Source organism: Anoplolepis gracilipes, chromosome 11 (assembly GCF_047496725.1).
Source record: "Anoplolepis gracilipes chromosome 11, ASM4749672v1, whole genome shotgun sequence".
NCBI classification, from domain to species: Eukaryota; Metazoa; Arthropoda; class Insecta; order Hymenoptera; family Formicidae; genus Anoplolepis; species Anoplolepis gracilipes.
The window spans coordinates 10,639,070-11,149,200 of NC_132980.1; the positions used below are offsets into that span (position 1 = coordinate 10,639,070).

General features: G+C 35.5%; 33 protein-coding genes and 1 non-coding gene across 80 annotated transcripts; 19 read left to right on the forward strand and 15 right to left on the reverse strand.

Annotated features, from left to right (window-relative positions):
• The first annotated feature begins 6,409 nt into the window (after nt 1-6,409).
• LOC140671280 (GTP-binding protein 10 homolog) lies at nt 6,410-8,121 on the forward strand. Its single transcript, XM_072902536.1, has 4 exons — nt 6,410-6,609; nt 6,735-7,038; nt 7,138-7,356; nt 7,475-8,121. The coding sequence occupies exons 1-4, from the start codon at nt 6,571-6,573 to the stop codon at nt 8,080-8,082; spliced, it is 1,170 nt and encodes a 389-aa protein (XP_072758637.1). The 5' UTR covers nt 6,410-6,570; the 3' UTR covers nt 8,083-8,121.
• A 140-nt stretch (nt 8,122-8,261) lies between these two features.
• Tcs4 (Threonyl-carbamoyl synthesis 4) lies at nt 8,262-10,428 on the reverse strand. Its single transcript, XM_072902535.1, has 5 exons — nt 9,926-10,428; nt 9,418-9,676; nt 9,214-9,342; nt 8,681-9,037; nt 8,262-8,618 (listed from the first exon to the last, which is right to left on the reverse strand). Exons 1-5 carry the CDS (start codon nt 10,162-10,164, stop codon nt 8,319-8,321), a joined length of 1,284 nt encoding a protein of 427 aa, XP_072758636.1. The 5' UTR covers nt 10,165-10,428; the 3' UTR covers nt 8,262-8,318.
• A 112-nt stretch (nt 10,429-10,540) lies between these two features.
• Nucleotides 10,541-10,647, forward strand: LOC140671511 (U6 spliceosomal RNA). Its single transcript, XR_012047753.1, has one exon. It is a non-coding gene; the product is annotated as a U6 spliceosomal RNA (small nuclear RNA).
• Nucleotides 10,648-11,220: 573 nt separating this feature from the next.
• LOC140671051 (uncharacterized) lies at nt 11,221-20,620 on the reverse strand. 2 transcript variants are annotated; one of them, XM_072902073.1, is made up of 11 exons: nt 20,508-20,620; nt 20,140-20,239; nt 16,809-17,395; nt 15,713-16,638; nt 15,448-15,614; nt 15,196-15,369; nt 14,799-15,110; nt 14,563-14,719; nt 14,353-14,480; nt 13,003-13,608; nt 11,221-11,984 (listed from the first exon to the last, which is right to left on the reverse strand). In XM_072902073.1, exons 1-11 carry the CDS (start codon nt 20,516-20,518, stop codon nt 11,808-11,810), a joined length of 3,345 nt encoding a protein of 1,114 aa, XP_072758174.1. In that variant the 5' UTR covers nt 20,519-20,620; the 3' UTR covers nt 11,221-11,807. The 2 variants fall into 2 exon arrangements, with proteins under 2 accessions (XP_072758174.1, XP_072758175.1); XM_072902074.1 differs by lacking the exon at nt 20,508-20,620 and adding an exon at nt 20,368-20,485.
• Nucleotides 20,621-20,835: 215 nt separating this feature from the next.
• Nucleotides 20,836-24,238, forward strand: Dbp80 (putative ATP-dependent RNA helicase Dbp80). The gene is made up of 8 exons (XM_072901775.1): nt 20,836-21,044; nt 21,344-21,588; nt 21,682-21,774; nt 21,860-22,077; nt 22,162-22,366; nt 22,455-22,692; nt 22,769-22,931; nt 23,074-24,238. Exons 1-8 carry the CDS (start codon nt 20,982-20,984, stop codon nt 23,325-23,327), a joined length of 1,479 nt encoding a protein of 492 aa, XP_072757876.1. The 5' UTR covers nt 20,836-20,981; the 3' UTR covers nt 23,328-24,238.
• A 263-nt stretch (nt 24,239-24,501) lies between these two features.
• On the reverse strand, nt 24,502-28,013 carry LOC140670913 (heat shock protein 60A). Its single transcript, XM_072901768.1, has 5 exons — nt 27,857-28,013; nt 26,598-27,009; nt 25,839-26,425; nt 25,450-25,753; nt 24,502-25,360 (listed from the first exon to the last, which is right to left on the reverse strand). The coding sequence occupies exons 2-5, from the start codon at nt 27,007-27,009 to the stop codon at nt 24,951-24,953; spliced, it is 1,713 nt and encodes a 570-aa protein (XP_072757869.1). The 5' UTR covers nt 27,857-28,013; the 3' UTR covers nt 24,502-24,950.
• An 814-nt stretch (nt 28,014-28,827) lies between these two features.
• LOC140670920 (10 kDa heat shock protein, mitochondrial) lies at nt 28,828-30,271 on the forward strand. Of its 2 annotated transcripts, XM_072901790.1 has the most exons (3): nt 28,828-28,986; nt 29,579-29,746; nt 29,875-30,271. In XM_072901790.1, the coding sequence occupies exons 1-3, from the start codon at nt 28,984-28,986 to the stop codon at nt 30,016-30,018; spliced, it is 315 nt and encodes a 104-aa protein (XP_072757891.1). In that variant the 5' UTR covers nt 28,828-28,983; the 3' UTR covers nt 30,019-30,271. The 2 variants fall into 2 exon arrangements, with proteins under 2 accessions (XP_072757891.1, XP_072757889.1); XM_072901788.1 differs by lacking the exon at nt 28,828-28,986 and having other exon boundaries at nt 29,570-29,746.
• Nucleotides 30,272-30,451: 180 nt separating this feature from the next.
• Nucleotides 30,452-32,711, reverse strand: Sas10 (UTP3 small subunit processome component Sas10). The gene is made up of 4 exons (XM_072901780.1): nt 32,587-32,711; nt 31,694-32,250; nt 30,716-31,386; nt 30,452-30,609 (listed from the first exon to the last, which is right to left on the reverse strand). Exons 1-4 carry the CDS (start codon nt 32,601-32,603, stop codon nt 30,517-30,519), a joined length of 1,338 nt encoding a protein of 445 aa, XP_072757881.1. The 5' UTR covers nt 32,604-32,711; the 3' UTR covers nt 30,452-30,516.
• A 1,748-nt stretch (nt 32,712-34,459) lies between these two features.
• LOC140670914 (sodium/hydrogen exchanger 9B1) lies at nt 34,460-56,389 on the reverse strand. Of its 5 annotated transcripts, none has more exons than XM_072901771.1 (9): nt 56,190-56,389; nt 55,192-55,557; nt 37,105-37,713; nt 36,621-36,796; nt 36,022-36,140; nt 35,583-35,744; nt 35,251-35,397; nt 34,921-35,022; nt 34,460-34,818 (listed from the first exon to the last, which is right to left on the reverse strand). In XM_072901771.1, exons 2-9 carry the CDS (start codon nt 55,200-55,202, stop codon nt 34,507-34,509), a joined length of 1,638 nt encoding a protein of 545 aa, XP_072757872.1. In that variant the 5' UTR covers nt 55,203-55,557; nt 56,190-56,389; the 3' UTR covers nt 34,460-34,506. The 5 variants fall into 5 exon arrangements, with proteins under 5 accessions (XP_072757872.1, XP_072757870.1, XP_072757874.1 ...); XM_072901769.1 differs by having other exon boundaries at nt 55,192-55,584; XM_072901773.1 differs by having other exon boundaries at nt 34,460-34,706; nt 55,192-56,389.
• Nucleotides 40,208-239,506, forward strand: LOC140670910 (uncharacterized). 5 transcript variants are annotated; one of them, XM_072901762.1, is made up of 14 exons: nt 40,208-40,419; nt 58,353-58,406; nt 97,348-97,407; nt 127,848-127,910; nt 179,494-179,720; nt 182,918-183,101; nt 187,479-187,605; nt 188,428-189,424; nt 190,474-191,663; nt 193,247-193,522; nt 203,317-203,645; nt 203,757-204,067; nt 217,509-217,571; nt 227,122-239,506. In XM_072901762.1, exons 4-14 carry the CDS (start codon nt 127,867-127,869, stop codon nt 227,205-227,207), a joined length of 3,834 nt encoding a protein of 1,277 aa, XP_072757863.1. In that variant the 5' UTR covers nt 40,208-40,419; nt 58,353-58,406; nt 97,348-97,407; nt 127,848-127,866; the 3' UTR covers nt 227,208-239,506. The 5 variants fall into 5 exon arrangements, with proteins under 5 accessions (XP_072757863.1, XP_072757865.1, XP_072757864.1 ...); XM_072901763.1 differs by lacking the exon at nt 40,208-40,419 and adding an exon at nt 57,440-57,875; XM_072901764.1 differs by lacking the exon at nt 58,353-58,406.
• On the reverse strand, nt 239,450-252,540 carry Chic (profilin chickadee). The gene is made up of 3 exons (XM_072901787.1): nt 252,297-252,540; nt 242,883-243,152; nt 239,450-239,739 (listed from the first exon to the last, which is right to left on the reverse strand). Exons 1-2 carry the CDS (start codon nt 252,405-252,407, stop codon nt 242,883-242,885), a joined length of 381 nt encoding a protein of 126 aa, XP_072757888.1. The 5' UTR covers nt 252,408-252,540; the 3' UTR covers nt 239,450-239,739.
• A 471-nt stretch (nt 252,541-253,011) lies between these two features.
• On the forward strand, nt 253,012-257,399 carry LOC140670911 (ribosome biogenesis protein BMS1 homolog). The gene is made up of 2 exons (XM_072901766.1): nt 253,012-254,011; nt 254,162-257,399. Exons 1-2 carry the CDS (start codon nt 253,170-253,172, stop codon nt 257,040-257,042), a joined length of 3,723 nt encoding a protein of 1,240 aa, XP_072757867.1. The 5' UTR covers nt 253,012-253,169; the 3' UTR covers nt 257,043-257,399.
• A 1,130-nt stretch (nt 257,400-258,529) lies between these two features.
• L(2)34fd (nucleolar protein 10 lethal (2) 34Fd) lies at nt 258,530-261,964 on the forward strand. The gene is made up of 11 exons (XM_072901767.1): nt 258,530-258,675; nt 258,769-258,814; nt 259,029-259,243; nt 259,434-259,570; nt 259,722-259,931; nt 260,023-260,251; nt 260,362-260,781; nt 260,874-261,156; nt 261,254-261,497; nt 261,585-261,681; nt 261,764-261,964. The coding sequence occupies exons 1-11, from the start codon at nt 258,610-258,612 to the stop codon at nt 261,848-261,850; spliced, it is 2,034 nt and encodes a 677-aa protein (XP_072757868.1). The 5' UTR covers nt 258,530-258,609; the 3' UTR covers nt 261,851-261,964.
• Nucleotides 261,965-262,028: 64 nt separating this feature from the next.
• On the forward strand, nt 262,029-265,174 carry LOC140670916 (uncharacterized). Of its 3 annotated transcripts, XM_072901778.1 has the most exons (8): nt 262,029-262,182; nt 262,821-262,940; nt 263,078-263,319; nt 263,486-263,842; nt 263,936-264,116; nt 264,196-264,414; nt 264,508-264,673; nt 265,042-265,174. In XM_072901778.1, the coding sequence occupies exons 1-8, from the start codon at nt 262,090-262,092 to the stop codon at nt 265,056-265,058; spliced, it is 1,395 nt and encodes a 464-aa protein (XP_072757879.1). In that variant the 5' UTR covers nt 262,029-262,089; the 3' UTR covers nt 265,059-265,174. The 3 variants fall into 3 exon arrangements, with proteins under 3 accessions (XP_072757879.1, XP_072757877.1, XP_072757878.1); XM_072901776.1 differs by lacking the exon at nt 265,042-265,174 and having other exon boundaries at nt 264,508-264,750; XM_072901777.1 differs by lacking the exon at nt 265,042-265,174 and having other exon boundaries at nt 263,081-263,319; nt 264,508-264,750.
• Nucleotides 263,484-270,173, reverse strand: Sccro4 (DCN1-like protein SCCRO4). 6 transcript variants are annotated; one of them, XM_072901784.1, is made up of 6 exons: nt 269,709-270,173; nt 268,107-268,242; nt 267,427-267,793; nt 267,099-267,306; nt 266,910-267,003; nt 263,484-266,738 (listed from the first exon to the last, which is right to left on the reverse strand). In XM_072901784.1, exons 2-5 carry the CDS (start codon nt 268,229-268,231, stop codon nt 266,918-266,920), a joined length of 786 nt encoding a protein of 261 aa, XP_072757885.1. In that variant the 5' UTR covers nt 268,232-268,242; nt 269,709-270,173; the 3' UTR covers nt 263,484-266,738; nt 266,910-266,917. The 6 variants fall into 6 exon arrangements, with proteins under 6 accessions (XP_072757885.1, XP_072757886.1, XP_072757882.1 ...); XM_072901785.1 differs by having other exon boundaries at nt 263,484-267,003; nt 268,107-268,239; XM_072901781.1 differs by having other exon boundaries at nt 263,484-267,003; nt 269,709-270,172.
• A 336-nt stretch (nt 270,174-270,509) lies between these two features.
• LOC140670865 (uncharacterized) lies at nt 270,510-274,440 on the reverse strand. Of its 2 annotated transcripts, none has more exons than XM_072901652.1 (6): nt 274,314-274,440; nt 273,878-274,078; nt 273,470-273,636; nt 272,959-273,138; nt 271,077-272,831; nt 270,510-270,991 (listed from the first exon to the last, which is right to left on the reverse strand). In XM_072901652.1, the coding sequence occupies exons 2-6, from the start codon at nt 274,047-274,049 to the stop codon at nt 270,644-270,646; spliced, it is 2,622 nt and encodes an 873-aa protein (XP_072757753.1). In that variant the 5' UTR covers nt 274,050-274,078; nt 274,314-274,440; the 3' UTR covers nt 270,510-270,643. The 2 variants fall into 2 exon arrangements, with proteins under 2 accessions (XP_072757753.1, XP_072757752.1); XM_072901651.1 differs by having other exon boundaries at nt 273,794-274,078.
• A 136-nt stretch (nt 274,441-274,576) lies between these two features.
• LOC140670866 (uncharacterized) lies at nt 274,577-277,580 on the forward strand. Of its 3 annotated transcripts, none has more exons than XM_072901654.1 (7): nt 274,577-274,709; nt 275,051-275,279; nt 275,396-275,500; nt 275,607-275,699; nt 275,816-275,983; nt 276,244-277,110; nt 277,190-277,580. In XM_072901654.1, the coding sequence occupies exons 2-7, from the start codon at nt 275,103-275,105 to the stop codon at nt 277,376-277,378; spliced, it is 1,599 nt and encodes a 532-aa protein (XP_072757755.1). In that variant the 5' UTR covers nt 274,577-274,709; nt 275,051-275,102; the 3' UTR covers nt 277,379-277,580. The 3 variants fall into 3 exon arrangements, with proteins under 3 accessions (XP_072757755.1, XP_072757756.1, XP_072757754.1); XM_072901655.1 differs by having other exon boundaries at nt 274,596-274,805; nt 275,399-275,500; XM_072901653.1 differs by having other exon boundaries at nt 274,598-274,805.
• On the reverse strand, nt 277,577-280,316 carry LOC140670867 (uncharacterized). Its single transcript, XM_072901656.1, has 6 exons — nt 279,986-280,316; nt 279,680-279,852; nt 278,924-279,114; nt 278,659-278,841; nt 277,937-278,431; nt 277,577-277,715 (listed from the first exon to the last, which is right to left on the reverse strand). The coding sequence occupies exons 2-6, from the start codon at nt 279,791-279,793 to the stop codon at nt 277,619-277,621; spliced, it is 1,080 nt and encodes a 359-aa protein (XP_072757757.1). The 5' UTR covers nt 279,794-279,852; nt 279,986-280,316; the 3' UTR covers nt 277,577-277,618.
• Nucleotides 280,317-280,586: 270 nt separating this feature from the next.
• On the forward strand, nt 280,587-290,064 carry Wdr33 (WD repeat domain 33). 2 transcript variants are annotated; one of them, XM_072901649.1, is made up of 9 exons: nt 280,587-281,060; nt 281,747-282,209; nt 282,375-282,644; nt 283,036-283,187; nt 285,750-285,847; nt 286,212-286,572; nt 286,656-286,867; nt 286,965-287,300; nt 287,418-290,064. In XM_072901649.1, the coding sequence occupies exons 2-9, from the start codon at nt 281,886-281,888 to the stop codon at nt 288,800-288,802; spliced, it is 3,138 nt and encodes a 1,045-aa protein (XP_072757750.1). In that variant the 5' UTR covers nt 280,587-281,060; nt 281,747-281,885; the 3' UTR covers nt 288,803-290,064. The 2 variants fall into 2 exon arrangements, with proteins under 2 accessions (XP_072757750.1, XP_072757751.1); XM_072901650.1 differs by lacking the exons at nt 280,587-281,060; nt 281,747-282,209 and having other exon boundaries at nt 282,375-282,496.
• Nucleotides 290,065-290,602: 538 nt separating this feature from the next.
• Ns3 (nucleostemin 3) lies at nt 290,603-293,589 on the forward strand. The gene is made up of 4 exons (XM_072902151.1): nt 290,603-290,844; nt 291,134-292,517; nt 292,703-293,003; nt 293,225-293,589. The coding sequence occupies exons 1-4, from the start codon at nt 290,746-290,748 to the stop codon at nt 293,370-293,372; spliced, it is 1,932 nt and encodes a 643-aa protein (XP_072758252.1). The 5' UTR covers nt 290,603-290,745; the 3' UTR covers nt 293,373-293,589.
• Ssu72 (Ssu72 CTD phosphatase) lies at nt 293,005-295,466 on the reverse strand. Its single transcript, XM_072902152.1, has 4 exons — nt 295,111-295,466; nt 294,717-294,860; nt 294,137-294,395; nt 293,005-294,062 (listed from the first exon to the last, which is right to left on the reverse strand). Exons 1-4 carry the CDS (start codon nt 295,191-295,193, stop codon nt 293,961-293,963), a joined length of 588 nt encoding a protein of 195 aa, XP_072758253.1. The 5' UTR covers nt 295,194-295,466; the 3' UTR covers nt 293,005-293,960.
• A 27,693-nt stretch (nt 295,467-323,159) lies between these two features.
• LOC140670947 (uncharacterized) lies at nt 323,160-345,213 on the forward strand. 2 transcript variants are annotated; one of them, XM_072901863.1, is made up of 3 exons: nt 323,160-324,213; nt 338,248-339,806; nt 341,333-345,213. In XM_072901863.1, exons 2-3 carry the CDS (start codon nt 338,362-338,364, stop codon nt 341,601-341,603), a joined length of 1,716 nt encoding a protein of 571 aa, XP_072757964.1. In that variant the 5' UTR covers nt 323,160-324,213; nt 338,248-338,361; the 3' UTR covers nt 341,604-345,213. The 2 variants fall into 2 exon arrangements, with proteins under 2 accessions (XP_072757964.1, XP_072757962.1); XM_072901861.1 differs by having other exon boundaries at nt 341,395-345,213.
• A 3,686-nt stretch (nt 345,214-348,899) lies between these two features.
• Nucleotides 348,900-367,893, forward strand: Galene (potassium two pore domain channel subfamily K member galene). 15 transcript variants are annotated; one of them, XM_072902169.1, is made up of 13 exons: nt 348,900-349,185; nt 350,315-350,638; nt 351,065-351,445; nt 352,327-352,446; nt 352,604-352,730; nt 362,276-362,402; nt 362,582-362,680; nt 362,991-363,110; nt 363,784-363,926; nt 364,513-364,662; nt 364,942-365,193; nt 365,971-366,252; nt 366,700-367,893. In XM_072902169.1, the coding sequence occupies exons 3-13, from the start codon at nt 351,248-351,250 to the stop codon at nt 366,957-366,959; spliced, it is 1,878 nt and encodes a 625-aa protein (XP_072758270.1). In that variant the 5' UTR covers nt 348,900-349,185; nt 350,315-350,638; nt 351,065-351,247; the 3' UTR covers nt 366,960-367,893. The 15 variants fall into 15 exon arrangements, with proteins under 15 accessions (XP_072758270.1, XP_072758274.1, XP_072758263.1 ...); XM_072902173.1 differs by having other exon boundaries at nt 348,900-349,115; XM_072902176.1 differs by having other exon boundaries at nt 348,968-348,989.
• On the reverse strand, nt 352,721-356,672 carry LOC140671103 (uncharacterized). The gene is made up of 6 exons (XM_072902179.1): nt 356,427-356,672; nt 355,866-356,042; nt 355,094-355,238; nt 354,925-355,014; nt 354,017-354,291; nt 352,721-352,739 (listed from the first exon to the last, which is right to left on the reverse strand). Exons 1-6 carry the CDS (start codon nt 356,543-356,545, stop codon nt 352,736-352,738), a joined length of 810 nt encoding a protein of 269 aa, XP_072758280.1. The 5' UTR covers nt 356,546-356,672; the 3' UTR covers nt 352,721-352,735.
• A 297-nt stretch (nt 367,894-368,190) lies between the features above and the next one.
• Nucleotides 368,191-420,323, forward strand: LOC140670815 (potassium channel subfamily K member 15). Its single transcript, XM_072901609.1, has 8 exons — nt 368,191-371,592; nt 372,345-372,510; nt 393,434-393,590; nt 393,711-393,795; nt 394,127-394,308; nt 395,011-395,204; nt 395,785-395,939; nt 420,237-420,323. The coding sequence occupies exons 1-7, from the start codon at nt 371,281-371,283 to the stop codon at nt 395,889-395,891; spliced, it is 1,203 nt and encodes a 400-aa protein (XP_072757710.1). The 5' UTR covers nt 368,191-371,280; the 3' UTR covers nt 395,892-395,939; nt 420,237-420,323.
• Nucleotides 420,324-420,431: 108 nt separating this feature from the next.
• Nucleotides 420,432-426,242, forward strand: LOC140670814 (TWiK family of potassium channels protein 18). 2 transcript variants are annotated; one of them, XM_072901608.1, is made up of 5 exons: nt 420,432-420,692; nt 421,718-422,069; nt 422,773-423,170; nt 424,638-425,009; nt 426,060-426,242. In XM_072901608.1, the coding sequence occupies exons 1-5, from the start codon at nt 420,432-420,434 to the stop codon at nt 426,240-426,242; spliced, it is 1,566 nt and encodes a 521-aa protein (XP_072757709.1). The 2 variants fall into 2 exon arrangements, with proteins under 2 accessions (XP_072757709.1, XP_072757708.1); XM_072901607.1 differs by having other exon boundaries at nt 424,638-425,085; nt 426,060-426,195.
• On the forward strand, nt 426,239-428,134 carry LOC140670816 (uncharacterized). Its single transcript, XM_072901611.1, has one exon. It carries the CDS (start codon nt 426,239-426,241, stop codon nt 426,827-426,829), a length of 591 nt encoding a protein of 196 aa, XP_072757712.1. The 3' UTR covers nt 426,830-428,134.
• A 4,164-nt stretch (nt 428,135-432,298) lies between these two features.
• Nucleotides 432,299-436,073, forward strand: LOC140670999 (nitric oxide-associated protein 1). The gene is made up of 6 exons (XM_072901975.1): nt 432,299-432,455; nt 432,531-433,890; nt 433,990-434,286; nt 434,402-434,723; nt 434,817-435,034; nt 435,118-436,073. The coding sequence occupies exons 2-6, from the start codon at nt 432,603-432,605 to the stop codon at nt 435,294-435,296; spliced, it is 2,304 nt and encodes a 767-aa protein (XP_072758076.1). The 5' UTR covers nt 432,299-432,455; nt 432,531-432,602; the 3' UTR covers nt 435,297-436,073.
• LOC140671001 (uncharacterized) lies at nt 435,731-437,792 on the reverse strand. Its single transcript, XM_072901977.1, has 8 exons — nt 437,552-437,792; nt 437,394-437,495; nt 436,925-437,287; nt 436,738-436,857; nt 436,527-436,621; nt 436,104-436,445; nt 435,947-436,012; nt 435,731-435,866 (listed from the first exon to the last, which is right to left on the reverse strand). Exons 2-8 carry the CDS (start codon nt 437,439-437,441, stop codon nt 435,731-435,733), a joined length of 1,170 nt encoding a protein of 389 aa, XP_072758078.1. The 5' UTR covers nt 437,442-437,495; nt 437,552-437,792.
• A 50-nt stretch (nt 437,793-437,842) lies between these two features.
• LOC140671005 (uncharacterized) lies at nt 437,843-438,446 on the reverse strand. Its single transcript, XM_072901981.1, has 2 exons — nt 438,072-438,446; nt 437,843-438,009 (listed from the first exon to the last, which is right to left on the reverse strand). The coding sequence occupies exons 1-2, from the start codon at nt 438,326-438,328 to the stop codon at nt 437,853-437,855; spliced, it is 414 nt and encodes a 137-aa protein (XP_072758082.1). The 5' UTR covers nt 438,329-438,446; the 3' UTR covers nt 437,843-437,852.
• A 123-nt stretch (nt 438,447-438,569) lies between these two features.
• Nucleotides 438,570-464,880, reverse strand: Nuak1 (Nuak family kinase 1). 7 transcript variants are annotated; one of them, XM_072901954.1, is made up of 15 exons: nt 456,442-456,545; nt 456,016-456,277; nt 454,590-454,702; nt 454,167-454,366; nt 453,420-453,890; nt 452,692-453,199; nt 451,495-452,611; nt 451,044-451,385; nt 450,601-450,968; nt 450,187-450,480; nt 449,955-449,990; nt 449,234-449,406; nt 441,549-445,206; nt 440,690-441,352; nt 438,570-440,423 (listed from the first exon to the last, which is right to left on the reverse strand). In XM_072901954.1, the coding sequence occupies exons 2-14, from the start codon at nt 456,253-456,255 to the stop codon at nt 440,707-440,709; spliced, it is 8,166 nt and encodes a 2,721-aa protein (XP_072758055.1). In that variant the 5' UTR covers nt 456,256-456,277; nt 456,442-456,545; the 3' UTR covers nt 438,570-440,423; nt 440,690-440,706. The 7 variants fall into 7 exon arrangements, with proteins under 7 accessions (XP_072758055.1, XP_072758059.1, XP_072758058.1 ...); XM_072901958.1 differs by lacking the exons at nt 456,016-456,277; nt 456,442-456,545 and adding an exon at nt 464,302-464,880; XM_072901957.1 differs by lacking the exon at nt 456,442-456,545 and having other exon boundaries at nt 451,044-451,187.
• Nucleotides 464,881-465,076: 196 nt separating this feature from the next.
• Rrp6 (exosome component Rrp6) lies at nt 465,077-468,894 on the forward strand. The gene is made up of 7 exons (XM_072901965.1): nt 465,077-465,234; nt 465,294-465,387; nt 465,588-465,833; nt 465,914-467,428; nt 467,628-468,160; nt 468,244-468,403; nt 468,483-468,894. Exons 2-7 carry the CDS (start codon nt 465,331-465,333, stop codon nt 468,537-468,539), a joined length of 2,568 nt encoding a protein of 855 aa, XP_072758066.1. The 5' UTR covers nt 465,077-465,234; nt 465,294-465,330; the 3' UTR covers nt 468,540-468,894.
• Nucleotides 468,895-469,208: 314 nt separating this feature from the next.
• On the forward strand, nt 469,209-471,515 carry LOC140671000 (pancreatic triacylglycerol lipase). The gene is made up of 6 exons (XM_072901976.1): nt 469,209-469,881; nt 469,961-470,064; nt 470,350-470,657; nt 470,813-470,908; nt 470,987-471,232; nt 471,300-471,515. Exons 1-6 carry the CDS (start codon nt 469,354-469,356, stop codon nt 471,359-471,361), a joined length of 1,344 nt encoding a protein of 447 aa, XP_072758077.1. The 5' UTR covers nt 469,209-469,353; the 3' UTR covers nt 471,362-471,515.
• Nucleotides 471,398-495,320, reverse strand: Nost (Nostrin). Of its 4 annotated transcripts, none has more exons than XM_072901963.1 (10): nt 494,833-495,320; nt 490,095-491,839; nt 488,102-488,632; nt 475,410-475,498; nt 475,245-475,324; nt 474,796-474,920; nt 473,816-474,280; nt 473,165-473,494; nt 472,909-473,061; nt 471,398-472,760 (listed from the first exon to the last, which is right to left on the reverse strand). In XM_072901963.1, the coding sequence occupies exons 2-10, from the start codon at nt 491,205-491,207 to the stop codon at nt 472,335-472,337; spliced, it is 3,312 nt and encodes a 1,103-aa protein (XP_072758064.1). In that variant the 5' UTR covers nt 491,208-491,839; nt 494,833-495,320; the 3' UTR covers nt 471,398-472,334. The 4 variants fall into 4 exon arrangements, with proteins under 4 accessions (XP_072758064.1, XP_072758065.1, XP_072758063.1 ...); XM_072901964.1 differs by having other exon boundaries at nt 490,095-491,723; nt 494,704-495,320; XM_072901962.1 differs by having other exon boundaries at nt 494,704-495,320.
• Between the last annotated feature and the right edge of the window lie 14,811 nt (nt 495,321-510,131).

Genomic DNA, 510,131 nt, shown 5'->3' on the forward strand with positions numbered 1-510,131 from the left:
GGTTAAACAACTCCAGATGTCAAGAGAAGCTTAGCTTTCCAAGATAATCGAAATGGTGAAAATAAATAGAGATAACGTAATCAAAATTTTAGTATCTAACACTATAGTGTCATAAAAATGCAAATAAGGAGTTAAATAAAAATCGGCAGACCTACGACCCCTATTATCTATTAAATCTATTCATTTGCGCAATTTATTTTGCGCATTTTAACTTCTTTTTCCTCTCAAGAAAAACTTGGAATATATATATTCACTTTTTTAAATACTAAAACTCTATCGCAAGAATATTTCACACACACACACACACATACACACCTACCGAAAAGAGCCAATCACGTGCTATCTTTATTTCCGCACAAAGTTATTTCGCCGACGCGAGCACGTAATAATTTTCTATTTTTACGCAAACTCGCGCAGAGGCGTGAATAGGCTAATATCTCGGTTCAGTTGCAGCGAGACATCTCGGCGCAGTTTTCGTCAGATAAGGCAAGACGATTTCCCTTCTCGCGCCGGAAAGAGAGACAGGACAGATTACGTGCCTCCGCGCACACCCACCGGATCGACCAATAAGATGCCACGAGGACGCATTCTCCGTCGTCGCACGAGTTCCAAGAACAAAGGTGAATTTTAATCTTTCGCAATAAATCAACTTTACGTTCCTCCGTCTCAGGTTAAATGTCGATAGCTGACGCAATTGCTAATGTGGTAAAATAAAATTGCGTTAGAGAATCGCGATGAAGATCATCTCTGTAAAAATTTTTTTAAAAATTCTAAAAGCAATACAAAAATATTGCTTACATAACGTAAAGAGCTGCGTATATCTTAACAAGTCTCTGGGAATTGCTTGTCTTGATCGATACGTTCTCTCAACGACGACAGGCTTACGTCAGACCCGCGCGAGCATCCACCTGTTGAGAACAAACGTAGCGAGGCACGCGCGAATAATATCGTCGCGTGATATCGCGGGACTATTTCTGTCAAATTGCACACGCATATACGCGAATGCCGGGGAACGAACGGCAATAGCAACCTTCGCGCGCGATTAGCTCGGAAATTTTATCGAGCCTCAATGTCGTCGTATCTTTCGAGCGATACGCATCGCTTAATTAGCCGCGATACGCAACTGGGGGCATATATTAATCGAATGCTTTGAATTCCATTAAACTCGGGTCAAATACGCGCGAATACAACAGGCACATATACAACACGCCCCGCATATTGCGTCATCATCACTCGTGGGCAAGCATCGTCGATTGTGTCTCGTTGCATCCAGTGGCGTAATTTGATGGAAAGATTAAAAAGAAAAAAGGGAAGGGAAGGGAAAAGGGCAGAAGAATTCGAAATAAAAAAATAAAATAATATAATGAAAAAAAATTTAAGAAAAAAAAAAAAAAAAGAATGGACTTGTCTGTCTGTTAACTAGTTGTTTTATATTGCTTTTCATTGTTTGTATTAAACTCACGACGGAATTGGAATGCTATAGCCAATACAAAATAATCCAAGGTCTAGAGAATGTTACTTGAATGAGAAATCAGTTTTTGTCAACTTTTTCAGTAATTGTGAATATGTCTGGTATGTTAGTTACGCCACTGATTGCAACGATGGGGATATTGGCAAAATTATTGATCGCAGTTGCTGGGATCGACTGATGTAAGATGATGCGTTAGAGATCACAACAACATTTGTGACATGATTCGTAGACTGTTTAGTTGCAGTCCCATTTCTGGAGGTCAATCGCGCAATCTTCTCCCTCGAGAAGCAAAAAAGTGAAAATAGCATGTAAGTACGCATGCAAAATGAAAAAAATTGAAGGCCCTATCAAACGATAAGAATCTAGGACCGGATAAGATGGTTGAGACACAAAATTTGAAATAAAAAAAGCGGAAAAATTTCTCAATAATTATACGATTGATGTATTAAATATTAAATGATACGCGAAAATGATAATTACGGTCAATCAAATTTGAAAAGGAACATATATTGAAAAAAAATGTAAGGGATTTATTTTATATAACGAAGAATTACGCGCGACGCGTACGAATCCTTGCCAAGAGTCTGACGTGATAATCATCTCGAAGCCGGCCTGTACTCCGGGAAAATTCCTGAACGCAATGTACGCGAACGCGTGTTTACACATCTATTAAAACAATTGACAATGTTTAACGGATGTTTGCTAGATGACAAAGTATAGTCACGAGAAGTATAGTCGCGATCTTATTCGTTTGAAAAAAATACACTTTTTTTATTTCACGTTCACGCTATAAATTAATATAATACTTTTTAGAGTTGGTTTCTGTTTTTAAAAAAATTTACAGATATAGCATGTCTCTTTTTAAGATAAAAGAAGCGATAAATTGCACAGAGAAAATCAATAATGAGACAGAGAAAAATTTTTAGACTCAAAAGAAAATATTGATGCAAGAAGGGAAATATTATCGGCCTTCTAATGGATTACACATTAAAGTAGCGCGCTATAAACGCGTGCTATACTTGTGTGTAATGTGTTACATGTGTCTCGTGAATACGCGAGACGCCATCTGATAAATAAAATTAAACCAACACCGGGTCTTCCACCGCACTTACAGCGTCCACGAAATACGCGCGCGCGAGATGTCCGCCCACCTGGTCTCGAATAACCGCGATTTCGACATCGTCCTAAAAATAGAATGTTTTTCCTGCTAACGCTAATGTTTTTCGATATAGATGCAGTCATTTTCAATTTTCAGTTCGGCGCTCTGTGCACAATATATATGTATGTCGTCTGGCGCCTAAAAGTACAAGCGTCTTTCCGTGACATATTTTTGACCTAATCAAAGCACATATTTCCTGACTAGATTCTCTGTCATGAAAATTCCCCGAGTTTTCACCCTTGTTTAATTAGTTTTTACTTCAACCTTTTTGAAAATGACATTATCTGAAAACTCTTATTTTTCAAAAATAAAAAAATATTTTACACTATACATATATATTTACACATATCATGAAATACTATTATCTTCTAATATGTGTATTTTTGTAATGTCTGTTTGTTACTTCTCTTTAAATAAATAAAACTGAATCCTAATAAAGATTAAAACATATTAGTTGCTAAGAGAGGGAAATACCATAAATACTGCGATTATTGTAGTTTGAGCAATGGTCATCTTCAATAAAAAAAAAATTTTAATAAAATTAAAATTGCATCATTGCTGATATTTTAGCGTGATGGATTCGCGATTTTATGTCATTTAATTTGTATAACGTTTAATTACGGAACACGAAGAGCATGTATTTAATCGCAAAGCAACAAACTCTCGCGCCCATTTAATGAAGGTATCGTGACAAGAGACACTTACCTTTCTCGCTGAAAGCGGTATGGTGGTCTCTCTGGTGTATATTGGAACATCGAGGTCGCTGACGCTGCTACTGATACTAGGTGCACGAGAATCAGAATGTCCACCGAGCGGTATCGTGAGATGCGTCGGCCTCAACGGGTGCGATTCCGCGATGAAACCCTCGCCAAAATCCTCGTCCTCTCGTTCCATCTGTTGGGAATGCGAATTAGAAATAGAGATCAGAAGATATGTCTTTTGAAGATTGTATATATATTTTTTATTTATTAATTATAAATTTATATTCTTTTTCTCTTTTTTTCAGAAGGAAGAAAAAGAAATAGAACATTTAGAATAAAATAGAGAAATTTTTATATATAAAATTAATATATATATATATATTTTATTTTTATATGTGTAATTTTATATGTAAAAAAATTCTACTAAAAATTTATTTTTTTTTCTGTGTGTATAAAAAAAAGAATTTATTTAAAAAATGTAAAAATATAGTGATAAATTTTGCACACACTTGTATACGAATATATTTCTAAGTTTGTATATGCATGCGAGTACTAAGATATTTTATGATAAGTAAATTCGCGCGATTAAAAATACTTGTAAAACAACAAACTGGTGATATTGTCACGAAGGTCCTTCGTTCCATTACTGTCAATTTTCGTAGTTTTCTGCGTCGTACGTAAAATTAGCACGAGTAGCAACGACAACGGTACGCTTTCCCTGTCAAGTATTTGGCCAGTGATCAAGGCTAGTAACCCGATGACACACACTCCTCGCACCCGCGTGTTCGCCTTCTGATTTCTGATGCCACGACCATTCAGGAACGATCAGGCGATGAAAAACCTGGCGATTGTTTCGCCAGATCGATTTTGCGATTGATTTTGGAATATTGTCGTTACTTTCATACGCGTGATCGTATTTTCTATATAAAAAATAGAAAAACTCGACAAAGATATCTTCCATTTCTAACATAAGTTTGATAAGTGAAATCACGATAATGAAATACAAGATACACGGTAAAATCTGATAAAATCTAAATTTTAAACGACAGAATATTGGAATATTTATAGCACACGTTCTTCAGTGATTATGTAGTTGAGCATTCTCATTCGAGCGGATCTAGTTGAGGACAGCAAACAATGATATTGCGTTTAAATTTTACACAGCCTCTAGCTAATCCTATACACAATGGCTTTAGACCCAAGTATTCGTTATGAATAAGTGTTGTGAGATAATAAAAGCAAGGAGAAAAGCGATTTTAGCTCTAGTAATAAATACTATTAAATAAATAATTACAGTATATTAAAACCTTAGATTCTGCTTGAGAGATAATCATAAACTTGCATTTTGACGAAAGATTACCTCGGCAAAGATCTCAGATGAAGATGATCAAGAGATTCGAGTACACGAGAATCCGACGTCTCGCGAGGAATTCTCGGACGACAGGTGAAGTATTACCGGAAGACTTCGGCGATGCTTCGCGAGAAAAATAGAGAAGCAGAGAAAAAGTCGCGACGGGGGATGCTAGATCGATTGGCAATCGGGACGCATCCGTGCAGCCGGGGTGTGCTCTTGAGACTGAGCTAGAGGACGCGCAAACTCGCCTCGACGTCGTCGTCGTGGACGTCGTAGTCGACGGCCTCTGGCTAGATTTAATTTTAACGCTTCGCATATACGTGTATCTGCTGTTTAGACGAGCCTCCGCCGAGATCAGAGAGAGACAGCCACTCTTACCCCGCCTCTTTGGCGACGCCGCCAATTGATCTGCCGCGAAATCCTCCTCGTAATTGGTATCACTTGACCTCAGGATATGCATCGCGCGTTCGATCGGCTCCTGGAGAGCTACCGCGACCTGTAAACTACGGCTCATGTCCTCGGACAAGAAAGGCCGCGTCTGTATTTTTCTACAAGTAAAGAATAGAAGGGAATAGAGTCAGAGAGCTAAACACTTCAGTTAACATTAGCTATAACTTAACTAGGCAATGGCACATACTATGTGTAGCTTACATAAACAAAATAACTTTCAATACTTAACATATTACGTATATACATATGTATTATGTAACGTGTGTCATTTTTATTCATATTTATTACTTTTTATATCTTTACCGTAAATTGGTCTAAATATTTTTCAATTTTCTTTTATACACACACACACACACACACACACACACACACACGCACATCTCTCTCTTCTTATATTATTATTCCTAATTTATACTACAATTTTTTTTTCGATATTTTAATATCTCTAAACAAGCTGTGTCTCTTTTTATTACGTCAGCTTATTATTACGTCGGTATAAATAAGAAATATTGCAATTTGTACAGATATTTGTACATGATTGCGTCAATAAAATATTTACGCCGCGACATATGAGTGGTGACTTCCGTCGCGTCTATTTCAGCATCACGTGATTTCATTCTAAAGTATGCTAAATAATATGTAAATATGCTACATTTGACTATTGTATAGAAAATGCTCCTAAAAAGCAACATATCAGACTTGTTCCATCTTTAATTCGCTGTTTATAATATCAATTTTATCATTACGAGAATTATATGAAACTTATAATAAATATATACACAAGAGAAAATAAAACTTAAATCATAATATCAAATCTCAGATCTTGAATAATATTAAGTAACAGTACACATAAAAAAAGCAAGAAAAATAATGCAAAATAAAGAGAAGATACGGTATTTTTTTTTTTTCAACGGACATTATTTAAAAAATTAAGTAAAAATAGCAATACCTTTAATAAAATCCATTAATGTAGGAATAGTTCCCCGATCTCAGCTGCCCAGAAGGGATTTAGACCAGCCAGGGAAGAAATCCATTGCGTCTGATTATACCTTTAACGAATATTTCTTTTCTGAATATCGAAGCGAGGACATTGCCGGAAAACACGGTTTGCACTTTGTAACAGTTCTTTGTAACGGTTGCATTAAAAACAAAATGGCTGAAATGAGGATTAAATGCCATCTAGAAGCAACTTTTCGCAAACTTATCGATAAATTTCGATCGGTAATCTCGGTCGGTAAGTTAGCGTGTATCGTACAAAATATACAAATATACAGTGTGTGCAGCAATAACCTAACCTAACTTCTTTACAAAAATGAAATGTTATACGATTGATGAGTAAAGGAAATTAAATAAATCAAAAGACAAGCAAGTATAAAAACGGGAAAAAAATAAATAAAAAATTTGAAATTACGTATTTCTTAAAACATTTATCATAATGGTACTTTTGACACAGATTTTAGATTGTGTCAAAAAGGTAAAGTGGATATTTTTTTTTAAATTATGCAAATAGGATAGTATATATTTAAATAAATTATAGGATAATATATATTTAAATAGGAAGTGTCTTATTTTCAAAAGAGACATTTTGCTTTTTTGTAGCTACCCAGAAAATATCTACGTTCGAGATTCATTGACACACTACGTCTTCATGTCAGGGGAGGCACAGGAGGTGCTGGCTTACCTCATTACGGTGGAATCGGAGGGCCAGGAGGTAACGTGTACGTGATTGCGAAAGATGGGCTGAGTCTACAGAACATTGCCAAGAGCTTGAAGAGCAAACGGATCAAAGCAGATCCGGGAAGTGATAGTAAGGCCAAAGGAATTATAGGTGTACCTGGTCAAGACAAGATTATTTCAGTCCCATGTGGCATTACGATATACAATCAGAATGGAGTATTGCTAGGTAATTTAATCAAAATTTTTCAAGCATTACATTACATTTTACGTTATTTATATATATTAATCGTTTATTTTTTGTTTTTCTTCACTATTGAAAATTTAGGAGAGTTAAACAACGAAAACACAAAATTACTGGTAGCAAAAGGTGGAATGGGTGGTTGTGAGCAGACAGGTTATTGGGGATTAAAAGGAGAATCTCAGACTATAAAACTGGACTTGAAATTAATTGCCGACGTCGGACTAGTCGGTTTTCCCAATGCTGGCAAAAGCACATTCTTGGAAGCACTTTCAAAAGCTAAACCTAAAATTGCTAGTTATCCCTGTAAGAACTCATTTCTACACAATCATAATTTATTCAATGTTATTACATTATCTTAAAGAAATCTGTTTTTTTAATTGATATTTGGGATCAGATTTTGCAACTGTATATTTTATTGCAGTTACTACTATAAGGCCGAAATTGGGGGTCATAAAGTATGAAGATCATAGGCAAATTACTGTTGCGGACTTACCAGGTCTGATTGAGGGTGCGCATATGAATATTGGAATGGGTCACAAATTCTTGAAGCATATCGAAAGAACAAAACTGCTCTTGTTCATTGTAGACATACAAGGTTTTCAATTGTCGCCCAAACATGTGCACAGATCTTGTTTGGAAACTGTGGTTTTACTAAACAAGGAGATCGAGCTTTATAAACCGGACCTATTAAAAATGCCAATCATGATTTTAATCAATAAGATGGACACTGATAATGCTGATAATATCCTCAAAGAAATTAAGTCGACACTACACGATTTATCTGATTATGTGGCTACATGTCCAGAGGAAATGCGCCCTGAGCAAATTATACAAATCGACGATATATTACCAGTGTCTTTAATTTCGAAAAATAAATCACAGATAGAAGAAATTAAAAAGAAAATACGAAATATCTTAGATAAATATGAAGAACAGCAACACATCAATCAATATGGTGATTCCTTGGACTTCCAGCTGTTAGATAGGATAAAGCAGCAAAATAAACAACATACATCGACTGTTGTATAAATTTGTATAACACACGAAAATAAATGTAAATTTGTAAATTAATTACAATATATTGAGTTATTAATTATACTATTTTATTCTTAATAACGACATCTCAAAAATGTGTCAAGATCTCAATTTTCAAAAGTGGAATAATTTTTTTATTCCATCTCAAATTTTTTTTTAGCAAGTTTAATTGTTCGATAACGAATAATGGAGGTCCAAATAAAAGATTGAAATTGAATATCCATCGGTTTTTAATCTAAAAGCGCCTTTAATTTTACTAATTTACATTTAATGCCCGCATCTTGCACTCTTTCGATCCAACTTTCCCCGAGTGGTACCTTTTTCTCGACAGTTACCATTTCAATTTCATCTCTATCTCGGATAACGCCTGCATTTGCCATCCACCTCTCCATGCCATTCCATGCTATCATTACACCATTGTCGTTACATAATCGGGGTGGAGTTCTAACGAATTTAAAACCTTTTTCCAAGCAAACAATTTCTAAAGCTTTTGCTAAGAAATTGTTGCACGCCACTCCACCAGATACTACCTGCATTTAAATAAATATGTAGAATGAATCGAAAATTTATGAGAGTAGTCTTACCAACATACCAAAGTTCGTTTGTCCTGCGATATCAAATTCATATTATTAATAAATTCCATTGCCCTTTGCGTTCTGTGACACATATGTCTTACAGCAGATATTTGCAGCGCAGCACAGAGATTATACACATCAGGGATCACCGTGCTGCCATCAACATCAAGTTCCTTTTCTTGTTTGCTAATATATTTCAAAGTTCTGTTTAACATACCCGAGAAAGTAAATTGGCAATCTCTCTTTCTCATCATGACAGGCTCAAAAACAAATTTAGTCGGATCTGTCGCTTTGCTCGCTGCACTCTCTATGGCTTGGCCACCGCTCATATGCGAAAATTCTGGTATATTTGCAAGCTTGAGTCTGCGAGCAACCTACAATCGTTATTAAATTATGTTGGAGATTTTTGTCTTTTTCTGTTACATATAATACTATAAAATTTTGCCTATATATAACTTTTGAAACCAAAATTGATATTAAATTTATCAAGAAATTAAAATAGAGAACAAGTATAATAATATTACATATAAGTAGCAAACTTTGCAAATACCTTATCAAAAACTTCACCAGGTGCATTATCCAATGTAGTACCTAGCGTGTAAAATTTGTCGACATTTTCAACAATCGCTAGTAAACTATGGCCACCTGATACAAGCAAAACGAGATAAGGAAGATCTATCTATAAAATATTATATGAATAATTCATACTGCATATAGCACATATGCTTTATATGTAACTATAGTTCCAACATACTTTCTCTACCATCCGTACAGTTAATGCATGAGCTTCCATATGATGTATTGGTATATATGGCTTGTTACCAATCCTAGAGAGATATTTGCCAAAGGTATTTCCAACGGCAAGTGATAAAGCAAGGCCTGGTTTAGTTGTGGTTGCGATAGCATCTATATCTCTTAATTTTAAATTTGCTGATCTCAGCGCGTCTTCACAGACTGTTGTAATCTGTTGCCTGTGCATATTGCTGGCAATTGTAGGTATTATTCCGCCATGTCTGAAAAACAAGAATACAATGGCAATTAAAATATACTGCTAAATATTTTTTAAATTGTCATTTTTCTTAAAAATGATGTAGATAAAGTTTTTTAATAATATGTATATATACAGAAACTAATTAATATTTTATGTAATGTAATTAAATATAGTATTATCTTAAGAAATTAATAACTGTGGACTAAACATATGTAACTCATATTGATCTTCCAAACATACGTGATTCGCGAGATATGATAATCGCAATTACTTTAAGTGAGTAAGATGCTGCGAGTTTATCACCTCGCTCAGTATTTTTCCTGTAGCGTCTACGATTCCGCATCCTGTATCATCGCAGCTTGTTTCGATTCCTAAAATAACAGCCGGCCTGTCATCCGCAAACTTTCGTAACACATTTAACGTCCGGTTACTTGTACGTAGAAATTTCAAACGTCTCGACTGACAGAACTCTAATGATTTACATGACAAAAAGTATGCGCGCATGGCCATTGTATATGTCAAACAACGAAATATTATCACTGATGTTATTAATATATAAAACACAAAACAGGTTGTAGGTTATATCAAAAATGTAAAACTTGCGTGTATATCTTAATTAAATTAAAATACACAAATACACGTTCTCGTTATAATTGTTGTACATTCTTCTCGCTAATTCTTGTTAATAAAGAAAAATATATATTCGAATTCTCATTCAAATGTATAGAAATCATTTATGTACACAATTACGGTCGACCGTCGACGACCGGTCTCTCTTTGTAGTACATAATTTCACCACTAGGCGGCGATTTGTTACTTCCAATTTCTCGCAGGCACACTTGCAATGATACATACTTTATAAGCAAGTTTTTCCAACCATATAAATGTACTTGCTTCGGCAGTACATATACTAAAATTGGAACGATACAGAGAAGATTAGCATGGCCCCTGCGCAAGGATGACACGCAAAATCGTGAAGCGTTCCACATTTTTTGCTCCCAATTAATTTAATATTAATTAATCGTATCTGTGTACCGCACATACACACAAATATAATTTTGAAAATTTAAATAAACTAATTATAATTTTTATTGAAAAAGAGGCAATTAATAGTTACTAAAAATTTTACTCATTAAATATAAATTATTAATATAAATTATGTTTGCAATTTATCAATAAATGTAAAATATATTATAAAAATCTTTGTACTCTTAATAGCAATTTAAAAAAAACAAAGAGAAGAATGTTTATATATAAATATTATGCATAATGTTATTCTGTTTATATATGCTTATATACGTTATCAATAATCTCCTTTTACATATAATGCTCATTTTTACTTTTCTAATTTACAAACACGCCTTGTAAAAATAAATTTGTAAACTTATTGTTAATAAAATACATATAATGAAATTAGAACTGATGATATTCTAAATGAGCTGCAGTTATTTATTCCAATATGATTATTTATGCACTATAAGTTTATCATCGATTATCTAAATTAATACATATATATACATATTATCGATATATAATAGGATCTTTCGTATAATGAGCATTCTCTCTCTTATTTAAATAATTATTCTATACTGTGGCTCGCGAGATATTTATCAGATATAGCTGATTTTAATAGAATAAATTTTATTTCCGCTCGTAAAGAGCACTAAAGCTTTAAGAAAGTATTATCACTATATATAATATACATATCATTATAATAAATTTCGTACAAGCATTCTCTTCTTCTATATTTGCATATTGTTGCATGTTACTTTATTTTATATCCACATCATTATACATAATTTTATACGAAATATACAATTTTTTCTTATATATACATAAATGAGTTCTCATAAATAATAACGAATGTCTCGTACTTGATTGAAAAATTTCGAGAACTCTTACCGTTTATATCATTCTTCCATTAGAGATCTAGCAGAAGTATCACTACGTCCTCACTAACTTTACAAATTTCTATAGTAATGTGGAATATATACGTGTATAAAATATATAGATATACATGTTTTTACCTCTATCAAACAGAGAAAAATCTAATAAATCTTGAAATAAGAAGAGTACCGTCGAGAAAAGGAGAGCCGCGGTTTACATGGAATTAACGCTAAGAATATGCTGATATAATATTTCAACATTCATCTCTAAGATTTCTTCGCGATCGCCGTTACCACTTTATTGGCGAGAGTGCTTTGCGGCACAAGGCGAACAGTTATCAGCGATAGATCGAGCATTTTACGCTGGTATTTCTTGTGAAACACCATGGCAGCGGATTGTGTCTTAAACACAATGGTCGCGTTACCCTCGCCCATACGTATGCTCTATAACACGAAGAATAGAAAATATACTGTTATTAGATTGTCAATTTATAAAATAAACATAAAAGAGAAATGTCTATGTATAAGCAATAAAAAAATATGATGAATTTTAAAGACAATTAACGAGTTTTCTTTAACATAATTGTTTGTGTTGCATACATTTTTGAGAGGAACAAAATAAGGAAAATTCATAAAGTCATTAACAAATTCAAGTTTTGCAGAATTTGTGGTTGGTTTTATTACAACAGTTGTCTCTCAAATTCGTGCTGCGATGTAAAGGTTACAAATTTTATCACATTTTTAAAGTTGTTCAATCACATCTCTTATCACAAGAAAAAAAAAATTGGAAAAATTATATATAAACTAAAAATAATATATATGTCAATTATCAAATTTGTGATTATACTATAACATTATAAAACGATTTTTTTAGCTTGTATATATGTATATAACATTTGATCAACTGCATTAAACCCTAGTCATTACATTACACGCAATGTATTTAAAATAAATCAACACATTATAAAATCATTGATTTTAATAATTCAATGTAAAACAAATTCATTATACATACAATGTATGTAAGGAACGTGTATCATAGAAATATTGTTTATTCATAGTTATGATACATATCTTTGGAATCTTTGGAATGGTTAAAGCTATTTAAATTAATGGTTAAAGAATATCGATCAAACATACATCAAATACAAGCCTCTAATACTCTGCTACAATACTTTGTAGTTACAAATTGTCTATAAAAAATAATACCTTTGTTATCTTACATGCGCATTAACATGTGTATTTTAAGCTTCTTTCCAAATAAAACAATTCTTATAGAGAAATATAAATAAAAAGCGCATGCAGAAAATAAATCGTTATGCTTAGTATCCATAAACCTAAATCTAAACATTTTCCATAAAATTAAAAGTGAGGAAAATACATGAAATGTAGTAAATGTAAGCGTGTCAATAATTGATGAAAACGAGTGCCAGATGAAACATTCTCATGTAAATATAGTCACCTCAATGGTTCCGATGGCTTGACACATACGTCTGATTTGGGCCTCAGAAGTGCTCGCAGCCAAATTCTCTAATTTAACTGTATTTGTCTTTATCTCGGGTAACTTTTTCGCTTGAACTGCAGACTTTTGCAACACGAGTCGCTGGGAATTTTGTTGCGCATTCATAACTTTTTGGACATTCGCGCTATCGTTGATTACAGTTTTCTGCAAGTTCCCAGGTGTTTTATGCGTTACCATTCTTTGACCAACATTTGTAGTTTTCGGTCCAACAGTTCCAGATTTTTGTAATACATTAACTTTATTCTGTACGATTTTCTGCGTTTGCACAGCTTGCGTGTTCGGTTGTAATCCCTGATTCTTCTGTAAATTGGAGACAGTTTTCTGTATTGTAGTAGCGATTTTTTGTGAATTTAGCAGAGGCTTCTGTATCACAACTCTTCGTGTGCCAGATTGTTGTATCACTTGTCTCGTTGGTACAACATCGCCAGTTTGATTAGTTGCGTATCCAGAGTTATTATCTCTCGAACCGATTGTATCTGACAAATCGTTAGCTTGTATAGTTGGTATCGTTCTGACAATTCGCATATTAGACGGTCTGTCTGCTCCCTACAACAAAAAATACGTTATTTTAGATAAAAGTTAGTTTATTTAAATTAGTTATTTATTATCAAAATAACAATAATAGTGTAAAAAAAAATTAAACAATATTAACAATATATAACTATATTTATTCAAAAAATATATTTCCCCTAAATAATTTACTTTAATCAAAAAGTTTACAAATTTTGAATTTTTAAAAATCTGTTAAGATATATTTAGTCTGGAGGAAAAATGAGAAAAGAAACAAAATTTATTGAAAAAGTATATTTTATTAGAACATAAGAAAAATGTACAGAGTACAACTTTAAAAAAATTGTGTAATTAAATGAAATTTCATTTAAAAATGCATATAATTAATGATAAAATATATATATTTAAAAAACATTTTCTACTAATTGGCAAACATGCAGTACAACAAAACTGCTGATTCTGAAGAGAAAATAATTTATTCAGTCTAAGTGTACTATAGCTATATCCAATTTTTATATGCACATAAGTACATTTACATACAATTATATAGCCTTTTGTAACTGTGCATAAGTATTATGTAAATTGCATTAAAAAAATACTATCACTGTTCCTGTCACTTATAATTGAATTATATGATAAATAGCAGAATAGGAGTTTGTTGTAAAGTTTCTCTTTACAAGTGCAGAAATATTTATGTATATTATACAATTGTATAATTTATACATCTTGTTATCAATCATGATTGAGGAATATAATATAGGTATACATTTAATGTTGTACCTCTATGTTCTGTATATTGACAGGACGGCCACGTCCTTTAGCAATACCAGGGCGAGTTTTAACACCGTCCTTTACAATCCCCATCAATGTTGACGCAGGTTTTATTTCTTGCTGTGTATTTTCACTCACTAAAATATTTCGGTCATATTGTTGTAATTGACAAAAAAAATGTAGACGTTTACAAAAAGTGTGGATAACAAATCAACTTACCTGCAGTATTTGAATCGATCTTAACATCTTCATTTTGTTTCTCCATCGCAGCCATCTTACGTCTGTTTTCCTTCTCGCGTAATATCTTTTCCCGAAGACGTTTTTGCTCTTCCATTTTTTTACGGTATTCCTGCATCTCTGGATCATTATCTTCATCCTGAAATCATAGCTTTGCGATGTATTTAGATTCTATCATAATTAATTAAAGTAAATTCTTTGTAAAACGAGCAACTCACTTTGTCAACGACAGCGTCACTTGCAGTATCCACTCTTCGCACCTCTTGAAGATTTCTGTTAGACGATTTATTGCGTTTTGGACTTACTTCCCGCGGCTCCTTGTCCAAAGACTCAGATATCCTCTTTTGCGGCGGTCTATTTGCTCCACGAGGTGCAATATTCGGCGGTCTGGAAAATTTCAGACTGTGAACTTGATCATAAGAGTCGCCGCGATACATATTTTGTGGCGTTCTGCTCCTCTGTGTATGATCGTTCCTTGCTCGTAGCGGCAAATCTCTTTCTCGATAATTTTGATGAGATCCTCTATAATCCTAATAAAGAGAAAACAAAACGATTGATTGTTCGAAACAAGCAACTTAATACAAGCATCACTTTCGAATTACGCATAACATTTACCTCTTGATAGTTATCCCTTTGCTCCCATTGGTTATTCAATTTATATTTATTACCATCATTGTAGCTACCCTCTCGGGAATAATTGTTATCGGCAGGATAATGTTTATTCGGACTAGTCTGAAGCTTCTGTGGTCTATTTTCTTGCCACACGTCAGAAAAATATGCGTATGGATCCTATATATGATATCGATATTGATAATTTACAAGTTTATTCACTTTTTGCTTTGACATGTCTTATGTATTATTACTTACGTCACTTTTATTTTGCTGATAATTTTGTTGATAATTTTGCTGCGATGAACCTTGTTGGGCCTGATTATAAGGTCCCTGATTTTGATACGATGACGGCGGTTGCGGAAACTGTCCACTATGAGAAACTTGCGGTTGAGTTTGTTGATTAGAATCCCAAACGAGTCGAGCTGCCACGCAATTATCACAAGAGAAAAACTTTTTAGTAAAAGTATCAATAATCCAGATACATTCGATATACATAAATTCATTTGTTAGAGATACTTACTATCATTCGCAGGTTGAACGGTGCCTCTAAAATGAGGATTGATTAGAATCTTGTGGCCTGGAGGTAAAGACACACTGTGTGATACATTAGACGCCGACTGTTGCGCTACCGGTTGCATCGTATTATTAAATTGGTTATTGGGTACTTGATCGGAAGGATGAAAACCGGGTCTTGCGTCATACGCGTTTCGACCTTCGAACTGGGGCTCTTGAAACTGTGGCGGCGGCAGTCTGTTCTCGAAGGGCGGCGGCTGACTAGACATTTGCACGTTCGGCGGCAGATTTTGCATGGGCGGACCTTGAGAGGCGCTTGGCAGCGCTTGCTGCTGGCGCGGAAATCCTTGACCCATAGACGCTGGCAGAGTTCCTCCTCCAGGTAACAACATATTGGGCGGATTTCCAGGTAGCAACAGGCAGTTTGGGTTACCGAGAAGCGATCCTCCTCCAGGATTTCCTTGCAATAAAGGTCCTCCCTGATTCCCTTGCATACTCGGTCGATTTTCCTGCATGACACCGCCCGGATTTGGAAACGGTGGCTGCATCGGGGGATGATACGGCGGCTGCTGGTTGGGCGGACAATTATAATTCGGTCCTTGCATAGATCCTCCCGCCAAGGGATTCCTAAGTCCATACTCGGGCAGTCTTTGACTGCCAATCGGACGCGGTCCCATCGGGCCCTGGAATTGTCCGGGATTGAACTGCGGCCTATTCTCCGCAAATTGCGCCGGCGGCCCTTGCAACGGACCATTTGGACCGAAGGGCTGTTGAAAGGGCTGTTGTGAATTAGCTTGTTGTTGATACATTATTTGCTGCTGATTTGGTACGTTACTTGGTACGCCAAGAAGACACGTCGGTCTGGTATCTATTAGTGGCGGTCTACAAGCAGGCGGTTGATTATCAAAATTACCGGGCCGTGCTATACCAAACCTGCAAACAAAGCATTTCATAAGAAGAAAATAATGTAAATAACATTTTAAATATTTTATTTTTATTTAGTCAATTATTAAAATCATTATTATATATTATTTATATGTATATTAATATATATTGCTATTATTATATAACTGTACCATTTATTATTAGAATCACATTGTTACCTTGGATTGAAGTTTCCAGTGTTTTGTACGTTAAATCGTCCTCCTCTGCTTCCTCTTACTCCGCGGCCTCGTCCTCTTCCTCTGAACGGCGCTCTGGATGGTTCTGACGTGACGACACTCTCTAAAGTATCCGGGATATCATTGTTCATCTTTGGAGAAATCATCGTACGCTCGTTTTGAAATCTATTACGCCTCTCCTTCGCTTCTTCGCAGTCGTCGTCCTCCATTCCTTGCCCGTTGCCGATGTAAACAGTCTTCTGCATGTTTCTTTGGAGCTTCTCGCGCAGATCGCCCTTGCCAATATTATTAGAAACATTAACGTTATTCGACTCCGGATTTTTGCCCGACTGACGCGATGCCTGCTCATTCGCATACTGCTCGGCACCTTCTTGCTCGTAATACGACGACGAAGGCTGTATCTCCATCTGATGTTCTCCATCTTTATAGAAATCGTTATCGCTACGTTTATCAGTATTGCCTCTACTAAACTCTATATTCTCGTCTTCGCCATCTAAGTCGTCGAGCGCGTCCGTGACTCCTAAGTCCAGTACATCATCTGTTTCCTCTTCTCCCTTATAGCTATTCTGCTGCTCGGGGAATCAAATTGGCAGATATTTGTAATGTAAATACGAGATATTTATCCATATAATATGTAGTTATAATCTACGTTTCATTATATCATAACTAATGTGTATTTAAAATGTGCATAAATGGAATATCCTCCTTTCTCTCCAACTGTTTGTGAAAACTATCGATATGTACACTCGCATATGGTATCGTATGAGTCCTGATTCCTGATTCTGGTGCGCATTTGATCCCCACGCGATAAACGTAACTTTCGTGAGAATTTTCTTCCTTATAAACATTTCTTTCTTCTACTAATCTACTACATCCATTAACATACTGAGGAAACATGCTCTTATCTCTCTAACGGTAATAATAATCAAACGGAAAGATTTTATAAACAAATGTGATTGATGATTGTGACAAGTCCGAGTACACAGTGGTGGAAAATTGTGATTATGTGCAATATTTTCGGTGATATATAACAACCGGTAGCTTAAATCGGTAAAATATTAATCGCGCGCGATGATAGACATATAATTATATAACATTCGATAAACACGAATTTGTATAATAAAACTTGCTTTGCTTATGCTTTGTATAAGATAAAATTTGCACATATCAGTGTACGATATAATTCAGTTTAAACAATTCAGTATATATGCAATTATATAAGAACTACAATTTGCCAAATATGTATTTACTTTTAAATTAAATTTTAGCGCGCATAAATTTCATACAATACATTTATATTGAAGATCGTATTACAATAATGTAAACTGTATAACTAGATACAAATAAAATGTGTATATTTATTCAATAATTTACAATTTTGAAATAAGTTTTAAAATAACATTAATACTGTATATATTGAGTATATTAAGTGAAAAAAATTCAAGTTATTGTGAAATTAGAATATATCTTATTGCATTGATATAACTAAATTATTTCTTACACATCGGTTTATTGGATGGTCTGGGGATACTTAATACTAAAAATCGCGTTTTACAATTTTGCATTAAAAAAAAAATGTGTGTAGCCTTTCACAATAATCGCTACATTGTTGAACATTGAAATAACAAAGTTTGTAATACATTGGAATGGCTTAATGTAAGAATTTACATCATAATAGAAAGTTTTCTCTCTATATAATTATCTCTATGAAGATTTATAGATATATTTTTAAATAAATTTGTGTTACTATTTTTAGAATGTATTGCATATACAAAAATTATAAATTTTTCTTTAACAATAACAATTTAATAAAATATTAATATTATATGAATAAATTAAAAAAATATTTCGTAATAAATAAATTTCTATTTATAATGATGTATCTGTATATTTTATATTCATCATCTTATATTAGGCCATTCTAAAAATAATTCTTCCGATAGGCGAGGCGAGATATAATCAGAGATTTACATTGGCAACTAGTAAAGTATCGAATTGTATATATCACCAATTTGCCATTTAAATGGTCTTATAACCACGTTGCAGATTTTTTGTGTTCATTTATCATTGATATCTCGCATAATCTTAATATACAAAAATTATCGCATTTACGCAGCAGGTAAAACAAATACATGTAGCATTCTGACACTATTAAATAAGTATCTTTTAATGCAATACTTGTCTAAAAAAATTATCTATACAAATTATCTGCATTATTAAAGATAAACATTTCAAAACAATAACCTCAAGCTGTTGAATGTACAAAAACAATATGCTATTACTAAAAAATAAAATGAATTACAGTAATATCGTTAATTTTTTGTCTGTATTAATCTTCAATCTAGTACTAATGTTATTTGTGTTCCAAACTCGTATATAAGTTTTTTTATCTATTATTAAAACACTTGCGAATCACAACACAGCTACCTGTATTTTTTCAACCTGTATAAAATTCTACAACTGTCCATCGACACGAATCATAATGCTTATATCAAGCATACATTTTTTTATACTGTAGTAACAATTTTCACAACCATTTGTAATCAAGCAAAAGTGTTCTTGCTGCACCTTGTTGAACAGTCTTAATATCACAAATTTTGTAGTACATATAACTACATGTGTAAAATATCGATTTCTTATGTAAATATATTTATTTAGAATTTATAATCAGAAAAATAGCCAATGTAATAAATACTGTAAACATATATGAATATATCTATGTGTGAATATTAGTAGTTAATATAATAATTATACATCACATATATTGTACGTTATATGTTCAAAATTTTCAAAAATATAGTTTAGATACCTTTCTAGTATAATCAAAAGTGCGCTAATAAAATCATCATTGCACCCATATGTACAATTCTATTTTTTTTCAGGTTACGCACAAAAAAAAATATTACACATTTTTTAATACACAATTAATAATATAAATATATACATTAGATATATTACTTGCTATATCTAAAATTAAAAACTTTGAACAATATCGAGTCTAACTTTCTTTGTCCATTGGAATTCCTTATAGAGAACATTAAATAAGAACATTTAGAAGAAATAAAAATACCATGGCCTCTAATAATTTTGGCAATTCCTACTTGTTTGTCGACATTAAATGATAATTGCAGAAATTATTTTTAACATGAATTAGGTCAACAAAAAAAAAAAAAGTAAAAATGTATAAAAACAAAGAATAAGGTACTTTCAAATTAAGGTAGCAAAAAGCGCGATTGAAATAGCTGAATACATCAAAGTAAAATATAAAGTTTTATTTGACTGAAGAAAAATAATGGGTAAACAATATGCTCACCCTTTCTATATCATAGTCATCTGCAAGAAGAGCTTCTTCCTCGTCGTTACCCAGATCATACTCCTCATCCCCGAGGTCTTCGTCTAGCAAGGTATCGTCACTAAAAGGATCAACGAGAAAAAAAAAAACATTTTAGGAGGAAACGTAAACGAAACACTAAGGTGGGAAAGCTCTCTCTCGCTTCGAGTCACTACAACGTCATTGTTAGAAGCGTTCGCTCATTCTAACCTGCTCATTTTCGCGAACGTTAAGGTGATCGTGACTCTCTGAAACGATTGTTTAATACATCATTCTTGAACGATACGAACTGATAATTCGAGATTCGCTTTTCTATCTATTTTACAAAAACGAGGAACGAAAACACTTACTGCTCTGACATGGTAAGCCTCCAATTTCTCGTAAGGTAGAAAGAACTCTGTGATGGCCAGTGATGGCCGCGATATATCGTATCGGGAGCTTATAAATCGATGAATGGAAATGAGCAATCGATTAATCGGGGTTGACTCTCCACAGTGCCTCCTGTCTAAAGTCACTAGATTATAGTGACTTTACTCCTGTCGATCCTTAAAACACCAACATTACTAGATTCTAGTGGAAATTGTGACGTACATTTTAGTGCAATTTCTTTCTCGGAATTGGCAGCCTCGATGCAGGAGCTTCGTATTTTTGCCACGTGAGTCGCTAAAATTAGTTTGAAGCTGAACCGAGTTTGTCATGTTTGGCGACCCATCACGACCTCACGAATCATTGGTAATTCGTTGTAACCGACAGTAACCGATTACATATTTTGGCGTGGTCCACGCGTTCAACGGAAAATCGTGAAAGAATAAAAACTGACGGATATGGCTTCGACTAAGGTCGACTGGGGTCAATATGCCGACGAACAGGACAAATTGGCATCAAAGGTAACGTAAAGCGTTCCCGCGGGAAATATATTACATCTTTGCTGGAGCATAATTATCTTTATGTTTACAATGCACGTTGAATGCGATAGAACATTATCGCTATTCATAATTGTGACTCATTATTCGATACACGATTCATTGTTTATCATGATAATAGATTTAACTATTATCCTACCCCGGTTAACCTATTTTTATGCACACACTTTACATGAGTGTGAAATAATTGTGTACTTGCTAATTTTAATTGTTACGTTCAACTTATTCAAATGGCTTATTTATTTATCGTATACTTCATATAGGTGACAAACTTGAACTTGGATAAACCAAATCCAGCCGCTCCAGCCATTCCCTCTGAATCTGTAAAGGATGGAGATCCAAAGAGCGATGATGATACATCGGAGGAGCCGATATCACTAGCAGAAAAATCACTCCTGCAAAAGATTATAAGAAAAAAATTAGTTGAAACAACGAAAGATATAGAGATTCAAAGACAGAATCCAAATTCTCCATTATATAGCGTCAAAACTTTTGATGCTCTTCATCTGTAAATAATAATAATAATTTTTATTCTATGCTTAAATAATGCTATATGTTGATATACATTTTTTTAGAAATATTTTATAATTTTCTATTATAGCAAGCCTGCGCTATTGAAAGGAGTATATGCTATGGGATTTAATGCTCCCTCCAGAATTCAAGAAACTGCTTTACCTACCTTACTCGCTGATCCGTAAGCATAAACCAGTTGCTTTCTATAATTCTTACATTTTTTTTTAAGACATAGTCTTTAAACTCTTCAAAAAAATTTTTTTTAGACCACAGAATATGATTGCACAATCTCAGTCTGGTACTGGTAAAACAGCTGCTTTTGTACTTGCTATGTTGAGTCGGGTGGATACTACAAAGGATTACCCACAAGTACTTTGTCTGTCACCTACGTACGAATTGGCGATTCAAACAGGCGAAGTAGCGGCAAGAATGTCACGCTTTTGTCCCGAGATAAAAATAAAGTACGCCGTGAGAGGAGAAGAAAGTAATATATTTCAATGTTTTTATGCAATTTGAGTTGTTTGTTCTGATTGAATTTTTACAATTGACATCGCTTTAACTATTTCAGTAAGTCGTGGATCAGGTGATAACATGAGTAAAAGTAGACCAAGAATCACCGAGCACATAATTATAGGAACCCCAGGCAAAGTGTTGGATTGGGGATATAAATTTAAATACTTTGAATTAGTCAAAATATCTGTTTTTGTGTTGGATGAAGCGGATGTAATGATTGCTACACAAGGTCACCAGGATCAATGCATTCGTATTCATAAGTAATTTCTTAGAGATGTTACAGTACATCATAATTAAATAGAATGTTTATAATTTACACGAGATTACTTATATTTATTTTTTGCATAGATTACTTCCACGTACATGTCAAATGATGTTCTTTTCCGCGACATATGAACCAGAAGTGATGAACTTTGCAGAGATCATAGTCAGTAATCCGTTAATAATACGGTTATTAAGAGAAGAGGAGAGTTTAGACAATATCAAACAATACTACATTAAATGCAAAAACGTAGATGAGAAATATACAGCTATTACTAACATTTATGGCGTAATAACAATCGGGCAAGCAATTATTTTTTGTCATGTAAGAACTCTGATTGTATTTTAAAAATTTATCAAGTCTATATAATTGTGATAAAATGGAACGTATGATTTTTCAGACAAAAAGAACAGCCAGTTGGTTGGCAGAGAAGATGACGAAAGATGGACATGCAGTAGCGATACTCTCTGGTGACTTGACAGTCGAACAAAGAATTTCCGTATTAGATAGATTTAGAGCAGGACTTGAGAAAGTTCTCATCACTACAAATGTCTTAGCCAGAGGTAAATGACATTGCAAATGTAACTGCTAAAAAAATTCACGGAATTACATAACGCTTATAATCCGTGAATTTTTTTAGCAATTATATTTAAGTATACTTTGACAATTTTATAAAGATGGTAATAAAATTTTTATATTTGACAGGCATTGATGTAGAACAGGTAACGATAGTCGTTAACTTCGATCTGCCGATGGATCAAAAACGACAAGCCGACTGCGAAACATATTTGCACAGGATTGGCAGAACAGGTCGATTCGGTAAATCGGGGATTGCCATTAATTTAATTGACTCGCCCCATGCGATGCAATTGTGCAATGACATAGAAAAACATTTTGGCAAAAAAATTCATTATCTAGACGCGGAGGATGCAGACGAAATCGAGAAAATTGGCGCTTAGAGAAACATATATAGCGAATATAAGTACCTTTTTATTATGAATATCTATAAGCTTAATATATATAGATATATAATATTTTTTAAAGCGGACTTCTTTGTATTTTGAATATGAAATATTTCTTTTCCACACATATGTAGACACACAGACACAACAATTCTACACTAAAAATTGCTTTTTTTCTATTCCTCTTATACTTCCGCCTTTGTCTATTTCTTTTGTATATTTCATTAGATTGAAATATGATTGGATGAGAAATATTGTAGGAATAAAAATATTTTTGGAAAATATTTTTATATGTGCATGTGTCGAAAACTCACATGTATGTAGGAACCATTATTTGTTTGCATATTAAGATTTTGCTTAACTTTAAATCAGAGTGGAATGTTTTTTCATTTGATTATATAATTCTATGATATGCTTGACCCAATACAATAATTTTATGTTATAGATAAATTTTTTACAAAAGCTTAAACGTGAGAATATTTTTTGTTAAATTTTTCTTGTTAATCGCGTGTGATGATTTGATCAGTCTGAATATCTCTTTGGACGTTTATGATCTCAGAAAATAATAATGATTTAATGAAGCATAATATTCCGAAAATATAAATGTCGACAGATATTTAAGATGACCACATCTGAATAGATGCATGTAAAATAATTACGACATATTTCTTAAACATGTAACTGAAAAATTGTTTTGACATATTTATAAATCATATTTCGTGTTTTGGTAAAATACTATTGAAAAAGACAAATTTATAAAACAAAAAGATGAATAATAATAAGAATGTTTATATTCTAATAAAAATTTCCATCTATGAAACTCTTCTTAATTATTTACTTGTTTGTAGTGATATAGTTTGTGAAATTAAGTATAACACGCACACATGGAAAAATAGGTTGTAATTTAAACGTACTTATTTATTAAACCAGAAAATAAATCTCTAATAATTATAAAATTATGAAAGAGTCTAAATAATTAACCTTCCACAATTAACATATACATTCATACTATTACATATACAGCTCTTATGAATACTATAATTGGGAAATTACACAAAATATATCAAGCATTAAAAAGCTACTAGTTTTTCTTTTTTCTGAAACAATATTTATATATAAAACAATTATATTATCTGGAACATAAGGGATTTAATGAACAAAATAATTGAAATTTATTCAGAAATTATTATGTAATTGGTTAAATCATTAATTTGTCACAAAATCACCTGTATAAACATATCAACAAGTTTAATGTAGTAACCGTTTTTTTTTTTTTTTACATTAAATGCATTTGTATATTTGAAACATTCTTATATGCACTACATATACTTACTTATTGAATGAAAAAAATGACCTGCTTGAAGTATATGATTGTAACTGTTACAGATCCGTTACAGAAACAATATGAAACCACTGTCTTCGAACGATGGATTTGTATTCGTGTCTGTTATCGCCTGTAATGTTTCAAAATACAAACTGTGACCGGAAATTTCTGTTCCGTTCGAAGACAGTGGTCGAGCTAAATGTCCGAAACTATTTTAACAACGTTGCGCGGCGTATTTAATAACGAACAAGATCGCGATACGAGCTGTCTCTTTCTCAGTCTTTGTCTTTCTTTTTTTACATGCCCATACCACCCATGCCGCCCATTCCTCCCATACCACCCATACCACCCATACCGCCTGGTAATTGCGGTTCTTCCTTGGGTATTTCAGTGACAACCGCTTCCGCCGTTGTCAACAACGATGCGACGCCCGCCGCGTCAGTGAGAGCGGTGCGTACAACTTTTGTGGGATCGATGATGCCCTTTTCGATCATGTCAACGTATTCATCCTTCAGGGCATCGTAACCCAACTTGCCCTCGCTCACTTTAGCCACCACCACACTGGCGTCAACACCAGCGTTTTGTGCAATTTGTAGACACGGCATACGCAGAGCATTTATTACAATTTTAATTCCGGTCTCCTGATCGCTGTTCACCGCCTTGACCTGTCGCAGAGCTGGGATGCACCTCAACAAAGCGGTGCCGCCTATAAAAAAAAAAAAAAAAAACAGTCGTAATAATATTATATTTATTAGTATATACATGAGAAATTTGGAGATAAAGATTAAAATTTACCTCCAGGAACAATTCCTTCCTCGACAGCGGCGCGAGTGGCATTGAGGGCATCGTGTACGCGGTCCTTCTTCTCATTAACTTCCACCTCGCTGCTTCCACCAACCCTCAAGACGGCGACTCCGGATGCTAACCTCGCCAAACGTTCCTGCAGTTTCTCTTTCTCATAATCGGACGTAGTGTTCTCGATTTGATCTCTAATTTGATCGGCTCTCCTATCGATATCATCTTTTTTCCCTTTGCCCTTCAAAATAAGAGTGTCATCTTTCGTGATAATAACTTCTCCCACCTGACCCAAGTCGCTTGCCTGGAATAGAAAATATTTTCTATAAAATTCTGCCAACTTGATTGAATTACAAGTTATTGAATTATTAAATCCAACATATATGTACCTGAACATCCTCCAGTTTGATAAGATTAGCGTCATCGCCGAATACAATACCACCAGTGGATATTGCCATATCTTGAAGAGTAGCTTTTCTATTGTCACCGAAACCGGGAGCTTTAACCGCAGCCACTTGCAATCCGATTTTCAAACGATTGACAACGAGCGTCGACAGAGCCTCGCCATCTACGTCCTCGGCAATTATGACGAGAGGTTTGCGTTGTGAGTTCGCCAGTTCTAAGGCGGGGATAATGCTCTGAACGGAGGAGATCTTCTTTTCGCTGAAAAGAAGGAGTGCGTCTTGAAACTCGACTCTGGCTCCTTTACTGGAATTGATAAAATATGGAGAGATGTAGCCTCTATCGAATTTCAATCCCTCTATGACTTCCAGTTCATCCGTGAGCGTTTTGCCATCCTTTACAGTAATTACACCTTCCTTTCCAACCTTCTTCATGGCGTCAGATATCAAGTTGCCGACGGCTTTGTCACCATTAGCGGATATCGTTGCTACTTGAGCAATTTCTTCAGGTGTCGTGACTGGTTTACTTAAAGTTTTCAACTCATCTTTGACTTTGTCTACTGCCAACATTACACCTGGAAAGTCACGGATTCTTTAATACATAACTCTATAAGAAAAATATATATTGGGTATATCAATCTTAAATTTATCTTGCAACGCAAGGTCAAAGATCAGCAGTGTTTCCTCAGACACTGCAAGATATAAAGATACAAATAATTTGTAAATTATATAAACCAATACACTTACCTCGTCTGATTTCTACAGGATTTGCACCTTTGCTGATCTTCTCAAATCCCTCTTTGGCTATAGCTCTAGCTAATATGGTTGCAGTTGTGGTACCATCACCAGCTTCTTCATTGGTGTTATTAGCTACATCCTGCACTAATTTGGCTCCAATATTTTGAAACTTATCCTTTAATTCGATACCTTTTGCCACAGTCACGCCGTCCTTTGTAATCTTTGGACTTCCCCAACTTTGTTCCAGAATAACATTACGACCTTTAGGACCCATTGTTACAGCAACAGCGTCTGCCAAAACGTCTACACCTTGCAACATCAAAGCACGAACGTCCGCTCCAAAACGCACATCTTTGGCGTAAGTACGTGCCTGCAATTGGCGCAGGGCAGTGCTTCTCAATAAGCTGGGTAGTTTATGCATCTATAAAAGAACGGAATGAATATTAGTCAAGGTTTTAATTTAAATATTATATTAGCAATATAAGTCCAACTATAAATAACTTTGTACTTTCTGATGCAATTATTAAAAATATAATGAAATATTTAATCAACTCGTTTTTTTTTTTTTTTGGCTACATTATTTTAAGCAAACAAGATAAAACATTTAATGACGTAAAGTACCAAATCTTATAAAACAAACAAAGGGATTAATAAATTAAGATAAATTGTTATAAAATCGAATCTTGCGTCATGTAAGCAGATGGCAAAAATATTGTAAAGTGTAATATTAAGTTCAACTAAAATGTTGAAATATTCATTGTAAAATACGCCAATGTAAAAATTTCGTTATCTGATTATGTGTGATATCGACACGATTTAACAAAAGAGATGTTTCGTTGAATAAAAAAAAAAAAAAAAAAAAAAAAAAAGAAATAATCACCGAAACGATTTATCGCGAATAATCGTGTAATTTCGTGTGTAAGTTACACGCTTTATATACAATTCATCAATCGCATTGGAAATTATCCACGATGGAAATGTGGTTATGTAAAGATCCGCGTGGAGCGGATCGAAGGTTATCGGAAGTTTCTAGAGTAAATAAATGCTTGCTTCTGCGAATCGGACTCGAAAATCGGAGCTCGACCGAGTCGGAAACCATTCGATCCCCTCGTCGAGGATCGCTTCCCGAGGAAGAAACGAGAATCCCGTCGATCATTCGCGAAGATCGCGCACGCGGCTCCCGGCCGGCTATATTCCTTCTAATTCGAAATTTCCTCGGGATCTTTTTCAGAGAATAATAACCGTATCGCGCAGTTTCGTCGCTTTACCTTTCTTTCTTAAAGTGATACTCCTCGGCGAAACTGATCGGCCGGTGTTGATCGGTGTCGAGAACGAGTGAAGATCGGCGCGACGTATCCGCACGTTGTCTCGCGACTACAATACGAGCGGAATGGAAGGAGAGGCGAGAACGTGCGCCATGAACACCCTCCCCTCTCCCCGCCCCTTCCCTCCCTCTCGCCCCGCGCCTCGTCCTCGGTTTTCATTGAAATTAACCTTTACCATCACGATAGATTGATTTAAAATAAAAATTATTTCATACTGATGGGAGAAGGATTTATTTCTGAAAGGATTTCTACAATTTTCCTGAACATTTTATGTCAAAGAATCGCGAAATCGCTGGATATGTTCAACGAGACCACCGCGTGGAATGGATTCTAGAAAGTACGATCGTCACGGTCCCGCGTGACGCAATCGACCGGCCGCCGTCAATCATTCTCACATGTCTACATGTTCCCTTAACTGTTATCATATATAATATTTAAAAGTATGCATCTTTTTGACATAATTATTCGCGGTTTCGCTGTCGCAAATTAACATTAAGATTCATTTTCGCTTATTCATCTTATCGAAATCAATTCCAAGATATTTGAGCTAAGATGCCTTTGTACGTTCTTTTTTCCTCTTATCTCTCCGTTGTAAACTATGACACGGCGATTATCGACGTAAAGAGGCATTGACAGCTCGCTTCTCTGGGAAAAGAGCCATTCCATCGCTAATAACTTATAAATTATAAATCTCGCTGGTAATGACAATTTCTAGCGTCAATTCGAGCGGTAGTCGAGAGAGGAAAAAAAAAAACGAAAGAGAAATAAATAGAAACAATTTTTTGTTTTAGATTGAAGGTTGAAAAGTCAATAAACATAATTCTCGAAATTACGTAATCATTTCTTTCGCAGCCACGTGATAAGAGACAATCGAATACACGAGATACCGAGCGGCGCGCGGTGGCAACTCGGCGGAACCTTCGTGGAGGGGAACCTTCGAGAATATCCCACGGCTTTCTTTACACACTTCGTGTGCCGGTGCGGTTTAGGTTACACAACGTGCCCGAGAGCGTGCGTTCATCGTCCGGATTCGACCGATTACTCTTGTGTTTGCCGAAGAAATCGCGATTATGGTGAGGCTCTCATATAAATAAAACATGAGAAACGATAGCGACAATTTTCTATACTTTCTGCGCAATTCTATACTTTTTGCGCAGTGCGAAACACCATTCCTCTCTTATTATCTTTATAACCCTTCTTATAATCCATGATGCTTTTTATCTGTAATCGCATTCCCAATTATTCCGAAATTAACGAAACATTTTATACGATATCACCTTTTGTTTGTGTGTTTATTGCTTTCAAGCGAATGGCATTTGTTTATGAATTTGTCAAGATAGACGAATCGGTGCCTCGATTACAATTATATATCCTTGCTAATAATTTAATTGAAAAGGGAAGAAAGTAGCTAAATATGCAGGAATTGCAGGTATTTCACAAACTTGCCTTATAGCGAGAAATTTTGTTAGTCACTTGCATCATCATGTATATTTCAGTTTTTTATCTATTAAATTTACTTAAAAATTCAAAGATTTACAATGGAGATTCATCAAACGATTCTTGAAAAATATAACTTAGTCATCATTCCCAGTTTTTTATAATATGATCGAGATTTAAAACTATGAAGCTGAAAGAATAGACATAATATTTATACACATGTTTCAGGCTGCTGCTAATGCTGTAAAGAGGCTTATTCCTCTTTTTGACAGGGTTCTTGTACAAAGGGCCGAGGCTGTAACCAGAACCAAAGGTGGCATTGTGTTGCCGGAGAAAGCTCAAGCAAAAGTTTTGCGAGGCACAGTTATCGCAATAGGACCTGGAGCAAGGAATAATGTATGTATATGAAATATCCTATTCACTCATACATTTGGTTTTTTACATCATTTAAAATATTTATCCACTATATTCTAAATACTGTATTTAGTGTAATAATTGTATATTCTTCTTTTTCTTTTTATCAGAAAGGAGACCATGTGCCTTTAAGCATTAAGATTGGAGATACTGTATTACTTCCTGAATATGGCGGCACAAAAGTCGAACTTGAGGACAATAGAGAGTACCATCTGTTCCGCGAGTCGGATATATTAGCCAAAGTAGAAGTTTAAGTTATTCATTGACTTTATTACGTTCCCAGTTTTGTAAATGCTACTAACTGTTTTGCAACTTCATGAATTAATTTGCAGCAAGAATCTATATATATATATATATATATGTTTTGTAATATAACTTTAAAAGTTATTTGTTTGATCTAATAAAAAACTTCAGTTTTTAAAAAATCTATCGCTGCTATAATGCCATTATGTTTTTCATTCTACATGTATATACAATTTTCTGATAGAATAAAGCATTTATCTACTATATGCCGTTTATACAATTATATACCTGATATCATATATTAACTTTTTAAATAACTACAAATATATTTTCTTTTCCCTATTTTGAATTACCAAAAATTATATGCTACACATTTAATATATTGATTAGGATATTATAGGTAATTTTTCAATAAAATATTGTTTTCTTAATGCTCATGTAAAATTATTATCATTAATATATATTGTATTTCTATTGATATTATGTATATAAAATTGATACAATCTCTTTTAATATTTCAATTTAATGCCCTTTTTTACACCTGCTTTGATACCTGAAATCTCTCCTTCATAACGTTTCAACTCCTTTCTCACTTCTCTTATCTGTAAAAAATAATATTTATCACATGTATAAAATATCTTAAATTCGTATGTAATACATTTTTATTTTTTTCTCATGTTTTATATATATATATATATATATACATACCGCGCCTTTTCTGCGAATCAGGGCTTTACGATATTTATTTTTGTGTTTCACTCGAGGATTGCGTAATTCCTTCTTTCGATAAGGTGTAAGACCTCTATTCTTTGCCATTTGGTAAGTTATTGCTCTCTTTCCTTCCTCTTCGCTCGTAGGATCCATGTTTGTGACATTATCCTTTTCGTCATCTATAGCTGTGCTATCATCTGGCTTTCCTTCATCTAAATCTGTTTCTTCCATACTATCCGACAGTAATTGTTCTTGTTTGTCTTGTTCTATTAATGTTTCTTTCTGAGGTGCTGCTTTTTTTATTAATCTGCTCTGTTTTGGAATCTTTTTACGAGTTTGTATCTGAGAACCATCTGATATACAATAAAGAGGTTTACCCTCCTGAACTGCATTAACTATTTCTGCCACTTGCTCCAACAAATTTCCCTGTTCTGATTGCAATTTGTCGAGCAGTTCGTGATACTGTATCAGACGCTTTGTAACTGGATGCATTTTTACTGGTAAACCTTTGGCTTTCAGCATCAAGAAAAAAGAAACATTGATACAATAATTTAATAAAACGTGATATTTCGTTCTAACTAAAGCTACAGCGTCGCAATCAGGACATGTTCCATTTTCAACCAGTTTGAGAAAGGGTGCCAAAACATCTTTTGCTTCTGTCATGCAATCTGCAAAAGAAATAGTCATTAAATTTCACAAATATTAATTTATAAATATTATAAATATAATATTCTCTCAAAGGTTGTTATATGTAATTTCTATAATTATGTAATAACATATGCAAAAGAAATATATTTTTTACTTATAACACTAAAGATATCGCATTCATGAGCTTTACTCAAAGTGTGTGTTAAAGAGAAAATAATTTTTATATAATCAATTAACTTACTATACCATAAATGACAATATAATTGTTTAGTAATAAAATAAATAGTAGGAAAAAAGATATATTACAAATGTATATTTTATACATACCTTTAAAATTATTGACCATAAACATAAAAGATTCTTTATCGGATACTTGTTTACTATCTTTTGGATCACTTTTTCTATCTTTTATGGTTTGTACAATTTCATTGATATTCATACTATCAAGATCTAAATACTGTTCCATCGATCTCAAATGAAGCCTTTTTCCTTCCTCTTCTTCCATATCGGCATTAATTAAATCCTTTTGAGGTGCTGCTGCATAATCTGTATATTTGTAGTCCGACGAATAGAAAGTTCTTGCCTTGTTACCCCAGGCTCTGTCGTTTGGCAACTCAAAATCCTCTTGCAATTCTTCAATGTCAGACTCCATCGAATCTTGCTCATCATCTTCCTGCTCCTCCTCTTCGCTCTCATTTTGCAATCCATAAACTTCATCGTCACTATCGAAATTTTCAGTGGTGCGTTGTTTCCGAACTTTTTCTAGCAGTTTTCTCTCCGTTTCCGTATATTCTTCTTCTGAATCTGTCACAGCGTTCATGTCCATGTCTCCGATATCATCTTCCATATCATTGGCATCTTCATCGTCGAGAGGCTTTCTTGTACTAGCACGAGAGAAAATAAATTTACAAATGTAAAAACACAGATTGTTTTATAATATAAAAGAAATATTTTTGCAGCGATTAAAAATTGAAGCGTTCACATAAAATTTCCAAAGTATAAACAGAATTTGTCTTTTAAATTTAAAATTAATCTGAATTATTCTTTTATTCGTTTTTAATTAGCCATTAGCAAATTTTGTCGATGAAAGTAATCATCTGCAAAGTTACTCATATTTTATAGTTAAAGTCCAATAAGTCCTCGCATAATTTACTTTTGTATGCTAGTGGATTATTTAAAATTAATCTGTATAAATTTAATTAATTTATATAAAGTGTTACCTTTTTTTGCGAACCATATTTGAACGAAGAACAAGGCTAAATTTCAGAGAAACGTAAACGTTTCCACGTGCCAAGTGCCAGGTATCACGATAACCTAACCTGAAAATACACAAGGTTACGTTCGAAAATTTACTCGTCAGATAGACTAGCGTCGACCGACCAATCAGAACGAAAGAAATCTTGGCGTCTGATTGGTCGATCAGAATCTACTCCGCGTTCGACAATTTTCGAACACAACCTCGAAGGGTGAATATAGGAGCAACACTATGATTGGTCCGTCGCTTCGAACGTTATGATTTTGGAGCGTGTTGAGATTTTCGAGAATTCGCGGGTGAAAATGTCCGGTAGCGAATGTGTCGCGTCGCGTCGCGTCGCGTTTCTCGCGGTTATTTATGTGAAAAGTAAGTGTCGGACTAAAACGTACAATCGACATTACACCTCGAGATTGTAATTTCCGTCAATGATCCGCTTCTGCAAGCACGAAATCGATCGAGAGGCCATAGAGATCATTTCGCCGAATCGCGATTCAACCTGCGAGTGATGGTATCGTCGTTGCCAAGTATGTATACATTTCCTTGTTTTATAATTGTATTATAATTAATTGTTACTGTCGATTATACTTTTCCTCATACTTGTGTACTTAATTAACAAGCCATAGAAAAAACAATCTTAATTTTCAAATCATCATATCATTCATATATATTCTTCTTGAAAAAATCGCATTCCTTTTCCGAAAGAAAATGGCGGGAAAATGTTTATAAGAGATTAAAACATGTTTTAATATTCTATGGACCTTTATAAACATTTTTTCAACATGTGCGCTGTTTTAGGGACGTTTCGTGAAAAGCTCATCGCATTAAAAATATCCGCTCGGGCGGGGCAAAAAGTTTGCAATTTCGCAGAATGAATTTACATATTCCGTTTAACCTACATATATATGTATACATATGTTTCGCGAGAATTATATTTCGCGAACCTCGAAACATCATTATATGTCGAGTCGCGCAAAGTCGGTCGCGATACACAGTTTCTGCTCTATCGCGGTGCAGTCATCCCCGAGGGGGATGAAAGAGGGAGGGAGGGAGGGCGGAAAGAGGGAAAGGACCGCTATAACGCGCTAGAGCACGCGCCGCGGAAACGCGTCATCGCGGCGTCTCCGTTATCACGACGCCACGCGCCTCGCTCGATTCTATTTACGAACAATAAGCACAATGCTCCTATCATGTCGCCCGTGTAGCGACGCTCTGCCCCAGTTTCACTTTGCCAATATAATGATCGCCACGGAGGCACACACATTGAACAAGCTCGTGCGTGCGCGCGCGCTTTAAATGCAGAAGCCCCCCTCCCCCCGCCCCTCCCATCCCCCATCGCTCCCGTGCATAATACAACGTTGTGTCTAGTTCGCACACTCTGATGCATTTGTTTACGTCAACAGAGATGCTTGCCTAAAGCTCACCAGGCGCAACCTCGTACGTAAGACGTTCGAGTCATTTCCGCAACGTGATAATATCGTCGTGTGTATATTCCTGGAAAATATTGCAAGGATGATACTCGAGAATATAAGTGAACGTCTTGTTAAATTCCATCCTGCGTGATAATAATGCGATAGAGAGAGATAAAATAATCAGGGTTCGAAATAATATATATATAAATATATATATGCGGTGATGCAGCTTATACATGTGTATTTACATGGACGATATATTATATGTTTATAAGAGAGAATTCTCTCTCTTTCTATCTATCTACATAATAAAATTTTATATGTTATTTTATATAATATTAATTATGTATTTTCTTTCAATAATTTTTTTTTTTTTTTTTTTTTTTTTTTTTTTTTTTTTTTTAAGAAATGAAGGAGCGAGCGCATTAATAAAATAGGAAATTAATATATTTAAATAAATACATCTGTACTTAGGATTACAATGTCGATTCTATTATCGGCGGAAAAGTCTTAACGGGATTGTTGGCAGATTTCTTCCTTTGTTTGTGCGTTTTAACAGGTTGCAGAGCGACCATGCGCGAATAACTCAATTCACGCTCCCTTTGGAGTTCTTCGATACTGATCTTGTTCAGGAGAAAGGGACCGCTTGTCATCATGGCGATCGCGCCAAGTGGGGCTAGAAATACTATGGCGATTACGGAAATCCTTACTACATCGAGGGCTAATTCGATTTTCGTTGGGTCATCCTCCTTTCTAGCACGTTCGAATGCAATCGGCGCTAGCGCTGCCTTTTTATTGATACATTTGTCAAATTGATAATTTCTCGTGTTAAAAATATTATTACGATATTAATCTATCACAAAGATGAGAAGAGGTGATTATTTTCTTACCTGTAAAGTTCCTTTCGGCACCCAAGCTATAGCGACGAAAAGTCGTTCTTTCCACGTGAAAGGCATTTTAAGCGTCGTTAAAAAGGCAGTAGTGCTACGTACCTAAATTTGGAAAATCACATAAAATTTATGTCGACATATATATGTATATCTGCATTTATGATATACACGTAATATGGTAAGAAATATTAACGTCGCGAGAGAAAATTAATTCCGAAAATTTTACCGCAAGTAATGTGTTAAGAAAATAAATTTATATAATAATTTTCTCTCTACTCGCTTTTTTAAAGCTCAATTATTTTTCATTTCTTGATCAAAATGATGACTTACCGATATACCTATAAGTACACAGGCGAAGTAAAGTCCGAATCTCAATAAAGCCCAATTTCGAAAATCGATATCGGCACCGATTACGCCGCCTAAAATCGGTTGCACAAAATGCCACAAGAAATAAAACGCTTTATGGAAAGGTGTCGTCTGTAATATAAAGAGCGTGATGGAATAAAAAATTGTAAGATTTATAGAATAAATTATTTTACAAGGATTTTATCGACCAAGATGTTTGACGCAAATTAATGAGAAAATTTCGAATTTTTCTAATGATTGTTTGCTACTTAGATTTTTCTTTTAATTTAGGAGCACAGCCTATTGTTATTACTTACATCATACGAAACTGTCAAGAGTCGCCATCCGTGGATTGCTATAAACGATAGTATAATAGTAGCGAGGTATCCTCCTCCTGTAACCGCCAGTCTCGATGCTGCTGTGGTGCACATCAAAGATGCGAGAGTCAAACCACCGATGCGATACCACATTGCGTGTTTCTGATAAACCACAAGGAAAATTGGAGCACAATTAATATAAATTATATGTACAATAATATTGTTGAAAATTGCAGGAAAGTGATTATACTGCCGTTCCCTCACGAATTTTATTTTCTCTCATACTCTCTCGGGGAAAGCGATATTTTAATAAAATATCACGAAAAGACGTTAATATAAGTCTGCTCTTGTTAATTCAGATTACACGAACGTACTTTTGCGATACGTGTCCCGAATTTCGTGGGCGACTTGAACGCGAGGAAATGAATAAAGTACCTACGTGATTGCGATGAGGGAAAAAGGCCAAGGCAAAGCCCAAGATAATTCCCACTATAAGTCCTAAAAGGAAATCTCGAATCCCACCGGGGATATAGGACCACCATTCTGTTCTCCTGTCATCTAGGAAGATGTATAACTCGCTTTATATGGAAAGCTTTCTTCATGTATTTAGACTTATTTATATAGTTTGTTAGTAGTTTGCAGTGCTAAGCGTTACAAATCGTTCATGTATTCTTTTAGTGTGTAATGGAAGTTGCAAAGTATTTAAGTCGTGATTTATATACATCGGATATAAATGACTAGCTTTCGATTGCAGCGAATTATTTATGTATCTCTAGAATCGCGATTTAAATATAAATAATGCGTATCGTCAATTTCTTATCAGATTCTTATCGACGTCCTTTTTCCATTTTCTTTGTTATAGATTAAAAACATTTTTTCCGCACATGAAATCTTTTGTATTCAAAGAACTAAAAATAAGTAGATTGAAATAGATAAAATAGATAAATTAGTCAATGTATTACAATCAATGTATATAGCTTATTGCATTTTAATGTATCATTATGACGCTTTAGGATTTTCTTACGATTTTTATTATACCATTGCTAAAAACGAAAGAGAAGCAGATGGAAAACAGAGACACAATGTGGACATCGTCGATAGACGCTGCCGTGCATAATAAGCTGGTGAATCCTTTATCTTCTCCGTAACCTTGTTCAGCTAGGGTAAGCATGCAGTTGACCGTTACAACAGGGGACATGCAGGCCACGATTGTCCTTGAAAGGCAATTTATTACTGCGTAAATCCTTATTTTTGCGGTAAGATAAGAATCTCGTAATTGTTAGTGCAACTTATTGTATTTTAAGAGTTATAAAAGTCTAGCGAATCGAAAATAAGATAGAATTTTTATTAAAATAAATAAATAATGTTTTTCGTTAAAAAAAAATATATATATATATATATATTTTAAATACTTATAACATATAATGTAATAATGAAATAAAATATTTTCCACTAACGATTATTTTTAATTAATAGAATTGTGAGGGGAATTCTGCGCGCGATGATGTAAGAATTCGCTCACCCTGTCATGAAAGACCAATTCCATGGAAAGTCGAGGAGGTATCTGCACGAGATGGTAACCGCCAACGTCTCGATGGTGCACGGTACAAGCGCGAGGATCATCACGAACATAGGATGCGCCTTCAGTGCGGTCGTCGTCAGTTGCAGGCCAGCACGTACCATGATGAAGGTCAAGCAGAAGGTTCTAATCTTGGAAGTTATGCCCGGCCCGAGTTCGTCGTGTATATTATAGACGTCGGTGTTGCGCAATATTATGCCGGCTAGGAGCATGCCGAAGATGGGCGGTAGATGCAACCAGGGAATATAGACGAGGGTCCAGCCGAGCGCGTAGGAGAAAACGATGAGAAGCAGAAGACCGAAGACGCTGCCGCCTGGTAGTACCACGTCACCCAGCAGAAAGTACAGAACGGCCCAGACCAGCAGGATCATGCCGGCCACGGTCGCGAGCCAGAAGAGATCCGCCCATGTCAGTTGCAGATCAAAGCACGCAGATATCACGTCGGTCACGAGGATCTTCCGTAACGCCGCGTTGCAAAAGATCGCGCGATTGCAGCAAGTGTTGTCATCGTCTTCCTCGTCTTCGTTTCTTTCCTCCGTTATCTGGATTGATCTAATTATAAGAGAAGCGTATCTCGTTCAACTTTCTTCGCACAGTATCATGCTAATGTGTGTGTTGTCATTATGTTTAACTCGATAAAAATTGTACTCGGAACGTTGTGCTTGTTAGAATGATCTTGGGGCTAATTCTCACTTACTTCCCTCGCGTCTGTACATTATTTTCAAATGTTTGCGCGTCTGCGGAAGTGGATGCAATCGGATTATTCTCAGGAATAGATTGCATACCATAATGTCCGCTTTATCTTTTTGTATCGATACTATCTATGTTTATCAAACTAGTCTTGAGATATTAAATTCTTTGTTGGTTTTTTTATTACAGGAAAATTAATATCTATATCTCTGTCATAGTTTCAATTAATATAGGAATTTGACATTTAAAACAATGCGCAATATTTTACGCTTACGCAATATGACACGCGTAACGTGTGAATTTTGATATACTTTAACTAATTTCACGATACTGATAGAGAGACACGTTCAATCTGTTTTTATTTCAAATATTTTGTCATTTGAATCAAACGCATCGAGAAGCTAATGTTATTTTACGTTCGGATAAAAAAATTAATTTTATCCATGTCCGCTATATTATAATATGTATATTAAAATGTACATTAAAATTTTGCTAAAATTATATTTTATTGATTGTTGCAGGATGGCTAACGGCAATGCATTGACGAGACCGATTAAATTCTCGTAATGTGACGAGAAGAGGTAGAAGAATCATCGTCTCCAGCGAAATGATCTCCCAACGATTATTCGCATCTGCCATAATCGCTTCGCGACGAAACGTGGGATATCGCGGCTGGACTGGTCGGACTTAAAGTTACGTATATTCAACCGAGAATATTTCATAAGACGACGCGTACCTGGAATTATTCAATATCCGCAGAATCCTTTGAAGTCATCCGCCTAACAGTTGGTTGGTTCTTTAAAGTTCCTCTTCTCGCTCCGTCTGTGTGGCTATCAAGTTCCGTTGCTTCCACAGCCACATTTCTCCTTTCTCGCGGAATATGTATCTATGACCTCGTCACCCCGAAAGGATGCTCCGCGAAGGAGAACGCGAATATTTCACGAAAACGTCCCGATTATGGAATAAATTAAGAGCGAGCACATCGTCGGTAATAGCTTTTATTTGCATTTAGAGATGAGATTGCTCTCTCACGCACGTAACGGAGATTTTCTTCAAGAATTAAATCGAGGAGACAACGGAAAACACTTCAAGGTAACGTTGTATAATTTTTATCGAGTTAAACAATGACAACACATTATTATGATGCTGTGCGAAGAAAGTTGAACGAGATATGACGAGTTTATTACGCGAGACCAAGCGCGTCCATACTTCTTTTCGAAGTTTCACGATCAACGTGTAATGGAGGAGGCATGACTTTAAATTGCATAGCAATTTCTCACAGCTACCACTAACGGTAAATTGTCGCGAAAATCCCAGAGAGTATGAAATATCGCGTGTACGTCGGAGAAAGTATGTATAAAGAACGGATTTTAGAGTCGGAGACTTTAGAGAATCGAAGTAAATCGAGTTACTTTAATATAGGTCGCGCTCATGATCATAACGCGAACTTTTAGAGCCTCCGAAATTCATCGCGTTAGTGGAGAATGACGGTTGAATGGCCAAGAAGCGAATCATGCTCTTCAGCCGAGAGCGAAAATTAGCGAACGAGACTTAAAACTGCCAGATTTTTTTTTTTTTTTTTTGCGATGTCAACTTGCGGCATATGAATTTAAACTTCTCTTCGCGGTGGCCCACTTTCGCTTCTGAATTATGCGTAGGGTATTGGACATCGCGATTAAGATAGCTATTAGGCTTATTGCATGGCTCTTTCATCACAAATTAATACCTTTTACAAAATTTTAATAGAGGCTACCATTTTTCAACGTTTAATTTTGTTAATTGATATTTATAATGAAACAAATTTTTTTGAGTGAGAATCAGAAATAAAATTTTATTGTATTTCGAAATATATTGTGAAAAAATTTTTAAATCTTTTATTATTTTTTTATAATTGGTGTAATTTTACTTCTCATCAAGAACACGTACCTATTGGCTTCAAAAATTGATCAAGAAATTATATTATGAGAAATATGAGCCATAAGCTGGGAGGAAGCTTGGTTACTCCAAGAATTCGTAAAAAAAAAAAAAACATCAAATTTTTATCGACGATCCGTAAAGTTTAACCGTTCCGTTCAAGGAACTCTGTGATCTGTGCGCACACCAATAGCATCGCCTATCTCTCTCGCAGTTTCCACCCTGACTCCCCTTTTGCACTCATCTCGCCGGTCGTTTCTCTCCTACGCGCGCATTCTCTCAACCCCTCTTGCCCCATTTACCCTCTCCAGCATCCGTGGTTCACTTCTACTCGATGCTTCCACCCCCGCGAGGATATATTCAGTTCGCGAGCGATGCTCGCCGTGATCGTGCCGAAATTTTTATTGATATCCGTTCGACATTGCTTTTAACAGTGGATGACCGCGAAACAAAAAAAAAAAAAAAAAAATAAAAAAAAAAAAAGAAATCGGAGAGAAATCTTGCCGGTTTTGTTGGTAAATTTCTTTACGTTCGCGTGTGGAAAACCGGGCATATTTACACAAATATAAATCACTTCTGGGATTCTCGTGTGCATTTTGTGATCGATTTGGTGTTATAAATCAGACTGCTTCATATTTCGAATTTGCATATAAGGTGAGTCCTTTCTTCCACTTGAGAAATAATTTTAGAAAAAAATTATAGATTAATAATAAGTATTCATTATATGTGTTACATAATGACTATTGTCATCAGTCGCGAATGTTCACTGAATATATGTGACAATCGTCTGCTTCACAATTTTGTAGTCTTTAATACAAAATATTCGAATTATAAATACCTATTTTTTAGATAAAATTGCTTTAAAATTATAAGACATTGTAACGTTATGGCATCGATAATATTGATATAAAGGAATGGAAAAAGAGATAAAAAGCTTATATGTATGTGTACAGTATTCTAGATTGTCTTGTAAACGTAAAACGAATATTGAGCTCGTTAGCGATACAACGTAACGATTGGTTCGATAAACAAAAAGACTCCGTAACAAAGCTACACGGTGTAAATTACGTTGCAGTTGTCGCGGGAATAAGCGAATGCCGGCTTTTCTACTTTATGCGGTTAATTTGCCATAATTGCAAACAAAAACGCGCATTTACATTTTCCCGTTTTACGAGCCGTGTCGCGTCGTTTATTATTACGTGACTCGTCGCGCAAACATCATATTTAATACTGATTTACGTAAGCGACGGCAAAACTGTTAGAGAAGATAAAGTATGCATATGCTCGGGAAAGAGTGACATCAGCTGTCGCGTGAAGTTTCGGCGTGTGTCTTCAAGATACATATTTTCGCTGAAGAGCAAAGATGCCGTCCGTCCGATAAAACGCTCTCGGAATATTCACAGTATAATAGAGCTTAATAAGAGCATACATCGTTATCACGCACCCACACACACACACACACAAGAGTATTTGATGTCAGTTTTTGCGAGGTTTCCTTTATTTATTTTTTTTTTTATTAGGGTGATGTCAATTTTTATATTTGAATCTAAGAAATATTTTACGTACATACAATTAATATTTAACGTGTGTTTCGATTAAAAAAAAAAAAAAAAAAAGAAAATATAAAAAAATCATATTAATGCACTATCACAGATTATAATAGCAACGGCGACGATTCGTCGCGATAGCGGATTGTCGCGTTGACGAATCGCCAAAGACGGAAGAAGTAAATAAATGGCACTATCGCGAATTTCGTAATTAGCTCGGTAACACATGAGTTTTCGGGTTGGGGTGATGCGCGCGAAGCAGCGTCGATAGGGTCTTTGACCTTAGCGGGGGAGCTCCCCCCTCCCCCCTCTCCGGGAGGAGGCACTTAAATCAGCGGTATTGGATTTGTGTCTGGACTGGGAAAATGGCACTCTTGGAAAATGAATATCTATTTTGGTTGTTGAAGAGCGATGCAGTCAGTCGTACCCGATGGGGTAGTCCGCCGTCACAAGTGGATTTAAGGTTATTGAACTTGTTCATTGATCCCTCTCGATGCACCGGCACACGTTCAACCATCGGCGCCACCGCCGTCAGACAATCCTCCGTTTCTCCTCTTTGCACCTGCGACTTGATATTGCGATGATTCTCGATGCGCGATGTGTAAAAACGACGAATTAATCCGCCCACGGGATGTCATCCGCGCTCGATCGCGGCACGATCTGATCGTTGCACGTGAGTGTGACAAGTGAACGAAGATAAAAATAATTGTTAAATTAGATAAATTTTTAATAAATATTTAACGATTGCGTGACTGATTATTTTAATTCAATATAAAATTTAAATTATTTTTATATTGTAATAAATATAATTTAATATATAATTTTATATTTGTTAAAGGAGTTTTTCAAAATATAATATAATGAAATTAATCTATTGCACGAATTAGAATTTGAGCAGGATCTTTTTATCCTTTATTAAAAATGATAAAACAAAGTTTGGATAGATATATACGAGATACGTGTATTTATATAAATATCAAACAATTAAAATAATTAAAATTGTATAAATAAAATGAATTCAAATATTTATTTAATTTATTTAAATTATCAATCGTGCAATTATTAAATATTAATTATAAGGTTTAATAAAATAATTATTTTCTTTTGTTTATTCGTTGTACGTCACTGTTTATGTAACTAGTGTACATATATATGTCTTCTCGATCCAATTTGTAGAGTTTCGTGTTCCGGAGGAATATCTATATGTACGTATTGGCTAAATGATTAACGCTGACATCTTAATATTGGATTGACAATATTCTATTCAGCCGAGCGTGCGACGCGAACTATTTTATTTCTGCCAGTTTCGATCACTGTTTAGTTTAATTTTAGATTTAATTTCGGCAGATCTGTTCTCGGAGCAACGACCGTTACGGTGGAAAATGTTTTCGCGAAAATCCGCGGAGAATACACGTCGTCTACAACGATTTATATAATGTCCTAGGGAGAGTCGCGTATAATTTATCGCACAGTTCATAATGTCAATCACGGGTACTTACGACAATATTAAATATTTATTGAAAAACGCAAGTCTGACGAAAGGGACTTATACGTCTTATACGTTCGATTATGGCAAGATAGTACATGTTTCTTTTCTATTTTTACGGACTGTTTGCCGATATCTCGCGAATCTGGACCATCACTAACAGTTTCACCATAGTTGTAAAACGCGAGGTAGAAATTTATATCGAGTTACGTGAGGCAAGCGATACGATTTTCCGCATTTGTGCACGAATAACACCAAGATATACTCTCTAAATGATGCATGCGCACGCAAAAACGGTGTACAGTTTCGTTCTCATGCTCTTTTCCCAAGCACATGCTGTCATGTGCACACACCGATATGTTTCCATACTTGGCAAACATGGTGATTCGTGCGGAAACATGGACGCGTGTTTTTAGTTTATGCGTTCGCGCATAACTAATAGTAAATGCCTAATTTCGTGTTTCGCGAATATGTTATCGGAAAATTGTCGCGCGTTATTTAAGATCAAATTTCAACTTTAAACATATCTTTATTGCACTTTATTCTTCGAAAAAACGATAAATCGTATAGATGTTGTACAGATATCGCTGTAGCAGCATCATCTTCGCAGATGATGCAGAGCAAGTGTTTTTCACTTCGCATGAAAGCCGTGCATTGTTGCGCGACTCGCGTGCATCGGCTTTTTTCGACATTAAGTACGTACACCATATTGCAGATAGAACGCACTGTCAAACTATTTCAAAAAAAAAAAAAAAAAAAAAAAAAAAAATTGAAAGAGGAAAGATGCTTTTTCTGGATGACTCTTCTCTCCCGAAATACGAAAATTGAATTCGCAGAAAGACAGTGACAGGTACTCGATATACACGAAGCAGAACGCGGCTAATGGCCAGGGTCGCCCGGTATTCGGCGCTTCACTTGACACGGACGGGCAAAGTGTTCTTATACATCAAGAATCTCAACCCCCACGGCACACCCCCACGCGTCTTTTTCATGTCACAGACACCGACGACGACAAGGATACACTTGACACACTGCGGTGAGCTTTCAAAAATTCAAAGACTTCCACGGTGCGTGCTCCACGATGCTCCCGTCTGAATTCTGCATCGAGAACGCCATTTTTTCGCGTCGCCGGCGGTGCTCCGAATTTTTCTCGGGATTTTAACCTCGGCTAATCGCTCAAAAACCAAGCTCGATGAACATGTTGCAGGTGTATGCAACTTTTTGACGCATGTAGTATAATTAAAACGCATGCGTTACAGAACTCAAACTATATAAAAAATGCGTTGCCACGCATACATTAAAAAGTTACGGAATAGTTTTGTAGGGTGTTTGAGCTTTAAGAAGGCGAATAAAAATGTGTGATTAATATAAAAATATTTTTTATTGTTAAAAAAGGAACAATTTCCTAAATATTTAAGTTATGTAGAATAATTTTTGAATATTTCTAGCTGCTTAAAAAAAATGTTTGTGTTAATGTATGAAGGGGAGGAGGTGTGTATGTGTATATATATATATATATATATATGTTAAAAAGGCTTTCCATTTTTGAAATATGCTCTCTTGTAAAACTGTTTTTCAATTTTTATATACTTTTTTGGAAACTGGTTCTATTATTGTCATTTTTTACATCTACTTAGAAATATAAAGTAAACTACAATCATTTGGTTTAAAGAAGTTTAATCAAAAGTTACAAACAATTAAAATCTTCAAAAGAGTTTATTCAAATCATAATTAAAAAATTTAGAAAAAGTTTCTCTTAGCAAAAGTATCGCGGGCGATTAAAATGTAACTAATACATGAAAAAGAAGGTAAAAATAAATTATTTGAGTTAATCCATTAATAAGAAAAAGGAATATAAAGATAAATAAGTTTGTTATATGATTTCGTCATTGCACTCGTTCCCTTAAATAAATGAAATTTAAGATTGTTTTTAATAAAGCAATCTCCAATGCTTTTGTTACGGAAATTATACATAAATTAAAATAAATAAATAATGTATGAATTTATGATATTATTATATCAAACGCAGGGTTGTATATTTTTAACGAAAGGCGTGAACTATCGATTTTCTTGAAAATTTCTAAAAGATTGACATCAGTCGATACTCTGCGCTTAGGTCCGCGCTTAAATAGGCCAACCTGAGAAGACAACGTTTCCCCGAGCAGAAGATGATTCAATTTGTCTCAGACGAAGGATACTCGCGAAATAGATCGTTACGGAATGACTTTGAGTTTTAGAAAGGTGATTGGAGACGTATATTAATGTAGCAATTTAAAGACAAAGATTTAACATCATTAATATCTCAGTAAATTAAAAAAGTATTTATTTAATTTATATATCAGAATAATATAAAAATTGGTTGACAAAATACAAATTTACAGATAAAAGTTATACAACAAAAGAAAAAAATATTTTATAATAATTATTTATAATTAATTAGGATTATTAAATATATTTTTGTGTATGTATATGAAAAAATAATTTATGATTGAATTGTAACAGAACGATATGCAAAAAAAATGTTGTTTTAAGATTTTATCGACTTTTTATAAAAAAAAAAGATAAATGAGTTTCTTCTTTTATAAACGAAATGAATTCGATTCGTACCACTAATTTATTGACTCATCGTTTTAAACGCACATTATCACCACGCATGAGTCAATTCGCGGTACATTTGCGGCGAGACGTCTGTCAAATAATGACAGCGAGCAAACAAGACAAAACACTAAACTATTTTACACAATCAACTATAGATGTCCATTAATTATCCTTTCACGTCTTGTCGGTCACATTATTTTTTCTGTCATTGAATTTTTCAATATTTTATCTTTCGTCGCTAATGCTATTTTACAGATTGTCATTCATGAGAGGAATATTCGATATTTCATACCACGTATTTATTGAATTCAATAACGTGGAGTATTTTATTTGAAATATTTAACATCGAAAAATGATCATTAGTAAAAATAAAATAGACGATAATGTTTCATGTCGCGATAATAATGTCAAAATAAATCAGTTAGCGGTCGTTGCCTCGGCAAAAGGATATTCGCGATTTCACAATCGAAATTCGCGAAAGTATGGGATTAATAGTCCGACGAAGAAAGAGGAAATTTATGGCCTTGTCTAGGTTTGGGATTCTGTATTGCATATACTGTGTTTGCTCTTTTTGAAAATACACCACGCACAGCTTTATAAAAACCAATAACGAAATGATTCGACCAGAATTGAGTTCCGGGTAAACTTTCGCGTATACACGAGACGGCTCGATACCGCTCTCAAGCGTTGTTCAACTCAATAATGGAACAATTCGGTTCTATGATATTACGTTTAAGCAAACTTGTATGTTCTCTTGGATCAAATAAAGCCAACGAAACTGTAAATTCACTCATGCGTTAATTAAATAACGAAACGTAGGAAAGAAAAAAATTAAGCAGGATATTGTGTTTGATAAATAATACAGCGATTTTTCTTTTAAGGGGAGAAGAATTAAAAAAATTTTTTGTTTTTATTATTTCGTGTGTAATTTCTAATATAGGATAAACTAGGATACGATGGCCATACGGAAAAGATGGCCATAGGCTGTAATTTTTTCAATAATCGCTACATAGTGCGCTTTTTTAGTCATCATTATTAAAGATAATCAATATTTACCATTGTTCGAAATAACGATATTGTGAATCTTATATCATATTTTTACTTTTGACTACTCGCAAAGTTTTTCATTAAAGTTGTCCACTAAAAACTGTTATAACGTCGAATATATTACATTTAAGCTATCGTAATCGACGTTAGACATATTATAAAGATATGTAAATTGTTATATGCCCTATAATTTTTATTTTTGTTTTCACTATTTTTTTATAAATATTATGGTTATCTTTTCCTTAAAAGTTGGGTAAGATGGCCAATGTTTATGTTATTATGTACTATTTGGATAATATAAAATTTCTATGAAATATTTTCCTTTTAATTTCGATAATATTACGTAATTTAAGCTTCAGGGAAGACAATATGCCAAGCACTGTTAAAAAATAACAAAAATAAAAGTATGTTTTCCCCTATTTCTCCACATATTAAAGTCGTACGTTCCTTTAAAAATGATAAATTACACAAATATATGATAATTTTCCCTCATGTTTATACGCGAAGGATACGAATATCCGGATTCCGCGAATAAGGGATGAGGATTAATTTCACGCAGATCAGAAACTCCTTCGCGAGTATCGATTTGCTATCAGTTTCTAACAACAATAACAATAACAAGTTTGCCATCGATAATACGAACACCGCGTCTCAAAGGATATACCGTTCGTCGAGTCATGACGGGAGCGCGCGCGTAGTTGCCATTCGAACTTCCGTCATAATAAGCTTCCGCCGGCAGGATACACGTTCAGATATTTATCTAATTCGATTATAGACGACATCTACCCGCACGTTTCGTGCTCGCGTTGGGACAGCTCGAGATCGCAGGCGGGATTCCTGGGTTCATTCACCTGCCGTGTCGATCAGAGCCTTAATAGCGCAGTGTAGGGTACATATTTCAGAAAGTACTAGACACCGGTGTCGCCGCTAATTACCCGTTGGCAAGTGCATTAATTACTGATTTATGGAGCCCTCGCGCTTCAAGAGAGAAGCCAATGCGGAAGGAAGCTGACTGTTGGGACACTGTCAAGTAACACTGTACACAACGTCATAGTTGCTTGATTTCATATAACCGTCTCTCTCTCTCTCTCTCTCTCTCTCTATCTCTAATACAAATTTGACTCTGTTTTCCTATGTTAATTACGCGCGTTATGCAACGAGAAAACTGCAGATGATGCGATCGATCGAATAAATATCAATTATAATTATAATCAAACATCTTGCCTCTTGACTATCATCAAATTAATTATTCTCAACGACAGATTCTATCATTAATTGATAGAATTGATATTAAAGATATTGATACTAAAATCTTGAAAAATAATATTAAATAATAATAATTAATTATTATCTAATATTATTTTTCAAAATTTTTTTCTCTTACGAGACAACATATTTTATTCGAGAAATGCATTGTAATTAGAATGAAAACTGTACAAATTTACAATCGAACGTGCTAGACAGAAAGATCATATTGATACGGGATACCAATATGTGTAACTGAATATTCGCCCGTTATACGCGACTGTCAATCAACGGGCTGTTAGTCGAGACAGCAAAAGATACGGCAATCGATGTTACAGGAAAACCGGTCGTTTCGATCGACGTTGTGTTCGCGCTCACAATCAGACATCTTTGTCACAGAGGGACTCGGACGAACCGAACCGGTAATCCCGGTCCGTAGCCGTTGAAATCCTGAATCGTTTCAGCTACCGCACGTGACAATGAGCAGAGAAACAGACAGATAGAGAGAAAGAACGTAAGAATGAAGAAGACGGTTGGCTTTTCTGCGTGCTTGGAGCACCGCCAAATTCCCTTCGGTACGGAGAAGACAGTAGCGTCCGCTCGCTTTGGTCGAAAAATCGCGCAGTGTGCTATACGGTAAGCGCCGTTTAAAAGCATCGGATTCGCGTTACCGAGGATGCACGTACGACGAGTGCTTGTTGGATGTCGATCACGATATTTCCTTCGGGCATTCCTGATGGCTGCCGCGACGGAAACCGTCGCGTACGTCGGCAAAGATTAAGCTATTACACGTGAAATTTCAAAGTCGTGCCCGTCTCATGCGAATCTTTCCGATTATTTTGAAATATGACAAGAAAAAGTGAGATATATAAAATGATCAAACTAATGAAAATGGCAAAAAATAATTATATCTATAATTTGTTATTTTTTTTTAATTACTGTGATATGTAAAAGCATTGCGAGATATATAAGTAAAAATAATTTACTTATAATTTTATTCTTTTTTAGAAATAATCGATATGTTTTATAATACTAGAACATTTTAAGCGCGCGCTATTTATTTTATGTATGTTTTATTATGTTGTATAATTATTATTGTGTATGTTAAAGTTAAGCGTTAAACTTTCTTTTCCACAATGCTAATTGGTTGTTGAATATTTAATTTTCATATTTACGGTTGGCTTTAAGAAACCATCCTTTTTTTCTTTTTCTTCCTTTCTCTCTCTTTCTCTGCCTTTATTTAATATTATATTCCTTCTGCTTCTTTCTTCTATCTCTTCTTTTTTCTATTAATTACACAAATACAAATTACATATTAAATATACATATAAAATCATGGGAAAAGTTTATACATGGGTTTATCATATATAATACATGCATATATAATATATGCATATACTTTTTTTTTGTTTCTTTTTTGTTTTCTTAACCTTTTTTTTTAACTTTTCTTTAATTTAATTTTTTTACAAATTGTCACATAAACTGTCAAAATTTGACAGCTACAGACGACACGTGCGAAGCAAGTCGCAACAACGCACTTGACAATGAGACATCGAGACAACCAATCAGCATCTCGGAAAAGAAGTATCAATATGTAAATAACATGACTTTTTTAGAAGAGGGAATCAAGTAGCACGTCTTGTTTAATTTGCTGCTTTTTTCCGGTTACCGTAATATCGAAAGATCGATAATTAATATCGAGGCAATCTAATGTTTAATTTACGATTTGTTCCGTAAAATTGTAAAAACAGTTGACAGATACAGAAAAAGTGCATGCGACAGCGCATCTCTCGTTGAATAATTTCTTTGAGGGCCCCGCGGAGATTTATTTTTCCGTTTGGTGTGTCTGCTCATATAACTCGCTGTTACGTGCTGTGTGCATGGAAAAAGAGCTCACTTATGAAGCAGCCGTAACGAGTGGTAACCCCATCCTAAACGAAGCCTTAAAGAGGAACAGGGTAACCGTATAACAAGAGGCCATGTAAAGGGGTTGAAGAATCACGAAACCGTGAAGGGAAGCAACGACAAATGACGTGGCCATTGTAACACAAGAGTTTTCTTCTTTAGTTTCTCTCTCTTTCCTTTTCTCTCCCGTCACTCATGCATTTCTGAAACTACGCCGTAGTCGAGTGGAACCAACCACCTGCTTCCTGATTTAAATATCATTCTTAAAGTCCTGTCTGACAGACGAAAATTGCGAGGATATATCTAACTTGGGGTAAAAACTCGATTCTCTCGATGGCAGACAAAAAAAAATTAATTATTATCTTGCCAATACTATTTGTCATTCTTACGGCTAATTATTCGTACGTATATTAACCTGAGCGTTCTATCTAGCAGCTTTCATGATGATTGCGCGGATATTTTGTAAGACGATGCATTATTAAGGATCTCACTCGCAGTCGTTCGACGCTTCCGTTAGGATTGAAAGTGGCAAAGGCTTATTAAGGAGTCTCCCTCCCTCCCGACTTGCAAACTGGATCCTTCGACACACGAGAGAAAATAGAAGAGGTCGGTATCGGAGCAGCATCTCCCTGCTTTCTCAATCCTCATTTCGTTGCACAATGAAACGGGATAGGGGAGACGCGAACAGGAACAAAGAAAGTGCCTGGCTCTCTTCCGTAACCTTCGCGGGAAAGCGCGGCGGGTGTTACGCATCGCCGAGAGGAGGGTGCCGAAAGCACCCTCCTCTCCAAAGGGGATCGCGCCAGCCTTGCTTTTGACGTCGTGTGTACGATTGCGAGTTTGATTGGTTATTTATGGGGCGCGGTGGAAATTATAATCCGACCCTCGCGCGTTTACAAAACCGGTGATAAATCTTTTTGCCATAAACAGACATGATCCTCTTACGCATTGTGCTTTTTGCTTGATACGAAAATAGAGTTATACAAGAGTCTTCTCATATGATAATTTATTTCAAATTTATTCCAAAAAAAAAAAAAAAGTATTAACAGAATTAAATTTGTTAACATTATGCATTATATGCTTTATGTTTTTTGTATAATGAAAATTTTCTCCGTATTACTAATATTTATCTGTAAAATCATTAAAAAGTAAGCTTATCTTTTTGCACTTCCTACATTTATGCAGGATTATTTTAATATTTCAATTTAATCCACAAAAACGGCCATCGGCGCGGACGACGCGCTCAGACAAAAATACGATCGAGGGAAAGAGAGTGAAATTTATTAGCGCATCAGTAATCTACATAATCCCTTTGGTCGAACTGTGTAACGCGATTTCAAAAATATTGCCCCAACGTCGCCTTTGGAGTGGAAACAATCCGCGTTCTGCATATCTACACACGTGTATCGTGAGTGTTTACGTTCCCAAAACAATGGTTTTCATCGACGGGCGAACGAGACGACGCCGCTGCCGTTGTCTCACTTTGGTCGATGTGTGTCTAGCGTGCGAATAATGGACGAGGCCTGACGATGCTTGCGTTCTCGGAACGAAATAGCACTAGGGGGCTTTAAGAGAAGATTGAAATTTGCCATAGTAAACGTGCCCCGAGTCACAAAATGCAAACAGGTATACTCGTCGCCCCTCGTCTCTCTTCTCTGCGACCTCGCTTTGTGTTCGATTGAAAGATATCTCGCGTGTCAAACATGCTTTATATGCAGCCTCGAATAAATGCCGAATCGTTGTGTTTATCAAGATTTTAGCTATCGTGTGCACCTTTTTATACGAATGCCGATCCTGTGTTCGTTTGTATAATATTGCAGCGAGTAAGAACGACGGGTCCACAAATGTCTGAAAATTCCCGCTCGCGTATAAGATGTTATGAAATAGCATCCAGCTATACGACAATCGTGGGAGTCGTAGCGAGAGTTTTCGAGAAAACTGGTCAGGGAATTTTCTTTTTAGATTGCGCGGAATATTTATAGGCGAGGATTCCACGAAGTGAGTCAGAAAGAAAATATCAGGAATCTTGTCGCTTGAGAAAGAGAGAGGATGCGAAAAATCAATATTTTGCAGACGCGATTTAACGCACCTGATGATATAAATATATCTCGCACATTTCACGAATAAAATTACTCTTAAATTCATTATCTCTTATTACTATATATTTATATATTTTTCAATATTTTTCTCCCTTCATTTGTAACTTCCTTTAGATTCTCCGTCTGTTTTGAAAAAAAGAGACCGTTTCTGACTGTGAATAAAAAAGAAGCGCCTTTTCCGAAATATATATGGATATTGTTGTATACATTTTTTTTTACGACGTCACGAAGTACGTTTTATCACGGCTTTCTTTGTAAAATAAAATATTTAAGGCATCTTCTTCCGCCACACAACAATAGTTCTCGCCATTCTCGACAGTTTCATACACAGCTCATCTCAATTTTCTTTCCGCGACACAATCTCTCCCCGCGTACGCGCAATATTACGCGAATATCCGCGCGGCGCGACTACAACCGTAGTCTCGGGTTATCCTCGCGAGGAATTCCCGGGTCCCGAGTAGCTTCCTTTTCGTTTCCATGGTGATCCATGTAGGGCACACGCGAACTTGGAGAGCTTATCGTGATGTATGCGATGAAGTTGCGACTTCTCTCTTTCCCTATCTTGACGATTCTTTTAGACCGCGCAAAACTTTATCTCTAACTTTTCCTCCGATTTTCTTCGATTGCGTTTGTTACCACATCTCCGATCGACGCGACTCGGACAATTTCCGTTGATTTATTGCGATAATTGATCGCATCGTTTCTTAATCAAACTATTTTGCTAAAGGTACATTCTATTCTGATTTATTGTGATTCGCTTAATTTATCGCGAGCAGACGTAACTGGATTCTATGTTAATATAAAATTTTTATTATACTCAATTTTATGAAATTATTATACTATCGTAATTAGTTCTCACATTGATAAATATTAAATATGCACGTATTTCTTTGAAGAGGGAAGAATCACGTTTAAAAAATATTTCTTGGTAATATTTTAAAATAATTGATTGTTTTTAAAATTTTTTAAATGTCCTCTGCGTTTTAACAAACACATTTTTAATAATTACTAAATTGATAATGGCTACTTTTCAAAGGATAGGCGATTAGTTAAATACACCTTATATGCGTACAATGCATCGTTTCTTAATTAAACTATTTTGCTAAATATACTTTCTATTTTGATCTATTGCGATTCGCTTAATTTATCGCGAGCAGACGTAACTGGATTCTATGTTAATATAAAATTTTTATAATACTCAATTTTATGAAATTATTATACTATCGTAATTAGTTTTAACATTGATAAATATTAAATATGCATGTATTTCTTTGAAGAGGAAAGAATCACGTTTAAAAAATATTTCTTGGTAATATTTTAAAATAATTGATTGTTTTTAAAATTTTTTAAATGTCCTCTGCGTTTTAACAAACACATTTTTAATAATTACTAAATTGATAATGGCTACTTTTCAAAAGATAGGCGATTAGTTAAATACACCTTATGTACATACAATGCAGCAAACTCTCCAACTTATACCACGTCGAGGCATAAATATCATCGAGCTAAGAGTGTACGGTCGCAACTTGCAAAGTTTAGATCAGGAGAAGGAGGGGAGGGGAGAAAATGGACAATACACAAAGGTCGCTTCCTACAGCATAATAAATAATTCACGCAATTAAATATTTATCCGGCTACCTGTGAGCGGGTGTTTAGTAAATCCGGATATAAATCCTCGCGGGTCGCGCGCGAGCATGGATGCTATATATACAGCATTAAACCGTGTTTTTGCGTGCAGACACTACGCTATATAGAAACGCCGGTTAGGTTGCTCTCTCTTTCTGCGAAAAAGGGAGGTTTGGCTGGATTAAATGGAGAGAGGGTCGTGAAAGCAGAAAGGGCTTTCCCTATATACGTTATAGATCGCGACGTGGGCGAACAAAGCGGTATTATACGAATATTTCATCGTGATAAAGACATCTCGGGCGCGAAGGGGGTGTCTATAGCCCGAATTTTTTCAAGTTATTGAGATTATCAGTAAAGCGCGACTGATATTTTGTATACATTTGAGATGTTCTTATAACGTTGAATAAATTTTATTAATCACTAATATATCAATTTTATTACTCGTATATTAATTTTATAACTCGTTGGCTAAATGGCAATTATATTTTTATTTATTAAACTATCCGTAGAAGCTGAAAGTTAAAATATAAAAAATGTATAGTTTTTGAATTTTTTTCTCTCTTACTAAATTTAAAATATTTTTCAAGGAATATTTAAAGGAAGAGATGACGTGTTTAATTATTTAATTCTGAAAGTAGCTCGTGGTTTAAGATTTAAAAAAAAAGCAATAAATTAATTATCTTAAAATGATTTAGCTTGTTTCAGTCAACGGTGTACTTTTATTTAAGCAAGAAACAGGCGACTGCTATTATATGTGTTATTTTAGAATGATGAGGAAAAAACAAAACGGCGACACTTAAAAGAACAGTTTTCTCAAAGCCTTTTCTTTCATCTTAAATATCGCGCATTTCGATGGTGATTAATCAAGCTGAGAAGGACGTCAAGGCGTCATTCGTCATCTACAAGATTATTAATTATTTCTGTCGGTTTTATGTACCGCCTGTCTGCTGGACCCTATCTACCGTCTATCTACCTATTCTTTCCCTCTTTCACAATGAAATCTCTATTTCTAAATAAATCACTACAATTGATGTTATCTTAAATATATTTAATAGATGTCTTTTGAGAATAAATTGAAGCAGTCTTGAGCAGATACGGAATGTGTCAATATTTAAGCGACAGCTTTTAAAATATAAGAGCTTAATTTAAAGCTGTTTAATTACAAGCTATGTTTAAATGTTTTAATGTAGCTTGTAATTGATCAATTTTAAATTTTCATATCTCAACTCAAAACTATTGCTTGAAATAAAAAACTACAATATTTTTATCGTATAATCTTTCAGCTATAGTATTTTGTTTTACAGATTGTGCACCATATTTATACATACATGTTACAATTTTGTAAACACAATTTTATTGCCTCAAAATTATAAAACGGATAATTTATATTTAGATAAATATAAAACACAAATTTTATATACATTTTATATACATATATGTATAATATAAATATATAAAGAAAAATTAATTATTATGCGCAAATCAAAGTTTTATTTATCTTATAAACATTATATTTAATAAAATATATTTTAATATATAATTTATAATTATCAAATGTTTTTAGATAAAGAATATAAATTTTTTTTTAATATGATAAATAAGAATTTAATTGTTACATAAAAGAATAAATAATTATAAATCTTAAAATATTGACACATTTTATGTTTATACATTACATATTTATATAAAATTTAACTGATACAAATATTTTATTTGCAATATTTCAAGTATTAAAAAAAAATAAAATCTATAATATTTTAACACGTTATATTATGAATTGAAAATCGATTATTATCACAAAGATAAATGAGTAACTAATATCACACAAGTAATAAATAACTATAATAATAAAATTAAATAAATTGTAATTTACCTCATAGACATCGTTGTTCGATGTCTTCCTGGGTATCCTGTTCCTCTCTTGTGTTTTTGTTGCTTCTTTTAACTGCACTCACGACAACTCGCGACAATATAGTTAATTATGATTATATGTGCACTAATTAACAGAAGACTGCACTTTAACCACGTGATACTTGGCACGACATTCCTGATATTAATCACGCGATGCACACTTTATAATATTGCAGCAATAAAGAACAACGCGAATATTACAATTACATTAAATTACAATCTGTTCATCACTCGCAAATCACACGCTGCAATATTAGTTGCTAATGAATAATATACGCCCGCTTTTTGAAATTACTTTCGTCGTATTATCTCTCGAATATCGCTAAAACTACAAAATGCCAAACGTGGCCATTCTCTATAAATAATTAGAAATTATCAATCTGCGTGATTAATTAATTCTCGCGATTGACGATTCTTACACGTGTATGAGCTATTTATCAAAACTATATTTCATTATTTTGCATTATACAATAAAAGAAAATATAAAAGATAAATAAATATATAGAGGTTAAAATTAAAAATAAATATTTGAGAATTGCAATATTCAAGAATATAATTAGGTAATTATGTTATCGATAATTTGCACAACAGAATTCGATAAATCTCGCGAAATACGCTCTTTGATAATTAATTTAATTACGATATGATATACAGATGCCGAATTTATGATCCGCAACTGATAAAAAAGTTAAGATACGAGATTAATAACGATTGTGTTTAATAATTAAATGTGTCGCGACAGTTTGATTCAAAGTCTATTCATGTTGCATTTGCGATATTTGATCAATAATTAGAAAATATGAAATTGACATTGATCGATAATTTTGATATTACGTAATATTACACGAGACTTGTTAAGACCGCGATAGATTATTGAAAAATTTATAATTGAAATTTAATATTGCAAATCTAAAAAATTTCCAACGCTTAAATACTGTAATGAAATATGTTTTTCATTACTTGAATCAAACAAATATAACAGTGCTATTCTTATCGTATCGTTTACTGTGGTAGTTGATTAATTACACAGATTGATAATTGCTAATTGTAACAGTGATATTATAGCGAATGATCGTGCTTGGCATTTATTGATCTTCTCGCGATTACGTTTTTAAAATTAATACAACAATGGAGCAACTGTTCGCACTGTTGTTCGCTCGAGTCTCACTATGTGAATGACAAAGTCACGAGGTCACGATCGAGGTGATGACGATGATGGTATGTCAGGCGTAGTGGGGGCAACTACGCGCCCTACTACTGACACATGACGAAAACAGGTCAGAAAAAATGATAAGGATTGACGCGCAGAGAGATGTTTTCAAAAGATTATTATTATTCCATCAACATTTGTAACGTAAAGGACAATGTGTAAGATCCTTCAATAATATTTTTGTCTGGCAGTCTTTGATAATAATTCCATTTCGTCCTCTCGTAAATCTAATTTTTCTTACGATTATTAATTAACGTATTGGTTAATATATCATCGTGTTGGATTATTTTAGTCAATCCTTAAATTCGTGTATGTACGTATATCTTAAGTCGAAAATGATTAACAAATTATTTAAATCAGTAAAAAGTTCAAAGCACGAGAGGCGAAAGATAGATTTATATTCGAACGTATTTAATGCTCTAAAATAATTATCGCTCGTAAATACCACAGTGAAACAATTATTTATAATTTGAATTCCTATCTCGGATTTCAATATATCGAATAAATCGTGAAAAATACCTGCTTCGATAAATAACTGTTGGCCAGTGCGTTAAAAAAGTCATCAATCACGAGAGTTAATTAATCGTGCGGGCTGCTATTTAACGACGGAGAATGGAAAATATAAATCGTTGTTTTATTGTGATATTTATGAGCGACAATTATTTTTTCTAATATGCTTGATTTTTCAGAATATACATATTTCACTTTGCTTTTTCATCGATGCACAATTTGCCAGTCATTTGCAAATTCGAAAATACATAAAATAGCAATACACGTGTATCGTAAAATCAAATGATTAAAGCATCCAAAAAATAATAGATGTTCACCATTTTAATAAAAAATTTTAGATAAAACATGTATAATAGATTCCGCGTACACGTATTAAATATTTTGTGATGGAATCATATATATATATATATATATGGTATAATAATTCGTCGCAGAAATTTCCAGGCTATTATTTATAATAGTCTGTAGCTTTGACCTTGTTGTTATTCGTCGTCGAGACTCGAGCGAGTAGACAACGACGTAAGCTGCTCTGCGTATTATTCGATGTATTAATCATATTGTCTTCGAAATGCGATTATTACAATTGATAATCTCATTTAATTGATTAATTATCAGGATAAACAAACATGTAATAATGTCGCAGGACTATTAAAAACATAAAAACAGGGATAACATTACCGCAGAAAGTGGTACGTGATTTTTAAGCGAATCGTAATTTCGCATTGTTCTCTTATCGATATAATAAAATGCGCGTCGCATGCGATTAAAGTCGGAAATGTCGTGCAATTTATTCATCGTATTTTGCTGATCATAATTAACCGCGTTTTCGCGAGTGAGTACAATTTGTGAAGGAGCAACAAGGGATGATTAAGAGAGGAGGAAGAAGTCCGGGGAGACATATCCGGCAACGGCGGAGCAACTATTGAGTAAGCAATTTATAAATTATTAACCCTATTTGTTACTTTTAAAATTTATTGCTGCGATAGACATTCATTTTTTAAAATTATTGTATAATAAAATATTTCAAATTTTATTTCGAAATATTAAAAATATTTGTAATAAAATATTTTTATCAATTTTTTTTGTACGTATAAATACACACATATAAAATGTTTCCATATTCAATTTCACATTCAAAATTATTTTAATTATTTTAATATAGAAATTACATTATTACATTTTTTAAAAGTTTATATTTAGAAAGAATGTTTTCTTTGTAATTATATATACAATTTATTTTATTAAATATTTAAAAATGGATAAAAAATTTGCTTGCGAATAATATACAATTAAATATGAATTAATATTAGCATTTGAAAGATTTAATTCATAATTAGTAATACAAATTTTTCTACATTTACACACGTGAAAAATATACAATTTAGAATATTTTTATTTTACAGATCAAAGAGGAGCACACATTGTATGCTGCATTTCCGCCGCTGCGTATCGTACTGGTGAGTTTAGATTGTTTCTTTTTTACTTTATAATTTCTCGAAAACCAATGAACAGAGAATAACGAAAATTTCAACAGATATACACACACATATATATATATATAATTACAAAGGAAGAATTTAGTATTATTAAAAACACCATGCAATTACACAGTTGTTACTATATTCGCAAGTCAATATCGTGAGGAAAAGTTATTTTGTAAAAAAATGAAAACGATCGGGAGAGATTAAACGATGGGCGAGAGATAAAAAAGGAGTAGGGTGGCGGACTCGTGGGCGGTACCAAACGTAACTCTGGAGCGCAGCTCGTGCGTGAGCAACGTAATAACATTTTGGGAGATGGGATGAGGGGGCGATTCGCCGAGATGGAGACGATAGTGGTGGCGAACGTAATGAGGATGCGACGAGGCAAGAGGCAATATAGGCGAGTAAGTTGGGGATGGGATCGCTTCCGGTGGTGCTAGCAAAGATAGGATGACGGGAAGGGGGGGGGGCGGGTGGAAGGGAGCTTACAAAGGGTAAACGAGGACGAAGGTGCGTGAAAGCAAGAGCAAGGAGGATGTTCGGCTTCTTCCGAGCTGGCCGTGCACAATCGATCATTACGTTAAGGTTCTCTCAAAGCTCTCGACTTGACCGGTCGGTCATCGAATACCCTAGAGAGGGATGACTTTAACAAAGGGAAAACGATAACGGCAGGTGCGCGGCCTCGAATGATATAACGAGAAGCATGTTCATTACAGCATGCAATGTGCGTTTATCTGTAATCCGCCTCCGAGTTGAATTCAGTTTCGAAGCTTTCACGGCAATGATATTCGTTATTGGTATTCGAATAAATGGCGCAATCCTTATTATTACTATAACTTGCGGAAAGAATAAAATAGGAGAGGATAGTAACCAAAGCTCTGTGAGTGCTTTGTAAATATTTCGGTTCGATAAATCGAATGGAGTTAAATTTCTTTTTTCACTTATACTTTTCTTTGCAGTTGAACTTTATATGGGGAAAAATAATATTACTCGTGGCTGTTAGAAAAGGATTTTTTATTCGAACCAGCTCAATCGATATTAAACTGGTACGAAGAGATTCGCGATAGAGGGAGAGATTTACAATAGCGCGACAAGTAAATAAAAATGAATTCTCTTTGTCCCGCGTCCTCGGAGATATATATTGCGTAAGATCGTTTGATCCGAATACTATCAAGGTAGATGCATTATTGCGACATCACGAGTACCCACGTGTTACGAGAAAGGGTTTGCACAGAAAATATCGTACGGATTTCGACTTGTAATAAAACTTGAAATTGCTCAAGAATTTGTTATTGTATATTGAGGAAATAATATATACATATAATCGATATGTTTATATAAAAAAATGCGTCAACCATAAGTGTAGCAGTGTTGAATAAATTTAAAATTTCGTACCACAATTTTGTACCGAGATTCAGCTAAATATAAAATTATTATCTTCATTTTAGTTTTCAATTTAGTTAAACATATAATTGCATGTCATCACAACCTAACTCTTTTAAGAACCTTTAGAAGAAGGAATTACGATTTCTGAAACATCTTGTATACCATATATTGTGATATTTCCTTTGAACATTAGAATTTTGATGTATCACACAATATGTATCATGCCTCCTGCCTCAGGAAGCGAACCGATGCGGGGATTTCATCTCGTGAGATTGAAATTTTTCTCGTCAAAAATGTACCGGATTTTTACTCGAACGAATATCGACACTCTCGACAGTTTGACAAAGTTTAATTTGCAAAATAAATTATAAATAGATACAAAATTAAAAAAAAAATTTTTATCACAGATGTTTTAAATCTAACGAGTTTCGATGCTTGTATGTAAAAAATTAATTTTTTTTTTTTTTTTTTTATTATAGAGAAATCGTTTGAGAAATTTCGACAAAATTTCTTTAATCTTGAAAAATTTTTAAAAAAATTTTTACGATATATTTTCCGAATTTATAAGTGGTTAATATCGATCATTTTAAATGAATACCTACTAGATAATACATACGACTCGAATCTAATATGTAATAAATATAAATGCCTTGTCATATGCGTTTGTGAGCTTTGAATGTGCAATTCGAGACTGATGAGAGCGAGCTTTGTCGTTATGTTCCCACTTGAAAATGCTCTTGACCATGCTTGAGTACTTGATAGCCAGATATCCGATTATTGGCATTGCTCTATTCGTGCTTTGATTAAACGTATTATAGCTGTACAATCACCGGTTTCGCATCATACATATCCCATTACTGTTTATCAATAACATTAAATATAATTTTACTACATAAACAATTTGACATTTTAGCATTATCAATTTATAAGTTGTTAGTTTATATTTCAGACACCCTCTTTCAATATTCATAGCTCTTATGAAAAATTTGGAAAGAAAAATAAAAAGAAAAATTGATCACAGTTGTTTTGCACGTTGCCGGTCATCATCAGGTGAAAGGAATTTTTCTCGCCTTCTCTATTTCCAGATCTGCTATCTCGGGCACGGATAGTCGGCGCCGACACCGGTTGTAAATTAAATAAGAGCACTTTCGCCGGCAATTGCGCTCGCGCGTTCGAGATGGAAAATATTCGACATTTCCGTCAATCTCAATTTATCCGGCGATTTCGCGGCCCCCCGCGATTCGTACATCCAATTTTCCCGGCATCTGCCGATGGCCGCCGCCGCCGCCTTCGGGGAAAATACGGTCTGTTCGAGCGTTTCACGATGAAATTCACGGAGAAATTCGCGGGATTTTCTCGAATGCAACCGCCTTTCCCTTCTCTCACGCGCGTTGGATATGAAAAATTTATTCCGCGTCTAAGGACGGGCGAGAACTTTTAATTAATCCCGTTTAATGCAAGCGTTTGTTCTGACGATAATCTGGATTTGCCGGTTTCTTCGCGTCTTATAAAGTTTTTCGACCGATAGCCACGCGTAGCATCAATGATGAGCAGCTACGCATAATTCTCGAATTTTCAGATGGCATTTAGAAAGCTACGATTAAAATTGCTACTATCATATTAAAGAAATGCGTTTCCTTTATTAAAAAGGTGTATTAATCATTTTTATCAAATATTTGACAATTTAAGAAACACGCTCGTGTTTATTTTACGTGTGCGCACACATTTCAGTTTTTGAAAATAATAACATTACCTTAAAAATGATTTATAATTATACTAGAATAACAATCGGATAAGATAATATTCTTATTGTTATTGCAATTTAACATTATTTTTTAGAAATTATCTAATTTTATCTTTTTATGACAATATTGTGGTTGAATTAAAATCGGCAGTCCATATACTTGCAATACATATCGTTGCAAGTTGACGCGAGGCGAGATTGGCTATATTCTGTATTTTTCCACGATGAATGGCATAGATGGATGCAATCGATCTGTGTTTGTCTGCGTTGTAAAAAAAATCGTGATTTAAATTTTTTACGATGCGAAATAGAGGTGACCATGTTGGAAAAACGCTCTCGATCCATTTTTTCGGCAGATGAATCTTGTCTATCTATGTAGAGCATAAAAATCTATTAAAAATAAAGGGAAATTATAACCGTACATTAAAAAAAATAAATTATTTATTGTATAATATTGTACAATAAAATGTACTATATATGTATTATATTAATATATCTTAATGAGAACGATTTTAATATTATGATAAAGCTGCTGCGAGAGAATTTTAACCGTAAAATTAAAAGTTTTACGGTAATAAAATAAAAAGCTGTGCCGAATATGATGGAGCAAAGATTTCGACAGACATATTCGTCGATAAAATTCCAATCGAAAGGCTATCGTGTTTCTATCTTTATCGAGATAGACGGTGGAAATCCCCGTCCGTTCTCTAGAAAGAAAGAGAAAGAAAGAGCTGTATATCCCAGTATCAAACGGATTATAGGCTGGCAGGTACGATCCTGAAGAGTAGCGCACGGCCTATCTGAACGAAACTGACGTCATCTGCCAAGGTTTCTATAGATAAGGAAGAACTACGCGGATCGGCTTGGCAATGGACCAGCCACCAAGGTCGTCTAATCCTCGGATCAACCAGTCTGGAATTGTGCCCTCGACTGTATCTACCAGCCGACTCAGACATATTTCTGGTGTAATGCGTCCTGTCGTTCGCCTCGGAGAAGGGGAAAGGGCTAGGAAATTCGTGGCGATTCGTGGCGGGTAGAAAATATTGTAAGAGAACTCGTTTATAAATAATATAAACGAGATACTCGGGAAAAATTAATTCAATCGCTATCTTCATATTGGAGCTGATTAGATCAATCTAGATGGCAACGTTGTTATTTGATTATTTCTGTAGTAATATTGTTGCTTTTATAGATCAGATGTCTATAGATCAGATTTTCTAATCTTCTGCCGCAGATGGATATGATAATGCGATTTTACGTATTTTCTGTACATTTATTGTATCTTTTATGATTCGATAACAGAAATATCAGAGTTATCGGTTTCCGTCTCCCGCTGCTGTAGCCTATCTACCTTTTCTCTCTCGAGTACTCGTCTCGAGCTTATGTGACCTTAGGTAAGCGAATATGTAAAGGGATGGATAGGCCAGAGTGTCGAAGTCTACCATGCATCGATGTCGGCTCGAGAGTTAGTCTGGCACGTAACTTTGTTAATATAATGTAATTATTGCTGGCTGTGTTGATTAGTTCGGGTCAGACGGGGCGCGAAATAAGGATAGCAGCGACGTCCTTAACATCCTGGCACTTAGCTCGTAGCGTCTCGTGTTTATTACATTGCGGTAGTTTTACTCGACGCGCCGCAATTTTTTTTTCCTTCTTTTTTTAAACAGTCTGTAACAATGTGCTTATTACACAACGTGCAAAATATATTTGCTGGCAACGATACAACAATAGGAAAGTGCATATTTTTTGTTTTCGTCGATTATTTCAACGCGGTTCAATATTCTCGAAAATAAAATCTAAACAACTCGTGTTTCAGAGTTGTTAGAAAGTTTTAAAAATATATTGCAAAATTTAAAATATAGAAAAATTTTTAATTTAAACATATAAAAGAAAACAAATGCTTATAGAAACAAAGTGACAAAGTACTTTAGAAAAAAATAATTATTATTTTAGAACCCTAGGTTTCATTGTCAGATATAAAATGCAAAATTTTTGTTATTATAAAAATAACAAAAAAATATTCTAATGGAAAAACTATTATTTCTGCAAAAAAAAAAATCTGACATTACGTAACTCTGAATTTGTTTTCAAAAGTTTAAAATATTTTACTTTCTCTTCATTTTTTTTTTATCTCGCAGACATTCAAGACATGTGATCTGAAAGTGAAACACTCTTTATGGTTCTATCTTGCATAGGTATAGATTCGTATAATATTGACGGAGAACGGTTGTGTTACGAATCGACGTGTAGCCCGGCGGAAATATATCGCAGATACGCACTTTCCTATCTACGTATGGAATATATTATAGATTGGTGGAAAGTATATCGCGGAGCAGACGGCAGACGACGCTTTGTCGCGTCGACGACATTCAGCGCGCCTATATTAGACATTATCGTCCACAAAGGAGGCCTATCGGTGCCCGCTGCAATCGGCGAACCCTTTCCTCCCTTCCCGCTTCTCGCGTGCATTGTAAATCCCCCTCGGTTGAAAGGACGTCAAACCCCCTTGGCGTTATCAATCCGGGGAAGACTCGACGGAGACTCGAGTCGCGCGACCGACCACTCGACACGAATATGTCTAAATCGACAATAATTCAATTCCAGAGGCGATAGTATGCAAACGAGCCCTCGTGGCGACGGCGATGGCGACGACGACGGCCACAATCGACAACGACTCGATAGATAATGAATACGGGGCCCGTTTTGCTTCGTGCCAACGCCTCGAAGACGGAAATCCTGTCCTCTGCAAGAGTGAACGGACGAGCGCCGCGCACGCCAATCTCTCTCTTGTCTCTCCGTCTCCCTTTCCCATCGGTTGACCCAATTGCATGCTATTTGATCCTTCTTGCGTAAATCCAATTTACTTTACCTATTTACCGATTCGGAATTAATTAACCCTTTTCTGCGTTCCGCTGAATTAGAAAATGCGACAAAGGGCCGCATGATGAAATGACAGTTCCAATTTTGTTTAATGCAAATATTGTCTGATGGAAATTAACCTGATTTTTCGTGACGGTTTAAACAAATCCTGGCAGAATGCTTGCCATTTACACACGTACACACGCGTACATACCATATATATCAATTATTTACCGTTGATAAAATTTACATGTATAATAATTTGATTGAAATCTGACAAATAACGTCTTGCTTATTAATTTAATAATAATAAACAGAGGCTGCTTTTAATACTTTTAATTTAATCATCGTTATATTTTTCCTATTTTATTACTTTCAAGTGGTAAATATCATCGATACAAGACGCAAATGCAGTCTGAGTTTATTACATGATTGTTGAAAAAAAATGTGACCGAGTTAAACATGTAAATTGGCTTAAATCTCTCATTTTTGGTTTCACGAAGCAACTAAGTTACCGATATCCTGGCTCAATCGCGAATCCCATCGGGATCTGAAATCGACTATTAGCATTAAATCGCCTAACGACGCGTATGATTACTATCCATCGTGATACGACGTGGAAACGTCCGAGATTATCCGAGATTATATCGCGAGAGCGGAAAAAGGACTGACATGGAAAATTTTATGATATAAACCGAAACGGGAAACTGCCGCGATTGTGTAAATAAGCTTTAGGATACGTAAAAGAAAAAAAAATATATCACACGTGCATCGTCTGCATCGATTGATTTATCGGTGCGTTCGTTTCTCTTGTATTAAAAATCGATCCTCTTAACATTCACCTGAAAGAGTAAAGTCTACTTTAATGGCCGTTTGCGACTAATGAATGCAAATACATGCGTGTATGCGTACGTTGATCTCGCACGTGGATCTCGCACGTCGTACACACAATAGGATATTGGATATTGGACATGGGATACCGTGTCATGCTATTGAAAGATATCATTATTACGTTCTGTCGGTATTATATCTTTTAGCATTGAAAATAGAGAGGACACAAGAACACGAAAATTTAAAGAAAAGATTTGTGACAAAATTATCTAACAAAAAATACTTTGACAAATAAAATACTACATATATATATATATATATTTTTTTTAGCATAATCGTTGCAACAAAACCTTCTCAAGAGGCAAGTAAAGTTTTTAATTAAATATCTATAACTGACAAACGGGCTAAATGTTTAATTAAATCTCAGCACGCAACGTTCTCTTGTACCGTTTTATTTTTTTTTTTTTTTTCTTCTTTTAAGGAAATGATAAATTTTATCGAAAAGTTGAAAGATTCTTCCTTCTCTATTTTTGTCTCTTTCTTTGAAGCATCCTCGGAATGAGAACGCGTGCCATTAAGAAAAAAACTTCCGAGGAAATGAGGGGATTTTCACGATAAACGGAATTAAGTACGCCACTGTAACTTTGGCAATCAAGTTCGGAGCAAGACGAACGACGCCGGCAATAAGCTGGAATCGCTTGCCATTACGAACTTCGATCTGACTTTTGTTGATGAGTGTGACGAGAGAGGCAAAAGGACTCGCTCGCTTTTATAAATAAGCGAGACATTGAATTTGTAGAGGCAACACTCCTCTGCCTCGACCTCATCGACCCGAATTGATCGTCGTCCATTTTGCTTGTAATTGAATCTTGGGTATAACGGGTAATAAATAAAACTCTCCAGAGCATATAGATAAGAATAAACTGCTCAGGCGGACACAATTATCGATAAAATCTCGAGACTCTACGATTCTATTCTTGCGATTGTACGATCGCAGCTGATCGTCGCGATCATTCGTTTCTAAAAGTATATAAATAGGAAAATTTGAGATTGTCATAAAAGTTGTGACTGGTAGGAATGATATACTTCTCGATCTCAAGTTCTGATTGTCGTCGTCGCTTCCGGCTTTCCGGTAGCGCCGGCGGAAAGGCGTCGCGACGAGGAAATTTATCACGATTAAACGAACGGGAAACTTTGGAAAAGCCGTTGGACGAGAACAAGGATTGGAAGGAATGCATGAGCAATTTTCTCGTTTCGTTAATAGGAAAGATGTCGGTTTCACGGACGTCGTATTAAAAGCTGTCTTGATTACATCGTATAAAAGTGTGCAATAAGCACAAGTACATATTTGCGAATATTTGTCTTTTTTCTTTTCAGGAAATTACGATTTACGTGGTAAACGATTTTATGCAATTTTATGGAATCGGATAATTTCGAAAATATCGTTAGCCACAGTCGATGTAATAATCTTTGCAGATTTGTCCGTTTCAATTTGTGTATATACAGTGTCATTGCACTTTATCGCGGCAATTGAAAACATCCGCGAGCTTCTGATTGCCTTAAACTCGTGATACGATCGGAGTAATTGAGTTCGAAATCATTATATAGTGTAAAATACTTGCAACGTGCGACAAGGATGGCGCTTTTAATTGAAAGCAAGTGGTTAACCATTTAACTATTGTCACGTAAATGCCACGCCGAATTTATTAGGCAACTTAATTGTCGGATTCGTGATATGTATCTGTCGATTTAAATTTACGTCCTTTTAAAACAGTGCATTTTCTTGATTAATTTAAGGAGCTTAAGATGGATCGTCGCAAAGTTACAGGGATTCTCTTAAAATATATTTTAATGATAAAATTACAAATGCTCGCAATTATTATCCTTTTTTTTTGTACATGTGGTGCTAGTTTTATAATTAAACGTCTCGTTTGCAAATTTTTATTCGACGAAAATCGAGATTATGCACGTATTATTCTTCGATGGAGAACGTTTTCCGTAGACCGTTGGGTGTACGGAATATTTTTCGCGCCCTTATCCCTGCCGTCATTTTTCTCTCGCCTCTGTTTTTGCGTATATTTACGCGTCGTGCATTCCCTTTGAGTAATACGGCGACGCCCATGTCGCACGGTGCAAAAATATAGACAGCCATACACATAGAAATCCTGAGGTTGCATCGTGTTTCGACATACAAGCGTAATATATTTCCCTTGAATGCTTCTGTAAAATTCTGTACGGCATAGCTGTATATCCTTTTGACGTTGCATCGTCATCTTTATAACAGGTCGGATCAACAGACAACAGATAAAGATCTTGATTTTTGCACAAAGCTATCGAATTTTTATATTAGAAATTATTTTCTTAAAATTAAATTAACTAACATAAAAAAAAAAAACATATTTTGATTTTTCAATTAAATTTTTTTATCGTGCAAATAATAAGATTTAAGAAAGTTCGTTGAAAGAAGATGAGAGCAATCTCTCTTTTTTTTTCTTCGGATAATCCGTAAGTTAATGCGCACCTTTACCTGTTTGATCTGTCTAGCGTTAATAGGTTCGGAGACGTGCGACTTTTCAAATGTCTGCTGCTTTTTTTTCTCTTTTTTCTTATAATTTGACGCGACGCGACGGATCCCGACAGTAAAGACAACGTCGAATTCTCGTTGGAGGGATATAGATGGCGAGCAGGGAGGGAAACCCGTGACAAAGAACTGTAAAGCACGAAGCTCCGACTCGTGACTGAAGGGGGAAGAAACGCCATTTCAGAAGTTTGCGAGGAAGCAGATACCGGGACGCGTACCAAAAGAATGGCAGCAGTAACGAGGGATCATCCGTCTCCCGCCATTTTTGTGTCGATCACGATAAATAATTAGCTGCGTCGCATTCGTTCAAATACGTCCGTGTTTTTAATTAGTTTTCAAATTTTGGTGGAACGATTACGTAATAAGAGAGAGAGAGAGAGAGAGAGAGAGAGAGAGCGAAGCGTAAAAAAAAATTACAATTACCTGACAGAGTTGAATGAGCAATTCATCGCGTGTGTCTAATTCGTCCCGATGGAATTAGTAGGGTCGCACCCTATGACAAACACATGGAGAAGACAGGATAGGGGTAATAACACGCTGTATCTACAATCAAGATTAATGTTATTTACCGTGATACGAAGTATATGTGAAAAAAGAGCGTCGTCGCGTTGGGGTTTGGTTAAAAATAATTCGTCGTGATTTTAATCCGCTCCCCTTCCCGCTCCCCCCCCCCCCCACCCGCCCCTCTTCCTCCGACAGAATTAGCAGCGCTCCGCCCGAGGACACGGGGGGAGAACCGGAGACGGGAAGGGGGTAGGCTGCTAGACACCCCTCAAGTCTCATCGAGCTCTCGCTGCGTTCGCAACTCGTGGGATACAGCCGCAGGGTCTGGCAAAGCAGTCGGCGTAGGCGTTTGCACGGCCTATGCCGTCTTTAGGGCTGAGGCCGTGTCTCGTCGTGGAACGCGGAGGGGTTGGACGGAGAGAGCGGAAGAGGAAGCGAGAAAGAGCGAGAACTAACAGTCGGGGCGAACACACCGTCGAATGGCGAAGGTTGAGTCGAGTCGAGCCGGGTCGGTCGGTCGATATCCAAGGCTACGCGTCTTCAAGGCGACCTGCTGACGTATTACGAACAAAATAACGCGGGCGGCGCTTTTAGGATTCGCCATCTCCGAAAGAGGGCTACGAATTCATTCGTTCACATTAATCTGATGTAGAATTTCAGATAGTCTGCAAAAAATTGTAAATAATTTTTCAAATAGCGATTCGACGTCGACGTCGGCGCTTTCGATTAAATATATATATATATATATATATATATATATATATATATATATATATATATATATATATATTTTTTTTTTTTATATAAAATAATTGAGAATAATATTAATTTGACAATGATGAATAATCGTGTTCTCTGATAGTGATGTAGGCCGCATTATTTGCGCGCGCACAAAAGACGAGATCTTTATTGTTTCATTCTTCGTCTCGTTTCCTTCGTGTCCTCGGCTACATGACAAAGACCCGGTTAACGGGTAAGAATTTTCCGCGCGTTTCTCTAGACACTGCTCCCAGCTCACGAACCCGTTGACCCTGAAGACCTTGCCCTTGCGGCCACTAGACGAAGGAATGATAACCAGCTGCTCGTAAATTTTTACATGTTTCGTGATATTTCTTCCATAAAATCCCGTGATCAGTGCAACGGTGATATTAACGTTAAACGTCGCGAGATGTTTTATACTTTTCTCGGCCAAACTCATAAAGATGTTTACTTTTACGATGTTTCAATTCATATCACTTATCATATCAACTTATCTTAGCAATAAAAATTAGCTATTCAATAGTATAGTTGTAAAAAGAAATTTCAATATAGATATCAGCATGTACCTGCAATTTATCATTTTTTTAAATTAGAAATTGAATGTATTGTTTTGATATTGATTAAAGTTCTTTAAAAAAAAAAACAGAATAGGGAAGCAACAGTAGGCATATTTCAAATACAGATTATAGAAATAAATAATTACTAAATTTTTTTTTAATATTGTTTGAAAATATTTACATTTTTTACAAAAATTAGAAATAAATGTATAAATAGATAGAATGCATTTAAAACGTATAATTGAAAGGATAAATGGAAATAATAATGTTACGAGAATCATCGGATTATTTCAAGAAAAATAGACTTATTTAAAGAATAATATTTGAAAATTTTTAGCACACTTGTATTGATCACACATATATATTTTAAATATTTTTTTAAATTTCTTATCTTATATTTTCGGTATTTTAAATGTTATATATAAAAATAATTGATTTGATAAATCGAATATTATATTTATTTATTAATAATAAAAAAATATAATAAAATAACAAAAATAATAAAAAAATAAAAATAAAAGAAATAATTATATTGATATTACTGATAATTTAGGATTTTAATTAATATACAATTTATTTGTGATATTTTTTTATGTTAATTATTTATAATTCAATTAGAACAAATAGCTTCCGTAAATATTTTTATCTTGTATCTGTCTTATTTATTTCATATGATCTTATATTTTGCTTATCTGTGCACTCGAGTTATTTAAAAAAATATATTTTTAATCTTCTTATTATTTTTTTTCTTAATAAAGTAATAATTGCCATTGAGAATTATCCACGAGAACTTTTCTTTAGCAATATAACATTTCTTAATCTGCATATTATGCTGATTGACTTCTCTTCTAAAGACTTGAATGCAGCGTAATCCACTTGGCACAATGCATACGACCGTTAACTGCAATCGTTTAACGCGCCATTAAGTCACAGCGAGAACAGGAAACTCGTTTTCTAACTTTGATAGCGTCTAGTTTTGATGGTAAACATCTGTATGCAATCTCGCTGCCGTATAAACCTTTCTTAGTTAGCTCTCGACCCTGAGTCCTGAGTCCCGCGTGACCTACGACCTCAAAGATCGAAATGGTCCCGGCTCGTGTCATCGTGATCCCTACAGAGCTCGCTAACAGCTTACAAATCGTGGCCCTGCCCCAGCATGTGGTGCTCATCATTAAGATATATGTCAGTTCTAAGTTCACTTTATTGCCGAGTTGCAAACTTGCGTCGCAACAAGATGCATGCATCAGTAAAAAGTTGGCTTAGAAATATTATCGGATAAATTCCATCTCCTTGTTAAATTCATATTATTTTTATAGTATCTTTCTGATGATTTCCTCCATTTGCTATCATCATAGCGTAGAAAATGTACTTTAAGAAAGTTGTATAGTTTGATTATTGTTTGCGGTAACGTGTGCGTGCACTATTTCACGTCGTGAGATTCAACGCTTTTACACTCTACAAACCAATGATTTTATCCTCTAACCGTCCAAGATCTTACCTTGACGTTAAGCACTCATAAATTTTATATCCACTTCGACGTTCTCAAGTCGTCGCGTAAAAGATAACGCGAAGAGCGATGATATGAGTTTTGATTACACACGGTAAGAAGAAATAATTCGCAAGATTATATCTTTCTTTTTAATATCTCCGTTTCTTATTGTTAGAGATATTTAACATTGTTAAAATAAAAGTCCTCGAATTATTTAGAATTTATTTCTTGCGGCAAAAATAATTTTTGATATATAAAATATTGTACATAATTAATTCTTCTCTCGAGTAATTTTCGCTGCGTGTAATTTGATACGATGATTTAAGTAATTGTCGCACTCACGTAATTGAGTCATGCTCGTTTCAAGCAAAGTCGATTTAACTGCGGCTTGAAATTTCCAGAATGTAGGCAATGCGTTTCGCGTATATATATATATACACATACATACATACATAACGGGAAGGCAGAGTTTTAACAACATAGGCAGTAGAGCGACACGTAGATGTAACGAAATTCATATAACGATATTTCCCTTTTAAGTGAACGTAAAAGCCGCACGTCGAAACGGGTAGAAATTTAGATTAGCTGAGAAAATTATAATCTCGTAATCTCGTAAGTGAATTATATGGCCATCGCGATGCATAATATTTCGTCAGTATATGTGAAAATACAGAATGTTTCGATAATATTTACTAATTACATTTCCATCAATAAAATCAGAGATATCTTGGCAACAATTTTAATAAAGATTCATTTTATTTTGTTATTTTTTTCTCTTTCCTTGGTTCTCTTAATTTTTAATATTTTAATAAGTTATTGTTTAATTTTTTAAATTTTTATCGTTAAATGAATGTATAAGAAGTTTTTTTTATTTATTTGTGGCAAAATAAAAATGATCTAGTGGAGGAACACTCTGTATTGTTATTTCTTAAATATAAAATACAACTTTATACAATGCATAAAGTGTCAACAAAACTGTTTATTTTAAATGTTTAATCGCGTTAAAAAATACATTACAACCATGTTGTAATCTCGTTTTTTTCCGTATAAATTGTATTAATTAAAATACGACTATATTTTTTTCTAACTGAGAATCATAATAATAACTTTGAAAGCGAATCCTAAAAAAATATAAATTTTGATTTGTTATTTAGACTTGCAGCCAAAAAATTTAACACATATCCATTGTTTTGCATGCACGCAATGCGTTCCATGTATAAAAAACCTTTTTCTTTTAACTCAAAAAAACCGGATTCGGCACAAACAATCAATACTGATTGAAATGCCAAAAGCTTCAACCATAAAGCTCAACTTTCGTTATTTGTTTTATTAAAGAATTTTTTGTTATAGTCGAATATAGCTTGTAGAATAGACTTTTATTTCGAAATTATAAACTAGCTTTTACATAGAAAATCTTTTTCGAGAGAGAGAGAGAGAGAGAGAGAGAGAGAGAGAGAGATTAGATATCAAAGATATTTTTCAATTTCTGACTTTAACATTTGTGACATAAATGCGAAATTGCAACTTTATTGAATTTTGTTTTATCAATTTTTAGTAACGAGAAAAAATTATTGATGAAAGGAAAAACAGGATAAAATCAAATCATTAGTTTTGTACAAAAAGCTTTTAAATATAATTCGCTGTTTATAGGACGAAATAAATAAAGGTGGTTAAAAAATATATCTTTAATAACTTCCGGTTTTTTGGTCGCACACATACATCGGTTTGTCGCATTTTTCTTATCTTGTATATACTCTCGTGTAAAAAACTTAGAGCTCAATGTGCTTAAGAAATCGCCAATGTGAGCGCAGGTGCTCGAGCACAGAAGCTTCAGTGTCATTCAACGTATGCCAAAGAATTTCTGTTACGTATCTCGCGACCGACAAGAGAGAAGGAGATTATCCTTGTTACAGCTTTATATACTGCGGTTGTCGCGTATCGTCGCGTCTTCTTCACATTATTCTTCATCTACATACATTTTATAACGCAAATACTGAGTCATCGCGTTTGATAAAGTGGGTTTGGTTCTTGTTGAATATAAAAATTGCAAACACTATATGCGCACTGAATACCGCGTAGCGGAAAAATATCGAAAATGTTGGACAATCTATTTTACAAAAAAAAAGTAATATAAATAGTTCAATCAATAAATAGTAGTTCCACATTTTCAAATAAACATGTTTGTTATTTTGAACGAGTTATTTATCGCAATTTTGGGCGCGTATTATTTTCCAGAAATACGATTATAAAACTATTATTCCTACAAATTAATTAATAAATTGATATAATTTTTTATAAAAGACGCACAAGAGAGCAGTCAATCGAATTTTAATCGATCATTTTTGACTGTTGAGAATAAAGATCGATATTGATAAACGTCGAGTGCAACTTTGCGCATCTTATCATCCGTCAAGATAATCTCATGCGAAAGAAATCGTTTGACGTATCTGCATAGCCTGATTCGAGTCAACGGGGTCTTTAGCTTATCCACTTTGTTTCGAATCAGAAAGACATTCTCGACGAAAGAGATTCAGGGTCTTGCTGACAAGGCGTCTTCTGCCATGAATCTTCTTACATACTCCTTCGCCGGTTAATGACTTTCGATGCTTACGCTGTCTAGCCGTAATATTGTTATGGAAACAAATATTTATGATCTCTCTCTCGTTATATTTTCTGTTCATATCAATATTTTGACGATTTTGCATTTGCTAAAGTAACTTTAGTCATAAATTTTTATCTATTTTTCTCAAAGAAATTGTTTGAAATCTAGTTCTCAAAATACAAAGTTCATCTTTCCTCTATAGATTGTGCAATTTAGTTGAATTGTCTATTGTAAGAGAAATAAATTTCTTTTTAATTTTTTAATCAATATTTTTATCAATATTTTTATTGATACAAAAATTGTATATTTTTATTTAAATAAAGTGCATTAGATTGATATTTTTGAAAAATGTCGAAGTACCTACTTATATACGATTTGAAAGCACTTGTTTTTATTTTCTGATTTTTTTAAATTATTATTTCTCCTGGAATTACTACATCTTAAAAAAAAAAAAAAAAAAAAAAAAAAAAAAAAAAAACATACGTGGCAGAAATTATTCATCTTTTTTTTGTGTATGCAAGAGCCAACGCAATATATTAAGATAGCCATTGAGAAATGACACACGAATTACTATTGCCTCTTGAACTGGCCCTTTCTGAATGGCAGCAGGTTCGCAATTTTACATTATGCAAGAACATGGACATAAATTCCGATTACGCCCTATAACTTCCGGGGACGAGAATTTAATCGTTATTGATCGCGGCGCGTCCGCACAGAAAAGAGGTGGCGGAGCGTTTTTATCCCGCGCCGACGCTATATCGAACGCTCATAAAAAAAAAAAAAAAAAAAAAAAAAACCGCAACCGTCAAAATCGTTCGTTCTAGAAAAGGAAGAGAGAAAGGTAAAAATAATAGACGAGATATTAAGAGACGCGGTAGTGTTTAGCGCTCAAACGTAACCGGAAGAGATCTTCGCTGTGTCTCCGAAAATGAGATACGCGGTTCGTCGAACCCCGTGCGCGGAAGAATCAATTATGACAAGACTATCGCTCTACTTTGCGAACTGGACATATGCTGTCAATAGCTAAGAACTCGTTCCATTGTTCGAATACCGTTAGAACCGGTGATTCCCCTCGCCAATATTCCTCTCTCCTTCAGTATTCCAATATTGTTTTTATTCTGCTTCCGGTAAGTTTGAAAAGTCATCTGGTAATGGCGGAGCTACGAGATGTTGTAGAAACGAAGAAGAGCACAGCAAGATGATGTGGAGAGGAAGAATAATCGTGTATTAAGTAAATGAAAAATTATACGTGGATTTTCGGAGCGTATTATAAAAAAAGCCACAAGCCATAAAAATACTCGCGACGTATGGTAGTTTGGAATTAATTCACGTAGAAAATCGCAAATAAAGCCGAATGAGCATTAAATGGATTAGGTAGGATTAAAAGAAGACAAAGATAATGGATCTCTTCCTTCACTCTTGCTGTCTGATGCAGTTGTGGCAATTTGTAGCACAATAAGTAAGACGAGGGAAGGAGAATTCGCTTTTTGCATCGCTCGTTCGCAAAGAATCTAGATCGAATGAATCCGCGTTAGTTTGACACCATCTTGCACGTCGCGTATGCTTCGAACTCGGTCTTGCCAAAGAAACGCTTATCCCTTGTGAATAGAGCAATTTTATATACATTCAATGGAATTAATAGAATTGAAATATCTTTAAGATACACGGATAATTTTCCACAAATTACTGAAAAAAATTGAGAATTTTCATTTTCATAGCCCGACACATGTATTTAAGCCATTGATATTCAAAAGATTTTGCGTTTAAGATAATTTCGTCCGAGAGTTGTAAAATAGTGTCTTATTTTTTTGTTAAGACACTTAAAGTGTGTCAAGATAAACGGTATTTAGAATCATTCTTTACTTCCTACTTTCAAGCGTTACCGTTTCTCTGCTCCCATCGTGAATTACGGCGTGGGCAAATTCCGCTGGTTCTCCGCGTGTCACATGGCGCTGAAGAAGTACAGGGAGCCGCGAGATTTACGTACGGTAGTTCTATTCAGTTTTTACCGAGGGAATTTGAGTTACTCCCACAGCTCGTTAAGCGTTTCATTACGCCGCGGAAAGCCTGCTACGCGTTCTTAAGACGTTCTTTATACGACGTATAAAGCCTCCTTCCCCCCCCCCCCCTCCCTTCCTCCTTCCCTCCTTTTGCGCGCATTATTACTAGACTCTCCAAAGACAACCAGAAAAATCTTGACTAAAGTTTAGACACGGAAACACTCGGTTAGTCTCGCGTTGCGGAGACTCTCGTCTTTGCTCAAGAAACACGACGTTGAGTTAGGTCGGGTCTGTGAATACAGACCGGCTCGGAAGAAATAAAATGTTGTTCGAGACGGGATGTCGATCGAAGTCTCAAAAAATAAAAGAATCTTGTACGTCGAAAATATCGATGAACGTGTTCTATAAAAAATTTTCTTTTCACTCAAATTAATTTTTCCAACTACGGACATGTTGCCTCTGTACGAACAATTACCATTGACGTCTAATATAGGGTAAACTACGGAAAAGATGGCCATAGGGGCTGTAATTTTTTTCAATAATCGCTACATAGTGCGCTTTTTTAATCATTATCAAAGATAATCGATATTTACAGTAGTTTACGTGCATACATTGTTCGAAATAACGATATTGGGAATCTTATATCATATTTTTACTTTTGACTATATATAATATATAATATATAATTTGACTATATATACTTATACTATTTTTTTATAAATACTATGGTCATCTTTCCGTCACTATGGTCATCTTTTCCTACAAAGTTGGGTAAGATGGCCAATGCTTATGTTGTACTATTTTAATAATATAAAATTTCTATGAAATATTTTCCTTTTAATTTCGATAATATTACGTAATTTAAGCTTCAGGGAAGATGATATGTCAAACACTATTAAAAAATAACAAAAATAAAAGTATGTTTTTTGCATTTTAAAAAACTATGGCCATCTTACCCGAGTTTGCCCTAACCATCAATTAACTATCAATAAGCATCAATTGCCTTTTACACACGAGAGGATTTTGTATAATATATACTTTCCTTATGTAATAATTTATCAACTCGTGGAATTTTTTTCTTATTCGTATTTCTTCATTAATTATGTATAAATATAAATTTTCCTTCCTATATATTATCATGGGGAATAAACGTGATGGAAAGCGGATTTACCGAGCACTTGAAAAATATCTCGGCGTTAATGAGAGCTTAATGAAGTATATGCAAGCGCAACGAAAGTTCCGATATAATGTTAAGTTAGATTCACGGCACTTAACGCATTTAAAACGTTTTAATGAGAATCTCGCTGGTGTAAGATTGTTCGTTCATATCTGTGAGATTGAATTTCACGCACCTGTAAAACGCGAGTTGCATGAATCTTGATATAATATCTTAATGTGTATATATATATATATATATATATATATATATATATATATACGGCAAAGCATCCATTTATACCGTAACGAGGCGAATCGCGCTTAGCGCTTGCAATTTATCGTACTTGGAGCTTTAAAAACACACCTCGCACGAGGCGTTTTCCTCGGAGGTGCGATAAATTATGATTCACGATAAGCCATGACCGACATTTTTCGATACGCACGCAGGTACATGTATTTCGCAAATTTTCAATTTTTCAGGGCATCGCCCTGTTCTGAGATTTTTAATTTTGTTCCAACGGGACAACGGATAGAGATTTGTCCGTAATTATAATTACACAATCGCAGATGAGCGATACTATAAAGGACGGCGAATTTTATCTGAAATTAACGCGCTTTATTCGCGGTCTAAAGTCTCGACGGCTATTATGGAATTACATTTTCCTGCTTCTGCGAGGTCATTGACATTTTCAATGATTAAAACATCCCATTAAAATCGATAACACCGAGAGACGCGAGCGGTTCTGACTTTACTTAACAACGCCGTGCGACGATTTGCATACAATCGAAACCGCACACTTATGTGTTTGAAATTTTGTTGTAATAAAAACCATGACTCTTGTATTTGTTCTTTGGAGATAATTGCAACGTTATTACGCGCACTCGCGCCGACGAGTTTTTAAGACGCCATAAATATTTGCGTAAAGTGTTCGCCGTAAAGTGCAACCATTTGCGGCGCGTATGAATAAATGGAGACATTTTGAGAGTCAAGCGTCGAGTCGGATGGTCGATTACAATGAAAAATAATTTTCCACGATAAAAGTAACCGTAGGAATGAGCATGAGAAATTTTTATCTCTTGGTGTGTTGTTAAAATTAAACGGGAGTATAAAATATTAACAGTATTAAATTATATTCTCAATAAAAACACACTCATCTGTGAAATTCGTGTATTACAACTTTTTCCAAGCATTCCAAAGGCCATTGACATCCAACATTTAATATGATTCCACGGAAGTATGAATGTACGAGCGTAGGTTGTCACAGGATGTACTGGACTGCGACCGAGCAAACGATAGTCCACGTTGACTAACGTTGATTAACTTATTTCCCTCGTTTTTATCAATTTTATTTCGAAGCAAAACTCGCATATAAACGCAATGCACCGGAACGCACATTTCGTCGAAACGATATTAAATTTTTATACGAACTTACTCTCTCTTTTCATTTGACATTACAAGTTTGAATATATTATACACACATATTCCCCCGAAAAAAGAAACATATGCATACGCGAAGAGATGTGTGGAGACTTTTTTGACACATAAAAGAAGGAAGATCCGAGCATAGAAATTTGTTCTCCGCGTGTATCCGCGAATTTATGAAAGACAAAATCGGCAGAGCAAGGGATTTATGACAGGAAGGGTGCGCGCGCTTCGGAATATCAAAGGATTCGTGTAATAAATTCACTATAGGAAGTTTATTTTCTCGCGATATAGCTCGAAAGATAGCTCCGACGAACAAAGTTCTGACAAATGTCTATCGTGTGTTTTGCAAGAGCTTGTCGCGCATTTCGTCGTTGCTTTCTCCGTTGATGACTCACGGCACAATCTCGGTTCACGCGAATCCAATTGTGAGAAGATTCGTGAGAAGAAAGGAGAAGGACAGATAGAGATGTTAGTTTCTCGTTCTTTTGCCTATTAAATCAGATTTTTCTCTTTCTCTATCTCTTTTGTAATTGATCGCACGAGAGATGGAAGCGCGACATTTCTCTTCTCTCTGAATTGTGTTCGCCAAATAGTCCAGAAACTCGTTTTTACCTTGGAAAAACGGAAAGCGTCTATTGGTATCTAAATACAGGATCGCATGTGTCCTCTCATCAAGGTCGGACTTTCTTACCATCCACGCGCGATAGAATACATTCATGTCGACGTTGTGGGAACTTCCCAAAGAACTCAAGTGGCTCTTAAATACCTTTTGATATTATCTAAGGCGATTGCTCGATAAATTTTTATGGAAATATTAATTGTAAGTATAATTTATGGAACATAATTTAAATATTATTTTCTCTTTTTATTTAAATATTTGAATATCGGCGGGATTTAAAATAACACATATATGTATATATATGTGTATACAATAAATATTGAGAGTGATAAATTATAGCCGATTCTAGTTTTATGATAGAATTCGATAATACGTTGCTTCAACCTCATGTTCAGAAACCTGAAATATTTTTTCGGTGGGTCTTTTTACAAAAACAAAAATGCACGGACTTTTTGTTGTTTCTGCCGAGTGTTGTTTTCGTTCGGCACGTACGTTCATGGCTCCGTGTCACGCTATAATCAGCGTCTTCTGAGTCACACACGTGCCTAAAGGGGAGTTACGCAACGATGAACTCATTCGGTAACCTCAATCATGGCCAGACGCTGTCATAATTTCAAGGTATATACCTGATATGATCGAGCATCGTAATCAAAAATAAGTGAGTGAGGAAAAGGAAGAAAGAGAGAGACAGACAGAGAGAGAGAGAGAGAGAGAGAGAGAGAGAGAGAGAGAGAGGGGGGGGGGAGGAGAGAGAAACGTATGTCACTGATTAAGATAATTTATTAAATTTCTTAAATTAACTTTGTGTTTATGATGAAAAATATTTTTCTATCTGTTTACGCAAAAGATTTTTATTTCTTTAAAATCTTTTTAAGTGAAGTGTTGAGTAAATATCGTGTGTTTCTTCAAAGTCTACAGATTTATTTGACTTGCTCGCTAAAGAACGGATGATATTAAGTATTTTGCTATCGATTCTCGTAAGTGAAACTTAAAGCAAACGATTTAATATCTAATAATAACATTGCGATAACGTCGAATCAACGTTCACGTTTGATTTTAAGAGTTTTTGACTCGAAATAATTATAATTATATATTATAATTAAGTTACCATTATTGTATTGACATTTACACGGTATTGAAATAAAGGTCGCGTTCGTTTTGGTCAGCCTCATTTCCTCGAATGGCAATCCTCCGACTAGAGCCTTTTTTACAAAGAGAACACGTTTTTTCCATGAACTTAATGTTCCGCTTTACAATCGACTTCCTTCGCCTGCTTTCCTTTAAGAAGGATACCGTTCGTACGTCTCTGCAAAAAAAGACGAAACTTTTGTAGCAGTTCAATCACCCGATTAACAAATGTCATCGCGTCATTTCATCAGCATGTCTAATTTGCACTGATTGCTGCCATTGTACATGGATTTACAGTTTAATTTCTTCCTTTTATTTGCAACCAAATAACGGGAACATGTAACTATTACTAGAGCTAATAAAATGTTGCTTGAAACATAGCGGGTCGATTTTATCTACGTATTTCGAGTTCGAATTTTCGGGCAATTCGCACTTTCCGCACGTATTTTCTCTTTTCTTTTGACATATCCCGCTGCGAATTAACTGCGCGCGCGCATTTAATTCTCTCTTTTCGTAAAACCCGATTCTCCCGGGGAAATTCGTCGAATTTATTTTCCAGATACGTACCGATAATACAGCTCATGGAAGTCGGGAATAACTTGTCCCGAGAACTTTCGGCAGGCTCGAGCGCGATTAACTTTAATCGATTCGTCCCGCAAATCGCACGATGACGATCTCGTTTTTCCTTTTTGTCATTACTCTCATCCGCGATTAGCAATGGAATACAATGCGCCGTTTTCGGATTAGCAACAGATGTCTGTCGTAAAACAGTAACTTTGCTCGTATAAATCTGCAATGTTTTATTGTCGAAAGAACAAGAGAGAGAGAGAGAGAGAGAGAGAGAGAAAGAGAAAGTAATTAATTTCGTTCGGTGACAAGTTGCCCGAGCTGTTTAGACGATGCTTCATAATTACGCGTCACTGTCAAATGCAAGAGCCCCAGTTGTTCGTAATGGCTTGAATTCCATTGCTAGATCTATCTCTCCTTCTCTCTCTCTCTCTCTCTCTCTCTCTCTCTCTCTCTCTCTCTCTCTCTCGGTTTCTATCTTGAAACTAACGGGCACCGTCCCCCAGTTGCTTTTCGCATCTGAGTTTAAGCATCTTGCATAATCGTAGCTCGACAAAGTGTTGTATTAACCCTCCTAGATGAGATTATCTTTCCCTCGAGAGAAAGAGAGAGAGAAAGAGAGAGAGAGAGAGAGAGAGAGAGAGAGAGAGAGAGAGAGAGAGGGGTCTTTGAAAGTTTTATTAAACAATTTTTTTCCTTTTTTCTCAAATCTCGCGACGTGTCGTATGTCTGCGGCTACTGAAAAACTTACAGACGCGTTACGAGAGAGAGAAGGGAGATATTGCGTGGAGAATTAATCATTACGCAATTGTCGATAACCTTTGGCAATAGACATCTTGTCTTGAATCGCAATAGCTTCACATTAGTCATCGTTGCGCTTTACGAGATGACAACGCGACCGCATCACAATGATGAATGATCGTCGCCGCGTTGTAACGCGAAAATTGTCAGTCTTTTTTCTCGCGTCCCGGGCGATTCCGGGCAGCAGCTTCGCCTCGAAGATAGAGACGGAGAAATTGCGAAAACGCGGATGCGCGCGACAAGTGATGGGGCGACGATGTCACGGCGGTCCATTTTGCGAGCGAATATAAATGGCGCGTATTAAAGCGCACTCACTTTCTCTCTCGACGAGAATCGCACAGCCGCATCGCTCAGCTCGGAATAGCGAGCGCCAGCTCTAGACTTGCTTCAAAACTTAACTAATATCGCCGTTTAAAAGCCGGGAACCCACTCACCCTCTCTGGTGACCGTCGGTAAGCCATACACTTGTGGCTTGTGGTTTTGACCGCCTTACGGCTGGAAATTGTCCTTTCGACTAAATGCAACAAAAGGCGAATTGTACACATGTGTCATTAAAGCAGTTAAAAAAAAAAAAAATACACTGCCTTATGCAAACAAAAAAAAAAAAAAAGATAAAATGGAATATTTGTCAGAATTGTTCTTTTCTTTACAATTTAATGTACTTTTAATTTTATGCCTTTAGTCGATTGATATTTCTGCTTTCTCTCTTTTTTCCCGCTAGATTTCTTTCAAGTGCTCTCATTGTCGCGGTTGAACAATGGTTTAGTGGAGTGTAGAGCGAACACAATGCAAATTAAAGAGTTTTAGCAACGCAAAACACAAATTTTTTTGCTTTAGAACAAACGTCCGCTATCTGTCAAAATATCACTATTTTTGTTTTGCAAATCCTTGTGTATAGAATATATTGTGTATAGCGATCATTAATTCAGTTACTTATCGGTAAGGCTCGATGGATTGTCAATCGTAAATTTTCAGTATGTAATGCCAGAGAGAAGGGAAGAGAGATGATAAAAAGAAAAGGGAGACATATGCATAAAATCTGACTGAAACGAATGTGCCAGCAATTTTTCACATTTTGCGCAAGTCACGTCGTGCAGCAACGTCGAAACAATCTGACAGGAATGAGTTGAATTCTCGTAATAAAAATGCGTTACATAAAAAATAAATTTTTTTCATCCTTTTAATTTTTATTATCTTTATATGTTGTAATTAAAATACACGAAATTTTCACAAAACGAGTAGATTATTTTGAAATAACAATGTCAGCGACAACGCTCACTCGTTATTCATCCAACTGTCATTTCTGTGAAATATATTACAGAAAAAAAATTTATTACTCTCCAAATATTAATCTAGAAAATAAATGTTTACGTAAAAATCATAAATTATTATTACATTTGAAAAATATTAATGATTATTTATTTTCTAAGCGCATAATACCTTGAGCCTTGAAAAAATAATGTCGCAAAATACTAGAGGCGAAAGACGATATTTAATGATATTGAGAAATTGAAAGAATTCATCGTCTATAGTAGGATGTAATTATATCATGAGAATCACTAACGAGAGTGTTGAAAAACTTTCGCTGCAATTAAATTCTTCGTCATTTATATTTCTCATATCTCAATCATCTCTTCGCTCTTTAAAGTTTATTTCGTGAAAAAATTTTTCTCTCAAGAAAATTCGCGCTTGCTCAGAAGTTATCGAATTTTCATCGTTCATAATTCAGGTCGCGAATATTATACGTGAGAATCATACGTACATTATGTTCTGAAATAAAATGAACGTGACTACTTAACGCGAACTTGGCGCTTTGTTTTAGTTCAAACAAGTACTTAATCGTGAAATGTTTAAAGTGTCGATGGTGCATCTTGGAAATGCGAGGCAGATAATGGACGTGATGCCCCGTAAGTCAAATATATCCGGACTAAAGTAAATAAGACGTCGCTTCCTTAGAAACTAAATTTGCGCCGTGCTCTGAAATGTTCACACATTTAACTTGTCGAGCATGAGAAATCTCTCTCATAGCTAAAATCTCTTGTTTGTTACCGAGATATCCGAATATTGCAATTCGACACTTTTATCTCCGTATATCGCGCCGATCGTTAATTGCAACACGCGATGGACGTGTATGTTCATTTGTAAACACGTACGCATTGATAATACCAGACGATTCCCACACTTTCTAAGCATTCCGCCAGTCTGGAATTCTTCGCGCATCGCTGTACTCTAATTACACTGACTTAGCAGCAGCGACGAGAAAAAAAAAGATCGACTTTGGTGACGAAATGAATTTACGACACTGCGCTGCTGTACGTGTGCGACACAATGCGTTCGTTTTTTCTTTCTCTCTCTCTTTTTCTTTCTTTTTGCACCTTTCTGTTTTGCCAACGCGACACGCTCCTCTGAACCATCGTCCAATAGCGGGAGTTCCACGACAACGAGTTTCCCTTGTCGTTGTGTTCTCCAACGATGGAGAATTCCTTTATTCAAGATGTGAGATTACTGATTGCGATGGACGAAATTAATTGGTGAAGAAGGCATTTCAGAGTATTTTGTTAAAAATTCGATAATTAATTTATTCATTAGTAGCATTCAATATTTTTGCAATTAATTTTTGAATTAAAATTCTGTTAGAGTTGTGTGAAATTGAATAAAGAATTTTTTTTAATCCCAAAAAAAGCTCCTCGAAATTAATAATTTTTTAGATATTCAAATAAATATAACTCTTCTTGCTTTACTTTGTTTATTTACAAAAAGAAATATAAGTATAAATATTTAAAAAACTGAATATTTTTAAGGCCGCAGAGATAATTTTGCTTTGACAAACCAGTGCTTTTAATCAGTATCTTTCAAAATAATAAATCATGTTTTATGCGACGTAATCTGCTTAATTGTATCCTATATCACATATTTTTTTAAATTTTAAACAGTGGGACGAATAACGTGCGAAAAATTCGACAATATTTTGAATCATCTTTCGAAAATGATTAATCCAGGGAAGTTAATTGTCAATTTTCGGTAGGTCGAGTTTGACGATTCATATCGTGCCGAGAGAATTTAACAAACAAACTTCTTTTTTATAAGAAGTTTCATGCAACTTTTTCTTAGGTATGTAAATTCTTACGATATGTAAATATTTCGGACAACGACGATGAAAAAAAATACACGAATATATATAAAGAATATACTAATAAAATCGCTTCATGCTCAATTGCTCACGATTGTTATTACAATAATGAAGGCCTTCCATACCTTGTTAGTGAAATGTTGCAATAACACACGCTAATTGATGCCTTGGCCGCGGTTACGGAGTATTGTTGGATAATTCAATTTCTTTGCTACGAGAAATATCAATTAAGACTACTACTTTTGAAAGATTAGCTTAGTGCAAAACGCTTTATTTCTTATTATATAAGAAGATCCGCAGAAAGAAGAATAAGTGGAGGCAAAATAACCGGTAAATAATCATATTATTTTTGTAAAAGGATTGGCTTGATTAATATATATATATATTTTTTTTAATTTAAAAAACATATAGTTAGATTATATATATTTTATATAATTTAATAGAAATAAATATAAATTTTAATCATTCTCTTTTTATGAATATTTTGTTTGAGAATAACAATTACCGAATATTGAATCGTCGAGTTCGCATTCCACATATAAGACGGCTCTTAAGTCTTTCGTTCTTGTATATATAAAAGAAAAAAGATTCTCTCGTAGAAAACGTCTCGCGATTAGTCTGGTCTGTAAGTCCTATGAATTCCACTCGCGGGATAACGAGACAGTAGCGATTTATCATCTCTTGACTACATTGATCTCTCTTGACTTCTGTCGCTGTACCAACAACATGAGAGGAGGCTTGAATCCTTTTAACATTCTTCAGTCTTTAATTGTTTCCGTTTTCTTGCCAATTACTCTTTTCGCTTTACATAGAGTTTACATTCAGTTTTGCTATCAACTCGTTAAAAAAGAAATCATTAATTATACTCTCGTCGTACTACAAGGTTTTTTGTGTAAAGAAATATTATCATTTATATTTCAAATCATATCAAATTAGAACATGACACATACATTTAATATGCATTTAATGCAACATAATATTCTGGTAGAGATCAAAATACATATACATATACATTATTAATAAAGACCATCGCCGTTACTGCTGTCGAGTTTATTAACGCTCGTACGAAATAGAGTGGTACTCATAAAAATGCCAACGTAATGCATATATTTGTAATTATTTACATAATGGAAAGTATGCTTTGCATATGATTCTTTAAGCTCTAAGCGAAATATGAGTAAAATATAATACCCCCCTCTCTCTCTCTCTCTCTCTCTCTCTCTCTCTCTCTCTCTCTCTCTTTCTTCGTACTTTATGCAAGATATGACACACGATCGAGATACAAGAACGAAATTTCACATGACATGTATCGAAGTGCAATGTCATATCCGGCAGCATCGCGCATTCGAGAAATTCGGTATCGGAAAAAGTGAAGCGTGCTCGTGGAATTTCGTCGCGTACGTTACAGAACACTGATACGTTCTATTTGTCACGTTTGATGCTCTAAATTTTGCAAATAATGGAATAAAAATTTGAAACTTATTTTCTTAAGTTGATCAGTGAAACTGTCAACGGTGTAAATGTCATTGAAGATCAAAGTATTTCCTGATCTGTGTAGTGAAAATATTTATTTTATTCTTACCATTGATTGAAACAGTCACCATCGCTAACTGATTCTTTGAGTAAAGTTTTACTGATTTTTATTTTATATATTTGTAATTGGGATTTTTAGTGACTGTTCACTATTTTTTTCAGTGATCCCAAGTAAAACAGAAAGTCACGATAATATCAAAGTAACGTCAAATGACGTCAAAATGACGAGAATATGAGTACAAAAACTCACTTTTTGTCATTTTGACGTATTTTGACATTATTGTGACTTTCTGTTCTACCTGGGATAATACATTTGGTTCCATTTGAGAGAGCACAAAATTCGAAATTAATCTTGCGAAATATTCGAAACCCTTTGGTCGGAAAATGTAAGAACGGCAAATAATTGGCGCACATAAATAAAACGGTAATTTCGGCGTTCGCACCTCGTCGAGTCGACGGCACGATCGTTCGTTTGTTATTGCATTTGGCGAAACGAAGCGGCCACGTGTTCCCGCACAATAATTCCGCGACGCGTACGCGAAATATCACGCACGCACATCTGGCTCGATGTGACCCGGACCAGTCGTCAAAACGCGATCGTAAAACCCGCCTCGAATTTCGGTGTCGCATCGATTTTCCTGTGCGCACCGAGACGTGTCGTCTAAAGGCGGGAAACGAGCAACGGCTCCGGAACTGTTAAATTGCTCGTTTGCGAGATAGAGACAAAAAGAGAGAGAGAGAGAGAGATAGAGGAAAGGGGATACGTATGCACACGCATCCCTGGCAAACGGGATCCTGTTTGAGGACGAATCGATGTGTGGCGCACATTGTGCGAAGCTGCGAGTGTCGCCGGATTGTCGCGACCCTCGATCGCACGGCTAATTGCTCTTTCCTCATTTTACACGGAAATTAACGCCTCGATGTGTGTTCAACAAGTGACAAGTATTATTGGAGTGTGCTAATAATTTGAATTAATAACTTTACAGACGTCAATATTATTGTACATTAGGAAAGAGAAACGCGATATATTCTCTTAATATTACAGATTGCCAAACTTTCGAAATTTAATTTCGTACAACTTGAGAGTTACACTTACCATTTAAAAAAATTGCCATTTTTAATTACAAGAAAATCTCTTTTTCAATTTAAATAAGCGAAAAATATTATGTAATCTACAAGAGTAAACATTTCAACAAGTACAATGTATGTGACTTACAATTAATAAATATTTATAGAATTGAATATGAAATTCTTTTATCTGCCTAATACGAGAAAAATCAAAATATTTAACAATCGTTATATTAAAAATAAAACCACATTTCCTTTTCTCAAAGACACACATCTATTAAGATTTGCAACTGATTTGCAAGGCTTTTTGTCTGCAAGTCTTGTTCTAGTAGTTGCCTTTTGGCTAATGTTCACGGTTTTGCCCGGTTTTCCTACAACCGCCAGTAGCTTCTTGTACCTTGCTGTTACTTGCGTATTATATTAGGCGTAATTATTTTATTGAGTTTCGGCAAGTTTGAGAGTAACCCAGCCGCAACTTCATAGTTAACACTTTAATCGTCGTGCTGCTTCGTTCCCAGAATTGATTTTCATCGTGCAATAAATTATCACGTCGCAATAGAGATATCATAAAAGTTGGAGTGCTATAAATTTGTTATTAGTAATGGATATCATGAAAATTTAATAAATATGCAGACAAAGAAATAAACGAAGTTTTAGATTATTAATGATTTTGAAGATTGTGTGTGTGCCTCTGTTTAAGTATTATTTTAGAATAGTTGGATAAATAACAAATGGAATAATAAAGTCTTGCTAATCACAGGAATCCCCGCATTCTCTCTTTTTAACATTAATTATGATTTATCTGTGATTAAAATTTTATTTATATAAAAATTTGATATATAATGGTATACATACATATATTTATATATGAATCAAGTATTTATAACTATCTATACATAAAAATTAATAATATTAAGTCGGTAAATATTAAATTAGTAAATCATTAAAATCATACAATAAATAAATAAGAATTACTAAGAAGTAGTCTATGTGATGAGAGTTTAAAAAAAAATATACTATGATATCTGAAATAATAAATGTTAAATATAAAATATATTTTAAATATTATTTTACTTATAAAATATATTGTGCGCGATCAATGTAGTGCGGTCGGTCATATGTTAAAGAATCAAACACAGAATGAACCTGAAAAAACAATATATAAAAAGAAAGAGAGGTATAACACGGTGAAATACAATATAAATACGTAAAATGATTCAAACGAGAGTGAAGGGCGTCGAGAGGAGCGGCCGGTGTCGGTTGAGCGTCACTGAAGTCTCGCCGGCTTCCCCCACTCCTAGTCCCTGCGTCGCCCGCCTGCCCGCCTGCCCGCCTGCCCGCCTGCCCGCCTGCCCGCCTGCCGCCTGGCCGTCGCACGTCTCGCTCTCGCTGCCAGTCGGTGGCGGGCGCTCGCAGTGTGCGTATCGCGTCGTGCTCGGGAGTAACTTTACTCTCCCTTTTTCTCCCTTCGGCCTTTGTCGCTTTGTATTCGCGTAGTCGTATCGACGCTCAACGACAGTGTGATCCCGTGACGCCCGTCGACGCGTCGCGTCGGCACGTGCCGGCGACGTTGCGGAAAAACCGGGAAGGACGATTCCGAGAATCCGTCCCGATCGCGCGCTCGTTCTCGGTGCGTTTGTTTTGACATGTGTGTAAGCTGCCATATTGGATTACCGCATCGCTGCCGCCGTTCCTGCTGCTACTGTCACCGTCGTCGTCGTTGTCATCATCGTCATCATCGTCCCCTTGAAACATCCAGGCGCGAGACGCGACTTTCGCGCTAAAAAAGGTAAGACGACGAAAGAAGGAGGGGGAAGATACACGACGAGGACGCGAGGCGTCGTCCTCGTCTGTGCACGAAAGTACTACGGCGTACTTTCGGGCCCGCTCGATAACCAGCGTCGACGCGCGAGAGAACGCGTTTTAACTCTAAAAAAAAAAAAAAAAACATACGACCGCTCTCTGCGTTCCCTAGTCGATATGAACGTAGCCGTTCGATGTCGAAACGCGATCGGACAGCGGTATGTTTATACTTTATACGTACGAAAAGAAATCGCGCCGACGGTGAATCGCGCGCTTCCTACGCAGAGACGAGCCGGAGCCGGAGCCGAAGCCGAAGCCGAAGCCGAAGCCGAGCGGCGAGCAAAACTCTTCGATCGCGTGACGCGCGAAATGGCGCAGCGCGTTCGTCTCTTAACGTTAGCTTCGCACAGGTCGACATATTCGCCGAATTCGAAGCCGATTTTCGTCTCGCTTCCGGCATCGAACGCGAGCCATCCAATTTCCATGCAATTCTTAACATCACCGTCCCGTAAAAGTTTGCAGTCGGACCTTACGTCAGTTTATACACGTAAGATTATTCGATGATGTCATTTCTCGAAATAAAGAGTATCAGGTAATTAATTTTAACGTCAAATGTATACGACGCCAATACGACGGAAATGTCGAGACTTCAAAGACGCGTTTCGATTATCCGAACTTTTGGACGTGGTTTGCTCTCTAAAACTACTATAAGTCGAAACGCAGAAGCGCATGTTGTCAGTGATTGTTATCCAATATATTATTTTCCTCGCAGACGCTGTAAAATACCGAACAAGTTTGCTCGCGACGTGCGACGTGCGACGTTTCAGACGTTTTATATATATATAAAACTAGTCTCGTTTACGACGCGAGCTTTAGTACGAAGCCAATATCGTACGCGTTCCGATATGGATCTCGAAACGTAAACGCTGCTCTTTACGTGTTGTTTTATATAACTGCCTCTATTTACAGATGAATATAATATAATATAATATATTATACATTGTATGGCGCAGATTATCGTTATTTTATGTCAATTTTGACATTTTACACATTTTATACATACACACGGTGCATAAAAAAATATTTAAGTTTATACTACAATAAATATTTGAAGAATAATAGCATTCTGAAACATGACAAATGATAAAATTCATTGTAGATTTTGAAACAAAATTATTCTAGATACGAATGAAATAATTGAATTATTTGAAAAGTTTTTACAATTTTTAATTGTAATATATTGAATAACATATGTCAATGCATATTTTGAAAAATAATATTTTAATATATCTTTAAAAAATATAATAAGACAAGTAATAATAAGAAAAATTGCACATTGAATTTTTAGTGATTTTGTGTGCAGTTTTTAAAACTGAAACAATATACATTTTTTGCACTCAATTCTTTCTGGCTAATCAAATTTTTTCTATTTATTACTCTTCTCTCGTAACAATAGTCATTCTAGCAAATTTGGATTTGCTTTTACGCGACACAAAAACATTGTTGACTTTTGCATTCCACAAATCGTGAACAGTTTAATTTTGGTAATTTGGTATATCGAGAAAGATAATTCCGCGAGATGTACGTCGAAATTCAACGCGTTTATTCGGAAAAACGCAGCTGTTTTCGTTGATTACGATCCGAAAGAGAGAAAGAGAGAAAGAAGAGAACGAAAAGTGAACGCTCTTCCGCGACAGGTTCTCGATGGATTGGTTTCGATACAAGCCTCGATGAGCTTGCTTCGTATTACATAAGGCAATTATCTCAGTGATTCGTAATGACGACGTGAATCAACACCTTTCGCTCGGATACGAGCCGCCACTGCGCCGTCACGTATGGCGGATGTAACGCGATGATGTCGGAGGACGGAGTGCGTGATATTATTCGCAAAGGTGCTTGTAAATAAACTGTTTTCGCACTATATGCGTCATTCGTTCGCATCGAGTATCACGTTTAAATTCAGGCTATCGTAACTCTCGATCGTAAATTGTTGACCTGCGGTTTTTTTGCGCACCGATCGAGTCGCGAGAGACAAAATTGAACTAAATAAATAAAATAAATAATATATAATTAATATGCATTATGTAACATATATAAGGTAAACTCGGGTAAAATGGCCATAGTTTCTTAAAATGCAAAAAATATACTTTTATTTTCGTTATTTTTTAATAGCGTTTGACATATCATCTTTCCTGAAGCTTAAATTACGTAATATTATTGAAATTAAAAGGAAAATATTTCATAGAAATTTTATATTATCAAAATAGTACAACGTAAGCATTGGCCATCTTTTCCAACTTTTAAGGAAAAGATGATCATAATATTTATAAAAAACTAGTGAAAACGAAAATAAAAATTACAGGTCGTATAATAATTTATATATCTTTACAATATGTCTAACGTCGATTACGATAGCTGAACTGTCATTTATTCGACATTATAACAGTTTTTAGTGGACAAGTGAAAAACTTTGCGGGTAGTCAAAAGTAAAAATATGATGTAAGATTCGCAATATGGTTATTTCGAATAATGTATGCACATAAACTAAATATAAATATCGATTATCTTTGATAATGACTAAAAAAGCGCACTATGTAGCGATTATTGAAAAAATTACTATGGCCATTATACCCTAATTTACCCTATATTATTTATTATATGTTAAATATGCGTTCTTTACGTTTGACGTTAATTTAACAATTTTGAAATTCCGCTTCCCTTTATCTTGGTTTTCTCACGACGAGCCTTCGTGCGCGGCTCGGTCTCTCCAATTTAACGGTACACGTTATTCCGTGAACAGAAAGACGTCGCTGTTCGCGGTGAGCAGCGCGAACGAGACGTAGGAACACAGTTTTTCTTCTCGCCGTAGCGTTCCGCGTGCAGACAATATTTTTTTGCCCGAAGCTTGCGCAACGAAAAAGAGAAATAAAGGAGATCGTAAGCGAACAGGTTACGGTCGTGGCTTAAAATTAGACTCGGTGCACACAGGGCGGGCGGGCGCGCGCTCAATACATCTGCGACGTGGCTCGTGTATATATTCGTGTTCCTTTTCTCTCTGGTCACTTTGTGCGCTGCGGGAACAAAGGAAAGCAACGAGTCTGAAAGTAAGACGGAGAGAAAGAGAGAGAGAGAGAGAAAGGAAGTGTACCTATGCGCGTTCATTTCGTGCGTGACGAAATAGCGTGGAAGGGACGCAGATGTGCCGCCGGGATTTTAAATACCCGGATTTTTTATGTATACGCGCGCAGCCCGCGCACGTAATCCTGTAATCAAAGTCGTTAATAAAGGGTTTCGGCGTTTACACGTGCGCCTCCGGTCGAAGCGAGAAATCATTCGTTGATATGAAATATACGATTGCGATTGAAGTATTTGTATTTGTTGCGAAAATATTATCATTGTTTTAGATTGATTTATAATAAAAGTACATATACGAGATAGTACGTATAATTTAAGAAATATTATTTTTAATATTACGATTACATAAATGAATAAATAAATAATGTGGTATCAATATAATAATTAATAATATAATATAATATTTTGTATATACATATAAAACCATTAAATATTATTTTATTACACACATACTGTGTTAGTAATATTTAATTATTTTTTATTTTATTTAAATCTTTTTTAATTATTTAAGAATTATATGCACCTGCTTCGTACAAGATTCGTATTTAATTTATATTAGAATTTCTATCCATATTAAATTTCACTATTCCATTAAATAAGAAATCATGACAAATTCAAAAGAATTGCGGAAAATAGTTATTTCTTTTCATAATAAATAAATTATTTTCATTGAACTGTATTATGATTATTTAATTAATGGAAGAAGACTAAAGAATAAAGATTAAAATAGCAAATGATATAGATATAAAATCGAAGAGAAAAATGATTTACTACGGGAGGAACAATAAAGTTGCCAACTGTGTAGTGTCTCTACAGTTTCATGAAAGTGCCGCAAAAGTCACAGATGGAAGCAACTTAGGTATAGTCAGAAAGGTAAGGTACGGAAGTATCCCATATTATCTGCTATCCTATTATACCCAACTTTCCTCCATTCATAAATCTGCAGCTGCTCAACTCGAAATAACGTTATACGAATGCGATATAATTCAAGAAAAATAATTATGAAATGGATATTTTATATAACATATATTTTGTATAATCCAGTAGAGAGTACGCGTTAAAAATTTATGCGAGACAAAAATCAATGAATGGTTTTTTATATGATTCGTGATATCTCTGTTGAATCGTCTCTTTGGTTTATTCAAAACGTTCCGTATATCATCTTAGCTGTGAAAGAGAAGAACTGGAAAGTAGAATTAATTCGAAAAAGTAGCAAGGAAAAACACTTTAGATATATTTTCGTACGCTCTTCCAGCGTTGCGCAAACGTCGTTCGCGTGTAACACTCTCTTACAAAAGGAACGTAAAAAAAAAAAAAAAAAAAAAAAAAAAACATTGAACGTGACCTGATTCTCTCGGGTTATTCATAGCATTGCCAGCAAAGAGTCTCACAATCAACGTGGCGCAGCGTGACAAGACGCGCGTTATTCGTGCGCGTGCGTGTGTCTGGCCAAGTAGTGAATTGAGGGTGACGTAAGTGCGTAAGAGAGCGATTTAAGATAGTTAATTCGTCGTCGAAACAATACGTCTCGCCTGCGCCACGTCCGACTCTGTCGTTTTATAGCTCATCGGGCTGTAAAAGATAATTGGATCCTAGCTTAATTATTATTGACTCGCGCTTGTTCGGTCCAGGCGACAAAAGAATTGAATCTATGTCAGAATTTAATGCTACGGCCCAAGTTACATATTTGATTTAATTAATTCAATTTCTAACGAAAAACTGATTAACTGAAAATACTGGAAACTAGAATTTCTCTCGATTCTTCTATTGAAGTTTTTCCTTTTCTCCTCTCTCGCATTAATGAGAAAGATTAAGAGTTAATTTTGCTTCACCTCAGATCGTAAGCTTTGCGAGTACAAACTCATGGTGAGATACTGAATACTCTGTGCCAAGAGTTTCACCCGGTTTCACCTTAATTAACTGCCCTAAATTTACGAATGCGAAAAAGGGAAAAAAGAATCTGTCAAAGGAACGTTTGTCAGATTAGAGATTCGTCTTTGTCTCGCCGCGCTTTTCAATGGGACTTAATTAATTTTTTTGTCCGTTTGGCGCCATTCGACTAATTAGCCGACTTCACAAAATCGATCTTCCGATAAATTTTCCAAAAGCAGATTGCATTTTTTTTTTGATCGGATAGTCCAAGATAAAACGAATTTGAGCATTTTTAGTAATAATGGTTAATATAATTAATAACAATAACAATAATTAATTTGTATAAATTTTGAATCAAATGATAGTTGGGGAGAGGTTCTCTATTTAATTACATTCAAATATCTCCGAATGAGATAAGAAAGATAATGCTTATCTGTTATCCATTTAATCGGCGCTTGAGTGAGAAATAGATCTTTCGTCGAATGAAATCTTAGAAGTGTAAACCGAATCTTGGTTTCCGGTCGCGCGCGTTTTTGCCACCCCGTGAGAAATTTCCATGCAAATGTTTCGTGATCGATATCCTCCACCGATGCTGATCGCGCGGCATCTTGTTCCCTCGGTCTTTCCCTCGTCACTTTTCCTCGTGGGTTCCGACGAGGGTGTTCACCCCCTCGAGATACGAGGAGAATGTTTCGCGTCGCGCGGCGCGAAATGCAAATTTCCGAATCAACAATTTAAAGCCGTCTACTCGTTTAATTAAAGATTTCGGAGTTTCTACGGTCGCAGTAGAAGCCTCGATTTATTCTCTCGCGGAAATAAATCATGCGGCGAACTTGTTCAAGTAAGTGATAACGATGCGTCTTGCAGATTCCCCTGCGGAAATTATTTTTTCGGTTTTTATACAAAATTTCTGAAAATCCAATTTAGTATCAAATGTCTCGGAAATAATTAAAATGTTTTAATATTACTACCTAATTGTTTTATTATTGAATATAAATGTCTGAACGCTTCATCTCGCATAAAATTTTCTTAATTATTATGCCTTCGATTTTGCTTTGAATATATGATTCTGAAATCATGCTGCGTCAAGAGTTAGTTAGAAATATTATAAAAATCTTGTTCATGAACTTCCGATGTGCAGGAATATACGTCAAAATTCCGGGACATTTACTTCACAACGTAATCATTGGACTTTTTAAATAATTGAAAATTAATATATAAATATCAATAACGTACAATAAAGTAATTTATATTTCTTAAACAAACATAAATAATATGTCTGAAAAAAATTAAGAAGCACCATTATTGGTTTTGCATGTAAAATATGACAATGTGTGTTGTTCTATTAGAAGCAACGAATGACAACCACTGCAAAAGCTGTGTACTCAATAAATATCTTTTTTAAAAAAGCGTGAGATTGCTTAGCCTTTTTTGCAACAATTATTACGATTGCCTAATACCTTCGGACAACATGTGCACAGTGTGTTTGTGTTTAAATCAATTAAGTTTTTTCTGTAAATGCGTACTTTTTGATTACTTGATATTTTAATTATACAGAACAAATTATTTTATAATTAAAATGGTACGTTTTGTACAGTTAAAATAATATTTCTATGCAAATTAAAACAACACTATTTTTCAGGGTTTTTATAACGATAAAAATAACATTGTTTAGCTTCTGTCGCGTTAAAATAATACTGTTTTGTACTCTAGTTTTAACTCTAGTTATATATATATATATAGACAGTTCTGTGCATAATCGCTCCTCTCTTACGCAGGAGACATCCGATATGACGCGAGCAAGGTAAATGCGTATTACACGTCATTGATTTTTCTCGCTCTGCTATTATTATGCGCCATTGAATCCCCATCCATTGTACGCGATGTGACAATGTCTTACCACACCCAGTGCGTTTCGTGTGGAATTTAATTGTTTCGTAGGCGTAGCATGCGCTTGACTAATATTTGCTCGATTGTCGCACGTAATCGCTATCTTAGCTGCGGAAATATTCCCAAATTAGCGTCGTTAGTATTAAATTTCCTATTAACACGCAATATTATATTTCTTTACTGTTGCGTAACAATCTGATTAGTTTCATATCAATTACATATTTCTATTTTCAATAGTCTCTTTCTCTCCAGTAATATATCTTCATTAAAGAAATCTGTTATTATATTACACGTTACAGAGAAACCGCAGAGAGGAAATGAAAGAATGGATTATGTACTAGCTCATACACCACCGATACATTTATCTACCTCTATGCACTGCGGCACATATCACATTATATCGAGATATAATTTGTCGCGCGACGTATATAACGTCGTTTTCGTTTAACGAGCTGGCAAATGGAGCCCTTGCAAAATGTCCCATCGAGAACAAAAAGCTGTTCCCCGTTCTTCTTCTCCTTCCTCTGCTCCCTGTCCCCCCTTCCTGCTTTAGCTGCCCTTGACTGCCAGGCGCGAACCCCGCGGCTAACATCTGTTACCCTCTGTCGCTAATTGTTATTGCACATACGACGTTATTCATGAATGTGTGTATGTGTGTATGTGTGTTTGTGTGTTTGTGCCGGCCATTAAATTTCCCCATTACATTATTGCCGGATCGATCGATCAGTCGATCGACAATGGTTTGAGGTTTCTTCCTTCGCGAGAAGAAGAGCACTTTAATAATGAGCGAAGAAGATTTCCTGCCGTTAAGAGCAAAAAAAGAAAAAATTATGTTATCACCAAATTAAAAAATGTAACCGCGTAATTACATAGATCTTTATTTATGTCCGAAACACTGTTGCAAATTGCAACTGCGGATGTTACGTTTCCACATAATTAGACTGATCATGAGATGTGTATATATATATATATATATATATATATATATATATATATATATATATATATATATGTGTGCACGTATACATGTAAATTTACTAAAGTGCATCGTTTTACTAAATGTGCGTCTGTTTATTTGCGGTAGCGTCTTTGGAATAAAATGCACCTTTACGCGATTTAGTGAAATGGTATGTGTGCACACGTACACAAAGGTATACCATTTTACGAAATGTATAGTAGAAATTTATTTTCGTAGCGTCTTTAGAACAAAGTGCACCGTCACGAGACTACATGTATTTTTCTCGGCGGATTATTATTTCTCGTACCATTATCGTCCTTACGTTTGTATCGATCGTACGAAGTATAAAATGTTGTGTATAAATTGTAGCGAGTAGGGATAATTTAAAGGGGCACTTTCGACGCTGTACAGAAATAGGAAAATCCTTTTTATCGTTCTTTTAATATCTGAAATTAAATAAATGGATTTTACATAATGATTTCAATTGTGTACAACAGACTCTTATTTTCTGTTACAGAACGATCTATCTACGGAGCAAGCATGGACCTCATCACAACGATTACACGGCATAGTTAAGGTAAGAGATTTTACAAGTATACGCTATATGCGTATTTTCGATGCAAGTAATTATAATTTGCAATTGCTCATTATCTTGAACTTTGGCGCGTTTGATATTTTTTTTTTATGGAATACGATGATTAGACACCCCATCGGCACTTTGCGCTTTAATGCCAAGCAAAGGTAACACCTACTCTCGTTATGATTTGCGCATACACGTTAATTACAAGTCATTGGGTCAAACTATAATGGCTCGCACACAACTTTATTCTACGAACCGTATTGCATATCGAGGAACTAATTTGTCAGCTATGTGTTTCGCAGCGAGCAGCAGCCTTGCCTGTGATCGGTTATTATTAACTCTTGGCAAAGTTGAGAAAATCAATCTAATATCACATTATGTAATAAAAAGTACGCAGAGAAAATAATCGAATTTATAAATATAAGAGAGAAAAGATTTTAAATTATTTTCTTTTTTTATTGTGTGTGTCATTGATTTTGGAAAAAAAAATATAAATATGATTGATGTAACTCTTGAAAATGTAAAATTTACGTTGGAGAAATTAAACGAATCTGGACGATAAAGACAAGCATCTTTAAAGATATATTATACAAGTTTGAGGTCAGAGGTCTCGATCTTCTTTCGGTCACTTCCGATGATTAGATGCCAACTAACGTAGGCGATAAGACGATCCAAGAAACAAGCGTGAATTATAGTTGCCCATAAGCGAAGTCATCGAAACAAAATTCATGATCGCGAACGATACTGTCCGACGGTAAAATAATATTTCATAACAGATAAGACAAACGATGCAATGCCAGTCTGCGATTCGCAGAGAGAAGCGGCATTTCCGCGAGAGGTAATTACTTTTTTTTTTCTTTTGTGCGCTTTCTCTCTCTCTCTCTCTCTCTCTCTCTCTCTCTCTCTCTCTCTTTCTTTCCTTTAGGGGCGCTTTCGACGTATCGTGGGAAAAATATATCGATCGCGACTGGCGCGAGTGCAATCGCACGAGTCTGCAATGCTGAGTGGTAACACGACCATCGTTTCTCGGAAGCATTGCTGCCAGCTCGATGAAATTTATTACGTTCTCCATTTTCTTAAAGCAACGCGAAAAGTAGAATCTTGTACGAGAATGACTCCTCCATATCGTATAACGTGTATATATATATATATATATATATATATATATATTTCTAAATTTTTAATTATTATTGAATAAATTATTCAGTTATTCTATTGCGAGACAGATAATTGCGATTGCTTAAAAATATTGTTCAGAGCTAAAATAAAATTCAGGCAATGAATTTTATTTAGCTTAATCATACTTATATTTCATTTCTTCACGATAACTGTCCTCATATATTATACTGCGAGAAACCTAATGTAGTTAGTCGCATACGCGGAAAGAGCAAAGTTTTGAGTAATACTTATGCGTTTTTTCCCAGGGAGAAACTTATGTGGTAATAATTTTTCTCACGAAAATATGTGTGGCGCCTGGATCCTCTCGTATTTCGGGACAATAACAGTCGCGCATCCTTGATTTTCAAGATTATTAACTCAACAAAGAAGCTACTGCGAAAAATATCTCTATGTTCGCTAAGTAGCTAAAAAAAAAGAAAAATATTTGAGCGCCTTTCTATTCTGATTTCACTTCACATCTAATGCAACATATCATGCATGTCGTGTGTTCTCATGAATTTTCTATTATTTTAAAACGAGGTCCACTTATATATATATATTATCTAGAATGTAAATGTATTTCTTAATTATAATTTTAAATGAGACGACTGCATTTATCTCTCGAAAATATTTGGAAATATTTTCCGAGATATTTATATTTTATGTGTCGAGAAAAACGTCTTATTCAAAAATACACGCGCCATTCTTGGCAACCGTACATTCATAATAATCAACACGTAAGAAAATCTTACATGTTTACATGTAACTGTTCATCAGGAGAGAATCAAAGAACATGAAATATTTCGATTTAAATCAAATTAATGATTTTTTTTATTTAATTCAGAAAAGTGAAAAATATATTTTTGATAATATTGTGTAAATAAATAATACTTATAATGTGTGTCACAAATATTTTCTAGTTTTTTTTTCTTATTTTTCACAAGAAAACGATGGACAAATGGGGAATGAATGCATTGTTTGGCAAAACTGTTCTCGCGATTGAAATAGGTTTTTAATAGGTTTTTTTCATGGACATGTTGCGCTATAACATCGAAACAAAGAAAGTTTTGGAGCTTCTCCAAAATTTCGTCGAACTCGATGATGCTTCGTCATCGGGTTCTTGGTCCGCTTGATTACGTAAATAGTTATAAATATATCTAGGATGAGAACACTATTTTTTTTTATTTTTAAGGAAAAGTTAAAATCCAAAGAACTTATCATTGAAAAATGATGCGATAATATAAAAAATAGAAATACTATCTTTTCTGTACCATTGGGTTTAAAAATTATTTAATTTCTCAAATTTTGTGAAAAATTTATGAAAAATTAAAGAAAAATCATTGAAAAAATCGAGCTTTTGATAACATATTTCTGTGTTTAAATAGCGAATTCAAGATTATTTCAAGTATAGTCGACGATGAAAGCGTCCGAATATATGTATAGAGATTGCAAATGCAGTGCTTGGCATCGGAGTGTGTTTTCGATGCGGCGCACGTCGCTGCATTCCAGATTCGGCTAGCAAAGCTTGATACAGAGAAAGAGAGAAGCGAAATAATAGACAGTCATGCAAAAGAAGTGAAATGTTCTTAATGAACGAGAACTTTGCGCGCGCGCATGCTTTTACACTCGATGAATAGCGCAGCATTTGTGAGAGTTTAGCGAGTGGATACATACGAGCTATTATTCGCGAATCGTATACATCGAGTCGAATTACAGGCGAATATTAGACTGTATGCACATCCTGAAATAAGATCGGGAATTATTCTTGTGATTCAATAGCGTTCGTATTTAAATATTTTTAAATTCTTGAATATTATTAAATATTATTGAATATTATTGATATCGTTAAACTCGCGAATAATCTCTTGCGATTATCATTAAAAATAATTTGCAATATAATTATCCAACAAATCTTTAATGATAATAATAGGAATTAAAATATATTCATTAATAAAATAATTGAAATTTATATATAAATAATTATAATTATTGCGATTAAAAATTAAAATTTTCTATTTATATTATACAGCCACCAGATTAAAATTTCACCGAGAAAATATCAACATGAAATTTCATCAAGGCACTCGTTCTGTTCGCTTATACTCTCTGGAGTGCGCTGTATAAATGTGGATATTCTAGGTATTTGTTTAAATTAATAGTGCGCACGTAATTAGGTCAAGCAAAGCAGTACAGTTATACAAACGCGAGAAATGGTACATGGAGATTAAAAATTACCGCAACGTTTATTCAAATTTCCAACTCGTATCTGGCAAGATTCAATCGTGATATTATCGTTGCTCGCGCACAAACAGCAAGAAGCTTTGCATATCTTTCCATTTCTGAATATATAATAAATACGCGCGGAGAGAGAAAACTCGATCTCTTTCGTCAATGTGTAATTGAGAATTCGTTGAAATTTGAAAAAAAAATAAAAAAAAAGTACGTTCGTGTATAATGTGTTACGTTTGCCTGGAATAATGTTGAGCGACGAAGGAAATCGTAACGGCGCGGCGTTTTGCGCGAGATGAATAAAACGACACTGCAACGCGGATGTTGCATTGCCACGTGCGCGCCAGCGACGTTCAAGCAGCAACAGACGCGGATGGATGCAGGAAAATGTGGGAACAGCATGTCCTCTATTCCGCTCGCGACGTTTCTCGCAAGATAAAGGAAAGAGGATCCTTCCTCGCGCGCATTCCCCTCTTCATAATTCTTGTTCTCGCGAGTTTACGATGCGCCTATAAATTTCCGAGCTAGCTTTAACGCGAATAAAGCTGGCGCGGTGCCGGGCTTCAAGACGGAGGGGAGCTACAGCTCTTAGCGTAGGGTCGCCGTCGACGTTTAAACACTGTGTATATTTAGTATTAGTTTAGAATATTTTTTGTGGAGGAATTTTAAATGAGTTACATTTGATTGAATTTGAATTTGATATGTATTGCGTTGAGAGATTTGATTTTTATTATTATTTACGTGCAATCTTGATAACACTAATATATAATATATTCGTAGAAATGTAGCAAAATAATATCTGAAAACATTACTAGAAAGTGAAAATATTTATGGAAAAGAATAAAATTTTCAAATAATATTTTATTTAAAATACTAACAATAAATATTTTTAACGCAAATAATAATATGTTATTTATAAAATGTAGTTGCTACTGCATATTTGACATATAGATACAAAATATGTGTACGAAAAACTCTCGTTTTGAACTACTTTAATAAATAAACATTAACACGGTACAATCAGAAACGCAAAATAGTTAAAAAGTTATTTACGTTTAAATATTTATTATATGTTTTTGTTTTAATGAGTTGAATTTATTTTATGAATAAGAGAATGTGCGCGGTACATGAGAAATAGAGTGATTAGTGATATAACAATACCAGTAAATTAATTGTAAGTACAAAGCAATTTCGCTTTAATAATGTAAATTATTTAATTTAAACGAATACGCACGATTGCATAAATCTACATAACAACATTCGCAATTTCAATTATTGTTTTCTCGTCATATATATATATATATGAGTGTAATAGGATCACCAAACAATTTATAGCAATCTATCAAATTAGATATTGCTAATTAGATTACTATGCAATGACGCTTGTGCAGTATATATTGTTTAGAAAATGAATAGAAAAGCAGAAATTTTATATTTTTGATAAAAAATTATGTACAACAGTAGTTACATTTGAAATTATGACATAAAAATGTATTGAAAATATGATTTGTGACAGTATCTCGTTAATTTAATTATATACTATGCTTTTACCAACTTTTGACAGATAAGTGCAATCTCAGTCGGATATTATTAATGACAGCTTAATAATTTGTTCCGCAAAGCGGAGCATCGCATCGTTAATTTACCATTTTCCTCACTTTATTTTCTCGCTGCCTACGCCTTTTATTTTGCTTACGTCAATTCCGAATTAAGCGTGGGCGTGTTGTTTCCATTGTGTATATATGTGTGCGCGCGCGCGCGTGTGTGTGTGTGTGTGTGTGTGAGTCATTATGCGCAACAGAAGCGATAAATATGCAAATACGGAAGAGATAACTATAGAAGAGTACGTTGTGCAAGCACATGTACCAAATTAAGAAAGAGAAAGCCAAAGAAATAGTTTTATATACATAGTTTGCTTATAGAAGATCGAAGGATATTTGTAAAAAAATTAATATACGTGTAGGAAAATCGTAAAAAAAAAATCTTGTTTAATATGTTTTTTGGAAAAAGAAATATTTATATGAAAAATATTAACAATTATTATATATTTCCACATGTTGTTTAAAAAAAAATGTTTTTACTTCCTATATTTGTATTTTACTTTACCTTTTTCTATGTTGAAAAATATTTCTTTTGTCGTGTCAGCATAGCTAAATTTTTCGCTTTACCAGCAGAGCAGTGTACGATTCATCTCTCATCTTTAATATTCTTGACCTATATAAGTTTATTTGATATGCGCGATCATTCATGCATAATATGCATCTCAAGCTCGCTTTGTTTTAGCAACCGATCTGATGCAACAATTTTCTCCAATTTTCTTACTAGTAACAATGTAGGTTATTCAATCACACCGTATTATAATTTACCTTATAATAATAATATAGGATCTAATTTAGAGATTTTTTAATTGTTTAATTTTTACCTGAATAGAATTACTTGATTTTTTTACAGAAATTTTTCTAGTTGAAAGTCTGAGGAGAGTAGAGTCTAGGGATGTCTATGAGTATAAAAATTTCTGTAAAAAAAATCAAAGTAATTCTATTCAAGTAAAAATTTCTAAATTCGACATTTTTTTACCAAACAATTAAAAAAATCGAAATACTGGTCCGAAATCACGTTATCCACGCTTGTAAGATTCTTATCAGCCGAGTAGACACGCGAGTTCATAATTACAGGCGCCTTGTGTTTTGCAGCTGACTGGTTATGTAGTTTATATGTAGGATATATGTAGTTAAAAGACTCACGCAAACGGAATTCAGCATACGCGCTCACATTATTTTGTAATCGAAAAGGGATCTTAAAGACGAGCGATGAAAATGGAACTAAATAAATTCTTTTCGTAAGAAAAAGATATTTACCTTGAAATTGATTACATTGTTAAACTTTATTACTTTAAGTGAAGTAACCTAACTCACTAACGTGCAATATTAGTTATTATTAGACACACACAGTACGTGCGCGTTACAGGGGGTTGATTTTTTAAAGTGACCCACTGATGCTGTCACTAAATAGTTTATCTTACTTGAGGGACGCGCAGTCGCTTTTGTTAGTTTATACAATATTTCCTCTCTTTGTTGTATCCTCTTCAAAAATTCTTTTATCCTTTTGATTCGTCTCGACGGTTACATTCACACATTTGTCAAAGAGATTTCTGGCAAATGTTTCCCGGAGAAAACTGGCTCTTTGAAAGTAGCACAGTATTTTCATATAAATATCTCGAAAATCCTCTTTCAATTATATATATATTAGCCTCGATATACGGACCAGAATTCTCAAAGATGTGATTTTACTTTGAAGATAATATTCATCAGTCTTGTTTCTCTCTTATGAAAATCGTGCGAGCAAGTTAGTTATCTTTTAACAGATATATTCGGTTAGCGCAAATGATTCGCTTATGTCAGCTTTTTCTCGGAATTTAATGAATGATATTATCGTTCCTTCCCGTCGTCCAGATTCGCCCTTTTACCGTGATCTTCTTGCTTTTTCGCGTCGGTCAAAAATAAACGAGCACGTTTCCACGAGACAAGATCCCACTACGTATTGCAGGAAGGTTACCGAGACCATCGTGGTCAGAAATAACGTTTCCTCGAGGCGGGATTGTCTCCGCCATATATCAGCTCGGCTGTCGGACAATAAAACAGCGGCTTCGGTATTCGTGCCGTTCCCAAGATGCATCGCGAGATGTTCGATTTCCACGGCAAGGACGAAATATCCGGTCGAGTCGCGGCGCCGTCAAACGATATTCCGTCAGTTCTAACGGGTTTTTTTTTTAACGGCGCACGACGACTTCGAAAGAATGGCTCTCTCTTTCCCTCGCCCCCCCCCCCCCACCTCGTTTTTTTTCTCACCGCAGATTTGCGACGATCGACACGTCGGCAGACTGCTCGCGGCTCATTGAGTCACGGAAATGTCTTCGCGATATCTGAATAAAAACCGGCAAAGTGGCAAGCGGTGTAAAAGATCCGCTCTCTTTCTTTCTCTTTTTTTTTTTTTCCATATCTCTCGGTGAGATGGTTGCACATTTCCATGACGTTTCACGATCGTTACGTGCAGAATATTTCGCAGGTATCCTCGTTTTCTTCTTTATACAGATATTTCACGACCTATGAAACGTTATTTTTTTTTTTTTTTGTTATTATTAATAGTGTCGAGATGACAATAGATTGGCAATTGTAAGCGAGTTTTTTAACAAGTTAGAAAAATATAAAATCTTGTACTTTATTTAACATAAATTTGGATTTAACAGAACTTTAATGTCAGATTTGATGAAATGCTTAAGATAAGAAATTAGTATGGAAACAGACTATTCATTAAATTATTTGAAATATTTTGCACGGCGATTTTCTTTTTAGATTTAGGTTTGAATTGAACAGTTTAAGGCACTCGAAAAATTTGCGTTAACATAAGAGGAAAGTGAGATAAAGAAGCTTTGGAAACTTTCGAAGTATCTGCGTGTTTCATTAGCGATCGAAGCTTTAATTAAAAATTCAAGCACGTTTTTAACGAGCTTTGATGCTTAAAATCAAGGGTTACGCATTCGGAATTGCGAACGGAATGAAGCCAATTATTAGGAATTTATCACGACAGGAATAAAAAACCGCTTACTAAAACTTGACTTTGTTCTATAAAAAAACCTATGTTCTTTATACTTGGTTTCTTCAATGATGAATATTATTTCAAAGACAATTAAACTGCTTTGCGCGATTAATCGTTTATTTCCCTTAAGTTTATTTCCTACTTAAATAAAGTGTCTAAAATGATTTCTGTGTTATTTTTCTATGTTATTTTATTGACGAAACAAAATTAACTAATGAACGATATTTAGTATATATTTTGTATTTAAAAAAAGATATTTAAGTTATTTTTTTATTTTCTTTTCATTCAATTGTTGCAGAATATTTTCCTAAAGATTTATTCAATTGTAAGATTCAAATTTTATGCTAATTATATGCTATTAATCATGCCAATATATTTCTCCTCGAAACGTCGAGCTTTTCTCTCCGCCAATCTCACGGGGATTTTCCTCCGTGTTCATTTATTATCTCCATGGACGTGAGCGAGACAATTAGATATACGAATGCTATCGCACTCTATTTTATTTATCCAAAGTAATTTAACTTCTTATCATTTGAAATGGCGCGCCGCAAGTGGTCCAACTTTCGCGGCTTTCATTTCTTCCGAAGATTTGCACAATCGGACCGCGAATAGCATCCCTCGAGTTCTATCTCCCACGGTCTGTTGAAACTAGGAAGTGTCGCATTTCACTTCCGCGCCGTTTCGATAAAACCAATTCTCTGTATGAACAATACACACACACACACACACACACACACACACACACACACACACACACACACACACACACACACACATACATAAATATTTGTATATATGTTCGCGAAACGGTTCAATCGTTTTCGTGAAAATGTACTCTCGTTCGGCGTATAACGAGTTCAAAGTGTCACGGAAAGCGAGGTCAGAGTTGGAAATGTGCTTCTCTCTCGCTCTTTCTCTTTCTGAACGGTTATCCGGTTCGTCGGTTTTGCATGCGAAACGCTGCCTCGCGTGACAAGAGCTCGGCTGGCAGATATAGGACGCCGATGAAGATAGTTTATTCGCCTCGCATGTCGGCGAATAGTTGCGAAACGTGCGCGAGTCGGGCTCGCCGTTTTCCGCGCGACTTTGGTACGCAAATAATAAGACGGAATGGAAGTATCATTAATCAGAATTATCAGAGACATCAGACACGCTGCTGGCAGGAGACTCGCAAAGACGTTTGTGTAACAGGAGCTTTTATTCTGTTATACAAATGCGGCAGTGTCTTGCTTTATACTTTTCAAGAAAAGAATTGAATATTACAAAATGATATTGTTTTATTAAATAAAATAAAAAGAGAAATCACAATACATGCATAGAAGAATTACGTCCGCATTTGTTATCTTTTAAAGCGTAAATTAAAATAACGCAGTTTTCTCAAGCTACTTATATTTTTCTTATATTTTCTCTGTTGGCACAATATTATATTCGCAAAAGATTAATAGAAAATATAATTAAATTTAAAAATACATGTTAATATAAATATATACATTTATTAAATATCTATTATACTTTTATATATATATATATATATATATATATATATATATATATATATATAAATATATATTAAATATATACTTCAGTTAAAAGCGATTTAGCAGTCCAAAGATATTTGTTCGAACACGCGATGCAATTTTCGTAATCTATTTCGTTACTCCCGGTGTTACTTATTTCCCTTGCCGTCTATCAGCTACAGACCCTCCGATCAGATTGGCGGTCACCACGATTCTAATCGCGGTCACGGTCGAGTTACTAACCGACTTACAGATCAGCAGTTATGTTGCCGCCCGAAGCGTAGGGTGACATCCGGAAATGTTCTTCACTCGGTCGTTTCAGGAAGCGAGGATAAAGAATAGGGCGCGCACTCGTAACGAAAAGTAGAGACATAAAATGAAAACGGGATTAGGGAAAAGGACGGCCGTAGATTAAACCATACTGGTAACGATAAGGGCCGCCAACGGTACATAACGTAACCCTCGCTCGTAACCATCGAACTGTGGACTGGCGATTATATATATATATATATATATATATATATAGAGAGAGAGAGAGAGAGAGAGCTGCGTCCCTTTTGCCATTTTAGTATCCCTTAGTGAAACTTCTGTACGCGCGAGTGCGCAGATAGCGCTTCCCTCTCAAGATGTATCCATCGAAAGGTAAATGACAGATTACGCTATCAGCTGTGACGCAGGGGGAGGGACGTACCCTTCGACATAATCGTATCTTTGAAACCTAGTTGGAAGCCGCGTTCATTTCTCGTGATTTGGAGAAAGGAGGGGGCAAGATCTAAATGCACCTTCACATCCGGATGCAGTGTAGCATTAACGTCATGGCGCCGTTAAATTGTAGGGAAGACTAACCCGATTCGAGGTATAAACTTAGCGCTCGCATATAGTAGCTCCATTGTGTCGCGAAGAAGTTTGCTACGAAGATACGAAGATTCGCATCGAATCCATTTCCTTCGATTCACTTGCGTAGCCGGGACTTGGTTATAACGACCTCTTTTCTGTTTCGCGACTAGGATCGGTGAAGGAAAGACTAGGAGGAATAAGTCGAGCCACAATTAAACATCGATTGTTTGCTCGGCGCGTCTTCGAACCGTAATATCGACATATCGACCGCCACTGTATTAAGATACTGTACAAAGACACTATAAAGACACCGACTTCTCTATTCTTTCACGCTTCTTTGTCGAGACGTTCAGATCGTCGACCAATATTAATCCGCGCCGCAAATGCGACAACCTTTTTCGCGGATTGTGATCAGAATTGCCACCTCTTTTTATTTTAAGTCTAGCATTTCTGAGAAGGAGAAAATTTCCAGACTGCTCGAGTTTTGCGATACGAATGTACTTGAAAATTATTAAAATTTCTCTTGTTTTTTAAGAACAAAGTATTTAGATAATTTCCTGCTCCTTCGAATTATATAAAAATAGTTTTTGGATATATTTAAATGCTTATTCATAAAAATATATTGAACCTTTAGAAATGACGTCAAAATCTTTGAAGCATGTCTCTGTAAAATCATATTTTTTTTTTTTTTATCTTTTTCTTGGAAACTACTTGTTCGAGCATTAAAATTTTTTAAATCTGTCTACGAATAAATAAGTTATGATTTGAGATTGTTGTTTGATTTAAAGAAATTATAATTGTACTAAAAGTTACGTGCGATTAAAGTAGCCAAAAAAATGTAGTTTTATTATAAATTATGGTTAAAATTTAGAATAAAAGCTTTTTCAGCAAAATATTATGTACCATTTTTTTTTCTTGGAAAAGGAAAGGAAATAATGTCTGGACGGAACTTTTATTGTCGAGGTGGCAATCTTGGTCGCGACTTAGCATCGATATTTGCCGCCGGGTGAGAATATCGGCGAAAGGGTTGCGAGTGTGTGACTGGCAGAGTAGTTCTTTCACTGGTGGAGGACACAAAGGACGAGAGAAAGAGAAAGCAATGGAGTAGAGAGACCGTACCGAGGGAACACGGCGCGAACAAAGCGTGACCGAGCTCTCAGGAGTGGATATGGAGATTAAATTGGGTGACAAGGCGCTATACTCTCTCTCTGTCTCTCTCTCTCTGTCTCTCTCTCTCTCTCTCTCGAGCCAGTCATAGGCGACACAATGTACTGTTCCAGACAGACTCGACTAGCGCGGCTAGATTATTCCGCGATACGCACATCGTGATGAAAACAAGCTACTCGTACTAGCTCTTTTGGATAACGGCAAACGCAACACTATAGTTTCTGCATTCATGATAAATCTCGATCTTTGTTATCAGTATCAGATAACGTAATTTTCACAAACTGAATAGAGAGCGTTGTTTTTTGAAAATAATTTATTATTTAAATAAGATTCTCTCTCTCTCTCTCTCTCTCTCTCTCTCTCTCTCTCTCTCTCTCTCTAAATATCACGCGATAAGAAGAAGAGTTTCGAAGGATATCGCGAAATTTTATCTAAAAAGGGCGAGAAAAAGACATAGGAAGTATGAAAGATGAGAGAAAACAACGGAAAAAAATGGAGTTATCTCGACCTCGAGAAAATTCGATATTGGCCGCGATACGAAAGCGATTGTACGGAAAAAAAAAAAAGAAGAAGAAGAGTAAGAAAAAAGGGCGAGCGCGGAGGACGTAACGAGCACGAACAGAAATAGAGCACGTCCTATCGGGATGGGTGTACATAAGGAGGGAGGGGACGGAAAGATTAAACTGGGTGACAACAAAGACCGGACGCAACGTCGTTACGCCGGTCGTGGTCGAAAACCGGCGCCTCCTCTACCGGGTTCCCAGCGGAATTGGGATGACGGTGGGCTAGGTATGTTAGCCTCGAAAGGTTACCGAGGGTGGACGTAGGGGATGTAGGTTGTTGCGAGGGGATGCGGAGCTTGCGTTTGGAAGTCGCCATAGTGACGCCCCAGAATCAGAGGGCTCTCCCCTCTTCCTTCATTTCCGTCTCTCGTCCTCTCCTGCCTTCTGCTCTTTCGCTCGAATTTCTCTTCAGCATCGTTTAGACAATGATATTGGGCAAACGAATCGTCCGAATCGTCCCTATGCTGTTATCGCGCTTTACTAGTGTCATAGCAGAGAGAACTTTTGACCGCGCTTTGATCTCGCGCGATTAATGAACGCGAGGGAAAACTTCATTAGCCAACCGATCAATGCGTTCTTTGTCAGATGCACAGTTTTTCTAATCATTGAAACGAAATTTTAACATTTTTCCATGACTTTAAAGTTATATAAAAGTTACATGAGATTAAAAGTATGTTAATAAATTGAAAAAAAAAATTAATGCAACACAATGTTATGCCTGATTGACAAGGTGCGCGTTTTGTGTACACTTAAAAAAATAAAACGCGTCAATTAATAATATTTTCTTTAGTACAGCTTTTACATTCAGAGTCGACTTTGATCAAAATATCCGTGACAAAAGGATTCACCGATGATAGTTTAATAACGTTGCACAATCGTCGATACATAATGTCAGAGCGATGAAATATTTTAACGCTTGTTGTTTGACTTGCGCGTCGCTAAAGGCTCATCTGGCTCATTTAATTCGACTCGCGTTCGCATAAATCGTTTTCTCTCATAAAACGGTGACATAATTGCGCTATGGGTCGAAGCCATTAAAGCTTCATTTTTCACGCGACCATCTTACGAGCGTGTGTACGTTCATCGCTCACCGGTATAAAACGTAATAACGAGACCGTAGAGGGACTTAACGCGCCACCAGGAGGGGGAGGGGGGTTAGTTTACAGGACGACGCGCGTTAAAGCGCGTTTATATCTCGCTCTTGTCGTCTAACCTTTTTTAAAGTAACTGACGCTCGTTGCCGTCTGTTGCTTCCGCAATTTAAAGTGTGATGACCCCCTTAGATTATTCGCCCGGTTTGTCTCGTATTAAAGTTGTATTATAAACGCACGAACGTATTACTGCGCTTTAATTGTACGATATAGCTCCGTTTGGCATTATTCAACTTTAATGACGGTATAAATTGCTGATTAACTGACTGGCGTATTTGCACGTTTGGCGAAAACATGACGTTAATCGCGATAAATCGCTGTAAAAGTACCTAATTAATCGATCGTTGAGAGAACGCAATTAAATAACACAGTGTTGCAAAATCATATAATCTCTTGATCGATATCTCATTGTTAGTGAACAATTGAATTTCAAATTTTGTATTCTTAAATATCGTTGAATAATTTATAGATTATTTGCGAAATTTCTTATAAAAAATACAATTTTGATATTTATATGTATGTTTGTAAAATTGATGATTTCCTCAAAATTTTAATATGTGTCAACTCGATTAATGTTGTTCATCGTATAGGATTTTTTACACCGATAAACAAATTGGTCAAGGCTTGCCTCGATTTTATTTTACCGCGACTGATAATAAGGGTGACTTTGATCGATAGAGTTTAACCAGGCGATTAATGTGACCGAGATTCCTCCGATTGACTCTGCGGCGGATGCTCCGATTTATTCTTGACACGTCTATGACATATTTTTTTTTATTTAGCTCTCAAAATATAATATACATGTAATGAAATAAAACCGCATAATTTAATAAAAGAAATTGGAATAAGTGTATAATTTAACGTACGAATGAAATTGTTAAGTGTTTTTAAAATTCCACTAAAAATAACTAGGTTTCGCTTGCGATGAGATAAGAATGAAGAGTAATTGTATTTCCTTCATTTAAATGGCACAGGTAAAATAACCAGGTAAAATGTAATAATGCCGCGGCTGCATAAATGCAATCAGCAGAATGTTTGTTTTAAGATAACAGATGCGGAGGGAAAATGTCCATAAAGAGAAAAGACAAAATCTAATACAGAATACGGTAACACGCGTGCGTCCATATCGGGAATGATACTCGTACGTATCGATGTCATGATTAAAACCGCACAATAATGACGCCGCGCAAATTGCAAAAGTGTTTGCGACAGCCGCCGAGACGAGTTTGTGAGAGGAGAGCCGCGCATAAAGTGAAAACTTTGCGATAATTATTATTCCATCGCGGTTGTTTCCTCGTGTCAGAACGTCTCTCTCCCTATTTCTCTCGTATTAATTAAGCATAACAACGCATAAACGCGGTGATTCACATAAATCTTCTGAATGCAAATGTGGGAGTTAACCGCTGATTGTGTCTTCAATTCTTTTTCGCGACTATTTTTATTTGTTTATTTATTCCGTCGCATATTTACGCGAGAAGGGAAGACAGGCGGATTCTTTTTACAGTGTCTTAGGGGTCGTTAACCCGCTTTCGCGTTAGCATAGCAGCTATTTGCCCTGGCGCGGCAAATAGATAGCTTTGAAAAAATCCGGGGATTTCAACTCACAGGGGATTTTTATCTTATTTCGCCATCCCTCTCGAGATTTGTACCGCGCACACGCGCGAATAAAGTCTCGATAGCAGAGACGAGTCTGCTATTCCAGACGCGCAAACTTGTTATGCTCTATTTTTAGGATGCGAGAGAGAGAGAGAGAGAGAGAGAGAGAGAGAGAGAGAGAGAGAGAGAGAGAACGAAGTCCGCAAAAATATAGAGACGAAGGATCTGGAAAAACTAATATCTGGAAAAATTACCTGGAATAAAATCGTTTTATCCGCTCGAACATCACTCCGTTTATTTGATTTTCGTAGTGATACGTGATATTCGCGTTAATAATTAACAATTTAATATAATTTTAATTGAGATACCCAATTGTGTGCGGTACGCTTAAGTAATAATAATTAATGACTTAATGGTCGGTATAATCATAATTAATATACTGAATTGCGTACCAAGAGAGAAAATGGGAGACAGAGAAATAGAATTATTTAATTTAATTTAAATGTAGATACATATGTATTCCTATATAATAAAACACTGGCTTAAAATATCTTTTGTTATCTCTACGCAATACGACGAAAATTTCTCAGTCAGCTGATCGTTACGCACGAGTTGTTACGAGTAAGCGAAATTCACCGCTACGGAATATGGAATTATGGGACTCTATGGAATACGAGTGGGGTTGATGGGAGGGGTCGTGAGAGAATTTATTTCCCATCGGGAATCTGCTTAAGACTATCATTTTCGAAGTGCTAAGCTGGATCTAGAAAAGCTCCTCGCACCTGCCGCCGCCGATATTATTTAATCCTGTAATACGTTATTCGCGCGGAGAATTTTTGCGGTTTATAATTTACTTCTCATCGTCAATCGATCACGCTGCAACGATATGTAATTACGGAAAAGAAAGAAAGGAACTATTGAAATAAAATTAATTTTTTAAAGTTTATATATACATATACATATATCTGCAAAAGTGGATAATTCGTCTTTTTTTTTGTTTTTCACTCGAAACAAGTTATTTCATCGTAAATTGATTATTGAATTTTAATTTGGAGATGTAATTGAAAAAATAAAATTTGCAAAGTAAATATTAATGAAGCGGTTAATTGCTGTTCCATGATTAGCGTACATTACTTTAAGGTATGATTAATTAAAAACTATTTCTCATTCCGCGTTTTATATATATATATATATGTGTGTGTGTATGAAATCGTTGGATTAAATGTATGCGATACGTTGAAAGTTCGCGTTTTGTAAGCAAAAGCCGGTAATCGATAGCCTGATATTTTATTAAACCGGCCGACCGGCTTTGCGTTGTCTTACGTTTTGCTCATGAAACTTTGATGACCGGTGCTTGAAAGAAAAGAAGATGGCTATTCGTTTAAAGATTGACTTCTCTCTTTCTCTCATGCTCGATAAGACTTTCTTAGAAAGATTCTGCTTAAATTTGCTCAGGTATTTTAATATCCCTCTTTTCTTTTTCGTAACGTTATCCGTAGCACGAATTTCGACAAGTATTCTCGTCTTTATTTACATGTGTGTGTTTTCTAAAGGTTTTTCCTCAGTATTCATATAATTTTGTAAAATTACAAGATACATTGAGACTGTATTTTCAAGCTCTACTGAATGCACACGCAATGCGTAAATATATATTTACGACTGTTTCTTAGCTTTAGCATGTTAATGCTCTTTAATTTACAAAGTATTCCGACATTGTAGATTACAGTCTAAGAGATCTTTTCAGCGCGTGTGTACACAAGATACCGTAAAAATCACATAGATAGGATGGGAGTAATTTATTTATCTATTTATTTTTTTTCGAAAAAGCCAAAGACCATCGTACTTTCCAGCTCTTTGCGACTAATTCGATAAAATGGATCGGCCAAGTTGCGATCATTAGTTTCCACGATCACGCTCTCTTTCTTTCTCTCTTACTAGAGGCAACCTTCTGGTCACGTTCGAGGGAGGCTTCGGGATATTCCACGTTCTCAATCGAATCAAGAAATCGCCGGCTGTAATTTACGACTTCGACGGCTACTTTTTCGTTTTACTTTCTTCGTTTTACAGCGGCGCGGACCAATCAGTCGGCGATAGCTCGGTCGCTTCTGCGTCGCTTCATCTTGCGATGAAACTGCCTCAATATTCTAACGGCTCGGAGCTCTCGCTCGTTAATAACGACGATCCCCGGATCCGGTCCGCCGAATATCTTCGTCTTCCTCCATCCCCCGTCCCCCGTCCCCCGTCCTCCGTCCCGTAGACTTTCAATTTTCTCGGCCATTCGCTTTCCTTATGCGCCACGACGGCTTTCCGACGCGACGACGACTCGCGAATAGCCACCGCGGTTCAACAAACCCGTTCTGATGAGAGGGAGAAGGGAGACCTCAACCCTTTTGTTCGATCGATAGAACTTTTTGTACGCGCGTACGATGAAACTCAGAATTATCAAATCCGATTCGATTTCGCGCGCGACTGAAACAAGTTGATGTAATAAGGATCATCGGAGAGAACTGCCTGCCGTCTCGGATCAAAGGGAAATTTTTATTTCAGGGCATCAAACCGCCCTTTATAGATGAGAGTCAAAGAGATACCTTATGAAGAAAATAGATAACGGATTTTATTACTCAAATGAAAATTGCATGAAGTATTAATGTAATCTTTTTTTTTTTTTTTTTTTTTTTTTTTTTTTTTTTTTACTACATATTAATGTAGTTTGTTTGAAAATTTGAAAGAGAAAAGATAACAAACGAGCTGTGAAATATTGATTTAAATAGAAATTTTTTTTCTTCTCACATCTTTTTAATATATTTTTCTGATTTCCTCGATGGAAAGGGGTTCCGGATGGAAACTGAAACTAGAATTTTTCTGATTTATTCGAAGAATTAGATATTACAAAAATAAACATTGATCTCGGTCGCTTCAACCGTTCAGAACGCAGTGCAAAGTAATAATGATCGCACAATTCACACAAGCAATTTCATATTTCTTATTGTCGAGCAGACTCTTGTTGGATTTTTCTCATCTTGGCGCCTTGCTTTCTTCGCTTTGCTTCTTTTCTATCTCGCCGGTTACTCATTTATTTTATTATCCAGGGAGCCGAGAAACACTCTATGAAATATATATCCGACATGCAGCATGTGTGTGTGTTTGTGTGCGCGCGCGCTCGCGTATATCACAAAGTATTAGATAGAATCTACCCTCTCTTATCCGTCGAAATGACGTTTGGGACGCGCTTGATATGGTTACACTGAGTGTCAGTAGTGTTCATCTCGCCGATAACAGGGGGGTAATCGTCACAAATGTGAATGGTGAGATCATCTTTTTTTGCCGACTTTTATTCATCCTACAACTTTTTTCTGAAAGCTGTCGGAATCGCTTCCGCGATGTATACATACATGTGTTTGATTAGATACAAAGATGATGAATTACATTGATCGATTGATGTTGAAACACATGTTAGACGTCAGAATGTCATTTGAGAGGCGAATTTTTCTCAAGCGCGCTTCTATAAAATTTCATTCTCGAAATCTTGTCAACCCTCACTTGATTGATTCAGTGAAGATTGTTGCGATAATTAATCCGTCTATATTTGGTCGCGTATATATTATTCGAATGTATGACACAAAGTTTACATCAATTAAAATTTCATCGTATTATCTCTACAATTGTTACGCAATGTGTATTTTTGACCTTTGATGCGAAATGCGTAATTTTGCTCTTTAATTTGGCGTATCAGTTTAAGGGAATTTCGCAGAGAGAAGAATAAATCAATTTGCTCGATTAATCTCGCTCAGCACGCGCGGATACATATTTATAATGGACGCTGTATCCTACGCGTACACAATTACGAGGCGACTTGCGGAGAACGTTTAATATTGCATCCGAAATTGGCGAAGGGGGCACAGAGGGAGAACTTTTCGTCTCTCGCAGTGGTTATTAAATTCTCGAAACCGCTCCTGGTTTATTTACGGCGGACGGAGTCGTGAAGTAAATTTTAAATTTGCGGTATATTTTCGTGGGTGTTATTTCCTCTTCTCACCCAAAGTAATCAGTTATTCGCTGGAAGCTCGATATCTTTCGAATCATTTTCACGCGCGTAGATTTATCTTTTCACTAGCGTCAGTGTAATAAATATTATTCGGTTTTGTAAAAAAGGAGAGAACGAAAAGGAAGATCACGCAAAACATTTCTCAGCCAATATTTAATTGTTGGCGTTTCGAATTATTGTAAATTAATTATACGGACTTATCTGCTTGCTGAATTAAAGCCGAATTGATAAAAGCGGATAAATGAATGTATGTGTTCTCGTCGCAAGTAATTAGGGCCTGAATTTTATCAATCAATATATACACGCCATCCGTGCGAATAAATTACCATAAAATTAACAAAATGTAATGCGATTTTCATTTTCACACGGCCCGCGTAGCATCTGTGCCCATAACCGGTTGTCTTTTCCAGACTCCTACCCCTTTTCATAGGAGACTGGCGCGCAATTAATTATTTCGGCTATTCCCTGCGTTTTTGTTTGCAAATATATGTACATGCTTTTTACATTTGATAGATTGTGTATTAATTTATCTCAAATACGCGAATTGAATATTAAAAACTATTATTCAATATGAAAAATATTATTCTATAGGGGGGCACAAAAATTTCTCTATTTATTTCTTCTTCTAAAAAAAAAAAAAAAAAAAAAAAAAAGACGTTTACGTCTCAATATACATTTAATATGCTTAATTATTTAATTTTTCCACTCTTTGATTTCGCTATTTTTTAACAAGCGTCGTCGTTATAAAATTTCGTATTCCAGTCTACGCTTTGATGCAATATATCTCACGATGCAGCATACGTGTGCTATGTTTTCTTTGGTTAAACAAAATCGGAAGAACAAACATTGTTCGCAGAATCGCTGCATCCGCGCGGCTTCCAATTGGAACTTTTTTAACTATAAAATGGATTAAAACGTACAAACGAAAAACGAGCTCTGAAAAGGAGGAAACGTCGTTATCGCTTTTTTCGCACGTTCTCTCGTCAGCCAACGGTCAGTGGGTCACATTCACCCCGACTTTATCCTGGCCGAGCGTCACCCTGGTCACATCGAGGTGATTGTCCTCGATTCCTCGTCCCCTTCCCCGTCCTATTTGTTTGTATTTGCATTCGCACATGTCTGACCGCGATCATTTACATTTTCGCCGACGCGCTCGAGTGTTCGTAATGGAAACGTCGCGTCCCTCTTGCTCCCCCCCCCCTTTTTTTTTTTTTTTTTTTCGCGGTTTTCGGTCTCATCGTCGAGAGCCGCGACGAGTTGATTACGTTCGCTTTTTTCGCGACGCGCCGATCGCGTGCGAATCTCGCGTGCTTGCGACTCCGCACGCCGTAAATTACACGCGCCGCTTTCTCGATTTATCAAAGAGCCACCGGCTCTTTGATGAATTGTGCAGATAATCGTGCCGCGCGTAATTAAAAACCGCGGGTACACACGGGAAATATATTTTATATTTGCTCATAATATATGCGGCCATGGATGTGAGATTCTGATGAATTTGCGAGTGTAGCGATTCTCTCCGTATAAATATTCAAATAGAACGTTCAAGAATCATATATGCCTTTGGAAAAATTAAACGATAGTGAGATGAACTTTTTCGACAAATAATAGGGTAAAATGCAAAAAACATACTTTTATTTTTGTTTTACTTTTACTTTTATTTTTATTTTTGTTTTATTTTTGTCACACCCTAGTTTACTCTAATGACGAGAGTGTCTGTTTTATTTTTTTAATTTTGAGAGAAATCAATAAATTTTTATTGCATTAGATTAGTGATTAGTATTTTTTTCACTATCAAGATACTAAAAAATTAACAGCAAGTTTTAAAGTGTAATTAACGATCGACAAACAAATATCCGAAAAGATATGCTGAGAAACGTTGTTTATTTCACGGCCGAGTTACCCTTTTGCCAAAACTGCCGGTTGATTAAACGGTGTTTAATTTATTACTTCTCGCTCTCGACTAATTACTCGTACGGTAAATTATTTATCCAGACGGACGCGATGAAAGTAATTTCGTGCAAGGCGAACGAAAGGTTAGGTGCAAGCGAACCGGTATATAACCCCGGAGTGCAGAAGGTTTATGCGCATCGGAATCGCAATTATATGACCGTGTGTGCAACATATGCGTCCGTACTACGCTCACGCGACTCGACGTCGCGCCGTGTACGGGCATCTCGTCGCGCTTGTCGCACGTACACATACACACGCGTGTTGCGCGCGGAACCGTCGCATAACGGACATTTGCAAATCTCTCGTACACAGGGTACCGAGGGTACGATGTTGTGATATTATGTAGTTTGACTCAAAGATTTTCCGAATAAAGTATCGAGATTATTATTTGATTATTTTCATGTTTTAATATTTATTTATTCATTTATCAATTGTTAAAGCTGGTCCCTTTGGTACAATAATATGTAATACGTCGCAGATAGAACAAAAGAAGAATAAAATAAAAAAAAGAAAAGAAAAATAAGCTGGTTAGGATATCAGCTTAACTACAATAGTTCGTTTTATTGATATAATATTGATTAGAAATCAAATTCAAGATAATACATGTTATATTATCGACTAAACATCTTATATTTGTCTTCTACACTGGTCCAACTGTTATTTTTTTAATCTGTTTGAAAATAAATAATTTGTAATTTTTTGGTTTGAAAAAAAAATTGTAATTAGAAACAATTATAAAGCTGCTGAAAAAAATTAAGTCTCTAGTTAAACTATAATTAAAGAAAAAGTTTAGTCGGCAAAAAGCGTTGAGCAAAATGTAAGCATGTTTGAGAAAGAAGGTGAAAAAAATTATTCGCACATGTTACCCAGGCTGTGAAAAAGGAACATAAAGTTAAGTGGTTTTGCTATATAATTTCTACATTCGTTCCCTCGAGTTTCTTCAATTTTATTTTAACATACGGATGTAATATACGGATTTAGCAGGCGTGATTTTAACAGAAAATATATATATATATATATATTATTTAAAGTTTTCAAAAAAATTAATTTCTTTTTTTTCGGTTCTAAAGAAATTAGATGCCAGAATCTTTACTATTACTTAGAATTAAAATTTCCAAAAGGAATCCAAACGGAATGTAGATCGTATATTATACCCAGCGGACAATCCGCTTGGTTCGACACGTTGGCCGGAAAATATCAGCATCCTTGGTGCGTAGAGAGCCGAAGCAAACGAGGAGGCAGCACCGAAACGGTACACGGAATGCAGCGCAGCAGTGTCATTAACGTGCATGCAGTACACCGGTGTGTCTCTCGGTGCCGTACTTTCTGCTCATTCATGCCCCCGTTGATTACTCTCGCGGGAGACGAAGTACTCGGTTAATTTCGCGTCTGCGTACGGAGAGCACGTCCGCTTCTCCATCGGTTCTACATCCTCGGTATCTATATCTCGGTACCTGTACCCGGCTACTATATTTAACATACCATGCCTCGGCCACGCTCTTTATCCTGTCGTCCTCTCTGCCGCATCTTCGTGGTCTTTCTCCCTCGTTATCCATCCCCTCTAGAATCCGCACGAAGCTTCGTACTATCCTCTTGCGCACAGACGTGACCTCTGTCTCTGACCTCTCTTTCTCCCTTGTCCGACGATTCACGTCGTGAAACTTGGTTCCTTCTCTCTCTTTATTTCTGTTTCTCTTGGAGTTAGTATTACGCTGCCTCTCGCGTTCGTTATCGTTGTTTCGAGTTCTCTTTCAGCTTCGCGTGGTCTCTAACCCTTTATGCTTCATTTTCTCGAAAGCTCTCTGACTCTCGCGTGATCTTTCTACCTTTCTGTATTCCCTCCGATTGTCACGCACGCCTCTATCGCGTTGTGTGCTCCTCGAAGTTTCGTGCGTAAGAGACTCTTTTTGAGCTCGCAACGATCTCTAATGTCTGGATTACTCATTTATCTATTAAAGATTCTCGTGTTGTATGTGTTAATTTCAGACGCAACATAACTGAGAAATTTGAACGTGAATTTGAACATTGCATTAATATGTATTGTGTAGATATTATTATAAAAAGAGATAGAAAGAATTTATAAATTAAAAAAACAATTATCGATTAGTTTTAATCTGTGCAAATGCAGAATATCATATAAAGGTTATACTACTATCGTTAATAGTTAGCTTTACAAAAACAGTCGTTTGATATATAATATATAGCGCATTTATTACTTTATGTATTTAAAAAATTTTTATCGTGCTATCTGTGCTTGTGATATTTAATTATTATTTGTCAATATGATTTTTCCAATTCACTCTTAGTTTTATAGTATGATAGCTTTTTTAATATAGTGCTTTTTTATTTTTTATCATTACATTTATTATAGTAATTAATTGCATTTTCTTTTAATTTATTTTAAATGAATAAGTTTGATTAAAATGATTAAAATTCTATAGATTATTTTTTGAAAGAGCTTAATCAATCTTTCTCTCTCTTTAGAAAATATAAAGCTTTAACTTAATTTTCTTTCGATTTCTTTAATTTTTCGAGATAAAAATCACATTCATATTTGCAGAGTTTACGTGCACCTGATTTGATTTTCTTATTTTCGCTTTTTTCTAATCTGGTAAATTACATTTGTCTATTTTCTTGCAATTTTTTTTAGTTTTGTTATTTTTAACTAATTTTTTGTTTCTTTTTTCCTCTCAACTTTTTCTATTTCTTATATTTTTCTTTCTTTTTCTCTCTCCTTCTCTTTTCCTTTAACTTATTGACGATTGCTATTCACCACTTCTTTACCTACTCATTTTTCTCCCTAACCGCAAGGCGGACTTCCCCTTTATTCGCAGAAGTTAGACGCCGGTACTTACAGGTCGTTAAACTGCAGACAGCATTAATAAATACGCGCGAATTAAGTTAGCCGGAAATTACGACGAGCACCGGAGAAAGGAAAGAGACGCAGAAAAATTCCGGAAAAGGGTGAGCACACGAATCGCTGGGCAAACGAATTCTTGAGCGTGGTTTCGCGAGGAAAAAAAAAAACAGCGTTGCACGATTCCTGCGATTGAAACGTCCCGTATAATAATTAATGTAGACTAAAATAATTTAACTTTATTATATTTCTCTCGGATACAATAAAGTAGTTCAATAAAGTAGAATTATTTTAGTGTGCATTAATTATTTTATATAATGCTTCAATTGCAGGAATCGCGCTTTTTTCATATATATATATATATATATATATATATATATATATATATATATACATATATGTATATAAAAAATAAACGTTTTTTATTGTAATAATCATCAACTTCATCTTATTTGAAAACTCAAAACGAAGACGAAACACGAATAAGCGAATACTTTTGAAAAGACAATTTATACTTCGATCAAAGACAGAATTTCTAAAGTGTTATGGAGAGATCGCTCGCTTAATTGCCGTATGATTAAAATCGTTTTATCACGACGAAGTTGATATACTATTCTCATTTGAAATGCGTTATAACTCTCACGTAACATAGATAAATGCATCTGGCGGAACGTAGGTAGTCATGTTTTCTACATTACGAGAGATAGGGAGGAGCGAGGAGAAATAACCGCGGAAAAAAAAAATATATAAAAGGAATGATAAACGAACATTTTAATGAGTACGTTCGATCGGATTTCAATTTTCGCTTCCGAGGTGTAGATTGATATGATACGTATCGCGTACGATATTCGTCTGCGATCTCTCCCCGCAATCGAGTACGGAACAGAACAACCCCAAGAACGGGTGCCAATACGCATCGATCAGATTCTATAAACGTGCCGCATTTTCTCTTGTGCGTGATTTCCCCTGTGGTGAAACAGGATGCGTCGTGTAACTGAGAATCAGTCTTTGCGAGAATTGGAATTCCGCGAATCGGACGAGATTGGAAACTAAACCACTCTCGTATATTGAAACTCTAGAAAATAAATATTTTCTATCTTCTTTTAATTTTGGAAAAACGTCGACATTTTGGCTAACAAATTGCATGAATTTTATTAAACGCAAACTGAAAGTTGCTACTAAAAGTGTCATTAAGTGTGATTTTTACATAGGGTAAACTCGAGTAAGATGGCCATTGCATTTTCTTATAATGCAAAAAATATACTTTTGTTTTTGTTATTTTTTAATAATGTTTGGCATATTATTTTCACTGAAGCATAAATTACGTAATATTATTGAAATTAAAAGGAAAATATTTCATAGAAATTTTATATTATCAAAATAGTACAACATAAGCATTGGCCATCTTTTCCAACTTTTAAGGAAAAGATGACGATAATATTTATAAAAAAATAGTGAAAACGAGAATAAAAATTATAGGTCATATAACAATTTATCTTTATAATATGTCTAACGTCGATTACGACAGCTTGACTGTAATTTATTCGACATTATAACAGTTTTTTTAGTGGACAAATGAAAAACTTTGCGGGTAGTCAAAAGTAAAAATATGATGTAAGATTCGCAATATGGTTATTTCGAATAATGTATGCACATAAACTAAATATAAATATCGATTATCTTTAATAATGACTAAAAAAGCGCACTATGTAGCGATTATTGAAAAAAATTACAGCCTATGGTCATCATACTCTAGTTTACCCTAAATTTAACATACGGTATATAAGAGAATTAATCTTAAATCAAATTTAGCGATGAAATAAATATCAGTGAATACGGTGAGCTTTTCAATCGAATTCCATCCTGCTACGCGTGAAATATGAGAGAGACGTGAGATTTTGGCGAAATACGCAACGCACGCAGAATGCAGCAATTTTTCGCGCGCGCGTGCAAGAGCGCTCTCAGAGCTTTATCGGAATTTCCGTTCTCTCGAGTTTGCGACTCCCTCTTCGCCGTTCTCAACCCTTTCCCCGGGATTCGGTCAGGGTTCTTCTCTGTCGTAAACGTGACTAACGACCGGGAGAAAGACGCGACATCGTTGAGGACGAGAGCGAGAACGATCCTGATGTCGCCGCGACAGAAAAGCATTGTCTGTCATGCGTGTGTGAATGTTATAAATGACTCGTTGCATTCTCGTGCTGTCGTATATCTTCAACGATATATCATGTCCTGTGACTTTTTTTTTCCTCAGTCATATCCATGAATTCCTTTAATCATATGAATTGTTTGAATAATTTTTTCTTGGAATTGCACAATCCAAATAAATTTAGAAATATTATATGAGCGAGATGCGAAAGTATATTGTACAGAGACGAGATTGTCCTTTATATTTTTTATCCTTTTTTTTGAGAAGAAGGAAGGATGAAAATTTTATCGATAGGTTCGCGGTGACATTTGCACTCGTTCCCAGCGCGGTGCAACAAACATCGTTATATAGGGAGGATGAAGAGGGATGAATGCTGGCGTGGCAAAAAGATGGTCCAAGGATATGTCTTGACAGTGTTGTAAAAAGTGCAGAGTTGAGTTGTAGCCTGACGACAGACAGATCTATCATGGATGGATGGATGGATGGATGGATGGATGGATGGTTGGCTGGCAAGCGAGTTGGATGGATGGATGGATACACGAAGGCTGGTCTTTCATAAAATATGCAGGCTGTAATCACGTCTCTTGAATGGAAGAGAACTTGAAAAAAAAGTAAGAAGGGGCGATGGTGCATAGTGGTTGGGAGTGAGATGATGGCGTCGTTGGGGAAGCAGAGAAGCGGTGGACGAAAGAAGACCATGGGAGGAAGAAGGGGGAAGCGCGAGAGGACGTGCCTCTATATACGAAGAGCAAGACCCGCAATACTGCTGAAGCTGCGAGTCCACGCCCGGATTCACTGTGCTTGCGTTTGCAAAAAATGTTCATACCTAGCCAATCCCGCTGTCGCGCATTATGTCAACGACCGCATCCAATGGATCTTTGTGCTTGTGTGCAAATGCGTCGAAAATGCACTTTTGCATATTGTACGCGATACGTTTCGTCCAAGTCGCCTAATATCTACGAGCACTTTGAAAGTTGCAAATATATCGGCAAATTTCAATAAAACAGCAAGCTTATAGAAAAGTTTCGTTTTAAACGACAAATATTAAAAAACGAAGAAGAAGACTTTTTTTTATGTTAGATAATTTTATTTGGAGAAAAAAATATATATTTTTTTAAATAAATAATAATAAAATAAAATAAAATAAAATAAAATTTATATTTTAATAAATATAAATTTGGATAAAAAAATATATACAAGTAGAGATTGATAGATGGATGGAAAGAGAAGATGGTAGCCATTTTTTATATCACGTTTTTGAGAGATTTGATTCTCGAAATAATCTAAAATTAAAATACGATACAAAATTATTGAACAACCTGCATAAGACTGATATTTGCGTTTGCATCGAAATACGTTTACTGCGTGCCGATAACATTACGTATGCGATGACTATTATATGCGGGAAAAGCGTAGCGTGGCGTGAAAATTTCAGATATATCGGTGGGAGTTCAAAGGGTCGATCAACTCGATGATTCCCATGCTTTGAATTTGAAAGAAACTATTTAAATTGTAAAAATCTGACCCAGATTCCGCGTGGAGAGCGTACGAGGTACTTTATAGGATCCCTTCGGTCCCTTCAATCACTCGGAAATTAAAATTCATCAAAAAGCCGTATTCGCGTACAAAACTATCTACAGTGCCGTAATAAAAATTCAGTCTTGAAGATTAACTGTGTGACACACAGAGATCGGCGTAATTAAATTGCAACATCAAGTTAACATTATAGCCTATCTCACGCGTGCCATTTTAAGATTGACAATAAATATATGCGTTTATTTTATTTAAAATTAATATCGAAGCTAAAATTACTATCTAGCTGTATCAAAATGTTCACGCTTGTCGAAACGTTCTTACATCGCACGCATAAATGCGCACACAATTTCCGCTACAATCGTAAAAACTATTTGCACGACGTGTTTAGCGTGCAAAAGTAGAATGTTCCTTAAAAGGGGCAGACATTGGATGGTTCTGGAGGATTCAGGAAGCCGGTCGAAAGGGATTCAACCGGGCAAAAGCATAGACCGAACTGGAGTGGCACCTACTTCTCGCTGAGATATGCATGAGCTGGCTGGAGTTACGCTACAACTACGCTGCTTACATAATATAAACCCCAGAGGGGTCATTCTCCACTGAGGCACCCAGAAAAACCGGTAGGCGCCGTCTGATAAGGGGTAGCTCGACGACCACGAGGAGCTATTTAATTTTTTATACGTGAGATATATTTTATTGAGCATTGTCGTGATGGCCGACGTGCTCTCGTCGTGTTGTCGCGTTTGAAAAGCGAAAATATTGCTCATCATCGTCGTTTTTCTTTCACGAAAACGGAGATTTACCGCTGCTCTTGGATTATGTATCCCTTGTTGGTGATAACATTCAAATACGCGCAAGGTATTTCAGAGGGACACTTAAAATGTCCAGATTAGAATCTTGATTTCAATGATATTTCTCCCTCGGCTCTCTTTCACCCTGAATTCATTTTAGACGTAACAAATTTACCCAACCTTTCAATTGCATAAATTTTCATTCATTTTTCTTTTCTTTATTAAATTATATAAATTATATAAAATTAGACAAATAGAGACAATCAAAATCACGAAGAAAATGAGAAAAAAGAGTCGTTTATTTTGCGACGGATATTCTAGATTTAATAATTTTATGTACTCGTTCGATAAAAATAGAGAGAGAGAGAGAGAGAGAGAGAGAGAAATTAAATTATTTAAAAAATTTAAACTACATATCAAAAAATAAAATTACGAGAAAGTTAAGAATCGTGAGAAGAGAATTCATTATCCTTCTTCCATCCTCGATCTCTCTTTTTTTTTTTTTTTTTTTTTTTTTTTTTCCCCTCTGGATTTTCGTTATCAAGTGTTTGCATGCCGCGAGTCGTGCGAAATCACCGGACACATTGATGCAGATTAAAGGACATTTATGACGGCGATAAAGCGCACGCAATTCCCGCGAACTAAACCGCCGACAGTCCCGCAAAGTTACGACCGTCTGTCGGCGGCGGTGGCAGTAACGATGAATCGTCGGGGGATAAGTTGCCCGAATGATGGGCAACTTTCGGCCTTTTCTCCAACGGCACACGGGAGGAGATTTCCGACGCGGTTTGTTAAGCTCGTACATACACATCGTAAACATGCTACCGCCCGACTTGGATCCAGCCTCTCCCCTCTCCCTTCCACGTTTTCTCACATCGCTGCACCGCGCTTTTATCCAAGTTTTCCTATCGCACAACTTGCAACAAATATTTATAATCGGGCTCTGCAAAGTTGTTGCGAGTTATAGGGGGCCGAGATATTGTACGGCCGGTCAACATCGACTATTAATCATCAGTTACGATACGACATGATACAACGCAATGTGATTATCGCATCAGGATCGACTCTGATAATGCAGTTATATTTTGTGCTAATGAAACGGAATGAATCGGATTCGCTGCTTATTATATTTTTGATGGTTTAAATTTATAATTTGCAGCATAATATGCGCTGGCCGCAGCCGCTGGGACTGTTTAATACGGTATATATAATTTATATTACTCATATAAAATTGATTCTATGTATTATTAAAATAAGAGCAGATTTACTTTATGTGTCTTATTACATATGAATATATGAAATATAATGCTAATACATATAAGAATAAGGATAATGAATAAATAATAAAATATATGAAATATTTTTATATTTTTTTTATAGTTTCGAATTTATTTTTATCGAAATTATAGAGAAAAGATAACGAGAAAATATTAATTTTCTTTCTCATTACTCTTCAATTTTTCGATATCCTTGAGATTTTCCATCGCGTATATATCTAACAAAGCAGAGAGAGGTACAGGAAATTATATAACGCGATATAATAGAGAGAATTGGTAGTCTCGTAACTGTAAATTACAATTATTACCGCTACCGGCGTGCACGAATTATGGAGATAACATTACGTATTGCGCTTATTACTCGCACTGCCTGCTATGTTCGTGCATGGTTGTCGGAATTGCAGCATACCATTAATGAAAGCGATTCCATATTTTTAAGATTGCACTCGGTAAACGTCAGATTGTTATCGCAGTATTTTCATAATATTATAAGCTGTACTTATATTCTTTAATGTACAGTATTGTTCATTAATATAATTCTGAAAGAGTTAACTAAAATTTTAGTGTTAATAATTTAATTAAATTAATTATTTTTCTTGATTAATTTATTCTACATAATATTAAAATGTTTTAAATTAAACTTTAATTTTTTTTAATTTATATATTTTTTTCATATGTTTATATAAAGAAGCATTTTTATTATATTATAATAATATTATACGTATATTAAAGAGCTTAAACTCTTTTTTTACATAATATTTTATAAAATTAAATATGTAAAAGAGTATTATTATATTGTATAAAATACAGAGAACAATTAATTGTCACAGGTATATCTTATAAAAAAAAGAAAAAAAAATAAACACATAAAATTATAAATATTTAGTAAACTATTTATGGAAATATGGTATCGTCAAAAAATTTAAGAGGCACAGTTATCTATGCATTTACTTATCTTATCGAGTATCAAGATGTATTCAGATTAACACAAAAATAACACGTTGCGTTTCTTTTCTGCTTTTAGATCGGGCGGTGGATGCCTGATGGCGCGGGCTGGAACACAACGCTGGAGAAATCCTGCTCCAGAGTAAGTAGATTCTCGACTCATTAATCACAGAATAAGCATGCGATAAGATACAATAAGATGCATAATCATTGGTTCTCTGGAAATTTGAAAGGAACGCGTAACCAAGTATCGGGAGACAAGAGTCGAATGCGAGATAAGATAATAAACGCTCGCAAATAGGAAATGTATCGTACTTTGGCGGCTTTATTTTCGGTTAAAATCTTCAATTTCGCGACTTTGTATCGCCAATCGCTTCGTGTTCGAAATTTCGCGGAACCTCGTATTTTTAAATCGCCGACGGACGGATGAATAAACAAATAAACAACGCTCTCGCCATTTTTACACGACGCGAAATCTGAAAAGTTTGCCGGGTTCGCACACCACTCCTCGCATCGAAGAGAGTTCGATATATAAAAATAGTGAAAGCGCGACGGCAGAACTTCTTTTTCGCGAGACCGACCGGATTTGAATAAACCCGAGGGGAGAGCGTTTCCCGACTCGCAAGTTTCTTGGAGATTGTGGAAGCTTGTTTTGCCTGAAACCGATGGCCGCGATCTCTTTTCTCCGGCTTTTTTCCTTACCAAAGATGTGAAAGCCACTGCGAATCACATAGACGGAGCCCAGCAAACTTAATGGAGGACTTTTAAATTAATAGATTTATCGATCGAGTCTCAATAGTTGTAAGGAGTATTTTAGTCTCCAAATTTTCTGGCTGCTATTTTCAGTTTTATCGCGCGGAATAATTTTCTTTTAAGGTCGGGCATTAATTGCTCTCGAGCACGAGAACTCGTGCGTTCGCGTCATCAGTTACGTAACGAATTGAGATGTATTTCATTGTCAGATCCGAGCGTTAAACGCGAAACAGATCGGGCATCATCTAATTCGAACGTGTCACGTCGAAAGAGCATTAAACCGCGATTTAAAATTCTAATGGAAAAAAAAAAAAAAAAAAAACATACACACAAAGCTCAAATAATATGGTCTTTTTCCTTCTGAACGTCCGGTTAAAAGCGGCGTATGTGCGTATATAAATGTGAGAAGGTAGGTAGAAGAATAATTCTCTCGGCTCGTTATACGCGAAATGGCGGAATACGTCGCGGTTGGGAGATTCAGTTTGTGTAACCGCGGCTCTTTGCGGCCGGGTTTCTCGGAGGATGCGAAGATTGCCTCTCGGTTCGTGGCGATGTACACAGCTGCTCGCCGTTCGAGTCCGCTATCCTTCAGACTCGATAGGGCAGACCGGAGAAGCTCCGGTATCTTTGATCAAAGACGCTTCTCCATTGGATACCCTGTCGTGATTTCGATGATGAATAATTGAGGAGCGAGCTACGAGAAATTTCGCCAGCATTATTTCATCGTCAAGCTCGCCGGCGAGTATCGAGCGTTAAATTTTTCTTCCCTCTCGTCATCATCGAGCGCGATCTTTTCAATATCAGTCAATATCAATCTTGTACGGATATATAATGTATCGCAATAACTTTTATTTTATGTTTGAAAGTGACGTCTGACTATGACAATTATTTTTCATACTAAAAGCACAATTACAGTCTGCGGAAAAATTAAACTTTTTATTTGATGATTTAATTGTAAATGTAAGCTAACTGATTTCCGCTAAAGATATCTGATAAATTAATCTATTATAGAATTTGCGCTTTTTTTATACTCGCCGATTATCGAATTTATCATACACAATCGTCGTCTATAAAATTCAATCACTTCTTTTTTATACATGTAAATCTTAAAATCATATCTATCGCTCTTCTTTTTTTTTCGGGACCCTGCAAAACACGCTGGAATAAAAATCGTATCTCAGCTTTACCCTTTGCACAGCTTTGCCGTCAGCTTGGAATTTAAATCGCTCGTGATCCTTAAAAGGATCAGAGACGAGTGCTTGGCAAAAGGGTTGATTTTGAATACACGCCACTTTTTTTCACGTCGTTCGTGTCGCGCGAAAGGTTCGTGTCGTTGAATTCGTTATCTTTAGGCAAATCGATGTGAAAAAGTAAGTAAAGTTGTAAAAAGAATAATATAATGAGATAATATTTTTGATATTTTTTTTTTTTTTTTTTTTTTTTTTTTTGTGTAGACGGAATTTACCTCGCGAGACTGTAATGAAAATTTTCTCTCGAAAATACACATCAAAGTCATCGACTTTGATCTTGATAGTCTTCGAGTTTCGGGAACCGATTGCTCCTTGATTAAAACGTCAAGATACGAATAAAGTTTTCCAATTAGAAGCGATCAAAGGTTTCTCGCGAATTGTAATATTCCTCTATATGAGCTTATACAAAAATATACATCAAGTAAATTAACGTATCGACGTTTGATTTTATAACGCGGTCTCGTTTACTTCTTTTTCTTCGCCAATTCCCTTTATAACGTCCCAATTACAGACAGTAGTCTGGATCGATTGTCTCGTTAGTCCGCCATCACTTTGAAAACGAGCGATTCGAAAGAAAGGACGTTCATCCTATACCGAAAGGTGGATTTTCTCGTGATGTTGTCGATTAATGCGTCGCGCGAGCCGGATTAATTATCAGTTATTACTCTCGCAGACGGATCACGCGGATAGACCATCAATTAACTACTTCACGAAACTTTGGTCGGCTTAACAAGCGACCGGTATCGATTTTGGCAGCGAGTAATGTTTTCATGGATCTTGTCTGCGTTTCTCTCTACTGCGCTCCCCGATAATACCGTCGGTGCACGATATATACCGCGAGTCTTTTCACGTACCTCCTGGCTCGCGATACATGTAACTTCTGTACACGAGAGAGCTGGCGCCCAAGATGGACTCTCTAAAAGATTGACTCTGGCGCGAGCGAGATTACGGGGTATTACGAGAGACGCCGCACGCTCTGCGTAGGATTGCGTGAAAAGCTCAAACGCTTTTTACTCGGATTTTCATTCTAAAGGTTATTTCACTTTTAATTTCTATTCGTTAAATTATATAAATTAACGCGTTAATTTTCCGGCGAAAAAAATCAGTATTTATATAATTTATAATAGAATTTATATATTTACTTATTATTTTAATAGAAGAAAATATACATATATTTTTTTTACTCGGATTTTTATTCTAAAGGTTATTTCACTTTTAATTTCTATTCGTTAAATTATATAAATTAACGCGTTCATTTTCCGGCGAAAAAAATCAGTATTTATAAAATTTATAATAGAATTTATATATTTACTTATTATTTTAATAGAAAAAAAATATATATTATATATATATATATATATATATATATATATATATATATATATATATTTTTATTAATTATTTGTTTCTAGAGATTCAGTTTTTTTATATTAAGAAAAATTGTGAGTTTTTCATAAAGCTGATATTGTTTTAAAAATAACTTATAAAAAAGTTATCTTTTATGTAAAAAACAAGATTGATTTTACAAAGAAATCTGTGATTAATAAATATTTTAGTTGTATATTGGGAGTATAACAAAAAATGATATCTCTATCGTTAATTATTATTAGCGATAGCAGAGTCAACATTGATGTTTTCACTCGTTTTACACTTAAATGAGCAAGATACTAAATGAAGTAAGAAAGTACATTAATCGGTGTGGTACAATTATTGAGATATATATTCCAACTAATTTTACCTCTCTGTAAGGTGTGAAACTCGTCAAGATTAACCTGCATGTGACTAACTTAGGTATGACAATCGAATAATGCGCTTTCGACCTACTGTCTACTCCGTGACAATGATGTATAGCCACGGAGAAATCGCACGATCTCGAATACGAAGAAACATTTCTTAACGATTGTCGAAGACAGAATAACGCGATATGTTTTTCTCCGCATCTTTCCACGTTCGCTTTCACAGCTTTTATGCTCGCGATAAAAGACATATTGTAAAACTTAATAAAAAGACTGGAATTCGAAAGTGGGACAAATTACGATTATTCGCAGGAACTGCGATTATTGTTCTGCGTCTGCATGTGACTCGAAATTTTCCCTCAATAACTATACATAATAATTATACTCTCGCGATCGCCTAGCACGAGACTTTCGTATTATTAAATGGTGACTTTAAGGAATCCGATTATCTCGAAGTAGAAAGGTTCGGCGTTAATTGATTCATTTCACAAGAGAAAAAATTAAATCCGCGCACTTTTGCTGCTGCATCATGTAGTTTGTAGCTCGTCTTTCAGCACCTCGACGAAATTGCCAGAGAGATAGATAGACATGTCGATACCGATAATGAGCCCGCGCCGCGGGAGTCGCCTTATTACACGATATTGCACAATGTAACGTGACGCAATAGCGGGCCGGCTGTTATCTCGATGACGGATCGTTAACAGCTGATTGTAAGGTTCGACGAAGCGTCACGCGTCTTACCTGCAATTTCACGCTTTACGCACCCGCGGCACACATCATCATCTCTCTGAGATTGTCGGATCACGGTCGATATATCGCACGTATCAAAATTGTTGGTCTGTTAATTCTTTTCCCGTTGAACCGATTCATATTATCGGCGCTATCTTTCCGCGATCATGGCCGCGTGACTGACAGAATTTCCGATCCCTTTTCGCACTTTCCGCCCCGAGTCATTAATGAGTGACGGTAATAATAGGACGATTGTCAAGAGGCAGCGCGAACATCATGATTGATAGCGAGTGATAAAGGCTGATGTATCCCGCGAGAACACGTGTTCGCACTATATTTTCCTTTCAAACGCTGATGCGTGTTAGTTGCAGTTAACTCCGACATTGTAAAATCACCCCGGGTTATTGTAATAAAATCACTTTGGTATAGTTTTGTCGAAATGGTTTTTTTTTTTTTTTTTTTTTTTTCCCCACAAAATCGATTAAACTGATAGAATCAGTTCTCCCTTCTCGATTATCAACATTCACTAAATTCATCTTTTTATTTTATATCTTATCATATATGAAAACTTAGAGTGAGATAAAAAGTGACAAGAGTTTTAATTAATTTGTCATGATGATAAGTACAAGTAACAAATATCATACACAACAATATATTAGGGTAAACTAGGGTATGATAGCCATAGGCTGTAATTTTTTCAATAATCGCTACATAGTGCGCTTTTTTAGTCTTTATCAAAGCTAATCGATATTTACAGTAGTTTATGTGCATACATTATTCGAAATGACGATATTGTGAATCTTACATCATATTTTTACTTTTGACTACCTGCAAAGTTTTTCATTTGTCCACTAAAAACTGTTAAATGACAGTTAAGCTATCGTAATCGACGTTAGACATATTATAAAGATATGTAAATTATTATATGATGTATAAATTTTATTTTCGTTTTCACTATTTTTCTATAAATATTATGGTCATCTTTTCCTTAAAAGTTGGGTAAGCTGGCCAATGCTTATGTTGTATTATTTTGATAATATAAAATTTTCCTTTTAATTTCGATAATATTACATAATTTAAGGTTCAGTGAAGATGATATGCCAAGCACTATTAAAAAATAACAAAAATAAAAGTATGTTTTTTGCATTTAAAAAAACTATGGCCATCCTACCCGAGTTTACCCTAAATGTTAGGCTTTATTAAAGAAACTCGACGTAATATGAGATGATGAAATATATAAAGTGTAAGTGAAAGGTGTAGTAAAAATAAGCGCGTTGAAACTGAAATATTTTATTTCATCGTATATAAGTTCTTTTAAATGTACGCTCGGATTATTACATAGAACCATAACGGCAAACATGATTGAATATAGATAATCGATAACGGTGCTTCTGAGCGATATAGCTGGCGAGCGATAATCCTCGCACAGAAACGATCGATCTCGCCGCGAATGTCGGAATTAAATGTGCGGCGGAAGAGACGCAGCCGTAGCGTGATCGGTCGCGTCAAACGGAACGGGACCGTGGGCGCTAATTAGAAATTAGGTTAACGACCGGAAATTACAAAACGTCCTCGGAGTGCCGTCGATCGATTCGCGCAGTTCCGTCGATGGAGGAGGATCGAATTTGCACGGACAAAATTTGAAGCCTCGCGAATTTGTAATTTTTACGGTTCGTCGGCTGAAAAATTGGCCCCACGATATTTTTGAACAAACATTTGCGCATTCGTAATAATTATTTATGCGATAAGGAAAAATTGCCTTCTGCAAATTAATAAATGTTATTAGCTAACTTAACATTATTAATTCGTTTAATTAAAGTTTTCTTTATATCACTGCGGAATTTTATCGTAAAATAGCGCTGAAACCCACGTTCGCTCGACGTCGGTTTGTCGGACGGCGACCTTAAATCATCTCGCGATGGTCTTTATCCTCAAAGAATCGCGGGAGATTAATTAGCCCCGACGACGCAGACTCTCTCTCTCTCTCTCTCTCTCTCTCTCTCTCTCTCTCTCTCTCGCGTCCGACACGTGAGAAGAAATCTTTCGCGATGGAGACAATTGCTGCACTCTCAAGATCAACCGCTATTGTTCGACGTTGGTGAAAGATTTTTGTTCCAGAAACATTAACCGACAATCATGTTTTCCGAATTTTATTGCTATCGATAATAAAGAGAGGAAAACTGCGCATGTCGATGAACTTATTAATCTTAAAATATTAATTATAAAATTTTTGTAGTATTTATGAAAAATTAAAAAAAACTGCATTTTTTATATCGATAATAATTTAACAAATAATAATTTTTAAATAAGAGAGAAAAAAAAAGAAAAAGAACGTTTCTTGTAATTTCTTTGATGTTAGACACAATTCATATAAAACAACACAAAAAAAGGATTACTTATGTACTCCTTTTCGCTATATTACAACAACAGCATGTAACAATACATTTACACATACATTTTGAATGTTGCTTTCAATGTTTACCTAGACATTAAATCAAACTCCCACATTCGACATCTTATTGAATCGAGGGGCGGAGATACAGTTTAACGAACTGTGCGGTAACGGAAGGAAGCTATTACAAAACTGATTCTCCGGCATCGATCGAATATGTGGAAATTCTTATTTATCCGACGACCCATAATCGATGGTTGGAGTTTCCCAGTTGGGTTTCGGGCTGCTCCAGGTTACACCAGGCGAAGAAATCAAGCGCGGCCAACTAGTCAGGCGGATGATCAATCGCCTGGAACATATCGGCCCCGCGTTACCGTGAGCGGGTATGCGAAGTAACGGACCGTTCAAAGATCAATGTTGATCGATGACGCAAACGGAGGAGATACACCCGGTACATCGATAATCACGTGAGAGACACGTGAGAGTTCTATTTGTTTGCTCGGCGTAAAACCTTTTATTAACATAGGGTAAGATGACCATAGTTTTTTTAAAATGCAAAAACCATACTTTTATTTTTGTTACTTTTTAATAGCGTTTGGCATATTATCTTCACTGAAGCTTAAATTACGTAATATTATCGAAATTAAAAGGAAAATATATTTAATAGAAATTTTATATTATCAAAATAGTACAACATAAGCATTGACCATCTTACCCAACTTTTAAGGAAAAGATGACCATAATATTTATAAAAAAATAGTGAAAACGAAAATAAAAATTATAGGTCATATAACAATTTACATATCTTTATAATATGTCTAACGTCGATTACGATAGCTTAACTGTCATTTATTCGACGTTGTAAGTTTTTAGTGGACAAATAAAAAACTTTCGCGGTAGTCAAAAGTAAAAATATGATGTAAGATTCACAATATCGTTATTTCGAGTAATGTATGCACGTAACTACTGTAAATATCAATTATCTTTGATAATGATTAAAAAAGCGCACTATGTAGCGATTATTGAAAAAGTTACAGCTTATGGCCATCTTTTCCGTATGGCCATCATACCCTAATTTACCCTATCGAGCGCGTCGCGAAAATAAAACAAGAGTCAAAATTGCATCGAGTCTATTAATAATAAGTCATTGTGTGGGACAATGTTAGTCGTGCTTCTTCTTCGTTTTGCAAAACGCGAAATAGTTTTTGACGATGTTTTAATGTAAAAAATTCTTTTGAAAATAGATGAATATTTGTTCAATTGTATTGAGAAATACGACTCTATTTTGAGATGTTAAATTTACTGATTTATACTATTGTTATCTTCCAACGCAGGGGACACTGATATAAATCGCTTTTGATTCCCTCAGAGTATTTTTCCTGCAATTACATGGAACATAATAAAAAAAAGTTCAGCGCGTCGCGTCTTTCATGTCGGCTTACGGCAGCAGAATTGTGAAAAATTTTAATGTAACCCGCTTATGGATTCCCGGGAGTATGAATTTATTTCATCCAAGGGAATGGAACAGCTGAGTGTATCAAGAGAGACGGACATCTGACAGAGGTGGAGAAATAATACATATTATATATATATATATATATATATATATATATTTGGCCTCATGAAAAATACATGTATAAAATATATATGTATGTCTCTGATAATATCTTTCTATCACTGAAATTCCATTTTGTTCAGACATTTTTTTCGAAGGTATCAAAATTAAATTCAAATGAAGAATTTTCGCGTGTTATAATAAAACTATAAGATATTTTTCGCTTAAATCTCATTTCATACACTCATCAGTTTTTCGTGAATATCAACCGCGATTCGGGTAACTAAGGTGTCGAGAGCGTGAGTTAATTTCTAGCAAACAGAGCGGCCCAGCCGTTTAATCTGTTAATTAGACTCGTAATCTCGGAATCAGTCTGTTGCCTACGGCGTCTGCGAAAATTCTCAAGATTCAGTCGGCGAGACGAGAGAGAGAGAGAGAGAGAGAGAGAGAGAGAGAGAGAGAGAGAGAGAGAGAGAGAGAAAGAGAAAGAGAAAGAGAGATCTTCGCCGAGAGAGTTTCTCTATACGAATAGAGCTGGGCAGAAGAGCCGAGTAGTTTGCTCATCTACTCGAGCCCTTGTTATTGGATCTGTTACTAGATAGAGTTTCGTTCCTTCCAACTGCCTCGGCAAAACACCCTTTTGCTTTGCTTGAGAATCGAACGGCAATTGAGTTTTACGATTTGAACATTGGCAACATTAAGTTTCTAAAGAAAATAGATTATTGTTCAGTAATAGGTTTCTTAAACTCGATAATTCTAATTGTTAATTTTTTTAAAGAAAAATACTTGATTATTATAGCGATTTTATTTTAATTTGTTAAATAAATTTTCAAAATTTTTAGTAACAATTGCGATTAATAAATTAGTAAAGTCAAATAGAATGGAGGAGAAACTGTCGAAAAAGCTGCGTGTTTTATAAATTATATGAATATTTTTACTGTTTTTTTTTTTTTTTTTTTTTTTTTTTGTGATGAAAACGTTTCTTGAATTAAAAGCCAAATAGATTAATTGCGTTTTAAGAAATAATTTTATTTATTAGATTAGATCGTCATTCCGCGAATTAAACATTACGTTGCAAAGATAGATGCGAGAATCTTCATTTCTTGGTATATTTATTACCCGAGTTAAGTATTCATCTCAGAGCTCCGCGAACCGTTAAACTTGATTTGCAATTTCAACGTTGAATTAAAATCTCTCTTATCTCGCTAGATGATGTAACAGAAAGGTACTTTCAGCCTTGTTACATCTCTTGTATGTTCAGTACCATCTAAAAAGAGAAGAAAAATAGACATCCTTGCGATGATAGATGTTAATCAGAAATATTTTTAATTTAATTCCATATTTAATCTATACAATCTTGAAATCAATAATAATACATCTTCTCAAGTCTACAGAAATATAACACATATGTTTCTTGGTAAATTATTCAAATTAATCAGACAGTTAATTAAAACATATATCTTTTTAAACAATTGTTTCGATGTTGCTTCCTTGAAGCGAGAAAATAGTTATCTTTGTACTTTGTACGTTGTATTTTGCGCGACATTTGATGTATCTCATCTTTATTTAAGAGCAGTATAACGAAGGAAAGGATCGATGGGGGACGATGGAAATTTTATCGGAGTCCGTCTACTGATAAGTGGGTAATCTCAGACTGAATCCCGTTAATTCTGCTTTGCAATTTTAATGGAGAATTAAAGTCATCTTTATTTCGAGAGCTAAAATATCGGTGCTAGTTTGTTCTCTGTCGCACACCTTTGTTATCGGAACTCGGAACTCGAGTGACGACGTATTTTTCTTCGTAAACTATACTAGAATCCTTCTCACTAACTACAATCTCTTGACAATCATTAGTTTAGTTAAGGCGGCCACGTCGAGTGCATGACGAACTAAAATTCTGGCACGGAAATCGCGACGCGACACGTAGACGGCACAGAAGGAAAAATTAATCTGACACCTTTAATTAAGAGATCCGCATCCAACGTTGAACAGGATCTTCGACCGGTAATTGTATTTTGTAACTGCTTTTTTTTTTTCACTTTTAAGACTACGAAAGAGAGAATGAAAAATCCAGCCAGATTGTGGATCTCGCGGGTAAGAATTTTCCGCGCGACGAGCCGCGAGCACGGCGTTGTTTTCCGACGTTTGCCAGACGCGCTACCGCCATTGTTCCGTTACAAAGGATTGTTTTATAGTGAAATTGTTTCGCGGCGGTTTCGCGGTTCCGCGCTTGAGAGATGAGGGCGGATTAAAACAACGAATTTGTGTCTTTACGCTCGCTATATTTCATTAACATAATATATAGTCGCTTCCAAAGTAGATGATTTTGATAAAATGCCATGGATTAAAATATTGTTATTTTTATTTAATTCAAGCTTAATATTAATTAGGAGCCTAAAGGAAGAATAGGTTTTTTGACATTTTGGGAAGTTTTATTTTGTAGTTATCTACATATATATTATTTATTCTTAATCCTTGCCTTTTTCGGCTTAGGATGGCTTCCAGCTTACATGTTTTACGTATTTACATATAACCATTTCATATCTTAAATTCTATAAACTATATAAATACGCTCACTAATTCTACCACATATAATCCAAAAATATATCCTATAAAATAAAGTAAACTAAACTGAAATGAAGAAAAAAACTCCATAAAAATATAGAAAATATAATAAATATGATACATATATGTATATAAATATAAACATCTAAATATATATAAATATCTATATATACAAACATATACATACATAAACTATAATCTATAATTCCTTGAAACCAAATCTGTCAATCTATTTTTATCCAGAATTTTAAGTTAAAATCAAAATCCAAATTAAAATCAGAAATTACAATTAAACTTAAATTAAACTTAAAATTAAAACTTAAAATCAAAATCAAAATTAGAATTAAAATAAAAATTAAAATGAAAATTAAAATAAAAATTAAAATTAATTTTATATATATATATATATATATATATATATATTATATATTATATTTAGAAAAATTCGTTTGCTGTCTTATTTTGTAAGTTTTGCGTTAATTGTTTTGAGAATACTTATAAATGAGGTCTGAGAAAAATTGAAAATAATAATTGTCATAAATATAGTATTATAATTCGTGACACAGCTTTTTCATCTATTTCTACAATATTACTTGAAAATAGGTCATTAGAGGAAGAAATTGTAAAATGCGCTAAGCATGAGACATTGACGTACTCCACATTAAAACTGGCTCTTTCTATGAAAAATGAATTATCTGTTCATAATAAACTTTGTTTATATCAGAAGCCGGAAGGTGTAGCCAAATTAAAGCGATAAGCGAAATGTTTAGTATAAATATGGAAAAGAGGATCTTGTATCTAAAATAATGCGCATACTATGTGTTTATACCGTGTCTTTCTCTCTTCTGCTTTCCATATCTCTCTCTCTCTCTCTCTCTCTCTCTCTCTCTCTCTCTCTCTCTCTCTCTTTTTCTTTTACATAAGCGCATCGAAGTTTCATTTATTGTCGTCTTCTTCGTGCTACATGCTCCCCGCGGAACAATCCAATTTACGATCGATCAAACTTTACGACACTTTCGCGATTCTTAGACGTACGTATAACTGGAGAATGCATGCGCGTATCTGCCAAAGACACCTCGTAAAGCATCCCCGTAAAGTATTGTGCGATCTCTACTTGGCAACGACGGAGACGACGACGACGACATATTGTATGATCACGCGAATTCGTCGCATCTCTACACGACTGATTATGAGAGGACCAAGAGCTGCCAAAAAAACCTCTGCTTTTCACTGACGACGCGAAAATTTGCGTTTAGCTTTAAACTCAATTTTAATGTATAATCGCGATAAAATGAATAAATAAATAATAGCATCTAATATCCACATCTAATTAATCTCGCTATGCAAGACATGCAAAATTTGTTCTACATAATATTTATTTATATTATACCAAAAATATATATAAATATAACACATATTCTCTGTTAATATATGTTTCTCTGTGACAGAATGCATATGCGATAATAATTATTAAAATATTAATTAAATAAATATTTTTACTCGTATACTTATAATATTGAATAAAAATATCACACGTGATTTCTTGTATATATATATTATTTGATTTTTATTATTATTATATTTTCTCTGTACAGAAAAATTACTATTATATTATTTCGTAATGGAGTACAGAATACAGAGGCTTTACACGTGCAGCGCAAAGCGTATTACGGGGAAAAAACATCGCGGATGAGTCCCGGAATTAGTCGACGGCGGGCGTTACACGCAAACAGTCGTGCAAGGATAAAATGATACCAGGCACGGCAGCATCCTTTTGCCTCATTCGCGCTTATCCGTTGCTTTTCCGCGTATTTCGACGTGATCGACCATTTGCTCGATCGAGCGAGTTTTGTAATAAATTGCAGAGAAGTATCAGTGGACACCCGCGAGTGTCAGGAGATGTGTCTAAGGGTCGCGAATTCCTCGGAAACGGTGTTTCGGATTGCGGAAGGGGGAAGAGTGAAATCGAATGTCAGTAGTGTCAAATTTAAGGACGGACGATCGATTCATTATCCATATTTATTAATCCGCGAAAAACCGAACTTTTTGAATGTACATACACGATGATTTTATTATCATTCGTGCGGCGACATGTAAGCGACATGTAAGAAATCGAGACTGTCGTAAAAAATGTCACTCGAGTGCTTTGAAGATGCATCGACGAAGGATTAGAAGGAGATGAGCAGGCCTGGACCTCGAGCTTTGTGAGATCGATCAGATAATTTATTATTTTACATATAAGGTAATTTGTTACGTTTATTTATTCGCGAAATTAATTCTTTGTCGCGATCATCGTATAGTATATTTATATTCCATTTGAGTATATGTAAAGCTGGCGTCTCGCTTCGTGGAAATTTATTAATTGTTGAGAGTTTCGGCTTTATTTTTAATAATTCTAGAATTTTTGATAGATTAAATAAATTGTTCCTGCCATTAAAAAAATGGCTCGAGAAAATATCGAAACGGCAAGTTCAGGCTGTGTCTCACTTTGTCTGACGATTTTGTTAACATTTTTTATCAGATTTTAAGCACTTGATAATTATAAACAGTTCTATCTGTAAAAATTATTAGAATATTAATTAAACAAATTGAATCGTTCAAAACGCTTAACGTGTATAAATACCGAGGTGAGACACTGGTCGTATTTATAGTACTATCAACTTTAAATAAGCTTCTGTTATTAGATGAGATTTCGTGTTATATATCCAAATGATTTAATGTGTCAAGTGATTTAATTTGTTTAATAAATATTCTAGTAATGGAGCCACACTGAAGTCTCGCTAGAAATTTAAACTAATTGCAGAATAATACGAAATCTCATTTAAAGACGATAGAACTATCGAAATACGACTGACGTTCTCACCTCGATACTTACACGTTTGACGTCTCGGACGATATCTAATTTGTTTAATAAATATTCTAATAATTTTTATGTATAGAACTCTCTCTAGAAATTAAAAGTGATTACGGAATAACAGGAAATTTCACTTTTAAAGTCGATAGAACTATCGAAATACGACATAATTGTTTGGCGTTTCGGGCGATCTAATTTATTTTTAATAAATATTTTAATAATTTTCACGCATATAGAACATTTTGTAGAACTATTGTATGGACAAAGCTATCACTCAAAAAAATAATCTTGTAACTTTAAGAAAAATTTTCTAGGTGTAAAAAAAATTAACTGAAATAAATAAATGATTAGCAAATACTATGATACTGCATGTTTTGTACTTAATCAATTTAAATGACAGAGACAGAATTTATATTTGTATTATTAGTGTAATTTAGACAGAAAATTGTTCTGTGGTGTCTATCTTTAATGCCTATTGTTAAGAACAATTATATTTGTGACTAATATTTGGCAATGGGATCTAAATTTTTTCTAGAGGTATTGCTAGAATATTGCTGCTATAAATTCTATACGTGACAAACAATATTCTAGCAGATATAAAAAATATCAATAAATTTTAATTGAGACATCTAGAAATCTATTTACATTAGCAACATATTTTTTGAGTGATTTGTTTAATCTATCAAGAAATTTAGAATTATTAACTCTTACTCTGTATTTTATTTTTGGCACCTTCTAACTGTACAGGTGGGTATTTTCGATAAGTTTATTAATATGTAAAAGTGTTTTAAAAAATCTGAAAAAAATGTACTATATATACTATATACCTACCTTCTTTGAACATTCTAAATAAGACTTCTAATAAGACTAAAATAATAAATTTGAAAAATAATTTACTTAAATATATTATTTCATGATTATTTGTTTTTGAGAAATTGACGTTGTTAGAAAAATCACAGACAAAAATGATCCACCAGTATGGAATAAGAGTTAATAATCAAGCTAGAAAGTCAACAATTAATAAGTTTCTACGAAGTGAAATATGCCATTATACACATCTATTGATCTATTTAATAATATATTGCACTTTCGGTACCAATATATTCTTAATAGTCGATTCCGATAATCCGTCGTGATTCCGTTAGATTCTATTCGTGATTGGCTGCAATTTTCCGAGACCATCGCGCGTTGCATTTCGAAAGGAACGAGCGTCGATCGACGGTCGGAAGCTTCGTACACGTTACGTGCCGCAAACCGGCCGCGAAAAGGGCCAGTTTTCCGTCGATGCGATGGTCCGCGTCCTGAATAAGCGTCGACACAATCGCATAAAGTACGTATATACACATATGTACGCGCGCGCGCGCGCACACACACACACACACACACACACACATTCGCGGACGCTACATTCTCGATTACGCGACCGCAATTGCAATATCCCCGCAATCGGTACACAGTAGCTTCGTTATACCATTCGCGTCAGTGTAAATTGCTGGACCGTTGATATCTGCGTTACGATCGCCTACGTCACGATTTATAAAATGTGATTGCAGGCGGCACGTGCGGCGAAAGCCTACACCCACGCACACACATATCGCGCGCGTCCCCACCTTTTTCCACACGTTTTCTCTTTTTCTCTCTCTCTCTCTCTTCTCTTTCGCGAATTCGAATATAACGCGCTAAACGTTATCAGGTAGATTAATGGCTGCGGTTATATAAATATTATTCACATTTATGGACATTTTTCTAGAATTATAACATTCTCTTTATTACATATTTTTTACTTTATATTTTTTTACACGTAACGAATTATATAAGTGTTACAATATTAATAAATTTTATTTAAATAAACTAGAGTTTGGGATGAAATTTTGCAGAATTAATCACAATATTTTTATTGAGAGGAATGTAATCTTAAAATTTGTCAAATTATTTCTTATCAGATTTGATAAGATTTTGCATTAAAATTCTGCGGGATAAGATTTGAATAAAACTTACATGAATGCAATGCCGAGAGTACTAGAAGTTACAAAATTGTATCCAAATTTTGCTCGACAACAGTGTTTAAAGCACTCTAAACTCGGCGGTTGATCGCGCAACTTGAAAAGGAGATCTTGACTCACAGTTTCGCCAACGGCTTCATTCCCTGCTCGCGATTTTCCGTTGTTCTCTCCGACGACGTTGTAACCCCGACGGGGTTTACAACGAGTTGCCTTTGACGCATCTAACCTTTCCCTTGCGCCTTCCGGCATCGAGCAATCGTTCTCTCACTGACATCAGCTCTTCGAAGAGTGTCAAGTAACGCGTCGCTCGTTAAATTTCGTAAAATCGTGTATCTTATCGTGGATCTAAATAATTAGCGATTATCGCAACAGTATCACCATTTCCGACAAAACTTCTGAAGCAAACACGTGCTTTTGCCGCGACACGTAATTACCGAGTGATATAAATGTGGCATTTATCCCTAAAACATTTAATCTAAAAGAACGTTAGAAATGTCAAGGGTTGGGCCTATATTATATTTTTAGCGATGTAATAATTTGTAAGAGAAATTATATCAATTATTCGCGTGTGGAAACAAAGTGTAGATATTTTTAGACTTACAATTAGTAAAAATTATTTCTCGGGCTTTTAGTAAACGAAGGGTGAACTTTTAATATCAGAAATTGTTTGTCGGAAATCTAATGTGTAGTATTAGAGACAAAACGCACGTGGGAGATTTAAAGATGTCCGTCTTGAGCGCGAAGGGCGTGATAACGTCGTAACTCTGCGTCCTTCGGATCATCTTATAATTAACGAGCTTCGAGATTCTTACGGCGGCGGTTACCGAGGTCACGAAGTCGAGGAACACATAGCGTGGTGAACACACCGCGCTGTAAAAACGCGACTGACGGCGAAACCGCGATAAACAATGGACCATGGCGGAGCTGCGCACGGTTGCTCACTTAATTAGCATGCAACATGCCGCTCCTACGGGTCGCCAAAGTAAGCCGGGATAAAAGAGAAACGACGTGCTAGGAGATCAGATCCCCGGGACTAAGAAACGGCGGAAACGTATAATCCTGTGTTTGCGTTTCGTAGGGGTGAAAGTTTAAAAATTTAGACTCAGTCTGGATAATAGAACGAAATAGTCTACTCTTAACAGAGTAAACGTTTCGCGATTTAAGAATAAAAATATACACCGATAAGACTATTAGTTTTTAGAAAGAAAAAAAGTTTTGAAATTAAATACACAGTAATACAGTAAATTGTAGTTTTGTTTAAATAAAATGTTGTTGGAATATTTTTTTTTAATTTTTCGAGACTGATAGAAAAAAATATAAGTATAGGAAACATTTATTTGAAATGTAAAATAGTTAAATTTATTTTATAATTGAAAAATAATAATTTTAAAAAGTTTTAAAAAATTCTTTTATTTGAAATGATGTTTGAAGTTTTTAAACACACTTGCATTATTTTAAATACTATTTTTCTGTATCTTATCGTTTTAAATGTTATTTTAATTATTATTTAGTAAAAGAAATGATTCGAGAAGAGATATACTAATTTCGCAGATATTTATAGCTATGTTTAGTAAAGTATGTATATAAAATAATGGATTATTAGAAGACTTATTTACAAAAATTAGGGAATACGATTTAATAGAACATAAAAATAGATCTTGGAAACATAAATTAAAGGAAGAAATAAATAGAATAAATAAATATTTACAGAGAAATTATTATTCGAAAATTGTATTACTTATTCAGTAAGAGAAATAGTTATTTCAATCGATTACTCGAAGTTCAGGTGTATGTATATACATATATAAAATAAGAAATACATATTTAAAATATTTATTTATATTTGTTAATTCATTGAAAATAAAAGAAATTGAATATTTTATAAATAGAATTTTAGTTAACACTTTATCTACAAAATTTATTTATAGCATTTTATTTAGAATCTTATCTAGGATTTTAATTATAAATGACTTATTTTTTTCATTAATTATTTATATTTTAGTAAGGGAAATTTTACACACAAATTTTTAATAAAAATGTCTTTCCATCTCTATGATCATCAAATTATTTCGCCAAAGCTCTTGGCCATAGTGTAACATTTTGCCAAGCGACTTCGAGGCGCCACCGAGAGACCCCGACATTCTCTTGACATGCACTCTCGAAAGTGTCCTCATCCTTGAACCGTTGTGATCCCCGATGTTATCCCGCGTACGCAAAGTAGATCGTGTTGCACGATGGGGAGGCGAAAGTGGCAAAAATGTTAAACTATGGTGGACGCGCTCTCTTCGTATGATGACTCACGTCAAATGACACTGCGTAATGTATCCCTTGCGCGTTAAATCGGTGTAATTAAACACCAGACGGAATTTAACACGTGTTTCGCTAACTATGCAATCGTATTTTTAACTAAAAAATAACAGACATTACTTGTAGCAATCGATTGTCTTTGTCATTGCCAATAAATTTTCACAGTTCACATTTTATCTATCTACAAATTTCTCTACGTAATTAGTTGTATCGCTTATTTTAATATTAATTTCAGAATATAATTTTTAATCTGTAAATTACACTTCAAAAGAATCTTGAAAAAATAAAATAGAATCAAAATTTTACATCACGAGAAGATTACAAAATTGAATCTTTTCTCACCCCACCCAAAACAAAGACTTTTCGCTACTGTCATTACATTTATTATATTAAAATCTACGATAACGACAAGGATGAAGAATATTGGATAAAATATTATATATATATATATATATATATCGATAAAATATTTGATATAACAAAGAAGGGGGCAGGAACAAATATTTGAGGTCTTAAAATACACTCGGTCGTGCAACACGACACACGCGTTGGATGCGATATTAACGATGCTTTTCGCGCTAATGCGATTCCTGGTGTCTGCTAGGATTTTTAGTGCTGTCAATTATAATTATATTTAAAGTGACATCGTCCGTATCTGGCTGTATAGAAGTCACGTGAGGGCATTGAACTTTCGCGACCCCCGGCGCGTTCAAGCTTGTCGATACGAAGAAGATCGCGGATCAAGATCGTTTTTCGCGATCTTGATATTTAATTGCAAAAATCGACCGTCGCGTTTTTTTCGGTGAACCGATGTAATTATAACCATATATATGTAGGAATCGTTGACGTTTGTCGAGCAAGGCGTTGAACCGAAATTATTAACATTCAACGCTCTCGCGCTCCGACGTACATAGCTTTTAGATATAATTATAGCGCAAGTTTTAACATGAAGAATTCACGAGCGCGTCATCTCCACTTGTGCCACGATGTTGAACCAATTTCGCAAAAGCGCGAGAAGGATAGTGCCAAATCGCTTGCCTGCTATTCCGCAAATACTGCCGTCAGTTTGCGGAACGACATTGTTGGATGTCGTGTTTATTGTATCGATGTTATTCATGAGACAGATCAAGAAACATCTCTCTGCAATATTCGTGACTAGACTGTTCACTTTGGATGTTTACACATTTAAATGTGAAGAGAGATGCACGTGCATATTCTCTGATAAGTAAACTAGGGTATGATGGCCATAGGTAATTTTTTCAATAATCGCTACATAGTGCACTTTTTTAGTCATTATCAAAGATAATCGATGTTTACAGTAGTTTACGTGCGTACATTATTTGAAATAACGATATTGCGAATTTTATATCATATTTTTACTTTTGACTACCTGCAAAGTTTTTCATTTGTCCACGAAAAACTGTTAAATGACAGTTAAGCTATCGTAATCGACGTTAGACATATTATAAAGATATGTAAATTGTTATATTACCTATATAATTTTTATTTTCGTTTTCACTATTTTTTTTATAAATATTATGGCCATCTTTTCCTTAAAAGTTGGGTAAGCTGGCCAATGCTTATGTTGTACTATTTTGATAATATAAAATTTTCCTTTTAATTTCGATAAAATTACGTAATTTAAGCTTTAGGGAAGATAATATGCCAAACACTGTTAAAAAATAAAAATAAAAGTATGTTTTTTGCATTTTAAAAAACTATGGCCATCTTACCCGACTTTACCCTAATATAATTATATAAATAGAATAAGATTGCAATATACGCACGTATGATAGATATAAATAACTGATATTAAATTTTAATTTATCTAGTTTCGATTTTTTAAATATATAAAGAAACATTATTTCGTAAAAGAGAAATATATTATTCACGTAATGGATGATTTATAAGTTGTTATCTCTATGTTGGTTTGCGATTTCCCGCTGATTGATATTTCATTAATACAACGTATTAAAACAATTTAATACGTTGTATTAATGAAATTGTTTTAATGTAACAAGTTTGAATTGAATTCGATGTGACGTTGGCGGTGACATTGCTAGTTTAACAGAGGTATCGCAAACAGGATACGGGCGGTTAGTATTTCTGCGTATATTCAAATGAGATATTCGTCGGTATGATACGGTACTTAGGTATTAGCGACCTTAGTAGACCTTACGAGCGCTCGTCCGCGGTTGTAACTCTAATTGGTGGCGGTAGCAGAGAAGCGTGTCTCGAGTAGAGAATGATGTGGTTGAAGGAGAAGGATCGTGCATCTCACAGTATCATAGCGTTTGAATTAGTGTTCCCTGTGGAATCTCTGAAATGAAATAAGTGTCTCGTTACAAGATGTAGAAAAGTAACGAGGCAATTTTGTGAAATTGCGATTGATATACACGAATTAAAATGCATTGAAAATTTTTTAGTATTAATAAATTTATAAAATAAATATTTTATATAGATATAATATTAAAAAAAAAAAAAAAAAAAAAAAAAAAAAACAAAGGTACATAAATTTTTGTCGATGATAACGTATTTTAGTACTTATAATCGTTCAGTATGAAAATTTGCTGTGTTTTTTAATTGATAAATTAAAGTACGATCGCGTTTGTTTTCTTGGACACTCGACAAGACTTTTTTACAAAGTTATCTTAATCTTATCTTATCTTATGATATGCGAGATTGATGTTAATTAACCGTCGCCAATTCTGCTATTGACAAACTAATTGCTTTTACACTCTCTAGTGGATACAATTAACACAGCGTGCAAGGGTTACCCCAATAGGAATAGAGACGTGGTGATTGCTTGCAACTGGACACAATCTACTGTATATTGATCGAAGGCAGACGAATGATACACTTTTCTGTGTTCCTTTTTTTATTATTATTTTGTTATCACAATATCTAAAAACGTCATAGAAAAAAAATATCTTATATGAAGAAGTGAATGTTTTAAATGGAGAAAGAGGTGAAAATGTTGCAATAAAATGTGTTCAACTTATATTGGAGATTCTACACGAAAAAGAAGCTCTAATTATAATATGAGAAAAAGTATTCTAAATTAAAAATTAGATATGAAACAATAGCACATGATAGATAAAATAATGTGACAATGGGACGAAGAATCCTTGCATTTCTCTTTTTTTTTTTTCAAGAATACAAATTACGCTGATTAAAACACGCTCGATGACATTCTTCATTAAATTATAGGGATTTGTACGACATATATCTATTCGGCGTTATTAAATTGCAATTTCAACTTTATTACTTTTTGCGCGATTCAAGTATATATACAGTACCGGCCAAAAATATATCACCTTTTAGTATTTTTGAGTATAATTTTATTCAAAGTGCATGGATATTTATAATATCATAATATATGTTTTGATAGTAAATACAACTTAGCGAATAAAAAATTTTTCATAAAATAATATAAAAACTTAATTTTAATAATATAAAAAATTAATTTTATAAGTAAGTAAATTAAATTAAATTTATGCCCAAAAATCCTAAAGGTGATATATTTTTGGCCGGTACTGTACGTATAAGAGAAGTGGACAGTTTCGAATGTTCAAATATTAGGATAACTTCGTACGAAGCTCGAGATAAGTAGAGATAATTAGCTCTTTTAATCTTTCCCAGCTCATCCGAAACTGAGAATTTAGTTTATGCAAAATGATAATGCTCGTTTTAATCCTCAATTATATGAATTTTCAAGATAAGATAATCATTAAGATAGGAACTCTGAAAAAATATAGGAATTCTAAAGAAATGACATTTTTTTTACAATATACGAGAGAGAGAGAGAGAGAGAGGGAGAAAACAATGTTATTTTTTTATTATTAGAAAAAATTATAAAACACAAAAACTCCGCTGAAATTATATTATTTTGATGATAGTTAAAATCATGAGACTTGAAAGTTTTATCATTTTGAATAATAAATAATTTCTAAATGTATAATAATTAATTTTACAATTAAATAAAACTGTGTATTCGTATTAATTGATATATAAAATGATTAAAACATTTGACGGTACTTATGTATGCTGCTACATATTCTTCCATCATAAAATAATGGATATCCTTAGTGCAAATTTTATTTCAACTCACTCGCGCTGCATATTGTTATTAAGTTTTTGAACAGGAAGTCTTTCTGGCCACATATCTTCGAAGATTTCTCTTGCGTAATTTCTTTTCTCGCGTTTTCCGTCTATTTCTCGTATCTCGGAGAACATGTGTAACCGGAAATTATGTACAACTTTCAGCTTATTTATGCCAGATGGGCGAGACGAAAGTGATAAAAACATATTCGCTCACTGAGATATCTTGCTACGATATCGACAAATATATCGAATGCAATTTATCGCGGCGTATATCAGATGAAAACACTGTGATGTGTTTTTATTGCGCTTACTGCATTCACATAACGAGCTTTATACACGTTTTATATTTGTATAAAATATACCATGTAAAAAATTCGATGTATCATCTCAATATCTTGTACAGCAATGAAGTTTATGAAGTAGAATTTTTTATATTTTAACTGTACCTCTTATCACAATATCATTACAATATTCATGGTATATTATTGTCGACGAAATATATATTTTAGAAAAAACACTATTGTTGTGACGAAGACGAGTATATTTTTATTCGGATTAAGTGTGACCAGACTATTATATCTGTTTTCATCGTCTTTGATAAATCGCGCGGTCCTATGATATGTAATCTGTTTCCCGTGCGTGCTCGAAGATTGATATCATCATTAATTATGTCAACTACCTGTATCCTTGCCATAATTTGACTGTATACAGAACTATGAATCTTTTAGTTTCAATTATTATATCCTTTTTACTTCTTTGCATTTTCTAAATTTTTAATTAATAATTTCAGAGATTACTCCCTTCCTCTCTCCCTTGTTCTCTTTCTTTTTATAAAATATTTAATATACTTTTATATATATATATATAATATATGATTTATATATATCCGGGAATATATATAACAGAATATTCATTAAAATAAATATAAATAAAAACTAAGATAAAACTTATTTATAAAAGTTATAAAGCTAAAGAAAAAAAAAAATATATATATATATATATATAATATAGAAAAATCTATAAAATAACTTTAATATTATAAATTAAAAAATTTAATTTAATTTGTAATATAATTGGATATTCCTTTTACTTTCTCTCTTTTTTTATTTAAAGATTCTTATTTATTTTCATCATTATTGTGTAATGGGGCAAAACATAATATTATGTTCTGGATCAATGTAAATAGCAACCGTGCCGTGAAAAATGCAAACGGGACTTGGCCACAAAACCGCGAATCCTCGACTTAAAAGTGATTTAAAATGATAGGCGCATAAAGAAGTTGTTTCCGGGTTTAACATCGTCGAATGATTGAGAAATCAAAGAACACAAGTTAAAAGCACAAAGAAACCTGCTGGAAAAAATCGATTGTCTTGGACGAGAATTGTTTTCTGATGAAAAATTTACAATTCGCTACTTGATTTTTACAATTTTTACATTTTTTCGATCACTTTTCTAAAAAAAATTGTTTAAAAAATGGGTTAAGCAGTGATTAGGAAACAGCTCAATTTTACAAGACGACGATAGTTTTTCCGTGAAGAAAAAATTACTTGTGCGGGTAAAAATATCTGCGAATATATAAAATAAATTTACATAAACTAACATTGACATAGGTATCGTAAAATTAAAAATAAAATTTAATATAGTACAATTTTTTATAATTGTATTTTTTTACTCTTTTGATAATAATATATTAACATGAACATTATGTACGTTAATTATACACATACTTATATATATGCTCACAAAAAAATTAAAGGCACATATGAAACAGGGGAAGTTCCATTGTAAGTCTGTCTATAAAAGCACATAATTATTAATCTCTAATAGTTTAAATTATTACAATAATGTTCCATTTAGATGACAATATATATTGTGTATATATATATATATATATATATATATATATATATATTTATATATATACACACTAATGTAAATTAATCCGTAATTAATTGCTCAATAGCGGTATCAATCATCGATTAAATCGAAGTCCTACCTGTTTCATAGTCTCAAGTTAATTAACCTAATTTCTCCGACTCTCTCTCTCTCTCTCTCTCTTTTTCTCTCTCTCTCTCCTTTTATCTTTCGTCCTTCTCCTGATCTGCCTGCATACTGTATTAGCAAATATGTATGATTGGCAAAGCTATTATCTAGATTCTAGATTATTATCGATATAACAAACTGTCTTCTCTCTCTCACTCTCTGTCTATCTCTCTCGCTATTTGTCTCTTAAGTACAATCTAGGAAGATTATTTTTAAATCTTCTGTTCTATTTTTATCGCATTTTCTTCCTCTCTCTCTCCTCCTCGCTCCGCCAACTTTTTCTTCGAAATAATGTAGTGTAATTACACGAAGTCAGTGGCAAGAACTTCAGAAGCGAGTAAACGACCTGCTTTTCTTAACGGTACCCACGGATAATCGAGTACGAGTGCATTCCGATGTAGAATTGCATAATTCGTTTCTTCCTGCATCTTTTATTAATGATTTACATAAACAGGCTTCCGATCGCTTTCAATGGGGAATATATATATATAAAATTGATATTTTCTTCCCCTTTTTTCTCCTTAAACAACATCGGAAAGACATTTAATTCATGAGCTTATCAGGATACTGGGGGATATAAATATATTGTTACGTCGTTATATAGACAAATATGTACAATGATAAACGAGAGTCACTAGAAAAGACTTGCCATCGACGATAAAGGAATCGTTAATAGAAATGTCAATGACGATGTGCGAAGATGTCTCTATCGAAAATATTGCAGATTGTTTCTTCTGTCACAGATAATACTCGGGCAATCGATTTTCGTGTTCGAAACGAAATCATACTTATCCTCTTACAAATTTTACTGCGCACATTTTTGAGCATAGCTCTTTCTTCTCACTTTTGGCTCTACTCATTATTAGACATTCACAGTAAAAAATAGATCTTCGATAATAGAATATAATGAATAATAAGAGAAATTTGAGAAGGTCGGCTTCAGAAGCACAAGAACGACCGTTCTCATTTTATCATCTCAGCTCCTTCTTTCTGTCAGTTCATTCGACCATGATAAGCTTTTAAAAATGAATCTCGCAAATTACATGAAGCGTGGCTTAGCGTAATGACGAAGCCAAGTCTCGTTTCGTTCACGCAGTCGAAACTTTTCGTAGATCTAATGAAGGGTACATTGAGAAATCGATTATGTCGGAAAATCTCGCACACGCCGAGAGAGAAGCCATCTTCCCCATCCTCCGGAATAATTTGTTGAAGAGTTTCGGATATGATTAGGCCATTAGCTGACATGTTAACGCAATTTGCCTGCCTGCCTACCTGCCTGATAGGGGCGGGAATTCCGTTACTTGATGGATGAACCGCTGGTTTATTTCCGATCTGTAACGCTCGTTATATATAGCGTCTAACTTGCATTTATAATCTTTTATAATTTAAAGCTACGTATATATATATATATATATATGTATATATATATATATATATATATATATATATATATATATATATATATATATATATATATATATGTATATGTGTCTTGTTCACTCCGTTAATATGCTACTAATTTATTATTGTACTAATTATTGTATATTTAAATTGTGCCTAAATTTTTGGCTGTCAGTAACGAAATATTTATTTCTAGAATTTTTAATTTTTTAATATAGTTATTGCGCCAAATTCATATACATATTTATAAAATTATAACACATAGTATGGTAAAATATTACAATTGCAAAGAGATTATTTTGCTGTTACGAAAATATATATGTGCATTTATCTTTTTTATATATAAATTTTAAATGTAAACTTGAAAATTGACCAAGCTGTTGTATGTAGGAATATTTATCTTGTTTTGACAATTTATTTATGTCAAAGAATAAATAGAATTTTTTATTTATTTACTATTATTGTTTACATTTTATATATTTATTATTTATGTGAAAAAATAGATAGGATTTTAAAGAGGGGGAAGTAGAGATGAAATAACATGCTGCTATGACCGTGCTAGATTCTCTGACAGTTATTATTATTTTCTTTTTCATAATTCATAATCGACTTTATCAATGTTTCCTGATTATGAAGAGAGATTATCAAATTTTTGATAAAAATTATGAGCGATATTTTCACGGTGGAGTAAATGACATGTTTTAGCACAGTGTTGCAAGAGAGTTGCTAATCTCGTTAAGTTAACTCGGATATTAGACGTAACACTTTAGTCGCGGAAAAATATCGAGACTACAAGACAGACTTCTCATTACCGTACCCTCACATTCTCACGATCGCGTAAATTTTCTCCTCGGCAGAAATGAGATATTAATTGCGAGCGCGGGAGGCATCGAGACGAAAGACGGAGAACGAATTACGTCAAAGATTTAAACGAATAACGGGCACTCTCCGCCGATCGCACGCCAGTCGCCCAGTGGTCGCGACTGATCATCGGGGCGCACCTATAACACGACCTCGCCCATCATAATACCTACCTACCGCTCTTGCGAGAAATCTACCTATCCATCACGCACGCTTTTAAATCGTTCGACGTCATAATTTCGGGTCATCGACCTCGCACGTCAGCCTATCACGTCTCGGCTATTTCCATCTCAGAGGGAATATTGCATATGCAAAGGAGATCCTTTTTAATTCGATGGGGGATTAAGCGGCCGCGAATCGGAGATATTAAAGGAATTCGATCGTGAGGAAGTAGAAAATGAGCGTAATAACACGCTAAATATGCAGATTACTGTGTGTTAAATAAATTGCGCACTCGACATATACTTTCTCGCATTAGAATTATAAAATTGTGACGTTAGATAATTTTTTTTTTTCAACAGTTTACTATAATAAAGTTTATATACGTATCAGATTTGAATATAATAATAATAATAATTTTTTTATAATATAAAGAGAGAAAAAGAACATCAATAGATAATGTGTTTATACTGAATATCAATCAAGCTGAGCAGGATAATATCTGAAATAAAAATAAAAATACAAATATTTTACGTAACTTATCTCTTCAATTAAAATGATAAATATGAAATATAATAATTTATTCATATATTAATTAAAATTCTATTTGAAATATTTAATTTTAATTTCGCGAGATTCATGCAAACAAATATTATATTACATATATAAACACAATCTTTAATTAATTAATTAATTAATTAATTAATTAAAATGACGATCTCTCTTATTACATAATTTAGGAAAATATTTCAATGATTTTCATGCGTTTATACTTATTTCTCTCTTAAAATTCAACGTGCCTGTGATAATATATTTCAATAACTAAGATATCATTCTTGTCATTATCGATTGACCGAGCGAATTCTAAAGTCTTCCCGTCGTTATCGAGAAGCATTCTGCTCTTAAAGAGCGATCTGCGACTGTCAAACTCTGGCTGCAATCACGATCGTAATTCGCAGTAGCGCGATCGATTTTAGCGTCACGTGCAGCCTCCTGCTTGCCCGTGTACCCAAGCTCGATATTGCTGGACGCAGCTCGTGTATCTGGGTCAGCGACGATGGCTAATATGCTACAAACGCACACCGCGTCGTGCGTCACGCGCATGAATCCACGCACACAACGACGCAAGCGGCCGCGTGGGCGATACGTGCAAATGACTTTGCCATGCGTATGTGTATATATATATATATATATATATATGTGTGTGTACAATATGTACATGTATCTCACTCGCACCAGCACGTATTCGAGCAATGAAATCTCGATTAATCCGTTAACCCCATCGAGCACTCTCTCTCTCTCTCTCTCTCTCTCTCTCTCTGGATGGTTCCAGTTTTCATCCGATGATGCCGATCGACCACAGTCTCCGGATTTGACGTCCGTTTCGTTTCGGATTAGTGCTGTAAAGTGAATTCTCATCGACGATATATATTCGCCGAAACGTCCTGTTTTTTTTTTCTTTTTTTTTTTTTTTTCCCCAGGTGTCGTTCCAGCGATTGGTATTCGTGCGTTCGAGTAATTCGCGGTGTTGCCTCCCCCCTCCTCCCCTTCGTAATGTCGCGTGAAAGATTTTTTTTTATTCTCCTTTCGCGAAAACTACGTCAAATTTCTCGATAGAAGAAGTGTGTACGCTAAAATATACATATACCGCGCAAAAAGCAATCATTTGCTTTCACCTCTTATCATGACGGAAAAGCAGTCGTGGAGGAGTTCGCGTTTCAATGGCTTCGCGTCAACCGCAAAATCGAATCCTCTTCATCTCGTCGCATCGAAAGGTAGAAAGCGTTTATTCATCCGCGCGACGTTTCTGAGACTTTCGCGGTCGCAAAACCAACCTGTAAAAAGTATATATCTTGCGTTTTAACTCTTTCGATAAATTATACTACGTCGATATTCGAGACGGTAATCCCTGTATTCTGTGTATTGCGATAAAATTTTATATCATAAGCACGTTTTAAAATACAGATACACAGTCATGGTTTTATTTGCTACAGTTCATATTTCCATGGCGCAAAAATTATTTCCCATTTTGTCACTGGTGACGAATTAATCCTAATAATTTTTCGTAATTTAAATCTTAAATCCTCTTTTATTTATACATCTGATTTTCATGGAGAAATTGTTTATTATATTTTCATTTTCTCATACAACCAGACGACATTAACAATTGTTTTAACAGATTTTTAACTCATTATTATGTAATCTCTTACTACGCTTTAAAAGTCTAGGATAATTCAATCTCATATAAAATTAAATTTCTTTAAAAGATATATTTGCGATATATGTGGCTTTAATTTGCAAATATAAAAAAATATGCGCACTCGAGGAAACTGACAATATTGATTCGAATAATTAACACACATACAACGTAGTTTATTAATTTATGATTTGAAAAATGTTAAATTAACTTTAATTAGGCTCAAGTGACTCGATAATAACGTTGCCGTTGTTCTCTATTGTACCGAATAAAAGGAAAGGCGATATTGAATCACGTCACTATACATACGCTTTATACACCGATATAAATCGTTGCTCTTTCTCTTGTCTGTTTCATTCGAATACAAATCGAGATAATTTTCTTAGCTTCCTATTTGCTCGTCACGTTCGCGAGGTGAAGGTTCGGACAAGTCTCGAGACACTTAAATCTCAATGATCGATCATGGCTCGCGATCATGGCTGGATTATCTTAAGCCTGCGAATTTCATCTCGGCAACGTTATTATCGTGAATATAACGACAACAGTGACTCCCAAGACAACGATATCGCGCATCAACTTCCGACTACATAAGCCACTTGAGGTCGCTAATTTGCGAAACGTCTGATCGTGGCTAGAAGATACCTCGGAGTAATCCCGGGAATATCATTGTCATAGTTGATGAAGAGTTTAAACGCGCGAGTGAAATATTTCAGAGAGCGCGATTATTTTAATTATTCACTGAAAAAACACGCGATAGGATCGCGCGTTTATTATTCAGCGAGCGAATGATTAATTGCGAGACGATACTATAATTGCGTTCGTTCGATCGTCGAAAGTATGTTTTTAATCAACTTTAATAAAACGTGTAGTTCTCTCTCTCTCTCTCTCTCTCTCTCTCTCTCTCTCTCTCTCTCTCTCTCTCTTTCTCCAAAAATGAGTTTACCAATTAATATGCGAAGTACAATCCGCTGAATTGTGAGAAATATATCGCATGCCTACTGAATGTTTTCAGAACTCTCTTTCTCACTCTCTTTGGAACATGGAAAATAAAAAGCCATATTTGAAAAGTCGTTACGTATAATAAACACCCTGTCGAATTAATTTTCGACGTAACTGCGCTATTTCGGTGCATATAGAACATGTTATTGACTTGAGAAAATGTTTGAACACAGAAGAAAATAACACACCACAAATATTATACGCGGGGCAGTTTAATATTTCATCGAATAGGCTTTTCATCCCGCGAGGTGAACCAATGAAGAGAGACTCGCAATTTCAGCTAGACCAAACATGGTATATCGGGTAGAAAAAAAATAGCGTCGTCCATTAAATCGCATTACTCGACACTCGGCGATTCGGTGATTTGCGACTCGACATTCGCGTACTTTTTGTTAACACGAACGCTTTAGCGTTTTGAAGAAATGAACGTGACCGTTGCGTTGGAGTTTCAATATGTACATATATATTTATTATTCACGCGTAAAATGCATCTTTCGAAACGTTTTCTCTCAGCGAATAAAAGCGGAAACGCTTGTGCTCGCTTTATTCGTTCGACTCGAATCGCTCTCGAAAGAGAAAAGATATCGCGATATCGCGCGCGTTTCTCCATCGACTCTCGGGAATCTCTGGCGAATCCAACGCTGATTGCGCTTCTCTCGCGGCCACGATCAGATGCAAATTCGGTTAAGATGTAGCGCGTGCTTACGAAGCGAAAAGAGAGAGAGAGAGAGAGAGAGAGAGAGAGAGAGAGGAATAGAGGCGCCGGATTATACGAATTAATTCCGAAAGTGCAAACTCTTCTCCCAGCTTCTTATCCCGAAAGACGATGACGGAAGGAAGGGGGTTGACTTAACGAAGCTCTTCTGCTTTGGTTTTCCTTGCATACGTAATGGACTCTGTGACCTCGTTATTTCGAACGCGCGAAATTCACTTTCGGAACCGAGGAGATGATTCTCTTTTGCTATCCGAAACAAGGCAGGTTGTCTGTTCAAGCGCCCTTAATGCCTAAAGGTTTTCGGTTACGTGAGATGCAACAACCTGCACTTCTCCGGATTATTGCAGCTCGGTGTTATTTTCGAGTTACGTACTATTAAAGAGAAAACGTTATGTCGTATCGGATAAATATTTTAATGCCTCGCGAAACGTTAACGATGATATATCTATTTCCCTCGTAAAAGCAGAATTCTGAAAAATAAACGACGGTATGCAGGGTGTGTTGGAAATTCTGGTAGAATGAAAGTTCTTTGCACAAGATTTCATTTTTGAGAAAAATGGATTTTAAAGACCTACTCCGTAGACGAATCTTCGAGATGGATTCTTTCGAAAAACGAAGCCTCGTAGCCCGAGAATATTTTATTTTACATTTTCGATGCACTTACTTGAGATATCATCTCGCTTTCGAGACTACGAAATAGCGCACGTGTCTTTCTGCCTGTTTATTTACCACACCACGTGTCGATCCTACATCTATTCCCCTAGGTGCGACCTAAAATTTGTGTAGACTTGACGGGGAGAGATATCGCAATTCTGATAGCTACGAACATCTACGGGTGGGAGTTTATTCCGTTTCACACATGGAGGCCGCCGTCGCGACGAATTTGCTATTTCTGATAGTCTTTGAGGACGGATATCGGCGAACTTCTCGAGCAGATAACGTGAAACCGTGAAGACTATTCTTGCGAAACGTATAAAGCTGAAAAAAAAAATTCTGTATCTGTTTGATAATTTGGATGTGTTTTTTTTTCTATTGCAATGTGTCCTTTCAAACGTTTAATTCTTTAATATTATATTTTTTGTTTGTCAATTTTATAATTAAAAGATTTGAATTTCTCATCAGCAAAAACTTTAAAGAGAAAAGTAGGTAATTTTTTCTAGCTATCCTTAAATATTCTGGTTAATTTGGTAATAAAAAACAATAATTAAAGTTTTAATATTCTTATAATAACAGGAATAAGGAGCAACTTTGCCAATAGATAACAAAGTTTAGTGAAACTCCTTCTGATTTCGACGTATAAAGCACTCGTGGAAAACTCATTATCCGGTACGAGATTGAATATCTGTCACGCTGAAGGTCGAGCGAGGGTGAAGAGACTGTTGGAAGGGCTATAAGAACGATGAGGTCGACAGGGTAAAGACAGAGAAAGGACAGAGAAAGGACAGAGAAAACGCGGCTATGGGATCGGGCGACCTTGAAGTGAGTTCACTAGATGTCTGAACAGTCGAGAGGTAGGTCTCTTTCCGGCTCGCTTCACGATTGCTCCCTCGACGAGGAAAACGGCACTCGCGCATGCAATTTCCTGCAAACATTTAGACATTCTGACAGACTAATATTAACAGAGATTTAAAAAATAATTGCCTCTAAAACAGTTGGATCCTTTGTAGGGTAAAGATCTCGGGTAAGATGGCCATAGTTTTTTAAAATGCAAAAAACATACTTTTATTTTTGTTATTTTTTTAATAGCGTTTGGCATATTATCTTCCCTGAAGCTTAAATTACGTAATGTTATCGAAATTAAAAGGAAAATTTTATATTATCAAAATAGTACAACATAAGCATTGGCCATCTTACCCAACTTTTAAGGAACAGATGGCCATAGTATTTATAAAAAAATAGTGAAAAAACGAAAATAAAAATTATAGGTCATATAACAATTTACATTTCTTCATAATATGTCTAACGTCGATTACGATAGCTTAACTGTCATTTATTCCACGTTATAACAGTTTTTAGTGGACAAATGAAAAACTTTGCGGGTAGTCAAAAGTAAAAATATGATATAAAATTTCGCAATATCGTAATTTCGAATAATGTATGCACGTAAACTACTATAAATATCGATTATCTTTGATAATGACTAAAAAAGCGCACCATGTAGCGATTATTGAAAAAATTACAGCCTATAGTCATTATACCCTAGTACACTATTTCATTATAAATCGCCGCGAGAAAAAATTGTTAACACTATAATTACGAAACAATATAATAATGTACAATATAATTTTCTACAAAAATAAACGATACATTATTTGCGGATTTTGAAAATTCACGAAAAATCCTTGACGCAAAAGAATACAATCGTTCCTTTGATTGATTGGTTACACAAGAAGCCGCTTGTTAGCTCGATCTGTTGAAAAGAATACATCGCGTTTCTCCTTCGTGTAAGTTCTACTGTAAATCTGGTTACGTATACGACATGTTCGCGTCTGTTTGCACAGGATACACACGACGCGCGTTTTCCCCCATGTCCTATTATACAAAGTCGCGAGCGATGAGATCGATCATTGCGCGTATCACGTCGAGATATAAATGAGATCGACAGCGAAATTACATTAACGGAGACTTCTCGTCTCCACTCGTCTTCTGGAGAGCCTTTCTGCTTTCCATGCTCACGTCTCTCGAGTATGTTGGGGAAATTTTCCTTAGCGATCGGCACTTTGAATTTTTTACCTTGGTTTTATATAACGGTTGTCAATATTAGTTAATATAATAAATTGAAAAATTTACTCACTTTGCGATAATTTAAATAATTAAATATATAATTTTACAGATGTGTTCCCGCAATCATACTTTATATTGCTGGAAAGAGCGTATCTTATTATTATTTACATTATTTTTGTAATTATATTAGATATTATTTATAATTTATATATATATATATATATATATATATATATATAATTGAAATGATAAAAACAAAATACACTACATTGATATTTTCTGAATTACAACTAGACGACAGATTACTTGTAAATAAAATGTTGGTATCATACAGCGCGTGTTTTTTGGATCTAAAATCGAATCGACGTTTTATATAATATTTATATTAACGTTCCGTAGATTAATATCAAATCCAATGATCCATTTAGGAATTTTCAATATCCCGTAATCCGATAAAATTGCGTAAGAGCGATGCTGTAAAAATTATATGAAATCGATTACGCATTGATATATTTATGGCAGTGTGTTCGTGCATTCGCGTCTAGCACGAAATGGAATTATCGAGATTATATAATGAGGTCATCCATAGATATTCAACAATTCCGTCCGAGTACTCCGAAATGATTAAGCGAAATCGTTGTGGGGTCCAATTACGAGGTAGTTAGCAACTTTTAATTCGTCAGACGGTGGCAGCGCGCGCGTGCTAAAGGATCTTGAATGTTCTTTTCCCATGTAACTTGTCATAATGAGGGAGCAAGAGAGAAAGAAAAGTTATTAACCCACCGAGGAAGGAGGACAAAACTATACATTCCGTGCTCTTTCTGTCATAGAACAAACGGAAAATAAACGCGGGATTTTTTTACACACACACACACACACACACACACACACACACATACATAATCGCGTGAACTAGATAGAAATTTATTATTCCCGAGAATACTGTAAACCACTGACCCGGAGATAAACCGAGTTATCGTAAGAGTATGTAAAATGAAGGAGCTGAGATGTTGAGTAGATGGATTTATTAAGCAAAGTATCTCCTTTCGCGTGATATTAAAACGTAGAATTATGCGACGACGACTAAATAAGTTCAAAGATATGAAAAATGAAACTGTATCTTAAATATATATGTACCTTAAACACGCGAAATTAATATTTTAGAAATATGAGGTTATTTTTCGTCGCAGTCGTTCAGAGGTGCTATGAACAGGCACGATATAACATATCGTCAACTTCAGAGATAGATATTAAAATAGTATTATAAATAATACAAGTATTTACATAAATTGTATATACTCTGTTTTTTCTACTAGGCTATATTAATCCTTAAATTGGAATAATGATGTATTTGCATAATTATATTGCATAATACAATTAATTAACTTTCTATATTAACTGTACACATATATATTGATCTTGTGAATTACACAGATAAATACCTTAAATATATACTTGTCATTAATCACATCAATTAAGCTATCGAAATAATTATTTCTCTCATTGCACTACACTACTAGGGGACAGTAAAATAGATTTTATATCTCCATCACACGAATTATATACTTTAAAAACTTTTACAAGCTAAATACATATTTAATTTGTTACGTCTATATAATTTTTGTCTATATACGCAAAACATATTGAAATAAATTACTTGAGAAAGTATAATATAAGTTAAATATAAAATATTTAAATAATATTTGATTTAAAATATAGGAAATAAAATATTTATTTTCAATAAAGTAATGATTTTCAAAGTTATTATTTCAATTAATAATTAAAATATGATATTTTTTAGATGAAATATTGTCTTTATATTTGTCTAATATCTCTTTAAGAAAGAAAATCAATTTTCAAATATTTCACTTAAACGAAATAATTGTTCTAATTATTTTTAATATATTCTACATTTAAAACGTGTACGATTAATTTTCAATGATTGACAAATACTCGTGTGGTGCGCGAAGCTTTTCTCGTTCTCGTAGTAGTACAGCTCGATATTTGAACTGACACGCGACCCAAATTTCGCGGCGCGCGTTGTGACTGAAATAATTATTTCGCAAAAATAGAGATACGATATGAATTCCACGCGGGTCCATTATCGTGGCGTAGTAAAGTGTATTTTCGGGCAAAGAGGGCTCTTTCAAATCCGGAATATCGCGCTTTATCTTTTTACGTCGCTCTTACTCTCTTCACTTCTCTTTCCCTTCTTTCGCGAAACGAGCATATATATATATATATATATATATATATGACATGATGCGTCCCAAAAGGAGCTATTCTTTCGCGCGCGATCGGATATTCCATTTATTATTTCTAGCTGACCTACCGCATAAATGAATAAAATTCGCTTTCGAAGTTGGGGGTCAAGCGAGATATAACGCGCAGAAAGAAATAATACGGGCGTCAAATACTTTACGATGTGGCCCCGATTCCATTCTCGTATTCGCCATCGTACGAGCTCGTTGTAAGGCATCACTTATTTATCGTCGCTCTATTATCGGCCACAACGAGATCGACGTTTCTCGTTCTGGATTTTCCTTCATCGTCTCGTATAAAAGATGCATGTAAAACCATTTAATTAGATCTCTCTTGGAAAAAATGCAATAATATATATAATTTATAATATTCGCGATATTTAAGCGTAATCAAAATAAAATCTTACCCGCTACTTTAGATGAGTGAGATAGCGTAAAACATTGCATCCGGCTGCGTGATAAATTGACGCACGAGAGTCGAAATTTGTGAGAGACTCTACGCAACACACGTTGCAAGCACCCGGTATTCAGTCACTGCTGAGACACTTATCAATCTTGTCTTATTGATTGTTTTATGCAAATTACTTTGGCGAAGAATTCCCCGTGGAATGCGGCGGGCGCCTCGCTCTCTTCGAAATTCCACGTACGCTCCTACGGCGAAATAATGAATTTTCGTCGTTACTCTCTCTTTCTCTTCGCGAAGAAACCCGCGAGATTTGCGCCTCGACTCGGGAAAAACCTTTCCCGAGTCGAGGCCAGGCAAGATCCATAACGTCTCTCGCATAAATTGTCAAGTTTGCGACGATTATACCGCTGCGCCGCCGACTACTACGTTCTATTACTCAAGGAGAAATCATTTAGAGTTACGGTCGTTCGCTTTCCCGATGCGTTCGAGAAGAGAAAGAGAGAGAGAGAGAAATTAAACTCGCATATTTTCACGCCACCGAAACTTTGGCGACGGAATTGAACGATGAAATATACATGGTCCCCTCCGGGATTAGTGTCACAATTTTCATTCATGGATTTCAAAGGGAAACTTGCTCGCACTTGAGAAAGTCAAAAAGTTGAGATCATCTCTCCTATGTTACTTTTCAAATTGAACATCTTGGCAAAAAAGTCCGGGCGATCGCGATTTCCAGACACGTGCAACCACGTTTCTCTTTCGTTCCGAAAATTGCTCGGCCATAATTTCCGTTTCGCAACGATCGGCACGCTTTGACAAACGCTGATGCAGTCAAAGTGCGTTGTAAGGGTGGGAGGGGGTAGGAGAGAAGTAGCTGAATTTACTCTGGGCAAAGCCCGTAAACGTTAGCGGTCTGACCCTTCACACACCGAGGGCCAGATCCTTTTTGGCGATAACAGAGAGAGGTATATATCTCGAATTCTCTCGGGTAAAGCCAGTAAAATACGCAAATGTTGGCGCGCGGCCGGGAGGGGCGAGGACCAAAAGGGAGATTTCGAGCGATCGTAATGCGATGGTAGCGAAGTAAATTCTGCCGACTGTCAGGTTAGGAGGCACGTATGGGGGCTTGCGCACGTCCGTCCCGTCACGTTACCATCTCGATGCGAGCGAGAAAGATGTCGAGCTAAAACGACACGAGGTTTTGGTTATCCGCTTCTTGAGAAGCGTCGCGTTTGAGACGAGGCAGAAGTAATCGCGCGATCTTGCGAGGGAAACACAGTTAGCTAAGTGTGACGGAGAAATGTTATATCCGTTCAACGGACTCGATGATACGCGATCTGGAAAACTCGTGCAACGATATAAGACGGTATTTATTATAAAATTTGATTATAGATTTGAGCAAACAAAAATGCCATATTATCTTCGTATCTTATATTTTTCCATCTTATACTGTACGTAACTTTTTTAGTTAAACACTTTAATATTACGATACATATCGTCAACAATTTATCGCGACCAACGATTGCATTTAATTTTTGTTAAAAATTAAGAAACTCGCGACGTTCATGGTATTATTTCGAAACAGTTTATAACATCACTTGTTGGGAGATGGTGTAGTTTGTCATGCTTGAATAATTCAGTAATCCTGTACAAGTTGAACCGCCACGGTATAAATAGAGGAGCAGTCTATCATACTCACGAGTGTTAACCAAGCCCATTTCAGAATAAGCTTGATGGCGATGAGATCGCAAGGGAAGAGCCTACTATCCGAAGAGATTCGGGTAATTAACAGAGTGGATTGATGTTGACAAAGGACTAGAGAGGGGAAACGATGATAAGAGTATCAGAGTAGCTCTCGAGAGCTTCAATTATTCAACATTTTTGAGTAAAAATTTCTCAAAATCGACTACGTAATATAATAGAGTAATTTACCGCGACTTTATCCTGCGATGTTATCTTTCCTTTATTAGCTTACGGTTGATTACGGTTCGATTGTTTCGCGCACGAGTTTATTAAATCAATCAATCCACCGATGTTACGTAACTCAAGATCGTTCTCTACTAGTGAGAGTCTACTTAGAACATCGAACATCTATTAGCCTCGCCAACTTAAGGAACTTCTAATCCAGACTTTGCAATAAGGTCGGTAATGAGATCAGTGAACTCGGCGAGTTTACAAAGAGATCGCTCTACCTCATATAATAGCTCAATAGTTGCGAACGAAACGACCAAGATTGATGTTGCACAACAAGTTGCGAGACAAGTCTCACGTCAATGATTATTGATGATATTGATAGTGAGAAGAGTATAATTTAAAATCGGCCAACATTATCGTAGAACTGAAAATTCGTAGCATACATCTACTAAATTAACGTATATATATTATTGCTCTTATTATAGGGTAAACTAGGATATGATAGCCATAGGCTGTAATTTTTTCAATAATCGCTACATAGTGCGCTTTTTTAGTCATCATTATCAAAGATAATCAATATTTACCATTGTTCGAAATAACGATGTTCTGAATCTTATATCATATTTTTACTTTTGACTACCTGCAAAGTTTTTCATTTGTCCACTAAAAAACTGTTATAACGTGGAATAAATGACAGTTAAGCTATCGTAATCGACGTTAGACATATTATAAAGATATGTAAATTGTTATACGACCTATAATTTTTATTTTCGTTTTCACTATCTTTTTTATAAATATTATGGTCATCTTTTCCTTAAAAGTTGGGTAAGATGGCCAATGCTTATGTTGTACTATTTTGATAATATAAAATTTTTCCTTTAATTTCAATAATATTACGTAATTTAAGCTTCAGTGAAGATAATATGTATGTCAATCATTTTATTAAAAAATAACAAAAGTAAAAGTATGTTTTTTGCATTTTAAAAAACTATGGCCATCCTACCCGAGTTTACCTACCCTATCCTATCTCGCAATCGCGTTGTTCTTCCGCGACGGGAATATTTGTATAAACTCTTGTTTCGTTAAATCGATATATATATATATATATATAAACGTTCGAGTTAACGAACCGAATCTTGGAACAAATCTTGTCATTGAAGCGATGATATATCGGCAGGCTCGCGAAATCCAGAGAAGATTGTTCCACCTAGTATAACAGGCTGACTGTTAACTAACACTAGGGGGTTTAAAGGGGGAGGCGGGGGGGCAAACTAACACGGGGTCGATGACACAGTGTCGCGCGCGACTGAATTTCCAGTGATGAAGTTGAATTTGATTAACGGAGAGCGTCGCATTCTCTCAACGCCGTGCGTAAACAATGCTAATTACAAGGAAATTCTACTTGGCTCTCTCGACCGGACCGTGATAATGCTTGAGAGGAGAGTTTAACGGCGAAAGAGAGTGCGTGTGCGTGTGCATGTGACTGTGTAATATTGACGCTTGCAATTGAACGATGGGGCGAGGCCCCAGATCGGCAAATCGGGCGATTGATTAATTTAATCCTACGGATTAGCGTCGCAGGCACGAAACTCACTTTCGGAGACTCGCCCTCCTAATGATTTTTACACGCTCTGATTGGACGGGTGGTTTGGCGTTCACGGGGTTGACACAGCCTCCGGCAGTCCCGATTTGGAGCATTCGAGAGGCGGCTGCCGCAAACGACAGTGACACGGTTCCCTCCACTATTTACTTTGCCTAAATAGGTTAACACACCCGATATGGGCTAATTCTCGTGATACGTGACCGGTGTTACGTTAAACGAAACCGTACGATAAAATGCGCGGAAATGGATACCGCGAGAGGGATTCTCTTAAAACACAACGTGCCACGACAATTGAAATATATTTTTTCGAACTTTTCAGTGTTGCGCTTTTTATGCAGCTCTGTATTTTTGTAACGGAACCAAACACATCCGAAGATATGGAAATAATAAGTAAATAACTGTGTTTACTCGTTATTCGTGAAAATATGTCGCACGAAAAACGCATACAATGGCCGGAATGGAGAATGGGCGCACTTGGAGACATTTTGCCGCAAGAATGTGGAAAACGCGGAGAATTGAATCTATTTCTTCTCTCGGACGTGTCTTTTTTACGATACCTATTTTCTCACACGGGTTGAAAATATAAAAGTCTTTCCTCTCGCTGGCCAGAGCTGCAGGCGGGAAATGCGATGCGATACGAATTATGAATAAGCGGAAAATATGTCGGGAAGACAGAGATGTGCACGCGGAGTATCTTTAAAGCTCGGTAGGTTACTCTTCATTATCTTGCGACAGGGAAAAAAAAAAAAATGAGCACAATCGACGCGATGACTCGGATAGCGCGCGTCACATGAACGATATCTGGGTTACCTGTTATTGGATTTTTATAAAGATCGTTCGGAGCTCCCGCGAAATGAACCTGGAGCGGATACGTGCAGTAGGTCGATTCGGGCGGAAAGTTGTTAGAGAGATAAAAAAATATAACGGGGATATAGAAGCGAACTCGATTCTCTTCCACGCTTATTCCTCCTGTATATATCATGTTGTTATGGAAATTGGAGTCGATCGACGATGAACATCGAGATGTGCATTCGATTTACCCGCTACATGTGTCTGCGTCATACTCGTTAACGACTCGGCAAAAACTGCTCGATTGCCGGACGTCAATTAGAAACATATGATCCGAGTCGTCGTAAGTATATACGAATTATTTTATCGAAGGGAAACATTAGACAATTCGATTGCAATAATAATTTGATTAATCGAAACAGGATTTAGAAAAAAAAAAAAAAAAAAAAAGGTGAAAAGCGCTATTCCTTTTTAAATTCGCCGATGTAAATGCAAAAGTTTGTTAAAATTACAATCTCTAGAATTATTAGCCAGTTACGGAGATTTTCATTTCCATTCATTTTTTACATCTCCAGATAACCCCTTCACTTACAGGATTACGAGATCCTGTTGAGTTTTTCTTTCCGCTTTCCTTTGATTATCGCTCGCCGGATTTTTAAAGCGATCCTTTCTCTTCGCAGCCTGTTACGAAAAGAAACTTTCGAGAAATCGATTACCAGCCAATCGCGGTCGACTTTTTATCATTACTTGATTAAACTTCGCTACAGACGCCATTATATACGTTCGCAACAAGATCGTTCGAGTGGAATATAGAAGGGAACGTAGCGGAAGATAGAGTGACGTCGAGGGGGTTGATTTTTTTATTTTACCGAAGAATGGACAGAGGGAAGGATAAAGATCCGCCGCCGCCCCGCCCCCCCCCCCTCCCCTCCCCCCGTCGAGGGGAAAGATCGAAACGGCGGAGGAACGGGTCTCGAGAATTAATTCGCGATTGCCAGCAGATTCTATTGACGGTCGCTTCCCGTCCCGACGGGATTCCCGGAGATGGCGACTGAAACTCACCCTTCTTCTCCTCCTCCTCCTCCTCCTCCTCCTCCCGTTCGCAGTCGATCGCGACGTTTCCCCTCGGTATATAACTGGGGCAAAGAACGGCAGCTGAAGAAAAAAAAAATGTACCTTTTTACGAACGCAGCTCTCGAAATCGAGAGATTATATTTTGCGACAGATTTATGAGTAACGAAGGAAAGAGCTGATCGGAACTTTGATACTGCGTGCGCGAAAGCAGTTTAGTTTAGCCTGTCGTTTAAATCGCTAAATCAGTGAATCGACGATCTACGTACGTACATGTATGTATATGTACAGCTTGAATTTCCGCAACGTGTAGTTAGTTTTGCGCATCACTGTCCAAAAATTGGCCAACCAGTTTTTGCCGTTGCCTTCAAGCGGACGGAATTCTCAATAAGTTTCTATTTCCAGTTGATTGAAAATATCGGAATATCGAACTGTATTCGAATAATTTCCTCTACGTAACGTACGCACGTACACAGGATGGAACACTTAACTTTATGACCTAAATTATCTCTCCTATGTTGCGGTTATCGAAAAAAAGCTTTTAATAAAAGTTTCAAGAGTTTCAAGGAAAATATGACGCGACAGATCGATTTTTCTTACTTTACATATAATATAAAAATATTAGATAAAATTGTCAAAAGAGTCAATAGTTGGAGATATTTCATAATTTAAGTAGTGACATAAAATACTTGGAAAATTTTATAAAATCCATCAAAGTAGTTACTAAATTCTTCGTAAAGTAATAAATATAATCTATTCATAATTTTATTTTTATATACAAGCGCAACGTGGCATTTGCAAGCTGCAATTGCACATCTTTTCTTAAATATACAATAGTTATGTATGTTTTAATATCAATTAACTCAGCTGTCGAAATATCATATATCTCCTTCAAAATTGAAATTTTTGTTAAAAACTGCAAAACGGAGATAATTTAGGCCATAAAATCAAGTGATCTTTAAATTTTTTTTAATTAAAAAAAAAAAAATAAATTTTATATCACATGTTATTCTGCTTACAATTTTGCTTTTATACAGCACTGTATTATATGTAACACGCCTATATACGGTTATAGAATCCAAGAGTATCGTCGTGTGGAATTACGGGCGACGGATTAATTAATTCTCTGTCTGCAAAGTCTCATAGATCAGAGTATCTAATCTCTTAGAGTTGACGCTATATTTTGCAACAAGTAGTCATCGTCTCGATTGTAATATTTCGCGTCGACGCGAGAGAAGATGCCTCTCCCTTTTTTCAACAAAACAGATTACGCGGATAATGTTTTACGTGCTCGCGCTAATTTAATAGCTACTGGGGTGCGCGCAAAACGCTGTATTTCCGCATACGCGACACGCGCTTATGGATATTACCAGGCGGAAATGGACATTGTGCATGCATACAATATCTAGAGTTCAGTGGTCGCCGATGGCAACTTCTGATTCGCGTCGTCGGCGAAACTCCATGTACAACGCAGTCTCCGGACTAATGAGACATCTCCGCGCGCGGACGCCATTCTGGCTTATTCGCGTTATAGGTGATGATATCACCATTATCTGTTTTTGTAACCAGTGGCTTCAAAAATACTGTCGTAATTTCCTTCTTATCTTGCAAACATATTTTTTAATCGCGACAGCGACACAGAAAAAAAGTAAGGGTCAAATCGAAATTTATATAAGGTAAACTCGGGTAAGATGGTCGTAGTTTTTTTAAATGCAAAAAACATACTTTTATTTTTGTCATTTTTTAATAATGCTTGGCATATTATCTTCCCTGAAGCTTAAATTACGTAATATTATCGAAATTAAAAGGAAAATATTTCATAGAAATTTTATATTATCAAAATAGTACAACATAAGCATTGGCCATCTTACTCAACTTTTAAGAAAAAGATGACCATAATATTTATAAAAAAATAGTGAAGACGAAAATAAAAATTATAGGCCATGTAACAATTTACATATCTTTATAATATGTCTAACATCGATTACGATAGCTTAACTGTCATTTATTCGACGTTATAACAGTTTTTAGTGGACAAATGAAAAACTTTGCAGGTAGTCAAATGTAAAAATATGATGTAAGATTTCCAATATCGTTATTTCGAATAATATATGCACGTAAACTACTGCAAATATCGATTATCTTTGATAATGACTAAAAAAGCGCCCTATGTAGCGATTTTTGGAAAAATTACAGCCTATGGTCATCATACCCTAGTTTACCCTACTCATATGAACGCGTTGATTGTTTCGTATATACGCAACAATTTTTAATCTTTTAGAAGAATTTAAAAATCTTAAATTTCAACAATATTACAGTTTTATTTCAAGACTATAATTGGCATTTCAAGAATACAATCATTATTTTGACTCGAAGATAATTATAATCTTCGATTTGAACATGTATTATTTTCTATCCAACATTTTTTCCTCTCCATTCAAAAAAATTATTTTTAAATAACAAAAATATATTTTACTTGGTTGAACTATATAAAATGTCTTTATTCAAGTAAATTTTCTTTATTTAATCTAATATAATCTCATTTCAAGATTTTAATTTTGAAACTAAAAATATTGTCAAAATAAGATTATTTCTGCGTAGATTTCATATCGTCTTTTCATGGATTATTTTTTTTTTTAATTATAAAGAATAGATAAACAAGCTCTTGAAATGTAAATCACTTTAATATTTATCATAAATATTAATTTAACGCGATTTTTATTTATGTATTAATAAAACTTTGTTGCTTTAATATGAGATGAAACATAAAGAAAAAAAAAGAAAAACAATGAATGTTAAAGTTTAGAGTTTAAATTCTGAATAAATATATGAATTACTGTTTTCGAATGTACAATAACTTGTGTGTTTTAAAAAATAAATTGTTATTTATTATATCAAATTAATTATCAAAGTGCCGCTTTGAAATTTACGGGTAAAAACATTAAAATACAATTATATAAATATTTATTGGACATTACACATAACTCGTCGAGTAAAATTAAAATTTTGACAGTTCGAATTTTAATTTTCTCGCTTACGTTAGCGCGAAGTGAACGTCGGATGGAATGGAAGGATAACGTTTGCCGTTCAAATATTTTCGAATATTACGGTGGCACATGAAAAATTCAGGAAAAGTACGATCGGCGTTCGATACGTAACATTCACTTCTCCTTGAGAGCAACAGCTGATATGTCGTACATATTACACTCTCGTTGGCTCGTACGCGGGGCAAACTTGTCGTTTGTGAATTTCACAGTTGCAAAATTATATCATGCGGTTTCAACCAACCGCAGGGAAGAAGAAATGAGGATTAAGTTTCGCGACGACGAGTCGGGTCATTGCGTGCGTGACCATCGGTGGCGTGGAATATGGGATGAGCTGCAAGCCATTATTGGACAGAGTCGCGCCGTCATAAATACGCAACGACGTCCCCGATGGAAGACTTTCCTTTTTCACGATATCGTCACGTGCGGAGAAGCCGGGCCGAAGTCGAAACCCTGTACTACAGGGTCCGACACGAGGGCTCTCCTCGCGAGGGGGTTGTCAGCTAAACCTTAAACGTCGGATAGTCTGGGTCAGATGGGTCATTTGGGCGGGTAACATTGTCTCGGCGCCATAAAACGTCGCCGATCGAAGGCCATTAATTTGTAGACGTTTCGCGGAAAGTCATTAACCTTTCGTAGACGACGTTATAGAGTTTCGATACGTTACGTGGATCGGTAAATGTCTGGTTTCTCTCCTGTTTTTTTATGGCAATTTGCTAAAAAAAAACGCCACAAGTATACAAATAATTGAGATAGAGCAGACCGAATTTTTATATTACATAAAACGGTCGCTTCATATTCACAATGTAAATTTAGGGAAAATTTAGAAATTTTTACTAGAATTTTGTCTTATATGCTAATATAATTAGCTTATTAAAACCAAATTTTATTTAACATATGCTGACATGATATATTGGTACGATCTCCCGATAAAAAATTGATCGTTAAATATAGGCGTCACGGTTTGGTTTTCGTGACAAGAATTTATGTTTCTTCGTAAAACAAATTACTTAATACGGAATGAATTTACGACTCGACGGTCGCACGATTAAAAACGCTGAAACATTTCTAATGAATCACATTACTGAAATCACTCATATATATGTATGTAATTAAATTGGGAAATTTATGTGCATTATTAATGATAATAAAATCTACAAAAAAAATTCTTTTATATTATACATATTTTGAGCTTATAAATGAAACAGAAAGAGAAAGGAAATGTAATGATAATAAATATAGAGAATTTTGTGACGTAAAACATAAAACATGAAAACAATAAAAAGCCGCGTCAGAAAGTTCTAAAATTTGATTAAAAAACATTGAGAGAACACGATTTCTGTGTCTGCGGAATCGCACGAAAATATTTAGGTTTAATGTTTCCATGACTTCGAATTTAACTTCAAAATATCTTACAGTCAGAAATTATCAAGATTATTTTTGCGCAAAAGATTAGAAAGATATTAAATATATATTAATAAATATAAAATTAAATAATATGTTCAGAATGCATTTCTAATAGGGTAAACTCGTTTAAGATGGCCATAATTTTTAAAATGCAAAAAACATACCTACTTTTATTTTTAATAGTGTTTGGCATATTATCTTCACTGAAGCTTAAATTACGTAATATTGAAATTAAAAGGAAAATATGTCATAGAAATTTTATCAAAATAGTACAACATAAGCATTGACCATCTTACCCAACTTTTAAGGAAAAGATGACCATAATATTTATAAAAAAATAGTGAAAACGAAAATAAAAATTATAGGTCATATAACAATTTACATATCTTTATAATATGTCTAACGTCGATTACGATAGCTTAACTGTCATTTATTCGACGTTGTAACAGTTTTTAGTGGACAAATAAAAAACTTTGCCGGCAGTCAAAAGTAAAAATATGATGTAAGATTCACAAAATATCGTTATTTCGAGTAATGTATGCACGTAACTACTGTAAATATCGATTATCTTTGATAATGGCTAAAAAATCGCACTGTGGAGAGATTATTGAAAAAATTAGTCTATGGCCACCATACCCTAGTTTACCCTATATAAAACGCAAAACTAACAAGGTGGTTTTTTTTTTAACGCGCCGATAAATAGTTTTCGATAAAATATGTGACTCTTCGAAACACGTACGCGGCGGATGCAGTGCTATTCCCCAGGATCCACCCTTGCACGTGGAACAGTCCATCTCTGGCGCACGCGTACAGATGCGTGCAACGGTGGGAATTCTATATGCCGACCCAGGAACTCGATATCCAGTTCGAATCGGGTCACAGGATAATCGATACACCTGGCCGCTATAGATACCATGGTCGCGCGTGTTGTGGTCGCCTTCGTCTTTACCAGTACCTCGTAGAAGGCAAGATTCCGGTCGGTCGATGAGACTTTCTACGACACGTAGCGTGGAGAAAATAACGGTGGTACCTCTGTGCGAAACCACAGAGAGGTTTGAGCGCCGCAAACTTTCGACCTTTTCGCGGTAAAGGAACGGAGAGGCTCTTAAACACACAGTGAGACGCAGATCCCACAGTTTTCCCAGAGTTCCCGAGACCATGAGAATTAAGCAATCGTGTCAACTATCTTGTTATTCTTCTCGTATCTGCTGTAAATGTCGGCTCGGAAATAAACCGCGATAATTTTTCGAAGTAACAACCGAGAGAGATATATACACTCGCGCTTTCGTTTAAGACGGTCGTATTAAAATTTCCGCCTCGCGATTTTTGCATTCGCGACACGTTCTGGAAACTGTTCTCTCCCCCTTAAACCGGGGCAAGCTCTCTCACACACGTATGCGTCGTCTCCCACCTACAATGTTTATCGACTCGGGTTCAAGGAAAGTATTGATTCCGTCGCGTAATATTGTACTTTTCAAACATATCTCGACAGTGCCGTTTAACAGAGCACGGCCAATCTTCAGAGAAGATTTCAACTTCGAAGAAAGAGAGAGAGAGAGAGAGAGAGAGAGAGAGAGAGAATATGCCCGATAAACGTCTACCAAAATGCTCGAATTCATTCGCGTGAATGTCGTGAGACATCTCGAGAAAAACTCGAGAGTGGAACAACACGACGAAGATAAGCCAGCTTATGGCTTTCGCTTTTTTTGGCGGGAAAAATTGCGCAAATTGCAAAGAAAATGGAGCAATAACCCTGAAAATCTCTCTTTCTTCCTAGTAGTAAACTTGGAATATATTTTCGCACATTAATTATATTGTGATAAATATAATATAAATAAAATTTATATATAAATATAATTTACTATATTTTTATATAAATTTTAAAATAAAATATTTTCTTACGCAAGGAATAAGTATATTGCATTTCGATCAAGTATATAGATGGCTAAATATATTTTTCTTCGCCGAAAAGCTTCGATACTTCAACTGTTTGATTAATGATGCGCGGTCAGAATTGATATTGATACCTCATGACCGAAAAAAATTGATACCTCACGCGGGAGTTGTCCTGGATGTCAGTTGCAATGAAAGAAGATTAATGCATTCGTTATGTAATGCAATATATAAACCGATTCAATGTATAAAATATGTAACGATATAATAACCACTCTCGGTGCACATTGTATCGAAAGTTACTTGTCACGCGAAGAATAAAGAACTTTTTTAGAGATTGATCGAGCTTTTGCGGCCAATTGTAATCGCGCATGACAAGACCCAGCTCGACGGGACATTTTCTAGGCAAAGTAACGTATCAGAACGAAAGAAAGGAGTGGCGGTCTTGATTGCTAGGTGCGAAAACTTTCAAAAGTAGAAATATATACGGCATCATATTAAACTCCGTTTTACTGATCGCGAAGTCGTCTGTCCAAAACTGGCGGATGAGCCTGAAAAACGGGCATTTAACGAGCTCGCCGTCGACGCCATTACTATTTGTCCAAGAAAGAATCCTTGACGTAACCATTCCGGCACGGGACGAAGACTTGGAAAGATAAACGACAACGGTTTGTCATTGAAGGCGCGCCTAAGGTCTTTGCCGTCCGAACGAACGATCCGAAGAACGTCAAAGAGACGTCCTAATCCGTCAGACGTCTCTCGTCGTGTCTTTTGGATATCTCGTGGATTTTTCCCTGCTTTGCTTGGCTGCGTAATCTTCGAGCAAATGGGTGATTTAGCTTTTGAAAAGCTCGGTGATCTACGACACGTCACTCTCTCGATGCTACTTTTCTCATGTCATAACATCTTTCTCTAAAAGATGTTGGAGTTAACGAGATACTTGAGAAGATTGAAAAGTCTTCTCTGTAATATCTAAATATTTTTTTTAATTCTAAACATAGAATATAAGGTTATAAGTGCGATAATATTTTCGATAATTACAGTCACTATTTTTTTACGGACAGGATTGTTGATGTTTAATATGCACATACAATTCTCAAGAGACTATCGGTCTGGTAAAGATCAATCGGTGTATTCATTTCTGTTGTTAATTTGCGACCATGACGATTATTATACGGTAGAACTATTCCTCGGGATATTAATTCTGCACAAAGTCCGCATCTCTTTTGTCCCGAAAAATCAGTGCGTTTTATCCTCAAGGACAACGTGTAATGAGCTAACAACGGTACCCAAATGACGAGCACTTCGTCTCTTGATTACTGTCTACCACTCAATTTAAAGGAAAAAAAAAAACAAATAAATGAAAAGATGCAAAATAATAACAGAAAAAAATATTATCAACAATAATACAATATATATTCAGACATGTATAATCTAATTTTTTTTTTAAGTATAAAATTAATAGAAAAAAATATATTAAAAGCGAAGGAGAGATAATTTTTTGTTCGTACAAGAAGCATTTTAGTTTTAAATATAAAAGTGATTTTAAAAAATGTTTCTTTTATTCGATAAAATTTCTTTAATATTTTTTTTTTTTTTTTCAATACAGTTTTAACGTGTAATTTAAATCTGCAAATTTGAGAAGAACCGCGTTAATTATCTAATTATCTTTTACATATCGAGCGATGAAAATTTGAGGACAATTTCGAAGGATATTTTTCATATTCCAGACGCAAATCCATTCACAGCGATTTCTTTTATGTCGCGGTGATAAAACTGGCTACGTTTCATCGTCGAGTGGTAGCTAGATCGGCTGATTGACTCTGTCCTTCTTTCCTCCACCTCCATCGTGTTACGCTCCGGTAACGAAGGCCACCGTCGTGTTTCCACACTAATTAACAATCCGTGATTACGGCTCGAACCAGGACCGACCGCATTGCGTCAGCGCTTAGATTGCCTCGCGACTTCGCTCGTCTAACCCTCTGTTCGCACTCCCCCCTTCACCCTCGACGGCACTGCGCCTAATTAAATGCTTGGTTATCGGTACGTATGAGGCATCGAGGTTACCGGGGGATGGTCCCGGCACAGCCGGTGACCCGGAAAAGCGTGATGCAAGCAGTCGAACTCTGAGCTTTATCGACGACGGTATTGCATCGGTTTGTTCGCCGTGAACGAAAGGGATATAATTAACGCGCGCTAATAATGACGACCGACTTTTCGTAGATTTTCATCGAGGCGACGATGCGATAAGTCATAACACGCATATATGTATACCGGCAGGTGTGATAATAACGACTGATAATGACTGGAGCACCTTTATCAGGCTTTGAAATTTCCCTCTCTTCACGCTTCGTCGCTTTTTCCAGCGATCGATGACCCCTATATCGAGATATGTCCATATTTATCGGTTAAATATATATGTATATATAACGTACACACGAGAAAATTTTGTAATACAAATTGCATACAAAATAAATTCCCTTTTATAACATTTATTATAAACCTAGAATAAATTTTATTATAAAAAAATATAAATTAAGCATTTGTTTGTGTGTTAAAATTATGCATTAAAATATTTGAATAATTACAATATACTTTCCTTTGTAAAATATAACATCGAGTAAAAATATTGTGATTTCTCCTATATATTAATACTTTCACAGATTGTAAAAATTATATTGCAATTTTTACGATAATATTTTCTCCGTAGAAAAAATCTGGTGGTCTCTCTCTTTGTCGAGAAATCCTATAATTCAACGTAAATATTTGCAGGAATTTAATTTTCCTGATTTAAAATATTCATGGCAAATAACATACATGTATCGAATAAGCTTTCGTAATACAGATAAATGTTACTTTTTTTTCTCTCGCGCGATTGCGGGCATATCTTTTCCCCCTGGAGTAGCTGTCGACAAATACACTTTTTTTTCTCGCTCGATAGTAAAGAGCCTTTGGCGGACGAGTAAGGACGATGTGCCTTGTCGGATAATCGATTTTTCACAATGAATTCATGACGAGCGTCCTGATGTACACCCCGCGCGATAAAAAGTGGGATTCGCCCAACGAACATAACAAAGTTTACTAAACCGTCACCGCGTTTCGTCCTCGTCGTTCATCAATCCTGTCCATCTCAAAGGCATCACCCTGGGATGTGGTAACTTCAATCAACTGACCCAGAAATCGTTGACCGAAGAAAACTTTGTTGAGCGAATGTTTGCACGCAATGTGAGCTCGGTTCTCTCGTAAAGTTTTAATTAATATTTTTCAGAGAGAGAGAGAGATGTAGAGAAAAACTTGAAATATATAAACTTGAAAAGAAAAAAGATACATATATATTTTATAGAGAAAGAGATAGCGCATAAAAAATTTTAAAGTTTATAAAATGCAACCTGTTTTTCTCGCGCAGAGAACACTCATGAAAATGCATTTTATAACGTAAATTACAAGAAGGATAGACGTGAGAATCCTTTATATTTACCATTTTAATTTAGAGCAACGCGATATTATTTCACGACGCAACCCCACCCCTCTTTTTTTTTTTTTTTAATTAAAAACTGACTTTTTAGCACTATTTTAGAAAATAGTTTGCTGACGGTGTAAAATTATCGAGGCATTTATCGGTTATCGTTTGCGAAAGTAGAACACGTACAGTTACTAGCCGTAATAAGATAAAGGGAATGCTGGGGTGGAGTAAAATTCACTATCGATACTGATGATTTATGTCGACTTGAAATAAGAGAAGGATGAAATAAATAAATAAAAATCTAATTTCTTAAATTTAATTAAGAGCGCGCGTGCAAAATCTTACTGTTTTATTTATTTATTTATTTCCATACGAAGACGTATCGAAAGACGAGAGTGCGACAATCCTTAGTTTGTCTTACAAGAGCGAGTCACACGGGTCGCGATGAAATCTCTCCCTCGGAGGTGATTCGCGTTTTGTTTACAGAAGGACGATAATCTCTATAGAATCGAACGTTTTGTTTGTTCCAGAGGTGACGATGTGCAGCGATCGATCGAGCTGTTGGACAAGGTGCTCTCAGAGTACGACGAGCACGTTGAGGCGGAGGGCGAAGGTGGCGGAGACAGCGGTGGCGGTGGCGGAAGCGGCGGTGGAGGAGGCAGCGGGAACGGAAGCGGCGGAGGAGGCGTCGGGGATTGCGGCAGCAGCACGGAACCGAGTATTGGCCTCACGCCCGACGACGAGAGTCCGTCCTTAGGTAACGTCCTTTTTCCCGTTTATCGTCCCGTCCTAGCTTCTATTTCCTCGCGGGACGACCGACTACTCCACGTCGTTCTCGTATTTGCCGAGAGCGATTAACTACGGCACGATTCGCACCGAAGCTTCCCCTACCCTTCCCTTCCTAATGTTTCATTATTTTCTTTCGTGCAAAAAGGGTTGGGGTAGAAGCAAAGAAAATAGCTATCTTTTGTCAAAGTACGATGTGTGCGTCAACAATTTAAAAAAATTACTATACTATCTACTTTATATATTTTATATTTTGTATGTTATTTATTTTTATTTGTTATATTTTTTGTTTATTTTATTGTTGATTTTATATATACTTCGTATATATTTATGATTTATTTGAATATCTTGTAATAAGCTGTTTAAATTAAACTACAAATTTAAAAGTCTCTGAGCATGAATTCTTTGACATTTAAAGGTGCATGACAGTTGAGCTTTTACCGTCCATAGTATTTAGATATTTGCATTTTTATTCGTATTTTCGATCACCCAAAGACAAGATAATCCTACATCATAGAATTTCAAAATTCTGCGGTCCACGGAGATCCACCACAGAATCCCGTGTCCCTCGAGACCTATGATAACGCTGCTATCATATACGTAAGATTCTAAATCCTGATCCCGATTGTAATAGAGAGCGAGTTGTAAGTTGTTAATGCTATCCTAATGTGAATTCATTGTTACGTTCCGAGATGGAATTCTCCAAGGAAAAATCGAGATTATAAGAAGCAACGTAACTCACGATTTAATACGATTACAAATTATGTACAAATAAATGTTAAATCCGCAATGTATATATACGAGTTATAACTTTGATGAAGTACACGAAAAGTTTGTTATAGAGAAATAAAAAAATTTAAACATTATATATTAGCGTCACGTAATCTCTGCGATTCTCATTTCACATGAAGTGAGTACACAGTTTTTCATGTATTCTCTACCTTTACGACGCTCTTTCATTCGCGAGAGTTATTGAAAAGTATCGCATAAACTTTCGAGTTCATATTTTTCATGTGATTTTGTATGACGTCAAGCGAACATTCGCAAAATTGTCCGATGATGACTGATCGCTATAAAACCTATATCGATATAGGTATCACCTAGAGTAGTAAAGTGACACGCACCGGCGAATTGACAGATCGCTGACAGAATCCGTCAATTCTTTTTTCTAGTCGGTGTGTGTGTATGTGTGTGTGTGTGTGTGTGTAAAAAACGCTGCGAATAAACTAGTCAAAAAATGTTTGCGTTTGCACAGACTTTACTGATTTCGCGATTTTGTGAAAATTGCAAGTTTTTTAACGTCAATCCACTCACAAGTTTTGTTAAATTGACGTTACGATAATTGTATTAATTTATATTTATGAATTATTACATACTTTGGTAATTAATAATTAAGCACCGGTGTAATGATAATAATAACAGGTGCATAAATAATAACAATGTATAGGGTCGCCGGAATCGTAATACGTACTTTTATTATCATGAATAAAATATTAAATCTTGAATATTAAACCTCGATGTAAAATAAATATCGCGCTTTCCGTTATACGACTGAGGAGAATCCATCGTTTTTACAATATTAAAACAGCCAGCGTGGGAATCGCGACACATGATGGTCCCGCGACAAATTTTCACCGCGGAAGGAAGCATCCGTTCCAAACTTGCGGAAGAAGCGACACCCGCCGCTTTATATCGACAGGGCGAAGATAGTAAATTTCCAGTGACAACCGAGTACGCCTCTTTCTAAAACTTCGCACGCTATTTCCGCCTCTCTAAAGATATCTGGCTCGCATTTGAAACACAAAGTTCTATGCCGGTGCGAGTTGTCGCGGAAAGTCGTTCGGAAAGCGACAACGCGAGCGGGTGTCGTTTGTGTGTGTGTGTGTGTGTGTATTTGCGTGTGTTTTGTGCGATTTAACTCGTCACCCCTAACTAAGGTATTTAACTTTCTTGCACTCTTCCCGCACGTTGCATGTTGAACCGGAAACAAACTTGCACGGTGGACTCGTCGTTCTAAGGATTGGTTCTATGCACAAAAAAAAAAAAGAAATTAATTCAGTTATTAAAATCCACGCATGTCTGGCTGGATTTATTTCTAATCTTTTATATAATAAAATTAAGAATTATATATTTGTATCTTTTACAATATACAATATACAAATGACTGAAATAAACCATTCAAGTGTTTATATTTATGAGATTTTGAAGAATTACAATTCTGAATTATATACTCGCACAGATATGCAAGATTTCGAAAATCGAGCGACACTTTGAAACAAGTCAAACAAGTATAATAATAAAACGCATTTTGCGGGCAACGAGAGAAAGATTATCGTGGGACGCGTACAGTTATTGGACAATGGATTCGTTGGAACGTTCGATTCGTTTCTCTCTCGGCTTTTGGAGGGTGCATATTTTCTCTTTATTACCATCGAGAAACACTCCTGCGGACGTACAACATAAACCCGCCGAGTTGGCGGTCTGCCATTCAATTCGCGGAAAATCGGCGTGAAAGCACGTAACATTTTCCAGGATGGAGAGAAGGAACCAGCAGGCAGGCAGGCAGGCAGGCAGGCAGGCAGGCAGGCAGGCAGGCAGGCCTGTCTCGCATATGGTTCACCGAAAATTCAAATCGACATTCTATTGACATCCATGCCTGTGTACACCTCTGCGAGCGATCGTGCTTGATTAAGGAAAAATTTTTCAAGCAAAAATGCGCCTCCTCGCGCGCGCCTTATCGCGATAACGCTAAAGTATAAAGAAGAATTTTTTCCTCTTGACAGAATTTGATTTGTCAGCAACGCGAGACCGATCCTTTCGAAAGAATGAGAATGTCGCTCAAATCTGGGATATTGCGACTCGATTGCCGAGCTAAAGCGATCAATTTCCTTTTATAAGAAAGTTTTTGAAATATCACCACCCATACACGTGCATGATGCTTTATCGCGCGATATAACGTTTACGCGGCACGTATTTGCAGGATCGCAAAGCGTCGAGCGAGGGTAATGCAATTCCTCCTTCCCCTTCGAAAACTGTTGGAAAAGAGTCGCAATAGAAATAGTTGCCGACGTTTAGGATAAGCTAGACGTTCGGTGGATTAAGTCGTTCCGACGTCTCGGATCCGTTCTTCCAACAAACTCATCGTAATCGTGAAACTTGTGCCGGCAGGACACCAATCCGAGGACGACGGTTACATGAGCATGAACGGTCGAAAGGCGAAGATGGCACTGGTAGCATTACGCCCGGTCCCGGACTGCCCGGAGCCGCAGGATTTCGCGGGCGTCTCCTCGACACAGGAATTCCCACCGCCCCCGGAAGAGGCCGAACGTATCATCTCGACTCTCCTGCCGATGTAAGTACCTTTTACAAAGCGCTGGGATTTCGACAGTTTTCAACGAAAAATAACTCTTTCACGTTTAAGAAAGAAAGCCATTTCTCACATCTCTTGATAATTTTTTTTTTTTTTTTTTTTTTTTTTTTTTTTATACTGAATACAATTTTCGAAATTCTTTTATTGTATTACAAAATTTTTTTCCATTGTATAAATTAAATTATTAAAACTCACAGATAATCTATCTAAAATCTCTTAATTGTTTACTTAAACGACTTTATTTATTTTAATTTATCCATTTTTAATACAAATTTATATTAAAATAAATTTAAAATGATATTTAATTAATATATATATATATATTTATTGCGTAAATAGCAAATTACATGTAGTAGGTTTTTAAATAAAAGTATCGTCCTGAGGAACATATTTCTTCATTGAAAAGGCTGACGGGAAACCTCCGTTTCGTCGTTTATCGGCTGGAAACAAATCAGTCGAAAGTCAAAGTGTCGATCGATCGATTTCGCCATCGGAGTCACACGTTTTCATACACTTGACCTGGTGTATCTTGTCTGTCAATAGACGTATACAAGACTCTTGTCATAGAATTTCATTTGGTTCTCGACTCTTGTTACCGGGGTCGTCTGCGACGGCGCAAGTATACTATACTGAATCTCATTGTCAGACAATATTAAATAGAAAAAATCTTATAATGTTTAATTAAGTCTAAGTCGATTTTATTTTCTCGAAATCTTGATCCGGAATGTAATTTCCAAAATATTTAATGTTAAGTATATTGAAAAAACTTGTCTAAAAAGAAAATTATACGAAATGCTCTAAAAAAATCTCGAGTCGATATTTTTCTCCTACTTTGATTTTAATTTTCACCTACTTTGATATTTTAAGTACAGTTAAATTATAATTTATAGTTTTCTCAAAAGCTTCTTTTTTGAACCTCTAAACCTGTAAAAAATTCTTTATTCACTATTTGAGATATTAGAATCGGAGCTCAATTCCTATATAAATTAAATCTATTATCAAAATCTTCTAGAATCTATAAACGTGAAAAAATTGAAATTAAAAATAGAAGGAAAGTTCCGACTCGGGATTCATGTCATTAAAATTGCATGTTAGTGCGACGTTCTAAAATGATATGAGAATTTACAAGTTGCATTTACACAGATTCGAGATCTTAGATGAGCGAAATCGTACCCGGAATAATTGTCGCTCTTTATCGAGAAGTTGCAAATAATTTCGCTCGCGTAACGAGCGATAACTCATAGAATTTTCATCTTCAACGCGAAGAGTATTCGCGTTCATTTCAATTTCTTTCGGTGTCCTCTTCGGACATCTGCGAGTCTTCCTTCGCGCATTTCAAGGACGAGAAAACGGACTTCCGTTTTGTGTAACGAGAAGGCGGGATCCGCCTTTTCCGTCGCGCGCGCGCGCGACAACCTCTCGAACTTTTTCGTATCTTTGGTTTTAGTTTCGGGCTTAGTAACTTCGTTTCATTCGGGAGCAGACGCCATTCGGGGTGCCATCGTCATCCTCTCACCCCAACTTTATTCGACGCATTATTTCAAACAAGATTGATCCTCTTCTCGCAACCGGTTGGCGGCCAAAGTTAAATTTCGTTTTCTCTTACATTCCTTCCTCCATACCTTCGCATAACTGGCAATTGCATTCTGCTTAGTGACATAAAGTGCACCGGAAGCGACGACGACGAGCGAAGCACTCGTTGCACTTGGCGCGGTTTCCCTTTTGCAAGGTGCCCGTTCCTCCGGAAAACTATCGCGTCGATTTCATCGACGGAGTCGGTGCGTTCGGTTCTCGGTCTATCGTATCTAGAGCATCCACTTCTAGGCGTTGCGAAAATTTTCCAGCCACTTGCCTCGCCGTAAACGAGCAAGCACAGCCGGTTTTTCGCCGTTTTCCCATCGAACTGCATCGATAAAACACACCTGCACTCGCTCGCAATCGCTGACGATTGCTCCTTAAAAACAGAATTGACTGAAAAAAATGTTCTTGCTCTCTCGACCTCGATTATTATATAATATTTAAACTTTACTTTATCCATAACAATATATTAATTCATTTAATACAAAGCATCTATTTTTTAGGAAATTTAGAGAACCTGGATTCTCCAGGATTTTAAAAATCAAGGAATTTTTATGGGAATTTTATTCACTCTCATTTTTTAATTTGTTTAAAAATATATTAAAATATATAATATATATGTATATTAATATACATTATTTTTTATGTACTTATTTTCCAACTATACTGTACGAATAAAATAATAATCATTACTATGAATCGATAGAAGTAAAATAAGTTTGATATAAAGCCCAATCAGCCTTTGTTAATTTGGAACTAAATCTTGATATATTTTTAGAGCAAAGAATATTTTGTACAGAATATTCGCAGTTTCTCCGGTGACTTGAGAAGCTACGGATGGTTCTTGTTAGACGCGCATGGTCCTTAAGTCTTCGACGGCAACGGCGTCCTCGTTGTATCTGTCGATCCTAATCACCACATTTCATGCCTATTACCTGTTCTATTGTGGGAGAGAAATGTCTGCGAAGTACATTCGAGCTTCTCTCGAGTCGTCCTCTCGAAATGCAGACTCTCCTATCCAGGGAAACCTCTCCTTTCCGTACAGAACGCTCGTCATTCTGACAAAACGTTTCTCTGTCTTCTCCATCCTCGTCGTCAATGCAAGGAAATCAGCACAACTTCTTCCTTGCGAGTATAAAATAAAGTCTCAACGACAAACTAGTTTTCCGCGAAAAAGGTTTTCGTTTATATTTTATTTTTTATTTTTTCATCCGAATATCTTCTCCGACGACATTACTTTTTTTTTTTTTTTTTTAAATAAATTGTCGTTTCAATTATCTCGCAATCGCGTGTCATCGCTTGTCATCGTGTTCATAAATTAGTGGATTTATGTAATTATCGTAATGGAAAAAATATACTCTTTTATCAAAAATTCATACGCTTCTGATAAATTCCTTGGCAATAGTTTTGTTTAAGAGGACGTGTTTCGTCGACGATTAAGTCGTGCAATCGAATCGCGAGTGTCATCAAGAGTCATGTTGCACATTGACTGCATACGTTAAATAACATGGCGGGAATCGCGTTTCCACGTGTGAGACATCATTTTTCTCGGCGCCTTCGCCAGGAAAGCGACGCGACGTTTATCGACTGGAAGCGAACCGACGAAACGGAAGTCGAGTGTCGATCGATCTGGTTCGCTCTTCAGCATCATCGTCGTCGTCGTTCGCTCTTTTCTTGTCTTATTGTATAGTCGGTGACGCGATTGAGACGCTTCCCGCAAAAATCACACGGTTCGTTCCGTCATTCATGTCGCATCAAATCACGTTAAAAATCACGTATTTTAATCTATCTTTGCATTGGCTTGAATTTTGTATCTTGATCACAATATAATGAATTAAGATAAAAATTAAATGAATTTTAATATTTTAATATTTCTGTGTTTGATTATTAAAATATTACATAATTTGAGTTCAGATCGGTGTATCTAATATCTATCTACAATATTAATTAAAATATTTTTACAAAAGGATTTTACATTTAAATTTTTTGTAAATTTAATTTAATAAGAAACCGTGCTATTCTTTTTTAAATATTGTATTATTATTTTTTTATACAAAATTATTTGGTCAAGTTCTACACATTTATCAATTAATGTTTCTTAAAAAATCGCACAAGCTTTTAATCCTATTTTTTATATATTAGCGTTATAAAAATGTCAGCTTCTAATAATCTTGATTCATGTTTAAAAAAACGCATAGAGATTGATTGGCTAACAAAAAAAGACAAATCTTGGCTAAATTTATTTCGCTATTCTCTATTCCTTATTTTTTCCATCGACTTCGTTATTCGACCGCGGAGGCTGCCTGAATTTATGCATTCCCCTTCGGCAACTTGGTAACTTTGGAAATATGCCGAAAGAAGGTTAATAGGATAAAAGACTTTATTCTTTTCACGCAGACATACACTCTCCCTCCTGATGATGTATTGTCATGAGAGTTTTCCAAACATTCGGCATTCTCTTGCCATACGAAAACATCACAAACTTGGCGAAGTTTTTCTCATTGAGAAAGGACTTTTTTACTTACCGTAAAAGCAAACCTATTCGTTAAAGTCACAGCATCCAGGAAACAACACATCGATAATCCGCGCCGCGGATTTCCGGCAATTCTCATTTCGATATTTAATATTAATTACAAAACATATCGAGAACCATCATCTAACTTTAAATAATCCCATGCTTAAATTACGGACAGCTTTACGAGAATTGTGCACAGCTAAAGGATTCGATACCAATATTTTATACTGCATTTCAATCCCATTTTCGTCTCGTTTGTCGGCCAGGGTTTCCCCAGGAAACTCGTCCAAGAGAAACGTCGTGGGTCCGGAGCGGCGGAATAACAGCCGACAGCAATGGATGGTGGAGGATAGCATGCGGCATGGAAACGCCGTTACCACGCAAACCACCCTCGTGAGTATCATCTCTCTCTCTCTCTCTCTCTCTTTCATTCTTTCTCTTTGATCGTCGCCGATAACTTGCTTTATTTACGACGATGCGGCCCGAAACGCGTATATGTATTTCGCGGATCGGCGCCCGGACGCTCGTAATCTTGCGACTTTCTCGTCGGAGTTTGTCGTAACGATGCCGATTTACGATGCCGGCCGCGTAAAATCGAAACTTCTATGTTGCATCGGCCGATTTTCTACGAACGATCGAGGCTTCTCTCGCGTGATTCCGTCGCGAGATGCATTTTCGGGATGGAACGAACGATGAGAGACATCTCGGTGAGCTTCCGCACGGGTGAATCGTAAAGACAATAGGATTTTCCGCGCTTCCTTGCAGCAAGTTGAAATTGTTGCAATAAAATATCAAAGCGTCGATTGCAAGAGAAGAGAGAGAGAGAGAGAGAGAGAGAGAGAGAGAGAGAGAGAGAGAGAGATTTGTATATTCATCTTGGAAATAACGAAATCTCTTTTCCTTGTTTATTTCAATGAATTCCTTTGTTAAAGATTAAGAAAGAAAAACAGTCTTCAAACGCTTTCCTCAATAATTATGCAGGTGATAAATAACCAACCTTTTGAAATAAATAACAAACCTTTAGCCTTCACTCCAATTTTTCATCGTATTCTTTTGAATAGAATCTTAACTGAAAGTTAATTACGGAAATGTTTAATATTAAACACGCCAAGGGAACACGAGGAAGGATTGATTAAATCGTTTCTTTACGAAAGATCAATTTTAAATAATTTTTTCGGAATTGTTGTATAGCGAATTTTCAATTAATTCCCACAGCCCAAGACCCGCCATCAGCGTCCCTACGGCTGGGAGAACGGGACTGTGGAATCGCTGCGACTGACCCAACTGCCCAGTCCACCCAGCAAGTTTGCCAGTCTACCGTACGACGGCAAGGTGTCCTTCAACTGGATTCCACCGCGGACGAATCCGAGTGCGGTGGAAAAGCACCGGGAGGTGCGCCGTCGCTCTTCGGAGGAATGTCTGGACGACAACGTGGGCAACCGTCAGCAGCGCGAGAGAGACAGCCCCGAGAGGGGAGATCGCGCAACGTCCCATCAGCTGAGGAAGTACTCGTCGCAGCAACGTCAGCAGAACCACGAGATTATGAAGTCGAGCAGCGTGGAGGACCGTCTGCTGATGAACAGGGGCTCGGACGCGAAGGACGCGTCGTCGTCGGCGATGCAGCGCCGGAGTCGCAACGACTCGGACTCGAGCGAGGGCCGATTCTCGAGGAACTCCGAGTCCGAGAGCCGGTCGTCGATACCGCGCTCCAGCTCGGTCAGCGTCGAGCGTTTCTCGATGCGCGCCAACTGCGACTCGTCCGACTTCTCGCGCGCCAACTCCACGTCCAACGAGCGCTTCCACTCGGACTTCTCGATAGCGGTGGCGAGCGCGAGCTCCAACGATCACGTGTCCGTGCCGACCTCCGACCCGTTCTCCATACGGAATCTCGACTTCGTCTCCTACTCGCGCGCGGACTCGTGCGAGCGCTTCTCCGCGCCGACCTCCGACCGTTGTTCCGAGGAACGCTACTCCGACCTGTTCTCCACTCGTAACTCGGATTTCTCCGCCCGCAACTCGGCCGACTTTAGGACGCAGTCCGACGAGGAACGCTTCTCCGACGACTCTCTGGAAGAGCTGCTACCGCCACCGCCGCCCATCAGCAAGAGACACTCCATTGCGTGGGAGGTATCCTTAGAGGACGATCCTCTGTACGCGCCTGGTAGTACCAAGGTCGTTGGCAGAAGACGACGAAAGAGCAGCGATGTTTCGAGTAAGAATCTTTCCTTCTTTTTTTTTTTTTTTTTTTTTTTTTTTTTTTTTTATCTCGAGGAAAGACAATAAAACATTAAAATCTTTTATGATGATAATAATTGCAAGATTATCCAACGAAAAAGCTTTTTCCAGAATAAAGAAAGTAATTTTTCTCTAAGTTTTTATGCTGAATATAATTGGGCAGTCTTTATTATGTTACAGTGTTTGAAGAAGGTAAAGTTACTATGTTACAGTGAGAAAGTTAAAGTTGTGAAAAAAGATATTTTAATATATTTTATATTGTATTACAGCCGCGCGAATTTGATATATTGAAAAAGTTTTTATTGTATTCAAAATTAAGTATATTGTTAGAACTTTTAGTTTTTGAAAGAAATTTATTATAAAGATTAGAGTTAACGAGATTTTTATAAAGCAAACTAGGGTATATGATGGCCGTAGGCTGTAGTTTTCTCAATAATAGCTATATAGTGCGTTTTTTTAATCATTATCAAAGATAATCGATATTTGCAGTAGTTTACGTGCATACATTATTCGAAATTACCATATTATGAATTTTATATCATATTTTTACTTTTGACTGCCTGCAAAGTTTTTCATTTGTCCACTATTTTTAGTAAACTGTTGTAACGTCGAATAAATTACAGTTACGCTATCGTAATCGACGTTAGACATATTATAAAGATATGTAAATTATTACATGACCTATAATTTTTATTTTCGTTTTCACTATTTTTTTATAAATATTATGGTCATCTTTTCCTTAAAAGAGTTGGGTAAGATGGCCAATGCTTATGTTGTACTATTTTGATAATATAAAATTTTTATTAAATATTTTCCTTTTAATTTTGATAATATTACGTAATTTAAGCTTCAGGAAAAATATAATATGTCGACCACTATTAAAAAATAACAAAAATTAAAGTATGTTTTTTGCATTTTAAAAAATGATGCCTAGCTTACCCGAGTTTACCCTGATTAAACAACTGACTCCATTGCGGAAAATGTAAACAAACGCTAAGATATGAATATGAATTGAACTTGTTTCAGGCGTAGGTTCCGCGTCGAAGCTGCGCGATTTCGACGATTGGCAGGATCCACGGCTCTCGACGACTGACGACGATTTGATTTCACCGTACTCGGATTCGTCCACGAACGACCTCGATCAGATACGACCGCAGGAACTTACGAAGAACGGCACGTATGTCATAAGACGCGGGCGTAAAAAAGAGCGCAAGGTTCTACCGAAAACACCGACTAAGACCAAGAGCCTGTCCTTCGAGAACGGCGAGGAGGGTCGACTATCGGATGTGAAGCGATACTCGAGTACCTTCGACAACATCAAGAGTTTGCTGAAGGAGGGCAAACTCGAGGGTCTGGACGAGCCGCCGCCAGAATTCGCGGCCTCGGTGCCGCCGCCGGATCTCATCCGGGTCGTGTCGATGCCAGCGATCAACAACGATCCCAACAGTCGAGCCCAATTAGAGATTACCGTGGAGGAGGAAGAAACGTCCGACATCTCCGACAAGGATAAAGAGCGCGACAACATCGAGTTACCGCGATTGCCGCCGTCACCGCTCGACGAGGATCGCACGGATCGGTTACGTCTAGACCGATCGAGGGATTGCAACGTCGTGCCGACGGCGCCTAATCTGGACACCGGCAAGTCGTCCGGGATCCCTAGTGAATCGCAGAGGAAGAAACTCGGAGCCGCGGTGAGCGATGAACGACTGGCCTCCAAGATTCCGGTGAATCTGTTGATCGAGGATCAGATCGTGAAGAAGGCGCTCAAGGAGAACCGTCGGCAGCTAGAGAAGGTGAGCGACGCGATCAAAGAGATTGAAAACGTGAGAAACAGTGAGTCGTACGGCGAGAGTAAGCGCTGGCGGAACGGCGATCTGAGACAAAATAGCTCGAAACGCAACAGCATCGAGAACGAGCTGCCGATACTCGACAGCCGGAAACCCGTGACGGTCGATGGCAGTCCCTTCGACGGCAGGTCCCGCGGCAAGCATCAACAGCAGCAGCAACAGCAGTATAGTTCCGATTCCGAGACGTCCAAGGCCAGCTCGGACGCGGACTTTGCCGATCGAAGAAAATTAAACGGCGTTGCCGAGGTCGTCTACTCGTCCGGCAGACGGCTGCGCCAGAATGGTATCGAGAGTCACAAGAACGGTCAGAAGCAGATCGAGAATGTAATCGACGCTATCCTCGAAGACTCAAAGAATCCGGAATTCCAAGTAAGTAGATGGGTCGCTAGGTCAGGAGAGAATTTCGCCGGTTTTGCGTCATCGCATACTCAAATATTTCGAGAGTTATTCTTATTCCGCGCGCGTCAAAATCCGAAGAGATATAGACGATACGAGAGAATAAAGACTCTGCCTTTCCGGTGGAAGGGGCTAAGGTGCATCTATGAAAAATGCAAGGCAGGAAATATATACGACGTACGCCGCGATAGCGGAGGAGGCGCCGAGCAGCTGAGACCGGAACCCCATATATAAATTGAGCGTAGCTCTATAATATAGGATTCCATTATCAATGCCACGCAACGGTACCGTTATTTCTCGCCACGAAACACAAAAAAAGTAACTAAAAGTCGAATTCTCCCTTTTCCCGCACGCGAATCCGTTTTTACTCACGTATAATTGGTTTCAGTAGAAATTCATTTATCGCACGCAATGTACATTGTAACGTCCAATGGAAAAAGGATAATCTGGAATTCCCAGGAATTTGCAAAAATTGGCTTTACACTAAGAAATTAATATTAAATAGTAGAAGAAACTGCTTCAGATATATTCTCTATATTTTCTTTATTTAAGGTAGATATTTATTTTAAAATTTGCGAGAATGAATTGTATGCTTAAAATATATTATAAATATATATATATTTATATTTAATATTTCAGCGAAATACTAAATGTACAATATCTTCAATGTGATTCTAAGTGATAAAAAATAATAATGTTACACAAAAAAGTGGAAATTTCTTGATGAGAAGAATACATTAGAAGGCGTACACAATAAAGAAAATTATTTTATAAAGTTACATTCAAAAATTTTCTAATTTTTAGTAAAAATACATGGAAAACATTAGAAAAATTCTCAAAGAATTTATATCGTACAATACGTTTGATGACGCAATCTTATTTAATTCGTTTAGTCCTGCTGAAACATTTAAGTTGATTGCTTATGTAACGACTGTAATTAATAATTTCGAGCGCGGGTAAATGAATCGCAAATTCGCCAAAGTATTTCCATTTTGATTAAAAATGTAAAGAATAACAGATAATCTTTGATCCGCTAAAGATATCTCTCGAGAGTAAGCGTGCACTTGTCATAAATCGTTTAGCTGTAAATTACTCTTGTTGATCCAATGCAAGAGTCGATAAAAAAATATTCGACTCATTGAAAACAATCATCCAACTGAAAGCTATTTATACGCGTATCGTTACGAGGGTCCTTCATCGATTAACTAATTCTGGGTCAAACTAGTTTCCATTGGAAATTTGCAGACTCTTTATAGCTCCAAGCTTTTATACTGATCTCTATCATACATCGAGAGATTCGATAACAACATCAATGCGTGATATCATTTATCGTAGTAGCATTATATTTAATCTACCGTTTACGAAACACGATATTTTAGCCATGATTATATTGTTTCGAATAATTAATCTTTCAAACTCTTTATCGTTAACTTAATGGCTAAAATTCGCAACGAAACAGAAATGATAGATTTTAAATTCATAAGCCAAACCATCTGAATAAATTGATTTATTTCCACGTGAAAAAAGAAGTTTGACCCGCATTATTACCCCGACAGGTGAGCGTCGAAGTGATGGAGTTCCCGCCGTTACCGCCTTCACCCGTCGAGGAGGCCGACGAGGAGAGCTGTTCGGACGTCGGCCAAGGTGCCATGATGACACCGCCCAAATCCAAGAGCCACAACCGAACTGTGGAGTACAGGCCGAGGGTGCCACCTCATCGCGTTCCGCCAGTCATCGACCCGAAGGAGCAGGCTTCCTTGAACACCAGGTCCATGGACGCCGGATACGCCAGAGGGAGACGCACACCGACTACCAGTAATTCCAGGCGAGAGGTAAGTTGGTAAAAAATATTCAACAACTATCGTCATTATACTTCTAATCAAAGAATCTGCTATTAAAAGGACATCCAATATTTTTTTGGAATTATGATAATAATTATAAATTAACTAGGCTAAACTATTTTATACATATAAAATTTCCTGCATTATTATAGCCTAAGTTAATTTATATTTTATATTATATTTCCAAAAATATCGGATGTCCTTTTATAAAATTTCCTGCATTATTATAGCCTAAGCTAAGTTATATTATATTTCCAAAAATATCGGATTCTTTCTAGCCAATTTGGAATTGATATTTTTTTTAGCAAAAATATCGAGAGAGATCATTATTTCTTGCAGGTTCCCAATTTCTTTCATTCTTATATTTGTTGTAACTAAGTGTAAATTTAAAATTCTATCAAAGTAAACTTTTAAAATTAACTGAAGAATATAGTTTTGTTAGCCTTTTAATTTCACAAAGTTTAAAATTTAGTTTGTGAGCATTCTTTGTTTTCAATATTGAGTTTGTAATTTCAAAATTATTGTTACCTCGCTCAGGAAAAATCGTTTTCAAACTGGCTAGAGAATCCGCTATTAAAAGGACATTCGATAGAATATCTTGTATTTATATATATATATATGTGTATATGGAGAGAAAAATAGAGAAAAATTTTTTAATATTTTTAGTGAAAATCGCTTACTTTGTAAGAGAAAATATTTTTAAATGCATAATTTTATGACGCGATGTATTACATGTAAACATTAATAAGTGCTGTCGAGAGGACCACGGTTTTCGCGGGAAAAAAACCAACGAGTTTTGAGAGCGCTTGGGGATAGTTTTCATCGTGGATAAACGTAGAGGCGAAAGAAGGAAGGGACGAGCGAGGAGGGAGAGAGGGAAAGAGAAAACGCAATAAACAAGCTGGCAATGTGCCAATTTCTCTCGTATTGCCGTAATAAAATAGTACGATGCACTCTCATTGTATACCGCAGGAATATTTCCATGTTAAGTGCAACATTCGGCGTAAACTGTGTTCGGGGTTACGAATCGATGACACGGAAAGACATCACGGCGGAAAAATGTGCGCGTGTATACACAGATTCATTCTGCGGGCGCACGTGTGTCGCGAAACTTTGATGCGAGTATGAAAATTTGATCTCGAATGGTCGGCATAAATAGGTGCTTGATGTCGACGCATCGAGTTCGATATTCCGAGTAGACTTGATGAATAATATAAAGTGGAATTTACCGAAGCGACGACAGTGAGATTAATATCGATCATCACGATATATAATCACTCACGTGCGGATTTTATTTACCTGTAATAATATGCATACATAATTTATTATAATCCATTACTCATCTCCTTATATAAATACGTTGCCAGCTGCGTGGTATTATTTAATTTATTTTACCGACAGTTCTAATTTCTGCTTTTATTTAAATTTTTTCTTACACAAGAGAAAAAATGAAAACGCTAATTTGCACACGAAATATTGAAATAATTTTTCTCGAAAGTAAAAAAGAACTCGATAAAATAATCTTAACGCGAGAAAACTAAGGGATAACGTTACGTTAATGTTAAATAAAATCGCGCGATCCATGATTCGAATCAATTCGCTTTGAAAATTCGTTCAGACATACGACCTTTTGTTCGACACTTGAAATGATGAAGGATGGATGAAGAATTATATATGTTGCTCACACACATTAGGAAACTATTCTGGAAAAAAAAACACGGTTACAACCCACTTTGGAGCCCACGATTAGTAAATTATTTGGATCAAATTATTTGGATTGCTCATAACTAATTTTTGCAATTAGCTGTTCTATTTATTTCAAAGATTTTTATGTTATACTAGTCAATTCTTTCAATTAGTTTGGTCGATCCAGTATTTAGTTACGCAAAGATAATTTTTACTTAAAGGGCACTAATCAAAATGTCAAGTTGCTTAACTAAAAAAAAATGGTCAAAACTTCTTCTAAAGTAATTGCAATTTTTAGTTACGCGAGATTAAAAGTAGATTATTTTAATAAAAATTACGATTACGAGCGAACCAAATAATTTTAAATTTATTTAGATTACTAATCGTTTTCTTTTCCAGAGTGGAATACATCAAAGACAAGATGAACAAAAAACAATTCCACGTAGATAAGCAGGGGACACACGTGTATGTACAATATGATTCTAGGAAATAATCGTTCTTTTTCGTGAGTGTGGTCCCTACGCTAATTTTTCCTCATTTTGTCCTTTCATTCGCCGACATATTGTCACTCGCCAGCCACCGCAATTTTCGCGGCGGGCAGCAGCTTTTTTCTTGAAAAGCACTTTCGGCGGAAAAATTATTATTTGTACAGAAGAGAAATTTTGCTCTATAAATTTTCTTCTTTTCCACGATAAATAGAGAACGAAGGACACAATCTCCTGCGATGATGAATCTGTGGCTGAGAACGATCGCGGTCATTATGTGTGTATCCGCGGTCGGATTACTTATCGATGATGATACACGGGTCGTTACGCACGCCAACGCCTTGACTTTATATAGATATCAGTGTATGTCGACAGACAATGAGATCCCCCCGGCGAGATATCGCGCACCCTCTCGCAGCAGACGGTCCTTGGAAAAAGGTATACGAGGAATAAAAATGTAGAGAGAGAGAGAGAGAGAGATACAGAACTGTTCTTTCCATCGTTGTGTGCATCGCGCGCGTATTGTCTCATCCGGTGAACCGGCTGGGAAGCTGCGAGAGCATAAAAGGGTGGGTTGGCCCTGATGGAAGCGGCGGAGAAGAAAGAGACAGAGCGAGAAAGGGACGCCTGTGAATGAGTAGGGACCCGGACGCGCGCGTGTCCCTACGATAAATAAAATTGTCCACGTTTCTCTCTATGCTCACATTGTGCATAATGAAAAGTAACGGCGAGCGTGATGCGAGGATGGCGTACGTGGGGGTGCATCGTTTTTTTTTTTTTTTTTTTTTTTTTCTCTTTTCTCGAGGGGACACGTAAAGATTCGCTCGATACAGAACGTATTTCGGAATTGTCAGTTTAATCCAGACACGCTTGAACTCTTACGTTAATTGAAATACTATAGGTATTTTAGAAACAAGTAATTCTTGAATCGCAGTAATCGAACAAATGCCACGAGTTTAAGAATGTACTTTGTATTTAATTTTACGTTGATGTTTCTCTTTAGAATTTTCAGATTTCGCGAGACGTGAATTTTGTATATTTGATAATATTTAAATATCGTGAAGAGAAGGTTATACAATTTTTTAAATTTATTATAGTTCTTTATATAATATATTAAATATTAATGAAATTAAAATATATTTATGGCACGCCGTTTTACTTTTTAATAGTATAAAAAATATTGTATTAAATATTAAAGTTTCAAAAAATAATTCTCTTAAGAAAAATGCGATTCTTATTAATGAATTAAAATTATGTCGCGACATAATAAAAATTCGGAATTATTATTATGTCGCGACATAATTTTAATTCATTAATAAGAATCGCATTTTTCTTAAGAGAATTATTTTTTGAAACTTTAATATTTAATACAATATTTTTTATACTATTAAAAAGTAAAACGACGTGCCATATATACTAATCAAATACGTCTAAAGTTAAAGAATTAATTAAAGAAGTAAAAAATTAAAAGTTTTAAAGTTAAAAATTACATAAAATGATAAAATTATATATATCGAATATTTTAATAATTATACATACATCTCAACAATATATATGCGTATACGTATATATATTATAACGTCTTATAAGAATCGAGCGCGTACTTTGAATTTGAAACTAGTTTAATTTGTTTCGATTTACTAAAAAAATTATTTGTGATATTTACAAACAGAATTATATTTTATCGTATGTCTTCGGATAAAGATCAACAAATCACGAAATACAAACGAGACGTAGCTGTCGCATGAAAATCACGCGCGCGTTTAGACTTTACATATTTAAATACACGTCAACCGCGAAAGAACGATATAGTTGAATCTGAAATACTCCCGTGACGACATATCCCGCAAGCTGTATTTTCCGCCCTTTAGCTTTAAATACATTTCAAATAGATTTATTCCGTTTTCTCGCCGTGAGTTTTAAAATTCTTTCGTCCCTGTGACCGGCTTGCAATTTTTATCGCGAACGTTACCGCGACATTTCGCATGCTATCCGTTTATTTCCTCCCTTCTTTCTTCTATTTGTCGGTATTGTAAATTCGGATCTCGATATGTTTCGAAGAAAAGGAATAGAAATATTCCTGCAATGAAAAAATAAATAAAAGTGAAGAAAAATTTTGAATTTTTCTACGGTATTGATACAAAACAAACGCGCAATATCTAAAAATATTGAATTTTAATAATAATTGCGAAATACAAAGGGTCAATTTATCAAGTCGAATAAATGTTTTCAACCGAATTAAAGAAGATATAACTGATGAAAAGAATCTCGAATTTATGAAAAATTAATTCACCAAATTCTCTCTCGCGATTCCATTCATTTTTCCGATATGTCATCGAGAAAGGCTCTTGTGCGCGACCGCCGAGTGCTCGATCATCGAAATGACGGACGTTCATCGTTGAAGTGACGTTTTATTCGCGCAATAACTCGTGAGTTGCACCAAAGTAGAGATTCAGTAGTGAACGATGAAACTGTAGAGCCCTTTCTTCTTGCGATATAAAAATCTTAATAAAAACGGAAAGAAAGTGCTCTCTTAAACCGGATCTAAAGCAATGACATTTTTATTGATTCAGTTTAAGAGATAGTTTCACTGATCTCATCAGTGGAAACACTCACATTTTGCTCCAGCTTAAGTTTCATTGATTACATGGCAATAAGATCTCATCGAAAAAAATCAACCACAACCATTAACTGATTTTTATCACAATCAGTAAGATTTTACTGTTCACAGTGAATTATAATTAAAACTATCGCTTGTCAATAATAATACATTAATTCCATTGAATACGACGTGTCTGTAAAATCTATATTTCGTTATGAAACTAAAACTCCATCGGCGTGTTGATCTCGACCGAATGGAAAAATCTACGCGACACACCATCCCTTGTAAGTAGTTACTATTATGCACCCTTGGGTGGAGTTAAGGAACAGGATGGAAGCTTAATGTGAAAAAAAAAAAAAAAAAAAAAAACGTCGGGGGAAGAAAACGAAACTCGCTCACATTGTGGCCGCAAATATTGGCAATTTTTTTTTTCAACGATCCGTCCTTGAAACCGTCGATCGAGCGGAGCTTGAAATGAAAGCTCGAACGGGGGTGCGCGATTCCAACCGATCTCTGATACAGCTTCCGAATACAGGATCTCTTCTGTCGAAGACTTGTGGAGAAGGGTAAAAAAGGAAGAGAGGAAGGGTCGACAAGGAGGGAGAAGGTCGTATCATGTATCCCTGTAATCCTGCCGTAGATAGAATTCAACCTGCGCACGAGCTATATCGCAAGATACATTTCGCAGAGGGCCTCTACAGGGTGTTTCCGAATTATCGCAAGTCTGTAGTAGCTTGTAGGCGGAGATGAGATTAATCCTCTTAAATTCTCTTCTCTCCGCGATAAATTTGAACTTAAAAGAGAACAACGATCGCAATAGCTGATTCCTATTTCTCCAGATCGATCTCAATTAAATTATACTTTCAGACGAAATTTCCACTCACGTGGTTTAATTTTCGAGAGATCGAAGTTTGAAACCTAAAATAACTTAAAATTCCATTAAAGTATAAGATCCCCTATCGAAGTTTCAAAGTTCGGTTGCTGAAAATCCAATGAGCGTGTTCAATGTGGAAAATTTAAAAGTTACCAGAAAATATAGATTTTTCCCTCTATATAAGCGTATATCTCCACACGATCTGACTTTGAAGAGAATGAACCGAATGGATCGATTATGCATAGATTCATCGACAAGGTCAAATTATTTCTGCATTATATTCCGTCGTGTATTGGAGGAAAGCGGATATCTTATGCAGCTTGAAAGGGATTCCCGTTCGAAAGAGATGAAAAGAGGAAAGGAGGAAAACTGACTCGTCGTCCCTCTTATCTCTCCCCTCCCTTCTCGTCTCGTCTCGTCTCGTCTCGTCTCGTTTTATTCCTGCGATCGAATGCACCCTTCAATCGCGTTATGAGAATCGAAGGACGTATTTTGAAGGAACGAAGACCGATTGCTCTTCTGTGAGAACACGATTTCGCCGTTTATTTATGCCGTTGAGGCTTCGGTTCTTCGAAATCCTCTGAATTTTAAATCCTAAATAAGTTCTGAATAATCTGAAAATAATATGACAGCTCATCGATATTTTAATACAATTTTTCCCTTCTTGTATACTCGCAGATTGTATTTTATCTTCCGTACGTTCATCAAGGAAATAAGCAGGATCGTTCAAAATCATATTATATCGCTGCGAAAAAATATCACAATCAACATTCTTAAATAATTAATATACTCAAATGGCAAATATGTTTTTTTTTTTTTTTTTTTTTTTTACTCTAAAGATTAATATCCATTTTTTCGGTATGTCATAATAATTTTACACGAGAGAAGATGTGATCTATCGAACCTTTGTTACGAGATACGTGCTTCTACATCGTTACGTCAGCGAAACTTTGTTGCAACGAGTCACTTCGAATAATCAGACAAGTAACTTCGCCTGTGCTTCACCGAGAAGGGAAGGGACGAAACGATGCGAAGGACAGATTGCAATGTGGAAAGTTTTTCAGAGAGCTCGAAAGAATATTGGTATTCGACTTGCTTACTTTTATATTCAAATTTGTTTCTTCGTCCGTCTGCGAGACGCAATTACCTTCGATCCGAATAATGAAACGAAAGGGGGTTAGCGAATGGGGGAGGTATTTTAAAATCACGGGGGAAATGATTTAAGATTGCCTGATTGGAAAAGGACGAGCGACGGTCCTGCTGAGGCGAGTAAATGATTCGAATTCATTTACTTATTGCTCAAACTGTTATTACCTGACTGTCCTCCCTCTCGATAGGGGTCGACGAATAAAAATAAACTCTGGCCGAGGAAGGTCTAGTCTTGTCTTTCGACGCGATCTTACGGAATGAATGAATAAGTTTGTCTCCCCCTGAGCGTTTCGAGATATTCCGCTCGTTTAATTAGAGCACGCGGTGAATGCGTACTAAAAAAGACCTGCGCGAATAAATTATTTCCCTTTCTACAGAATAGGTCTTACTCCTTCAATTCCCCAAAGTCTACAGCATCTATATCTGTGCGAGCTTTTAAAGTTAGAGAAAAGATATTGGAGGAAGGAGGTGAGAATATATAGGGTGAAGTAGGCTGTAATTTTTTCAATAATCGTTACATAATGCGCTTTTTTACTCATTATCAAAGATAATTGATATTTATAAAGATACGTAAATTGTTATACGACCTATAATTTTTATTTTCGTTTTCACTATTTTTTTATAAATATTATGGTCATCTTTTCCTTAAAAGAGTTGGGTAAGATGGCGAATGCTTATGTTGTTACTATTTTTTTAGATAATATAAAATTTCTATGAAATATTTTCCTTTTAATTTCGATAATTTTACGTAAGTTAAGCTTCAGGGAAGATAATATGTCAAACATTATTAAAAAATAACAAAAATAAAAGTACGCTTTTTGCATTAAAAAACTATGGCCATCTTACCCGAGTTTACCCTATATTCCCTCTGTATTTCCAAAATCAGTTTCTCTTCATTTTTTCTCTTTCTATTTTTCATTTGATGCACCTTAAAAAGTGTACGCCCCGAGTTTTTCGCGGGACGTTATGATAACATGACGTAGTGCATAGTAACGCGATAAAGGAAATACTCTTCTCACGCATATTGGATCCCCTATCTTCTCCCCGGATTGCCGATAATTCCTCCCTCTATTCATGCGGCAAGATGTAAACAAACGTCGACGGCGAGTTCTTGCAGGAACGAAGACGCAATTTATACGCCGTCAGTGTAGAGACTTTGTCCTGATGAGCGAGAGAAAAACGCTATCATATTACTGAACGGACAAAGAGGGAAGTTTGTCGAGACGAAGGGGATGAAGAGAGAGCGGGGGAAGAAGTTGTAGACGAGAAACTGTAAGGAGGGCAAGCGGGAAAAGAGCGGGAGGAGTTTGGTTGAACTACGTAAAGTTTTCATTAGGGATATTTGCCTTCCCTTTTTTCTTCTTTCCACGAGCTTTTGCTCCGCCAGCGAATGAAGTCGACCACGGTAATTTTAAATCTAACAACAGGCAGAACATCTTAGCGCGGGATATCACGGCGCCCTAATCAGATACAAGACTGATCAGCCGTAATACAGCTTCTTATTTTCATCGTAACTCTCCAACTGTTAAACTTATCATCAATTAAGATCACTTGTTTAATTCATTTACATACAATACTTTTCTCAAATAATTTGATGGTCGAAATGCTTTCAAGTTCAAAGAGTCGACCTTTTCTAGATAAAAATTTTAAAATCCACATCAATTAATATTTAACTTTTAATTCAAACGAACCAAATCAAGTATCAATCAAAATGTCACTGCCAATTTTAATACGTAGAAACGAATTATTACATTGAATGGACTGTTGTTATTTATTTGGAAGGGAAAATTTTTCGCGAAATGTGGCGCATTCGGTTAATTATTGCCGCAATAAAAGTTGTGGCAAAGGTTTCCTAGCGTTGCGCCGCGCTGACGATGCTCGAATGGAGTGCGATAAAAATGATTTATGACGTAATAATTATAATCTGCCTTGCCGCGGTGGTAAAATTGCGCGGATTCTTATGAAGGGGCGTCCCTTTTTCGCGCTATCTTTTTTCTCCTGGAATACCGCAGCACCAGCAATAAGCAAAGCTGTTTTTTATCGAAACGCGAAAATGGGCACTCGAATAGCATTTTCAGACAATGTTTGGGGATTATCGTCACATTTGCAGCACGTAATTTAACCGCACAGATACCACCATTCATTAATCATTCATATGTCATGTGTCTGCATTATATCTCCATTATATCGGAAACACACACAAAATTCTATTGCTTTAGAATGCCTGTTATTAATTAAGGTCACATTTGTAAACATTAAAATTTCAATTCATGTTAGCCTTGCTATTACATTGTTTTGTTAAATAATGAAGTAAAGGCTCTATAAATTATAATTGAATTAAATAAAGGCTAAGTAAAGGCTCTATAAATTATAATTGAATTAAGAAATATTTAACGTTAGACCAATGGTATGAAATTGAATAAAATAACGTGTAACAAAAATTGAATTCTATAAAAACATCATATCTATATTCTGTGAAATTAAACATTATTAAAATTTAGAGATATACAATTGTTTACAAATTAGTCGAACGCTTCGATCAAATTTCTTTTATCCTCTTCAGCGCATAAAAGTTAATAAATAATTAATTAAGCGATGTTATATGTCATTTACAATATGTTTCTCGTATAATGTTGTACAAAAAAATTGCGTATAGTTAGATCGTGTGAAGAATTTATTTCCATTGTCAATAATGTGTTAGAATATTAGTGACTACCCCTGGCTTGTCGACATTAGTGCGCAATTTTCTGGTGATATATAATGGAAATAAAAAAAAAATAGTTTATTAATTGTTTTATTAAATCGTCCTGTCCTAGAAATAATTACAATTAAAATTACAATGTGATACGCGAGAATATCGCAATTGTAATTTTAATATAATTTCGCTCGATAACATCCTCACTTCGTCACATTTTAATTCTCAGATTAATTTTAAGGATATCATCGTTTGGTACATTTCTTCATTGACGAATCGTCTTTTTGTCCCAAGGTACCCGTGGAACGAAGGACTCTGCCTACTGATTTACCCGGACCCTCCCGCCGGCGACCGTTCACGAAGAGACACTCGCCATCAGCGGAGGCGTGTTCCTCCGGGGGTAGCAGCGGCGGCGGCGGCGGTGGTGGCGGCGGCGGCGGCGGCGGAGGTGGCGGAGGCAGCGTCGCAACCAGCACCGGTTCCGGGATGCAGACGTCGTGCTCTCTACCGGAGACCCCAGTGTTCGCCAGAGGCAGCGACATCCCTAGAACACCTCAGCACGCCGGCAACCCGACGCAGTCGAGGCGACAACCCGGCTGGTATGCACCCACCACGGCTACCGGGTGAGTAGCCACAAAGTGTGCAACGAGAGGAAAAAAGATGATTATAGATTCAAATGCAGTAGTTAATAGCTATCTTTTTTTGAAAAGTTATTCATGTTACGTCATTTTCAGTTATCGGCGGAACAATCCTGGCCTGGAGCAAGCTATAATCGGCACCGAGCTACTCCGGCTGGCGGGAGGCCCGAATCGCGGATGGTATCCCACAAGAAAAGCGAATCAACCGCGACCGGCGTCGATCGAGCACCTGGAGCGACTCAACAACGCCTATGACGCGCGACTGCCCGGCACCGGGGACCAGAGGAAGCCGCTGACTCTGCCAACGAACATCACGCCCAACAAATACTTCGGCCAAAGTAAGCACAGCTCCGCCTCCAGCACTCGTGAGGCGCTACGGAGGGTCACTAGCTTGCTCATCAAAAAAGGTAAGCGCCGGAGATTTGCGCTATTAGAAAAAAAAAGTGAAAACACCACGCCTTGAACGTGCGCGCGTGGCACAGACGTGGAGAGCACGACGTCATCGCCGGTGATTCCTTGACTTGAGAAATCATTGAACCCCGCTTGCATCCGAGATGGGATTTCACGATTCCTTTCTCTGTCCCTTTTTTTTCCTTTCTTTTCTTTCTCGGCAGTGCTATCGCGAATGTCGAAACTTTTATTTAAGCTTTTAACAAACCGTACTAAGAGAAAAAGAACAGATACTCTCATGAGATTCTTATAACTGATAATTTCTATATAGAATCATTTTTTGACATTCGTATTCATAGCACTGTCGAAGAATCGTGCAACGTTGCTTTGGATGCAAATGTGAACATGATTTCGGGTATCGCCGTGAAAAAAGGATTTTGTAAGCGATAAATGACAATTTTGGATCACTATAAGATAAGATTATGCGTTTGTTGTTTTTGTAATAATTTATAGAAACACTTTGAATATTATTCAACAATAAACCGTTTACACATATTCAAATTTAAAAAACAAAAAAATTTTAATTACCAGTATTTTTAAATACTCTCTTAGATCACAAATTACTTCTATAAGTTGTATTTATTAATAACTTTTTATTTTATATACATTTTTATATCAATGTATACTTTGCGATTTTATTCAAAGAATAATATCCTAAAATTCTTGTAAAGAGATAATTAAAACAAATTAATCATTTTTATATATTAATTAAAATTAAGAATAAATAATAGTATGCTTTATCAGTACATTTATATATTTCAACGCATGATAATTAATAAATATTATATAAATAGAATTAAATATTTATAGTAAAACAAAATGATGAAATTGTTTGTTAATAAGTATACTCAGGTATAAACGTTCAACTAAAGAAAATTAAACCAAAGAATAAATCATAAATAAATCATCGCACGATCAGTCGGTACTTTTATACAGTTGTCATTATCGCTCTAACAAATTACATCTACGTCGTGTTTTCCACAGATGTGACTAATTTGAAAGCTCGTAATCTTTGATAAGTAACTTGTGAAAGAGTTTTCTAACTTGTATCTTGTGTGACCTTTCGTGGCATTTGAGTGCCACCAATTTAATGCTACCTCTTTGACAATTTGGAATGCTTGCTTCTAAGTTCCTTATTAGAGTAAAGTTATATAAAAGTAGTTTATGTTGATGACACAATGTTCCACATATAACATTGACAATAATTTTGCATTGTTTGAGATAAAGTTATACCACCCTATTTACTATTTCACTATCTAGTCTTGATTGAAATGATTATCACACAATGATCAAATAATTTAAAAATTTTTCGTTGATTCAAGTATGTGTAGTCTCATGCTATTTTTATATATCATATTTTTCGACATATCTTTCACATATACATTTCATTATCCCTTGCATGTAATGTTTCTGCCACAACTCTTTCCACACAGATAATCTTTATGATAATTTTCATTTATTAGAAACGGTATAATATTTTAATCAATTTGAGACTTTTTGTAACGTAGCAGTAAACACTGCATGTATAATACATAGTTGAATTAATGAATGGGGAATGGGAAATGTGTAGAATGGGGAATGAAGAATGCTGTGTATGGAATTTATCATTAGTAATATATATATTTGACTTGATGCCACGTGAATTGTTTGTAGAATGTTTTCAAATATTCGCACAACTTTATACACATGCAAAACAATATTTCAAATTGTTGTTTACAGAAAATAGTTACCGACCGCTGATTCTTACGAATCGCTGATAACTTTATAAATCTACAAATATCCATCTTATCGACATAAGATAATAGAATTTTAACTGAGAATTTTGAAATCTTGACCATTCTCGATATGATTACTTGGAAATTCTTAGATAATAATTGAACGGGAACGATTAAAAAAAATTGAAAATCAATTTTAATCGAACGTATGTACATATGCGATGTCTCGTAGAATCCAAACACACCTTATCCCCAGAACTTTAGGGAATATCTATCGCAACAAGTGACACTATTGCTTCCCTCTCGCCGACGATAGCGCGATTTTCGTGGCACCACGTGTTCCGTAAGCGCCGTAACGTGCTGCCCTCTGGCGGTGTTTCGTCGAGCGATTTTCCAGCTGAATGTGACCGACCTTGAAAGCTCGTCCGCGCGGTTAAAACGACATGGCAGCAGGAAGAGGGGAAGAGAGAGAGACAAGGCCTCGGCCATGTTACACGTTGCGAATCGTCCCGCGCCCGCCTTCTCCGACCAGTGACGTAACTGATAAATCGGTACCTTTTCTCTTATATTTTTTTCTTCAACTGTATAAACTCATTATCAGGTCAGTTTCTTACGCTCTTATAAGATTAATGAGAATATTTCATATGCAAATGTTGTGTATACAAAATTATTTTCTATACACGAATTTCCTCAATTTTATACAATGATATCGTTTGCCCCCTTTTCTTCGCTCAGCATCGCGGTTTTCTGTCGTATAAATGCGTCGTGTGATACGGTCCGCTTATCCTTACTTCGGCGTGGACCACCAGGCCACGTGTGCGTAATAAGAAAAACAAACGTCAGAAATGTTCGCGCAAGAAAACTCGGGGGGTCCCACGGCTACCTGCGCCCGCGACGAAACTGGATTTCCTTTCGTGGCCCGGAGGGGAAGGGAGGGAAGGCGCGCGCAGAGGGCACGCCGCATTGTGCGTGGGACATCCCCGCGCGCGGGTCCGCCGTCGCCGCCGCCGCCGCCGCCGCCGCCGCCGCCGCCGCCGCCGCCGCCGCCGCCGCCGCCGCCGCCGCCGCCGCCGCCGCCGCCGCCGCCGCTGCCGAGGTGCCTCCTTCGCACCCGAGGGTTCCCGTTATTGATTCGTCCGACGTAGGTTCATCCGCAAATGTTTCCGCGTTTCGGCCGCCTGCGCGCGCGTCTCGTCTATACACCTCGTCAAATTTTCAGATTCGCGCGCAAGTCATCCTTGAGAGAAGAGTACCATGTGCGTTTAATGGAATTGAGGGAGAGGGAAAGAGAAGAGAGAGAGAGAGAGAGAGAGAGAAATTGAACGATTTTAATTTCTATTTAATTTATAGAAACACCTCGGGAGACGGAGTAATTCGCATTTGATTTTCCTCGCCAGTGTCTTCTATAAATTTGATTATGATTGATGGAAAGGAGAGATTCCCGCGAATTGTTTTTCTAAGAATGCGACGAGATGACCGATGAAAGTTTGCGATCAATTTTTAACCGGACTTGATTTCGCGGAATTGTTGAATTCGCGTCTTTCTGCTCGTCGACACGATACGCGACCGGACTCCTTTCCTGCAGCGCGTATCGACATCGCGCTCTATAAATAACCGTCGGCGATAACACCGCGATTTAATGCATTCGCGACATTATGTCGCGCAGTCTTTTTCGGCGATACCTTCTACAGTTATTTTCAACATGCTTCTTCGTTTCTTATTTATCAATTGGCGCGTGCGGACTCGTCAAAATGTTTGCCCAATAAGTAGATAATAAAGTATTTTAAGTGTGTGAATCGAAAGCGATAAATAAACGAATCGAATAAATCCGACAATTCGACTTTTATTACACAAGTATCAGGATTCTAGTACCTGGATAAAACGAAATCGATAACGGATAATCGGACGTATGTACGCGATAAAATATCATCTCTCTCACGGATGATAAAAGCGTTATATTCTCAGTATATCACAAGGGTATTAAACCATTATCAGTTTTCTAAAAAAGAAAATTAATTTTGAATTGTTCATGTCAATCTTACACGAAGAATAAAGAATTACGTTCCAAAATTAAATTTCCGACTTACTCGTTAATTTATCCGTCATCAAGTTGATCGATCCTTTTGCGAGAACGTTTAGGTTTTCCATCTTATTGAGGCACGCGTAGCAGGATGACCGTGGCCGATAAGTTTCGATATAGGCATGTATGTGCGTGTTGAATGCGTGATTCGGGCGTGCAAATTTGTCTGGCTCTTTGGTGAATAATATTCTCGCGTCATTCAAGGACACGGATATCTAATTTAAGGCAAATGACACGCAGGTTAAATATCGATCGTGAGAACTAATCATTACGAACCGTACAATTAAAAGACACCGCGACTTTCTCATCCCCCGAATTTTTTAACTTTTAATTCGTTTATTCGATAAATCTGAATTAAATTCTCGTTTTTTTCTTGTAAAATTTTCTCTCGACATTTAGAATCCAACGATAACTGTCGAAAAAAAAAATCATAATTTTCGCAAAATCAGGATCGAAGAGAAAATGTCGCTCTTTTTTAAAAAAAAAAGAGATGAAGAATAGCTACCAAAATTTTGAATCTACTTTCAAGATATACTTCCAAGAGAGATTCACTTATCTTTAACCGATTATATTAACACGCTTGAAACGTTTGTTGTTTCATCGATACTTCCTCAAGTAGTCCTCCGATGAAGGAAGTCCGGATTCCGGTCACGCGGTCCATTTTTTTTTTTTTTTTTTTTTTTTTCCTTTTTTATGAAACGTCACAAGCGCCTTCACAGCAATTGCGGGGAATGACCATCCGAGAGGGGGATGTTTTCCGATCGGTTAGTAGGTGGTGGATGTTGGTGGATAAACGCGGGGGCGCGAGCGGCCGAGGGGGCGCCAAGCATCCCTCTCGTCAAGAAGGGGTGGTGGTAGTGGGTGGCAATCGTTACTCCCGTCTGCTGGCCCGTCTACCAACCCTGCGGGCGGCGAGCGGATGCCGGTATCACGGTCGAGCATTCACCGACCTCGTCGACGACGATGACTTGGAGTGTTGAAAAATACGTCTTTTTTTATTTATTAATTATCGAACGGAATCTTCGGAATCGAAACACGCAAAATTGGAATTTTTATAAATTTCGTGAAAATTCGAATATTCTAATTAGTCCTTGTCTCTCTCTCTCTCTCTCTCTCTCTCTCTCTTTCTCTCTTCTGTTTCGACGTAATCGTTTAACAGAATCAGAATTTTTGTTATTTATTAGTAATTTATTTTTTTTTAATTTTATTTAGGCACGTTTAGTCGCTCACATAATTATCTCTCGCATTTAGAGCAAGGAAACATACATATAATTTTTGATTTCTTCTTTAAATAAGACGTATCTCATTAAATTCTTGACCTTCTTTTAACTTTGGATAAGTGCTATTTTTTTCTTTATGTGTGGAGAAAATATAACGTATTGTACATTCTATCTATATTGATAAATAATTAAATAACGTGTTAACATCTCTGTTGCAACCAATATTTTTCACTCTGATAAAAAAAAAGTGACGACCTGCACGCGATATTCTTTGCTCGCTTTTGTCATCTTTCTGAAAATTTCCGGTCTCTTCGGCGAACGTCGATCGATCAAGTTTGTTGAAACAGCAATGTAAAATTGCATATCACGAGGAATTTATAGCTCTTATAAACAAACGATCTTGTAAAGACGAAGAGTATGAAAGAATTAAACGTGTTGAGATTGAAATAGAGCATACGATGCTCTTATAGCAAATATTTTTTTCTTTTTCTTTTTCTTTTACTTGTGATTGGAGGAAAAAAATGTGTAAAGCGTGATCATTGTGTAAGAAGGAGAAAGATCATGATTTACCTGTGCGTGACATTTTTGCGCGACTAATCTCGTAGGTTGAAATTACCGATAACATTTTCGCGGTGCGTCAAATGTCGTGAGCCTCTTAATCTGTGCGATTTACAAAACAACTTGCCTCGATATACCGGTTTTATCGTCGAGATTACGTCGAGTTTATAAATCAGAAAACACCGTCATCATCGATTCAGCACGGTTAGTATTCAGCATAATTAATAAGCGCGATCGGAAATTAAGTCAAACGATGATTATATACTTCTTGAAATGCGAAACAAAAATTATAAATTACAGATATAAAGAAATTGTAAAAAAATTTAATTGTTAAAAATTATAAATGACAAGTATAAAATTATAAAAGAAAGAAAGGAAGATATAAAATAGGCGATTTAAAAAAAAATTGCACGATCCAGCTTTGTAAAAAAAAGGGGCGAGGGGGGGGGGGGGGGTTCGCAGAAATGAGAACAAAGCTCATTTCTCTTGAATGTGTAGTGGCGGTGAAAATCTTGTTGGACGTAACGCGACGATCAAATCTTTTAGAAAGACGAGGCAAGGTCGTTTTCGTTTCCGTCGAAGGCTAAACGCGTCTAGGTCCCATTAATTCCGCACCTCACCTCGCGTGAGACACGGTGATCGCTGCACGTGCCGTTAGTCATGCGAACGATGAGCCCTCGGTTTTCACGGCCGCAGGTGGATTCGAGAGCCGTTAAAGGAAGCAAACTCGATCCATTCGAGGGACTGCTGTCGATCTAATAACGTACCGTTAAAGTCAGCCGATTTCCCTCGTCAATTATCTCGGTTCTAGATTCACCGATCGCGACCAGGGAATGTTGAATAGGAAGAATGTATCGTCGATGATTGATCGATGAATAGTTTCGCGTTGTAATACGCGAATTAATCGTCTTAATTTTATACAGTGTGTGCTCTTTTGTAGTTAAAAAAAAAAGACTTTTTTTTTTTTTTTCTTTACGTGCTCGCATTCCTTCACATTTTAATGACCAGCGACTGATCTCTTTCGTATGGAGCTCTCTCATTCATCTCGAAACCTGGTTTTGAAGAAGCTGCAGAGACACTTTGTTTCTGCTTCGTTCGCGAAAGATAAAGGCAGCGGTGTCAGCTCTTGATTCTAGCTACACGCGAATCCGTGCACTTCGCGACGAATCAGAATTCTTACGTCGACATGATATTTCATGAAAGTAAATCAGTTATTTGAAAAAATTGAAATAGGAAAGCAAAAATTTGTCGTAGAATAATATAATATTACATATTATTATATATAAAAGAGAAAACATATCGAGAAATTTCTTTCTAGAATTCTAAATCTTGTAAATAAATTCCCTGATATTTTTGTTTACAAAATTCAGGTAAAATTAGAAAATTTTTAGAAAATTATTTTTATGTAACTTTCTAAAATAAATTTCTTTATTGTATACGCTTTCTAATGTTTTTTTTTTTTTTATTCATATGATCAAGAAGGAAGAAAATAAAAAGCCACTTAAATTTGAAAAAGTACTCAAAAGAAATAAATGACTTTCATATAATAAGCATATTTTACTTGTATAACATTTCCAAGTTTTTATCGTCAAAAATAATTTTAAAGCATTAAAATTAATATTAAATTGCAACAAAGTATATCATATACCTATTGCATACTCAATATTTTGCTGAGCCATTGAATTTAAACGGAGATATATATTTTATATAAACGCACACAATTTATAATTCTTATAAATATATTTTAGAATAAATATTTATCTGCTGAATAAAATATAATATAGTCCGTGTATTTTAATGTACTTTTTTTCTGGCATTTATATAACATCGATTTATTAATGATAAAATTTTTTCACAATATATGATAAGAGTAAATGTCACTAAACGCTAGAAATCAAAACTAAAATCATCGTTATTGCTCATCTCTCTTGCAATATTAAAAAGTATAATTATTGCAGACAATCTTTTGAAAAATTTCCTGAATTCATTGAAATTTTACGTAAACTCCCTAATTTTTAAAGGAAAAAAAAGATCTAGATTTTCCGTGTTTTTCCAGAGAGTGGACACTCTGCTTAATAATATCGGAGAACAGGTCGTTGCAAATAATTAACGATTATTAGAGCTCGCGCGTGCGCGCGCGCGATCCAATTGCCGGATGAATCTTCTACCTCGTTCACGCCCGACTTTATCTAAAGTACTCGCTTTACTTTCGACTGGAAAGCGGTATATCGCGCTACTGTATAATTACATGCTTGGAAAATTCAAGATCACTCTCACAAACGGATACTGCGTTGCATTATTTATAACATCATTCATTACGCGCATAGTTACCGTTAATACCGTATAAGTGAAACTTTAAGAACCGCAGGAAAGTTTAACTAGAAGAACGCATTTTTTCATTAGACGAGAATTCCAGCGTAATTATCAATGCGCTAACAAAATTGTAACAATTTTTCTGTACGCCATTCCTACAATTATATAATATTATTAAAGAAGCGATAAGGACAATAATAAAGCTCAACTTTGGCTAAAAATTAAAGTATTGTCCGTGTCTAATGGTTTGTTAAAACGCATTGGAAAAAAAAAAAAAAAAAACAAAGATAGAGAAAAAGTTAATCGATAAATTAGTGGTTAATTAGGAAATCCCAATTAGTCTCAAAGGTAGATAAGATTTAATGTGTAAGTTAGTTTGCAAGGATACGTGATTTCGTAAAGAACGGAAGTTTCATTGTTGTAATCCTCTTGTGTGTGGAAACCATGAACTTTATACGTGTTAATTGAAGAATACGTTACATCTCACGACGATTAGACTTGACATCAAAATACAGTTAAACAAACATTGACATGGAACAGAGAGATTTTTTTTTAATTTTCTTTATACCTCTATAAAAAATGTTTAATCGTCAAAAATCATGGTTTGCAAACAAATTATCGATATTTCGATATCCGCATCGAAGGAACGTACAGACTTTGAATTATTCTGTTCCTTCAACCTGTGCAAATATTCCCCGTATATTTCCCGAGAAGAAAATGGTGCGATTCAGCGTATTCGGTTTACGAGACTTCGAGTATTTTCCAATGGGCGCCTCGTATATCGCGAAGCCGACTTGGACCTGCGAGAGTTCGCTACGGTGTATTCTATAAATAGAATAAATTTTAAGGGCATCCCACGCGTCGCGCGCGACAGCTGCCGCAGCTCGACCGTGATATCGAGGAGTTTGCCATCGTGTATCTACCGCCGCGTGCGCTTTTCCCGTAGAGACGTAACACGTGCGTCACGCGGTGCGTTACACACCGTGCGAAGTACAGTTACTCTATTGTCGTGTAAGTAAAAAAAAAAAAAAAAAAAAAAAAATAAAACAAAAAGAAATATGTCAATGGTTTCTTCCTTCTCCGTATATGTTATACAGAATATGTTTGCTCGCTAAAGTTTTTGATTTTTTGCCTATTGTAAGAAATAGCTGTGCAATTTATCCAAATCGTATAGTTCTAAAAAAAGGTATTAATATATTTTGCAAATGTTATTTTTTAACAAGATATTTGTCTCTCATATTTCTCGCTCCCAAGATTCATTTCGTACAGCGATAATAAATTCCTTCGCGTAGAGCTCCGTTCCAGGAGGATTTAATCCAGAACGATTACGCGACGGATCAACTTTGTCTCAAGTTTCCTGCTCCGGACGTCGTATCTTCGTAAATGTCATGTCTTTCCTGCAATCTTTATCAGCAGGCCCGAAATGTAGGGTCTGCTGCGCGCGTGTTTTCCTCCGCAAGTCCGGAAATTACGACTGAGCGGCACTGTTTTATTCATAAGAGCGCTTCTGAGGTGTACGACAGAATCGATATGCACGACCGCGTACGTATGTGTACTTGAAAAGGTTACGTAAAATTCATCGTCTGACACGACAGCCCCGCGTATGCGGATCCTATTTGATTGTCGTTGTGTATTAAATTTTGTCCGAACAAAGAGGGAGAGTCCGCGTGAGTAAGTCACTGGAATTCTCTGAACACCAGCTGGGCCCAACATGTTGCGGAAACGAACCCCCGCTTTATCCTCCTTAGGCCTTAATCCTTCGATATTCCTCGGCGAACTTTCGAGAAGAGGGGGAATTCCTTTGAGTTTGCTTCACCTTCCTCAAATTCCTCTCCCACCTTTTCCCTTTCGAAACTCCTCCCCAAAGGAATTGTATGACGTAAATATCAAGATTAAAGTTCGACATATATATGTACATTTAATATAATTATTATTTTTAAAAAATTAGTCTCGATGTTCAAAAGAGTATCGTATTTTTTTTTTTTTTTTTTTTTTTCGCTTATAATTAATAAAATGCGACAGAGTCGCGTACTGTTTGATTTTGCGAAGTCTGCTTCATTATTGCGATTCGACTGGTAGAATATTATATTAATTAAAAATATATACAAATATTATTTTTCATCAAGAGCGGTTGTTCAAAACTAGAGTATTCCGACGATTGCGCTTTGTTGAACAGCATGCATGAAGGCTGGGCCGGGGACTTATTGATTTATTCAGAGGGTGAACACAACCACCATTACTATCCCCGCCCTCTCCTTCTCCTCCCTCCTACCCGACAACCAACGTTGGGGGGCACGCGCGTCATTGTCCTCGACCACTCTCACTATCTCCAACCCCCGACGAGGTAGCCTTGCGAAATTGCAGCTGATGCCGTTCCTCCAACAAGTTGCCGGCGAACTATCCCGTCACGCCTGGCCAATCACACGTCCGGTAACGTGTATAATGTAGAAAAAGGAACAGTTTGTTGGCCGGAAAACTTGCAAGTTCGCAAGAAAAAGAAAAGTGAGAGACGTTAACTGACAGGTTTACATATGTCAAACATTGTATCGTGTAATAGAAAATGACGAAGAAAAATTATACTATTTAAAACTATTTAAAATTGCAGCTCTCATATACGAGTGATTAAAACCGCGAGGAGGGGAAGAAATTTCGCATCCTGGAAAAAAGTCTTTGTAATCATTGAATACGAGTTAATCGCGATCTTATCGTCGTCGTGTCGCAAAGACAATTGTCATCGGACCGGCCTTCGCCGCGATCTTGACAGATCCTATTAGGCGCGTCTCGCGTTTCTAATCTCTTATCGGCAAACGTGACTGAGCGCGAAGAAATTTAGAGATTTCGATTACTTCATGTCCTAAATATTCCATTCTTGCGTCTAATTATTTTACCGAGGTCTGTTTATGTTTTTTAACGACTTTTATATTACTCTCGATACCGTATTCATTTTATTTATATTTATTTGCGCCGAAGAAGACTCGAACAATGAGCTCGAAACCCATTCGTTATTATAATTTTATTTTGATTCATAACTTGTTCATTGATTTCATGAATTTGTAATAAATTATTTATTTCATCATATCTAAATTTTTATTATATTCTTAGATTTATATTAGCTTCAGTTGCATCATAAATTTTTGCGATATATACTTTGCTCTCTACTGCCATTATTATTATTAATTTAAATATGGCAAGCAAATTATATTTCGGCGAGTCCAATCTCTCTTGAGACGATTTGTGTACGTTAATCATTCGACTTGTATAAATTGGTATGAAAATCATTACAAGATTTTGCACGCGATTTTTTTTCACGAAGACACGAGTCATCCTTTGTCAAAAAAATATACTAATTAGAAATATTTATTGGAAGAAAATCGTCTCTTAATATTATCAATATTTAGATATGTGACATGCGAAATATTTTATGTTTATCATATGAATAATTTTTTATTTTTTATATCTGCGCTACTCTTTCCGATATTTTTATTTGAGATATAAAAACATACTTTTATACAGTCTGGTTTTTTATACTGCAAATAAGTAATATTCCTCAGGAATTTAATTATTCGACTAAATCAATGGATAAATAAAATATACGCGAATAAAGCATTATTACCAAGAAATATCAGGTCAATGAACTTGGTGTATTCGAGTCAGCAAACGTTACGGAGAAATGTCGGAAGAGATCGGTAGGGACTGAAAAGGTCACGCTTTCGTGTAGATTAAGGCTTTTTAAGGACATATACAGTCCAACTGGTATACTTTGAGCAGCAATCGCATTCCACGACTAGTTTACTAGTTGTGTTTCATTCTCCAGGTATGGATCGTCCCTCTTTTTCCGACACTCTTCTCTTCCTTCTCCCTTCTGTGATGGTGTCATCGTGAGTTCTTTCATCATATTTTTTTTGTCGCATATAGACTATCTTCGACCTCGCCTGCGAGCCGAAAAACTCGCATAAGGAAAAACGTATCCTACTTGCACCCACGGAATATATTCCAAAGTCGTAGATTGAAATTTTCAAGTAAACGCTACTTGCATGTAAAATACAATGAAACAAGAAAGTATACTTAAAAAATAAATAGGTCGAAATCGCGGAGAAAAGCAGCCACGAAAGCGTGAACATTAAGATTTCTTTACAATTTTTAATTACAGAATTACCGATCGCAAATTATAATACAATTGTAAATAATTGTACAACAATTTGCTCTTTTAATTATACGACTTATTAGATAAAAAAAATACGCACAAGTTCTCTTATTTTTTTTTTTTTAAATAATATATCAAGTCATGGAAATTATAATGTATTTTGATTACGCGGATAATCTGAAAAAAATCATTAAACATCGATCGCCGAACGAGCTAAGACGAATGACAGAGGCGCGAACTGCTTTCTTCCCTCGTGGATTTCATTTCCGTTTGACCGAGTTTACACGACGGATTTGTCAGCTTGGCGGAAAACGACCGTGCCTATCGATCGATCGCACGTCGTACTTTTCGCTTCCTTGATAATCGATCTTCTCTATCATTTATATAACGCTCTATCAACGTCTATTCATTGCAAGCATTTAAGATGAAAAATGTGAAATTTCCCTCTCCTTTGGCCATGGAGACATACTTAAATGTCAAACTGCGACAAAATTCGATACTTCATATTCCTTTAGGCTTCTCTTATAGATAGCCAAAGAAAAATGACTAAATTCGCGCGTTTTATAAAAGCGAATTAAATAATATCTATAATAATATAATAAATGTATATTCAAAAAAATATTTATACATATACATATTTATATAGAAAATTTTTCTATGCAAAATATATTTTATACAATATTCTACATTTTATAATTTCATATATTTCTCTCTCTCTCTCTCTCTCTCTCTCTCTCTCTCTCTCTCTCTCTCTTTCTGCAGTTGCATTTGCTCTTTTTTTCCGTGCACATCCATTACGTTCTGGAATCTGCTTCGCGATGGAAGCTGGCATGGGGATACCGCCTGCTGCGAATAAAGCAACCATTCCATTCCGAATAATTGGCCTAATGCATTATTGCTCCTTATCTTCTCGACCGAGTCATCTGACCGACCCGTCAGATGATATGCACTCGTTGGGGAACGCATACATTTCAATGCGCTATTACGCATTTGCGCTCTTACCTCTTCGATTACTGCGTTTTTCACAACTGAACGCGGTTTGTGCGCGGGAGACTTTGCATGCTGCACATTTTCCTTCAATCTGCTCAATTGTCGATTTTATGCACTTTTAAATATCTTTTGCGCATATTTATCTCATTATCAGTTGAATCCATTCTCATGTTTTTATTTACATAATAGAGACTTTTATACAGATATTCAAATAAGGGAATTTGGTAAAATTCCACTTTTAATAATACCCTGTAACTCTATGTTTGATGGCTGAATTTGTGCATCCTTAAAATATATATTTTCCCTATATGTTCTGTAAATTGTTATATTTTGCGTTTCTACCCTGTCGTAATTTCGAGTTATCATTTGTTGTTGCAGGGAGTGGCAGCAAAGACGGGAAGAGCAACAAGGACAACAACTCACCCTCTGGCCCTTATGCTGGTAAGTTGGACAATCATTTTTTCTCACGTTTATTTAAATAATACTTTAAGTCTAAAGAATTTTAATTTTTGCTTAAAATCGTTGTTGGAAAATAGCTATTTTCTGTCAGAAAGCTTCGTAATTTTAGTCTGTCATTTTTCGAATAAATGAGAAACCTGTGATTATAAAATATGCTGTGTGTTTGAAAAAAGATATAGAAAATAATGTTAATATCATCCGGATAGATTTGCTGTATTTCCGGGGAAATAGAAATTTTAGACTCTCTCCTTTTTCTCGAAACGATCGATTTACTTGCAAGATACCAGTGTTTGTCGGTGTGTTTGTCAAGAGGTGAAAGAATGGTTAGCGAAACGCGTCGCGCGCGAGAAAATAAGTTCTCCCTCCGTTTTATTTCGGTCGTGGATCCTCGTGTGGGCAATATTTCGGCTGCTTCTTACTCGCCGACTTTCTTTCTCTCTCTTCGACGGTGGAGCCCGACTCGAAAATAGCCGAGAGCGTGTGTCAGCCCCCTGGAAATGAAATCCCACGACGTCGCCCGTAGGAACAATGTGTCGAGCCGCAAACTTGACAGCCGCGATCATTCTAATGAACTCGTCTCGTGCAATACAATGATGATTGTCGACGATGACGACGATACGTCGAGAGAAGATCGGCTACGCGACACTATTAACAGCATCGTCGTACGAGTTAACTCTAGCATGCGCATCGCTCCACATATGGCACGTAGCAAGGAACAGTATTTTCTGTTTCACGAGAAAGAAAGAGAAAGAGAGATTATCGTACATAGAATAATTTAATAAAAAATATGAGAAAAAAAATAATTATTTTTAAGTCTGATACGATTTTAATTTAAAAAATGTTACAATTTTGAGAAAATTTGGTTAAAAAAAACTATTTATATAAGTGTGAGATAACTAGAAAAATTTTTATTCGAATTTAGTATACCCCGTAAAAATTTGTATACCTCGAAACAAATTATGAAGATTAAGATTGATGATATTTTCGTGATCAAACGCGTTGACGTAAGAAAGTTGTGATGAATATCTTTCGATACGTTGGATTGATCAAATGGAATTCTTCAGTTTTTAGCATTAAATTCGCGCATTTTTGATAAAAAATTCTGAATGTATCAATATCGACAAAAATCTAAGAATTTTCTAATTTTACCATTTTATGTTGATTTTGCCAGTTTGAATTGTTTAACATTATATTTCAATTGAAAAATCTTTAAATTTGAATCAACAATTGCATAATACTCGATAGATTGATCTTCTTTAATAGCTTAATTTAATTTCCCGAAATTTTTATTAATCTTCACGATAAGTCTTCTGAGAACTAAAAATCTTAATAATTACTTAATTCTAAATGAAAATCAACTATATCACACACGTTGATAAAATACGTTGAAATAGCTTTCTTATAACATTCTAATTTCAAATTATAAGTATGAAAATTTATTCGCAGTCCCTATCTTAAATATACTACAGAACATGAAGAAGAGAAGACGCTCCCCCTCTCTTTCTCTCTGTTTATCGGTCAACATAATCGTCTACTTTCTTATATTCCGTTCGTAACCGAATTTAGTGCGCATCGCGGTACGGAACGACTATAGGATCGTGGGTTCCAAAATATCGCGGTTCTCTCTTGCGTGCTCGCCCCCTCCGTCTCCTCCGTCGAGTGAATCTAACGCGTCTATTAATATTTGCCGGTTATTTTCGGAAACCGGTGCTCACCGAGCAGGAAGGCCTGCTTTTTAATGTGCATAGAGTTACACGTCCGTGCATCCTTAGAGACATTCCTGAGAGCGCGCGATCGATCGCGAACGGATTATTCGCTCGAATTAAGTTGCCCGCTTTAAGCACGTTACTGTTAATGGAACGCATTTGTCCGTGATTTTTTAACTATTTTATTGAAGAAATATATAGTTTTTTTTCTGTCACATTTATATGATATTTCTGAACAATTGAGTGCCGATAAAGAGAGTTCATATATTTCCTTTATACTTTATTATCATATTTTATCGTCGATAATTCGGCCACAATTTTTATGTCATATTTACATGTGTGTTTAATGAATTCTCAACTCTCCGTCAACTTGAAATTTGATCATCTTTTTTTAAAAACTTGATAATGTTTTTTTATAATTCCGTCCGTTACGCTTGGCCGTTGTATGAATGCTAGGATTTTCAAGTAAGATAATATTAATAGAGCTTGACCGACTTGGATCGTATCCAATAATAGCAAATTCATCCTACATATAACTATGCGACTAGATACTTGCAAGGACTAGATGATTATTATCAAGAAAATAATTTTAAATAAAACTTTGCTAAATTACAAAGATATTGTAAAATATTGAAAATAAATAAATAAATAAATAAATGCCTCTAAAATGTCTAAAACAGTAAGAAATTAAAAACTATGTAGTTTCTGAGAATAATGTATCTCCATTCGAATGTGATTAATCTAATTTATTTATTTTACATATAATTTTAAACCGTTAAAAATAGATTTAGAAAAAGAAGATGACACGTATTACTTGAGAAATAATCGCTACTGATAATTCTGACTGATTCAAATATGGAAATCGCTTTTAAAGTTTTGCCTTCATATTGAGTAAGAGGGTCGGTAAATTTCTACTTCATAGCGCTTTTTATAAGTTTGTCAGAGATGATGAAGCAACTGAACAATTACAATTATAATTTATATGGTTCAAGGTCTAAAACTAATAACTTCTCTCGAAAACGAAATGGAGTATCGATTTATATTTCCCTCTTTTTAATCTCCACGAAATTCCGAGAATCTTCCCTCTGCTTCATCAGCTGACGGCCACGCGAGAATGACTTCACGAGTGGGTGAAGCACGAGACTTCACCCACCGAGGGTTTAATGAACCCTGAGGTTCGATGTCCCTTCGAAGGAATCGACCATGGACAAGGAAAAGCGACCGATCGGTTGAGACAGGTGCAGGACAGAAAGAAAGAGAGAGAGAGAGAGAGAGAGACAGAGAACATCCACGCTACACAAACGCGGGATACTGTGCGCGGGAGATCGGACACACCCAAGAGAGTCTGCGTCTCTACGTCCTATAGGTATACACTATCGGTATTGATCGCACGCACCGGCTCTCCTCCACGGCAGGGCCATCTTCCTTCCTTCCTTTCATCCCTCGGCCGTTCATTGGCCCACCGAGCTGACATGTTACATACACGTGCACATATTCTCTCTCTCTCTCTCTCTTTTTCTCTCGGCATGACCCTTTACGACCTCGATCACGGGTCAATCACTGTCTCAACTTCCGGAATATTCAGAGAATCGTACACTCGAGGAAATTTCAAATGTGATTATCTGCTTTTCAATCCGAGATAACGTTATACGCGAGCTTTGCGTAAGACAGACAAAGCTGGCGAAATCTCTTAGTACCGGATTTAACGCTAAGCTCCGGTGCGTTAGTGAAATCAAACATTGCGAGGGTTTACGTTTGCGAAATCACGATCGATCACTAACGCAATGAAGAGTCAACATGTTTCACCAATTATGCCAATAGCTTTCGCGCGCGTGAGTGCATGTTTGTATGTAGAAAGCGGCCTCAATGACATGACGTGACGTTTGTCTTAATTTGCTATCGCAGCTGGAAAAGTATTGATTTGCAGATTGTCACGAAGCGAGAGTAACGTGACGTTTCGCCGTCTTGTAAGAATAGCTCAATTCTATTTTCACGATTTACAGTCTTGTATATCTCGTAGAAACAAGATATCTCACTTTTCTCTCTAATCGTATCAAAAATATACCAAAAAGAAATTATTGTTAAAAAAAACATTTTAAATAAATTTTTTTAAAATGTGTATTGTCATCTTATTTACTAAACTTGCGTTAGCTTTTTGTGGAGCTGCTTTTATTTGATTATATACATTATAACAAATTTAGATCCGAAAGGACGGGATGTTTTTTTTTTTTTTTTTTTTTTTTTATTATTGGCAAGCGAGACATCACCTTGTACATCGACCGAATTCACGCAATTAACACGCAGATCGAGCAGCCGGCACGTCTAGGTCTATGCACGGACGTTACCTTGACACGCTATCGCACTGTTCAAAGTCACGGCCAATCGAAGACGTGATGTAGTCAGCCTGCGTGCCGCGTGTTCTCCAAAAGCCGAACTAGTAACATATGCGATCTCGAATGTCTATCACCGCGAGAAATGTGTGTGTGTGTGTGTGTGTGCATGCGTGTACGTAACTGTAATTCGCACACGATGTCTCGAGTGATTACATGGGAATTATTTTCTTTGGTGAACTCGACAGGAATTTGCCAAAGATAATATCAAATAGAGAGAGAGATCAATTTTATTTTATAATCGATTAATTCTGGGAGAAATTTTTAATAATATACAGGGTTTTCGAAAAGTGCGGAAACGGTCGAATATCTCGAAAATAAAGCATTTTAGAGAAAAATGTTTCAAATAAAAGTTTTTTGGTTCGAAAAGCGCCATAAAATGGTGCCATTGGTTTGACCTTGGATTCTTAAATGGGACACCCTATATATTTTTGCATATTCTTGTAGATTACCTCGAGAGCTTTCCAAAACACTAATAATAAAACTTCTTTTGATGAAGTACTTTCCGAGTTATAAGGCTTGCAATTCCAATATTTTGACATCAAATACGAAATATCTCGTAAAATATTAATTTTTTTGATTGTCTTTATATTTTAATACTTTTTAGCACATAATAATAATCACAAAGAAAATACATGGTTGTTTCTTAAAAAAAAAAAAAAATCAAACCAATGGTACCATTTTATGGCGCTTTTCGAACCAAACAACTTTTATTTGAAATATTTTTCTCTAAAATACTTTATTTTCGAAATATTCCACCGTTTCCGGACTTTTCGAAAACCCTGTATATAATAAAAGCGTCAGTTTCTCAAAAATGTCGATAAAATTCCACTTGCATGAGAGAAGAGAGGAGAAGAAAAACTAAGCGTCGCAACGATCGGCAACAGACGTCGCATTCATTGATAACGTAGTTCCTCTTAATCCGACGGCCATTGTTATGCGACCGACGAGAGGATCATCTCAGAATCTCCTTCTTAACATATGGTACGATCCATACTTGAAATACGTGCGAGCGCGTGTGTTTGTGCGCGATATCGAGTTACGTGGCGCCTTTGCAATGCACACGGCACATGACAACTGCAATCAGACTGCAACCGCGAATCACGACCGTGAATCACGACCGCGAGGAGACCGCACATCTTGCTTCTACTTGGGATTTTTTTTTTTTACATTTTGTTAATGTCTTCTGAACAATTTTATTCTATTATATACGACGCTTGCTAGAATAAAATAAACGCCTTGTGAGACGTCATTGCTCTCTCTTTCTCACAGGGGAAGTTAATTATTTCTGTAGAAGAAGCAAAACTTGAATTAGCGTAGTCTTTCTTTAACAAGAACGTGTATGAAACAACATTACGTTGCTATAAATTTTATGACGAGAAAAAGAAAAGAGAGAAAGGTAGATAATTAAACACAATATTTAAAAAAAAATATATTGCAACTTTTAAAAGAATCAATTTAATTTTCAATCAATTTCTCTTTAATCTTTTTTTTAATTAATTTCTTTGATTGTATTTTTGTCAATATTGATATCGATTTTTCTGTAACAGATCGTTAAAGACAAATGTTTTAAAAATCTTATTGTGACAAACAACACTATAATATTAGCAGTACTTATTCTCTCTAAACGCAAATACCGAATAACAGAATCCATCTTTCTCTCTTTCTCCCTCTCTTTCCGACACAGTAAAGTATTCATTTTCAAGCACTAAAGAAACCACAAAGTATAACTTTACTGTTATATTAAACAATAAAGGTAGATTTCGAAAGAGATCCTTGAAGGAGAATAAAACAAAGTATCTCTATTATTTTTCTTTCCTTCGCTCTTCTTAACGTGCTTTTTAAATCTTTGAAATAACCATAAAAAAAACAGTTTGCGATATAAAGAATACATCCATCATTATCGTTTTTCACTTTTGTTAAGGAACGCGTTACAATGTATGTTTTCTTGTAGATTAATTCCTAAGAAATTCCATCCGACGATGTATCGCGAAATATCTCACGGCACGTTACGTAATGCCATCGATTTATCTCGACGTCATTCTCGACGGAAGAATGTATATCATATTTTTTTGTCGCGCTTTGAGGGGACGACGTTTCTCGAGTGACTTGAAATTGGTAAAGCTAGAATGTCACCTCGGTTACGAATGCGCACGTGTGTTCTTCCCTCTTTACAAAGAGGCGAGCGAACAATTAATTAACCACTCTGGGGCAAACGAGGCAGATTCGAGACTCGTCCGTTGCAATATAGTTCGTATTGGATGGATTGGTTTCGAAAAGAGAAACTATATATATATAGGATAAACTCGGGGTAAGATGGCCATAGTTTTTTAAAATGCAAAAAAACATACTTTTATTTTTGTTATTTTTTAATAGCGTTTGACATATTATCTTCCTTAAAGCTTAAATTACGTAATATTATTAAAATTAATAGGAAAATATTTAATAGAAATTTTATGTTATCAAAATATTACAGCATTGGCCATCTTACCCAACTTTTAAGGAAAAGATGGCCATAATATTTATAAAAAAAAGTGAAAACGAAAATAAAAATCATATAACAATTTACATATCTTTAAAATATGTCTAACGTCGATTACGATAGCTTAACTGTCATTTATTCGACGTTATAACAGTTTTAGTGGACAAATGAAAAACTTTGCAGGTAGTCAAAAGTAAAAATATGATATAAAATTCACAATATTGTTATTTCCAATAATGTATGCACGTAAACTAATGTAAATATCGATTATCTTTGATAATGACTAAAAAAGCGCCCTATGTAGCGATTATTGAAAAAATGACAGCCTATGGCCATCATACCCTAGTTTACCCTATATACATTAGCCTTTGCACGACCGATTATCAGAGAGATAGATAGGAGAGTAGATCGATTTTCATTCGCGCGTCACATTTTTGGATCTTTGATGTCCGATAGAATTGAAGATGAAAATAGATCGTCTCTTCGGCTGAGTCCTTTGTCTTGTTGTTAATGAACAACCTCAGTGATTTTAGACACGCGTATCGATTCTCAAGATGTAACCATGCGACCGGTTTCGCTCGCTCGGCTGATTACAATCTCGAGAGAGATTGACGCCGAAAGATTCCTCTTGGGGTCTTGTCATTACGAGAAATTTCGATCAACCGAGCTTTGTGGCAAATTAATTTTGGAGGATGGCAACGAATTTTAATACGTAAATTTGCGATATCCCAGAGATTAATTACTCTACTATATATTAATAATCCGTTATTTTTCTGATCTTTCTCTTTGAAATCAGAGTCGCTTTTCTCTCTCTCTCTCTCTCTCTCTCTCTCTCTCTCTCTCTCTCTCTCTCTCTCTCTCTCTCTCTCTCTCTCTCTCTCTCTCTCTCTCTCTCTCTCTCTCTCTCTCTCTCTCTCTTTCTCTATCTTTCTTTTTTTCTATATTGTTTTTCACTTGAAATAATATTATATATTAAATATCAATTATCATATTATATAAGCACCTGCTTGTGTCTTACTCTTATATTAATACAGAGAATTCTCAATTTCTCAATTATAATAATCAGGTATAAATTAGACTTTTAAACTTATAACGTTATTTCTGACACTTCATCCGTTTATTTTTTGCTTCTTTTTACTTTTGTGTGTCTAGACTGTTATATTACGCTAAATAAAATTATAGTTAATAATTAATTATTATTAATAATTTTAATAACAAATAAAATTAATGATTAAAAATTAATGAAATTAATAATTAATGTTGCAACGAGAAAATGAACGCATAGTCGATAGAATACAGTATGCAAAAATCAATACAAGATATCGCGCGCATTGTACATAATGTTTAAAGTCGTGATACCTCATACTTTTGTCCGCGACGATTGACGCGTCAGCGAATTGATCGTCAGTCGTGTAAGACGCCGTATTCCCGGCGTGTTCATCCGGCAATGGTAACGAAACCACGATGCAAAGTGCTTTCAAGCGTACGTGCTTCTCGCCGGCTGCAACGCGAACGTGATCGATCGGTGAACTATCGAATGATAGAATCCACTCATTCGCCGCTTCTGATTTCAGCGATTTCTACCTCGTACATGTCCATCCCGGTGAATATTCGATAATATAATTAAAGTCTTTCTTTTTACATTTTTGTATTTTTTTTTCTGACAGAAAGGATCGCGAAATATAAACGTACTAATATTTAACGAGCATCTGTTGGGTCAACGAAAATAAACGAACTTTTTTTATCTGTCATGAAGAAATAAAGATATATACATATATAGAAATATGTGATATATATACATATATACATAGAATGTTTCACAATCAAACGTTTTTTTAATAGTAAATTCTTTGGATAATTTAAAGTCGATTTTTAACAAAAATAAGTCTCCACTTTTTCCCTCATGTATTTTTGTAGTTAAACGCGAAAAGCTAAATGAAAATTCTATTAAAGTTTATTTGAACTTGATTGAAGAATATATAAGTTTGTTAATCTTTTGGTTCTGTAAAATTTAGTTCGTGAAAAGCCGTCCTTTTTTATATATAATAATTTCTTTTCATTTTCATCGTTTCTTTCTTAAATTAACCAGAGAATATTTAAAAAAATATTCGATAATTTTGAGACACTCTCTGTAGATATACTATCTTCTTCAACCAATAATTCCTGAAAAGGAGATTATACTTATTTCCAAATTGTGTAGGGTAAACTCGAGTAAGATGGCCATAATTTTTTAAAATGCAAAAAACGTACTTTTATTTTTGTTATTTTTTAATAGCGTTTGGCATATTATCTTCCCTGAAGCTTAAATTATTACGTAATATTATCGAAATTAAAAGAAAAATATTTCATAGAAATTTTATATTATCAAAATAGTACAGCATTGGCCATCTTACCCAACTTTTAAGGAAAAGATGGCTATAATATTTATAAAAAAAATAGTAAAAACGAAAATAAAAATTATAGATCATATAACAATTTACATATCTTTATAATATGTCTAATTTACGATTACGATAGCTTAACTGTCATTTATTCGACGTTATAACAGTTTTTAATGGACAAATAAAAAACTTTGCAGCTAGTCAAAAGTAAAAATATGACATAAGATTCGCAATATCGTTATTTCGAACAATGTATGCACGTAAACTACTGTAAATATCGATTATCTTTGATAATGACTAAAAAAACGCACTATGTAACGATTATTGAAAAAATTACAGTCTATGGCCATCATATCCTAGTTTACCCTACGTGATGTTGCTACAAATGAGACCAAGTACCTTAGAAATGCCTACAGACCGCTGCAAACCTTGATATATCCGTTTAAGTTTGGCAAGTGTGATACGTGTTCGGTTCGAAATAAATCATGTTTAACGCCTGCGGCGCTGGAATAAATGAGAGATGGGTAGTAAATCCTCAAACCCCCTTCCGGGGGTAAACACTTTTTGTTTCAGGCGCGGACAGCGACGCGCCCAAGAAGAAGGGTTTCTTCAAGGGCTTTTGGAAGAGGTCGCGTCACTACTCCCTAGAGAACCAATAGCCCAGGTGCGCGAGGGTGACGAGCCATCATCACCAGCGGAACAGGCAGCTGCGGCAGCAGCGACAGCGAAGCATCGCCACCACGACGACCCTCGCGAACAATCCCTGCTGCTGCATCGTCCAGTAACCCCGATTTACACGTGTATCGACCGCGACCCTCATCCCTCTCCCTCTTTAACCGGGTATTGTCTTGTCGCGTGCACGCTCTCGACACAATACGGCTCTATTCGTGTGCGCAAATCTGGTTAATTATATTTATTTAGACATTTATTTAGAATTATATTTATGGATCGACCTCTGAATTAATCCCAGTTATTAAGCTGATGCTCTTTATAATTTTGCCTTTAAGTTTATGAAGCGTCAATCCGCGCGAAAGATTATTCTTAAAAAATTATACGATCTTTCCTCCTTTAATCTAATATTTGTATATAAATTAAAATTACATAATCGATTTTTATGTTCGCTCTTGACAGCATTAAAACAAAAGTCCCGTCCTTTTCTTATCTTGCCAAAGGAGGGCCAAGGGACACGATTTTTCAGGTTCGCCGCAAAAGGGTGAGTCTTTGCGTGTCGTTCGGTTTCGCTTTTGTAATTTGATTTTCCTTTCTTTTATTTTATATCTCGTAATAAATTAATCGTTTTAATCGAGATGGAAAGAAATTGTTCGATAATTTTCCAAAAATTCCAAAACTCTTTCTCTTGTACATTACTATAGCCTTTTTATCGATATTACGTTAATCATTGTAAAGAGATTCGCGCGATGTTGGGTCACTTTCGCGGGAGAACGTGTCACGGTCTATAGAGCTGGAACGCGAGAGTCGTCCCGGATCGAAATGCTTCTTCACGGTGTCTTCGTCACGCTGCCTGTCACGCCGCGTTGAGTTCTCTCGCCACGCGTTATCACAAGCCTAAAGTGATTCGCGATTCGCACTTACGACGAATCGCGTGCGGACGTGATTCTCGCTAATCGACGAAAGTCGAGAGACGCTTTGAATACGTTTTTTTTTTTTTTCTTTTCCTTTTGAAATGAATATCTCAACAATGTCGTACATCAGCAACGGCTAATTAATCTTTTCTTTTTCGACCAAATTATTTTTTTACCGTCATTAATTTCTACAAAAAAGTCGTAATTTTTTTCTAAACGTATGGAATTTTTTCAGAAACATTACATTAATTTAATGTATTCGTAGAAGAGAATATGAATTGCGAATCGCGCGCTTTCATCTGCGTAGTTTAGCTTTTATTAGTCTAAATTGTTTTTAATTGTGATTAGAGTCGTTAACTTAAAAATTGTTCAATTTTATTAATAAACCGAGTTTCTCTCGAAAAAGATAAAAAGAAGTCTGACTTTTAAATGAACATTTTTACGTAGCGCTATTTCGACACGATAATAGATGGAATTTCTTTTTTTTATCCATACGATAAATATTCTTTGTCGTCAATCGCGTTTTTTCATCGATCGGCGAGATTGCGTGTTTTCAGTTCGAAATCTTTCCACTACCCTCCTTTTATAATCGAGAAATAACGCACGCCGCGCGTATTGTAGAAATGAGAAAACGAGAAAACAGAGTAATAAAATAATAAACAATTCAATATACAGAGTATTCGAGTATATATATTTGAATATACTCACTTATTATTATGCGTACAAGACGAAGGAATATAAGGACGAAAGAAAGTGTGTGTGAAAGAGAGAAAACGTGAGAGAAATGGGCGCGGGTGAGATATAAAAAAAAGGATATCACATCGCGCATTATTATTGATTACGATTGTAAGTTTATAGAATCATTAACACGTTATAACGTTATTATTAATGGAATGATTACACACACACACACACGCGCGCGCGCATATACGTATACAGGCGGCACACAATACACATACACACGCATACATAAATATACACACCCCGAGATACGCGTTAACGATAATAAAAATAATACTATTGATTAATATTATTAACGATAATATACGATTAACTGAGGTTAATAGCTGATAATGTAACGAAGAAAGAGAAGTGATGCTAACTATGATCGCATGTATTTAATAGAATTTTTAAGTCAATGTGTCGCGTTCATCCCCTCGGATATCTGACAAAGACGACCGGCAAGAAAATACAATCGAAAATCGGTCGAATGCCAAAGATTGTCCCGTGGTGTGTCGAGCTCGAAGAAACTGTAGGAGAGAAAACTGTCGACGAACCTTTTAGCCAGCGCGTTCTTTCGTATATATATATATATTTGTAAATTATTTCTCTCTATCTATACTATCTCTCTATCTTTTTCGTATATATCTATTCTTACGATTTTGACGCTTATATTTCGAGACAATTGGAAATGAAACAAAAAAAAAAAAAAAAAAAAAAAAAAGGATTCACGTGTCATTTCTCTTTTATATCGACCGAATGCGAACGGAAATATCCATTTTCCTGTCAGATGATAATATTTGAATGTACAGAATAATTCAAGAAGAACAAGTCTCAGAGGCAAAATAGAATTTATTATTACCGAGAGAATTTTCCCGAAAAATGATATTTCGCTTTAGCGGAATAGGGTAAACTAGGGTATGATGGCCATACGGAAAAGATGGCCATAGGCTGTAATTTTTTCAATAATCGCCATTTACATAGTGCGCTTTTTTAGTCATTATCAAAGATAATCGATATTTGCAGTAGTTTACGTGCATAGATTATTCGAAATTACGATATTGCGAATCTTATATCATATTTTTATTTTTGACAATCTGCAAAGTTTTTCATTTGTCCACTAAAAACTGTTACAACGTCGAATAAATGACAGTTAAGCTATCGTAATCGTAAATTAGACATATTATAAAGATATGTAAATTGTTATATGATCTATAATTTTTATTTTCGTTTTTACTATTTTTTTTATAAATATCGTGGCCATCTTTTCCTTAAAAGTTGGGTAAGATGGCCAATGCTTATGTTGTATTATCTTGATAATATAAAATTTCTATGAAATATTTTCCTTTTAATTTCGATAATATTACGTAATAATTTAAGCTTCAGGGAAGATAATATGTCAAGCACTATTAAAAAATAACAAAAAGAAAAGTATGTTTTTTGCATTTTAAAAAACTGTGACCATCTTACCCGAGTTTACCTTATTTTAATTTTTCTGCGGAGGATTCTCCTGACATTACTGGTTAAATGTTAGACATTTTTTGAGACGCTTGAGAAATATAATTTATCTTACTAAAAACGTACCTTACTTTTTTATATTCATTTCTCTTTATAGAGTTCATCAAACTCCGCCAGCAGATTTACGAGACATCTGCTAAACTGTTCATTCTTTTTCTCTATTCGTTGTGTCATCAATAACGATTTGCATCCCGTTAATAGAGGAAAAGAAGCGAGGTGATAATTGCATGACGATGCGTTTTGGACAAAATCTCGGTTAATCGCGAAATTTTCGAAACGGTACGCGACGGCGAGGTTCTTCGATCGGCAATGGACAATGGGCATTCACGGAGCGTTCGTCACGGCAAGGTACAAACTGTTGGCTGAAAAACTTTGTCGCTCATCCGTCAACGTTACCGATAAGTCTAAAGGTAATCTAGATAAGCGTAAACTGCGGAGCGTTAACGATCTTGCGCGCTGCTTCTATTAAGTCTGTCCCATCACTGCCGCGTCTCGCAGGTCAGATCAGGTCAAGTTAGACCTTGACGATTCGAAAGCATAGATGAATTATATTAGAAGTGAGAATTGAATCTGGTCACAACTTCTATATCAGAATAAATTTTTTAATTAAATAAGTTTTATATTTTTTAATTGAATAACCGATTCGATATCAGAATCTGAATAATTATAGAGAATAAAAGATAAAAATATAGAATTACGTTATAGAAAGTGTGTCATGTAAACTATAAAGAACGACATTAATAGGTCTTTGGAAAAACTTTATCTTGGTACAGAATGAAATTAAAAGATCAATCGAAGAGCAAGAACGAGATAGAGGCGTGGAACTTGTCTCATTCTTGAATTAAACGTTTAATTCGGTCTCGCAATGTTGCCTGTAGTTTATTCTCGTGCCAAGATTAGGAAGCTAAGAGGATAATGCACTCCATTAGTGCAACGTACCGTTCGTAATACAATAAAATTGTTGCGTAAAAATACGCCGCACTGCGTATATACTATATACGTCTCCCCTCCCCACCCCACCCCCACCCCCCACCATTCGCCGATGAGATCCGGTGTCATCTGCGAGACGCTGCTTGACGAACGGCCTCATATTGAGGTCACGTAATCATGATCAATGAGATCACGTTTGAGATATGATCCCCAATGTGAGACCGCAGCGTCTTCGAATACGAGCTGTGATCTGTCAATTCCGCGAGAGAATTCACATGATACGCGCCTCTTTTTCAAGATAATTTCGCAAAATTTTCGAATTAACTTTACTCCGTACGCTATTTAATATATTTACATAAATAAATGTCCTCGCGACGGAATCGCAGATCGCAGTCTCCTCCTCGATGTAACCGACGAGACGAGAGAGGTCACGTCTCTCGGATAGCAAACGAATTACAACGCGATGACTAATATCGCTATCACGAAATAGTCGTTTCGCTTTCACTGTTAGACGATTGTCACGATCCTCGTCGTTGTTCACGTCACGTCACGACGACGACGACGATGATGATGATGACGAGCGAGCTTGGAAACGCGCCGGGATGAATCGCAGTGAGAGAGAGAGAGAGAGAGAGAGAGAGAGAGAGAGAGAGAGAGAGAGAGAGAGACCCGTCTTTTTCAACGAGCATAGATATAGAAACGATGGACGAGGGTTTTCGTGCGGAGATGAACCACAACGTGACACGCGGTGAACCGAATCATCGCGTCAAGATCTTTTGAAAGGAAGAAGATAATTTACAGGCTCGGAATACATAGAAGTAGTAGCTAAGCACCAAACCGCATGCCTTATACACGAGGATCCGCGCGCCGACACCATCCCAAAGGGACTCGATCTCCTCTCTGTAAACGATTTTTTGTAATACATATATTATTTTTTTTATTATATATAATTTATATATATAATATATGTATGTATATTGCAGTGCGTAGTTACATCTTGTAGCATTTATAAATTTGATATTAATACTAGAAAATAAAAAGCCGCAAATAGAATTCAAACCACGACCTGTGTGCGATTTTTATCGGTCGAAAAAAAAAAAAAAAGTGAAAGAATTTAGAAAGCGGTATTTTCTCTCATTTCTTTTCTTCTCATCCGTCATACACAGCAAAATACATTTCTCTCCCTTCGAAAGGGCCAAAGTCACGGCGTCGGCGCGCGGATTGTAGGATACACTACCTGACTACCCATATGTTACAAAGCGACCTGGCGAAAGTAACTCCAACTGGGATCGTGTTGCTCTTCGACAATCCTTCGGCGAGACTGATCGCGGTTTTCATTGAACGAGGCCTCTCTCACGGAACCTCACAGATATGTCTCCGCACCGAAGAAACCTGCGTATCATACGGCACGGAAGATTGCACCGAGATGCAGTTGCATGCGCACAAATTGGGGAGACCTTCGCGCGTGTCCTCGTTATGTTATATATAAATTTTGAAATTCCACACACATACATACATACATACGCATACGTACATATACACAACACACGTTTGCGCGATAAGGAAAAAGTCTATAAATATATATATATATATATATATATATATATATATATATATATATATATATATATATATTATACAGGGAGGCCCAAAAGTTTGGAAACGGTCGAATAATTCGAAAATAAAGCATTTTAGAGAAAAATGTTTCAGACAAAAATTTTCGAGATATTCGCCCGTTTCCAAACTTTTAGGCCTCTCTGTATATATAATATATTGTATTATACGTGCTCTCGTAACTTATCTCGCCTACATTATTTAGATTACGATGTAACTCTATGTAAAATTACATTACGTATGACGCACATCTATCGCGCTACAATAGTGTTTAATTATGATGTTACGACGTGTGTGTCCGATCGGGCGCTCTCTTCCCTCGCCGGCGCGAGTCGAAAACGTCGTCGAAATTCCGTCGAAAAGTAAATGAGAGATCTCGCGATATCAATCAGGCATTTTAGAAAGAAACGTCACGCGACAATTGCAATTTTCTTCCTTCAGGAAACACGAAAAAGAAGATATTCGATATATAAAGACATTCCCATCATCGTTCATTCCATCTTTCGTTCTGCGGCCGAAGTGGTAGCTTTATAGAGACATTGTAAAAATATCCGAAATATATATAAATATTATTCGACATTTTTGATACAAAGACGCTTTCTGAAATGAGTGAAGCGATGAGTTTGGAGAGAGTAGATCTCTCCGCTCTCGTAAAGTCGGGAAGAATTTACGGGATTATGGATCTCGCTTCGAGTCCGGACGGACAGGTGGAGGAGTAACGGAACGGAACAAACCGCCGGTTCTTCGAGGATCTAGTACAAAATCGTAGGATACGTTTTACGTTATTTCGAGGGAGGGGGAGAAGAAAAGGGGCAAGTGCGCGAAGAAGAGACCTGAGAAGGGATCTCTCTCGGACGCGAAACACCGGCGCGAGATCGGAGCGCCCGACAGCATCACGACAGCGTCGACACCGACGGAATAACTGCCCCGATGAATTTGTATAAGCCGAGGTTTATTGGAATTATCTCCCGCCTCTCCTCGCTCCGAGAGGGGACGGGATATAGAAAATATATCGACATTTTTAGACTAAAAAAAAAAAAAAAAAAAAAAAAAAAAACCAACCAACGACGGTGTATTTATTTGCGCACGACGACGGATCGAATATTGTTGCCAATAAATTTATTACGATCGGATTTATCTCCTCAATACTTTGCACTTGTGTACGTTCATTTCGATGACCGATAATATGCATTCGTCGTTGGATGCAGATGAGGCCGCGGATCGTAATTAATGTACATGCATGTCGAGAGATAATTCAGGAACACGATCTCGGCACATTAGCGTAAAAATAATGACACTGAAATTAATTGGTTCGTATCTTGCTTCACAAATTCTTAAAATAGAGAGATATTTAAAAAATATTAATTTTAGAGATATTAAAAACAAAGATAAGATGAAGGTTTTAAATATCTCTAAAATATCGAAGTGTGTGTGTTATTTTAAATATGTACTGATGTGACGTTTACGTCATGACGCAAACGTGAAAGAACGCAATGGTGAATCGCGTGTCACGCGCGAGCAAGATAGGATTATCTTAAAATGAAAAACAAAATGACACGTCTCATAACGTGTGACTGATCCCAAATCCTTAATCCCGTTTGGTCGAAAAATACCATGTAAGATTGGACTATCTATAAAATCGAGAATAATAATGTTAAAACTTTATATATAGAAATATCTGCTGAAATTACAACTTGTTTCTTTACACTCGGTTTTTGCAATCATCTCTTTTCCAAATAAAATTGATCTTGAATCTCGGATATTTTCAGCTATTTATAGCAACATTGCTATATAAAAAAGGAAGGAAACGTAGCCAAAATCTACGTACGATCTTTTGGTAAACCGCAGTTTCGCGTGGAAATGCGGCAATATTTCGCGGAAATATCCAACCGCAATTTCCGTCGATAAAATAATAATTATATCTCTGAAAGGTCAGGAGACTTTTCCTAGAAACAGAGTTCGACAATATTTATTGAATTTGTTTCATATGATAAAACTTTTTCATTTCCTATATTTTATTATATAAATGTGTTATACATCACGCAAAAATTTTAAATATATATATTATTTTAATATGTATTACTATATCGAAAAAAAAAAAAATATTTTAATGTTTCTTATAAATAGTAATATATTTTTAATTTTTTAGCAATTATGAAAAATTATTTTAATCAAAGAATCCAAAGCGTGAATATTTGCAAATTTTTTTTTTTACACAGAAAACAAAGTGGAATGTCATACTTACCTCGATTACGCTTCGAGTCTGGTCGCATCAGCATTTCGCATTGATTATTATTCAATGGCCCGTTAGAGCGCTCGCAATTTAGACGCAAACATCAAATGCCTTAATTCTTTTTCCTTTTTTTTTTTTACACCACTTTATACAAATTTATTATTCTGTTAAACACAATTTCGCTTTCTTCGGTTGTGTCGTTCTCGTCGTCGTCGACGTGATGCGAAAGAACCTTACGAGAAAAAGTATATATACGTATTTCGGCTTTACAAAAGTTACATCTAGTCGTCCGGCGCGCATCTGTAGTAACTCGTTGATCTTTTCTTTTTTTTTTATCCTTCTCATTAATTTCTTTTCTCTCGCCCTGTTTGTGCGTCCTTCTTCCTGCGCCTCCTTTTCCGCGGTCCTTTCCTCTCGCCGGATAACACGAATCGTTATTGAATTTTCACAATAATGAAAAGCAAACGCAACAAAAAATGCGTAATAAGACAAGCTTTTTTTTTTTTCATTTGCTCGTGTAACAAAGGTCAGATCGCGTCCTACGGAATCTTTACGACGATAAAAGAGATACACTTATTGGCACGTGTTTGGCTTTATTAGCACAGTTGTTGTGAATACCGTAGAACGAGCTATCCTCGTCGGATCATCACTTTTCAAAAGACGAGCAACAAGGAAACGCGGAACAAGGAGAAGAACATTTATAAGAATAGTGAAGGAGAGGTAATTTCTATTATTAAACTCCCGAAAGAAGCTGTTTAATGAATGAAGGTAAAATATCAACTTTCTCCGTCTTTTTAGTTTTGTTCTTTTTTTTCTTTGAAAAGAGACGACGAATCGATTGTTGAAGTCGACCGGCATCGAGAGGAAAAGAATCAAGTATATCCGGTGCAGAATACGAAGAAACGCGGAAGTAGAGCCACGGAAGAGCGAGATTGTGATACGAGTACCTATGTAGGAGTCACTTCGTCTTCTTTTCGTTTTTTTTTTGTTTTCTTTTTTATTACAATTATTTTACTTCAATGTTTATTCCTTCCTTTGTTATCAATAAAAATCGTTACATAGTAGTTTGGGCCGCTGCTTGGCGTCAGACGAATCGACAAGCAACCAATTATAGTAATAATAGTAGCAGTAGAGTAATAGTAGTAGTAATAATTGGTAGCGGTATCGTGTACATGCTGTGTGTGTATGGGTGTGTGTGTGTGTGTGTGTGTGTGTGTGTGTGTGTGTGTGTGTATATATGTATACGTCTTGTGTCAAATTGTTCACCGTGCATCGAATGAATACGCATCTACAGATACACGGCAGAAATTCGCAGGTACACCGTCGATTTATTTTCGCGAGAGGAATCTTTTTTTTTTTTTCTTCCTCGGAAGTGGATTCTCTCGCGCAGTCATAATTACCGACGAATGCCGCGTATAATATTGCGTTTCTCGCTTTTTGTTTGTCAACCGTATAGCCGGAGAAGTAGCCCCAAAGGCCGAGAAACCGACGTAAAGGATGGGAAAGATAAGACGACGCGACCGCGCGACGTCGATGTCGACGCTGGCGGGTCGAGCGAAGATAAGAAGACCGCGACAAGAGGATAAAAGCGCGAATAAAAACACCGATCAAGACCGATTTTCGCATGCAAATAATAATAAACTCGTTATCTGACAGAGACGTACGAAGAGTGTCGGGCGGAAGTTTCCGGCGATATATACTCTATCGTACATCTTCTATCAGCGGAACGATAGAGTTGGTCGGAGAAAACCTCCCCTCTCTTACTTCTAGAAACAGATGATTTACAAGTACATTAAATATATATTTATATAATTTTATTATATATCAATATATTTAATATTTCAAAATAGCATCAAATATGCAAGAAATGTTTAATAATATGTGAAATATTATTAATAAGGAAATGTTAACTTCACATATATAAATGTATTTTAATAATTGAAATTAGACGGAAAGCTACGCCTTTATAACCGAAATATAAATTAATCGAGAAAAAAAAAAAAAAAAAAAAAAAAAAATGTATTTCCTCGGTTGCTTATTCTGCCGTTATACCCCTTTTTTGCTCGAACTTTTCGAAAGCTGACACTAAGGGAAATCGTTATTAGGCTCGTTTGCTGAACTTTCTCAAGAAATCTCGCTGTTGTATAGTTCGATATACCTGCGAATGCATCTGTTGTGTAAAACACACTACTCTCGCATGCACGCTTAAATGTGTCTGTACATGTGCGTGTGTATGTGTTTAATAAATGTCGGTGTGGATGTCTTCTTTTTTTTTATGCGACTTTCTCTCTCTCTCTCTCTTTCTCTCTTATTCTCTCTCTCTCTCTTTCTCTCTCTCTCTCTCTCTCTCTCTCTCTCTCTCTCTCTCTCTCACCTTTTCATCGATAAAAATCTCAGCAGTTTATGACACATCGTTCGCCATTTTGTTTTATTCTTCTTACACATAGCAATAATAAAGACAGTAAATAGCTAAAAGGACCGTATCGATTCTTGGGGGGGATGGGGGAGGCGGCCAGGATTGCGGCCAATCCGTGCCGCATCACCCGCTGCCGCATGCTCGCCCGCAATGTTATCGTTTTATCATCATCATTTTTATTATCGCCGCCGCCATTGTTATCGCCATCATTATACTTTCATACTTGCTCTCTTTCATTCTCTCTCTCTCTCTCTCTCTCTCTCTCCCTCCCTTCCACTTTCTCTCTCTCTCTCACTCACATTCATTTCTCACTCTCTCTCCCTTTCTCTCTCTCTCTCTCTCTCTCTCTCTCTCTCTCTCTCTCTCTCTCTTTCTATTTTCGCCTTCTTCATATCTTGTTATTCCGTGCTGTCAATTTCAAAATTTCAATTTCTTTTCCATTGATTTTTCCAATCATCGATCATTCTTTTTATCTTTCACTCTGCATCTTTCATTCGCACTGTCCCTTTCTCTCTCTCTCGTTCTCATCTCAAACATTCCTCACGCTCTCTCTCTCTCTCTCTCTCTCTCTCTCTCTTTTTTCTCTCCCTCTCTCAACCTTACCAAGTTCCCTAACACTCGCTATATCTTTCTCTCTCATTCTGTCGCCCGCGCGCTCACCCTTTCGTGCCCTACGAAAAAGACTGTAAGCCTAACACACAATAGTTTATTATTATTTATTATCATTACTTCTTATATTTAATTCATATGTGTATATGTGTGTGTATCATTTTTTTTTTCGTCAGCGAAACATCGCATAAACGGTCACAAAAGTTTGACGTGTCGCGCTCTTTCTCTCTTTTCCACTCTCACTCTTTCTATCTCTCTTTTGCGTCTTTTCTCTCTCTCTCTCTCTCTCTCTCTTTAATATCCGTCAATATCGATCGTCGATGTACTTTGTGCGCGCGTGAAGCTGGGTGCGTGAACGAAGCGGATGTGTTGAGTGTATGATACAAGAAAAGGCCGAGATCGCTTCCGCGCACACCACACACATGTGACACGTGTCTCGCGGACACGTGTTCTCGAATCGAAGACAGCCGAATTTTTCGCGCGGAAGCGACCATGCTTCCCCTCCGGAGAAGAAGCCGAACGAAAAGTGTGGAAGATGCGACGTCGCGTCTCACGCAATGAGCCTCGGCTCGTCGCTTTCATCGTGCGATAAATTGCGACGCGCGCTTCACAATCCAACGTTTTTATTTTTTTTTTATTTTTTATTTTTTTTTTCAATCAGAAAAAAAACGCTCGTGTAAGATTTTCGATCAGATGTGATCAGAAGAGATCGCGAAGAAATCCGTCACGCGCGTTTGTCGCAATCTATCGCCCTCTTTCAGGAACAGCACGCGCGCGTGTTGTCGCTCGCAAACCCTACACAACACACACGTTGTCGGATTCCGCGACATCGATGTCATGGCGCGTGACGCACAATATCGTCACCTTATCTCTGTATGGTATCGATTTTCCTCCGTCATCTAAGGTACGATGCGATCTCACGCATCGTCACAGCCGTTCGTTCGCGGAGTTTGGGAGCATAGAGAGCAGATGTGTGGCACAATGACATCGGGCTATCAGCGAGTTATCGATCATACGTGCCGATACGTTTTCCGACGTTCGCATCCGTCACGCACCACCGAGTACACGCGCCTACGAGGATCTTTACACGTTAAGTACGTATACATATTTTGTCGTTTGAGAGAGCAGCTCCGGAAAGTGATGGAAGGAGAGCGTAAGAAGGCGCGTGATTGCGTGAAAGAAAGGAGAGGGGAAAGGGAAGAAGGGTGCGTTGTTTACGTATGGTGCGTGCGTAGATTCGCGCGCGTGCCTCTTTCTTCCCGTTTTCTGCGCGCGTCGCGTCAAAAGGGCAAAAAAAAAAAAAAAAAAAAAAAAGAAAAGAAAAAAAAACAGAAATTGAAGAGAAGAGAATGATGACTGGAGCAGTAATGGTGGGTAGTTACTGTCGTCGCTCTGTGTGTTGTTGCTGTTGTTGCTGTTCTTCATTCGTGGGTTGTCGCGCGGCAGGGCTTGCGGCAGTTCCGGCGCGACTCGTGCGGCATGGCGCATTCCATTCGCTGTTCATTAAAATAATCGACCGATATCGTTTATTATTAATATTAGATATTTGTGTTGGGTCCCAGAGGTTACTGCAACAGAAAGCAGGATTAGGGCGCAGGTTAGTCGGCTGCGGAAGTGAATCGCTATTTCGCAATAATTGCGAGACCAGAAATATAAAAATGGAATTAGAACTTTAATCTCGCTGCTTATATCGATCAAGAAAGAGTATACAGTTTTATCATATATATATATATATATATATATAAAAGAGAATCTATTTAATTTATATCATCGAAGTGTGATAAAACTGATAAGATAAATTGATAAACACACGGTAGTCGCAACATAGGATCCAATGTTTAGTTTTATAAAGATACAATTGGTATTATCCTACTTTCTCTTTCACGTGATCCAATCGGAAAATTTTTATATCACAATTTAATCTACTTTGTAAAATCTTTTTTTTTTCTAATGTGATTTTAACGTGAATAATTATTTACGAATAGAAGCAACATTCTTCGCGTTCCATCCTTTGTGAAAAAGGAAAAAAAAAAAAAAAAAAAAAGAAACGAGAAAATATTGATCACGACACGATGTCACCTCGCGACTGAAACGAATACGCAAGTGCAGCGTGATTAGTCATCGCGGCAAACTGATATCAAGCTAAAACGCTCGTCGAGAATTATCCGCGTGAGTCACGCAGAAGACTGTGCGTCGCCGTCGTTCTTTCGAAAGCCGACGAGTGTTCTTGAACACCGCGTGTGTCACCAAGATCATTTGTTCGTCGCTCGAATCTCTCGCGACGAATCGACGATGGCGTGGAAAATTTCGCCTAGTCATTCTTTCACAAAAGCTCCATTTTTTTCTACGAATATATAGAGAATTTAAATATAAAGAAAGGCTTCTATAAATTATTTCGTTAAGAAATTCAATAATTATGCAATTTACAAAGGAGATATAACTTATGCTAATCAGATATTTAACGTCGAAAAATGCCGCTCATACTTTGATAATTTGCGGAAAATATTGCAAAATAAGCGACTTCTTAATGCGCGACTCGTTACAATTTAAATTAAATAATTTAAATTATCATCGTTTAAATTATTTAAGTTCCGTTAATTATGCAGACGTCTCATTAATAGGCGTATTATTTTTTTCGTTTCGTATAACGCTGTTTGTCGTTTGTAAATTATCGGAATGCCATATACGAATACTTGTTCGCGTATGTATATACGCAAGAGAAGCATGTACGCACACAATCGGTTTGTATTCGAATTCCCGATAGTAGAGTAGCAATATCTGTAAGCGCTGACAAAGCACTCACAAAGTGCAACCATATGTTGCACTTGTATCTCGTCACGAAAAATAACCGAGAAAAATCGACTTTTATGCGGCGTTGTAATTTTTCGCTCCTATACATATACAGGGTGTCCGGTAATTCGTAAAAAATCTCTCGTGTACAGATAGAGTGGTTTAAACTGAGCAAACAAATTCTGTATCGTTTTGCAATTTTTGGAATAATTATTGAGAAATTAATTAAAAAATATCGACCAATTCGTGTGAGTATTACCACGTGGCCAGCCCGCTGTCACGCGGTTGCTGTTATAGTCGCACGCATATAGTAAACGTGTAACAGTGTAACTGTCTCTTTTCTCTGTGCACCTAGCGACCGTGTGACAGCGGGCTGTCTTTTCGCAGAGCGCTAATATATTGGCGCGAATTGGTCGATATTTTTTAATTAACTTCTCAATAATTATTGCAAAAATCGCAAAATGGTAAAGGAATTTTTTGTTCAGCTCTGTACATCAGAGATTTTTCGAATTGTCAGACACCCTGTATATGTATAGGCTGTGTCAGAATTCGAACATTTCTACAATTTTGTGTGTAGACAGATATGATACATACAAAATTGTAGAATATATCATATATATATATATATATATATATATATATATATATATATATATATAATAAATTATACTAGATATAGATACTCTTTCTATAATAATTATATTATTTATAGCTTTATATATTGTGACAAATATTAAATAGATTTATATATAGATTCTCCATAATATTTATAATCATGAAAATGCTCGATAAGTTCACTTAAAGCCTCAAATTTTCGATAAATCGACAAAAATCAACATGCTCTAGAAAATTTCAGTAGTTGAAAAATATTTTCTTTCTGAACAAAAACACGCTGTCGATTGCAATTTACACGAATTAGAGGAATGGAAACGAACGCGAGGCAACGACTCGCGGTGGAAGAGCAGAGAATGTTTTCCACAGTTATGCTTGACAGACGCGCGAAAATGCAACGAGGTGCACAATAGGAACGTCTCTCTTGTCGCAAGTGCGTCGCGGGGTGCACTATTGAGTGACAAGCCGATAATGATAAGCGCGTAATACACGACGGGCGGCTGCGGGAGGGAAACTCGTCGGTTAAATCGATACGAGGGGGAGTCATGAATAAGCGTCGCGTTAATCAGCGACGCAAACCGGCAACCGATTTTGCACGCGGATACGTGCAAAGTGACGGTGTCTAAGCCAGAGATGTGCATGCGTACAGTTTCAGGCAAGACAGCTCATGTCGCGAAACTTTGTCCAACTCGTTCTACGAAGGACATTTCTCACATTTCATAAAATTAAGAGCAATTATAAAATTTTACCGCCGTGATTCTGATAAATCCTAACGCGGTAAGAATCGAATTGAAAAATATTTGACAGTATTAAAATGTCGCGCTGAATGATCGGAAATTTTTATATAAATTTCGTATAATATATAATAATAAACTATTAGAGTATAAAAAATAAAATAATATCTTATGAGAATATATCTCTTGAAAATAATATCTTATTAAAAAATATTCGTGGTATTTTTGATCAGCTTAAATTTTTCAGTATCTTTTAGTAGCGCAAATTCTTCCATATATTTGCAACGTTAATTAAATTTCATCGTCAGACACACGCAGCGAATACTTTCGTCCGTAAGCGAGATTGAAAAGTTCCCTCGAGCGCGAATTTAAAGGAGGTAGATTAGAGTGCTTCCGCTGCCCGTGCGAGAAAGCCAGGGATCTCTGTATAAATTTAAAACACGTATTTTCGAAACGAATTATTTCCGGAACCTCGGCGCGTTTGGAGCATCTCTTCTGTCAAAAGATAACGAAATATTCCGTGATGCGATCGCGACCATTTATCTGCAAGCTAAAATGTTTATTATAATACTGACCTAATAGCCGCAGGACACGAGGTACTCGCCCAGTTTTTCAACGACAGATGCGGCCTGTTGAGGCTGTATGGGGTCCTCGTATAGGGAGACAACTACGGTCTGTGTCGTCTTCATGCAGTGTACGCCGATTTTGCCAAGTTTTGCCCTTATCACACGGTCCGTGCCCGACAAGTAGATGTACCTGCTGCCAGCTAAGGTAACCCCCGACGACGTCAGGATGTCCTGCTCCTCGAAGCTCTGCACTAATTTCGCGATCTCTTCTTTACTTACCTGGAAATAGAGAGAAAAGCCTTTTATATTATCAGTAAAGGCACAGTGACAACGTAATAACGCGCTTAAGCTTTTCAGTGGAATATTAATCCCAGAAACTACGACCGTGTCATGTAAAGAGAGTATCATATTATTATTATTATTATTATTATTATTATTATTATTATTATTATTATTATTATTATTATTATTATTATTGTTATACGAGATTACGAAGCACGACGGTGTCACACAACTTCGCTTTAGACATTCATTAAGTTTAAAATAAAGATATTTCATTTAAAAATGAGACACGCATTTTTCAAATAAAAATCCATCATTTCTCATTATTATACTATTATACAAAATTAATATGTAAAAATTGTTCCTTTATATAAAAGCTGATTTAAAAATAATATTCATAAAAAAATTTATAATTCTTTTTCCACGGTGAAAACTGTCAAAAAAAAAAAAAAAAAATAAATTTCTGCGAAGAAAATGAATGAGAGAGAGAGAGAGAGAGAGAGAGAGAGAGAGAGAGAGAGAGAGAGAGAGAAAGAGAGATAAAGATGGAACCAGCTATCTTTTACGGCTTTCATTTATTAGCAAAATACACTTGTGACGTTATCTATTATTATATCACTGCGTACCATGATGTTGAATCTTGATTACGCGGCAACAAGCAAACTAGATACTCGTGGTTCGCAAACAATCGTCTCTCGTCATTCATGAATGACACTGAATACACAGCGAGTCTGTGTTGGAACCTAGATATTTAGAAACATACATTCTGTCTACTTTATTCTGTCACAGATGTTCCTAAACCTTGCAAATGCATAAATAAGCTACGCACATTGTCTGTCGAAGAATAGTGCACATTCATTATCCAATATAAACCATTCAGTCAAATCGTTTCTATCTTATTCCCATGATTACAAAGGATGTAAAAAAAAAATATAATTTTTTAAATTAAATACATCAACGGAATATAATAAAGATTTAAATATCACATTATAGATTCGGTTGATTAGAGTGTCCTTGAAATTTATTCGAGGAATATATTTTGTTTTCCACTCTGTATATCATGATTCATTGAGACTTTTAAATTGTGAAATTATTTCGCGATTAATTAAAGTTGTAATTAAAAAAAAAAATAAAAGTAACAATATTACATATGTAAATCATACGAAAATATATTTCCTCGATGAAACAATCTCGTGTATCTCAAGCAATCGATAATATATCCAGCTAGCAGCTATCGAGCCATGATCTAAAGATCTATCTTAAAATCATCCGAGGATCCAACTTATTTATAAAAAATGCAATATCGTTGATGCAAGCGGATGATGTCACTGGAGTTTTCATAAGAGCAAAACTAGTCGTCATCTCCCACCACCCCCCTCCACCCCTCTCCCTCCCGTCGCACGATGTTTTCTATCAAAAATATATTTTCTCTGTGAAAAGTTCAAAATTCACTACCGATTTGCATTCGCGATATTATTTCAGAGACACATCGTGTCAAATAAATTCCGCAAAATTCACATAATCTATTTTTCACACGTGTAAAAAGGCATAGTAAATATTGTTGACACGTTCGCGTTTATTTTTTAAATCTGATGTACTACAACAGGATTTATGCATTATTAATTTATGCATAAGCGAATAGAAGTGTCCCGCGATTATTTATCGTTGAATTATCATAATCGTCTGTGCTCATCTTTAGTCATGAAATTATTGTTAACATAATAATACCCAGAGAGTTACGCCTGACGTACCGACTACTTAGAAACAGAGTAGAATTTTTTCACGGTAGTACAAAATAATTCTGATTATAACAACTTGAAAATATAAGAAGATTCACTGAAACGTGTTGGAGCTGCAAAAGTTAATATATCATTTTACGCGGATAAAGGAAATTACAATACGCTTTTTTATTTTTTACTTGTGGATAAAAATTTAAAGTTTCATTGTTGAAATAATTAATGTGAAAGATTAAACTCCAATGCAACAATGAACTTTTTTCCTGTTACGAAGAAATCGTCTGAGAATACTAATTGTAAAAATTCACTATTGAAGCGACGAGCTTTGTATAGAAGAATTTGTTCCTCTATTCATGCCGATAAATGTGATAAAGAAGACATTAAAAAAAAAAAAAAAAAAAAACTACCGTGACGTCTTGAAATGGATTTCTTAGAAGTGTATCCGTGACAGAGAGATATCCGAGAGAAAATCACAGATTTCAAAGTCAAGTGTCTCAAAGTCAATTGCTCCTTTAACCCTTTCGTGTCTGACAGATCGGCTGACATGAACGAGAGATAATGAACGATAAGAGTCGCATAATTCGCGTCAGTGAATCGATCGCCTACTATTATAATCGAACGTGGCTACACGAGGCTGGATACCGACGAGTCCTGTCAAAGCGAATACATCTACGATTCTAATGAGTTTCTCTCATTTCACGTAGCAAAAGCAACACGATGTGAAATGGGCTCGATGGTCCTCGAACTTTCCTCCGTAGATTTTTAGCCATGGATTTCTTTTTCACATGCAGGTGGGGGGGGGGGGAGGGGGAGGAGGACACGATAAATTCTGACGTAAATAAGCGTGTCTTTTCTTCCTTCTAAAGAGCGCGCGAAGAGCTATTATTCTTCACGAGACCTGTAAGAGAGCTATTCTCTTCGTAAAGAGTGACGTGAAAGCGGATCGATGCACGCCTAAATGTCGACGCGTTGCAGTTAATCCGGGATGATCTAAGAGCGGCCTTGAACTATAAGTGTACCCGATTATACGAGCGTCTTTGTACGGCAGGCCGCCGCCTTCTTTCTCACGCTCATGCTCAAGCCCGAGGATGGCTTTGTTGTCCCTCGGTCGCTATTTCCGCCGAAACATCGCATTAAATACGTTCCGGTCGAACGTCAACTGCAAAATACACCTCGCGAAAATCGGGACCTTCTGGTTAAATTTCTATCAAAGTTGTTTTCTCGACCTCGAGAAATAACGTTTCATTCTTTCATCTATTTCCCATAACTTATTTTCGCGAAATCTCGATTTATCACTATTGTAAGCGCTCTCTCTCTCTCTCTCTCTCTCTCTCTCTCTCTCTCTCTACATATATATATATATACATATATATAAAAGATTACTTAATATAATAATTAAAATACGATAAACTTTTTTGTTAAGAAAAGAATTAAAGTTTATAAAAGAGAGAGAGAGAGAGAGAGAGAGAGAGAGAGAGAGAGAGAGAATATTAACTTTAGCACTTCTCGCTCACGATACCGTAAAAAAAAGAAATCATTTCTCGTTACTTTCGCGAGAATTCACTCTTGCATATATGGAAAAAAATTTTTAGTATCTTCTTTAATTTTCTTATCCCTGAATAATTGTAATATACGAATTTGCGACGTTCGTTTAATTATTTCTTGTCATGTATTATTGTCCGCTTGATGTAACGTTATACACGTATCAAAACTATATAATTACGTTTTTCCTTGGCTTGTGTACCGATAATGGAAAAAAAGCTCGCCCCACATTTATCAGTGAGTCGATAAAATACGCCGCACCATCAAGAGTATCTTATCCTGTTGCGCGTTGGCGGGAAAATAATGTCAGCTTTCTGTTCAACTCTACTAGCTTGTTTTTCGTATCGTCTCCGTGATGACAATGCCGTTCGTGCATATTTAATGATTTTCGTTCGCTTATTTCGCCACATTCTCGTGAAATTGCAAAAGTTTTCGAACAACGAAAAAATTGCATCTGATTATTCAGAATATTTAAAAAATGCAAAAAGAGTAGATAAAAAGAATTTAAATTAAAAATTGTTAAACATTCTGCTTTTTAATAATAAGTCATGTTTTTTTTTTTTTCACAACTTTTTGTTATAAGCACTCGATATTAAATTCATTATTGCAGAATAAAGCTTAGAGTCATCCTTTCATGAATTTTCGAAAATGTGTACGAATAAAAAATTATGTCTCGAAAGAGAAACCTAAACTCGCTTTAAAGACACGAAACATGGCGGAAACTAAAGGAAAAGGAGATGATACTTGTAGTCGTGCACGGAGACGAGTATACTTGAACATTTACACTATTCGAGAACAAGAGTCATTGAACTGCGACAAGCTGTCTCGGTAATAACTGCTTGATCGCGAAGACACTAAACAAAATTTCGCGACTCGTTTTGCGCCACTTATATTTAGCAGCCGGACTTGAGAGATATTCTCGTCGGGCCGGACAAGAATAGTGTCCCCTCTGGCATATCGATTTGAGACGGTTTGAGAATGCTAAACCAGACGTGTGAGTCATGATAAGACCCCGAGAGATGGGTGACACGGGCCCACCTCCTCGTATGATACGGCCCTGAAAACGATGAATCATTCGCTCGAAGCCAATGTCTCATATTCTGGTTTAACTTTTCGACTACAAATATCGAGATTAGTCCGTCCATTTTTTTCTCTTAAACGCGAACGATATAAATATAATATTTTATAAATATGTAAATTATATAAAATCATAGATATTTTTAAAATATATTTTTATATATAAGAAAACTAATGTCATTTTATATATGCTGATTAATGGAAAATAAATCTGAGTTATGTGTCACGCGGTTGCAACAGTTGAAAGAAAATATTTTTTCGCATGTCGCAGCTAAAAGGTTAAAAGCTTGTCGATTCGGCTTGGACTGGTTTTACAAGCTGGATTAATGAACGCTCTCGTCAGGCTAGTCCTCACTCATCAGTTGAGAAAATTAATTGCCATAATTATCACCGAGCTAATCAGGAAAGAATTATAACTTTGTAGAAATCCTTACAAAAAGTGTATTAGTCGCGAGATAAATGCAAAGCATGTTTCTTCTATAATTTTATTTTAACTATTGATCAAATAATCAGTTTCTAATTCTTCTCTTTTTCATCGATTATTTTCGAATATAAATTTGTAGTAATCTTTTCGCTAAAATTACGAGCACAATTCCTCAGATTTTTAAAGATGTTCGATATAAAGAATGTAAAATATTAAATATTAAATGATATATATTTTTTTTTTCAAACACACAACGTGAAACAAATTTAATTTGCTGCGTAATAAAATAAACTTTATTCTCCTTCGCTATTAGAAGGTTAATTAATTTCAAGACGTAAAGAGGCACACGATCGTTCCTTTCTGTTTGATTTCAAAGAAATGAAATTCAAGCCATTGGATAATAATAAGGTCAAGTTTCGCGCAAGTAGCCCGTCTTTTCTCGAAGCCCCCGACGAAGTGATTTCAGCGCTGACATTTCTTATAAGGAGCGTTAATTTATATCCGATCTCAGCAAAGTCCTTGTCCCGAATCGGGCTCTCGGTGCACCCGGTTTTGTGACACAGCACTGCGAGAGGTTTTGCCGGCCGGCATCGCCATTTTTGCGAGCGGAAAACACACGCGGGGCCACAAGGGCTGCAGCTGGCGACCTTATCTCCCGATCTCTTCCGTCTAACTATGACTCTTTAGTAGAGTAGCCACGTGTGACTGCACTACTCCTAACCTATCCTAATCTTATCGACGACTGTCCTGTGGAATAGTTTTCACGATCCACAGGATCCACTAAAAATTTCTCTACTCGCTTTGTTCTTCAACGAAAATTTTCACATTCTGTTCGTTGCGTTTCTAATCCAATCTAGTTACTAGATAATATTTAAATAATCTTTCCTATATAAGCAATTCGATTTAATGTAAAATTTTTCTAAAAAGCACGATACACGCTGTAGCAAAAGATTTAAAAACAGCTTTTTTAACTTGAATTTTTTCCAAGCGGTAATAAAACATGAAAAATATTATTGAGTGTCAAAATTTATAAGAAATGAATATCCTTGATTTTTTTTTCCTGAAAGCGAAAATTTGTTTCGAAATTACTTTCGAAAAGAATGATACATCTTTATTTTTAAACATATCATAATTAAAGCCTACGAACAACAACATTCCATTAGTCTTTGAGATTGTCTAGATGATAAGATTCTCTTATCTCCTCTGTACATATTCTTATTTATTATCTTTCTCTTTGAACTTCGCTTAACAAAAACTTTCTTAATTCTCTATTCCCTTAATCTTATCCATCAACATTTAATGATGCAACAATCGTCAGCAGTTTCGCTTCCATTGTCACGAATGATTAGACATATCATTTCCGCATGTCGGTGGCATCGAGAATCGAGAATCGAGATTCGAACCCGTTTCAATGCCAACTTGGCGAAAAGCCGAGGTCTTTTGCGACGATCATCCCACTGACAGGTTTACCGACAGGATTTGCGACGAGTTTCGGAAAGTGCAACGTGGAGGGCGCATCGATCACAATCGCTACTTTCGCTGCGATTCGAAGCAACTACGAGAAGAAAGACTTTTTTCATTTTCTTTTTGCAGAACCGATCATTCTGTGTAAAAGATAAAAGTCAAAATATTAGAGCAAAATATTAGAAAAGACAGACTATCGTGGGCTGAGAAACGTTCTAAACGACGCAAAAATATCTCTTACACGCGATAATTGCCACGCTTAGATTTGACATATCGAACTGGCATGACGTCTCGCAATGTACCATGTTTTTCCAGTAATCACCGATATTATTAGCCTCATGAAGTGAAGACGCGCGAAACATCATCGTGGAATTAATAGCGATCAAATTTACACTTTTCTTGAAGAAAAATTCAAAGAAAGAATCTCGACGTTTCTTGAAAATATTTATTTGGACAAAAATCGTCAAATAATTTGCAGTTACGAGAAATATCTTGTTGAAATGGAGGATGATGAAAGTTCTATAAATATAATTGATACTGTAGAAAAAATAATATATATTGTATGTGCAGAGAGATAACAATTTATTAGAAAAAAGATTTTTATAGATATTAAATAATAACTTTCGATTAAACATCTTAATTGAGAAAAAAATTTTACAATTATTAATTTATATATATATATATATATATATATATATATATATATATATATATATATATATATATATGTGTGTATTCATATTTATTATAATGTAATGTAAAGATTTTGGTGTAAATTTGACCTTAATTATTCGCGATATTTAATGGGTGTTCCGGGCGTTAATAATTTTATTGATTAATCGAAAAATGTGCAATTAATTCATAAAAGTTAATGAATGAAAAATGCAATATCTGAGAAACGTCAAAAATTTTAATTCATGCGTACGCAACTTTAAAGATTAAAATCGAATCCATAAGAACATCCATCGAGCAGAAATTCGAAAAATGTATATTGTATATACACATTTTTTTTCCAAGGATAAAAATGTCTCCGAGGAAGATTATCGACTTTACTCTTATCAAGAAACAGATTAAGAAACTCTTATAATAAATTTTTATCAGACAAATTTTCACAGACTTTTATTATTGCTCAAAATCAGCAAAGCACGTAATGTAAAATAAAACATGTGCGACAGACAAACGGTTAATTAAACTCTAATTAAAGTGTTTGACTTTAGGTCGAACGGAATAAAATCATTCGGAGACACAAGTAATATCGGGCAATATTCGGAAAGCTTTATTAGCCGGATATTCGTGATGAAACACATCACGAATCGGCGATTGAAAGAAGGAAAAAAGATCGGCCCACTCGTCTCACAACCTCTCCTCGCGCCTACGTGCCTACGCTCGTCGCCAGGCTAACCTAAAAATTCGATTCGTCCCGTCCGGCGGATGTTGCCTCTCGCCGGAAATCCTCGCGGACTCGCCGATACACGTCGGGCGCTTATAAATCGGGCTCGGCCCTCGGCCCTCGGCCGTCGATTAAGAAACGTCGTGATCGCAGACAATGGACCACCATTTCCACGTCGTTATGCGACAGCGCAACGTGCCCGGCGCGTTGATAGAAGGCGGCCATGTTAAGCGTCGCCATCGCCGCCGAAAAAGCCGTTGCATACATTTTCGAGGACGAGAGCTAAAGAGCGTGTTAGAAAACTTCCTTTCAGAGTAATCGAGTCTCGGCTCTCGGCTTTCGCGTCGCGTGGATGGCACGTGTGCCGCCTTTCATATCTCATCGCCGACGACAAAAAGCCAGATCGCGCAGTCTCTCGTCGACAGGTTCCTCGCGTCTTTCCCGTACGTGCGGTGTCCCGCTGAAATCATCGGCACCGGTTTTCGCGAGGCGCCGCACGCCGCACGTCATGTCTCGAAGGCGGGAGGAATTTTTGCAGCGAACACCTATTGCCACACCCTGTCCGAGGTGCGCGATATACGCAATCGATGCCGGTTTACTCACGCCACGCACGCCCCATGTGCTCTCGTCGTCGATTTCGACGGTCAAGTCGTCTCGCCGACGAGGGCACTCGTTGCGTGCACTTGACTCGATCGATTCGTCGCGAAAGAAAGAAAGAGAAGGAGAGAGAGAGAAATAGATATATATATATATATATATATATATATATATATATATATAGAGAGAGAGAGAGAGAGAGAGAGAGAGATGGAGCTAGCCGGTCAAAGCGAACATGTCCGCCGCCCCCGAGAGCGTGCGACCCCGTCCGTCGTCGTCTTGCGCGAGCTCTCTCGCGGTGGCCGACGACGATGATGCGACCGGCCGACCGGCCGGCCGGCCGGCAGGCCGGCTGGCTGGCTGGTTGGTTGGTTGGCTGACGAGCCGGATATGTCTACGTGGCACTTTTATATTTCGGGGTTAGAAAGTCCGACGGACGGACGGACGACATGCCGCGCGACGCTCGCTCGAACCGGTTCGCATACAGGGAGCTTGAAGGTTCGAGCGGACGATCTCGCTGGAGCATCTGTCCTCCCTCTCTCTCTCTCTCTCTCTCTTTCTATCTCCTTTCTGTCTTCTCGCTCTCTCATTGCCCTCGCGCTTTCTCCGTCTCTTTCTCTCGCGTCACAAAGCGCATTTTACTCGCGATCGGAGGGCTCTCTTTACTCCGCGCACTTTCCCTTTTATCGAGGGGGGGGGGGGGGGGGCGTGTTACCGGCTGCTTCTCCCTGCGTTCTTATCCGCCCCATCACTCTCTCTCTCTCTCTCTTTCTCTCTTTCTCGTTGTTCGGTTATTTCCCATTCACTCGCTCTTTCGCTCGTTCTCTCTCTCTTTCTCGCTTTCTTACTCTCCCTCTCTCTCGCGCGCGCGCGTTTCTCGGAGTATTATTCTCCTTTAGAGTTCTACTCACTTCGAAGCCCTCGGATTTCGCCCATACGTTGCCATCGTGTCCGGCGATCGCCGCTTTGGTAACACATCTAGACGCGAGCAACTGCCTATCAACGTAATCCTGCCAGCTCATTTTTGAACACAAGGGGGGGGAGGAGGCGACCGAAAACTGTTCACACTACGCCACACTAGACGACCGCAACCCGTCACCGACTGCCTCGTCTCGCGACTACCGATACGCGGCGGCTGAAACGCCGGTCGTGCTGCCTGCTGCCACCCTCCTCTACTCCTCTCCTCTCTAGCCCCACCACCCCTCCCTTCGTCGATCCGCCGTCATTGCCGAGTCGTCCTTCGCACAGCTTGTACTGTCGCGCCCCCTAACCGACGTTTCGATAATCGATGGTTGCGTTCTAGGGACATTTGGATAAGCAACGTCGATTCGATTTGTCTAGATATTTCACTATTCGATCGATATATTTCGATCGTTGCGTTTATTGATAATTTTCATCTCATTCTCAAGAGAATATTTTGGCACGTGTCGATGTTTCCTCAGAAAAAGTAGTATAAAAGAATTTGACAGAATATATAGCTGATGATTGCATGATTTTTACACAAATTTTGTTAAAAAAATAACCCGATTTACTTGAAAATATTTCCAGTTTAGTTTTGTCACAGAATTTTCAATCTATTGTATCTACATGATCATAGCTTTAAGCTTTCTAGGCGAGACAGTCTAGGCAACTTAAAAAATCTTTCAGTTTCAATCGCACGTGTGTGAGATAACCTAACCTAACCAAACCCAAAATTGAAAGGATAATTAAATGTTTAGATGTACACGTGTGTTAAATAACTTTTTCGAGTTTGAGGCAACATCTTGTAAAAAAGAAAAAAAATAATGGATAATGATGACACAGCGAAGCATAAAAGCCATAGAGATCGCAATGCAGGCCGCAAGGCAGAAAGGAAAAAAGCCAAGAAGAAGCAAGAGACATCGGATAAACCAAAGAATCCAAAAGCATTCACATTCAATTCTGCGATTAAAGCGGAGAGAAAATTTAGGCGCAGGCAAGATATCGAGACAAAGAAGCAACACATACCCTTAGTTGATAGGACACCCTTAGAACCACCACCAGTCTTGGTGGCTGTGGTAGGTCCACCAAAAGTTGGAAAATCACTTGTTATTCAATGTTTAATTAAGAGTTATGTCAGACAACCTTTAACGAATATACTGGGTCCAGTCACTGTCGTGTCCGGCAAGAAACGAAGAATCACATTCATGGAATGCAACAACGATGTCAACAGCATGATCGATATAGCCAAGGTGGCAGACTTGGTGTTACTGCTGGTGGATGCCTCCTTTGGGTTTGAAATGGAAATATTTGAGTTTCTAAATATATGTCAAGTGCACGGCATGCCCAGGATAATGGGAGTCCTCACTCATTTGGATTTGATAAAGAATGCGAAACAAATCAAGAAAATCAAGAAGACACTGAAGCATCGCTTCTGGACAGAAGTGTACGCTGGTGCAAAATTGTTCTACCTCTCTGGATTGTTACACGACGAATATCTTCGTACAGAGATAAAGAATTTGGGGCGTTTTATATCAATTATGAAATTTAGACCATTGACTTGGCGTACCACTCATCCCTACATACTTGCTGACAGAATAGAAGACTTGACACCGCCAGAATTAATTAGGAAGAATGAAAAAGTTGACAGAACTGTTAGTTTGTACGGGTATGCATAAAGATAATTTGAATTTTTTTTTTTTCTTTTTAATTCTTGTGTCTGAAATATATATCTTTAAAATAATTTATATACTCGTATATCTAATTTTATATATTAAAATCACATATTTTAAAAAATAATTCATGAATTTACTTTTAGGTATGTCAGAGGAATTCCTTTGAACAAGGAGACATCCATTCATATACCAGGCTGTGGAGATATGAGAATTAAGGACGTGAATTTTCTACCAGATCCCTGTCCACTTCCAGAGCAGATAAAGAAGCGAGCTTTAGTGGAAAAGGAACGATTGATTTACGCACCGTTTTCCGGCGTCGGCGGTATAGTTTATGATAAGGATGCAGTATACGTAGAATTGGGCGGAAGCCATTCCTACAGAGACGAGGATACAGGACTAGCGAGTGCTTTGATAGATACGCAGGAGACGCTTGATCAGAAATTGCAACACAGCGAACTGCAATTATTCAGTGATGCTGCGCCGATAAAGTCAGAGGACGTGAATGAAAGCATGGCTCCCTACACGGGTGAACTAGTCACGGATAATGGAAGAATTCGACGGAGAGTAATATTTAACGATGAAGGAGGCGCGGGATCTAAAAATGTTCTAGACGAAGACGACGATGATAATGAAGTGAAACACGAAAATGATGAAGATGATGAAGATGATTATGATAACGATAATGCTGATGATGATGAAATGAGCGAAAATGATGATGATGATGAAGAGGAATCGAGTGACGAGGAAATTTTGGAAAAACCAAATGGAAAAGCCGTTAAAAGAAAAAGTAATGACGAAGGCAATGTAAGACAAAAGAAAAAGAACAGAACTTCGATTAATGCAACTAGTGAAAATCTCGATGAATCTGAATTAACGAGAGATAAGAACAATGTTTTTCAAAAAAGTACAGATGTATATCATTCCTTGAGTAAAGAATCAGACAAACTGATAAAGAGTAAAATTTCAGAAGCACTGAATTTTCTAGAATCAACTAAGGAAGATTCCAAGCAGAACAATGATGATGAAAGCTTTGACGAGCTCAGCGATGAAGACTCGCGCGCAGGATTAGAAATGAATGAGCGGGCTAGCGATTTCGAGGAAAACGCATCCGACGAAGAGGATGAAAAAGAAGGCGAAAAGGATGACATTGAGATGGACGAGAGCGAAGAGGAGGAAGTCGCGGACGAGTTAAAGTGGAAGAAAAATTTAGCCGAGAAAGCGAGAGACGCATTCGTCAATCGTCAACAGAGCAATGTAAATCTGATGAAGATGGTTTATGGCGTGTTTGATAAGAGTCTAAATGTGACGGAAGAACAGAAAGAAGAGGAGAAAGATGAGAAGCCTGACAAAGACATAGGCGGGATATTCCGAGTAGTTCAAGAGCAGCAAAAGCAGAAAATACAGGAGCGAGAGTTGCAAAATCAGGAAGAGTCTGTTTTCTTTTCGATAGAGAACCCACGCGATTGGCTGGAGATGGAAAACAAGGCACTAATAGTCAACCGTTTTGTGACAGGTAAATGGAAAAAATCGGAGGATGCTGAGGAGCTTTTGAGGCTAGATGACGAGGAGTTATACGGTGACTTCGAGGATTTGGAGACCGGAGAGAAGCACGAAGCAGAAGACGCAACTCCTAAGGAGCTATCGGCAGAAGAGATGGATAAAAAGAAGGAACTTTTGGAGAAGAAGAGAAAGCTGAAGGAGCAGTTTGACGCGGAGTACGACGATACGGAAAAGAAAACGTACTATGACGAGCTAAAAGCCGAGGTAGAAAGACAGGCGGGCATCAACAAGTCCGAGTTCGAAGGACTGGACGACGATATCAGGGTCCAGCTGGAAGGCTACCGTCCTGGCATGTATGTACGTTTGGAGCTCGAGGCGGTGCCGTGCGAGTTGATCACGCATCTAGACCCGACATATCCAATCATCATTGGCGGCTTATTACACGGCGAAGAGAATATCGGTTACGTCCAGGCGCGGATTAAAAAGCACCGATGGCACTCGAAGATCCTGAAGAGTCGCGATCCGCTCATATTCTCCGTAGGCTGGCGTAGATTCCAATCGTTGCCAATCTACTCGAAACTGGAAGACAACCTGCGCCATCGAATGTTAAAGTACACTCCGGAACATGTGGCATGCATGAGTCACTTTTGGGGCCCGATCACTCCGCAGAGTACCGGAATTTTGGCAATACAGGACGTCGCGAGTAGGGAACCGGGTTTCCGGATCGCGGCGACTGGTTCGATCGTGGAGCTGGACAAGAGTACGCACGTGGTGAAAAAACTCAAGCTTACCGGCGTGCCCATGAAGATCTATCGCAAGACCGCGTTTATCAAAGATATGTTCAACAGCGCGCTCGAGGTCGCCAAGTTCGAAGGTGCTCGAATCAAGACAGTCTCGGGTATTCGCGGTCAGATCAAGAAGGCGATCGCCAAGCCGGAGGGCTGCTTCCGCGCTACGTTCGAAGACAAGATCATGTTGAGCGACATAGTGTTCTGCAGGACATGGTATAAGATTGATGTGCCGCGCTTCTACAATCCGGTGACGTCATTGTTACTGCCACCTGCGGAGAAGAATCAGTGGCGAGGAATGAAGACTACGGGTCAGTTGAAGCGAGAGAGAAACAGTCACGCCGTGGCCAACAAGGATTCCATGTATACGTCGATCAAACGGGACGTCAAGGTGTTCAAACCGCTGTTCATTCCGCGCAAATTGCAGAAGGAACTCCCATACAGAGACAAACCTAAGCTTCAGTGTCTGCCGCACTTGCGTAAGCCCAAGTTCAAGCAAGGCCGAGTCGCCGTGGTACGCGAACCCAACGAAGAGAACGTTGCGCGTTTGATGAAGATGATCAGGACGAATTATGCGAAGAAGCAGAAGCAGACGAAGGAGGAGATGACGAAGAGAATAACGGCGTACCAGGCACGAGTCGCGGAGGAAGAAGCCAAAAAGCAGAAGAAGCAAAAGCAGATGAAGAAGGAGATATTTAGAGATCTTAGCAAATTAGAAAAGACAAAGAATCGATGAGATTTCTAAGAAAAAAATATAATTAGACTGATATTTTCATTGTGTAGAACGTCATCGTTTAAGTTATATACAATGATGTGCTACGTCTTATTATTATATGCTGTATATAATAATGTTAATAATAAAAATCTTTTAAAATCCTATTAAGAATTCTAAACATTTTTTGTTTAATAACTAATCGATACGTCGAAAAAAATAGTATCTTTTTTTTTAATATAAATGTAATTCTTAAACTTAATATTATTTTAAGACATTTTTCCCATGTATTTATTTATAGATGTATTTGACAGAGAAAAAGAAAAGAGTGTTTTTTTTTCTTCTTTTACATGTATAAAGTGAATGCTTAAAAAACATGAATGACAGTTTCTAACATATCTGTTTGTCCATTATAATTTGCAAAATTGCGCGCACACACACACACACACACACACAGTAATTATAACAATTTTAATTTGCGAAATTCCTATTGCTATGTAAATAATATAGGAATTCGGTGCAGTCAATTTATTTATTACCTATCCTTTTATATAAATAAATATTTTATACACTTGCGCAATATATAATCTATTACAAAAGATAAGATATAAATATACGGAATAAGATCAAAATGAATTGTCCTATCCGTAGAGACTCTATAATAACAATGATTAAGCAATCATTTTTTTATCTCTAGAACGCTTAATAATAATATTTATAGAAAGTAGAAATATTTTAATTATATTTTAATTATATGCTATATATATATGTATATATATATATTATATACTTTATATTTGTATAATATCTCAATTGTAATTTTCTTTCTAATTTGTTTAATCAATATAATCTATATAACATTTTCAGTTGTAATTTTAGCATATTAAAAAAGGAAATAATAGGATTAAAGAGCAAAAGTGATGAGCACAGTGCAAAAGAACATATATATTTTATAACAAATTAATTTTAATAAATTATTCTCTGTTTCATCTTTTTTAAATATAATTCTAGATTATATATTACTTTCAAACTATATTTTCCATTCTCTAATGCAAATAGTATAATAGATTGATTAGATTAGATTTATTGCATTTTCGTCTATATTTTAGTACGCACATTACATTTTCTATATATTTCTTTCACAGTGAAATTAAATTCAGCATTTTATTTATTGTCCTTTTATCATATATGTAGCAATATTATACTTTATACTCTGGTCTATACAAAACAGCAAAAAAGCGAAGCTATTGTAACAATAATTGTAAAAATTAATCTAAATCTTCACCAAATAAAAGTTTCGAATATTAACTCCTTGTCACGTGACTGATTAGGCTCTTGGGAACGTACGTTCGAAAATCGTACTTGTGGGCTACAGTAGCTTTCAATTGACTAATCAGGACAAAGATTACTTTGACCTGATTGGTCAGTTAAATTGCTTTATCTCACGCGTAAGACTTCCGAACGTATCCTTGAGATTTGAAAAAATTAAGAATTGAGATTCGAATTCGAGATCTCAAATCTCAAGCAGCATTGAAGCAATAGTCCCCACGTGTTTTTTCGTTTCGAAAATAGTTTGTGCATTCCAGCTAAAATGCAGGTTTCGGCACCAAATAATATAAAGATTTACAACCTTAGCGCTGGGAAATCTCTCCCTGAGGTAAAATTAATACGATACACATGTTCTTATCAAATTGTTTTAATAATAAGAGGTTAGACATGGAATCTCATTGTGTATTTTAATCATTTACAGTGGTTGTCTGAACGAAAGAGAAGAAGCTTGTCAAAAAAGAATGTTGGTAAGAGAAAATTATTAATTAATATTAAAATTTATCAAGTTACGCATATATTTAGAATATTTTATGGTATATATTTTATATATATAAGTATATACAATAAATATAAATATATACTATATAGACACACTGTACTATGAAAGTAATTTGTAATTTTATATTTAAAAAATTACCTTTTTTCCTAAATTTATTTAATATTATAATTGATTATCAATAGATATACGACGACGCATCAATCTTATACAAGATTTTGATATGCCTGGTGTGAGCACATCTCTTAAGGTGTCTAAGGATGAGCAGCATATCCTTGTAACAGGCATTTATAAACCACGTGTAAAGTGTTTTGATGTTCATAATTTGGCATTGAAATTTGAGAGATGTTTTGATTCTGAGGTGGTTACCTTTGAAATATTATCAGATGATTATAGTAAAGTAAGTATAAATGTTGTGAAGAAGAGTTCTATATAAAATACTTGGTATAAATTTTTAACTTTTGTCTAATTGTAATTTGATTTTTTCTGTAAAATTTTATAAAAAATTTGTCAGTTAAAATAATGCTTATATAATCAAAATAGTCTGCTTATTTTTATTATCTTATGCCAGTTAATATTATTTATTTCAGTTAATATTTCTACACTGTGATCGTCATGTGGAATTTCATGCTGCACATGGAAAATATTATAGGCTTAGGGTACCAAATTTTGGAAGAGATTTGAAATATCATTATCCATCGTGTGATACTTTTATTGTAGGCGATAGGTCAGTATGCAAAAAGCTTTATATGATTGCATATAATATATAATAATTATATATATATAACTATTATTTAAGTAAATTTATTTTTCTGTATATGTAAAATGTATCTTTGAACACAGTTCAATAGAAAATGGTTATAATAATCTCTTTGCAGTAATAAGATATATAGAATAAATCTTGAACGTGGTCAATTTCTACAACCGTTTGAAACGGAAGCGACATCGATAAATAAATGTGAAATAAACCCGTTGCATCACTTACTCACAGTTGGCACTCAAGAAGGAAAAGTTGAAGCCTGGGATCCAAGAGTAAGGAATAGAGTGGGTGTACTTGACTGTGCCTTACATTGTATGTCACAAAACAAGTAAGATACAAGAATAAAATTTCATTTTTTTTTTTTGTTTAAATGCAACTTCCACATTTATAATATATTTAAACAATTTATTATTTATTAGATTAGAAGCAGTTCCTGCAATCACAGCATTGAAATTTCAAGGAGGTTTGAATTTAGGAGTTGGCACATCAACAGGTCAAATACTGTTGTTTGATATAAGATCTAGTAAACCATTTTTGATTAAAGATCATATGTATGAATTGCCAATCAAATGCATAGAGTTTCACCAAAAGATGGATCTGGTTTACTCTATGGACAGTTCCATAATAAAGATCTGGGAAAAGGATACTGTAAGTAAAGGTTCCTCGAGTTTTCTTATTTTTATTAATATCTAAAAAAAAAAAAATTATTCTGGAATTGTATAATCTCATTAAAAAATTATTATGTGGTTTATTTTCAGGGAAAAAATTATACTTCCATAGAAGCTCAACATAACTTTAATGATTTATGTGTTGTACCCAATACTGGAATGTTCTTGATGTCTAATGAAACTACAAAGATGCAAATATATTACATTCCCAGTCTTGGCCCTGCCCCTTACTGGTGTAGTTTCCTCGACAACATCACAGAAGAATTGGAAGAATCAAATCATGATATTATCTATGATGATTATAAATTTATAACTGAGAAAGAATTGGATGAATTAGGTCTTTCACATTTGAAGGGCACTAATTTACTTAGAGCTTATATGCACGGTTACTTTGTAGACATACGATTGTATAGGAAAGCAAGAGATGTAGTGAAACCGTTTGAATTTGAAGAATACAAAAGGAGGAGAATCCGCGAGAAGATTAAAGAGGAAGTTGTCAGCAGAGTACAGGTATCATTCAACTTAATTTTAGTTTAGATATTTAGTATATAATATATATTATAAGATTAGTATGTTTATTAAATATTTTTTGGCGTAAACAGATACAAAAGTTACCAAGTGTGAACCAAGAATTGGCATTGAAACTGATGGATAATACAAACACTAAAAACAAGAAGAAACAAGCGTCTTCTAATCTGTTGAAAGACGAACGATTTAAAGCTCTCTTTACCAATTCTGAATTCCAAATTGATAAGAATTCTGAGGAGTTTGCTTTATTAAATCCTGTCATTTCTCAACTTGATAAAAATAAAGCTAAAAAATTGAAACAACAATTAGCACAAGAAGAAGAGGCACAAGATAAATCTGATGAGAACGAAGTACAAGGTAACAAAAAATTTGAAACTATATTCTTTATGAGAAATTTTTTTTTTTTTATATATATAAACTTTTTGTACTGAACCATTTTTCTCTTTGCATAAAGACAATAGCTCGGATGAAAGCTTTATACATGATAGTCCTGATGATAGTTCAGATGATGAAAGAGGGTGGGTTAAAGAAGTACGAAAGAATTATCGATTAATGAGAAAAAATGAAAGAGAGAAGGAACAACAAGAAAGTGACGACGAGGATAATGATGCAATTGCAAAGAATGAAGCGGAATTAGACAAAATTGAGAATAATGTAAAGTTCCAGGAAGGTGGATTGGAGAAGAAGAAACAGAACAAGTAAATATGCTACTTTATTTTGATTTATGTATTATAATAAACGTTTGCATTATCTTAACCCTTATTTAAAATTGCAATGTTTTACAGAGCGACATTTGGCGAGAGATTGGAAACTGAAGAGTCACATAACGTTAAAGTGTCCGGTTCGCGTGGTAGCAGAGAAATGACCTTTGTTGTTGGAAAGGTGTGTTTATTAATATTTAATTTAATCAGAATAAAACAATATCGGATGTATTCTTTATTTTATTATTTTTTTACTTGTATAGAGAAAACGATCCGCGGAAACGAAACATCACCGGAAAGAATACAACGTATTACGACCTGCAAGAAGTATTTTCAAGAAGAAACATTAATTTACAAATTAACACTAATGTTAAATGCCTTTTTTCATTAAATCTTTTTGTAAATATTGTACATAAGTTTTTGAAATTTAAATATATGTATATATAAATTTATATATATTGCTTGCTTTAATGTATCATAATATTATGTAGTAGTTTTTACGTAGCCGTGCACAGAGATATCTCCAAGCAAAGGTGAAATGTCATCAGAAAACTGATATAATTTATATCCATGTGCTAGGGTGAGCCACATGTCAAATACTCCTCTATTGATACAAATATTTTCTTTCCAAGTTTTCAAGAGCAATGTATGCTCCTTGATCAAGGAGTTTCAAATGGCGTTGGTGAGTTGTCAACTATATTATTAGATTGGCCAGTGAAGATTTTTCAGTAAATAAAATCACAGTGGATTGCACACACATGCAAATAGAGTAGATTATTGTAGATTATTGTCTTGTTGTTACAATTGAGCCTCTTAAAAGCCAAATTAATCAACTTTACCTTTTATAAATTTCCTTTTTAATTTAGCATATGACCTAAACATATGATTAAAATTATAATACTAAAATTAAACTTACAAAAAATAAAGTTGATTGTTTGAGAGATTCCATTATTACTTTATAACTTTTCAGTTCTCGATATATCGATTAATATTCATTGAACTGGATATTAAGTTATATAATGGATATTTATTTTGATTTCAGTGTAAATAAAATAATTAAATTTATTTTGTTATTTATAAATGTGGTAAAAAATATAATTTTAAAATTTTCTTTTATAAGTAGCAAAGATGTAAATATTCATAAAGTTCATTCAACCCTTTTACAATATGTTTCTATATTTTAAATTAATTCTCTTAATACACATTATTTTCAAGATATTAAAATTAATGAAATAAAGAGTGTGTAAGTGTAAATTAATTTTTATGTTATATGTAATTTATAACAAAAATATAATTTAATAATAATGAAATTATTTATAGGTAGAACCTAATAATAAGATCAAAAATAATAAAGATCTACCTCAGCAGAATCATGGGGAAGGTGTGGAAGTCTCTGTTCCATCGGTATTAACAAGTATAACAAGCACTTTTCAAAGCACTGTAAGTACTTGTTATTTTCACTAAATCAGTGTAATAATTTTCGAAAATTCTACATTTCGTTCTCATTATCTTTAGATTCTTTAATATGTAACATAGAGATTTTTAATAAATTGAAATGATCTGTTCATTGTATGCAGCAGGTAGATGAAATCACTGAGGATTATGAAAATTTTATCAGTACATCAGCAATACTCCATTATTGCAAACACAAAATACTCAGACCATATCTGAGATTATTGAGCGTAATGGGATTAAGGCCAACCAGTAGCGATGACTCTGATCATTCCTTACGATGTTCTATTCTAGCAAACCTTCATACTTTACAAGTCACTATATTTATATGTATTGGATACGTTTTACAATATATGGCCTGTTTTAGGTAATGTCATCTATTATCTTATTTTTTCATGCATGCTTTTTTCTCCTTATATATTATAAGAATAATATACATATATAAAAGACATAAAATATATATATGTAATTGTATCTCAGCATATTATTAATTTGTGTATGTTTAAATAAAATAGATGGTTGTTGTTTTACAGGAGAGATCGTGGATTCTGTTACAAAATATTAGTGCAGAAGCAAAATGTTGACGGAAAAGAGCCGTCCTGTTACGGAAATGTGATATTCAGCTATTTGATCCCAAGTATATTACATCTGGTCGCATACCTGTATACGATATACTTGTTTCGCATTAAAGAAAACGAACAATTGCAAAATCTCATGGAGAGAGCGTTCCTACTCTCTTCAAATCCAATAAATCGGGGCAATCAGAAGCGTCTTGTACATATATTATGGTTGTTCATAGCATTGAGCCTAGTATGGATGATCACAGCATTGATTACAGTGAACATTCAAATGGCAAAGGGAAATATAACGTTTCAATGGGTCCAAAATAGGTAGCTATATTGCTGATACACATCAATATTTGCTCATAGAATGAAACATGTTGCTGTGAAAGATTATTTTTATGTTTCATCTTCTACATCAAGTCCATATCAAGTGAAAATAACGCTGAAAGTACTCCTGATCGTTTGTACCTTGTGGCATGATATGATTCAGGGAACTATTATAACGAGTTACTGTTTGCAAGGACAACTGTTGATGTCGCATCTCTACTTTTTACGTGGAAAATTGCTCCAGCATAGTTTGCAACCTATCGATTGGATGAGGGTTTGTAGTTCATATCAATAATCTTTCGCTTTGTGTTCTTGAAGAAAAGCTTTCTCTTTTCCGTTCGCATAACTTACAGGACATTGACGAATTTAAAAAACTGTTAAAATACTTCAATGATGGATTAGGCCCAGCTGTATGCATCTATACTATAGTGAATCTGTCATGGGCTGCTGCGGGTATTATATGGCTATTTCAATATTATATCAACGATGTGAATAACATGTATCCAATCACATACGTTAATGTGATGAATATCGTATTATGGATCTTGATATCGATTGCTCCATTTATACAGGTGAGATATATATTGCATTCGATTATACATGCTGTCACATTATCATTCTTCTCGACTCGTGCATATTCATTGGCATATGTTATTTTCTTTCAGGCTGCACGCTTAACGAATGCTTGTTCCATGATTCGAGTCGTAGGACACGAGATACGTATTCGACCGTTCGTATATCAAACCACTTCAGGAGAAGATCTTGACAGTATACTCCTATATACGTCTTCTTTGAAGATGTGCGCCAAATTGTTTAGAATACCTATCAAAGGTAGATATTTATGTTTTATGCTAACTATCGGAAGTATTTCTATTCTTACTTTAGGACAATGTCATTTTTTTTTATAATTATATATAGCACTTTATAGACTGTGTTAAAATATCGAGTATTTCTAAAATATATAGATAATTTCTATAATACAATTATTTGTGCAATGTATTATCAATATCCACTTTATTAAGCTAATTTAAGATCTAAAAATTTCTTTATAAATAGCATTTATACATGTAATATGTAAATAATGATAAATTGTACATTACATATTATCAAAAATGCGCTTTATATTAAATTTGAATCAAAAATTTTATTTAATAAAATTTCTTGTATTTTTTATGTATTTTTGATATATCTTTACAAAGGTTTTAATCAAGAATAGTAATTAAGAAGGATAAATGAAATATTGGAAAAGGTATTTTATTCACTCCTCATTATATCATCCAATACATTACATTCTCCAGTGATGGCAGTAATATTGCAACAGACTGGAACGAATTATAATTTACATTTTTAACTTACTTGCAACATGTAAATCTACAAATACTCAATGAATATATTCTTTCCAAAAATTTTGTATTTATTGTATTTAGAAGCTATGAGAGAAATGCAAAAGTTATATGCATCATTAATATGGTACTAATTGCAATTATTTATAATAGATACATGTACAAGAAAAAAATATTCAGAAATATATAGATATTCAAAGTGACATTAAAAATTCAATGAAAACCAATTATCAATATTATCAATTGCTATTTGTCTTCTTGCTTTTCATTAAATTTATGGGTAACTTTATTGACATGTATAAATTAAAAAATCAGTTTCATAAATTCATTAAATGAGAATTGTTAGCGCATTTTACCAAACTAATATATATTTTATATAGTTATTTTATACAACCACCACACATACTTGGTTTCGAAATATCTTGGCGACGTGTGTGTGATTCGAAATATTTAGTCTTGAAGATTCGAGATATGAGACGGTCGCAGAAATTGAACGAGATAATAGTCGATTTAGATACATACATTGTTAATACTACTAGATAAAACAATGTTATTTTTATATCTAGACGCGTATTAACAGGGAAATTTTTGTACGTGAATAATTACGAAATAAGTCTACCTCTTGTTAAAAAATTTTGCTTTCTTCTCCTCCTCCCCTTCCTCCCCCCCTTCACATTAATAAAGCATAAACTGTGATATTGATAAAGATCGCGAAATAGTTGCATTTAATAAATATTATTGTGTTTTAATAAGAATTCGTTATTCTAATGTACATCCATAATTTTAGCATTTACAGGAATTATATTTAATTTTGACTAAATAGCACATGATATTGACATTTTGTGGTACCATTTTTAGGAATACTAAACGTTGTAACAGCACCTGCATAATGTATGTCTTATTTCTTTCACCAATAATTTCTACTTAGATATTCACGTATTTCTTAAATGTTTCCGATTGACAATATTATACATATTTAAATTTTGTAGAAAATTTCAGTATTACATAAGATTTAAGCAACATAGGTACACAGAAAACTAAAAGTAAATTAACACAATTTGTCCAAAAATTGTGAATGTTTATATGAAAAATATATAGATATATTTTAGATATTAATGACACGGAATGTAAAAGTCATCTAATATGAAAGCCATGTGAAAGTTGGCCATTATCAATTTATTTAAATGATATATCTAACATGTTATTCAGAATAACGTGAAAAAAATTATGGTCTGCATTGATATAAAATGTGCAGTCTACAATCACTGGAAGTCAAATGGCAATCATCATCGTCTTAAATATTACACAATTTCAAAAAGTTGTATTATCTCAACTTACTTATCTTTGAATTTATGATATCTCAAATTATTTTTACAAATTGCACAAGTAAATCTCTCTCTCTCTCTCTCTCTCTCTCTCTCTTATCAAAATAGTTTTATTTTTAATCACAAGAGTTTTCTGTGACAAATCCTGGAGGATTAATTTGTAAATGGTGATAAATAACTGAGAGCGATATCAAACGAGGATTTTCAGCCAAATCAGTATAGAAGTTACTGAAAATCATATTAAGCTACTTACATTATTATTACTAATTAAAAATAAAAAAAATTAATATGAATGACGATAATTTAGTGTTGTGAGATTGATTTATGAACATAAATTTTGTTATTAACAGAATATCATGATAAAGAAACGAATTTCTTATTTTAATGGACTATTCTTACAAGATCTTTCAGCTGCCTCTTGCTTCTATCGATGACGATGTCCCGCCTCGTTGAATTTTCAACCATTCAACAAATTCATCGAGCATTACTGGCCCTAAAAGCACCATATTAAGTAACAGAAGATGTATGCAAAGTAATTTCTTATGCTTTTTATAAAGTCAGTATAAACATTTTTCTTAATGTACTTACACGCTCCGTCTAAATCATAATTAGATAAATCATGATTGATTGTACGTGAAAATTCTAATATGTTGCACCATTGATCCTTATTGATCACTTTGTACTTGGATTGATCTAGGAACTGAGCAAACTGGGTAAATAGTGGCCAATGTTTCCCCAAAAGCAATTGTAACATTACTTTTGCGGTATCCATGTCCATACTTCGTTGATCTTTGTCCTGTAAAATAAAAGTAAAACAAATCAGGGACACTGTCCAAAGACGTTCAACTGTATCTACATTATATTTGTACACATCTATCATGTGTATCTGCGTGTGTTCTGATAACATTGCACATACTCGGGCAAAGTCGTAAGCATATCTATAAATCCCTTTAAACGTGTGTGGATCGTTTAATTGATTCCTTAGGTACTCGAGCTTTTGTTGTACTTTACTAATAGAATCGCACTGAAGTTCCGAGAAACCCTTCAGCCATTCGCTTACGGTGAAAAAGCCCATTTGCCGAGCGTTCATTCTGTATGCAAGAACGAGCATTACTACGTTTTCGGGTTCTACACCGATATCCTCGCAAAATTTTTCCATTCCTTCTGGTCCAAGAGTATCTGGATCATCTGGCGAGGTATACTCTCTAAACCAAGTGATGCAACGTTTTTGAGAAAACGCCGACGCGTTGGATATATCGTCAGTTTTTGCATATCTTCTGGTACTATATGTGTACAAAAATATTGTTAATATATTATTAAAAATATTATAAAAAATATCATCTAAACTTATTTTATATTTCACATATATAATGATATAAAAGTATTGCAATAAGTAAAACATTATAAATGTAGTTGAAGCGTTTTAATATTATCTTTAATACACATTTAACAATTTCTCTCAATATCTTTATAATGTAATTATATAAAATGTCATCATTATATGCAATTATATTGTGTATTGCGCAATTAACTATATTCAATGAATAATAACAAGTATTAATTTTTTTTATATAAAAGGTACAGTCTCAAACCTACCTAGGGGTATTTCTTAATCGTTTTGAAGGATGCCTAGGTAAACTGTCTTCGTGTGCACCAGACACTGACATATCAATAGGAGTATGATTTGTGCTAGAAGGTCCTCTACGCTTGCTACGTGGCATCCCTTTGCCTGCTAAAGTATAAAAGTTTGCAATTTTTTGCTTAAATGTGTATAATAATATCTTTTATTAAGTTAATCCTTAATTTAAGCTCCTCATCCAATCCTTTACCAATTCCAACTTTATATATATATATGTATATATATATATATATATATATGTATATATATATATATATATATATATGTATATATAAAAGTTAATTTGTTGATACATAAATGCGCCTATATTGTATTTGCACAATTGATTATGCGTATGAGTCATTTATGAATCTTACATAAATAATGATAAAATGATCGGTTTAAATTTCATTTAAATCTGTCAATAGTTGCTGCAGAAATATATATATAACAATTAGAATCAGAATTTTACAAAAAATATAATAGTTCGTTATACAAAAGATCGCAATGTTAAAAAGTCAAATCGCGAAACGTTCGCAGACAAGGGTAAAAGTTATATCAAAATAAACAGACTCGCAGAAGGCGAAAAAAATAACAGATATTTCAAGAGAGTCAAAACAAAATGTATATTTGTCATATAATCATTATGTAAATACAGGAACATTATTACCCGCATAAAATTAGCATAAATATAATATAATATTAGCCTTTCGCAAATCAATGCATCATCGCTCGAATCCGCGCGATAAAAATAAAGCTCTATTGTCGTTTCGAGGAATGATATCACGGAAGTGCGAGAAGAAGCGTGGAATAATGGAAATGCGAGACGGAAAATTAGCGCAGGGAGCAGGGATCCGCGTCATTGATATAGGCACGGGACCAGGGTAACAAGAGTGTCCCGTAGACGAGGTGATTGAGCTCTTAACGCTCTTACGTACGTAATTATCAAGCGAATTAATTAAAGCACTATATTGAAATAATCGAGTACAGTCGCGAGAGTAACGTATGTAACTGGACTTTTCTTTCGTCGGCGTTAAACTGACATCTCTCCGTGCCCGAAACAGAGACAGAGAAGAGAGAGAGAGAGAGAGAGAGAGAGAGAGAGAGAGAGAGAGAGAGAGAGAGAGAGAGAGAGAGAACGAGCGAGAAGGAGATAGGGAAAGAGGAAGAGAGAGGAAGAGAGAGAAAGAGAGAGAGAGAGAGAGAGAAAGAGAAAAAGAGAGATAGCGCGACCGTGCGAGTTATCGCAGTTAAGTGAGGTTAGGATCGCCAATTAAATTCGTGATCACGCAATTGTCAGATCGCTGAGTCGGCAGTCTCCGAGGTTACCTGGAAGACGAGAATTTATAGAGATCAGACTACGATGCCCCGAAGAATACGAGCGTATGAATTATCTCGGCGATCGCCGAAGAGACGATTACGCGTTTACGTGTGAAGAAAATCGCGACACGCAAAAGAACCTCACGTTCCACGAACGTGACAGCGTGAGTCACGTCGTAATATTAGACGCGTTTTTTATTCGCGGATGACAATATAAAATAATAAATTATTATATAAGGGATACGTGTGGCTCCCTTTACCTTCCTTTCCTTCTTCCAGAAATTATAATCGATAGAGGACACCCGGGAATCTTCGGTGGAAGTGTATCGTTGTTTTGTATCACTCCTGTGTTAGCGAGAAGTCAACTTCATTGAGATCATAAATTTATGTCCATGGGCCGTTGTGGTGCGTGCGAACAGTATCGATCATAGTGCCATCAGCGACGGATACGCCCGCGATCGATCCGTTTTTCAAGTCGAGTTGAATTTAGTTTCGAATAACCGTACGGTCGGAAAAAAAACGGCACTTCTCTCTCGGTGAGTCTCGCGGTCGGGCTTTTATTTCATTCTATGTCGTTTTCGTAAACGGCATGCCTTTCCCCCACTTCCTTCCTACAGCAAGGCTACCAAATGCACAAATATATATATTCTTTTCGCAATCGAAATTCGATTGTTCAAGAGATATATCGATTCGCGCGATATCGCTCGATCGCGCAATTATGCAGCTACACAGTTCACATTTTTCATATATGTATTTTCTTTCACAAAATTATGCTGTTTTAGATGATTTCATGATTTCATAGGGATTCGTGAAACTCGTAATTTAATTTTAAAATAATTTAATATAAAAAGGGAGATGTATATTTTACACACCTACACACAGACACATATATGTATAAAATATATATACATCTCCCTTTTTATATTAAATTATTTTAAAATTAAATTACGAATTCCACAAACTATATATATATATATATATATATATGGAATAAATATTTTTTCTACATATAAAATATACCTCTATATTATAACTTAACTAGATGTAAATGAATATAGATATCGTTTCACATGGTTTTAATTAAAAAAATATCAACATGAGATTATAACAATGTTAAAATAGAAATTGTAGTACATACTGTTATTGCTAGTATTACAGTTAAATGAGACGTTTAATCTCGTATAATCGCTTGCCTTTATTTCATAATGTCGCCGGTACCAATGGGATCGTCCTCGTCGATCTGATAATCCGTGAAATCCATAGGAACCTGATGCTTCTGCTGGTGCACCTTCAACGAGCTGAGTTGCGTGAATTTCTTTGGACAATACACGCAAGCATATGGTTTAATATCCAAATGTATGCGCATGTGACGAATAAAATGGCTCTGATGGTGAAACCTTTTGCTACAAACGTTACACACGTACGGACGTTCATTCGTGTGTGTTCTACTGTGAATCTTCAAGTCAAATCTCTTGAAGAAAGTCTTGCCGCAGGTCTGGCAAACATGATCGCGCTGTTTCAAATGATCCCTTTTCACATGTTCCTATGTAGAATAAATTATTAATTATTTTTATTAGACATACGTAGAATAATACTGATACTAATAAATTACATATTGATCGACTTACATTTACTTGTGACAAAGTGCTGTAGACTTTTGGACAAATGTCACAAACGAACTTTTGCGGCCCATCCAAGCTATGATTGTTCACAATATGCTTGTTCAGAGTAGATTTCCATGCAAACGATATTCCACAATCCTTACAGTGAAATTTTTGCTGATCCGTAAAATGTATGCCGATATGCTGCTTGTAATTGTACGCTGTCGAGAATGTTTTATTGCAAACGGAACAATGAAAATTTTTCAAGGTGATTTTCAGTTTTTTCGGTTCTTCTGATGTCTTGACACAATTCTCTTTACTTACACTTTCATTGGTAATTGTGTCTTTATACAAATGCTGTGTGCTATTGTCCGAATACTTTTCTTTATTTTCCATGGCTTGATTACTACTAATATTTTCATCTAATGGAATATTATTTTCGACATATGTAAAAAAGTCTGATTTACTTTTGGAACAATCTGTTATTTTATTACTATCTTCCAAAACGTTTAAACAATCTTTGTTAATATTAGCTTGTATGAAATTTTGATTTTCTTCGATAATTTGAGAATCCTGTAACAGTTCCAATAGCTGTTCACCATCATTTTGAATTAAACGTATCATCGAAGGTTCTTTATACGTTGAACATTCTACACCGATATCGGAAACTTCCAATTCTAAAAATCTCTCACAATTTTCGTAATTCAGTCTTTCAAATGCTTCAAAGCCTGTTTCAACATATTTGTCAAAATCCGTATGCGACTCCAATAATTCCAAATTTTCAAAATTGTAAGCTTGTTGTAAATTTTGTTGGAAATGTTCGCCATGACATAGAACAGAGAAATTCTTCTCCCCTCCTTGAGATTCAAGCTGCGTATAGTTAAATTCGTTATTTATATTAAGAGCGTCCAAACTTTGTTGATGTTGTATGTGATCACTTTTCCTATTACTTTCTTTCAAATTTGAATTTATTTTTTCACAATCTCCAAAAGCGTTTGCAGCTTCCTCTGTTGCATTCTCCAAATTTTTTCCACATGAAACATTTTGTTTTTCTGTTAAATTATTTATTATATATTCATAAAATTGTTCACCAGTTTCTGTCTGTACTAAACGCAACATTGGCTCTTCATTATTTAACGCTATATTATTTGAATTATTGAAAGTCTCATTGTGCTGTAATAAATTATTTTGATCCTCGTTAGCAACAAGAGTGTATAATGCATCATTAGCAATAATACTCTCAGAATGTTGGGATTTTATTGTATGATTAACATTAACATTGGCAAAATCTGTGTTATGGCAATATCGTGATTCATTTAATTTCAACATTCCCGAGTCAGAAAATCCCAAGTACAATTGATTATCATCATTTAATAATTTATTGCCTTTTCTATTTTCAATAATAATTTCTTTGCATATTTGTTTAGGTAAAAATTTTTTATTTGTTGAAACTTCACTAAAATTACAGATTTGCAAATTTGTTTCCACATTTGATGAATTCTTTATATCATTTGTGGAAGTCTCTTTACAAGTTTCTTGGATTGTATATGTGTTTGAGTCATTCAATCTCAAAATATTTTCATCATTATGAATGTCTGAGTCAGCATTTGGTTCTCTATCTCGAGATAGAAAAGTAAAATTGTTTTTAGATAATTGATAGCCTATGTCTTTGGATTGTATCTGTTCATTATACGTTCTATCTTGAGCAGAATTTGAAACAACAGTTTTATTCGTGGATAAGTTAATAGATTTAAGTCTTTCTTCAATCTCAGAAAAATGGTCCTGTAAATAATCGCGATTTGTACTCTCATTTTCTGTTAAATTACTTTCTTCAAATATTCATGCATTTTATATCACATATCTTTATATATATTTTACAATAACTAAATCTAAAGTATCAAGTACTTACCGGCTTACTAGATCCAACATGAACAGTTCCCAAGGATAAACAAGTTTTGTTACTCATATCAGTATTATATTCGAAAATTATCTCATTATGTTGTATATCTCTAGCAGTATTCTGGCTGACACATTTTTGTTCTGTACAAAGTATCTTTTGACTTTTATCTTTTATGTCATCACTTATTGTCTGAAAAAATCAAAATAAAGAAATATAAATTATCTTAAATATATCTAACAAAGTGTATTATAAATAAAGTGTTTAATCAGTATTAAAAAGTTATAAATTTAATCATAGTTTTTTTACAACTATAATATTTTGACAATAGTTTTTGAAATAAACTTTTTCTTTTATTGTGAAAGCTTTTGAATAGAAAATACAATTGAAACTTCTTTGGCAAGATTTTGCAGCAGCATTAATGTTTCGTAATCAATGATTGCTTTGTTGCAATGCTTAAAAATTTCTACTGTGATATTAATTATAAATATAAATAAAATCAATAAAAATAATAAATTGTTACCTTGTCGTTATTCAATGTATTCTTAGCTTGTGATTTATTGTTGATAAGACTAGTATTACAATACTGCTGTGTAAAGTCCTTTGGTGTATGTATTTGTTTGTGCTTTGCTAGCGAAGAAATTTGTGTGAAACGCTTATCACAAATTGGACATGCGTATGGCTTAATTCCTGTAATATGTGACATCAATAAAAATATTAGCAAATTCTTAGTTACTATATTTTCATGCTTGTACAAATTTTGAGCAAATTAATTTTACTTCTTATTTTATACATTATAACATAAAAAAATCTATATTTATTATATATTAGGTATTCAATATTTTACCTGTATGTATTCTACAGTGTCTTATAAGATTCGATATGTGATTGAACTTTTTTCCACAGACTTCGCAAATATAAAAATTCGTACCTAAATGAATATTCAAGTGCATACGCAAGTCTGCTTTACGAAAAAATCCTTTCTCACATATTTGGCATATGTGAGACTTTTCTCCCAGATGTTTACTTCGATAATGATAATTCAATTGCGAAGGACGATCAAAGACCGAGTTACATTGAAAACACTTGAAAATTTTCAGCATGTTGTGACGAATGCTCTTCTGTAATTTTGCTGTTAATTGTGAATCAAATTTCACGTTATTTTATCAGTGACAAGCTTTTTTTCAAAACGATATAAATGTAACATATAACGATAGGGCAACCACGTAAAAGTGACAGATAGTAAAGTGACAACTGTACGTGTACAAAGATTGAAAAAGAAAAATATTTCAATTCTTCGGGGGAATTATTAAATGTAAAATTAAATATAAAGATATTAGATTAGAGAAGAAAGAAAGAGGTTCTACCTCGCAAAATCCTTTGTCTCACAAAATCTTCAGAAATACTTAATATTCCTAACCTCCAAATATCAACAGTAAAATACCAAAGAATGTTCGTCTACAAAACAACGCCCCTTGATGGCGCTGTAAGCAAATTCGAGAAAATTTGTCCACCAAGGGTGCGTTCGGAAATCTTTACCAATCAAGATAAAGGAATCTTGGCTTCTTTGCTCCGTTCTTTGACTATATAAATAAGAGGTCCGACTGTATCACGTGTTACGTTGGCAGCACTTGATTTTCGCACCTCTATCACGATTGGTATTGTTCGGACGTTTATTATAATTTTGATTTTGAAAGTAAACAGCGATTTAAAGTCCGTTGGTTAAATTTACAAACGAAACGTCTGGTTTCGTTTTACGCCCTGTGAGTTGTAAAATGTGTATAAGTACGCTATATTATTTTAATTGAATAATTAAAATTAAATAAAAGTAATTATTAAGAACACCAGATCAGTTTAAAGTAAGTTTAATCTTCAAAAACGAAGATCCTTGAACTTGTGCTGTTTTATTGTGTTCATGTATATGTAGCGTTTCCGTATAATTTAGACACAAACATTTATTTGAAACTATAATTTGTTTATAATTCTGGATATGTACTTATAAATTTTTCTGTAAATGAATTTTAGATACACTTATTTTTCGTTTATTATATTATAAACCAGAAGGTTTTTTTGTTATTGTCAACTTGTTTTTTTTTCTTGCAAGAGAGAAGTAGAAGTTTCTCACAACGGGCGTTGGCAATCTATTTAGACACATAATGGGCAATTATATAACCAAATTGTTATTTCACACTAATGAAAACCAAAAAGAAAGCAATGAGCAAGTTAAGCAACAAGTGGCTACAGATAATAGTACGTGCACACCATTATCTGAGAAAAAGATGTTATGTGATCCACGTTCCGTTTCAGCAGAAATATCAAGAACTCCCATTGAGGTACAATTCCAGTAGAAATTTTTTTATGTATTATATATTCATACAATTTTATGTTGTACTGTATATATATAATTTTATATAAAAACATACTAATAATTTATTTTATGATTATATAGCAGTTAGCTACACAAGATAGTATGTGCACACCAAAACTTTCTGATAAAACAGTGCTGTGTGATCCACGTTCAATTTCAGCAGGAATTGCAAGAACCCCTATTGAGGTAAAACACTAGTAAGAGTTTGATTATATATATGTATGTGTGAAGACAATTATTATGCATTATATATTTAATTTTATGTTTTAAAAACAATATGTTTATATAACAGGCAGTTATGCAAGAGAACAGTACATTACCTGCAAAAAGGGTGCTATGTGATCCACGTTCAATTTCAATAGGAATTTTAAGAACTCCAATTGAGGTAAATTTCTAGAGATAATATGATAAGAGAAAAACTTTTATATATTATATATTATATCTATACAGTTTTGATGTTCTAAAAGAAATATCTAATTAATTATCTTAATATTTAAATAGGTGGAGTGCACTCCAACTATAGTAGTTAAAAGAGCACCTAGTGCAATTCCAGAGTATTTACAAACAAAGAAATATCTCGAAACTGACATGGACGTAGTGATGCCACCTCTAACACCGAAAAAACGTTTTGTACCCAAACGTTTAGATAGTGGTCAGGGATCAGAATCAGTATGTGTTAGTTATATTTATATTTAATATATCTGTTTTTTTCCCTATATATTCTGGATGAAATTGTAGCGTATAATTAGACTTTTCAAATTTTAAACAATATTTGTATACTTGATAATATCTATAAATTTAATTTTTAATATGCAAAGCAAATATTTTATTTATATTGTGTGTAAATAAATTGTTAGTTTTACAAGAAAACTGATGAACCTGATTACTTTTCAGGATGAAAAACTATTCTTAATGTATTTCTGTTATAGGATGGAACACAAGGTTATTTAACGCCAATTATTAATGAAAAAAAGCGTCCAAAATCTATTACACCAATTGATAAGGAACGTTACACAATTTTGGGATTAGATCCTAGATCTCCAGCTGCAGATTTTGATAGAACACCTATTTTAATGCCGAAATCCATTGCATTAATAAAGGCGCGCCAGGAAGCTTTGAGTCGCAGGGACAGTTACGAATCAGAAATTTACAATCCAACAAATTCACACCGAGAAATTAGTACATCAGTTAATATTCCAAAAATACAATTGTTATCCGATACTTCGGAAATTCCGAAAACGTTAGATATGGAGGAACAGTGTGAATCACATGTATTCTGCACCTCTCAACAATCTGATTCTGATTCAAGTGTTATTGAAAGCGAGGAGGAAATTACAATTATTAAGAACCCAAAATGTAAAAATGAGACGGAAAAATCGTTGATATCAGGCAAACAGACAGTTGCAACCGATGAGAAAAAAAATGAAGATACAACCAAAGATAATTGCAAAGATATTGAACATGATATGAAAACGATGCATATAAAGGATGACAGTATTGAAGTATGGTATGATTCAATATCATCAGAGGAGAATATTACAGGTAAGGAGGAGGAGAAAAACATTGTAGAAACGTTACCTAAAAAGAAAACTGCTAAAGAAGATATAATTATAATGTTTGATGACTGTACCACAACTAGTACTTTACCAAAACCGATAAAAATAGAAGAAGATTGTCAGAAAAAGGGAGATATTGGAGGAAGAAAAAAGAAGACCAAAATAGATGCTACACCTATATCAAATGAAAAAAAGATTTTCAGTCTTGAGACCAAAATCTCTGGAACTGAAACGCTTAAGGTAATTTATGATATCATGAAATCATATATATGTGTATAAGTTATGTTTACAAATACTAATAAATAGTTCCTTCCTTTAGAATCGAACACCTTTTGGCAATCGGTCTAATAATGATCCAGTACAAATCATAAACTCACCGCAACACTTATCAAGAAACAAGACTGTGTGTACTAAAACACAGCAAGAGAATACACCACCATGTAAGATGAACAATGCAAAGACTAAAAATGGACGTCATTGGGATCCAAATACTACAGTTTTTATTTAAGTGATAGAGATAAAATGACATTTAAGTCAGTCCTAATTTATTTTTAAATAAAAAAAATAGAATAGGAAAAAAACAATAATTAAACTTGTTTTAAATGTTCTTTTTTTTAAATTATCACAATTGCAAGTTAAAATAGGTTTTATATACATTCATTTTGAGAAATAAATTATGTAACTATAAAATATAAAAATTTGCATACTAAATTTATATTTATTATAATTCAGTTTTTTAAACATTAATTTAAGTGTCATGTTTCTGCATCGCTGCACGAATTTGAGATTTCGCCGCTTGAATTGAATATTGAAGATCTTTGCTGGATTGTATTAAATGCGTTACACTGAAAATATACATTTGAAAATCAGATTAAAATAATATAAGATTTAAGATGATATACATAGAACAAAAAATTTATAATGTACAAAACATATAGAATATCTCAAGAAAGTAGCGCCACGTTACTTTATAGTGTGAAAATGTCAGTTAAAATAAATTTGTACTTGTATTTTAAAAAGAAAATTTGAGATATCCTATATACAAATATATTGGAGATATATATACTTTGGATCTTTTATAACTATCTTCTTTTTTGTAATATCAGGCTTTTCCAATAACTTCACGGTAATTCCGCTTTCTACTTTTTTTACATTACAAAACACATTTGTTTTCTCAACGGAATTTGATTTCGCGATATTTCTGGTATCTATCAACCGCGGGCGAACAATTTTAACTTTCGTATAGTTATCGATATATTGGCCTTTGTAATTTTTCCTCTTTTGCATGTTTAATTTTGGATTTCTGTTTGGCTGCTGAATCCCTGTCTGTATCACTGCTTCAGTCGGTTGATATGGTGCTGGTAATGATTCTGATCCAGATGCGATGCTGTTATTACAATTCCAGTTTATCGGTAAATGAGGTTCAGATACAGGTCGTGGATCTATGTTCTGAGGTATTCCGTTACAAATAGATGACAATGTTTCTCCAGGATAGCAATGTTTGAGTCGTTCTTTAGTAAGGGGCAAAGCAGGATTTTTCTTTCTTCTATGATACTGTTCTCTGTAATCAATATTTAATATTAATTTGAGACTATGCATGTTATAACACATTCATATAATTTTTAAAATAATACTTATCCACTACTTCTAAAATAATACTTATAAATAATATACTTATTACATTAAAAAATTTACATGATATTTACTGTATATTATTATATATTATTTTTATTGTTTTTATTATTATTATTATTATGTACATGTAATATTATTTAAAAAAAAACATACTTTGGAACGAATTTTGCTGGTTTTGTTAAGTCCTGCTGATTCCTTTTTATCTGTATTGCTACCTCTTTACGGCGTTGTATAAGTTTTGCCCTTGTTTCTGCCACAGTTTCTAGCTCAGGGACATAAAAAACATGCAGAACTCCTCCAAAATAATTTTTATTATCAAGCAATCGTTTTGCTACCCTGTGTAGAGAATAATTCGGTTAAAAATACTGATTCCAATAGTGATTTGCTAATACTGTTTTATTGATAGAGGAATATATACCTTGCACTTTGAATACGTGCGTAATGTACATGATACGTTTCTGTAAATTCCTCTGAAGGATATTCAGTCACCAATTGAATTGCTTTCACATTTCCAAAAGGATAAACAAGCTTCCTCACTTCTTCCCCCAATTGTACTTTTGGTACTCCACATATTAGCAAATGCTGCGATTCATCGTTAATTGTGTAAACCTGTTACACAGAGCTACTACGTCAAGGAAATATTGCGAACAACACATATAACTGTTTATTAATATAATTTTTGGAAGTTCTCATTCATATATAATTTAAAGTATTCAAAATTACTACACATATATATAATGTATATATCAACATAATATGCTTGAATTGATATGTAAATTGCTGAAAAAGTATATTTATTGTATGTTTCCTATCAATTTATATCAAACACAGCAAAAAAAAATATATATATATATATATTAATTACTTCATTTTTAAACAAAATTCTTTTATTCGTACAACATTACGTATATATATAGTATGCGTTGTACTAATAAAAGAAATTTGTCTGTTTAAAAATGAAGTAATTATTATTGCAATAGCACACAAATACACACAATTACTATAGATAAATTAGATAATTTTATATAATATTAATATAGTTAATTTACTACCTTCTTAATCTAATAATCTCTTTTTTAATCTAATATAGTACAAAATAAAGGATTAATTCTAACGAGGCGAATAGAATAGAAATTTGAGATTTTTAGATTAGGATACGTGTCCCCAACGCTACCTTGACTGCTGTCAATCTTTTTCCTTGTCTGTAAAGCGGTCGGGTTTGACACAATTTTTGTTGCACGTGATGTGGCATGTGCGTAATCATAGCTTTTTTTTCTTCCTCTGCCATAATGTGAAACACTATGTATCCTTTCAACACTTTCTCGTTTAATAATGAAGATGACAAGTCTAAAAAAAAGGATTAAATACAAATGAAAGTGACATTAAATATTAATACATTAAATTAATGACAATATAACAATACAATCGACAAGATTTTATTCTTGTAAAACTTAATATATTCGAGGTTAAAAATTTACACCTGTCGACAAGATGTATAACTTTAAACGGAAATGTCTCGTTCTTCAAGGCAAAAAATATGATTGTGCGAGGTGCAAAAGAATCACATCGCGTTGAAGACACCTTCGGATTTGACGAGCCGACCGAAGGTACCCGGCTTTGGCATTGTTTCAGGTTAGGTTACAGTTTCACTTCTCCACACCAACGCGACGCACTTGCCGGACCTGCGATTGTTATTATATAAATATAATCAAAGTCGTAGCAAAGCGTCAGCGAGAAAGATTCATAGCTTGCACACTCTAGCGATCATATAATAAACCAAGTGCGTCCAACAGAAGAATTGCGTAGGAACTTCCGGCTCAAACCGGAAGTAAAGGCATTCCTGACATACGTATGTATATACATACATACATACGCTTTCAAGTAGAGTCCCTGATGTTGCTCTCTCTTTCTAGACAGGTCACGTGACCCAAGAACAACAGTCGCGCTCGTTCCAGTTCAATGTTTCAACGCGACACGTACAGATGGCTCGCTGAGCGCGAGCTTTTTCCGCGGGGCAAGTTTCGCATCTTGGTCACGCCGGCGGAAGTGGTGGCCGAAGTCGGACGTCGGACGGATGTCGTCGCCCAAGAGAGGGAGGAAGAGAGAGCGAGAGAGTAATGGCGTTCGCGGCGGGCACACATTCTCGCAGTTCGTCTGTTACACGCTGTTGACTGGATGCCGAGTGGAAGTTAGACTTGGTCTCTTGGCTCCGTTGACTCGTCTCGTCTCACCGAGTGCTCGCCCACTCTCTCCGGATCGGGCTCAAACACGTTGAACGGTTCGCGAGCGACGCCCGAGAAGCCGTCCCTCGGACACGGAAAGTTTCGCGGAAGCGTGGCGGCCGAGCTGGTGGTTGTGTACGTTCCCATTCCGCGTCGCGTGAACGGAAGGAACTCCCGAGGTTTACTTGTCTTAACACGATTATCCGATTATATCGAGTCCTGATGAGATAGCCAAGGAACTGAGTATCCCCGGAATCTCACGCGTGCGTCTTCATCGTTCGCGAATTGTGTACTTTTCGTCAGTCCAACGTGTTTTGTGGAGCATCGTGACGTGTACGTGTTTTCTTCAACTACCTACTATCCAATATGATAATTCGATTAATGACTTTTTATTAAAAAAAAATATCAAGTTAGATTTTTATTAAAGAATGTATGTATATTTTTTTATAATCGATAATCGAAATAGATATTTTTTCCTTTTTATAATGGAGTCAGGGTGGCTCTTGGAAGAATGATATAAAATTGATATTCTTTTTTTCTCTTCATAAATTATACATTAAAAATGATAATTGACAATTAATTTAGATTAGAGAAACTTTAATGTAGCAAAAAAGTCAGGGTGACTCTTGGAAGAATGATATAAAATTGATATTCTTTTTTCTCTTCATAAATTATATATTAAAAATGATAATTGACAATTAAATTAGATTAGAGAAACTTTAATGTAGCAAAAAAGTCATATTATATCACAGAAAAGATTTTATTAATGAAATATAGTGTACGATTATGTCAATTTCAATTAGTGTTACTTTATTGCTTGTTATGCAAATTTTTAAATAGTACAATAATTGAATTTATAATTATATATAATTAAATATAAGCTGAGCAATTGATTGTGCTTATGCGACTATAAAAGATGTTGCTTTAGAATGTTTATTATCGTAATGAATTGTAAGAAGATTCATGACATACTTTATATTCAGAATAATAAAAAAAAATATTTTTTATGTTTTTTACAGGCTTTATTGCAAGAATGGATTTGTCACTTTAATGCCGTAATGTTATTACAGGCATAAAACATGCCTGATCCTTGTTTATACAAGGTGGACAAAGTTTGATCGAAATTATTTTGTACCTGCGTGTACGCATCCTTTCATCATGTCAGCGAATACTCAGTTTGCAAATCCGCCCCCGGCTGTAAGCTTACCGAATATGTCGGTACCGCCGCCTACAGCTCCGAACTTATCGGCGCCACCACCAAACTTAACTACGATAAACACATCGGGTACCTATCAACACCGCTATCCGAATCATAGGGAGGGCAGTCGTGGTTTCTTCAAGCCATTTAGACCTTATCACGCTCCCAAAGTCGTTACTGGGGGACAAGATACTCTGCAAGATGAATTTGATGGAAAGAGGCTTAGGAAATCCGTAATGCGAAAGACTGTCGATTACAACTCTGCTATCATCAAAAGTTTAGAAGTAAATACACGCATATATCTTGTAAATTTGAATAAATTAATAAACAAGGCTCCATAAAAAATTAAAGATAGTAAAAGTGCGGTACCAAGGCGTAAATGAGTCGAATATGTAAATTTGTCCAAATTATTTTCTCAAACATATATTTAAATTCTTGAATTTCTACAGAATCGCGTATGGCAGCGGGACTACAGAGATCGTCGGGCGCTTCAACCAGATGTGATATACTATCCTGATTTACTCCCTCCACCAAGTTACATTGACAATCCAATAAATGCAGTTACCACGAGGTTCGTAAAAACGGCTACCAATAAAATGCGTTGTCCAATTTTTTGTATGGCCTGGACACCAGAGGGTAGACGTCTTGTAACTGGTGCTTCGAGCGGAGAATTCACATTATGGAATGGCCTTACATTCAATTTTGAAACTATTCTACAGGTATATTATATATATATATATATATACATACATACATACATATATGTATATATGTACACATTAGAGAGATACAATTTTTAACTGCTAGAGTTATAAGAAAAATTAAATATATTTAAAATATATAAATTTATATATATATTTTATATCAAAACATTCCACGAGAGATAGAATTTTTCAAATTTGATCCCATGTTTCTAGAATATTTCACAAGATATAGAAAATGTCAATTTTATTTTAAAGATGAATATAATAGTGAAACTGAAATAAATTGAATATAACTTCTAGTGTTGCTAAATAATCATATATTCTGTATTTATATTTATATGACTTTTAGATAAAATTTTTAGTGAGATATCACACTTTAATGTGAAAAATTAATTCCTTTGTTTAGGCTCATGACAGCCCAGTAAGGACAATGGTATGGTCGCACAATGAGAGCTGGATGGTAACAGGGGACCATGCAGGCTACGTGAAATATTGGCAGAGCAACATGAACAACGTCAAGATGTTTCAAGCGCACAAAGAAGCGATTAGAGGACTCAGGTATATCATCCACCACACTAGTCCTTACGTCTCTTGCGCCACTGTTGTCGATGATCCGTCCATCCTTGCTGTAGTTAGGACATTGGACGTGACTCTTATTCTCTTATTCCTTTTCTGGTTTTGTGCCATTTCTGGCAGAGTAATAGTAATTCTTGTATGGGTACACAGGTGATTTTTAACACGTTTTTATCTCATTGGATAGATACATGAAATATAACGTTCGCGCATCATGAAACACGTGGAATGAACCATATTCGTGAAAAATGCTATTTGTTAAACGTTTTGATCAGATTAAACGTAAAAGAAATTTCGATATCTTAATATCTTTTGCCGAATTAAGAGGAGGAATTTTCAAAGTCTAAAGAGTTAAACTCTAATCTTTTCTTTTCTTCTACTTTTTTTTTTTTTTTTTTTTTTTTTTTTTTTAATACTCGATCGTAATAAAAAATGTTTCCATTATACTGTAGCAATCATATCATTTAAGCGCTACGGTTTAAGAATAAATTTTCAATAAATTTTGCAGAACTTAATAAGTAAATATTCATATCGCGATGTAGAAATTGATAACACAAGAGGACAATGTAAATTTTTTTTGCGTATATTATATTGCGCGTATCGACATATAATTTATGATTTGTATCTGTAGAGTCTTAGGGACCTAAACTTCGATTTGTTATTCCACATAGTATCGATAGTGCGCTTATCGCATATTGAGAAGTGGCACGTAAATTTTAATTAAGTTATCATATAATGCTATTAGGTCCTTGCGGCTCTCGTTTTAAGGACTTTATATGACTAGATTATTTATTCGGCAAAGATGTATGCTTTAGAATAACAAATAAAAGAGAAATATATGGCAATACCTAGTCGAGATTCCTATATAATGATAAATAAAAAATAAAATATCCTCTGTGTCTCCTTCTTTATATCGTTTAAGTTTTAATAAAGTTAAATAAAGACATCACATTATTATTGCATGGCTATGAAAATAAAATATTTTATCTTTCGTTTTGTGTCACTTGTGCCCTTTCGCAGACGAAAGAGAGAGAGAGAGAGAGAGAGAGAGAGAGCGAGAGAGGGAGAGAGAGAGCGTAACAGAGACAAATGATAAGATGACATGATTCATGTACACTTCGGACATTTTTTTGTGCAATAAATGTTAAATTTTGAAAAAAAATATTTCTCTTAATACATCGCTCGGTGGTCATGTGGCATCAAAGGATATAATATTCAGTTTCATCAAAATGAAACTGTGTTCGCACGCATTGCCCGACACACAAAACAATGGGATCTTATTTGAGTGCCAGATATGACTGTCGCGGATGTTTTTTTGTTTATTTAAAAAAATATGTATTTATACATATAAAAAAAACGTTCCTTTTATTATACTGATCTCTGTCTATTCCTCGATGGCGCATTCGTAAGATTCGGCTATGTGTCCTCTATTTACATACGTTCCAAGTTATTTCAGGCCAATATATAGTTCACTTATATCTGTGTACTGCTCTTGTGTGTACACACTTGCTCGCATTTCTTTTTTCTGCTTCTTCACGCGTACAATGCTTTCGATATCAGCAAACAACAAACATGGAGAATCATCAAATGGCAGCTATTTTATCCATTATGAAAAATAACAGCTTGATATGTATTTAATATTATCTAAGATAGATAATATTATCTATATAGATATTCCCTTCTCCTAAAATGTCATATTAAAATACATGTAATTTCTATCACACACACGCATTTCTATTAATGCATTAATCTACATTTATATATAACGTCATTAATCTCTCGCAAATTATCCATATATCACACAATATATATTTAAGATTTATTAATTAATATAAATTAAAAATGAAAATAAATCGATTATACTAGAATACGTTTTTTCTGTAGATATTTCCAGGAAAAAAAATGTAATTTGAATTATTTTTCATGAACATTACACACACATACATATATCGACGTTGCATGTGGTAATAATAATATATACATGGACGAATCAGTAATAAATATACAGTTGTATGTTTGACTTTTAAGTGATCAATTTACTAGAGGCACTTTAGTAAGTTATGTTGTAACAATGTCTGTAAAATATGTATCATATATATGTTTTTGTTCTTATATCTATCTTTTTTACTATACGTGAAAATTACTTTGTCTATCTTATTTATTAATTTTTTTTCTTTGTCATACAGAACTAAGTACTTCAAAAAATTCTATAAAGTAAGAGTTTTAATAAAAATTTTTAAATCAATAACTATATTTCATTATCTTAGCTATATTTTAGAATATATTAAATTACTATCTTACTCTCTCAGACTGATTGCGAATTTTTCAATGTGTTACAATTAATTTGGTAATTACTTTTTCCGACGTTCATCGTATATTGTTTAATCAATTGTTCGAATTTATTTATAATTCTACGTCATGAATATATTGGCAAATCTATAAAAGAATCTATAAATTAACATATATTTTTTTTGTAATATATACAATAATGCATTCAATATCGATAGTTCAAATGTAACTTGTTTCTTTTTTTTTTTGGGCGAGTAGTTTCAGCCCAACAGATCACAAGTTGGCGACCTGCAGTGATGATGGTACTGTCAGAATTTGGGACTTTCTTCGCTGTCACGAGGAACGAATTCTCAGAGGTATATAACTCTCTTTCGTTTATCTATATTAATATATTACATAGAATAGATCAATTTTTTTTATTTATTCAATTACTTCAATTTTTTTCTGACGCACACTTTTTATTTTTTGTAGTTTATTATTATATGTTATATATTATTAGTATATATTATATATTATTTTTAATGTAAATATTACATATTACTATTTTTAATACGCATGTATCTCTCTTCTTATATATTTTTTACTTTTTCAAGAATTTTAATATATAAAAAAATGATAAATTATATTTAAAGTCATAATGTCTTTATTCTTTTCTTTATGTCGCTCTATCTTTAGCAAATTAAAAGTCCAACATATTCTATATAACGTTCTTCTCCATAGGTCATGGTGCAGACGTTAAATGCGTCCATTGGCATCCACAAAAAAGTCTAGTCATTTCTGGCAGCAAAGACAATCAACAACCGGTGAAACTATGGGATCCGAAGACTGGACAGTCCCTGGCGACTCTGCATGCGCACAAGTCGACCGTGATGGATGTAAAGTGGAACGAGAATGGTAACTGGTTGGTGACTGCATCCAGGGATCATCTATTAAAATTATTCGATCTGAGAAATCTTAGCCAAGAGGTTCAAACGTTCCGCGGTCATAAAAAAGAAGCGTCTAGCGTTGCTTGGCATCCGAGCCACGAAGGTCTTTTTTGTAGCGGTGGTAGCGACGGTGCGATACTCTTTTGGCACGTGGGGTACGTATACTTTTACCAGGGTGATCATCACCCTCGATTGCTCGAAGTTAAATTTGTCTAATTTTTAAATTGAATTTTTTCAGAGCGGATAAAGAAGTAGGAGCGATAGAACAGGCGCATGATAGCATAGTATGGACATTGGCTTGGCATCCGCTGGGACATATTCTGTGTTCCGGCAGCAACGATCACACGTCCAAGTTTTGGACGCGTAATAGACCGGGAGATCTGATGAGAGACAAATACAATCTCAATACGTTACCGGCAGGAGCGGCTGGCATTGACGATCACGAAATTGGTATTAAAAATATTTTATTTCAAAATATTTTAAATATATATATATGACATAAAGTTTGTAAAATTAAAATATCTTAATTGCTTTTTGTCCCTTTTAGCCGATGAAGCAGCAGTGATACCTGGTATGGGACCGGAGGACAGAATCAACGCCGATAGTGAATCCGAGGACAAGAGCGGCGGAATTCCGGGTCTAGACTTGGATCATGCCGTGGACGAGGGCAAGAAGTTTGCCAACAAGAAAGTTCCATATAGCAAACCGATACCGCGAAACTTCCAAGCTCAGTGGAATGAAATGGAGGCTGAAGATATGGAGCAGGTCGAAGCGCTTAACGCGTTTGTTAATCAATTAATTGAGACTACGCCGGGTGCCGTACCGTTGAACGAAGTCACACCTAATGCTATTATACTGTACGGAAAAATGATTCCTGTGGAAGGTGAGTATTATATAGCGTACACGTATATGTGTGTAGAAAAATGCATGTAAAGCATGTAAAAACATAATTTTACGCACTGTTTATTAATTTATTAATTTATCACGTGTTTTTTTTTAGCGGATTCGAAATTGGCGGAGGCAATTAGTAAAGGAACCGAAGCTATAAACAAATTAGTATTCTCCGGTGATATAGAGGAGTTACGAGATGTGGTAGGTCCACCTGATAATATGGACGAGGCCGAAGAGTACTTGCAAGACGACGGCGAGATCGACTACTCCAAAGTACCGGACATAGATCTACCGCCACCTTTACCTAGCTCAAAATTCGCACAAAATCCCGAGCTACTAAAGACGCTGAATCGCGGCGGCAAACGTAAGTTTGATCAGCTGATCGGTTGGAGCGATGGCGGAGCCAGTGACCGTACGTCCAAGATCCATCAACCGGTTTTTGGTGGTATTCCGATTACGGAAGACTCGCAGTCCAGCGATACGGATTTAAGATTCGGTAAATCCAACACCACGGAAGTCAACTCCTTCCAGGATGAGGACCACAGGAGAGGCGGGGATTCCGCGAGGAATAGCAATCGCGGCGACGAAGATCTGAGGTTCGGCAGACCCGGTTCGCATAATGAGTATGAGTTGTCACGCACCAACAGTTTCGCGGACAAAGATTTCCGCAACATCAGTTTTCCACCTAAGAAGCTGTTAGACGTGGATGATATATACGACGAGCGAGATCGCGACGGCGGTCGCTGGACTGATGAGGAGAAGAACGACGGTCCGCGTAAACCGGATGGCACATATGCCAGCTTTAGTGACAAACGCGATAACGGTCTAGCGACGATGGGCCCGGGCGGCATAGGCAATAGCATACACGGCCACATAGCCGGTTTGCCGCATCTACAGACGAATCACCACAATATGCAAAATATCAATCCCAATATGCCGCCACCGATACCGAGTCTAGTGCCACATCCTGGAATGGCGCAACATCCAGGAATGCAAGGCAAGCCGCCGCATCCTGGTTTGGATGGCCCGATACCACCGCATATGATGCCGCATCATCCAAACATGCACCATCCGGGCTTTGGGCCTAACGGACCGCCGCCCGGTGGTTTTGGGCCTAGTTTTCGACCGCCACCGAATGGTAATTTCGGACCAAATCACTTCAGGCCGAGTCCGATGCCACCATTTGGACCAAATCATCAAGGTCCACCGCCACCATTCGGCAACAGTTTCCAGGGGCCGCCCAATGCCTTCCGTGGGCCCAATGCCGGTCCGATGAACTTTGACCGGCCGGGCTTCGGGCCCAACTTTCGCGGCCAAAATCCACAGGCTCAGTTAAATAACTTTAACTCTAATTTCGGCAACTTTGGTAAAAACGGGCCTAATCGCGGGATGAACCGCGGTGGCGACAACATGGGCAGAAGCGGCTACAGTAATCGTGGTAGAGGACGCGACAACGATCAGTCGAGAGGAGGAAGAGGAAGAGACAATTATTAAAAAGGCTTCTTTGAACAATTATATCAGTGACACATATAAGTGTATTATGTGAACTGCATTTATATGCTTCACCATACTTACAAGAGGTCAACGGTGATTTATTGTCAGTGTGTAAAATATATATATCGTGTCGAAAGTCAGCGTCCATGAGAATTACAATTGAATTTTTGCGAGCTCTTGTGTGAATCGCATGTGAAAAGAACAATATTCATATATATAATGTATATATATATATATTTATATGAATATATATATATATATATATTCATATATATATATATATACATACATATATATATATATATATATATATATATATATATATATATATATATATACACATATATATATATATATATAAATATATATAAGTGGACTATGTAACATGTATATTTTTACGATTTGCCCAAAAAGAACGTAATAACGATCGGACGACGTTTGGCCGATTGCACTCAATACGATTTGTTAAAATGAACCTTTTTTCCCTCGGAAAAAAGATAATGAATTGCCAGTTTCGACTTTAATTATTCCGGATTCAATCGATCCGGATTGACTGTGCGGTGCGAATCTGCCATGAATGATTTCTTCGAAATAGGCAAAAAATTGTAATATAATATGCATTATAGAGGGATCGAATGGAACACACGAATAGATTATTTCGATAGAAACTGTTCACAAGCTGCCTTGTGAGAGGAATTTTTATTCCGCCTTTGTGGAGCTCGATAAATGCATGCTGATCGCATGATCCCGATAGGAGCATGAATGAGTACGATTGAGATTCCGCGTCCTTTTGTTTGTCCGAGAATGTGAGAGAGAGAGAGAGAAAGAGAGAGAGAGAGAGAGAGAGAGTGCCGGAACAGTCTATCTATTATTAATAAAACGAAATAACATACAACATTCTGTTTGTATACATTTTTATTTCGCGTGTACGATATGTATTGATTTTCTCTGATCTCCTGTATGATATGAGATTATAATATAATAGTCCAGCGAATACTGGAATCATATGATGAATTGCAAAAAAAAATAATGTTTTACGCATACTAATATTTGAAGACGACGAGATTTTATTGCAGAGATTAAAATTGTATCCGCATATCATTATAACTTTTAGAAATCTCAGCTTTTAATCAGATTTAATTCACTTTGAATTACGTTATCACGTTTTGACAATTGATGAATTGTAACGCCATTGTTTCAAGGGAAATAATCTATCTTGCGTTATTTAATTCGACAATAAATTGCTTTCATTTTTTAATAACTCGTGTTCAAACAAGAAAGAGAGAGAGATAGTTTTGATTTTTTCTCTGGATGAAAATTTCCCGTTTTTTTTTTTTTTTTACTTGTTGCTATTTAAAAGATTAGGCGAGTTTTTAATTCATCAATTGATCAATCGCTTGACGCGCAAATGCAGCACGTGTTGTATTTACGCGTCATGCAATTCATATCAGTCGATGAATTAAAAAACTCGCCCTTTATTCTTCGTAGCTGCTATTTTTTTCTCCAGTACTTGAATATGTATACTGATCTCATTTTTATTTTTGTAGAAAGAATAACGTAGCGCATCTATATACGTATGTTGAAAAGAATTGATTTTAAGTCTATTCTTGTTTCGCTTCCTGCGATTTCGAATTTTTTTTCTTTCTCTCGAACAAATTTTATTTCGAATGAAGAAAATTTTAGAAATGTAAACAAAACTAATTTGTTTACAATCTTTAGAAATAAACGAGACAAATATATATTTTACGGATTTTGGAGAGAGAGAGAGAGAGAGAGAGAGAGAGAGAGAAAGCGAAGTAACCGAATACAAAAAACGTCAGTGACACGTGACAACACGAATAGACTTATCATTGGTGTCCGGAGTAGGTTATGTCTTTTTCAGACAAACGTTTGTATCAGCTGTTATTTTTGCGTGAGATAAATTGTATAATTATCTGAAAATCATGGGTAAAAAGGATAAAGGAGGAAGTAGCAATTTAGGAAAAGCATTAATTAGAGATCGATTCGGATCTGCAAGAACAAGGAAGAGTGAATCGTCTATGGTAAGATAATTGATTTTACTTTTATTTAACCTCTTCATCGTCGAGTACGTCTTTGTTGGCAAATATAATAAGATTACTAAAACTAATATTTCAGAAAAATTTCACGCAATACGATGCAACTTGACAATTCTGTCCTTTTATTTATATTTTTAATCGGAAACTGACACACTGATAAACTGTTTGGTTAACCTGTCATTCATGTTAATTTGTTGATAATTTATTGATAATTATATTATTTATAGCTTTTTCTTATCGATATAATTATATTATTTATAGTTTCTTTTTATAGCTTCACACCTCAGAGATCAATGATGGTTACGATTGGGGTCGGCTTAATCTGCAGTCAGTTACGGAGGAGAGCTCGTTTCAAAATTTCTTGTCAATCGCCGAACTAGCGGGAACCGAGTTCAATGCGGAGAAATTAAATATTAAATTCGTGAATCCTCACAGTCATGGTTTGCTTTCAAAAGACGTAATGAAAACAGTACTGGAAAAACAGGAAGAAAATAAAGACTCGGTCAAGATACCAAGGAGGCCGAAATGGGACAGTTCTATAAGCGCTCACGAGTTACAGACACGCGAGAAAGAGGCGTTCCTGGAGTGGCGGCGTCATTTGGCCGCGTTGCAAGAAGTGAAGGGCTTGATGTTGACACCTTACGAGAAGAATTTAGAGTTCTGGCGACAGTTGTGGCGGGTGGTAGAGCGCAGCGATGTGGTTGTACAAATTGTGGACGCGCGCAATCCGCTTCTCTTTCGCTGCGAGGACTTGGAGCGTTACGTTAAGGAGATTGATCCCAACAAATTGAATATGATTCTCCTTAATAAAGCAGATTTCTTAACGGATGAGCAGAGACAAGCGTGGGCCAAATATTTTACAGATCTAAATATACAGGTAGCTTTTTTTTCCGCTACATTAGCGGCGGAAAGGCAGGTAATTCAAGAAGAGAATGAAGATGAAGCGAGATCGACTGATAAGGATGACGAGTATCATTCCAGTGACGAGAAGAACAGTGAAGATGAATGGAACTCGGAATTTGCCTCGGAATCGGAATATGAAAGTGCCGAGGATTATGTCGTCGATACATGCCCTGTATCTGAAACAGAAGTCAATAATAGCGAACAACAAATGGAAGCTCAACAACGTAGCGATTTGGAGAATTTAAAAATCTCTGCGACAGATTCAGAAACGAAGAAAATAATCAATTCGTCGAAATTATTGAACAGGGATGATCTTATGAAATTATTTAAAACGATCTACGACGGTGATAAAACGTATACGAAGGGAGTAACGACAATTGGCTTGGTGGGATATCCGAACGTCGGCAAGAGTTCCACCATCAATGCCTTGCTCATGGATAAGAAGGTTTCTGTGTCAGCCACACCAGGCAAGACTAAACATTTTCAGACGTTATATCTGAACAAGGATCTGCTGTTGTGCGATTGTCCGGGCTTGGTGATGCCGAGTTTTATTTGCACGAAAGCGGAGATGATCCTGAATGGTATACTTCCTATCGATCAGATGCGGGACCACCTGCCGGCAATTACCTTACTGGCCACGTTGATACCCAAGCATGTTTTGGAGGATCTGTACGGCTTTATGTTGCCTGTTCCAACAGAAGAAGAGGATCCAGATCGCGCACTAACCGCGGAGGAGCTTTTAAACGCGCATGGTTGTACGTAATCATTGTATAAATCTCGTGAAAATATTATTACACTACAAAAGATTGAAGAAAATTATGTTCAATTAATTTTATACATTTATATATTACATAGTATATATGTATATTCTTTTTTTTTTACATATTAATATCAAATATGATACATATATTACTATTATAAATCCTACTTTTGTTTGCAGACAACAGAGGTTTCATGACGCAGAACGGCCAGCCGGATAATCCGCGTTCGGCGAGATACCTTTTAAAGGATTTTGTTAACGGCAAATTGTTGTACTGTGTCGCACCGCCGACACTCGAGCAAAAAAATTTTCATGTGTTCCCACAGCGACGTCGAAATTTGTCCGCAAACAGGCACATACCGCCCCGAACAGCTCGTGTAAATCAAGGATGCGGAGTAACGGTCAATAATTTGGATCGAAAGTTTTTCCAGGACACACACGTGAAGGGACGCCGTGGACCTGTACTACAACACTCTATAGGGTAATGTCAAAATGTTTGTTTTATTTGTAAAGTCGCTCGTGTATATATAATTGATTGCGATAATAGCGTCATAATTTATAAGATCGATCAATGCGGGGCATCTAAATTCAATATCCGAATGAAACTCGTACACGATTGAGATACAATATATACAATTGTCGGAACGTTGTTTTTTTATGTGTATTTCTCATATACAAAATTTAATCGGTATAATTTTTCAGGCACGCGGGATCAACGGTCAGTTTAACAGAATCGACTGACGATCAGTCTGATAAAGTGAAGAAACCATGGAAGATGATTAATAAACATGTCAATAAGAATAAACGTGAGAAAACCCGAAGGTTATACGCTCACCTCGATCAACATTGAGTGTGAAAAGTATCACACTGATCTATGCATTTCTCGGAATCTATTATTCTTTGTAATGCTAAACTTAACATCTGTACAATTGTTTTGTTATGTAACGGGCATGCAAATGTATACACACGTCACAGGCTTGTATCCACGTGCAATCGTGCAGTCGTGTACGATATGCGTACGTGTATGTATTTGTAAATACGTTTGAAATTAAGTATTTTATATTTTATACTTTCTCATTTTTTCCCCTCTCCCTCTTTCTCTCTATAGCCAATACCTTTTCATTTTTTATGTCTTCAAATTTCGATATCATTCTACAAACCCCGATTAATCGTAATGTAATGCTAATTTGACGATATTCTTGGATATCGTAATTTTGACAATATAATTTCGCGAGAATAATCGTTTGTTAAGTAGGAAGCACAGACGGAATCCTCCGTTCGCGAATTAGAATTCAATCCACACGAACCAGTGGATTAATATATATACGCGATATATATATATTTAAGTGTTATACACATAATTTAATTTCTCTTATAATTAAGCTTGAGGTTCGATGAACACCAGGTTTCTGATGATTTTCGTGGCGGTAATGGACTTTCAGTAGAACAGCACGGTGTGCAATATTGTCCTCGCGAATTTGGACTCAAATTCGTGGAGTAATTCGTCTATGTCATTATCTAAGTCTTCACTATTCGCCAACTGAAACACACGAAAATGTATGATTGAAGAGAAAATTTTCAAACGCATGGTAAAGTATATGATAGAAGCAATACCACTGTCACTAGCTCGCATATAAGAAACGATCCTACTGTGGCTTCTTCATGGTTATCCTGAATATCGATATTGATTAAATGCACCGGTTGATTATCTTCTTTAGTCCTAATTTCCATGCATTCTATTACTTGATCGTACACACGTTCTTCGCATGAAATTAAAATATCGAACTTATCCTTGGACAATTGAAACCGTTCTGGTCTAGGTTTTATCCTACGATTCCGATCTAGCATGTGCAATAAACCATTTTGTGTATAACTATGCTAATTGTTAAGGAATGCTATTTTCTGACAACTAAATTATTATCAAACTGTATAAAATTTGTGCAAAAGTAATTCAAAAGAATTACTATTAGTTACTTTAAGTCACAAGCTTCTCTTATTTGTAGAAAATTACATAATAGAAAAAAAATGTATATATATTTATAAATTATATTTAAATAAAGTCATATACTAGAGTAGATTAATCTCAATTAACAGTTTAATAGCAATAAATTACAGAAATAACAAAATATATTTATATTACGTATAATGTGAGAAATATCAAGAGATCTTACTTATTGACTTTTGCAAAGGATACTATTGCTTGTCTTTCATTAAAAGATCATTGTAGATCTCATCGTACGAAGTACCAAAATCATAGATATTAGGACGATCCGGTGCAGTTCCAGGCAGTTTGACTTTATCACCAGTCCCAAACGATTTCACATTAAATCCCTTTTTGCTAAAATACACAATCACATTCTTAAATAATATTCTATTTATCACAGAAAGTAAACTTTGCGCTTAATCCATTAAGGCCTGTGATTCACAGAAATACGTCAGAGGTGAATATTTTTAAAATCTTGCAAAAAATTCTCTTCCTTTTACAGACAAGGAGAGTATCGCCACACGACTCTTCTAAATTTTAAATATCCGGTGAATGAATGGTTTTTAATGGATTAAACGTTGCTTCGATGAAGGGAACGCATTACCTTAGGAAAGCGTGCGCCTCCATGCTCCTGTTCATATTACTGGAACATATTACAGCTACGCTGATGGAATTCGGCGCCGGCATCCTCTCGCGCGTTCTATCGACCGTGAATGAGCCGTGATAGAAATACCGTATTGTCTCGTAAGCCAAAGATACTGTCACGCTTGAAGGTTACGGTCCGCAAGGTTACGAGAAATGCATTTGCTATGGAAAATATACACGAATTCTGACGTGTATCTTCCTCTCTTTCTCTCGATACGCGCGTGTAATATTTTTGTTTTTTTTTTTTTTTTTCCCGTAATCTGAGCGTAATGTAAGTGCAACGCGATCCGGTCAAATGTTAGGTATAATCGTCTCCGTAAAGGCCATACGAAATTTTCCTGACGGATAGCGTATACTTGTACGGGGAGAGAGAGAGAGAGAGAGACACGTCGGTATTTCAGGAATCTCTATGTTCTACCGTCGGTAAAAAAGCGTCCACCATTCTTTAGCGACATCTGTGAGCGGCAAGATACATTGATCGAAGAACATTATCGACAATACGTCGGGAAGAAATATGGCGAGAGGAGTTCAAGAGACGAGATATATCGCGTTCCCTCTTCTGCGGCAATTTTACACAGACTTTCAACAGGTGAGAGACAAAGCCAAGCTTCAGGAAATATAGTTTAATGGCAAAACTATCCAAGTATTGTGGCGAAAGTAGCTTATTCGTACTTGAACGTTTAACTGTCTTAGTGAAAGATTGCTTTGCAAAATCCGTGCATCTCTCGGCGAGCGTTCAGATAATCAATAAATCTTGCGCATAAATCGATGAATTTGATGGGAAAGCTTAGGTGAAGGAGGCGTAAAAATTGCGAGAGAGAATATTTATTATTTTATTATTTTATGCGCAAGGCCTCTGTCATAATACATAAGAGGTAACTACGATTCTGAAATGTATTTTGAATGTTTTCAGAGATAGAGACGACGACGGTTCTAACGTCACCGATATTTCAAACATCACGTGACCTTTCGTTCAAACCGCTCCGACTTCGAGAGGTGCGCGGATCGAATGTTCTATTCAACACGATTTCTTCGACGTGTGCCGCCTTTGTATGCACGTGCGAACATTTCCTTGAAAAGTGCTTCGTTTTATCGCGTATCCATATAATCGCATCAGCTCGTCCATCATATCGCCGACAATCGTCGCTGGAATAGGCGTCCACGAGTCCTTCGTTCCGGTGAGTAAAGTTGACGCACGTCGTTTACTTAGCTTATAAATTATACATATCCGTGAGCTTTGCTCCTCCACGACACGGCTCTAACAGAAAATTTCAGTCTCCGGGGACTCGGCGAAAGATAATCGAACCGATATATCCATTTTCCAAATGAATACAATACGTCGTAAATAAAAAACAGGCGAGATAGATGCATGGTGTAAAGAATACAGAAAGTATTCTTTCCACCATGGATAGATGTATCCCAGGTAGCAGGCACATCTCGAATTCGAATCTCAATTCTTAATTTTCTCAAATCTCAAGGATACGTTCGGAAATCTTACGCGTGAGATAAAGTAATTTAACTGATCTTACTGAATTAGGTCAGAGTAATTTTTGTCCTGATTTAGTCAATTAAAAGCTACTGTAGCTGACAAGTACGAACGCACCCCAAGAGCCTAATCAGACACGTGACAAGGAGTTAATATTCGAAACTTTTATTCGGTGAAAATTTGGATTGATTTTTACAATTATTACAATAGCCTCGTTTTTTGCTGTTTTGTATAGACCAGAGTATGTAATTTAAGTATAAAGTATAAAGCTACATATATAGAAAGAATAAATAAAATACCGAATTTAATTTCACTGTGAAAGGAATATATAAAAAGCGTGATGTGCGTAAAATATGGACGAAAATGCAATGAATCTAATTGAATCAATCTACTACCCAGATAGCAAGCACACGATATTTTGACATTAAAATATAGTCAGTTCGAATCAAATATGACACGTGATGTAATGACGTAAAAATGACGTAAAAATGACGGACTAATGTCACAGACCGATGACGACATTTAAGACGTTAAAAAGACGTGACTTTATGACCATTTTAGACCTATTAGTGACGTTTGAATGACATATTTTATTATGAATCTTTTCCTCTAGCGTGAACTCGTGAAAAGTTCATTCACAAATATTGAATCCGTTAATGAAACTTTTCACGCTAGAGGAAAAGATTCATGATCAAATGTCATGAGTCATGATCAAGTCCAGGTTATAGAGGAAATTCATGTTAGAGTTCTGAGATATAGAGAATTGTGACTATCAAAATTATACATAAAATTGTTTTAATAATTTGAGATACATATTATAAAAAATTAAATTAGTTTTTAGTTAAATAATAGTAATACTTAGGCAATTTATGATATTTAAGAATCACAATATTATGACGTTTTTTTACAACATCATTAAGACCTCACAAAAAATACAAAATAAAATAAAATAAAATAAAATAGTTTTCGACGTCAAAATGACATGTGCTTGCTACCTGGGACGTTTGAATCGAGAGGGGAAATATATCGGGTCGTCATTTCGCGAAATTGCCTATCGTCGGAGGGATTAATTTGTATAATCTTTTTTTTCTTTACAAATCCGCGATTCTTGCCGTTTTCACAAATCGCATGCGAAATTCGCGCCCGCGCTTCAACGAATCGAAGCGGGAATTAAAGAGGGTCGTCATTAAATTGCATAACACGGGTTCTCTTGCAAAATCGCGAGATAATGATTAGGCGCCGCCGTATACCTTGGCCGGCAATAAGTCGGCGCGACTCGACCAAGATTGCGTGCCTCCGAGGGGCCCCCGAATTAAGGCGGGACCCCGGGCCCCTTCAATTTCGCGCTCGATGATTCCACCGCGAGATACTATGTCGCGATCCTTCGAATGGATTCGGTTCGCGTTTAAAGCAAGTTGCAATCGGGATGCGCGAAGGAGCTAAGATCGCGTAATAACACGATTACACGGACTGTCCCATTTCTGCCCGTTTATTATTTTTCGACAGCTGATTTGCAGTCGATTCCTCCGCAGTGAAAATGTCGAGGCAATTTTCGAGCAATGTCGAGCACTGTCGAGTAATTAGCGATTGAAAATGAGGGACGAATTGAAAGAGCTTCAGAAAAGAAAATGGACAGATGAAAGAAATCACATTTTTCAATTTACATTTTGATTGAATTTTATTTTAGTAAAATTGTTATTCAAAACCTTATTAGAGAAATTTATAAATATTGTAATGATATTGTTTATTTTAAATTAGTAGAAGAAAAATCATTATTTACGATGATTTAAGATCATTACTTAATGTGGCAAAAATGGGACATTTTATGTTAACGCAATTTAATGGTCAATTGATCATTATTTTCGCGTTTTATTTTTTTCTTTCTATGAAATACCTATTACGTTTGAATTTATACAATTTGTATGCAATTCTCGAAACATGTCGTAAGTGGATTTGCTATTTTTATAATACATGTTGAGTTTTTCTAATTTTAAAATTTTAATATTTTACTCATTTTTACATAAAATACTGCATAAAAGTAATAGAAAGACTTGTATCATAAGTCTAATGTTTTTTTTATCAATTATTGGTACATTTCGTGAACACATTCTTACACACACATAAAGAGTCGCAAGCGTATACATTATATACCCGAAAAAAAAAAATTTAATTATGAAAGAAAATTATAACATGGGAAACTGAAATTTATTGTATATCAACTCGATACTCTCGGCTTCTCTTATATCGTGTCTTGTGATTTGACGTGCAATTGCGGATTGGTGCTCGAACACTTATCGGCGGTGTTGTTAAAATTAACGCTCCGGCAAGTAGTTTGAGCTACTTGCGCCTTGTGTAGCCGCTTGTTCGTTCCACGAATCGTCGATGGGTGCACGTGCACCGCATGTTGCACGGACAAACGGATCAACGGATATTGACGAAACCAATTTAGATCCACGGCTCTCTCTCTCTCTCTCTCTCTCTCTCTCTCTCTGTATAGCCTATAATAGCGCGCGTTATGCGCGCTTCGTTGCATCCCGTATGGCGATTGCTTCATCAGTCCACTTAGATGAAAATATTTTAAATGATTGCAACGTCGTGCGCGATCGACTTTTCAAATACGGATGCGATATGGCTCATTTGTCTTTATGTCGGATTACATATAAGTAGTTGCAACGCACATGATTTCAGAAATTACAATATATATATGTTTGTTCGCATCTTTTTATTTCGAGGACTTAAGAAAGAGAGAATAATTCCTATAATATTTTCGATTGATAATTTCGATCGTAATTTTTACGAAATTTAAGAAAAACTAGCAAACAGTGCGCGCTTTTTTATCTGGGTTTAATTTTTTTACTTTATTAAATAACAAAAGAAAAAATTCATATATTTATAAAATTGTTTATTTTATATGTGTAATTTTATATAAATTTCAATTAATGTGAAATGGCATTATATTGCATTATAATAATATTGAAATTGGATGATTTTTTACTAAAATATTCTATTTTAATTTTATTATTGACCTCGGCTCTCTCGAATTAGTACGAATCTCGCTTCTGAAAAGAATAATTCCCCTCAAGTATATGCGTGATAATATATCTCTCCATTCAGCCGATATAGCGAGAATGCAAAAATAAATTGTGAAAGAAGAATCGCTGTGTATTGACTGGCGCACAATCGATCTTTCGTCTTACACCATAGTCGTAAATTATGTTCTACGTGCTCAATACCGAAAAACGATTTTTAGCCGGATACGGTTTAACTCATGGATATTAATGACGCGGCTTTCGTGACCATGAGACTCCACGTTCCGAATAATATTTGACGGTTGTCATATGCATAAATTAGCAGCCAAAAGTCATCCTTACGCGATGCAACGTTGATTAAATTATCTCTCTTTCTCTCTCTCTCTTTCTCTCTCTCTCTTTCTCTCTCTCTCTCTTATCCCTCCTCCTTGACGCTTCGGGTTATGTATGCGTTCCGCGTCCCGAATATCAATGTCACGTTCTACGCTGGCAAATCGCACCTATTTGTCTCCCTCTTGTCGCGCTCTTTGCTCCACAGTCGCCAAACCCACGGGAATAACTGCGATATATCGGTCACGTAACATCAAAGTCAAGCAGCATGAGTGGAGATAAAATTGAATTAGACGTTGACGATTATTTTATATCTTGCGATTAAAACTTCGACTTTTAAAATACTTAAAAAGAAATAGAGGCAGCCTTTGTGTTCTATAGTTATTCATTTATATGCTAATGAAAAAAATCTGACATAATTTATTGAATATTTTCAGACATATTCGAGTATATTTTTGACATTTGACATTTTTGACAATTAACATTTTCTTTACAATCCCGAGAGGAGTCGCGAATTTTAATATAAATGATATGATTCTTAATAAAGATATTTCTCTTCAGTCACGATTTAGCTAATTTATATTTCTCATGTCATCGCTCGAGTACTTTATAAATCACGTGAGCAATCAGAGGTTACACTTCCTTTAATATTAGTCTCGGTTAGCTAATTCCCCGCAAGAACTCGTATAGAAGTGAGTTAATAAATCTTGACTGTGAAAAGAAGAGACCTGACTCGCATTAATCCAGGATTGGCCAATACTTGCTATCGGCCGCTTCTGTGAAAGTCGGGAAGTCGCGATCGTCAGAGCGGAAACGACAACTATTCTATACGGACAGAAGACACGACATGATTGCGAGGGATCCCTCGTATACCGGAACCTGATCAAAATTTCCTCAGTCGTCGAGACTTTCGACTCGGTAGCCGGAGTTTTCGCTTGTCGAAACATGGGAAAAGACATAAATCAAACAAGTGCCTATTCCAATCGACGATTTTCGCGTGACTTGAATAAAAAATTGATTTTAAATTCTTCCAAGGAAAATCTCAAGTACAATATCTTTAATATCAAGAATAGATTTAAAGTTTTAGTAATTAAAAATTTTAAAATATGTTTTTTTCGAAAAAAAATGCTATTGCTACGCGAAACGTCGTCCCCTTCACTATGGTCATTCGATTTCGAGCAAAGGGCTTGGCCAGTTGTCGTTGTCGTGAAAGTACGAGTGAACGCACAAAGGTCATTAAAACGGCAGTTCACAATTCGCGTCACGACTTGTCCTCGATCGGTATGCAAGCACCAAGTATCTCGCATCGAGATACTTGCCTTCGTCATTGAAACAGCCACGAAAGTGAATCTCAAAAGCTAAGTCCGTTCCCTGGTAATAATTTCAATTTGTACGATCGCAAAGCGTTTGTTCCGATATTCTTATTTCATCAGCGTTAATATTAGTCGTCAGTTAAATTTTGTTTCATTACGTAATGGAAAAATTTATTTTGAGAATAATTTATTTTACACATACAATCTATACAAAATATATTTAACTATATATATATATATATATATATATATATATATGTGTGTGTGTATACTATTACATAAATATATGTATATAATTATAAATAATATATAAATAGAACGCGAAAGTATAGAATGTGAGAACACGAAATTTATTACGTTATTTATCTTTTTCACATTAGCGAAATTTTTGATTTTTATTTTTATATGCCATCATAAATCACTGGCATTGACCATATAATTATATAAATATTGCTTTTGATTAATTTTGATGTACTGTATGTAAATTGTATATAATTTGTATTATAACTATTGTTGGATATAAATTTCATTATTACATAGTCTCCATTAATTTCCAATGGTTATTTCACTACTGATGCAATTAACTCGCGCGCGGTTCGAATTATGCAATATCGTCAGGATTAAAACAATTTACGATGTTTGAGCAAAATTAAGAACCGGTTTTTTTTTATCAAGCTAAAATATATTTAGAAAAAGAAACTTGTCCAAATTAATTGCAGAGTATAAGAAATGTGGTACACACACAAACGAAAATAATCTTCAAAGTCTGTTTTCTTTTTTTTTTTTTTTTTTTTTCGTTCAAAAATGATAACTTGTATAAAAAAATGTCATTCTACTTTTTTTTCATTTGTATTTATATGAGAAACACTCTCCATTTCGATGACATTTTCGGCGACTCTTCATATACATTCGGTATACAATAATTTCTAGAATTGCTTGCGAATCTACTTTTCGTTGCTCTGTTTCTTGCAACTGTTAATGAGAAAAAAATTGCTCGTTATTTTTTACCGAAAAAGAGCACACGGCGATACCTAGATCTTTCCCATGCTGCAGACTCAACGGCCCGCGACGCCTTTCGTGCAAATTAACACCGTAGCGTTTCCACGGCTCGCTGTCGCGAGAGCAACGGACGATAAGATTGCTATTGTGGGACATGAAATTGTTGGCGCGTGTCCAATATACTCTCTCGTGATCTACCATTTTCTTCTCAAAGCTCTATACCCGCATTTAATTTTAGACACGAGAACTTTAACACCTCTGACTATCACGAAATTTATCGCCACTGACATGTGAGGTGTGGGTGTTCCATTATTTTATATATTCTTCTTCAAGGATCGTAGATATTTTTTGCTCACCTTACGACGCTTGAAAAACAACTGATTAAAGATTATCAAGATCGTTAAGACGTCGAGACGTCCTGTTAAATTTCGCAAAAATCTATTTCAAGTTTACGGTAGAGTAAAGAAATTACGTACGAAACCACTCATCAGCGCGAGTGTGTATTTATATACTTATACCTAGGTACTTTCTCTAATGGCGAGTATATTCCTTATAGAATAAGTACATGCACATATGTATCTGCAGTTAAGGAGTAAATTACCATCCGGACTGCGCGCGTGCAAATTTCTGGCAGAGCGAGATAGGAGCAAAAAGCGGATTTTAATCGTTATCGCGAGTAGAGTCCTCCGCCTGGCAGTCTAATGGCAGATTATATCGGCCGGTTCGCCGGTTTCACCGTACCTGTCTCGTGCCTGAAACGTACCTGATATACACACATCTCTGGCAATGTGTGTGTGTGTGTGTGTAATTTCGCCGGGACTTGGCGTAATTGAACTAGCGTGCGCGGATTCGTTCCTGCAGTTTCTCTCGCTTCGCCGTCGCGGCGCGTTACGTCACGAAGGTCGGTCAAAACCGCCCGAGATCGATCGGGCGTTTTTCCAGCCGACTTGCGTGGACTTTAGGTCCGATTCTCCTCTCTCGAGAGTGCGTCCGACCATTGCGTGCAATCGCAACGCGACCTTGACGGGCCGTTGCCCCGACGTCTTCGCGGAGACGGGACGTTATGTATCTTTCTTTCTCGACCGGAGTCGCTCCTCCTTGCCGGAGGTATTTTAAAAATACCGTGCCATGTGCAAAAGGAGCATTTTTAGGGAGAAAGTTATCGTAGTAAACTCTCCTCTCGAGAAACGCGAAACGTCACTTCTTTACTCGATGAAGAAGACTGTTCGATTATGTTAGCAGGCTAACTTGTATCGTGCTTCTTTTTAAGACCAATGAAAATATAAAAAGAAATCTGCTTCTCAAATTTTCTTATATAAGAGTTTAAAAAAAAATCCTGCGCTTCAAATCGAAATTTTAATAAAATTATGTTTCTTTTAGTTACAACACACTTGAACGAAATAAAAAAGAAATTAATTATTTTTCGCATTTTTTATGATGATAGCTATACAATAAAATATAAAAATGGTCTGTTTTTAACTTTACTGGCAGTAATTGGGATCATATTCGTCGAAAGAAAGTACGATAAATCACCATCCTCTTTCCTATGTGCTTGAAGAAAAATTATTTTTGATAAAGTGTTTAATTAGTAATTCAAGATAAAATAAAATGCAAGTATGGCACAACGCGTTTAGCGTTGTCATATAGTCATAAGAAAGGCAATTATGTCGGTGCTGCGGAAAGACAGGGAACAGGGAACAGGGGACATAATGACGAAACACCGATGGAAAATCAAATGGCTTATAGCCCGATTCTTAAGCGTTTACGTAAGCGATCGCGCGGAATCTTATCCTCGCATATCTCTCACGCCAACGCCCCTTACTATCGGCGATGACGTCGCGACCGAGGAAGTAACACAGTTAGACATGGCGCGTCAAGTATACACACAGCATCGCTTTCTCCGTATATAAAGAGCCCCTCTCCGCCATGAGCACACGCTCGAAAGCGAGACTCGCCCTTAGGATCTTTCGCGAGATCTTGCATTTTACGCGCGTCGTGTCTCTGATAACGCATTCTTGTACCGCGATAAAGCTGACATACGCGAATACATCGCACGTTGTCCGATAATTAATGCACTATTGTTGTCAAGCGATATGTCAGGCGACACGTGTCATCTCGAAACTTGTCGCATTATTATCTCGACAGATCTTGGCAAATGCGCCATCAGCACTTGAAATTCCCATGAAAATAGGGCGATGACGTGTTAAAGTTCTCTGTCGGAAAGGGAGAGGCGAAATTAGTAGTAAATTGATTAATAAAGAAAGAAAACAATGCGATAAGAACATGAATTATGATAAAATGAAAATAAAGAAAAAAATATATGCATACAATCTAGGATTGATCTTACATTACGTAAATATACGCTTCGTGCGTATTCGTCTTTTGTAAGTCCGTTACATAAGCTCTATCTCCAAGAGGAACTATCGAATTAGAAAAAAATCAGTAAAATTTATATTCTGCAAAATTGAATGCCTATCTTATAGAACTGAAAGTCACGCGATGCCGTGAACATCATGTCTGCAAGCCATCAATTTTCTCCAAATATTTATACCGGATGATGTAGACTAATTTATCGCCGCAAGCAAGAAGCTAAATTTGTGTGTAACGCATACGAGTCGGCTTGTTTCGTTTTGTCGTAAAATTTTTAAAAGGAATATACATATGTTTTGCGTCGTTTAGAATAAATTGCGGTATAAATAGAATGGAGCATGATTATATCGATTTTAAATCATTTTAAACACGCAAGCGAATAGCTGATGATGCTCTTTCTTTTTAAACTCGTTAATGTCATTATATTGTTGGAGTATTTTACAAATAATTAATGTGTTTTCGTATTTATACTCTCTTGTAATTATTTTATATGCTTCTCTTTTTCTTGTTTTAATGATTAATGTAAATGAATAGGAAAAATGTCCAGCATTTTACGTTGTCAGCTTGTCACGTATCCATTTACAATGCTATTTCGCAAAATTTTGCACGTCTATCATTAATGCTATTCCATTTTTTCAACTTTGATTGTCAGAACATATATCTAATGTAGGATTTTATCAATAATTTAGCATGTACTTCAAATAGTGATAATGACTTTTTTCTCGAATAAAAGTTTTTTAATATCTTTCTTAGCGCTAAATTAGCGTAAACACTTAGTTATTATAATTTTATATTTATATATTTTTAATGTTCTTTGTATTGTTTTTCTTACGTTTCATATATATTTACGATTGATTTACTCTCTTGTAATTATTTTATATGCTTCTCTTTTTCTTGTTTTAATAATCGATGTAAGGTAACTGTCTCAGTTGTAAGTCATGTCCCAATAGTAAGTCACTCTTGCTTTTTAATATATTTTATTAAACAATTAATTATTTAACATATTTATTATAATTAATCATTAAACATATTTAAAAAGAAACATTATTACACCATCTATTAGTAAAATATCACATTTTTAACTTAACTATAATATTGCAAAGAAATTTTTTTTTAATTTTTAAATGGCGATGTTTTTGTTTAATCTGCAGTGTAAAAATGTCAATAGTAAGAAAGACTACATATTTTGTAAATGAAATAAGTTTATATTTCTCTGCAAAATAAGAGGTATGTTTATTGTTTCGCATTGCAATTGGGACAAAAAGATTATATAAGTGACTTACAACTGGGTCATCAATAGATGGTTATTAAAATTTAAATAATTATTGTATGTACAAATAAAAACCTTTTTATTTTAATTAAATATAATAGCTAAAAGTTCAGACAATTATTATGTAAAATACATATTCGACTTATTATACTTCTTTTTCTAAACATAAAAAAAATTGTAGTCATCAATCTTAAACTGACTTATAACTGGGACAGCTACCTTAAATGAATAGGAAAAAAAAATGTCGAGCATTTTACGTCAGCTTGTCACGTATCCATTTACAATTTGCTATTTCGCGCGAAATTTCGCACGTCTATCATTAGTGCTAATTCCAGACGCTAATTTATCGCTGCCCGACTCATCCGTATGATTTATTCGCATTCGAGTAATCGAGAGCGAGTTTCGACATTCGCGCCTTCATGGTCGCTGATTTACGCGTAAATCCGACCCGAGATTGCGCGAATCTATTTCACCTTGCGCTATACAGAGCGCGGGCCAATTGTTGGCACGTATTTAATATGCCTTGCGCAATTCTCGGCCGACACTTACAATCTATAGCATGAGAGAAGAGAGAGATTATTATTTAGATCTCTTCTCTCGTTGCATGCTTTGCGTGGATAAAAAAAAAAAGTAATGCGTATCTCTTTGTCCTAGACATCTTTATTTTTTCCGGTCATCGTGATTATCATCGCGTCGCATTGCGCATTGTCTCAACGAACGCGAATTGAATACAAAAGCATTACGTTCGTTTTCACTTGCGATGCATGTCCAGTACGATGAAATCGCGTTTTGTTAGCGTTAGAATCTATTATACGATAGTGTGAAGATATTAAAGGCCTTTCTCCTATAAGCGCCATGTAATATAAGACATTTTATGACATATATATAACATTCTTAAAATGTGTTAGTTTGAAATAATGTATTGGTAATGTATTTATATATACTGACAGTAGCAGTATCGACTTAAGCAAGCCTATTATTATTTCGACACGCAAATGTGACGTCATAGATACAGCAAAGAGATCTTGAGATTTTAATTAGATAGTCGATGTGATCAGACAGTTATGTTATTAAATGTCAATCTCCATTTTCTATTATTATTTTATTGCAAAATATCTTTTATAGATTTCTTTTAAATTAAAATAAGCAATTTAGTTTTGATAATCAGTAATATTAGAAAGGAAAAAGTCGATATATTCTTGCTTCTCGATAATTAAATAATTATTTATACAGTAATTTACAATACAATAATTTATAATTTTAATATTACTAGGAATTATTTCATGGATACTCAGGTATAGTCATTAGTTCTCTCTCGCCCCTTTTACTTTCTCATAATTGTCATTTGTCTAAAGACATTTTCCGTTTCATCTTCTTCCGGTTCTCCTAACAGTTTAACCAGGCATTCACATGTTCTTTCGACAGCAGTACTATTTTTACAATAATAAATACAGATATTATAATTTCTACATGTATAATTTCACGTACATATATTTTTCTCCTTTTTCCTTTATATATTATAGTATAAAATAAAAAAATAAGTTATTTTTACATTCTATTTTTACACTTATATAAAAATATATTGTATATTAAAATGGAATTGATAAAAAAGCTAATTCTTTTCCAGATATATTATTGTTGCGCTTTCTGATTGATTTTAATTAATTTTGATATTGATTTTCGTAATGTCCCTCATTCACAAGCGTTGAGCAAAAAATATGACACTCCTTTAAAAGATGTTAACTTTAATATTGAACTAGAGAATACAGAACACAAGGCACAACAAAATTAATAGAATAATCATAGTCGTTTGAAAGATGAGGCCACAAAGTATTTCAGCAATCATAAGATTTTACAAGATATTAGCTCTTTATATAAGTTGTCTTTATTAATAAATAATTTGACAGCGTGTTGTAAGAGACGATCTCTTGAAGATGAGTACAGTATAAATATTAAGTTTGACATGCTACTTCAATACAGAGATGAAACATAAAAAATGCATGATGCAATATTGTCTTCTCTTTTCAAGATTCTCGTCTTCAGAATCAATAATACAGAGATTTATTTCATTTATATGCTTCAATTGATTGCTATGTAGACTCTTCTTTCAAACAGTTAGGATTATTTTATTAATTTGTTCGTTGCGTTCTGTACTTTTATTGTTGGTAAAATATTAAAGTTAACATACTACTATTTGAAAGAGTGTTATGATTTTCCGCGCAAATGTTTGTAAATAAGTGACAGGGCGAAAATAAATATCAAAATTAATTAAAATTCTTATAGATTTACAATTATTTATTTGAACAAGTATCATTGAAAATTATTGAACCGAGCTTCAATAATCTATTAATTCGCAATTTTTTCACAATAGATTCCATATTTAATTGAATATTTTATTAAACATAATTGGTATAGAAAAATTCCTTCTCAAAATTCCTAACAACATATTTGACTTTATGGAAGTAATTGAGTAGAACTTTTTCAATACATAACTATAATATAATTAAAATACATTAAAATACATTAAAATAATCCATTTTTGCAGCATTAAAAATAACAAATTTTTCAAGATCGCATGAAATAATTTGAAAGCTGAAATCGTACGAATGATAAAAAACGACAGGAAATATTTTCATTAAAATTTCATAAAAATCATATATAAGACAAATAAAAATTGCACATGCAATGTTTACCCAGTACGCTGATACAAATAGATATGATCGAGCAATAGATATCGAATTAAAGATAATGATGCAAGAGAAATCGCTCCGGCTTTGATATCCGCGGCCGTCACGTAGCACTTATCGTCGTATTAGAATACATACTCTATTCATTAAGTCGAGGCGAGCGAGGAGTACGTTACGCGGCAGTAGATTGCAGGAAGGCCTGCATCAGCGTTAAAGTGCATTACGGCGTCCTCGGTAGCGCTCGGTAGGTTGTCCTAATTCGGTCGCGTCGTTACGAAGTGGGCCCCTCGACCGTCTACAGGACGTTATGCAATTGCATAACGGACTCGACCGGTGTGTCTCGACTTATTATACCGCGGTAGCCGCACCGCTGACGTTTCTGGAACAAAGAAATTCTCCGGTGGCCTGCAATTTTCCGTTGTTGGCGAGCCATTAGATTGGTAAGTCCTATTTTATCGGATTAGAGTAGCGTATTGTATGCGGAGGAATAGATGTATATGCGATTAGCATTTTTTTCATCCGATAATCGGAGAATAATAACGATATTCCCGGCATTTCTTGAAAATATCTCCCCGTTGTGTCCATTACCTCTCCCCCTCCTCCTCCTCCTCCTCCTCCTCCTCCTCGGCGATCAAAGAGGAGAAAAAGATATTCTTTCATACTTGGATTGTGAAATATGTATTTTTATATTATTTTAATAATACCAATTTCCCAGCTGTCGCGTATATTGCAATAAATATTTTGCACTTATGATGCTATATGAAAATCGTGTGCCCTATTAAAATTCAGATACAGGAAAACCTGTAATTAAAATCGCATCAAATTACACAAATTATTAATTATCTCACAGCGAAGCTAGATGCCAGAAATAATTTCTTGATTATTATTAATGTTATTAGAAATCATTATTGAAGGAAAAGAAGTATAAAAAGGCGAAATATATAAAAACCTTTCATTTCATCCGTTAGTAGCTTTCAATCTTTAAAGCGTGTAACAAACGTTACCTTGATACGTGTTAATTGCAGACGCTCAACGAACGTTGTTAATTAGGCGTATCAGTGTTAAAGCGTTACGTCGATTTCGCGATCGGGTAACTTCTTTCAGTCCGCCTGTACGAGGAAGCAGACTATAAGATATAGTATAGTTGGCTTTCGGATCGAAAACCGTGGCATTGGCTGGCCTTGCACGACTTCGTTCCGGACGTTTGCGCAAGATCGAGGGCCGAATCCGGTCGCTGTCTGTTCCAACTTGGAGCAACGATAGGGTAAACTCGTGTAAGATGGCCATAGTTTTTTTAAAATGCAAAAAACGTACTTTTATTTTTCTTATTTTTTAACAGTGTTTGACATATTATCTTCCCTGAAGCTTAAATTACGTAATATTATCGAAATTAAAAGGAAAATTTTATATTATCAAAATAGTACAACATAAACGTTGGCCGTCTTACCCAACTTTTAAGGAAAAGATGGCCATAATATTTCTAAAAAAAAAATAGTGAAAACGAAAATAAAAATCATATAACAATTTACATATCTTTATAATATGTCTAACGTCGATAGCTTAACTGTCATTTATTCGACGTTGTAACAGTTTTTAGTGGACCCATGAAGAACTTTGCGGGTAGTCAAAAGTAAAAATATGATGTAAGATTCAGATCGTCATCGTTATTTCGAACAATGTATGCACATAAACTACTTAATGTAAATATCGATTATCTTTGATATAATGATTAAAAAAAGCGCACTATGTAGCGATTATTGAAAAAATTACAGCCTATGGCCACCTTAGCCTAGTTTACCCTACGTTCGCCGTAAAAAAGAAGTGGACATGTATCTTTCGTGCCCCGAAGGCAATCTTTGAGAGAGCCGTCAGCTGGCATCGATTTTCGACGTACATAAATGCCCGCGGATCGCGACGCCGAACTCCTCGCGCACGCCTCGCTGCGCTGGTAGGCGAGGGGAAAGTGCAGTGCGGCCTGTGTGTTGTGAATCTGTGAAAGAGAAAGGCCTCGGGAAAAGGATACGTGCTATGATAGCGGCGACTGTGCCCGGTCTGCGATGCATCTCAGCGCGGTGACCTTTCGTCCGCGTTACGAAAGATTTAATACTTGGGCGATTAGAGCGCGAAAACGTTGTTCGCGATACCGCACGACGACGGGACAATCGGTCGCGCGCGATTGTATTTCCGTATTCGACCGATAAAAATCGCGTCTCGACGACGCGAAATCTTGATATGTTCCGCGAAGCTCTCTCCGTGTCAGCATTCTTTCGTTCGAATGCATAAATGCAAATGATGCATTGAACTGGCCGACAGAAAAATCATATACGTGACAATGTGAAGGAAAATAATTCTCATTTTGTATTATAAGTAATAATTAAATGAGAGTAATTATTATAATTAAATAAATTTAAATAAATACATTAAAGAGGTAATTAAAATTATTATTTAGATAATTATTTAATCAAAATAATAAGCCATATAAATATGAATAAGACGAATATTAATTGAAAGTTTTTAAATAAAATAAACATTAAAATTACGAAAATAGAAATAAATATTATAAAAGTTGTCATATTGCGCGATTTGAATGAAGTGACCTCTAAATTAAAAAAGCCCCGAAATTGAAATTCAAATTTAGATTAAATATATGTTTCTTTTATATCTCAATAATTGCAATAGTTTATTTTTTCCAAAAGATATAAAATTATTTAAAAAATTTTAATTTTTCATAATCGTTCGGCATCTCAAGCGTTCAATCTTGAAATATTCCATCGCATTCTTCTCTAACGCTTATTCGTTCATGTAATATGTAATTCTCATATAATATAATAGTTTTTATAAAAAATCTTTAATTTTGCGTGTTTTCATTAAACATGCCTTCCGGAGAATCGAGGAACTCGCGGAATGCAGACAAAAGCAAAAAAGACAGAGGAATATGTCATCTGCATAAATGCGGACGAAACGCCTCATTAAATACCCAGAATATTTATGTAATACTCAAAAATATAATAGACAGATATGTCTATTTTCGTGCTAAGAATGAACAGCGAAGAAGAACGATTATATCACGAAATTATTATCAAGGTTGAAATCATCGTTTTTTCCCGTTTCTATTTTGATTCGCATCATCGATAAATCGGCCTTTGGCAATTAATAGTAACGGTAAATAATCTTTATATCGGCGCTCCTTAACTTATTCGGTAAAATATCAACCGGTGTAATGATTAATCGCGCAAACTCATATCAATATAATATTTTTCATGTGACCTTTACATCGCCAGGAATTCCGAATACAAAAACAACGTCATTCGTATGCACACACACGCGCACACACACACACACACACACACACACACATAATAATGTTGCACGATAATTTTGCCAGCAGCGTCGTATCGTTGACGTTAAAGAGATTTTATATTAGCGAAATCTCATTGGAATATTTATTATGCAATAAATGTAGTGACCGTTGTGTACGTAGAAAGAAATTTCTATTAAAATTCTACCGAGGCAAAACTCGTTTATAATTAACCTTGGGGCACTAGTGTGCGGATGACATATGTCACTCAGCTTCTCCGTTTAACGTCTCGCTTTCGGATTTCGAAAAATCCGCGACTTTAGCGATTCACAACGAATCAACATGTATTATAACTACACGCTCGACGAAATAAACACGAAAAATGACATGAATGACATGTATGAGAAATTTAATTAAGAGAAAATTTGATGTCGTCTATAAAATTATGCTCTGTTTTGAAACGCTGAATAAGAGATAAAAAAAAAGAAAAAAGAAAATAAACTTTGCTATACGTTTCGAGTATCTCAGTCGAAATTCCATTCTAATCGCTCGTTGATTTACCGATTTTTCGTTAATTGCAATTACTTGATTAAATGACGCATTTATAACGTGCCGATATAATTCAGCGAAACGAGCTGTAATACATACGCCGACTGGCCGCCATTAATAACGCTCGTGAGTTTTCCATAGATAGAATAATGCGTTTTAAATAATTTATTTTCGATTCGCACGCGCGGAAAACGATAAATGAGGCAAGAGTGGTCGCGCGATGGGGAAACGAGGCGCGAAGAGAACTAGATTACGGTTGACCTGTCGTTAATGTCGGTGATTCACGACGAGCGCAGAAAGGATAACGCCTCTCTCCACGCAAGCTGTCAGTATTCCATGAATTTATAGCATAGAGTGCAACTGTCTGATAAGAACATATGCTCTATGATTAGGAAACGCACGGCTTAAGGTTGCAATTGAACCGCGTAATTTTTAGATATCTATTACTTGGGGGCAGAATTTTGATTTATTAATTGGAAAATTAATAAATCAAATGTATGTATAGTTTTTGAAAGTTGATGATAAAATAAATAAAGTGAAGTAAAAAAAAAAAAAAAAAAAAAAAAAAAAGATTGTAAATTAAACGAATTAAGTTTCGATGAGATTTATTTAATTAAATTTAATTCAAATTTACTCGTTCGTTCTTCGCGAATCTTTTTTGTTCAATTTGCAATTTCGCCACGTGCCACGATTCATTTCCCAGCGGAAGATTCCGGTTACGCAAGATTCGCGGCTCGCAGTTTTTGCACCGTTTCTTACCGGCCATCCGGAAGCATACAGAATGCGCTTGGGATGCAACCGGAGCATGCGGTCGATTAGAAATTGAATTACTTTCGCCGCGCGCCGTCGTCGGACGGCTCGCTATCTCCGCCATGGTTTAAAGCCTGTGACTGCCGAGATAATTTCTCACAGTCGTAGTTTCTATCCCGTTTTCTAAGTTGTCGAAAAAAAAGGAAATGCAGCGAGAGATAGCAGGCGTTCGAGATTGAACTTTCGCGAGAAGCGAAAGATTCGCGCTTTCGAAAATTGTTGAACTTTTTGCTTACAAACTGCTGATTATCCGCCTTTTTCACTCTTCCCTTTCGATAGTGATGCCTCTCTCATCGTTTGTCTTGGAGATAGAATTCGTTAGATAGATTTATCTATTATATAATTTTTATATACGTTATCTTTGTATTATGCCAAGTTGATTGTACTAATTGAGAATTATGAGATGTCGGGAAGATTATGTGTCGATACACAGAAAAAAAGTAAGTGTCAAATCAAAACTTATATACTCATATGAACGCGTTCATTGTTTCGTATGTACGCAACAATTTATAATTTTTTTAGAAGAATTTAAAAATTTTAAATTTCCAAAATATTATAATCTTATTTCAATACTATAATTGTCATTTTAAGAATAAAATAATTATTTTAACTCTAAGAAAATTATAACTTTCGATTTGAACATGTGTTACTTTTTATCCAACATTTTTTCCTCTCCATTCGAGAAAATTATTTTCAAATAACAAGAATATAATTTTGATGGGTGAACTATATAACATTTCTTTATCCAAGTAAATTCTCATTTCAAGATTTACATTTTGAAATTAAAGATATTTGTCAAAATAAGAATATTCCTTCTTTCTGTGTATGGAGATAGAATTATATTTTAATTTTGGCGCAAAATCATTGATAGATATTTAAATTAAAAATCTAAAATAAAAATCAGCGCAATTAATTAAGATTAAAGGTTTATAGATGTTTGTGCAATATCATATTGCACGTAAATTATTCATTTTCGTCAATCAGATATTGAACGAGAGATTTAGTCAATCAGGCAGAAAACGTCGTTCTTATTCTTTCATCTATATTATCTGCATTATTTAATTAAATTTATTATTATATTTCATTTATATTACTTTATCTATATTACTAATTGATAAAAATAACTTCTTGATGCAACAACCATATATCGCTTGCGACAATAAGCATTTGTTTATTTTTCATATCTCTTATTCCTGACACATAAGATATCGCTCTTATTAAAAAAAGTAACAGTATATATATATATAAATCAATATTTTTCAATTTTAACTTAATTACTCTTTTTAAAAATAAACTATAGTTCTTGCCAGCATTCTAATTATTATAGATTGACATTTTTAACTTATATTGGTAATAGAACGCTTCTAAACTCTCAACGTTATTTAATATTGTAATATATGATTTATGTACACGCGTATATGTTTCTACATTCCCGTAATATTAAGTAAAAAGAGTTTCGCTCGTCATTGCACTACGCAATCGTGCATCGTATTTCGAACTTTAACTTGAATCGAGTGTAACGAGTGTATTAATAAAGATTTTCTTGGCAAGGAATTTCGCAAGGACGCGTGGAGAGCGCCGCATATTACGTAGATAAAATCTATCCCGTAGATATTCATCAGATGCGTACGTGCTGCGAAGAAGAGTTAATGACGCTCGCGGGATGACATCACACTTTAAGTAACGACAATGCAGTATCGAACTGCGAGGCCAATCGCTTTGGCAGCTGTTTTCTTATTTAATGTCTTTTTCCCGGATATATCATACTTGTGAATCATGCAGGCTTTCTCTATCTCTCTCTCTCTCTCTCTCTCTGTCTCTCCCTCTTTCTCTCGAATGCGCTGAATTAGAAGAACGAAGAAGAGATCGTCGTGAGGTAGAACTTATCGTAAATCGCGAACGAAAACCGGTGCTTTTGCGATTGATTTGCGCGGAGAAACGGAGGTGCAATCGCGGCATAATCGACAGGTCGCGCAAAATTGCGCGATTAATGGCGAACGGGTACAATTAACTATAATGATGAACGATTAGCCGGACGATGAGAATGTTGTGGAACTAGATTGTGGAGAAATCTATAAATCAGAATATCAATTTCTTGAGGGGTCTCGTAAATAATCATTCTAGGCCATGGCTTAAACGGTAGTTGTTGTTTGGCAATTATGTATAAATGTGCCGCTATTTCTACATGAGCTTTACTTTTGTAAGAGGATTCATAACACGTATACAATCGAGTAATTAAAAATGAGATTATAAGTGACCACTGGCAGAACAAAATGTATGATTTCAAGATAAATGATCTTTCTTACGTAAATCGTATATCTTAAACGATTTTTAATTTTGTTTTTATCAATAATTAACATCTCTCCTACTTCAAGACTTCACAATCTTTGCGTTCACATAAATAATTCAAAATCTTATCTTTTATTATGACTCACTACTAAAGATTTAAATATTATATTTTTACGATTCTTTTACGTAGATTTAATCCTTTCAATGTTTTTTAGCAGACATATAGAAATAACAATATTTATTGCCGATGTTTGTTTATGTATAAAATATATGTTATTTTTTTGCAAATTATTAACTTCGCAAAATTATATAATTATTACATTACTATTTCTGCAATGCAAAATAAGTTGTGATTTTTATAATTAATTTATATAGATATGAATTGCTTCATCTATGATTTTATTATATATATTTATAGGAAAAATGTGAAAATTCTAGAAACTCAATGAACAAATATTTATATTTTATATCTCTAAATAATTTATATATAATAGTTATTTTTCTTTAATATAAAAAAATCATACATTTTATAACACCGCGAATAACAGAAATAAAAATATACACGTGCATAGAAAATGGAGCACGCAATAAATAAACATGACGTGTCTCTTTTTTTTGTGATAATGAAACATGAATACGTTTGACACGCATCGGATGTGATTTCTTAAAAATTATATGCAATATACTAATATATGTATAGATACATAATTATTAAGTAGTCAAGGATATTAGCGTTCTTATCGATCATAAAATTGCGTCATTAATAACGAGAACGTATTATTGTCAAAGACATCAGCTCAGCGGTTCTCTTGTGACGCGACGCGCTGTTCTGTTCATCGACGCAACAATACAGATGTTAATTCACTCAATTCTTAAATCGTTAATTTGTGACGTCACGAGACTTTCGTTTCTCTTACATGAAAGCGGAAAAATATCATCCTACTTTTCCGCGCGTCTCGACGTTGCACACGCGCACGCTACTCGAGCTGAACTTCTTGGCGCCTATTGTATTCTTAATTAAACTTCCGTGTCGCGATTCATTATTTAATCGCCACGTAATCGTCGCGGATAAAATTTACGTCATGATATAAATCTTTGGAAAAGAAATGAGCAAACTCACATTCGGAAGCTCGTACTTTTTCATATAAATTATAGAATTTAGCGAATCCCGTGGCATTCACGCTTCGCAACTCGTCGTACTATTTGTCTGATTTGCAAGGATATTTTTTTGAGACAAAACTTAATGTCAGAAGAAAACTTTCTACAACATACAACATATATTTTTATTTGTTGAAAAATGTTGGTCTCTGTCTTTTCTTGATATATTAATTTTCAACAGTAAAGGAAATTAACTTGGAAAAACTAATCTGTAAAATTATAAATACTTTAGTTTCTAAATCTCAGATTGATTAGAAAATTTATCGACTTCGTTCTTGCTCCCCAAATTTTTCTTTTCTATTTATCTCGCAATTAGACTTTCTCATCGTTTTCGAAACGAAATTAGATAATTTAGTAGATGATTGAAGAGACTGATTACACTTTTATCATCACTGTTTGCAGCGAAATTAGATGGTTTTTTTCTCAATCTCTTATAACTAGATAATTGAAGAGACCGATTACGCGCGTGCGAAACCGATAACTTTATACATTTTTGGTTTTAATATATCACTTATTAATATCGCAATATTAATTGCGCGATTAAATTCGCGACACGTGAGAAAATGTATTCCCCACACATTTGCGGTCCTCGATGAAACAACACTTGTTCTTTTGTATAGTTCAACGATAAATACAATTCGCGTGAACGAATGAAATGAAAAAAAAACCATGAAATGGAAAATTCGTTTACATCTTTTCGATAACTGATTTTCGCATATTGGTTTGCATATAGTAACTAAAGTGCTTCATTAATTTTGCGTTCGGATGTCCTTTCCGTAAAAGCCAATCATATAAACCAATATAATTTGGAATCATTTTATTTATTCATTAAAGGGACGATCGGAATTATAAGTGCATTTTACGTGAAAAAAAAAAATCGGGTAACCTAAAAAATCCACAAGCGGTAGCTGATATTTATTTACATTTATTCCATTTCACACATACACATACACACACACACACACAATGGAAAAAACAACGTGTCGATATATTTGAAATATCACGAGCGTATACGCGAGATTCGAAGCGGAGCGATATCGTTTCTCTTTGCGCGCGATATCGTTTTTGCACGCGTTATCGTCGATATGTGTCGCGTATTGCAAATTTCATCGGTGTTCCAACTTGCATAAAGCGCGCTCCATAAAGCACAGCTCTATCGTTGCATCTCGCATTGTGATATTCGTGTCACGTGTATCGATTACGTGAAAGAAAGAGAGAAAGAGAGACATTTCGAAGAGACCTAAACAAAAAAAAAAATTTATAACACGTAGCATGAACACGTTGCAACGCAACTATAACGAAGGACATTTCTGAAATTTCTTAATTTTATTTTATTTTCATTGTTTTATTGAAGAGATTTTTTTGCCAAACAAAACAAAAAATCGCAATGCAAAACATAATTATATATAATATATTTGATATAATAAATAATTATATATAATATATGTCTAGTATATATTTATTAAAATAAATAAATAATTAAATAAATAATATTAATACAAAATTAGAAAGAAAAATTACATTTTTTTTCTTTACTTCCGTACATGTTTTCTTAAAACATATATGTATGTTTTGATTATAATATAACAAAAGTTAAAATAAGAAACATTAATATAACAGGGGTATATTATGTGTCGAGACTATACACAAAGGTTGATATTGCTGAGAGAAACTGACCTAATTTCTTAATAACACAAACATTTTTTCTGCGATTCAGCTTTGTGAGTTCTCGATCGCTCGTAACAACTATTGTAATAGCGGTTTTCTTGCGACTCTTTTCGCGTATCATGGTATCTTTCTCAGATCGATTACGGCATCGTTGACGAGCGGGATCCTCTGGATGATCGTATAACAGCGCGAGTAATTACATATCCTGCACACTGCTCGTTAACAGTTCTGCAATACAAAACTGCTTTGATATAGTAAGGCAAGAGAGACCCCGTTAAACTTCTAATCTGCTTAATCTAATTGTGCTACTGAAGACATCATCGTAAATTATCGGGCACATATTCGAGTGTAGTAATTTAAATAGAAAATATTTTATATTCACTCGTATAACCGCGTTATACGTGTATATTAAGATTAAAAATCATATATAACAGTTGTTAGAGCAGTATAGTGCTATAAAAGTTTACGATAATTACGCTGATGATTGAAAAGTTTAAGAAGTTTAACGATGATTTGTTCTGTCTAAGTAGACAAATTTATGGTATAATGTTTGATAAGACACTGCAAGGTAAAACACGAATGTAGATTAGCACGGCCTAAGATTAGATACAAGCTCAAGCATTTACATATATCGCTAAATATGTACACACTATCTTTCGTGTGTGCACTATATGATACTTAGTGTAATGTATTATTGTGCCAATTGTTGTTTTGTCACGGATAACACGATAATCTTCTTGTATTTTACAGCAGTATACAGTGTTATGAAAAGTTTCGTATAAATAAATTTTCAAAAAAAAACATATTTATCAATAGATAGATTTAAGAAAATATAAACAATTTTTTCAATGATAATATTTTTAAGAAATTTAAAAAGTCAAAATTTATCTTTTGTGATAATTGATTTTATTCTTCTTTCAAGTTTCAGTCAAGTGAAATTTTCTACATAGTTTATATAAATATATAATTAATAAAAAATATAGTTATAATATAAATTTACTCAATACATAAAAAATATTTACAATATCGACCGATCTGAAAATCGAGAAAAAGATTGTTGCATTTCGCGAAACACCCTATATACATAGATAATTAGTATCAAAGCAAATATAGTCGGCGGTGCGAGTGCATCAAGGAAATCTCTTGAAACGATTATTGTCTGTAATGATTATCGTGACAGCCATGTCCTAGTTGCGAGTTTTGCTCGCGGACAGTCTATTGTTCCTTTCGTTGGGAAGGCCTTACTTAAGGATATATCCTGTCATTTTTCTTCAATGATGGGCCTCGCGATTGGCAATCCGACACGCAAATGCACAAGAATAAGTAGCTTCCATTAAATGCGACAAGTAAATAAATGCAATAATAATGATGCATTTTTCTATCATACATATTTTTTATTAATAATAATTAATTTTATTAATTTTATTAAATAATATTTTATTAATAATAATCAATTATTTTTATTATATATAATATTTAATAATGAATATATTGTGAATTATATATTTATCATCTTACTGAGAATATCACGTTAATAGCTTTTTGTATAATATTTTATGCCTCAGTATATTTTCCTGTTTACCATATTGAAATAAAATAAGCTTCGTGTTTATGCTAGATACCATATATTTATCATTAATTTCGACATCGGCTCATATATAGCTATGGATAACGTGGGCGGATAATGCATACAATTAATATTCCAGCTATATTGAAAAAATCTATTTTTTAATATATTGTTGAGCTGTTAAATATTATCATGTAAATTGCAGCAATCGCGATGTCGCGTTCTCAAATAGCTTTTTTTATCCACGATATCTTGGCACAATGGATAGATTTTTGTCTCATACATGTTTCGACTACGTCACATTTTATTCTCATTCTGCATATGTAACCTACATTTCGCGTGTCCGCTCTCTTTCGTTCAATTCGCCGTTAGGTGTACTCACTCGTTTATTACTCAATCGAGAGTGCTTGAAAAAAGAAATCGTCGAGTTTGTTGGTTCGACACTGATCGCTAATTTGCTCGATCGAAATTGAAAAACAGGTCAAAGATTTTAGCAAGAAAATTATCGAAGGGCATTCTTCGTTCTTGTAAGTTTTTGTTCTCAATCGGTTCATAAATACTTTGTCAACAGAAATTGTTGCTAATTTTTAGAATAAACTTGAAAAAATAAAAATATTAATAAAATGCAAATCCTTCACGTTTTCATTTTTCTGATCGATAGGTTAACGTAAATTTATCCTCCTTTATTTACATTTTGATTTACTAATCGTGACTTGTTCCGTTTATTTAGATCACAAGATACACTTTGTTACCTTGCAAAGGTAAAAATCTTAAATTCGAGTTTTTGTGAGAGGATTCTTTTAAATCCCGAACAACAAGTGAAAGTATCCTTGTTACAAGATACTCGAGATTCGAGATTTGTTGTTATTAAAGCTGCATCTAAGGATGCTATATAAGGATCGATTTACTTTCGATAGACGATTATAGCTAATCTCGAACTATCTTGCATTGACGAGGTAGTTCCACGACAGGAAGAGATTAATCGCGAGATTAATTCTGTTGGACATGTATGTAAATTCATTTCATCACTTGATCGAGTGCTTCATCATCTTTCCTTCAATCTCAGTTCGAGAGGTCTATGAAAAAATTAGGCTCTCACATTTTCAAATTATGACTAAAATTAAATTTTATTATTTAATTAAATTTTTGGCTGGAGTATATTCCTACTTCCTCTCCCACAAAAAACTCTAGAATTTAATCAATTTTAGAGTTTTTTCATTTAAAGTAACAAAAAACCGGGAGAGCTAATTTTGCAACGGCCTTCATTATACAACACAAATTGTAATTTTTTTAATTCTGAAAAAATTGAAAATAGTTTTATAAGTAGTTTCAAATAAATTTTTAACAGAGTCTCGCTCGAAAAATTATTCCCAACATATAATTTTGAAAATAAAGAATTGGTCTCACTTTTCACACAAAATGTATATTTTATTTTATTATACAATTTCTAAAATTGAGAAATCTAATAGCGTCGAATACTTTTGATCGATCAAGATCGTTCGGCTGTTACAAAGATGATGGCAGGTCCTTTAAATTCAGTTGAGAAAGTTAGCTTGGGATTGTATATACGTTGTGTGTAGATCGTGTCGGAATATCCTTTTACTCTCGCGCTGTAACTCGTAATTCTTCCCGTATATTCTCGATGTCTATAGATGTCTTTGAGCTGATTTCGCCTACGCCACGTGCGAATTTTTCGATGCGATCGGATAGTTAATTATAGCCCGACTTCCTGTTGGCGCTTTAGCAATACTGATGAGAAAATTCCGGCGAGCCGCTGAAATTCCGCCTTAAATTCCCAATGAATGATTAGAAGACGCTCAATATAAACAAAAAGCTTTCGGTTGTTATTGTTAACGGAATTAAAATCTAATTTTCTAAATCATCAGAGAGACTGTTATTTTTTAAGTTACTTTTTACATGTAATCTTTGTCTTTATAATTTTGTACGACTATTTTTTATTTAACCTTTTTTCCTTTTTCTAATTCTTTTACGTAAAATATATATTTATGATGACAGACTGACATTAATATGTTAAAGTGAGAATATTTCTTAATTGGAATTAAAATTATGCCGTTATAATTCGGTTTTCGAAGAAAGAAGTTGTGACGGTTTGTGAGAAAGAAGAGTTCTGAGAACGTGTTTCGGCTAATTATTGCATCCGGCTCTAGTAGATAGCAACTCAAAGAATTTCTTTCATCGTTTAGTTGTGGCGATATCTCGCAATATATGGCTATATGTGTGTGGAACATAAAATGTGAGAATTACACAAATAAAAATAAATAAATACATTTACTTTAAATTTTTCAAATAATCAAGTAAAATAAAATTCTGAGACATCTCGTGTACCGTTTGTCTATAAAAGAGTAATATTATCACGAAATCATGTATTAATAAAAGATATTAATATTATTTTAATATATTTATTATATTTGATAACTGCATTATAATTAAAAAAATAACTTTTCTTCAATTGAGAGAATAATCATTTTCCTCATAGTTTTCTTAAATATTAAATTCTAAAAATCCAAAATGAATTATTACAATTTGACGAAATTTAAAGTTTGAAGTTATTTTTACATACTTTACGCTACAGCATGTGCCTTAGAAAAATTTTATGTCACTTGAGATTAAATATATTGTTAGAATTATATCAAGTTTCAATTATAAAAAAAGTTAAATTTAACATTTTGAAAAAAACTACAGAAAATGATTATTATTCCTCTTGGATTTTATTTTTATAAATTGCAATATTGTCAATTACATCTTTAAAATCATACTTTGATCAGAGAAAGAGATTTTCCAGTTTTCTATATATATTTTATCTCGTTATCAGAAAAAAAAAAAAAAAATCGTTAAAAGTCGCGTTTTAATATAATTTCGCGTTAATTACCGTCCTCGAATAGTTGCTTTGTAAAGGGCTAGAGACATGCGAATGCATTGTAACCCTGTCTATTCGCTACACGACAAAGTCATTCTTTCAGTTTTTCATCTGCAGATGCTATTCCCTCATGAATCCCATGTTGTTCCCATGTGTTCCCCAATGCCCCTGGGGTCCGGGAGGCATCACCCTTCCCGTCGGGGCCATATAAGTTGATCAATCGACCACTTCTCTCTCTCTCTCTCTCTCTCTCTTTCTCGCTCCCCTCTCGGCTCTCGAACGGCCCCCTAGCCGAAGACTTCGTCTGGCGTCTGGCGGCAGTTCAGAGCGAGACGCCGACACGACGAAGTATTTTCGTCTCGGACGACTCGAGTTCCGAAACGTGGCTCAAATCGTCTCACGGCATCGTGTATACATATATATATATATATATATATATGTGTATGTATGTATATATACGTGTCAGTGTCAGGCGATTTTGCGAACGTGCTCTCCCGAAGGGCAAAATCGTTATCCGTGATTTCCGTGGCGAACGTTATCAGGATTCGTAGAACGTGCCGGTTGCTGATGTGGAGGTGCGTGTTAAAAACCGGGTATTTGCATATCCTTTCGAGCAGCGACCGGCTGCAGGAAAGACCGAGGGGTTTTTAGCGTTTCCAGCTTGATCAAGTGACCGGAAGGGTCATCGTCTTCCCGGGGCGGGGGGAGGAGGGAAGATGATGATAAATCCGAGAAGATTGTCCGAACTCGTTCGTTGAGGATTATCATCAGTGTCTTGATCTCTTTCGCGAAGGATAAAATTTGACGATCGAAAGAAACCGATCCAAGATTCACGCGTGCTTCTCCTCCAGGCGAAGGACCGCCGAGGAATCGTTAGATTCAGTTCTATATCGAGCTCTCCCTTCCGCGTAGACACACGCATCCAACCTCCGTTCTTTCCATTCAAGGCGCGTCGCATTCATCCGCCGGCAGCAGCAGCCGGTATCACGCACACACATCTACGCGTACATACGATATACACGATCCCGAGAAGAAAGCGCGTCCGGCTCGTCTCTTGCCACGCGTCGCTTTTCCGTCGGAATATCCGGCTCCGGGTGAGAGAGAAAAACGCTATCGCCGATGCTCTTCCTCTGAGGATCAGTCGGAGCGAAGATGAGGAGGGACGTTGTTCCAATATGACGTGACGCGTCATCCCAATATCGGAGAGAAATGCCGGCACGTTGACGTTGACGTGGACTCCTCTGATTTCGGATATAATCGACGGGATGCGAGCCGGGCATCGGGATACCGTCCGGACGGATTTCAGCGAACCACCAGGCTGCTCTGAAGATCACAGCCGCGTATCTCTTCGTCTTTTTCTCGTAAGTAGAAAAAAGTAGCTTCTACTAGGGCAAGGGGCTGGGGATTTACTCGCGCCGTAAATCCGGATCGATTCGATTCGATTCGATATTGAAATAGATATACCGTTGGAATCGAATAACCATCACAGTTTCTTTTGCTACCACACAAAGTGCCCTCGATGTAACGGCAGCGTCCGACCGCTTGAAACTTAACCCGGTGGGAATATTACCTTTTGTTGCATTTGTTGAAAAAATGTTTTTCAATTCGCGATCCCATTACGATTATTTTCGAGAAAATTAATCACAAGTGGAAGAGAGAAAAAGAAAAAAAAAATTTAAGTATATCCAAAGTACGAAGTATTTTTAATAAATAAAGTATAAATTGTATTTAATAAATTATGATAATTCAGATTGATTAGAATTCAGAGAGTAAAGAGCGCATGAATTTTTCGATATATTTTCTAACAATTATTGAGCGCAGAAAGTGCAGCAAAAAAGATGTATATACCTCTACAGCACGATATATTGATGGAATAATGTTTTGCAGGATTGGAATATTGCGTGCAAGATTCTTCAAAGCTTGCCACAATATAGATATATTCGCTCCTAAACTATATTGTACACTATTTCTGTGATGCTGCTATATTTCAAATCGTATTGCATATATATTTCTGCAACGTGAATACAAGATATTGCAGAATATTTCTTATTTGCATAATACTTATTTGTCCTTATTTATCCGATTTTTAAACAATTAGTTTAATATATGAATTCCCTGTAGGAAGGATTGTTTCAGAAATTAAGCTGATAGAAAAATATATTTAATATTACTAGTTGTGTTTTTCGTAAGCTTTAGATACTCTCATGAAAAGAACTTTAATACGGAATAGATAACACATAACAGTAAGCAAATAAATTAACAAAAGATATGTGATTGTATTATAATATAAAAGTAATATCGTGTAACATCTCCAATAAAATATCAAATTTATAATATTTGCACAATATTGCTGCAATATTTGTAACATGTCACAATATTGAAATATTCATGCAATATTTTAATAATACTTTGTGCTGTAAGGGTAATATATATACAAGCAATTATATATGTTATTTAGCTTACAAATAGAATTTGGCTTACCGCCATTGATTAAAAGCGTCCGAAACTTGCGATCAAGTATTAACTAAAAACAACGTGTACTAAGAAGTCTGATGGCGGTGAAACGGGAATTACAAAAGCGCACGATTTTATCCATTTTAAGAATTTATCGTTCTAATCGATAGCCACGAAATTGATGAAATTTTCGTGATGCAATTAAATATTGATCGTTTTCCGATGGTTTCCAAGTGACTACCAAACGAAGGAATTACCGTTAAAGCCTATCTCAAGTGACCTCGATCTATCCTTGACGGATTCTGCGTATATGATTTCTCGTATATATTTCTGTGATAAAGCGTGATCGCTGGTATAAATACAATAAAGAAATAAATAATTCTTGGGTCTACGTTTTGTCGTCGATAAGCCATTGTTTCGCTGTCCTATTGTTCAAAAAGAAATTGCGCGAATCAATCTTCGCGTTTCCTTTTTATTTTTTCCTCGCGGTAAAACCGAGAATCTTTACAGCCGATGTGCATAGGATTTTGTGGATCGCATGCTACAAATTATGAAAGTGCGTGAAAGCCTGAGGAAAGAGTTAAATGTATGCGCGGTCGCTCGCTCGCGATTGTACGTTTTAACGACCCAATTCGACCGATTTCATTTGACATGAATCGAGCAAGAGATTCAATTTCCGTTATCGATAATAATATATAGGTCACACAATATAGAAATATATAGATATTGTATATATACGGGATAAATTAGCATTTATACGACACGCGTGTAATCGACAACAAGATTCTAATGTAATGTGACCTCAAGCTTTTTTTAGTTCGACGAGCAACAATTTTTTTCTCTTATAATTGTATAGTAAATATCAGTCTTTCTTGAATATATAAAAAAGAATATAGAACATCGGAAATTCTGCAGTAACCAAAGTTTACGAATATTAAAAAATATATACCTACTATATTTTATTTTTCACTATGATTATATTTTTTTTGATATATATATATCAAAGAAAAATATAATCATAGTGAAAAATAAAATATAGTAGGTATATATTTTTTAATATTCGTAAACTTTGGTTACTGCAGAATTTCCGATGTTCTATATTCTTTTTTATATATTCAAGAAAGACTGATATTTACTATACAATTATAAGAGAAATATAATAATAAAAAAAGAAATATAATATATAGTACAGATTATTTAGATTATCTTCGTTGAATTATAGTTGTATCATTTTTAAAATTTTTATGATATATATATATATATATATAGTACAAAAATTTATTTCATTTTTTTTTAATTTGACATATACTGGGTCAACAAATCTCGATTAAAATTAAAATCGAAAACAAGGTTCTATTAAATGTTTCTTACATTCATATATAAAATTTAAATATTATCTTTATTAAATTATAATCATATCATTTTTTAAATATTCATTTTAGATTTACCAAGCAAATCGTTGATCGGGTCGCGTCATATAATTATATAATTATATAATTATTCATATAATCGTTTTGTAAATTTTCTTGCTACTTTTAATAAGATACGGAAAGTCGAGTAATTAATTCAACAGTTTAAAGTACGATTCTTGCGCGCTAAATTACCGTTTTTATGTGTATAATTCATGTCAGATGGGGACAAAGGTAACTGATTAATAATACACAATACCAATATAACTCGTCTCTTATATAGCAAGATATACAGATCTTATCTCTTTCGAGAGAATTATAATATGGTTTGATATAAGCGTTGATGTAACGAGGTACTTTCATGTTTTAATCATTCATTGTCAACGGCAATCGTGGATGTCAATAAAGATGTCAAACATTTTATATTATCAAAGAAAGCTGCGATACACACGTCAAATGGATACAACGAATATCTGTGTATATTTATTTTTTGAAACACTGACATGTAATAGATCGTCTTTCTACGTTCAAGTATGTCACTCAAACAAGTTAATCATTAATCAATTACTTTTAGTTGTGAAAATCAATAGCAAAGTCCCGTTACAGTAACATCATTAAAACATTTCGAAAAAAAGGAAAATACAATCGTGTAGCTAGAAGGAATGCTTTTAATTAATTGAGTTTCCATTCACGAATTATTAGATGCGAATCAGCTTCTTTAAATACTTCATTAATAGTCCGAGTGTTTATTACGATGCAATATGAAAGGTTACTGTCATCTTTTTGAATTCATGAAGGCTAACCAGATTCGCTGTAAAATTGAAAACGCCTGCCGCGATTATTATCGGGGCTTATTATTATCGCATCTTCGTGACCATATGCATGTGCAGAGGCGAGAGATTGACGTGTGATCGACAAGTCGCGACACGGATTACATGTATTTGTTTGGCCGATCGTGTCTCTTGTGGGGGAACGATGTGTACGACATGTAAAAAGCCAATGTACGTGATCCGGCTGGACCCTCCCCACGCATTCTCTTCTCTTCGATAACGGTTGTATGATCCAGGTATCGCAACCTGGCATCCCCGATAAAGTCGGTCGTAGCGCAGCAGGCGCGTCATTAACGTTGCACGTTGCGTCTTCACGGACATCATCTTCGAGCAGCACGACAGCCTCTGAAGCGCGATGTAAATTGACTTTTAGAAAAAAAAGTTGAAAAAGTTTAACTGCTCGAAAATAAGTATGAAATTAATGCTAAATTAGCCAGGTATCCTTGATTGTATATCATCAACTTGTAATTGACGTTAAGTAGTTTACTACACCTATAGATTGTAAAGCAACGTTTTATCGCACGATCTACAGTTGAAAGAGGAATTTAACACACACGAGGAATTTATCATTTTTTTAACATTGAAAGAATATTGTACGCGTAAAAAGAAATTCAAATTGATACTATTCTGAAATTTAATTAAAATTATGACTTTAATTTCGTTACGCGCTTGATTATATGTGTTAATTGGTTTTCTTTGGCACGCGTAATCTTTCTTCCCACAAAAATATAATTCAATGTTGATAATAAACAAATTTTTAAACAAATATCTATTACATGATCATTATTAAATCTAAAATAATTTTAATTTATTTATCATGATTATAAAATTAAAAGATTAATTATGCGATTTATGTGATAATGAGATCACACGTATAAAATACATTCATAAAAATCGAATTCGACTCGCTTAAGTAATTCATATTTGTTATTGCTTATGTTAAATTTAGTTACAAAAATTTGAAAATATTTTTTTCTATTACTTTTTTAAACGAATTACATAATCTATGTAACGATCTTTTCAATAATATTCCTTCATTTTACTTCACTAGTTAAAATCTTTAAAATAACTGAGCACGTATAAGAATTTAATTATTATTCTATTTAAAATTTTATAGTTGCCTTTTTATCTTTTTCTACTCATGATGGATTTAAAATTTTGTTTACTACATAGCATTAAAAACCTTCTCATTTCATGAAATTAAAAAAAAAGTCATATCAAGAATTCTTTAGAAAATGGCATGTAATGGAGTTAGTGAAATATCCTGTAAATGCCACGTGCTAAAATGTCTTGCATTAAAAACTTCAATTTTAAAAGTGTTTATTTTTTTTGTATAATAAATAAAAAATCGACTTTTATTTTCAACTTTATAAATTTCTATAATTTAATAAAATTTGTTACAATACACTATTCCGTATCTTTATTATATTCTTTAGTTTTCAACGAAAATATCGTTTTTGGTGACCAATTTTTGGTCATTAAAAAAGTCATTAGCTTAAAAAAAAATTGAAACAATATTATCAAAACTGATATGATTTAATGAGGGGCGCAGTCTTTATATTAAATATTTTTAGATATCAATTTTTTTTAAACTTTGTCACAATTGGCGATCAGAGTTCAAGTAAAAAATGATATATATATATATATATTTAAAAGTATTCTCATGCGTATGAAAGTAGCGCTTTTGTCGGGAAAGGATATGACATCGATAGATACTTCAAACTCGAACACGCACGTGGCATTGTCAGATGGTAGTAAAGAAGCGATCGCTTCGATTCCTGTCATCCGAGGCCTTTCGTCGCGGACGATCGTTCGGATAAAAGCTCAAGTGGCACCCATGCGTCGAATCAAAGATTACATCGGCACGAGGAGAAGGATCGTGTGTGCAGTTATCCGTCGAGATGATGACGTGCGTGCGGCCGACAATTTAAAACTGCCATTCGCTTCCTGCGGTGGAGGGAACAACGGCCCCGTTTCGACAATCATCGCGGTGCCGTTAAGTATTTACGTGTAACCCCGGCCTAATTATCGCGGCATAATGCGAAAAGTAGACTCGCTAAACTGAACACTTATGCGTGAACACGTTGTAATTGTGAAAAAGAGAAAAAAATAAAAGGGAAAACGAGCGATTCAAAGTAAAAATGACACTTCTTATAATCTTATTGGAGCGTTTTTAAGAAGCATGTGATCTATTGTGTGTACATTATATCATATATTATATATATATATATATATATATATATATATATTTTTAAGTTTATTAAATATATAATAAATATTATATAGTAAATTTTACAAAAATATGATATATAAAATATCGAGAAGCACACAATAAAGTAAAGAATATAGCGTAGCACTTAAATAAAATAACGATTCGTTTTCTTAATTAATTAAAATATAATTACGTATTTTTCTCTAACCGTTTAAGAACATTATTAATTTAGTTTTCTAAAAAAAAATATTTTAAAATTAAAAAATAATATGATTCGTTTAATCTAGGAAATTTGCATAAAACACGAATTGATCGCGATTAGAGCCTGGATATTCTGAGTTTTTATTATAAATTGAGAGGGAAAATAAAACCCGAGTTCTTTGAATTATCGCACGATTGCGATAAAATTCAGAAAAAAAATCGAACGCTCGTGATCGAGATTCGTGAATGCGATTTCATCCCTATAAGTTGTCGGCTACTGCTGCAGCGGATTCTGCAAAACTCGTTCGGTCCGAACAACTTTACTTTTCACTCACGCGTAAACTTCACGTGCACTGTAACTGTATGCGGCATAAGTGATACATAAATTTGCATGGGAATTAGCCCTGGCTCGAGCTTTTACGGTGTTACTGCTTCAATTTCCGCACGATGCCATTCACCATAGAGGAAATGTCTTCTCAAGAGAGAGACCACCCTCGCTGTCTAGATGATTTAGAGGTGATTGTATACGACATATATGATTATCCCATGTGAATAAAATAAATCGCAAAAGTTTAGTGAAAGAACTCAAATGAGAATAATATTTTAAATCGTGAATTGCGGATATAATATTATATTATATTAAATGGTCGAAATTTTTTATTACGTTGTGTGACACAGTAATCTTGAAATAACAATAGAATATTTAATACTGACAAATTTCAGAATAAAATGAGAAGTACAAAAAGATTCCTCAAAAGATATGAAGCTAATTTGGTGGCATACATATTCTTCCATTGTTCTGTTATTTAATTTACTCGCGATCAGAAGTTGAAATCTTAAATTGATTTAATCCAAGATATTTTCTCGAGTCATATTAAATTTTCTCTTGTAAAGTTATTACCAATTAAAAAAAATATAGCTGTTCAGGTCTTTAAAATTCACATATGGATTATCGAATACGCAACTCAATGTTAAAATTAACCATTAGAATATTCAACATAATTACTCAATAAATAATTAATTACAATCTTATAGTCTCAAAATTTTATCACAAAATTTTTATTAATTTTTTATAACAAATTTTTTTGAGAATTAAAACTTTTAGTTATACATATATAATTTTAAAAATAAAAAAATCTTTCTGTTCCACAGTACATAATTAGACAGAACATTATTAAAATAAATTTTTACAATTTTAATTTCATAATTTTCTTAAAATACTGATTTGATAAAAGAAAACCCATGAGGAATCATTATATTATCCTCCTGAGGTTTTTTATTTGATTCTTCTTGATGTTTATACTGATATGCGAGCAGTAACATTTTTTTTTAAATGGATGAATATTTCATAATTCTGCTACACGTTCTCAGAAAATGTCTAGCTATTATCTCCTTGTAAGGTATAAGTATTACATACTTATACCTTATTTTTAGGCGTACAATTCGCAAATTGCAGTAAGCAAAACCTCCCCGTGCATGTTTATATTTGTGAGCAATTGTGTTCCACACGCTCATGTCAGTTTCATTTACATAATAATGTTTGAGAAAAAAATCCCGCTCGTGTTCGCACGAATTATTCTCGTTTACTATCTTCAGATGCTATCAATCATTCGATTCTATCATTACAGCAGCTCCGAAGGAATCATTATCGGTCATAACAACACCGAGCCAATGTTTACGCTATGCCAAGACGCTCATGACAATTACGTTGACGATGAGTCGCGTTTGAGAATTAATCGTTGCATTTAGTTATCTGTCTCGCATCTGATACACCAAGCCCACATTATACGCCATAATGCGTCGCATGTGTAAAACCAAGCTGACAACACCCAGCCAGCTCGAGAGTTGACGCTTTACGCGCGATACGCACGCATACGCGTGAATTGCAGGTCGCGGTATCTCGTTGCATACCACAGACAAAGTTGCTATACCTATATACAGGGTGTCCGGTAATTACCGTCCAATCTCTCTAGAGCACATAGAGCAGGTCAAACTCAACATAAAAGTCCTCTACCATTTTGCGATTTGCGCAATAATTATTAAAATATTAATTAAAAACTCTCAGCGTTCAGTTTGACCTGCTCTATCAGCCTTAGAGAGGTGGGACGGTAATTACCGGACACCCAGTATATATATATATATATATATATATATATATATATATATATATATATATATATATATATATATATATCTCGCTCTCGAATCGCAAGGATCGGCGCGACGGAGATGAGACTGGTGAAATCGCCCGCGCCTCTCTGATCTCTGTACCCCTCCTCTTTTATCTCCCCTTCCCCCTTGTTCTCATCGTACAATTAGGGTTAATTAGCACGCGTAAGCGAGAAATCGTAATTGGAGCAGGCGAGCGTGTACGAAGCGGCAGTAACAGCGGCTTCAGCATCACTCGCTCTCTCTACTCGACTTTCCACAAAATCGCTGGATCCTCGCCGGCCTGCATCGTTATTCCTTCTGTCTTTCTCTCGTGCAAGCATTGGAACCGGTCTAATTTCGATGAGTTCAACTCCCTCACGCTATATATACGGTGTGAGTACAAAATAATGGGCGGCTCTCGATGCGTAAAATAACGCGACATCAAAAAATGCAGACGATATTCGCGAGTGAGATTACTGTAACGTTACGAAACGGAAGAGAGTCTCTTGTGTGTTTTTTTACACACAAATTAAAAAATATGTACTATATTTTCTTTTTTACTATGATTATATATGTATTTTTTTATTGATATATATAATATAGTACAAAAATTTTTTCCATTTTTTTTAATTTGACATACTGGATCGACAAATCTCGATTTAAATTAAAATCGAAATACAAGGTTCTATTAAATGTTTACATTCGTATAAATATAAAATTTAGATTACCTTCGTTGAATTATAATCACATGATTTTTTAAATTTTCATGTCATTTTAAATTATTCATAAAAGACCTGTGTTTGCTGGAAATTTCTATTTTCGTTGCCGATAAAGATATGTAAATTACAATTTGTAAGAAATTTTTTATTCTCGCGGTATAAATAATCGTGAACGCTTGTAATACTACTTTAGATCACTTTCATCCGCCTAACAATAAGTGAGTATCGAAGTGTACGAGCTGGTCGAAAGTATGTCGTAGGAGCTATTATCGAATCGCCTCGATACATACGTCGTGAAATTCTAAAACCCCACATCATCATCCGCATCATCGGCCGCAGTTACTGTCAATTTAAATAATATACCGACGAGATCTCTCTCTCTCTCTCTCTCTCTCTCTCTCTCTCTCTTGCCCGCGCTCGCTAAGCTTCTTTAACGCCTCTTGTTGTTGAATAACGTCTTTCTCTATGACGCGGCTCGCGACGAAAGAAGAAATTACGAAGGGGCAGTGGCGTTACGTAAGACGCGGAATGCAGATGCAACTCGCGCCCGCGGGATGAGCCTTTAATACCGAGAGATTAACGTCTATCGCGCGACATATTATTATGTGTGATACGAGCAAATAATAGAGGAAAGGTGTCATTCTGTTTTCTGTAAAAAAATTTACGTCCGCAGATATTTACAGAAGACTTGCTTCATGTCAGATTGTATTACACTTTCGATAATATCGTGTAAAACTTTTTTAAGCAAATGACGTTTCATTTTTAAAGCCGGTGAAAAATAAAGTTTGAGAAACTGATTCGCAAAATTCGATGAAAAATACAGAAACAAATTAAAAATCACGATAAGAAGAGAGATAAATAAACTTACGTAACAAGCATCGTATAAACTATATTTTTATTGACTTATAATGTGCTACTTAATCAAGCGAATCGAGCTCAGATTAGTTTCGATCAAATGCAGCGTTTAATGTCAGATAATTTATGTCGGTCTTGAGACATTCTCTTTACATCCGGAATATCGCAAAGGTTTCGCGAGAATTTCGAGAGAGTAATTAAAATCTAAATGAATCGAACATTGAGGATCAATTTTTTTCTCTCTCTCTCTCTCTCTCTCTCTCTGCCGCTGAATCCGGCTGGCATTATCATCATCAGCTGTGACTCAGCTGCCGTATCTCGCAACATTGACGAATAATTTATCGTCAATTGACGTAAGCGGATAGAGGTGTATCGACGTGCGAGAGATTTTATTGTGCAAAGGCGCTTACATGTGCGGAATAAGCACAGCTGTTGGTTTTTTTTTTTTTTTTTTTTTTTTTTTTTTTTTTTTTGCAAGAAAGGCAAGAGATTGGCGAGTATGTGTCATTCAATTGAGAACCTTGGCATGCAATTACGATCGCGACAAAGATGCATATGTATTCGGCGACGCGTCGCGATTATATCAATGCGCAATTAAATACGAACAAATTAATTTTCCAATAGAAATCTTGTATTGATAATCTTGAGTTAGCGGATATAGCACGCATTATCGCACGTTTGTCATGTAACTGATTGACAAGAATAGTATATTTATTTTTCGCATTTATTGTTGGCGTAAGTGTGTCACGTCATTGTGGCTCAATGTGATTTCCTTGAAGTAAATAACTTTTTTATTTTTTTATATAAACTTTATAAAATTTGTATATTTTTACAAATTTATATTTTTTTATATAAATATATTTTATACTTTGTAATGTGACGAATATTATTCAAAAAAAAAAAAAAAATGAAAACATAACTGTATTTTTATTTTCAATACTTAAATGATTATTTTAATCAATATTCAATGGATTATTAGGTCAATCTCCTTTATTTAATGAGGTTTTTAAGAGAATTATCAAATTTAAAAACTTATATGTATGTAGAGACAATAAAAATTATAATTATATTCTTGATCTATATATTTTTTTAACGTTATTATTTTTTTCATAAGAAATGGTTTTACTTAAAAATATATATGTAATTAATTAATTAAAATATATATAATTAATTAAAAATGAAAGAGAAAGAGAGAAAGAGAAAACGATAAAGAGAGAGTAAGAGAGAGAATCTGTCTTCTTAAAGGAAAGCGTTTTTGTTGCAATGTTGTTTTACTATATACATATCTGACGAGACACTATCGCGTTTATTAAGTCTGATTTCATGTTTACATACGACACTTTCATGTTTGACGCTTGGTAACAAGGTCTCACGTCTAGCACGGAGAACGCGTGGTAAGAATATAAATCTCTAAGCTTCAATACTTTACATTCTTCTCTCAATTGTTACTCGACTGTTTAAGCGATAACAATAAAAGTAATCAGATCTTATAGTAATCATTAAAATACTATTTCTTTTTTTAATTTTATAAAAGTTTAATTAACCTAAATGTCACACAAACATGTAGAACATTTAATTCAACAAGATTTCAGGTTCGATATTTAATTTAACAAATAATCGATTATGGCAATTAACATTTGATTAATATCCTTGATTTTTTATCTCGAAAAATGTTATTTTTTATTTTATTTCTTTTCTTAAAAAGATAAGATTCTTGCTAAGAGGATATCATTGAGATTGAAAGAAAGAATTGATATTAATGTAAAATAATTTTTATTCGATCAGAATTGGCTGCTACTAAGCGACATTTCGTCTTTTTCTTAAAATAGAGAACCAGGAAGAAGTGACTCGTACCTTGCATGGTTACATTTTTGTTATTAACCTGCTTTCTCTCAATCTCGTTAACGTCGTGTCTCTCATAATATTGACATCACATACTTGTAAATTTCAACATCGATTCTAAATAAATGTCCGTTCAAAGTGCGTGTCTAATCTCCGCCGAGTTTGTGGCAGATCATCTTCAGACGTTCTAATATTAACTATCTAACATCAACTCATTATTTTGAGCAATAAACATTTTTCTAATTTGAAAATAATGCAATTTTAATGTTAATATTATTTATTATTTTATTTATTCTTAATCCTTGCTTTTCGGCTTAAGATGGCTTCCTACTTACATGTTTTACATATTTACATATAACCATTTCATATCTTGAATTCTATAAACCATATGAGTACGCTTACTAATTCTATCAAATATAATCCAAAAATATATCCCATTATATATAATAAATATAATATATTAAAATAGATTGACAGGTTTTATTTCAAGGAATTATAGATTATATAGTTTATGTATGTTTATATTTATATATATATTTTTAGTTAGAATTTTAAGTTAGAATTAAAATCCAAATTAAAATCAGAAATTACAATTAAATTTAAATTAAACTTAAAATTAAAATTAAAATTAAAATCAATATTAATACTAAATGTATCAATAAATACAATAAGGAATATTTATGTGATAAATAGAAAAATATACGCAAACGCATATTTGTTGTTTAATATACATATATTTAATATTTTTTATTTTAATTTGGCAACAAAAAAGGCAGATAAAATTTGAGGTATGAAATTAAATTAAAATTAATAAGAGGGTTTTATCTTACAAATTTTTGATTCATTTAAAAATTCCTGAGAAAATTCAAAGGCGTCCGCAGGAGAACAATCTCACGGAAAAAAGAAAGAAAGAAAGATTTAAAAATTTTCCCTTAAATAAACACACAGATTCACAGGTAAATGAAAGGGTTGTATCGCGAGAGATATTAACGCGTTCTTTCCGCGCAATTTGCGTTTCGGTCGACCCGTTGCGCCGAGATTGCTAATTAACGGAACGATAAGAACGGGCTCTGAATTAAACGAGACGGCATTGCGCGCCGCACTTTTACAGTGCAATTGCGGCTACAGATTATCGGATTACATGGTGCATGTGGATTAAACAGATCCACACTAATTAGCGATCCTCTCAATCGCTTAGTTGGTACCGGAGACCAGGTCGTGCGAGAATCGCGCAAGAAAGTGACACAAATCTGTGGGGATTAGATATTTTTGGAATTTAATCGCCCCCAGCAATTACGCTTACGATAGTATCAAGATATTGTGCGACTGAATGGAAAATAATGGAACCTCATCGCGAGGTTACATTATCTTGAAGAACGTATCTTCTCCCATTCCTTCTCCCATTCGTCTCTAACAATATATATGTATATTCTGAAGTTACGAAAATTCGAAAGGATTAATAATGATGTTCCCGTATGCTTTAATTAAATATATGTCGTAAGATCTCTGTTATAGATATAAACTCTCTCTTTTTAATAATTGATAGTCTTTAGTAATAAAGTGTCGGATATGCGCCTAAATACATATTATTTTAATACAAAACATATTCAAATTCAAATTAAAAATTTTATAGTAGTAATAAATATTCTAATATTGTTTTACATAAAATGTATTTTTCATGTAATTTGTATTGTAAAATTTTTTCTGTGTTGCATTGAAAGAGAAAATTTAGTTTTGGTAAATTTAATCTTTCTTTCAATAAATTTCTGCAGTTTATTGAGAATTTAAATTAACATATAAAACACGCAATAAAACAAAACAATTTTCATTCTATGAAAAATACAATTCTCTCAGAAATCCGACGAATGTTAATAAAACGTGTGTGGCAAAGTCTTTATGGAAAATCTTAGGTCGCGGTCGTGCCTGATCCTGAAAGTCGCCATCATCGCTTAGGTCGAGGGTAGGGAGGAAGGAGGAGGGCAGGAGGCCTCTCGAGGTGATCAGGAAGGGAGGAGGTTAGATGGAGCGAGGTGCAAAAGATGAAAAACAGTTTGCCATCAGCATAACCGGTTCCACGTATCTCCGAACTGGTATCGCTTTCTCTCTTTCTCTCTCTCTCTCCTTCTCTTTCGTTTTCTCGATGCTTGGCCGATCCGGCCCCAACGGAGTTTCGCCCGACAGGGTCTCTCTCGCTTCGCTGATGATAGTCGGGTACTGGCTACCGGTGACGGGTGTCCTTATACAGTTAAGGACGTTATCTCGTCTCCTGCCCCAAATTCCGTCGGCAATTATATCATGGATTATTTTCCTAGATAAACCTGTGAGCAAATCTCTCAGCCGCTCTAGTACTCTTCTTCGAAAATAATGATCCTCTGATATTGCGTATCGAAAAATCGTCGCGATGATTTAATATCAGTAGGAACAAATTTCACATAGATTTTTTAATTGATCTATATATATATGTCTAAAAAGTTTATTAAATTTAAAATGATATATAATTTTTCTTTTTATGATGAAATATTAGAGCACGCGAATCCAAACTTTCATTAAAGTTTCGAGGGGCATTGAAATAGCTTACATTAAATTTTTATCGATATTTACAAGCTAGAGGTGGAATAAATATTTCACTAATGCAAATAGATTACGTCTTCGTATGAAGTATAAAATCAAAATCTATAAAAACGATAATCAATTCTTTTACACTTCAAATCACTTGTTGCAGATTTGGCCATCGGATTGAGAAGAACGCGGTTAAGCGAAGGGGCGGGGGACGGGGGACGGGGTTTCAAGAGTCCGGTATCATATAGATAGGTAAGTTCCCGGGAGAATCAGCAGGATGACGACGATGCAGAGCTGCGGTGGTGGTTCTTCGAGATGCGCGAGGCGCGCCTTCGTCCTCGTGTTCGCCTGGGGCCTGTTGATGATCGCGGCGGTGCAGTTCCGCCACCTGGAGAACAGGGCGATGCGCCAAGATGGTGGTCCCACGGCCGAGGAGAGCGTCGGCGGTAACCTGGCGGAGGTCGATGGCACCGGCGGCGAACGTGGCGCGGGTGGAATCATCTCGGCGAACCTGGGTTTGTCCCGATACCTTTTGCAGAGGTCGTCCCTGGGCGGGGATCCCTCCAATTCGGGCGGTGCCTTGTTGACCACTCTGACGACCTTGAAAAACCGTCTGGAATCGTCAACGAGAAGCCCGTTCGAGCTGGAACCGTTGCTGGACAAACGACCTGTCAAGTCCGAGCAGCAGCTGATCGAGGAGATCGCTGAAAAGGTACCCAGCTTGCCGCTGAGCGACTGGCTCAAGAACAGCAAACTAACGAAGCGGGCCAACGACAGCTGCGCGCGATATCCGCAGATCTACGATCTCGAGTTCAACAATTTCTACTGGCAGACGCTGCGAACCAATAACGGCACGTTCCAGTTCTTCGGCGCGTTCTACGATAATCGACGGTTGTCCAAGATCGGGCCAGCGGTGAGAATTGTCGGCATGATTGACCGTATCGAGCCAACCATCAAGACGTATTGCCAGCTGTGGTACGAAGGCGAGAGCGAGCCTAGGATCGTCGAGACTCTTGAATACAAGTATATCTGGTATCCCAAGTGGGGCAATTACAAACAGGGCATCTATCAACCGTATGTGATAGCATGCAGAGTGCCGCCGCAGGCATCCGGCAAACCGCCGTCGTCCGTCTCTGTGGTCGAGAAGCGTTGTGATACGGCCACCAATCATCTCCGAGTGATCTACAACAAGCCCGAGCGTAAGAAAGATTTTGCCGTGTGCGTGAAGGGTTTGGACTTTTTGCACGAGGACCTATCTGTACGACTGGTCGAGTGGATCGAGCTCATTAGTCTGCTGGGCGCTGACAAAATCTACTTCTACGAGCTGCAAGTGCATCCGAACGTGACCAAGGTGCTGCAGCACTATCAGCGGCTCGGTATGGTGCACGTGACCCCGTTGACCTTGCCGGGTGGCCAGCCGAATGTGCCCGCTTTTCAACACATGTACCTTACGAAGAAGACCAATCACAAGCGACAGAACGAGCTGATACCGTACAACGACTGTCTCTACAAGCACATGTACGAATACGAGTACATCGCGCTGCTGGACGTCGACGAGGTCATCATGCCCGTCAAGGACGCGACCTGGCAGGAACTGATGCACCGGGTGCTGCCCAAGGCCCTGCAGATACGGAACGAGACCCGCGCCTCGTACAACGTGAGGAACGTCTACTTCCTCGACGACCTACTGCACTCTCACGGTTACTTCAAGGACATACCCAAGTGAGTATAAGGTTTCTACTTTCACGCCGCGCACGCGGTTCCGCCGCCCGTGAAGGGAACGGTTTGCACGTCGGTTATTGGTGTCACGGTTCTCTTCTTTCGGCAGATTAACACAAAGATTTATGCGAAAGAAAGAATAGAGAAAGTTTACAAAAGATATCGAATAAGAATTTGTCTCTCTCTCGAAAAAAAAAAAAACATACAATAATTTCTTGATAGACACATTGTTATTTTGTTAGAAAAGGCGAAAGTATTTTTTTTTTTAACCGGACAAGTCTCTAAAGAATTGACATGTTTCTACTTCTCTTCTTTAAAGTACTGCATTTCGTCAGAACTAAATCGAACGCAGCTCAATTAATTATTCGTAATATCTCTCATGTCTATAATTTATATTCATTATTTATTAATAATATATGCTTATCAAGTATCAAATTTTTGAAATTCGAAAGTTTTTTAGTGACTTTTTGACAAATTACATTATCCAAGTAGTGATGAGTTTTTTCCATATTTTACATATTAATTATATATTTATTAATTATTTGACATAATTTACTAAAATTTTTATTTGTATATTTTTATTATTTTTGTACGATGCAATTAAAAAATTTAATTAGAATGTTTTATCTTACGTTTTACAATATATGAAGATTGATCAATTCAATAGCTTTTAATATTTTGTGTAGAAAAATGTCTATTAAAAAAAGAAAAAAATAAATATTATTGTTTGATTTGCTTATATTTGTTTTTTTAGATGTATCACATATTTCAGTTTTTAGAAGATGAAAAAATATTTTTTTTATACGTGCAATCAGAGAAAAAAGGTTATTTTATTTTAAACTTGATAAATTTGTATAATTTAATAATTTATTGCAACAGTATTTTTTATATATTTATTATATTTATGTAGCTTTTAATGTGTGTTGTGTATGTGAATATTGGCTTTGGGAGAATCATTATCCTATATAAATCTCAATTTTTTCGCTTGATTAAAAAAAAAAAAAAAACGGTATTATGCAATATTATTGCAAAACTGTAATATGATATCATCAGAAATAGTCTTGAGTAAATATGTAATAAATATGTTTAAAGTTTCAGCTAGAAATCTCCATAACGTATAAAATAGTACGTCAATTTTCATATCACTTTTTCTATTTATTGTTCTTTCCATTTGTTTTTTGCAGTTGATGTTGAATTTATTTTGAGGAAAGTTATACGCTTTTAAATTTTTATAATAACGTTAAAGTCACTGAAACAATTAACTAGATAATGAAAAAATTGAGGTCGTCAACATTCCTTCGAGAAAATCAACTTTTTTACATGTAGGAGTGAAATCTTCTTCTCTTTCTATAATTAATCCCGCTCTGTTTTCTACTAATATTTTCCAAGAAATCATTATAAGTAAAAGTGTCGAAAGAACTTTTCAACTTGTAAGATTACTGTTATCAGAAGTTCGGTACGGGAGAAAATTAGTTTCTTTAGATCGTTCTTTCTCTTTCTGTAATCGATCTCATACGTTTTTCCATTAGTCTTTCCCAAGCAATATCGGAGTCCGCGAGAACCGCGTATGATACGAGAATCCTCCTCGTAGGTACATGCATATGCTGCAGCACGTGTACCGCTCCAAGAACTTCACCAAGCCGAACCAGTACATCAAGTGCTTTCACAATCCGGAAAGGGTGGTCACGTTGCACAACCACTTCCCGCTGGCGTGTCTCGGCGCCGGTTGCACCAGCTACCCCATCGAGACCGAGGATGCGCAGCTGCAGCACTACCGGGCCGATTGCGTACGATCGTTGAAGAAAACCTGCGTGGAGTACCGGGAGAATAGCGTGATTGACACGACGATATGGCGTTACAAAGATAAACTAATCGCCAGGGTCACCGATACGCTGAAGACACTCGGCTTCTTCGGTTCGAGATAGCGCTCGGAGATCGATCTCGCCTTCCCTTTTTTCTTTCACTTTCCTGTGAAGTTTTGATCGGTCTCCACGAAAGGGAGGTCTGGCTCGTGCTACGCGGAACGAGCCGAGGAAATTAATCAGAGCGGGAGGTAATTACCGGCGAGGCTTGATCGCGGAGATTTAATCGAGGAGATAATCGAGATCGGTGTAATCGTTAAAGTGGACGCCTTTCTAGCGACAGCATGTAATATCGCGTCTCGATCGTTCATATATGTGTGAAGGATCTCTCTTGATAACGCCAAGGCTGCGTGTCTTATATTCGAAGCGACAAGATGCGCGAGCCTTTATTAAAGATGTAGAAGATGATGTTGAGATCTCTGGGGGGGGGGGGGGGAGGAAACACGGTTACGACCCACTTTGGGGGCTAACCGACGATTACTAATCAATTTATTTGGATCGCTCATAACTAATTTTTGCAATTAGCTATTCTATTTATTTCAAAGATTTTTAAGTTATACCAGCCAATTCTCTCAATTAGTTCCGTCGATATCCACAATTACGCAAAGATAATTTTTACTTAAAGGGCACTAATCAAAATGTTAAATTGCTTAACTAAAAAAAATGGTCAAAATTTCTTCCAAAGTAAAAATTGCAATTTTTAGTTACGCGGAATTAAAAGTAGATTATTTACGTAAAATTAGGGTTAATTCAAATAATTTGATTACTAATCGTGAGCCCCAAAGTGGGTTGTAACCGTGCTTTTTTTTCCCAGAGATTGGAGCAACGATCGTTCACTCGAATTGATTCGGAACTCGTTACGTTGACTGAGAAATAGACTACCATTTCTTTTGAAAAAGAAACTACGGCTTTTTGTGGAAGTTAACGAATCGCTATTGAAAAATTGTCAAGAATAAATACATATTCCGGTAAATTATAAGCGCAGAAGATTAGATTTTATGCTTGAGTTTCATCAGTACGGTAGTTTTCGGATATCCCGTTAAATCAGCAAGGTGATCTGCAGGCCGAATGTAATTTCGGCTCGATTTGTATCGAGCAAATATATTCGCTCCACGCAACGAGCCGATTACATTTGCGAAAAAACTGCACAGTATTTTTATTCCTTTTGTGTAAATAAACGCCTCCTCTAAGTCTCCTTCCTATATATGCTCAATATATATGTAATACGAAGTATCTGTGAAGATTCGATCGATAGTCATAGCGAACAGCTGTAACGGATCGGTGAAGGTACACGTACGATTGCGTGCGACTTTAGATTTGATAATAAAATCAAAGGACGTGGACTAGAAAAATTATGCTCTCTTTAATTAAGGAGTATAAAAAATGTATACTAAAGAAATGTGAGAGATATATAGAAAAAAAATACGTTCTATTATATATATTACGTTACAGTAAATGTAAGTATACGATAAAATATATCGATTTGTTGAGATTCTTCTTCGATATATTATATTAATGTATAATATATATATATATACTTTTTTTCTTTTTTTTTAACATAATTATTGAAGAATATTCTTTTGAGAATGGTTGTTGAGAAGTGTATCGTCATACCGTTCCGACGACTGAAACGCTGTGAAGTGTAAACACTCGTATTAATTAAGACTACTGTTAATGAGTTTTCTGCAATCGCGATGCGATCCGTTTTTTCGTAGATAGAAACCGGAAATTATGTCCGAATTGTATTATCGTACGCGTAGAATAAAAAATAAATTGTATGCGTGTGATGATAAGCGTGAAAGAAATAAGAAGAGAAATATAGGACACGGTAACAAAAAAAGAAAAAAAAAAAAAAAAAAAAAAAAAAATAGTACAATGGCCGCTGATTACGTATATAATTATGTATAAGTTATTACAAAATTTTATTTTGCGGCATTGTTTATCTTTTATATAGAGACTGCATTTTGATATTTGTTTTGTTAGAAAGATTCGTGAATTGTTTATTTTCTAACGAAATATTTCGATATATGGTTGTATATCAATCTTTTTATCGATCGCTTCGCGATTTCGGAAAGCTGCTTCCTTTTCTTTTTTTTTTTTTTTTTTTTTTTTTTTATGGTAAACCTCGATCGCTTTCTGCGCGATGAGAATCGATCGCGTTTTACGACTCGACGCGTAAAGCGTTGCTCGTAAAAGCAAGAAGGCGATTCACGTTGCACCATGAGACATGTATCGTTATAAAGGGGACCATTGTTAAGATAAGAGTCAATAAGAGTTGTAAAAGAATCGGTGCGCGCATGAGATGCGATTGACCTACACGCGAAAATAAAATCATATCATATTTTTTTGCGAAGCGAACGCGTACGCCACATTTTCGGGGCGAAAAGTAGATGAAATCGTGCCTTTCAATCGACATTTTATTCCTGTAATTTAATTATAAATACGGTTCCTTATTTGTACTTTTTCGCTCCCGTATATATATGAAGATTGAACATATGTTATCGTGATAATACAATCTCATACAGGCGAACGCTTTCAGCGTTAATTTAATGTTAACTAAAAGAATAATCAAGCGCGACTGTAACAGCGAAATAAAATCAGCGGATTAATTGACTTATGTCAAAAAGAAGAATTGTTCTTTAAACTTTAAAAAAGTCAGATTGATTTTTTTTTTTTGCGTGACCAATACTCATGCGTTGTTTTACACGACGAAAATCTCTCGCTCGCTGTAATAATTCTTTGTACATATGTCTCCGAAATATGAAAGATGATAAATGAGCGCAAGCAGAATATAAACACGTATTTCTTGTACATCTCCAAGCATCCTATAAATGATTGTACGTAGTATGAGAATCTCTTTCGTATTTCGTATATTATTATAACAACCTCTAATCATGTCCCAAAGTCATTAAAAATTGAGAAACGATTGAGCAATTTCGCACAGTGATAGAAAAATAATATCCAATGCTAATCTTCCTTCTTTATTTTAGTGTTGCGTCAGCAGGCATTGCTGAAGACTAAGAGCTGAAGAGATTGCAAGAAGTGGACCACGTCTGAGTCAATTTAGAGAATTGTAAAAGGAATCTGCTCGAAATTTACTGACAATTCATATTTCAGTTTTCGAAACACCATGTATACCTCGGTCTTGCATGAAATCGTAGTTTGTATCGCGGTGTCAATAATGCGTGCAGTTTGAAACGTGATTTCGACGCGATCGCCGTTAGTGTCATCCTGGGACGTCTGTTGACTTATCGGGCGCGTATTCAAATTGTCGGGTGTTATCAATGCGTGACGAGTCGCACGTTGCTCGACATGCGTCGAGATAATCGATGACGATTGCAATATGAGCGCCTGTCAACTGGACGATGACGTATGGCATCGAGAAAGAGAAAGATCTCAAAACACGCACTTTATTTTGACTTTATTTTACTTTGATTAATGGAACGTTCGCTTTATTCACTTGAAATGAACGGCATTATCATTCTGCGGAAATAAGATTGATCTTATGTAAGTCAACTTTTGAAATAAACAGCAGTTTATTGACAGTATCTTGAGCATAATTAAGAGAATATTACATGAATTATCAAATAATACAGGTTTTTTTAAATTAAAATAAATATTAATTTAATCGAGAAGTAATCACGGGTGTCGTACAAAATGTCGCGCTGGTGTTTTGTGAGTAATTTTGAAGAAGTATCAACGAAGAATTAGGAGAAAATGAGCAGGCATCGGACCTAATGAAAGCAATTAGATAATTTATTACGTATTACTCGCGGAATTAATTTTTGTCGCAATTATAGCGCAGCATATTTCGTGCAATTTCATTTGATTATGTGTGAAGCTGACGTTTTCACTTCGTGCAATTTAATTGTTGAGAGTTTTAACTTTATTTTTAATAATTCTAAACTTCTTCATATAGATTAAATAAATAATGCAGACTATTAAAAAATGAATCGGGGAAAAAATTGGAGACAAATTGAGACACTAGATTCACGCTGCATCTCATTTTGTTTCTCTTCGACTATTTTTAACGTTCTTAATCGATTTTAAGCGTTTGAGATTGCTGCAATAATTCTAACAAAAAGTTCTGTGCATAAAAAATTATTAGAATATTAATTATACAAATTAAATTGCTCTCGATACCCTGGTAAATAAGATTTCGTGTTATAGCAGCGTCTTAATCTAATTTGTTTCTAAATCTTAATCTAATTGTTGTTGTTCTAATAAATATCTACCAATTTTTACGCATACTTAGAACTTTGTTTAAAAAGCATAAGTGATAAGAACACAAAAAATTACACGAAATCTCGTTTAAAGTTGATAGAACAATCAAAATATGACCAACTAATCTCATTTTAAATGATCTAATCTGTTTAATAAATATTGATTAATAAATTTATTAATTAGTAATAAATATTTAATGAATTATAAATATTTAACGAATTATATATATTTAATGAACTATAAATATTTAATGAATTATAATAATAATTATTTGATAATAATAATTATAATAATTTTTATAATAATATACTCTTAATATAATTATAATTATAATTTTTATAATAATTTTTTTCTAATAATTTTTGTGCATAAAACTCTCAGTAAATTTAAAGTGATTGCAGTATAACATAAAGTCTCATTAATCAATAGAACTATTAAAATATGACAGCGTTTGATAATTTGTTTATTAGACAATTTTCAGAGAATTTTTTTGCAAAATATGAGTAGACACCCTAATTTCAGTTGCATTTTTTATTCATTCATTGTTTATTCTTTTATAATTTTGTTTTTTGTTTTGCTTTTATATATTCATTAAATTAAAAAAAAAAAATATTTTTAAAAAGCTATTATATTTTTAATGAGAATATGTTATAAATTTTTATTTACATTTCGTACTTGTTATAAGGCGATCAACTTGCTGAGTGCCAACTGAAACCGACTTTGCCAACTGATAATATTGCAGCAGTTATAATCTCCTTTCTCTAATAAAATTGTAGACACCGATAAATCAGGTGACTGGAGATAATCAATCGACAAGTATAGTCTTTCCAAAAGTATCGCCGGTCGATCTTATTATTTTTTCACTATAAACAGCAAGTTTAATTTAACGTAAAATTTTCACACGCAAATTAAATCATAATATATGTCATTGTTTCGAAGAGACATCACAATTCATGCAAAAATATCCTGATGAGAACTTTTATCATTTTTCGCTTTCGAAGCTGATGCATATCGATCTCTCGCGCGGGCACAAAAATTGTTGCTTTCGATTTTTCGGTGATTTATGTGAAACGGGCATACAATTTCATCGATATATCTTATCCTTCGCGCTTCTCTCTGTAAAAATAACTGTTACTAAAAATAAAAGCTGTTCTGCCGTTACCGGCTTCACGTTTGCGACGTGCCGTTCCGTCAACGTCGCCACGGGCGAATTTACATGATCGGTGGCCTCATGTTTATTCATGTTAACCTCCGTAACGGTCCAATTAATACACGCCCTGCTGCGATAATTACTGAACGTATACGGGCTAGCGCCATCAGCGATCGCCTTTACGCGAACGATACTACGGTGTTCGAGCTTCTAATTGAAGCCTATTTTTATCCACGATCCTTACGAATACAATTGTACTGCAGATAAAAAAAACCTTAATTTTCAGAAACCTATTGGCGAAGATATTTAAATATGACCCTATATATTCTTATTAAAATCAATATAATTTTTTACATTAGAAAAAATGTTCAGTTAACTTCGTTAAATATTAATATATTTTGGAAACAATATTTGTGTATATTATATATTTTAAAAGGTACAATTATACTTGCACGTATTAAAAATCGAGGAAACTGTAAGTTGAAAAAAGTCTGAAATATTAAATTTTTTTCTTTGTTTTATGTTATTTTTTCAATTTTATTAAAACTGAACTTTTCAATAATAAAATTTCAAGAAAAGCTATCTCGCTAATAAAAATAGCATTTCCTTTTAATACTTTTGAAAGTTTTGCATTTGTTTGATTTGCCTCCAATTGCATTTAACAAGACTGATAAACAATACGAATAAATTATTTATGAAAATTTATTTAATTAATATATTTTAGAAACAATATTTGTGTATATTATATATTTTAAAAGGTACAATTATACTTGCACATATATTTAAAATGAGAAAAATGTGAGCTGAAGAAAGTTTGAAATATTATTAAATTTTGTTCTTTGTTTTATATAATTTTTTCAATTTTATTAAAACAGAACTTTTTAATAATAAAATTTCAAAAAGAGCTATCTCGCTAATAAAAATAACATTTCCTTTTAATACTTTTGAAAGTTTTGCATTTGTTTGATTTACCTCCAATTGCATTTAATAAGACTGATAAACAATACGAGTAAATTTTGTATGAAAATTCATTTAATAAAGCACATCACAATTATAGTGCACATAATACTTGCACGTATATTTTCGAGAAATTAGGATATTCGCGGGAGTCGAATTAAATTGATGATATAAATTATTGAGCTTTAATTCTACCGAGAAAAAAAAGTTTGTCTTAACAAAAGTATATTTTATTAGCGATAAGCTTGAAAGTTAACATCCTTGCTTCTTTCCGAGAGGCTCTTCGTAAAGTTAATTCATATATAGCGCACCGAATGCAATGTAATCCCGTTTGCGAAGGGTCGCAAGTTTTGAAAATAGTCCGTCGCATCTTGTTACTTATTCACTACCGAGTAAAGCCCATTGCATACAAATTTACGTTTAAGTACGTAAGCGCATCGTAAATAACGTGTACGAGCATCTCGGCGAATGAGAGAAGCGCATGAGCGAAAAACGCTCTTGTACCAATTGTGGAGTTAAACAGCGTAAGTAGAGCTCTACGTAGAGCTTCGAGAAAACAGAAAAAAAAAAATGAGCTTTGAATTCCGAGGAGCTGAATAATTTGAAGGAATATAAAAAAGAAAATCGAAAGGAGGATGAATTTTTATTCGTAGTCTTTTCGTAACATTTCGGGTCTTTCGTATGAAATAAAATCCAAAGAGAGGTCAAAGTGCAATAAAATTGATTTACACTTGCTTGCTGCTCAGCTCTTGATTCTCTGCGTGATAATCTTAAAGATATCGACGTCGGGAGCGCAAATCTCTACGGAAATGTTGTTTCCTTCTCTCTCTCTCTCTCTTTCTCTCTCCATCCTCCCTTCCCATTTTCCGAACGAAATTTCGACGCTGGGATAAATTTGGAACTATCCGCCTTACAGACGTGTAATGCGTTTCTCTCTTAGTTGCGTGTCGAGGAACATGCGAGAATCACGCGTGTATCGTTACGACGAGTTTCGTAAGTCGGATGCGGGTGTTTGCGAAGTTTACGCAGTGTTAAAAGATTCCTCGAGATCATTCGGGGATCTGAACGACGTTTAGGAAACGATCGAGAGAGAAATAAACCTTCCTCGACCTTACATTGGTAGAGATTAAACCGCACACAGTTGGCTTTAAACACGTGTGCCACTTTAAATAACTGTTCGCGTTCGCGAGTGAGTTCGGTATTTTTATAATTACTAGGACACCGTTAATATGTGAGCTTTCGATTCCTGTGCTTTTTCATTCTCATATTTTGGAATCGATGTCTCTCTAACAAGCATAGCGAGTTTTAATAATTAAAATAGTTACGAGCATTAAAATCGGCGTGGATATATTTGTAACGAAATTGTATCGTGTATCTTATTTTAAATCAAGTAATTTTTTTCTAATGATAACAAATTTCATATAAAATTCATATTAATATAAAGTAAATTTATTTAAAAAGCAAGTCTTTTAATTTTTGAGATACTTATTTATTTTTTAAAATTCTTATTTTTCATACGCGTTTAAGTCAACACTTTTAATATATCATATATGATATGATTTTTAAAGGAGAATAAATCTTCTTTTATGTTGTATTTTTCATTTAAGAGAAATTTTAACACTACAAATATATCGTAAATATAAAATATATTTTATATAAATACAATATTATATAATATTGTAGAAAAAAATTCTTCAATGAATGAATGAATTTTGTTCGTCTCGTATCTTTGATTCAGCGATTAATTCGCGATCGTGATTCCTGCGTAATGTATTTGTCAATAAAGCGTTAACGATAATAATGATAACGCGCGTCATTCGATGTATACATCGCGACACAAAGAGGTATTCAATATCGATCGATTCACGCCCGAAGAAAATGGATAGACATCGAAGAAAGCGTATCGCATGAAATCGAATTCGTTTGCGAGAACGGAGACGAGCGACTCGAATGAATACGAGAACAGATTGCTCGATCAGAGTCGCTCGTGATTTCGGGTGACAAAAGATTGCATCTTGTCGACAAAGAACGATTTATTTGTAAAACGCTTCGTTTATAAGAATGCGACAAAGTAATAGTGAATCTAATTTCACATTAACAACATACAAAATACGTCGATAAAGGATCATTTGTCAATATGCTTCTCGTAATAACGGAATTATTAGTATTTACATAAAATAATGTAATTTAAAGAAATAATAGCAACAGTTTTTTTTATTATTATTTTAATTATATATTTAAATAAAATAAAAATAAAAAATTGTATATATATACAGAGAAAGAGAGAGTTTCATAATATAATTTTGATATTTTTTCAGGTTTTTGAATTTCAATAAAACGTTTTCCGCGAAAATTCTAATCTTGATTTTCTCGATATACAATGCAAAAACTCAATATTTTACAACCCGTATTTTTTTGTGTCGTGACATATTCCATTGAACGCTCTCAATGTTGTACTTGTTGTACAATGTTGTTTAAATCGCTATAATGGCCATTACTAAAAAGCGGAATAAAAGAGAAGCCGATTTTTTCGAGCAGATTCAATTTCTGCTCTACTCGATACATAAAATATGTTAGTTGAAAAAAATCTTTCTGCGTGAACGCCTCATCGATATGCATATTTATTCTAAAAAAATATATAGGTACATGACGAAAGTAATATTTTTTTCATTTAACTGTTCGTAACGTATCAACCGATATTGCAGTTGTAACACGTGTGCGGTTATTTATTTATGCTATGGCTGTTTGATATTACATTCACGATTCAGAAATTTCAGCGAACTGGAAAAATTATTTAACAGACAATCTCAATATTTTATAGAAGTAGAATTCTGTTTACCAAAGAAAGAAAGAAAGAGAGAGAGAGAGAGAGAGAGAGAAGGAGAGAGTCGGAAATTCCGATAAATCTACAAATTTTATTTTTTCAGATTTATAAATATTTTTCCAAGATTATTTTCACATTTTTACATTTTAGAACAGGCTATTCTAAGCTTGCTTGATGATATAAATTTTTTCGAAAATTTTCTCTTTTTCGTAAAAAAATCTACATTGTTTGTTTGGAAAAAAAGTCTCGTATCGGAATATTCACAGTGGATCTAGCAAGGACCTAATGTCACTAAATCTCGCGGGATCAGAAGAAATCTAATTATCGAGAAATCAACGGGAGTGACGCGCTCGCTATGTTAATGGGGAATCTAATGAAAAGATATCCGCGATAATCTCTAAAGAGAGAGAGAGAGAGAGAGTAGAAAATGCCGCGCTCGCGAACGGAAGTGTTCGACCCGATGATGGAGACGGAGAAGCCGTCGCGGTGCATCAGATTTCTACGATTGTTGTGGAAATTCAGCAGATGCGTTTTCTCTCACGTGACACTCATCTCCTTGGTGGTTGCTTATTGTTTGATCGGCGCGTACGCCTTCGAAGCACTGGAAGCGGATAACGAGAAGAAGGTAAATTGCAAAACGCCATTAGTCAAATTTGTGGTATTCCCTTTCAGTACACATTCTCGATCTAATCTCTCAAGAGAGATATGCAAAAAAAATTGATACGTTGATTAGTTATTTATTATATTCGGATTTTTTTTCTAAATAAAAAAAGCAAAGATTAGAGTCATATATCTTACAGTGTTAGTGTTGAATATATATATATATATATATATATATATATATATATCTATGATAATATTTTAAAGATATCTTTTTGCAAGAGAATATGTTCTCGTTTAATTTCCAACTAAAACTAAAATAATTTTTATTTTTTTTTTTAACTCGTTATAATTTATTTTTAAATCCTAATTTTTTAAAAATCTAATAAATATACATCTGTTCGGTCATTTTTTAAAGATATCTCTCTGTTGGAAGATAATATATTCTCGCGTAATTTTGAACGACAATAAATATATTCTTACTTGTTATACATTTAATATATCTCAGAATAAGATAAATTTATCTAGATATTTTAAAATAAATTATTTTATTGATCGAGTTGCACGCTATATTTTTGCAGAATATTTTTCTTACTTTCTTACACGTTAATTCTCATTATATTAGTTTTTACTACTTTCTGGATTAGTTATTTAGTGGATGGGATATAATAAATGAATTTCACGTCACGTAATTCTGCCACGGATCGAGAGTAAGTTCGCCAGGGACAGAAATTAATTCGACACCGAGGGAGCAAAAAGGGTACTGCAGACAAATAGTCTCCCTCACATCGAATATTCTGCGCTCGTATCAATGAATTATTGACTGGCGTCGTCGCGCATCGAGCGTCGCGATGTCGAGGGTAAAGTGCACTCCGTTCTTCACGACACGTCATCCGCTCTTTGCAGGTGAAGGAGAGCATCAAGAGCATACGTAGAAACGTCTCGGAAAAGCTATGGGAAATCACGCAGGATTTCGACGTGTTGATTCGCGACAATTGGACGGAGAAGGCGTTGAAGGAGCTCAGGGTAACGTTTTTCTTCCTCCCTGCTCCTCTCTTCTCATCCAGTGGCTTAGATCAATTTTTCAGCTTCCACACGCATGAAATATTATTCCTTTTCTTTTATATCGAATGCGATTTATCGAAGGAGTGTTTGTCCACGAATAACGCACGTTTGTCTGTAGGTGTTCGAGAACAGCCTCATGAGTAAAATGACGAAGGAAGGATGGGACGGCAGCGAGGAATTGGATGATATGCAATGGACATTCGCCGGCGCTCTTTTTTACTCCATCATCGTAATCACGACAATCGGTGAGTTACCTGAAATCAATGTTGCCGATAGGATATAAAAAATATTAGCAAAGACAAATATTAAAGTAATTTATTTGTCAGAAAATTGAAAAATCTCCTGTTAATCTTTCGTATTATTACTCTATTGTCGATAAAAAAGTCTATTATAATATATTTCCCAAGATTGAACGCAATGCATATTTTACTAATTCTGAATCTAATTATATTCAGAAGGTATAATTGGTTAAGTGACCAAACTGGCATAATTAAGCTTATATTCATTTATTCGATGTTAAAACAAGCTTCTCATGATAACGACGACGTTTCGACCTTTGGTTTAGGTCCTTATCAAGTCTTTTCAGACGATGAGTCGGTTTTCTGACGTGTGCTTGTGACGTGTGATAGATAACTATGTAATAATTATTGCTCATCGTCTGAAAAGACTTGATAAGGACCTAAACCAAAGGTTGAAACGTCGTCGTTATCATGAGAAGCTTGTTTTAACATCAAATAAATGAATATAAGCTTAATTGTGCCAGTTTGGTCACTTAACCAATATACCTTCTGAATTATTTCATCGCTGGCGATGGATATCATTCACTTTTTATCTAATTATATTAATTATCGATGCAAAAGATATGGATCTTTATCTAATTAGGGGAAAACTAGGGTATGATGGCCATAGGCTGTAATTTTTTCAATAATCGTTACATAGCGCGTTTTTTTAGTCATTATTAAAGATAATCGATATTTACAGTAGTTTATGTGCATACATTATTGGAAATAACGATATTCTGAATCTTATATCATATTTTTACTTTTGACTACCCGCAAAGTTTTTCATTTGTCCACTAAAAACTGTTATAACGTCGAATAAATGACAGTTAAGCTATCGTAATCGACGTTAGACATATTATAAAGATATGTAAATTGTTATACGACCTATAATTTTTATTTTCGTTTTCACTATTTTTTTATAAATATTATGGCCATCTTTTTCTTAAAAGTTGGGTGAGATGGCCAATGCTTATGTTGTACTATTTTGATAATATAAAATTTTCCTTTTAATTTCGATAATATTACGTAATTTAAGCTTCAGTGAAGATATAACACTATTAAAAAATAACAAAGATAAAAGTATGTTTTTTGCATTTTAAAAAACTATGGCCATCTTACTCGAGTTTACCCTACTATCGTTCGATGTAAAGGGAGAAAAACCTACATATCTCTGTCGCATCTTTGGCATCTCCGTCAGAAGTGAAGAACGCGATCGATGAAACGATCGAGAATATTATTTACATAATCACCGCTTTTTTATTTCTTCATCTGTCTTTGGCTTTTCGTTCGGTCCCTGCGTCTGATTTTTGCCCAACGACCGTCCGTAGATCGCATAATCATCGGGTTCCCCGTCGTAGCCATATGGCCGTAACGGCTCAAACTCATTACGGTGACCGTAAGCACCGCCGTAGGGCCCTGGATAATAGTCACCGGAAGACGGATGCTGGTAGCCGCCGCCGTAAGGTCTTCGATTGCCGTAATAATTCGACGCGAAACCGTTTGGTCCGTACTTGTGCGGCGTACCCTGGGAATTAATTATTACTTAGTGGACAATCGTGAGAAGAGAGAGAGAGAGAGAGAGAGAGAGAGAGAGAGGAGGATTTTATATTGCGGGAAAATTCCCAATTACACGCAAATAGAGTCCAATTGGGAATCCTCTATAAAGTACGATAAATTGTACGAATAGTTTTTTGCATGCGCGTCGAATATTTTTTTTTTTCAAACTTATTCAAGAAAATTGATTTTAAAAAAGTCAAAATTGAAATACATATATACAGGATGGAGCATTTAACTTTACAATCTAAATTATCTTTGTTGCATACATGTATATATGTCTCGGAACATGTTTTCAACAAAAGAGTGAAAAAAATATGGTACATATGACATATTGCTTATATGCATTTTTTTAATTAAACATTATTTCTGTTTTTGAAAAGGAATCAATTTTTTTAATAAAAATATATAAGTACAGTATTGCATTTGCAAGATGCAATTATTTATCTTTTTTTAAATGCAATTATACATTTGTCAGCTGATTATTCTTTGTGCAAAAATTTTAAAATTTTAAACCATAAAATACCCCACTTTGTCACATATGTGCTAAATTTATCGTACTAGAAATACGTAATCATTGAAATGGATTTAGATTTTCTTTTACGGGATAATATGGATAATGTTGTCCTGCCAACAGTCCTGGAAATCTTTTGCTGTTGAAGCAACAGTACTTTTTGTTACTCGAGCAGTAGCCCTGAAACGAAATAGCAGACAAGATTTTCCAAAGTTCTAAACTTTCCCTTCACTTTTTATTTGTTGGGGATCGAACTCACGAATTTCAAACCGGGCGACGGACAATTGAAGCTGTATCTGCATTTGCAGGTGTCGACCTCGCGATAACGGGGATCATATCTGATCCAGGACGGCACCGAATCTGGAATACCATCGGGTCCCTGCGGGTCATAAACCCGCGGTGGTCTAAAACACATCAACGATATTTCCTGATATTATCTCATATCGACAAATCAATATTCGATGCAGCGCACGTTCGAAAGAATATAAATTTCCGGTTAGAATTGCGAGAAATCGAGTTTTTAGGCTACGAAAGATTATTCAGCTCGTAAGTTTCGTAATGGATGGAACGCGTGAAATTATCCACAATGCAGTTGATGAAAAATTCAACGCCGGTTTTCCCCTTCGGGAATGAGCCGTCTCTCGTGAAATATCGTTACGGCCGGACCGCGCCTCGCACGCAATTAAATGCACGGGATATCTATAAATTAAGCGCGATCCCCTTCGCCGTGTGTGGAAAAGAGTCGAGACACGTATATATTTTAATCGGATCATTGGAAATTTAATATAGAGGAAAAACAGGGGGAGGGAGGATACATCTGTCGGGGTGGAAAATTCCACTTTTCCGCGATTATTAAATTTGTTTGGGAAAAGTGTGATTTAGCATGGTATCTCTCGCGACTCGCGAGTTTTTCAACGATCTGGATATTTTCGAAAAGCCGATTAATCGAACTAATTAATGATCGCGCAAAATAAACGTGAAATATTCGAAAAACGGGGAAAGAGCCGAAGAGAAATCACAGGAGTAAATACCTGCCAATTATTCCGGTTGGTCCACCGGGGCCCACGAGGACATCGTTATTACCTTGGTATGTCGGTACAAGTGGTCCGCCGTTGGGTCTGTAAGGCCCAGGGTTTTGAGGCCTAAAGCCTAAGTACCCGCCATTGTTATTGAAACTTTCCAAATGTTCAGGCTCGTACACTTGGTACCTAAAAATTCACACAAGTAACAAATTTATATAATATACAATATAAAAAATATAATTTATTTTTCAGAACCATAATTTTTTATTATCATAATTATGCAAAATATTATAATATAATTATTATAAATTGTGTATTATAAATAAAATATTTACAATTTTACACGATATAATACAGAAATTATATTACACTTTATAAATATAATTACAACAAAACAGAAAATAATTATGAATAATTGTAATAAAATAAAAATATTATTTTACTCCGTGAGATAAATATAAATATAATTTCAGTGAAACGCGAATGAAATAAAAAATGTAAAAAAAAATCATACGTGGGTATATGCGTGATTACATTAATTTCTGACAAATAAGAGAATTGATAACAAACCTGGCGTCGGCGGCTCGGCTCATTGGTTTTTGTTTATCATCGCGCGAGGTCCAGGATACATCGTCCTCGGCGATCGCGGTTGTAATCGCAACGAGCAGAGTCAGAAATAAAACTCGCATCTTTTTTATTGTAATACAATCGGAGTAGAATTTAATAGCGTACGATGTTCAAGCGTCTCGATATTTGCGTATGACCCGAAAATGTAGACGCGTACCGTTCGTACGCATAAGATTCGTAGCAGACTAAACGAGAGTGAAAGTAAGTCACGCCTTTATATATGCATCGTCGTAGCAAGGTGAACGCTCCTCTACCTCGAGGTCTTTTTAAACGATAATCATCTGCGATTGATCTGCGATATTCCACCTTTGTTTCCAAGAATCCGAAAAACTCAATGGTGCACTTTGCATTTCAAGACCCATAATTTTTTATAGAAACTATTGTAATTATAAGCGTTTTTTTTTTTTTTCAATTAATTCGATATAACGCATTGTTTTTCCTTTCTGAAACAAATACTTTTATTTCTATCTTTTGTTACGAGCGTTTGCTTGACTTTGTTTACATGACGCAACAGTAGAAGCATCGCTCGACGATGACCTAATTTAAAAAGATTGATTTAATTTAACAAAACTTAATTCCTTTTGTAAAAATAATAATAGTAAACAAATGCTAATTAGAATCATATACTTGTGCCATAAATATTTGTTTGTAAAATATGAAATAAAAAATATGTCTACGACATATGAAAATATATTCACGATTTAACGAAATACAAAATAAACAGAATTTCATTAAATAACCGAAAGTCATCAAATATGAAAAAGCTAAAAAATTAGAGAGCGCGTTAATTCTCAGATCATTTGCAGACTCCACACGTGTGTGAGAGAGACAGCAGATCTGCTGCTGTTATGAAATAAATATTAGATAGCGTTTATTCGTTTACATTATGTTTGCGGGATCAAGATTACATTGCGATTTACAAGCGCGTAACGTTATTACGCGATATATGGCGCGTACGTGGGTGGATCCGGTGGGATATTTTGAGGCCAGTTCCGCTCCTTCGAGCACGCCTGTCCTTCGACCTGGGAAAACCCGGTTGTTCGGTAGGGACGAGGTAGGGAAGAAAGCAGTCGCCGTCGCGTACTCTTCGACCTCCTTCTCTCAAAGCAAAATCAAGACGCATGGCGTAACGTTAATTCCCATGCTCGACGTCGAAATTACCTTCCGTTAGGGATTTTCAGCCTTCACTCTTGAAAAATACATCCTCTTCATTAAGCTACATTTGCCCGCCAATCTTCTTCGCGGCGAATCCGTGTCATATGTCATACGCACGTGCAGAGACCGCATATATGCGTCGGGAAAATATCGATCCGGTTGTCTTAGAATCGGGAAACGATATTATTTTCCGTCTTAAAAAAAACGTATTTATAGTAGGATATATTCTCGCTAGACTCCATTTCAATCGCCGTTTGATTTAAAATACAGCAGATCGACGAATGATGAATGAGGAAGCGGAGAAATTTTTGATGAACTCCCCTGAAAATATGACTTTCTCGGTTAGCAGAATGGCGGGAAATGTAAATGCACATTCGACTGCATTTTTAACGAAGGAACAAACGTGTCAGGATAATAAATGCGCATTTTGTATTTCGCGTTTGCTTTCAAATTTATTTCTTCATGACATCTTTTCATTACGCGATTAAACGGAGATTAAACGGAGGGTTTAAGCGCGCAACGGAATTTTTTTTTTTTTTTTTTCTGTTTCTCTTGCTGAATAAAAGTAACGACATTCTCGCAGTGTTTCGAATATTCGCGCAAAAGCAACAAACTGTTGCGAGTACTTCGTGAATTGCAAACGAATGCGAACTGTCGCGGAACGATACTTTTGGGAATTTGACGAAAAATTTTCAATTCGATTCAATGGTTTCCCTTTCCGAGCGATCGCGCCGGAATAAATGTTAAATCTTTCGGTCGGAAGATCATCATTACATATTGCAGCACACGCTATGCGACATAGATATCCAATTATGATATCCCAGACATTTAAATTGCAAAAATTGCAACAAATTTGCTTTGTAGACAGATTAAACTCAATTTTAAGAACAAAGAAATACAAGGATATTTAAAAAAAATAGGACAAAAATATATATCAGTAATTAAATATATATAGTAAAAAATTATTTGAAAATCTAAATAAATAAAAATAAGAGAGAAAAATAGTTTACACGAAATTGATTAAATATTTAAAAAATTTCAAAGCTACAAGAGAGAGAAAACTAAAGATAGCAAGAACAAATATGAAAAGAAATTTCTTGTATATTATTGAATCGGAGAATATACACATAATACACATATGTATAAATAATTTTCTTAAATTTTCGAAAAATTTGGTGAGTCAATTTTATTTATTACAGTACGTGGTAAAGGAAAAAAAAAAGATTACACTGCATAAATAGAACATTTGAAAGAAAAGTGAGACTGTCAAGAGCAATTTTTCAATCAAAATTCTCCTTTCTCTTTTTCCATTGAGACTCCCTTAAAATGAACAAAATCGAATCATACATCGTAATCCTTTTGGCACGATTTGATGAAATCAGATCTTCGGCCACTTTGAAACTTGTCGCGAAGGTCCTCGAGAATTCATTTTGCGAATCGGCGAAAGAAGAAACTTGCCATCATCGCGCTTTTCAACTAATTTCCTGGCACGTGACCTTTTTCAAGCAATTTCCTGCCGCAGTAAATACGATAAAAGAAGGCCGACGAACATTTTGTGACAGTTCGTCGCGACTTTTGTTCCCATTATTATTCTATACATGACAGTTTTGCTATCTACTAAAAATAGATAATCCAAGCGAGTAGATTTAATCATTGTCATTTTATATATATTTTTATAAATATAAATCTTGTGACTATTTTTACGCGCATTAAATATATTTGATCTTCGAGTGTTCTGTAATTTCATCTGTCGTCATATTATTTTATTGAAAATTTGATAAATAATTATACGGTGGATATATCGTTATTTTTATCGAAGAAAAATAATTTCTTATTATTTTAAGATTTAAGATTAATTTAATAATTTTTAAAAGATCAAGATTGCGTTAAAGCTAGTTAAAATTTTAATGACGGTTCCTCCACATCAGTTACAGTATAGTGTTCGTCTCTTAACGAAGGAAATTTTTAATCTCTCTTCGATATTAAATATCTCGGCGATGAAGCCTGTAATGAAAATCTCGTTATGGCAAAGTCTACATAAAATTAATTACAGAATAAAGTTTTCTTGTAGCAATTTATCCTTGAAGCGTAATTTTTGTTTAGTTTCTCTGTGCCTCAGATTTTCTAAACTATAACTATATTTCGCATGGAAATCAACGTCTTTCTCAGTTTTCACAAATTAAAATTTTAACGACGCTAATTTTTTAATATCTTTATTTAGTTTACAATATTAAAGCGTACCTTAAGTACTGTTTCGGCTGTTTCGTAAGGTATCGAAACAGGAAATCAAATGTTACAAACGTTTGACGTCTTAATCGACTTTTTCGCAATCACGAGGTCTCTTCCGGCTTGTAATTGCGTAAAAAAAATTAACCCCAGCGATTGTAGATATAACTCGTCGAAGAAAGAAATCGAGAAATCATCGAAATTTCTGACGGCAACTGATCCAGCCGTGTAGCCCCGATCGAACACGCTTATCCTTCGACGAAAATTCATTTCTTCGACAGGCGTTAGCGATTGCGACTCTCTCTCTCTCTCTCTCTCTCTCTCTCTCTCCCTATATTTTCTCCCTTTTCAAATAATTTCCTGCCATCGACTGCGCGACCTACTTCTCTCATCTCTCCCCCGCTTCTCTCTTTTTTCTTTCTCTTTCAACTATTCCTCGTCGGAATAAAAGCGTTACACCATTCAGTGGAGAGGGAGAGGGAGAGGGAGAGAGAGAGAGAGAGAGAGAAAGAAAGAAAGAAAGAAAAAATAGAAAGAGAAAGAGAAATGAAAAATAAAGGCGAGATCTCGCAACACGAATGGATCGCGCGATGCCTTTTCGACATTTCAGGATCCTCGGGAAATTCATGTATGTATTCGCTATGAGGAAGCAGGGTTTTTGCTTCGTACATTCTCACTTTCCCCCCTCCCCCCCCCCCTCCCCTCTTGCTCCCGCTTCACCATCCTAGGCTACATACGATTGCATAATGCATTGATGCTGTGCTGCACCGGAAATTTATACCGTATGTGTGGAGGAGAGATCCTTCTTCTCTCTGGCAGTTTGGGGAGAGGAGAGGAAACGTCTATCATAAACACCGGCGTGAGAGAAAATCGCGAGTGACGATATCCAAAATGCTTATCGTCTCTCGCACTCACGTGTCGCAGAAGGAAACACGCGCGTTGCTACTCTCTCGCGAAATTTTTTATCACGCAAAGTCATAAAGGTTCAATCTCTAAAGGACGTTCCAAATTGTCGTCGTTTCACCGTAATAAATAGCTTCTCTCTTCGGGATAAATTTCTGAAATTGTCGTTCTCGCGTTTTTCCGAATTCGCCTCTCCAACAGGCGGATAAATCCGTCCTTTCGATAAAGTGGAAGGGGCACTTGTTATGGGCGCGCTTTGACTAGGTATTTCGCGATAGTCAACCTCCTCCAACAGGAAACATTTGTGATGTAAAAAAAAGTGGATCAAATTGAATTTATCCCCTTATATTCGGAAAATGGCACGTTCTTCGGATATCCTGTAATGAGGAGGCTATATATGTACATAAAGCAAACTCCAAATTTCGTTTTGAAATGAAAAAAAATATTTGGCTCACCGCAATCGCGCGAATAACAGTTTCGAGATTTGCGTCAGCTGAATCGTTCGAATAATAATTTCGAGATCGAAAAAAAGCGGATAATAACGGTTTCCCCCTAGTTTAAAAATAATTTACGTTAATAAATTATTTCCTCAACGTATTATATTATTGTATTTTATCTATGAAAAGATTGTACCTTAAATATAGAATAATGCAATATTTTTCTCCGCACTACTTTCCACTTTCGGGTTCAATATTAATAGTTTATTATGAAATTACTTTTTATATTTCTTGCACAAAATCCTCTCTTCTTTCTTTATTTGTTTGAAATGTTATCTGAAATATTACACATTTTTATATATGTTTGTATTTGGAAAGTCATATATGAGTATGCAATTGTCTTGTATTATGGAAGAATGTAGATTGCTTCTCGTAATTTTTCGGGAAGCAGAACTACGAAAAAGAGAAAGGTGATATATGGAAATATTATGTAAGCGGGATGGTCTCGTGTATTATCGAATAAGAAATCCTGACGACCTTGACCCAGACTCGTAGACAAAATTACGAAGCTACACGAGGCCTTCGAAGCCTTGAAGAAATTCTCGAAGAGATTCAAGGCCGAGGCGAGGCTAAAGATCTCAAATTCTTCTAATTTTATACTTTAATATTAGAAGTACTGAGCGATCATTTCCAACGTATTTTTTTTTTTTTTTTTTTAGATCAACACCTTATTTCTTGTGTAAAAGATAAAATTCTGACATTTCATAATTTTTTGTCAATGATTTAATAAAGAAAATAATTGATAAAAGTTATAAAATTTCAGAATCCTATCTTTTTATGCAAGAAATAGATTACTAAAAGATAGAAACGATCAGAAAAACCGCTCGGGTCTTTTAGCGTTGAAGTGATTTATGCCAATAGAATTTCAATCATTTAATTCAATGGCGAAGCGATGATTGGGTGATACTTGAGTCATTTTTCAAGAAGTTGCATTTTACTTCGAGGCGATGATAATTTTTTATTTTTTTGAAAACGAGAAACTTCTCTGCATTTTTTCGTTCTCTATTCCAGGATATGGTCACATCGCGCCGAAAACGACAAATGGAAAAGTGGTAACTATTTTTTACGCCATACTCGGCATTCCACTCATGTTGCTCTGTTTGTCGAATATCGGAGACGTGATGGCGACCAGTTTCAGGTAATAACAGACAATATTTAATTATATCTAATACGGGTGACGTATCTGAAAAATGGAAAACTTGCAGAATAGCATTTTGTTCGTCATATCACATATACATGCGGAACGTTTAGTAGTTTCTAGTAGTTGCTGCTGAAAAAACTTTATTTTATCTTTTACATTCGTGATATTTTTTTTAGGTTTCTATATTGGAAAGTGTGTTGCTACGTGTGCACAAGACCGCCGAAAAAACGGCGAGGACGTAACTTTGTCAGATCGTATTCTGTTCGTCAACCGGGGTAATATTTCATGTATAATGTAACAATTAAAAATAAGACCTACGTTACAGTGTGTGAAAAAAAATACGAAAAAGAACACATGTATCAGAGTTTTTAAATTATATACATAAAAGTGTTACTACATTGATATGTCGTCAGGTAAGATATATCACGTATTGTCGGTCGATGACGTATTATAATTACGTCATACGAAACGTTCTCTAAACACACATCTTTGGATCTTTAAATTAAATCGAATCAAATGGATCTTAAAAGATTGGAAAATTTATTGCACGATTGTATAGAGATATATTTATATTTATTTTATAAGGCGATATGGATCAAGCAAACCATTTCACCGATCCATTAGAGTGAGTCAACGATCAGCTGATTCGGCCTTGGGGCTTTCCGAGAGTATGACGAAGTCCTCGTATTCTGACACCGATTGCAGGTAAAATTATTCTCGGATTTATAATAATTCAATCTCTCGATTAACCGAGAAGTCGTCGTAGAACTTTATTTAAGGAGAATTGAATATTTGATGCGCAAATAGTATTACTATAATTAATTGTTCAATTAAATTACGAATTTTATGTAGTCAGGAGAATACAATTTAATACAGACAAAATAAATATCTCTTGCAATTTTTATTTTCATATTTTTCTTTCTCTCTTTAACATAAAAAATTTATATTTTATATTTTATTACAATATTTAATAATTTATATTTTAATTAATTTATATTATATTAATTTATATTTACGTTTGCATATAATATTAATTTCTATATGTATATATAATTTCTATAGTTTTTAATTGGAAATATAGAATTAATTAAAGAAGTAATTTTCTTTTAAAATTTAGAGAGAGAAGAAAGCGTTTTATACGATTTTATTTTTGCATAAATAGTCTCTAGATTCTTTGTAATTTTTCTAATTTTTTATACGACGTTCGATTTAATTATCTATTATTTAATATAAAAAAATAATTTTTTAGAGATAGTAAACACACACACACACACACACACACACACACACACACACACACACACACACACACACACACACATAATAAAGTTATTGATATTAAATAATGATCCGAATAAATTATGTAAATAAACTATAGGTATATGCAACGACGATTCGAAGGAAGCGAGACGAAAGCGTCAAGCGCTTATGCATCTTCCACGAATCATCCGATGGAAACTAAGGCCGCGACTATGCCACGTTATTCGGACATTCCGGTAGCCACTCCAAAAAGTGTAAGAGGTACTCTCTCTTAACAATTATATCAATTACATATTTTATCGTTGTCTTGTTAATCGTTTGCTCTAAATGGATTATAAAAATACAGATGAAAAGTTTATGCGACACCGATATTGAAACATTTCGTTTTATTTTTATTTTCCATCCATGCGATCAGTTGTGTCATATCTGAACCAATTTCGCGAACAAATAATTGTTCTCGGATATGTATGTACATGTAAAAGCACTAATAGATTGTGTGAATAATTAATACATCAATTATTAATTATAATTATACATACACATATACATATATATATATATATATATATATATATATATATATATATATAAGGTAAAAATACACATTAGCATTTATCCTATTATTATTTATATGATAAAATTTAGTAAATGATATGTTATGTGCACAGAAATGTCACTCGCGAGGGACAAAAACGTTTTCATGCCGTCGCGTCAACTCCCGTAAAATATTCGCTCGATATTAATTAATTAATTCAAGCGCATCGACCGCGGTACATCGCTCTCGTCATCGACTCATCGATTAATTAAACTGTCGATTTGTTTGTTATACTTTCATTATCGTATACAGCCAGCCCGAGGATGGCGACGCAATCGTTGGACAGAAAATTGTTAATGAGTTCGAATGAAGCTGACCGTTCACCGGTTTTATGCAACAAATATGCGTTGGACGATCTGGAGGACGAGATGTTAAGATGGCAACCGCCGCCTCAAACTAGAAGTAAGTAGAATCAGTGAAGGTTGCTGTTCGATTTATACGAGTGATTCTATTTTTGGATATTTTTGTTACGATTTAATTATCTATAATTTAATATAAAAAAGAATAATAGTCTTTTAAGAGATAATGGACGGCAAATCAATAATTAAATGATACAATTGCCTAATTAGATAATTATTATCTAGGTATTATTAGTTCAAAATCCAGATAAATGTTTATTGCTATTGTGTAGAAGACCGCTCTTTGAAGCACTCAAAAAAATCAAAACCGACGTTATTACAGTTGAGAATTCGGAGAGACCGCAGAGCAACGGTACGACTGAAGAGCCGGATAGCGCCGAAAAGCAAACTTCCTTCAACCCTAGATCCTTGCCGAGGAGATGTCTTTCCGTGGAAGGTGCTACGACGAATAATCACAGAACGAGTTTGACTTCGTCCGGACTGCGACCGCCTTCGGTCTATTTGGAAATGGAGCATATGAGAAGATCGCAATCCGGCAAGAGTAGTAGACGCAGCAGGAGCAATTATTCCGTCGGTGAGCGACTTCATTAATGAAAGCTAGTCGGCTGAATCGCAATATATTCTACATCAAAATACGTCGTAATTCGTCGGTGATTTTACATAGCCGTCTGGAAAATTTCTTTGATACTTGCGAGTCATTCAAAGTGCCTAAATTACAATTAAGTTAGATGGCAAATTAATCGATAGGATAAACTCGAGTAAGATGGCCATAGTTTTTTAAAATGCAAAAAACATACTTTTATCTTTGTTATTTTTTAATAGTGTTATCTTCACTGAAGCTTAAATTAAGTAATATTATCGAAATTAAAAAAGGAAAATTTTATATTATCAAAATAGTACAACATAAGCATTGGCCGTCTCACCCAACTTTTAAGGAAAAGATGATCATAATATTTATAAAAAAATAGTGAAAACGAAAATAAAAATTATAGGTCGTATAACAATTTACATATCTTTATAATACGTCTAACGTCGATTACGATAGCTTAACTGTCATTTATTCGACGTTACAACAGTTTTTAGTGGACAAATGAAAAACTTTGCGGGTAGTCAAAAGTAAAAATATGATGTAAGATTTACAATATCGTTATTTCGAATAATGTATGTCCGTAAACTACTTTAAATATCGATTATCTTTGATAATGACTAAAAAAGCGCACTATGTAACGATTATTTTATAAATTACAGCCTATGGCCATTTTTTCCGTATAGTCATCATACCCTAATTTACCCTATAATGCGTACTCTCGCTGATTATATAATATGTAAATAATCCCTCTCCCTTCTTCAGCACGCTCTTTTAAGAAGGGACCACCACCGTCGCCGAGGATTATGTCGCCGATGGGATTCGCCGTGCATCGACAGGTTTACGCTGACGATATCGATTTTGACTACGAGTATTATGCTGTCGCGGATGATCAGGAGAGACAGCCGATCAAGCCCGTGCCCATTTGGCTGTGTGTCTTCCTAGTTGTCAGTTACATATTCGGCGGCGCCTACCTCTTCACGAAGCGGGAAGATTGGTTGTTCCTCGACTCAGCTTATTTCTGTTTCATCACGTTGACCACCATTGGTTCGTTCTCCTTTCATCCCCTTCTTTCTCTTATAAAAATATGATGTTTCAATTCTATCCAATAATACACTACACATCAAGATTTTATTTTTCTGTGATTTTCATCCAAATTTGAACGTTTCTGCTGCTCCTTAATTTTTTATTTATTCCTAGTAGCTGAAAGAATCTCTGCGTGATTGAATATCAATAAAATAATTATCTTTAATATATAATAATAATTTATTAAGAATAAATTTGAATGTTTACTATCAATTTAAGATCTAATTAAATCGGTGCTGTTTAAGACAATTGAATAAATCACTCTTTATGAAGCATTCTAAAAGAAATGTAAAAAGTTATATCTACTTATGCATTTATCTTCTTTTTCTATCTGTTGATCTCATGTTAATCTTGAGGATGCGAAATCCTGTATGCATGTATAATATTTCCTATTTCTTTTCATTTAAGGTTTTGGCGATTTTGTACCGGCGTATAAGCAGGATGCCCAGGTGGGCATCGCTCTTTGTTCCCTCTACCTACTATTTGGAATTGCTTTGCTGGCAATGAGCTTTAATCTGGTGCAAGAGGAGGTTATCAACAACGTGAAGAGCGTCGCGAAGAGACTGGGTATCATCAAAGAGACCGACGACGAGGCAGAGGCCGAAGACTACGACGAATATGACGCAGAGTACGAGGATGAGGTCTATGAAAACGAGCCCAAGCTGTAACTCTCTCTCTCTCTCTCTCTCTCTCTCTCTCTCTCTCTCTCTCTCTCTCTCTCTCTCTCTCTCTCTCTCTCTCTCTCTCTATTTCTCTCTCGCGGTTTCCACGCTTACCATCAGATTGGAGATGTACTATGTCATTCATCGTTCCATAGATTTATCACGAGATCTCTCTCGATTCACATTTAGGATCGGCGTATAAATTAGCCTCATGATACACAAGTCACGTAAACAGACTCGCGCGGATCAAATTTTCAATCGAATAATTTATTTTTCTTTTTTTTTTTGCACAAACTGTTTCAAGAAAAAAAATTATTAAAAACAAGTAAAATTGAATTATAAATATGTTGATTTAAATTTTGCCAAGTTTATCGATTAAAATCATTAAATAAACACATCAATATAACAATAAAATTAATGGTTATTGCGAACTGAAATTAAAGTATAGAAAATATTTATTAAATAATTATCGTAAAATCATGAAAAAACGATAACGTTAATTTTGTCACTGAAAATTTGATATACATATCAAGTCTGATTTCTTGAAAGATCTCAATAACCTTTTTTTATACAAATGTGCAAATTACAAAGAGATTGAAAGAGAGTTTTAATTACTTAGAGTTATAAAAAATTCTTGGCCTTTTCAGTTTCCATATCACAAATTTTGACGTTGTTAAAATATAGATATATTGTTAATTGTGTGCTAATGGAACAATAGCAGGGAAGAAACTACGTCTTGCGAGCATCACAAGGAAAATACCACTGCATATTTTATATATATATATACATACAAATCTCAGAATTAGTTTCTACAAAATGAATAGATGAACAATCGCGAATGCAATTAAATTTGCATATACATTACACAGTGGTAGCTTTAATATATAGAATATTTGCATTTTGAATATTTTCCTTTCAAGTTTTGTTACTTTTCTTTGCAGTGGGATATTGCAATTATTATACTATTACAAATATGATTGTAAGTATTACGTGTATTAATATATTATATATATTAATATATTATATATATATATATAAGAAAGCAGATATGGTTTTACGAAAACATTTATGTGTTTATATATATATATATATATATATATATATATATATATAAACACATAAATGTTTTCGTAAAACCATATCTGCTTTCTTTCCTCTCTTTCTCATCTACTTTTTCTTTCTTCTATTTATATATTTCTTTTTTCCTACCATACTTTTTAATCAACTTATCACGTTTCTTTTTATAAAAAAAAAAAAAAAAAAAAAAAAAAAAAAAAATCCATGAAAGTGTTTATTCATTTAACGAAAATTTGCGAAAATTTAATCTTACTTTTACACATATTTAAATTTTATTCAAGCAAAATAAACGCGACACAAGAATATAACTAAACGCGACGTTTATTTACTTCTCAAAGAGCGGCCACACGCGTGGAGAGCTAAAAATCCGCAAAAACGCTCGCGTTTTCAAGAGACATTTTCCGGCAGTCCCTTAAATTTTCTTCGAGCATACATGAGAGTACGCGATTATCTCCTAGCAGCAGAGCGAGCGACATTTTTGCGCGGCTTACTACTTTCCGCACGCGCAAAAGATTGTCCTTACAATATTTTCCCGGACGCACTTGCCGCATGCAAAATTCACACTCGCTATGCAAATCCCTTTCATCCCCTTTGCAATCCACGTACACACACACACACACACACACACACACACACACACACACACACACACACACACACACACACACACACACACACATACATACACGCGCGCGTGCAAGTACACCCACGTAGACAGCTATACGTTCTCGTCGCTTCGCAGTCGCGTTTCGTCGTTTAAATCGCGAGGACGTTAATCGTCTCGACGGCGGCAACGGTGGTGGGCTTCAACGACTCGATAATCGCGCGATAAAACCCACTCGAAGGAGAAATAATAGTCGCTAAGAACTTCCGCTCGCGCACATTACGAACCAACCGCCCCTCCCCCGCCTTCCCCCTCCGCCCCGGCGCGCGTGAGAAATCTGCATTTCATAAATTTTAACGCGCCGCTCGATTTTACTCTCTTTCGGAAGCGTCGAAAATTATTCTCTCCGCAGGAAGTTAAATATTTTTGCGCAGAATATATAAAGTCGCACATCGATGAAAAAAAAAAAAAAAAAAATAATAATCGATTTATGACAATCCTCTTTTCGTTTAGCTCTTGAATATAGGTTTTTTTTTTTATTCAAATCGTTAAAAAAAAAAAAAAAAAAAGATAGTATCGGAAATAGAAGTAGAAGTTGGTCTTAATTTGTTAGAATTGCCTTTTGTAATTACGAATTTTGCAAATGTCGCAACCTCCCGAACAAAGAAATCCACCGCGGCGAGTCCGTCTACCGGGTGTCCGGGTCGAATCGGCGGCGATTCGACCAAGCGATTTGAACCCGGTTATTTTCGGCGACGCGCTATTTTAAGACGGTGCGCGTCGTGACTATGCGGGGTGTCACGGATTCAGTTTACGGGGGAGCCTCGTCGAGGCGGGTTCGTTTTTCGCTCGGCGATCAGACCTGGTGGAGTCCAAGTCCGATCATCATCCGGAACTTTCTCGCGGAAGCGAAAACGTTGGGCGGCGCGAAAATTCATTCGAAAACTTTAATTACGACGCGCATGTAATGATGTAACAGGATCGGCTGCTCGGAGACGATTAATGAGGTCAACGCATGCAAAAGGGAGACGCTCGAGAAGGATTTGTAGTCGTGACGGAATATATATTACGATCAACGAGTAGATCCTCCTTCGGAGAAATGATCTACAAGAGAAGAAACGAACGGTGTTTCAACCTTAAAGCGGCTCCTCGACACGTGGCGGCGGGTCTCTCGTAATCGGTCTGTCTGGTGCACCAGCCGCGTAGACGTATACCCCGTTTAAATATAGCTCCCGCGAAATGCGAGCATAAATGTAGAAATGCCGAGTGTCAATGGAAATTTCAATGATTAGGGTACGCGAAGTGAACAGCACCTATTCATCGTTCACGTCGGTAATCTTCATCAATCCTGATCGATATCCCGAATTTTCTAATTTCTGCCTTGATTCTCCATTAAAGATACTTACGAATGACTTTCGGAGGCAATAACGTATTCCCGGTTCAGCGATCAGGGATTCAGGGATGACGGTAAAAACTTTGGAGAGAAATGGACTTTCATATTAATTTCGATCGATCGTACGATTTAAAGGTATAAAAAAATTCTAATCCGTCCGACATTTATCGTTCAAGTTGCAAAAAAACAAAAAAAAAAGGTACCTTGCATTTAATTTACAACAAACGCGCTCGAATGAATCTTTCGTTACCTTTGTATCCGGTCTGCGAGAAAAGTCTGGGGGAAAAAAAAGTGAGGGGAGTTTAATTAAAGAGGCTCGCGCGTCCCCGTCGGGTTTCAGGGAAATCGTCGATCATTTTTCGCGGGGTCGTAAACAGTTTCACAATAGAATTTGTTAAACGGCCAAGTGGCTCGTCGTCGTCGTCGTCGTCGTCGTCGTCGTTGTGTTTTCGATTCCCCACGGACGAAGTCGATAGCAGATATTTTCCTGGGAAGAGTCAACTGCCGCGGAAGATATCCCGAAGGAAATGCGACGTTTTCCATTAAATTCACCTGGTGTAATTCTCCATTAGACCCAGGTCGGCGCAATAAGAACTCGCGATCTTCTTATAAGAAAAATCCGTTATATATGAGCTGTCCGTTGGCTTGGTAATAACGCCATCGACTAATCGATCGTCGCGGGTAAAGTACGTTTTTTTTTTTTTCTTTCCTAGACTATCGACTTGAAAGTATGATTTAGATAGATTCGATCGACACATCGTATACTTAAAAAACTTCGTATCCGGAAATGCATTTTTTACGAGAGATCTGTGGTGACTCGCGATAGATAATTTAATAAGACACTTTCAAGTCGAGAAGACAAATGTCAGTTTTGCAAAAAAACCATTTGACATCCCGTGAGTTATAATCTAACCGAATGTTCTGAAGAAGATTCTAATACATAAAGCGACTGAGTCGAGACTTATTCAGGCGGTGAATTAGTCTGGCTAATTTGACCGGAAGATAATTCTGTAGAACGAAGCTCTTTGGCTATGGTTTCCAAGCAATGCGGTTTCCTCTGAGACTTTGCGAGAGGCATCTTCGTGATCGTCGATAAATCGTCAGAAGGCAAGGCTCAAAAGCTTTAAGGTCCTTCCTTTGATATCCTTCCGCAAAAGGATACTCGCGAAGCGATACGACGAGCGGGTGTTCGACGAACCGGAAGCGCGATGCCCGCAAATCGGTGACCCGGTCAAGGTGACGTCGTCGCCTGGATGGAGACGGACAAACCGTCCCGCTCGTCGGGCAGCAATCGGAGCTGGCAGCGCGGAAGTTATCGCGGTCGAAGCGGTAGACGCCGGAAACGCAGGCGGAAGCCATGGGGTGAGCGGATCCTCGACTGGACCAGGGCACTGATAGCTTTTCTCTTCAGCAACGTCGGCATCGTCTGCCTGGTGGTGGGCTACACTATCGCCGGCGCCTTCCTGTTCACTCACATTGAGGGTAAGACCAACCCCGACGTCGCCGATGACTTCATCAGACTGAGGAACCTGACGGCCGCCACTCTCTGGGAGCTAACTTCCAAGGTAAAAGATTATCTAAATAATCGTATTTTAATTATCTCTGCTCTCTTTGTTCTCGCTTTCAATGGTGGAATCGTGAATATTCAAAGTATCTTTGGGAATGATTTCACTTAGATAATCATATAATTACTATATAATAATAATCATAATAAATATAAATGCATCTGAGATCAATATCGTCCAGTTGCTTTATTTAAGTGAAAAATGAAATTGCAAAGTTTTATCTGGACAACTTTAAGATGATAATACTTTTAAGAAGAGTAATTTAGAATGTAAAAACAATATACTTATATCGTTTAATAAATCTTTATTTGCTAAAAATAAGAATTTTTAGAGAAAGAGAATTGTTTGTAAAAAAAAATGAGACACACTTTAATAATCTACATAAAAATAAGATGAAGCAATTAATTCATTTAGAAACGATTACTCGGATATTTTTATCTAGATAACAGAAAATATACTGTTCCGAAGATATATCTAGACTCTTTTTATGACCACCCCGGTTTCTTTCGTACGGGTTTTCACACATCTCTGTTTGGTTGAAACGTCAGTTAAAATTACGAGCGTCAGTTCCGGACTCGACGTATACAATAACAGAAACGATAATCTACGTTGAAATATTAAATTCGAAATATTAGATTCCGAGATGAGGTTTGGCATTATAATAGCTTCCCCGCGTATATGTGTTTATTAACATTGCCTGATGGCGCCTGTTTCTCTCCTTCATTAATATTCTGACGTCGCTGATATTGTAGGAAAACGTGTTCTCGGAGAAGCTGTGGAAAGCAAAGGTGAGGGACATTCTCGACGATTACCAGAAGAAGGTGGTATCGGCCGTAAAAAATGGGTACGACGGTATGGAAGAAAAGTGGACCTTCGCCGGCGCCTTTCTGTATTCCCTGACTGTGATAACGACCATCGGTGAGTGTCCCTTTATCTCGTTATTAGTGTATATATAGGGTAAACTCGGGTAAGATGGCCATAGTTTTTTAAAATGCAAAAAACATACTTTTATTTTTCTTATTTTTTAACAGTGTTTGACATATTATATCTTCCCTGAAGCTTAAATTACGTAATATTATCGAAATTAAAAGGAAAATATTTCATAGAAATTTTATATTATCAAAATAGTATAACAGCATAAGCATTGGCCATCTTTCCCAACTTTGAAGGAAAAGATGGCCATAATATTTATAAAAAAAAATAGTGAAAACTAAAATAAAAATTATAGATCGTATAACAATTTACATATCTTTATAATATGTCTAACGTCGATTACGATAGCTTAACCTGTCATTTATTCAACGTTGTAACAGTTTTTAGTGGACGAATGAAAAACTTTGCGGGTAGTCAAAAGTAAAAATATGATGTAAGATTCGCAATATCGTTATTTCCGATAATGTACGCACGTAAACTACTGTAAATATCGATTATCTTTGATAATGATTAACAAAGCGCACTATGTAGCGATTATTGAAAAAATTAGAATCTATGGCCATTATACCCTAGTTTTTACCCTGCCTGCGAAATTCAAAGTCACCGTTGTGACATAATTCATTTGGTAAAAAAAAAATCAGCAATTTTCGCGATTTCTTCAAGTCATTTTTTTCATCCTAAATTGAAGGAATTACGTAGCCTCGCGGATGCATCTACGTTCGTCTTTGAGAATAAAACGCGAACGCGTCAGAGCGAGAGAGCTCTTGAAAAATGTAGACAATTTACTCGCTGCCGGATACTTGGCCGTACTAAACAGAGCGCGCTTATTTGCGCTCTTAATGCTCCGACTAATACCCACTTTTCTCGTCGCGACTGATAAATCTCCTTAAGTTAAGATAAAGGCTCCTGTGCCGGCTATGAAGGAAGAAACGTTAGAAAGTATAAATAGGAGAAGCTTTAGATTTTTAATTCAACAATATAAAGTTGTCAGTTGACTCTCTTAACATTTTAAGTCACAGCTGGTGATTAAATCATTTATTTGCGACTAAATTATAATTTTATGAAAATTGTATATGTATATATGCGTAATACATATACATTTGACAATTTTCTTTGTTATTTACGGAAGAAAAATATTTTGTAATTTTGTCGCAAAATGAATAATCTTGCGGATGTATATACATCCAGAGTATGTAAATGAACATTCATATCAATGTGGTAAGAAAAATTCGGCCGGGATCTCGAGCGGGCAATACGCCCGCGTTCCCAAATAAGCGGCCAAAATCCCGAAAATATAAAGAGTAAATTTAAATTGTAAAAAACGCACGGGGTTCAGAAAGTTGAAAAAAATATATGTAGCACATAAATATCTTGTGCTGTCCGAAATATTATAGTGGTGGAAAGAAAAGGATTGATAAAAAGTGAAAAAGAAAAAAATAGAGAAATCAATGATAAAGATATACTAGTATATTCGTTAAATCTCTATTTCATCATTTATATTCATCTGTTAATTCATTTTCCTATTTTAAAGGTTTAAAGGAATTTACAAAGTTCTTTAAATATACATAATAAAATATTAATAATTGTTTCGTCGTAATAAGATTTAAAATCTTCTGGGATACAATTATATATAAAGCTCTTTCAATAAGTAGATTATTAAGAAAGCAAATACAGATCCGTAGTTTCCCAGTCGATTGCATGAAATAAAATAAACTGTTCGATTTATTTATTGCAGCATAAAGTTGAAATATTCCACGAAATTTTATTAAATTAATAAAAATCTAATTACTGTTTAATTTTATTAGCAACAAATATGTCGGTCTTCTAATTTTTTTTATCTTTGAATACTGTTAAAATGCTTTCCTGGCGTTTACACAGGGCTTGTGCGAAGAAGTTTTAACAGAAAAAAAATTGAAAAATTATTTGAAATTGGAAAATAGAAATCGAAGAATACACATGTCAAGCGCGTTTTACAATTTACAACATTTCCATTATTCAGAGAGGTCAATGGAACAGAGATCAGTTTCCACATCGTGGCAAAAGTGACTCGCTAAAGTTTCATCGATCTTAATCTCCCGTTGAAAGCATTATATTTCTCGTGAATCGATAAGAACAATTAAGATTTAACCGCCGATCAAAATGAACCAATTAAAAGCGGAAGCTCGTCATCGTAGACTATCGATTTTCATAAGTACATTTCGCCTCCCCCCGCCCTTCTTTTCTTCCTTTCGTTTTCCCTCGAGATGCACCGAAAAAGATCGAATTACCGGGCGGAAGAATCGACGTGAAACGTCGAGTTATCTAGGCCACGAATGGTATCCTGAGACTCGAGCTGGATTTATCATATCCCGGTGCCGCGCGGGCACGGCTATGAAAGGCTAAAGTGATATTAATGACTTTAATGTGATGGCGGCTTTGTTTTCGGTGTTCCGCTCATGCTGGGGTGAGTGCGCAAAGAGTATAAATCATGATTATCGTGGCGAAATTACGCGAAAGAAATTGCGTAATTTCTGAAGCGTATCGTAATAAATTTAGAAAAATATTCAAGCGATCAAATATGTATTTGATCTCGATCTCGAGATTTTAATTTTTCTTTTTCTCTTTTTTCTACGTAACTCTATTAATCTAAGGATTTTTCCGTAACGCTGTTGATCAATGAACGTAATAGTAATGATGTCATTAATGTATCTCAAATGTCTGATGGATTCTTCAGTCTTTCGATCTTTCTTCAGCAAAAATGTCAACACATCTATAGTTTTCGAGTTAGTGATTCTTGTAAAGGGAGAACTTTTGTGCTTACTACGTGAAACTTTGTGGAATTAAAAGATTAGCAAAATTATATTTTTTAACTAATTTCAGGCGAAGTTTATTTTAATAGAATTTAATCCGAGACTTGGTTACGTAGTAAGATACATGGCAGGAAAGTTGAAAACTTATATAAAAAATGATGACACATGCTTCAACATTTCTTTTGCTAAGAAAAAAATGTATCACGATCAAAATGTCATTGTGATTAAATAAAATTAATTCGAATATTTTGGTGGTTACAATATAATTTGATAACTAGAATAATAAATATTTATAATACTATCTACTATATAATGAAACCACTGATAATTTATGTAATTTGAATGGAATTCACCACAATGTTAATATTGTTCATGAATTTATTGCATTCTGATAATTATTGTACCGGCAATTAATATACCGATGATATATAGGTTCATACTATTTTAGGGAAATTGCGCGATCGAATGCTGAAATCAATAACTTTATATTTCGTTTGTGAAATTTATTTTCAATCTCCGACATTATCCGGGTTGTGTTCTCGATACTCAGCGCAGCGCAAAGTCGGTCATTTTGGATTAACATAGAATTAATTAACGATACAGAATATTCGATGCGAAGTGCGTTCTCCGCGAAATTGCAATCATAAATCGATGAACTGCACGTTAGTCAATTAATACTAAAACTGTCGCGCAATTCAATTGGCGACGCTACACAGCATTTAATAATTAGTTGCTCTCTTTTTATACACGTAGGTGCCCACGTGTATGATTTTGATACTGTACATTTGCTCTCTTATATTATTGATTATTTTGTTGAAATAAAAGTTTAAAAACTCGATTCATATTAAAATTCGCGCACAGCCATTAATTTTAATAATGACACATTTTGGATGCTTGAAACTTTGCTCTCTATTTTTGTATTTATTGTTAGAAATAAAAGCGAAATCAGTGTATCTTTGATAAATCAAGAGTATACGTTGAGGAAAATGTTGAGAGAGAGAGAGAGAGAGAGAGAGAAAGAGAGAGAGAGATAATAATCGCGAGGATATTATTATTAAAAAAATATATTTTTTAATGAAAATAAAAATTTACTTTTATTAAGACAAAAAAGTTTTCTATTTTTCGGTTCTCTAGACTCCTTTAATCCGTAAGATATCTAAATTGCTACACAAATCATAGTTTTCTATTATCAGTCATCTCACATGACATTTCGTTTTTTTTTTTTTTTGTTTTTTTTTTTTTTGTGGTGCCCTGTGGCGTAGATAACCGGCATTGATAACGGATCAACCGCGGTAGGAATGCGCGAGTCTGATGAAAATCGCGAGATTGAATTGCGCCGCGCTCGACCTCGCATTTTCTCCTCGTATCCAATATCCTTCACGGTATCGTATGTTGTTGCCGAAAATTGCACGTCTGCGACGAATCTGTGGCCGGCTTTCGAGGACTTTATTAGGCCGGAAATTAATTAACGCGCGCGTGACGCGCGCGTTGATCGCTTGATCTCTCGGGATCGAGAAAACTCGTTCGTTCGTTCGTTCGTTCGTTCGTTCGTTCGTTCGTTCGTCCGTTCGTCAATGTTGGTCACCATCAAGATCGACATCTCCCCGGTAATTAATTTCTCTTCAGCGTCGTCCTGCAGATTGAGTTAGCAGTTAATCTTCCAAACGCGTTAATAACTAAAATATTCCACGATGATATTTGCCGGTTTATTTTGTATCACAAAATACTCTCGATATTTTTTTCCACGGGATATATATGTACAATTTGTAGTAAATATTATAAATTATATATTGATAAATTAATATAAAAAATATATATTAATTTATATATTATATATAAATAACTTTTAAAAAAATTATTATAAATTATTATAAATTAATATAATTGTGCACAAACGAGATGTTAAAAATTAAAAAACAATTAAAAAAAAGTTGTATTACAGGATAGTAACTTGTTAATTTGTACTTTTGGTATCTCTGTTCGTGATTTCGCGACAGTTAACGATTTTTTCGATTTTTTCAGGATATATATGTACAATTTATAATAAATATTATAAATTACATATAGATAAATTAATATAAAAAATATATATTAATTTATTATATATTTTTTATTATATATAAATAGCTTGTATATAATAAATAACTTTAACAAAAATTATTATAAATTAATACAATTGTGCATAGACGAGATATTAAAAATTAAAAAAACAATTAAAAAAAAGGTTGTATTACAGGATAGTAACTTGTTAAGGTGTAACTTGTTAACTTGTACTTTTGTTATCTCTGTTCGTGATTTCGCGACAGTTAACGGTTTGAAATATATGCAAACCAAATATGCTCTCGCACACATTTGCGTCAACCGCATTTACTTGCGCCAACTCCTTAAACTTTAGCCCCCGCGACCGCGACGGGGGCGGATTAACATAAAGAAATGCCCGGGGAATATATTACGTCGCGTTTCCGCATATATTCCGCATGTGCCGTAACAGAAGTTTCCTGTCGCGAAGGAATATTCGATTCGTGATTGACGGAAACTCGCCGGAATCTGATTAAATTCTCGACACGAGGAATGGAAAAGGCGCCTATCGAGACATGAACCGTCCGAAGATGACGTATCACGCTTCAAGAGTTTTTCAGATATTCCCCCCAAAAAAATCGGGTCAATGGCGTCGAATTGGTAATCGATCGACTTATATACATATTCCTCGGCCTCGAGAACGCGAAAACGAAGGTTGTAACCCTCGTGCCCCTGTAATTGACTTATCGTTAGCTGAGATATTTTCGAAAAGCTATCTTCTGCTGCCAAAGCTGAATTGTTGAAGCTGTATTGCTTTACGAATACACGAGGATTTTCGCGAGGATAAAGCGGACAACTCGAATTTCTTGCCTTAGCAAGAGCAGTCTCGCGTATTCATGTAATCTCCATATTTTGATTTATATTCAAATTTCGCAGTTACAGAGCAAGAAAGTATTTCATTATGCGTATTTATTCTCCTAGAGCAACAGCTCTCTTCGACTTTAAATAATTGTTAACGATGGAGTTGTATGACGTAATACATTCGTGATATATATGTCCGATATATATATATATATATATATATAATAAAGAATTTTTTTTAGTTATATAATAATTACATTCGATCGCGTAAGATTGCATTTTTGTATTGATATTTTAATATTAAATCAAAGTCCATCGAGACTTTTAACGAGAAAACCACTCGATTTCGGATGGTGAATTATATGACGCAAAGTGTGAAATTATACTGGCGAGGGTTTAAACGCAATCGCGACCGCGATGTCGCGCTTTTCGACCAAAGTGGATAAGAAATTTCCCTGTCAGGAAAAATACGGCACAAAACCCACATCCCTTTTTCTCGTAATAGGATACCGGCGTCCTGTGCGACGTCGTCGACACCTAAAATCTCTTCTTATCGCGCTGCAGCGGAATGCAAGTCAAGAAAATGCACGTTACGTCTGTCCGGAAGAATGGGATAAAATTCAATTAAGAGTAATATAATATAGAATTATCTGTATATAAGCGAAGAATTAAATACAATTTCTGAAAAATTAATCTAGTCCGGAAAATGAGGAAAGTATCGAGAAAATTGTCAAAAGTATTTATTTTCTTATTTTTAACTAGTAAACAATCTTTATTAAATAAATTGTACATATGTATGCAATATATATACATATAAAAGTTATTGCAATGATAGCCTTTTCTTATCGCGCGTTGAAAATCATACGACTTTGTAGGTAATTCCTTTTCATCTCTTTAAGAGTTTCCGACGTAGGGATTGAGCACAAAAGCGCACATTTTTCTCCGCAAAGGATTTTAGAAGTCTACTTCTCACTTTTTAACGTAGAGACGCTTACTTCCCTTCACGTGGACGCTCGTCTTTTTTTCTCGACCAAAATCCGAGAAAAAGGGGGAGGGAGAGAGAGAAAGAGAGAACGGAACAAGGATTAACGAGTGTGCGAACTTTTCGGCAGGGGACGAGGAAGGGGAAGGGGACGGAGAGATCTTTTAATTAATTCCGGAAGCTCCTCGACCGGGGCCCGCTTTATTCCGAGTGCGATTACGGTCCCGGTATCAACCCTAAAAGGGTCGGCATCCAAAAGCGAGCGAGCCCCGGAATCGATTCGACGAGCTGAGCTCGGACAACCAAACTCGGCTGATGACGGTGCGCGAAATTTCGGCTGACGGTCGCCCGTGTGTGTGTGAAACTGACGTCTCATGGGAACTTATTAATTGTTGAGAATTTTGATATTATTTTTAACAATTCTAGGGCTCTTGATAAGATTAAACAAATAGTTCTGGCCATTAAACCAAAAAAAAATGGTTTGAAACAAACTGAAAGTTCACGCTGCCTCGAGGGTTCTACAATAGTTTTACTAAAAGTTCTATGCGCAAAAATTATTAGAATATTAATTAAATAAATTAGATCACCCGAGATGCCGGACGGATGTAAGTATCGAGATGAAACGCTCGTATGTCGGCTATAATAAATTAAATATGCATATTGTACATATTAGATGAAAGTAGACAAACGTCAGTTGATATTTATTCGGTGTCTCGAACCATCTAATTTGTCTAATAAATATTCTGATAATTTTTACGCGTAGAATTCTGTTCAGAAAGTATTAGTGATTGTAGAGTAATACGAAATCTCATTTAAAATCGATAATAATTTCTGACTTTTCTGAAGTCTAATCTAGATAGAGTAAACTCGGGTAAGATGGCCATAGTTTTTTTAAAATGCAAAAAACATACTTTTATATTTTTGTTATTTTTTAATAGTGTTTGACATATTAGCTTCCCTGAAGCTTAAATTACGTAATATTATCGAAATTAAAAGGAAAATATAATAATACTTATCAATAATATTTATATGGAAATTTCATTCAACGTATTTTTATTAATTTCAATCAAGTATTCCACGTGCCTAGATCATTTCTCTTTCTTTTTCTCTCTCTTTCAAGTTTCAGACTGATTATTTTCCTAGTTTTATAACTCGCCATGGAAATTGTAAAAATGGTGTTTCGTATCGCTCAAAGAATCTATGTACGTAAAATATAACTACATCTCATGTTTTAAGAGAAGATGCCCACAGTATGTTTCTTAAATTTATTAAAATTGCGCAAATAAGTTGAAATCCTTTCAAATCCCTGTAATTCGTAAAAGATATTTTAATATTAAAGGAAATTTCAATATTAAAAAGCTTGAAAATGTTAAAAATATTACAAGATCGACGCCGCGCGGCTCTTATGACAGTCACCTTTTTATATATTCCGTTTTATATACACATACATATATATATATATATGTATACCGCTTTTAATCTTAATGCTATCAAGACTCGGAAGCAGCCAATTAAAATAAGCCGTGGGCTAATTTGTTTAAAGGGTGTCGGGGAAATTCTTTGAAACCAGGCGTAACTTATGAGAAGCAGCGATGTAATTAGTGGAGCTAAAAAGAAGAAAGGTGTCGAACCTTTTATTCTTAATTTATTACCAATTTCTCGTGCAATATATTTCCTCCGATAAGCATACACATACATACATAATAAAATTAGAAATAAAATTATCGAGACCAAAGTTTTTTTCTCGCTCGTTGATTTAATTTATTGCATTAAAAGATATAATTGAATCTGAATCAAGAGACTCTGCGTCTTTCAATGCGTTTTTCTTGTGCCTCGAGAAAAAATAAAATAATTTCTTATAAAGAAATAATCTGTTTGAATACATCGATTAATACCTTTGTCCGTGGATTATCGAGAATTTCAATCGTGTTATAAAGTAACGATATCAGAGAAAAGCGGTGCGTAACGCGACATAAATCAAGCGCGATAGCAGGGTTGTCCAACAACGGGCATAATTAATGTTCCGCAGGAATCATTTTACTGTTAAACTTCTTGACAAGCCGATAAATTGGCGCCGCGACCAATTCAACCGCGATTAATCCTCGCGATAATTGATCGCGACGACGACGAGGGGTACGTCATCATCGTCGTCGTCGTCGTCGTCGTCGTCGTCGTCCTCGTCACGTCACCCGAGACGAAGAAATAAACGCACGCGTATATACGTACGAGAGGATATCGGTTTCCGTATTTTTGGTTAATAGCCAATAATTCCCTGGCCTGAAGCCCGACACGACCGGACTAATGTCCCTGATACGTCGCACACGTGATACCTGTTACGTGCACGGCAAGACAAGCGTGTCGTTATACCGATAATGCCATCCGCGTCGGTACCAACGAACCGCTTTGACATTCCGCTCCACCAATTAATCATCCACCGTATCGATCATCCGCGTTCCCCGGAATTGCAACTAATCTTGGGTTAAAACGTGAAATTTAAAGCATTTTCCGAGTCTCTTTCCATCCCAAAGTCTGAATTTTCTTTCACTTTTTCGTAAACAACTAATTTTAAATTATCATCAACTATTATTATTATTAGAATTTATTAATATTTGTTTTAATAATAATTAATAATTGTTATTTTAATTGTTTTGAATTTTCTGTTTGTTTTTTTCAAATCTTATTTTTAATTGTAAATTTTGCAACATCATGAAAAATTATAATAAATAATATAAATTAATTTAAAAAAATTAAAAATAAATTATAATAATTATTTATTTGATAATTAATGGAATATTAAATTAACTTGTTGTGAAATTTTAAGCTCTATTTCCAATTTCAATATTTTTCAATTATCTGTGAATGAATCAGATTTAAAATTAATCATCAAACATAAATTTACATTAATCACGCACGTATATGAATTAAAGGAAGAAAATTTGAAGCATAAATAGGCAGTTGTTAGAGACTGAAAAAGAGGTTACGTATGCTTATATACATTTTACGGCACATTAATAATTAATTTATTTACATCAATTAATGATGTCTGGACTCTGTGTTAGCTCTACTAACTTGGAATTAAACGAGACGCCATGAACGAGACGGTATATTTCGCGCACCGTTTAAACACACTTTGAATTCGCAAATGGAAATGAAACGAGATGATGACGAGTGCATGTATCATGTTAATTTATGTCGTGTGGCGCGTAGCAGTAAATCAACATGGAAGCGAAAGAGGATAAAATCGGGCGATCCCGGCTGTCAAAATTGTCAGTTAACGAAAATGATAAACATCGCTAGCGGCGTCCCTCCCCGCCGTGCCACGTGGCGCGGTTATCAGCATCGTTTCGAGTATTATCATGTGCACCGCTAAAACTAAATGCATATCGCCGACGTGCATTCAACGCGGAAGCTTTTACGCGCAAATGCGCGAAATGGCTCCAAAATATTATCCTCATTCATCTCTCGCGCTTTTGCATTAAGACCCAATAAAATTCTCAATATACAAACGAGTTTCAATAATCCTATATAATAATAGCTATCTATTGCACTGTAATTTCTACCGATTTTAATTTTAACGATGAATCTTTGATTCTCTACTATAAAAAAATATTATTTTAATTTTTATTATTAATAATAATATTAAAAAAGATTTTTTTTTTAATATTCATTAAATCGAATTAATTTAATTAAGATTAATATCAGTGAATCACGAAGTAAAATGTGGAGAGAGACTAAAGAAAATATTATTTTGAGAGATCTATGGTTAAATTTGAATCTCGTGTAATATACAATTTTTACATGCTGGTTGTATTAAGCTCATTGAAAAAAAAAAATCATTACTACTATCGTTGTTTCGAGATGTTGTATAATCAACGCGGAAAAAATCGATAGCGACGAATAAACATGGAATTCGCTTCTCTCGAATCTGCGTACGTTTGCCGACGATGGGGAAACATTGTCGCCGACGATGAAGTCGGCGACGTTTCTATATATACTATTGTAGTTAATTGAGTCCGCCGGCACAGGTATCGTTACTCATTTAGTGATGGATTTAGGTTTGGCAATAATAACTGGCGGCCGAGTCCCGCGGTCGGCCGTTTATATAACGCGGACAAGTAAAGTTCGTTTTATCGCTCGACAAAACAGCTGTAAACGCGGGCTCGACGGGCGTTTGATGCAAACTATGGGAGCAACTGGAGTTTTGGCTGCTCCTTTTTTTTTCTCTCTTTCATTTTTTAACGTTTAACACTCGGCCGGAGGATAACGCACGCGCGTGTTTAATGCATATTCCGACGAAAGGGACAAACGTTTTGTACGTGCAAAACGGCCGGCAAGTCAAATGTCAACGGCGACACGTAACGCTGCTCGTCGATAAACTTGTCGGCACTCTTGTTCTATTCGTGCCGTGTCGCTCTGTCGAGAGCTTCCTCTCTTTTTCTCGCTGCAGCGTTTCTGACACGTCAGCATTCGTTGCACTCGATTACTTTTATATATATATATATATATATATATATATATATATATATATACATGTCGCGAATTTCGGTATATATTTACACGCGCTTTGAGAGAATTGATGACGATAGAGCATGCTTCTGCGATTCTCTCGCGCAAAAAATTAAACGACTTATAATACTGCCTGCGTATTGCGTAGGGTAAACTAGGGTACGATGGCCATTGGCTGTAATTTTTTCAATAATCGCTACATAGTGCGCTTTTTTAGTCATTGTCAAAGATAATCGATATTTACAGTAGTTTACGTGCGTACATTATTCGAAATAACGATATTGCGAATCTTAAATCATATTTTTACTTTTGGCTACCCGCAAAGTTTTTCATTTGTCCACTAAAAACTGTTACAACGTCGAATAAATGACAGTTAAGCTATCGTAATCGACGTTAGACATATTATAAAGATATGTAAATTGTTATATGACCTATGATTTTTATTTTCGTTTTCACTATTTTTTTTTATAAATATATATTATATTTTATTTTATATATTTATTTATATATTATATTTTATAAATATTATGGTCATCTTTTCCTTAAAAGTTGGAAAAGATGGCCAATGCTTATGTTGTACTATTTTGATAATATAAAATTTCGATGTAATATTTTCCTTTTAATTTCGATAATATTACGTAATTTAAGCTTCAGGGAAGATAATATGTCAAACACTATTAAAAAATAAAAGTATGTTTTTTGCATTTTAAAAAACTATGACCATCTTACCCGAGTTTACCCTACATCTCGTGAATTTCCGTAATCGAAAGTAATTCGCGAAAACGCCATTTTGTCGGAAATGATAAAAGTACGAAGCTTCTCTTATATTTCTTTTCTGTTAGTAAAATACCTATTTATTTATAATAAAAATATTGTTCACTAGGTTTTCCTATAAATACATGTTAAAAATTCAGTGAACTTTGATCCTGTTATATATATATAATTATATATAAACAGCATTGTATTGTTTAAATTATTATTTGCCAAACGATTTGCGAGAGATTTGTCTTTATTGAAGACACGAATTCAATTTTCGATTGTATCAAAACCATTCGCGAGACCAAGCACTGCAGAAATCGGTGAACACGCAACATGCAAAAATGGAAAAATAGAATTATTATATATTTTGAAGTATTCTACTGTTATTTTTATTGTGCGCGCCATTTATATAATTTTTAAATCTTAAATTGTCTGCCTTTTTTTTCAGTATTGAACATGTATCATTTTACATTTCCATTATTTCAGCTACACGTACACACATTTAAATGTAGTTAAATGTTGCTTAAAGTTTAAAATATATTTACTAGAGAATTTATTCTGTTCCACATTGTTATATATATTTCAAAACATAGCAGAATGTTTTTCAAAATGTAACAAATTAGTTAATTAATTATGTTACATATTTTAGAGAAATATATTATCGCGTTATTTAACTTTCTATAAATGTTTTATCCGACAATTTTTCATTGAGTCATAAAAATTGTGCTAAAAATTGCTGTTATAAATTTTATAAAAATCTTTAAAATATTGTTGCAGGTTCTTTTTGATGAAAAATATTTTGTGGTATGTTTGTTCAATTTAGTAATATTCAAAAATATGCGGCGATGATAAATATTACATTTTGACAAGTATTAATTATCCAGACTGTTACTGTTTTTACGATCAATAGTTCAGCCTTTAGACATCATACAATATTATTATACATAATATTATTACACTGTTTGATAATTAGAAAAAAATATTTTTGATTTATTTTATATGTATTTTTTATTTTCCACTTATATGTAGCAAAAATTTAGAGGAATATTATGACTTTTGTGTATTTTATATTAATACAATTAATATAATGTATTATTACTGAATATTATTAAAAGTTGGACATATAATGTTTTTACATTTAATTGATAATTTTTAATTTTATAATTTGAGAGAATTCTAGAATCATATTAAAATAACTTTAGAAATCTTTGTATAATTATTTCTACGTAAATTTTAGTTGTAGCTGTAACGTTTTATAGTATTGTGTTTGCCATTTGATATCTAATACGTTGAACGTTTCAATTTTAACGTTAAATTCGAAATCAGTCAGCATCCAAAACCTATGTATAAAGATTAATGTAACTCAGTTAATTCTAAATTTTTTTTTTACCATTTTTGAACGCTTTTTTCGATTTCTGCATCACTGTGCACGGTAATATTTATTGCATTCTCATTTTTAAATTGCAGCGAAATTTCTTTTCCGAAATGCACAAACGGAACACGGAGGTTTCCGCAGAGGTCACGTAGATTTCTCATGTCGAGATAGCATTTTATTCTCCGAGATAAGACCCTTTTGAAAAAGAGAGATGTCGCAGAAAATTGTGATAAAAACCGGCACCGGAATTTCTGATAAAGAAATATGTACACTCTCGACCGCCTTCATAAGTCGAGTGCGTCGAACAATTGTGCATACAATTTGCGTGAGTAAACGTTGAATTTTTAAAGCTATTACGGAAAAAAATATTTCCTGTTACGCACGAATCGAAATTCGACGATCGTTAGCGCGGAAAACTTCAACACGATTTGCGTGAAAAATGATGCGAATTAATTGTTATCACGTTTCACGATCGAGAGTCCAATGAATACGTGAAAATAAATTGCGTCCGCAAAAATTGCTCGTGGAAAGGACAATCGCCCTCAATGTTCGAAATTTAATATTCTGATATTTCAAAATATGATCTCGCGTATTATTTTTATCATATTTAATATTTACGCTATCATTTTCAACTTAACGATCAATAGTATTAATATAAACCGGGATAAGCTTTTTTAATATTTCACGATAATTTTCTTTCTCGATGTCCCGATGTCGAATAAAATTCTAATCTCAATCGATGACAGATATTTTGAGATACAGTGAGAGATATAAATAACATAGTAATTAAATTTTAAATTGAGATTACGAAGAGATAAAGTCCACTTCTAGAAAATATTATAATTATAAATAATAAAATTCTCGACGACTTTTCCTGATGGTTTCGAGATTGTCGAAATTTTAAAAATTTGAATCAGGAAAAAGTAAGCTCTGAAAATTTTCTCCCATTAAGGATTTTCTCGTCGGATACCCTGTATAATTTTTATGCACTAACGTCGGGTGACGTTAATTCTCGCATGCACGGTCCATTATATTCCGACTATGAAATGCGTGTGTATTACATTGTCACGCAGGGTGGGCCGTGAGAAGTTGCACGAACGGAACAACTTTGTTCCTGTTTCTGTGGCTCGAAACGAAAACAACAAAAAAGTGTTGGAAAAAAAAAAAAAAAAAAATGTGCGGCGAAACGCACATCTCCGACTATCTCTCGGTATATTTCAAGCATACAAATTATACTCTCGTATCGTATTCTTTCGCTTTTAACGAATTTTAGAATTAATATTCGACGCGTGACGAAGAGGCAAGATGCGTGTAAGCACGTTGTTTCAATCTTCATAATAGCAGTAACATTCCATTTTCCATTTCCCTCGCATTTACGAAGTGAAGGAAGTCGGCGGAATTAGGAAGGTAGAACATTTAAGGAGAGTAAGCATGCATATTTAATAAACGTACCGTTTCTCTTCAAGAACTCTCTTTCTCTCTCTCTCTCTCTCTTTCTTAAAATTCTTTCGCTTCTCTACGTTCAAAGCTTTGTACATATACCAGCGCGAAGTAAAACGGAGTTTGTTCCGCTATAAAAGTAACATCTTCATTTGCGGTCGCTTAAAAAAGAGGCTGTCGGGAATTTAACCCTTCTAGTATTAAGATGGCAGATAATATAAAAATGTTACAATTTCTAAAACGTTTTAATAGTAGAGAACATTTTAATACTGTAATACATTTTAATATTTTTAAAATACAACTAACGCGCGTCTTTTTCTCCTTCTATCACTTATTACATAATAATGTAATGCGTTGTATAATTTAAGAAAAATATTTTTTCAAATAAAACATAAGGGCAATAAAACAGAAATATAATATTTCATTTTTCATAGAATATAAGAAGATAAGAAAGAGTAGACAATTTGATTTTGAATGCCGTTCAACAAGTTGTCAAGTCGATACAAACTGTGTTTATCGTCATACAACACAATCGCAGATAGTTTGCGATCGTAGCACAACATCCGAGTCTCACGGTATTGTTATCATTTTTTTTCTCGTCAAGAGTGTCGAAAAAATACGAAAAAAAAAATCACACAACTAGCTGCGAGATATATATATATATATATATATATATATATATATATATATATATATATATATACATATATACATGTATATGTATATATTGATTAGATTAACAGGGTCGCTCATTCATGAGTTTCGCTCATTCGTCCATTAGAAGTGTCGCTGCAAGCGATTGTTTATTCAACGTCCAGAAAAAATCTTCCTCTCTCTCTTTCGGCACTTTTCGCCATTTTGGATAGACCGCGTTTCGCGATTATCGACGAGAAATTTGCGGGAGCATTTTTTTTTTTTTTTTTTTTTTTTTTTTACCTTCGTGCGAACGAGTGCAACCTGTCCCCTCGCGAATTTGATATTCCCAAATAAATTGTTACGCTGCTCCAATTCCACCCCTTTAATTCTCCCTTGTTATCCGTTTCATTTTATACATTTGTCTCTTTATTTTATTCATGTAAATTGCACCGGTTTGATGGACAATCAACGCCGCGATAGCTCGTAAAAACGACAACGAGAATGCTCGTGAGATATCCTGGTCTTTTGAGATTTGACGTTTAGAAAAGTTGTCTGCAAAAATAAAGTAATATAGCAAACTTTTTATGCTAAAATGTTCGCATGATAGAGAGATATGAAAAGTAAGTCTCTGAGAGGCAAAAATTGTCGAAAATTTCTGCCTCTTTATAAGATAGCTGCCAGTTGTAAGTCATTTAAGGTTGTTGACTACGATTTCTTTTATGTTTAAAAAAAAATTCGAATATATATTTTACATAATAATTTTCTGAACTTTTAGCTATCATATTTAATTAAAGTACAAAGATTTTTATTTGTGCGTAAAAAAATTATTTAAATTTTAACAACAGTCTATTGATGACCCAGTTGTAAGTCACTTATAATCTTTTAGTCCCAATTGCAATACGAAACAACATACCTCCCGTTTTGCAGAGAAATGTAAACTTATTTCATTTACGAAATATGTAGTCTTTCTTACAATTGACATTTACGTTGCGGATTGAACAAAAGCATCGCCAGTTAAAAATTCTTTATTTAATTTTTTTGCAATATTATAGTTAAGTTAAAAATGTGATATTTTACTAATAGATGGCGTGACAATATTTTTTTAATATGTTTAATAATTAATTGTAATAAATATGTTAAATAATTAATCGTTTAATAAAATAAATTAAAAAGCAAAAGTGATTTACTATTACTAGGACATGACTTACAACTGGAACAGTTACCTTATATTTGAAAATAATAATTAGCTACAGTATTTCAGTGGAAAAAGCTGAAGATCTATACTTTGTAATTGATACGGAAGAGAATAACAAAGTACACGTATGAAAATTTCGTTTGATATATAACGTTACAATTATTTTATTAAATATTCTGTCACAGTCAGGCGAACGTTTTATCCATTCTTTCTCCTTCTTCTCTTTCCTCGATAAAATTTCCCTCGGGACATCGGTGTTGCTCGCGAGGGAGTCCTTCGGAGCGAGATCACGACGCGTCTCCTATGTCACGTCGCGCGTTATAAGTCAAAACTGTCGACGAGCGTGACCTCGTCCCTAGGATGTGCGAATTTCGCGCTTACTCCTCGCGAACGTAAATCGCGAACCGCGCGATTTACTGGCTTCTTCCTTCTCGGCGCGGAAAGCAACGCTCCGAGGGAAACGCGATATTTACGGAACCCCGCGTTTAAGCGTCCGTTTACCGCTTTACCGGCTTTACGGTCCGTTTTATCGCCGACTAAAAGACGCGGGACGCCGTCCGCCGTAAATCGCATCGGCGTCGGTCGCCGATTCTCGAAAATTAACGAGATCTCGAGCTATATTGTCCCGAATTTTCGGGATTCGCGTTGGAGACATCAATCTCTCGCAATAACATAATTTCACACCCGAGACAATCGTGCATGGACGCACTATTTACTTCTAATCCTGCTTTTAATCGCGATTAAACTTTTAGGATAAACTAGGGTACGATGGCCATATGCTGTAATTTTTTCAATAATCGCTACATAGTGCGCTTTTTTACTCATTATCAAAGATAATCGATATTTAGTAGTTTACGTTACGCACACATTATTCGAAATAACGATATTGCGAATCTTACATCATATTTTTACCTTTGACTACCCGCACAGTTTTTCATTTGTCCACTAAAAACTGTTACAACGTCGAATAAATGACTGTTAAGCTATCGTAATCGACGTTAGACATATTATAAAGATATGTAAATTGTTACATGACCTATAATTTTTATTTTCGTTTTCACTATTTTTTTATAAATATTATGGTCATCTTTTCCTTAAAAGTTGGGTAAGATGGCTAATGCTTATGTTGTACCATTTTGATAATATAAAATTTCAATTAAATATTTTCCTTTTAATTTCGATAATATTACGTAATTTAAGCTTCAGGGAAGATAATATGTTAAACATTATTAAAAAATAACAAAAATATAAAAGTATAATATGTTTTTTGCATTTTAAAAAAACTATGGCCATCTTACCCAAGTTTACCCTAATCAATTCGAATTCAATTTTTAAGATGTTGACTGATAAGACGCGAAATTGGCGATTCGGAAATCGGACAGCGAAAGTAAGATGGCAAAATCGCAGTGCTCCTTTTTTTTGGGGGGGGGGGGGGAAGAAACGAGAGAGAAAGAGAGACTGAAAAATATGTGATCGGGCTTGTAAAATAAATTCTGAGCAAATTGCGGTTTGACATGAAAATTATGTAATCACACGGTTCACAATACTAAAATGTAAAATAAATTATGAGCAAATTGTGATTTGAAATGAAAATTATGTAATCACATGGTTCACAATGCCAGTAGTAAGAACACATGAATTGCAAAGTCACGTAAATTTATTATGCAAATTACTTTCCCGCGACAAGTTGCCTCTTTTTATCGCGATCCGAGTACCGGTGCGTGTTTTCTCTCAGAACTTTTTAATTTTTATCAAAATGTAAATTGTATAACATCACGCCGCGACGGCCGCTTGTTTGGCTCGAGATCCATAAGAATTACACTCGACCGGACGATGCTGTTGTAATTTTCGAGAGACCACCAGAAGTAAAGAGAGAGAGAGAGAGAGAGAGAGAGAGAGAGATCTCGAAAATGAAGTCTGTCCCTTGTATTCCGCATGCGAGGCGGAAGTTCGACATGCGGTTTTCCTGAAAAAATCACGCTGAATGCATACTCTCGTCACGTTCCCCTTTTGTATTGTACTACCTCTCTATCTCCGTACATTTGTTCGTGTGTATATGGAAAAAAAGGACAGTGGCTTTTTTTGTTTTTTTTGCTGCGACTTTCGCTTGATTACAAGACACGCTCCGATTCGCCCCCGATATCGCGCATCGGTTTTCTGACACTAGACTCTACAGCTTGTTGCTGCTTCTTTTTTTATAGATTATAGAATAACGATAGGTAAAATTCTTCCGAAAATACGGGAATGTGAACAATCGCGGTCGCTCGGTAAACGAATTGAGATATAACAATATCGCCAGGCTCTGATATAATATATCGATAATGTTTTCTCTCTTTCCGCCGAAAGATTAATTTAATTAGTTATCTTGATATATTTAATACGCGACCATATTAATTTAATATTAGTAATGAGATGTACCAAAGGTTTTCAGTTTAAAATCTGGCGCCCAGGAGTTTTCGCAAAACGCTAACGCGACAAATTAGATATTAATGCGACTTTTTTTTTTTTTTATCAAGTCCAAGTTTTAGCCAACATTTATCAGCTATGTGGGTTAAACTCGTTCCAACGACGTGCCGTAACCGCGCGTCAGTTTGTACGATAAAATGTAACGCGCTGGAATTTATTATCGCCGTTAGAAGCAATCGGATACTCGTCGTATATTGTTACAATGTAATCTTTTTATATTTTTAACTAGGAGGTGTATTAATAAGCGATTCTTCGCACGAGCAAAATATATCCTGTAGATCGTTCGCGATCGGTATATCCGTGTTTGTTTTTTTTTTCTTTTTTTCTTTTTTTTTCGCGTTAACGCGCGAATCGGGAAATCGAAAACAAAATACGGCACTAGTGGTTATGACGGAAAACTGTCGTTTTTTCTCCGTAAAAATCATTCTTTCGCGGCGCGTACCGCTTTTTTTTCGTCGTCCAACGAATCGCGAACTTACGGGCGAAATTTTTCTCGGCGCTTCCCCTCCTCTCTTTTTTAAAGACCCGCGTCTGGTCGGTTTTATGGAGCACGTTTCGCCACGTTATGAAACATGAATATCCGCGAGCGGGTTTCGTCCGTCGGGGGATTGTTTACGTCTCCCGCGGGGTGAGCTCGAAACTTTCGGGATTCCGTCCAATTCTCGCGGACGCATCTGTTGAAACAGGGTCCGGCTGAATTGCCAAGAAGATAATTGATGCGGATATCTCTCTACCTACGTGATAATGGAGAGTTCGTTGTATAGGAGATACTGAGAATGTCGTATTACGAAGCAATATTTCGAGAGAAAATATCAAGATGTTTAGTCAGTTATCGTATAAACATCTAAATAAATCATTTGTAAGACAACCTAAGGATATTCATGACAGATAGATAGACGGGAAGAGTATCATAGATAAGAGATTTTGATCGTTAGAAAGTGTACGCTCAAAAAATTTTTTGCTAATATAGGCACCAGAGAAAAATTTCCCGTCTAAATTACACTAATAGTACAGATATTAATTCTGTCTCTGTCACTTATCTGTTTCGGTGAATTTTTTTACAGCTAGAAAATTTTTGTTCAAGTTGCAAGATCATTTTCTTGAGTGAATATAAAAACAATTTATAATCCATAGAATATACGAGCTACATTAAAAAATTTTAAAATAATTAAAAATTTTTAAACTCGAAATAAAAAATATAGATATTACAGTCTTGTCTAATCAATTTTTTATATTTATTTTATAACACCTAGAACGTGTCTGCTTATGTCTACGCTCAAAAAAATATTTCGCTACTTTTTGTATCTGTTAGAATATCGTTTGTCGCGTATAGAATTCATAGCAGCAATATCTCTAGAAAATTTAGATCCCATTGGCAAATATTAATCACAAATATAATTGTCCTTGACGGGGTAGGCATCGCAGAAAAATTTTCCGCCTAAATTACACTAATAGGACAGATATAAATTCTGTCTCTGTCATTTAAATCGATCAAGTGCAAAATATATGCAGTACCACAGTTTTTTTGCTAATAATTTATCTGTTTCAGTGAATTTTTTACACCTAGAAAATTTTTGTTCAACTTGCAACCTCATTTTTTTAAGTGTACACCAATCATTTGTAAATGATTATACACAGCTTTTTTATCGTACTCTTTTCGGGATGAAAATTTAAATCCTTCTTGATTAATAATTCACACCCTCGGCCCGATACCTACCGCTAGGTTTTAGTTTACGGAAAGCTTTACTCGACGATAAATTAATCAAAAATAAATCAGCCCACGTATGTACGGACACGGTAAGAAGCAAGAAACACGGGACGGAAGCGGACGCGTAGCTCGTCGATAAACTCACTTGGTCGCGTTCTCGTTTACTGCGCAGGTTACGGCAACATTTGTCCCAGGACGAAATGGGGCAAAGTCGCGACTATAGTGTACGCGATAATAGGGATGCCGCTCTTCCTCCTCTACCTCAGCAATATCGGCGACATTCTGGCCAGAAGCTTCAAATGGACTTACGCCCGTTGTTGCCTGTGCAAGTAAGACAAAAGCTGTTCCTCTACCTCGACGGAAAATTATCCGTCCACGTTTCCTCTATTCTATACTATTTCGTAAAATGTAAAATCCATTTCAATTAATCCTCCATCGATCTTTCCAAGGTGCCGAAGAAGACCGCACGAGTCGACGACCGACGCGTCGGAGATGCCCAATAAAAACGATCCAACCAGGAGAGATCGATGGGAGGTGAGTGACGATCGAAATAATACCATGCGGTCGGGGATTTTATACAGAGTAGTCTTTCATTACCAAATTATATAGGATAGGAAATTTTTCGTTTCGTTTCCATGTCCAAAAGTTTGAGCCTCGAGCGATACTTCTGACTTAATTTCCAGCGGATTTCGTCACGACCAAGTTTTGAGTCTCTTTACTGCAAGAGATACGTTTATTACGATGAGAATTAAGCGATATGTCCAATTAAGTAACGGGGGAATCTCGTTATGGGGGGGGAGGGCGGTCGCCTCCAGTTCTGGAATATCACGCGTAAAGGCTGTTCAAACAGGATTTACGTCTGCAGATGGTGAACACCCACGGCGGAGAGGTAGACACGTCGAGTTTGGAAGAAACTTCGCCGAGAGACGACGACGGCGGCGACGAGGGCGGTGACGAGGGCGAGGACGAAGGCGACGATGAGAGCGACAGCTACGATCCTCAGCACGTGACGGTGCCGTTAACTCTATGTCTCGCTATCATGGTGGGGTGAGTTTAGCGAAAGAGAGAGAGAGAGAGAGAGAGATAATCAGACTGCTAATTAAGAAACGGATCCGTAAAGAATATGAAAGCTAAACCTTCTAGACAAGACGTAAGAATTTATTTTATCAACAATTCCAAATAATTAAAATTAGAGAGAAAGTAATTTACTGAATTTTTTGTTTTATTTAAAATATTGTATAACCCACATTTGAAAATAAAAGAATAAAATATTATATTTGAAATATTACATTTTGAAATAAATTAAAATAAAATCTCAAATTATTTCATAATTGGAACAAAATATATATATAAATAATTCTGGTATAATTACAATGTTCAATTATTGCAAGCAAGAGAATCTGTTGTAAAATAATTGATATCTTGCTATTCAAAATTTTATTGAATTAAAATCTCGAAATATAATTTTGTGATTGGGACAAAAATATCTGCCGATACTTCTTGTTGTAGATATTAATTTAGTTTGTCAAGAGAGTTGTACAAAAGTATATCAAATTGAAATTCTATTGAGTTAAAATCCCGACGTATAATTTTTCCGAACGCCATATCGACATTGTTTCGATGATCAGTTTGCGTAAACATTTTGCGATTAAACTTGTCACGGAAATATTATACGAGAACGACGAGAAAGATTCCCTGAGAGAGAACCATGCCTGACTGACGTGCACTTCTCTTTCTCTTCTTGAACAGGTATATCTGGGGCGGCGCGCTCCTATTTTCGAAGTGGGAAGACTGGAACATGTTGGATGGTTCTTACTTCTGCTTCGTCTCTTTGTCAACTATAGGTTTTGGCGATATCGTCCCGGGTGACAAAATCTACCACGGACAAGGCCTCGACTCTTTATCGATATCTTTCATCTTCTGTTCCATGTACCTGATGCTCGGTAAGTTTTTATTCACGCTAGATTTAAAATAATTCGCAGTTTCGGCGAAAGAAGAAAGCCTATCGTTTCTCTTCAATTTTATCACCTAACTAAATAGACTCGGTAATCTGGCGCGTCACGGATTAAAAGTGTACAAAGTCATCCGATTTGATACGCGTATTTGTGTCAGCCATCAAACAAACTGCCAGACGAAAAGAAAATAGATGGTTTTTTTTTTTTTTTTTTTTTTTTTTTTTTAGAAATCCGATTGTCGTGGAATTTTCGGCGCGACGCAAAGACAATCGTTTTTAAAAGAGATCAACCGCTTTTAAATCCTGCAACACGATTGCACCCGTCGTCGCGTATATACACCGCATTAAGCTCGTTTCGATCGATGCCCGATTGCACGGGCGCGATTTTTCGTGGAGATATTCAAGTGCTATCGAATACCCGGCTCTGGCCGTTTCCACACGAGAGCGGCGAAATCGCGCAACAATTCGCGCAATAATATCCTCGATGCTTGAAATATCGCTCCAATCTAATTTCCCGACGTGCTTCACGGATCTGTTGAATCGTCCCTTTTTTCCTCTTCTATTTCCAGGAATGGCGTTGATTGCCATGTGCTTTAACCTCATGCAAGAGGAAGTGATGGCGAAGATGCGCAATCTGATGCGCGCCATCAAATACATCTTCAGATGTGAGAGATGACGAAGCCATCGAGAGCCGATCGCGATCCTGCAACTACCACGATAATCGGTGAGCAAATACTTCTCTCCCCGCGTATATCGCGATAATTTGTGACGATCCCAATAAAACATGTCTTTTTATAATTAAACGCTGAATCAAATCTTTATGTGGACATCAATAATTCGTCACATAATTTCACATCAAAATTAATCACACATTTATACATAAATATATTATTTTTCTATGGAAAGGTAAAAGCAAGTATTATTATATTATATTATAAAATTTTATTATAATATTTTTAATATGAAATTAATATAAATAAATCAAGCGTCGCGGTCCAGCGACCCGAGCGCGGACTGGCTATTAAGACTTATAAATTTTGATTAACATGTTGATAATGATTTCTTATAATATGCATATTTACAAATCAAAATCAGATAGCCGTATCTATCTTTAAATGTTGTAGTAAAAAAATAATGTAGCGTACTTTAATTCAACCCGATCACGTCAAAATCTGTTTGTTTATTATTTTAATTTTAATTTTTTTAGTATCGAGTTTTTCTAATAATAAAAATTAAATACGTTTTAATTTTATGATAAGTACTATTTCAACAAATCCTCACAAACTACAATAAATTGCTTCAGAGTATTTGCCAATTAGTTGACTATTGATTTTATTTAATGTTGATTTTATATTTAATTTTTAATTTAATTATCTACTTTTAAGTCGTATATTTCTCAATACTTAACTATTTATTTTTAAACATGTTGTTTATCGGTTTATTCTTAAAGGAAACATTTTTATAAGTAAATGTATTTTTTTAACTTTTGATTGCGTACAAATTGAGATCTTTTTGTTTTGGCGTATTTTCTAACTTTTGTAAAGTTTTTTTGTGGGGATAAAATATTATTATAAATTTTTTTATATTATTAATTTTATTATAATATTATATAACTGAAGTTATGCTAAAATGTAGAATTTTACAATCGACTTATATACACCTCTAACGACAAAAGTAAAAGAACAAAATAGTTATAATTCGTTAAATCTTGTACTTATATGAAAAAAAAATTACTCAGTTTATCTCGTATAAAATTAACGTTTTGATAAATGCTCGTGAAAGAACGAGTTAAATGATACGTTTGGAATAAACTTGCGAGATATGATTAAGTAAAGGAAAGAAAAGAATTGAAAACCAAGATTGGAGAGATAAAACGAAAGGGATTACTCTTTGTAATTTATGTTCTGTCTACGTACTTCGAATACGTGCATCGATCGCGATAAACAGCGGACGGTGGAACAAAACGTCTTTCGGAGATTGAACTAATGACACGAAAAATGAATCGCCGTATGAGAAACGATATCGTTAAAAATCGCGTGTTTATCTCTCGCCAGAGCGGCTACTTTTGCGCCGGAGGCGCAATCCACGCGAACGAAGAGCAATCGTTTGCGTTATATACGTCTAGGTTTATCTTTGATATTTTCTCTATATGCTCTTCTCTATGTAGACGTTTCTTTGATATTCCTAGTCCTCCTTCAAATCCCACGCGATACCAAGAGCCGTGGAGTAAACGAGAAACAAGTACGATCAAACGATCGAGTGCAAGTGCTATACTACACGACAGTGACATAAAGGTCGTAAACGATAAATTTTACATCTACGACCATTCGGCGTTGCGAGGGGAATGCATGCGTTGCACCTGCGTCCTTTCTTTCGAAAGAGAGAGAAAATGAGAGAGAGAGAGAGAGAGAGAGAGAGAGAGAGAGAGAGAGAGAGAGAGAGAGAGAGAGGAAACAATTTTTGCGAAATAAAAATCGTTTTTACTTTTTTTTTTTTTTACTCTTTTAATCTCTTTACCGTTTTACTAATTAAATTATATTGTAGTTGGAAATATAGCCTGCGCTCCATTTTACGTCGAATATCAATTTTTGACAATTTTTACTTGATTTTCGGAACAAATTGAAACAAGCGCAAATAGACTTTTATCGTCGTCAAGAATTTGATCGTTTCCCAAGAATTTTACATGCCAGAAATTCTTCTTCATCCGTTTATCGGCTCATTTTTCGAGGTAGAATATATATCAGACATTGCGGCGTGCGCGGGATATATTGGGATACATGCATGACAGACAATATCGGAACTGTCATTTTCGCGTCAAATTACGCGAAAAGAAAGGGATTCGAGGCAGAGACGCGAGCCGTACTATAAGAAAGTGCGGAAGCTAAATAAAGCGGAAGGCGCAAAACATGAGGGAGGGAAGATTGCACGAACCGGGGGGATGATCGAGTATCACAAAGTCAGGAGGAATTTATCGAGATGGAAGAACTATATATCGTGTATATATATATATATATATATATATATATATATATATATATATATACACGAAGTGAAACGGCGCGATTATACAAGACGTTTCAAAAATACATTGATCAAGACTTTATTTATTGGCTATAATAAAAATCGCAAAAACAAACCCCTAAAAGTCTCAGAAAACGTGTTCAAAAAAAGAAAGTAATTGTTTTGAAAAATATCATTTATAAGCCAATAGTTGTTATCGTGTCAGCTAGTCTTGATAGTTTTAAATACCCTGTATATATATGTGACATTCGAAATTATTCGTGGAACGACGACTGAAAGCGTTTGCGCAAAAATGCTTGACATCACTCGTGTGTGTGTGTGTGTGTGTGTGTGTGTGTGTGTGTGTGTGTGTGTGTGTGTGTGTGCGAGCGATTATGAATAAAAAAAAAAACTCAAGTACACCTATTGATGAGATAGATGATAGAGTGCCATCGATATTTGAGACGTCCCCGTCCCGATTTCGTCCACTCAACGTCCCCCATCGACAGCGAGAGGACGTCGAAAATATTCCGATACATCACCGAATGTTAAGTATGATCTGACGACGCGTCAGATATATAAACGGATCTGAATGTGCTAAAAAGCCGGTCGTTTAGCGAGCATCGATTTTTCCGCGCTTTGCGTTCGTTTCAATTCGCGATCCGCATGAAAATTTTAAACGACAATATCAGAGAATACAAAACAATATTAATAACTGCTCTAATCAATTGCAACTCCAAGTTGAAATAAAATATGAACGGAGGATGAAACATTTTAACATATTTTATTCTGTTTTTAAACTCTAACTAAAGTAAACTCGAGCTCTAAAAATGTAAAATTAAAATGTATATTTACGAGTATATCGTGCCTCGGTTTCTATTATATGCAGCTTTAATTATATTTAAAATCTTTTTTTTAACAAATAGTATTTTCTAAAAGTATAGAGATAGAAAATGGTCTGAGAAATAGTTATATATTCATTGAAAACATGAATTTACATGCAAAAAGTTGGTAAAAATCGTAGTAAAAAAGAGAAAATGTAACAAATTAGAACTTTGCAAAATAATATTATTGGAAAAAAAATTCCTCCCTTACCGTTATATAGTGAAAGAAAGGCAAACAGGAAGAAAAATTTTCAAACTATAAGAACTCGCGATACAAGTCGATTTAGCATACAAACGAGCGACGAAAAGCTATGAGCTTCCGACGACTAAACCAACTAAATGGATTGAGTTTATATTGACTCTGCTAAATCGTAGCATTTAATTAGATAGAAATAGAGAGTATATCCTGTTTAGAAGATAAAATTTTTAGTCTCTTTTCCTTCGTCGTATCCTCGAATTACGCCATAAAAGATGGCGAACAAGGTGTTAATACGGTTCTCTGAAAGCCGGATAAGTCTCGCGTAATGACACCAACCCACTCACCCTATTCTTGTGTTTGACGAGCACACTTCAAGCATCGTCACCTCGAGTTGCGCGACGAGAAGACTCGCGAGCAAAAGTAAGATATGCGAAAGAAAGACGAGGGAAAGGAGAGACGAAGCGCAAGAAGAACACATCGAGAGAAAGGAAGACATTTATCGCCGACCTGGGAGAGACCGCAACCGCGGATCCGAACTTGCTCGGATTGGCGAAGCCAATGCGAATTCTCGTCGTCATTAATGTAATCCAGGAACGGGAATAAAAAGTGCATTTGTGCGCGCGTAATAAAAGTGAAGAAAACATTTATAGGAGGGTAAAAGGAGGGAGAGGGAGAGGGAGAGGGAGAGAAGAAATGAGGACGAGAGGAGAGAGAGAAAGACCAGGTCGGCTACGCATTCCCGTATGCAGTTCCTCGAGCGCGCATGCGTCACGGCCACCCCCAGTACGATCCTGCGCCCTGTCGCCGATCACGGGGGTGCGTCCGTACGTATAAGCCGGCGAGGTACATTTCTCGCGAACTCGCTGTCGTCGCTCCGCGTTGTTCCCGCTCCGATATCATTTTTTCTCTCCTTCTCCGACCGCGGTCGGAGATCTCTCCTCCGGAGAGCAGGATCTCGTCCGCGTTTCCCGAGTCGTTGTCCCGAGCGAATCGAGCGTCTCTATCAGCTTCACCATTAGTTGCGATAATTCGTGCTAGGCTATTGCAATCCGTCTCTCAGTGCCAACACACGAGGTTGTTTTCAACGTGAAAGGATCAACAATTTCGCGAAATGTTCGCTGGACTTTGGCTGCCGTTAAAGGTGAAATCCAGACTGGAGGGAGGATTCGCGAGCGACCAAGGTGCTCGTCGTCCATAGGGTCGCAGTTCGATAAAGCCTCCCCCCCGGGAAAACGACGTCTGGAACGATCTGATTTGGTGCGTTTGTAGCGATCAGCAGAGATTCTCTCGGATCGAGGACACGATGAAGGATTTGCGGCGCGTCGCGCTTACGCTTCCCAGTGCCGTCGCCTGGCGAATTTATCGCGACAATTTGATAACCACTTAAAACTCCGGGGTGAACCTCTCTTGCACCAGAGATCCATGTTGCGAGCGATTTTCGAGAGACGGGACAAGATGGACATTGGCTTGAAACAGAGTGAGTAATGCGATGCGATTCATTTGCCAAATCTTTCACGGCATTTATATCGTAGATTAAGCAAGAGAGATCAAATCCACCGAATGATTGTGATAATTCTCCAGCAATTATTCCATCGAGTTTCCATCACTCCCCTTCGTTATAAATCCGCAGAGTTTCGTAATCGGAAGTTCACGTACGCGCGTACGATTCACTCAATTTCCGTCCGTTTAAAATTAATCGTTCCCCCCCCCCCCCCACCCTCCCCTCTTTATCGAACGTTCATTTTTCATAACGGACCAATCAACCTCTCAAGGACAGAAAACGGAAGTGAATCGGCACGCTTTGGCTCTCTCCGAATCTAACACGATTCGCTTACGCGGCGGAACGGATGCGGACCATTAAATAAATCGGCGAGGCAATTTTTCGCACTCTTCGAGAACGATCGTAAGACGGAGAGGATGGATAAATAAAAAAAAAAAAAAAAAAAAAACCCCGAGCGAATTTTTCGTGACCTATCCTCCTCCGCGAAGCGTGTTCTATCTTGAGGCGCGATCGATCCTACGAATCGCTCTGTACTGATCACGGATCAGAATAAGTGATGTGAATCGAGTGTATGGTCAGACGTCAGACGGATACGTCGGACTTTGTTACGAACGATGCATCCAAGACACTATCGGAGACGCGGTGATACACTTTGACTGCGTAACGAGACGTTATTATTAACGATAGGCGATATCGGCCAACGAAATGCTCTGATATCTCGAAAACTATGGATTTTAGAAGAAAATGTTTCAATTTATTATTATAATTCAAAAAGTTTCTAACAAAAGAGGATTTACATTCAAAAAAATATTTTGCTAATGCAGATAGATTTCTAGATGTCTCAATGAAAATTCATCGCTACTTTTTCTATCTGTTAGAATATTCTTTGTCACGTATAGAATTTATAGCAACAATAATTCTAGCAATACCTCTAGAAAATTTAGATCCCATTGTCAAATATTGTCTTTCACAATTATAAGCCTTAAAAATAGGCATCAGAGAAAAATTTTTCGTCTAAATTACACCAATAGAGTACAGATATAATTTCTGTCTCTGTCATTTAAATCGATTAAATGCAAAATATATATGCAGTATCACAGTATTGGCTAAAAATTTATCTGTTTCAGTGAATTTTTTACACCTAGAAAATTTTTGTTAAAGTTGCAAAATTATTTTTTTGACGTTTTGTAGGACATACCATTTTAAAAATCATGTAGTTGACAGACGTCTCGATGTCAGAATATACGATAAAAAATGAAAGTTTCTATTAAAAAAATCAAGATGACTTTTATTTATGTCTGAAAAAAACATTTCTTTCTAAAATCCATAGTTTTAGGACTCGAGCGTGAATAGTTGGATTTTTTTTTTTTTTTTTTTTACGGAGAGGCGAAAGCTCTAACGCGAACAACAAGTTTCTCCCATCTTCGGCGGCGCGATACGTCCCGTAAAACGACCATGGGAACTTGAGGACTGTCGGAAGCGAGAGGTAAAGCATGAGAAAAGTGGTGGATGAGGGCGGTGAGGTGAGTGGTAAGTTGCGGACCAAGTTTTTCGAACGATCAGCACATGCGAATCGAATCGAATCGAATCCGCTATTCGGCTTGTATTTTTACCACCCTCCTCACCTCGTCTACCCCCCGTCGCATGCGGTCATCAAAGCGGAAAGCATATTCCGCTGTTTTGTTCCAAGCGGTTTACGATATCGTTGGATTTGCTGGGAAAAAAAAAGATCACCGTAAACGCGGCGTGTCAGATTATTGGATAAAAAAAACTCAAAACACGCCACAAGAATTTTTTCCCCTTTTCCTGTACAAGCTTACGACAAGCTTGTGAGCAAAATAATCCCACTGCCGCCAAATCGGGAGTTTGTCAGGAGGATTCATTATAAAACGCAACTCTTTTGCTTAAACACGAATTTCGTGAGAAAATCGAACAAATTCTGTACAAACAATTGACACTAGAAAAAGGAAAAAATTGTCAAGATTTAGTTTGATTTTTAATAATCAAGGTTCTCAAAGATTTAAAAAGGAATAAAGTAAATAAAAATTAACTCAACTACAGATTTAGTTCATTCAATTAAATTTTGATAGTAAAAAAGTGAGATATTTGATAAGAATTATTATATATTTTTAAATCATATTTTAAGACAGTCTATATTGAATTTCAATGATAAATTATTCATAAAATTTCCTTTCTAAATTATTCATAAAACACATTAATGTTCATCTTATATTTATAATTTTTCCCAGATTTATACGACTGAAAATTAAGTTATTTCACTGAGCAAAAAATTCGTGCGAAAATATTCAGTAATATAGTTACCAAATATTTAGTTGATTCAATTAAATGATTTAATGATAGATTGCTAAATATCTAATAAAGTTGAGTTTAATGATTTAGTAATACTTATCAAATATTTAATTACTTAATATTTGGAGACCGTTATTTACATAATTATTTAATAATTATCTCTAAATTATTTAGTTGATTTCATTATTATAAACAAAATTCATTTATCGAATCAATTAAATATTTAGTTATCATTATCAAATGTGGCAATAGTTATTAGATATTCAATTAAAATTCATAATTTTTACGCATCTGGTCACCAAACATCTGTTATCACAAACAATTTTTTCAATTTATATAGAGACAGAGTTTGTTAAAAATATAATATAATTTATCACAATAATATATAATATATATCCATGATTAAAGATTTTCGCGCGAGATTATTTTGTTCCGATACGAGGGGAACGAGATTAATCCTCTTTCCAGATAGAAGCATCACCAGCAATGAACACGCGATATGTAGAGCTTCTATTCGGCAGATTAGAAAAAAAAAAAAAAAAAAAAACTGATTATGTTTGCGGATTATATTTATCTCGCGTCGAGAAAAGTCGCACGCGCGAGATTGATTTCGCGCAGCTCTCGGCAAAATTTGCATTTATTTATGTCTTTCCCTCCTCTCACGCGGCGAGAGAAATATCGCGTTCCCCTCGAAAGTAAAGTCGTGCGATTCAATTACGAGCAAGACCGAATTTGAAAGTGTTTGTCTTGTCGACCCCGGGAAAGCTAGAGACGGCCGACTTTCCTCCGTTGCAACATTCAACGTCCATCTCGGGGATTGCGACGAGAGCTTTACGAAAATGATTAAATTTTTAACATCTCACCGAAACGGCAAACGATAGATACGTTTATCAAAGGTAGAGAACGTGAGCAGCGAGAAAAATCGCGTCTCTCGCAAAAAGCGAGTTTTTGAGTTTCAGCGCGAGTAATCTCCGCGTTTTGCCTTGACAAGCGAATTTGTTTCTGTCTATCCTTCTATAGTTTTCACTTTTGAGCACCCGGCGAATTATACCCTTGTCGATCGACGAGTGAATAAATCAGCGTTTCCACCCGTCGCACGACTTTTTTCAAATACCACCCTTTTACATGATTCTTTCTTACTCTTATCAATCGTGCATAAATTTTCCATTTTGACTCTATTTTTTTATAATACTTTTGTTTACATTTTCATCTCTCTCCCACTCGTGATTTTATGCGATAAAATATAATTTTTTAATTAAAATTTTTTGTAATATGATTATTATTATAAATTATAAGTACGTGATTAAATACGACAATTTTAAATATTATTCAATTTTCAATATTATTATTAGGTGTTTACATTTTAATTTTAAAATATTAAAATATGATTCTCTCTCTCTCTCTCTCTCTCTCTCTCTCTTTTTAAATATATATTTTTATATTTACATTTTTTCTTCTGCTTGAACAATACAATAATGCTTCAAAAATGTAGTTTGAGGAAACATTTGCATCGCGCAGTAATGTAACGCATTTATCGACTCGTCCATGAAATCCGAGATAAAAGCGTAGGCGTCGCTGCCGGTTGGATAATTCATAATGTCGAAGCACGTATAGTTGTCGTGCTTTGCCGTGCAGAATACCCCACGGGTATTCCCTTGCAAGAACCTTCTTTTATACTGTGTCTCTTGGCTACTTCCCTTCTTTGTTCCTACCTGCCTCGTTTTCTTCTTGGCCGCAACTTTATACCGGAGAAACCGCATAAGAAGTCTTTTAACGCGATTGGTTCCATTCGCGCGCAATGGAAAATTTTCATAGGTATTCTTTTTACTTTTTTACGGATAAGAAAAAATATAAAAGCGTAGAACTTATTACACGGCGTCATGTTATTTTTTGTAATGAAAAAAATACGTCAATACTAAAGGATCAATATTATTTTTTACCTCACGGGATAGGGTAAACTCGGATAAGATGGCTATAGTTTTTTAAAATGCAAAAAACATACTTTTATTTTTGTTATTTTTTAATAGTGTTTGACATATTATCTTCCCTGAAGCTTCAATTACGTAATATTATCGAAATTAAAAGGAAAATTTTATATTATCAGATATCGAAATAAGCTCTTAAAATAAAAAATAAAAAAAATGATCAATTATGATGGCTAGTAAGAGCAAATCGCTGTTTTTAGAGCGCAAGGATTTATTTTAGATATAAAAATACAAACATAAAAGCGAACGTTTCACTCTACTTTAAGACCCTCTTCAGCGCTAATTACATTGATAAAAAACAAAAACACTTTGTTTACATAATTCTATGTTTTCATTAATATTATGTATCGCATTCGAAATTCGCATAAACATTAGTCAAATTCCAAGTCAAATACAATTAGTCATTTATATTATGAAAATAGTACAACATAAGCATTGGCCATCTTACCCAACTTTTAAGGAAAAGATGACCATAATATTTATAAAAAAATAGTGAAAACGAAAATAAAAATTATAGGTCGTATAACAATTTACATATCTTTATAATATGTCTAACATATGACACAAGATTCACAATATCGTTATTTCGAATAATGTGTGCACGTAAACTACTGTAAATATCCATTATCTTTGATAATGACTAAAAAAGCGCACTACGTAGCGATTATTGAAAAAAATTACAGCCATCTTTTCCGTATGGCCATCATACCCTAGTTTATTCTATTATCTTCGATGGGAAAATTATTATGAGGAAAAGTGACTATACCAATTGATAGAATTTTACTAATAATGGAAAAAAGAATCTAACGGTATTCTCCAGTCTCTCCATTTTCCATCGTTTACGAGTTTCCTCCAAGTTCGACAACGTGGGCGCCCTTTAATTTTCCGCGAGTTTCTCTCAAGCGTTCTTCCGGTTCCCAGATACAGCGCTACTTCCTGCGAACGAGCGGATCCGGAAAATTGCGGAGAATAAAAACGAATTACCCTTCCTCGACCGTAACGGGCGATATCATCGCCCCAATATTTCCGTAACGGAGGGACAGTTTTAATTTTCCCCGGTCAAGGGTATGTGCGCGAGGTGAGGGTTTTTTCTTGCAAGGGTTTAGGAATAGGGTCCTCGCTAGAGAAGAGTCGATATTCTACAGAGCCCCTAATTCCAAAGGAGATCCTCCCTTCGTGTAGACGAGATGACTGGTCCCATCCTCATGGCTCCTTTATTCCTCGTCCATCCGGAAGGAGGTGGAGGATTAGGGGATAACTTACTCGCGTAACCATTTCCGCTTCTTCTCGGTGGGATCGTTATTAGCGACGTTCCTCGTGTCTCACGTCTAATTTATGATCTTGGTGCAAGTTTTACGCTCTTTTTACGATCAAAGTGGAAGGGAATAATAATTATATCGTCAGCTAATGATGGCGAATAATGGAGTATAAGCGAGTCGGCGAATAAAAAGAGAGAAAGACGCTTCTTGTAAAACTTGCTCTTTTCACTTTTCTTTAACATCCCGGCCACTCGAGCGCGATGCCGTTTCTCACGTGGAACGCATTCGACCGGAAAGAGCTGCCGGATAAGCCGATAAAGCACGCGAAGCCAGAAAAGTAACTTCAAATAGCACAATGTGCAGCACCTCGGAGATACATGGTTGCATTTATCCATCCAGAGTACATATTTCGTCGCTTATTCGTCCACATAACGAGTGCGGTGTCGATTACTTATCTAAGGAGGCCCTATGTATTACTTTGAATAATTAAGATAATTAAAAGATTTTAATATTTCCGGTATATATGATATTATCGCGAGCGAGCGCAGAGAAAATTATAATCCTCTCATTCACTCGCTATAAAGGCTGCGTATTATGAGAACTTGAAAAAAAGGATTACGGGGGCTCGGATTGCGAGGATGAGAGAGTGAGAGAGAGAGAGAGAGAGAGAGAGAGAGAGAGAGAGAGAGAGAGAGAGAGAGAGAGAAGAACAGATATACTTTACTTATTATTATTATATATATATATATATATATATGACGTTATATTTTATTATCCGATGAACAAGCAAATTAGAAAGCGATTAAGAGTCAAACACCGTCGATTTCGCAGAAATTAATTTTCCCCGACTCAGCGACTTTGCCCCGATATTTTTTCTCGCCTACGTCTCTTTAGGGGGGGGGGGAGGGTAAGGAGGGGTTTGTAAAATTCTCAAAAATGAGAATTTTAATCTTGGTAAATACACCAAGTAAAATATGTGCCCTGTGCCTTTATTAATTTCGCAGAAAAATTTTATAAAGAGCCTTATTTTCTCAGTAATTTATCCAGTGAAATTAAGAATCTATAAAACGAAAGGATCTTAAATCAAATAGACGAGCGAGCCTTATCCATCATATCAAGATGAAAAACTTGTGGGAAATTCTGCGAAGGAACGTGGAGAAAGATCTCTCGAAATCCACGAAATCTCTCGTTATTATTGGCAAAGATAAATACAAGAGCGAACCACATTCGCTATCTCTCGAGCCCAGTAGAATGATATATGTATGTAATAGGGTGATACGTGACTTTGTGTAGAAGCAGTCGATTCTCATCGTTGGCAAGTCTCAGAATCAAATCTCTATCTCGTACGCCTCTTAAAAGATTGATTGCCACGTGAATAAAATGAGAGTACTCGGAGAATCAGTGCTGGATGGCCAGCAAGTCGAAGACTATTTATATGCATGATACAGAGATATATAAATCCGTCTTTAAGAAAAATTCTCGGAATTCACTTGACGGAATACAAGCTGTTTTCGTAAACGTGCCCTTTTGCGGTCAAAAGGTCAAGGCAAGAGCGGGAGAGCTTTAAAAAGAAAAGATGAAAGATCCAAGGAGCAGTCAAGAGTCACCTTTTCTATTCTCCGGGGTGCGCCCTCGTAGAGGAGACCACCCTATTTCCGTTCGCAAATGAGGCACGAGCGGTAAGATAAGGGCGAAAGACCCGGCGGGCAGGACTCAGCGGGCGAATAAAGGGCGATCAAAGGCGATAAAAATTCCGCTCGACGACCGATAAGCTCTAATTGAATGTACCCTCTCGATTTTTACGCGGAACGGAAACTTCAAACGTCGGAAGCTTACGAGCGATAACGAGACGTTGCAGACATCGAAATTCTATTTATGTACGTAAATTGGCCAGCTCGTCGCAATAAAAAAATTCTGAAAATGAAAGAGAAAATATTTCGATAAATATTCGAACAAATCTCACTTTGTAAGTTCGACTTTTTTTACGCTTTCTGTAAAGCCTAAAGTATCGAGGATTGCATTTCGTCAATTTGAATAAAGATATATAATATATTTTGGCCTGGAAAATAAATCGCTGAAATTTACGATATGGAAAAAAAAAAAAAAAAAAAAAAAAAAAAACAACAAGCCCCAAAATTCTCGTATCTCGCAAAACCGCACACTTTAACGCATCCTCCTCTTTGATTTTTCTCGCACGCAATGTAATATTGTCAAAGCGCACGTGATACGATAAACTTGGGATAAAACCGGCCTGGATATTATCGGGGCTTCGTAGAGAAACGAAAGTCGTTCGAGAGAGCGCGAAAATAAATCGATTCCAGACCGCGTTTGTTCGATCGCGCGCCCACGCACTGCGTAAATTTCATCCTCTCCCCCCTCCCCCATCCTCCTCCGATCAGTACCCCCGTTAGTTACAGGGCTGTCGAGGGTACAAACAACAACGGCCCCGTTCGACGGAATATGATATATCGCGCATGACCGATATATGCGCGTTTTAATTAACTTCATCAAATGCGCGAAACCCTCGCTCTCTCTTTCTCTCTTTATATCTATCTATCTATCTATTATCTAAAATATCTATCCATCTATCTATCTCTATCTTTATATATATATATATATATATATATATATATCTATTTATCTATCTATCTTTTTCGTGGCAAACGTCACGAGCGGTGATCCCGTTAATTTTGTGCACACGAGCCCGAGTCGGTTAAGTAAACTTTTCGATTGAGAGCCGCGCATCCCCCGCGCAGATTAATTGCAAAAACAAGGGCGGGTCGCACGACCCGAGCGATTTTTTCCGTCGCTCTCACGTTTCGACGACGTGTTTTGTCGTCGCCCGACGACGCGACGGGGAAGCCTCGGGGGAGAAAGAAACTCATCCGCGGATATATCGGGCGCGACCCGCGAACGGAGGAAGGTGAGGAACGCGCGTTACAAACGCGCGCTGCTATTATCGCACCGTCGTCACCGCCTGCTATTTCGGTCTCTCTCTCTCTCTCTCTCTCTCTCTCTCTTTCTCTTGCTTCGTGCGCGAATTAGAATAGAAACTTAATTAGTACGCGACGCGACTGTGCGGCCTCGCGGAATCTGTCGGGTATCTCCGCCCTTTGTGCACGCGAACGAATAATAGATCTGTTACGCTCGCGCGAGCGCAAACCCCGCTACGACGCTTCTCAATCTTGGCAATCTTGGATTACGAGCCGAGCTTTTCCGAGTTTCCGCGGTGTCTGTTCGTCGGCCAAAATAGCTATCGGCGCTTTAATACAAGTAGACGCGAAATTCCTGCTACGCGTATTTTTCTATACACTGTACACCATACCGACGGATGAGTAATGTTTCGTTTTTAACGATCCTCTATTGTCGAGGGATATTATTGAGAATCCGCGTAATTTACCAAAGATCGGCCGTAACAGCTGACACTTTTAATACTTGACGAATATATGACAGTATAACGTTAAAAAACTTTTTTGCACAAGTTAATTAATGTATATTAATACGTTTATTAATTACATTATAATATCAAACTCTCTCTCTCTCTCTCTCTCTAAATCTAATTATAATTTATTTAATTTTTGACCATTCTTTCGCTGTTTTTATTTATATCATGTTTATAATTTATGTTTTGAATTTATATTATGTTTGTTTCTCGCTGAAGAAAATCTGGGGAAATGAAACGTCTGGATTTAGTCTGCTATTATAATTAGATTTAGTTTCATATTATAATGTAATTAATAAACGCACGTGTGTGTGTGTGTGTGTGCATTATCAACTACGGTAGCTCATTAATTAACCTTTCTGCTTTTAGAATATAATAGATGATTATTTAAGGATCCGCAGAAGAGAGAGAGAGAGAGAGAGAGAGAGAGAGAGAGAGAGAGATTTAAATTTTCAGGAAAAATTCATACAACTAGAAAAAATTCTTGTCATGTTTCATTATTCTTTTTTAATTATGCCTTTATTATATTACTTCGCTATTCTCATTTTACTGAAGCTACATCATCCAACGAGTGTCTGGCATTGTTGCGCGAGACAGAATAACGAAAAATTTCTATTTCTGAAGGATCAGGAAAAATACGCGGTTATACGTTGCGGACAAGTGAAAAATCGTGCACAGGTCGTCCCTTGTCCAGAGAGAAAGAGAATTCTTGTGAAATGTTGGAGAAAGGAAAACGAATTCGCTCGGGCACTTAGAGGCCGCAAATGTAGTTAGATTTTTACCGCGTTACGTTAGAGAGGGATCGAAATAACGACTGAAAGATGAGGCGAGACTGACGCAAGAGCCGGACAACGTAACGAAATTTACGTTTAATCCTGTCCGAAAAGGGGACTTTGAGAGAAATTGCAGTTGACATCTTCCTCTCTCTTCTTCCTTCATTCGTATCTCCAAGAGAGAGAGAGAGAGAGAGAGAGAGAAGTCTGACGTCTGTCCTCTCAATTTAGAGAACATCGTAAAAACAAATTACCGTAATTCATCAAACTATCGTAATTTATTATTTGTTCATTACCTGTCTATTGTTCATTAATATTTAAACTCACCGTGAAGCTGTGTTATCATTTCCCGATATTATGATATAATTTTAGTGTATTTTTTTATCGTTTTTTCTTTCGTTTTTATCTCGTCTTTTTTTTTTATTTTAATTTAGTTATCCACGTTCATCTATAATCCTGTCCGAAAGAGAGATGATGGGAAAAATTTGAGTTGATATCATCGTTTTTCCCCTTCACGCGTATTTCCCGTTCGATACTCTTTATTATTCACCGCGAATCGCGGTGCTAGGTCAGCAAGATAAATCAGATTCTCGATGACAAGAAAAATCTCAAAAGAGGCGGGGAATCAACGAGATTATAACATTAACTGCCCTTTTTCGATGAATGAAAGGATTAAACGTGGACTTGGTTCCGCTTTACGGAAACTTATTTATCGTCCTGTCTTCCATTCTTTAATAAGTCGTAACGGATAATATTATAGCTTCTCTCTCTCAAAAAAAAAAAAAAAAAAAAAAAGAGAAGAAGAAAGGAATAATTTTTGTCTTCCTACTCCAGCAAAGTGAATTTAAATTTATTTCGATAAAAGGCTTGTCACGAGAATGAAATTTCGAAAATTTCAAGGCGAAAATACAATATATTTTCATTTCTCGTACATTTATATTGGAATATTTTCATCTATTCTATCTTAAAAATTCCCGATAAAATCAATTCCAGATTTAAAATCATGTAAAAATTACAATAAAAATTCCATGATATAATCATTATAATCACGATATCGAAATAATTCTGGCAGAACACTGATCGATATACACCTAATTAGGCACTCACATCCGTCGTCCTTCTCCATCAATTCTGCCATAACGATTCGCCCTAATTACATCATTAACCGCTTCACTTGACGCAACGGCTATCGTTTCCCGATCGATCGTTTCAGCTGGATCGTCTCCAGCCTGACGATTGAATGGGGAAAAATCAGCCCCTTGTATGTTTCGTTCAGTGTCAATTAACGCTTCTATCGACACCTTTAATTATTCGTTTCTCATATACATATGCAGATTAAAAGGACGATTCAATTATAAGTCGCGCATGTATGTGTTAATTAATGTTTTTGCTGGAAATTCAATTATACGATTATAAAATTATCCGCATTTGCCGATCGATACTTATCGGAAAACTGAGAGAGATAAAAATAGAATCCTTCCATTTGAAGGTTAATTGACAGATGTGAAAAAGTCATGGCTAAGCCCGAATAAGCATCCCCCTTGCTGCATCTACTGGGTAGCCCCATGGAAGCGACCGAAGAGAAGTTCAGTCCAGCATCTCTCTCTCTCTCTCTCTCTCTCTCTCTCTCTCTCTCTCTCTCTTCTCGTCACCGATCCCCGCACCGACCTCGAAGCCTCCGGCTGCTGCTCGACTATCGATTGCGAACCACCAGGAGGGAGAACCACGAAGAGGCACCCTTCTCTCGGCACTTGTCTCTCTCTCTCTCTCTCACTCTCTCTATCTCTTGCTTGCTTGCGCTAACTCGTTACGCGGTGCTACCGCGTTTCCTACCAACTAGTATGCCTGTATACAGCGACGCTTGTCTATAGGGTAGCTTATGTACCACTACGCGCATAAATTCCAATTAAGCGTGGTCCGCCAGCGACGAGGTGGAATTCCTTCCTAGTCGTCGCGTCGATGGATATCCGCTCGATGCTCGATCCTCGCCGGATCTCCTCTCGGAAACTGTTTTGTCTCTATGATGCTTTCAAAACGTACTTCCGTTTCTAATGAGCCACCTATCTCACGAACTCGCGGAATGAAAAATGTTAGGAAAGCAGGATTTAATAAAAAAAAATAAAAAAAAAAAAAAAAAAAAAAAAAAGCGCGCGGTTAATAACATCGGGTTTAAAAAGATTGTGCTGCGTATTTTTATTTTTCTTTCTTTTCTTTTTTTTTAATCCGAATATTAATCTTTATTTTCAATTTCAACACTGGAACTTTAATATATGTATTAGCCCCGCGTAAATGTTCTCGTCACGTGGTGCTGCGACTAATCCTCGAGACTTTAATTGAATATAAACTCAAATTAGTTTTAATAGAACTCTTTTATACTCATTTCACGTAAATTTTGCGTTAAATTAATCAAGAGTTTAAAAGACAGAGCTAAAAAGGGAGCTAGAGATCAACAAAACCACATGCATATATATATATATATATATATATATATATATATATATATGTATATATGTGTGAGAAATAATGAAATTCTATCGTATTTTTGCTGGAAAAAAATGTTGAATCCCATTTTATCGAAATACCGTTGCATCTGTTTGAAAAATACAATAATAAGGTTAGGAGAGGAAGACGTGGGAGGCACATTATATAATTTTATTACGTTGCAAATTCCATTGTAATCAATTAGTGCGCACGACTTAATATTATTTTCCATCGCGATCATAACCGACCGCATCTCTATAATAATAGTAGCAGTTACGTTAACCACAGCAATTGGTTAATCGAGCTTCAGATGGAATACTAGGGTCTCTAGTGAACGACGCGCTCACAGGCAAGCAGCGTGATTACACGATACGCTATCGTTCCCCTAACTACGATTATAGCGAACGACTATATATCGCGCACTATAAGCTCTCCGCACACAAATTCCAATTAAACGCCCGGAATTCCTTTCGCATGCCAATCGATTACTACGACAATGTAACTGCGGAATTGTGTGATGCGTGCTAGTCTACACTCTAGTCTATACCTCTCTCGTATCCATATAGTTCTCCCTCGGGAGCTGTCATCAGAAGTATCTCATGTCTGACGGTAGCTCCGAGATCTCTGTGAGCTCTTGTTGAAGCGATGACGCTTGCAAGTGCATAGCTCGCGTCTTCTTGGAATCGTGAACGCGACGTGCGGAAATGCAAATAATCCTCCAAGGGAGATAAAGCTTTGTGATTGCGTATAAGCTCTGAAGAAAATATAAAATAACATATGACAAGGTATAAAAATAGATGGCGATCAAAGGAAACTTTTAACGTTTGCGCTTGATTACACTTTTTTATTACAAAAGATGCAAGAGATTGTATAAGAGGTTGCAAGATATGTATAATATTTTCCTGAAAATATGAAATATAAAGTAAATCTTAAAAAATTATAAAGCTTCTTTGCGATATAGAATTTTAAAAGAAAGAGATTCAATTATAATAGAAATTTTTTAAGAAAATAAAATATCTCTTACGAGAATGATAAATCATGTCGGAATAACAATTAATATAATATCAATAATGTATGATAATATTTTTCAAACTAAAAATGTCACTAATTAAAATAGTAAAAAAAGGTTTTATGAAAAATTAATAAAAATTTCACTGACTTTATTGAAAAATATATTTGCAAAAGATCCTAACATTTTTTCCATTTATTTTAAATTATTTATTATTTAATTTAAATTATTATTTTTTGGAAAAAATTCCACATCTAGAATAAAATATATGTATGGCTAGTATTAAAATTCAGAATATTATATATTATAGATATATGCGTACATCATTTTTTTTATTCCTAAAAAAATGTGGCAAAAAAAAAGTCGGATGTTTCCTTAAAAATATGTATTGCAATTTATCTCATATGTTATATTGTTTATAATATAAAATATATTTAAAAATATCTGAAATATTGATCGAAATAATCACTATCGCTAATTGACTGCAGTGAGGTTTTACTCTGATTTGCAGTGATATATATATTTATGACTGTCACTACTTATTGATTCAATACCTTTCAATGATAATACACACGATTTCATTCAAGAGAGTATACATTTCGCAAACCATGTGAGATAGTCATAGTTCTAAGAATCAGAGATTTAGACAAATCCGATGGCCGATGTATCCTCATTGTAGACATCGAGCGAAAATAAAGAGATGAGAGAGCCTCCCACACACGTATCGATATTGGAAAATTATTTATCCCATCTATCCCACGTGTGACGGGCACGCCTCGACTTTTGACAGACCCTTTGAACGCTGCGTAGACAGCCTTAATTCATCTCGCCGCCGAAGCTGACTTATCGTTATACGTCAATGTCATGGCAAGGCTTTATACGTAATATATACAGGCTCTCTTCCATCCGCATATTTTGACACGCAAATTTTAAATATTATTAAAAATTGCTTTTATTCAACGATTACATTTTCAAGCTCGCGAGATCCATAAATGATGCATGCGCGCGCACATATATCTGATTTAGATGTACGTACGTTCCAATTAAAAATATCAAAAGTTCATCCAATTTAACGATTGCATCTTCAAGTTCACATGTGATAAAAATGGAAACGGATAGTAATTTGTATTTTAAGGAAGAACGTGTCGGATATATTTTAAGCGGTGAATTTGAGCCGACGATTTTTCTCAGCTCCTTCATTAAAATGAAAATGGGACAAAAATAACATTTTATTTTCACATTTGGATAATTGGATCATGCCCCTATGTGGTTTAATTCACAGAGAATTTGGGCAACCTCGCGGTCCATATACCACCGTATTTTCTCCGATGTTATTTCGCGTCCTACATTAAAGGAACATTTTTGGATTAGTATCCGCTCCACTAGGGGAGAATGTAATTCGATCACGAACCTGAATTAATCCCTTAATTAATGCACAAGTTAATCCCACGCACGTTCATGAGCAAAAGAAAATTCGCATCTCTATTTTCACGCTCGGCCGATTGCGACGCATACCCGATTATGCGATATCTGCTCACCCGTGAATTTCAATTAAACGAACGAGGCTCTCAGCCTATCGGCTAATAGCGTCGATAGACGATACCTGATGTAACGAGCGATACGTTACGCGCAAAAGGCGCGATCTCGTTCGGATCTCGAAAATTCCTGACCTTAATTTAATCGCTCCGCGCTTCTTTCTATCTTCGGATTTTCTCGATTCATTCGTACAACAAATTGTCCTCGATGAAGATGTAAGAACGTATTTTTGATTCTTGATTTTACATTTTAATATATTTTTTCATATTCGAGTCACTTGGCGTTATCTCGTTATTTGTAAAAAAAAAAAAAAAAAAAAAAAAAAAATATCGCCTTCTTTTGATATAAAAAAAACCGCGGCTGAGAATGATCTGAAATAAAATTGAAACATTCCGTTGCACGTATTATTGATAAAGTTTTAACCTGCATTCGATGTTTCCGTTCATACTGCTCTGCCCTTCGATTTTAATCAACGACCCGTAATTTATCGTATATTCGATACTGAAAATTTCGTCGAGAAATAACATTTTATTTGATGATTGAGCGAAGAATGAGATTTCGTTATCCATTCGCGGGAAATTGAAAAACTACTGGCTTTTATCAACAAGGAGAATCTATTTTAGATTCCATCCATAGCGCAGGAACACACATGTATTTTGCGTGAAAGCTATTCGCTTTCGGCCCCGACAATGTACATCATACAGCATTCAGTTATCTGCAACAGCGTGTTCCTACGAGTTTTTTTTTCCTTTTTCTTTTTTTTTTTTTTTTTTTTGAAAAAACACGCTTCCGGCATTTTCGCAGCAATCACGAACACTGCTCGCGTACGTCGCGTTAAGCGATGTTCCGGAAAAAAAAAAAAAAAAAAAAGCGTTAGAAGCTCGAACGTAACAATTCTCTCAGATACGCTCGCGAGGAGAAGATAATATATAGGAAAAATCCTCCGGGAAGGAAATCCCTTCACGCAACGTCGTGTCACAAAATTCACCGTGTTTTCGATTCGACGACCTCGCTATATCATGGGAAACCTGCCTCGATTCTCGCCGGGGGCGAGAGAAACGTGCATCAGGTGTTGCGCCCGTAACATTTGCCGGAGGCATCTTCGGGAAGGATCCATCAAGCTTAGGTATCCACGACCGTTTGTTGAGGCAAAAATATATTGACGTATATAGTTGTACGTCTTGTATCTCTCAGACCAGCCTTAGTTATGCCTCTGATCTAAACGAATGCTAGCCATCAATTAACGATCATCCGTCATTCTATCTGTGAATAGAAATATTTACACGTTTACTTTGAGAAAAAGAGCGGATTTTAAATCCGTCGAGGAATCTCACTCAATGACACTCTTCGTCAAGTATCTACGAGACAACGACAAGTACTCTAGTGGTGTTTAGTGATTGTTAAGGCATTTACGATATCTAATGTACCTTGTCGCGTAGGCGGGTACCGACGTATCTCTCTCTCCGACGTTGTTGTTCAGCCAGGACGTGACTTGTGTGTATGTGTGTGAGAGAGGCTGAGGCAGGAGGATGGCGAAAGGAGTCGACTCTACTATATGGCACGACGACCCACATTCCGTCGAATTTAATTTCATGCCTTATCTCCGGTAGCCGACGGTACAATGCCTCAACTGGGACGGTCGCGGATCTCTTTCTCGCACGTGGAACCATCGCATACGCACACACACATACACGTGTACACATATACGTGCTGTTAACGGTGTCATACGCACACCATACACTTCGCTCTTTACCTCGCATGTTCTATTTATACACGTGGTGCGTCTCTACTGTTCTCCCTCAGACAGAAGATCTCTTGTTCTATCTTGCTCTCTTGTAATTGCCTGTCTTTCCTCTCTCTCTCTCTCTCTCTCTCTCTTTCTCTTTCTCTTTCCTTTTCGTGCATTGAAAATAGATGCGATGTGATAATTTTTACTGCGCGCGTGATAAAAACCAGCAGAGATTAATTCAAGATTTTATTGTATTAAAAGTCGGTGTCTCCCCAGCTAAATTGAAATTATTCAATTTATTTCATTTTAGTATATATCTATATATATATATATATATGTACATATAATTTACCAACGCTCAAGAAAATATTTTGCTAATGTAGATAGATTTCTAGATGTTTCGATTAAAATTTATCGCTACTTTTTGTATCTGTTAGAATATCGTTTGTCACGTTTAAAATTTATAGCAACAATATTCTAGCAATACCTCTAGAAAATTTAGATTCCATTGCCAAATATTAATCACAAATATAATTGTCCTTGACGATAGGCCTTAAAGATAGGCATCAGAGAAAAATTTCCCGTCTAAATTACACTAATAGTACAGATATAAATTCTGTCTCTGTCGTTTAAATCGATTAAATGCAAAATATATGCAGTTTTTGCTAATAATTTATCTGTTTCATTGAATGTTTTATACCTAGAAAATTTTTGTTCAAGTTGCAAGATCATTTTTATGAGCGAACCAAGTCTTGATATCTCGTATCACATTACAAAGACGAGAGAATTTTCGTACAAAGCAAGCGAGTCATTTTCCTCCCTCTCGCGAGAAGGGAGTTTCTGTACTATTTATTATTAATTGTAAGATCTAACACCTACCATAGAAAGCTCTACACGTCAATCTGCATACGCATTCTTCCCATCTCTCTTGACCCTTATTTCTCTCTCTCCTCCTTTCTCTCTCAGACGTCTCCCTATCGTCTCGCTCAGGATACTGAATCCCGTCTCCGTCTCCGTCTTTTCCACTTGTGTCGCGCGAGAGTGCACCTATTATGCATCGTGCATTCGTGCATCTGACGTACGAGTTTCTCCGAGCAACGAGCGAACGCATAAACGGAACGTAGTATACCGAGGGTCGATCGGCTATTTCTGCTTCTCCGACTCGTCGCGCTGACGATTGCTTTATCAGACGTAACGGGGGCTGACTGACGGAACGGGGTGGCGTACCATCGGTTTCCATATCGACGGAATAAAAGCCGTCGTTTTGTGAAGCGACGAGCTACCAGGGACGACGCGATACCGTATTCTTTAGTTAATCTCCAACAAACTTTCGTTAAGTAGAATTCCCATTGCATTTTATTTTAAAACTTGGAGAGTTACAAAGATGTTAAAGATTAACGAGAATTGCCAAGGCGAAAGATGATGACGTTTGTGTGTCTCTTTTCTTTTCCGAGAAAGAAAAGTCAAAGAATCTATTCCCGAGACAAATTTCCTCGTATCGCGAGATACACCATCCGAAAAGTGTGCGTGCTCGTGTGCGTATGTGTGTGTTCACGTCGCAAATATAGCAGCCAATGTTTGCGGACGCGTTAGAAATAACAAATCCATCGCCGTATATATCCGCTGTATGAATGTTTACACGACGATAGTGTAGTCTCGGGCCGAGAGTGTTGATTGCGCGTAGAGTTACGCAACCCTCGAGCGTGAAAAGCGCTTCTCCGAAAGGCCATTAACCCCTAACGAGCCAATTACTCGGAAGGAGCTATTTGTCTCTGTACATCTAATCGCATCGCCGACGCATCTAATCGCATCCTTATCTCAGTTACCTACGTATTGTACAGGGGTCGAGAACCTCGTCTCGAGAACGATCTTTGGAGATGACAAAAAACGTAACGGTAACATCGTTGCGTATACATAATTGAATAATTTCATTTTCATATTAAAGTAACCGAAATTTATATCTCTCCCTTTTCTCCTTTCTCCACAGAAAAAAAAAAAAAGAATATTCTTATTTTGACAATATCTTTAGTTTCAAAATGTAAAAATCTTGAAATGAGATTATATTTTACGTTAAACAAAGAAACTTTGCTTGGATGAAGACATTTTATATAGTTCAACCAAGAAAAATATATTCTTGTTATTTAAGACTAATTTTCTTGAATGGAGAGGAAAAAATGTTGGATAGAAAATAACATGTTCAAATTAAAGATTATAATTTTCTTAGAGTTAAAATAATTATTTAATTTTTGAAATGACAATTGTTGTATTAAAATAAGATTATAATATTGTTGGAATTTAAGATGTGTTTTCTTCCAATTCTTCCAAGAAGATTATAAATTGTTGCGTATATATGAAACAATGAACGCGTTCATATGAGTATGAACATTTTGATTTGACATTTACTTTTTTTCTGTGTCGTACGACGAAAATAATTTGATTGGAAGGTGCAAAGAATATACAACGCGTTTGGGGATCGTTTGCAAAGCGACAAAGAATCCTATAGGGTAAGTGTGCCCCTTAAGCTGATGCTCAATGATGTTTATTAATTTAAAGAATTTTCCTAATTTCTTTTACTTCTCAAAGTATTAATTTCATAATTCAATATTTTTTTAATATTATGAATTTTTTTGTAATTAAAATATTTAAAAAGAACTGAAAAATAATTAAAATAAATTTCAGTATTTTAAAAATATTAACATGTCATACATATAATTTTAATATATACATAAAAAATTGAATTTAAAAAAAAAATTAATATCCATAATTTCACAACATTAGATTATATTATGTAGGAAAATAAATTAAGGGCATAGTAACTAGTTGAGCTACAGTAATTGGCACATTTACCCTATAGCTACTCTCTAATCTAAACCTCGATTATGTGCATATAAATGCATATAAATGCATTTAAAGGCACGCGTCCTGATTGCAGATCGGGCAGTCCCGCAGCGGATGGATGGCGCGACGACGGTAGGACGACGTTAGAACGTTACCGCTTGCGGCTGCAGCTGCGGCGGCGTCATCGGTCGCTGCATCTGCAGCTGCGGCGGCAGCGACGGCGACGACGGCGACGGCGACGGCGACGGCTAATCGCGATCTTAATCAGCAATGCAGAACGCCGGCGAGAGTTATTATCAGAGGGCGCCGAGATGCTGTCCGGGCAGAAGCAGTAACAATAACAACAACAACAACAACACGGGCGGCTCGGTGCGAGGCGCGGAGCTGCTCTGCTGCTGCTGCAGTTGCAGCACCGCCACCTCCACCAAGACCCCGGGGCTGCTGGCGAGCCTCGGCGTGTGCGTGCTCGTTCTCGGCTACACCCTGCTCGGCGCGTTCGCCTTCATGGCCCTCGAGGGAGGCTTCAAATCGGTGAGCGACAAGCGTTGATTAAATTGCTCGGCGTGATTCTAATTGTCGAAGGTATGGCCGATGAAATTTACGCGAGCCGGGGGATTTTAATCGAGATCGCCGGAATCGATTCATCGATTCCGGCTGTCCACATTTTTTTCCTCAACGGATTCAATTGTGAAATTTTCGAACATTGTTGAAGAAGATAAAAACAAATTTATTAATTGGGAATAATTATACACCCGGGAATGCAACATTTTCATGTTCAACAAACGCCAATCGATACCGAAGCGAATCGAGCTAATGTCATTTGAAGAAAAATTTGATTAACCGGAATTGAAACAGCCAATTGCTGTTGATGCAATCATCTCTTATTCCGATTCTGTAATCATGTGCGTTGCGGATAATAAAAATAACACGTTTATAAAAAAATAAAAAAAAAACTAGAAAAACGAGATAATTATTTTTTATTTTCAGTCTTATGATAATGAATCTTTGATTTTCAACAAGGATTCGTTGTTTAAAAATAAGTTAATAAGATTCTCGTATTTAAAATATTGAATTTATTATATCGCAAAAAGCTAATTATGACTTATTTTCATTACACGAAGCTTATACTTAATTTAGCTTGTATTTAAAGATCCGAAGAATACTAAATTTGAAAAAATTGAAAATTATTTTGTTAATATTAATCGGCATAATTTACAACTTTTTAGATAAATATAGAGCAATGTTTAATCATGCAAATCTAGTTAATTTCTAGATTAAATTATTTTTAAAATAACTGAAATTTATAATATATTTAATTTGAATAAAACAATTTTTTTCAAACCGTCATATATGTATAATAAATCATATTATAATTAGTTCTTTTTCATACCTGTTTTATCTAAAATTTTCCAATGTTATTTTCAATTTATTATGGAGCTCAGAATTAAATTTAGCATTAAAAAAGGTACAGAAAATACTCGTTCTCTTTTCGAGATTCGAAAGAAAGAAATTATGTTATTGAATTATGTAATCAGGTCCATGTCTTTTTTACACAGGATTCAACTACTGAGGTCGCGTCCTCGAAACCCGACGGTGGTTCCTACGTGCTACCGAACCTGGAAAATGATTCCGCCGCTATGGAATTGAGAGCGCGCACGGTCGAGAAACTCTGGAGCATTACCGAGGATCTTAATGTTCTTTACAAAGAAAACTGGACCCGCCTAGCAGCTCGGGAGGTCCTCGAGTTTCAGGAGAATCTGGCCCGCGGACTCAGACGCACCTCGTACGAACAGGTGCCACCGTTGTCATCACGATCACGAGAACATCACGCGGATAGACGCCTACATAGTCGACGATGGACCTTCAGCGGTAGCTTGTTGTACTCTCTGACCCTGATCACGACCATAGGTTGGTCTAAATTCAATCTGTTTCTTTCTTTATGCAAATTGAACAAAGAAAAATTATCTCAACTTTGTCGTATAAATTTGCTCCTACTTATGTAATATCTACAAGTAGTAAATCAGAGAAACTCTGGTCAAACATTTTCAGACTCAGATTTATTTACGACAAAATATATTCCTATAAAAATGTACACTCAAAAAAATATTTTGCTAATGTAGATAGACTTTTAAGTGTCACAATTAAAATTTATCGCTATTCTTTGTATCTGTTAAAATATCGTTTGTCACGTATAGAATTCACAGCAGCAATATTCTAGCAATACCTCTAGAAATTTTAGATCTCATTGGCAAATATTAATCACAAATATAATTGTCCTTGACAATAGGCCTTAAAGATAGGCATCGCAGACAAATTTTCCGTCTAAATTACACTAATATAGTACAGAAATAAATTCTGTCTCTGTCATTTAAATCGATTAAGTGCAAAATATATATGCAGTATCACAGTCGTTGCTAATAATTTATCCGTTTCAGTGAATTTTGTACAGCTAGAAAATTTTTGTTAAAGTTGCAAGATCATTTTTTTGAATGATAACTAATTCTTTTTACTGTCAGTGTGAGATTTCACCGTTTACAGTGTATCAAATTTATAATGAAAACTGGCTAAATAACGATAACATCCCTGATTTAAGATCCGATTCCGTTTTCAGGATACGGTAGCGTTGCGCCGCGCACAGTCTGGGGCCGACTGATCACCATAGTCTACGCCTTGGCGGGTATCCCGCTGATGCTGGTCTACCTCAGCACGGTGGGCGACGTGCTCGCCCGTAGTTTCCGTCGTCTTTACGGACGCATGTGTCGGCGGCAGCGCAACTGCACGAGGAAGCGACAGCCACCGCCGCCGCCGCCGCCGGTTGGCGGTATAATGACCAAGGCGTATCGTTATGACAATCATGTGGAGACAAAGGGTGGCGGCAATTATTACTCGGCGAGCAGGGAGAGCTCCTGCGACGATTTAGGTATCCGCGGCGCCGGCAGCGCGATTCTGCTCGACTGTGGCAGCGAAGGCCTCTTGCATGCTACTACCAGCTCGACGGCCGCGCTTCAGGTAATCGTGGATGAATCGTTAATCGCAAGAAGAAAGAGGGAGAAAGATTCATTTCTTTAAATTGAATTATATTAATTAAATTAATTTTTCCTAATAAAAATGTGGACAGAAAATGCTGCGATAAATTATTATATTAATATGAATTTTCATTGAACTTGAAATAAATATTACATATTTTTGTTTTAATTTATAAAAATATAAAAAAATACATATATATGTATATAATATATATTCTTTTAAATTAACATCTTTAAGATATTTACTTATATTTCTCTTCGTATATTAACACTTCAAAGTGACGTATTAGATTATTGCGAGATTCGCGTTGACTTACTCTAATCTTTTTAATCGCACGAGAGAAACAATAAAGATGTGGAAATGAAACGTTGACAAACTTACAGAAGCATGTAGATAATGTGATATTATCAAAAGAGATATTCACCGCGCTATTTAAATTCGCTAAATTGTAATTTAGTAAAAAGAAAACCACGACGAAAAAAACTCTTCTTCTAAACTTCAAGAACTCGATATAGGACGATTTAGCATATAAATGAACACTGAAGGCAACAACTATAAGCTTTTAATAAATAAATTAATTAAGCGGCAAAAGTTTACATTTATTTCTAATGAAATGTAATACTTAATTAGTGAGAAATCTCGAAATTTGTCGATTTGTAGAAGATATATGTTTTAATATCTTTCCCATTTTTCTTAAAAATCCTGTCTAAAATTTCCAAAGGAAGACACACTCTTTCTTTCTCTCCCTTTTTCTTTTTTTCACTTTGCATTATAATTGTTTATTATATAATTTTCTGCGGATTTATTTTGCCTGTTATATTAAATCACTTGTTACATTAATATCAGGATTGGAAAGTAACGCGTTACCGTTACAGTTACTTTTTTTGGTAACAAAGTGATAACGGCGTTACTATTTTTTTTTCTGTAACTGTAACGGTGATAACGTAGTTACATTTTTTTAGTAACGGTAACGAATTTTACGTAGTTACTTTTATATATGGAACCTATTTATGACATATTATATTTTCTATTTTCGTATCTTCAATCTTGAATTATCAACAGATATTCATATAGGTCCATATTTAAAACACACTAACATCTTTGTAATCATAATTATGAGAGTACAAAAAATATATCGTGTATAATTGATTATAGTTATAAATTTAATGCAAACTGAAATTTTTTTATTTATACTTTGAGTATTTAAAAATTTTTCCCTTATTATTTATGATTTTACAAATTTAAAATGAAAGATTAAAAAAAGATTATTTTATTAATATTTTAATTATTAATTTTTTAAATAAAATGTATTACAAAAGTATATATATCTTTTATTCAATTTTTAATCTTGTTTTAACATTAAAAAAGTAACGAATAACTAGGTTACTTTTTAAAAGTAACTTTTCCATCCCTGATTAATATATACTTATTGTATGAAATCGTCTTCAGGATATAACAACGGGTAATGGGAAGCGACATTTTCACCCGTGCTCGTTGTCTTTATCGTCGACCTCATCGCCGGCATACGTGCTGGAGACGAATCCGGTCAGGATACCAATCAGCCTGTGCCTGGCGATAATGTTGGTGTACATATGCGGGGGCGCAGTTATGTTCAATCGTCTGGAGGGCTGGAGCCTTTTGGAGGGCGGCTACTTCTGCTTCACCAGTCTCGGTACGATCGGCTTTGGCGACCTGATGCCGGTGGGACGCAACGCCGCCTCGGCCACCCTGGAGGAGCTCAGTCTGTGCGCCTGCTCGCTCTACATCCTCGCCGGGATGGGCCTGATCGCCATGTGCTTCAACCTCGTCCAGGAGGAGGTGGTACGCGTGGTCAGGGTCTTCGGTAGAACCTGCGGCATGTCGTCGGGCGTGATGGTCGGACCTATCGGTGGTACAGGTATCCCTGATGAAGGCATTCGGTGGGGAATCCGTAGCGAAAATCTCCCGTAAAAAAAAAAAAAAAAAAAAAAAGATAGCATCGTGAGAAATCGCACCTTTTTTGACGGCCGTCGCGCGCGTCAGTTATGCCCGGAAAGATAGATTTTTTTTTTTCTTTACAACAATTAATTAATTCGATATGTATATATGTTGATATAGTGTGCGATTCTGGCGCAGTGAGTTGTGCGTCTGCTCTCTGTACCTATCGATCAGCGAATTTGTTCGATTTTATTTGATCGCCACCTCTCGGAAAGCAATGGCCTAACCCACCGAGAGTATCTTGCCATAAAATTCCCTCCATCTAGGCCGTTCGGAACCGGCATTAAAAAACTGTAGGTCCCATATGGCTGCAGGTAAGACGCACTCTGCAGTTATATATTGAGGGACACCACCTTCCAATAACAGAAGGTCTAAAGAATCAGGCAAAATAGTGGGGGAGTCAATGATGCACAAAGCCTGGCAGAAGATGCTGGGCTCGAATTATTAGCACTCTTTAAAAAGAAAACCCTTCCAATAACAGAAGGCTAATTCAGGCAAAATAGTGGGGGTGTCAATAATCCACAAAGCCTGGCAGAAAATGCTGGGACTCAAATTATTGACACTCTCAAGTAACGGGGGTCACAGAGGTTACTAAATAGAGAGCTAGGTGACAACAGTAGGGACTGTACTAGTCCCCACCTGTCATAATATACTACTACTACTACTACTACTACTATGTTGATATATATATATATGTACAACATGATTATTAGCGTGATAATAGTTTTGAATAGTTCGTACCGAAACAGTTACCGTCGTGCGCAACGTCCGATGTCAATTCGCGCGGTCGAAGAAACGAGAGAATTTCCGCAAAAGAGCACGACCGGAAGGAATAAAACGAGGCGAATGATCGTCACGAAACAGGCGTCACAGTCTCTCTCCTTTTCTTTGCAGCAGGCGCCGTTCCCGGTCTCAAGGCCGACCTCGACGACGGAGGCGGCACCAGCGACTCGAGACTGTCCGAACAAGAGGAGGAGGCGATCGCCATGTCGATGGTGCCGGCCGGCTCCTGACAACATCAGGCCAGGAGCCCCGGCGACGGCAAGCTCCTGGCCCATCCGTCTAACACTGCCATGAAGTTGTCGCCCGGCCATCACACGTTGCCGCGGAAGAAGACGTTGCCGCTGGACGTCACGAGCAGGACTACGACGAGCAACGTCTCCTCGTCCTCGGGCGCCAACGCTCAGCAACAGCAGTTCCAACGGGGCCAGCCGTTAAGAAGAAGCTGCCTGTCGCCGACGCAGCATCATCAACAGCAACAGCATCAACAACAGACGCCGCACCATCATCAACAACATTGCCAGGAGAGCTCGTTGCATTTCGAGTACTTTGTGCCACGCAGCGTCAGCGAGTTCAATCTCGCCGCTGCCGTGACGGACATGGCGGTGCCGCCTCCGCCACCGGCATCGGTGCTCAGGCCCTCCTCGGCGATGACGCCGCCGGTTGCCACCGGGATGACCGTCGTCGCTAGCAGCCAGACACGGCTGCTGGACGGCAGCGGTGGTGGTGGTGGTGGTGGTGGTGGTGGTGGTGGTGGTGGTGGTGGTTGCAATACCGCCACGAGAAGCCGCGAAAAAATGGTCACGTTCGAAGACGAGGGGCTCGGGGTTACCTCGACGCCCACCAGGAAGAACCTGCCCGCCCTGGATAATGTCTTCATGTGACGTGTGTCGCGACTCGCACGGATGCTGAAACAGTTGCTGCTGAAGACGAGAGCTTCGCCGCGGATATTTCGCGCCTCAGTTCTAAAGAGTTCGTCGACATGGTAATCGTCAATTGACATTGTCGTCAGTTATGATGGGAGAAAAACCTAAGAGTTATGGGATCTCCGAAAGTGAATTCTTTTCTTTTTTTTTAAGAGACAATTTAACGTGGAATTTAATCGATATTAAAAACGGAGGGAAGCTGTTAGAACTCATCTTATTATTCGGCAGATAATCAAGACATTCTCCAAGATGGTTTTTGGAACACAGATATTCTCCAAACGCACGAAAAAAATAGATCAGTTGACATTAAGATATTGAAAACGCAATACTATTCGATTATATCGTGGATCGACTTATCAGACTAATTAAAGAATCACGAATGAGTACCAAACGGAAAAGAAATTGTTTACGATTACGCGAGTTTTTGATTAAAGTGAAATATAGGAATAGAAAAAAAAAACATCGACAACTTTTACGAAAAATGCATTTCTATATAATGCGCACGAAAAACATAGAAATATTTAAAATACCATAAAAAAGGACAAAATGTGTAGAGACTGTATACAAAGTAAACTCTGGACAGGATGCAATAATCGGAAAATATTTTGTGCACAAAACAGAATTTCTGTCAGAAGCAGTTGAGATAAAAATTTTTCGGCACTAAACACCTTTTTCCTATCACCGGAGAATAGTGCCTAAATGACAATGACATTCTCGACAAACTGTTTGAAGAAGGCGTCTGAAAGAAACCTTCTAATCCCTCAGATATTCTTTGGATATTTTTTAAACATTTTTTTTCGTCCGTGAGACACTTGCGTTGAAATTGAAATTATTTTTACGGATTTTTTTGCGAACCGCGACATGATCTCCATTAAAAGCTTCCCATTGCCATTTCGCGACATCAGGCACAGAAACCGCATAAAGGCGAACTATAGGAGACAAATGTCAAAAGATAAATACTAAAAAAAAAAAAAAAAACAAACAGGTGACAAAATAAGAACATTATGCAATCGACATTGAAGAATTTTCCGTGCTAACGGAACTCCTTCCCCTTCCCTCCCCAACTGAATGTCGACTGTATATTTCTTATCATCGCGATTAAGCTGTAATTATCGTTATTATACCACTTGCGCACAGCGTAGGGGATATCTGTCGAGTATCCGAATTTTATGTCCGATAAGTCTGACTGTGTATTCCGAATGTTACTTGAATAGTTTGTATATATATTCGAAAAGTATATATTAAACATTTTAACTTATACAACTACCCTATTATATATCAAATAAATAAACAAAGTTATATATATATATATATATATATATATATATATATATTATATATTTGAGAGGTCTTGATATACCGTACATCAATTTTAAAGCACTTAAACTATTCAGTTTTATATCATGTTATCGTTATTCTATTTAATAACAAAAATTTTTACCCACAATTACAAAGTAAAAAGGTTGACTTTATTTAAACTATGACAATTTAGAAAGAGTAGCTCTTTTCGTTAGCAAAAAAGCATGGATTAAAATATAACCAAATATATGGGAAAGCGAAAAAAAAATTATATTTAAATATGTTAATCTAGTATTGAGAAGAAGAAATATAAAGATAAGTTGTTTTGCCATATAATTTCGCAACTTTCTTTTTTTAATGATATCTAAGTAAAATTTGAGTAAAATAACGAAAAAAAAAGTAGAATAGAATTATAGTTTTAAGCAATTATGAAGAGCTGCGGAAGTTTTTCTGAATGAGAAGAGAGGTGAAGAAGAATAAGAAGAATAAAAAGAAAAGAGGTAAGGAGTTGAAATTTATAGTTTTATTTTACAGTGAAATATGAAAAAATTTTGGTAATTTTGAAAATATTTGCAATTAAATGTAATTTAACAAACATACCTTTGATGATCTGGATGTTGTGAAAATATACAATATACAATATTGTAAAGATAAAAAATAATATTAAAATATTATTAATCCTTAATGATTAAGATATTTGCATATGTTTATGGACGATCTCGTGTAATTTTTGAGATAATTATGTAATTGTCCATTATGTGCTTATATAAATGTAAATGTGTGTTAAAGATTGTATGGGTGAGAGAAAGGCTCTACATAGATTTATTAGTTTTCCGCGCGAAATGAGATTCGCCCTGCATCACTCGGGGCTTTTAGTGCAAAACGAGATCTACATATATACAATTTTACATTTGCAACTTTCCGCGTAAAACGAAGTTTATTCCATACCGACCGATGCATTCGATGCGAAAGGAAATTCATAATGATACAGTTCCACACGAGTTTGTAACTTTCCGTGAGAAGCGAGGTCCATTCCACATCGCATGGTGGTTTTGGTGCAAAACAAAGTCTATAATTGTATGATTCAACATGTAATAGATTTGCACTTTCTATAAAGCGAGATCTTTCTATTATTGTTTTGCATCGAAAACATTGCACTCAAAAAAATATTTTGCTAATGTAGATAGATTTCTAGATGTCTCAATTAAAATTTATCGCTACTTTTTATATCTGTTAGAATATCGTTTGTCACGTATAGAATTTATAGCAGCAATACCTCTAGAAAATTTAGATCCCATTGGCAAATATTAATCACAAATATAATTGTCCTTGACAATAGACCTTAAAAATAGGCATCAGAGAAAAATTTTCCGTCTAAATTACACTAATAGTACAGATATAAATTCTGTCTCTGTCATTTAAATCGATTAAGTGCAAAATATATGCAATATCACAGTCGTTGCTAATAATTTATCTGTTTCAGTGAATTTTTTACACCTAAAAAATTTTTGTTCAAGTTGCAAGATCATTTTTTTGAATGTGGGTGATGAGAGATGAATCTTGTGTAAAAAGTTGCAAACTCATGTTTAAAATCATAATTATATTTTGCTTTGCATTAAAACATATATTGTATTTTTAACATTTACGTGAATGTCTCGAAAATGTATGAGCAAGTATCACTGATTAAGACATAAGCCATAACGTCGAGAAAATGAGAAAAAGAATTCTTGGTGAGCGTAAATATAAATTATTTTGAAACGCTGCACTTATATTTTATATAGTAAATCACTGCAAAGAAATAATTCTTTACAATAGAATATTTTTCTATTATATACAATTTCTCAATTAATTTTCTCAAATGCTTTTCGAGAAAAAATATTTTTATAAATAAAAGTTTTATAAATTAAAACGGACAACAAAAATTATTTAAGTACGTATATTAATTTCCATCAACAAGTAAGATACTTTTTCGTTAATATTTAAAAATATTTTCTTGTATAATCTTAAAGAGATATTTACATGACCTTACGCACTTTACACAGTGTTTTATGTGAGATCAAAGAAGTAATACGGTTGTTTGAGAGTCTCTAATCATACTAAAAAATAATAACTATTTTCCTTGTGCTGCTTATTGCAATTACTGGCCACTGATATTATTTGTCAGCAGATATTGCTAGAATATTGCTGCTATAAATTCTATACGTGACAAACAATATTTTAACAGATACAAAAAATAGTGATAAATTTTAATTGAGAGATCTAAAAAATCGATTTACCTATCAAAATATTTTTTTAATGTAAATTATGATCTAAATCCTCTAGTCGACGTCCTCAATGTGATACGTATTGCTGGTAGACGGTGCAAGAAAAGGGACCCATCAACGATTTACTCCAACAATCGATCGACCTAATCTAATCGATTAGGACCGAAAGCTGTTGTCGAAGCAAATCGTGCTCTCAACAATCGATTATCGAGCGTTAGCTCAATATTAACCGCGCGCGTTCATGTATCTCTCTATACACGAACCTTTCGTCTACCTACGCGACTAGCATTCACCTCAGCCGCGATACTGAGGCATGTAAACGTTGCCCAGTAAAAAATGACGATTGAAAAAATGCCGATAAACGACATCGATTCGACATCTTTTTCAATCATTTTTCACTGGAAAGCAACGCTGAGAGAATCCCATTTAGTCGGCGTCAAATACGATCTCCGACAATAATTTAATGATCGAAATCAAAATTATATAAACGAAAACACGACCGCGATCGCGATTACGAGACAAAGCCGAGATGAATGTGAACAATAGCGCGCTATATCCCACCGAGGTCGAATGTTATTATTTTGTTATATTTCAGAATCTTTTTAGACGTATTTTAACACGTTAAAATTTATCGTGGAGTATTATTATACATATTATCGTTGCGAGAAACGTTTACAGGGCGCTCGACCTTAAGGTGACAGCGATACGCAAGACGCACGTGCCGGCGCCGGCGTCAAAGTAAAGACACGTGCGCACGCTACGCCTGCCAGACTCGGTATGAATGGCTTACGGCTGTCGCGGGTCACGTGTCACGTACACCGTACGCGGCGCTCCCCCCACTCTTACTACTCAACGCGTGACGTCAAGGACAAAGGACAGTGTGCTCGCTCTCTCTCTCTCTCTCTCTTTCTCTTGTCACGTAAAAACAAAATAACACGCACTATATTACGTGACAAAATTTGACCTGTTAAAGTATGTACATCAAGAGTGATTCTAAAATATATACAATTTTATTACCTAAAATAATATTGTTGTATTCGATTTATTTAATGTACTTTAAAGAGTGTATGTGAAACGCGATTACGAAATATAATATATAAAATACTTATCTAATCAAATCTAACAATAAGCAATCTTATGACTTAATATATATCAACGATTCTACTTCTTTATTATATTTATATTAATAAATACATCAGGAAAATTATGTCAATGATGTTAAAGATTATTATTTGTGAAAAATAGGAATCTCTATTATGAACAACATACGTACAAGTATAAATTATAGACATAACTAAATATAAATCGATAGTGAAAAATATATATACAAGAAATTTATTGAGTATAAATACATTTACTGAATAAAACTCTGTATATTATAAAAATTTGTCATATTATTTTAAATAAATATTCTTTTATCTCTTCTATAGTAACTATTTATAATTATTCCTAATATATATATTACATTTGTGTCTTTTCTCTTTTATCAAAGAAAGAAAGAGAGAGAGAAGGATAAATATTCTCTTACTATATTCTCTCTTTATCATTATTTTTAAACAAATTAATTTATTAAATGTAATTTAATATTTTATCACAAAAATATTTTGTCGCATAAAATTTTATTATATATGTGTATGTATGTTTTTATTATAGATTATTCTGTTCAATTTATTTGACCAAAATATGAATTTTTACTTTATTCTATTATTACTTTTAACAATTAATTAATTAATTAATTAAATTTAATATTTTATTAATTATACTTTATTCTATCATTATTTTATTCTTTTTATTATCTGATTTTTGGATGTAGTACAGATTCACACCAAAAATCAGTCGGTATTTTACGTCAGTCGAAAAATGACTACGTAGTTCAACAAAGTAAATATAGGTGGAGAAATCAAGCCAAGATGGCTCTCAAGTTTTTCTCTTTATTTACATTCTATTTTACACGACAGTGGTGCACGTGCAAAATTATACATTAGATTATAAAAACAATTCTGTTTAACATCTATTGTGAAGTAAATTATTCAATTCTCTCTATTATACTATATAATTATATTCCGATTCGTATAAACGGTAATTTTATTTTTCAGATTCACAAAATCTAATCTCTCAACGAAGTACCTGCGATAATGTCACATTGAAGCACGTGGATTATTTTTACCATGCTGTCTGTAAATAACATTAAATTGATTATTTCCACAAATCATACGACGTGGAAAAATTATGTGGGTAACACTTATTGCCATTTGAGAACCTGTCGCAACAGATACAAGGACCTAATTCAGACTTTCGGTTATTCTACGAAGTACGATGTAAGAAAGGATGCTGCTTCATCGCTCGATCCAAGGGTCGAGGCACTGCGAGAAAAATTGATTTATTGCGACTATCTAGATTGTGAGAAGGTGAAGAAAAGTTATATGAACCGTTTCTTGCTGAGGAAGAAGGCCGAGAGTGTTCAGAGTTGGGCACGGTTTGACAAGCTTATGAACGAGCCCGTCTACAGTATACTCTTGAACAAGAGAGATGATGAGAGCGACGACAGTCGTTCTCTGCAGGAAGAACATGCAGAACCGACTCCGACGAAGTCTACTAAATCTGTACACATGCCATACGCGAGTACAGATGTATATAGTAGGGTGAATACTTCGTCGGACGATTCGAACGAGGGTAACTTTGATGAACGTTCAATACCGTTGAGCGACAAGTATAAAGCTCTGTACGATAAGTTCTTGGAAGAGAAGAAAAAAGCTGTCAAAGAAGGTGAAGAGCTTGCTCTGAAGGATTATTTAGAGGAAACTGACACGGAGCCTTTGGACAGGAAAGATTTGTCCAATGTTCCCTTCAATTGGATGGTCGACGTCGAGCAGTACGATGACAGCTTGCAAGATAATATATGGCTCAGCAATTACGGCACTCCAGATCCCAACTCTGATGTTAGCTCCGTACCTTGCGGCGGATGCGGTGCTCTATTACATTGTAAAGATCACGCTCTGCCGGGTTATTTGCCCTCGGAATTATTTTTGAAAAAGAGTGACAAGCAACTGAGAATCATGATCTGTCAGAGATGCCACTTTATGAAATACTATAATACGACGTTGGAGGTGAAAGTATCGACAGACGAGTATCCGAAACTTCTGCAGGTAATAAAAAGAAAGAAGTGCGCCGTAATCCTGATGGTCGACCTTACGGATTTTCCGTGTAGCATATGGCCCGAGATAAATAGCGTGTTGCATCCCCTGACGCCAGTATTCGTGGTAGGAAATAAGATTGATCTACTACCTCAGGACACGTCACACTTCTTCACTCACATTAAGGAATGTCTGTCAAAAGCTGTGGAAAATACAGGAATCAAGAAGGAGAAAATCAAGCACGTAGCTCTCATATCCGCGAAAACTGGCTATGGCATAGAAGAACTGATAAATAAGTTACATACTCTGTGGAAATATAAAGGTAAGCATGTCAATTCGAGAAAATTAATTTTAAGAAGAGAGAAACTATACATTTAAAATATATATATATATATATATATTTTTTTTTTAATTCTTTTAGGAGACGTTTATGTGATTGGATGTACAAATGTGGGTAAGTCCTCTCTGTTTAACGCATTGCTGCAGTCCGATTACTGCAAAGTACAGGCTGTGGATCTTATACAACGCGCAACCATCTCTCCATGGCCGGGAACAACTTTGAACTTGCTAAAGTTTCCCATTTTAAATCCCCTCAAATGGAGACTTTATTTGAGAACAATGCGATTGCGACAGGAACAACAATACAAACGTGCTGAAGAAATATCAAGAAGCAATCTGTTCAAAGCGACGCGTAATTTAAAGTACGCTACATTGCAAAGTACGTGTATTGCATCAAGCAATTCTCGATATACTATCACACGTAATTGAGCGAAAATATTTGCGTTGTATTGTGTACTATGTGAAAGAGTAAACGTTATGATATCCGAATTTAGGTCACATTGGTAGAACATTTCAATCGAAATCCCAGATTAAGGTGAAGAACGATATGTTCTCGGAAGAAAACTACAAGAATCATATGCAGCAATTTGGCTTTGACGAAACTAAGGAGGAGTATAAGTACAGCCGCTGGTGTTACGATACCCCCGGCACCATTCAACCAGATCAGATCTTAGATCTGTTAACGACACCAGAACTCTTGTCAGTTTTACCAACGAGGATAATCTCGCCTAGAACATTTATTCTACAAGCAGAGCAGACGATATTTTTGGGCGGAATTGGTAGACTAGATTACTTGGAGGGTGACAGTTTTATCAGGTATTTTCTCACACGTATAATTATCGAATAATAATATAATAAATTAAAGATATTTAAAAGTATATTGAGAAAGATTTTCCTAATGTTACGTAGGTGCACGATATTCTCTAGCAGGGAATTGCCAGTTACTATAACTAATACCGCGGACGCGGACTGTATATACGATAAGTTACTCAAAACGGAAGCGTTCGTCGTACCCGAGAGCGATCCGGATCGATTGAAACATTGGCCTGCATTAGGATCAAAGGAGATGGAAGTCATTGGTATCGGGAAGAATGAATCAGTTGCCGATGTTGTTCTGTCTAGCGCGGGTAATCTTTCCTTACAACAAATAAAAAGCTTTAAAACATTCGCGTCGTGTGACTCTAAATTTTATGAGAGCCATTTGTTGCAGGATGGATCGCGATCGCTGGTGTAGAAAACAAACGTCTCTCATTAAAGGCCTGGACTCCGCAGGGTCGTGGGTTACATCTTAGAACGCCGGCGCTCTTGAGGAGATCCGTCGCTCTACGTGGCACTCGAGTATCGGACGCGCCAACATATCGAGACGGACGTCAAGCGTACAAAACGTGAAAGAGAAATAATAGCTTTTACCCTTATTTTGTATATATATATATATATATATATATATATATATATATATTCCAAACTCTTCACATCTTCACGTTACTTCATGTTTCATCGTTTACGTATGTAATTAATTTCTCCATTTTTATTTCACGCAGTAACTGTTATTTCGGTAAAGAAAAGAACACACCGTGTATTGTACTCGTATCTCTATTACAGTATCTCTGAAGAAATGTTAACCATCGAACAATTTCTATTGACACTTACACACAGCTTACGTTAATTAATTATTTTAATTAATCACTAGTCTTTTCTCAGTGAGATCTCTTTGTCAAACATTGTGTATATAAAACGTTCAGTCGACATGTATCAAATTTTACGATATAAAAAATTTTAAAAAAGATTAGAGAAATTTAAACAATGACAATTTTTTTTCGACATCAATCGTCGACTTCCCGCGCTCGTAATTTTGCTTGCTTATACATTCTTTTATAAAATTTTTCTAGATCCTTGTAAAACTCATAACTTCGGGAGTGATCCCGAGTATATTCGCAACTCGGATCGCGCTCCTCAGTACTGAAATAATATTTGTAAAATGTAAATATATCAAAATGTTCAATTTTCGGATATAATTTCGCATAATTTCATTCACTTACTCCATAGCTTCAGCAGCGCATAATTTTTCTTTAGCTTTCTGAAAATTCCTGATTTTATATTGTAATCTGTAACGACATGACATTAATGTAAAAGAGTTCGAGAAACATACACACACACATACACACACATACAGATTTTTTTTTTCAATCAACTCACAATGACATCGTCGCTTCCTCTCGCGAATCGGACGGTTCACAAATGCAGCAGAATTTTCCGGTATCGGACAAATGTTTGTGATATCGACGCTTGACGTCGATATAGTTTCTGACTACGTCCGAATCGTCGTAACATTTAGAAAAATAACAATTATACTTTAAACAAACTGGACAATTGTCCATAACATGATTATTATTATCGCATATCATGGCAGCTTTGGCTTGCTTTCGAATACATGAAGAATTCTTTACTGAGTGATAACACTGATCAGCGTAATGGTTTCTAATACAAGTGGTATCACAGTGGTGAGAATCGTCAACACTGCTAGGTCTCTGACGATATCTATCATAGGATTAAATAAGATACCTAGTATTGTTGTTAATGTGTTAATAATATAAAAATATCGTATATAACAAAACATACGGTCGGCAACTCTGAGACCTCGGTTTAGTGTGACAGACTTTTCGTTGCCTGATAATACCTTTGATTGGTTTTTTTCTTTGCCCGCATGTCGTTTGCTGAAATTTATAAATTCACAGAAACCCCAACATTAAATATACAAAAGAGGGTGAGAAAAAAAAAAGAAATAATAAACGTCATGCATTCGTGTCGCCGATCTTCGTCTATGAAGTACCTTAGAGTTAATCATTTTTGGATTGACGACATAACATTTGCTCATACTTGTGTCAAAGGAGCCCGACACCTCCTCGACAATCGTTTTGGTGGAAACCTCGATTTTAGGCGCTATGATACCCTGTAAAATATGCAAACAAAAAAATCTTATAATAAAACAAAGCACCGAAGGTGAAAGCGAGACGTACGGGAAAGCACTTGGTGGGCTCCATCAACAGATCTACGTCAACTCCGGCCAGTAAACCTTTGAAGCACGACGCGGGGTATAGTAAATCCGCTAGATTTATCTCGAACGTGGCCAGGGCGATGCCTGGACGGTGTGCCGGTGTCGTCCACTGTTTTAGTTCCGCATACAGAAATTCCCGCTCTAAAGTGCGCTGCAAGTCCGCCAAGGAAGTTATTCCAGCGAAAATCTTGCTAAAGATAAACTTGTCATGGAATAGCAGCGGAAAAATCGGGTTTAATCTGCGAGATTCCACGTAGAAATCGAGAGCGTCTATTTGCAGAGCCACTTTGCCACTGGGACATAGCCAAACGCCGGGGCACGTTACCTAGTTAGGAAAGAGAGAGAGAAAAAAAGCTCTTTTCACCTGAATACATACGAGAGAGAATTGTGTGCAAGTATATATTTAGTAGTCGACTAAGAGAGACACGTACTGCATGTACGTCCAGTTGTACTTTAACGCGGAAAGCCCTGCCTGCCATTTCCAATGACAGTTTGACACATTGATCATATGGTTAACAGCATCGTCGCTGAATCTTGAAAATAATCACTTTTTGCTTCGGCAAAATCATGATGGGCCACAGTGACTTACGAATTTTTCCGCCTCGTGTATTCGCGCAGCCGGATTTCGCTTCCCGAACCACGTCTCAATTTAAAAACGCACGCGTATACTTTAGGAACCTATGCCATCTTGCGAAAGAGTATCTGTTGCCATGAAACGGCGGTACACAACATAAGCTCGAATCAATGTATCGAATTTTCTTTCAAAGTTCAGCCGGCACAAACGATCGGTATATCTTGCTGTCGACCTTTTCCAAAATTTAGACAAAACTCCTCGAGTACGCATTCAACGCTGATGCTTTATTTCAAATCGTACAATATATCTCGAATATTCATAATTTGAACGGTACGCCGGCGAATTTCTTTTCTGGTGGACCCCCCAGTCTCCGGCCTGCAAGCTCGTGCGTTATAAAATCCGATTGTTTCCTGGAGAAGCGTAATCGCGGATCTTTCGTGATAGGTATCAGCGGTGCGGGAAACCAGCCATATCTGACACACAAATAACTTGTCATTGAGAAATCTTTTCATACGCGTGCCTCTCGTTGACTTACTCCATGTTCACAGCCGGTGGTCTAAACGAATAGAGATCCTTAGGTGTCATCTCCTGCCGTTTCATCAAATTGATGTCGTCTTCTCGAACGTCCCACGGTGGGATAACGTCGTGTTTCGCGTAAAATTTGCCGGTCAACGATTTCGTTCGGATAGTAGGCGTGAACGTTTCTCGCACACTTGCCAATTTGTTCTCTCTCTCGTATCTCTCTTTGTAAAAGCGCAGTTTTACAGGATTCATCAGCAAATTAGTCGCCATAATTTCTTCTCTTTTAGATTTACGAAACTTCTTAATTTTTTTAATCGCAGATAAACGCGTGAGTCGGATGCGACTTTAACGCGTGAGTCGGATGCAACTTTAACGCGAAGGAAAAAAAAAAAAAAGAAAAATTGAACATCTAATTAACTAATTTTAAGATCTTTTATTCGTTGTCAAATAATGCGAGAGATGACAGGAGCGATGATTGAGAAGAAATTATTGATATGCTGAAAAGACAATATATTGATATATATATTTATTTTAAAATATGTATATCGATAGAAAACACATACATAACAAGCGGAAGACCGTGGCCGATCAGCCAGAGAGATTTCCAGGCCTATAACATCGTTGTAACTACTTTTTCTCGTGCAATCAATCAAAAAATTTTTAATAAAAGTATAGTCGAGCCTCTCTTATTCTTTCCTCGTATATAATTTCTATTCTTTCCCCGAGTTTCCTTTCCCGTTGCTTAGCCCTGTACATATGCGAATGTCAAACGTAAAGCAACGAGAGAGCGTAGCAAGAGAGGAAAAGGGGAAGAAAGAATAGAGAAATACGGAAATAAGAATATGGAAGTTTGACTGTACAAAAACACCGACGAAATACTATTAATGTCCTGGGTAAACCTACAGCAAGAAAATCTTTGCATTGTCGGAAATTTTTTCCCATCACGTTAAACCCAGTAAGACCATCGATCTAGTATCTCGTCGGTGATGAGACATAAGGAACTAAAGTGCCCTTTCTTTCTACTAATTTCCGATATTGCGCCCTAAAGCGTCACTGCTTCAAATAAATCGTTAATCGAGCAATTAATCGGTTATTAATGACGCTGTGGATACTTCTCTTTGTTGCATTCGATGTAAAAAGTTCTTATCTGACACAATTCATTTAAAGAACAGAAAGATTCATTCTTTATTCGTGTCACACTATGAACACAATTATGGTAAAAAGATTGGATTTATTTTTACAGGAAAAAAATATGCACACAATTTAAATTCGTAAAGCAGTTGACACTTTGGAACGCGAGTTAGTCCGATGAAACGAAGGACGAGATAAACGCGATTGTATTTCTAATGCCCGCGATAACTATAATAATATATAGCTGCCAATCTTTATATTTATATTTCTATAAATATTGGAGCCAAAGTATACTCTTGGTGATCCGCATTGAGACAAGAAAAATATATTTTATGCTGTCGCGAACAGATTTGAAAATATTCTAAACTCGATAAAAAATATTTATTAAATGAAATTAAATTTACGTAATATTTAAATCACGATCTTTGAATCAGAAAGAAGTATGCGATATATCTAAAAAAAACAAATAGTTTTAAAACTTCAAACGTACACAATGATTTCTGGTTATAAGAAAACTATAAGTCAGGAGGCACAATTCCAACAACTCTTTAACGATTTTGATTTGATAATTATTTATATATATATAGATATCTTTTCGCAACAAAAAAATTTAGAAAATCTATAATTTTTCGTTTTATAAATGTATACTGTTACAACTATGTAATAAAAATTTTTATTCCAATATTTAAACTGAATTACACAAATTTGAAATTCTACAACGTGAAAAAAATTCAGTTTCTCGAAAACTTTAATATATCTAAATTTAATTAGAATGTGAAGATAAGACTAAGTTTCTCCCTTTACGTATATAACATATAAAAGAGTTTCTAAGAATTAATTTTTAGTGTCTTGAGATCCGAAATCGTTAAAAAAATGACTCTATAAAGATAACTCAATAAAAAATCTTGCTTATAACCGGACATCATTGTACTTTAACATGGTGTACTCGTTTAATGATTCTTGGTTCCATTTTCACTGTCGTCACGATTATTTCATCATTGCGACAAATAAACGCGAGACACTTTGACGCACAATGAGATTCACTAATATTTTAAATCTATATATTATATAAAATCGTTGTATAATAGTAAGTAAGACGCCGTTCTTCTGTTAGGTATATTCTTATAAAATTACTTTCTCTATCTGAATTAAAAGTCAGTTCTGTTCCGTAACAGATATAGCTGCAGCTGTCGAAGATGCATTTCTTGTTTTGCTGAAGTGTTGCATTATGTTTCTGAAAAAAGGTAAATTTGTTACGCACAATCACAATTGCATCCTATAAATTAAAATAAAAAATATGTGAACTTAAAAGTGAATCGAAGACAGATTATTATGTATCTCGTCGTGAAAAATTATAAATACGTAAAGTCTTTGAATTTAGAGATAATCCTTGAAGCTGATGAATAATTAAAATTTAAAAATTTATGCAATGTATATTTTTTGGGAATCTCTTGTTATTTGAAAACTATGTCTATACAATTTCTTCTTCACTTCACTGACCTTTCAACGAGAACAATTTAATGCTTTTGTTCAATGTACCCTTTCTGCTCACCAAATAGTTTGCTGTTCCCTTCGTCGAGTTCTACATCCGCCATCCTATCCGCATAGTGCCTTTGTCTGTCGGCGCCAAATTGTGATAGATCCGCGATATTGCTGTGATACCCGTTCTCGCATCTGCCCAAATAGCCGTCCATCAATGGCGATCGACAGGTATCACGAGGCGACAAATAATCGGGATTGCTCGGTGACAAGATCTCTTCGTAGTACTCTACGCTTTTCGGCTGCAGACCACCGACGGTGGACCCATACTTTCTTGGTAGAGTGGTCGATGCGTTCCTACCGCAATAGAAATCCGCCGTTGTACCGTCATTCAGAGATGTCGATCTCGACATGCTGGTATTCTTGTATCCTGAGACCGCGAGATCGTTGTCCGCGATAACGTCTGTACTATGATACTTGACCCGCGATGTGGACAAATCTAAGGTCGGCGACTTTACGTATCTCTTCGGAGAATCATAGGAGGAAGATGACAAGTAATGATCGTGGAAAGACTTCGCCTCCGGACTGTGATGACCGTGCGAGGATAAGTCGGTATATCTCTCTCGATCGACCGGTGACTTTCTGCAGGACATCTCATCGTGCAAACCGTATCTATTGTCCGACCTATGAAATATAAACGATAGATATAAATTTCTCTTTATATATAGAGCTATTAAATCAATTATTATACAGAGGAAAAGAGAATATTTTAGAAATAGCCTTAACTTTTGCAACTTATTTTAGTTACTATAAAAACTTTTAAAAATTATTAAATACATTGAAAGAAAGAGGTGGAAAATGTACATGTAATTTAATTTACCTCGTCCTGGAAACACCATACAATCTGCGCTCCCTTTCTCTAGAGCTGTTGAGGCTGAATCTCCTAGGCAGAGTCGCGCTGGTCACCCCTGGCGGCGGCGCCGTCAAGGACGGCCTCTTTCGATCGTTGAACCTCGAATAGAAACTGCGCCTTCGTATTCGGTCTATCACTGATTCCGAGCTGTCGCCGCGCATGAATAGAGAGTACGACGTCGGCGACGTCGGCGAATACAACAGCGGCGAGTGCAAATCGCCACGATTGTGATTCAGGTCGGCCGAGCAGATGGACCATGAATCGAAGCTTTCTGGCTCTTCGGGCGAGAACATTTCGCTGGTCGGGCATTCTTCGAATGGCACCTCCTTAGTTACCTTAGCGTTGTCCAGGTTGTTGGACATCTCTTTAGGCGGATCTATCGCTCTCTCTCTCGGCTTCTCGTCGCTCCCTGAGTCAAACCCTCCCTGAGTCGAATAATCGTCAATGGTTTGCGAGGTCGAGCGATCGTTTTGCGACCCCATATGGTTCTCCATGATTCTAACGCATTCGGTGACCTCTCGCTTGAGCTCAGCGACGTCCTTGGCACGCAAGGGTTTATCGATAATGATCTTGTTGCCGGTGATGTTGGCGTGATGCGTCATCCTCGACAGACATTCCATCAATTTATCGCCACTTTCTGTCACAGGAACCTCCACCTTGGGCGATCCAACAGCGGAGTTCGCTTTAGGCGATCCGGACTTGGGCGAGTCTCTCTTGGGGGTTCCGTTTCTGAAGGTGTGCTGCGGTATCTTGGACAGATCGAGTTTCAGACCTGCCCTACTCGGCCGATGTTGCTCCGGTGATTGTTTAGTCTGATTGACATTAGAATTCGAAGCGTTCTGAAGCATCATCTGCTCGGATGACAAGTTTGCGTCAGACTTGTTTGGTCTAGCTTGGTTTTCCGTAACATCGACTTTAGATAACGTATCTGTATTTTGCGTAAGATGTTCACCAACACGATCGTCATACTTTTTCTGAAACGACGTTTTCTGAACGTCCGACTCCGTTCGTTTCAAACAGGATGATCTCGCGGAAGTCTGATCGTCGAGACTATTTCTCTTGATCGAATCTTGTGCCATGACATTCGGCGCTTCGGGACTCTTCTCCTTCTTCGTTGCAGGTTTTTTCTTCACCAACAGCTTCGACGATTTTTCCTTCTCCTCGGACTTGCTCTCCGAACTGTCGGACGATTTTTTCACCACCTTCTTCACGACGCGTACTATCCTCTTTTTCTTAGTGCCGTTGACTTCATCTTTTTCCGCGCTCTCTTTCGACTTTACCGGCTTCTTCATCTTCTTATCGATGTCCTCGCTTTTGTCGATCTTCACGATAGATCCGTTTTTGCCTAGAGAACTAATATTCTTCTTAGTCTTCATCAGTTTCTTGTCTTCGCCACTAATAATGGACTCCGCGTGTTTATTATCTATAATTCTCTGAGAATCTGATTCGTCCGACAATTTTTTCGGTGATTCCGCTTTCTGCAACCTTGTTTTATCCGCAGAGGAGTCTAACTGCGGCGCTTTTTTAAGCTCCTTCGATTGCTTCTCTATCAGAGGTTTCTTCTCTTTAACGGTTGACTCTTTTTCCTTCGGCTTCTCCTTGGGTGGCGATCTCTTGCTCTCACTCTTCTCTGGCGATTTCTTGTTCTCCAATATCCTCTTTCCCGATTTGTTGTCGCCCTTGACAAACTTGGTTGGTATTCTGCTCGTTGCGCTGTCTTCCTCCGACTCAGTCGACTTCGCACACTTGGGCGGGCTTTTCTTCAGCCTGCTCATAAGCGCGTTCTGCGGTCGGCTGCTGCTATTCTGCTTCGCGTCCGCGTTTGTCTTGAACAGCCCCAACACCGACGTCATCCGTCCCTTAGCCGATGACACACTTTTGATCTCGGCATTCTTATCCAACGTCAGATTCTCCACACTTAGCGTCCTCTTCGGACTTGTCGATTCCGCAGGCGGACACGCGATAGGCGGCGCCGAGCACTCGCGTTCCTTCCGATCGTCACTGTTCATCATCGTCGACTTGGCGCTTGCCGTATCGTCGCTCACGCGCAGCTTCTCCAACTTCTTTTCCAATGAATGCAGAAAACCGCTCTTCGTACCGGAAGGACGCTCTACCGTTGTTTTCTCCTTGTCCTCGTTCTTGGACTTAGCCTCTGAAGAGGAGAAAGAAGAGGCGGAAGAGGCGACAACACTGTCTAGTTTATCTTTCTGTAATGCGTTCATCTCGTTCTTCTGCTCTTTGCAGATCCTTTCGTCTTTCGTGTTCTCGCCCTCCTTGTTCTCGCTCTTTCGTCTCATGAATCGCGACTTCCGACGCTCGTTCTCTGCCGCCTTCTGTGCCTCCTTCTCTTTCACATATTGGCTCTCCTCTCGCGGCGTGTCGAAAAAGTCCGGTCGCAGGAAGCGTGAGATCCGATGTTGTTTGGGTTTTTGATCTTGTTTGCTGTTGTTCTTCAATTCGATCTCTTTACTGCTGCCTCTGAAGAACTTGCTTAATATCGATCTTTCTTGATTTGTGTTTCCGGCCAGCGCATCCTGCGAGCCGGTAATTGTCTTCCTGCAATCCACACTCACGCTTGGCTCTCTGGTTAACGAGCCCGAACGTAATCTGAGGCTCGGGATGCAGCTACGTCTCTTGGATGTGATGGAGTTGGTCGATGACGAGTCCGGTGGTGAGGCGGTGATCAGTGCCTCTTTGTCGCATTTGTCCGTGTCCTTGTAATTGCAGCTGAGATTCGGATTAAATCGCGGCGACGTAAAGTTCTTGAGTTTCGACTCCTTGATCAGATTCTCCGCCGCCAACAAGCGATTCTCGAAGCTCATGGATGCGTGATCGGATGACTTGTCGATTGATTTGCTCGTGTAATCGCCCAGATTGGATGACGACTCTGTGGGCGAAGTCTCGCAGGATCTGGCCGATACGCCGCTCGAGGTAGGAGTGGTGTCGATCAAATTAGCGTTCGAGTTGCACACGGATATCGATGTGCCCTCCGATACAGAGCCATTCTCCGCAGTGTTATCGGTGTTCTCCTTGCAGCCGGACACGAGATACGCGTCATCGCCGGGCTCTTCCTGGATCTTATCCGTTGTCCTGTAATTGTAAAAACTGTCTCGTCTCACGTTACCAACGTTCGTTCTAGCCGACTCTTTATACTTCCGTCCGAGTGTCATCACGTGCTTCGGTAATGGCATCAGCAGCCTGCCATTGTCATCCTCATCGTCGTCGTCGAACAAACTGATGCTTCTCCGCGGTGAATGCCGCTCTGTCGATCTGTCGAGTCTGGACGACTCCAGCAGACTGTTGGTCCTCCTGATACCGCCCCGATCGAGCGATCTGCCCCTGTACTCAGTCTGATCGGACGTCGCCGAGTGCCGTAATCTCGCAATCTCGCCGATCAAGTTCCTCGCCGGCGTCTCCCTCGTTGGTGATCGAGAGTACCTGCTGCTGTCGCGCGGTACAGACGGCGAGCGCGGTATCGAGTGCCGAGTCTGCTCGATAAACTGCCTGCTCAATCTACGTGCCAAGCTGGGAGTGAAATTGTGCTCCAATGACTCTCGCGTCTCTTTCCTGACCTGAGCCGTCGTCTCCGCTTCTACGTCTCGATTGCGAACTTCTTCTACTCTATCTGAAAGCAATCCGAACAGGGTCTATGCACATTCCGCATGCGTGTATATGTGTATGTGTGTGTGCATATATATATGTGCGCGCCCGTGTGTGTGTGTGTGTGTGTGTGTGTGTGTGTGTGTGTATGTGTGTGTGTGCGTGACTGTATTGTGTAGCAACTAGGTATTTCTGTGGTGTAGGACATTAAGTTGTGTAAGAATACTCTCACATGTCGATATGTTTACACAATCCTTTATTTCTCTTTACATACATAAATCTTTTTTATAAAATCTCTTTGTCGAAAAATGTAATAAATAAAATGAAACATAATATTCCTTTCTTTCTCATTCAAATCTTTTTGTGTCCAACGTCTTCTCAAAAACGCCCTTACGTATCGCCTATATGTAAGATATAACTGCACTCGCCTCTGTCGATGTATATTTTCAAGTCATGGAAGCTCTCTAAAACGTGACCTTATCACGCAATCCGCATGATATCAATGACTTAGAATAGTGGAAGTGAGTTTGAACTAGTCTTATACAAGGAGATCACATATAAGTAATGGCTCTTTGAAAATATGCATCAACGATACTATAACAATAGCATACACATACTGTTTTTCCTTACATATAGGTATTAAAACAGAAAATTATAAAATGTATACTCATTTAACAGTGATCATGCAAATAAGATATTTTCATATATATATACATATAATATGATTAAATTTGAAATATAACAAATAATGATATGTAAAATAAATGAATATATATATATATATATATATGTATATATCATATATACTATATATAATTTATTCTACATATAATATATACTATAGAATGTATTGTATATATTATATATACATACATATAAAAAATAATATATATACTCCTAAATCACAATATGTTAAATGAGTAGACTTAGAACAAAAAAGTAGTGCCACAAAGAAGAGGAGAGGGGAATACATAATATTAAATACAATAAATATATATAAATATATATATATATATATATATATATATATATATATATATATATGCATTATATCAAAGCATGCGGAGACAATGTGAAGTAATAAAAACGCTGTTATTTAAACTCTTAAAAACACAACAAATATCAGCCATCTCAGACAAGAAGGTTAGCACCCGCTTGCACAAAGAAAAAAAAAAAAAATAAAAAGAAGTATACAATCACTTTGATTTTTTTTTTCTTTCTTCTTCTTCAAATACTTCTTTCTAATAATGTAACACATAAAAAATTCTATCTCTCTCGTATAACAAAGTTATTCTCAAATTCTTAAAACATGGCAACAAGTAACTTATCTATCAACGATTTTCGCGAGCCAGGTTTCGATATGATTTATTCCACAATGTGTTGCTAAATGTCGTATCACATTTGTACATTTGTCATTATTTCTAAAACATTCGAAAGTTTCAGGAGCGTTATGCGATCGTGGCATTGCTTACAAACTATTGACGCATTTTGTCGATTCGATACGCACAACAGATCGTCGGTGCGCGTATATGCTTTGTCATTTACTTTTTTTCATATCGCTTTACGCAAATATACACGTATGCACGTCTTTGGAATAAATCATACCAAAGATAACCCGGAAGACCCACAGGAACTCTCGCGAGCAGGATGTCTGCTTTCATCCAAGACGCACGCGTAAAGTGTTAAATGTGTATATCGTAATCATCGTATATAATGTCCACAATTTGTCTTGCCATCGTGTGACGGAGAAATTGTATATCGTTTTCACCAGCTACAAATCGCTGTGATCATTCTAGGTGGTAACATCAGACAGATCAATAATATTCGAGAAAGACCTCGATAAAAATATGCATTTACCGAATGATTCTTTTCTTTTCTTTTTTTTCTTTTTCTTTTTCTCTCTCCTCTTTCTCGATATCATGAGACTGCGTGTGATTTGATCGGTGTCGAGTAAAACACTTTGAGAGAAGATAGGGAGATATAAACATTAGTACCTAACTTGGTTTGTGTCTACTGGGGATTACCGTCTGCCCGCCTACGTAGAGTCACTCGCACGGTCGCTGCAACAACCGTCAATAAAACCGTCAATCAACGTATCACAAAACGACGCCACTGTATAGATTTTTCTAGATTATATCTCCGAATAATTGTTTGCTAACTTGTTGGCCGAATGCGACGATCGTTTCATTAACATGTATATCCGCGTACAAACAGGGTCTTCCTTTTTTATATCTCTCTTTTTCTTTTTTTGTTAATATAATTTAATTTACAAAAGAAATTATACTCTCTAATAGTGGTATTATCATTTTTTAAAATTACATTCTGTGTTATTTATATAAATTATGAATTTATTAAATAAATAATTATGAATTATGTTATATTTTCAGAAATAAATAGCGAATATTTGTAAGAGAGTAATTTTGATACATTATTATAATTAAATATATTTATCTATTGTTGAATAAAAAGGATCGATTTAGAAAAGTCCCTGTTGTTTGAGTTGATCAAATCGAGCAATCATAAAACTCTATTTTGTGATATTGTTTCCTTTTCGAAAACGCTAACAAACAATTATTTTACTGATTGAAGAGTCGACGATAGACGTAATTAAATTAATGCATGAACTTGAATTAAATATGGATTTCTTTGGATAGTGAAATTGAGACTCTTGTTTGTATATTGTATATGGATATGTATGCGGAACATGCTCCAAAAATATTTAGTGTATACACTAGGTAAATGAGAAAAACTGCTACTACATTGTTATGAGATAATGGAAATCAACAGCAGCAGTGCATCGCAACAACTATGGCTTATTACGAGGTTCTATGTCAGGCAAAGTGAGCTTGGAATTTATTCTATGTCTCTAATTTACGAGGGAACAAAATATTTCTACCTGTTATTTTTGCTTTATTAACATTTTTTTAAAACAAATATATGCGTAATTTACATTAAAAATAATAATATATATTAATTTTGCAAAATTGCACATCAGACAGATCCTGTTTTATACTTGGAAAATAAAATAAATAAAAAAAGATCTTGAGAATAAAAAAATTTATTTATAAATAAATGCTATTAAAGAGACAGGCCATCTCGAATAAATAATGCGTGCAAGCAAGCTTTGGAGAATGCATGGAATCTAAAAATAATTGTAAAAAATTGTTTTATTCTTCAGTTTTATTTTTAAAAGTTTTATGTAAATTTTTAAATATCATTTTTCTTTGTCCATCTTTTTGCGTGTGTCGAAAGAGACTATAAACGACAATAATCAAATATCATTTAAAAATCGATCGACATTGTCGACAGTATGTTATTCCGCTTACTTATGACGTGAAATAAATATTCAAATTTATAAAATCATAAATAAAAAGGATCCATCGTAAAGAAAAAGGATCCATGCATAATACCCATCTCTGCCAAACATGAACCGTATAATTAATCTACCGTGTGTTAGTACCAAAAATTGCAAAACATCGTCAGGCAAGAAATCAAAAAATTAATTTATCCGAAAGGAAAATAAAATAAATAAAAACAAAGAGAGAGAGAAACAATAGGTAAAAGTAAACAGAAAGATGTGCTCTGTCTATCAACGACTCGACACCAGCTAGGTACTAGGAGATGCATACTGAATACCATCCAGCATTTTTTCACAAGGCTAATAAGTTTAACTAATGACAAAGTAGCACTGATGACTGCAGCGATTCAACAGAAGCTTTCACCTTTGTGCTTTTCAATTAATGCTGCACGTATACATATGTAATTGAATCAGATCTAATTATGTATATCACAAAATAAAAGACAAAATAAATTACAAATAAAGAAAAAAAAAAATGACAAAAAATTTCAGCTTCTGCAAAATGCGCGATCAACATTCTACAACATTGAATATTATCGTATGTACAATTCGTAATGAACCTTGATCGACAACGACAGCATTTAAATAATTTGGGAGAAAATTTTAAATCGCCAACTAACTCTGTTATGATTCGCTGTCGCGTGTATCAAGGTGCCACGTAAAATTGTAAAATGACTGTACTACACTCTCTTACCTCTTGGCAATGTATTGCTCCCAATTTCGAAAACGCTCTCTCTGGAAGGTGTGCTGCCCGACCCGGGGCTGTTTGGAGTTCCGGGATTGGAAGTGCTGGTGGAGTCTCTCCTCGACGAGAACACGTCCGCGTCGCGACTCAGAGAATGTTTAAACTGCGATTCCGAGAGTCGTCTGTACGCATGGAAGAAAAAAAAAGACGATAAGATATTATCATGTAAGCGTATAAAAGAGTAAAGACATTTTTTTTATGCTGATTGAAACGCGAGTGTTTGGAAAAGAAAGATAGCGAGGAAAAAAGAATATTCACATCCAAGACATCCGCGATGAGAGGGTGCAAAAAAATAAGTCGGAGTCTACGAAGGCGAAATCAGTACTGGCAGTAAAAGGCAGGTGTTGGCAAGAAGCAAGGGGTGTCAGCCGTATGCGGGTTGATCGCAAGTATTTCGGGCTTGTTTATTTTTTGCAACGTGTGTACGCTACTTTCAGGTGTCTCCGTGTGGCGCATGGTGTTAAGCCGAGGTGGACGAAATTAGGTTGACTGACACAAACACGTATAAATATGCGATCTAGTTTCTTTAACCTGCTCTCTCTCTCTCTCTCTCTCTCTCTCTTCAATTGCGATCTCTGTGTTTTTGCGATCCCTACTACTTGTATCTCGGCTAACGGCCGCGTATTACACTACGTTTTATTACAAACTCTTTCTGAGCAATTGGACTCACGTAGTCATGGTCCGTGTTTCGACATAGCTCTCGTAGCTTGCACAGACAAGCATAAAAATCATCAACGTCATTGTTAAAAATTCTTAATCAATTAAGGAATTAATCGATCGTTAATAAAAAGTCTTATCGAGAGCTCAAGGTGAAATCTCGATATTTTTGTTAGATTCAAGCTGAAAACGAATCAGAATATTCGCACGCAAGATATAAGAACAGCAAGTTCGTGTATATTTACCTAGACAACGGTTTGTTAAGACTCCAAAACGCTTGCGACGTCGGTTGAGAGCCGAGTCGGCTGAACAGTCTACTGCTCGGGAAACCACCGGATCGATTGTCGTCAACGTTGAGTCGTTGCGTCAGACTTCGCACCCTTGATAATAAAGTCGAAAACAAATTTTCGGCCGTCAGTAACTCGAAACCGTCATCGTCGTCGTCCTCGCCAGACGATAAGCTGTCGGCATGCTCGGTCGACTGCCTGGACGGTCGCGAACTCCTCAACCGATGCATGTGTCTTTGTAACAGATCCTCGCTGTTAAAAAGATTAAAATTTGCATTCGAATTTATAGAGCTTCGAACTGATGAGTATAATTGTGCCTTCATGCGTACATAAATTTGATAGACTGTTTATTTAATAAACTGTATCCTTTACCCGTGCAACGAAGAGAAGGGAGACTCGTCCTCACTAGCATCCGACAGGAGAGAACTCATTCTTCTTGGTCTACCGAATCGGGATCTCGGCGGATTCGTGCTCGTCGGTGTGCTGGTCTTGCTCTCCGGTTCCAAACTACCTGATCTAGGAGTGACATAACCACCACCCTCCACTGCGATAGGAATTATATACTCCCTAGGACTCTTCCTGATAGGTTCCGGACCCATTGTTGAACCAAGAGCGCTGTCTGTATCCGAATCGGCGGTCGATTGGCGCGACAGAGAGCCCGATTGTTGGGACATTGATTTTTGGGATAGCGACGGTTTAGGCGGCGGTGTAGTCGAGTGTTGCTCAGATCCCATCTCCACCTATACGTTGTATAAAGGCAAGAGTTAATTTCGCTATGTAAACAAGAAAAAAAAATGTGCTTAAAAAAAACAAACCTGAATTGGTATAATTCTCTCTCTCGGCGGTGCAGCCTGACGTTCACCTTGCGGTTCTAAGCTCGCGCTCCTATTTGCACGAGGCAATCCCACCGCGGCAACCGGAAACGCCACTTCTGATCTCTGCGTGCGCAATTTCTGCGGCTGAAAAGCATCGATCTTAGCCTCTATCTCGGACTTAAATGCTACGGTTTCTGGCGGTTTAGTCCCGGATAACGTAATTTCGGCTTTGCTAGTTTTTCGCCTAGGCAATGTTGCGCTCTTTAATGTTATCTCCATTTTACTCGACATCTTAGGTTCCTCCAATTGCGAATTTTTGGTAGCAGCTGACGTATTAATTATCTATCAAAAAAAAAAAGTAAAAGGAAACGAAAAATCAAATGCTAACCGATGTATAATAGATGGAATAATCGATGGAATACGCTAACTATAGCGTTAACTTCGTACTTACGGTTGCCTCCGGTGACGCCGATTTGCCATCAAATTTTGTCTCCACTGGCGTAGAGACGGAGACGGTGGCCGATCGCATGTCATTCGGTGCGACTTGAATCTTCAATCCGAGTAGTTTTTTGGAGTCCGAGCTTTGAGGCGATATTGGTGGTGAGCCGTTCAGTTTCCTTTGCATGGGAGGTTTACCAATCGCGCCGCTAATAATATCGACAGCGCGTTTCTTCGCTTCGTCTTGTTTATTCAATCTGTCGTCGGCGGTCACGGTCTCCTGACCTCCTGACCCTATCGTCTGCTTTTGTTCCGTCTCCTTCTCACTCTTCTTGTCGGTTGGCACATCGATAATAACTTTAGACGCGCTGACCTTTGTGGGAGATGGCGTAGTAATGGACGAGAGACTGGCCTTTCGTTCAAAGGCTCGCTTCGCGCCTCCCACGTTAACACCAGGAATAAATATCTTTTTAGGTTTCTCGTTTTCTGTAGTAGACGCCAGCTGATTAAATTTCTCTGCGGTCTCGAATATCTTTGAACGCCGTCTCTCGACGGGTTTAGCAGGTGCACTTATCACTTCATTTGACAGCTCGGAGTCCAAAGAGAGTGCCTTCTCTTTGAGCTTCTTAAAGTCATTCTCCGTTGGTTCGAATTGCTGCATATCCTGCGACAAGTACGCTTCATTTCTGATACTTGCGTCATTTTCGTTTGGCACTTTTGATTCCAAGGCATCAGAGGGCTTTTTATCAAGTGGCATTTCACTCGGTTTATTCGCGCTTTCCAAAGCAGTATTTGCATCTTTGTATAAACTTTTGCTAGGAGACTTGGCATGTTTTGGTTGAGTCTTGTCTTCCTCATTGCTCGCCTTTTGATTAATCTCATGTATTTGCTGAACGTTCTCAGCAGACATTGGTTCGCCTGACTGTTCGCATTCGCTCATCAATGGTGTCTTACTCCTTTCCTTACTCGGCGATCTCTCTTTTGATTCTTCGATTAGTTCTAAGCAAGCCGCCGCACCTTCTGCTCTATCAAAATCGACAGTCTTACTCGTAGGAACAGTTGCAATGGCTGCAGACTCCACTTCCATCGCTTCCTCTGATATAGAATTTGGAATTGGAGCTGAATGATGTCTAAAAAAAAATTTATCGACGTTATATTCCTTTACGGAATTAAATTTTAGTCGAAAAATAATTCGAAAACTTATATCTACCTTGACACAGATCTATAGGCTCTGGACTCTTTCTCATCTGTCTTCTCTTTCCTTCTGGACCTCTCTTTTCTTTTCACACCCGCCGCGATCGTCTCGTCCATCGATGGTGTTGTCTCCAGTTTTCTCTTAGCGTCCCCGGCCGCGGAAGTCCTTGGTTCTTCCTCAAATAGCTCCCTTATTCTTCTGTCGGAACTATTATGATCGAGTTCCATCAAACTACCAACCGAATGGCACCTGGTAGGTACTAGCGTTTCGGAAGACATATTATTCGCAACGTCTCCGCCCGCCTGCTGATCGCCCACCAGCAATTTCTCGGCGCTGGCGGACTGTGGCACCAATGAAAGCAACAGATCCAAACGCACAGGAGTCTGAGCCGCCAGATCCTCGGCGATATCTAGACAATTTTGCTCGTAGCCTTGATTCACCCACCAATGTGAACAGATTTTCTCGATATCAGCGCGCCTGACAGGACATACGGTGAGCATCTCCTTTATAAGCGACGTGGCGCCTAAAGCAAAAGAAAATAAAAATAAATAAAGTAATTCAAGCATCAATACTCACTTTATAAGATGTCGCAAATTGAAAATAATAGAAATTTATTTTACAAAACATACTGTCTTTTTCTAACATTCGAATTCTAGAAATTAATTGTAAAATTTTTCGATATAGTTATTTTATTATGTCATATCCTTCTTTTACAAGACATTCTATACGAGCGTTATACTTACAAGATGGCTTTTCAGGCTCAAAGTAATCGGAGTGCGAGATCTGTCTGACTAGTCGCTTGAAATTAGACCCGTCAAAGGGCATAGCACCGTAGACCAATGTATACAGCAGAACACCTAGACTCCAGCAGTCCACTTCCGGTCCGTGATAAGGAGTTCCCTTCACGATCTCCGGACTCGCGTACAACGGACTGCCACAAAATGTGTTCAACAATCGTTGCTCGTCAAACACATTCGAGAGACCAAAGTCGGCTATCTTGGCGTTCCCGGCTTGATCCAACAAAATATTCTCGAGCTTCAGATCTCTGTGGCAGATTTTGTGTTTGTGGCAATAAAAGACGGCGGTGGCGATCTGCCGAAATATTCTTCGAGCTTCGTGCTCGCTTAAAACCTTGCGTTCACTCAAATAGTCGTACAATTCACCACCAGCTGCGTATTCCATCACTAGCACCATCTTTTCTCTGTTTTCGAATACTGTAAAAATATATAACAAAATATAACGTTAACATTCGTAAAATCTCGTTAAATAAAATTATACAGAGAATTGAAAAGCATAAGCGTTAATTTTCATCGAAATTAATTAATTCTAGCTGTAATTTGATCGATTCTCTTTTCTATTAACTCAATTTATCAAATTGTCATGTAAATAAAAAAGGATTTAATCGACCGTAATCAGCTAATTAATATATAATATAGATCACTTATATATCATCCATAAATCGTGATATGTTATCACATACAAATCCTTACCCTCATAAATATGAATAATATTCGGATGTTGAACACTCGACATGATCTGTATCTCTCGTCGTATTCGGATCAAATCGGCTTCCGTTTCTATTTTGCATTTCTTGATCGTCTTTATTGCCACCTCCTGACCAGTTTCCTTGTTTATTCCTAATTGTACCTTGCCGTAAGTGCCCTGCCCCAATTTCTTTATGATATCAAATCTACAAGAGAAATTAAACGAGGTAAATAGTCTGGTTAATAATTTGTAACCAGATAACTTTTAAGTTTATTTATAATAATTGTTATACATCAAAATCTTTTTTTTCTTAATATATATTTTTTTTCTGAAACTGTGCAAAAATATATTCGTACAAAAAAAAAAGAAAAAAAAATAATAGATGACGCGATTCTTCCATTGTAAATCAGACTAATATTTACACTTACCTTTGTTTCAACTTCCGCTTGTGATTATGAAGTCGCACGCCACCCGTGCTCTCCATCCCTCCCATTATATTATGTATACTTGCTTCTCCGACAACCATCTTGCGTGTGTTTATCTGCGAAAAGAAAAGCAAATGACAAACTTTAATATATACTGTAAAAAGAAATTTGATCCTTAGCTTATAATCATTATATGAACAAAGCTGAATATTTTTCAAGCAAACTTTTGTGCGGATCATACATTTTCTATTATACATATATGACAAGAATAATAATAAACTATTATATAATGCACTAAGAAAATTTCAAGGTGAATCTTCAGATGTGGATGAACTAAAGATACGTAAAAAAAAGAAAAAAAAAAAAAAAAAAACAATTGTTTTCCTATAAATAAAATTCCTCTTCTATTCAATTATTTGGCATTTTCAGAAGAAACAATACATCTTCACGCACTCTACGTGACATATTAGTTACATTTGACACCTCGCTGTTGAAACTCGGAAACGACTTCGGAGTAAAATCCGTTTGAATTTTTCGGCGAACGAGCAACGGCGTTTTAATTCCATCTCGAGCGACGGATTTCGAGACTACGTTTTATATTTTTATTGCGAACATGATTCTTTCTCATTCTCTCTCTCTTTCTCTGTCATTCTCGTTTTTTTAGCCGCTTCCTGCCTCCCAGGCGGAACCGCCGGCGCGAACGCTCTCGAGGATGACAACGATAGAGACTAGCTATAGTCGTCAGAGTCTTACATTAGAAAATGAAGAAGACGAGAGTGCGAGAAGGAAGAGAGAGAGAGAGAGAAACAGAATGCGGTGAGTTTATTTCGGGCGTCGAAACGCCAGTGTATGCCGACCCGTCGGTTTCTTCTCTCTGAACTGTCTTCTCAGAGTCTCTCCTCACTACTAACTTCCTAAACTCCTCGGGAAAATCCTTCAGGAAAACTTTGATGCACCTAAACTTTTCACGAAACACGTTCCATTTAAATGTAACAATCGTCTGAATTTTTAATCAATTTTATATACATATATAAAAATGGTAAAAATTAAATGTACCTCGTGTGATGAATTCAGCAGAAAATAATAAAGTGTAGAAAAAGGTAGCAAAAAATTGGCGACACATTATTAGATATATAACATAATTTTATTTAAGGGAATTTAAAGAAAGGCAGAAGATCGTAAAAATAAAAAATTTTCCTTAGAGACGAGAACGATCTGGAAATCGCTTGCGCTTCGTTTCGCTATTTCGTTGCTGCGATTTATTAAAATGTAAAACAGTTTCACGACATATGATGCTAGTTTGTTCAATATACGCGTTAACAAACTCAAGTGACTCTAAATAACTCGGCTTCTACCACACGTGACTATCATGCTGCGAAACGCTGTCGTTAATCTCATTCCGAGACGATTAATGGAACGTAATTGTTACCTGACAGTGCAAGCGATCGCCAACCGACCAATTTTTCTCTACCTCTCTCTCTCTCTCTCTCTCTCTCTCTCTCGTCGTCTCCCACGGGAATTTTTTATCGCCAAAATAGCTAAGCGCCCTGGTGGCGCGTAAATTACGCCACGATTTCGTCAATGCACGACAATTGGTTCGCCAACGAAATAAATCACGGACGCGACTATTACATTTCCGAAACGAATAAACCTTGCCAGATGTATCCATTGATCAATTGATATAACCTTCTCTGCAAAAATAATTGAAAATAAAATAATAATATTAGAAAAATAATCAAAAATAAAATAAAATAATAAGATACTTATAATAAAATAATTTCCGAATTTTATCAGCAATATAATAATAAGTATTATTATTATTATTATATGTTAAGTTTCAGAAATAAACACGTACATTTAACACTTTCTTTCTTTCGAAAAGATATTTATTTCAAGGTGATGTCGAATCGAAAAGTTACGAAAACAGAAATGACATTTGTTATGAGGAAACGTCGAGGAATATGTTTACAAAGTTTAGCCAAGTATATTTCAGTAAAAGTCTATTTAATAATGTTACAAACTAAAAAGAATAATCGGCAAAACATTCTTTTTATTATATGATATAATTTTGACTTCAAAATTTCAATCTCTCATAATTAAAAAAAAAAAATTGGAGATTAATTTATCTTGCTAAAGCTAAAGTATGTATTAGAAAGGTCTTATGTGCTATTTAAATTAATTTATATTTCCACGTTCAAAAAAATTCGTTAGATTAAATTAATTAGATTAGATTAATTCGCGCAAATAAATATATACGATTATAATATATATGATTTTCATTTTCAATTATTGAGTCGATATTATAGAAGGATTGTAATATTATATATTGCATATCATATTTCTTAATTTTAACATCAAATTCATATTCAGTAATCTGAACAACTGTTATATATGAATTTTTGTAAATATCTGACAACTTTGCAATTTTGACATATTGATTTTAGCTTTGAATTTATTTTACCGTAAGATTTATATTTAAGGATTTAAAAAATCATTAAAATTGTAAAGATAAAGATAAATATAATTTTAATTTAAACTTTTTCCCGTAATAAATCCAATATTTAATTACGACAATTTTATTCACTTTTTTCTCTACGAGTTTATTCATTAAAAGTTCAACATTTACTGTTCAATTTTCACGAAATAAAATTTCTCCATCATGTCGTAACTGTAGTATGATAGAAAATGTTAAAACAGCGGTTGCATTTTCAGAATTTGATCTTCTTTCTCAAAATTATGAGATAATAGAACTTGTGATTCCCCTCTTTTTCTTGATTTTGAAAAAAGTTATTTTTTCATCGAAGTAAATTACACCCAGACACCGTGTAATTTTCGCACATTGGCGGACAGACTATCCTGTGCACCGAGAGGCGACGACGAGCCGCGTCTGGATGGCGACGTCGTTGCGTGGACCAGACAAGGTCCGAAAGAAAATAATTCTCCACTTGAGCGGACTATCCGAGCTCCCTATTCTCTCTCTCTCTCTCTCTTTCTCTTTCTCCGAGACGTCCCTGCGAGACGACGATAGCTCGTCGCCTGGCTATTAATGCACCGCAATATGGACAACGGCTGACTTAAACGCGGCGCCCGTGTTTAGGTTCAGGCGCCTGCAAACGCGACGTACGTCGACCGTACCCCTTTCCCCCGCCCTGTCCACGTGCGAGAGTAACAGCGGCTGCTACCCTCGGGTGAATGAAACCGAAGAGACGACGTCGCGACACGACATGACATGGCCCTGCCCCTTCCTTCCGTGATTGAGAACATCTTGCTGAATATGGTTAAGATACCGAGACCTTTATTCATAATCAAAATACTACAAATATTGAGATTCCACATTGTTTGGAGAATAATTGATAAGTAAAAAAAAATAGTTTTTCTGCTATTTAGATGAAATAAATAATATTTATTTCCCGCCCCAATTCCCATCCCAATTATTTCTCATACTTTTTATGCATCTCGTACCGCAACAGTTTTATACACAGAGTATTTACAAATTAAATGAAAAGTTTCAAGCCATATAATAAGACTAAAGACATTTTTCTTGGATATCTGTAAGTTTATTAATAAATTCAACGTATATAAATATTATATTAACAATGTAAATGTAATAAATATGGAATATCAAAGTATTGTTTAAAAAAGGAATCTGTTTTACAAAGCATATTACGAGATCGTAAAATAAATAATTGATAAGATAATTTTTACATTTTTCCAAGAAGAGATACTGTTTTCTCGCTTCAAGTATATGTATATATCATCAGTTCGGAGATACCCTGTGTATATAAATTCTGACGTTAAAGAATTTACATATCCGCTACTGTCAATCGACAAAGACTGTTTGCGAGAGAGAAAGAGAGACCCTTGCCATTCATATATATTAAAAAAAAATTGTCTGTACATAGATAGATTCACGAGATCTCGAAACATTGTCTCGACTGTTGTCAAAAACTTTTCTGGGACGAGATAAGTATCGATATATGAATATGTCGTGGTTTCAAAGGATTCAAAGACCATACCATCCCTTCGTGTATTGAGAAAGTGGAACGTGTTCCGGTAGACGCGGTGCTATCTGCCATCTACATATTTCAGAACTTGTCGCATTCATGTCGTCCCCGAGTATAATTTCCTCTCTCGTATCTCCTTACGTTCCGCCTGTCAGAGGTAACGAGAAAGTCGCTCGTTAACGCGGATCTCCCGGAGAGTTTCGTACGTTTGGTACACGAGCAGCCGCCGATGGACGGTTTTATTTCCATCATGCGTCGATGTGTTCTCGCGAAAGTGTCGTAAAATGTTCCGAGAAAACCGCGTTTTTCAAGGAAACATCGCGGTTAAACGTCGCGGTTATCTTCTTCATGTATAAACGAACACTGTCTCGCAACGTCGGTTACTTTTGCTCTCGGATAATCGCAACACTCAAGAAAATATTTTGCTAATGTAGATAGATTTCTAGATGTCTCAATTAAAATTTATCGCTACTTTTTGTATCTGTTAGAATATCGTTTGTCACGTATAGAATTTATAGCAGCAATATTCTAGCAATACCTCTAGAAAATTTAGATCCCATTGGCAAATATTAATCACAAATATAATTGTCCTTGACAATAGGCCTTAAAAATAGGCATCAGAGAAAAATTTTCCGTCTAAATTACACTAATAGTACAGATATAAATTCTGTCTCTGTCATTTAAATCGATTAAGTGCAAAATATATGCAGTATCACAGTCGTTGCTGATAATTTATCTGTTTCAGTGAATTTTTTACATCTAGAAAATTTTTGTTCAAGTTGCAAAATTATTTTTTTGAGTGAAGGAAAAATTATAGTAAGCGTTGCTTCCTGCACTTATTCGTCTTAAATTGTGCAGAAAAAATAAATATTATCGCGCACCGATAAAGCGATCCGGAAAGACCGTTCAATCGGAATAAAATAATGACTTAAGAAATGATGTATTTTTCCAAGATTGTCCCAATTTAATAAAAATTCTCCGAAGAAAGATTTTCAAAGTAAAAAATTTGAAAACAAGTCCTTATTTTATATATACATATAATAATAATTATATTATAAGGACTTGTTTTCAAATTTTTTATTTTGAAAATCTTTCTTTGTTTATTTTGAAAATTTCTCTGTTAAATTGGTACAATCTTGGAAAATACATCATTTCTTAAGTCATTATTTTATTCCGATTGAACGGTCTTTCCGGATCGCTTTATCGATGCGCGATAACATTTATTTTTTCTGCACAATTTAGGACGAATAAGTGTAGGAAGCAACGCTTATTATAATCTTTCCTTCATATATATAATAATAATTATATTATTAATCTTCAGGCACCACTCTGGTTACGTTAACCCATATCAAAAATTTAAACGTTGATTTTTTTTTGAAATTTTAGAAGATCACTCTTTGTTTTTTTTTTTTTTCAAATATCTTGAATCGTAGAAATTTGGTGACATTTGTAGCGACATTCTTGTATTCTTTTTCTTTACTGTCTGGCGTACCGATTGAAAAAATAAATACTTAAAAATAGCTTTATTAGCTCCCGAGATATAAACGAAAAAGACTCTGGATTACTCCAACCCATGAGTGGTAAAATAGGATGGTCAAAATTCGGAGGTGCCTGAGGGTTAATATTATATACATATATATAAAAGAAATGCTTTTTTTGCTCTTAAATATCTTTCAAAAATTCCTCTACCAATGATTAATTCCCACATAATACATATAAGGAGCGATGCTGGATACCAGAGATTTATTCTAAGAGACAAGCAACCGACGATCGCTCGATTATCGGTAGATTAATCGGTAATATTCTTCATAAACTGGGCAGCAAATATAAATGCGTCACGACCGAGAGGACATGGAAGGAGGGAGGGTGATAGTGAAGAAGTAAAAGCAATTATTTGCGTCCCTGCCGAGATTGGCAGCGTCGCTCCGCTCCCGATACAATCCCGATCGGTCGCCCGCTCGCGTTTACGGTATTTTTAGCGGGACGCGTATATCCGCGTAGGTAGCAGCGACCTCAAAGAAGGGACTGATGTCCCTCTAATGACTTTCCCGTCTTCTCCTCGATCTTCCGCACTCTCTCCTATCCAGTTTCTCGTGCATTTGCAAATCTCTTTCTCTTCTTCTTCTCTTGCGTAATTTTGTGTCGAATTTTCTTTCTCATTTTTCCATTTTATTCAATCTGATTCAAATGACAATAAAATGTATATTTCCATAGAAGCATATTGTATGTACTTGCATTATTTTCTTTTTTCATTAATAACATTATTTATAAAGTCATTAGAGAGACATCTATTCATCTTCTTATCAATGTTGTAATAATAATTGAAATAAATTCTTATATAGTTAGTAGATTTTTGATAATTATTGTGAAATTCTGATTCAAGCTACTCCTTGCAATAAAATCGGTTTGTCGGGGATGACTAACGCTACGGATTTACCGTTCGATTAACACGGTCAATCGTACAATGCTCCCTCTTCCTCTATCTCTTTCTCTATCTTTGTCTTTCCGGTGAAGGTCAATCCACTGAAGCGTGACGTGTTTAAGGATGTACATAGAAACCCGTGACGTCACGGTGTGCTGGATCGATGCCGTCGTGATTCACATCGGTATTATTAAGCGTCGTTATTCTCGGTGACGCGTGTTCAAAAACGGTCCGGACGGTCACCGGACGGAATCGGCGGACGATCGGTTTCGCGAGATGCATTCGCCAGGATGAACTGTCGGGATGCTGTGACTCCTTACGGATCTATTCGATATACTCGATCATACTTTATCGCAATTGAAAACGAAATGTGTGTATACATTCGAGAGATTCTGGAAGAAAAAAAAACGGAACACATAGGGATAAAATCCAAAAGTCGATATGTCGTAGAACGATTGTTGTATATATGTAATAAAAATTTTTGACATTTCAGAATTTGCGTGTAGACAATACACGTTAAAGTATTTTTAATTCACGTATATATAGATTTCTTATACTTTCCGAAAATCTTATCGTATGATAAGAGTTTTCAATACTTGCAATTAATGTTCAACTTATTACTTCATTTAGAAATAGAAGTGTCTCAAGCAATCAACAGTGATTCTACGATGATTTTATGTGATATATTTTATTTTACTCTCTATATTATTTTTTTAGAAGAAATTATCTGAAAATAAACCTAAGGTATTCAAATAATATCCGAAATAATTCGAAAATAGGAAAAGAATGCGATAAAAACAATAACTTTATGAGATATAAAAAGTACTTGTCTATGATTAATTATCGCGTGTTAACCACATACAATAGATTACTTATCACACGTACTTTCATCCTTCTTCATCCTTTAGGTTCTTTTATCGCGAATCCGGAAAATGCGCTGATTAATCATCCGTCACGTATAAAGATAAATTTTATAGTATAATAAATCGTTATAGTTTAGCAAGAAGCACTTCTCGATCCTTAATTTATGAAGTTTTCCATCTGATATATTATTTTATTTACATATTTTCTATTTATATTTATATTTATTTCTCGTGAAAACCGTCATTACAAATAAATAGACATATTTTACTGTATTCATGATTCGTGTATGCCAAAAAAGTAGTATGAATTTCTCGTCGTTGCTACAGCTTCATTAAATTATTTAACAATCGAGAAGAAATTTTAACGATTGACAGAATCACTCAAAAAAATATTTTGCTAATGTAGATAGATTTCTAGATGTCTCGATTAAAATTTATCGCTACTTTTTGTATCTGTTAGAATATCGTTTGTCACGTATAGAATTTAATAGCAGCAATATTCTATAGTACAGTCCAAAAAATGATCTTGCAACTTGAACAAAAATTTTCTAGGTGTAAAAAATTCATTGAAACATATAAATTATTAGCAAATACTGTGATACTGCATATATTTTGCACTTAATCAATTTAAATGACAGAGACAAAATTTATATCTGTACTATTAATGTAATTTAGACAGAAAATTCGTCTGTGATGACTATCTTTAAAGCCTATTGTCAAGGACAATTATATTTGTGATTAATATTTGCCAATGGGATCTAAATTTTCTAGAGTTATTGCTAGAACATTACATTACATTCAAGAACGGGCGTTTCTCTGAAAAAAGTATCTGTCATGGCAAAACCGCGTGTTCCGCTACTGCGGGAACACACTATATATGTACCGACAAATCATACATGTAAATGTAAGACATATCAAACTTCCTTTTAGCGACGCTCGAGAGCGGAGAAACCACTTAAAGAATCCGACTGTCAATCGGGTCAAATAAAACGTGCGTCGTGTATGTTTTGCATACATGTGGACACACATATGCACAGACGAACGTGCATTGTTGCACAGTATGTAGGTTCTTTTCAGACGAAAATAGCGTCCTCGAAGAAATATCTTTCCGATAAACCATTTATGGGAAAGTTCAGACGCTCTTCAACTTGTACTCTACCTACATCCTACATGTGTGTACAGTATGTGTGTATGCGTGTGCGTGTCGTCCTCGCGACGACGAGCACGCTCCTCTTTTATCGTTGGGTAATCGTACGACGCCCACGATAGCAAGAGACCGAGAACTCTCGCGAGGGTGTACGTGCGCGTTCATCAACGATATATTGTATTATATTGTGCGTGCGATATATTCCCATCTCGTTTCCTAATTAATAATAATTTCACGCAACAATGTGTACACATTACAATTAAGATATACCTAGTATATTTTTGCACAATGTTTTCTCGTCGCAGTATTTTATAAAATTACGTCATTATTACCTTCAATTATTGGACAATTTTTTTTTTTTAATATTGCTTTCTCAGGTATATTTCTCTTTATTCTCCATGCTGGAAATGGTTGCAGTATTTTCTCCAACAAGAAAGAGAGAAAGTATATATGAAAGAGAAAATTGCTCCTTGATTTGTAACCGTTTTGTACCGAGATATGTGAAAGGATTTTTTAATATATTCTTTTTTCAATATTTACTGCAAATTTAACTTCTTCAACTTTCTTCTATATTCTCCTTATCCATTTCCAATTTTCCTTATCTGTTCCTGTATTTTCAGACTGTTTTGAATGTGACGATTGAAATGAATATTTGTATTATTTCAAATGTTACCTGTACCTTGGGTTTATTTCAAACTAACTAGAAAACCAAACGTCTGATTTTTCTACCTGGAAAATAAGTAAAATAAAAGCATAAAGTCATCATAGAATCACTATCGATTACTCAATATACTTTTCCTGTTTTTTAAAAACAAGCTAATTCTTGAAAAAATTCTTGTTTATCTAAATACTTGATTATATCATCGATGATTTTATAAGCAAATAGATGAAGAGATTAAATAATGTATTTTAAAATATGATTATCTAAAGTGCTGTCGCATGTCTTTTAACTACCTGGATATCTTTAAATATTTTCCTCACCTTTCTATAATCTAATCCCTCAATTATTGTTCAACATCTGACTTTTTCTATATTTTCTGACCGTTTTCTCAATTCCCCTATTATTATCAATTTGTCTGACTTTGGTGTTATCACAACGTTATCTCTCTCTCTCTCTCTTTCTCTCTCTCTCTCTGCAATAGCAACGGATAATTCGTCGCGGACGTCGCCCACGACGACGACGTAAAGCTCTGAATGGGAATCGTCGAGGAAGACGCACACGCACGTACACGATCACGCCGGCCGCGATGGGCCGGCTAAAAATAGCGGGAATTCGTACCTTACGATGTGAACTCTGGAGCACGGATTATCTCTCTCTCTCTCTCTCTCTCTTCCTCTGTCTTTCCCCGACTGTGTTTCATCCAACCGTCTGTCTGTCCGTCCGTCCTCGCGGTCCTCGAGGAAGTATCCCGGTCCGCCAGCGAGTCGTATTTCGTCACACGCACCAGAGAGCGAGCCCAACAGTTTGTCACACGGCGTTATTCCTCGCGCTTTCCTGGACAGTCGTGAAACGCGCGACACGTTTCCACTTCATTTTACCAAACACCCTCCGCGAGAAGACGATGACGACGACGACGAGGACGACACGACGGCGCGCAGCTCGAACGTTGCCATCGTCTTTATTTACTAATTTTGGACGTGAACCGTCGCCCGTCGCCGGAAACGGGCGAACTCACGTAGACCAGTGCGTCGACAACGACGCCGCATCGTCGCCGGTGGTGGCCGGCGGTACTAATGCCACTGTACCGGGTCACGTGCGCCAATCAGAACGCTCGACCAGCGCATGTCGAGCATCGATACGTAACTAGAGTCCTATCATCAGAGAATCGCCAACTGGCCCCCACCACCACTCTTGTCCGCCATCTTGTACGCCATATTGGTGACGTAGGCATAACCGGGAAGTTTAAAGTTAATCATAACGTTGAAAAAAAAAACAAACTGATAATAATATAATAATATTACATATATTACATAAAACAAGATCTTATGTTATATTTTTTAACTTCAGTACGGAGCACGCTTGCTCTTGTCTGGCTACACAAACACGTGACTCATCAATGGCCAATCAAATTCTGTTCCGCATTGACGATTCTCTGATTGTAGGACTCTATATACGTAACGAGTTGATTTATCTCGTCTACCGTTGTCTATCCTTGACTGTGCAATGCGCTGGAATCTAACCTAAAAATAAGCTAAGTGGAAACAGAAAACGGTAAGCAGGGCAATCAAATTGCTCAGTGGCATCGAGATTATTCGTGATTTATATTCCAGACCAGGAGCAAAAAAGTTCGAAACGAACCTTTCCAAGATGGAATCTGTACAACCTGACGAAGCTCTAAACGAAACTTTTGACAAGCGTATCCAGGTGCGTTTATTCGTGCGAAGCACACATCAAAATTTATATAATTATCTTACAAATATATATATATTTATATATATATATATATTTTATATATATTTTTATATATATTATATTATATATATATATATATTTTTTTTTGTTTTATAATTTTATGTCACACTATATATATATATATATATATGAATTCATGTAATATATTTCAGGAAGCATATGAAGCAATCAGAGGTGGAATTAAAGCTGCTAATAATCTGCCTGCTGGAGACAATTTCAACTATTATATTTGCTTTCCAAGTTTTAACGAGGCTAGGAATAAGGATTTAAAAAGAATATTGGCTACAATGCAGATGATAATAAAAACAGCAGGAGGTTCCAGCAATATTGAAAGCGCAGATGTTGACGATAAGTTTGACCTTCTATTAGAGATAAATGATCATCTACTTGATCAAGCTGTGAGCATTGCAAATTTATGTGACAATTTGTGTTTTTTTATGTGACAATCTAAGTTTTTCAATAAATTTCTCTGCTGTAGAATATATTAATGGATGAAGAGAGCGGTATTCTACGAAATCCTCAAGTTGAACTGGTCGTATCACAAATGCCGAAACCAGTTGTGAATGGCAGTTGGAACTTAAGGACCGATCGTGCTAATGAAGGCTCAAGTAATTCCGACAAGATACGATTATTGGGTGGCAAGAATATACAGAGACCGCAGTTAATGTTTAAGGACAAGATTGACAATAGCTCGAAGCCATGGATGCCTCGAATTAAAGATAAACCGAATTGGAAAGAACCATTGGCTCTCTATGTCGAAGAAGGTGAACATGGCGAGGTCTTTAATCATCCTTATAAATTTGAGTTAGATACATTCGATGTACCTGAATGTCAATTGAACAAGAGCATACCTGTACGATACAAGCCACTGGAAAGCACCGAATTTAAATTGATCGAAAAGCCGTTCGAGCTCAAAATTCTCCTGGAGGATCTGCAAAATCAAAAAGAAATAGCTATAGATTTAGAACATCATTCTTACAGAACATTTCAAGGTATAACTTGCCTGATGCAAATATCGACAGTAAATACCGATTACTTGATTGATACTTTGGCTCTGCGATCAGAATTGCATCAACTCAATGAAGTATTTACGCATCCAAAAATTTTGAAGATCTTTCATGGTGCCGATATGGACATTCTATGGCTTCAAAGGGACTTGTCGCTATATGTAGTGAACATGTTCGACACTCATCAAGCCGCGAAACAGCTCAATCTACCTTATCTCAGTTTGGCCTATCTGTTGAACAAATATTGTGACATAAATCCCAATAAACACTTTCAATTAGCCGATTGGCGTATAAGGCCTTTACCGACAGAATTGATAAAGTACGCTAGGGAGGATACACATTACTTGCTTTACATAAAAGACATGTTGAAAAATGAATTGATTAAGACGGCTAACGGCAAGAGCAATATTTTAAAGGCCGTATACGATCGATGTACCGATCTTTGCAAACAAAGATATGAAAAACCAATCTGGAAAAAGGAGAATGTTATGAATATGTACAGGAAGAGTCAAAAATCGTTCAATAACAAACAGATGTACGCATTGACCGAGTTACACAGATGGCGAGACATCACTGCAAGAGAGGAGGACGATAGTATCGGCTACGTGTTGCCGAACCACATGCTACTCAATATAGCCGAGACACTGCCGCGAGAAATGCAGGGTATTCTAGCATGTTGCAATCCGATCCCACCGTTGGTACGGCAAAACGTACTCAAACTCCACAAGATAGTACTGAAGGCCAGAGAGCAGCCTCTCGTAATGTCCGTTCCAGAACAGGATATTCGGCAGAGGCCGACACAACAAAATCACGCAGTAGATTCCGGGACGCCATTGTACATGCCACATGATATACCGAGTGGTACTGAAGCGAGAGCAGATTTACCCTGTCTTTTGGATAAGAATGACTCGCAACAATTGAAGATGGACCAGCATCAAACGATGGAACACATCGTTACGCTATTTGATACACCAGTTACATCAGAGGTAAAATGATAACAATAACAATTAATAAGATTACGACATATCTGTTTATAGTTTTATCAAAGATGAGTTTTAAGACATTTAGAAAATATTTTAATAACATATTGAAGACATAGAAACTATTTGCACATATTACTATAAGTATTTAAGTAGTACATCTAAGTATTTTTATTAAAATAACGCAAAATTGCATTTCTTTCAGGACGAAGTTAGCAATGACAAGAAAAAGGCTATATTTATAAGTCCATATATGAGATATAAGTGTGTGATACCAATGGTAGTGCACCAAGAAACAAAAGAACGAGAGAAACAGCAAAAGGAAAATGAAAGAAAAGAAGCAGAAAAAAGTTCAGCTGCAAATGAAGAACATATAGATGAAACTGAGATTAATGAGAGTAAAAATAGAGTTTATGAACACTTCAAACAAATGTCTCAAGCTGTGAATAAAGAAGTTGTCCAAGCTCAAATTCAAGAAGCCGTGCCCAAGAAAAAGAAGAAAAAGAAGAAGAAGGCATGTAATAAGCAGTTAACCTTGGGTCAAATGCATGGCAGAAAAAGAAAGAGAGAATCCGACATTAAACATGAAATTCAAATGAAGAATAGTAATGACTTTTCTACACCGTCACCATCTTTGGATGTAGGAGCTATGCACGCATCTAAGAAAATGAAACTGGAAATACAAGGAACAAGCAAAGAGTGGAAAGACGATAATCCTGAAATAATTACATCAATAAGGTAAGATTTAGTTTAATTCGGAAAAAGGATACTACATGTAATATATTCGAAATACTAATGATGTTTTTCTAATCTGGTGGCAGAGGTAAAAAAAAGAAGGAAAAGAAAACAACTCAACGACAGTTAAAGGCACAGGGTATGTTACCATCAGAGAAATTCGATTATAAATCAGTAGACTTCAGCAGCTTTCAAGGTGGTAGTACAAAAAGTAATACGAGTCAGACGCAGTTCCAGCAACCTCGAGTAAGTAAATATATATTATTTTATCTTGTTATAAATCAGTATTAATATTTAAAATGTAATTAATGCGAAAATTTTTCAGCAAAAGAAAAAGGAAAAATGGAGAAATACAAAGAAATTGAAACATATTAACATATAATTTCTTGTTGACCTTTCATCAAATTATCTTTTGATAAGGAAAGAAGAGGAATACAATATTAATACGATGATAAGAGGAATGCAAATTTCTAAATATTTCTTTCTAACTTCATAATTCACTATCTCAATACTAAAAATTAATTAGGATTTTTGATTTTGACAAGTTCTTGATAAAATTTTGTCACATCTCTTAAAAGGCAAATTCGAAAATTGGATTTTGAAAGAAATATAAAAATGTTCATTTTTTTGTAACTTATTTTTAATAAGATGATACAGATTGTATATCTGTAAAAAGCATCTGTAAATGTAAGTGTTATGCATTTTTTTGAAAATAAAGTTGCTAAAAAATCCTTTTACGTAATGTAATTGTCAATATAGCCACATCTATGCTAGAAATATTTGGGTAATTACGTTTGATTAATAAAACAAAGAGTAAATTTTTTAATCATTATCTTTTCCATTAAAATAAAAAGGAATATAATACTTTATATCAACATTTTAGTGATTACGCGTTTATTTTATGAAAGAATTTATAATGAACAAAACATCTTTTAAGTCCATGATATAATGGTATTACTAAGGTTATCTAATTTTGAGATTAACTTGTATCTTTCTAGTTTAATTCTTATCAGACAAATTTTTTTCTTTATGGACATGTTATCTTGACCCACGTCAGGGTAAGAATGTTGTTTTTAAGAATTTTTGCCTTCTTGAGCAGTTATGCTCTATCTAATAATGATTAAGTCTTGATGAATTTTTTGAATAATCCAGCATAAATATAACATCAAACGTATATTGTACGTTAGTGCGTCACGATGATGTCCATCGTTCTCGTGTTCGTCGTTCTGTGCCAATTTTCCAGCATCAAGGAGTGTTCCTGCCTATGGCAACTGCAGACAACGAATATAACTCAGCCACTTAAAAATACATTAAACAAAACGATTCACGTTGCGAGAGGGGTAGCCACACCTCTCGTTAACGAGACCAGCTTGGTAAATTTTACATATACCATTCGTATGGGAATCAACTCTAGCGAACTGGATATTGAAGATAACGATGAAAACTTGTCGCAAGTGGACTGCTTCGGATTGGGAAAGACGGTCGCAAAAACTTTGGAGTGGTTCTTCATCAGCAATCCTAACGGCAGTTATGCGCTAAATGTGCGATTTTTCCTCTCGTCTAGAAAGCAACCGCATCGCGTGGAAGTGGTACTAGGCGAGCAGTTCGGCTTGGAATGGACAGATTTCAGGATAGAACGTAGAACGGTAATAATAGTACATGGTTTCCTAGCGCACGGCAAAGAAGAATGGATTAGTAATATGGAAAAAGCATTATTGCAATGGGTAAGAATCCATTGGTTGCGATCTCGTCTCTCTTCTTTGGATAGGGTCGTTCATTTTTTCACGAAACTGTGTAACACAGGATGACGTTAACGTGGTGGTGATAGATTGGAGCGCTGGCGGAAATACATGGAATTATTATAAGGCAGCGGTCAACACCAAAATAGTGGGATATCAGATATCAAAGTATGTAACTTTGACCGGACAACAAGGTCGCAAGTTCGAAAGACATCTGAAAGATGTTTCAAAAAAATTCGACAAATACCTTGACGATTCGTTCAAAATTAATATCTTAAAATGATCTTTGATAAAAAAAATGACAAATTCTTTGGATACATCTACGAGCTTTATTCTTTCATCTACAATGACTTCTTTCAAGAAAATCTCTTTCAGACGATTCTCGCGAACGATTGTGTTGTCCAGATTAAGAGAATCTGTGTTCGCTTTTTAACGTTGATACATTCATCAAAGATTTATAGAGCACGTGACGAACGCTACGATCAGCAATGAAGGATCAGACACGAGAAATTGGGGCTCCTTATATCTGATAGGACACAGTCTCGGCGCTCATATCTGCGGAATGGCTGCAAAGGAGCTGAAACAGCGACAGAATAGATGGACGGTGCACAGGATCACCGGTCTAGATCCAGCGCAGCCGTGCTTCCGCAACGCCGATCCATCCGTTTATTTGCATAAAAATGACGCGCCATTAGTCGACGTGATACATACGAACGGCAAATTACTCCTCAAACTAGGTCTCGGTTTACCCGAGGCTATAGGTATATATAACACATTATACAAAACAAGAAATATGCTTTTATCGCGCGTTGTCTCCTTCTTCAATGCATTCTTTGATCAATTTTTTTTTATTACAATTGTATTGTTGAAAATTCATTCACATGGTTCTTTTTTCAATCGATATCTTCGTACGTAGGTCATATGGATTTCTATCCTAATGGCGGTAGAACGCAACCTGGTTGTGCGAAAACGGAGTCATCGTATTACGATTACTTGCCGATCCCTATAACCGGTTAGTAGAGCTGAAAGTAAAACGTATTAGTTGGCTAATTTAAGAAACGGGAATTAAAATCTGTTTTTGCACTTTCAGCGATACAAAGAGCGATATGTAGTCACGGACGTTCCTATCTTTACCTTACGGAATCTTTGGTATCCGCTGCTACGCGTAATTGCAGTTTCTGGGCGCATAATTGGAATCTGACATACATGCATCTTACACGAATAATTGCCGAACCATGCGACACAAACATCTGCACGGAGATGGGCATTAGAGCGGAGATGTACGATCATCGCGGGACCTTCTTCGTGGCTACTGCTAGCACTCCTCCGTTTTGCGGTGAGTATTATTATTACTTGCTCTAAATAATACAATTCGTGTCTCGTGCGATATTATCCTGTTACAGCGAACAGCACCAGCATCATCGAGGAAGTAGACAGGCAATTGCGACAGGAACATTTCAATTAGTTATAGGATACAATACATCAATAAACAAAATTTACATATCTGTAAATAAATGCATTGTTAGCACATACTGTGTCACACAGTACATTTAAATAGCTTCTTATACCTAGATATTTACAATTCAATTGCGTTTGCACAATACAAATAATATGTACAATTTTTTGTGTTTCTTTATCCTCTTGTTTGTTTCGATGCACGCTGTTCAAAACACTGATTATTCTCATATATGCATTCAAATTCTTAATAAATTATAAAAAAGAAACACATGATAATCTTAATTCTTAAAATGAGATACAATACACACATATACAACGTGCTTGAAAAGTTTTCCAAGGATTTGGAAATACATCGATAGCTCTGAAGAATAAAATTATACAGAGAGTACAAAATAAGTAATTATAATCACTATGGCAGATAATAAATATGCCAGTTATTCGTATCAACTTCATACCTGTGGAAAAAAGTTTTATAATTTTTAATATTTTTTAATTAAATCTTCATAAATGCACCATTTATCTCTAACAAGATAGTATGCATGATAAATTATAAAATGTAATGTCAGATATAATAAAAAATCGATCTCTCCTTGAGAAGGATCTTTTATAAGTAAATGAGCACTAATTATATAACGGTAATAAAAATAATAAATATATGCAAAGAATAACGACGCGAATAATTAAAATATTTCCACTAGTGAGCGGACGCATTCCGTCTCAAACATGGTGGTAACTGCTATTTGGTATTAATTCTTATGTACGTCGTTGTTATTGTATGAACTTGTGAGTCAAAATATGTTCGATTTCTGCACATAAAAACAAGTAATCGTCACGTGTAACGTTCTATATTGGCACATTGTAACACTCTTACCTGATTCAGCAACGCCGGATGGAAATTTTAAGTAAGAGGACTCGCGTGGAACTTGTGAACGTTAATCGAGCGATGATTATTCGATGATACGATAAATCTTTTGCGTTTATTAATGTATGACTTGCACGTAAGTAGCCGGAAATATGCCGGTGCGGCCTCTACACTCGCCTATCCACCAACCGTCCGCCTGCTTCTGATGAACGGTTATCAAATCACCCGGATTGAGACTGAGCTCGTCGTTCAAATTCGCCGAGTACTGATAGATTGCTCGGCACTGCTCCGCGCCTTCGGTCTTGGCCGTCGTCACCACTTCCGTACCGTCAACCGCTTCCTGATTGTTGTTGTCCTCTGAATGACTGCTGAACTCATCAAAATCACTAAAATCGTCCTCGTCTGGAGGATTCTCGGAATTGCCGTCGCCAGCTGTCCGATCAACCCAATCACGTGTCTCGGCGTCCTGATCCTTCGTCAGACGCATCTCGAGTTCATCATCTTCTTGAATTTCAAAAGATTCGTTCTTTGCCCAAGAAGGAATCTGCAAGAAACGTAAACCATCGTCGTGAGCATGTTTAGCATGTTTTTATTAAACATGTAATTTTAATGTTTAAATTGTTAAAATAAAACTCGGCATTAGATGACCACATTTTCACTCTCTACTTTCCTTTGATATACGGCTTGCTTACCTTAAGAACACTTTGCTGCAAACCCTGCTTGTCTCTCGAAACTAAGATATGATCCGACAAGGGATGTTTGGATCGTTTGCTGCCTTCTACTTCCGCAAGCGTACCACCGACTTTATATCTGGCCGCCTCCAAGTACAGCAACATTGAACGCATCTGCGACAAGGTATAAGGATTAATTCATACATCTGTAAGTAGTGTATATATAATAATTTCAAACTCTAACTCCTAAATGCGTAGTTGACACGAGAAAACTTACATGATGCAACTTATCCGTCACGTTCTGCGCGCTCTCATCCGCCGCAAAGGCCGGTGTTTTGATGAAGGCCCGATGTAACGTTTCTAGACCCTCTCTACCCCGCCTCTCTCTCTCTAGATCTTGCCTAATCAGGTGCAATACCCTCACCAACGCCTGTTTCCGTCGTTCGCGATTCATCGCCAGCGTAACGTGTTCGGCATAAAAGTCCGGTAGCAGCTGCTCCGCGTTCGTCGCGTCGTTACTATCCATTCGACGTACGAGATTCTTCAGACCTTCAAGATCCTGCGATACGTTGCAACTGCGCACGGGCGTCAGCAAGCGATCGGCACTCTGAAGATAAAGCGTTACATATATATATATTCAGAACATATCCTAAAAGTCATCTTGAATTTTCTAGAAATCATCCGTCAAACAAAGCATTTAAAAAATTCTTGTTTTTAAAAAATAAGAATATATAAATAAAAAAATATATGTTTTTATATCCTAAATAGTTGTTAAACATTATTATCTTAAGCTTATGATGAAACATTTTACAATCTCATTTTTCATCTAGATAAATTAGATAATTTCAAAATAATTTGATAATTTATTTAAGAGCAACACAATTAATCTCCATTTCATCCCTTCTCTCACCCTCTTCTCCCGCATTACCTGTTGCAGTCGCGGTGCGAGCGCTTGCAAATGCGTCAAGTACACATTGGCGAAGTCCTTCAGGGCGCTTAGTCGCTCCTCCTCGAGCAATTCCATCTGTTTGGCGCCTTTTCTCACTGTGCTCTCGTATTCCAGCCTGGCCCTCTCGGCCCTCACGCTCACCGTGTAAAATTCCGTATCTGCGCGACGCGACGAGTCCTCAGCCTTTCGCCGTCTGGTCTCCAGCTTGTTCGCTTCCTTTTCTGTCATGTGGTGACTCGACAATTTATTGTTGCTCTGCTGACTCTGACTGATGGTCTGCAGCCGCGCTAGGTCCTGCAACCTCTCGTTCTCTCGCGCGCACGCGAAGCTCTGCTTCTTACTCTTTGCCGCTATCCCGCGCCACTCCTGGAGCGATTTGGATGCTTTGTCTACCGAATTCTCGATAGTCTTCCTCGATCGACCCTGCGTCTCCGCTACGCCCACCTGTGCACAAGATGAGCGTTATCCTCTCATTTTTTATTTCATGATCGTGAGATCTTGTAAATCAATTATTCTATTTATTTCAACTATCAACAGATACAAATTATTTTATATAAAAATTAAAACTTATTTTAAATCATAGACCACTCAGTGATACATCAATAAACATAATATTTATATAGAAATATTAAAGCATGTCATTAATCAATACAACTGAAAGTAATGTTAAAACATCAAATGCCATTTAACATGCATTTAAAAAATTCCAGCCCTGGATCCATCTCTTCCAGAACCACCCCGCATTATTATTTAACATTTTTAAGGAATTATTTTTTTAATTAAAATACATGTATTTTGAAATCCCGTAAAAGATAACGGACGATTTTTCAGATTTTAATATTGTTTTTATCGGTATGATCTCAGCGTAGTTACGTAAGCACGATCACGCGTACACAGTGACGCGTCTTTCCCTCCTTTTGCGCGACACGACGCGTAATAATTATCTCGAAGAGACTTACTCTGAGCGGTTTGGCAAGCTGCTCGCCCAGCGCGATGCCCCATAGCCGATGGGCTTCCGCAGCAGCCTCCATCTCTTCGCCGACACACCTCCATGCCTCGTTCACGCCTCCGTTGCTATTACCACCTGCATTACGAAAGACGCGCAATTCATTTATTAGACATGATCTTATTTTCTCTTTTTCGAGCACCGCCCATCTTATCGATCTCTTTGAAGCGCTCTCAATATAATAATAGTGCGATCAAGAAAAAAATTGATCTCACTACAAGATTCTTCTTCTATAAATGAAATAGTTCTCACTTTTTTTCTCTAGAAATATATATATATATATATATATATATTTATAATAAATATCTATAATAAATATATTATAATAAAATATCTTTATAACATTACTATATGTAATTATCAATAAAATAGGTGCAAAATTAACGTAAAATTGACAATCACCTTGATCCTTGGCGCAGGCCTTCGTTAACTTGCTACTGAGCTTGCTGAGTCCTTTCGCATAAGTAGCTTCCAACTCGGCTCTGAAAATGTACATATGTTTGCATTTTTTTCACGGAAGACTCGTATTTGCACGAAAGACACGAAAGGTAAAGAACCGAATACTACCTTTCGTGAAGAATAGATGCCAATTCTTTGCAGAAGTCGCCTCCTTGTTTGATGTATCTTCGTACGTCCTCGAAACCGCCCTGTCCTCCCTTTAAATAATAAGAAGAAATTAAAAACATTGCACGCAATAAAATTGTTCATTAATAAACGACTAAAATTTGTCTTTTTTAATAAATTTGAAAAAAAAACAAACTTTAAAGCCTCTTATTTTACAAAACACTTATTGTTTCACGGTTAACATTTCTAATGTACTTAAAAATATATGGTTAAAATAAATATTTTACCAATTGTGAGATTTCACAAAAATATCTTTATAACATCATCATTAAATAGAAAGCTCCTTCATATCAGAATTAAAAGGGAGAAACTTTATATGCGTGCAATAAAATTTCAAGCAGAGTGTTATTTCTAAATTCTATTTTATGATAAAAGAGAGAGTGGTAACATGTACGGAGAATAAATATCGATTTGCATTTAATTTTCTCATTTACATCTGATGCGCATATTAATATATTATTTATGACGATGATAATAATAGAGACGGAAAGAGACACATATATATATATATATATATATATATATATATATATATATATATATATATATATATAATGATGAGAATAAAATAGAATTATGTTAACGCAATTTTTCTCTTTCTCTTCCTTTCTTTCTCGTAGATCTTCAAACATTCAGATAATATAAAAAAAATTCGTCTCTCCCCATTTTCGCTTTCAATAAATAAAAATACTCATTCGATTCTACGCTTGAATACCCTTTGCCTCCGAGGAGAAGACGCATAAGTTAGCGGTAACCACGCATCGTGGCTCATCAGATACAATATTGCTAGCGCATCATACCGAATTAAGATGATTTCTTGCCTGCAAATCACATTTCCGATCACGTGTTATACTCAGGAAAAAACGGAATTCGATGCACGATGCGAGATGCTTAAATTTTTAACAGCAAAAAATGGAATTTTATAACAAGATAATTTCACGAGAGAAATGTGAAAAAAAATAAAAATTTGCAACTAAAAATTTAAAATTAAAATAAAATCTTGTTTTGCAAGAGATTAATCAACGTAACGTCACATTAAAAAGTATATATAATTACACAAAAAATACGGCTGTAGAGAGCAGGGATCTAAAATATAACGGTTACAATTTAAATATTAAAATAAAATAAAATACAACATATATATTAAAATATTCTAAATATATAATAGATACAATTTATATGATAAAAGCGTTCGCATTAATTTATTTTTTATTTTTACCTTACAAATGGTATCTATATTTATAATATTGTAATATATATGTTTAATTTTATTTTATTTTAGTCTATTATTTTAGTCTATCTTTTAGATCCCTGCTTTCTACAGCCGTATTATTTGTTTGTATTATTTAGAGAGCCGCTTTTATTTATTTACTTTTTAATTTATATATAATTATTCATTGTAAAATGATAGAAGCATAACGCGGGCTGTTTTTATTATTTCCCCGCGATTATACGATTGTGCCTGCTTACATTTTTCAATTTCTATAGCACGTAAAGTGTTTTAGTCACAGTGGAAAGCTGGGCGTATGTCATTATCCACTCATCCAGTCGTTCGCCTCTCATTGCTGTTACGCGGTGGCTTTGCTTTCTTATGTACTTGTTGCACGATATTATCATAAACGGTACTTACAAACGGTACTAATCTTTTGTTTACAAAGTACACACAGGTTATATAAAGGCGAATTATTGGAAATATTATCGATTCATGTAATATAAATTATGAACAGAGCACATTTCCTCTTTATTAATCCATTTAAAAAGAATCGAGAAAGTAACGTTTTGTGTTTTTTACAAAATAAAATTTCAATAAATATATCAATAAAATTTATTTTATTAGATAGACATTTTAGAGAGGAAGAGATGAATATACTTTGATAGAGAAACACTTTTGCGTGTATATTTGTGAAATGTTCTGATCCCAAACGGTAAGAGTGGATCACGGACTAATTTTTTTTTTTTCATAGCCGTCGCGCGTTTTTCTGATCCAGTGAACACGCGTGAAAGTCGATGTCGTGTATCCATGAAATTATTAATTAGGTACGACAATATTAAAGAACCGGTTCGTCGGTTAAAGTCACGAAATTTTGAAAAAGAAATCACACCGAATAAAAGAGAATGTCGCAAGAAACTATATTATATCTAAAATATCACTCAAAAAAATGATCTTGCAACTTCAACAAGAATTTTCTAGGTGTGAAAAATTTACTGAAACAGATAAATTATTAGCAACAACTGTGATACTGCATATATTTTGCACTTAATCGATTTAAATGACAGAGACAGAATTTATATCTGTACTATTAGTGTAATTTAGACGGAAAATTTGTCTGTGATGCCCATCTTTAAGACCTATTGCCAAGGACAATTATATTTGTAATTAATATTTGCCAATGGGATCTAAATTTTCTAGAGGTATTGCTAGAATATTGTTGCTTTAAATTCGATACGTGACAAACGATATTCTAACAGATGCAAAAAGTAGCGATAAATTTTAATTGAGACGTCTAGAAATCTATCTACATTAGCAAAATATTTTTTTGAGTGATGTGTATAAACAAACATTATTTCACATCTATGTTATTAAATCCTTTTGTATTTTAATGCGCTGACGCTAAGTTGGATTCAATCGCATTGCCCGGATACTGGCGAAAGGAAGCTCTCCCTCTCGCCGAGAAGGCCTCGTCCCGGAAGCTGCCGAGGAACGATAAAATCGCGAAACATCAGCTATAATGGCTTTTGTTCGCGCGCGATAAACGTTCCCGTGACTATCGGATATCGTGTTTCTTTTCGTTTGCCGTGCAAGCAAAGGTGACTGGTGTTCAATCCTGAATTAAAACTTAATCATAACCCGAGGTGATCGGTGAAAGTAAGCGTTAAACTTGATAGGCCCCGAGGGAAATTAAAGTGCCAATTAGCTCGGACATGTGTATGTGCATAAGCAAAGTCGCGATAAACTCTGATATGATACGCCAAAGATATACCTGTAGAACTGTAGCCAGAGAAAATGGAACAGTTTAGTGTAAATTTTAGCCTTCAAGAGTTCCACAAATGATGTCTAAAGTTGTGTTGGCTATACAGTCTTCAGAAAAAGTGACTGCATTGAAAATATTAATATTTATATTTTTCAGATTAAAAAATATTGAATAAAATTTTGTATTTTTAATTAATTATATATTTTATAGTTTATTTATATTATTTACTGTCATTTCTGATGTGCATTACATCAACGAAGGGCCAAAAACTTTTATATTTTTGAACATAAACATAAAATAATTGTCTTGTATATAACTTGAAAATTTTGACAACAGAAATATATACAATTCCAAATTTCAGGAAAATAATTATTTACAAAAAAAAAAATAATAAACTAGAAATTGTAATCAAACTTTACATAAATCATCTTGAATATTTAAAATACTTTCACAAAAAATTTACATTTTGCCATTTCTTTTTGCTATACGTAACAAAAACTTTTACTTCTCTTATACTGAATGACTTTTGAATCGTTGTCAAATTTTTTGTAGCACCTTTAAATGCAACATAAAATAATCTTTTCGTAACTTTTTCATTCCTTTCGACGGAAAATTACTATTGTACAAAGTACGGTGTATTAAATAAGACTAATGATTGTCAGTCGAACTAATCAGCTTTTTATGTTCGCATGATTCGAATTACATTGTAAGTTCTGAAACGTTAGTCATAGGGGATGTGTCATTCATAACTCACGTAATGATCATAATTCGAGAATATTTTTAGAAGGTGAAAAAAAAAAAAGAGGCAAATACGCTGATCTGAAATAAATCTCGCTATATAAAATAATTCGCTAATTTTATTACACATAATAGGCCACGACCTTTCGTTTTCGCGCAGATATTTCTCTGTGTGGGAAAAGAGATTACATCGCCGCGAACTCGACATTTGATCATCGTGCGTAATATCGTATTATGTAATATCGGAATGTAGTGGCTGCGCCGGCGAGATATTTTACATTTCCGTCTCGCGCGCGTCAAGTTACGTAAGATCGACTTCGAAGTCGTAAGAATGGGGGGATTGGGAATAAAATTTGGATTTCTATATTGCGACACTCTCTGAGCTTTCGTGCGTGTGTTGCGTGCAACGCAATCGATACGATACCTACGCATCTCTCTCGACACTCGTCAAGCTTGCAGACGATACGATAATGGGAACCACGTGTGCCTTCAAGCATCATAATCAAGACCTTTAAACTATTTTTATCCTCAATAAAAGAGCCTGTATATGGACGATTTACGTATTTTATCTCAACACTCTTTTATCATAATTTATAAATGATCAAAAACATCTTAGAATATAAAAGTAATTGACATATAATTACGCTTCGTAAAATAAATAATTTTTTTTATCCGAGGTAAATATATATTGCCTTGCACCGAAAAATATCTTTAAGATGATGATTCGGTGAATAATTTCTTTTTTTCTAACACATTTAATCTACTAAGATTCCCTGATCAATCGATATCAATTTCGCAAATATTAGTGAATTTTTTCGCAAATTTTATATTCATATAGTTGGAATGCTGTTATCTAACAATAAGAGAAATCTAAAGGAACGTCTGTTAATTAATTTTAGAATAAGAAAGAGAACAAGTTCGATATTTTAAGAAAACCTGATGAGATGATCAAAATTCCTAACAATAAATATCCCAGGGCAAATAATAATATTTCATTCGCTGACATAAATTACGCATACGATCTTTTCAATTTACGTATTTTTCCTGTAATCGGAATGAGGGAAAAGTCGCATACCGCGAATATCGTTGCACGGCTTGTTTGACAGATTTGATTTCGAATCGTGCGGGTGGTTTGTTTCGCAAAACCCTGTTATCGCGACTGCTTTCTCTTTCCATGTACAAGTGTACGTGTATGTGAATTTATTTTATTTTTTTTTTTCATTTATCGATACGATACACATGGAACGTTCGATTTTATCAAACGCACTTCTGCTATCAATGACGAACGATTAATATTGAGAATTGATATTGCCGACAAGATTGACAATCAGATCACTCATGCTAGATAAATAAAAGGGTGTACCCTTGATGATAATCTTCTCCATTAATTGTATGGTTATCTTCTTATCTGCGCACGGAAAGCAAGCTTTTTATATATAGACTAAATCATCTTATATTTTATAAACATTCGTAATTTTCACTGTAATTGTTAAATATTATCGTACGATTTTGACGAACACTTGTGCTAATAACATTACTCATCGTACACGCTGTGTGTGTTCGAAGTCGCTAGATGTTGATAAATGTTCAGCAAGTTCGTTAATAAAGATTATAAAAGTTATTCGGGTTAAATACACTTTTGAGAAACGTCGTGTTAGAATTTATGTGGCCATTCATTATATAAAAAAAAAAATCGAATAAGCGATGGAGGGCGTGTCGAATGGACATGGTCTATTTGTAATGCGGATAACAGAACAACTTTCTATGGATTCGGTCTAAATTTTACCGAAAGTAGACTCCACTGTCAGCATTTCGGTGATGTTAACGTAATCGTGATTACATCGGCATCAAAAATAATGACACTCGATCTATCTCATTGCCAGCCAAACGGTAGCTGCCGAGATATATTCCAAGTTGAAAGAGATCTCGACTTCTGAATCAATTTTATCGAGCGTGTCCTGAACGTAATAATTCACCATGAAAAATCGTTTCGCCACTGCCCGATAAAGCGGAAAGCATTTTAGTATTAATTAAAATAAATTTATGCGTGCGCGAGATATTTATGTATAATCGAGATACGAGGCGAAAGCTTATGATCGAATTGACTTGTGATCGAATTAATAAAATGTTACGGAAATTGCGGAAAAAAATTTTCTTCTACTTAATAATTAGAGACGCATCGTGTAATCGAATCTAATTTACGTAGTCTTCGTTATAACACCGTACTTATCCATCGGCACGTATCAGGCCGACAGTAGTAATTAAATGCGTAATCGATGGCCGTTCGTACGGCAGATTCGCCGCCTTTCAACCGTGCTAATCTTCGCTCACTGTATTAGCATTTAATATGTAGTCTCGCGTGGAATACACTCCATGAATCATACAAACAAATATAACTTTGCATGTTACGTTTTATACTAAAACTCAAGTAAAAATAAACGCGTATTCTTTTCTTATCGCTATTCGTATAAATTAAAATATTCAAAAATTTCAATAAAATAAACAGCTTTGAATTTTCTTGATACATACTATAGATGTTTTATACATATAAATTGCTTATATAAACGTAAAAAAAAAAATTAAATATAAGTGTAAAATTAATATAAATAATGATATATTATATTAATATTAATATATGAAAATTAAATATAAATATAAAATTACTATTCCCTATTCGTATAAATGAAAATATTCAAAAATTTCAATAAAATAAACACAGTTTAGAATTTTCTTGATACATACTATAGATTTTTTATACATATAAATTATACTTACATAAATATTTAAAAAATTGATTTAATTTTCTGAAATTATTTTCTTGAAAAAAATATGTTGCTCTAGTTACAAATCTATAAACCTGCTTTAGATGAATTTACGATTCAACGATAAAATTCGAGACAGAATTGTTTATAATTTTACCTGTCAAGTGTTTAATATTATTTTGTTTATATATTCTTTGAAGTAAAAAAAAATCAATATATTATCTCTAAAAGACAGTGAATAATTACTTACTGACTTTCACAATCAATTATAAGTATAACATATTGCAAATCAGTGAAATCTCACTAAAAGGATCAGCTAGTAGCTATTTCACAATAAGTGAAATTATTTTAATATATTTATTAATTTAATTTAATATATTTATTAATGAAATTTTCTTATCATAATCAATAAATCGGAGAAGTAAAGTATGAGTGTTTTTATTGATCTTCAATGATATCGCCATTTTAATCAGCATGTCATCATCACCATTAATTCAATTAGAGAGAGAGAGAGAGAGAGAGAGAGAGAGAGAGAGAGAGAGAGAGAGTATGCATTTTACTTATTGAAAGATTTTCTATATATTACATAATAAATAAAATCCCAAGTAGGACTCTGTCCTAAATTAGAATCTCTGTCATAAATTAGAATCGTTAATAAAGTGACTTTTATAATTCTGTTACGTTGTCGCATTTTTATGCAAGATACAAAACAGGTGAAATTGCGCCATCATCCTGAATAAGAACTGGTGCGAAATAAAAATTCTTATCGAGGTTTCTCGCGTTGCCAATGATCCTTTAATCCGAACGCGTAAACACCGTTACAACGACAAGTATCGCAAATGTTTCGCAAGTTAACGGTCGAAATAAGTCGGCGATTATTATCAATTCGCACGGGACTCGAAAGGTTAATCGATACGCCTATTCACGGTGCGTCGATGACGACAAACGGGCGTGCGCTTGCAACAGGTGGTTTATTGCCATTCGCTTCAATGGGACAGGTGCGCCGCCAGTCAACGACCAGTCGATGACCACTCGAATCTATTACAGAGCACGAATCCACACAAAGCGATCTGGTATTCTTTCGAAATATACAGTCGATTTATATTTATATTAATTTTCATGTAAATGCAGAACACGAGCTCGTTTTTATTGAAATTCATTATATTTTTTCTCTCGTCGCGCGAATAACAAATTTTAATAATTATTTATAAGTCCAATTGCCCGACACATATATGTATGCCAACCGCTCGTTTTAACGCGTATGTCGACCGCTTAAATACAGATGAGTCTGTACACATCCTTCATTAATGCCAGGCAACGCGTGTGAATTTCCCGAATGGGACTTCCCTTTTATCTTGCTGTATCAGCGAGAGTTCATCTTATATTTATCGCTAAACAAAAGAACTTTCATCGCTACAAGGAGCGGTTTCTTTGTGTTCTGCAAAAGACTATTATAACTCATCAAATTGTATCCTAATTTAATATCAAAAACAACGTATAACGATAGTCACGTATCGAGTCAATTATATTAGCAAATTTAGTGAGTCTTAGAAATTTAATTAACGACGGAAAACGATAAAATTTCTGTTAAAAAAAGTTTGACTTTTCGATCTAAAATGAAATAAAATCCTTCCCAAAGAGACGTTCTACACTCAAAAAAATGATCTTGCAACTTGAACAAAAATTTTCTAGGTGTAAAAAATTCACTGAAACAAATAAATTTTTAGCAAATACTGTGATATTGCATATATTTTGCTTAATCAAATTAAATGACAAAGACAGAATTTATATGTGTACTATTAGTGTAATTTAGACAGAAAATTTTTCTGCGATGCCTATCGTCAAGGACAATTATATTTGTGATTAATATTTGCCAAAGGGATCTAAATTTTCTAAAGGTATTGCTAGAATATTGTTGCTATAAATTCTATACGTGACAAACGATATTCTATCAGATACAAAAAGTTGCGGTAAATTTTAATCGAGACATCTAGAAATCTATATCTACATTAGCAAAATATTTTTTTGAACATAGACATAAGCGCAGACACATTTGGCGTCCTATGTGTTATAAAATAAATATAAAAAATTGATTAGAGAAGACTATAATATCTATATTTTTTATTTCGAGTTTTAAAATTTTTAATTATTTAAAAAATTTTAAATGTAGCTCGTATATTCCATGGATCATAAATTGTTTTTATATTCACTCAAAAAAATGATCTTGCAACTTGAACAAAAATTTTCTAGGTGTAAAATATTCACTGAAACAGATAAATATTTGTCCCAATGGGATCTAAATTTTCTAGAGGTATTACTAGAATATTGCTGCTATAAATTCTATACGTGACAAACGATATTCTAACAGATACAAAAAGTAACGATAAATTTTAATCAAGACATCTAGAATTCTATCTACATTAGCAAAATATTTTTTTGAGCGTATGTTCATCTACAAAGAGCAACGCGCATAATACATAACGCGTTTCTAATATGTAGATGGAAAATGGAAAATTGAGAGAAAATATAGTAGGAAAAAGTAGTAAGTAGAAAATTGAGAGTTAAATCTAACCACACAATCACGCTTGCATCTGATGCATCGAAAATATATTTTTTAAATATGGCAATTATCTCTTTCATCGTTCTCGTGTATTTTCTCACAATCGCGCGAACACAAGAACGATTATATCGTTACAAGAGAGCGAGATCGTACATGAATAATGACGAGCGTACGCGCGTTCCGAGAGACTTGTTCGCAAACTGCACACACCGTTGGAATATTTAACGAATCGCGCTATTCTCTCTCTCTCTCTCCTTTCCCTTTTACCGGCAATACACACTTCCTCCACGTTTAGCCTTCTCGCGGAGAAATCGCGGAGGTCGCGAAGACAACCGCCCGCCTGTCTTTCATTCGCCGCTCTTAAGTGCACGCGCCGCACTTTCCATCGCGCTTAATTTCGCACACGTTGGCGAAATATATCTCCATAGAAATTTTCTTTCTTTTCGTTTTTGCACGCATCGCTCAGTCTCCTTTAACGTCAATGGCGTTGCGTTGCGTCAACCATTGGGAAATTGCACAAATAAGAACGCATTTTACGTGACGAGTTTGGTAGCGGTAATTTTTTACAATTTTTACAAAATTAAAGCTCTTTAAAATAAGCGAATCCATAAGAGGACTAGAGAGAGAGAGAGAGAGAGAGTGTGTGTCAAACAAAAATATACCAGTCATATTAAACGACAATTAACAATCGTGTGACGGTAATTGTCACACGTCAATCGAGTGCGTTGGCGATAAAATTGCTCGATCGTTATTCGTTAAACGCAAGTAAGCGTTTCTCTCTAATCTGTCTGTTCTGCTGTCGAGAAAATCGAGACACATAATTCCATTTACAGTGCTTCACGTCCTTGACGGATTTATACGTCACGTATCGCGGCAAAATTAACGACGGAGAAACTCGCGATGTGACCCCCATGCTACGCTATCGAGGCATCTGCGGTCGAATGCAACTGCAGTCAAGGTGCAGAGCGCAATCTTTTCCGTTCTCCAGGGCCACGGGTCTCTAAACACGCTTTGTATAAAATGTGCAAAACTACGGGAACACACATGGAAGGCAGTCAAGCGTATACATGTCTATATGTATATATTTCTCTCCCTCTCTCTCTCTCTCTCTCTTTGTGTGTGTGTGTGTGTGTGTGTGTGTCTATGCGCCAAACAAAGTCGACTATTTTCTCCACGCAACTTTCCCACACTTTCCATGCTTTGCTTTTGCGATGCTTTGAAGCATGCTCATGTCTGGCGCCATTTCTCTCGGACAAGTCGATAAATCTCTCAATTGGACAAGCGGTCTCTCTTATAAAATTTCGACTCGGGGAAAGCGGATGCGAACGGGGAAACGGGCGAGCGATATATCTTTGCTGTCGTCCAACCGTGTATTAATTATACATTTGTAACTTATTAATTAAAGATTGCGAAATTTTCGAATCACTCTCTCCGTGCTCTTGGAAGATTCATATCTGTTGGGTTTTGTACTTTTTCAGAGCCACAGCTCTGTAGCTTTCCAAAAAGAAAAATATAGATATATCGTAGAAACTAATTTCAATTAATTTTTCACTAAAGCTTTGTACTTGAAGTCTTTTCTTTTTTACAAATTTTTATCAGAACAAATTTAAAAGAAAGATTTGTAGACGATTAAGAAATCACTATACGTGAAAAAATTCGTGCGAAATCTGTATGCTAATATTCGTCAAAGAAATATCAATTCACCAAGGATAATCAGCAGAAATCAGAAAAAAGGAAAAAAAATCTTCAACGCGTAATAGTCACCTTCGAGTGACATAATAATGTATAACCTTTGGTAAATCGACAAAAAACATTTTAAACACGTCAGAAATTGCTGTAATAGTGAAAGTGATTTCCAACGTGAAAAATGTCATCGAGTGAAAAAAAAAGCGCATGGGAATTTAGTTTCTAGCTACACGGATGTCGCTTATTTATCGCGCGTGCATCTCGTAAAGTTTCATCGAAATGGCTACTCGGTTTGTGCCTGCTATAAAATATCCGTGGAAACGCGGTAATTTTCTGCAGACAGCCAATGAGCAGCGCGTTGCGCAAAAAGTAGCGATGAAAATTCACACGTGGCTTGGCACGTGAAAAGTCTTTTTTATAAGATATTCCTAAAATGACCTGGATAATAAACCTTTTCATAATAGAAACTAAAAAATTTATAAATTACGATAATTAAAAATCAATGCCACGAATTTCTTAATCAAGGAAATACATCTACAAAATTTGCGAATAATAAAATAAGTAAAGAAAAAATTAATATAGCGCATTTCCAAAAACGATTGGACATTTTTTAATTTCTACCCAAGATTCACGTTATAATTGTAATTTTTGCGTATCTTTCTTGTCCAGAATTTAAAAATTAAATGAGATTAGAGAAAACAAGTTGAATAGATATGCGGCAATAAAACGTCATTCAATATTAATGTATGAGTCACGAATTCCCAAGCGTGATATTTCAATCAAGTGTCAGATTCAATTGTTTGTAGACAAACTGCATTTGATTTGCGTAAATCACATCGAGAGATAAGCATAAAAATTTTCCAAGCAACAAAAAAATGATCGCATATATAATTATATACATTTATAACAGATATGTATATAATATATTGTGTGTATATATATATATATATATATATATATATATATATATATAGCAAGTAAAAAACAATTTAGATACATTTCTCTAGCATGTCTTTTCTAAAGTTGTTACGTTCACCTTTTCACTACAGCTTTTAATCACCCGTATCACAAAGATTACTCTCAACTTTCATTAAAGTCCCTCGAACGATCCCTTTCATCATTTTACACGACACGGTTTTTAACGATCTCGATGTTAACCTAAATGAACTGTAAAGCTCATTGAATGAATCGTAAAGCTTATTCGGTCTCATTCATTACGACATTACAAACGTGACTTTTAACAACTCCCACATGTGGACTACTTGACAAGAACAATGAAATAGAATATTTAATTAACGGTGCAGCGAAAGATTCAAAGGGCAGTGCCGTGAAGAAGACATGCTAAAAATGAACTTTAAATACACTACAAATATTGTAAATATCAAAAATATTTCTATCGAATACAGAAAGTTGCTTGACATTAATATACGTACATATATGTATATTAAATTCCATGCAATTATTTTATACATATTAATAACATATTATATATTAATAAAATACTATGTAATTAAAATATACATATATATATATATATATATATATATATATATATATAATATATATAAATTTATATAACTTGTCATAATATTCTACGTATTCTTCCGGTATCAAAGGTAGGAATAAATTAGCCTCTTTCATTATTATCGATTAATGATTTAGAATTAATCAAACTAATTTGGAATTATTCATTATATAACGATGCTTCGATAAAAAAAATTCACTTTACAATTTCCACCGACTACGCCCTTTTCCTACTCATTCTCGCGTGTTTTCTCTTTCTCTCTAACTTTAAGAATGCACATCACGTTCGATCGTAATGCCAATGCTGAGTGCGCGACAACTGCGCAAACACGTCAGGCAGCATGCAACGGGAGAGGAAAAAAAATAACAAGACTTTGAGAGAGCGCAAAGTACCTCCTCGAACTCGTAGGTCTGCAACAGATGAGTGGAGGCCATTAACCCTCTGATTGACCCGAGCATTCTCCTCTTAATCAGGCCACCTTTCCCACCGTGATCCCTCGACGTCTCGCAGCCAGCCTCTGCCGGTGCCGCCGCCGCCGTCGTCGTCGTCGTCGTCGTCGTCGGCGTTGTCGACGACGCTCTCGTCTCGTCGTTCTCTACGTTCAAGCACAGCTTGTCCATACTGAACGACACCGGCGGCTGCAATTTTGTCCTGCTGTTCTCCAAGATGTCGTCCGAGCTCACCGTCTTCCTTTTCAAATTACCGCGTAATGTCCGGGAACCGTTCGCCTTCTCCGAGTCGGGCGACGCCGACATTGGTCTCTCCGCATCGTCGGAGACGTTCGCCTCCTCCGATACCGACGACAGTCCGAATTCCTCCACTCTGGTGATCGAGCCGGACTCCTGGGTACGTGCTCGCGTCAGATCGTAGAAGCCGCGCTGCTTGCTCTTGGACGTTCGTGCGAAAGCGGCATCGTCTCGCACCTTGACGCGAGAATGAAGTTTCTCGATGAAAAATCGATCAAAGTACAAAGTGGAAAGGCTCGATTGAGAATTCTTTATTTCTGTGCGCGTTTTAATCGCCAGAGTATTATTATACGAAAAATGAATTTTTCCCGCAAACTTATATACAAAAAAAGAGAGTAATTATTTCCTACAGTTTTCTTCATGTCGAATATAATTCTAACAATTTTGAAAAATTTACGACTAAAATTTGTTTCAAAAGAACCATTTTGTATAAATTCTTTTTCTGAATTAATAATTGAAAAATCGAATTAAAAAAATTATCCGTAATCAATGGCTTAATTTACCTCTTCTTGCAATAAATTTCGTGTATAACACTGATATGAAAGTCTAATACTTAATTAAATAAATTAAATAATATACTAAAATAATTATATAATTAAATGAATTTCTTCTCAATAAATTTGTTGCTGACAATAAAAAAAATGTTATTATATTTAATTTTGAGTAATACTAACTAGAGTAATACTTTTTCAAGACATTGCATAATACAAGGCATGATAAACTACGTTAAAACAACTCTTTATTATTACAACTTTAATTTCTGAAATTTATTAAAATTGTGATAGAACATTTGTGAGACTAAAATTCAATGGAACTAAAACTGCAAGAAATGAGTTTCTCTCGATTTTTCTTTAACCACGTTACCGAACTGTTTTTGCAACATTGTGTTTTCCTCGCTTTCCATGAATCGAGAAACTCGGAAATCTTGATATTCGAAACCCACATTATGTTATTTAGCCCAACGTTGCCATCTATTATAGCCAATTGTAGGATCCTCGGGCGACGAAGTAGCGAATTAGGGTGAAAGCGGAATAAATCCGTAATTTGCGAGGGTCCACTTTATACACCGAGTTGTATACTTAACTCCTCTACAAATTATAAACTCATCCCGCCGAATTCCTCATATATACATATATATATATATATATATATATATATATATATATATATATATATATATATAAACCGAGCAACGGTATAAACATTAGTTAAAATTGACCAATTTAAGCAAACGGATTCAACTAATTTCCATAAATGACGTCGATTATAAATTTTTTCTTTCCACATTTTTTGACAGTTTCTCTCGGTGTTCATTTTCTCTATTCTAATGAAACGTGCGCAGCGTAAAAATATCCTTTCAATGCACAATTTTAATTTTCATTCTACGCATGTGCCTGGTGAAATGTGAAGTAATAGGAAAGAAGAGAAAGTGCTAAATACGGAGGTACCAAGAATACAGAAATGCCAAGAAAGTCGGACTACAAAAGCTGCATGTAAATCTTGCCTCCGATAATTAAACGAAGTTCTCTACTTGTGTTTTCTAAAAACTCTTTTATATTCTCCGTCTATTTTAAACTAATGTTTATTAATCGCGCGTCGATTTTGCGGCTATTTTTTTTTTTTTCCTTTTCGATGCTACCTCGGGACTGAGAGCGCCGACCGCCTGCAGCCTCGCGTGCCTGTTTACGACCTCGCCGATCCTAGTCCTCTCCTCTCGCAACCAGCTACGCATCCTGCCCCAGGCTTTACCCAATCGCCGCTTCTGCAGTTTTATCCGCCTGCTGCGGTCGGAACCGCCGCTCACTGAGCCTTCCTCGTTCGGGCATTCGGGATCAGAGTACGATCCTGACATCGATGCTATCCCGGCGTCGTAGCCGTCGCTGTCGGACGCGCCGTAGCTTCTTCGGCCGGACTTGAGCGACCTGGTGGAACGTTTCGTCTGGTCGCGTTGTTGTTTCCTCTTGTAGAGAGAAACGTTCGATCGTGCCGTCTCTCCCTCTTGCGACTCGTTCAAGGACACGTCCTTGGCCGGCCTCGGCACGTCGTAGAGAGCCTGAGTCGTCGGCGACGAGGATTCGACACTCATCGGTTCCTTATCGTCGGATTGCTCCAGGGAGACTCGACTCGGGACGGTGCTCTTAGGAAAATCGTACAGCTGATTCTCCGGCGAGTCCTTGACCCCCCGATCGCTCGTGTCGACCTCCAGAATCACTATCTCGTCCCCGTCATCGTGAAATTTCTCGTCGACACGCAGGAAGCTGAAGCTGATCGTCGGCACTCCGTCGACGTCTGTCTCTACCATCGTAGTGGCGTTCAGCTCCACTGTGGTGCTATGCCTCTTCCTATTTTGATTTCTATCGTTTAGAGCTGCCTCCTTGTTCTGATACAACGCTTCGTTAAACGACAAGGGTCTTGCAACTATCGTCGTATCCTTTTCCAAACATTTAACAACGTTCGCGTCCCCCGAGGCTCTAAGATCTCTTGTACGAGTCTCTTTCTTGAAGGAACAAGTCTCGGGATTCTTATCGGTAGAGTCGACTTCTGATGTCTCTTTCTCGCAAGACTTCTTACTCTCCTCGTTGTCCACGACATCGCGTCGTTCCGTCTCCTCGTGGAACTCGCGACAATGCACGATAATCGGTGCCGGAACATCGTACCACGTTGCCGTCGCGACACCCACAGTGTCATTGCTCAAGGTCGAGCTCTTCGCGGGCGACCTCAAGGCTGTCAAAACATGTCTCACCTCGTTCATCTCCGATATATATATAATGTGTGTAATATGTATAGAACGATAACAGAGTTCTCTCTCTCTCTTTCCTCACGACCTTTGATTCTAATCTACAATCAATACCCCTTGAGTCTCTTTTCTTCACTCCTTCTCTTTCTCTCTCTTTCTTCAGCTAGATCCCGTTGCGTGAAACGCCATTAAGTCACGATTGAATCGCGACGAGCAACGGTGTAGCAATACATGTCTATTACCGCACACGGGAAGAACGTCGTTAGCCGCGATATCCACATTTCCTATTCTATTTCCTCGAGCGAGCGGAAGACTTTTGATTTCCGACTGTTAATTTTCGTTATAGACGAAGTAAGATGGTGTTAAAATCGAGTGATATTATACTCTGTCGTCGCATTCGATGCGAGTAATTAATGCGCGTGACACTCTTATCACGCGGAGAATTCTTCGCGTTCCTCTTCTTTTCATCAGAATTTTTCTTCGTACGAAGCGTAGGAGACTATTTTCAGATGGTCCCATATTTTACATCGCCTAAACATACTTTCCATTTTGTCACTTGTCGACTAAATTTAACATCACACATATCCCCACGGCTTATTTCTTTCATTCACGCAAAATCGCTTTCGTTTATCCGTCAAAGTATTATCCTATTACAAATTTCGCTTATAGTAAAAATATTACAGTCTCGTCTTCACAATCTCTTACGGCAAGGACACTGCAATTTGCCGCATCACGCGCGTATCACTTATCATCATTCCCAGCGAGAATGCCAATGCGACGCCTCGAAATTCTTACATCCTACAAAAATTTCACAGCAAGGCCTCGAGATATAAATTCCGCGGAGCGAATCACTCTATATTCTGCAATCTGTCGCCTCGGACTTTCGTCTATTCTTGCGCAACAAAAAATTCTCCAGACATGGACGAGGAAGGAGCCTCGATAGAAGAGCCTTCGTGCCACAATCAAGCCGGAGACACTGGTATGACGCGAAAGTCAGAAAAGGAGCGACACGCAATAACGACAATGACGTTTCTGCTTCGCGAAGGAAGGGGAGGTGAAGAGGAGCAATGGTGCGGAACCAATATTACATACATATACGAGATAAGGAGAGAGAGAGAGAGAGAGAGAGAGAGGGAGAGTGACGTCGAATAAATTTACCGCGAATATATATTTACCGCGCTTCGCTTTATTTACGAGTCATCGGCTTAACGCTCACGTGCCTTGGAAACGCAACGGCGCCGTCGCGAACAGATGGAATCGCGAGCACGCGCGTGAGCAAATGACGTTTCATTCGAGCGCGAGGCGAGAACGACAGCCCGGCTATTATGTAATTACGAGGTGTCGCGTTCCAATTTTCGTCCGAGGATAATAACGTCCACGTTATCTTTCCTTCCTCCTTGCCGTTTTTCGCGCTCTCGTTGCGCATCACGCGCGACCGCCCGACGTCACGTCGCGCACTGGATAGCGCGTCGGGCCGCGGACGGCGACGAGTCTTCTTCGATGATGATCGGCCGGATTCGCGTTAGCGAGCAAAAACCAGCCGCCGCCTCGGCTCGGCGCGAGTCCACCACGGCGACGCGAATTCGCAAAAGTTAAATTCGTTGCGCTTTCGTGCGGAATTGCACGCCGTACAGGTGTACGTCGTGCGAAACGTCAAACACACATGTTTCTAAAAAAAAAAAAAAAAAAAAAAAAAGACAAATACTTGTTTCAAAAAAACGAGGAAAAAAAGGATACTATGTTTTTGCTCGAAAAATGCGTTAAATCAATCAAATAATTTTGCAGAATTGCACGCCGTAGAGGTGTACGTCGTGCGAAACGTCAAACACACATGTTTCTAAAAAAAAAAAAAAAAAAAAAAAAAAAAGACAAATACTTGTTTCAAAAAAACGAGGAAAAAAAGGATACTATGTTTTTGCTCGAAAAATGCGTTAAATCAATTAAATAATTTTCTTTTAAAATCCAAAAAAATATACATATGTCGAATCACTATACAACAGAGTTAACGCGCTAATCGATCCGCTAAACGCTGACCTCCACGACGGTAAATAAAGACGATAAATATGTATGTATCCGCGCGTGATATCGATCTTGAAATGGTATTAAATATTCAACGTCGAATCGAGACTGGAACGCGTTACGGTTTTCGAGGATAATCCCTGAAACGAGTCCGACACGATCACAAACATCACCGTGTTATGCGAAATCTTTGACTTCCTACGCGTCCGTATCGGAGCGACGCGACGACTGCCACCTGGAAGTTGGCATTATACAATCGCGGCGGACAATTATGTTATATACCGTGTGTACCCCTATTGCGCAACCGCACACCGGCGTATTCTTTTTGCGGCGGCACGTTTCGCACTTTATCCCGAAGAATCGTCGATCCGTGATCTCGAATTAGCCGAGAGATCGTCCCCTCCTCTCTGCTTCCTACAACGATATTATTACGCCGCGGGAAGCGATCGTCTAAAGAGATCTCTCTCTCTCTCTCTCTCTCTTTCTATACTTTGTAGTTAGTAAGGCATTGTAATTTCAATTAAAATGCTATTAAATCGATCGATAAATTAAAGCTTAGATAATTAAATATCAAGATATTCAATGAAACATGCTTTGTAATGATTATTCATTAAAGATCTCAAACTCTTGCATTGTAATTTATTTAATTGAATTTATTGCGCTCTTTTCTGCAACGCTCGGTTTATCTTTCATCCTCTACTTGACGAATAAATAACAATTAACTAATGCTATAAAATTCTACGAACATTAAAAAAGATAAATTACATTTCTCTTCCTTATTCTGACATTTTGTAAAATATCTGCAATGATGTGTCATATGTTTATAGAATATTTATAAAAAAAATAAGAGTGAAATTTTTTTATATCTCTCGATTTGAAAATTCCTGCACGATGATGATTACTTTGCATTCCACTCACAAAGGTGTAAAAATCGAGGCCACGCCGGCATTCTCGCTGTTGCTCGAATAAGCAACGCGGTTGTCACGAAAATAGATACTCTACGGACCAACGCTAATTCCTTGCGAAGAATTATCTCTTTAATCTCTAAATAGCCACATGATTTTAAACAAACTCTTTGCTGCTTGCTATACAACATTATAAATAATGATACGGCAACATTTTTCATATACACAATAAAAGAACATTTTATATAGAGAAAAGTTAAATATAATGTGTATTATATATATAAAAATGTAATAAAAATATAGCATCAGAAATAAAAAGTAACGCATAATTCCAGCAAATCTCTCAAACAAAATTTAAATTTAATCTTCGCGCGTTCTTTATATAAATCGATCGCGATTCATTTCGATTAGTTTTATCTTTGCGTTCCACAAAATGTCAAGGTTCGTTGTTACAATTCAGTGTCCTCGAAAAGAGAAGAAGAGAGATAGGAAGAGAGAAGATGGAAACTCATCTGGGTATATACAAAATACTATACAATGCCTGAGAGCAATTATATATGTATCAGCCTTGCTTTTTTTATACTCACAATCAAATTAAATAATACTAGTATTTTAAACTCGATAAACGACAAGCTCGTCAAGAGCCCAAATTTCGTCCCCTCCAATTTCTACCCCCTCTCATATATAATACATATATAACGTATATCCTCTCCCACCGATTTTTCTAAACTCCTCTCGATCGCTGTCGCGCGCATCAAGATCGCGGTCGGGATCCCCCGCGAGAATTCGCGTTCTTTCGACACTATATAACAATAGTAACTGGAAACACACGGCAGGTGCACACGCAGGAGAGAAAGATACACGCTCGTACGTACAACGTACCACGTACGCGCGTTTTAGGCGCGTACGTGCACGTAACGCTGCACCGGAGTCAACTGCGGTGCACGGTTGCGGACCGCTCGTCGTACTTTGCGGGAACGAGTGCGGAAACGCGTCAAGCACGCGCGGCGGGGGAGGGGAAAGGGGGAAGGGAGAGAGAGAGAGAGAGAGAGAGAACCAGCATGCGTGCACCGGAGTAACCCAAAAACGAACGGTAGCATAGAGAGCACAGAATAGAGTTTTAAGACGACTTGTCTCTAAATGCGGTTCTCTCTATCTCTAGGCGGGGGATTACGGCTAGGGTTTGTGTGTGTGTGTGTGTGTGTGTTTTTCCGTTTCTCGGATTATATTTAACCCGCGCTGCCCTTAGCCGATCTCTTATCCCGCGGCTTCTCTTGTTCATTTGTCCGCGTAACGAGAGTCGCACGTGTGTCGCGCATGCGGAGCTTATGCGACTAACACACGTGTATAATAGAATTATTAAAGAGAAAGACAGGGAGAGGGAGAGAGAGAAAATTTGCATTTGCATTCTGTATATTTTGGAAAAATTCGAGTATAATTAGTTTTTCTAATTAAAATAATTTTTGCCTTAAAAAGTAAATATAATGTTTATTAAAAATTCAAATACTGAGATATTAAATTGTTCGTAGATTAAAAAATCCTTGTAAATATTAAGAAAAAAGACAAGTTGGAAATGAAATAAATAAATTGTATAAGCCATCAAATGTGTTATTTATGATTATCGAGAATAATACGGAGCTTATGCGACCAACACATACGTATAATAGAATTATTAAAGAGAAAGAGAGAGAGAAAGACAGGGAGAGGGAGAGGGAGAGAGAGAGAGAAAGTATGCATTTGTATTCTGTGTATTTTGGAAAAATTCGAGTATAATTAGTTTTTCTAATTAAAATCATTTTTGCCTTAAAAAGTAAATATAATGTTTATTAAAAATTCAAATACTGAGATATTAAATTGTTCGCAGATTAAAATATCCTTGTAAATATTAAGAAAAAAGACAAGTTGGAAATAAAATAAATAAATTGTATAGTAAGTGTAATAAAAAATAGTTATTTTACAGAACAACTGCATTAATATACCGATGAAAAGATCTAAATTGAATACAATAACGTCGAAAAAGAAAAATTATAAGATATGCGAGAGAAGAGAATTATTAAACAAGTTTTCACATACGTTATTTACTGGTGTCCATTTGATTTCTATGTAAAAGCCTTATCGCGCATGTAGTATAAATAACCGGAATAAATCGAATATTGCGAAGCCTTTTATGCTAAGCGAGCATTACGCTGTCGTCAAAGACACCGGGACGTACATACTTCTTGCGATAAGAATGTAACGATGGAAAAAGTTGTAAGAAGCCTCGCATGCAATTTCCATTCTATGCGAGTGAACGTTTCGCGAAATTGCAGATTTCTTGGGAAATTTTAAGGGAACACTGCATTTGCACCGGTATACGACCTCGACACAGGCGTGATCAAGGGTTGCGATTGCATCAAAGTGTATTCGTATACTATTGTTCTTATCGACGCTAAACGCGTACATTAATACAGGTCTGCCACGGGGAATAACGGTAACAGAAACCGTCGAGCGACGATGGTTGATATGTAGGAAGTGCGACAATTACGCGTAATACACACACACCATTTCGAGAAGTGGTGCGTATCCGATAAGCGGAAAAGACATCTGGAAAAAAAAATGCATCAGATAGCGAGACAAATATCGCGCTGAGAAAGTGGCGTTACAGGAAAACGTCGCGCTCCAAGAAAATTATTCGCGTGAAATTAATAGAGCAATCAGCTTTCATGAAATCGCAAATATCGCAGGCGTCTCGGTAGATATTAAAAGCCTAAGCCCCGTAGCGAGATATCATGTAATTATCCCCCTCTCTGATAATTAATCTTATATTATTCCTAATATTCTCAAGTGATGTTCCTTACGGCGTATGCGGCGTATATATTATTCCCCGTTCGCTAATAAATGATCGAGTCTGCGAGCAATCTGCAATTTTTTTTTATACAACTAGGTTATATATATATCTCACGTAAATTGCTTTTTATTCTAATATATATGTGTAATTATGATAATTAAGACAAATAATATAGCATATATTGCATGAATATGACCTATAAGTTTTTTCTAATTTCTTTTACCAACGAAGGAATACCAGCGCAATTGCAACGAGAAATAATATATGCAGTTTGTCACAGGAAATATCAGGTGATAGCGGAGTCATTTTACGTGCAACGCATATACGTACTGCACATAAACTTAAGGGGAAAAAAAAGATGGTATGCGTCGCTATCATCATTGATTTTGTAAATATTGTATTTGTGATGCAAGACTATATATACGTGAAAAATAATTTGCGAAAAATATAAATGCGATCCTCATCGCGCTTTTCGCGTATCGCTCTCGTTAAATTTTGCGCCGCTTTGAATTACGAGCCATGTCGAGATAACGCGTACGTCAACAACGTCGCCTCCTTATCACCTGCATGACACATATGCATTCCCATACACGCGTCACCGTGTTTTTCTTTCCTTACGTAACAATCGAATTTGTAGGAAAAGAAAATATTTTCCGACGCAAAATGTGTGTGACGAGAAAATATAGCTTGATTCGACAAATATACACTCAAAAAAATGATCTTGCAATTTAAACAAAAATTTTCTAGATGTAAAAAATTCACTGAAACAGATAAATTATTAGCAACGACTGTGATACTGCATATATTTTGCACTTAATCGATTTAAATGACAGAGACAGAATTTATTTCTGTACTATGAGTGTAATTTAGAAAGAAATTTTGTCTGTGATGCTTATCTTTAAGGCTTATATTGTCAAGGACAATTATTTTGTGATTAATATTTGGCAATGGGATCTAAATTTTCTAGAGGTATTACTAGAATATTGCTGTTATAAATTCTATACTTGATAAACGATATTCTAACAGATATAAAAAGTAGCGATAAATTTTAATTGAAACATCTAGAATTCTATCTATATTAGCAAAATATTTTTTCGAACATAGACATAAGCAGACACATTTGGCGTTCTATGTGTTATAAAATAAATATAAAAAATTGATTAGAGAAGACTATAATATCTATATTTTTTATTTTGAGTTTTAAAATTTTTAATTATTTTAAAAATCTTAAATGTAGCTCGTATATTTCATGGATCATAAATTGTTTTTATATTCACTCAAAAAAATGATTTTGCAACTTGAACAAAAATTTTCTAGGTGTAAAAAATTCACTGAAACAGATAAATTATTAGCAAATAATAATAAATAAAATGTGATATTGCATATATATTTTGCACTTAACCGATTTAAATGACAGAATCAGAATTTATATCTGTACTATTAGTGTAATTTAGACGAAAAATTTTTCTGCGATGCCTATCGTCAAGGACAATTATATTTGTGATTAATATTTGGCAATGGAATCTAAATTTTCTAAAGGTATTGCTAGAATATTGCTGCTTTAAATTCTATAGGTGACGAACAATATTCTAACAGATACAAAAAGTAGCGATAAATTTTAATCGAGACATCTAGGAATCTATCTACATTAGCATAATATTTTTTTGAGTGTACAGGACATTGAAACCGTTTATTTCAAGACTTGCCAAATATTTGCGCGTCAATCTATCTAAAGATTATTGGAACGGAAACATAGTCACGATAGTGACTTTGTAGCTACTCGGCGAATGGATGCTAAATCCAATCTTATGTTAATTTCTGCAATTTGTCGAACCAAAACTGTGCCGCTCGAATAGTAGTCGGTGTAGATTTAACACGAAACCGCAAATTCAAAACAATTCTCCGCATGGGGAAGTGGCACGAAGATAAAACTCGGGCGAAAATTCATCAAGTCATCCTACTGATCTCCTTCCACATTTCTTCTGCTATTTGCGAGCTACTTTCCTGATGCGAGATCTTGGTATTCCATCTTTTATGACAATACAATTCTCTACGGCTTCTCGTTCAAAGAGATTAACCTCTAGCGAGATATTATTCGATGAATTAATATTAGCACGAATCGATGATTCATGACCGTGAAATTGATATAATTTCCAAGATATGGAATGATTTATCATCATGTCTATTAATATTTACTTATCATAAATTTCTTTTAGATTGCAACATATGTATAATATAACAACTTTAAAAAATATGCACCACAAATATTAAAATACCTAAACAAATACTTATTGCTGATGAAAAAAACTTTTTTTCAGTTTATATATCTTTAAGACAGCAAAATATATTTTATTATAAATTTTTTCGCACATTAGAATCATGTATAAAAAGTTACGTATAACTTTAACTTTCTAAATAAAATATTTTATTAATTTAGTTAGAAAATTGAGAAATAATTATGAAATTTTAGATTAACAAAAAAATATATTAATATAATGTTATTATAGTAATTATATATTATATATATATATATATATATATATATATATATATATATATATATAATTCAAAGTATAATATTGTATTTCTTAAATTATATAATATGTAATATAAAACAAGTAAAAAAATAATATAAATATCTCAATCAAATTATTTTGATATTTTTCGTTTATTGTTATATATTCGCAACTTTTCGGGTATGATCCCGTACAAGTACATGCGTACTTTGACAGATGCGGAGTGACGTGCTTCTAGCGGATTTCGAACACGTGTCGCGTATCCGGCATATTGAGACGAGAGGCCGAATATGAAGAGAGCACGTTAATAACAGAACAACGTTTCTCGCTTCTCTCTCTCTCTCTCTCTCTCTGTCTCGCCAAACGCATACTCGAGTACTCACGTGGGAGTTTTGCGGGGACTTGTTGGGACGGATCCAACCGGAGAGCCAGTGACGTGAGACCGGAAGCATTCTAGCGTCGCGCTGATGTAACGCGTGTCCATACACGGTCGTGTCGCATCGACGATTATATCGTGACGTCTTTAGTAATATATAAGATCGAGCGAGCCAATCGTGATTATATCACGTTTAACTAAATCTAATTGTCAATATTATTTCGTTAAATTAGCCAAGGATTAACGCTCCTGATTAATAATCTTTATGCTAACCATATTCGATCATTGAAAAAACATTACGACTCGCCACTGAAACTTCGACGCGAGTTCAAGATGAGAACTGACTAGTGACAATTGTGAGGTTCGCAACAAAACCTTCGCTGCTTATCGCGTTAATCATTGCGTTATCTCGATTTATTTAAAAATGTCGGAGTCGCTCTCTTAATCGGCGTTTTATTTTATATATAATATATATCTTAAAGAAAGCGATTTAAGATACGCGAATTCTTTTTTATGTGTTCTATACATGTATTCAGAAATCCATATTCAAAATTATGTAGCTCTATATTCGAGTGTTAAAATGACAAAATTGTGATGAAATCGTTTGCATTTAGATGGATGATACGATCGATAAGATCGGAGATAAAAAATATCTGAAAGAAATTTCGTTGCTGATATTCTCCCGTAAGTAAAAATCAATGTTCGAGAAATCGAGCGCGTGTTTAAAATTCGCGTATTTTTTTGTTAACACGTTCGTTCACACCTGGTGCCCACTCGCTACTTTCTTTATTCATTTCTCGCGGCAGATGCGGAAGAGATTTCCTTCCCTTTCGTGTGGACCGTAAAACGAAGAACGCGACTAACGAGAGAAGGTAGTTAATTGATGAGTATAATTAAATCGCTGAACAAAGTATCCCCCTCCCCCCCGACAGTCTACTTTCGCCGAAACATTTGACAGACAGTAAAAGAAAAAAAGTTATCCTTGGATAAATACCACCGAAAAAAATATTTTGCTAATGTAGATAGATTTTTCTAGATGTCTCGATTAAAATTTATTACTATTTTTATATCTGTTAGAATATTGTTTGTCACGTATAGAATTTATAGCAGAAATATTCTAGCAATACCTCTAGAAAATTTAGATCCCATTGCCAAATATTAATCACAAATATAATTGTCCTTGACGATAGGCATCGCAGAAAAATTTTCTGTCTAAATTACACTAATAGTACAGATATAAATTCTGTCTCTGTCATTTAAATTAAATCGATTAAGTGTAAAATATATGCAGTGTTACAGTATTTAGTAATAATTTATCTGTTTCAGTGAATTTTTTACACCTAGAAAATTTTTGTTCATGTTGCAAGATCGTTTTTTTGAGTGACGCGTTATAAATCTGTCATCGTGCGAAATAGTGCGTAAGCGCGTCGCTTGCAAAAAAGCAGACGCAGGAATTAAACCCCGTTACCGTTCGATGTAAAGCGTTTGCTCTCTTTTCGCCAGATGTGATCCGTCATCCGTCCTTTTTTTGATCGATTACTTGACAGAGATTCCGAGTTTTCCCGCCAAATATTTCACGAAAGTTGAATAACTTTAATTGCATGCCCGACATGCAGGTTTAAACAAATTGAAAAAAAAAAAAAACGGTCGCGATAAACAGTGAAAATTTAGGATTTAAATCAAATGACAAAGTTTGATCGAAATCTGACTTGGAACGAAAATTGCGGTCAATCATCTTATATCGATAATAACATTAACATTAAAAAGCATTCAAGCGCGCGTGCGTACCTTCCCTTATCCTGATGCGCATGTACTCTTATGGGTCAACTAAAGGTGTCAATGAGTCTTTGACTTACGGTAATTAGCACGACTTCATTAAGTATCGAATGGCGACAAGGCCATGTTGGAAATAGCGTGTCCGTGAACAAAGACCTGAACTCTTCACGTTGTGTCAACAGATATGACACATGATATGACAAGGAGCAATATAAGTTTTCCCAAAATTTAAAATTTCGTATTCGTTTTTTAAAAAAGTTTTATATATTTACATGCAGACGAAAAAAACGTAATCTTGGAAAAAAATAAGAAAAATTAGAAATAGAGAGACGGCCAATAATAATTAAAAAAACTTAAATTATAAAATATATTATAAAATTATATTTTAAAATTCATCTAATATATAATTTTTATTTTAATAATATTTTTAGATTTGTATTATATTTCGCATTTATGGATTTTTTTAATTTTGCCTCATCTTTTAAGGATTCGGATATATCATTTATCCAAGGAAGCCATATTAGGGGAATTCTGGGTTAGAGAGCGACATGAGGGTAACCGTGAATTAAGAGACTTTATTAATTTGGACCAGTTTCTTCATTATAAGCAGACACTTTTTATCGTTAGGTAATCGATACAGCGATATCGCGTAGCGGTACTGTGTGGTCATACCGTCATATCGCCAGGGCTAAGCGGAAGCGAGTTGTCCACCGGAACCGGTATTTCTTTCACGATCCGCTCGAGCCGTAACAAATGCAAAAAGGACACGCGTGCCGCTTTGAGTACACGGTACAAACATGTTACCAGCGTGCTTCCGTTAATTTGACACTCCACAAAAAAATTGCTATGTAGCAGCATAAATGCTAATTAATTAATTTAGTGCTTTAATACCGAATTTATTGTTTCTATTAATTAGCAGATAATTGATGTTAAATATCAATGAGAGTTTTAATTTAAAATCATGATAGCACACTTCTAAAAAATCTTATACCGAATCGAAGTTAAAAAAATTTCAATTAGAATTAATTGTTCAATATTACAAATAAATTATTAAATTATTAAATATTATTTTATAGAAGACGAAGTAAAGTAGTCAAAAGTACAAGAAAAGTCAACATAATAAAATATCTAAATTTAATGGAATAATACATGATATAATAATTAATAATATTTAAAGAATTATAAATTTACATAAAATAATACTGAAAAATATTGTAAATATATCTATATACATTTATATTATGTATATATAAATATTTTATTAAATACTTTAAGTATATATATATATACATTTCAAAATAAAACCTCTCATTTTGAATACTTTACATTATATTATACAATTATACAATGAAATAAGGCGTGTCATTATCGCCAATATAAGCAAAAATAATCTTATTTTTACAAGTAAACAATAAATTAACAAAATTATATATTACTCATCTCGTACTCGTTACGCCGTTGTCCGATGCATGCTTTTCTTTCCTTGGTTGCTCTTTCATAGCACTCACTCGTAAAAACATGATTAATTACGATTGATCGCACGTGTACTAATCAGCCGAATGCGATAGCGTGACTTTACACGACATTCGCAACGTTAATTTCAACCATTTTATTATATTATGCACATTTTACAGTAGCAATGTTATCTCTATAATTATATTGCTAATAAATAGTATATGATCGCATCTTAAGACAATTTTATCATTTCACGTAATAAGGTAAATATATAAATTTAATTTAAAATTAAAGATATATTCGCGGATTATCAATCGATAAAAATATAATTGGATTTGTCAATAAATTTCAGTTGAATGATTCTCGCGCATTTTGACATTGATGTATTGTAGAATTGTAGAAACATTAAATTTATGCGATTAACAAATATCAAAGTATAAATTGATTAAATACGTTGGAGATGCCACTCATTTCGTCAATATTTCGACGTTTCATTAATGACTATGAATATGGAAATAACTACTTCAATCCTGATCCTGCGCAATATCATAACTCGAATCGAGCTAATTAAGCATATTAATACACAATGGATTATAGAAAACTATATGATCAAAGTTCAATATTACAAGCATGCATAGTAGAAATTCAACACACAAATCCGCGAAAGTGCGTACACAAGAGTAACAGTTGATTTATTATGCCGTTTCGTTACACGAATCTTAAATCGCGATCTGTTTGCACTTTATCACGAGAATTAATCAATTGCGTGGGCTAATGGTCTTTAATTGTGATATTAATAGACAATGATTGCGTTTCGCGAAAAGAAAAATGACGACACGGAGCGACCTACTCCGTCGAGTATTACCGTGCGAATGACAAGGCCATGTAAAGGCCATGTAAACAAAGCGTATGCCGTAAGTACGCGTTATCCCTCGACACAAAATACGTAAATACGGAATATTTTATGTGTGTCCTTTGATCGATAAATGATCGGTTGATGTATCACGATTTTTTCGATTACTTTAATCACTCAGTACGAGATTCATATATGTATATTACTGCATGTATTCTTAATCGGAAAAAGATTACATTTTCCAAATTACATTTAAGTCGGCGAAATATTTTTAAATCCAAGCATATTTAAGGAAATAATTATGCGTCTTAATTAATCGCATTAACTCGACTAGCCAGTACACATTGTATGGTGTTAAAATAAAATCTCATTTTACCCGTCATTTGCAAAATCATCATGAAAATATTATAAATCGACTCCAAATTGAATCTGCAACATATTTAATTATTGAATACAATGGTTATTAATTTTATACTTTGATATTTATTAATCGCATACCCCACATAAATTTCTACTTTATATATGTTTCTATATTCGATATAAAAAATGAACAGGCATTATTCAATCTAAATCTGTTGGCAAATTTAATTATATATATTTTAAAGGATTCTAATCCGTGGATATTTATCTTTAATTTTAAATATATCAAACGTATTTATCTTATTACATTTATCTTATTACATGAAATACTAGAAATTTTCCTAAGCTGCAATTGTATATTTATTAGCAATATAATTATAGAGATAACATTGCCGTTGCAAGTGGTGCATAAAATTGGCTACGTAATTTTCGAGTGCCTAGCGGATTATAGTTTTTCGCATTTGTTCTTCCGTAGTGATATAATAAAGTGCGTGTTGCATGCAATCGGGAGTGCCACGCCATCGTAATATTCGGCTGATTAGTACGTTCTCAATTAACTGTAATTATAATCGTGTTTTCGTGGCCGAGTACCATGAAAAAGCAATCATGGGTGAACAACGACGGAGCAATTTATAATCTTATTAATTTATTATTTGGTTTTTGTATAATAAATCTATTGTTAATATCAGATTTATAATTTCATTAATATATCCATGCAAAAATCTTGATATTCATGAATATAATTTCACATGGATAATGATATAGATTCTCGTCTATAAATGTCTCCATTTTCATATATCGATAATTTGTTTTTATCAACTGATTTATGCAATCTCGAAAGTTAATGGGTCTTGAGATCTATTGAAAATCTATCGATCTGTTGGATTTACGGAAAGACGTTGCATAACCGAATTTCACATCGAATTCCTAGAATATAATTCGCATGGGAACGCCGAGCGTAATCGAAAAGCACAGTTTCGCAATGCGTGCAGCAAATATGCGCCAGCGAAAAAAAAATGTGTAACCGATCGGTGACCTTTATGAGGCTACGCTAATCAAAATCGTATCGAGTGCACGATCCGGTGCCCTCAGCATAATGCAACGGACGGTCCGTCGATGAATTATTTTGCTCGTGATCGTGCATCACAGAACTGCAGCTACCGTACAACAGAAGTAAGTGTTGCGCATATAGAAAACCGCAGCTAGAGCGGCACCACGTAATTAAATTGAAATGACTTGAACTGTTAGGGCACTTGACATGAATATAAGAAATGAGATGCTTTTAGATGCTAGAAATCTCTTTCAATAAAGATATATCCTGATAATAAAATATATATAAAAATAATTTTTTTTATATTAAATATATATAAATCTAATTTCTATAAAATAACACAACATATTTATGTAATATATTTAATAATAAAACGATAATTATATAAAAGCTTTCGTTCTAGAAACTGAAAAATATTTAAAAGATTAGCGTTTGATGTTATAAGTTTGATAATATCTCAGAAAATTGAGGAGGACTCAACACGCACATCATTTTAATGCACTAGTTGCACGTAGCGAATTACAATCGTTTCTAAATGCAGCACGCATTTCGGATTTTATCGTGAAGGGAGAAAGGTGCTTCGCTATCGTGATGGCATACATTCGATAAGCGATACAAAACGTTAGAGATGTAAATCCATAAAAAGAGAGAAAAAGATGCAAGATGGAAAAAGTTGAGTTATACCGAGTGATAATCGATTTTCTCCATTGTAAAATTATTTTTTGCAAATGTACATCGTTATAATTAAAGCATATATTCTTCATTTAGCTTTGAAAAAAAAAAAAAAAAAATAGAAAAATTAATAGTGGAGATGCCTAAATGAATCGATTTTTCCCCGGCAAAAATGTCATTCGCGGCATCTTTTCTATTTTTAAATATTGTATATCCGGCTTTGGATCTGATGTAACTCAAATCAAGTTTCTTCAAGCATCATCAGATAACACATTGCGATTAAAAATCGCACTTCGATATCAAGCGAGTTCGAAATTATGTTTCGTTTTAAGTTGTTCGCGAAAAAAAGATTCTCCAATTCCAAAATCCACAAGATCAATCTAATTATTCTTGCTATCTAATTAACCTTTATGGTTTCCCACTTTTATTTCATATCGAGCTCGACCCGTGCGGTAAGTGTACCGTTTTACTGCGGCAACGTCAGTGGAATGTTCGCCATTTGCTCGCTGCAATGTTGTAATGCACAGTGCACGGTGCGTGGTAATTAATGCTGACGGTTAACTGTATCACCGACGAATGACTTCAATCGCCGAGTCTCGAGAATTTCTAACAGTCTTTCTTTTTTTTTTTTTTTTTTTGATCTTTGTCGAGACTGTCAACTTTAACAAATGAAACAGAGAGCGTATGTTGTCCTGCGAAAACTACACTTTTACTACAGAGAATATATATGTATCTTACAATTAGCGAGCAGTAATCAGTATTGTTCATTAAAAAAAGCGATATTGCCGTGTAATACGCGGAAGTATATAGCGAGTTGAATAAATACCGGACAGTGAATTTATCTAACTGTACATTTTATAAAAGATGTCACATCGTTCACACTCTCTTCCGCTGTTACATTACGTTTCTCTCTTAGATAGCAATTTATTTCTAATTAATTAAATCATGGCACTGAAAAATTAATTAATTCACGAAAAGTCAATCGTGAAATCTAAATTTATTTGAATTAAATTTTTGTGCTTCTATATATATATATTTGGATTTAATTTTAATTCAAATTTATATAAATTAAACCATATCTCGGTTAAAGATAAGCGGCAGACATCATCATCGACGAGATCCGTTGAAAACAGGCAAGCAATAAAAATGTTCCTTCACGATTGCCGCGCTCGCGATTTGACGTGTGTTAAACGCCTGATATCTCTCGTCGATATCTTCCGCGCTTAAGTGCAAAATCGCATTCGCTCGTCGATCAGACGGGTGTAATGAGTTGCACGGCACGTAAAGTTCAGCGGCAGAGTTGCGCTCTCGTGGCAGTTTTATTTGATTACATAATTATGAAATAAGACACCGGAGAGACGGGCGGAGACGAGAAAGGCTGAGAAACACGGATAACCCTGTGGACATTACGTGCATATACTAATACAAACACATGATATAATTCTAATAAGCTTTTTTGATATAAGCAACAAGATATTCCGCGAAAAAAAGGAAAAATTTCCCTCATTTATTTAACGTTATATTATAAGATTTTGAAAAAACGTACATAAATTTTTCCTCTCTCTTGATGTGCAAGTACGCAAGTTGTATAACATTTAATAAATATAATAAAAGCAATTATTTTATAAATTCGATTCCCAGTCTCCATCCCGCGAACATGCATGTCTTTCGAAATTATCTCCTATTATTGTTTTTTATTGAAATAATATTTAAAAGGAAAAATTTCCCTGCACCAGACTCCCGTAGCTTTGTGGCACGGTGTTGAGTTTCCGAGTACGGTAAACCGATCCATCGCAATCGGGTCGATCGCGGCAGAGGGCCCCTCAGGGGTGAAAGTCTTATGTCAGAGATATACGTCTTATTATGCCGGACACTGGCGCACGGACCCACGCAACGGAACGGATTTTGTTCTCCCACGGAAAGTCTGAGAGTATAACTCGTACTCTCTTTCCAATCCCTAATGAGAGACAAGAATAGAGATCCTCTCTTGCAATTTGCACGACTCGCTCGCCTCTGTAAAGGTGCACCTGTGATCGGAGAACGCGCTCTCGAAAGCGATTTGAACGGTTCTCATAAGGATAATCATCATATTCTTTGCCGAGACTAATTGTAAGAAGCTTATATAGTACGAGTACATTTTTTTCTATTACATTCCAGGGTGGCTTATTTAAAATTTTTGTTATTAATTTTACCAGAAAAAAAAACTTATTAAAATATAGAATATTCCCTTTTATTAAAAATTTTTTTAATTTTGTTAAGTGTTTAAAAATTCATTTTATAAAAATATATTTATTAAAGCTTTTTATTTTACATTTATCAAATCTAGTTATTTGAGGACTTGATTTATGAATAAAGTTTGTTCGAATCTTTATTTTTCATTAATATTCGATTACACTTTATGAATTTTTTTGAAACTTACATATTTTATGTATCTTTATTATTCAAGTGTATTTTACGTACCTCACCAATGTGTATAGTAAATAAATAATAGTATAGGTATATAATGTATATATTATATATTATATAGTATATATATATATAATTTATTTTTATATATCGTATCTAATGCAAATAAATAATTAAATAATAATAGTCTATAATAATATGAAATTATTATGGTATATTTTTTATATCTCGAAATATTAATATTAATGCGATATATCAATAAAGTTTAACAAGCCTGCAGATAATTTTATCAATATGATTTAATAATATCAAGTACATCAAGTGCTTACTTTTTTTTTTTTTACAAGCGGACCAACATATTGTGATGTGTGATCATGCAATAATTAATTAATTTATGTAGTTGCAAACGAAAAAAGGGACTTGAAATTTTCACGCTTTCTAAACGACCGAAGGCGAACCACTCAATTATGGAAATTTTCATTCGCCTTAATAAAAAAAAGAAATTAAAAACAAAAAAGGAGAGAGAGCGCGATACGAAACAATTCGATCCTCGGCAAATCTCGGCAGATGCATTAACTGAGATATACAACTTTCGACCTTGTAACACATCGCCTTTTGTATTTTTCTACGACGTGTGTATCGTTTCCCTATCGCGAATTTCTGACGGTTATGCAAGACGTTACAATGATAGCGAGATCAAGATTGTATCGCGTTTTCCAAAGAGAATAAATGAAGAGAAAGAGAGAGAGAGAGAGAGAGAGAGAGAGAAAATAAAGACAGGATGTTCCAGTTTTTAATGACGGGTCATTCCTCGACGCGACTCGCTATCGCGGGGAAAGAGAATGAGAAATTCGAAAGTATAAAAAGATACGCTAAACGCACGATCGACAGGTGCCATTATATATGTATTTCGTGCTGATTTCCGTTCGCGGAAAACGCGACTGAAACGTATTGCGCAGCATCGAAACCGTCGATTGCACGACGGTGATATAATTATCCGGCGTTAGTCATTTGGTAGATATAATGATCGATCGCAGCCGCCTACACACGTATTGCGATACCGATGCGATATCATCATTATCCTGGACGCGGAACTGGTGCATCGCGCGCGATTTTGCCGCGGATTGATGCGGACACAAAGAGTGAAAGCACGTCATTACGGACACTGCTTTTACCGCAACTCGCCGAGTTTCCCGATTCCGTAGAGGCCGAGTAAATGCACCGCGACGGATGACACTCTGTTGCATTCTTCCGGTCTGATCAATGGTTATTTATACGATAATCGCGATGACTTTCTCGCATGATTGAAAGAGATATTGAAAGGATACTCGCGTCGCGAGTTTCATCGAAATATAGATTTAATGGGAAGAAATGACAATACTTATTTTACCACACGTGTTTGTGTTAAGAGAGTTTAATTAAATTTTCCTGTAAATCGTTTTTTTAATTCTTTTGCGATTGCGCAAAGATGCGTGCGAGAATAGAGTTAAGCGGATTAAAGTCAATCTTATCAGCCTGTCAATAGGTATTGCGAAAGAAAAAAAAAAACGCGCAGTGATAAGAACGCGGGTATTAAATGGAGTTAAATATAAGCTATATATGTGCGTAAATTCATTGATACATAAAAAAAGCTAATTTATATTTTAACCTTATTTTAAACCACGTAACGTAAAAAATTGTGTACAAATTTAAAATATCTAAAATATCTTGAAAATCTAAGATA

Coding starts and splice junctions, on each gene's coding strand:
- Galene (XM_072902162.1), top strand. CDS start 351,248: ATGCCGCGCTCGCGAACGGAAGTGTTCGACCCGATGATGGAGACGGAG. Junction 362,681..362,990: donor TATTCTGTTCGTCAACCGGG/GTAATATTTCAT, acceptor TTATTTTATAAG/GCGATATGGATCAAGCAAAC. Junction 364,663..364,941: donor ACCGCCGCCTCAAACTAGAA/GTAAGTAGAATC, acceptor ACGTTATTACAG/TTGAGAATTCGGAGAGACCG.
- LOC140670910 (XM_072901762.1), top strand. CDS start 127,867: ATGGCGCGGGCTGGAACACAACGCTGGAGAAATCCTGCTCCAGA. Junction 127,911..179,493: donor TGGAGAAATCCTGCTCCAGA/GTAAGTAGATTC, acceptor TGTTTGTTCCAG/AGGTGACGATGTGCAGCGAT. Junction 191,664..193,246: donor CAAAGAATCCGGAATTCCAA/GTAAGTAGATGG, acceptor TTACCCCGACAG/GTGAGCGTCGAAGTGATGGA.
- LOC140671000 (XM_072901976.1), top strand. CDS start 469,354: ATGATGTCCATCGTTCTCGTGTTCGTCGTTCTGTGCCAATTTTCCAGC. Junction 470,909..470,986: donor CTTGCCGATCCCTATAACCG/GTTAGTAGAGCT, acceptor TTGCACTTTCAG/CGATACAAAGAGCGATATGT. Junction 471,233..471,299: donor TAGCACTCCTCCGTTTTGCG/GTGAGTATTATT, acceptor ATCCTGTTACAG/CGAACAGCACCAGCATCATC.
- LOC140671001 (XM_072901977.1), bottom strand. CDS start 437,441: ATGGCAGGCAGGGCTTTCCGCGTTAAAGTACAACTGGACGTACATGCA. Junction 436,622..436,737: donor CAAAAATGATTAACTCTAAG/GTACTTCATAGA, acceptor TATAAATTTCAG/CAAACGACATGCGGGCAAAG. Junction 436,446..436,526: donor AGGTCTCAGAGTTGCCGACC/GTATGTTTTGTT, acceptor ATCCTATGATAG/ATATCGTCAGAGACCTAGCA.
- LOC140671103 (XM_072902179.1), bottom strand. CDS start 356,545: ATGCGAGTTTTATTTCTGACTCTGCTCGTTGCGATTACAACCGCGATC. Junction 355,239..355,865: donor CCAACCGGAATAATTGGCAG/GTATTTACTCCT, acceptor GATGTGTTTTAG/ACCACCGCGGGTTTATGACC. Junction 355,015..355,093: donor CGTCGCCCGGTTTGAAATTC/GTGAGTTCGATC, acceptor ATTTCGTTTCAG/GGCTACTGCTCGAGTAACAA.
- LOC140670867 (XM_072901656.1), bottom strand. CDS start 279,793: ATGGCAGAGGAAGAAAAAAAAGCTATGATTACGCACATGCCACATCAC. Junction 279,115..279,679: donor AAAGATTGACAGCAGTCAAG/GTAGCGTTGGGG, acceptor TCTGTGTAACAG/GTTTACACAATTAACGATGA. Junction 277,716..277,936: donor ATAGTTATAAAAGATCCAAA/GTATATATATCT, acceptor GTATATTTTCAG/TGTAACGCATTTAATACAAT.
- LOC140670815 (XM_072901609.1), top strand. CDS start 371,281: ATGGAGACGGACAAACCGTCCCGCTCGTCGGGCAGCAATCGGAGCTGG. Junction 371,593..372,344: donor TCTGGGAGCTAACTTCCAAG/GTAAAAGATTAT, acceptor CTGATATTGTAG/GAAAACGTGTTCTCGGAGAA. Junction 394,309..395,010: donor TGTCTCGCTATCATGGTGGG/GTGAGTTTAGCG, acceptor CTTCTTGAACAG/GTATATCTGGGGCGGCGCGC.
- LOC140670914 (XM_072901771.1), bottom strand. Junction 35,398..35,582: donor TCTTGACAGTTTCGTATGAT/GTAAGTAATAAC, acceptor TTTATATTACAG/ACGACACCTTTCCATAAAGC. Junction 34,819..34,920: donor TGCCGAAAGGAACTTTACAG/GTAAGAAAATAA, acceptor ATCAATAAAAAG/GCAGCGCTAGCGCCGATTGC.
- Ssu72 (XM_072902152.1), bottom strand. CDS start 295,193: ATGCCGGCGCCGAATTCCATCAGCGTAGCTGTAATATGTTCCAGTAAT. Junction 294,861..295,110: donor GAGGCGCACGCTTTCCTAAG/GTAATGCGTTCC, acceptor TGTGTATTTTAG/CAAAAAGGGATTTAATGTGA. Junction 294,396..294,716: donor TTAATGAAAGACAAGCAATA/GTATCCTTTGCA, acceptor CAATTAGCATAG/TTATACACAAAATGGTTTAT.
- LOC140671005 (XM_072901981.1), bottom strand. CDS start 438,328: ATGGCGACTAATTTGCTGATGAATCCTGTAAAACTGCGCTTTTACAAA. Junction 438,010..438,071: donor CCACCGGCTGTGAACATGGA/GTAAGTCAACGA, acceptor TTTGTGTGTCAG/ATATGGCTGGTTTCCCGCAC.
- LOC140670816 (XM_072901611.1), top strand. CDS start 426,239: ATGAAGTTGTCGCCCGGCCATCACACGTTGCCGCGGAAGAAGACGTTG.
- Nuak1 (XM_072901954.1), bottom strand. CDS start 456,255: ATGGATACATCTGGCAAGGTTTATTCGTTTCGGAAATGTAATAGTCGC. Junction 454,703..456,015: donor GCGATCGCTTGCACTGTCAG/GTAACAATTACG, acceptor TTCTTTTCGCAG/ATAAACACACGCAAGATGGT. Junction 453,891..454,166: donor TATTATTCATATTTATGAGG/GTAAGGATTTGT, acceptor ATATTTTTACAG/TATTCGAAAACAGAGAAAAG.
- LOC140670999 (XM_072901975.1), top strand. CDS start 432,603: ATGCTGTCTGTAAATAACATTAAATTGATTATTTCCACAAATCATACG. Junction 434,287..434,401: donor AAAGTACGCTACATTGCAAA/GTACGTGTATTG, acceptor ATCCGAATTTAG/GTCACATTGGTAGAACATTT. Junction 435,035..435,117: donor TGTTGTTCTGTCTAGCGCGG/GTAATCTTTCCT, acceptor CATTTGTTGCAG/GATGGATCGCGATCGCTGGT.
- Tcs4 (XM_072902535.1), bottom strand. CDS start 10,164: ATGGCCATGCGCGCATACTTTTTGTCATGTAAATCATTAGAGTTCTGT. Junction 9,343..9,417: donor CTGTACGGATGGTAGAGAAA/GTATGTTGGAAC, acceptor AATATTTTATAG/ATAGATCTTCCTTATCTCGT. Junction 9,038..9,213: donor CTGGTGAAGTTTTTGATAAG/GTATTTGCAAAG, acceptor TAACGATTGTAG/GTTGCTCGCAGACTCAAGCT.
- Ns3 (XM_072902151.1), top strand. CDS start 290,746: ATGGGTAAAAAGGATAAAGGAGGAAGTAGCAATTTAGGAAAAGCATTA. Junction 290,845..291,133: donor GGAAGAGTGAATCGTCTATG/GTAAGATAATTG, acceptor TTCTTTTTATAG/CTTCACACCTCAGAGATCAA. Junction 292,518..292,702: donor GCTTTTAAACGCGCATGGTT/GTACGTAATCAT, acceptor TTTTGTTTGCAG/ACAACAGAGGTTTCATGACG.
- LOC140670911 (XM_072901766.1), top strand. CDS start 253,170: ATGGATAATGATGACACAGCGAAGCATAAAAGCCATAGAGATCGCAAT. Junction 254,012..254,161: donor AGAACTGTTAGTTTGTACGG/GTATGCATAAAG, acceptor ATTTACTTTTAG/GTATGTCAGAGGAATTCCTT.
- LOC140670814 (XM_072901607.1), top strand. CDS start 420,432: ATGCAGAACGCCGGCGAGAGTTATTATCAGAGGGCGCCGAGATGCTGT. Junction 422,070..422,772: donor GACCCTGATCACGACCATAG/GTTGGTCTAAAT, acceptor TTCCGTTTTCAG/GATACGGTAGCGTTGCGCCG. Junction 425,086..426,059: donor CGGACCTATCGGTGGTACAG/GTATCCCTGATG, acceptor TTTTCTTTGCAG/CAGGCGCCGTTCCCGGTCTC.
- LOC140670865 (XM_072901651.1), bottom strand. CDS start 274,049: ATGCTGAAAATTTTCAAGTGTTTTCAATGTAACTCGGTCTTTGATCGT. Junction 273,637..273,793: donor ACACTGTAGAATACATACAG/GTAAAATATTGA, acceptor CACATATTACAG/GAATTAAGCCATACGCATGT. Junction 272,832..272,958: donor ATGTTGGATCTAGTAAGCCG/GTAAGTACTTGA, acceptor GATTATTTACAG/GACCATTTTTCTGAGATTGA.
- Sas10 (XM_072901780.1), bottom strand. Junction 31,387..31,693: donor TATGGTCAATAATTTTAAAG/GTATGTATAAAA, acceptor TTTCTTTTGCAG/ATTGCATGACAGAAGCAAAA. Junction 30,610..30,715: donor TGATTCGCAGAAAAGGCGCG/GTATGTATATAT, acceptor TATTTTTTACAG/ATAAGAGAAGTGAGAAAGGA.
- LOC140670866 (XM_072901654.1), top strand. CDS start 275,103: ATGGGCAATTATATAACCAAATTGTTATTTCACACTAATGAAAACCAA. Junction 275,984..276,243: donor GTGGTCAGGGATCAGAATCA/GTATGTGTTAGT, acceptor TTTCTGTTATAG/GATGGAACACAAGGTTATTT. Junction 277,111..277,189: donor CTGGAACTGAAACGCTTAAG/GTAATTTATGAT, acceptor TCCTTCCTTTAG/AATCGAACACCTTTTGGCAA.
- LOC140670913 (XM_072901768.1), bottom strand. CDS start 27,009: ATGCATAAACTACCCAGCTTATTGAGAAGCACTGCCCTGCGCCAATTG. Junction 26,426..26,597: donor TCCTGTAGAAATCAGACGAG/GTAAGTGTATTG, acceptor GTGACTTTCCAG/GTGTAATGTTGGCAGTAGAC. Junction 25,754..25,838: donor TCAAACTGGAGGATGTTCAG/GTACATATATGT, acceptor TTTCTATTCCAG/GCAAGCGACTTGGGTCAGGT.
- Wdr33 (XM_072901649.1), top strand. CDS start 281,886: ATGTCAGCGAATACTCAGTTTGCAAATCCGCCCCCGGCTGTAAGCTTA. Junction 282,645..283,035: donor ATTTTGAAACTATTCTACAG/GTATATTATATA, acceptor TCCTTTGTTTAG/GCTCATGACAGCCCAGTAAG. Junction 287,301..287,417: donor AAAAATGATTCCTGTGGAAG/GTGAGTATTATA, acceptor GTTTTTTTTTAG/CGGATTCGAAATTGGCGGAG.
- Sccro4 (XM_072901785.1), bottom strand. CDS start 268,231: ATGCCACGTAGCAAGCGTAGAGGACCTTCTAGCACAAATCATACTCCT. Junction 267,307..267,426: donor ATGCTTACGACTTTGCCCGA/GTATGTGCAATG, acceptor TTTATTTTACAG/GACAAAGATCAACGAAGTAT. Junction 267,004..267,098: donor TTATGATTTAGACGGAGCGT/GTAAGTACATTA, acceptor TGGTGCTTTTAG/GGCCAGTAATGCTCGATGAA.
- LOC140671051 (XM_072902073.1), bottom strand. Junction 17,396..20,139: donor ATGACTATGATATAGAAAGG/GTGAGCATATTG, acceptor TTCCCCGAGCAG/CAGAATAGCTATAAGGGAGA. Junction 14,481..14,562: donor GATCGATTCAAATACTGCAG/GTAAGTTGATTT, acceptor GAAATATTTTAG/TGAGTGAAAATACACAGCAA.
- LOC140670916 (XM_072901776.1), top strand. CDS start 262,090: ATGTCAAATACTCCTCTATTGATACAAATATTTTCTTTCCAAGTTTTC. Junction 262,941..263,077: donor CAAGCACTTTTCAAAGCACT/GTAAGTACTTGT, acceptor CATTGTATGCAG/CAGGTAGATGAAATCACTGA. Junction 263,843..263,935: donor TTTCAATGGGTCCAAAATAG/GTAGCTATATTG, acceptor TTCTACATCAAG/TCCATATCAAGTGAAAATAA.
- Rrp6 (XM_072901965.1), top strand. CDS start 465,331: ATGGAATCTGTACAACCTGACGAAGCTCTAAACGAAACTTTTGACAAG. Junction 465,388..465,587: donor CTTTTGACAAGCGTATCCAG/GTGCGTTTATTC, acceptor AATATATTTCAG/GAAGCATATGAAGCAATCAG. Junction 468,404..468,482: donor CGCAGTTCCAGCAACCTCGA/GTAAGTAAATAT, acceptor AAAATTTTTCAG/CAAAAGAAAAAGGAAAAATG.
- Nost (XM_072901963.1), bottom strand. CDS start 491,207: ATGAACGAGGTGAGACATGTTTTGACAGCCTTGAGGTCGCCCGCGAAG. Junction 474,281..474,795: donor AGCTTGCCAAACCGCTCAGA/GTAAGTCTCTTC, acceptor TCTTGTGCACAG/GTGGGCGTAGCGGAGACGCA. Junction 473,495..473,815: donor TCGCACCGCGACTGCAACAG/GTAATGCGGGAG, acceptor CTTTATCTTCAG/AGTGCCGATCGCTTGCTGAC.
- Chic (XM_072901787.1), bottom strand. CDS start 252,407: ATGAGCTGGCAGGATTACGTTGATAGGCAGTTGCTCGCGTCTAGATGT. Junction 243,153..252,296: donor CGAAATCCGAGGGCTTCGAA/GTGAGTAGAACT, acceptor CTCTATTTCCAG/GTAAGTAAAGAAGAGATCGC.
- Dbp80 (XM_072901775.1), top strand. CDS start 20,982: ATGGCTTCGACTAAGGTCGACTGGGGTCAATATGCCGACGAACAGGAC. Junction 21,045..21,343: donor AGGACAAATTGGCATCAAAG/GTAACGTAAAGC, acceptor TACTTCATATAG/GTGACAAACTTGAACTTGGA. Junction 22,693..22,768: donor AAGCAATTATTTTTTGTCAT/GTAAGAACTCTG, acceptor ATGATTTTTCAG/ACAAAAAGAACAGCCAGTTG.
- LOC140670920 (XM_072901788.1), top strand. CDS start 29,570: ATGTTTCAGGCTGCTGCTAATGCTGTAAAGAGGCTTATTCCTCTTTTT. Junction 29,747..29,874: donor GACCTGGAGCAAGGAATAAT/GTATGTATATGA, acceptor TCTTTTTATCAG/AAAGGAGACCATGTGCCTTT.
- LOC140671280 (XM_072902536.1), top strand. CDS start 6,571: ATGGTACTTTTGACACAGATTTTAGATTGTGTCAAAAAG. Junction 6,610..6,734: donor TTTTAGATTGTGTCAAAAAG/GTAAAGTGGATA, acceptor GCTTTTTTGTAG/CTACCCAGAAAATATCTACG. Junction 7,357..7,474: donor TAAAATTGCTAGTTATCCCT/GTAAGAACTCAT, acceptor ATTTTATTGCAG/TTACTACTATAAGGCCGAAA.
- LOC140670947 (XM_072901861.1), top strand. CDS start 338,362: ATGACGACGATGCAGAGCTGCGGTGGTGGTTCTTCGAGATGCGCGAGG. Junction 339,807..341,394: donor TACTTCAAGGACATACCCAA/GTGAGTATAAGG, acceptor TCCTCCTCGTAG/GTACATGCATATGCTGCAGC.